General features: G+C 42.0%; 3 protein-coding genes across 4 annotated transcripts; 2 read left to right on the top strand and 1 right to left on the bottom strand.

Annotated features, from left to right (window-relative positions):
• The first annotated feature begins 39,980 nt into the window (after positions 1-39,980).
• On the top strand, positions 39,981-119,659 carry LOC124720418. 2 transcript variants are annotated; one of them, XM_047245772.1, is made up of 6 exons: positions 39,981-40,162; positions 49,326-49,981; positions 72,159-72,447; positions 98,167-98,357; positions 107,132-107,343; positions 118,433-119,659. In XM_047245772.1, exons 2-6 carry the CDS (start codon positions 49,334-49,336, stop codon positions 118,575-118,577), a joined length of 1,485 nt encoding a protein of 494 aa, XP_047101728.1. In that variant the 5' UTR covers positions 39,981-40,162; positions 49,326-49,333; the 3' UTR covers positions 118,578-119,659. The 2 variants fall into 2 exon arrangements, with proteins under 2 accessions (XP_047101728.1, XP_047101727.1); XM_047245771.1 differs by having other exon boundaries at positions 39,981-40,605.
• A 42,331-nt stretch (positions 119,660-161,990) lies between these two features.
• On the bottom strand, positions 161,991-202,087 carry LOC124720276 (protein-S-isoprenylcysteine O-methyltransferase). The gene is made up of 4 exons (XM_047245592.1): positions 201,410-202,087; positions 189,468-189,729; positions 165,400-165,623; positions 161,991-162,553 (listed from the first exon to the last, which is right to left on the bottom strand). Exons 1-4 carry the CDS (start codon positions 201,584-201,586, stop codon positions 162,371-162,373), a joined length of 846 nt encoding a protein of 281 aa, XP_047101548.1. The 5' UTR covers positions 201,587-202,087; the 3' UTR covers positions 161,991-162,370.
• LOC124720275 (something about silencing protein 10) lies at positions 201,800-402,831 on the top strand. Its single transcript, XM_047245591.1, has 10 exons — positions 201,800-202,324; positions 227,382-227,523; positions 235,663-235,837; positions 269,330-269,454; positions 283,490-283,625; positions 322,377-322,494; positions 361,696-361,890; positions 379,503-379,744; positions 397,890-398,074; positions 402,678-402,831. Exons 1-10 carry the CDS (start codon positions 202,308-202,310, stop codon positions 402,768-402,770), a joined length of 1,428 nt encoding a protein of 475 aa, XP_047101547.1. The 5' UTR covers positions 201,800-202,307; the 3' UTR covers positions 402,771-402,831.
• Positions 402,832-519,185: the final 116,354 nt, after the last annotated feature.

Here is a 519,185-nt window from a genome sequence, read left to right as displayed (position 1 = left end):
ATGTATGGAGTGATTTGAAGCATAACGACATGAAACTAATCAGACAGAGACTAATTGGAAGAATCTTTGGAAAGTGTAGTCCACCCACAAAGGCCATAGCCTACAAAACCATTGTTTCACCAATAGACAAATGTTGCTCGTCAGTCTGGAATCCGTACCAGACAAGATGTACAGGAAATAGGGAAGATCCAAAGAAGACAGTGCATTTTCTTACATGTTCATGTAGTAAGCACGAAAGCATCACGGAGTTGCTCGGACAAATCCAGTGGCAGACACCGCAAGAGAGGCTTTATGTACTGCTGTGTGAGTGTTCCTAGAAGAGTGGACCGATATATTGCCATTCACGACTGGACCCTCCACCACACACCATAAGGCTGCGTTCACACTGCCGGCCGGGCCGGGCCGGGATGACGCGTACTGGCTCGCCTCGTGCCTGGCCAGCTCAGGCCGACGTGTAGTGCATTCACATTGCGCGCCGCGCCGAGCCGGAACAGTGAAATGGAAAATCCACTTTTCCGATTTTCATGTTTTAAAAATTCTTAGCGGTATATAAGACTTCGCCACATCATTTTATGAACTTATTTTTTCCTTAAAAGCGTTGCTTACGTCATGAAAAAAGAAAAAGTCCACTTTTCGTTTTGCGTGATTTCTTAGTTTCGTAACGCTTCCCAACCGATTTGGAAGAAAATATGCGGCTAAAAAATCTTATTTTTGTACACGTGGTAGTGTAACATCTTAGCTTCGTATTGAATCATTTATCTTTCCATATTTCTTAACAGTCATTGTGAAATGATGCTATTTGTCAATGTTGTGCACTTGACTTACAAATCTTGTAGTGAAAAGGTTATGTAGTGGGTAGCGTACTGTTAGATCCATTTTAGACCATACATTGTTGGGAATGAAATGTAGCTAAAACTACCAAAAAGTTTTTGAAATGGTAATGATACTGATATCTGTCTCTGGTCACAAGTAATGCGAGCTATTCAGTGACGTCAGTGCCGCGTCCGCAAGCCACGGAGTTCGCACGGTTACAGCTTGGTTTAGTGTAGTCATATAATGCAGGACAGAAAAAAACTAATTACTAGTGATCAGCGCAGACCTAGTGTCGGTCCCTCGTATTATTTTAATGGTCTCATTGTCTAGATAAATCCAAATGTATAAGAATTTTTCCCTCGGCTACTGGACAATCATCTGCTATGCTTTTATAATTGGCCACACGTTGCATCACAAAAGACAAACAATTATTTGTCATCAACATCCTACAATTAGTATAATGTACATTTCGTATTTCGAACTAAAAGATAAGAGTATATTAATCTAAGATGAGATCTTGCTCCTGATGCATTGTAATACAAGCTTGCAACATTCTACGTGATTTATTTCTAGTTTCATATAATAAACAGCAGATGTTAAAAAATATAAATACATTTACAGGTGTTTCTATGTCTAAGTTTGACTAAGGCACAAAAAGTTCATTTTTTTGTATTATTGTTTTTGCAGTTCACGTAAGTGTAGTACCGCAAGCTGTAAATAATTACATTCTTTAGATCGACCCCATCTCCACTTAGAAAGATCAGTGGATAGCTCTTACAAGTAGTATATTTTAGGAAATGAATGCAATGAAACCAAGGCTGAGTGGGACAGCGTTTCAATCAACACTTTGCTGGATCATTTGACGATGAAATGATTAAGTTATCGTTTTTTGTAAGGTGGTGCCATTTCGATTTTTCTACTGTAACTGAAAGAAAATGCGCGGATTCAGCATAGCCTCAAGCACAGCAGGACAGGTAAATGAATTATTGTTGATTGATCTGTTGGATTCTCGTCTAGTTCAAGCAGTGTAAAGGATGAGATGTGTGTGTCACTGTTTGCTTCTGTGTATTTTTTCCCCTTGGTGGTCTTGTCCCCAGCGGCAAAGGGATCTTAATTCATTAGCAGCTGAAGGTCGAAGATAACACAGGTGCAGCCAGAAGTTTTTCGCCATTATCCAATTAGAACTGTCTTATGTAAAAATGATTTCATTGTTATCTTAGTTATGTTTTCACATTATGGTGACTCGTCGAATTTTGAGCACTTTGTAATAGGGTGGACATTGACCCTCCCTAACAATATCGACTGGCATTTAGTAAAGGTTTTTACTTACAATAATAAAGGACGTTCCTGAAAAGCTTTTTTTTTATATTGCAGATTGAGTAATAACATGTATCACTATCAAAGAACATTTCAGGCAACAATGACAAAACGGAATACAGTTTCACAGTAATATAATACAAGAAGCAAAGTTGTCTGTAATGAAGAAGTAAGTTGAATTAGCGCAGTCATTGTTTTTAAGAACCTGGCACTGCACTCACTGCCTCCAATTCATTATAAAAAAGCTCTTGTATTTTAAGTTTCACAAACATTTGCCGCTGAACTGGAAGGGAGTTCATTGCACTCCTGAGACTCATCAGGAAGTGGTATGTATCATCGTTTTGGGTCATGTCTTGATGTGCCTTCATCACAGCTAATTTGCCCTTATCGAGCTTTAAAAATTCTTCTTCAATATTTGGCCCACTACTTCTTTTTTTTTTCCTTTGTGATATTGTGCTTGCCAGTGGACGTTTCATCAACTGCCACTAATGATGATATATCAGACTGATCTCGTTCATCTTGTGGACGAAAATTCTGGAGATAGTTGAGATTGACTTGCTGGTTCCGTTTGTGATGACAACGAACTCTGCATTGCTCTTGGAATTAAAATATCCCTTAGGAAATGCATGTGTTCGAACCAAGGCCAAGTGGAATTGCGTTTCTGTGGGCTTTCTCCTGGGTCACCTGATCTAACGTTACCAAGTTTTTTAAGTTCTTCTCTGTAATAGTCTCAAACATTTCGATTTAAATTTCGCCGTTTTAATTGAAAGAACAATAAAATTATAAAGGAAAATAATTTATATTTGTGTGTACTATCTGAAATACACTCCTTGGTTTCTTCGTTCCATAATCTGGAAACTGCATCATTACTGTCACACTAACCGAATTTCTACTACCAAATTGAGGGACACAAGTTAATGTCGTGTATATGTTATTCTGCATTCATTAAAGTAAGAACATCGCAAAAAGATGTCACAGACAACAGCTTATAGTAACGTGCCACAGCATGACTTTACAATGCATTGTCATCTGGTAGGGACACATTTCCGTCCCTCAGTGACACTCGTATCTGTCTCCGTTTACAAGTAAATGCGAACTATTCAGTGGCGGCAATGCCGCGATCGCTGGCAAGCTATTGTTGTAAATGCATGTAAATACGGTAGATTAAATAACTGAAATAAAAGTAATTTCGCATGTATCATTATAATAAACGTAATTTTTCCTCACTGATTCCGAAATGTGAGGTAACATCTTAAAATGAAAGACGTGTGCAGTCACACTAGTGATGAAAGTAGAAGGGAGGCGTGTGATGCGTGTCCTGCAGAAGCTGTTGTGCTGCTCCACAGGCTCGCGCCGGCAATATCAAACACTCGGGATGTCGCCGCCAGTGTGAACACCGCAATTCAAAACCATGTGTTTGATATCAAAGCGGGCGGCGGCCCGGCCAGTGTGAACGCAGCCTTTTTAAGGTGACTTGCAAAATCAGGGTGTATACGACCCGGGAGATACGGGAATTTTTTCAACCGGGACAAAACTGGGAAAAACCAGGGAACTTTTTAGAGTTCCGGGAATTTTTAATTGTTTTAGCTAAATTTTTGTAATTTTGACTGGTAAGAACCGATACTCTAACGAAGGATATTACTGTATCCCGCCACGACAGAGTAATACTGCAGCAATAAAATAGGACGAGCGAAAAAACGAAAATAAAGCTTAAATTGCAAATGAAATGCGTCATATAAAAAACAGTGCTCGAACAAACATCCGCCAACAGCAAAATGTGTCAAAGACTTTAGGAAGACTATGCAATGCTTCATAACAACAAATTGACTCCGATGAGCATGAAGTCACAACTGTTTATATTAGATTCATTTGAGCAGTTAAACGGCCTCATACGCTTGCGCAGTTGAGTCGCGTACGAGTGTGGCTACAGAAAGGTAGCTGTTGCTGTGTAAGCAGTAGCAACAAGGAGCCACATGCTACCCGGAGAAAAGGGGACATCACACAAATTATGGAAGAATAAAAAAAATGGCTCTGAGCACTATGGGACTTAACTGCTGTGGTCATCAGTCCCCTAGAACTTAGAACTACTTAAGCCTAACCAACCTAAGGACATCACAAACATCCATGCCTGAGGCAGGATTCGAACCTGCGGTCGTATCGGACGCGCGGTTCCAGACTGTAGCGCCTAGAACCGCTCGGCCACTCCGGCCGGCTATGGAAGAATATGACAATTCCAAATTTATACAAAAATTTCGTACTACTACTTTTCGATCACACGCTTGAGAAACTGTAGCGTATATATGAAATGTGAAACTATTTCCTAACATAAAACTTTTTACTTATAGTAGACCAAATAAGCATTTCATATTGATACTTATTGAATTATATTGCGTCGTGTTATAAAAATGACCATTATTGCCAAAACAGTCTCTCTTATTTGGTGTGTGTTACAGTTGCTGAAATATTAGAAAGGCATTTTGTTTTATCTATCAGACTGTGGCAAAATAGACTTACTCAGTTCGAGAAACCACACCAGTCTTTGGTACTATTGGTATTAACAGCTTTTCCGGTATTAGACAACGACATTTCGATTTTTCATGTAGCAAAACGTTTGACGAACTTTGATTAGGTAATAGATTCTTTCGCAGAAAGGAAAGCACGCCACGTAAAGCTGTAGCCAGATTAGAGAGAAGAAAACGCTAGGACCTAAGGCGTGAAGAAATGTTTACTGCCTTGGTTGTCTCTTATCTTTACTGAATTTATGTATCCTATTTCAGAGTTCTTGTTCCCCTGGTTTCAAATAATCCATCCAGTATTAACTGCGAGATTTTTTTAAATGAGGGGCAGGATGTCAAACCGTCCGTCTGAGAGCAGGAGAGGCACCTCAGGATATTTTATTTCCACTGTCTTGAATATAGTTTGATGGCATCCACTACAAAATATACACGTTTGAGTTCCACAGTGACGTGCGGTAGAAGAATGCTGTGTGAAGGGAGTGGTACTGCACGTTGGCACACGTAAGATCAAGTAACATGTCTTATGTTTCCTCGAAGATGTGTTTTTTATGCATCAGACTCTTCAGCAAGATGTGCGCTACAAAATGAACATATTTTTATAAAGTCGTTCCCTTTTAAATTTTTGACGTCCAATCTCAATCGGTCGAGTGAGGAGCGTTGAGGGGGGAGGGGGGGGGGGGATTATCTAGTAATGCCTCGGTTCGGAAAGATCGTAATCCGAGTTATAATGGAGACCCATGTTTACATTTAGCGATTTTGCTAGTCCTCTTCATTTACTGGTTTCACGTCAAATGAAAACAAAACGGATTTCTGTGGCTGGGAGCTATCAAATGAATTAAAACACACCCACATAATACGGAAGGCTAAAATATGTTATTAGTTTAAGATTTTATTTCCAACTATCAGACGGTCAAGCATTAATCGCCTTGCAGAACAACGAAGCTATATTTGTCAGTTTGCTAAAGAAATTTACATTTTATTAATCTTTTCCACTAAGTCAATTTATTTGAAACGAAGCGTTTAATTCCACACTATTGGCTAGTTTCAACCGTCCGCTGCATTTCAAGTGCGCATTTTCATATTGTAGCACGTATGGCATTGCCATAATAAAGAACCAAACATGAGGTATTACAGTACTGGTACTTCAAGAAAATTTACATCCCGAAAACAACACTGAAAAGCTTAATATTAGGTCGAGGCCTACTTCATTGGGAATATGGACGTACGAATGTGCACTTTAAGGCGGATTATGCATTTTTATATGGTTCACGAAATTCCGACGCTCTTGGAGTATCCTCTGATGTCTTGTTTCTTTTATGGTATTATGTAAGATCTTTTAAAGTTTCACGCGTACGAACATACGGGCTTCGTACGGAGCTGGGCAGGCACGATAACGCCTGTTATCTGCCGCTCTCTGGCCCCTCCTGGAACGCATCTATTTCTAACAGGTCGCGGGAAAATAGTGCGGTTTGAAAAGCGTCATTTTCAAAATAAATTTCCTTTTCCGCAAGTTGAACTATGTGCGAGAATTTACGATGAATTTCTTAAATCATAGAGCGTGTGACTCTCATTTAAATCAACTGTTTGACTACGAGCTATTTAGAAGAATTTCGATCCCTGAAGATCAGACATTTATATCATTATTAAAAATTTTTATGTGAAGTATCATAAAGTGTAACATGCACTAAAAAGATGAACATTATATGTGAAAGCTTAGCTTCTCTTGTAGCTTAGCTTATTAATCTTCGAGACAAATATTGTGTGTGAAAGCTTTGCTTGTCTTGTAGCAACACCATGTATATTAATTTGTACTATTAACTTTCCCTGTTTGTGTTTTGCTGGCTACTTATCAGTGATGTTTCTATTGGCTGACTACATCACGTGTCCTATGCTCTGAATATCCGCTGTGATCGGCTGGCGAGATCACGTGACATGGTCTATGACTGGCTTACAAAAGCGCATCGCAGTCTCGATTCCAATGTTTCGGAAAGTAACATGCGGTGTCTGATGGAGTTCGAATTTATACTTTCGTAATACGAAAATATGGAACGTAGATGTTGCTGCTCATCAAAGATATTTCCAAAACTTGTTTTTTTCCGCCTGAGTTTCTTTTTCTTAAGTTCCGGGAAAATCTACGCCCCCGTATAAAACCATAACAATTCAAAGGATTGATAAGTTTTAAAGTTCCGAGGGAAAGTATACTGTCACTTACCAAGGAAAAATTTTATTTTCACCCAGGTGAAAGTGTATTTTTAACCGGGAAATTTTTTCCTTGTCCGTGTATACACCCTGAAAATATAAATCTAATGAAAACTTCGTGGATATGTAGCTATAGGCGCCAGTGTTGTACCTTTACAACTTCCTCAGATCTTCAGTTTATTGACAAAGTGTTTGTTATAGAGATTTGTCAATATTGACTTCCGTGAATGTGCCGATTGAATCATAACAAGTTTTAAAATGGTAAAAACCTTACTCCTCAACTAATCAACATTATCTCAGAAGTTGTTATTCTTGAAACGTATCAATGACTGTAATATTCGTATATGGCACAAGAACAACAACACATCTCTACTTTTCAAGAGGAATGAAGGTTTTTCCAGTCTTGTGGAAGTCTTTTTCTATACAGACCAGATACCTTTCAGAATAAAGGTAGTTATGTCACACTCTCGGAAACTTGGATTCTGTCACCTCTATTTGACCATTATGTACAAAATATTTGTTGAGGCATACTCACAGGAATTTCCTATACTTTCCTATCCACAAATGCAACTATAATATATCTTTGTTTTTTTCAGACTCTTTGATTTGATTTTGTAAAATTTGTAAGAGTCTTTGATAGCTCTTTGGTAATTGTGACCTTGTCACACTTCACTACCAATGTACAAAAAGTAGCCTTGTTAACGCTTGCAGCTGCTGTATGTACGTAATTTCTTTTCTCAGTTGTAGTAGTTATAAATAAAACACTTCAGAGTCGAATGTTGATATCCATATAATTACTTTTTTGGGAAAAATGTTGTGATATGTGTCTCGTATAGTATTTTACTTCACAATTACTCTGAAACCTCAGATTTTTGTTATATCTAACACTTTTACTCAGATGAAAACGTTACAAGAAATCCTGCATTAAATAATTTGAAATTGGTCAAAATTTACTACCAAATAGCTTTCTTGATGTGGAAGCTACAACCGAACTACAAATCTGCAGATACTAAATATATATCAGAAAATTTTGTGAACAATCAAATCTGCGAATTATCGAACCACAAATATCGTGGGAGAATCATCGCATTCCTTGAAAAAAATCGATTGTATTAATTATTTCCTAGCTATGAATATGTAGTAGAAATGCATTTAAAATAGAGATTTTCTATTATCGTGATGGGTCAGTGACACACAACCTAGAAATTCCTGCCCCTCTCAAGTTCGCTGTGCCAACAGCTACAGCCTGGGGGTTCAAATCAGGGCTTTGAGCAAGCCAAGTGGGAGCATGAATCTCTGCTTCATGTAAGAACACAGCTCCTGCAATGTGTGGGCATACATTAATGTAAACCTGTCACCAATAAATGGAGCAAAATGCGCATTGTGCTCCGAAAGGATTTCTTCCACATACTGATGTGCTTTAATATTTTTATTTATTTATTTATTTGTCTGTGGATCATTTCTTATAATTACAGTGGACACTTCATTTTTACATAATATACATAGCTAGTTACAAAAAGGTTGTACATATACATATATTTTATAGAATAGTCTCAGAAAATGTCATTCAAGTACATTACAAAAAATGTATACATACACACTATTTAATTTTTTATTTCAAGATATTCTTTTACACTGTAGGTGCATCAGATGTCTTTTAAAAAGAGACATACCTTCTACCATCTTTATACATTATGGTAAACGGTTGTACAGTATGTGTCCAGCATTTACAGGTTCTTTGTCTGTTAATTTTAGCCTGCTTCCTTCTATATGATAGTCATTTTTTATTCTTGTATTATGTTCATGATATTCACCATTTAGCAATGCAGTGCAGCTAGTTTTTAAGTAGATAATTGTTCCATATATATATATATATATATTGATGCTGCTGTTAAAAATTTTAGCTCCCTGAATTTATTTCTGCAAGGTTCTCTTGGTGATACTTTTGCAATGCATCATACGGCTCTCTTTTGTAATCTTAATACCTTTTGTGTGTGCACATTTGCAGCATTTCCCCATGCCAAGATGCCATATGAGAGGTGTGAATGGACTAGTCCATAGTACAGTGTTTGTAGAGTGCCTGTTTACTATCTTTGACATTTTTTTCATGAGAAATATGCTTGAACCTATTTTGCTGCACAAGTTATTTATGTGATTCTCCCATGTGTTATATCTATCCACTGTTACACCTAGAAATTTGTAGCTGTCTGTCTCCTTTAATTCTAGGTCTCCTAGCCTGACTGCGATGTTGTCCAAAGTGTGTTGTTTGTTTGCATGTATCTGTATGTATGTTGTTTTGGTTCCATTTTAGAAGAGATTGTTTTCCCTGAAATAGTTGTTTCCACTTTTTATACTTAGCGAAGCCTTCTCTTGCAGGTCATCTATTGTAGAACTGGTAAAAAAAATTGAAGTGTCATCTGCATACATGACTACATTATCGGATACTGATTTGGTCATATCATTTACATACAGAATGAAAAGTAGTGGACCAAGAACAGATCCTTGGGGAACTCCATATTTAACAATTTCATAATTTGAAAAGACACTTGTAATATTATTTTTCACTTTTTGCTTTATTTCTACACACTGCTTTCTATTTTCCAAAAACGATTTAATGATGACTGCTGCTTTCCCCCTTATACCATAAAGATAAAGCTTTTCTAATAGGATGTCATGACGTACACAATCAAATGCTTTAGATAGGTCCAGGAACATACCACAGACTTTCTTCTGTTCATCAAGTGCTTTAGTTACCAGTGTTATGAATTCAGCTATTACCGTTTTGGTAGATTTGCCCTTTCTGAATCCATGTTGTCCATTGTTTAGAATATTGCATGTTTGTATGAAATTTAATATTGTGTCTTTTATTATGGTTTCTATTATTTTAGAAAGTACAGATGTAATGGTTATAGGTCTGTTGTTTCCTGGGTCTTTTTTGCAGCCTCCTTTATGTATAGGGATCACTTAACTCTTTTTCAGCCACATTGGAAATATTCCTTTTTCTATAGATAAGTTTATCAGACCAGTTAATGGCTTTCCTACCCACTGTGAGCAGCGTTTAATTAGTTTAGTGGATATACCATCAAGTCCCTCAGTGTTTTTTGTTTTTAGGCTGTGTATTACTTTTACAATTTCTGATTCATTTGTTGAGGTCAGGAATAAGCAATTTTTGTTGTGTTTATTTTTGAAATATTATTTTGAGTTACTAATTTGTCCACAACTTCAATATAGTGTTTGTTTAAAGTAAAGCTGACATTTTGTGCGTCCCTCAGCCCCCCTCCCCCCCCTCCCCCATTTATCTCAAGTGTTATGTTATCCATGTTTTCCACACCTGCACCTTTCCCATGCTCTACTAAGACCAAATCCGTTCTTCCAGTCGTAATGACTCGTACCCACAGCATCAGAGAACCACACTAGAAAGGTGTCCCATATGAGAGTATGCAAGGTGAATACTTTTCCCCACACCTTCTTCACATCCTCTCTCTACTCTTAGCTGATCACAGATCAACTGGGATTCATCAGTGAGCAATACTTGTTCCCACTGTTGTAATGTCCAGCTGCAACATTTCGATGCTAAATGAAGCCTGTAACAGGTCTTCTGGATTGAAGATTGGCCTTTTCCTTCCTCTACAGCCTTCTGTCACTAATATTCACCTCACGAATTTGATGGAGTTGCTTCAGTGGAGGTTGTGGTGGCTGCAGAGAGCTTGAAGTTGTAAGATGAGGTCATCTCTAGTCGATGTTGCTCATCTCTAGCCTAATCGCAGTTTTATTGCTCAGCTTCCAGTATCCGAGTAACTTCTTACGGTTCTGAAAATCGAGGGAGGAGTGGTTCTCAACACTTCTCCAACATAATGCGTACTGTGACCGTCTTCCAGCAAAGAAGCAGCTTATGCAGCACCTTCAGATAACATCGTGTTTTCTACAGAAAGCTGACTACGATCTTCACAGAAACAAAACATAAACATGTGTGACTGGAAAGAGAACAATACTAAGTATAACAATAAATGCCACAAGATTCACATCCAGTGCTATACTTTTCAGGTTTTGTGGAAATTAACAATTAAGGCTAGTGTAATAAACGCCTGACATTTCATTTTTTGTTCACAGAGCAAAGTCAATAACACTACACTTTTATTAAAGTGATAATTACAAGTCATTTATTATGTTTTGTGTTTTTCATGCCAGATGCGTAACTCACTTTCTCTTCAGACTGTTTGATAGTGATGAAATTTGCCTTGGATAGAGAGAGTTTTCTTGTTGTAGATATTCCAAATGATTGTGTAAGCTTTACACAACTTTTTTGTATGGGTAATAGGTCACTATTTCATTGATAGTGTTCCCGATAATTTCACCTAAGGTCTTGAAATATTTAATTTGTGTGATGATCTTTTTATTAATTTATTTATAATTAAAACGAAACTGAGGCAAATGCCACTTAATGTGCCTGTTGTCCTAAGCTGTTTTCTTGTTATCATTCATACCTTTTATATATACTGTACAGCAAACTTGTGGTTATCCATGTTAATGTGGATAAGAGACTGCATAGATAACCGAAAAACAGGGATATTCCAAAACACATTTTTAGTACAGTTTACTGTACTTAAAAACATGGTACATGTTACAATTGAAAGCTCATTGCATTACACTCTGGAATCTGACAGCTGAATTACAAAATTACCCTATGTCATTTACTTTCAGTTCACTTTCAGGAAATGGTCTTTTTCCCATTCACTTTCTACCTGACAGTGGTCGCCATCCCCTGCAGAGTCAAAAACATTAGAATAGTCAAAGAAGTTTTGTCGTGCATACTCTATCATAGGTCTGTTCACCGATCTGCTCGTGCGAGCTGGCTCTCAGTCACCACTAGCCGTGAGCAAGCAGCTGGTGTGCAGCAACAAATGGTAGGGGGAAGGGTGGGAGGATTTGGAATCAGGTAGATCTGCACGGGAAATTGTTGTTGACAAGTCTGTTCTATGGCTGCTAATACCAGTTTTGCAGAGATGTGCTCCATGGAAGTTATGCACTGCCTTTCATAGCAAATTTATTTTCTAAGACTGTTGCATAATTGGTTCAAATGGCTCTGAGCACTATGGGACTTAACATCTATGGTCAGCAGTCCCCTAGAACTTAGAACTACTTAAACCTAACTAACCTAAGGACAGCACACAACACCCAGTTATCACGAGGCAGAGAAAATTCCTGACCCCGTAAGACTGTTGCATTGATTAGCTAACACGGGAAAGCTAAATATGAAACATGATTTTCTTACAATTGATGCAGCATTACAATGGTGTCATTTTCGGACAAGGTTTAAATTGACGTCAATTTGTATTAGTGACAAATATTCACACATTAAGCATTAAAATGCTGAATGTCAGTAAATGCTACTTACTTTACTTTTCACTAAACCACAAGCATCTTTCTGAGCACTGATAATTTGAAGTTAGTTAGCCTTTTCTGTCCAACATGGAAAAAAGTTGTTTGCACAAGTATTTAGTGTAGTCATAGAAATTTATAGTGAGGAAAAATTTTATATACGTCTACGAGATTTGTTTATCACGAAATTTATCGCACAACTGCTCGCACTGACATGTTGTACATACGTGTTGGTGTGTCTGACTTGAACCTCGAAGTTTCTGACCTGCTTTTCATTGGACAGGTCTGCTGCTTTTCATTGACTTAGAGTGAGCTTCTCTTTACTTCAAGCAATGTGCCGTTATTACAGAGTTACATCTAAGGCTGTGGCGAACCTTTTATGTGGTTATTCCTCAGAATATAATGCACAGTTTGTAAGTCACATCTCCTGCACTACACACTGTCCTTTTTATGTGAGTGCTCACTTCCCGGGTGCTGAGCACGAGCATCTGTGCACGCTTTGCCCCCTCTTGGACAGATCTGCTGTGAAAGATGAGTGCATTCCAGTACCTCCGTGTGCACGGTAACAGTTTTATAGATCATCTCGTCTTCGTTCTCTTATTGTATCGAACATACTTTACTCACTATAGCCACGTTGCTTGTGGTGGAACGCATCACTTTTGGTAAAGCAACATGTTACACAATGTCTACCTAGTCGATAAATGACGATTGTCACAGTGAAAGAATTAATTATTATCTAATTACAGGGTGTATACGACACGGGACTAGTGATGGGGAGTTCGCGAATGAGTCGTTCAAATGAACGCTTCACTCCAGTGAAGTGTGAACTAACCACTCAATTTCATTGAACTGGTACTTCAAACTCTTCACAGATAACACACTCCACACTTCTAGTTCACTCACTCTCTTCCCCTCTCCCTCATCCTATTACATCGCCGCTACGTCACTCATTCTCCCCTCTACTGCCTGTCGACAAATCGCGCGGCGTTTGTGGGAAACGATTGGTTTTGCGGGGGTTGTGGGGGTGAGGGACGAGGGGAAGGCAGCGTCAGCTGCTTCCTGCAGTGCTGACATCATTACCCGTGACTATTTGTGCAGTCCAGTTATACCACAGTCTAATATAACAGTCGCGACACTCACTGCTGTAAAAGTTGTTGCCGTTTGACAGATGGAGCGACACTAGCGCTCCAAGCGGTAGGTAAGGTGAACGTCAGACGCGTCGTAAGCATAATGTTTGTTTACATCCATTTCCTACGTAATTTCCGCATTATTTGAGTTATTTTCTTGCCTCCAAGGGTTTGTGTGGTATCAGAAGGCATATATGTTTCTAAAAATGATTCTAAAATAAGCGCCAGCACGGACAAAAATCATGAATAGAGTGGCAAGCTACAACACATTCGTGAAGAAACACTTGTGACATTGGACAGAATTGCAGCTTACCACGTTCATATCAAAAGAATATAAACACACAGATTCACATGTCAGAAGCACAGACATGTACCTCTACTTGCAAAAACGATCGACAGCTCGTTTATCGTTCTGTAGGCCTACTGCGTTTGTTTGTCATTTTCGCCTGTTGCCACAAGTACGACCTTCATCTTTTTATTATTCTAAGTGGGACAAGCAACTGCCAAATAGTGGGAAGAATATGCTGAAAACACTATAATGAGCTGATTACACTACATTTCACGAAAAACCAAATATTTGTATAATTTTCAAACAATCTGTCAGTGAAGAAGGTGCTAACAAAATAATGTCATCACACGAAAGAAGCAAGGGAAATTAAGTGACTAACAACAGAAGTGAACGAAATACATACCAAAGAAATCAGCAGCCCAAATGAGCCAACTTCTTCAGTTTCTTATTTGCTTTCTTGTTGTTAGAAACTACGTCTTGATTCCAATATTTCAGCCTGTAAACGAGTCTCACTTTAACAAATAACTTGATTAACAGCAGCTTAGTTTCTTCACAACATCCAGGAGGAAAACTTGGGACAGCCATCAACAAGTTCACATATAATTCACCACAGTTTTTCTTGTGAGAATGTTCATCAAAAACTGAAGCCATCTGATTTTCACAATCCCTAAAAAATAAACAAATATTTTCACTGCAAATAACCAAGCTTCCAAAATTGTCTTCGTAACTTTTGAAATGGCAATAAAATTTGTCATTTGCATCTAAGTCCTGGCTGTTGTCTACAAGTAGATTCCTGCACTTGACACAATTATGTAAAGAAAAAAGTTTCTTCAAGATGTAACCAAACACATATCTCATACTGTTTTGTTCTCCAAGGTCTGCTGGAACTTCCACATTTGGTAGCTTTGTTGCAGAACTTGTATCACTACTGCATAACAACTGTGAGACCTTTAATGTTTGAACAGATTTCGTGTCCAGTATTGCCTGACCCCAGTCAATTCCTTCACAATTACTGCTTGCCACATTAGAAGAATTTATCAGTTTGCTTAGTGTACAGTTGTTAAATGCAGCACAAAACTGCCTTGGAGATGGGTTGCTGCAAAAACCACCTCTCTGCCTTATAGTTGAAAAAAAGTTTTCCAATGTGTCTTGGTTAATTTTACGTGAGAATAAGTACAATTTTGTTCCAGTCAGTACCTCGGCAGCAAGCATTTCCAAAGCACATATATTGCTTAGAAGCCCCTTTACACATTTTATCCTCAGGGAGTAATCTTTTCCATCAGAGCCTACAAATTTCCAAGAGTGAATCCATGGCTTCATCACATGTAGAACATCCAGATGCTCTGAATCACTCCTAATACAGTTCCTTAGATGCACAGGCCCTTTCACACTGTATGTATTAAAGATATCAAAAATGTCATTAACTTTCTGACAAAAGTCTGAAGTGCCAGTTGCAGATAATGGCATACTACCACAAAACACAAGTGTGTCAATACCAGCTGCCACTGTATGGCTTAACACACGAACTGCAGTACCCACTTTCATTTTTGAAAAAGCTGGCAGTTCGACAGCTTTTTTAGTCAGCTTGGGAGCTAACTTGTATTTCCTGTGCAAGTCATTTGAATAGAGCTGAGAAATGTCCTTCCAAGAAGCAGTACCAACCAAACCATCATTTGATGTATGAATTATGTCATACCTAAATAGGTTGTTTCTGATGCTCTTAAACAAATGTGGGGTGTCATAGAAGAAATAGATCTTCTGCTCCTCATATACCAAACTTGGATTGTCTTGTGTAATTCCCAGTCTCTTTCTCCAGTCCACAAAATTTGAACCCTGATCAGTCACACAGGTCTTCACAACCAAGCCAATTTCCTTAAGTCTTTTGACTACTTCATAAAATATAGCAGTCAAATGAATAGCTCCCACTGTTCCTTTACAAAAACAGTAAAGCAATGGTTGTTTGAAACATGAAAAAATGCCATTAATCATTATCACCAACACACTGTTGGCAATTTTAGCTGTGCGTGTAAACCCCAAGTCCTCAAAACCAATAACAGTGTCAGAAGTGCTGTCATATGTCAAATTTGCCATTAGCGACATTTCATCCAATGACATATTCACAAGTTTATCATTATCAGAAAAATGTTGCACCTTTTGCTTTAAAAGATGGAATATATTGTCACTTATCCCACATTTTATTTGTATGCCTTCCACATACCTTTGTAGTGTACGCACTGATGGAAGCATAAAACATTCTGATAAAAACCTGTATGTCTGAGTGCTGTAATATAGTAAATTTAGAGCAAACAGCTTATTTTCGTCTTTCCATCTTGCAGCACGTTTCTCTTTCAATGGCATGCTAATCTGGCTTAACAACAAGTCAAGGGCATCTTTTTTTAAATATCGGGATCCTATAGTCTTTAACATTCGTTTGTCCTTGTTCACTTGCTCCTTCTGATACAATTTCTGTCGCTGTCTGTAGGCACTTTCCTTGTCCCGTAATAGTTTCGCTCGAAGTCTAGCGATTTGCACATTCTGACACTTCACACGCTTTTGCAAGACACGAACAGCTGCACTTAATCTAACCACTTCATCGTCAAAGCAGGTCTGTGTTGACGATTCACACGAATCTGGCACTGATACATGGTGAGCTGAACCAGCTGCTTCTGTGTCATAGGACTGTTTTACTGCTTTAGATTGACTGTCGAATCTTTGTGGCAGTTTCCTCTTCATCGTCAGCTGAGGTGGCTTATTTGGAATGTCAAACAGGGTGGGTACTGCATTCCACACGAGTTTGTTGTTGTCTGCGTTCATGAACTGGTTTTGTTCGAAATGTAGCGAGCAAAACCTAATATTACTATACAGGTACACTGGGTCTTTCTTCATGAGGTCTTCTCGCCTGCTATTAACAAGCCATTTTCTGCTCCTAAAACGAAACATTCATCATTTATACACATATAGTTTGCAAGTGAATCCTGACGATACAGTTTAGTAACATGATGGTTATACCTCTCAGGATCCTTAGGAAACCTAAAAAAAGACAGCTTTGGTGTCTTCTTTCTGTTGTTGGTGCAATTTATTGCGCTACAAACGCTCCCGCCAGTAAAAGCCATTGTAAAAATCAAAATAAACAACCACTATTCTCCTTCACGATCGCGCCGAACTCACAGTGTAACCTACCAGCCGCTTGGGGCGCTGCTGGCGCTGTAGGCAACAAAATCGAGGCGAAGTGTCGCGACTGTTATATTAGACTGTGGTTATACTTCGCGTCTACCGGTAGCCTACCGTTGGCAGCGCTTGCGGACAAATGAATATTAAAGATACAAACGAAGAGGCTGGCTGTGTGAGCACGCACAGCCAACATGAAAATAAAAGGTTTGTTAATAACACTGAAAGACGGATTTTACCTGAAATCGTACCAATGACTACAGGTGACAGTTAACGTTTTTAATCTGGAGGGTTATTATTCTCAACAAAAATAAAATCTACAGGAAAACTTCTGAATAATTACTTAACGTAGATATAGACTTTGTGACAGTGGTAAACATACACATTCTATTTTGGATTAAATTTTAAAAGGAACGTAAAATTGGACTGCATTTTGTTGGCAGCCCTAGTTTTTCAGTCCACGAATACAACAAATAAGGTTTCACTTGGCAGAATAGACTTTTTTGGGCGCTTTATGAGAAAATGTCGAGTAAGATTAAATGTAATAGACCTACCTTCTTTATATGTGATAGGCTTCTCTGTTTCTCTTTCCTCTGTCCCCTTCGACCATGCTCTATTTAAGTTGGCTCAGATGCTGTAAGAGCGTAAAACGTTGCGTGCACGCTACTGCATAGTTCGGCCATCTGTTGGTAAAATTATGAAGTATTACGAAGCTTTATTGTACGAGCGAGGCGAAGCGAGCGTAGCCGCGGCGAACTGGGCAACTTCGCCAGCCTCCCGTACTTCATCAATGAACTACTTCATTTGAACGCTTCACGGCAAAGAGTGAAACGAATGAAGTAGTTCACGGGAATGAACGAGTTCGACCCATCTCTACCCGGGACAACCGGGAGATCCGGGAAAAACCCGGGAATTTTTTCATCCGGGAGAAAACCGGGAAATTTTTGATTGTTTTTGATTTCAGTTAAATTTTTGTGATTTTGACTGGTAAGAACCGATACTCTAACAAGTGATATTACTGTATCCAGCTACTGTAGAATAATACTGCAGCAGTAAAACACGAACGAGAGAAAAAACGAAAATAAAACTTAAATTGCAAAGGAAATGCGCCATACACAGCAACAAAACAGAGTGCTCATACAAGCGTCTGCCAACAGCAAAATGTGTCAAAGGCTGTAGGAAGACTGTGCAATGCTTCGTAACAACAAATTGCCTCCGATGAGCGTGACGTCACGACCGTTTACATTAGATTCGTTTTAACAGTTACGAGCGGGATCATGGGCTTGCGCAGTAGATTGGTACCTTCTCCCGCTTCTGGCTACAGAAGTGTGGCTGTTGGCTGTGTAAGCAGTCGCAGCAAGCAGCTAGATACAACCAGGAAAAATTTTTCTGGAGTGCCCAAGCTGCCAGATTCATGCATGCGCAGCAAACCCAGATCTAGGAAGGGGGTGGGGGGAGGAGGACAAATTCATGTTGTTGAGGGAAAATCCTTGTTTCACAAAGCGACTAGCTCCAGCGCACGTTATTATCGCTTATTCTTATGACTTTGAAACTTTTTTTTTTTTTTTTTTTGCCAAAATATCAGGAACAGGCATTGAGGTCTGAGCAGGAGTTGTTCTCATGTTATTTCCACGAGTGATTTTGCCACAATTTTTTTTTTCTTTCATGCGAACGGTGGATAACGTCCAGGTAGTATTCCTTATTGATTGTATGATCATAAGGCGGAAATTTGCGATGCGAAGTCCCACTGTAATTGAAGTAAACAGTGAGAAGTACCTTCTTGTGGCATCGAACTCGTGGAATTTTTTTCGGTCTTGGCTCTTCAGGCAGTTTCCATTGGGACAATTGGGCCTCAGTTTTGACATCATATGTACACTATGTTCTGTCACCTGTTATAACCTACTTTAGATGTTTTGGAGCATTGCTGACTTCATTCAGCGATTCTTGAGGGATGTTTACACGATGTTGGTTTTGATCGAAATTCAACAATTGTGAAACAAGCTTTGCTGCTACACGTTTCATACCCAGAACCTAAACATTACTTAGCATATGCCAAACGATATGACGACATCATCAGCAAGCTCTTTACTTCTTCCACATTGTCGTCAGTGCTAGGGCGTCCAGAGCGGCCGTCATTTTCAGTGTCTTCTCTAACCTCTCTGAAACATTTATACCACTGCTAAACTCTTGTCTTACACATATTAAATTCGCTAAAAGTCACAATCCACGTTTTTCGAAAGTAAAAGTTCTCTGAGCACTCGAAAACACATATAATCTTTTCGACTGTCAACAGTAAACTAAATATTCAAAAAAGGTGAAAATGCGAACATACATCAGGAACGTGTGTACCTATAAGATAAAAAAAATTGACAATCAGATTATTAAGCCCGCAAATTAAAAGATTCCTGTTACTTTTTGATTGCACCTCGTAGAAACGCATGTTTAGGGGGTGGCACACAGCTTCTCTGTAGTGTATCCTTTGCGTCTAGTCTTCCTTTCAAATGCCACAAAACATCCAAAACTATTTCGCTGCTAGTACAGAGTTGACGATTTCACTGCTGAAACAATTTTCATTAAAAACTTTCATCTGATTTCATTCTTATCTACCCACAGTGGAGCCATTTTCTTTGTTCTGGTATTGTAAAGCCTAAATAGATTTTTTGTCATCAGATATATGTTCTCTCTTGTCGGAGAGTAATTTGCAGGAAAGAATCTTATCCTCATTGTAACGTCGCTTCCTTTGGACGAAAAATGAAGAATATAAAAACAGTACCCCAAAGCCCAAAAGTCCCAAAAATCAAGTTCCAAATTTCATAAATGAAAAAAAAGAAAAAAAAGCAAAGTCCCTTTGGGAATAATGTTGCTTGAATAATAGCACATAGATAGAAAAGGAATTCAGTACCAAGTAGCTTAGCGTTTTGAAAAAGAAAGAAATAAAAAAGATAGAGTCCCATTAGTTTCAAAATAAAATCATAGTAGATCGCGAAGTACAGTCATTAGAGATCACGGAGTAGGACGAACCATCTCAAAGAATACTCCTTATGATTACTCTGAGAATCGCGTATAATACTTATGAAAGGAGAGTCCCTTTAGTCAGCCATAGTGCCAGTAGTGTCAGTGTCGTCGCAACTGCCGTCTACTTCATGTCTGCTGTCCAGCGAGCTACCTTAATTTAAGTATTAACTGTATTTTTCTTACTTGTCACTTCTTCTTCCGTGTGTATTTGCTTTTAGGAAGCTTTAATTGTCGGGTGCTATTAATAGTGTTCCATAGATTTCGTGTTTGTTTTGAATACAGTCAGAGAGAGTCCCTTTAGTCAACCATAGTGCCAGTAGTGCTAGTGTATGTTTTCAATACAATCCAGAGACAGGTAGTGCTATTTTCATTGTTTTCTACAAGAAGTGGCTAGCAACCACAGTTTAGTCAATAAACAGGCGCCATTAGTGAATTTGCAGTCTAGTTAAAGGTTGATTAACTCTCTTGAGTAAATTGATTCCTTAGGATGGATGGGATGTGTGACTGCTGTATACGGACGCATGAGCTGGCCACTGTTCGCGAACAGCTGAGTGTGTTGATGGCCGCGGTCAGCCGTCTTCAGGCTGCTGCCTCGGAGTGTAGCGGCAGTGGGGAGTCTGGTGCGTCCCAACAAGGTACACCCCAGGTGTTACACACTTCACCCACTGTCCCTGCTGTCGAAACATCTTCGCGGGTACCGGGCGCGGTTGGGCCACCCTCTCCCCAAGGGGTGTGGCGGGTTCAGCGGCGTTCGCGGCGCACGAGGCGGAGGGTAAATGTGGAGGCTGTCCGTGTGGCATCGCCCGCTCTGCCTGTGAGTGGACATGTGGCTGCTCCTTCAGCAAGGTCCGAGCAGGCACACGGGGGGAGGGGTTTATTAGTTATTGGGAGCTCCAACGTTAGGCGGGTGATGGAGCCCCTTAGGGAAATAGCGGGAAGGTCGGGGAAGAAGGCCAGTGTTCACTCTGTCTGCTTGCCGGGGGGGGTCTCACCCGAGATGTGGAGGAGGCCCTGCCGGCGGCGATAGAGAGCACTGGGTGCACCCGACTGCAAATTGTTGCTCATGTCGGCACCACTGACTCCTGCCGTCTGGGTTCAGAGGTCATCCTCAGTTCGTACAGGCGGTTGGCGGAATTGGAGAAGGCGGAAAGCCTCGCTCGCGGGGTGGAATCAGAGCTAACTATTTGTAGTATCATTCCCAGAACCGATCGCGGTCCTCTGGTTTGGAGCCGAGTGGAAGGCTTAAACCAGAGGCTCAGACGATTCTGCGGAGATCTGGGGTGCAAATTTCTCGACCTCCGCTATCGGGTGGAGAAATGTAGGGTCCCCCTGAATAGGTCAGGCGTGCACTACACGCCGGAAGCGGCTACAAGGGTAGCGGAGTACGTGTGGAGTGCACATGGGGGTTTTTTTAGGTTAGAGAATTCCCTCCCTAGGCCCGACAAGACGCCTCCTGAGACGCGGCAAGGTAGGAGTAGGCAAAATGCAACAGGGAATAACAATATTAATGTGCTAATAGTAAACTGCAGGAGCGTCTATAGAAAGGTCCCAGAACTGCTCTCAGTAATAAACGGTCACAACGCCCATAGGGACAGAAAGTTGGCTGAAACCAGACGTAAACAGTAATGAAATCCTAAACTCAGATTGGAATGTATACCGCAGAGACAGGCTGGACAGTGAAGGGGGAGGCGTGTTTATAGCGATAAGAAGTGCAATAGTATCGAAGGAAATTGACGGAGATCCGAAATGTGAAATGATTTGGGTGAAGGTCACGGTTAAAGCAGGCTCAGACATGGTAATTGGATGTCTCTATAGGCCCCCTGGCTCAGCAGTTGTTGTGGCTTAACACCTGAAGGATAATTTGGAAAATATTTCGAGTAGATTTCCCCACCATGTTATAGTTCTGGGTGGAGATTTTAATTTGCCAGATATAGACTGGGAGACTCAAACGTTCAGAACGGGTGGCAGGGACAAAGAATCCAGTGAAATTTTTTTAAATGCTTTATCTGAAAACTACCTTGAGTAGTTAAACAGAGAACCGACTCGTGGCGATAACATATTAGACCTTCCGGTGACAAACAGACCCGAACTATTTGAAAAAGTTTACGCAGAACAGGGAATCAGTGATCATAAAGCGGTTACGGCATCGATGATTTCAGCCGTAAATAGAAATATTAAAACGGGCAGGAAGATTTTTCTGTTTAGAAAAAGTGACAAAAAGCAGATTTCAGAGTACCTGTTGGCTCAACACAAAAGTTTTGTCTCAAGTACAGATAGTGTTGGGATCAGTGGACAAAGTTCAAAACCATCGTACAATATGCGTTAGATGAGTATGTGCCAAGAAAGATAGTAAGAGATGGAAAAGAGCCACCGTGGTACAACAACCGAGTTAGAAAACTGCTGCGGAAGCGAAGGGAACTTCACAGCAAACATAAACATAGCCAAAGCCTTGCAGACAAACAAAAATTACGCAAAGCGAAATGTAGTGTGACGAGGGCTATGCGAGAGGCGATCAATGAATTCGAAAGTAAAGTTCTATGTACTGACTTGGCAGAAAATCCTAAGAAATTTTGGTCTTATGTCAAAGCGGTAGGGGGATCAAAACAAAATGTCCAGACACTCTGTGACCAAAATGGTACTGAAACAGAGGATGACAGACTAAAGGCCGAAATACTAAATGTCATTTTCCAAAGTTGTCTCACAGAGGAAGACTGCACTGTAGTTCCTTCTCTAGATTGTCGCACAGATGACAAAACGGTAGATATCGAAATGGACGACAGAGGGATAGAGAAACAATTAAAATCGCTCAAAAGAGGAAAGGCCTCTGGACCTGATGGGATACCAGTTCGATTTTACACAGAGTACGCGAAGGAACTTGCCCCCCTTCTTGCAGCGGTGTACCGTAGGTCTCTAGAAGAGCGTAGTGTTCCAAAGGATTGGAAAAGGGCACAGGTCATCCCCGTTTTCAAGAAGGGACGTCGAACAGATGTACAGAACTATAGACCTATATCTCTAACGTCGATCAGTTGTAGAATTTTGGAACGCGTTTTGTGTTCGAGTATAATGACTTTTCTGGAGACTAGAAACCTACTCTGTAGGAATCAGCATGGGTTTCGAAAAAGACGGTCATGTGAAACCCAGCTCGCGCTTTTCGTCCACGAGACTCAGAGGGCCATAGACACGGGTTCATAGGTAGATGCCGTGTTTCTTGACTTCCGCAAGGCGTTCGATACAGTTCCCCACAGTCGTTTAATGAACAAAGTAAGAGCATATGGACTATCAGACCAATTGTGTGATTGGATTGAGGAGTTCCTAGATAACAGGATGCAGCATGTCATTCTCAATGGAGAGAAGTCTTCCGAAGTAAGAGTGATGTCAGGTGTGCCGCAGAGGAGTGTCGTAGGACTGTTGCTATTCACAATATACATAAATGAGTTTGTGGATGACATAGGAAGTTCACTGAAACTTTTTGCAGATGATGTTGTAGTACATCGAGAGGTTGTAACAATGGAAAATTGTACTGAAATGCAGGAGGATCTGCAGCGAATTGACGAATGGTGCAGGGAATGGCAATTGAATCTCAATGTAGACAAGTGTAATGTGCTGCGAATACACAGAAAGATAGATCCTTTATCATTTAGCTACAAAATAGCAGGTCAGCAACTGGAAGCAGTTAATACCATAAATTATCTGGGAGTACGCATTAGGAGTGATTTAAAATGGAATGATCATATAATGTTGATCGTCGGTAAAGCAGATGCCAGACTGAGATTCATTGGAAGAATCCTAAGGAAATGCAATTCGAAAACAAAGGAAGTAGGTTACAGTACGCTTGTTCGCCCACTGCTTGAATACTGCTCAGCAGTGTGGGATCCGTACCAGATAGGGTTGATAGAAGATATAGAGAAGATCCAACAGAGAGCAGCGCGCTTCGTTACAGGATCATTTAGTAATCGCGAAAGCGTTACGGAGATGATAGATAAACTCCAGTGGAAGACTCTGCAGGAGAGACGTTCAGTAACTCAGTACGGGCTTTTGTCAAAGTTTCGAGAACATATCTTCACCGAAGAGTCAAGCAGTATATTGCTCCCTCCTACGTATATCTCGCGAAGAGACCATGAGGATAAAATCAGAGAGATTCGAGCCCACACAGAGGCATACCGACTATCCTTCTTTCCACGAACAATACGAGACTGGAATAGAAGGAAGAACCGATAGAGGTACTCAAGGTACTCTCCGCCACACACCGTGAGGTGGCTTGCGGAGTATGGATGTAGATGTAGATGTAGATGAAAGGACCGTGCACTGTTACTGCGTTACGAGAGTTTGCCGGAGCAAGGCGTACCTCAAGCCGTCGGCACACGGACCGTGCTGTCGAACGTTAACGTTGAGCGTGGTAAGTTCAACGTGCTGCTGAACGCTCAGGAACAATGCAACTCGTGCATACGGTACGTGGGCCCCAACGTGGTATATGCGATCGCAACGTACTCCAATGGCGTCGGCCGCGGTGGTCTAGCGGTTCTAGGCGCTCAGTCCGGAACCACGCGACTGCTACGGTCGCAGGTTCGAATCCTGCTTCGGGCATGGATGTGTGTGATGTCCTCAGGTTAGTTAGGTTTAAGTAGTTCTAAGTTCTAGGGGACTGATGACCAGAGATGTTAAGTCCCATAGTGCTCAGAGCCATTTGCGCCACTCCAGCGGCAGTTGAGGGATGTTTCTAGTTCGTAAATCACATTGTTTACTCAAAGGGCGCGCGTAAAACTCATACCTTAGCTTTATTAAAACGCACATTTCCTCCATTGTCCACGAAAAGGAAAGTACCATGTCCAATCAATAAGGACACATATTTATAAAAGTTATATTAAAAACAGTTAGGTACAAAGTTGGAATACTTCTCTGCATAAGAATAACATTATTTCATCAATCCCACATTTTTGTAAAACCACAAGATCAGTCTTACTTGATCAGTGTTCCTACTCAGTAGCTGAATCTTTGCAATATGTGAATTACGAAGCGTAAAAGAAAAAGGAGCAAAATATATTTATACAAGTAGCGCAAGCTGTCCTGTAGATTAAGCCAATCGAACAAAGTCACCCCTCAAAAATTGGTGAATTTATATTTACATAACTTAAAATATTATAGTATATACTTATATTAAACTAATAATAAAGTACCAGAACCCAATAAAAACGCGAATCTTAGGAAAAAAATTGGGAAGTGGCACGACACGAGCCAACGCCCAATTAAACTCTTCTGTAGCGTGCAGAGACGCTAGTCATTACGCTACAGCAATTACTTACTTAACATGTCTAATCAAGTATCTTAGCTCTTGCAGAAAACCTTAATCGTAGATATATTACTAATTGAAGTTTAATTATAACAAATTGTACCAAGATCAATGCGTTTTGGGTAGATCTTCAGTGTGTCACTGACTTCAAATAGGCTACTCTCATAATACGCAAGTTACAATAATTCTTTTGCCACGAATACGATGTTTTTCATTATTTTATTGGAACGAATCACACAGTTAATAACAAGTTTTCCAGTGATTCTCAATTTGCTGGTGCTCAGAAAAGGCATATATACATATAGGCTTGAAATGAATGCCAATATGGCGCCTCACAACTCTGTACTGAAGGGAGACGGCGTGCGTGTGACGTAGGTGGCGTTGTGCCACCTCATTGGTCAACGCTCTGACGCGCTCTCAGAATATCTGACATGCCAGATTTTGCTCTGCACGTTCGGACAGACTCCCGAACGTGCTATTCCCCGCTATGACGTCAGAAACTCGGCACGCTCAACGTTCGGATGCACGGTCCGTGTGCCGACGGCTTCAGCATGTGCTCGTATACGTGGGCGCGACGAGATTCGTTTTTTTGAACGCTAAAGATTTGCGATGTACCACGACACACTGAACTTGTAAGTAGTAAATTGGTAACTTCAAATAGGTTATCACGTAGAATCCAGATAGTGAAAGATTCGAAATTAACTTAAATTGAATATTTGCAATAAAGGACTGGACATTACCCAAAGTTAGAAACTATTAATGATGGACCGATATAGGGACTGAACTTTGAAACCGAATTATGAGAAAAGAATTAACTTTCGTAAAATCAGTTAATGGACTCTGGAACTTGCTTAATATCTTGGACTAAAGTATATGTAATTAATTCCACCCAGATAGGAAAAACTACTTCCTTACAGCAGTGTTAGGGTGTCAAAATAGTGCAATAAACCAGCATTCAGTGTTATTACTGCGTTAATAACTTCTTTCAATCAATTCAATATTGTGTTCTCAGTAAATAATTATCTGTGTGACGACATCGATTGTCCAAGTAACGCGGCGTGCGTAAGTACTCTTTGCCGCATTAACAAATTATCGCTCTGTTACGACCTATTAGGCTCCAGTAAACTGGAAAACTTTAGTGGAGATATTGGTGTTGTGCATGTAATGAAGCTATGACTAATACCGGAATAGGAACTGATATATCCCTATGTGTGGCTGTGTTTAATTGCGCCGAGGAGCACATACACTACTGCCCATTAAACGTGCCACACCAAGAAGAAATGCAAGTGATAAATGGGTATTCATTGGACAAATATATTATACTAGAACTGACATGTGATTACATTTTCACGCAATTTGGGTGCATAGATCCTGAGAAATCTGTACCCAGAACAATTACCTCTGACTGTATTAACGGCCTTGATACGCCTGGGCATTGAGTCAAACAGAGCTCGGATGGCATGTACAGGTACAGCTGCCCATGCAGGTTCAACACGATACCACAGTTCATCAAGAGTAGTGACTGGCGTATTGTGAGCCAATTGCTTGGCCACCATTGACCAGACGTTTTCAGCTGGTGAGAGATCTGGAGAATGTGCTGGCCAGGGCAGCAGTCGAACATTTTCTGTATCCACAAAGGCCTGTACAGGGCTTGCAACATGCTGTCGTGTATTAACCTGCTGAAATGTAGGTTTTCGCAGGGATCGAATGAAGGATAGAGCCACAGGTCGTAACACATCTCAAAGTGCCCTCAGTGCGAACAAGAGGTGACCGAGACGTGTAACCAATGGCACCCCATACCATCACGCTGGGTGATATGCCAGTATAGCGATGACGAATACACGCTTCCAATGTGCGTTCACCGCGATGTCGCCAAACACGGATGTGAACATCATGATGCTGTAAACAAAACCTGGATTCATCCGAAAAAATGACCTTTTGCCATTTGTGCACCCAGGTTCGCCGTCGAGGACACCATTGCGGGTGCTCCTTCTCACGTCAGCAGGTTGTAGGTGCCGCCGCCGGCGCCAACCTTGTGTGAATGCTCTGAAAAGCTAATCATTTGCATATCAGAGCATCTTCTTCCTGTCAGTTAAATTTCGCGTCTGTAGCACGTCATCTTCGTGGTGTAGCAATTTTAATGGCCAGTAGTGCATTATTGCTGTGTCAGAGTCACAGATGGCAACACTCTTCAACACATTTGCTTTTGAAGCGAAACTAATTACTTCTACAACAGTATTTATGTATTAGAAAGTCGAGTGAAGCATAAAACTGCGAAACATTTCGCTCCCTACAAAGTTTTTTTGTGTCAGGTTCAGTACCTGTCATAATAAGGACAACAAAAGAACTAGATTCATCTTATGTACAAAATTTGTGTTTACATTCCCTTGTTTTCAGCAGAGTAAGCTGCAGTTATACAAATATTCGAATGTATTTGTTCATCGTTAAGCTATAGCTAATGTCACTCAATCAGGGAGATTCGGTTGTTTTTACATGAATCTCATGATCATTCATGTCTTTTGATAACTTATTAACGCTTGGAGCGCAAAAACGTAATAACTATTTCACGAATTAACTAGAAAAATATTGAAAAACAAACTTTAATTTTACGGCTGCTTTCTCGCAACTTGGGGCGCTACTGTCACACCAACTGTCAGACAGTAACAATTTCTGGAGACTAGAAATCTACTCTATAGGAATCAACATGGGTTTCGAAAAACACGATAGTGCAAACGCCAGCTCACGCTATTTGTCCACGAGACTCAGAGGGCCATAGACACGGGTTCCCAGGTAGATGCCGTGTGTCTTGACTTCCGCAAGGCGTTCGATACAGTTCCCCACAGTCGTTTAATGAACAAAGTAAGAGCATGTGGACTATCAGACCAATTGTGTGATTGGATTGAAGAGTTCCTAGATAACAGAACGCAGCATGTCAGTCTCAATGGAGAGAAGTCTTCCGAAGTAAGAATGATATCAGGTGTGCCACAGGGGAGTGTCGTAGGACCGTTGCTGTTCACAATATACATAAATGACCTTGTGGATAACATCGGAAGTTCACTGAAGCTTTTTGTGGATGATGCTGTAGTATATCGAGAGGTTGTAACAATGGAAAATAGTACTGAAATGCAGGGGGATCTGCAACGAACTGACGCATGGTGCAGGGAATGACAATTGAATCTCAATGTAGACAAGTGTAATGTGCTGCAAATACATAGACAGAAAGATCCTTTATCATTTAGCTACAATATAGCAGGTCAGCAACTGGAAGCAGTTAATTCCATAAATTATCTGGGAGTAGGCGTTAGTAGTGATGTCAAATGGAAGGACCATATAAAATTAATCGTCGGTAAAGCAGATGCCAGTCTGTGATTCATTGGAAGAATCCTAAGGAAATTCAGTCCGAAAACAAAGGAAGTAGTTTACAGTACACTTGTTCGCCGACTGCTTGAATACTGCTCACCGGTGTAGGATCCGTACCAGATAGGGTCGATAGAAGAGATAGAGAAGATCCAACGGAGAGCAGTGCGCTTCGTTACAGGATCATTTAGTAATCGGGAAAGTGTTACAGAGATGATAGACAAACTCCAGTGGAAGACTCTGCACAAGAGAGTCTCAGTAGCTCATTACGGGTTTTTGTTGAAGTTTCGAGAACATACCTTCACCGAGGAGTCAATCAGTATATTGCTCCTTCCCACGTATATCACGCGAAGAGACCGTGAGGATAAAATCAGAGAGATTAGAGCCCACAGAGAGGCATACTGGCAATCTTTCTTTCCACGAACAATACGAGACTGGAATAGAAGGGAGAACCGATAGAGGTACTCGAGGTACCCTCCGCCACACACCGTCAGGTGGCTTGCGGAGTATGGATGTAGATGTAGATGTATTTAGATGATAACCTTTTTTTATTCACCAGTCTCTTGAGTGGTTTGATATGACCCCCAATGAATTCCTCTCCTGCACCAACCTCTTCATCTTAAAATTGCACTTGCAACCTCCATCCTCAATTGTTTGCTGGATGTATTCTAATATCTGTCTTCCTCTTCAGTATTAACCCTCTACAGCATCCTCTAGTAGCATGAAACGTATTCCCTAACGTCTTAACAGATGTCCTGTCATCCTGTCCCTTCTTGTCAATGTTTTCCCATATTCTTTTTCTCGCTAATTCTGAAGAGAACCACCTCATTCCTCACCTTATTAATCCACATAATTTTCAGCATTCTTCTATTGCACCTTATCTCAAATGCTTCTATTCCCTTCTGTTCCAGCTTTCCCACAGTCTCTGATTCATTACCATATAGCGCGGTGCTCTCATTGTACATTCCCAGAAATTTCTTCCTCAAATTAAGGAGCATGTTTGACACTAATAGATTTCTCTTGGGTATGAATGCCCTTCTCGTGAATACTAGTCTGCTTCTGATGTCTTCCTTGCTTCGTCCATCATGGGTTATTTTGCCACCTAGGTAGCAGCATTCCTTAACCTCATCTACTTTGCGATCACCAATCCTGACGTTAAATTTCTTGCTGTTTTCATTTATACAATTTCTCATTATTTTCGTCTTCCTTTGATTTACTCTCAATCCATATTCTGTATTCATTAGATTATTCATTCTGTTCAGCACAACCTGTAATTCTTCTTCGGTTTCACTGAAAGTAGCAATGTCATCAGTGAATCTTGTCATTGATATGCTTCCACCTTGAATTTTAATTCTACTCTTGAACTTTTCTATTGTTTCTGTTATTGGTTCTTCGATGTATAAATTGAACAATAGGGATGAAAGATTACATCCTTGCCTTAAATCGGTGTTAATCCGAAAACTTCGGTCTTGGTCTTCCACTCTTATTGTTCTCTCTCGGTTTTTGCACACATTGTATGTCACTCATCTTTTGTTATAGTTTACCCCTACTTTTCTCAGAATTTCGAACATCTTGCACCAATTTACTTTGATAACACGTATTGCATGTTGAGAGATCTTATGGACATGTCTTGATTTTTCTGTAGTCTTGCTTCCATTATTAACTACAATATCAGAACTGCCTCTCTGGTGCCTTTACTGTTCCTACAGCCAAACTGATCATCAGCTAACACATGCTCAGTTTTCTTTTTTATTCTTATGTATATTGTTATGGTCAGCAACATGCATGTATGAGCTGTTAGGTTGATTCTGCTGTAATTTTCGTACTTGTCAGCTATTGAAGTCTTTGGAATTGTGTGGATGATGGTTTTCTGGAAGTCAGGTGGTACATCGACAGACTCATACCTTCAACATACTTACACGAATTGTCGTATTCTTGCCACTTTCTCTAATTATTTAAAAATTCTAATGGAATGTTATCCGTTCCTTCGCCTTATTTCATCTATGTCTTCCAACATTCTTTTAAATTCTGATTCTAATACTGGATATCCTATCTCTTCTATATTGAAACCTGTCTGTTCTTCGCCGGCCGGAGTGGCCATGCAGTTCTAGGCGCTGCAGTCTGGAACCGAGCGACCGCTACGGTCGCAGGTTCGAATCCTTCCTCGGGCATGCATGTGTGTGATGTCCTTAGGTTAGTTAGGTTTAATTAGTTCTAAGTTCTAGGCGATTGATGACCTCAGAAGTTAAGTCGCATAGTGCTCAGAGCCATTTCAACCTTTTTTTTTGTTTGTTCTTCTATCCCATTGTCAGACAGGTCTTCCCCCTCGTAGAGGTCCAATATACTCTTTCTGCCCATCAGATCTCTCCTCTGCCTTTAACAAAGGAATTTCCATTGCACTCTTGATGTTAGGGCCCTTGAAGGTCGTTTTGACTTTTCTATATGCTGAGTCAGTCCTTGTGACAATCATTTGTTTTATGATTTCTTCACAATTTTCATGTAGCCATTTCGTCTTAACTACCTTGCATTTCCTATTAATCACATTCTTAAGTGATTTTTATTCCTGTACTCCTGAATTTCACTGAAAAGTTTTGTACTTCCTTCTTTCATCGATCAACTGAAGTATTTCTTGTGTTACCCACGGTTTCCTCACACTTACCTTCTTTGTACCTATGTTTTTCTTTCCAGCTTCTGTGATTGCCCTTTTTAGAGTTGTTTCATCCTCTTCAACTGAACTGCCTACTTAGCTATTCCTTATCACATTGTCTATGGCCTAAGAGAACTTCAAGTGAAGCTCTTCATTACTTAGTTCTTCCGTATCCCATTTCTTAGCGCAATGCCTGTCCTGAACTAGTCTCCTAAACCTCAGCTACTCTTCATCAGTACTAAATTGTGATCCGAATGTGTATATGTTCATGGGTATGCATTAAAATCCAGTATCTGATTTCAGAATCTTTATCTGACCATGACGTAATCCAACTGAAATCTTCCTGTATGTCCTGGCCTTTTCCAAATACATCTCCTCCTCTTGTGATTCTTGAACACAGTATTACTAGCTGAAATTTATAACAGAATTTATTAGTCTTTCTGCTCTGTCACTCCTAATACCAAGTTCATGTTGTCCAGTAACCCTTTCTTCTACTCTTTCCCCTACAACTGCGTTCCAATCTCTCATGACTATTAGATTTTCATTTCCTTTTACATACTGGCTTACTCTTTCAATATCCTCATATACTCTCTGTATCTCTTCATCGTCTGCTTGCAGCATCAGCATGTATAATTGAACTATCATTGTTGGTATTGGTATGCTGTTGATTCTGATAAGATTAACCCTATCACCCATCACTGAACTGTTCACAGTAACTCACTCTCTGCTCTATCTTGCTATTCACAATGAATCCTACTTCACTTATACCAGTTTCTGCTGCTGTTGATATTATGCTGCACTCATCTGTCCAGAAATCCTTGTCTTCTTTCCATTTCACTTAACTGGTCCCAACAATAACTAGATTGGGCCTCTGCATTTCCCTTTTCAGATTTTCTATCTTCTCTACCATGTTCAATCTTCTAACATTCCATGTCCCAATTAGTAGAATGTTATCCTTTCGTTGGTTATTCAATCATTTTTTCATGGTCACCTCCCTCTTGGCAATCCCCTCCCAGAGGTCTGAATGGGGGGACTATTCTGGAATCTTTTGCCAATGGAGAGATCATCATGACACATTTTCAATTACAGGCCACGCTCCTGTGGAAACGTATTATGTGTCTTTAATGCAGTGGTTTCCATTGCCTTCTGCATCCTCATACCACTAATCATTGCTAATTCTCTGCCATTAGGGAAGTTTCCACCTCAAGGGCAAAAGAGTGCCCATATCTCTGCTCTTCTACCCTCTTTGACAAGTCTGTTCGCTGGAAGCCTTTGGCCGCCATTGTTGATGATTTTCATTCCAAATTAAAGTAGTGAAAGAGTTCAAACCTGGGACCAAGGACCTTTTCATTACTAATCAATGATGCTGCCTGTGGATCATGGGTGCAATGATATCCTATGTATATTCAAATAGCTGCTTCATGTTTTTATTTGTTTGGTGTACTCCTAAGATAGGAGATGGAGTGTGACAGCAGAAATCTTTAAATTCCAGCTAGAGCTACCACTGCTGTACTGAGTTCCAAGGAGGACCTCATAGTATATCGAACATATAATTCCAGGAGTGTGAAAAACCACAATACTAACGAAAAATGTGATTTATGTAAAATTTTTCGTTTAGTACAAGTTTGGCTACTACTCCATGCAGATATCTGTACCGCTTAAATTTAATAACAGTTCATCAACATTTAGAAATGGAGGGATTATTTCAGTCAATGAATAACAGAAAAATAAGAAATTACTGCATCACTATTTATGTGATCTGAATATTGAAAATGTTAAAAAGCGAAGCGGTATTAATTTGAGAAATAAATTAAACAAGATGTCTGATTTTGATGTGCTACACAGTTGTTGTTTCTGACAATGCGGAAAAGAGAAGAGATTTATTGAAAATCAAATGTTAAATCATTAACTCTGATGTTCACCTTTCACATTACAAACCATTTGGCACATTTACATTTAATACAGAGTCGTGAGACACAGTCTGAAAAGCTTGAAAGTGTGTTGCAGAGGATGTGCTGAGAAATAATTGTTAAGAAGAAATGGGTATGTTTCTTCGTTTCTGAGTTAACTAGCATTAAAGTTCACCAATCAGGCCGTTTTTCAGGCAGATTCAAGCGTCCCAGCAGATACAATTTATGTCAGCAGTTCTCATATCATAGATTATAACACATGTGACTGTTCACAAGTTGGCACAGATTCCATGTTTCCTATCGCCTCCTGTCCAATTTTTGTATCACTCTCTTGTTTCGTTTTAGGAAACCAAATGAAGAACACAGTCTCTGGCCTTACTGCTTGTATTAGTGTGCACAGTGGTCTGATTGGCGATTTTAATTCGAATTGAATAGAATTTTTTCTTAAGAGTTATTTCTCAGCACAATCTACCCTGAAACACCCTTACATGCTCTCCAGACTGTTTCTGACCTCATGTCTATGTTGAAATTCAAATTCGAATGTGGTAGTTCAACCGTCACTCTCACAGGTGTGCGATGTTTTCATATTGAAGGCTCAGAGCTCAAACTTGTGTAGAGCAGGCTACAGTGCAGACTTCGATTTTTGTTGACAATAGTGAGCTTGTTGTGTTGAGTTATTTTAGTAGCTTCATTTTCCGTTTTTGTGGTGTGAGTGCGCCAGATATATATGTTCTTTCTGTGTGTGGCCGTGTTCTATGACATTATAAAATTATATCTTTGTTTTTTTGTTTTGTTTTTACGATTAAGGTGTAACTTTTTGTTGCAATAAAGAAAGGAGCAATAAATTATTTTTACTGAAATTTACCGTATTTTGCTCTGTGATATTCAGCCAAACATAATTAAAGAAATCAGGTTACGGGCCCAGGCAAATGCATACGTATGGCATCTGTATCTGTTCTGTGAATTCATTGCTTTTGATCGGAGTTTTATTCGCATGAAACGTGACGCTCAAGCTCTGGAACCATCGTATTTCATTGGTCTGTTGTGGAAAACCTTTGTTTTCGTTTTGAAATGGGTATTTTAAGTTTGACTTACATTCAGCCTACACAAAGATGGGTAAATTGAAAACATACAGTATCCAGAAATTTGATGGTAAAAATTTCCAACTGTGAAAGTATCAGTTGCTGAAAAAGTGCTCGATATCGTCGTGGGGAAAGCGAGGCCAAATGAAGCAGGTGAGAGGCAAACCGCTTGGGACGACTTAAGGGCGAAGGCGATGCTCATTCTATCTATTGCGATGGAATTTGACCAATTGCAATCTGTTATGACATGTGCAAATGCAGTGGAGATGTAGGCCAGACTAAAGACGATTCATGAACAGCGATCCGCAATTAATAAAATGGTCTTGAAGCAGAAATTTTTTGATTACAGAATGTCGCCAACAGGCACAACTGCATAACACATCAGTCCAGTGCTGTGGTACAAGCGTCCGCAGCTCGTGGACGTGCGGTAGCGTTCTCGCTTCCCACGCCCAGGTTCCCGGGTTCGATTCCCGGCGGGGTCAGGGATTTTCTCTGCCTCGTGATGACTGGGTGTTGTGTGATGTCCTTAGGTTAGCTAGGTTTAGGTAGTTCTAAGTTCTAGGGGACTGATGACCATAGATGTTAAGTCCCATAGTGCTCAGAGCCATTTGAACCATTTTTGTGGTACAAGCAGTAGCTGATATTGGGAAACCTGTTACAGAAGTTGACAAAATGGCTAAAATTTTGGGAAGTCTGCCAGAAAAGTTGTGTGCTAAAGATCAACAAACGTTCGATAACTTGACTTTAAGGTTATTGAAAGAAGGACAAAAACTTTTACAATGTCATGAAAACTCAACAGCTTTCGTAGCTGTTAATGTGAACAAAACGCGCAAGTTCGGTTCAAATATCGTTAACAACTGTGCGTCTGACATGGTCAGTAGAAAAGACGTTGAATGTTATTACTGTCACAAACAGGGACGTTTTAAATCTGACTACAGAAAACTTTTAGCCAAACTTGATACGAAAACTGATACGTCTGAGCACGAAGCTTCGAATGCAGAACATGTATATGTTTTTGCTCCAGGTTGCGAAAACATTTGGTTAGCTGGCAGGGCTGTGTCAAAACATATGATGTCACACAAAGAGTGGTTCAACACACTTAAGCCATTTCAGTCGGATGACTCATTTGTTCAACTTGGAGACAACTCTATTGTCAGAGCAGAAGGCATTGGATCAATTGAAGTATTGTCATTAGTTGAGGGCAAATGGAAATCTCACACTTTGGAAAACACTTTATAAATTTCTAAGCTGAAGAAAAATTTATTTTCAGCGGGATCAGTCACAAAAAGAAGAATGAAAGCTATTTTTTACGACAAGAGAGTGGAAGTTCGCGGTTCAGGTCTAACTGCAGCAGGAATTGAGATGGACAATCAGTCTTATCAAATGTTGTTTAAATGTCCAAATGTGCTACAGGCAAATCCTGGGTCCCAGCATGATCTGGCATGGGAGACTTCGATTCATTAATTTCGGTAGTCTCAAGAATACCGCTGATCTGAGCTTAATACCTGGTTTCAGTATGAAGAAGGTTGAAAATTTTCACTGTGAACTGTGCCATTATAGCAAGACGAAAAGAAAATCTTTTAATTCAAATTTGCAATCAAGATCGAAACTTCCTGGCGAATTTATTCATGTAGGTTTGAGTGGATCGATGAGAAAACCGTCTCTTGGAGGTGCACATTTGTTCATAATTTTCAAGGGTGATTGCACTACATACAGGTTCGTGTATTTTCTTAAAAGTAAGCATGATACTTTCGCTGTGTTTTTGGAATTTCAGAGACTGATTGAAAGACAAACTGAAAAAAAATCAAAGTTCTGAGAAGTGACAATGGAACCGAATTCATAAATAAGCAATTTGAAGATTACTTCAAGCAAATTGGTATAATACATGAGAAAAAAAGTCCCTATACACCACAGCAGAATGGCCTAATTGTACGAGAAAATAGGTCCATCGCTGATTGTACACACACTATGTTATTAAGTATGATGTGTCTCACGAATTGGGGCACAGGCAGTAAATTGTGCTGCGTATATCTTAAATCGCCGACCATGTAAATCAAATGACAGTGTTACGCCATGTGAATAATGGTTCGGAAAACCTCCTTCTTTAGGACATATGAGGAAGGTTGGATCAACAGAATATGTACATGTTCCTTATAAGTTTAGATCAAAATGGGATAGTAAATCAAAGAAATCGATCATGATTGACTATGATGGGTACAGTACCAATTATCGCCTCTACAATCCTGAGTCAAAGAAAATTACAATCTCCTGCAATGTATCTTTCAATGAAGAACAAATCCATAGCTTAAACATAGAACAGAGATATACTGAATTTTACATGGGAGACCGTTCTGCAGAAGATGTTGAAGAGGAATCTGAAGAGGATAATACTGGTGAACAAATGAAAAAATCAAAAAGATGATCGAGAGGAATCTGAAGAGGATGATACTGACGAACAAATGAAAGAAAATCAAAGGATGAATCTTAGAGGTCGGTCTAATCTGTGAGCATCTGCTCGTTTTTGGGAACAAGATATAGCTTGTTCTACCATTATCTTTGAACCTCAAACTTTTGAAGAAGTAATAGAGTTGAAAGAGTCAGAAAAGTGGAAACAAGCAATGGAAGAGGAAATGACATCCTTGAAAAAGAACATAACTTGGGATATAGTACCATTTCCACACAGCTGCAAGGCAGTTGGATGTAAGTGGGTCTATCGTGTGAAGCAGAATTCTGAGGGAAAAATTGACAGCTTTAAAGTTAGATTATGTGCAATAGATTATTCACAACGAGAAGGAATTGATTATGAAGAGACATTCTTTCCTGTGGTCTGATATGATTCAATCAGAGTTTTATGAGCCATAGCAGCTTCACGAGATATGGAAATTAGGCAGTTTGATGTTAAGACTGTATTCCTGAAAGCGGATTTGAAAGAAGAAGTTTACATGGAACAACCGAAAGGTTTCGTTGTAGAAGGCTCAAATTACGTTTGCAAACTGAAGAAGAATCTATGTGGACTCAAATGATCACCACGTTGTCAGAATCAAAAATTTGTACATTTTCTGACAATGTTTGGCTTTGTGCAACTGAATGCAGACAAATGTGGCTTCGGTGCTTTAACAGATGACACTGATGTTTACCTGACGCTTTATATGGATGATTGCTTGCTTATTTGTAAGTCTCCAAAAATACTGCAAAATATTTTGACAGCGCTGGGATCAATGTTTGAAATTACTGTGGGCAATAGAAAATAATTCTGTTGATTGGAAATTGAGCAAAGCCATTCTACAAAAGAAATCTACATAGTCCAGCAAAGATAGATCTATTGTTTATTTCACAAGTTCAACATGGATGAGTCAAAAATGGTTCAAATGGCTCTGAGCACTATGGAACTTAACATCTGAGGTCATCAGTCGGCTACAACTTAGAACTACTTAAACCTAACTAACCTAAAGACACCATACGCATCCATGCTCGAGGCAGGAGTCGAACCTGTGACTTTAGCTGTCGCGCGGTTCCAGACTGAAGCGCCTAGAACAGCGGGGTCACAGCAGCCGGCTCATGGATGATTCAAAACCGAACTCCACTACTTTTGATGGTGGAACCATATTGCTAAGCGGGCAATCTCCCACAAACCAACATGAGATAAAGGGGATGGAAAGCAAATCTTATCGGCAGGCAGTCGGCAGGTTAATGTTTGCAGCAACTGTCTCACAGCCAGGCACCATGTTCGCTGTGAGCATGGTGAGCAAGTTTTTACATAATCTGGGTCACAATCATTGTCATGCTGTTAAAAGGATTATGAAGTACCTACAGCGGAACAGGGACGTGACCATAAGGTACAAAGCTGACTCTACTGGACTGGTGGTCTACTCAGTTGCCGACATTGCTGGTCTACTCAGATGCCGACTTCGCTGGTGACTGTGACACTCGTCGGTCAACGACAGGCAATGTGAATTTGTTAGTAGGTGGGCCTGTGACATGGTGTTCACGTTGACAGAAATGTGTAAGTAGATCAACAAAGGAGGCCGAGTACATAGTAGCTTGAGATGGTGGTGCTGAAGATATTTGGTTGCGTGGTTTTCTTAATGAACTTGGTTTTCAGTTAGACAAACCAACAACACTCCATGCTGACAATCAAAGTGCTATTCACCCGATTAAAAACACGGAACACCACAAAGATACCGAGGACATTGACATTAAATAGCATTATATACGTGATCATGTTGAAAATAATGAGACTGAAGTTTATTATGTTTATTCTAATAAACAGTTGGCAGACTTATTACAAAACCTTTAACTACAGACAAATTCACATTAAACAGAAAAGCTCTGTTAATGATCTCAAAACAAACTCAATAAAACAAGACTGGGAGTATTGACAGTAGAAGGATGTTGTAACTAGTTTTTTTTTTTTTAGGGGGTTTCATTTTCGCTTTTCGTGGTGTGATGCGCCAGATATTTATTTTCATCCTATTCGTCCACGAGACTCAGAGGGCCATAGGCACGGGTTCACAGGTAGATGCTGTGTTTCTTGACTTCCGCAAGGCGTTCGATACAGTTCCTCACAGTCGTTTAATGAACAAAGTAAGGGCATATGGACTATCAGACCAATTAAGTGATTGGATTGAAGAGTCCCCAGATAACAGAACGCAGCATATCATTCTCAATGGAGAGAAGTCTTCCGAAGTAAGAGTGATTTCAGGTGTGCCGCAAGGGAGTGTCATAGGACCGTTGCTATTCACAATATACTTAAATGTCCTTGTGGATGACATTGGAAGTTCGCTGAGGCTTTTTGCAGATGATGCTGTGGTGTATCAAGAGGTTGTAACAATGGAAAATTGTACTGAAATGCAGGAGGATCTGCAGCGAATTGACGCATGGTGCAGGGAATGGCAATTGAATCTCAATGTAGACAGGTATAATGTGCTGCGAATACATAGAAAGAAAGATCCTTTATCATTTAGCTACAATATAGCAGGTCAGCAACTGGAAGCAGTTAATTCCATAAATTATCTGGGAGTACGTATTAGGAGTGATTTAAAATGGAATGATCATACAACGTTGGTCGTCGGTAAAGCAGATGCCAGACTGAGATTCATTGGAAGAATCCTAAGGAAATGCAATCCGAAAACAAAGTAAGTAGCTTACAGTACACTTGTTCACCCACTGCTTGAATACTGCTCAGCAGTGTGGAATTCGTACCAGTTAGGGTTGATAGAGGAGATAGAGGGGATCCAATGGAGAGCAGCGCGCTTCGTTACAGGATCATTTAGTAATCGCGAAAGCGTTACGGAGATGACAGATAAACTCCAGTGGAAGACTCTGCAGGAGAGACACGCAGTAGCTCGGTACGGGCTTTTGTTAAACTTTCGGGAACATACCTTCACCGAAGAGTCAATCAGTATATTGCTCCCTCCTACGTATATCTCGCGAAGAGCCCATGAGGATAAAATCAGAGAGATTAGAGTCCACACAGAAGCACACCGACAATCCTTCTTTCCACGAACAATACGAGACTGGAATAGAAGGGAGAACCGATAGAGGTACTCAGGGTACCCTCCGTCACACACTGTCAGATGGCTTGCGGAGTATGGATGTAGATGTAGATGTGGATCCAGTATATGGCTGTCTTTCGGGACATTATAATATTATATCTTTGTTTTAACTTTTGGTTACAATAAAGAAAGGACCAATAAGTTATTTGTACTCCAATCTACAGTATTTCGCTCCAGCATAATTAAAGACATCAATTTTCGAATCGAGTAAGACTTCGAGAAGATCGTCGAGATTTACCATAGAATATAGATCTAGTTTCTGATCGACTTTGAAATGACAAGATGTCAGAGGCGAAATGTATTGGAATCTTTGGCCAAATTTAGGAGGGAAGTCAAATGGGGATTGTTGTGAAGTGCAGCAAGTGTAATTGTAGAAAGTGAGCGAGAGAGTTACAGTTGTGGGAGGTTGACAAATCGATGTTTTTTATGGTATTACGATCTGTGATATGTTATAAAATACCACGCGTTCTAGTACGCAGAAAACAAGATAAATCCACACGGGCGAGTGTAATTGTAATTTTTGATTAGCGTCTTATCAGTGTTCGGTAGTGAAACTTTCATAATTTTGATTATAGATCCACTTTTTGTCTGCGTTTCAGTGTGGTGGATATGAATGTAATATATGCCAATAACTTGAATCGCTTGTGAACCTCTGTGTTTATTTTACCCTTTTGCGTAGTAATACGAATAGAACTGTTCCGTTCATAACCACGACATGCTTGTGTTGTCCACTTTTATTTATGTTTTTTGAACCCACCCTCGAACGCGTTGCCAAATGTACGTTTAGGATTAGATTAGGTTGGAAGATGATCACTTGTGACCTGGGGACGCCAACGATTGTAATCAAGTAATGATTGTGAGTGTCAAGTAACTGTTGTGGGACAAACATTAACTGGAGCATTCCATTTATTAGTCCATCTGCGACGAAGCTGTTTGAGTTACAGGTAATGACGTTAATGTAAACGTGCAAGTATAGGTTATAGTATATCTGCAGTTTGAAACCCGTACTCGTTCCCTTCTAAATCATGAAGGAAATTTTTTGCGTCCTTGTATTTCTAAATTTCAGTTTTCTACTGTGGATAGTGATGTACTGAACAAATTTGTAGTATTTTTGGGTAAGATTGTCAGCGGTAATTCTGTTAGGTGGATTGTTAATGTTGGGTGCATAGGAATGGACTGAAAAGTATTGCCTCCCGTTGGTACTAGTTGCCAAGTCCTTGTTGACATTGTTGGTATTTATTGTGGATGTAGAGTGGAGTCCTGTTAAAAAGTGCTCCACTTTCGTAGAGCGGTACGTATAGGCCATAATGTGACCGAATGTTTTATTTCATTCATAGTTGTAGAGCGCCTGAATCGGTGCTTCAGTAGTGGATCATTTTGTGCTTATGGCTGCACATGTGGACGCGTTTGGAGGGATACATTTAGAATAAGTCACATAAATTTTAATGTCGAGAATGGATGACACCCTGAACTTACAATTGAAGAAGCTACAATCACAAACGTGTCATGTACATAGTGGTAATTGGATTACCAGTATGTCTCTTTGTTACAGGTGTGGCAAATGCACGTTACTTTGCCAATTCAGTGTTAAACTGTGAAAATGTAGGTAGTATATGAAGTTTGTAATACACTAGAAACTTCACACATCTTGTATAAATAAAACAGGAACTGCACTTTTCAGAATAAAAGAAATTACGTCATTATAATCCTGTTGGTGTGAGAGCACACTAAAATTGAATAGTTAGTGAACTATTTGTTTTATACTAACGTAGGAAATATAATATTCATGCAGTTAAAATGTTGATATCTTGCTGACCACAATTCTGGCGCATCATATTATTTCGCCACCTTAGTCGTCGCTGTGACATAGGCTCTCCAGTATAAAACTTATCAGATTGTTGTAGATGCCTTGATAAACAAATGTTGAAGATTGTCACTTTTTGGCATTTTTTTTTGTTCCGGTGGATGAAATTGACATGAATACTTCAATGTTTTTTATGGAGACCCTGAATTGCTTGTATAGTCTCCCATAGTTCAGAGGCGGCATAAATAAGTGCTGTAACGGTTGTGACTCCTTGAATGTTTGTTTGCACACAGAAGTTAATGTGTGCATATGTTAAACTATCATCTCATTCTGTACAGATGAAACGTATTATTCAAAATGTGGAGGCTTCTAAGTCAGTTCGCATGTCTTGCACAGTTCAGCTGCATGAAGGTGCTGGAAGAGATTATTTTATATTGTTCCAATACAATTATAAAATTTGTTTGAATTTATCTTCGAAACGAGTTACAATGTAGATGTAATCAGTATACTTTAGTTAACACATCTTACATAAGTCATAATATACTGCTGTTAGTGTGGCACAAAGCTAGTGACAAACATTTACATCACTTGCTTTACAGAAGTATTGTCACAATTGGTACAGACAAATGTGGTAGGGAAAGCTGCAGTTGTTGATCCATCTGCCTTATACTTACGAACCCTTTGTTTTCTTAGGACCTGATGAAATTTGGTTGCATTCTATTAGCAGAGGCCTCTCTAGAATGCTTCTGATAGTATTAAGCATACCACTGAATTTCTGTATGGTGAAGTGTTGTGTGTTCAACCTCAGCTAATTCATAGTTAGATTTGGAGTTAAAGTTGACAGGGTACAGAAGTCATAATTGACATCATTACTTGTAGAAAGCACATTGATTTAACTAGCACAACACTCATGTTTTATGATCAAATCCATAAGGAATGTTGTAAGCATTAGTACAGTCTTAAGTATTATGGTCTTTTCCCCTCAATAACTTTTTATTTTTCTTAAAAAGGGCCTTAGTTTAAGTTAGTGAAATTTCAAAAGAAAGTAGTCAGAACAATTTTAACAATTTTATTCGAACAGCAAAGAGAACCATGCACACCACTATTTAAGAAGCCAAATATATTATCCCTTTCATGCCAATGTTGTTGTTGTGGTCTTCAGTCCTGAGACTGGTTTGATGCAGCTCTCCATGCTACTCTATCCTGTGCAAGCTTCATCATCTCCCAGTACCTACTGCAACCTACATCCTTCTGAATCTGCTTAGTGTATTCATCTCTTGGTCTCCCTCTACGATTTTTACCCTCCACGCTGCCCTCCAATACTAAATTGGTGATCCCTTGATGCCTCAGAACATGTCCTACCAACCAATCCCTTCTTCTGGTCAAGTTGTGCCACAAACTTCTCTTCTCCCCAATCCTATTCAATACCTCCTCATCAGTTACGTGATCTACCCATCTAATCTTCAGCATTCTTCTGTACCACCACATTTTGGAAGTTTCTATTCTCTTCTTGTCCAATCTATTTATCGTCCATGTTTCACTTCCATACATGGCTACACTCCATACAAATACTTTCAGAAAAGACTTCCTGACACTTAAATCTATGCTCAATGTTAACAGATTTCTCTTCTTCAGAAACGCTTTCCTTGCCGTTGCCAGTCTACATTTTATATCCTCTCTACTTTGACCATCAACAGTTATTTTGCCCCCCAAATAGCAAAACTACTTTAAGTGTCTCATTTTCTAATCTAATTCCCTCAGCATCACCTGACTTAATTCGACTACATTCCATTATCCTTGTTTTGCTTTTGTTGATGTTCATCTTATATCCTCCTTTAAAGATGCTATCCATTCCATTCAACTGCTCTTCCAAGTCCTTTGCTGTCTCTGACAGAATTACAATGTCATCGGCGAACCTCAGTTTTTATTTCTTCTCCATGGATTTTAATACCTACTCTGAATTTTTCTTTTGTTTCCTTTACTGCTTGCTCAATATACAGATTGAATAACATCGGGGAGAGGCTACAACCCTGTCTTACTCCCTTCTGCTTCCCTTTCATGTCCCTCGACTCTTATAACTGCCATCTGGTTTCTGTACAAATTGTAAATAGCCTGTCGCTCCCTGTATTTTACCCCTGCCACCTTCAGAATCTGAAAGAGAGTATTCCAGTCAACATTGTCAAAAGCTTTCTCTAAGTCTACAAATGCTAGAAACGTAGGTTTGCCTTTCCTTAATCTTTCTTCTAAGATAAGTCGTAAGGTCAGTATTGCCTCATGTGTTCCAGTATTTCTACGGAATCCAAACTGATCTTCCCCGAGGTCGGCTTCTACCAGTTTTTCATTCGTGTGTAAAGAATTCGTGTTAGTATTTTGCAACTGTGGCTTATTAAACTGACTGTTCGGTAATTTTCACATCTGTCAACACCTGCTTTCTTTGGGATTGGAATTATTATATTCTTGTTGAAGTCTGAGGGTATTTCGCCTGTTTCATACATCTTGCTCACCAGATGGTAGAGTTTTGTCAGGATTGGCTCTCCCAAGGCCATCAGTAGTTCCAATGGAATGTTGTCTACTCCCGCGGCCTTTTTTCGACTCAGGTCTTTCAGTGCTCTGTCAAACTCTTCACGCAGTATCGTATCTCCCATTTCATCTTCATCTACATCCTCTTCCATTTCCATAATATTGTCCTAAAGTACATCGCCCTTGTATAGACCCTCTATATACTCCTTCCACCTTTCTGCTTTCCCTTCTTTGCTTAGAACTGGGTTTCCATCTGAGCTCTTGATGTTCATACAAGTGGTTCTCTTATCTCCAAAGGTCTCTTTAACTTTCCTGTAGGCAGTATCTACCTTACCCATAGTGAGACAAGCCTCTACATCCTTACATTTGTCCTCTATCCATCCCTGCCTAGCCATTCTGCACTTCCTGTCGATCTCATTTTTGAGACGTTTGAATTCCTTTTTGCCTGCTTCATTTACTGCATTTTTATATTTTCTCCTTTCATCAATTAAATTCAATATTTCTTCTGTTACCCAATGATTTCTACTAGCCATCTTCCTTTTAACCTACTAGATCCTCTGCTGCCTTCACTACTTCATCCCTCAAAGCTACCCATTCTTCTTCTACTGTATTTCTTTCCCCCATTCCTGTCAATTGTTCCCTTATGCTCTCCCTGAAACTCTGTACAACCTCTGGTTCTTTCAGTTTATCCAGGTCCCATCTCCTTAGCTTCCCACCCTTTTGCAGTTTCTTCAGTTTTAATCTACAGGTCATAACCAATAGATTGTGGTCAGAGTCCACATCTGCCCCTGGAAATGTCTTACAATTTAAAACCTGATTCCTAAATCTCTGTCTTACCATTATACAGAGCTATTACAAATGATTGAAGGAGATTTCATAAATTCACTGTAGCTCCATTCATTGACATATGGTCATGACACACTACAGATACGTAGAAAAACTCATAAAGTTTTGTTCGGCTGAAGCCGCACTTCAGGTTTCTGCCGCCAGAGCGCTCGAGAGTGTAGTGAGACAAAATGGCGACAGGAATCGAGAAAGCGTAGGTCGTGCTTGAAATGCACTCACATCAGTCAGTCATAACAGTGCAACGACACTTACGGACGAAGTTCAACAAAGATCCACCAACTGCTAACTCCATTCGGCGATGGTATGCGCAGTTTAAAGCTTCTGGATGCCTCTGTAAGGGGAAAACCGATGGATTGGTCGTGGTGGAGATCATGATCAGCAATTCATGTCATGGCCTCCACGCTCTCCCGACTTAACCCCATGCGATTTCTTTCTGTGGGGTTATGTGAAAGATTCAGTGTTTAAACCTCCTCTACCAAGAAACGTGCCAGAACTGCGAGCTCGCATCAACGATGCTTTCGAATTCATTGATGGGGACATGCTGCGTCGAGTGTGGGAGGAACTTGATTATCGGCTTGATGTCTGCCGAATCACTAAAGGGGCACATATCGAACATTTGTGAATGCCTAAAAAAACTTTTTGAGGTTTTGTATGTGTGTGCAAAGCATTGTGAAAATATCTCAAATAATAAAGTTATTGTAGAGCTGTGAAATCGCTTCAATCATTTGTAATAACCCTGTATAATCTGTCTGATACCTTTTAGTATCTCCAGGGTTCTTCCATGTATACAACCTTCTTTCATGATTCTTAAACCAAGTGTTAGCTATGATTAAGTTATGCTCTGTGCAAAATTCTACCAGACGGCTTTCTCTTTCATTTCTCTCCCCCAATCCATATTCACCCACTATGTTTCCTTCTCTCCCTTTTCCTACTCTCGAATTCCAGTCACCCATGACTATTAAATTTTCGTCACCCTTCACTATCTGAATAATTTCTTTTATCTCGTCATACACTACTTCAATTTCTTCATCTGCAGAGCTAGTTGGCATATACACTTGTACTACTATAGTAGGTGTGGGCTTCGTATATATCTTGGCTACAATAACGCGTTCACTATGCTGTTTGTAGTAGCTTACCCGCATTCCTATTTTCCTATTCATTATTAAACCTACTCCTGCATTACCCCTATTTGATTTTGTGTTTATAACCCTGTCGTCACCTGACCAGAAGTCTTGCTCCTCCTGCCACCGAACTTCACTAATTCCCACTATATCTAACTTTAACGTATCCATTTCCCTTTTTACATTTTCTAACCTACCTGCCCGATTAAGTGATCTGACATTCCAGGCTCCGATCCGTAGAACGCCATTTTCTTTCTCCTGATAACGACATCCTCTTGCGTAGTCCCCGCCCGGAGATCCGAATGGGGGACTATTTTACCTCCGGAATATTTTACCCAAGAGGACGTCGTCGTCATTTAATCATTTTGATTTACTTTTGTTTACTAGGACAAGTCAGATTCCAAAAATTTTCATGCCAATACACACTAGAAATACATTTCACTAAGGAAAGCATTAACAAACTTCAGAGGTATGGATCACCACCTCATGACAAAAGTTTAAAAACCTCTTTACGACTAATTCACCCATCCCACAAACTTATACAATAATGGTGTTAAATGTGTGGGAATAGAATTATGCTATCACCTTGCAACATCAATAAAAGGAATTTGGGAAGTGAAAAAATTTAAAATGCATGTAAAATCTCTGAATAAAATACTGCTTTTACGCCATCCAGGAATTGTTGGAATCTGACTTGTGGTAGTAAACAAAAGTATATCAAAACAGTCATCACTTAAGATATTTTCCTATTTGTTGTAATATGCATTTTTGTATTGACTTAACGCGTCAATTGTACAAGTTACTGTACTGATTTTATCCACAGGACTAATAATAAAAATAGTAAATAATAATATAATAATAATAATAAATAGAAAAATTATATATAAAAATGAGGTGACTTACCGATAAATAGAAAGATTGTCATATGATCACACGAGATCCTTTTTTTCTTATACTCATGTGCCATGATAATTCTTGATGTTGACTTTGTCTCCATAGACTGAAATCTTGAGGCTGAAAACTTAAGTTCAAACTCTCTCTCGAATACACCGAATAAAGATAGGGGGCCTATATCTTTTTTATGAAATATTATATGTTAACTCCTACAGTGAAAAATCTGTGATGGAATAATGACACTGTTATGAAAAGGATAGAGAACTGTTGCTGGCCGCCAGATGCAGTGGTCATGTATGTGGTAGAGCTGCTTTTGTGTGAATGTGTGTGTATGTTGTCTATTTCAAAAGGCGGCCTTCTGTCTGAAAGCTAACATGTTTGTTAGTCTTTTCGTTGTGCCTGTCTGCGACTCAACATCTCTGTATATGGCGAGTAGCAGTGTATCCTTTTCATAATATTGTATGTATTAATTCGAAATAACTCGGGGAAACACTCACTGTAATACATTTCTGTCATTAAATAGAACATCGAAGACACTGAGCTGTTCTCGTGATTTCATCCTTTTATCAACACCAGTCTCACCAGTGTCTGGAGTGCTGTGTATCTCCGGGAAAGGGCCTACCTCCATGGAGCTACTGCTGAACCAGCAAGTGATGACCTGTGATAAACTATTATCACATGCCCTGCCTTGTAGAAATGCAGTGTCCAGCCTCCCCATTTCACCTACACACAAATGAATTTTCAAACAATATGCGTGTTCACATTTATTAGCCACTTGACGAAATTTGTATGTGCAGGTGATGATTGTAGTTTATCAACAGATACAGGTAGTAACTTATTGCTTGAAACTTGCCCACGAAAGGCAAAGGTCCCGAGTTCGAGTCTCAGTCCGGCACACAGTTTTAATGTGCCAGGAAGTTTCATATCGGCGCACACTCCGCTGCAGAGTGAAAATTTCATTCTGGAACTTATTGCTTGTATGAAGTGGTTACTTACACTTCAATGGGACTATGTTTGGAATTTTATTAATTCTCACTTTGTTCATTCCAGAGGCACTCCTCTTTCTTTTGAGGGTGTAAAAAGTTCAAAAATTACTGGAGTCTGCTACTCAAAGTTAGTCAGAACATATACTGGTGCCATATAGTGGCATTTAATGATTACCAGCCATAAACAATGTTTTCTTAGATCTGTGCTGAACTTGTTGCCAAATGACAAACTGCCTATTGGCTTCTGTCTCGGGTTCTTCGGATGACGTTCATCTAAAGATTTTTCTGACTTTTTGCCAGCACGAGTGGCTGGCATTGTCACAGCTTCACCCTCCATTGCCAGTGGTGAACTGGAGCCGAGCTAGCGGCCGCAGACTATATGTACCTGGCGCGCCAACGTCCGAGGGCTTCTCCACGGTCATTTCTGGTGCGGTTCTCCTCTTGCTACCTGCGACCGTCTTTCGCTGCAATACGGGAAGCCAGGATCCGTTTACCTTAAGGCTTTCCTCTTTTTTGTTCAAACTGTTCGCGTGTTTTTGTATTTCTACAGCTTCTCTGAACAAGTGCGTGTGATAGTGCTTCTCTACAGCCAGAACTTCCGTGTCGGCGAATTTTATTATGTGGTCGGTCTCATTCAGTGCGTGCACTGGAAATGACCGCGGAGAAGCCCTCGGACGTTGGCACGCGAGCTCGGCTCCAGTTCACCACCGGCAATGGAGGGTGAAGCTTTGATAATGCCAGCCACTCGTGCTGGCGAAACGTCAGAAAAATCATCAGATGAACGTCGGCCGAAGAACCCGAGACAGAAGCCAATAGGCAGTTTGTCAACAAGTGGCCACGAAAGCCTTAACAATTTTGTTGCCAAATGTTTCACACTAGATGTGATTGTGACGTAATAGTTCCAAAAGTGCTTTTTGTGTTCATGAAATAGAAATATTTCTTCTATTTGTGCTTAACAGAAATGAGCTACTGCTATAGTAATTTAATTCTTTTTGAACACTATTGAAAGATTTTTTTTTTTTTAGAAAATCATTTGTGTTGACTGGAGCTTTCAGGTTCTTTTTTCTTTTAAACACGAAACGTGATGTGCCATTAGACGGGTTCAGGAAGCTTTCTCAACATCTGAGTGACAGTGTGTCACTACACACTCTTTGATGGTCTGTATGTCATCGGTTTGAAATTATAAATGAACATGCCGAGGCCACCTCTATACCCATTGTAGGGTAATACAATAAAATTTTCAAATCTCACATTTAGAGTTTCAATTAAGGCTCTTTTGTAAAGAAAATGTAATAAAAAGGTCAAAAATAGTATACATTCCAAAATATGTGTCCTTCGACTTTCGCAGTATATTCCCATTAAAATACTGATCTTCATCTTGGCTCGGTACATGCAATATTTCAGACATGCGTGTTAAAAAATTGGTTGTAATGATTTTTTGGAGAAACAGTTTTAGTAACATTACTCCCGAATGAAACATTTTTCTGTTTTAGATACCAGTATGTATTCAGATGTCGAGGACATCGAAGTGGAGGACACCTCGACAATCCTCGCGAGGAGACAGAGGGAAGACGAGCTTTCTGCCAGGATGCAGGAGCTGATCGCTAATTTTGACAAATATTTGGAGGAAAAAGAAAAGCGCGTCACCGAAGACGATAAAAAGGAAGTGGATTCGCTGGTGGAGAGTATCTGCAAGAGTGGGCCGAGTGACATTCAGGAGAGCTGCACAATCGATGCCGCCTCGTGGAAGCCACCGGAAGAGGTCGTGTGCGCGCGAGACTGTTTCCGCGTCTTCTCTGCGGACACCCTGTCACTGTCGTGCTTCCCGGAGGTGGGGGCGGCGCGCTGCAAGTACTGCGAGCATCTGACCGGCCCGGGCACCTGGCAGCAGGTCTTACCACACGTCGAGGCCTTCGCCCAGCAGACCCACGTGCACCGATGTGCTGTCGCAGACACCTTCCCCAAGTTCCTCTTCTACCAGATGTCTGTCTGCGACGACGCGGTCGCTGTCAGGCGCTTCTACCACGCCCTGTGTGCATGCCGATTCGAGCCACCCTTGATGCTGGACGATATTTTGACAGTGTTCTACAACTGGGGCTTCAATAAGAATCTAGTGGATTACAGTTTTGAAACCAACGCAGATGTGCAGGTTAGTTATTTTCATATTCTGTACGTGATAGTTGCAACCTCTCTCTAAAATGACTCGGGATTACAATTCCAATTGTAAAGATCGTGCTCTCTTGTAAGATGTGATCAGTTTTTTAAAATTTATTGCTACTTCACATAGTAGGCCAACCCGTAAATTGTCTGTGCTGTGCCTTTTTTTTCTGTTGCAATATGCGTGTACGCCGAAGTTTCCAATAGCACAACTACGCTTGTGTGTTTCTGTGTGCATACTTACCTAAAAATGGGGGGCTGTGCATGCACATTCCTTCCCACCTTTGTTTCAGTAGGAATCTTTGTGCTTTTTCAGCAGATGACTGCCAGGTGGGGCCTGTGTGTGTTTCATTGTGTAATATGTTAAGGTTATGCCGAGAGGCAATTTGTGTGTGTTGGTACGTGTTGACTCGAAAGGAAGCCCGTTTAACTTGGTAGATGCTTACAGACAAAAAACAGCCACATGGAATGCAGTTACCAAAGATGATTTGAATAAAAATTTGGGATATGATGCTCTGGGTATCAGTTGTCAGGTAGAAGGCTCCAATCATAAAAAGTTACTGTAAGTTTCAAAATGCAAAAAAGGGAATGAGAAGTTAGAAATTTATGAAAAGTGTGTATGACAACTGTGGATGAATATTTGAGCTTTGGTGGCTTAACAACACGTGTCTGAAGAAAAGAAATGATAGGGTCTGTGTTGCTCCGCAACAAACTATTAGAAATTTAAATGAGATACGAAATTGGAGAACAGAACCTTGGTTCTAATGGGTTTTGGCACCTAAGCAATTCCTAAATATAATCTTTCATGATTAAAGTGGAGTAATCATTTTTTTATAAAATAAAATACAAATGAGACACTGAAAGTTAATTAAGCTTCACATAACGTTTAAAACTCTTTGTTAAATAGTTCTCTGTTTCAGAAATAATCACTAAAATGCTTTGTTTTGAAATTTGAATTAAATGGTACTAGCTAATGAAAAATTGCCAGACTTAGTGCTACAGCTTCCGCAGCTGAAAGACTAAAATCTTCCTGTGACTACCTCATGAAATTTGCAAACAAAATATAGTCACTTTTTATTTCTTGTACCTTTGTTATTTAGCTACTTCTTGACCCACACTAGCTTTTGCAAATTTTTTTTGTCACCTTTTCATCTTAGCAGATCCAGCAGAAGCTCCCAAGAAAAGAAGGGGATCCACAGTAGACGGCTTGGGTAATGAGGCAGTGTATGTACATGGGAATGTCCATGCGTACATGTGTTCTTTCCACAACTTTTTGTGCCTGTCCTTCCATTTCCAGGTATCTGTGATTGCACATGAGGAAAGTGACCTTGTGTAGACATACCATTAAGTTATGTAAGTTTGCAGGCTTTCGTGGCTGTTATCACTGAAGTTAAAATGTTCTGGGTTATTAGGCCGCATCATGTTTCATCTAAAATGATGGACGCTTGGACCCCTCTGCTGGGATCTTCCTCAGGATCTTCTGGTGTCCACTACTGTGTTCTAGCAGTAGTGGACACCAGAAGATCCTGAGGAAGATCCCAGCAGAGGGGTCGAAACGTCTATCATTTTAGAAGGAACACGACACAGCTTAATAACCCAGAAGATTTTAACTTCAATAGTGTTAAGTTGTTAACAAGTTTCTTTAACTGACAGGAAAAATAGTTTTGTAGCTGGAAATGATTCATTAAAATATTGATACTTCTCTTTACTTATTGATGGTGTCCATTGTTGTTAACAGAGATAGGACATTGTTCTCGTTTGCTGCTAACGTTCTAGGCTTTTAGCTTTTTGGACTGCAGTGCATTTATTCGTACACAAATCTCTTACATTCTGAAGTAATACTTAACACACACGATTCTGTAATTTTCCACACTTATTCATTAAACAAATTAAGCCAAGAGCGCACAAAAACTGAGCAGATACTGTTACCATGCAGCCACAGCTGCGGACATTGATGTAATCTTTTAATTAGAAGAATAAGGCTTACTACTTTGTTGAAACTTGATTGTATGAATAGTAGTTTTACCTTCCCTTTAAATATGATCAGAAGTTTGCAGAGTGAACTGAACTGTTAATCATACTTATAACCTTGTCACAGGTGGGACAGCGAATGGATATAGCATTGAACATTGAACCAACATTTTACAAGAACTCTGTGAACTTTGCACTTACTTTCTTTTGAAAACACTAAATTCACACTATTGAAGCAATTCTCTGTGATGAAACATCAATAAAAACAAAGGTATCTATAAAAGTAGCAGTCAAAACCGTCACGGATGGGATGAGGACTTAGCACGGGTGGGACTAACGCAAAGTAGAATCTGGTTTTGTAAGTTAAAATTAATTTTATTATTTTGACTTATAGGAAGGGCAAGTTCCCATCTCCGGAGTTCTGACAGGTTGGTGTTAGTGGGAAGTATCCAGATACCCCGGACGGTGTAACACTGTGCCAAGATGTGCTGGCCGTGCACCAAGGCATGTTTAGCCACAGGGTGGTCCTCATTACCAACAAACACTGTCTGCCTGTGTCCATTCATGCGAATGGACAGTTTGTTGCTGGTCATTCCCACACAGAAAGCTTCGCAGTGTAGGCAGGTCAGTTGGTAAACCACGTGGGTGCTTTCACACGTGGCCCTGCCTTTGATCGTGTACACCTTCCGGGTTACAGGACTGGAGTAGGTGGTGGTGGTGGTGGTGGTGGTGGTGGTGGTGGTGGGAGGGTGCATGGGACAGGTTTTACACCAAGGGCTGTTGCAAGGGTAGGAGCCAGAGGGTAGGGAAGGTGGTTTGGGGATTTCATAGGGATGAACTAAGAGGTTACGAAGGTTAGGTGGATGGCAGAAAGACACTGTTGGTGGAGTGGGGAGGATTTCATGAAGGATGGATCTCATTTCAGGGCCGCATTTGAGGAAGTCGTATCCCTGCTGGAGAGCCACATTCAGAGTCTGATCCAGTCCCAGAAAGTATTCAGTCACAAGTGGGGCACTTTTGGGGTTCATCTGTGAGAGGTTCTGGGTTTGAAGGGATGAGGAAGAGGCTCTGGTTATTTGCTTCTGTACCAGGTCGGGAGGGTAGTTGCGGGATGCGAAAGCTGTTTGCAGGTTGTTGGTGTAATGGTTCAGGGATTCCAGACTGGAGCAGATTCGTTTGCCATGAAGACCTAGGCTGTAGGGAAGAGACCGTTTGATGTGGAATGGGTGGCAGCTGTCATAATGGAGGTACTGTTGCTTATTGGTGGGTTTGATGTGGACGGACATGTGAAGCTGGCCGTTGGACAGATGGAAGTCAACGTTAAGGAAAGTGGCATGGGATTTGGAGTAGGACCAGGTGAATCCGATGGAACCAAAGGAGTTGAGGTTGGAGAGGAAATTCTGGAGTTCTTCTTCACTGTGAGTCCAGATCATGAAGATGTCATCAATAAATCTGTACCAAACTTTGGGTTGGCAGGCCTGGGTAACCAAGAAGGCTTCCTCTAAGCGACCCATGAATAGGTTGGCGTACGAGGGGGCCATCCTGGTACCCATGCCTGTTCCCTTTAATTGTTGGTATGTCTGGCCTTCAAAAGTGAAGAAGTTGTGGGTCAGGATGAAAGTGGCTAAGGTAATGAGGAAAGAGGTTTTAGGTAGGGTGGCAGGTGATCGGCGTGAAAGGAAGTGCTCCATAGCAGCGAGGCCCTGGACGAGCGGAATATTTGTGTATAAGGAAACCCTTTCAACAACATCTTTGCCTCTTGCGCCTCGACTGATATCTCTGCCCAAACTCTTTGCCTTTACAAATGTCTGCTTGTGTCTGTGTATGTGCGGATGGGGGTGTGTGTGTGTGTGTGTGTGTGTGTGTGTGTGTGTGTGTGTGTGTGTGTGTGTGTGCGCGCGCGCGAGTGTATACCTATCCTTTTTTCCCCCTAAGGTAAGTCTTACCGCTCCCGGGATTGGAATGACTCCTTACCCTCTCCCTTAAAACCCACATCCTTTCGTCTTTCCCTCTCCTTCCCTCTTTCCTGACGAAGCAACCGTTGGTTGCGAAAGCTAGAATTTTGTGTGTATGTTTGTGTTTGTTTGTGTGTCTATCGACGTGCCAGCGCTTTCGTTTGTTAAGTCACATCGTAGGAAAAATATATCTAAAAACAAAGATGATGTGACTTACCAGATGAAAGTGCTGGCAGGTCGACATACACACAAAATTCAAGCTTTCGCAACAAACTGTTGTCTCATCAGGAAAGAGGGAAGGAGAGGGAAAGACGAAAGGATGTGGGTTTTAAGGGAGAGGGTAAGGAGTCATTCCAATCCCGGGAGCAGAAAGACTTACCTTAGGGGGGAAAAAAGGACGGGTATACACTTGCGCGCGCACACACACACACATCCATCCACACATATACAGACACAAGCAGACATATTTAAAGACTCCTTTAAATATGTCTGCTTGTGTCTGTATATGTGTGGATGGATGTGTGTGTGTGTGTGTGTGTGTGTGTGTGTGTGTGGGCGCGCGCGCGCAAGTGTATACCCGTCCTTTTTTCCCCCTAAGGTAAGTCTTTCCGCTCCCGGGATTGGAATGACTCCTTACCCTCTCCCTTAAAACCCACATCCTTTCGTCTTTCCCTCTCCTTCCCTCTTTCCTGATGAGGCAACAGTTTGTTGCGAAAGCTTGAATTTTGTGTGTATGTTTGTGTTTGTTTGTGTGTCTGTCGACCTGCCAGCACTTTCATTTGGTAAGTCACATCATCTTTGTTTTTTTTTATAATGCAGTTCATATTCAAATAACCTTGTAGGGAAGTTTTGTTACCTATGGATAAGATCAATTTCAGTACAGTAGTTATGAGTACCTAATTATTTTAGTTTTAAAAAAGGAGTTCACCATTTAAAAAAAGATGCAGATTACTACTCATCCTCTTTCAGAATGTCTAAATTCCGATTTTCTTATGAGGGAGCCTCCATGATAATGTACACCAAGCAGCAGAATGGTCCAGTATTTGTGCCGGGAACTAGCAGAGACTGTGTTTGTGTACGGCCAGGTGGATGGAGACAATAGAGGGGCAGCATGGCTATACAAAAACAGGTACCCTCGTTGATACCAACTACGTCAAACAACATTTCAAGCTCTTTTTAGGCGTTTGTGTGGTCATGAGCCGTTTGAGAAAGACGAATGTGCAGGGAGTCAGTGAACTGTGCCTACACCAGACTAGATTCTACAGGATGTAGAGAAGAAACCTAGTACAAGCTCCATGAGTGGCCTGCCAGTGTGGTGTAAGCAAAGTACAATTATTTGTATCCTGCATGACTACTACTACTACTATCCCCATCACATGCTATGAGTGAGTGCAATTGGTTATCAGCAGTGGATTTACCTTTATGAGGAGGATTTTGTCATTGGTTTTTGCACCAGAGCATTACGATCACGGGATTTCAGTCATTGGTGCCCTTTACTGACAGAGCTGCTTTTACCAGACCTGGCATCATGTCTGCATAATTGTCATTTGTGGGCTGTAGACAATCTTCGGGGAATGGTTGAGATGACTCATCGACATTGGTTTAGCATCAGCGGATTCTTGTGACCACCTAATTGAGCCAGTTCCGCACTGCACGTCAACAGAGGAATGTAAGTGGAATAGTCTACCTTTGCCTTTGGCAATATGACAGGTTATGATGTTTATGCATGATAGAGCACCACCCTACTTCTGCATTAGTTGTAGACATATCAGCATCAACTTTCCTGGGTGTTAAATGGGATGTAGAGGTGGTGTAGCATGGCCTGCTAGATCACTGGACTTATTTTAAACCCCCAGGATTTTTACCCCGGAGAGCATCTGAAAAGCATAATGTATGCTGAACCAGTTCTTGATGTACAGATCCTTCAACAGTGTGTTCGCAACACCTGTGACACTGTTTGGAGAGAGGCTGGAATGTGCAAAAGAGTGTGGCACTCCGTGATGTAACGTGTGAATGTGTGCATTGCATCCTGTGAAGGCACTTTGAACATCTGTTACGATTTAGGTGGGGTCACAGCTCTGTATCTTGTTCCAGGGTGATTTGTTGTTGTTGCACGCACGCCGTTCGTTTCAAGACTCTTGTTCTTAGGACCTTCTTTCTTGTATTTCCACTCAAGAATCTGCCTGAGCAGTTAGTTGGTTTTATTAATGTTCATCCTGTGTACATAGAGGGCGAACCTCGACAACACAGACAGTTTATCTGAGTTTGTTCATGGATATTTTCTATTTGCATACGAGATACCTGGGGTCTCAAGTGGCTCACAGCTGGCTTACGACATAATTGTGATTTATTCAGTTTATTGCACAAGTTTCCTGTGTTTCAGTCTAATTACCTGCACAACAGTGATCCTGCCCTGAAATTTAGCATTCCATGACATAATATTCTGTAGCATAATCCAAGGTCTAGGTCAAATTGGTAGGTGGTATTTCAGATGAGTTGATAACACCAACAAATGTAAATGTGAGATAAAGGTTGTGGCAACAGATTGATCTGTAGTGTAGCCTGATATCTACATTCATTCCATACTCAACACACTGTCCCATACTTGGCACATTTTCACTATAAAAGCTAAAACAGATTAATTCCAATAACTTATCTAATATTAACAGATGTTGCCAGCCGGGATGGCCGAGCGGTTCTAGGCGCTACAGGCTGGGGTCGCAAGACCGCTACGGTGGCAGGTTCGAATCCTGCCTCGGGCATGGATGCGTGTGATGTCCTTAGGTTAGTTAGGTTTAAGTAGTTCTAACTTCTAGGGGACTGATGACCTCAGAAGTTAAGTTCCATAGTGCTCAGAGCCATTTGAACCATTTATAGCAGATGTTGACAAGTATTTTGATGCTTATGTACATACATCATACATAAACTAAGATGAATTCTGTGGAAAATGAACACACTACAGTGATAAAACAACCCTATACTATGATATAGTTATTATCACTGTGGGAATAACTCCATATTGTGTTGTCTTGCTGCTCTTGTATTGCATTCGGTGAACTTGTGTATGAGGTACATTTTGGCCAACACTTCATTTGTAAATGTATCGGTCTTGCAGGACTCGCTGTTGACATATAGCTGACCTTGTAGTGGAAAACAATCCCCATACACATCCAAGCAATACTGAATGCAAGTTTAAGAGCAAAGTGGGCATTACTGTTGTCAACAGTAAGTACAATGAGTGAATGGAACATGTTTGTCTCCAAACAAAACATACAATGCATACTCTCAGCATTTGAATTGTCGTTGCAGGTGTTTTAAGTTCATTACAGAAACAAAGATAAATGGGGTAAGAAATCAAACGATATGAAATTACATAATGAGCCATTGAAGACCACGGGTTGCGTATACTATTTTGTTGTAGTGCTCTTCAGTCCAAAGACTGAGTTGATGCAGCTCTCTGCACTGCTCTATCCTGTGCAAACCTCATCTCCCGATAACTGCTGCAACCTACATCCATCTGAATCTGCTTCCTGGATTGATCTTTTGCACTTCCTCAATGATTTTTAATCCCTCCCTCCCCCCCCCCCCCCCCCCCCCATGCTTTCCTCCAGTACTATGGTGAGCCTGTGATGTCTCAGAATGTATCTTATCAACCGATTCCTTCTTCTAGTCGGGTTGTCGCAAATTTCATTTCTTCACAGTTCTCCTCTGTACCTGTTCATTAGTTAAGTGTTCTACCGATCTGATATTCAGTATGCTCCAGTAGCACCACATTTAAAAGCTTCTTCTCTCAGCTGTTTATTGTCCATATTCACTTCCATACAAATACTTTCAGAGAAGACTTCCTAACACTTAAATCTATAGTCAGTGTTAGCAAATTTTTCTCCTTCAGAATCACTTTTCTTGCCATTGCCAGTCTACATTTTATATTCTCTAAACTTTGGCCATCACATCTATTTTGCTGCCCAAATAGCAAACCTCATCTGCTATTTAGTGTCTTATTTCCTAATCGAATTCTCTCAGCATCACCTGATTTACTTAAACTGCATTCCATTGTCCTTGTTTTGTTTATGTTGATACTCATATGTTCCTTTCAAGACACTATCAGCTCTGTTCAACTGCTCTTCCAGGTCCTTTGCTGTCTTTGACAGGATTAAAATGTCATCGGGAAACTTCAAAGTTTTCATTTCTTCTCCCTGAACTTTAATTCAAATTTTTCGTTGTTTTCCTTATTGCTTGCTCAATGTACAGATTGAATAACATCAGGGACAGGCTGCAACCCCTGTATCACTTCCTTCTCAACCATTGCTTTCCTTTCATACTCCTCAGCTAACTGTTGTCTGGTTTATGTGCAAGTTGTCTACAGCCTTTTGCTCCTTGTATTTTATTTCTGTTACCTTTAGAACTTAAAAACATGTACTAGTCAACATTGTCAAAATCTTTCTCCAAGTCTACAAATGCTATAAACATATGTTTCCCTTAACCTCTCTTCTAAGGTCAGTCGTAGGGTCGCTATTGCCTCCTGTGTTCCTACATTTCTCTGTAATCCAAACTGATCTTACCCGAAGTTGGCTTCTACTAGTTTTTCCTTACTTCTGTAAGGAATTTGTCAGTTTTGACCACCAACATACTCGGAAAATATCCCTAAACAACATTGGAAGTTTTCTGTGTGTTTACCCTGCATACAAAACTCAACTGTAGGGCAATCTGGTTATCATCTGAATTCATGATATTCACTGCAACATATGCTAGAAATGATTTTTTTTAAAGACATACGTGGGATAGCATTTAGTAATGGGTTGAGCTCTGTGAATATGTAGAGTGGCAGAATTTCATTTGTAATGCATCATGACATTACCGCTATGATGATATGAAACTAAAGCATAGCTATAGAGCCAAACTTTTATGAAATATACATAAAATATTTTAGTTGGTTTAAGCCGCTGGTCTACTCTGTCCCTTCACTTGTGGCATATTTGTTACAACGTCAAGTTTAACACATATATTTCAGAACAACACAACACATGTAAGTCACAGAGTAAGTTGACAAGCAAGGCATGTGTACACATTAGCATTCGAATAAGCACTGAGTCCCAGTCTAGTGGCCGCTGCTCGGCTGGCCGCTTAGGTGGCGCAGCTGCTGCATGGCTGGCAGACAGTGCCGCACGTAGAGGACGCGCGTAATTGCGCGGCGGCACTTTGAATAATCGGCGAGTCACAACGCTTTTCCCCCCTTTGAAATTGTTGCACTGGTCTTGATGGAGGTGTCCTGGAGGTGGCTAACATCCATAGGCGTTGTTTGACTCGCCGTAAAGTCTCGAGGAGGAGGCTTCCCGTACGGACAGAAGTGTCCCCGATGATAACGGGTCGAGATGACAGGAGACGTAGGGGTCGAATCTGCTGGGGCCCCATGCACCAATCTGCCCATTGCGGCAAGTCCAGTTGATATGACAGGAGACGTGGGCGATGTGTCGGCATCCGTCGGAGGAGGGGGAGGCGAGTAGATTTGTTGTGACAGAGGATGGTCATCCGGTTCCTGCATGGGCACGTCTCCTGGTGGCGTCCATTCTTGCGCTGGCATCGCGATGACGGTGAGAGGGCTGTGTTGTGAGTATTGAGAGATGCCAAGATCCCGAACGTCAGGTAGGGCCAAAAGTGGTGTAGCGGCATTCGGAACAGGCGTTGCTGGCACACGAGGCCGAAGCTGGTCCGAATGACGCACTGCAACACCCGTGTCCGTCTGGATTTCATACAGGCGTCTGCCACGGTGTCTTAGATGCGGTCCGGGCTCCATTTTGGCCACCTGCCATATCCCCGTACCCAGACGAGGTCGTCGGCGGTGAACCGGCCAAGTGCAGGTACCCGCGGCCGTGAGGTGGAAGGCGGCAGAAGATGAAGTAGCGTGCGGGGATGTCGGCCATGTAAGAGCTCAGCCGGGCTGTGGTCGCCAATGGGGGTGAAACGATAAGACGCCAGAAACTGGAGAAGCGCATCGTCAGCAGCAGAAGAAGTAAGAAGTTTCCGCATCTGAGCCTTAAATGTGCGGACCAGACAGCAGAGGGACAGAGTTACTACTACTACTTGCTCACCTATTGTTCATTTAGTATTTGCTATCAATAATGTATTTTAATTTTGGACACATTTCTACTGTACTAATGATTTATTTAGTCATAGTTATTAAAAGCTACACCACAAGGTCATTTCGACATTTTGCTATTATTAAGCATACATCGTAGCTGGTATGATGTGGTCCATAATTTGTGTGTGTGTGTGTGTGTGTGTGTGTGTGTGTGTGTGTGTGTGTGTGTGTGAGAGTGAGAGAGAGAGAGAGAGAGAGAGAGAGAGAGAGAATATTTAGACTCAAAGCTGCAATATGGACCTTATCGCACCAACTAAGACTTGTGCTTCATAATGGCAAAATACCAAAATGAGCTTGCAGCAGAAAGCTGTACAAAAAATAAAATGGTCTTTGATCTCATGCAAGCTGTGGGCCCAGTATATTATATTAAAATTACTTGATAGTTGACACTTTGTGTTGGAAGGATCTCCCTCCAATCAGAGCACTTAACGTCATGCTCAAACTGTTTGTCGTTGCCAAACTGTCCCAACAACTGGTCAGGTCACTTCCAATTCCTTATCTGACTTTTTTTCTAGTTGTGTTTGGATCCCAAATCCTGGATCTAGCCTTTTTATTTCACATTTCATCACACGTGATTAACATGCCCAAAACAACACATACAAAATTATGTTAATGAAATAACGCACATTTCGTACACACCACTAGCCAAAGGCTACTGGATTGAATTGCACAAGGTGAGATTTGGCTTCATGTATTCAATTATCATCACAGAGATCGGTTTGCAGCAGCTAAACTTCATATGACATGTAATGAAACCGAACTTTTTGAAGGCAGCAAATGATCATTGCAACTGGTACTTCAGACAAGAAGACCATAGTTTGACGGTTTACTGTAGCATGGTGGTAAAATCATAGTTTAAGCTATAGGAGGTCATGGGTTTCAATCTTGTCAGGTGATAAATTTTTTTCTTACAATTGTATTGACCAACTAGAATTATATTAACAACTTCAGTTCCTCTTCTTCCTTTGTTGTTGTTTCCTATTTTTCCAGTATTCCCTCATTTTTTCCCCATGAAGTCTCTTCCTTTTCTTCTGTCCACATTGTTCCTGTTTTTTTTATTTTTTTTTAATTTCTTCTGCTTTGAAAGCCTTCCAAATTTAGTATTTTATTTTTAAAAAGATTTCTTTCTGCTATTTCTGATTCTTTGCTGTTTCTTTCTCAATCTTCCCTTACTTCTGTAATCCATGCTATTGTTGATTTCTTCTTCCAGAAATATAGGAATATTTGTTTTGTTAGTCTGTTTCCATCCATTCGATAGAGGTGTCCAAGAAAGGTTAATCTTCGTTTGGCTGTTACTTCAGATATTTTCTCTATATTTTTGTAGATCTCTTCATTATTTCTTATTTTCCAACCATCTGCAGTTTTTACTGCACCCATTATTTTTCTGATAATCCTTCTTTCCAGTACCTCTAGTTTGTCCATCTTATAGTTGATTCTTAGACATTCAGATCCATATAAACATTCTGGTCGTACCACTGTGGTGTAGTGTTGTAGTTTTGTTTTTCTAAATATACGTTTCTTGTATATATTTTTGGTCAAACCATATGCTCTTTCCATTTTGTTAATTTTTACATCTATTGCAGATTTTTCTAGTCCAGTCAATTCCATTGTATAGTTTCTCCAAGATATTTAAATTTATTTACTTACTCCATTTTACCTATTTGTGTTTCTGTGAAATTTTGCCAATTTTTTATATCTGTCATCAATTTTGTTTTTTCATCTGAAATTTGGAGACCAGTTCTGTTTGCTATTTTTTCCAGAAGGTTATTTTTTATTTTTGAAGTTTTATCAAAATGACTTTCGTTATCATTACTTTCAATTAATTGGTTTCAATGTAATTGTTTTATTTCTAATCTTTCATGGCATCATTTTCATCATAGTGTTCAGTTTTTTATTTGCTCTTATTTTTCTTGCTATCGTTCTTTTTTCATTTGGAATCTGCCTGGGTCACCCATAAATTGTAAATGAGTTCAAACAAAGACTGTTAATCAGTTGGTACCACATCACCTTGCATAGAAAAAGCGATATGTTGCAGTTCATTTGTAGCACTGAAACCGAATTTTCTCCGTCTTGAGTTTGCGTGTATAGGTCAGCCTTAATTGCCAGTAAATAGTGTGGAGGAGACACGAGTTACTTGTAATGGAGAAAATTGAAACCATTCGTTTGTTTGTATGCCATTACTGACAGTAATTATATATATTTTTTCTTTAAGTGCTCATGATTTATCAAGAACACATTTGAGGGAACCACCCAAATTGTTCATTTCATGTGCAGGTCTAATTTCATCAGAATTAATTGTTAAAGACATAGTTTCCCAATGACTAATAATAATGTGTTTAAATTACATGGGAATAGTTTATGTAAAGAAACTTCCATAATTTAAGAAGTATCACAAACACACACAGAGAGAATTTGGAGTGAACTAATAAATAAATCCAAATGTAACAATAATTCTGAACTTTAAGTCCTGTGGTTCCTATTTCCAAGAAATATTTCGTTTCTCGAAAACCTCTTTCAAAAGTTTTTCCTAATAATTATTTTCGTCTTAAGAATATTCCATTTTTAACTAGTGCATATTTCCAAAATTCAGTGATATAGTTTTGTAGCCCTAATTATTCAATCTGGAAAACTACACATATTAGCCAATGTAGGCAGGAACTGAGAATCCCCATGGGGGTAGACATTGTATTCACAATGTAGAACCTGCACTTTTGTCAATTTTCCCATTATCCATTCCATAGTTAACCAGATTTCTTCTTTTATTGTAAATCTTGTGACCACTAATTTTGCTTGCTTATTCATATGCTTTTCTGTATGTGGGAGTTCTGGATAATGATCCAGGCAGTACCTGTTTAGTTGTCAACATGGGAACACCTCTGTGTCAGAGTAACATTTATGTGGTAACTTCATTGTGCGGAGAATACCTAAATGTACTTTATTTTCCATTTTGTGTTTTATCTAAACTGCATGGAAAAACTGAATTTAAAAATTGCAGCTACTGTAAAGTATTCATAGCAGAATGTGTGTGTGTTCACACGTGATGAATATACTATACAAATTAATTGGACAAGTTTAATGTAATGTTAATACTTGACAGTGGTCAAGTTAAGTAATGCAGTGTTGTATTCATCATTTCAAAATTGTCACTAATCCAAAATTGCCAAAATGCCACTGATCAGGTGAGGGACATTGCAGACAAATAAAAATGAGTGGTAGCAGCAGTGATACTGTTCAGTATTCTGTAGACAATTCTAGTTGCAGCTAGTGATTGGACAACAGACTGTTTCTAGCAATAGATTAATTGGTTGATTGTTTTTAAGTTGAATGAAACAACCGATTGAAATTAGTCTCTGTAGCCATCTACATCTACATGATTACTCTGCAATTCACATTTAAGTGCTTGGCAGAGGGTTAATCGAACCACAATCATACTATCTCTCTACCATTCCACTCCCGAACAGCGCGCGGGAAAAACGAACACCTAAACCTTTCTGTTCGAGCTCTGATTTCTCTTATTTTATTTTGATGATCATTCTTACCTATGTAGGTTGGGCTCAACAAAATATTTTCGCATTCGGAAGAGAAAGTTGGTGACTGAAATTTCGCAAATAGATCTCGCCGCGACGAAAAACGTCTTTGCTTTAATGACTTCCATCCCAGCTCGCGTATCATATCTGCCACACTCTCTCCCCTATTGCGTGATAATACAAAACGAGCTGCCTTTTTTGCACCCTTTCGATGTCCTCCGTCAACCCCACCTGGTAAGGATCCCACACCGCACAGCAATATTCAAACAGAGGACGAACGAGTGTAGTGTAAGCCGTCTCTTTAGTGGACTTGTTGCATCTTCTAAGTGTCCTGCCAATGAAACGCAACCTTTGGCTCGCCTTCCCCACAATAATTTTTTAACACCCAGGTACTTAGTTGAATTGACAGCTTTGAGAATTGTACTATTTATCGAGTAATCGAATTCCAACGGATTTCTTTTGGAACTCGTGTGGATCACCTCACACTTTTCGTTATTTAGCGTCAACCGCCACCTGCCACACCATACAGCAATCTTTTCTAAATCGCTTTGCAACTGATACTGGTCTTCGGATGACCTTACTAGACGGTAAATTACAGCATCATCTGCGAACAACCTAAGAGAACTGCTCAGATTGTCATCCAGGTCATTTATATAGATCAGGAACAGCAGAGGTCCCAGGACGCTTCCCTGGGGAACACCTGATATCACTTCAGTTTTACTCGACGATTTGCCGTCTATTACTACGAACTGCGACCTTCCTGACAGGAAATCACGAATCCAGTCGCACTACTGAGACTATACCCCACAGCTTGGTCAGAAGTCGCTTGTGAGGAACGGTGTCAAAAGCTTTCCAGAAATCTAGAAATACGGAATCAACTTGAGATCCCCTGTCGATAGCGGCCATTACTTCGTGTGAATAAAGAGCTAGCTGTGTTGCACAAGAACGATGTTTTCTGAAACCATGCTGATTACGTACCAATTGATCGTTCCCTTACACTGACACGGAGCTTGTGCAATGCAGGCACTCTCAAATTTTCATTTTATTTATGGATATCATCTCTTTTGAGTAAAACATAACATGCAGTCACACAAATGTCAGTGTTCCTTTCTCCTTCGTATACCCCTAAGAGAACTCCTTTGCTTGCTCAGTTTTGTACTCCCAACAAAACTTTCAATAGTTAGGTGTTAATCGCACATATAACAGTTTAATGCACAACTATCTATTTATCAGTTTTAAATGGTGGAAAGAATAATTAAGCTTTCGATACATAATGAAATGCATGTGTCTATTGCTTGTCTTCGCAGGCACCTGTGGATGTGTGTATCCCGGTTTGTATTACATATCAGTGCTTTGCTTCACCTGATAAAAGTACCAATAGACTGGTTTCACTCAGAAGAATAGATAGATAACTCGCTCAGCTGAAGTGCCAAACAAGCTTTCAATTGAATGAAACAAAAAATGCAAGCTCTGACCAACAGAAAAACTAAAGACTGCTTTCACCTCAAAACGAAAAAATGAATAACTCATTTCGGTTGCTCCCTCAGACTGGTTTCATATGAAAGAAATGAATGAAGAAAAATCGCATCAATGTGTAAAACCTACAACCGACTGATTCGATTGTTTCCGTTCGGTTGCTTTCATTGACTGGTTTCACTCAAAAGAATGAATGAATAATTCAACCGATATGTCAAGTCAGTTGACTTCAACAACAGATTTAAAAGAAATTTGCAACACAGAGGATGACGAAGAAGAAGAAGCAAAGGAAGAAGAAGAAGAAGAGCAAAATGATGTTCCTAGAAAAATTAATAAGCTTGAAGTAGCCATTGCGTGCATAAACGATATATGCAATTTACAGCACACACAAATTCTCCCAACTTGTTGGAAACAGGAAATTAAAACAAGTTTCCCTCCTTGATATGTGGCAAAAAAAGTGAAATGTAAAGCAAATAAACATGGGAATAATATGTATGTACATAAAATAATGAACAAATTTAAAGTTTGAGCAAAAATAAAGAAATGCCCTGTTATTTATCAATTAGTGTAACAGTCCAGTGGTCTAGAGTCCAATACACGGTAAATGAACATCTACTGTGCTGGAGTGAAGGTACGTAAATACAATATATGCATAATTAAAAATTTTAATTGCACTTTTGTGCATCATACCTGACAAATTTTACGTAGCCCAGTCAGATTTGTGTAATCCGAAAACTTGTCCAATTTGGAAAATTATTTTAGTCCCAGGCGATTCTGTTTTGAGCAAGTTTTACTGTACGATGATTACACTGATGTGACAAACAATAAGAAATTAAAAAAATACATTTAAACAAATTAATTGAATAAAAATAATGGTAGTCATTTCGATAACTATTTAAAAATACAAAGATTTCACACCTTGTGAGATTTGGATCCACTCTCTTCTGCACATCAGGCTTGTATGCTAACCACTACACCATAATGTATCTGAAGTAGAGCTGACTATTTGAAGGTTCTAGAACATTACACAAAATAATACATTCTTTTTTCGTCAGTTACTCGCAAGTGAGTGCCCACCAGAGTGAATGGCTGCAGAATGAAATACCTGGGACCCTGCCTAACCTACATGAGCTTATAGACAGTTTCTAAAAGTCGGTCCGTCCCATGGAGGTCTCTCCTTTTAAGTTTCCATGTTTACTTACATTAACTTAAGATTTTTCAGTTCTCATTTAAGTACCGCATACTGCATTTTTTTTATTTCAATCTAGCACATATTTTCATGGTGAACATTAATTGCTTTTAAAGTGAGTAATTATTAAAATGTTTGACATATCCTTAGGCTCCAATGAAATGTCATGTCCAATGCGATTTCAACAACTTTTCATGAATTTGAAACTACATCCAGTTCCATTAAGCACTCTTTGTGAACCACAAAATATAGTAAGGTATCATTTTCCTTTCACTAAATCACATTTAAGAAAAGTGAAAACAAAATTGTTTGGAATCATGATCACTACTTTAGTATACACAGTTTTCTTGTTAGATCATGAATTCATATTAAGAGAGATTCTCAACTTTCCCATGGTACTCTGCATTTTTCAGCGGTAAAGAACTGAGGTTGAGGCTGTAGCGAGTGATGAGAACAACCGAATGTAAACAGTTGATTGAGTCGGTTGTTGGAAAACAATTCACTTTGAAAGAAAGTCTTCACTTCAAATGCAATCATCTGCACTACATGAAATGTTTCACATTTTCATTAATTCAGCAATTGCTGATGCATTTTCTTGAACCTTGATGGCCACAGAAGTGTCTTGTTCTTGACCCCCCCAAACCCCACTTTGTTGATGCATTTGGTGATAGTTTCTGGTTTTATTTCCTTTATTGCCAAGCCAATCCAATTTACTGTGTCCAGGACAGAAACTGACTGTGCAAGAGCAAACACTCTTTTGGCTTCTTCAACACTAAGAGGCAGCATCAGTCATCATCTATAATGGCTCTCGAATGTGTAAATAACCCCTTCGGTCCACGGGTTGTGTGAGGCTGGCTGAATCTGGAGGGAAGCAAGACAATTTCACATTTGATAATATTACTTTCAGGTGGCAGGTTGCATTGTCTAGGAAAAGGTGAACTTGGTGAAATCCTCTCGTTATTTTGGCATTGAAAGAAACCAGCCTTTCTTCCATAAGACCGCTCACCGTCCACGCCTTTTTATTGCTTCGTCATGTGACTGGAAGCTTACTGACATCTCTGTTTTTGAAACCATGTGGTTTTGCCACCTTTCCAATCACCAGTGGCTTCTCCATTTCATCTAACATGTTTCCACACAGCGGTACATTGAATCTTTTTCTTGGACAGTTTTCTGCCGGTGCATTTTTCACCTTGAATTGCTAGCGATTTTGAAGGCAGCGCACAATAAAGTTGTCCCGTTTCATCGGCATTGAACATGTTTTTCAGGTCAGAATTCACAGTTAAGTTGGACTGTATTGTTTACCATTCTGTTGCTACACTTTCGTGCACATCCTTAGCTTCTCCAAACACTTCATTCCACACGACTTTGTGCCTAGCTTTTAAACTGTCCAGCCATCCTGTGGATACCCTAAACTCGATAATTCTAAGCTCTTTAGCGACTTTCAGGGCCTCACTCTGCAATGTGGATCTAGATAAAGGTAAGTTTTTTGTCCGCGCACATATGAACCGTTCCCGCACTATTTCGTTCATTTCTTCATTTCCGGTCTTCTTCGCCTTTCTTTTCATCAGCCCGTTTCCTTTCATCCATTCGCCCTGAATCTTATCCTTGTTTCTTAATCTCATAAATTTGTGACTTGCCACATTTGAAACGCACAGAGAGTGTGTCTCTCTCTCTCGCCTCGATTACATTAAACTTTTCGTTAAGTGTTAACAACATATACCGTTTGTTTGACATCATGTTACTGTATCTCTTAGTGCTACTAGTAAACTGAAACTTGCAGAAAATAATGACCTTGCTGGGTAAAACCAATGTTTAACGGAAAAATACCCATCTCTTTCACTGCGCACATTGCATGTGTTGGTAGATGCGCAACAATGATTCCATATGCAGCAGAATGCGTCAGTAATGAGGAAAACTTGAAAGCTTACAGTGTGTTGATGAATGAAATGTTTCCTTTGATGTATGGTCGTTGTTGCATAGAGTGGCACGGTTTTAGGTCCACACCAGCAGCGTCGCGCTGCGCTGGACCTATTTTCTTTGTTTTGTGCCACTTTTAACAGAGGTGTTAAAAGTAACATCCTTGAAGAGTCATGAATAACAAACAGTAATACAGTAGTACTGTATAGGCTCTTTTCTGCAGTATACAATGAATTATTAAGTACGTTCTAAGATTTGCTTTCCATTTCTATGTTTGGCACATTCTGCTTTATACAAAATATCGGCATTTAAAAGTGCACTGAATGTGTTGGGACTGAAATACTTGTACGGTTTGGCCAGATTTCCAAATTATACACGTGCCAATTTGAGCAAGTTTTACTGTATTCTCTTTATTTGCTCTTATTTTTTCTCCCAAGCATTGTTTTCATTTAGAACTTCGTGCATGTGATTTTAATTACTTTTTTACCTATCGCAATATTCAAGCATTTGAAAATGCTTATCTATTGGTTAAAAAACAAGACAAAATAATCCGTGCAATGATATCAAAAAGTATTTTTTGTTATGTACAAAGTGTACATTTTTTATACATTAATCATACAAGCATTTGAAGCATAAATTCCTGTTGGCATTGTGGACAAAATAATGCAGTTGCAGATTTAAATGAAACTTGGGATTATAAATAAATGTGCAAAATAGTAAATGCAGTAATATGGCCGAAAATGTATTTAACACAATGGTTAAAATAACATGACAAAGGGTTAGAAATTTAAAGACATTTAAGACAATTAATTGAATAAAAACAGCGATAAGTCATACCCCTGTTAACTACAACGGGTACATTTATTCTGTAGTGAAATTTGTTCTCAAGAACATAGACCAGTTTAAAAACAACAGTGGCATTCATGATTATAGTACCAGAAGACAGACTGACTTACACTATGCTTAACCTATTGTTGGCACAGAAGGTGTAAAATATACTGCTGTAAAACTTTTCTATAAATTAACAGATGAAATAAAATGTCTGACAGTAGTAATAGTTTCAAAAATAAATTGAAATCATATTTTCTTGACAACTCCTTCTGTACTAAAATAGATCAGTTAGTGAATAGGAATAGATAAATCTTTAGGTATAATATATGCATTTTATGCCATTTAAGGGAATGGAGTGGGCGATAAAGCTTTTAAGCACAAAAAAGACCATGATTAATGTGTTCATTTCTTACACACTTGACACGCTCCACATCATAATTGTTACTGTGTGATTGATCAATGGAACACATAACTAAGTCCATCTTGTTTGACAGTTCCTCAGAGAATCATCATCTTATTAGGCTGTTGCCTGTTCTGAACTCTCGAACAAAATCGTGCCCATCTTTTGCGAGAGGTCTTCCAGTGTGTCTTTTTTCCCCATTGAATGACCTGACATTCTCGTGAAATGGTGTCTACAATTCTCATGATACTGTTGAACTTTTTCATTCATGTTGAAAATATTTATTCTGTTCTAATATCGTCATTTCCAATTGTTTCTCTTCTTGTGCAGACTGATCTTTGGAAGTCGCCTTCATTCTTTTTGAAAAATATCATCCTCAAACAAAAGCATGTTCAGTTACTCGTCATTCACTACCTTAAATTCCTTGGTTTACTTTACATTTCGATTTGTGAAGAACGAAATTGATGTAAATATTAAAGACTAAGTGATAATCCACACCATTGTTTTACGGATCGGTTAATAACCATTTCTTCTAACTGATTCCTACTTGTGTTTATTACAGTGCATATGAGCTTTTTTTTATATAAAGACTTCCCTCTTTCTCTATTTGATGATACAGGTGTCCACATTTGGACGTAACCTCCTACTGGCTGTAGAGGCTCATTTGGTCGAAAATCATCTCAGGGTCAGTAAAAAAGACTTGGTTCTAGATTAAATTCTCAGAGAATGAATGCATCATGTAACTTGAATTTCAAACCTACATAGGATGCAAGTACTATCTGGCTTATGAGTTGTATTCATAAAGTTTTAATTATCATCATCTCAAAAAAATAATTTTAACTAGGTGATAATTAGAACTTGACTTTCCCTCGTAGTTCTGCGAGTTCTAGAAGGAAATGTGTGTGTGTGTAAGATGGGGGTAGTGTGTGAAACTAATTTAAAAAATCTGAATTATAAGAAGTGTCACTGAAGAAACCATCCACGCAATTCTACATGTACATATTGTCAAGGTGGCAATGCGGATAGACTCTGTTGCTGCAAAAGTATTGTAATTTTAGTAATTAACAGTATTCTGAGAGTCTCTTCGGTGGTGTTGAACTACAATTTTCGCACTATGGTCATTGTCAACTCTAAGCAAGGTAGTTCGCATAATCGTACCTTGCATTGATATCAGTAAGAAAGAACCGAAGCTTGAAAAATTTTGATGTGTAACCCTGTGTTGGCCTCTGACTAATGATACTTGCAAACAATACGAGGGTATAATGAATTACTATATAGAAGAGTACAATTACTGCACAAACTTGTCATTTACTTGTTGTGTGAGAAGTCATGTCGAGGAATGAAGTGTGCCTTCCAGATAGTGTTGAGTGCAGTAGCTTCGTGAGCTCTGCAGGCACTGTGGGTATGCTCCGTGTACAGGTCTCCTATGATGGGGTAGTGCATCAGCCTAGGAATAAATGCCAAAAGTATTGAGTTTCGAAGACTTACAAAGATTGTCCTGTAAATTTATTCTTAATCCCAATTTTGAATCCTATGCTCTTGCAATGTTCTCAATTTTGTTGTGAGGCTGATAGCATTTTTAATGTGTGGATGAAAACCTTACATCAAAATTGCAAATTTTCTTTGTTCATTAGCAGTTCCAGCTCAATGACGAACGGTCTTCAGATCAGTCTAAAACGATGTTCAGTGTGTTCAATTATTACCCATCATAATATTCTCAGAGCGAAGTACACCTGCAAAGGTGAAGGGAGATTGTAGAAAACTGCTTGAGGGTGACTTAGCTCAAAGCATACAATGTACATGACAAGTAAATGATAAGTTTGCACAGTAATTGTAGTCTTCTACATAATAATTCATTATACCATTGTATTGTTTGCGAGTATCATTTGTCAGGGAGGCCAACCCGGGGCTACACATCACAATATTCTGGCTTCAGTTCTCTCTTACTGATTTCAGTGCAAGGTACTATTATGCCAATGACCATACTTAGTGTTGACAATGACCGTGGTACGAACAGTGTCTGCTTTGAAACTGATACATTGCTGCTATCGAAACCTGTTGGTACTACAGTCCATTGACAACAGTTGAAAGAATGCTCCTGTGAGTATTTCTCGTACGTGCTCGAGGTTGTCCCACAGTGACGTAATGTGGTGACTGAGTACTGAACAAAGGAATGTCTTATACGTTAGGGTGCAGGTTCTCAAACTTTTCCTTTGACACTATGAGAATCCCGATACTTTGATGGAACACCTTGTTTATTTTGAGGGTTCCTGAAACTAATAATTAAAAAAAAAAAGAGAGAATTTGTTTTATTCATGATACTTCTATTTTAGATTGTAACTGATGACACAGAAATCATAAAAATTTTAAAAAATTAGAAAAACTTGGAAAAAAACACCATGTTACTAATAGTTTTTTGTGAAGCACTTATTCACTTCCCTTAGGAAACCCTGCCTTACAGAGGTGCTGATAAAACTGTAAATCCTAACTGAACTCTAAGTAATCACTAATAAGTGATGCAGCAACTAAAAGAGAGAGAGAAAGAAAAAGATCTTACATGCAATAAACATTGGGTTAGGGAAATCTAGAATTTAAACCTGTAAGTCTCGGGGACATTCTTTCACTAAACAGTCACCAACTTGTAGGTTCTCTGTTTCACCTGTGCTTTTGCCAAATTATAATCATTTAATTTTTTTTTTTGACACAGGGAAATTAAATGAATAGAAGTTGTACAAATCTTAGTATTAACTAATTAATGGTGCAGGTACTGAAATCAAAATGCGGACACAAAGCTGACAGCGTAGCGGCTGCAAGTGCCTCGGAAACGGATCCTGGTGGCAGTGTGTCGGGCTTCCCAGTCAGCTCCCACACTGTGAATGACACATTGAAGTTCGTCCTGCTCAAACTGCCTCATCTTGGCGTATCATCGCAGGACGAGGGCAAGGTGCTTGCTGTCCTGCGGGTGTTTGCTGCCGCTCTGGCAGACAGTTCGCTCGTCTTTGCCGGCATCTACCTTCGCCCGTTGATGTACAAGATGTTGGACTGCTTGCACAGTAAGTTGTAACATTACGAGTCAAGACAGCTGTAACGGAACTTGAATAGTGTAAAGTTATCGTTAAAAACGCACGCCGCGCGATTTGTTATGATTTGGTCGGTCATAATAGTAGTAACATGCCTTTGAATACAATTAAAATATAACGGTGATACCTGTTTAGCGTTATTGGAAATAATATGTAATAAATTAATGAGTAAGGTAGCCGATCCTATAAGAAGAGGTAAAATTGGGCATATTAAGGTGTTTTGCTTTATATCGACTAAGCCGATGATACGGCGTCCTTTTTTTTTCCGTTTACTCTTAGAAGGAAAAAAAAAGAAAACAAGTAACGAAGTGCTAATTGTGTGTTGTGAAAAATAAAGGGGCGAATTTTAAATAGCTACAGTGTATAATCAGATTAACAAATGGACATTCAGTTACGCGAAATAGCCGACAGTGAAGTGTGGTCATTAAATTGAGTACACCTACAGGGCGGTCAATTCCAGGATAAGTCTATTCGCGTCTCACGAGGCACGCGGTATTGAGACCGGTTTTTTTTTTTATTATATCACGGAGAGCGGGCTTCAATTTATAAAAAGGAGAAAAGCTGTATCATTATCATTGACTGTTGGTGTTAAGCAACCAAAACTGTTCATCAAAGGGTTTCGGTGAATGAATGGTGAATGCGAAATGAAACTGTGAACGAAGTTATGTTAAATAAAGCAGAAGAGACAAGACAGTTTGGTCGTATCTGTTATTATTCCATAAACCGTAACATTTATTCTCGTTGTACAAAGCCTTTATAGACGATCGTTATGACAATTTGCTTTGAAGGGATCTCGTTACGAGTTAAGTTTTGGGGACCTGGCCAACAGGGGATAGTTCGTAGATCTTCACTACTGCAGCTATTCTGGTATCAGGTGCTACCGTGACCGTTGTGTGTTGTCAATGGCTTAAGGTCATCATATCTCATGCTCTAAGATCGACGCGCCTTTCCTCTTGGTATAACGGTGTCTCACGGTAACCACGACAACGCCGACGGCGAAGGAAGATACGGTAGAAAGTGTCAGTACAGTGTTGTCTTAGCAGCACTAGTGGGCAATGTAGTAAGCCCCGGATGGGAAATACTAACACAAATTATTTACTGAAGAACGGAAAAATGTATGGAAACAGACCTCGGGGAAGGGTACTTTGTGTTCTTGAAACTGACTACTGAATAGAAGACAGGTCTATAATCTGTCTATAATTTAATTCAGTCTGTACACTGAGCAATCAATCAGTCTAGGAAATGGAGGACAAATATCAGAAGGGATTAAGGTTCACTGAGGAAAGGGAAAAAAAGCTTTGATGTTTGATGACAGTATTGTCCTTGTCAGACTGCAAAGGACGTGAAAGGGCATTTAAATGGTGGTGTCTTGGAAAACGATATGAAATGACTATCAACAAAGGTAAAGGATATTGGAATGTAGTCAGATGAAAGTAAATGATGCTGAGGGAGTTAGATTAGGAAATGAGATACTAAAAATAAGGCGAGTTTCACTTGTGGGGCAGAAAAAACTGATGATGGTTTAAATGAAGACTGGCTATAACAAGAAAAGAATTTTTTAAAAATAAAAATTTGTTAGCATGTAATGTAAATTTAAATGTTGGGAAGCCTGTTCTAAAGGTATTTTTCGGGTGTGTAGCCATGTACAGAAGTGAAACATGGATAAAAAGCAGTTCAAACAAGAAGAGAAGGTTTTGAAATACAGTTCTACAAAAGAATTTTGAGACTGGATGCGTAGATCAAATAATTGAGGAAGAGGTACTGAATCAAATTTGTGAGAACATAAATTTATGTCAAAAATCTGAGTAAATGGAGGGATCGGATGATGAGAGACACCCTGAGGCATCTTGAGGAATTGTCAGTTTGGTAACAGTAGGAAATGTGACTAGGTAGAAATTGTAGAAAGAGACCTAGACATAAATGCAGTATGCAGGTTTAATTGGGTGTACATTGCAGTAGTAACGCAGAGGATAGACTAATGTGGTGAGTTGCACTGACCAGGTCTTTGTACTGAAGACTACCACAAGTGGACAATGACAGTCCAGGGAATAGTACGTCGTTGAGCTGTTGTACTTAGCTGTAAAATCCTATTGTGAATTCTGAAAGTGAGTTTATTTATGCTGTTAGGTTGGTGCATAAGTTTGTAGCGGTTTTGTTCTGCATGTTGGTATCCTGATTGCTGTGGGTTTATTTATTATCCTTTTTTTTTTTTGTAGTTCACTGTTCAAGTTTATGTAGTCATTTTGTCATGTAGAGATAGTGAGTGGAGCTGTGGATGCGAGAAAATGGAATGTCAAGTGGAGAAATATGAATGTGTCCGACATGTTGTTCTGTTTGATTTCAGTAAAGGGACGACAGCAGTGGAGGCGACCAGAAACATAGAAACATTTACCCCATGTTTGGGGGGTTGGGGGAGGGGGGGGTGGTAGTGCCATCATACACCGTAGGGCAAGAAAATAGTTTTCTCAGTTTAAGGAAGATAGTTTTGATAGTAGTGCACTCCACGTTCAGGAAGTCCTTCAGGGTTTGATGGAGATCATTTAAATGCATTAATCCTCAATTATCCACTTCATTGTACTTGAGAACTGGTGCACGTGATGAACTGTGATCATTCCACCATCGTGACACTTGCTTGCAATGGGGAAGGTTCAAGAATCAAACATATTGGTACTACAGGCTCTCAGACAAACTCACAATAATTAGCATGATCATCAGTTGGCTCGTGAACAACACCAACCATTCCTATGCTGCATCATTACTGGTGATGATAAATGGTGTCTTTATGCTAACATAAAGAAAAGGCAGGAATAGTTGAGCCCAAACTGTTCTTGCTTGATGAGATACCTGTAACTAATTCACTTTACCTGTTTTTTTGTTCTCGGTAGCTGGCGCCTCTTTCTCGATCTTTATAACCGACTGAAAAGTGATGGTGACAGGTGGATAGTTCGAATAATGTGGCCAACACAGTATGTAATGTTTGATATTAGTCACCTCTAATGCCACTTTTGAAGTATTAATGGTTAATATTCAGTTCAGATTTTATAGTTCTTTTGTGAATGCAGATAAAGGAAATTTACACACTATGATTGGTTACAATTCTTTCTGTACAGGTTTAGTGCAGAAGACCTACTCTTGATTAAATAATTAGCAATTGTTTATAGTGTGGTGGAAGGATAATCAACATAAGTCACAAGATTAACCACAGTGTTGAGGTGAAGAATAACTTCATCAGGATAAGTGTTTCACATTGAGCAAAAAAAAACCACCTATTAAATGAGGCTGCCCAGGTATATACGTTTGCACTAGTTAGCATTGCCTATTGCTTCATTAAATTGTTATTGCAGCAGTATCCATTGACAAAATTAATAAGTCATCTAAGTTGAATGCAAATTTACAGTGCAAAGTAATTATAAGATATTTTCATTGAGTTTATAAATGACACACAACAGGGCACAGAATGCTACTCAAAAACAGAACATTTTGTGAGCTGTTAAAAGTGTGGTGAACTTTCCTGTACCGACCAACATAATTGTAGCTTCTGTGATTTCTGGCTCCAGACTACAGATTCCAGGGCCCATATGGCCTTATGAAGACTAGCATAAGAACAAATTATTTTGTTAACTGCATGATAATTTGAAAATGGGTAGGTTAAATTTGGCTGATTTAGGTGAACTGCAATGTTTTTCTAAAATCTAGATTACAAAAAATGTTACTGGTTAGAAGTTTAGAAAAAATGTGGATACTGTTGTACTTCCGTACATGAAACTAATAATGAGTGCTGTACATCACATCCTTATATATAAAATTCTCATGTCACAGTGTTAGTTGCCATACTCCTTTGATACGGCTTGATTGATTCTGATGAAATTTTGCATGTACATTCGGTAGGTCTGAGAATCGGTCGTAATCTATTTTTCATACCCCTAAGTGATAAGGGTGGTCCACCCTAAAAAAAATTTTCTTATTTTTTGGATAGAACTTTTTATTTTTATTTTTTTAAGAAGTGGCATTAAAAATACTTACAACCCTAAATTTTCACCCTTCTACCAACAATGCCTATTTTTTAATAGCGGTTTTAGTAATTTAATAATTTTCATCCCCAATTGGTAACTGATCAATTATCACTTGATCAGTTATTCCCGCCAGGTGTCTACCAGTGATAGTCTTTCACTGTTCAGTAGATAGGTAATTGAAGAAAACGTACCAAAAGCAACGACTTGAATATCCCTCTTTCAATTGACGTAACTAGACCGAGAAGTTTAACTAGGTAGCATGCGCCATTCGCCAAACCGACATTTAGGCCTAGTGCACACTCATCGATTTTTACCGTACCGAAATATATTGCACAATCAAATTATTGTAGTGGAACAAAGAAGTTCCTATGCTCTCCTTTGTTCCTCTAAAAGAATTTAATTGTACAATATTTTTAGGTATGGTTAAAAATCGATGCATGTGCTCTTGGCCTTATTCATAATGTTGGCAAACACATTCAGACACAAACATGTTTGTATGTTCATGGACGAGCTGTGTATCGGCTGCAGTTGTTAAATCTGCACGATCTACTGTAGGAACGCTAGAACTAATAATGGCAGATACTGCCGGACCTCCCCCTAAGCCTTTTCTCGCTCCCTACACAGTTTTCGGCCATTATTATTGTTTGTGTCACATGGTTCTGCCAAGAGCAGCTATTGTGTTACATGTATACATTATTCTTATAGACTAGAGATAGTTTGGCAAAACAACGTTTGACGGGTCAGCTATAACATATAAAGATTTTCAGAGGCAGAACAAAGTTTGCCGGGTGTAGCTAGTTGTACAGAAAAATTAAGGTAGTAAAAGGTCAAAAATTTAACAGTGGTTAGGGCAAAATCTGCAATAAAAATTGGTAATAGGTCATAATTTAATTATTTCAGAACATATTTAGTTTCAGGTAATTTGAAATGTTACTGGAAAGTTGGAATGCTTAGTTTTTGAATGGTGTTGGTCATTATTGGATTCTGTCAATTAGCTTATCGTTTTTTCTACTTAATGGACTGTGGTATAATCTTCAATTAACTACACACATCAAAAAAGTTTTGCATCACCCTGGTTCCCAGAACTCCTGAAAATAGATGTTGACTGCAGATATTGTATCACAGGCACAGTCCCTTTGACTGTTCAGAGATGTCACTAAACCCGTCCAAAGATGTAAACAACAATGCTTGAGCAATGCCTATTAGATGGAGGAGCTCCGACAGCCGATCAGTTCCAGTCATTCCACCAGGAAGGAGGTACATGGCTCATGTTGTCTGTAGTTAAACCATGGCTAGATGGTCAATACCATGGTTTGATCACATTGGCATTGTTACTTTGTGCCAGGCAGGGCTCTCAACAAGGGAAATGTCCCAGACATCTTGGCGTGAACCAAAGCGGTGTTGATCGGACGTGGAGGAGATACAGAGAGACAGGAACTGTCGATGATGCACCTCACTCAGGCAGCCCAAGGGCTACTACTGCAGTGCATAACCTCTACTTACAGATTATGACTCAGATGATCCCTGATAGCAATGCCACGATGTTGAATAATGCTTTTTGTTCAAGCACAGAACCTCATGTTAAGACTCAAATTGAAGACAGTAGGCTGCAGTGATATGCAACTTCACTCCCAACGTCCATGGTGAGGTTCATCTTCGTAACCACAACACCATGCAGCGCGGTACACATGGGCCCAACAACATGCTGAATGGACCGCTCAGGATTGACATCACATTCTCTTCACCAACGAGTGTCGCATATGCCCTCAACCAGACAATCGTTGGAGACGTGTTTGGAGGCAACCCGGTCAGGCTGAACGCCTTAGACACACTGTGCAGCAAGGTGGAGGTTCCCTGCTGTTTTGGGTTGGTATTATGTGGGGCCGACGTACTCTGCTGGTGGTCATGGAAGGCACAGTAACTGCTGCATGATACGGGAATGCCATCCTATGACCGATAGTGCAACCATATCGGCAGCATATTGGTGAGGCATTTGTCTTCATGGATGACAATTCGCACCCCCATTATGCACAACTTGTGAATGACTTCCTTCGGGATAACATCATCGCTCGACTAGAGTGGCCGCATGTTCTCCAGACATGAACCCTATTGAACATGCCCGAGATAGATTGAAAAGTGCTGTTAGTGGACGACGTGACCCACCAACCACTCTGAGGAATCTACACTGAATCGCTGTTGAGGGTGGAACAATCTTTACCAACAGTGCCTTTGATGAACTTGTGGATAATATGCTACGACGAATACAGGGATGCATGTACCTGTCACATGTTACACAAACAACTATTTTGGAGGTATTATAAATTTGGAAAAAAAAAAATTAAATTTTAGGAGCCGATGACATGAGAGTACCCACTTGTTACATCTGACTGAAGATCCTGTATTGTATGGATTTGTTGTGATTAAATCAGGACTATGAAATTGCACTCATTAAGAGTTGTATGTAAAGGTTTAAAGTATTATGATGCCTGGATGGTCAGTGTGTTGTTGTTGCTGTAGAATGCCAGTATGACATCAGCATATTAGGGTGGGCGGCTGATGTGAGAAACCAGTTTCCTCGCTGCCGTGGAATCGTAAATGCAGTGGTAACGACAACACATTTTATTCGGCAGAGTCCATACAGCCGATGTGGGTGCATTCCCTATCACGGTCAACTCCAGGCAGCAGTGTCGGTCCCAGTGGCTGTCTGGCTCACAGTGCGATGTTTTCCTTTCGTGTGTGCATATATGATGAGTTGACTGCCACACCATGAGTAGGGAACATTCGTATCTCAGAAAAAGCCACAAGGGTATGAGGAGTAAATATTCTCTTTACATCACTTTGTTATTAGACATAGACAGAAAACCACTGTGGAACTAAGCTAAGTAGCGAATATAGACGGAACTCCTCATGTGCCAAGTGACAGAACTGTTGCTATGAAAGGTTCTACAACTATAAAAATAAATGGACAAGAAAAAATTCATAACACCGTTGTCCTTTCATGTTGTACTGATGGTATTAAACTTAATCCAGTGATCATTTTTGAGTGCAAAATGATGCCAAAACCTTCTGAAATGCCACCAGTTTTTGTTCACATACATGACAAAGGTTGGATGGACGATGCTGGTATGACGAAATTATGGTTCAACAGAGTGCGGGATACAAGAAAGGTGCTTTATTGAAGAAGAGTTCTCTTCTTGTGCTAGATCAGTTTGGTAGTCATTTGAAAAATTCTGTGAAAGAGAAATTGAGACAGGGAAATATAGAGCTTGCTGTTATTCTGGGAAGACTCCCTTCACAATTGGAACCCCTAGATGTCTTTATAAATAAATTGTGTAAAGTGTACAAGATGTGATTCAGAAGTTTCAAGGCTGATTTATTTCTGAGTAGAGGAGAGCGCGCGGACTGTTTCCGCCGGGTGGGAGAAGTATTGGGGGGTCTCGGGGAACGAACTGATACTGCGGCAGTTGCCTCCAGAACTGTGGAGAGTGCGCATCGCTTGTAGGGTGAGTGCGTGTCATTGACCTCGGCCGAAAAGTGGGAGAAGTGAAAATGGAGCGGCACTCAGAGCAGCGTTATGCGATTAAGTTTTGTGTGCAACTGAACAAAACTGCCACGGAGACTCCCAGTATGATTCGAGAGGCCTTTAAAGAAGATAGAGTTCGCCACATCCGCCCGGCAATCGAGGGCGATCGGATTCTCCACCACGATAACGTGCCTGCTCGCATGTCGCGTGCTGCCACCAAAATTTTGGCCAAGTTCAACATGACAACACTACCACAGCCACCCTACAACCCCGACTTGGCTCCAAGTGACTTTTTTCTCTTCCGCTGAATCGAGACAGGCCTAAAAGGGAAGCGATTTGACACCATCCAGCAGGCTTAGACGAGAGCCCTTGACAACATGACGCCCGAGGCCTTCCAGAAGGGCTGCGAACAGTGGAAGACATGTAGGCAGTGCTGTGTTGCTGCTGAAGGATCATTTTTTTGAAGAATTTTCGTGTGCTGTACTTAAATGTCCAATAAATTTCTAGTTCTGAGTTAAGTCTTCAACCTTTTGAATCACACCCTGTGTATGTGAGAGGAGTGGAACAAATGGATGATGGATGAAACCAACATCAATTCACACTAAAGGGAGCTTTAAAACATCCTTCAAACAGTGTGTCAGTGTATGAAACAGTCGTGGTCTGAAGTGAGAGAAGACATTATTGTTAAATCTTTCAAGAAGTACGGCATAAGTAATGTTTTCGATGGCAATGAAGATCACCTTATTTATGAAAAGGACAAGTAAGGGAGGGGGGGGGGGAGTTTTGCTGGATCAGTTCAGGTGTATAAACTAAGACTTCTTTAGTCTGGCTTTGCAGTTTAATAATAAAAATGGAAAAAGTTATTTTTCAGAAAAATTCCTTTAAAATTATGGTACGTCTTGGTCTGTACCATCTTATAGTCCGTAAAATACAGTATATTTTTCACATTACATAAAATGTTTATAAAAGACACGATTGTCTTTTGTTGGTATGAACGTCTTCAGTGGAACATTGATAATACTCTTGAATAACCCATGTTACATTAAAATGGAAGGCAGAGACAGCAGATCACTGTTACAGCAGAGCTGCGTCAGTCGTCACAGCCTTGGTGATGTCGGGATGGCAGTGACAACAGGCTCGTCTGTAGGCTGGCCGTGCCGTGCCCATGTGTGAATGCAGCAGTCGGCCAGTGCCTCGCCGTAGGGTCTGATGCTTAGAAGCGTGCAGGTGTGAACTGCGAACCCGGACCTCTCGGTGGTGCCCCACAGTCGGTCGAAGGCAGTTTGCAGCAGGCCACAGCCGGAGCCTGCCAGTCCGGGCCCCAGTAGTAGCAGGTCCGGGCGTTGTCTGTAGACTGGTAGCTAGTTGAGGTGGCGGCTAGTTGGAGACGAAACTGGACAACCCACGTTGGGTCGACGGCTGTCGAGGAGTAACAGTCCTTGTAGACAGAGTTGACAACAGGTACAGTGAGGTTGAAGCAGGTACTATTTATATTCATTTGTCCACTCCTGTTTTGATGATGCTCTTATTCGTCATGTAGAGGGGCCCTGGCAGTGCGGCACAAGGTAACCTGACGCCTACTGCAGTCGGCTGACGGCACACTTCGTGTCGCTTCGGCACTTTCCAGGTGCACACGCCAGAACTGTGTGTGTAGCAGGCTGGCCTGCCCAGCTAGAGGTTGTGAAGTCTACTAGGGAAGATGTTGGCATAACAAGATTCTGTAGTCCCACATAGTCTTTTGCAAAGGTTTACAGATATTTAAATTAAATTGTTCTCGGTTCATGTAATTTAGACTTATAAATAGTGATGCCGATCATTTTTTAGTCTTGTTTATTTGTAAGTTCAGTTTGAATGAATTTTACTATATGATGTGAAGTTCTTTAATATTATGGACTCGCAGCCTCAATGAATTTCTTAAAATAGGTCACTTTATGTCAGAGATAGCACACAGTTGCAGTTTGGAAAATATGCTATTTTCCAGTGCTGCTGGCTGGTAGACACTTAACATATATACTGTCAGTAGCAGATAAATTTCAGTAAAGTGTATGTGCAGCGTGCTCACACACACACACACACACACACACACACACACACACACACACACACAGTGTGGAACAGTGCAAGATGGATAGGTTGTATTAGATCAATTATTGGAAAGGCGAATTGCCGACTAAGGTTTAATCTGGGAGTTCTAGGTAGCTATAGTGGACCTGTGATGGAGACCATGTACAGAATGCTTTCCAGTCCATTTCTTGTCAGTGTGATTTCTTTATCTACTCTGCCATTCTTATTCCCAAATTTTATAGCATACATTTTGCCCACCTTATCAGCACTGCAACTGTTACTTGTTACTATGTGTTTCAGTACGCACAACCCTACGGTGTTTTCGTTTTGTTGTAAATGCAGGTTAACAGTTCTATTGAGTGTGGAGCAAGAAAAAGCACCCACAGTTACTGATTCTACTATCAGTGATTGTTTTAACTGTCTTGTTTTACTATTTTGATGAATGTCCTGTATATTCTGCTTCCTGCCTTATTGTGTATGATTGCTCTTCATTTTTAATCTCACATTATGTATGTTATATGGTTTATTAGCTATCATTATTTACCACAGTTTAGTTGTTCAACATAATGTTATCCACACAGATGGTGTGCAGTTTGAGTGCCGAGTGTACTGTTGACCAAATATAAAGTGCTGTTGACTGATCAGTCTTTGATGCGTATACCTCTAACATTAAATTTGTTGCGCGTTGACTTATTTTGTACAGCTGTAGTTGTATTTCAACCTGAGTGTGAATAACATGTGTTCGTACACACACTATTCATGTCAGTGAAAACGGCCATTCATTTCATTGTAAGTACTCTGTGCTCACAAGCAGTTTCAGTCCATGGCACTATATGTGATGTATCTGTCTTCTATTTATTTACGGATTGCCAAAGGACACAAAGCTCCACAAGGCCATTGTTATTATTAAACTGTTTGTATGGTGTAACATGGCATCAAATTTTTCAAGTAAGTGAATGTTGGCAAATTGCAGATTTTATAATTGGGTTGTTTTCAAAATCAGCCTTATGCAAACACAGTTAGTTTGTTTTCTGTTTTAACCCAGGCATGTTTCGACACCTGTGTGTCATCTTCTGTGGGTCAGAGTATTTGTTTCTGTAAAGTATGATATGTAATTTATAATAATTTAACTGGCGTAGGCCTAAAAATTACAATATGTGCAATTTGCTTTGTTTTGTTTAGACACTCACCTTAAAATTACATCACTAAATGAACTGCATTATTATACACCGGTGCCTGTGCACCTTTTCATTCTTTTTTTTTTTTAACAGCTGTTGCAAACTAGCCATGAAGAAAATTAATGCGTATATATCAAGAACTGTTTCATTGGTAGGGGTTATGTGCGTTTCTGTACTTACAAAACAAAAAACTCCCAAGAACACAACACAATCATGACCAGAGCAGACAAAGGGGATACACTTGTACTTATGACTGGGGCAGAGTATATAAAGAACAGAAGAATTTATAGAAAAGAACAGCATTGTCAAATTACTCAAGATTGTACCATGAGGTACCAAAGAAACATACAAAACTCTGAGTCACCGTCACAAAACTCGAGCCAAATACGTGACACAAGAATCTCAAAGCACCCAGATTCAGTAGTTTACCAAAGATACAAAAAAATAACTGTCCAATTAGGCCCATAATCAGTTCCAAAAATGCTCCATCTTACCACCTAGCTAGACACCTACATACATTATCACAGAAATTATACACTTTCACAAATGACAGAAACCTAAAAAATGCTAGTGAACTGATAGAAAAGATAAAAGATACAAACATACCATCGGGAGCAACCCTTGTATCTTCTGACATCACATCCATGTACACAAATGTGCCAGCAGAAGAAACAGTTAGCATTGTTAAAAAACAGCTGCAGTATCAAGGAGGTATAAGTGCACACATAGGCGAAATAGAAGCCACCCTAAAGATTATAACAGAACTACTTCACTTTCAGGAGTTCTGTCTGCAAAAAGGTGGCCTACCAATGGGCTCCCCCATAAGCAGTCTACTTGCAAACATATTTCTAGACCACATTGAAAACAAAATATTCAGTGAAATAATACATCCAAAACAGTAAAAGATTATATACTGGTAGCGATATGTGGATAACACCATTTGCTTGATTGATGAAACAGATACCTGAGTGAAACAATTACACAATGACATAAATACAGTTCACCCAAAAATAAAAGGCACCGTTGAGACAGAGGAGGAAATGAAACTTAAATTTCTTAGGCATCACCACACACAGAATCAACAACAAACATAATTTTGGAATTTTCAGGAAGCATTCAGCCACTAGTACAATCATTCACATAGACTCCAACCACCCCCAAACACACAAACTCTCAAGTTTCAGACACAGGCTCAACAGGACTCCACTGGACAAACTCAGCTACACACAGGAACTAAACACAATACACCAAATAAAGAGAATGGGTCAACACACAAATGATAGACAAACTGAGCAACAACAACAAAAAAAAAAAATTAAAAGAGAACAAACCATGAACAAATCACCAGCCATGACAGAAAACCAAGAACACAAACTCCAGACAAACACATACAGTAACAAAAAGTCCACAGGATGGGAAACATACTGAAGAAACAAGGGCTACAAATATCATTCCGCACAAATAACACAGTATAGAAAAATATAAGCACTAAGAACAACTCAGCAGACAAATTCTCCAAAGCTGGAATATATCAGTTAGCTTGTAGTTCATGCCAGTCGGTCTGCATAGGCCAAACACGCAGAAATTTCAAAATGATGTACCCTGAACACCTCGGAGCCCTAATAAGTGATAGTACACACGCCATGTTTGCATATCATTTAATACTAGGAAACCACCACCGAAATAACATGAACACTGATCTTAAGATCCTAAGAGAAAGCAACAGTCTCTATCAAAAACTGGCAATAGGGGAGAACTACCATATACAAAAAGCAATAATACAAGGAGAGTGATTCCTGAATGAAATTACAGCACACAACAAAACACTCAGTGAACTATACAAGGGCACCTCCCCACATAAAGCATAACACTCAAACAGCCTAAAACAAAAAACTTCTGTTTTCTCAGTTACCTCCCCACCCCCTTTTTTCCAGTGCGCTCTCTCTCTCTCTCTCTCTCCCCCACCCTCCCTTCCACCCTCCCCCATCCCACCCCACCCTCCCACCCTCCCCCCTGCCCCTGCCCCTCGCCCCCTCTCCCCCTCCCACACACACATTCAGCCCTGCCCCAGCAGCTACACCACTCCAGCTCTGACAAAACATTCAAAATTAGAGCCACAACATACACAAGACCAACAATGAAAAAGTGAGCAGTGCCAATAACATAACACCTCTCACTGAGAATGGAGTCTGAAGTATCTGCTCAGATCATATTTCACCACATTTTGTGTAAGTGCACGTGAAGTGAACCAGTGAGTGAAAATTTTGTGAAAAACTGTGTGGAAACAGTGCACTGAATAGCCATTGGTCGAGACGCCACCCATACGCGCAACAGGGAGGATGGGGGGGGGGGGGGGGGGGGGGAGGAGAAGTAAGTACAGAAATGCACATAACCTCTACCCATGAAACAATTCTTGATAAATATGCATTAATTTTCTTCATGGCTAGCTTGTACATAATGTGCTGTCAAAAAATGATGAAAAAGAGCACAAAAACCAGTGTATAATAATGCAATTTGCTTAGCGACGTAATTTTTAAGAGGAGCGTCAAAACAAAACAAAGCAAATTGCACATATTGTAATTCTTAGGCCTACAAAATTTAAATTATTATAAATTTCATAATGTACTTTACAGAAATAAAAATTTGACCCACATAAGATGAGACATAGGTGTCGAAACATGTCTGGGTAAACACAAAAATAAACTAATTGTTTTTGAGTAAGGATGATTTTCAAAACAACCCAATTTTAAATCTCAAATATGGAAGAACATCAAGAGAAGCTTCAAACCTTAGCAAAATGAGTATACAGATTTTATTGTATGTACCATTCCTCTGCCATTACGTTTCCTGTTCTTTTGTTGTATGTTTGTACATTTGTAGATGCTTGACACTGGCACATGAACCAAAATTACTGTACCACTATAAAAATAGTTACAATTAAAACCAGAAAATGATAAAGAACCCAGTTTCACCTTGCTTTATGACTGTAAATATGTAGAGTCCTAAATTGAAAATTGTTCATAACTGTTCTTCAAAAATTAACATATGCTTGTTTATACAGTTTATTTTAAATTAATTTTAATTAATAACATATTGCAATAGACACAACTTTCCTTCTACATTTGTGTGCCTTTTTAGATATTAATTTGAAGTACTGGATGGAAAATAAATTTATGGCACTTGAGTAAAAGAAGAGATCAGCTAATAGGATACATTCTAAAGCATGAAGTAATATCAGTTCAGTGATAGAGGAAAATGTGTGGGGTAAAAATTGTAGAGGGAGATCAAGGCTTTACTACTATAAGCAGGATCGTGTGGTGTAGGGTACAATAGTTATGCAGAGAAGAGGAGACAGGGACAAGATAGGCAACTGAAGACGTGCATCTGACCAGTATTTGGACTGAACTGAAGGGGGGAGAGACAAGGATGGAGATTCATCAGGTCCTGCACTATTGATTGTGGTTTAAGTGGAATTTAGTATTAGATTTTAATATAAACAATTAAATCTTTAAACGAAAATATCTAGCAAATTGCAGCATGTCATTTAAAATGATACACTTGTGCAGTCAGGAAACGTAGTTCCCCAAATCAGTACAGACTGATTCTCCGGCAGATGTTTGGTAGTGGGGCTGAAATTATGTCGTCGCCATGTATCATGAAATTGTAAGTATAAAACTGTCCTGTAAATTAAAAATCCCCATAGAAGCACCTTAGGAAACAACTAAACATAAATTTTTATCTGAATAATAATTATTTTGGAAACACATACTGCACAGTAATTTTAATATTTGCTAGGTAATTGTTGTTGCAGATAATGTGGCCAATCAAATGCAAATATCGCTGAGCCCATAAAATTTGCCTATATTCTAAGTAGGAACCTTCTTCATAAAATTGTTGTTAACGCAAGTAAATAATAGTTGAAAAAATTATCGTTTCATGATACAATTTCATGCTATAACGGTTTTTCTTTTTCTCTGGAAAATCTTTCACCAAAACTCTGCCATAGACAATGCTGGCATTAATCTCTTTCTAAGTTCAACATCACTCTTCGTGTAGAGAGATACTGACACAATTTTTCAGGTAGGGAAGTTACAGAACACAGTGGAAACTGGAAAATAATAATAATAATGGATGGTCCAATCAACATTCAGCTGTCCTGAATAAGATTTTGCATGATTTCCCTGAATCACTTCAGGTAAATATTGAGTTCCTACTCTATGGCCACAGCCTACTGTGTGTTACACCCTTGTTAGGCTTTACCTCAAAAGATGCTGCTGTTGTGGTCTTCAGTCCAGACTGGTTTGAATCAGCTCTCTATGTTGCTCTATCCTGTGTAAGCCTCATCATCTCAAAGTAACTGCTGCAACTTACGTCCTGAATCTGCCTACTGTAATCATCCCTTGGTCTCCCTCTACGATTTTTAACTGCCACGCTTCCCTCCAGTACTAAATTGGTGATCCCTTGGTGCCTCAGAATGTGTCCTACCATTCATTCCCATCTTCTAGTCAGGTTGTGCCACAAATTTCTTTTCTCCCCACTTCTATGCAGTACCTCCTCATTAGTTATGTGATCTACCCAACTAATCATCATTTTTCTGTAACATCATCATTTTTCTGTAACACCTCATTCCAAAAGCTTCTATTCTCTATTTATCTAAACTGTTTATCGTCTGTGTTTCACTTCCATACATGGTTACATTCCATACAAATACTTTCAGAAAATACTTCCCAACACTTAAATCTGTCTTTGATGTTAAATTTCCCTCATTAAGAAATGCTTTCCCTTGCCATTGCCAGTCTACTTCAGCTATCATTAGTTATTTTGCTGTCCAAATAGCAATCTCATTTACTGTGTTTCGTTTCCTAATCTAATTCCGTCAGCACCATCTGATTTATTTCAACTGCTTTCCATTATTTCCATTATCGTTGTTTTGCTTTTGTTGATGTTTACCTTATATCTTTTTTTCAAGATAACTGTCCATTCCATTCAACTGCTCTTCCAAGTCTTTCACTTTCTCTGACAGAATTGCGATGCCATCCGCAAAGCTCAGTTTTTGTTTGTTCTCCCTAATATTTTGTTACTACTTCACATTTTTCTTTTATTCTCCATAATATTTTGTTACTACTTCACATTTTTCTTTTGTTTCTCTTGCTGCTTGCTCAATCTACAGACTGAATAACGTCTGGGATGGACTACAACCGTCTCACTCCCTTACCGACCTTTGTTTCCCTTTCATGCCCCTCGACTCTTTTAACTGCTGTCTGGTTTCAATAAAAGTTATAAATAGCCTTTTTCTCCCTGTATTTTACCCCTGCTACCTTCAGAACTTCAAAGAATGTTCCAGTCAATATTGTCAAAACCTTTCTCTAACTCTACAAATGCTGCAAACATAAGTTTGCCTTTGTTAACCTATCTTCTAAGATGAGCCATAGGGTCAGAATTGCTTCCTACATTTCTCCAGTGTTTTCATTCTTCTATAAATAATTCATGTTAGTATTTTGCAACCGTGACATATTCAACTGATAGTTCGGTAATATTAACATGTCGGCATTTGCTTTCTTTGGAATTAGAACTGCAATTATTTCATTCTTCTTGAGTTCTGAGGGTATTTCACCTCTCTCATACATCTTCTACACCAGATGCAAGAGTTTTGTTGTGGCTGGCTCTCCCAAGGCTATCAGTAGCTCTGACGGAATGTTGTCTACTCTCGGGACCTCGTTTAAACTTAGGTCTTTCACTGCTCTGTCAGATTCTTCTTGCAGTATCATATTTCTCACCACCTCTTCATTTACATCCTCTTCAATTTCTACAATATTGCCATCCAGTACATCTCCTTTGTATAGATCCTCTACTCCTTTCACCTTTTAGCTTTCCCTTCTTGGAATTCATAGAGTTGCTCATCTTTTCTTGAAACTCCTCTTTAATTTTCGTATAGGTGACATGTATCTTTCCGTAGTGAAATATGCCTCTAAATCCATTCCCCCCCCCCCCCCCCCCCCCCCCTCCTATAGTCACTCCTGCTTAGGCATTTTGCATTACCTGTCACTAATTTTTTAGATGTTTCTATTCTTTCGCCTGCTTTATTTGCTGCATTTTTGTACTTTCTCCTATTGTCAGTTAACTCCAGTGCCTCCCTGCACACATTGTGCTAGCAGGTCTTTCATTAATGCCTTTACTCGACAGTCCCCGTCCGTCAGTACACGACATCTGCCGGGGCTCGGCAGTTCAGCTATGGTCATCCCTTGGCTTTTCCACTTCAGTCACATCACTGACAGTTGAGCTGAGTAACTTTAGAAGGTATGAAATGTCTGTGATGGATTTGTTATTCAGCTAACATTCAATTACCAGTCCATGCTCAAAATTACTGAGCTCTCAAGCGACTCATTCTGGTGTTACTGTTTCTCTACTGGCAATGTAATACTCGGCATCCTTTCTACTGGAGGGTCCATCTTTCACAAAGTCTTAGTGGTCAGTTCCGCATTACGTAGGGGTGTGCAGGTTCTTTTCGTCAGATAGGGCACATGTGTCAACAAATTTCATAGTTTGATGTTTTTGTTGTTATCTCTGCAGCATATTTCCTGATGTGTTGTACAGCAGTAAAGACTGTGGTATAACACCAAAACTGCATTAACATAGTAAAAAAACATCTATACCTGTTGACAGAAAATGGTGTCCCTTAAACAGTTCGTACAGGCTGCACGCACCTATTGAGAGTAGTTAAAGATATTGAGATGTGTCCAATGAAAATACATAAGTGCATTACGGTACCTGTAATTGAAAGAGCATTCAGGGGCAAAGAGAAATCCAATGTGAAGTCCGTATGTTTGCTGGGAGGCCTCATCTTAGATGTGGAGGGAACCTGCCTGCAGCCATTGAGCATCCAGGGTGCAGTCGTCTACAGGTTGTGGCTCATGTTGGCACTAGTGACGTCTGTCAATTGGGTTCTGAGGCCATCCTCAGTTTGTACCAGTGCTTGGCAGAAGTTGTGTAAAGGTCTTGCGCACAGGCAGTAAGCAGAGCCCACAATTTGCAGCATTGTTCCCAGAGTTGATCGGGGTCCTTTGGTTTGGAGACGAGTAGTCGGTCTCGACTAAAGGCTTTGTCGACTCTGACTGTCTCAGCTGCAGATATCTGGACCTGCGTTGTCACGTGTGGGATTGTAGGACTTCCCTAGATACATCGTTGGTACGCTATTCAAAGGAAGCAGCTGCACATGTAACACAATACTTGAGGGGAGTGTACATGACGGTTTTCTAGGCTAGATGATAGTTTGGGGTTCTCTGACACACACACTCCAGTCAAAATGCAGATTTGCAAAATTAGATGTCTTTCACAGTAAAGACACTTTAACTGTTAAAATTTTATCAGCAAATTGTCGAAGTTCCACGATTTACTGTCCTGCAGGAAATTTGTCATAGTCAGATTGATTTCAGGATGGAGAGCTGTCTGAAACCAAAGTAGAAAGCTCTGAAATATTTAGCGAGACACAGAACGAATAGCCAGAGACAGGTTAGATGCCGTAGGTGGGGGCTGTGTTCATTGCAATCGATAAAAATATTATCTCTGATGAGGTCAATTTTTAGTCTCAATGTGAAGTTACCTGGGCACGTATAACAAGTCTAGGTGAAATAAAGTTAATCGTTTGATATTTTTACCGACCATCCAATTCCGCCGTGACAGTTTCATTCATTCAAAGAAAGTCTACACTCAGTAGTGCAAAAATACCCAGATCATGCAATATTAGGTGGAGGCTACTTTAACCTACCTATTACAGTCTGTGATATCTATGGATTCATTGCAGGGGGTACAGACAGGCAGTCTTGAAAAGTTCTTTTTGACACAATTTTCCTGAAAAATTCTTAAGCAGCTAGTTAAACAACCCACATGCAATGGAAATATTATAGACTATATAGGAACAAATAGTCCTGGTATTATCAATTATCAATATAGGAAAAGGGATTAGTGATAATGATGTCATCATAGTGCCAATGCTGGATGGATATCATTTAGTTCCAGTATTGTGGATGTAGAGGAAGTGTGGGCAAAGTTTAAATGGATTCTAAATCGTGCTCTGGAGAAGTATGTGCCGAGTAATGGATTAGGGATGGAAAAGACCCATTGTGGTTTAATAACAAAGTTCAGAAAATTCTGAGGAAGCAAAGGCTGTTGCACTATTGGTTTAAAAGAGAAGGCACAAATGGTGACAGGCAAGTTAGTAGAGATTGTGCATCTGTAAAAACTACCACAATCATACCTTACAGGGGAGAACATTAAAAAATTCTGGTCCTACATAAAATCGTTAAGTGGGTCTAAGGCTCCCATTTAGTCACTTGTTGCCCAGCCTGGTGTGGCAGTAGAAGACAGAAAAATGAAGCAATTGAGCGGTGATCTGAAACTGGAGAGTGCATCCTGTCAGATGTTCAAAACGACCTTAAACCTCTGTTGCCATTGATATTGGCTCTGCTGCATACACTGCACCAGACACAAGCACAGTGTATGGAATGCTGCTCCTGAGATAGGAGGGAGAGGATATACATCATCTACATGTCACAATCGGCATCTCCCTTCTGGTTACCCTGACTTTTCATTGTTTGCTCGAGATTATTTACAGCGACACTCCAGTTATCTGGGTTAATGTGTAACCGGACTGCACAGATAACTGATGAAAGCAGACTCCAAAATACTTTCTTTTCACTGGAAACTGCTCTGTACTGTATTTACAAAACATGCTGCTGCCACATTTGATAGCCTACAGCATCACTTCAGTATTGCATGCTGGTAACTCAAGACTTATTTATGACATTACACTTGATACACACAGTTTTTCATACGATTTTCTCTCAGTTCAATTTCAAGAAGTATATTTTTTCCACTTTTTCCTCATGACTGTTCTTATTTTCCAGAGTAAAATTCAATTTAGTTAAACAGATTTTGTCGCGCATACTTTAATAACAGAACAAAGCATTTCAGTGTGTCGGTGTGTGTGATACGGGGTTCCCCGGTCACACAGTTTTTTCTCTCTCCCTCTGCCGAGGACTGCAGTAGGTTACTTTCGTGCTTATCTACGGCATGCTCATTATCGGGGTACAGATCGAAGCCTGTACTATTTCTGATCGTTCTAAATGAAAGTACAGACACAGTATACTTCAGGCTCCATTTCTTATTTTTTCAAAACATGGTCAAATTATGCACTGATAATCCACAAAACAATAGACTGGATGGGTGAGATTAAGATATGTGAACACAAAATAACCAGTCTCGCATATGCGGATGACTTAGTTGTGATGGCAGATTCGATTGAAAGTTTGCAAAGTAATATTTCAGAGCTAGATCAGAAATGTAAGGACTATGGTATGAAGATTAGCATCTCCAAAACGAAAGTAATGTCAGTGGGAAAGAGATATAAATGGATTGGGTGCCAAATAGGAGAAACAAAGTTAGAACAGGTGGACAAACATTCCACGTGGGAAAAATTATATATAAAAACAAAGATGAGGTGACTTACCGAACGAAAGCGCTGGCAGGTCGATAGACACACAAACAAACACAAACATACACACAAAATTCAAGCTTTCGCAACAAACTGTTGCCTCATCAGGAAAGAGAGAAGGAGAGGGAAAGACGAAAGGATGTGGGTTTTAAGGGAGAGGCTAAGGAGTCATTCCAATATTTAAAGACCAATATGTCTGCTTGTGTCTGTATATGTGTGGATGGACGTGTGTGTGTGTGTGTGTGTGTGTGTGTGTGTGTGTGTGTGTGTGTGTGTGTGTGTGTGTGTGCGCGAGTGTATACCCGTCCTTTTATCCCCCTAAGGTAAGTCTTTCCGCTCCCGGGATTGGAATGACTCCTTAAACTCTCCCTTAAAACCCACATCCTTTCGTCTTTCCCTCTCCTTCCCTCTTTCCTGATGAGGCAACAGTTTGTTGCGAAAGCTTGAATTTTGTGTGTATGTTTGTGTTTGTTTGTGTGTCTGTTGACCTGCCAGCACTTTCATTTGGTAAGTCACATCATCTTTGTTTTTAGATATATTTTTCCTACGTGGAATGTTTCCCTCTATTATAACATATCATTATATATATATAGACACACACTCCTGGAAATGGAAAAAAGAACACATTGACACCGGTGTGTCAGACCCACCATACTTGCTCCGGACACTGCGAGAGGGCTGTACAAGCAATGATCACACGCACGGCACAGCGGACACACCAGGAACCGCGGTGTTGGCCGTCGAATGGCGCTAGCTGCGCAGCATTTGTGCACCGCCGCCGTCAGTGTCAGCCAGTTTGCCGTGGCATACGGAGCTCCATCGCAATCTTTAACACTGGTAGCATGCCGCGACAGCGTGGACGTGAACCGTATGTGCAGTTGACGGACTTTGAGCGAGGGCGTATAGTGGGCATGTGGGAGGCCGGGTGGACGTACCGCCGAATTGCTCAACACGTGGGGCGTGAGGTCTCCACAGTACATCGATGTTGTCGCCAGTGGTCGGCGGAAGGTGCACGTGCCCGTCGACCTGGGACCGGACCGCAGCGACGCACGGATGCACGCCAAGACCGTAGGATCCTACGCAGTGCCGTAGGGGACCGCACCGCCACTTCCCAGCAAATTAGGGACACTGTTGCTCCTGGGGTATCGGCGAGGACCATTCGCAACCGTCTCCATGAAGCTGGGCTACGGTCCCGCACACCGTTAGGCCGTCTTCCGCTCACACCCCAACATCGTGCAGCCCGCCTCCAGTGGTGTCGCGACAGGCGTGAATGGAGGGATGAATGGAGACGTGTCGTCTTCAGCGATGAGAGTCGCTTCTGCCTTGGTGCCAATGATGGTCGTATGCGTGTTTGGCGCTGTGCAGGTGAGCGCCACAATCAGGACTGCATACGACCGAGGCACACAGGGCCAACACCCGGCATCGTGGTGTGGGGAGCGATCTCCTACACTGGCCGTACACCACTGGTGATCGTCGAGGGGACACTGAATAGTGCACGGTACATCCAAACCGTCATCGAACCCATCGTTCTACCATTCCTAGACCGGCAAGGGAACTTGCTGTTCCAACAGGACAATGCACGTCCGCATGTATCCCGTGCCACCCAACGTGCTCTAGAAGGTGTAAGTCAACTACCCTGGCCAGCAAGATCTCCGGATCTGTCCCCCATTGAGCATGTTTGGGACTGGATGAAGCGGCGTCTCACGCGGTCTGCACGTCCAGCACGAACGCTGGTCCAACTGAGGCTCCAGGTGGAAATGGCATGGCAAGCCGTTCCACAGGACTACATGCAGCATCTCTACGATCGTCTCCATGGGAGAATAGCAGCCTGCATTGCTGCGAAAGGTGGATATACACTGTACTAGTGCTGACATTGTGCATGCTCTGTTGCCTGTGTCTATGTGCCTGTGGTTCTGTCAGTGTGATCATGTGATGTATCTGACCCCAGGAATGTGTCAATAAAGTTTCCCCTTCCTGGGACAATGAATTCACGGTGTTCTTATTTCAATTTCCAGGAGTGTGTGTGTGTGTGTGTGTGTGTGTGTGTGTGTGTGTGTGTGTGTGTGTGTGTGTGTGTGTGTATATATATATATATATATATTAAGGAAGTCAGTACCGAGACTAAGTTATCTGTGCACCGTCCAATCTTTTGACCAACTTTGTTGTATGGGAGCGAAAGCTGGGTGGATTCAGGTTACCTTATCGATAAGGTTGAGGTTACGGATATGAAAGTAGCTAGGATGATTGCAGTAGATGGGAACAATGGCAGGAGGGTGTCCACAATGAGGAAATCAAAGATAAACTTGGGAATGAAGTCTATAGATGTAGCAGTCAGGGCGAACAGGCTTAGATGGTGGGGTCATGTTACACGCATGGGAGAAGCAAGGTTACCCAAGAGACTCATGGGTTCAGCAGTAGAGGGTAGGAGGAGTCGGGGCAGACCAAGGAGAAGGTACCTGGATTCGGTTAAAAGAATGATTTTGAAGTAATAGGCTTAACATCAGAAGAGGCACCAATGTTAGCACTGAATAGGGGATCATGGAGGAATTTTATAAGGGGGGGCTATGCTCCAGACTGAACGCTGAAAGGCATAATCAGTCTTAGATGATGATGATGATGATGATTATTCTACAAACTGCATAATTGGCACACAAATAATATGGAACTTGCTGTACTTAAATATATTTTTATGCAGCATTTGTGCTTCATATCATAAGGTTGTAGCCAGTTTACAGAATATTTTACATAACTGCAATTAAATACAGCTGCGTGCTGACCACTCACAGGTTAGTTTATATAACAGTAAAAACATTTAGTTTAGGAAAAAGCAATGCGTATTTTTTGTGCTGCAGCAGCTAAAAAACTTGAAACAATAATTCTATGCAATAGTAAGAGCTGATTTTGAGAAACTTTCATCAGGTTTAGCTTAATTCTGTCAGGCATTTTGTATAACTGCTTAAACAATCAAAGTTTTTACCCCCTTCTGAGCAAGTCATTTATAAGCGTGTGAATTTTTTCATCCAGAACTATAATGTAAACAGTTTACTATGTTCTGAATAACAGTAAATTTCTTCATAATAGAATTACTAGGGGCATTAAATAAGTAATGCAACTCTTTTATTTTGCAAAAGCAAGTTGGTCGTATTCAGGATTCCAATACACGATATTATTCCCCATTCTTATAGTTAAAAAAAACCCTAATCTTCTACCCAATCTCCATTCGGCGTGACAGCATTGTGCCACCTTACTGCGAGGGCCCGTACGTCCGCACGGTACCACGTCAGAGCTGACTTCTCGCTGCATCGGTAACCTCCCTGTCGTCGACAAACTGCTTCCTGTGGAGTGCATCCTTCATTGGGCCAGAGAGATGGAAGTTGGAAGGTGCGTGATCCGGGCTGTAAGACTGATGAGGAACAGTCCAGTGAAGTTTTGTGCGCAGACTCGGGGGAGGTCTCGCGTTGTCATGGAGGAGGAGGAACTAGTTTGCACTTTGGGGTGACAAAAACGCTGAAGTCATTTTTTCAATTTTCTCAAGGTAGCATAGTACACTTCAGAGTCGATCATTGCACTACGAGGGAGAACATCGAACAGAATAATCTCTTCGGATCCCAAAAGACTGTTGCTGTGACTTAACTGGCTGAAGGTGTGGCTAATTTCCAATTTGAAGTGACATACCCACGTTTATTCACCTGTGATACTGATCGACAAAAAATTACCACAATCCGACTCATTAAATGTGCGAGCAATTCTGCGCAAATAGTCCTTCGTTGTTCTTTACGGTCTTCATTTAGGCGGAGAGGAAGCCGGTGGGCTCACACCTTCGTGTACCTCGACTGGTGGATCAGTGTCAGCACTACCGATAGATGTCCAGTTGTGCAGCAAGGTTTTTGACTGTGATTTGTCAATCATCTGAAATGAAAGTGTCCACAAGTTCCGACATTACAGCAGTCGCAGCTGTGTGTCGACGGATGGCGCACTGGTGATCGGACAGGTTTGTGTGTCCTTGTTGCAGTGATGGCTGATAGCTTGTCGGACAACTTGGTGTGCTTTCATTCACTGGCGTGTCTCCTTAGACACTCTGCAAGAGTCTATGAATATCCGTAATGCCCTGGTTTTCCGTGAAAAGAAGCTCGATGACAGCTCTCTGCTTAGAATGCACCTCTGTAACACACACCATTTTCAATGCTACGTATAATGCCGCCGTGTAGCGGAACTTTATGAAACTGTAGGGGCCGAAGTGGGAATTTTCCACAATGTCCTACAACAAATTCTGCAGTTTATCAACTGAAATTGGCGAAGGAAAAAAATGTTGCATTACTTGTCGAGTGCCCTTGGTATTTACTCTGGAGCTGTGGTTAAGATGTGTAACTTGTTAAGTAGGGGTAAAGTTGACTGTAGGAGACTGTATTTGATTCTTACTGTGTTGCTGTATACTGCGCACGTATTATTTTTTAATAGTGGCTTAGCTCAGAATATAATTCTGTGTATTACCAATTGAAAATGAGCAAAAATATGGTAACTTTCCAATTTGCGACACACATTGATGCGCAGTTTATAAGTGGTTTTGATCTGACAATGTAAGGCTAGTATGAATCTGCTTGCTCTGTTGTTTTGCCTCCATTTTGGGTACAGACAAGAACTGGCATATTTTATCTTACAATAGTATTACTGATAACGTAATTCCATTGATTGTATTGACGTTTTTGGAAACCTGCATCGGAGTTCATTTTTTAAATAAAGAAACAGTGCATCAATTTCATTGTTTATATCACAAAGGACTACAGATTTTCAATGTGGTTATGTGTCTGTGTAATTTCAAAATCAATCTTGTGAATTAAGTACAATCAATAAAACAGCTGAATTGATTCTCCAGTAGCAGTATACTAAAAAATTACTGCTGAAGACATCTCAGGTTTCATTCACATGGGTGAACAGCAAGAAAGCTTCATCAGCTATTTTCAGATTAGGTTTATTATAAAATTCCTGCATGTTTGCTTGAATGATTGGCAGTTGGTATATGAAATACTTTGTGTCATCAGTTTATCTTTGTGTCATCAGTTTATCTTTGTTAGTGGGAGAGCTCTGTGGTTGTTTAGAGTATCTCAATAGCCAATGTGTTGTGCAGATGACATTCAGTATAATTTTAGAAAATATATTCTTTCTACGTATGAAGTGCAGTACGTATAAGTACTGAGACATGGAAATAATTACAGTTAAATAACTAATTTGGTGTGCATTATTGTCATAATCATAACTGTAAATCTAAATGCGGGCAAGAGCAGCCTGTGATGGAACATTTCCTATAGCCATAGATTGTTAATATGTTTTCTGGAATACAATTTAACTTTAAGCAGACTGCATCTCTTCCTATAGATTGGATGTTCTGTGGTGCTGTCTGAACCATTTGCTCGTATCTTTTTACAGTCGAGACGTGGCCCGAGGAGAAGTACCTGAAGCTCGTAAAGACGCTGCACATTCGCGAGTTCAGCGTGTTCGGGCAGTACGCGTCTGTGAGGGCGCTGGTGGATCGGCCTGTGCGAGACGACAGGAGTGCCCTCAAAGGGTGCGTGGCCTGGGCTATCCTGCAAGTGCTCCACGGTGTCGGGCCCAACAAGGTTTGTCGTTCTTTGGCTTCTCCCGCTGTACGTCGGTCTCGAGGCGAATCTCGGGTACTCGGTGTCGGACGGGCACAGTATTTCGACGAGCGATCCTGTCGCCACCACAGTGTGTGCAGACTCGTTGATCTGCTTGTTGTGGGCAGGTGATTTATATCCCCTTCCCACATCTCCAGAATTGTTCCGTACACTGGTGTGACTACAGTTATGTTCTCGGTGAAGTTTGGGCCTTGTGCTCAGTATAATAGAGGAGGAGAATGAGGTACTCGGCTGACACGACCGGATGGTGGCAGTGGCGGGTGGAGTGCCATCGGCCGTGCCATCGATGTTGCCTCTCCCGCGAACACTGCACTGAACGTGACCACAGCATACGGAGCCACTCCTGAGTCCAGAGGGAGAGGATTTGTAACCTGTATGCCCCCGTAGGTGATTTAAGTAGTGCACCTCGTAACTGAACGTTCCTGGTACCTGACAACATTACGTACTCCCCCTGCCATTTCTTAATTCTCTGCCTGTTTATAGTACCGATTTAGTTGTTCTTCACTGGCCAATGCGTGGAACAATTTCAGCATTGTGTGTGTTATTTCAAGTACGTGTGGACACTTTCCACTGAAGCAGCTTTGTTTCACAGCTTCTGGTCACATATTATCCAATATTTGTCTTGTGGTTCCGTGAGCCATTGTGACTTACACAGTTTGCATGAGAATGACTGTGGTCAGGTAATCAGTATTCTACCATCCTTCATTCAGAGCCCTGTTTTGTTTCACGTTTTTATTCAGCCTTGCAGCTTGTCCTGAAGGCAGTTCAGTACCGATGAATGATCATGAGATACACAGAATTGCCATCATTACAACACCAAAAGAGCATAGAAAATTCAACTGACTTTATTTGCACATATCTTAAAGACTGAACTATTAACAGTTCAAGTTAGATTATTACTTTTGCTACTTGTGGGCCCCAACTCTTCACACTGTCCCCTACGTTGATCTTCTTGCATCTTTGTAAACACTAGTGGGTGATCAGTTTTTCAATAGGGTGCCCATTTTCTATATTAAATTGTATATATTATGAATTCTTATATCACTATAGTATCTGTTTTATGATAACTGTTGTGAACATTTTTAAATACGATAATATTCATGTCATTAGCTGTTGGGAGGCTGAGGCTACTGCATATGTTACAATCGGCATTCTCTTCTCTCAGTGTGTTTTCAGGCAGGCTGTGTGTTACCTCAGCCACTGCTGGTGGCATCAGTAGTCTTGTAACCGGAATCAGACACGATCGAGAGACAAAGGCCGACTGGCAGTGGGCGTTGACGGTGAGTCGCAAAAACCCACAGACAGACAGTTATGGACAACAACGAAGACAACAACCGTGAACAGATGTGGCTCTATACAAGTCGGAAGAGTAGACCAGATTGCAGAATGCCATTGAGCTTAGCCGCTGTGGTGGTGGATACCGTGCTGGGCACCGAGGGGTAGTTGGAATAAGTGTCCACAACAATAAGCCACATTGAGCTGAGGGAGGGGCCAGCGAAATCTAGATGAATGCAGACCCAAGGGTGACGGTGAGTAGGCCAGGGGGTGAAAGACAGGTGGAGGAAGGACTTTCATCTGAGACATACCCCAGTGCCCGTGACAGAAGAGTTTCGAGGCTTGAGTGAATAAAGTATTCAGGTGACAATATGGTGGGTACCTGCTTCTGCATCAAGCAGGAGCACATTGGAGATGGACTGACAAACGATGAGAGAGGCAAACACAGGCGTAGAGCTCGGGACCATATGACTTTAAAAAAAAAGTGGGTCACCCACGGAGGACACAGTGTGCGACATGCCACAAGATGGTCACAGCACATGTCCACCACCACACGAGTAGCAGTGATGGGAAACCCATCCGAGGTGTGTTGTCATTCCACATCGATGGAAAACAGGAGAGCTCCAGTTGGTTAAACACTGCATCTGGTCCTGGGAGTAAACGTGAGAGGAAATCTGCATTTGCATGTTGTTCAGTAGGCTTGCATGTGATGGTGTAATTGTAGGAGCTAAGGAAAAGGGCTCAACTCTGTAGCCTCTGGGCCGTCCGCTCTGGAAGCAGAGATTGTGACCCAAAGAGTGCTACGAGCAGTTTATGGTCTGTAACGAGTGTATACCGCGACCCAAATACGTACACTTGGAATTTCTTCAAGGCAAAGATGATTGCCAATGCCTCTTTCTCAATCTGGGAATAATTGTGTTGGCCAGGCATCAGTGTTCTGGGTCATAGGTGATAGATTGCTCCGTACCATCATCATTACGATGTGCCAGCTCTGCACCAATGCCATAGGGAGAAGCATCCGCAACCAAAACAAGGGGGTGTGATGAGGGAAAGAGGGGTTAAGGCAGTGTGCAGAAGTAACATGCGCTTCAGCTGTGTGAAGGCCCGCTCACAGGCCGCTGACCACTGAAATGGAATGTCTTTCTTTCACATGTTTGAGGGACTGCAGAATGTGTGCTGCCTGCAGGAGGAACTTAGAATAATAATAATTTACTCCTCCAAAAAAGCCTGCAACTCCTAGAGGTTTTGGGTATGTGGGAGAGAGTCGGTAACAGAAACGTTATGGCAAGTGGGCTGACTCCCGTCTATGGGGAGCAAGTGGGCCAGGTAGACCACATGTTCCCGGAAAAACTGGCATTTGTGCAGACGGTACTTGAGCCCTGCATCCCAGAGTGTAGTAAAGAGGGTATGTAGGTTACACAGGTGGTCTTGGCACCTAGTATGTGTAACAATTAAGTCATCCAGGTAATTGGTACAAGCTGGGATGGACATGGTTAACTGTTCCAGGTATCTTGGGAAGATCACTGGAGCGGAAGAGATCCCAAAAGGCAAATGCTTGTATTTGTATAAGCCAAAAGGCATATTTATGACTGCAACATGTTGCGATTTCTCATCTAGTGGTATCTGTAAGCAAGCTTCAGCAAGGTCTATTTTAGAAAAACATTAATATCAAGAGGAGATCCTTTTCGTGTTGTATGGGATAGGTTTCTCCTATAGCTTGGTCATTGATCGTTGACAAAAAATCTCCACAAAGCCAGAGGGAACCATTTGACTTTGGACTACGACGGGGGGTGTGGCCCGAGCACTAGTTTTGACCAGTCCTATGACCCGAACGTCGTGAAGGCAATAGAATTAGAGCTTAAATGGCTGTCCGTAAGGGGAATGGAAGAGAGTACGTGCGTGACAGAAATGGGCACCACATCGAAACGTAAAGAAATATGTGCCTCAAAATAGGTGGCGCACCTCAAGCCAGGCTCAGATTCGGAAGAGGCACAAGGGTCACCAAGTTCCTGGAAGGGGACTGTGTCCGAGATGACCTGAACTTTGTGATGGAGAACCCGAACAGTGAGACAGCATCCAGGCCGAAAATGGTGCCAGAGGAATGACTGTTGACAACACGCAGCATTAGCAGCTGTGTAACCCTCTTGTAGGTGGCCGTAGTGCTGAATTGACCTCTGAGGAGACTAGTGCAGTCACCATATGCAACCAACTTGCGAGAGGGCAGGACCGACGCCGAGTAATGTCGGGAGATTGACCGGGGAAACTGGCGCTCCTGTGTCTAGTTGGAAACGAACGTCCTGACGAGTAGTTGAGAGATCAGTAAACGAGTTGTGGGTGCAAGGATTGTCCTGGCCAGCGGTGGCCTGAAGCTCGTGCACCATCCGCAGACACAAGTAAGAAGTAGGGTTAGACTGATCTGATGGCAGACAGTTCGGAGACGTCAATCCTTGCTACACAAATGGAGTGTACCCAACAATTGGGATAGTCTGCCATTGGTGCCTCACAAAACATCAGGACAAGAAGGCAGACCTGGTGGTTGTGCCAACACGGCTACACTATCTGCTCAGAGGTCATTGGCACATCCAAAAGTAATGAATCACGCTGCCACCGTCGGGATGATGGCTGGCGAGAATTCTGTCCCTGTGGCAGCAGTTGAACTGCAGCGATCTTGGTGCAGGTCTTAAGATGTTCATTTGCTGCCTGCACCATCTCGAAAGAGAGTCCGATTTTCAGTATGTCGTCAAAGAAAACTTGAGGGCTTCAGTGCAAACGTCTGGATTGGGAGCCAATTGAACCGCTTTGTCACAAATCAGGGAATCGCCATATGAAGTTTTGCAGGACGGGTTGGCAAAGGTAAAATCGCAGTGATGACTCGGACCTTGCATATCCGTCACCCACTATCGATAAGACTGGTCCACTAGTTTCTAGTACTGATGTAACTCTAGGTGCAATGAAACCACATACAACAGTTATGAATTATAGGGCAACAATAATGAACACATTTTCTCGAAAGTGAGTGCAACAGGGTGTGGGAGGGGAGCTAATTTCTTAAGTAAGAAAAAGGTCTCCGGGGAAGCCCAAGAAAGGAAGAGCAATTGTTGGAGATGGTCATCAGAAACCTGAAAAGTGGCGCAGTGTTCCAGCCCCTGTAAATACGTTTCCCAATCCTCCTCGGTATTGTTAAATAGTGGAAATAAGGGTGGGCAGGACTGTCTGGGACGTGACCACAGTTGCAACCAGCCGAGGGCATCGACGGTGAGTTGCAAAAACCCACAGGATGACAGCTGTGGACAACAACGAAGACAAAAACCAGGAACATATACGTCGGTGTAAAAGTCCGAAGAGTAAACCAGATCAAGAGTCTAGACTTAGCGAGACCAGGAACCAACAACAGTGCATACTATGAACAACACAAGAGTGCAGTCAAAACAGGACTGGCTTCTGAGCCACTGCGCTGCCGGCTTTCTAGGGCCCCCATGAGTGCCAGTAGGATAGCGTGGAAGTCGTGGCCCACACGTAGAGCAGTGACGGCGACAGCAGCACTCGCAGGTTATAGGGGCACCACCTAGCGGCTGTTGTCTATGTCCATGTCTTCGGGCGGGCTGTCCAAATTATCGAGCCGGTATACCAGTTGTAGTTCATCTTTTGCTCAACCTTTGCCTCCCTCACTTGCGGTGAAGGTGACTTGACCAGTCACAGTAACTTTTTAATTAAAATGATCGGAAAGGAACATACGGTTTCTGAAGGAGACATCGGAGCCTGATGATAACAGGGTCACTTAAGGAAATATTGTGCATATCCGAAACAGCACCGACAGTACGCCTGTGGACCTCTGTTGTGTGAGGGTTGTTTCTCAACTGTCTGCAGTCAGCGGTTGTTATGCTTTATGGCAGGTCCAGGTGTGGTAATAAAGTCTCTCCCTGTCTCATATCCAGATGGTGACTTATCTGGTAAACTAGGAATTCTTCGGGAAATTTAATTTGACAAACTGCCTATTGGCTTCTGTCTCGAGTTCTTCAGCCGATATTCGTCTGATGATTTTACTGACGTTTCGCCAGCAGGAATGGCTGGCATTGTCAAAGTTTCACCCTCCATTGCTGGTGGTGAACTGGAGCTGAGCTCGCGGCCGCAGACTGTATGTACCTGGTGCACCGACATGCGAGGGCTTCTCCGTGGTAATTTCCGGTGCGGTTCTCCTCTTGCTACCTGCGACAGTCGTCGCTGCAGTATGGGAAGCCAGGATCCGTTTACTTGAAGACTTTCCGCTTTCTTGTTGAAGCTATTTGTGTGTTTTGTATTTCTACAGCTTCTCTGAACAAGCGGGTACGATAGTGCTTCTCTACAGCCAGAACTTCAGTGTCGGCGAATTTTATTACGTGGTCGGTCTCGCTCAGCGTGCTCTGCCATAGCCGATTTCTCCACCTGCCCCAACCTGCAGTGTTGCTTATGTTATTTGATCCTGGTGTTGCTTGATCGTCGAGTCATTCTGACATAAACTGTTCCGCATGTGCGTGGTATGCGGTTTATTGCCGACAATGCAAGTGGGTCCCTTTTCTCCTTTGCCGATCTAAGACACTCTTTGATCTTCCTTGTCGGTTTGAAATTAGTCTTTAGCCGTGTTTCCACACCATACGGTCGATTCTGTCCGTCACTCTGGGAATGTGGCAGAAAGGCCGTTTCAGACATTTATTTTTCTGATTTCTTACTTTGCCGAGTGTTTGGCTCTGTTACATTTCTAATATAATTTGTGGAATACCTATTGCTCCTCAGAACACTTTTCAAGTGTTGCATTTCACATCTGAGGTGCAGCGGCTCACATATTGCTTGTATTAAGAGCATATTAAATCATACCTCTTTCCAGGCTCTTGTGGTGGTTTGATAGTTTCTGCAGGTACCAGTCCGTGGATGTCAGTTTTTGATACATGTTGTGTCCCAGGTTTTTGCCATCCCTTGTGACCAGAACATCTAGAAATAACAGTATTTTGTCCTTTCCTACTTCCATGGTAAATTTTAGCTAGCCACATTACCTCCTTAGGTAGGGAAAAGCGGTAACTATTTGTCTTCAGAAAAATGAGTAGTTCTTGTACATTATTTTCCTTTTTACTAAAAATTGTACATGGCGAGCCATCAGTTATCGTGGTGTCGTGAACTTCAATTTTCCTTTGAGTGGCTGCTTTACCCCAGTTTAAAGGTAGAATTCTTCTCTGTTCACTGGCATATTATAATTTTCAGGTTAGCCATTATATTGTAACAATTACAGTAGTAGTTTGTTAGTAAGTTGCCTTGTGGTGAAAGATATGAGCAAGACCAAGATGGAAAGTGGAAATGACAACTTTCCTAGTTTTCATTTTAAAAGTTATTGTTTTGTGACCATAATTCTGATACCTCAGGCTGTTGCTATTTTGTTAATTTGGTTAAAACTGTGCTGTATTCAAACACAATGTAATCCTGTTTTCCTGAAACATTTAGACACGTCATATTCAGTACGTCTCATTTTATGTCTTAAAACTACATTAATTGTAAAGATTGAATTGTTCACTTTGGCTTTTTTATCTGTTCATAGCTTGGGAGCATGCAATTTTATTTGCCTTTGTAGTTTTTTTTTTCTTCCCCCCTCACCCGGTATCACACAAATGAGAAATATAGCATTTAGTGAGTGCAGCAACATAGGTTTTTCCTAAAGCTCGGTTTTTTGTATGAAAACTTGGGAATTGTGGGCAATATTCCAGCAAATTTGTGGAATATGACATACTTTAAAGTTGGAAACAAACACAGAAACCAACCTGTTCAATTTCAGCTTTACAGTTTATGTACTTTCTTGTGTGTGTGTGTGTGTGTGTGTGTGTGTGTGTGTGTGTGTGTGTGTGTGTGTGTTAAATACATCATGATTTGTGGAAAGTGTAGGTTTAAAAACTCACATTTAATTTGCAAATACAGGAAAAAATGAGCAGGAGCTTCCAACCCCACCAAGGTGGTGGTTGTTGTTGTTGTTGCTGCTGCAGTAGTTGTGTGTTCACAAGTTCCAAGTGGTCTTGGCAAATGCTGTGTGGGAAAACTGATATCCATTTTAGTATCAAGCAAAAGATTGGGAGTGACACTGCAGTTTCTCACGATCTGAAGAAGCTACGAAGACCTAAAAGATCAGCTACTTAATTTTGTGTGTTGGGTTGTGTAATCCCTGAAACATGTCATGCCAGCTACAGTCTCTTACATGAACAGTGAGTGTGCCATTGTAGTGGTCGTATGACAAGTGGTTCGATGCAGCTCTCCGTGCTAGCATATCCTGTGGAAGCTGCCTCATCTCTGTGTAACTATTGCACCCTACATCCATGTGAACCTGCTTTCTGTAGTCAAGCCCTGGTCTCCCTCTGCAATTTTTACCCCTCCCCCTTTCTCACATTACCAAACTGGTGATGCCACAGGATGTACCCTACTAACTGACCCCCTTCTTTTAAGTCAGATTGTGCCACATTGTTCTTCAAGGGGACATTCGTCATGAGCTGTTAAAGTGTCTTCAACTTGGCCCCTTTTCAATTGGTGAAAGTTAGTAGAGTTCATGCCACTGCAGAATGTTTATGCTCGTGCCCAAGCTTGAGTACGTAAAGGTATAGTACACTATAGCAGTAAGCCGGCTGGTGTGACAGCGGTTCTAGGCGCTTCAGTCTGGAACCGTGCGACCACTACGGTCGCAAGTTCGAATCCTGCCTCGGGCATGGATGTGTGTGATGTCCTTAGGTTAGTTAGGTTTAAGTAGTTCTAAGTTCTAGGGGACTGATGACCTCAGATGTTAAGTCCTGTAGTGCTCTGAGCCATTTGAACCATAGCATTATGTAACCATTGTAAATCTAGTGGGGTGTTGTGTTGTTGTGCATAGTCTTGTTGATACAACTTACAAAAGTAAGCAAAAAGGTTGTATTGTATCCCAATGATTTGCCAACAACTTTTGTGTCACTTCTGTGATGCATTAATTCATTAAAAGTTTGTTTCTTTTATAAGCCATAAGTGGGCTGCTCTGGGAGGAGGTGGTGGGGTTGTCTCAGTGGCCAAGTTAGATATGCCATTGTTAGCCTCATTAACAAGTACTTAAATCCATGTGCTGTCATGTGCTTGTACTGTGTGTGTGTGTGTGTGTGTGTGTGTGTGTGTGTCAGTCATGTAAGAAGTTTTAGCACAATATTTTATGTTTTATTTTAGTACAATTTTTCTATTTCTTAATGCTTCGAAACACACATACCAGACTTCAGAATGGGCCCTATACACCACAGATTTGTACATCTGAATAGTTGTCACCACTGCTGTCAGAGAGAGAGAGAGAGAGAGAGAGAGAGAGAGAGAGAGAGAGAGAGAGAGAGAGCGAGCGCTACGTGTTACTGACCGTACACAGTGCAGCCATCTGGATGTGAGAGGTGACGTACAGATGGCATGACTTGATTCATACATATTGTAATGTGACATTGCAGGTGAAGTACGTGACGCGTCTACGGCCAGAGTGCTTCAACAAGTTACCGCCGGGCCCCATGTCGTACTCGGAGCTGCCTCCCAGGCAGCTGTACCTGTCGCTTCAAATGCTGGGAGACTGCGCGTCCTCCGCAGCTCGGGCCGACGCCGAAGACCCGGCCTTCTACGGCAGGCTGCTGCGTCACATCTACTGTCTGCAGCAGGAGCTTCCCCGGTACGTAGGCTGCCACCTGTCTCCACGCTGTCTTCGGGAGGCTCCGCACCTGCCACAGACGGAGATCGGTCAGGTGTAAAATGCAAAACACGGTGGAAGCGGTCACTGTATACAGCGATCAGAGTGAATGACAGTCAGACTCATTCAAATGTGAGAGCAAACATGGTTACTTGCACATTCAGTGTAGTCGTCATCTTAAATGCCGTGTTATATTGAGATCACTTTAGGGGATTGTAATCTGCTAGCTTCAGACTTTATAATGTCTTACATGTAGAAACAATGATAATTGTGACAGATAACCATCTGCAAGTGTCAAGTAACTTGACACCTGAGGAGGCATAGCTGTATGCTGTGGTGTAGCCAGGAAATGGCAGCTGGGATGAGTGTTTTGGGCACTGTTTCAGTGCGTGTGTAATTTTTGTGCCATGGAGAAAATGAGGTGGGGAAAATGAAATAAAAAGGGGAAGAAGTTGGAGAAAAAGAGGGGGAGAGGAGGAGGAGGAATTGGAAAGGATTAAAATGGAAAGGCTGCAGGGATGTAGGAAACAAAATGACGGGGATATTCTGATTGGAGTGAGTTGAGCAGCAGTTCTGTAAGACCTCCCTCTCCTTAACTTGGTATGTAGATGCTGGATTTTTTTTTTTTTTTTTTTTAAAGCTACTCAGTGAAGCCTCTTGCCATTATGCTCAGTGAAGTGATGCAACCAAAGTCCTGATAGTATAATTTGTGCCAGTTGCAGCTTTGTATTCATAGGTGATGAGCAATGTAAAAGGAATTGTGTAGAAGCAGTGCAGCTTTAGATTGTGGTTTTTTTCCATGTTTTGTACTGAATCTCACAAAAATTTACTGAAATATGTATTTTATACTACATTACAAAAGATATTGATCTCATTAAATGAGCAAACAGGTTGAGTAACACTGAAGTTTAAAAAGTTGGTTTCCCTAGACACCAGTTATTTTACTGGGGCTGTGTAACAGTGTTGAACTGAACAAAAGGCGTGGGTGAACTAATTGTGATCAGTTGTGGCTTTGATGGCAACCCCGTTAACTAGAAGGCTGTCACTTTGTGCTCCAGATGGCTGTTGTTACTAAGTCACGTGTCTTGTTTTATGTACTTTCCTTAAGCTGGCCACTCCCATGTCATTCCCTTTGGCTTCATGTGCTAAGCAAGTGTTTCATTTCTAGTGACTTTAGCATTAGTAAGCTGTTCCACTGAAGTGAGCTGTGGTAACACAAGTCGGGTAACTGAACAAAAAGTCAGAGCAGTAAGTGTGTTTGTAGATGATGAGACTAATCGAGGGGACAAATTAGACCTTGAAATAGGGTCAGTACTTGCAGCAAAACTTACTTGAAATAGGGTCCGTACTTGCAGCAAAACTTAGTGATTGTAGAGGAACTTACACAAGAGGGGGGTCAAAAAGAAACAATCATTATTCTATAGATTGACACATTTTCGTTTTCTTGTGGTACTGGGGCTGGCTGTATGGGTGATGTCAAAAGCTATTAAAAAAGCTTCCACCTCAAACTACACTCAGTTCAGGCTGTCGCCACAATCTATAATCCTAAAACTAATACAAAGAAGAAATATTATTAGTGTTCTGTTCTCTTGCTGTGTGTGTACGTATGACATCACACACCGCATTGCCATTAGATTAAGAGGTGAAGCCGACATCCAGTATCGATAAATTTTAGTTGCCTCAAAAGCTCAGTATTCGTGAGTTAAACACCTGAAGGATTACACTTGAGGTTCTGTCCAGATGTAGGGGAGTAATTCTTCTGAACACACCCTCACCAGACTGATGACAAGTTGAATTAATTGAACCTTATTTCCGATTTAGTGCCAGTGATCTGCCTCACTCCCTCGACACCCTCTTTCTGCAACCACTATGTGCAGCTCTGCACCTAATGATTATATTGACAGTATACATTCCCAGAATTATTGGTAATGTTTCTACTGGAGTGGAACCAAATAGTCCTGTTAATGTTGGAAGTACACGTCACAGTTTTCATCTGTGTTTTGCTTTCACTCACCGGAGGTGCAACTGCTGGGCCTGTACACTCGCTGCAAATCTTACAGAGGTAATGAAAATGGCACTATGGTGTAAACTGACTGCTGGCAGTGGTAGCATATGTCAGCAGGATCGTTTGAAAACAGAAGGTGATTTATAATGATCTTTATGTTACAAGCTCAACTTTTGAAAGGCTTTTATATAAACGAACTCTTAGCTGCGTAAGTGTAGTTGAGCTGTAATTATTGTTCTTTTTTCTACACCTTTCCATCTCAGTTTTCCTTAAATAATACCTGAAAATTCCAGAATAGATTTGACAAAAGGCTATAGTTGTAATTTAAGACTTTCCAATCCGAAGGCAAGTGGTGCTCGGCATTGCAAATTTTGTTTTTTTCACTCCGATGCTCAGCTCTATTAGACACTATTTTTTGTAGCGCTCATGTGCTCCATTCTCAAATCTGACTGTGCTAGGCATGAATGCTGCATGGTCTATTTTAAGTCACTGTTGAACTGTAGCAGTTGTGTTGAGGTAAAGGTTGCAATTAGTACATTCAAGTTGCTAGGTGTGAAATGGCTAGCTCTTCACACATAGCCCTTTATGAGGAAGAGATGTAGAGCTATTAGAGGAATGTTTGAGTGAAAATGAGAATGACTATGATGTTGATGATGACAGTGACCCTTTTGTAAACAACTTGAGTGAAATGGCATTGGAAACAGTCTGCCCTGAAGAGTTCCAGAAAATATCACACAATGAAAGGTTTTGTATTGTAATGATTAATGTGTAGCCTAATTGTTAGTCAGCAGTCTCACTGTTTCCACAAAAACTCTCAAGAAATTCTGTGGCATGCTTACCACGCTGGTGGCGGTGATTTAAATAAGAGCACACTTAAATGCCCCGTGTCTGCACTACAGAGTGCAAAATATGCTCTGGCAATTGCCCTCACAGGTCAGGGGAAATGAAAGAGTAAAGGAGTAGAGAGCTCCAGAATGACTAAGGAATGTATATACTGGAGAGTAAGTACACTATCTGATAAAAAGTATCTGGACAGCTGATTTGCCAATGTAAAAGGAGGTGGGAGGTAGAGAAGTAGTAACAGCAGAAACGGTCAGTCAGGAAGCTCAGTGACCTCAGTTGGATGTCTTCTCAGCAATAAGTCCATTAGGGCATTTCAACCCTTCTGAAACTACCCAAGTCGACTGTTACTTACTAGCACAATGACTGTGTGTAGTGAATTAAAAGAACAGAGTAAAATTGTTGAGCAGCTTTCTGTCGGAAGCTGAGTAAGGCTAGAGATGGTGCAAAGATCGATGCCATTGGACAGTGAATGACTGGAAATGAGTGATTTGGAGTGACAGATCGTGCTATGTGACAATACAGTGAAAGGGTTAGGATTTGAATGCCGGGAAAAAGTTGCCTGTTATTGTGTATAGTACAGAGGTGGTAGTGGTGGTGGTGGTAAAATATGGGTGTGTGATTTTGTGGGTAGGGTGTGATCCCCTTATTGCACTTATGGAGACAATAAAATATGGGTGATATGAACACAATTTACCTCATTGTGTACAGTAATGGTTCCAGGAGTATTGTATCAGCATGACACTACACTGTCATAAAACAGCTTCTCTAAGGCAGTGGTTTGTGGACAGTAACATTGTTGAAATGGACTAGCCTGCCCAGTGTCTAGACTTGAATCCAGTGGAACTGCTTTGGAGCAAGTTAGAATTTCGCCTTTGCTCCTGACGCTGACATCCAACATCACACGTCTTGGCTCCAGACCCTAGAATCTGACATAACTCAATATCTTTTCTAGTTTTTAGCTCTTTAGAAAGAACGGGCTCCCATTCCACCACAGACATGTTGAGGTCTCATTCAAAGTGTCCCTGGTAGAGTTCAAGCAGACATAAAGGCAAAGTATGGGCATACCCCTTATTAAATGTCCACTAACATGTGGGTAGATCATATAACTAATGAGGAGGTATTGAATAGGATTGTGGAGAAGTTTGTTGCACAACTTGACTAGAAGAAGGGATCGCTTGGTAGGACATGTTCTGAGGCATCAGGGGGTCACCAATTTAGTATTGGAGGGCAGTGTGGAGGGTAAAAATACTAGAGAGAGACCAAGAGATGAATACACTAAACAGATTCAGGATGATGTAGTTTGCAGTAGGTACTGGGAGATGAAGAAGCTTGCACAGGATAGAATAGCATGGAGAGCTGCATCAAACCAGTCTCAGGACTGAAGACCACAACAACAATGTGTGTTCACATGCTTTCGGTTAGGTTGTATATAAGAAATCAAAGATCCTTGAGTTGTGTTGGCAAGATATGTGGCTATTTCATTTACACAAACTTCATTTTTAATGCTGGTATGTGGTATCTCAAAAGAGCCTTTTCAGTGTTTGCAGAGGCAAGTCATGATTGCCCAATCTTCTCTTGTAGCATTAGCGAGGGTAGTCTTGCTATGTTTGTACTGTGAGTGACTCAAGGGAAGGGGAAACTACAGTCATTATATTTTCTGATGACATGCAGCTCCACTGTACAGCTTAATGATGATGATGGTATCCCGCTGGATAAAATATCCAGGAGGTAAAGGAGTCCCCCATTTGGAGTTCCAGGCAGGTACTGCTATGAAGAAGAATGTTGTCATTTGGGAGTGAGGGGTTATGTGGGCTGTACTGCGGATATTAGAGACTTCGATCATTTAAGTAGGTCAGAGAATGTAAAAAGATAATAGAAATTGAAGTTGGTAATAACAAGAATTGAAGTGTGGTGGCAGGAAGAACATGATTTCTAGTCAGGTGGGTACAGAGTTGTCAACAAAATGTCAAATAATGAACATGAAAATAGCGATATAATTGAACTATTGCAAACAGCACTGTGAATGGATCATCATAGCCAAGATAAGCATTTAGTCAATACCCACTACAGCAGGAAAAGTAAAATGTTTTACTTTACATATAGTAATACCTTTTGGGTTGTCCAACATTTCTTTGTGGCCTTGTCTTTCTGCCTATTTCATCCTCTTCTGCCTTGACTATTTCAGGTCCCAAAGATACATCATAACCTCTGTTTCTTTCAGTTTATTCAGGTGTATCTCCTTAATTTCGTACCTTTCTCCAATTTCTTCACTTTTATTCTCCAGTCATAACCAGTAAATTATCATCAGTCCACATCTACTCATCAAAATGTTTTGCAGTGTAAAGTTTGATTTGCCCTGTACAGAATTCTGTCTGGCGACTTACTTTTTTTTTTTTTTTTTTTTTTTTTTTTTTTTTTTTTTTTTTTTTTTTTTTTTTTTATTCTGTGTTCCATTTTTCCTTCTTTGTTGTCCTACTATCAAATTTCTACTGTATCTAACTTCGACCTACCTATTACCCTTTAAATTCATAAATCAACTTACCTAATTAGGGGGCCTAATATTTCAAGCTCCAACCCGTGGAGTACCATATCTGTTTTTCTTGATAACATGCTCTTGAAAGATCTAAATGGGAAAATATTTTACCTCTGGAATACCCGAGATGATGATGCCATCAGTTAAAATTGTGCAGTGGAGTTTCATGTACTCGGGAAATATAACAGCTGTCGTTTTCCCTTTATTTCAGCCGTTCACAGTACCAACATAGCAAGGTTATATCTGCTAATGTTAGGAGGTAGTATCAGCCAATCGTGCAGGTGTCCTCGTTTCGAACAGCTTCCTCGTCTCCTCGAAGTACTGGTGGAAGTAAAGCTGTCAGGATGGGTCGTGAGTTGTGCTTGGATAGCTCAGATGGTAGAGCACTTGCCCATGAAGGCAAAGGTCCTGAGTTAGTCATGGCCTGGCACACAGTTTTAATCTGCCAGAAAGTTTCAAATAAAGTTTTGTAAAACAGTTTGGCTTATTTAGAAAATAAAAATATCAAACAGATAGTGTAGATGGTGCTGTGGCTAGAGTCTTACTGAGGCCAGTTCAGAACTGGTGAGTAATAATTTTACAGTTTAAAATTCGTGGACTTATTGCAAAACCATTGTCAGTTTCAACATGGACCCTTAGGAACCATATGTAAATCTCACTCTACTGTGATAAGTATCTGTTATAGGGAAGATGGCTTTAGACCATATGCCTTTCTCTGCAGAATTTTAGCTTTGATAAAGGCCAAGTGGTTCAGGTCATCTGCCTTGGCCTCTTGTGCCATTTTATTTCTTCTTCTTTTTCTACATATGAGCTGCTATGGACTAAATTTATTTTGTTTCTTCTTTGTTTTCTTGCACATTTCTCTCATTATTTCTTGATATTTCTCTCATACCTTTTCTGTCCAAGTGGCTCCAATGTTCTCTTGGGTTTTTCATGGCGACCTTTGGAATCTTGCAGTTTCTTTCTGAGTGGCAGTCATGGAGAGAAACGGGGTTTGCTTATGTGTCTTCCAATGTCTTTTCCATCTTTAATTTACCAAAATAAGTGAAGTCTTATTGTCAGTCTGTTGGGATTCATTCTTTCGATGTGGCCATAGAAAACCATTCTTCTTTTCCTAATCACGTCTTTAATTTTTTTCACTGTGTTTATAACGCTCACTTATGACATCTGTTGTGTAGTTATAAACTCCCAAAATTTTATATATAATTTTCTTTCAGTGGTTTCTAGTGCTTCCAGTGTCACCTTTTTGTTCAGAGTTAAATATTCTGCTGCATAAAGTGTGTATGGGCGAATCATTAAAGTGTTAACATATTCCGGTCACTGCCCTTAGAAACTATGAGCGCACATTTAATGCTCTAACAGTTGGCACTCGGAGAATTTCCGAGTGCCGCCTCCTTGAGTTTTATTGCAGGTTGCTGCACATTATATCTGTGCGATGACGTCTGGAATCGAGTTTTTTGTACTTGCAGTACATCGGACGACTGCTAGATGGTGTTTCCGCCTCCTGTAAGCACTATGTGACTCAAAAAAGGCACCAAAACAATTCCCGCGCATTCGTTGTTGCAGTGTGCTTCTGTAGTTCTCTTTAACACAAACGTTTGTTGTAAAATGGGGGACAGTTTGACTGAAGAGGGAATTCTGAGGCTGATCGAAGAATCTGGATCTGAAATTGATGGTGGTGATGGGTTTGAAACTGAAAATCGTTCTTCTGGAATAGATGGTAATTATAATGCTCAGTCATTGTGTTTAGGAATCACAATTACATTATTGGCAGTTTCACTGACTCATATCAGTTATTCGGAAGGTAATGAGTGCTACGAAAATGAAAATGGGCCATCAGATGTATTAGAAGAGTGTGAAGCTCCCATTCAACAAGGCAGAGGCAGAATACAACAACAGCAGGAGTCACAAAGCAATGTTGTTGTGTGAGTAAATGATGATGATCAACATCAGTTAACGCTCTTCGAAGGCTTAAGTGATGTCTTGGCACCTTCGAACGTCAAAAACACTGAATTTGACTGTTGAAGTGTCTTAATTGACGCAAATGTCATAAACAGAAACAGAAATGAACCACTATGCAGCAGCAACAATTTCCAAATTGTGGAGGCAAAATAAGATAACTTCCAGGGAGACCAGATGGTGGTGTGAAGAATGTAGTGTAGGATTGTCTACCTGACTGTTTCAAGCAGTATCACACAGACAAATTTTGCTCAATGAAAAAAATTGTGTAAATTCAATGAAATAGTTTTCTACATTTATTTTATAATAAATTCTGATTTATTGCAATTAAAAACTTTTTTCCTACTTCTGAATTTTCCAGTTTTCAAAATATAATGATTCTGTAAGTATGTGATATCTTTCAAAAAACTTTAAACAAATGTTGAGATTATCTTTTGGTCAGGAGCCATGCAAAAAAGGTGCAAAAATATAAGACTTATAAGGGGTTGCAGCAGTCCCTGTGGCCCGACTACAATTTGTTAAGTTTTGCATTGAGGTACACTGCTTTCTTGTTACACACAAGTGTACTGAGGTAGTACGCTGTTTCCCTCTTATGAACTTTTGCTTCAATGGATTCTTTCTTCAAAATCTCTTGTTCAGTTACTTGTCCCAGTTTTTCCATATTTAGTTTTCACCATCATGGAGGCAGCCTTAATGTTTGTCATAGATCAGGCTTTCTTGAAGGAGCTCCGTAAGCCTACTTTTTCAGTAGTTCTATCTGTCTAATGGTTGTTTTCATTAAGTTTGGAAAATATCTAGGTCATCTGCGAATGCTAGATAGTTTATTTGTAGGCTGTTCCTTTCGTAACCTAATCTAACTCCCTCATTAATTTGGCTTTCTCTTAATGACATTCCCCATTCTCTTATACTTTTTCCGGAAAATAGTTTCAGAACAGTGAGGAGAGACCATCTGCCCGTCAGTCCAATTTCAATCTCAAAACTTCTAGAAGTTTCACCTTTAAATTTTACTTTAGAATGGGTGTCTTTTAGTGTTTGCTTAATTAGAGCAGTGGTTACACTGTCTAAACCCAGTTCATCAGAATTTCAAACAGCAGCTTCATACTGACTGAGTCACAGGCTTTTCTGAAGTGAGTAAAAGTGATTTAATAATTTTTAGGGTTTCTTTTCAGATACATTATGTTGACTTAAGTTGAGAATCTGCTCTGGATGTAATCTGTGTCTTCTAAAATCATATCGATACTCATTAATTGGAGAGTTGTCATTCTGCCGAAATAAATAGTGCTTTTGGTGAGATTTTATAGGTAACCGGTATAGTTGTCGTGGTTGTTTTGTTGTATGAGGCCATTTCGGAAAGTAACTGTCATTCTAACGTGGCACTAGTATTTGTGCGAGAGTGCTACCATCATCACATCTGCATGTTCTTTGATTCAGGAAGTGTCCAGCTGTGAAACTATGAACCTCTGTCTTACGTGGATTAGCTTGTTATAACCTCAAAATACAAGCACTGTAATAATAAATCCTGCGCAGTATGAACAGTAATCAGATTTGTTTCAGTGCAAGATGTTACAGTAGCAGACATTCATCAGCCGTGAACTGTATATGGTCCAGATGAATGAGTGAAGGTGCTGAGTGGCAGTGGGACAGACTTTTTTTTTTTATTTTGTGGTAGAACAAACTTACCGGATGAACGAATGAAGAGAGGAGAGGTAGGTCTTCTGTTGTGAGAAATGATCTTTTCAAGAAAATTTATAACAATTCGTGAAAATCAAAGATTCACCATCTCTGAATTGTATGAACAATTCCTGCAAATTTATCATATTGTTTGTACGGGGTTGTCCCCAGTAACTTTGGCTATTGGAAGTTCTGTACTCGGTGGCTACTGAAATTTCTCACAGAAGTTCGCAAAACCAAATGAATGGGCTTTATCTTGGACTTCCTTTCATGGTACAACACAGAAGGAGATTTTTTGAAGAGAATTGTAAAGGATGACTGGGTGGCATACGCAAGTGCCGGAACGGAACAGCAGTTGATGACATGGGGGGATACAAATTCTCCGCGCAAGCCAAAGTAAGTTTGCTAAGCTTTGTCATTGAGGTATACTATGACGGCTATGCTTTTTGGGATGCCGAGGGTGTGTGGAATGATGATTGCTTCAGTTGTATACTGTGAAACTTTGAAGACACTTCAGCAAGCCATTCAGAATAAAAGTCACTGTACACTGACATATGGTGTTAAGTTTTTACATGACAATGCTTGTCCCCACAGTGCTCAAAGAACTCCATAGGGATTTTGAAACAATTCAAATGGGACATTTTTGATCATTGCCACACAGCCCAGACTTTGTGCCAAACGATTTCGTCTCTTCGGTCACATGATGTGGCACGCATCGCAGAATTTCGCCAATGACAGCAAACTTGGAAAGGCACCCAAGTGGCAGAATTTTGTGAATGACAATTTGTAAATTAGTGAAATGCAGTGACTAATGCTGAAATTTAAATGGTGACTTTGTTGAAAAATAGCAGAAAGCTGTAGTTTCAAGGTGTGTGTGTATATAAATGTATATCCCTTTCCATGCAAGTTTTTGTTTACAGCCAAATGGAACTTACTTTCAAATCACTGTAGTAGTGGTAGTGGTAGTAGTAGTAGTAGTAGTAGTAGTAAAACTGCCAGTATGAAGTTGACACTATAGTGCTTTTATAAGCGTTGTCATATTGCCTTCTTTCGCTCTCTGAACTGACTTCCCAGCTACTCGAGGGAGCCCTACAGTTTAATGTGGACTCCAAATTATGGCTGACCTCATATTAACCCTCAAGCAGGTGTGCCTATATAAAGTGCACCATCCACAAACATTTTCTTGTATCATTCCATTGTTGTTTTACAGTTGCAAGCCAATACCTTTTCTTTCATCATTGCTTCAGTTAAGAAAGTGCTAAGTTGTGCTGTCATATGTCCAAGTGCGCAGCAGTAATATACAATAAACGGTGAACTAGGTGAGAAACTTGTGCTCCTGCAAGAAAATGAACCGGACTCCCATCTAGCAGCACAATCTTACAATGAGGCAGTTGTCTACAAGATAATTAGTAATCAAATAAGTAGATGGCTGGAATCTGATGCAACTGCACTGTTAAATCCTTCAAGTGGGTCACTGCTGAGAGGTAACACTTGTACATGGCAACAGAGTGAGATAATGAAAGTTAATTTTATTGTTGTTTAATTAAACAGTGACTTAGCTCATGTAAGTTATTCACTATTTAACTAAACTAAGATTAAACTGTGATTTTGTTCGTACATGTTTATCTTGGTAACATAAAGATAGCTAAAGTTTGTGTGTGTGTGTGTGTGTGTGTGTGTGTGTGTGTGTGTGTGTGTGTGTGTGTGTGTGTGTACAGAGTATGTCCCATGCCTGCTCGAGGGTTAACAAACACCGGAACAGGTGAAAGAAATAAGTGACAGAGAAAACCTAGGAATGGTTTAGGACTGACACACAGAACTTTGTATTTGTAGCCCCCACTAAGCAATCAGGCTGTTATTATTATTATTATTATTATTATTATTATATGAACTGAAAAAGGTAATCAATCTCTAAATATAATAGAAGTGTCACATTATGTAAACAGAAAAATGTGTTATTACCTGTTACGGGCAAATAGGGAAAAGATCATGTAAATTGATAGCTTCAATAGATGTTTGGAAAAAGTATTGGATAACACGTGCAAATATTTCATTTTCAGAATGTCGGTAATGGACAGCAACATCATCAAGTGTCAGCTCGTCCACCTGGATTTCTTCTGGAAGTCAATAACAAATGACTTGCTGGAGAGGCAGGGGCGCCCCAACGCATTGCTCTCCTACATGCGGGACCTCTTGCAGCAGTGATGGCCTGCACTCACTTTTGGATTCAAACGCAACAAATAAATATTAAATGGCAGTCTTCAGCTGAATACAGCTAAAACAATGAACACCTCTTTATCTCCCATGCAGCAAATAATAATGCACTGCAAATCCATTCCAATTTTTTTCGCAAACAGTTGTTGTTTCTTTTATTATTTTTGAATCAATTAATACACTTGAGAATTTATTGCTTTTAATTTATTAGTGTTCATATGCGAGTATTTAAATCAAAGTTCATCTTTTGTGTGTGTTGTAACCTGAACTTGTTTTTACCAGTGGAAAAAAGCACCATTAGAAATTAATAAAAAAGTTACTAACAGCAATTCTTGTGTATGCCAATGAAAATACTTTACCAAGAAACAGTGAAAATAAACACAATAAATACTAAAAATGGCCCAAGTCTTCAGCTGAGTACAGCTAAAACAATGAACAACCTCTTAATTCCCATGCAGCAAATAATAATGCACTGCAAATCAATGCCAATTTTTTCTTCTTCTTCTTCTTCCAAAGAGCAATTAACTTAATTTTCTGAGTGCCCTTGTGATCTCTGGAAACTCCATAAGAATTAGAGTAGTCCATATCTCTCTCTCTCTCTCTCTCTCTCTCTCTCTCTCTCTTCACTGTTGTGTGTTGTACAGTGATATAATTTTGTAGGAACATTGAGTAGCATATGTGGACACAGTCTGCTAAATGTGTTACGAACAGAGTTGGCTGTAAAGAAGTAATAAATTTAAATGTCATGAATTTTTAGTTTCACTGCATAAACAGCAAAAATGTAGTGAGTGATAAACCTTTTTCTCTCCCCCCCCCCCTTTCATTGCCTTGTGGGGGGTGTAAAGGAGAAATTTTATATAAAGGTTTGATATTGTGTGGGAAGTTTGTTGCACGTCACTAAATGCGCTTCTTCTCAAATACTGGAGAGAGTGCATAGCTGTACATTGTGTAACAAATAGTGTGGCAGTGTGGGTTAAACACATTAAAGATTTTATAAGCTTTGTATTCCTTACTTTGCACTGTATCATGTAGCATTGTATCATAGCATCAACTAATAAAAGCATTTTCACAAGTATGATAAAGTTCAGACATAACATTCCTCGAACATACTTCCTCAGGTTTCAAGCTGTCTCACTACCAGATTTTATAGAAATTATTCCAGCTGGTTAGTTATAATGAACTGAAATGCCATACATGTTGCTGCAGTTATTCACACATCATTGTTTTACATGCTATCTCCTGAACTACGACAGGTGGGGTTCTTACCCTCATAGCGATTGTTGCCTGAAAGTAAGGGATGTGTGTGGTAAGTTTCATTGAAATCGGTCAAATGATTTAGGAGACATGGAAAAAACATACACAATTTTTACAGTATGTATTGATCCTATTGTTATATGGAGAGGGTGAAACAGAAGATCGGAAACTCATTATCTCAGTTACGTGTCAAAACTGAATCAAAGTTATTAGTGGTGCCATTATCTGCTTCAGCTTCTCCTGTGTTAAGACACAGAATGATTATGAAATTCTCTCTGTCTCACCACAACTGTGTATTAGATGTCCGGAAAAAAATTACCTGCTCTACTGTAGGATTCGTTAATGGTAAAGAAATAAAATAAGTTGTTTGTACCCCATGTATATCTACATTATTATTACGCACTGTCTATTTTCTATGTTTTTGATTCCGTTTGAATACACAGATGATGTGCTCTTATCCACAACCGGGTGAAGTGGTGCAGGGATTAGCACAGTGGACTTGCTTTCAGGAGGATGAAGGCTCAAACCCGCTTCCAGCCATCCAGATTTACCTAAATCGGTCCTGATTTCTTACCTCATCCTTGACACAACCCAAGCTCGTGCGCCGCCTCTAATGGTCTCAGTGTTGACGGGGCATTAAACCCAATATTGCTTCCTTCATCACCATGGGCCGAGAGCAAACACACATACGACACCTTCAGATGTTTTTCGAACGTATGTTGATGGCCTCGAGTGTGTAACTCTGCAGACACGTAGGAGGTTGTACAAACTATCTTCTCGCATTCATTACTGTAGTACACCACCCTTGGAGTTCAGCTGTGTCAGTCTCGAGGAGCGTGTTTTTCGCAGTCTGGTGCCGTTGACGGAACAGTTTTCGGAGAAATCCTCAGTGACTGCTTGGGGTCGGTAGTAGGCGACGAGCAGCATTTCAAATGTGGACTGCCTTCAGATGTGACACACGCTGCACACATTCTGATCAAAAGTATTCGGACACCTATTAGTGCGAATTTCCATCCTTTGCCTTTATGACAGTTTGAATTCTGTTTGGGACAATTTTAATAATGTGTCTGAATGTTGTTGAGGAATGGCTGCCCATTGTCTCCTAAGACCTGAAACTGGGGAAGATGGTGACGATAGATCAGTGATCTCTATACTCCCCGGATGTAGAACTCTGAGATCAGACAGCAAATTTCAGAGTGTGAAAAAAATTCCCATCCAACTGTACGTGATAAAGAATTCATTTATTTCTTGCTTAGAATTTTATATTAATATGCAATATAATAGATGTATTTTAATCAAAGAGCGTTTTCATTTTCCATTCTCATGATGTTTTGTGTCGCTCATGTTGCAGTTTAGCAAGAAACAAAATACAATCAATCATCTTTGACTGATACACTCGACAGTTGAAGCTCGACATCCGGATATTATAGAGATAAATGTGTCGGATGCTGTGTCTAACCCATTGCAGTGGTATTACATTAGGTTCAGGTTGTGACACTGGGTAAGTCAATCCATTTCAGGAGTGTTATTGTCCAGAAATTGCCTCGTGAACAGTGCTTCATGACAGATTGCTTATACAGTCAGTCACCATCTCAAGATGGTTCTCTACTGTATACAGTGCACAGAGGTGTAAAATGTATTTGTATCCTGCATATAATAATTCCAATCCCAAAGAAAGCAGGTGTTGACAGATGTGAAAATTACCGAACTATCAGTTTAATGAGCCACAGCTGCAAAATACTAACATGAATTATTTACAGACGAATGGAAAAACTGGTAGAAGCCGACCTCGGTGAAGATCAGTTTGGATTCCGTAGAAATGTTGGAACACGTGAGGCAATACTGACCTTACGACTTATCTTAGAAGAAAGATTAAGGAAAGGCAAACCTACGTTTCTAGCATTTGTAGACTTAGAGAAAGCTTTTGACAACGTTGACTGGAATACTCTCTTTAAAATTCTAAAGGTAGCAGGGGTAAAATACAGGGATCGAAAGGCTATTTACAATTAGTACAGAAACCAGATGGCAGTTATGAGTGTCAAGGGCCATGAAAGGGAAGCAGCAGTTGGGAAGGGAGTGAGACAGGGTTGTAGCCTGTACCCGATGTTATTCAATCTGTATATTGAGCAAGCAGTAAAGGAAACAAAGAAAATTTTGGAATAGGTATTAAAATCCATGGAGAAGAAATAAAAACTTTTGAGGTTCGCCGATGACATTGTAATTCTGTCAGAGACAGCAAAGGACTTGGAAGAGCAGTTGAACGGAATGGATAGTATCTTGAAAGGAGGATATAAGATGAACATCAACAAAAGCAAAATGAGGATAATGGAATGTAGTCGAATTAAGTCGGGTGATGCTGAGGGAATTAGATTAGGAAATGAGACACTTAAAGTAGTAAAGGAGTTTTGCTATTTAGGGAGCAAAATAACTGATGACGGTCGAAGTAGAGAGGATATAAAATGTAGACTGGCAATGGCAAGGAAACCGTTTCTGAAGAAGAGAAATTTGTTAACATCGAGTATAGATTTAAGTGTCAGGAAGTCATTTTTGAAAGTATTTGTATGGAGTGTAGCCATGTATGGAAGTGAAACATGGACGATAAATAGTTTGGACAGGAAGAGAATAGAAGCTTTCGAAATGTGGTGCTACAGAAGAATGCTGAGGATTTGATGAGTAGATCACATAACTAATGAGGAAGTATTGAATAGGATTGGGGAGAAAAGTTTGTGGCACAACTTGACTAGAAGAAGGGATTGGTTGGTAGGACATGTTCTGAGGCATCAAGGGATCACCAATTTAGTACTGGAGGGCAGTGTGGAGGGTAAAAATTGTAGAGGGAGACCAAGAGATGAATACACTAAGCAGATTCAGAAGGATGTAGGTTGTGGTAGGTACTGGGAGATGAAGCAGCTTGCACAGGATAGAGTAGCATGGAGAGCTGCATCAAACCAGTCTCAGGACTGAAGGCAACAACAACATCCTGCATTTAGAGTTTTCTTAAGCACGATAAGGGGACCACACCCTCACCACGAGAAACGCACTTGTACTACAAGACCACTTACTCCATACTTCACTGCTGGCATAACACACAATGTGTGGTAACATTCTCCAGGCATTCACCAAACTTACACCCTTCCTTTGGACTGCCACCGGCTTAAGTGTGATTCATTTCTCCAAATCGCTCATTTTCACTCGTCTGTTGTCCAGTGGAATCACCCTCTGCAACACTTCAAGCATCACTTAGCACTTACGACAGAAATTTGTGGCTTACAAGGAAGGAGCCGCTCGACTGTTGCAGCCGTTCTTTTTATATACAGTTGTTGTGCTAGCTGGAACCACCCTCGACAATGCTCGATGTTCCCTTTGCCAGTACGTGAGATTTGCCTAGTTCCTTTTTAGTGGGGGTTGTTGAAAAGCTGTTTACTGGTACTTAGATATCTCAACTGATGATGAAAGTCAAACAAGGGCAGTGTATTGTTTCATAATTTATGCCTTAATTGTGGTGTTTGAAAATAAATGAAGCCTTGGACATTAACAGTGTTGTAACACTGGCATGTCAACACTTTTACATACAATGTATTACTAAGATTTGCTTCTTTCATTGCCCTCTACTTGCCCCTTTGTTTCTACCAGTATCAGTAAAACACCATGTGTAAACAAAATATATGCTTTGATTACAGACACACAAGTATTCTCAGAGAAAATGACCAGAAATGTACCATTTGCATGTAACATAAGACTGAAGATCAGATCACATTCAAATCTCCCACTTCACTTTATGCACACAACAGAGACAGTGAGCTCTGATGTATGCACTCTACAGGAGCTGTGGCACGAGCACTGTTTTGAGTACACAGACAAGGATTCCTCATCAAAACTTAATCTACCAAGTCCTCTCTCCAACTGCTAGAAGCCCATAATAGGAATTGTGAAATGTACTGTATGTACACGAATAATCTGCACATTCTTTTTTTTCCGAGTTCAAGGACAAGAAACTGGGGTGCATGGATTAATTGTAATAAGGTCGATATTGCTCTGCCTCCAAAATAGGTCCCGTTATACTATAGCGTTATTGCAACAAACCAGTAACACGTTAGAAGTAAAGTGTTACCACATGTTAATTTTTTAGTTATGGTTTCAAGTTCCCATTATCAATCGTTATATTGCAGAAGCAGAGAACACATTGAAAACTGTGAAGTGGGAAACTATGTAAGTGAGGGTTGTATTTGCAAAAAAACTGTCGCTTCAAGAATTGAACAGTAATTGCTGGGCATTTAATGGCCAAAAAGCAAAGCAGCTAGTCCCTGAAAAAGGCTCTTCAATTATATACAAGGGGCATCCAGTAACACAACACTTTTTTTTTCCTTCTGAAAGCAGGTTTGTTAATGTAGTATTTCAATAGACTATAGTATTGTCCATTTGTTTAGCTACAAAATCCTATTTTTGAACGTAATCTCCATTCAACATGACAGCCTTACTGAGAGCGCCTGTATTCCTGCATGGTACCAGTCAGATTCAGATCCAACATCTTGCTGCATCAATAACCTCTCAATCATCGACGTAATGCTTCCCATGGAGAGCATCCTTCATTCGGCCAAACAGAGTGAGTGAGTGAGTGAGTGAGTGTGTGTGTGTGTAATATTTCCAGTGGTAATAGTTTAAAGAACTGTTTATCCCAGAAATTAATTAATACTTGCTGCCACCCCCTCCCCCGGTATAACTGTGGCTTAGAGACAGAAGTTCTTTTGATAAGTATGACAATTGCATCTTTTTAAAGGAACTTGTGGACCAATGATGCAGCTGCTTAATGGGTTTGAATGTAAGAGGTTTCAATTTTGTCTGCTAATTATATAGAAAGTAACTGAGATACCAGTGGAGGTAAGTGAAGTTTCTGGGTGTATGGAGCTGAGTGCAGCACTAAATAAGCAAAGTGTGGCCAAGATACCAGCAGCCATTTTGGATCTAGAGTGATTCTGCTGCTGTGTTGATTGCTACAGGATATTACATAGCTATTTTTATTAAAGAAGTGAGCTGAACTACCTCACTTCAAACTGGCAAGCAGAGAAAGGTAAGCATTGTTAGGTCAGAAAAGATTGTTTTTACAAGGAAAAATCAAAGCTGAGGACAAAGATAAGAATTATGCAGCAGTTTTCATTTTAAAAAAATTAATTTGGAATAAAGTAACAGCACCAGTTGCAGTTTACCTTAATGGTAAATACAATGACCAGTTTTTGCTCCCAGTGGTTGTGTGTCACGCATCCTGAGAGAACGTAGAAAACTGGTAAGATATGCAAAGTGGTGGCTCTTGGAGGAGGGGCAAGTTACATTGTGTGGCTGCTGAGGGCAGAAAATGTAAACAGAGTAGTGTCAGCTGCTTAGGCAGTATCCGTCTTGAGTTGAGCCTCTATGGACTGTGGTAACAACCAATTTCATTTTAGTGTACAGGTGTTGTTCTTGTTCCAGCTTGGTCTTCCTGCCAGTATCTTCTGAGCCCACCAAGAAGCGCCTGTTTTTGCTCTTCAAAGGTTCTCTCTGTCTTTTGGATGTTGATGCCATTTTAAAACCTCGGTAGTTGTCCACCAATCTTCTAAATTTGTTCCTGTCAGGAATTTCTCTCTGGGATACCAATCTGCCTAAGACCTTTTTCACATTCTTCGAACCATCTCAGCTTTGTTTTCTTAGATTGGATGAAATTCCATATTCTTTTGGTTGGTCATAAAATAACCATCGTCGCTTCTTAATGGATGCTGTGATAGGTTCTGTCCTGCTGTACAAGTCCTCATTTGCCCTCATTCGCCATTGTCCATCAACCCATCTAGTACCTAAGATTTCCCTTAATATCCTACTCTCTCGCTATTCCAGCCGCTCAGCTTGACCTCTTCTGTTCATGGTCAAAGTTTCGGGCGCATATAAGCCCTCAGGTTTTACAACTGTATTATAATGTTGGAACTTGGCCCCTATACTCAGACTTTTTGCTATAGGCTTTCTTTGTCAGTTGGTATGCCTTGTCTAACTTCCTCATCCTGACATTAATTGCTTCTTCTTCTAATCCATTCTCCTGAATGACTTAACTGAGATACCTGAAATTCTTAACTCGGCCGATTTTTCCCAGATTGGTTACCATCCATTCAGGTCCATCACAGATGTTAGTCATATATTTTGTCTTTTGAATAGAGATCTGGAGACCAACTTTTTCAGCAATTTCTGACAGCCTATTGACCTTGTTGACCGCTGACTCTCTGTTGTTAGCAAAAATGGCCAGGTCATCCGCAAAGGCCAAGCAGTTAATGTACACCTCTTTGTTCTTAGGACCAAGTCTGAACTGCTCTTCATATGTTTCTTCTTGGGCTAACAACTTTCTCCACTCTTGAATGACCTTTTCCAAGATGCAGTTGAAAAGGATTGGGGGAGTCCATCTCCTTGTCTTACACTTATTTATTGTAAAGGGTTTTGAGATCTCACTCATAAATTTTATTTTTGACACTTTGTTAGTGAGTGAAAAACAACAAACGCGACCACGTAGTTATTTCCTCCAGTTTTTTTGTACCCGATGATGTTTTTCCGGTTAAAGATCTGTTCTGGGCAAGAACGGCCCTTTCAGAAACCAGCTAGATATTCCCCAATCAGTTGGCCAAGATGACCTATTCTGTTCTGTATTGCTTTGGAGAGAATCTTATATGGAACAAATACTAATGAGATGCCCCTATAGTTACTGACATTCTTTTTATTGCCTTTTTTGTGTAGAGGATGGATTAAACGTGATTGCCATTCAGTTTGTATCATCCCAGTTCTCCAGATCTCGTCAAAATGTTGGACTAGTACATCTAGAGTTTCATTATCTGCCAGCTTCAGTAGTTCCACCACTATTGAATCCTCTCCAGCTGCCTGATTATTCTTACGGTTTTTGGTGATCTCTTTGATCTCCTCTTTACTAGGTGGAGATGAGTTGGGTTGATTGGGGCACATACAGGGAATCTTTCTTTCAGTTCATCACAATTAAGTAGGTTTTCAAAATGATGAGACATGATCACGCATTTTTCTTTGATGATCAGCCTGAGCTTTCCATTTTCATCTCTAAAATAAAGACAAGGGCCTTGGTATCGTTTCAAATTCGACTTTTAAATGTCTGATAAAAGTCTAAGGCATTGTTTTTCCAGAAATCCTGATCAATCAGTTGTAACTGCTGTTTCTCATACAATTGCTTAGCCCTTCATAAAGTTCTGGCTGCATATTTTCGAAATTCACAGAATACATCAAAATTTGCAGGTCTCTTGGTCGATTTCCACTTTTTCCAGGCATTTGCTCTTTGGGCCACCACCTCATCACAAACCTCATCCCACCATCTACTCTTTAGCTGTCAGGATTGCAGTATTAGCTGCTTGTTGGATCTTGGGAGGCGATGTCCGTCCATTTATGAGATTCAAATGTCAGTTGCTGGTGGTTTTGTTCCAATACATTTTGATCGATTTTCGGTTTTCATGGCCTTATCGAGAGGGATGAAATTCATTTTGATCTTGGAGAAGTAATGATCCAGATCAAACTGGGCACCTCTCTGTACTTTTAACATTCATTATTTCCTTACTTGCTGTCCTAGAGATTGACAATACTACTGTTTGCTAATAAAATAAGTTCTAGCTAGAGTAAATAAGCCTTCAGCGTGCACACAAGATGGCAAAACACTCAATGACAGCACAAAAAAGGCTAAAACTGTAAAAGAATGTCCAGTACATAACCAATAAAATAGAATATGCTGATGAATTTCTAAGAGAGGGAGAGAGCAGAAACTGCACTTATATATTGTTAATGGACTTGGATGCAAGACTTAAGAGAGACATGATTACAAAATTGTGAGTGTGTGTTGTAGAAAGATACACAAGGATGGTGGGATAGGCATGTATATCCGAAATAACATTCAGTGTGAAAACATTGACTGGTTTGATGAACTCGGTGTGGAAGTGCCTTTGAATCAGCAGCAGTAAAAATTAACTGTACATCTCACCAAATAGTGATGTAAATGAATCAAGTAGCAGATGTGAACATTTAAACTGTAATGTAAATTATCTTACATATTCTGATGTGTTAACATTGCTACAACCATATCTATAAAAATTCATTACCAACCAATAACACCTGATTCATAACCTTGCAGTCACCATGTTTAAATTTAAATAGTGAAAAATGAAAGCTATCTCATAGAGCTCTGTCTGTAGAGATTAATACAGACCACAAGATAAGTTCTGCATAGTGACTTATTCCCATACAAAAGAAAAATTGGCCGTAATAAGCTCAAGAGAACCTTGCTCCCAGAGACTGGCAAAAGTTGTACAAATTGAATGCTATTGATGAAATGTGGGGCTATTTCTATGAGAATCTTAAACTTCCTCCAGAAATCCACAAATTAAAGAAAAAATGTGAAAGACCTGTTCAGAGACTGAAATCGCAATACTCTGTAAAAAAAAAAAAAAAAAAAAAAAAAAAGGGGCAGAAAAACATACAGGGAATTCCTAAAACTCTAAAAGCATACTATTATGCTGAACAGGTAAGTGAATCCAATAATGTTAGAAAAGTGGCCTGGAAGATAGTAAAGAAAGTGAAAATAGAGATTATCCAGACTGCAGTAATTAGTCAGCTAGAGACACTATGTGAGGCCTTCATAAAACATTTTAGTGTGGCATGCAGAAAAGAAAGTGATGAAACAATACTACAAATAAACTCAGTTGGGATATTTCTGTAATTCATTTTTCCTAAGGAGTGTAAGAATATGAAATTATGAAAATAATCGCAAAACAAAAATAAAACCAATAACACCTTTAATAAATTGGTCAGGGGGCCTTTCCTAAACTTTAACAAAATTACTGAGATATGACCAAAGTATGAAAAGGGAGAGTCCTACGAAAAATGTTAGTTATGAAACCTTATCGTCTGAAATTGGTTCAAGCACTGTCTGCAGCTGATAAGATTAAAAGAATCGATTTCTGTGATTTTATCCTTGCTAAAATGGAAACAGATGAATCTTTTGTTTCAAAGATTGTGTTTAGTGATGAAGCAACTTTTCACACTAACGGGAAAGTCAACCGTCACAATGTCTGTATATGGGGCACTGAGAATCCGCGGGAAACAACTCAGTATGAACGTGACTCGCCTAAGGTGAACGTTTTCTGTGCCATTTCAGCCAATAAAGTTTTTGGTCCTGTTTTCTTCGAAGGTGCTACTGTAACTGGACTACAGCATCTGGAGATGTTAGAGAATTGGCTGTTCCCTCAGCTCAAACAAGAAGCACAACAATTCATATTTCAGCAGGATGGAGCACCACCACATTGGCACTTATCTGTCCGTAACTACCTGAACGTCAACTACCCGAGGCGATGGATCGGCCGCCAGGCAGCCCGTGACAGAGCACTTCATCACTGGCCTCCAAGAAGCCCTGATCTTACCCCCTGCGATTTTTTCTTATGGGGGTATGTTAAGGATATGGTGTTTCGGCCACCTCTCCCAGCCACCATTGATGATTTGAAACGAGAAATAACAGCAGCTATCCAAACTGTTACGCCTGATATGCTACAGAGAGTGTGGAACGAGTTGGAGTATCGGGTTGATATTGCTCGTGTGTCAGGAGGGGGCCATATTGAACATCTCTGAACTTGTTTTTGAGTGAAAAAAAAACCTTTTTAAATACTCTTTGTAATGATGTATAACAGAAGGTTGTATTATGTTTCTTTCATTAAATACACATTTTTAAAGTTGTGGTATTCTTTTTGAATCACCCTGTATAATGACTTTTCTGTAGATTAGAAATCTACTCTGTAGGAATCAGCACGGGTTTCGAAAAAGACGATCTTGTGAAACCCAGCTCGCGCTATTCGTCCACGAGACTCGGAGGGCCGTAGACACGGGTTCCCAGGTAGATGCTGTGTTTCTCGACTTCTGCAAGGCATTCGATACAGTTCCCCACAGTCGGTTAATGAACAAAGTAAGAGCATGTGGACTATCAGACCCATTGTGTGATTGGATTGAACAGTTCCTCGATAACAGAATGCAGCATGTCATTCTCAATGGAGAGAAGTCTTCCAAAGTAAGAGTGATTTCAGGTTTGCCGCAGGGGAGTGTCGTAGGACTGCTGCTATTCACAGTATATCTAAATGACCTTGTGGATAACATCGGAAGTTCACTGAGGATTTTTGCGGATGATGCTGTAGTATATCGAGAGGTTGTAACGATGGAAAATTGTACTGAAATGCAGGAGGGTCTGTAATGAATTGATGCATGGTGCAGGGAATGGCAATTGAATCTCAATGTAGACAAGTGTAATGTGCTGCAAATACATAGAAACAAAGATCTTTTATCATTTAGCTACAATATAGCTGGTCAGTAACTGGAAGCATTTAATTCCATAAATTATATGGGAGTAAGCATTAGGAGTGATTTAAAATGGAAGGACCATATAAAACTCAAAAACTGGTCACAGTATTTGTAATGAAAGTGCAATTGGTGACGTCATTTCATACCTGATCATCACTACAGTTGAGAAACGTACTTCACGTGCTGGACAAGAAACAAACCATTTATTAGTACAGAAAGAATGCTACTCCAGCAGCAAGGAAGCATTCATGTTATCCTCGTTTGATAACTAACAGCCCGCACACGTGCACTGAGGTGACGAAAGTCGAGGGATACCTCCAAAATATCGTGTCGGACCTCATTTTGCCTGGTGTAGTGCAACGATCTGGCGCGAACTCATCGAGTTGTGGGAAGTCCCTTGCAGAAATATTGAGCCACGCTGCCTCTACAGCCATCCACAATTGCAAAAGTGTTGCCAGTGCAGGATGTTGTGTATAAACTGACCTTTTAATTACGACCCATAAATGTTCGATGGGAAATACGTCAGGTAATCTCGGTGGTCAAATTATTTGCTTAAATTCTCCAGAATGTTCTTCAAACCGATCGTGAAAAATTGTAGCCCGCTGACATGACATCACTGTTTTTGAATGTGAAGCCCACGAATGACTGCAGATGGTCTCCGAGTAGTCGAACATAAACATTTCCAGTCAGTGATCGATTCAGCTGGACCAGAGGACCCAGACCGTTCCATGTAAATACAGCCCACACAGCTACCACCAGCTTGTACAGTGCCTTGTACTTGGGCCCAGGGCTTCGTGGGGTCTGCACCATACTTGAGCCCTACCATCAGCTCTTATTAACTAAAATTGGAACTCATCTGACTGGACCACGGTTTACCATTCGTTTAGGTCCAACCGATATGGTCACGAGCCTAGGAGAGGTGCTACAAGCAGTGTCATGTCATTGACAAAGGCATTCGCGCATTAATGCAAAATTTCGCCAAACTTTCTGAACGTGCATGTTTATCGTACATCCCATATTGATTTCTGTCATTTCATGCAGTGTTGCTTGTCTGTTAGCACCAACAACTCTAAGCAAACACTGCTGCTCTGCATTGTTAACTGAAGGCCATCACCACTAAATTGTCTTTAGTGAAAAGTGTGAGTAGGGCCTCCCGTCGGGTAGACCATTCGTCGGGTGCAAGTCTTTCGATTTGATGCCACTTCGGTGACTTGCGTGTCGATGGGGATGAAATGATGATGATGATGATGATGATTAGGACAACACAACACCCAGTCCCTGAGCGGAGACAATCTCCGAATCAGCCGGGAATCGAACCCGGGCCCTTAGGATTGACATTCTATCGCGCTGACCAATCAGCTACCGGGGGCGGACTAATGAGAGGTAATGCCTGAAATATGGTATTTCTGGCACACTCTTGACACTGTGGATCTTGGAATACTGAATTCCCTAACAGTTTATGAAATGAAATGTCCCATGTGTCTAGCTCCAATCACCATTTCGTGTTTAAAGTCTGTCAATTCCTATCGTGCAGCCACCATCGTGCCAGAAACCTTTTCACATGACTCACGTGAGTAGTACAAGCACTCTTATCTGGTGGAAAGGGGGGGGGGGAGAAATCAGCATATCTTTAATATTAAATTAAATGTAGAGCTCAAAATCCTACACTTAGGGACTTGTACAATGTGAGACCAGCTTCAGACGACCACAGAGCAAGGAGCCCATCAGCTTCAAGAGAAAGTAAGAACGTAAAAGGACTTGCATCCCAAAAAAGCTGAAGGCTAAATACATTTCACATGAGAAGGCAAGAACTCTTAGTGGGTTATTTGCAGAAAAATTTACCAACGCTTATCTGAGTGAAGGCTTGTTACACGAGGCAGTTGTGGACCTACAACCTTTGCGTGTGCAACGTATGTGAACGCACAGCAACTATGCCCCAATTGAAATTACAAAGTGATTGACACGAATGCACGGTCTCGTGGCAATGTGAGTTAATAAAATATTATCGGGCTCCGTTTACCACTTGACAATGAGCGAGGAAAGCTAGTGGAATTTTAACCACGTGATATGGCTGGAAACCTGAGAAGATTTTATGAAAGTGATCGACAGTCGAATCTGGCAGGGCGACATCGCTGCTTCACGTTTGTCTGAGCACACAACACGGTTGATCCAGTAACAGATGGGCATTTCTGCTGTGGATACTTTCACACAGTGTCCATTAATTGGTAGACTCAACTTTGCTTAGCAGGGCAGTAACAGTCTTATCATTTTTCTACACGCTAAATTAAGACAATCTGTCTGTAAACACAGCATACAGATAAAGAGTGAAAATGATGAAAATTAATCACAACTGTTATTCTGCCAGCTAAGTGCTGTGGTAGCAGAATGATCTGAGAATGGTGAACGAAAAATGATCAAGGTCTTCTTGTCCTGTAAATGAGTGGCTGCCAATCAATCACTTTGTTATTTTGATCCAGGTACATATTCATTATGCACGAGCATAACTGTGCAGGACTGCCAAGAAATAATGTCTCGCTTGCAGAAATTCCTGTGAACACTGCCTTCAGGTGTGAATCCTAGAGTGGCAAAAATTGTAGCAGACAGCTGTAGATGTCACACAGTTTAGAGAACACGGGTTTGAAGCTCGTATGGTGAAAGAAGTGGTATTTGTTGATTTAGCAGCATATGACAGTATTAATCACCAGCTATTACTAGCCAAGGTCTACAACCTGAGCACAGACTTTAAGCCAAACTAGGCTCACAGACACTATTTTGCAGAATCACAGATTCTTTCTTGACTTCCGAGCACAGACTAGCTGACAGACACTACAGAAAAATAGCCTCTTGCAGGGGCTAGTTCTAACTGACCAACCCGTAGCACCCATTAGCAGGAGCTTCTTGTATTCTGATGACATTGCTCTAACTACACAGAGCACAGATTTATAATCAGTGGAGAATATCTCCATGACTGCCATTAAATAGCTTTCCAAGTACAACAATACAAACCAACTAAACCACATCCCACAAAGACACAAGTATGTGCTTTTCACTTGAGAAACAAGAAAGCTAGACACAATTTAAAGATAGTACGTTCATGTTCTGAAGTGGAACTCCAAAATATCTAGGGGTGACACTTGAAAGATCTCTCAGTATCAAGAAGCACTGCATGAACTGCAAGTCAGGTCAAAAGTTTCCAGCAGGAACAATCTTCTATGGAAACTGACTGGATCACAGTGGGGTAGTCAACATGAAACTCCTGTTTTATCCTAATCATTTGAAGGGTCTTTTATTCAGTATAGTTTTACCCCCCATTCTCATAAATGAGTGGATAGTCAATATATTTAAACTAGTAATTTTGTACAAGAACAGGTTTATAAAGATAGGAGAAATGAGTGAGTACTTATGGTGTAGTGATGATATAAATGTTAGACTTTAGTCGTCCAAGTAAGTGCGTGATTAGGTGTTTCAGTGATTGTTGTTAACTAATGTCAACCCTTGACTACATTATGTATAACAATACAAGAGTTATACTTTGTATGCCTTACTGTGTACTCTTCTTTAGTAATTAGTTATTAGAGGAACTACAAGTATTTTACATATGTGACGAACTGTTTTCACTGACAACACCCTGTTTATTTCTATTTGGAGCATTGTTATGTACTTGATTGTTCTTTTGCCAATACGGGCATATTAGAATTAGATTACCTTAGACCTGGGTTACAACCTTAAATGAGGCACCGACATTGAAATGGTATATTTTGGTGGCATGTTAGCTTACATTTCTCTTGTTGGAATGAGCAGATTAATGAATTGACTCATATATATTTATTTTACACCACTGAATACCTTTAAATATATTAACTGGGTTCCATACCATGCTTCCAGTTCCTCCTCACTTTTGTTTCATATCGTTATGAATGATGTTGTTTCAGTAACCTGTTTCACTTTGTTACTTCATAGTGACGACGATACAGTGTTATGCAAATGTAACTCCTTTCCACATTTCCCACCTTTCACTACTTATAAACAATGGAATCATACCTTACGTAATTCTGATTGACAATGCATATTTTCCTTCCTGTTAGTTAAACTGTGCACACAAAGAAGGGTTTAGGATATTATTATTCACTTTTAACACAATTTTAGTACTGATTTATGCCTATGTTATTATCTCTAAGAGTAATGGCATGTCACCTAGACTTATATATATACCCCCATTTTTATTCAAATATCTGGTATTGATCTATAATGGAAATAAACATGTATATTTAACATCATTTATATTTGTTTTTAACATCATTTATATTTGTTTGTACCATATAAATTGTTAATGTCAAGGTAAACTGCATCTTAGTAAAAATGAATGAAATGTAACTACTCTTAATGAATTCATCCCTTATATAATATGTTTATAATATATTTATTTTGTACACTAGCTCACAGACTACTGATGTCTCAGGTTTTTTGTTTTATGTATGGTGTTGTTATGTAGAGCCTGAGGATGGCGTTGACGCAGCGTTGAAACTAGTGGCCAAATAAATATAAAATCTTAAGTACAGCTGGAGGAGTTTCATTTTTAATAAAAATTATACCAGCTGTGTCCCACCATCATCCAATTTAAATATGGATGTACAAAGATGAAACTATATAAATCTCTGCAATCGTACTGTGCTATTCTGTGGCAGAGTATACATGTCCCGTATGGTATAATTTAACACGTGCCAAACAGGTCGACATAGCTCTCAATGACACCTGCAGAATCATAACAGGTTGCTCAAAATCCCATCCAGTTGTTGGTTCTACCATCTCACAGGTATAGCACTGACTCGTGTTTGCTGAGAAATTGCTGCAAATGAGGAAAGAAAGAAAATGGAGCAGGAGAGAATGCATCCTATATATGGGCACGAACTGCACTCGCGATGACTGAAGTCAGTACCTCCTGGCTATGATGAGAAATGGAGGCATTAGAAGTCCCTGAATAGACCAGATTTTGAAGTTGGCAGATTGAAGGTTAATTTAGCAAGATGGGGCTACAATGATGAAGATGATATTCAATTTGACAGTAGAGAAGACCAGACTGTTCATCATACACTTCAATGGCGATTGTGTCCAGCATTCTACACAGAAGATAAACTTCATCAATGAACAGAAAATGCATTGGAAGTGGCCAAGTTTTGGGCAAAAGTAATGTAGTCTATGTATAAATATGAATGTTTCTGATACAAGAATAGAATAACAAAATAAAAATTACATCTGTGCTAAGACCAAATGAAAGCTGTGATTTCTCGAGCTTTCTTTGCATTGCTGATCAATGTTGTGGAGTCGGTGCACGGCCTCCGACTAGACTGTGACCTGTCATTGGAGTTGCTTTGCTATTTATAACTGAGTTCAATTTCCAGCGCCTACTACTGCCTCAGATGCTCTTTTGCTATTCAGAGACCTCACTTTTGTTAATGAAACACAAATTCTCTCTGTTTTCCAACTCTGGTGGATGTGATGGCTGGCAAGACCTTAAATTGAGTGCTAGGCCCCAAGCCATCAGATCATTTATGTACATAGATAATGGACTACACCATCAGTTTGTTCATAATATTTTCTGCCAACCAGGAAATAAGAAGACATCAGAATGTGCCTAAAATGTCGATCACAGCAAAACTCACAGCACCTGATGAAGATGGGTGGGTCTGATGTTGAAATATTGTCCATAAAATGGAAACACATACTAAGTGCATCAGAAAGAATATTTTATGTATGAGGGGTGCTACCTGTGCTGCATTTTGGGTATAATTGAAGTCTCGAATCAAAAATAATCATCAGAGGCCCGAGAACAATTATCCCACTGTTTCCAGAATTCCTGTGGCTGTGACAGGAACCAGACCTCCAATGTGTCCTTCAGTTCATAATCGGAGCACTTCCCTCTGAGATGCTTTTTTTACTGGACTAAACACATGAAAACTGCAGGAGGACACGCTCGAGCTGCTCCCACTTTAACTTGTTCATTACACTTTGTGTGACTCAGGTACATGTGGATATGCATTATAGTAGAGCAGAAACACCCCGTCTGTGAGCAGCCCAGATTGTTTGCTGTCGATGGGCCCCTGAAGGCTACAGTGTGTGTCAAAGTACGCATCACTGTTAACGATGTTCTCGATCTCGCGCAATTTGACGAGTATCAGACCCCGAAAAAGACTGAGTGCCACCTTATCTGCTGAGGGCACAGCTTGGAACTTGTGCACAACCACACCGGACACTACACTCGTGTCCCTAGATGCCTCGCTACGCTATCCCAATGCAGCGTATGCAAATTTCAACCAGTTTGGATGTTACAACATTGTGAACCTTTTCATTTGAACACTCCTTACACATTCTGTCACATTTTGTTGTAACCTGAATGAATGCATTAGTGTAAAAGGCATAAGGCTAAATGAAAATAAAATAAAGAATTTAACAGCTTACTCCTAGAATTATCTGTCACTTATCACTTCTTTCATCTCGGGCGGTGTTTGTTGATGTGAAAAAATGCTGAGTTGCACCATTGTTAGGAATCCTCGTTAAACTGTGTAGTTATTCTTATTCTTGTGGCTCCACAACCCTGTATGGTTCTTTGGATTCTTAACAGCTTCCTTCCATTCTGCCCTCTCGTTTACCATTCTCTGATTCCTACAGGTTTGATGTTTCCCTCCTTGTCATCCAGCTATTACCTGTGTGGTCTTCCTTTTAACCTTCTTCTTGTCATTTTCCACCAGAAAACTGATTTTTACGTTTGTGTGTCCCTCACCTTTAGGACATGCCCCAGCCAGGCTATTCTTTTGCTTTTAATTAACCTTACAACATTGGATCCTTGTCAGAGATGATCCAAATCATAATTGGTTCTCATTCTCCAGGTAGCACCATTATTTCAGATCCCTCTATGAATTTTCCATAGTATTCTTCACTCAAATACTCCAAGTTGTTGTTCATCAGTGCTGGTTAGTGCCCATGCTTCACATCTATATGCAACCATTGGCCTAATCATAGCGTTATGCATAGTCACTTTGAGCTGTTGGTTTACCATCCTACATGTCACTAGCTTTTTAAATGTATGATGATACTTATTACTACTTAAAATTTAGGCTCTTAGTTCAGTGGACATGGAATTTTCTTTATTAATATTAGCCCCTCGGTATTCAAAATCCCCTACACGTTGAAAATTAAAACCAGCTGCTGACAAGTTATCCAGGTTATTGTACCGTGTTCTATAGAATTTCAGTACCACCAGTACTCTCTCCAATGACACCCTTTGTCTACTAATAACTGGAATGCCATCAGCATATGTAGCCAACTGTTTGGTCCTTATACCCATGTGCCCAGGTATTTGTAGTTTCCGTATAATTGCTCCTAAGGCCAAATTCAAAAGCATTGTGGGAAGACGTCTGACTTTGTTAAACCGGAGGTCTCCCTGTAACTGGCTGGGTGAGTCAGTTGAGAGATGGGAAGAAGACAATTGTAGACCACAGGACCGTGCATAGTGAATCACAGTGATGTTTGAACCAACCCTCAAATCAATGACAACTTTACCTTTTGCTACCAATACTAATCTAGAAAAGAATATAAATATTTAAGAGTCACCTTTCACTACAAACTTCCAATTTGCCACAGCTTATACTGTAGAGCGAGTTGCCGGTTGCTGTTTGTTGCAGGTTGAAGGCTGGGGATGATCAAAGCCACTGTTATGTCCCAGAAAGAATGCATTCTCATGCATCATTGGAAAGAATCTAGTTAAGATCAGAAAGGAAGTAAAACTAGACTTTATTATTGTCACTTCTAAAAGGAACAGAAACGAATTGTCAGAATGCATTTGTCATTTTGTATGAGCTCAGATGTTAAGTCTCAATCTGATATTGAAATACAGGATATCTTCAAATTTGGTATGACATTTATGATTTTATTTAAGAACTATGGGAATAAATATTTCCAGTACCTTGAGAAGCAAACTATTAAAAAATGCAGTGACTTTAATGTAATGGACAGATTTAGTTGTCAAGAAGAGATTTGATCTTTTCTTTCAAGAATAAGCACAATAAAATACAGGGTGATTCAAAAAGAATACCATAACTTTAGGAATTTAAAACTCTGCAACGACAAAAGGCAGAGCTAAGCACTATCTGTCGGCGAATTAAGGGAGCTATAAAGTTTCATTTAGTTGTACATTTGTTCGCTTGAGGCGCTGTTGACTAGGCGAAACAGATGAATCTTTCGTTTCAAAGATTGTGTTTAGTGATGAAGCAACTTTCCACACTAACGGGAAAGTCAACCGTCACAATGTCTGTATATGAGGCACTGAGAATCCGCGGGAAACAACTCAGTATGAACGTGACTCGCCTAAGGTGAACGTTTTCTGTGCCATTTCAGCCAATAAAGTTTTTGGTCCCTTTTTCTTCGAAGGTGCTACTGTAACTGGACTACAGTATCTGGAGATGTTAGAGAATTGGCTGTTCCTCAGCTCGAACAAGAAGCACAACAATTCATATTTCAGCAGGATGGAGCGCCACAACATTGGCACTTATCTGTCCGTAACTACCTGAACGTCAACTACCCGAGGCGATGGATCGGCCGCCAGGCAGGCCGTGACAGAACACTTCATCACTGGCCTCCAAGAAGCCCTGATCTTACCCCCAGCGATTTTTTCTTATGGGGGTATGTTAAGGATATGGTGTTTCGGCTACCTCTCCCAGCCACCATTGATGATTTGAAACGAGAAATAACAGCAGCTATCCAAACTGTTACGCCTGATATGCTACAGAGAGTGTGGAACGAGTTAGAGTATCGGGTTGATATTGCTCGAGTGTCTGGAGGGGGCCATATTGAACATCTCTGAACTTGTTTTTGAGTGAAAAAAAAACCTTTTTAAATACTCTTTGTAATGATGTATAACAGAAGGTTGTATTATGTTTCTTTCATTAAATACACATTTTTAAAGTTGTGGTATTCTTTTTGAATCACCCTGTATAATATTATAATATTACTGTAATACAACTAGCCTTTTTGATGAAATGTCAACCCTCTAAGAACAATGTACCATTTAGGGCAGGAACAGGGAATTTTGAGTGATTGTTCGACTTGAAAATTAGTCTACTTTACTTATTTTCATTTGCTTATGTCAACCCCTGTTCATGAGTCTAGGTATTTTGACATTGGAAAGAAACATTCCACATGGGAAAAATATATTAAAAACAAAGATTCCATGACTCACCAAACGGGAAAGCACTGGTAGATAGGCACAATAAAAAAACACACAAACACACACACAAAATTTCAAGCTTTCGCAACCCATGGTTGCTTCGTCAGGAAAGAGGGAAGGAGTGGGAAAGACGAAAGGATGTGGGTTTTAAGGGAGAGGGTAAGGAATCATTCCAATCCCGGGAGTGGAAAGACTTACCTTAGGGGGGAAAAAAGGACAGGTATACACTCGCACACACACACATATCCATCCGCACATACACAGACACAAGCAGACATTTCACTTATAACCACAGTTTGCTTTCTGTACAAGTTGTATATAACCTTCTGTTCACTGTATTTTGTCCTTCAGAATTTCAAAATGCTCAAAATGTAGCTTTGCACTTCTCAAATCTATCTTCTAATACAAGTCCTAGATTTCTTCGGAACCCAATGACATCTTCTCTGAGGTGTGATTAAAAAGTAATGGGAATTTAAGAACTTTTAACATCATCCAGCCCCATCAGCAGCTTTGATAGTTAAACATATAACATGTCAGCCTCAATTGCAAATAGAAACCAATCTTTACCTAGGTTTCAGCCAAAATAATTTGGCCTTCTTTAGAAGCTATTGACACTAAACTATTGCATGTCAACGTTTGGCCATGTCAAGTATAAAACTATAGCACCGTAGTACCCAGTCATAAATCTACATTACTTATCTGAAGAGAAACAGCAGGCCCCACTGTGCGGACGAGGTCGGTAGGGCACGAGCGCTGCACCAGAACCAATCGCAGCGAGCAGCTATGTACCGAGCACCGCTGATGGTCATGTGCGTGCGCGCATCGAAATATAGATGCTTAACAGTAGCTACCTTTATGTCAGGAATTGGATCAATATAAACATTATAACTGTTAATGGCATAATATGTAACCGAACTTACTTCTGAGGAGACCGAGAACCCTATAAACGGATTTGGAGCCTGTAAGGAAGACCAGCTATTACTCGGCAAAATTATTCCTCAATTTTGAATACATTAGTATTCGACTAAAGAAAGTGGATTTAGGCATTGGTGACTGTGACTCCCTTTAAACACCTGTTGCTTGATAAAGAAAACCTGCATAATGGCCAGCTACAATTGAGAAATAAGAAGTTTTTTGAAGGTTTTCAACCTTTGCTTCACTGGCCCTGATGTCACATTGCCTTTGCAGTCGCCAACTGCAGGGAGCATTGTAGTGATAGCAGAGGGGATTGTATAGAGGATGACTATAACTAAATACACTACTGGCTATTAAAATTGCTACAACATGAAGATGATGTGCCACAGACGTGAAATGTAACTGACAGGAAGAAGATGCTGTGGTATGCAAATGATTAGCTTTTCAGAGCATTCACACAAGGTTGGTTTCTCATACACAAACAGCAGTTGACCGGCGTTGCCTCGTGAAACGTTCTTGTGATGCCTCGAGTAAGGAGGAGAAATGCGAACATCATGTTTCCGACTTTGATAAAGGTCAGATTGTAGCCTATCACGACTGCTGTTTATCGTATCGCAAGACAACAACCATCTGCACGAAAAGTTTGACGACACTTGCAGCAGCATGGACTATCAGCTCGGAGACCGTGGCTGCGGTTACCCTCGACGGTGCATCACAGACAGGAGCGCCTGCGATGGTGTACTCGACGACGAACCTGGGTGCACGAATGACAAAAAGTCATTTTTTCGGATGAATCCAGGTTCTGTTTACAGCATCATGATGGTCGCATCTGTGTTTGGCGGCATCGCGGTGAACGCACATTGGAAGCGTGTATTCGTCATCACCATACTGGTGTATCACCCGGCATGACGGTATGGGATGCCATTGGTTACACATCTCTGCCACCTCTTGTTCGCATTGACGGCACTTTGAACATTACACGTTACATTTCAGATGTGTTACGAGCCGTGGCTCTACCCTCCATTTGATCCCTGCGAAACCCAACATTTCAGCAGGATAATGCACGACCGCATGTTGCAGGTCCTGTACTGGCCTTTCTGGATACAGAAAATGTTCGACTGCTGCCCTGGACAGCACATTCTCCAGATCTCACACCAATTGAAAACGTCTGGTCAATGGTGGCTGAGCAACTGGCTCGTCACAATACACCAGTCACTATTCTTGATGAACTGTGGTATTGTGTTGAAGCTGCATGGGCAGCTGTATCTGTACACGCCATCCGAGCTCTGTTTGACTCAATGCCCAGGCGTATCAAGGCCGTTATTATGGGCAGAGGTGGTTGTTCTGGGTATTGATTTCTCTGGATGTATTCACCCAAATTGCATGAAAATGTAATCACATTTCAGTTCTAGTATAATATATTTGTCCAATGAATACCCGTTTATCATCTGCATTTCTTCTTGGTGTAGCAGTTTTAATGGCCAGTAGTGTACGTATGTTTTTATATAAAATGTTTTACAGCAACATTATTTTATAGCCAACTCTCGTGTAATGCAGGCTTTCAAGGCCTGTTCTTATGATCAAGAAACTAATAAAAGCATCTTCGATTTTTTCTGTTCACAGGAATAATGTTATCAAATCAGACCCGATGCCACAAAATTGTATGATTTACCAAAATTCCATTAGGATCTTTTGTTGGTGCTCCTGATTGTCTGACCTATGGGATTTCCAAACACTTGGCCACTCTGCTACAGCCATTTATTGGAAAAACTGACACTTACATAAAAGTTAATGAGCTGATGTCACAATTGGAAAACATCTTCCCGAAGGATACGGCAACTCTCTTTAACCCTCCTAGTACCAGTGGGGTCAATGAGACCCCATAAGCACTTTTGAAATATATATCTCCCTTGTTTTCAAAATGATTATTTTCAAAATTTATGACTTTGTCTCTCTAAGTTGCTTGTATGCAATGACATTGTTTATTTTTACATTTACAACATATGGAGATTTATGCATGGGCTATGCACTGAGTATCACTGGGGTCAGCATGACCCGAATCTAAATTTTTGATTTGTTTCTTGAATATAACATTATGGAAACAGAATGATGAATGTTACGTTGAATAGATGTTATAAAAACACCTGCAACAATGAAACTACAATTTCCCACTTATTATTTATACCCATTGCCGTTTATTGCCTCAGCAGTTGTTGTGTATTGCCTCAGTTGTTGCTAGCGTTTTGCCTCAGGGTGTGCAAGAACTACATTATGACTAGCAAACATTTGAGTAGTGCTGAAATACAAGCAATTTTGAATGAAGAAGAGGAATTAGGAGATATACCGTCTGATGACGATAAAGAGATGCTATTATTTCTAGATGTAGTGACTCAACTGAAGATTCTGATGATGATGTTGGAGATGTGGAAACTGTACTTCCTGAAGTTGCTGACACTTCAAATCAGAATGTTTTCAAGTAAATTTACATAATCTACCATATGTTTGCAAAAACTTTAATGATATTACTAATAATAATAATAATATTATGTAAGAAGTATCCTGGCAGGCAAAATCTGTGTGCCGGACCAAGAGTCGAACTTGGGACCGGCACACAGTTTTAATCTGCCAGGAAGTTTCACATCAGCGCACACACTGCTGCAGAATGAAAATCTCATTCTGGAAATATGTAACAAATATGTAAAGTTTTCCCAAGGGCATGCTGCTTTACTGTATGAAGCAAAACGAGAATAATGAAATGTAGTTGAGTTAACACAGGTGATGCTGAGGGAATTAGATTAATGAGACACTTAAAGTAGTAAAGGAGTTATGCTGTTTGGGGAGCAAAATAACTGATGATGGTTGAAGTAGAGATGATATAAAATGTAGAGTGGCAATGGCAAGGAAAGCATTTCTGAAGAAGAGAAATTTGTTAACATAGAGTATTAATTCAAGTGTCAGGAAGACGTTTCTGAACGTATTTGTATGGAGTGTGGCCATGTATGGAAGTGAAACATGGACGATAAATAGTTTGGACAAGAAGAGAATAGAAGCTTTCGAGATGTGGTGCTGCAGAAGAATGCTGAAGATTAGATGGGTAGATCATGTAACTAAGGAGGAGGTATTGAATAGAATTGGAGAGAAGAGGAGTCTGTGGCACAACTTGACAAGAAGAAGGGATCGGTTGGTAGGACATATTCTGAGGCATCAAGGGATCACAAATTTAGCATTGGAGGGCAGTGTGGAGGGTAAAAATTGTAGAGGGAGACCAAGAGATGAATACACTAAGCAGATTCAAAAGGATGTAGGTTGCAGTGAGTACTGGGAGATGAAGAAGCTTGCACAGAATAGAGTAGCATGGAGAGCTGCATCAAACCAGTCTCAGGACTGAAGACGACAACAACAACAACAACAACAACAACATGTAAAATAGTGATCCCATTTTTTTCAGGTCGAGAAATGGAAATGAAATGGGGATACAATGCTGTTACATTACATAGGAGACAGCCAGCATGAAGTATATTGAAGATGGCTCCAGGTCCCACGAGGCTTACTGTAAGGAACATAATTATTTATGAAGTCCAGCATTTTCCAGATTATTTTGAAGGAAGGTAACATTAGTTTTGGTAACAAATGGACAGATTTTGATAGAGAAGAATTTGAATGCTTTCTTGGCCTGCTTATTCTTGCAGGAGTGTACAAAGGTCACAATGAGGGCATAATGAATTTATGGAACATAGAGCATGGTCGACCTATTTTCAATAGTTCTATGGCTAGGAACTGCTTTACAGAAATATCACACTGTATTTGGTATGATGATGCTCAGCATCAGTGACAGAATCATAGCCCTGATAAATTGGCTCCTATAAGGGATTTATTTGAACAGTGGGTAAGCACGTTATATGATGCATACGAACCACAAGAGAATATTACAGTTGATGAACAATTGGTAACTTTTAGGGGTACATTTTGCCAGTACATCCCCTCAAAACCTGGAAATTATGGTACAAAGATATGGGCTGCATGTGACAGCACTAATTACTGTCACACACCTGCAGGTGTACACAGGAAAGGGCGAAGGCCAGCCTAGAGAAATAAATCAGGGAAATAGAGTAGTGTTAGAATTGACAGGATATTTATCCAGGAGTGGTAGAAATGTCACAACAGATAATTTCTTTACAAGTTTAGAGCTGGCAAAGGAACTAGAACAAAAACAAATGATTCTGCTACATACACTAAGAAAAAGTTGTCATGAACTACTTGCAGAATTTATCGAAACAAGGGAAGAACTGCAGCTTCGTGTCTCTCCGGATTACAGGAATCAGCTACAATAGGCTCCAACTGCCCAAAAAAAAGTAAGATAGTGACATTGCTCAGTACTGTGCATGTCAGAGAGGAAATAGGTGACAGTGAAGCAGAAAAACCTATTATAATCCTAGACTATAATATAACTAAATCAGGTGTAGACACAATGGGCAAGTTAGCCAGGACCTACACCATAAAACATATGACAAGAAGATGGCCCATGGTTATTTTTTATAATATTTTGGATATTAGTATCCTAAATGCTTTCATAATTTGGCTGGACTTAAATCCTGATTGGAATAAAAAAACCAACTACAAAAGAAGAGAATTTCTTCTGGAACTGGGAACAAGTCTAGTACAGAAAAACAGAAGTTGGCATAGAAAGGTTCTCTTTCTCGTCGTCGTCCTTCAGCAGAAGTGCATACGGGGGCAAACATGGACGATGCTCCCCACGCGAATGTTCAGTGGATAGAAAACATTCAGAAACATGCAGAAGATGCTTTTCTTTTGCCTGTAAACAAAATTCAGATATTCTTTGTTTTAAATGTAAAGAGTTGCTTTGTTTTAAATGTAAGGAACTATAAGGTCAAGGATTAAGATAAGATCTGTAAGTGCTTATATACATAATTTACCTGGTTTCAATCAGTAATGTATGCTTGTATGTCAGTTCATTAAAATAAAATACTGCCAATATATCCGGTGTTAATTACTTGGGGTCATATTGCTCCAGCGGTACTCACTGGAACAAAAAATTTCTGGTAGTAGGAGTGAAACACTGTCTCACATCAACTTCTTTCCAATGGGACAACAAATTCTATGAGCAAACTGATGGTGTGGCTATGAGCAGCTCACTCAGTGCAATTTCAGCTATTTTTTATATGGAAAATTCGTAGAAGCTGTCCTTCAGATGGTGAAGAAGGAACGCTCGTGTCACTTTCAGTATGCTGATTATATTCTTGTTATATAGGTTTGTGGAGAAAAATAACACTCAGAATTTTTAAACTTTCTGACTTACATTATTCTAATGGAAAAAGAGGAATAAGTAAAATTTTATTTTTGGATATGCAGGTATTAGAAAACACAATGGAACTTTAGGGCACAAAGTCTACATTCAGACGGATATTCCAATCACAATACTAAGCAAAAAAGAGTATTTTACAAAATATGTGACACTGTGCTTTATGTTACAATGTTACTTTATACTGCTACCGGTTTTGGTTCTAAACCATCATCAATAGCAGCTGTATGTTGCACACCCGGTGCTGTTGATGGTTTAGGAACCAAAACCAGTACCAGAATAAAATAAAATTGTAACATACAGCACAGTGTTATGCACTGTGTAAAATTTGTACATGCCATTGACCATCATTTGTGCAAGAGGAGTGATTAACATACAGATAAACCAGACTAAAATAACCTGTCAACCACAGTACTTGGCAGATGTGTTTGATCATATACGAACTGCCTTCACGTGAAATGGCTACCCTGAGAAAGACATAAATAGGGCATGTAACTGGTCTTATAAGCCTACCTAAAGCAACAATTAAAATTATATATTATTTCAAACAGAAAATGGAAAAAGCTAAGAATACCCTATATTTTATGTAACCTCTGTACTAGTAGAATATAATCCATAACTTAAGGTTCATTTTCTAGTTTTTGTCTGCATGTGTTAGCTAGCTGACTTGTCTTGTTTGTTCAGTTGAGGTATGATTCACATAAGAGCAGATTTTTCTTTTTCTTTGTGTAAGAGTGGATGTATAAAAAGGACTTTGAATTATTCTTTCGTAAAAATTCGTCACGTATGTATGACTCTGAGATGTTCATTTTTATGCTGACTAGTCTTATCATTGCATACGAAAAAGGAGATTGAAACTACTGCGATATTGTAAGTGAGAAGGATGCTTAATGTTTTTGTACAGTAAAAAAAAATGATAGAATTTCAAACTCTAAATACCAGTGACAGTTTGGAAACACTCTTATTAAAGTTAACGCAGCCAAGACAACAAGAATAAGTACATTCTTTGGTATTGCTCACAGCAGATTTAATATTATTTTTGAACTTCGGTTTGCCTAACTGTGGGTTGGTGGGGATTAAATATTGAACAACTTTTTATAAGAAAGTGAGTAATAAATTAATAAAAAAGACAATTAAACATAGGTTCCCTCCTTTTTCGTGAGGTTCCTCCAAACGTGGCACTACACTGCAACACAAAAAAGTATTATGCAACCACACAGGCCACATCATACCAGCACTGAATAAATTCTAACAACTGAAGGTAACCTCTTAGGCACTACATGCCAAGGGATCTGGAGATGCCAGTGAAAAAGAACCAGCTGAAGGGAAAATGGTCACATATTGCATCACCAGAATAGTAAGAAGAGACAGCGATTGGACCAGCAAGAAATGTGTGTGAATGTTTAAGCACTGCAGAGGACCTATGCCTTCTGCTTTCTACAACAGGGGTTTACAGGGGAGGGTGTCCCAGGAACAATCATTTCAAACAAAAATGGTCTCATAAACACGGGCTGTAAAATCTACATCTACATCGACACTCCGCAAGCCGTCATACGGTGTGTGAGGGAGGTTACCCTATACCACTTCTAGTCATTTCCTTTCCTGTTCCACTCACAAATAGAGTGAGGGAAAAACGACTGTATATATGCCTCCGTACGAACACTAATTTTTCGTATCTTATCTTCGTGGTTCTTATGTGCAATATATGTTGGTAGCAGCAGAATCGTTCAGCAGTCAACTTCAAATACCAGTCTCTTAAATTTGGAATTCGTCAATAGGAAAAGGGAGAGAAGGAAGCATAGTAAGTGAATATGGATTGGGGGGAAGGAATGAGAGAGGAAGCCGCCTTGTAGAATTTTGCACAGAGCATAACTTAATCATAGCTAACACTTGGTTCAAGAATCATAAAAGAAGGTTGTATACGTGGAAGAAGCCTGGAGATACTAAAAGGTATCAGATAGATTATATAATGGTAAGACAGAGATTTAGGAACCAGGTTTTAAAATGTAAGACATTTCCTGGGGCAGATGTGGATTCTGACCACAATCTATTGGTTATGAACTGCAGATTGAAACTGAAGAAACTGCAAAAAGGTGGGAATTTAAGGAGATGGGACCTGGATAAACTGAAAGAACCAGAGGTTGTAGAGAGTTTCAGGGAGAGCATAAGGGAACATTTGACAGGAATGGGGGAAAGAAATACAGTAGAAGAAGAATGGGTAGCTCTGAGGGATGAAGTAGTGAAGGCAGCAGACGATGAAGTAGGTAAAAAGACGAGGGCTAATAGAAGTCCTTGGGTAACAGAAGAAATATTGAATTTAATTGATGAAAGGAGAAAATATAAAAATGCAGTAAATGAAGCAGGCAAAAAGGAATACAAACGTCTCAAAAATGATATCGACAGGAAGTGCAAAATGGCTAAGCAGGGATGGCTAGAGGACAAATGTAAGGATGTAGAGGCTTATCTCACTAGGGGTAAGATAGATACTGCCTACAGGAAAATTAAAGAGACCTTTGGAGAGAAGAGAACCACTTGTATGAATATCAAGAGCTCAGATGGCAACCCAGTTCTAAGCAAAGAAGGGAAGGCAGAAAGGTGGAAGGAGTATATAGAGGGTTTATACAAGGGCGATGTACTTGAGGGCAATATTATGGAAATGGAAGAGGATGTAGATGAAGACGAAATGGGAGATAAGATACTGCGTGAAGAGTTTGACAGAGCACTGAAAGACCTGAGTCGAAACAAGGCCCCGGGAGTAGACAACATTCCATTAGAACTACTGATGGCCTCGGGAGAGCCAGTTATGACAAAACTCTACCATCTGGTGAGCACGATGTATGAGACAGGCGAAATACCCTCAGACTTCAAGAAGAATATAATAATTCCAATCCCAAAGAAAGCAGGTGTTGACAGATGTGAAAATTACCGAACTATCAGTTTAATAAGTCATAGCTGCAAAATACTAACGCGAATTCTTTACAGATGAATGGAAAAACTGGTAGAAGCCGACCTCGGGGAAGATCAGTTTGGATTCCGTAGAAATGTTGGAACACTTGAGGCAATACTGACCTTACGACTTATCTTAGAAGAAAGATTAAGAAAAGGCAAACCTACGTTTCTAGCATTTGTAGACTTAGAGAAAGCTTTTGACAATGTTAACTGGAATACTCTCTTTCAAATTCTGAAGGTGGCAGGGGTAAAATACAGGGAGCGAAAGGCTATTTACAATTTGTACAGAAACCAGATTGCAGTTATAAGAGTCGGGGGGCATGAAAGGGAAGCAGTGGTTGGGAAAGGAGTGAGACAGGGTTGTAGCCTTTCCCCGATGATATTCAATCTGTATATTGAGCAAGCAGTAAAGGAAACAAAAGAAAAATTCGGAGTAGGTATTAAAATTCATGGAGAAGAAGTAAAAACTTTGAGGTTCGCCGATGATATTGTAATTCTGTCAGAGACAGCAAAGGACTTGGAAGAGCAGTTGAACGGAATGGACAATGTCTTGAAAGGAGGATATAAGATGAACATCAACAAAAGCAAAACGAGGATAATGGAATGTAGTCAAATTAAGTCGGGTGATGCTGAGGGAATTAGATTAGGAAATGAGACACTTAAAGTAGTAAAGGAGTTTTGCTATTTAGAGAGTAAAATAACCGATGATGGTCGAAGTAGAGAGGATATAAAATGTAGACTGGCAATAGCAAGGAAAGCATTTCTCAAGAAGAGAAATTTGTTAACATCGAGTATAGATTTAAGTGTTAGGAAGTCGTTTCTGAAAGTATTTGTATGGAGTGTAGCCATGTATGGAAGTGAAACATGGACGATAACTAGTTTGGACAAGAAGAGAATAGAAGCTTTCGAAATGTGGTGCTACAGAAGAATGCTGAAGATAAGGTGGGTAGATCACGTAACTAATGAGGAGGTATTGAATAGGATTGGTGAGAAGAGAAGTTTGTGGCACAACTTGACTAGAAGAAGGGATCGATTGGTAGGACATGTTTTGAGGCATCAAGGGATCACAAATTTAGCATTGGAGGGCAGCGTGGAGGGAGGGAGACCAAGAGACGAATACACTAAGCAGATTCAGAAGGATGTAGGTTGCAGTAGGTACTGGGAGATGAAGAAGCTTGCACAGGATAGAGTAGCATGGAGAGCTGCATCAAACCAGTCTCAGGACTGAAGACCACAACAACAACAAATTTTCTCCATAGCGTTTCCCGGAAAGAATGTCATCTTCCCTCCAGGGATTCCCACTCGGGTTCCCAAAGCAGCTCCGTAACACTACAGTGTTGTTCGAACCTAATGGTAACAAATCTAGCAGCCCACCTCTGCTTTGATGTTTTCCTTCAATCCGATGTGGTACAGATCTCAAACACAAAAGCAGTACTCAAGAATAGGTCACGTCAGCATCCTATACGCAGTCTCCTTTACAGGAGAACCACTCTTTCCTAAAATTCTCCCAAGAAACCGAAGTCGACTATTTGCCTTTCCTACCACAGTTCTCACTGGCTCGTTCCACTTCATACCCCTTTGCAACATTATGCCCAGATATTCAAATGACTTGACTGTCCAAGCAGGACACTAGTAATATTGTCAATGAACATTACAGGTTTGTTCTTCCTGCTCATCTGCATTAATTTACACTTTTCCACATTTAGGGTTAGCTGCCATTCATTACACCAACTACAAATTTTGTACAAGTCATCTTGTATCTTCCTACAGTCACTTCAACTCTGACAACTTACTGTACACCACGGCATCAGCAGCAAACAATAGCAGATTCCTGCCCACTCTGTCTGCTAAATTATTTATGTACAGGGCTATTACAAATGATTGAAGGGATTTCATAAATTCACTGTAGCTCCATTCATTGACATAGGGTCACGACACACTACAGATACGTAGAAAAACTCATAAAGTTTTGTTCGGCTGAAGCCGCACTTCACGTTTCTGCCGCCAGAGCGCTCGAGAGCGCAGTGAGACAAAATGGCGACAGGAGCCGAGAAAGCGTATGTCGTGCTTGAAATGCACTCACATCAGTCAGTCATAACAGTGCAACGACACTTCAGGACGAAGTTCAACAAAGATCCACCAACTGCGAACTCCATTCGGCGATGGTATGCGCAGTTTAAAGCTTGTGGATGCCTCTGTATGGGGAAATCAACGGGTGGACCTGCAGGGAGCGAAGAAACGGTTGAACGCGTGCGGGCAAGTTTCACGCGTAGCCCGTGGAAGTCGATGAATAAAGCAAGCAGGGAGCTAAACGTACCACAGCCGACGGTTTGGAAAATCTTACGGGAAAGGCTAAAGCAGAAGCCTTACCGTTTACAATTGCTACAAGCCCTGACAACCGATGACAAAGTCAAACGCTTTGAATTTTCGGCACGGTTGCAACAGCTCATGGAAGAGGATGCGTTCAGTGCGAAACTTGTTTTCAGTGATGAAGCAACATTTTTTCTTAACGGTGAAGTGAACAGACACAATGTGCGAATCTAGGCGGTAGAGAATCCTCACGAATTTGTGCAGCAAATTCGCAATTCACCAAAAGTTAACGTGTTTTGTGCAATCTCACGGTTCAAAGTTTACGGCCCCTTTTTCTTCTGCGAAAAAAACGTTATAGGACACGTGTATCTGGACATGCCGGAAAATTGGCTCATGCCACAACTGGAGACCGACAGCGCCGACTTCATCTTTCAACAGGATGGTGCTCCACCGCACTTCCACCATGATGTACGGCATTTCTTAAACAGGAGATTGGAAAACCGATGGATCTGTCGTGGTGGAGATCATGATCAGCAATTCATGTCATGGCCTCCACGCTCTCCCGACTTAACCCCATGCGATTTCTTTCTGTGGGGTTATGTGAAAGATCCAGTGTTTAAACCTCCTCTACCAAGAAACGTGCCAGAACTGCGAGCTCGCATCAACGATGCTTTCGAACTCATTGATGGGGACATGCTGCGCCGAGTGTGGGAGGAACTTGATTATCGGCTTGATGTCTGCCGAATCACTAAAGGGGCACATATTGAACATTTGTGAATGCCTAAAAAAACTTTTTGAGTTTTTGTATGTGTGTGCAAAGCATTGTGAAAATAGCTCAAATAATAAAGTTATTGTAGAGCTGTGAAATCGCTTCAATCATTTGTAATAACCCTGTATATAGAGAACAACAGCAGTACTATCACACTTCCCTGTCGCACTCCTGACGAGACCCTTGTCTCTGCTGAACATTTCCTGTTGAGGACAACAAACTGATATCTATTACGTAAGAAGTCTCCAGGTCACTCACATAACGGTGAACTTAATCCGTATGCTCCTACCTTCGTTAACAGCTTGCAATGTGGCACCCTGTCAAATGCTTTCCAGAAATCCAGAATCGGCCAGTTGTGCTTCATCCATAGTTTGCAGTATGTCGTGTGAGAAAAGGGCAAACCGAGTTTTGCACAAACCATGCTTTCTAAAACCGTGCCGATTCATGGACATAAGCTTCTGAGCCTCAAGTCAGTTTATTATATTTGATCTGAGAATATGTTTAAGGATTCTGCAGAACACTGAAGTTATGGAGACTGCTCTGTAATGTTTTGAGTCCGTTCTTTTACCGTTCTTATATACTGAAGTCACCTGCGCTTTTTTCCAGCCGCTTGGGACTTTTTGCTGTCCGAAAGATTCACAATAAATGCAAGCTTGTTAAGGGGCTAATGCTATAGAGTACTGTGTAAAACCGAATTGGTATTGGATCCGGACCTGGCGATTCCAAAAAAAAGTGTGCGAAATCTTATGGGACTTAAGTGCAAAGGTCATAAGTCCCTAAGCTTACACACTACTTAACCTAAATTAGCCTAAGGACAAACACAAACACACACACACACACACACCCCAATGCCCGAGGGAGGACTCGAACCCCCGCCGGGACCAGGCGCACAGTCCAGGACTGCAGTACCTTAGACCACTCGGCTAATCCCGCGTGGCCCTGGTGATTTATTTGCTTTCAAATCTTTCTGTTGTCTCTCTATGCCAGAGATGCTTATTACTATGTCGTCCGTACGCGAGTCTGCCCAATGATCAAAAACTTTTGTTCAATTCCCCTATAGGAACTATTTCTTGAACGTGAAATTTAAAATCTTAACAGCTACACTATGTGATCAAAAGTATCTGGACACCTGGCTGAAAATGACTTACAAGTTTGTGGCATCCTCCATCAGTAATGCTGGAATTCAACATGGTGTTGACCCACCCTCAGCCTTGATGACAGCGTCAACTCTCACAGGCATACGTTCAATCAGGTGCTGGAAGGTTTCTTGGGGAACGGCAGCCCATTCTTCAGGAGTGCCGCACTGAGGAGAGGTATCGATGTCGGTTGGTGAGGCCTGCCACGAAGTCGGCATTCCAAAGCATCCCAAAGATGTTCTATAATATTCAGGTCAAGACTCTGCAGGCCAGTCCATTACAGGGATGCTGTTGTCATGGAACCACTCCAACACAGGCCATGCGTTGTGAACAGGTGCTCGATCATGTTGAAAGATGCAATAGGCATCCCCGAATTGCTCTTCAACAGTGGGAAGCAAGAAAGTGCTTAAAACATTAATGTATGCCTGTGGTGTGATAGTGCCACGCAAAACAACAAGGGGTGGAAGCCCCATCCATGAAAAACTCCACCACCTACGAATTTTACTGTTGGCACTACACACACTGGCAGATGATGTTCACTGGGCATTCGCCATACCCACACCCTGCCATCGGATCGCCACACTGTGTACCGTGATTCATCACTCCACACAATGTTTTTCCACTGTTCAATTGTCCAATTTTACACTCCTTACACCAACCGAGGCGTCGTTTGGCATTTACCATTGTGATGTGTGACTTGTCAGCAGCTGCTCAACCAAGAAATTCAAGTAATCTCACCTCCCACCTAACAGTCATAGTACTTGCTGTGGATCCTGGTGCAGTTTGGAATTCCTGGTGTGATGGTCTGGATAGATGTCTGCCTATTACACATTACGACCCTCTTCAACAGTTGGTGGTCTCTATCAGTCAACAGACGAAGTCAGCCTATACGCTTTTGTGCTGTACATGTCCCTTCACATTTCCACTTCACTATCACATTGGAAACAGTTGACCTATGGATGTTTAGGAAATCTCACGTACAGATGTATGAAAAGTGACACCTGATCACCTGAGCACGTTCGAAGTCCGTGAGTCCCGTGGAGCACCCCATTCTGCTCTCTCACGATGTCTAATGACAACTGAGGACACTGATATGGAGCACCTGGCAGTAGGCGGCAGCACAATGCACCTAATATGCAAAACATATGTTTTGGGATGTCCGGGTACTTTTGATCACATAGTGTGTGAGTACTACTACATGTTCAATACTGTGAAGCAAATCTCTTCTACTGCAAGTAAAGTCTTTGCTTTCCGTATTTTGAAAGGTAGTAGTACGGGAGGGGGGAAATAAAAAAGGTCCAGTAAACATAGGTACTTAAAGTGAAAACCTCAAGAGCCATTAGTGTTCATCTTCGCTACTGTGAAGCACATCTATTCTACTGAAAATGTGCTCATAGCTCTTCAAGTATGCATTTAAAAGCCTATGTTTACTAGAGAGTTTTTCTTGTTTTGGTGCATACTACCTCCTCCCAGAATATGGAAAGCAAAGAGCTTGCAGCAGAAGATATTTGTTTCACAGCATCAAAGATGAAGTAGTGCTCATAGCTCTTAAGATACGCATTTTAAAGCATGTCTATTTCACTTTATTCCTTAAGACGAGTGTTCCTAACATATCCCTGTATGCTGACCATTCCCGATGGAATGTCCTGTATAAAATCCCCTGCACAACTACCACAACTACTTAAGTGAACACAGGTACTATAAAAAGAACGATTAACAGCTGATTTAAGGGGAAAAATATAAAAATTGTCATCTGGGAATAGGAATAAATTGAAAATACCAGATAATGCACTGAGACCAGAGAAATACCAAATTTGTTTCTCCAATACTATGGTTTTAACAAGTTCTGGTCAAGTTCCATCAACTTTGATAGACAATAATAAGGATGTAAATTAGACAAGTTGTGGATCTTCGTGCTAAATAAAGCAAACGGCACCACCTTTTCCCCATTGTAAGTTCCGTGATATATGTCAGCATGACTCCACGATCTCAGGTAGCAGTCTGATGACATCACGAGCCGGCTGTTGCATCAATAGGCATACAAAGTGTTATGTCCTAGCCAGTAATGCCACCCGAGCCCGCTGCCACAAGGTTGGCAGCATCAAAGTCCGGACGCCGTCCGCATAAGCAGCGCCAGCGGGACAGGAAATCGCCGCAAGTCTGCGCGCGCCACCGCTGGCTTCTGGGTTCTTAAGCGCTGGAGTCGCGAGCGCTAGGACAGTTCTGTATTCGCCGGTCAGTTGTATACTCGCCACCGAATTGTGTATTTGCTAGTCAGTTGTGTGTTCATCGCAGCAGAGTTGTTGTTTGTCGTCAGCCGACGCTGACCTAGCCGCTCCGACACGAACTAGACAGATTTCTGTAGACACGGAGTTCACTACTGTTTTTCTGTATCTTCGTTAATAAAAATAAGTACCGACTTTTATTTAATCAGAGTGTTTGGGTTTTCATCTTTCTGTTCACTGTTCCAGCGGACCGGTCGGCCCGCTATTAAAAGTGTGGCGGTGACTTCGTAAGCCGTTTCTACAGCGAATTGTTTGTCGCTACGAACGCCGCCACAAAACTGGCGACGAGGGCTTCCGAACTCGTGTGCAGGGCTGGTTCAACTTGTTTCTGGTTATACTAATTATAGCGATAAAATTTTGGGGGCTGGTTTAATTTGTGTTCACTATGTCTGCCGATTTACAACAGTTGATCTTGTTACAGAGTCAGCAAATACAAAGTCTGGTGGAAGCAATCGCCAAACAAGCGGCTAATCCTCCAACACAAAAGGAACAAGCACAGGCAGCACCACCTTTCCGTGCTTTTGATGCATCAAGAGAAGAATGGCGAGAATATTTCGCGCAGTTGCAGGCGCACATGACAGTCTACAAAATCACAGGTACTGAGCGGCAGCTTTATTTAATTTCCACTGCAGGCGTGGAAGTCTATCGACTACTTTGTAAGTTGTTCCCGGAATCCAAGCCAGAAGCTTTAGACTATGACGTTGTTGTTAACAAGCTTGCTGAGTATTTCGAGTCGCGAGTTCATGTGGCAGCAGCCAGATTCAAGTTCTTCAGATTAAAGAAACTGCCACATCAATCTAATAAACAGTGGTTAACAGATTTACGGGGCCTCACCCGTCAGTGCCGATTTAATTGTGTGTGTGGAGCTTCCTACAGTGATGTCATGTTACGAGACGCTATTACTCAAAACATTGCAGATTCTCGTATTCGTGCTGCTATCTTAAAGTTGCCTGACCCGTCATTAGAGACTGTGATGAACATCATTGAAGCCCAAGATACTTTTGACTATGCTGAGTGTGAGTTAGATCAGCCATGTATTTCTCAAATTGCCTGTGCTAAGCAAGTTATGTCACGCCCGCGGCCCCACCGGCAGAGTCAGACTGTAAACACAAGCCGGCCGCGTCATGTTAAACACATTCGTCAGCCGCGTGTGCAAAATGATAGAGTTAAGTCTTGCCCTAAGTGTGTTCTTGCTCATCCTCGTGAACGTTGCCCGTTAAGAAACGCGGTTTGTCACTTTTGTCAACGGAAAGGACACATCGAGACTGTTTGTTTGCGTAAGCGCAAGAAAAATTCTAGTGCTGCCCAGCCCATGGATATTCATGTTCTTCAAAGCCAGCCCGCCCAAAAGGTCGCGTTTAAAGACTCTTCCACGGTTCGTGTGGGTAATAAACTTGTTCGCAATAAGCCACCCACCCAGCCCTCTGCTATGCAACCCAAGCGTAATTCAAACGCTGTAAAAAGTAATGTACAGACTGCAAGTGAATCGGGAGTTGTTGTTCCATCCACCCAACCCATGAGTTGTCGTAAGCAGCGAACACGCGCTAAACGCGCTTATTTTGTGTCTTCCGCCTCCACTGCACCGATCCAGAGACAGCGTAATAAACTATTTGTGAAGCTACGCATCCAGGATAAAACCTTCAATTTTCAATTAGACACTGGTGCGTCTGTGACTCTCATAAATAGTGCTACGTATGCGGCTATCGGCCGCCCTAAACTTTCAGCGGCAAAACATTCTTTGGCTACTTATAGTGGAGAACAAATTCCTGTGTTAGGTGTATGTAGCGTGCCAGCCACATTCCGTGGCAATACAAAAACAGTTTCATTCACAGTGCTCCGCGCTACAGACAGTGTAAACATTTTCGGATTAGACTGTTTTGACTTGTTTGGCCTGTCTATCCAAGACAATGTGTTGCAAATTAATTCTGTTGTTGTTCCTCAAGACAGCATAACCGATTTGTGTAAACAATACAGTGACATATTTAAAGACGAACTAGGTTGTGCTGCGAACTTTGCCGCTCATATTACGTTAAAAGATAATGCTCAGCCTCGATTTTTTCGTGCTCGTCCAGTGCCTCACGCCCTCCGGGCACCTGTAGCAGATGAACGACTGTCATTGATTCTTTTCCTTTGCCTAGACCGGACGAGCTGATGGATAAGATAGGGGAAGCTCGTTTCTTTTCCAAAATTGATCTCCGTGAAGCATATTTGCAATTGCCCCTCGACGAGCAATCCCAACAGTATTTTGTCATAAACACGTCATTGGGGTTGTTCCGTTTTCTGCGTTTGCCTTTTGGTTGTGCGTCAGCTCCAGCTGTTTTTCAGCGTTTTTTGTCACAACTTCTGGCTAATGTGCCATCGTGTTGCAACTATTTAGACGATATTGTTGTGTCCGGTCGGACGCCTGCTGAACATTTCCGTAATTTGGAGTGTTTGTTTACAGTGTTGTCTCAGGCAGGCCTACGTTGCAACATCGATAAATGTTCATTTTTCCTTACAGAGATGGAGTATCTGGGACATGTTATTAATGCTCAAGGCATTCATCCCTCCCAGTCACATTTAGCAGCTATTCGTGATTTGCCTGCCCCTCGCAATCTGCATGAATTGCAAGCAGTTCTTGGCAAATTGACATATTATATTAGGTTTATACCTAACGCATCACAGATTGCTGCACCGTTGCATCGTCTCCGCCGTAAGAATGTTCTGTTTGTGTGGTCAGCTGATTGCCAATCAGCCTTTCAGCAGCTTAAAGAGCCTTTATTGAATGATCGTTGTCTGGTCCATTACGACCCTCACAAGCCTCTGGTGTTAGCTTGTGATGCCTCTTCTTTCGGCCTCGGTGCTGTGTTGTCTCACCGAGTCGGTAACACCGAACGTCCTATTGCGTTCGCATCTAAATTGCTAAACAAAGCTCAGTGTAATTATAGCCAATTGGACAAGGAAGCATTGGCTATTGTGTTCGGTGTCACAAAATTCCGTCACTACCTCTATGGTAGACCATTCTATTTAGTAACAGATCACAAGCCTCTGACGTCACTGTTTCATCCGTCTAAACCAGTTCCTCAGCGGACAGCTCAGAGACTACAACGTTGGGCTCTTTTGTTATCACAATACCAGTATGAGATACTGTATCGCCCTACAGCTCAGCATGCAAACGCTGACGCGCTTTCTAGATTGCCGATTGCTGCGGATGATGTCTTCGATTCCTCTGACGACTCTTGCCATCAGATTGACGCCGATGAGCATCAATCCCTCCGGGATTTTCCGATTGATTATCGTCAGGTGGCACGTGAGACAGCTACGGATCCTCATCTGAGTTTACTATTATGTTTTGTTCAACGTGGTTGGCCGTCCAAGGCAAAGGACATATCGGATCCTGTGGTTCGTCGCTATTATCCGCAACGTCATCTGTTGTCTGTTCCGCACGGAGTTTTGCCGTTACACACCGAGAATGACCAGCTTCGTGTAGTGGTTCCCCAAGTGCTCCAATCCAAGGTCCTCGACTTGTTGCATCAAGGTCATTGGGGAGTGGTCCGCACCAAGCAGCTTGCCCGCCGTCATTGTACATGGATCGGCATTGATAAGCAGATTACGCAGATGTCTACAGATTGTTCGACGTGTGCCGAACACCAAGCTGCTCCGCCTCAACGCTATTTTGAGTGGGCACGCCCTGCCGGTCCCTGGCAGCGAGTACATATTGATTTCGCTGGTACATATTGGCATTCTCGTTGGCTCATCGTGATAGATGCATTTAGTAATTTTCCGTTTGTTGTGCCCATGCAGTCTACAACGTCTGCACAAACTATACAGGCGTTGACTTCAATTTTTTGTATTGAGGGTCTTCCAGAAGTTTTAGTGTCTGACAATGGTCCACAATTTACCTCTGCTGACTTTGAAAGTTTTTGTTCTGCCAATGGCATTCGCCATGTTCTTACTCCACCGTTCCACCCTCAATCGAATGGTGCAGCGGAACGTTTTGTACGCACAGTCAAGGATCATATGGACCGCCTTCGTGCTACGCACTCTCGTCAGCAGGCCCTCATCACGTTCCTGTCGTCGTACCGGACCACGCCATGCGACGGCCCTTCGCCTGCGGAGCTTCTCCACGGCCGTCGTCATCGCACCCTACTACGGTTGTTGCACCCCCCGGATCGACCCGCCGCTTCTGAGCATCGCACGCATTTTCAGCGCAACGACGCCGTTTTTTTCAGAGTTTATCACGGTCGCCGTCGTTGGGAACGTGCTCCGTGATAAGTGTCCAGGGTCGCGGTTTTTATACTGTTCAAGGTGCTACTGGGGTGCACAGGAGGCATCAGAACCAGTTGCGCCACGCTGGCCGCCCGGATTCTGCCGCTCGTTCTTTGTCCACAGATTTGGTCCGCGGCGGGTTCCAGCCGCGCCTTCCGACTTCGCTGCCGCCCCCAGGGCAGCAGCAGCAGCCGTCGCCGCTACCACGCCGACAGCCCGTCCCGTTGATGCCTCCCGCGCAGCTTCATCCGGGAGCACCCCAGGTGGTCGCTCCGGTGCCTGCGGTCTCTCTTCAGTCGCCACCGCCTTCGGAGCTGATGGATGTCGACCCCTCAGCCGGGCCGCCTTCCCAAGCGGTGGCTGTGCAGCCGCTTTCCTTGGGCAACCCCAAGGAGTCTGACACCGCAGCGCCTTGTCCGGCGCCCACTCAGCAGCCGTCGACGCAGCGTCCGGAGACGCTGCCTCTCTTCGTGGGTCCCGATGCCCCGTCGCGTCCAGTACCAGTAGCTGCGCCCGTGGTCACAGGCGTGCACCCTGACCTCGGTTTTCAGTCGGTGTTTCCCGAGGCCCCGCGCAGCCAATGCTGGGGTGCGGACCGGGGACTGCCACCGACAACAGTCTCCGCCCCAGTCTCTTCTGCTACGCCTGCGGCCAGACCCCTCCCCCGCCGTCGACGCTCGCCACGTCATTATTCAACGATGGTGCGGCGATTTGGTGGGGGAGGAGTGTTATATCCTAGCCAGTAATGCCACCCGAGCCCGCTGCCACAAGGTTGGCAGCATCAAAGTCCAGACGCCGTCCGCATAAGCAGCACCAGCGGCACAGGAAATCGCCGCAAGTTTGCACGCGCCACCGCTGGCTTCTGGTTTCTTAAGCGCTGGAGTCGCGAGCGCTAGGACAGTTCTGTATTCGCCGCTCAGTTGTATACTCGCCACAGAATTGTGTACTTGCTAGTCAGTTGTGTGTTCATCGCAGCAGAGTTGTTGTTTGTCGTCAGCCGACGCTGACCTAGCCGCTCCGACACGAACTAGACAGATTTCTGTAGACACGGAGTTCACTACTGTGTTTCTGTATCTTCGTTAATAAAGATAAGTACCGACTTTTATTTAATCAGAGTGTTTGGGTTTTCATCTTTCTGTTCACTGTTCCAGTGGACCGGTCGGCCCGCTATTAAGTGTGGCGGTGACTTCGTAAGCCGTTTCTACAGCGAATTGTTTGTTGCTACGAACGCCGCCACAAAACAAAGTGGCAACTCAAACTGGGAAACATATTCCCTCAGAACTCCGAAAAGCTCCTAATAAATTATTGGTGAGGAGCAGGGGGGTGGGCAGCCAGAACAATGACATTCCTTTACGCTCAGCTGAGCTATATACCAAAATGCCAACCATAAGTAGTAGTTTAACTGGAGTTTTTAAACACTAATAATTTATAAGGAAAATATATTTATATAAGTAACACACTTTGAGATATTAAGTATTTTAAAATTTGTGATTTATAAAATTCAATAATTTCATTTCCAAATTAAAAAACACCAAGAGTTGGCTAGAAGAGACATGAAAGAACCTGAGAAAATCGAACATTGCAGAAGGGATGCCATAGCATAGGGAAAGTTTCAGGCTACTGATCAAACTGCACAATTTCCTGTGCAAACATGAATTCACAACCTAAGAGGGTGATGTCAAATGAATAGAAGCAAGCCATCAGCCAATGCATGAAGAAGTTCTGGGAAGATAAAAAGAAAACGATTTTCCCTTTTTATTAGGTTGTAAGCAGTCTATAACTGGTCAAATATTGTAATAAAAAAGATAAATAAATAAAAAATACATAAATAAAAATTTAAAAAACCTCAATAAGGTTCAGTTTCAATGCTAGGTTAGAAACTCAATTCGTCGAGATATTTTGAAATTCCGCGAGATTTCCCCGATTTATCTGGATGAAATCAAATTCTCTAAGAATTCTGCATTTTCCAGAAGAATCGACATCCTGGTATAACCAGTCTGACATGCTGAACTTGTTTAAGTTTTTACTGCTATCCAAGTCTTTATAGCCTCTGATGATGTTCTCAGCATTGGAAGATAAAACATTAAGTGCAGAAACATGCCTTGGACTGTGCCCTAATGCTCAGACGATTCTGACTATTTGGCCACATCTAAACTGTAATCAAATACTTGATTAGTTTACTAAATTACAAACTAGGAGCTGTAAAACACTGATACACTCACTGCAATGTAGTGTGCAGCCACATTACGATGTCAGTGGTAGTGTAAATAAAACAAAAATCATTTGGATAGGTTAAAAAAATTTAATACTGTACAAAAATACATGGCATACACAGCAGTAACATACTTTTATCGCTTTATATATCTGCAAAAGTCATCCCTAAAGTCCTGTAACCAGGTTGGAAGTCCCAATTTCTTCAGAGCATTTACAAGAACTGACCAAACCTGATCACTTAACAACAATCCTGCACCTCAACACTCAATGCTCAGGTTAGACTCTACACTACTGATACCAGTTGCCATTCCCTTACAGAGTTTGAATCTGCTCTCAGTTAATATCCCCTGCCCCCCCCCCCCCCTTTTCACCATAGTTTCTCAACATAACTCTACACTTATACCTGTAAAAATCCCCCCCCCCTCCTCACTCCCCTGACATCCGCTATAAGGAATGATATCAGAGTTACATATTGACACGCATCTCCCCTGAGACAGATTTTTTCTACTACAATGCCAGAACAAATTTACTAGCATTCACCATCAACAGTTTACTTTTCAGGTGAGAATCTCCGTACGATATTTGCTCATTTTAAAAATATATCTGCATATGCAAACTTTTTTACATCTTCACAATTCGATGCAGTTATCCGAAGTTGAAACCCCAACCCCACCCCGGAAATTCCAGTTATCGCATGTTAGAAGTGTCAGCTTAATTTAAAAATATAATAATTTATCTCCAAGAGCAGAGTCCATCAATCAGCATGCAGACAGGTTTGCTACAAAGTCGCAGGCTGCGGCAGGAACTACTTGCTGAGCTTGTATCCGTGGATGCCAGGCAGCCCTGTTGGGACTTTCTGCTGGTAGTCGTAGTAATCCTCCCCGAAGAAGGTCAGCAGTGTCGCCTCCTCGACGAGGACGCGCTCATCGAAGAACCGCCAGCTTGCCACTAGGTAGCCGACTGTGCACACTGGGTTCACCAGCACCAACTGGAACAGAGAAGCTATCATTTCAGAGAGAGAGAGAGAGAGAGAGAGAGAGAGAGAGAGAGAGGGTGGGGGGGGCAGAGAGGGGGGAAGGCAGAGAGGGGTCGGGTGAGTATAGAAGGAAGAGATGGCAGGCAAAGGGGGAGGGAGGGAGGGCTGGTGGGGAGGGCAGTGTGACCAAACAGGGAGGGGGGGGGGTGTCAGAAAAATCCTGATAATTTACTTTTGTTGTTGTTGTTGTTGTTGTTGTTTTCAGTCCTGAGACTGGTTTGATGCAGCTCTCCATGCTACTCTATCCCGTGCAAGCTGCCTCATCTCCCAGTACCTACTGCAACATACATCCTTCTCAGTCTGCTTAGTGTATTCATCTCTCTGTCTCCCTCTACGATTTTTACCCTCCACGCTGCCCTCCAATACTAAATTGGTGATCCCTTGATGCCTCAGAACATGTCCTACCAACCGATCCCTTCTTCTAGTCAAGTTGTGCCACAAGCTCCTCTTCTCCCCAATTCTATTCAATACCTCCTCATTAGTTATGTGATCTACCCATCTAATCTTCAGCATTCTTCTGTAGCACCACATTTCAAACGCTTCTATTCTCTTCTTGTCCAAACTAGTTGTCGTCCATGTTTCACTTCCATACATGGCTACACTCCATACATATACTTTCAGAAACGACTTCCCGACACAAATCTATACCCGATGTTGACAAATTTCTCTTCTTCAGAAACGCTTTCCTTGCTATTGCCAGTCTACATTTTATATCCTCTCTACTTCGACCATCGTCAGTTATTCTGCTCCCCAAATAGCAAAACTCCTTTACTGCTTTAAGTGTCTCATTTCCTAATCTAATTCCCTCAGCATCACATGACTTAATTCGACTACATTCTATTATCCTCGTTCATCTTATATCCTCCTTTCAAGACACTGTCCATTCCGTTCAACTGCTCTTCCAAGTCCTGTGCTGTCTCTGACAGAATTACAATGTCATTGGCGAACCTTAAAGTTTTTATTTCTTCTCCGTGGATTTTAATCCCTACTCCAAACTTTTCTTTTGTTTCCTTTACTGCCTGTCAATATACAGATTGAATAACATCGGGGAGAGGCTACAACCCTGTCTCACCCCCTTACCAACCACTGCTTCTCTTTCATGCCCCCTAGACTCATAGCTGCCATCTGGTTTCTGTACAAATTGTAAATAGCCTTTCGCTCCCTGTATTTTACTCCTGCCACCTTTAGAATTTGAAAGAGAGTATTCCAGTCAACATTGTCAAAAGCTTTCTCTAAGTCTACAAATGCTAGAAACATAGGTTTGCCTTTCCTTAATCTATCTTCTAAGATAAGTCATAGGGCCAGTATTGCCTCACGTGTTCCAACATTTCTACGGAATCCAAACTGATCTTCCCCAAGGTTAGCTTCTACCAGTTTTTCCATTCGTCTGTAAAGAATTCACGTTAGTATTTTGCAGCCGTGACTTATTAAACTGATAGTTCGGTAATTTTCACATCTGTCAACGCCTGCTTTCTTTGGGATTGGAATTATTATATTCTTCTTGAAGTCTGAGGGTATTTCGCCTGTCTCATACATCTTGCTCACCAGATGGTAGAGTTTTGTCAGGAGTGGCTCTCACAAGGCTGTCAGTAGTTCTAATAGAATGTTGTCTACTCCCGGGGCCTCGTTTCAACTCAGGTCTTTCAGTGCTCTGTCAAACTCTTCACGTTGTGAAATGGAAATAATGCAAAACTAATTTTACAGCTCAGACCTGATTTTATGTGCACAACAATTTTGCGTTTGGCTTAGTACCACAATACGGGGTTCCCAGAACCTTCCTGATTATAACGGAGACACTTTACGTCATATTTCTCTGCGTTACATCACTTTATAAACTGTGTTTTCACCTCACATCAGATTTTATATTCTTATTTTACATCTACACATAGGGTAACTTTGAACCTCTGAATCTTGGAAATATCGAGAAAATTTTCACAGTTTTTTGAGATCAGGATCTCAGGAATAATTTGTAAAAACTACACCCACCTGCTATGCACAGCTGTCTTTAAATCCACAGCTTCGTTTTGGTACAAAAAATGGTAAAAATACCTTTTTTGGGAGTTTCAAAGGAATTGCCCATGAAGTAATGGTACCAACATGGGCCACTTGAGCCCAACCATGGATCACATCAAATGCAAAAAGAACCAACTGCTTTGCTCCATTTGCCGAAGCAGGAGAAAGTGTGTAATATTCATACTTTGACACTGTACTGTAGGATAGTGACACTAAGACAATCTTTCTGTTGAGTACGCAAATGATCTCTAGTCCAAGGGCTATTCAAAACACCTGACCCTACCTTTTTATCGGCAACAAAACTTAAGGCATAGGCTCTGGAAAAATTCCGCTTTTATGTGCTACCCATTTTGGTGCGTATTAGATAGCACTTGCTGTGTTAGGCAACACCTACTGCAGAACGTTTATTTCTGAAATATGGTTTACAGGAAATAACATTATTCTCCATATAGCTTCGGTGATGGATGCCGGAAAATCAACGTGGGGAAGCAAAACGGTTGAACTGCTTTTATGTACAACTAAGATCAACCGATGACTCACAAAGCTGCTAGACTGAAGTAGTTACCAGCAAAACTAAATTTAGGATTAACTGTTTAGCATTAAAAAAGCAGCTTCTGGAAAGCTACTGTGTCTAGGACCAGAATAAAGTTTCATAATCAGATTCCCAGCAGACATCAGGTAACAAATTGGAAACCTCTGGTGTTCCAAAGTAAAGTGAAATAGTAACTAAGCAGCTACTTCTGTGTAAACTACCAGAACATCTGGTGAGAGAGCTCATCTCCTACCTGTGTGCCCAGGCTCCAGTAGAACCAGCCGACGTAGCTGGGGTGCCGGCAGAGCGCGTACACGCCCGTTGTCACCAGACGGTGGTCGTCTTCGCGCACGCTCTGCACCACGTGCGTGAAGCTGGTGCGCGCCGTGAACATGGCCGTCTTGCGCAGTAGCTCCCCGCCCACGCACAGAACGGTCCCCACCACAGTCACAGGGAGGAAGTAGTCGTACTTCACAGCTGCCAACGAGAAAGTCGAGCTGACGAGCCACAGTGTACAGCCAGTTTCGGGCACTTCTGAGAATATCAGGTCACTAGAAATGATTCTCAGGGAATCAAAGAATCATAATACACAGTGCAGACTCAAGACTCGAATATCAACAATATTAGGAAAAGGATAATAATATTATGAAAAGGATGAACTCGAGTTGCAGACAAGCACAACAAAATGACTACTAAATAAATTAAGCTTTCAGCCAGAAGGCTTCCCCTTGATCATTGTCTCCGGCCACACCCAGAAGAGGGCCTTCTGGCCAAAAGTTTACATGTTTAGTAATCCTTTTGTTGTGCCTGTCTGCAGCTCAGCATCTCTGCTACATGGCGAGTAGCAGTCTGTCCTTTTCATAATATTGTCATTATTCCATCCAGGATTTTCCATTGTCAGGAAAAGGATAGATTGCTACTCACTGTAAAGATGACAAATTAGTTGCAGGCAGGCACAAGGAAAAGACTGTTACACATTATAGCTTTCGGCCAAAGCCTCACTCAAAGAAAACACACACACACACACACACACACACACACACACACACACACACACACACACACACACAAAAGCAAGCACACATCATACACACATGACTGCTACCACTGAGAGTCACCAGTGATAGCAGTCGTGTGTACGTGTACGTGTGTGTGTGTGTGTGTGTGTGTGTGTGTGTGTGTGTGTGTGTGTGTGTGTGTGTGTGTTTTTTTCTTTGAGTGAGGCTTTGGCCGAAAGCTATAATGTGTAACAGTCTTTCCCTTGTGCCTGCCTGCAACTAATTTGTCATCTTTACAGTGAGTAGCAATCTATCTTTTTGCTAATATTGCTGCTAATACACAGCGGCACTGATGCTCGACTTTTGTTGTGTACCGCAACTCAAAGATTTTTTTTTTACATCCAACGGTCATTCTACGGGGTGTTCAAGAAGTCTCTCCACAGTGCCTTACGATTGTTAACCACGCGTGCTGTATGCCGCAGTGAATGTACCGAAATGAAACTCAGTGAAATACAAGTTATTGATTTATTGAATATTTATTTTTACTTGCAAATTTTCACATTAAATATTGAAAGTGCCCCCCTCCCATTCCCATTCTAAAAGTGAACTGATTATTTTTTGCCACAATTGAAAATTTCACCATTGTGATTGTGCATGCCAGCCTGGATAACTGCACTAATGATTGTTTGCAAAGTGAAAACTAGTCACTACAATTAATAACTGTACTTTGCACGGAATAAAATGTGTGTGTTAATGTAATGTAAAATTGGAGTTGTGCACATCTTTGAGGAAACACCACCTGACACTCATTTGAAATTTCTGCTTTGAGGTGATAACAACTGTTACGACCATGGAGAGACTGTGACATTCACATCAGTTTCGTCCCGTGCTGTAGATCGAGAATCCACAGACCGCCAATGATCTAACGGCAGCCCACCTCTCGTGATTCATTCTCGAATCTTCTTTCTTTTCCATTCCCTCTGAGAAACTTCAGGATGAACGCTTGTAGAACCTAGTTCTTTTAACAATACTAGGGAAAGGATAAGATTGTTATTTACCATAAAGTTGACCCATTTGCGCACTTGAAACTGAGCGTGCTGTAATCGTCTGTAAGTTGTACTGGGTGGTCAACTTTGTTTGTGACGACAGTTTGGTGGTGGCCTTTGACCCTGTTTAAAACTAGTTGATAATCATACTGCCATAAAAAGCTGTTCAGTGTTTCAGCAGAGTTGGTATATGACAAGATTGCTTTCACAGGTGGCCCAACCTTTGACAGGACTGGAACAGGAAGTGCTGGGTGGGTGGATTGGACAGATCTTGCTCCTGGGTCTTCCACAGGGATACGATCCCTGTGGCAAGGGATTGGGATTGGGAGTGACATAGGGATGGATTAGGAGGTTATGTGGGCAACAGAACACCACTTTAGTAGGGGTGGGAATGATCTTGGGTAGGATGTCCTTCATTTCAGCCTCAGTTGTGCTAGTCTAAGGTGGTATCAAATGACAAACAGTGCATTTTTTTTAGCTGGCTCTTGGGGGTGGTACAATGTTTGGCGGTGTGTGTGGAAATGACGTGCGAAATCTGTTTGTGGACTAGGTCCGGGAGGGGGGGAGATAGTGCCTGTCTGTGAAGCCCATCGTGAGAGTTCCAGCATACTGGGAAAGTGAGTTCTCGTCACTGCAAATACGTCGTCCCCAGGTGGTCAGGTTGTACGGGAGGGATCTTTTTGGGGTGGGAGGGATGGTAGATGTCAAAATGCAGGTACTGTTGGTGGTTTTAATGTGGGCAGAGGTGCAGATGGAGTCATCAGAGAAGAGGTCAACATCCAGGAAGGTGGCTTGCTGGGTTGAGGAGGACCAGGCGAAGCAAATAGGAAAGAAAATTCTGAGTTTGTGAAGGAATCAGGATAGAGTTCCTGGCACTGAGTCCAGATTGTGAAGATACCATCAATGAACCTGAACCACACCAGGTGTTTCAGGTTCTGGGAGTCTAGGAAGGTTTGCATTAAAAAGCCTGTAAACAGGTTGGCACAGGAAATGTCATGCAGACTTCCACAGCTGTGTTGTGGATTTATTTGTATACCTTCCCTTCAAAGGAGAAGTAGTTGTGTGTTAAGATAAAGTTAGTTAGGTGTGTGAGGAATGAAGTACTGGGTTTGGAGTCTGAAGGATGTTGCGAAAGATAGTAGTAATTGCAGTGAGATCATGGGCATGAGGGATGTCGGTGTATAGGGAAATGGTGTGAAATGTGACCACCAGGGAAGCAGGACATAATGGGGTAGGGTGGGGTGGTGTAGTGGAGACTCTGAGAAGGAAGCAGTTTGTACCTTTGATGTGGGAGGCTAGGTTTTGGTCAATTGGTTGGAGGTGTTGGTCAACAAGAGTGGAAATCCTTTCAGGGTGAGAACAACAGCCACCTACAATGCAGCATCCAGAGTTTTTGTGTTTTTGAATTTTGGGTATCATTTGTTTTGAGCTGTGCCAGTCTCGTGGCACATTATTTTTCAACTCGGCAAAAATGCAGATATAGCAACAATAGCTGCTTTTTCTCTCTCTTGCTTTTTTTTGTAGCCTCCATGAGGGTTTTGCAGCATGCGGCACCTGCAAGTCTATCCACCTCTGCTGTAAATAATGTATTACCACTAATGAGCGGCCATGTGTACTTCCAATGGTGAAAAGTCACAACAGTGATGTGGTGTTTATGTGTCAGAAGGCTGTGTGGAATCAGTAACGTAAGACAGGTCAACATGGAGATATGATACACTGGCAAGAAATTGCCCATTACTACACCATGAATAAAGTTGCCCAATTTGTCGGTGTATCAACGTGGACTGTCTGACATGATATACAGAATAGTGAACCACTTGCAACCACATGACGCAGCATAAGAACAGTGGTTGCAAACTGACACAGAACAGAGACATGTGTCACACCTTGTCTATCTACATCTACACGATTACAACTCACAATCACGTGTCGAGCAGAGTGTTCATCGAACAACCTTACAGGTACTTCTCTACTGTTCCACTGTCAAACGGCACGCAGGAAAAAATGAGCATTTAAATCTTCTTGCAAGCTCTGCTTTCTCTTATTTCATTATGATGATCATTTTTCTCAAAGTAGGTGGATGCCAACAAAATATTTTCATACAGCGAGGAGAAAGTTGGTTATCAAAATTTCAGGAGAAGGTCCTGCCGCAGCGAAAAATTGCCTTTGTTTTAATAACTGCCATCCCATCTTTTGCTGCATCATATCCAGGGTGTGCTCTCCCCTAGTTTGCGATAATACAAAATGAGCTGCCCTTCCTCAAATCTTCTCAATGTCCTCCGTCAGTCCCACCCGATGTGGATTCCACATTACACAGCAATACTTCAGAAGAGGTTGAACGAGGGTAGTATAAGCAGTGTCTTTACTAGGCCTGTTGCACTTTCTAAGTGTGCTACCAATAAATCACAGCCTTTGGTTTGCTTTCCGCACAATAATCTGTGTGATCATTCCACATTAAGTTATTGTAATTGTAAGTCCAAAGTATTTAGTTGAACTGATAGAATTTAGGTTTGTGATTTCCTGTGTAACCGAAATTCAGCACATTCTGTGGATGGCTTCACACTTTTTGTTATTTGGAGTCAACTGCCACTTCCTGCACCACACGTGTTGTCTCGACCATTTTGCAATTTGTCTTCATAATCTAACAACTTTAGGGTACAGTAAATGACAGCATCATCTCCAAATAATCTAAGAGGGCTACTGAGATTGTCTCCTAAACTGTTTATGTAGATCACAAACATCAGAGGGCCTACAGCACTTCCTCGGGGAACGCCAGATATCACTTCTGTTTCACGCAATCACTTCCCCTCAATTATTATGAACTGCGACCTTTCTGACAGGAACCCACGAATCCCGTCACACAACTGAGACAATACTCTACACGCACACAATCTGATTAGATGTTGCTCGTGAAAAACAGTGTTTAAAGCATTCTGGAAATCTAAAAGTACAGAATCAATTCGACATCCCCTGTCGATAGCTGTCATTACTTTGTGAGGATAAAGAGCTAGCTGTGTTTCACAAGAACAATATTTCCAGAATCTGTGTTGGCTGTTTGTCAATAATTTTTTTCTTTTGGGTAATTCATAATATTTGAGTGTGTTACTTGTTCCAAAATCCTACAGCAAAGACATTAGCAATAAGAGTCCGTAACTGAGTGGATTTCTCCTATTTGCTTTCCTGTCCATTTGCGTGACTTGTGCAACTTTTCACACTTTAGGTACGGATCTTTCTACAAGCGAGTGGTTGTACACGGCAGCTAAGTTCAGAGCTACACTGAAAGGAACCTAACTGGTATAGAACCAGGACTGGAGGCTTTGCCTTTGCCACACTGAAAAGACCTACTCCTAAGTTGCGTCAGCAGTTGTCGATTCGAAATCTGAAATATTTACTTCACCTTCATCGGTGAAGGAATTTCAAAAAGCCATGTTCAGTAACTCTGCTTCAGTGGCAACATCATCAGTAACACCACCACTGATATCACGCAGTGAAGGTATCGATGGCAACCTGCCACTGCTGTACTTTACATATGACCAGAATCTCTCAAGTTTTCTGTCCGATTTTGAGAGAGGCTTTTGGCGTGCAAACTGTTAAAAGCATCTCGCATAAAATTTTGTGCAGAATTTTGAACTTCTGTAAATGGACCGTCAATGAGAATCAGTTTCAAACCCGGCAAGAATGCCGGTGCTGGTGAATACAGGTCCACCTCACCCAGCTTCTGACCAAACACTGCAGAGGCAACTGCACACAAGAGGCATTTGGAGTGTGGTACCTCACAAAGGGCTGTTTCTTAAAGGAACACCTAAAGCTGCATGTCTTCAATGGGCCACTCACCACACAAACTGCACAGTAGCTACAGGAGACGTGTAGTGTGGTCTGTCCAGTCAAAATTTCACCTCTCTTCAAATGAAGTGGGGCATCAAGTGCAGCGACACTCCAAAAGTGTGTTTAACCTGCGGAGTAGGGAGCGTGTACGAAGTGTATGAGAAAAGTAATGAGACTGACAACATTGCAAGTTATCTGGTGATGCTGTTTCATTCTACTTGTGTAGACTGGTGCGTTCACACCTTCCAGATGCTCAGTCCCTGATTTCAGCTCCGTACAGCTACCACACAATTTTTGAGAGCGCCATCAGTGAAGTTTTATTTATGCTGTATGTTACGAAAATCTAACAGTGGAATTTAGAGCAATGTTATGCCATTAAGTTTCACATTAAACTTGGCACAATTCATTTTCGGAAGACCGAGAACCTGTCGGAGATGAACCTCGATCGGTGAGACCTCTGACTTTCAAAACCAATGAAAACATTGAATGTGGGCATGCACTTGTGAGACTGTTCAACTGGGACAAACTGTCAACTGAATATTTTACAAAGATGTCCTCAAAAGTGTAAAGAAAAGTTTGAATTGAGTACAACCAGGCACTGCAGACGTGTGGACACTACATCGTGATAGTGCCCTGTGTCACAGGGCCATTTCCATCGTGGAATTTTTGACCTGAAAAGGCATTCCTAACGTCTCTCAGCCCCCCCCCCCCCCCCCTCCTCTATTCACTTGATTAGAGTCCTTGTGACTTTTCTTCCCCTGAAACTGAAAAAAGTCTTAAAAGGACATAATTTGGGACTCTAGAGAAGATTCAAAAGAATATGACAGACATGTTAAAGGCCCTACCAATTGAAGCCCTTCAGCACTGCTATCAAAATTTGTAACAACGCCTCCGCCAGTGCACAGTTGCCAGAAGGGAACTACTTTGAAGGTGGGGGGAGGGGGGGGGGGGGAGGACCACTTTCATAAATAAAAAAAAAAAATCTGTCTCAATACTTTTCTGACACACCTTGTAGTTTATGCAAGAGGTCGTTAAGTGACTTTTGGGGGGTTTTTCATGCTGACTTGAGGCCGCTCTTTCAGTGATTGCAAAAAAGAAGCAGAATATTTTAAAATTTAATTTTTGTTTGGATCTACAACCTCAACATGTTTTGAGAATGAAAATATGGTCCAAGTAGATTCTATTCTTTTTATTACCCATGCAATTGGGTAACTTCAACCATCGATCATTTTCAAGCACCTTTTCATGTTCATATGTTAAAAAATGGTGACATTGCTTTATACACTGAAGAAGAAACTGGTATAGGCATGTGTATCCAAATACAGAGATATGTAAGCAGGCAGAATACGGCACTGCAGTCGGCAATGCCTATATAAAACAACAAGTGTTTGGTGCAGTTGTTAGATCGGTTACTGCTGCTACACTGACAGGTTATCAAGACTTAAGTGAGCTTGAACATGGTGTTATAGTCAGTGTACGAACTATGGGACACAGTACCTCCGAGGTAGTGATGAAGTGCGGATTTCCCCGCATGACCATTTCACGAGTGTACTGTGAATATCAGTAATCTGGCAAAACATCAAATCTCCAACGTTGCTGCGGCTGGAAAAAGATCCTGCAAGAACAGGGCCAATGTTGACTGAAGAGAATCATTCAGTGTGATAGGTGTGCAACCCTTCTGCAAATTTCTGCAGATTTCAATGCTGGGCCATCAACAAGTGACAGCATGCAAACCATTCAACGAAACAACATCTATATGGGCTTTCGGAGCTGAAGGCCCACTCGTGTACCCTTAATGACTGCATGACACAAAGCTCTACGCCTCGCCTGGGCCCCATCAACACTGACATTGGACTGTTGAGGAATGGAAACATGTTGCCTGGTCGGACGAGTCTCGTTTCAAATTGTATTGAGCAGATGAACATGTACGGGTATGGAGACAACCTCATCAATCCACTGACCCTGCATGTCAGCGGGGGACTTTTCAAGCTGGTGGAGGCACTGAAATGGTGTTGTGTTCGAGTGGTATGGGACCCTTGATACATCGAGATATGACTGACAGGTGACACATATGTAAGCGTCCTGTCCAATCACCTGCATCCATTCATGTCCATTGTGCATTCTGACACACTTGAGCAATTCCAGCAGGACAATGTTGCACCCCAAACATCCAGAATTGCCACAGAGTGGCTCCAGGAACATTTCTCCAAGTTTAAACACTTCCGCTAGCCACCAAACTCCCCAGACATGAACATTATTGAGCATATTTGGCATGCCTTGCAACGTGCTTTTCAGAAGAGATCTCCACCCCATTGTACTCTCATGCATTTATGGAATGCGCTGCAGGATTCAAGGTGTCAGTTCCCTCCAGTACTACTTCAGACATTAGTTGAGTCCACGCCACATCGTGTTGCGGCACTTTTGCGTGCTCACGGAGGCCCTACGCAATATTAAGCAGCTGCACCAGTTTCTTTGGCTCTTCAGTGTACATCAGTCGTCTACAAGCTATCACATAAACACATACTTTATAGCTCAATTTATTACATATCTTGAGCTTCCAGCTTCTTTTCACATTCTAATCTGTCATTAGCAGATGTGGACAGCTACGTGCATATGTGGGACATAAACAACACAATAGTGTATACAATTACATTCATTAGCTGATACAGACACAAAGCTACCATATAGTAGTACAGGCACAGCTGCTACGGTGTGACCAGAAATGTTTGCAATCCTGTCTGTGGATAGTCAATAACATTAAGTAAGCTACTGGCATATTACATTCATTATTCTCAAGTGTGCTATCTTATTAAAAGTAGTGAATCAAAACTCTCACATTATATGTTGTGCCACATTATAAATTACAGTACAAAGTCCAACTACAAAATGTTATGTTGGGGCCTTTCGATGAGGTGTGCCAAACAGTCTATAAAATAAAATAATGTTGTAGCAACAAATATGTCATGTTGCACATTAGAACCAGTAACAGATTATATACTAGGAACTCCCTCTATTTTTTCCTTTCATATGGTTTTATAATGAAACTGGAAAGCCATAGTTGGACTACACCATGTCGCTACAGTTATTTTGACAATATATTACAGTACAGATGTGGAAGCTAGAGGAGTTATGTGGAGAAGTGAACTCCTTTGGACCATCTAAATTACTGTACCAGTTATGCAAAATGGAAGTAGTGGCTACAGTTTTGAGGGACATAGTCTCATTTAGAACACACAGTCTTGTAGTACTAACTGATTCATAGCTCATACATTGTGTGTCATGTTAAACATACAAATATAACATTCATTGCCATGTTAAAGAAACTCCTCTCCTTCACATAAAACCTGTAATATATTGTTGAAATAACTATACTGACATGGTGTAACCCAACTATAGTTTTCCAATTTTATTACATCATCATATGGAAGAGGGGATTTGCCTGGTATATACATAATCTGTTATTGGTTCTGATGTGTCCCAAGATGTATTTGTTACTACATCAGTATTATTTTATTTCGTAGACTGGCTGGCACACCACATCAGATAATCTTTTGTAGTTGGACTTTGTACTGTTATTTGCAATATTACATGTGGCATGAGACACAATGTACGGATTTCGATCTTCTACTTTTAGTAAGATAACACATGTGAGAATAATGAACACAATGTGCCAGTGAATATTGCTCTAATAGATCATTTAATGTTACAGACTATCCACAGATCGGATTGTAAACATCTTTGGTCTTACCATAACAGCTGTGCCTGTTCTACGATATGGCAGCTTTCTGTGTGTTTCAGCAAATGCACGTAATTTGTGTACACAATTGTATTTATTGTATTGTTTTTGTGCTACATGCACACAGAATTACAGTGTATAACTGTCCCTGTGTACCAGCAATGTATCAGAATGTGAAATGAAGCTAGAAGCTTAATGTGCATAACTTGAGTTATAAAGTACACGTATATGTGAGAATCTGTAGATAACTGATGTATAAAGCAATGTCACCATTTCTGAAAGTATTACAGGTGCTTGAGAATGACCCACAGTTGAAACTTGCCAGCTGTGCAAACAGTGAAAAGAACACAGCCTACATGGACCATGTTTTCATTCTCATGAACCAGAATGTCTCTTTAGACATTCTTCGTGACCAGCTGTTGCCCTCTCTACTACTGCTTCATGACAAGCAGGCTGTGGACACGCCTATCTTCCAAGAGGACAACAGCAACATTCGCAATGCTGCACATATACATTTCGGATACTGTGAACACTTGGGCTCTGTTTCGCCACTTTGCTTAACACCATAGAAAATACATTTATTATTTTTTTTTCTGCGCAGAAAACAAGTTTACTGGCAACGAATGTTACATTGATGAAAAGGCTGGACTTTCTGCAAATTTTTGACATAATCACTGTTGCAATCGATGCACATCTGCACGCACTGTGGCAGTTTTCGTACATCCTCATCACAGCACTCTCCTGTCACGTCGTGCAGGTAGTGCTCGGCCTCGTTTTCTGAGCCATCATAGGTCTGGAAATACATTCCATCCACGTGCGACTTTAATCAGGAAACAGATGAAAATCAACAGGTCCCAAGTCTGGACTGTTGGGGGACGGGTGATACGTTGTCGGATGTGCAGTATGGGGACGAGTGTTTTCTTGAAGAATACACACTCCTTTCATCAGCATCCCCCTCCTACAATTCTGAACGGCACGATGCAGTTGATTTAAAGTATCACAGCGGCGAGCAGCATTTATTGTTGTACTGGTAGGTATATACTTGCACAACAATGCACCTCTTCTGTCCCAGGACACAATGGCCATAACTTTGCCGAAAGACAACATTTTTTCGAGCTATCGAGGCTTTGACAAATTCGAATGCCGCCCCTGACGATACTTTTCCTCAGATTCAGGTGCTGTGTAGTGTACCCACATTCTGTCACCTGTGACAACTGAATCTAAAAGTTCCTCACCCCGTTCAGCATAGCACTACAGGAATCTGCGGGCCACTCGACACGTTGACATTTACGGACTGCGGTGAGCATTTTGGTGACCCACCTCCGTGCACACCTAGCAATAATGCAAATGTTTGATCAAAATCTTGTAGGTCATACTCTTACTGATTTCAGGGATATTACCCCAATCTTCGAGCATTTCTTTTCCCATTTTTGCAGTTGTTTCGGATGAAACCGAAGGCAGCCCACAACGCTGCTCGTCAGCTACATCTGTATGCCTGTCCTTGAACAAACACTCTGACCCACTTCTGCACGTTTTTGATATCTGTACACTGTGGGTCATAGGCTTCACATAAGTGACAATGAATGTCAATGGGGGCAGTGCCCTCGGCACGCAAAAAATGGATCACTGCACACAACTCGCATCTGGCAAGAGAAGTGAAGGTGGTCTCCATCACAAACGTCTGCTGAATCAAGAATGAGTATCACAGTGGGCTCACGTTGGAGGATTTGAAAGCAGGGGTGGGAGGCACGAAGCTACATGCCAGTGTTGCCACATCTTGCATAAAAGTGTTCCTCACAGCTCCAGTGCTTTGGAGATCTTATTTTACGGACATGACTCGTATCTGCAACAATTTGGAACAGCAAGTTAAATGTAGCACAGTATTTGTGTAAGGAGCACTGCCACTGTCACAACTGCGCACTCTCTGGTTTAGTAACTGTCCAGGTGCGAAAGCTTTAACGTCATTCTTTCGAGTATTCCCTTGTTATACCCTCAAAATGGGACTGCTGTAATAAATAATCCCACAAAATGTGAAGTGTGAGCAGTAATAAGGCTTATTTTGGCACAAAATGTTTCAGCAGCAAACATTCATCATCAATTGTATACAGTCAAAATGTCACGAGTGCAGGTCAGATTTTTTAAAAGTGGTACAATAAATACTCATGATAAACGGTTGGTTGGTTGGTTTAAAGGCCTGAGAAAGGACCAAACTAAAAGGTCATCGGTCCTTTGTTTCCTAATAAAACAGTGCCACAATTGTGAGAATAAACTGGACGAAACATATAACACAAAACGGAAAGAAAGGAAAAGCCACAAGAACGAAGGGAAAGCAACAAACACTAAAAGGAACAAAAGAGGTCAAGAAAACAACAGAGAGACGCTAGAAACAGAAGAGAGTAAAACATGAAAGCAGATTGCAGTGGCTTGCCAACCACAGGAATAAAGCCACTCTGCAATACATTAAAACCTCCACCCTAAAAGCACTAGGGTGGAGGACACAGAGGGACAAAGGACATGGGCTAAAACCTACATAGAATTATAAAACCCACTCTCATGGATAAAATGTAAAACTAAAGTTGCTGTGGAGGCATTGTCACCTAACACCGAAGGCAGGGTGCTGGGAAAGTTAAAGGTCTGCCGCAGAACGGCTAAAAGTGGGCAGTCCAGCAAGAGGTAGGCGACTGTCATTTGGGAGCCACAGCGACACTGAGGTGGGTCCTTATGACGGAGTAGGTAACCGTGCGTTAGCCACATATAGCCAATGCAGAGCAGGCAGAGGACAACTGATTCCCTGCGAGAGGTCTGCATGGAAGACTTCCACACATTCATAGTCTCCTTAATGACATGCAGTTTGCTGTGCGTGCTGTTATGCCATTCCATCTCCCAAAACCAGAAAACCCTGCAGTGTAAGACAGAACGCAGGTCAGCTTCGGAGATGCCTATCTCCAGAACTGGTTTCCGTGTCACCTGTTTGGGCAGCCTGTTGGCAAGTTCATTACCAGGGATTCCGATGTGTCCTGGGGTCCACACAAACACCACAGAACAGCGGGACTGTTCCGTGGCATAGATGGACTCCTGAATGAATGCTACCAGAGGGTGGCGAGGGTAGCATTGGTCAATAGCTTGTAGGCTGCTCAATGAGTCAGTACACAGGAGAAATGACTCACCAGGACAAGAGTGGATGCACTCCAGTGCATGAGATATGGCCACCAAAGCCTATGTGACCATCAGCCATTGAGCCGTTTGTGTAAACCGCTTCAGAGGCCCGGAACACAAAGGATCGAGAGGAAGTGACAGTGGAGAGCGGCGGGGTTAACGGAGTCCTTAGACAAAGCTGCGGCCGAGGCGTACACCATGGAGGGGTACGTCAACGGACCACAAGTAGAGGTGGTAAAGGGAAGGACTCCAGTTTGGAGACAATGGACTGCACGCGAACCGCAATCGTTGGCCCCAATCTGGGCCGCCGATGCGGGAGATGGACTGCCGCGGGAGAGAAAAGGGGACGGTAATTCAGATGCTCAGGGAAACTAAGAATGTGTGCTGTGTAACTGGCAAGCAGTTGCGCAAGTCTGATCTGCAGTGGAGGGACACCAGCCTCCACCAGTACGTTGGCCACTGGACTCGTCCTAAAAGCTCCTGTCGCTAATCGAACACCACAGTGGTGCACAGGGTCGAGTAAATGCCATGCTGAAGGCGCTGCTGAGCCATAAGCCACACTACCATGGTCAATTCAGAATTGGACAAGGGCTCTGTAGGCTGCAGCAGCGTACAGCGATCTGCACCCCAATTGGTGTTGCTCAGGCAACGGAGGGCATTGAGGTGGTGCCAGCACTTCTGCTTAAGCTGATGAAGATGAGGCAGTCAAGTCAATCAGGACTCCTAGGAATTGATATGTCTCCATTACAGTGAGTGGATCGTCATGAAGGTAAAGTGTGGGTTCCGGATGAATGGTACAATGCCGACAGAAGTGCAAGACACACGACTTTGTGGCTGAAAACTGGAAGCCGTGGGCTAGAGCCCATGACTGCGCCTTATGGATGGCTCCCTGGAGGCGCCGCTCAGCAACAACAGTACTGGAGCAGCAGTACGAAACGCAGAAGTCGCCTGCATACAGAGAAGGTGAGATGGAGGGCCCGACAGCTGCTGCTAGACTGTTAATGGCCACTAAAAGTAGAGAGACACTCAATAAAGAGCCCTGCGGGACTCCATTCTCCTGGATATGAATGGAACTATGGGAGTCACCAACTTGGACACAGGAAATATGGAGCAACAGGAAGTTTCAGATAAAAATCGGGAGTGGTCCCCAGAGACCCCACTCATATAATGTGACAAGGATGATGCCGCCAAGTTGTGTCGTATGCTTTACGTAAGTCAAAAAAAGACAGAAATCAGGTGGTGCTATCTGGAAAAGGCTGTTCGGATGGCAGACTCGATGGACACAAGATTGTCAGTGGTAGCGCGATCCTGGCAGAAGCAGCCCTGACATGGAGTCAGCAAGCCACACGATTTCAGGACCCAACCCAACCACCGGCATACCATATGGTTGGTTGGTTTGTGGGATTGAAGGGACCAGACTGCTACAGTCATCAGTCCCTTTTTCCAAAATTTCAAACACCCACACAGAATAAAAACGAACAATGGAAAAGACGGCAGATGACACAGGACAGGAAAGACTTAAGACAGAGACCAGACAAAAGGAATTAAAATCACACAGAGTGCGACAGTGGTTGGCCGACCATAGAGGCAAAAAAGGAAAAGCCAACCACCAAGAAACACATTAAAAACTCAGTCTAAAATCGTAGGCCAAAGGCCAGACTCAACACAAAAAAGGCAAACACTTAGATTAAGTGATAAAAGCCCCCTGCCCGAATAAAACGCAAAACTAAGCCTGTCATGGCAGTCTCATCTGTTAAAAGGGCACAGAGCGTATCAGGCAGCACAAATGTCTGCCTGAGTACAGCTAAAAGGGGACAGGCCAACAAAATGTGGACCACCGTCAAAGCCGCCCCGCAGCAACATAGAGGTGGGTCCTCACGACACAATAAATAACTGTGCGTCAGCCGGGTGTGGCAATGCGGATCCGACAAAGGACAACTGAGTCCCTGCGAGTGGCTCGCATAAAGAAGGACTCACCTGAGCAGGAGCGGATATACTCTAGGGCACGAAAGATGGCGACCAGCTCAGCAGTGAAAACGCTGCAGCCAGCGGCAATGAATGTCGTTCGTAGTGGTCCCCTAGAGTGAGAGCATAACCGACACGGACCAGCAACCATCAAACCGTCGGTGTAAACAATGCCAGAGCCCTGATACGTGGCTAGGATGGAATAAAAGTGGCGGCGAAAGGCCTCTGGAGGAACTAAGTCCTTCGGGTCTTGTGCCAATTCCAGCCGAAGGGGGTGTACGCAGAGGGGCCCGGAAAGGAGGTGGAAGAGGGAAAACCCCAAGCCCGGAGAGAAGCTCTCCGACACGGACTGCGATCGTACAACCTGACTGGGGCCGACGTTCTGGGAGACGGACGACCGACTGAGGGAACAGGAGACGAGAATTAGGATGCCTGGGCAAGCTACAAACATGCGTAGCATAAGTGGCCAGTAAACGGCGGCGTAACCGCAGTGGAGGGACACCTGCCTCCACAAGTATGCTGTCCACAGGGCTGGTCCGGAAAGCGACAGTGGCAAGTCGGATCCCGCTGTGAAGGATTGGGTCCAGCACCTGCCACGCAGATGGGGATGCTGAACCGTAAGCCAGGCTCCCATAATCCAGACGGAACTGGATTAACACCTGGTAGAGCTGTAAGAGGGTAGACCGGTCGGTGCCCCAGCTGGTGTGGCTGAGGCACTGCAGAGCATTAAGATGCCGCCAACACGTCTGTTTAAGCTGCTGAATATGTGGGAGCCAAGTTAACCGGGCATCAAAAACCACACCCAAAAACCGATGTGTCTCCACCACAGCAAGAAGTTCGCCGGCAAGATAAAGCCGCAGTTCTGGGTGAACTGTTCGTCGTCGGCAGAAATGCATAACGCAGGTCTCGGCAGCCAAAAACTGGAAGCCATGCGCTACAGCCCAAGACTGTGCCTTGCGGATAGCGCCCTGCAGCTGATGTTCAGCAGCTGCAATGCCAATGGAGCTATAGAAGAGGCAGAAGTCGTCAGACGTTCCCAATGTCGCAGCGAGCCCATTAATTGCAATTAAAAACAGGCATACCGTTAGGACAGATCCCTATGGTACCCCGTTCTCCTGAACTTGGGAGGAACTATAGGAGCCCGCAACTTGCACGCGGAAGGTACGATGCGCCAGAAAATTTCATAGGAAAATCGGCAGTGGACCCCGACGTACGCCTTCCGCATGTCGAAAAAGACAGCAACGAGGTGCTGACGGCGGGCAAAGGTCGTACGGATGGCAGACTCCAGGCTCACCAGATTATCGGCGGCAGAGCGGCCCTTACGGAATCCACCCTGAGACGGTGCCAGCAGGCCCCGAGACTCGAGTACCCAACTCAACTGACGGCTCACCATGCGTTCGAGCAACTTGCACAGAATGCTGGTGAGGCTAATAGGGCAGTAGCTGTCCACCTCCGATGGGTTCTTGCCAGGTTTCAAAAGGGATAACAATGCTCTCCCGCCATTGCGACGGAAACTCACCCTCGACCCAGAGACGGTTGTAAAGGGCGAGGAGGCATCACTGACAGTCCACTGAGAGGTGTGTGAGCATCTGACAGTGGATGTGATCTGGCCCGGGAGCTATCTCAGGGCAAGCGGCTAGGGCACTGTGGAATTCCCACTCACTGAATGGAACATTGTAGGATTCAGGATGGCGGGTGTGAAATGAAAGGCTCCGACATTCCACCCCCTCTTTAATGGAGCAGAAGGCCGGTGGGTAATTCGCAGAAGCGGAACTCAGAGCAAAATGCTCTGCCAAGTGGTTTGCAATTACGTCAGTGAGAGCGCAGGGACGCTAACAGGGGTCCGATAGCCATAGAGGTGCCTAATCTTGGCTCAAACCTGCGTAGGAGAGATATGGAGCCCAATGGTGGAGACATACCTTTCCCAGCACTCCTGCTTGCATTGGCGAATAAGGCGGCGGGCCCGCGCACGCAGCCGTTTAAAGGCGATTAGGTGTTTTATTGAGAGATGTTGCTTGTGACGTTGGAGCGCCTGCCGGCGATCTTTAATTGCCTCAGTGATCTCCAGTGACCACCAAGACACAGTCCTTCGCCGAGGGGACCCAGAAGAACAGGGAATGGCAGACTCGGCGGCAGTAACGATGCTGGTGGTGACTGAGTGAACCACCGCATCAATGGCTTCATTAGAAAGAGGCTCAATAGCGGTCATAGAGGAGAACAAGACCCAGTCAGCCTTATTCATAGCCCATCTGCAAGGGCTCCCATAAGAGTGACGCTGTGGCAGCGACAGAAAGATCGGAAAGTGGTCACTACCACACAGGTCGTCATGCACACTCCATTGAACAGACGGTAAGAGGCTAGGGCTGCAGATCGAAAGGTCGATGGCTGAGTACGTGCCGTGCACCACACTGAAATGTGTGAAGGCACCATCATTTAAAATGGAAAGGTCGAGCTGTGTCAATACATGCCCAACAGTGGTGCCTCGACCTGTTGCCACTGACCCACCCCACAGAGGGTTATGGGTGTTGAAGTCGCCCAGTAACAAGAAAGGTGGCGGCAATTGGGCTATCAGTGCAGCCAGGACATGCTGCGGGACATCACCATCCGGTGGAAGATAAAGGCTGCAGACAGCGACAGCCTCTAAAGGTGTTTGTAGAGGGACAGACTCGCTGTGAAGGGAGTGAAGGATGTAGATGCAGGCACCACCAGACACCCTTTCATAAGCTGCCCGGTTCCTATAATAAACCCGATAGCCACGGAGGGCTGGGGTTTGCATTGCTGGAAACCAAGTTTCTTGAAGAGCAATGCAGAGGAAAGGGTGAAGGCTGAGAAGTTGTCGAAGCTCATCAAGATGGTGGAAGAAACCGCTGCAGTTCCACTGGAGGATGATATTGTCCATGGCTGAGAAAGGCGTGAAGGGACTGAGGAGACAGATTACGCCGCTGGGTCACCTGCTGCCTCTGAGCACCTGTGCTAGTGCTATCCATTGCGTCTGAGGGACCGGCGAGATCGAGGTCCTCAGTGGACGCCAGAATCTCCACCTCGGCCTCAGACGCAGAGCTGGAAGGTTGCGGTGGGGTGGGTGCCACCGCGAGTTTCTTGGGCTTAGAGCTCTTCTTCTTTGATTTCTCTCGCTGCTCCTTGGGTTTCACTGGCTGGGAGGGCTTCACGGTTCAGTCTCCGGGACGGAGGAGGATAGCGAAGCCCTACGACCAGCTGGTTGTGGGCACTTATGCCACTGTCTGGCATCGTCAGCCTTCCCACTTGTGGAAGCCTGGGAAGGGAGGGACCCAAGGGACCCCTTGCGAGCGTGAGAAGCAGAAGTTGGACGCTTCTCCGGCTTAGAAGCGGGGATGAATGTGTGGGGGGATGTTGCTCCCGAGGTAGGTGGCGTAGGAGAAACAGGGGGTATAGTGCCCTTACAGGCAAGGGGGCATGTGTTGTACGGTTCGACGAGCTGACTGAAAGTTGTGTAACTGATGGGGCTAACACAGTTGTCATTGCAGCGGCATAGGAGGAACTCATTCGCACAGGATGGAGCCGTTCATATTTCCTCTTAGCCTCAGTATAGGTCAGTCGGTCCAGGGTCTTATATTCCACGATTTTGCGCTCTTTCTGTAAGATCCTGCAGTCTGGCGACCAAAGTGAATGAGGCTCTCCACAGTTGACACAGATGGGAGGCGGGGCACATGGAGTATCGGGTATCGGGATGTGATGGGCGTCCGCATTCTCAACATGTGAGGCCAGAAGTTCAGCGGGAAGACATATGGCCGAACTTCCAGCACTTGAAGCACCGCATCGGGGGAGGGATATAGGGTTTGACGTCACAACGGTAGACCGTCACCTTGACCTTCTCTGGTAACGTATCACCCTCGAAGGCCAAGATGAAGGAACCGGTAGCAACCTGATTGTCCCTCGGACCCGATGAACACGCCGGATGAAATGAACACCTTGACGCTCTAATTTGTCGGGTAGCTTGTCATCAGACTGCAAAAGTAGGTCCCTATGGAAAATAATACCCTGGACCATATTTAAACTCTTATGTGGTGTGATGGTAACGTTAACGTCCCCCAACTTGTCACAAGCAAGTAACCTGCGTGACTGGGCAGAGGGTGTCGTTTTTATCAAAACTGACCCAGAGTGCATTTTGGACAAGCCCTCCACCTCCCCAAACTTGTCCTCTAAATGCTCTACAAAGAACTGAGGCTTTGTGGACACGAAAGACTCCCCATCAGATCTCGTACAAACTAGGAACCGGGGCGAATAACTGTCACTGCCATTCTGATACTAAGCAACACTGCACAGTGCAGCGTGGTAATCGCACCCAGGGACGTATCGTCGCCCAAGAGATACAGTGCACCGTGTAAGGTGCCCTTCTCCAATTGGCTCACTCTTTGGAAGGATTTAGAAAGATGGAGGTCAAACCCGAGAGGAAACCATCACATAAGGCCGAAACTTTTGAGACTCCTTTTAGTCGTCTCTTACGACAGGCAGGAATACCGCAGGCCTATTCTTACCCCTGGACCCACAGGGTCCCAGCAGCTTACAAACAACGTTGGTGAGGCTGATGGGCTGATAGCTATCCACATCAAGCGGGTTTTCACCAGGTTTGTGCACCAGAATGATGGTGCTCTCCTGCCACTGCGATGGAAAGATGCCATTGCACCAGAGGCGGCTGAAGATGACAACAAGATGTCACTTGTAGTGAGAAGAGATGTTTTATACCTGACTGTGGATCCGAATGTTTTATATCTGACTGTGGATCCGATCGGGCCCAGGAGCTGTGTCAGGGCAATGTGCAAGAGCACTGAGGAGCTCCCACTCTGTAAATGGGGCGTTATAGGATTCACTGCAGCGTGAAGTGAATGAGAGGACGTTCCCTTCCAGCCACCGTTTGAGTGTGCGAAAGGGTGTGGGGTAATTCTCCGTTGCAGAGGCTCGAGCAAAGTGCTCAGAAATCACGTTTGCGTTGGTACATAACTTGCCATTTATAGTAACACCAGGGACAGCTGTTGCGACCTGGTACCCGAAAAGATGTTTGATCTTTGCCCAGACTTGGGGAGGTGATGTGTGGCACCCAATGGTGGAGACGTATCTCTCCCAACACTCCTTCTTCCGTTGTTTGATAAGGTAGTGTACGCGTGCATGGAGCTGTTTAAAGGCTATGAGGTCTCCAGGGAAGGGTGCCACTTATGTCGCTGTAGAGCTCGCCGACGCACCTTAATTGCTTCAGCGCCTCCTGGTGACCACCAAGGGATTGCCTAATGCAAATGGCACCCTAAACAGTGAGGGATCACGTTTTCTGCTGCAGAAACAATTGTTGAAGTCACCTGCTCAACCATCACATCAATGTTACCGTGTGAGGGAGATTCAGAAGTGACAGCAGAGGTGAAAGTTCCCCAGTCCGCCTTGTTCAAAGCCAATCTGGGCAGGCATCTGTGTGCCTGACGCTGGGGCAGTGACAGGGAGATGGGGAAGTGGTCACTACCATACAGGTCGTCATGTGCTCTCCAGTGGATAGATGGGGGAAGTCCTGGGCTGTAAATTGATAAATCAATGGCCAAGTAATTACCAAAGCTACACTGAAATGTGTGGCGGCCCCAGTATTTAAGAGGCAGAGGTCGAATTGCAACAGTGAAGTTTCGACATCTCTGCCCCGGCCAGTACGCTTGGTACCACCCTACAAGGGGTTATGGGCATTAAAATCTCCCAGGAGTAGAAAAGGTTTAGGGAGTTGATCGATCAGTGCAGCTAATACATTCAGGGGTACTGCACCATCTGGAGAAAGATATACATTGCAGACAGTTATTTCCTGTGTCCTTATTCTGACAGCCACAGCTTCGAGAGGGGTTTGAAGGGGCGCCTGTTAATCACAGACCGAGTTTAGGACATAAACGCAAACTCCACCTGACACTCGATTACAGTCACTACGGTTCCTGTAATAACCCTTATAGGCGCGGAGGGCATTGGTCCACAGTGCCAGGACTCAGGTTTCCTGGAGGGCAATGCAGATAGCAGGTGTAAAGCTTAACAGTTGCCGTAGCTCTATCAGGCGGTGGAAAAAAACGCCGCAATTCCACTGGAGGATGACATCGTGAGACTGGAAAGGCATGGAATATTTAATGAGGCAGGTTACACCTCAGAGTCACCTGCTGCCTCTGATTTATTGCCTGAGCAGTCTATATCCATTGTGTTTGAGGGTCTGGCGAGATCTAGGTCCTCACCAGACGCGAAAATCTCCACCCCATCCTCAGCCGCAGAGCTTGTAGGTAGCGGTGTTGTGGGTGCCACCGCAATTTCCTTGGTATTAGGGGTTTTCTTTTTGGATTTCTCTTGTTGCTCCTTGGTTTTCCCTGGCTGGGAGGACTTCACTGGCTCAGTATCTGGGACTGAGGATGAGCGTGAAGCCCTACCAAACAGCTGCTTTTGGGCTCTTCAGCCACTGGGAGGTGTCGTCTTTCCCACTAAAAGAAACCCAGGAAGGGAGTGACCCAAGGGACCCGTTCCTAGCAAGAAGCCGAAGAAGTCTTACGCTTCTCCAGCTTAGAAGTGGGGACGGATGTCCCTGGTGGTTGGGGGGGTATGTCTCCTGAAGTAGGTGGTGCAGGAGCAACAGAGAGGGAAATGCCCCCCACCATTAAGGGGGCAGGTATTGTCTTCTGGCTCTGAGAGGTGAGCTGCGTTGGCGGAGCTGTTGTAGCGGCAGCGTAAGATGATGTCATACGCACAGGATGCAGGCGTTCAAATTTTCTTTTAGCCTCAGTGCAGGTCAGTCTGTCCAGGGTTTTGTACTCCAAAATTTTCCTTTCTTTCTGGAGAATCCTGCAGTCAGGCGAGCAAGGCGAATGGTGCTCTCCGCAGTTGACACAGATCAGAGGCGGTGCACATGGAGCATTGGGATGTGACGGGCGTCCACAATCTCGGCATGTGATGCTGGAAGTACAGCGGGAAGACACATGGCCAAACTTCCAGCACTGCATCGGGGGAGGGATATAGGGCTTTACATCACACTGGTAGACCATCACCTTGACCTTCTCGGGCAATTATCACCCTCAAAGGCCAAGATGAAGGCACCGGTGGCAACCTGACTATCCTTCGGATACCAGTGGACACGCCAGACGTAATGTACACCTCGCCACTCTAAATTGGCGCACAGCTCATCGTCAAGACTGCAAAAGAAGGTCTCTGCAAAATATGATACCCTGGACCATATTTAACCTCTTACGGGGCGTGATGGTTACAGAAACATCCCCTAGCTAGTAACAAGTGAGTAACTCCCGTGACTGGGCAGAAGATGCTGTTTTTATCAAGAATGACCCAGATCTCATTTTGGACAAGCCCTCCACCTCCCCGAACTTGTCCTCTAAGTGATCAACAAAAAACTGAGGCTTCATCATCAAGAAAGATTCCCCATCAGCTCTAGAACATACAAGGTACCGGGGTGAGTAAGATCCGCCGCCATCCTTAGCCTGACATTCCTCCCACAGTGTGGCCAGGGAGAGGAAGGATTTGGGGTTGTACTTCAGTGCATTGAATTGAGCTGGTGATCGCTTAGAGACTGCTGGTGTTTCACCACCAGCAAGAGAAGATGGACGACGCTTCATCGTGTGTCACCTGCCCTGATGCCACCCACTCCGACCAGGAGGCCTCTCCACGGGCACCACCCAGCCGCAGCGAAGGCCACCTGGCAGGATGGCCATTGCTGGGAGTCCCGATGCCCCAGGGGGATCAGCTACCCCTTGGCATACGTGGGGAGTTAACGGCGCAGGCATCAGCAGAGCGATCCCTGTGTAGTCAGGGGGCTACAACCAACAGGATGCATGGAGGCCCCACCACAACGGACTGGCTACCGTGTGGATATCAGGTGCAAAGTAGTCCATGATCATCATCGACACAGAAATCGACACTGCATAGTGTATGGTGGAAAATGCACCCAGGTAGGTGTCCTCGCCCAAGAGATGGAGAATGGGCAGGACTACAATGCGACGATGAGAAAGTGGGCTAAAGATCTCAATGTACAATGGACCAATCCACCTTATAAGGTGCCCTTCCCCAATTGGCTCGTTCTTCCAGAAAATCTTAAAGAATAGAGGTCAAGCCCTAAAGGGGACCATCACATAAAGGCCGAAATGTGTGAAACTTCTCTTAGTCACCTCATACGACAGGAAAGAATACCTTGGGCCTATTCTAACCCTCGGACCCGCAGGGAGGCGTGATAAATGACCTTCTGTTGTGAGTAATGGATATTCTCAAAAAAATTTGATGAAACAGTTCATGAAAATAAAAGATTTGCCACCTCTGAACTTTCTGAACAATTCCCACAAGTTTCTCCTAACTTAGGCTACCAAAAGTTCTGTGCTCGATGGGTATCCAAACTGCTCACAGAGGTCCACAAAACCAAATAAATGGGCTCTGTCTTAAGGCTGCCTTGCACCCTATAATGCAGGAGGAGGTTTTGCGGCTGGTATTCAAACTTAGGTGGTATACGTAAACGCTACAACAAAATGACAGTCAACGGCTTGGGACTGTACTAATTCGCCATGCAGGTCCAAGAAAGACTGTCAAACTTCGTCATCAAGGACAGTTATGGCTACAGTTTTTTGAGATGCTGAGGGAGTTTTGCTACTTGAATCTGTGGTGTGTGGATTGACAATCACTTCCGATGTCTACTGTGAAACTTCGAAGCAACTTTATTGAGTCATTCAAAACAAATGTCGTCATATGCAGACACCCAGTGTTGCCTTTTTGTAGGACATTGCTTGTCATCATGGTGCCTAAAATACTATAAAGATTTTGAAGCAATTCAAATGGGACATTTTTGATCATCTGCCTACAGCCCACACTTGGTGCCAAATTATTATCATCTCTTCACTGGCAAAGAATTGGCTTGCGTCTCAGCACTTTTATGATGATAAACTTCAAAATGCTGTGAAAGATTGGCTATACACACATGAGGCAGAGTTTTATGAAGAAGGAATTTTAAATCAGTAGCAATCTGATCTTTTCATAATGCTGTCATTATTCCATACTTGGATTTTCCATTATGCAAACATAATAGGATACATAAAAACTTTACTCACCAAACAGAGACAGCAGAACACACATATAAAAAGCAATTGAAATTTGCAAGCTTTTGGAACCAGTGATTCCTTCTTCTGGCAGAAAGTTCAAAGAGGAAAGAATAGTGACAAAGGAAAAAGTCTGACGAGGTTCAAGAAAAGGGGGAGTTTGGAAAAGTCGCCAGAGCACCAAGGCAGGAAAGACTTACCAGATGGGATCAGGGGTTCTGGGTGACTCTTCCAAACACTCTCCCAGCCCTAAACCTCATCAATCCTTTTCATTCATCCCTCTTCCTCCCCTTTCAAACTTTCTGCCAAGAGGAGGAGCCACTGGCTCCGAAAGATTGCAAATTTTTGTATCTTTTTATATGTGTGTTCTCCTGCCGCCATTTGGTGAGTAGATTTTTTTATCTATCCAATTACATTATATTATTTTCAAAATTTGATTATTTTCAATGATATATTAGCCAATGGGATCATTAACTGAAAATTATTGATTTAAAAAACTGGAAAATAGGTATTCAAGTGTATCTTACTCGGAAAGAAATACCACTCCGCAGCAAACTCCAGCCAGCTGGCAACTGCAGCAATCCCGTACGCTGCACTGTGGTTCAGGATGAACGAGTCAACTGACAGTGTCTTGGGGTTGGTGGCCGCGATCGTCACGAACTCGGACCAGTGGAAGAAAGCCATGAAGCAGACGTAAAGGCCGAACACTGCCCACGACCGGCCGCCGGCCCCCACAATGTAAAGGCCGACAGCAAACGCCCAGGCGAGGAATGCCGCACGCACTGCAATCTGTGAGAGAAATAATAATAATAATAATAATAATAATAATAATAATAATTATTATTATTATTAATATTATTATTATTATATTGTACTTTATTCAATATCGAATGATTCATCTCATATATACACCACTGGCCATTAAAATTACTACACCACGAAGATGGCGTGCTACAGACGCGAAATTTAACCGACAGGAGGAAGATGCTGTGATATGCAAATGATTAGCTTTTCAGAGCATTCACACAAGGTTGGCGCCGGTGGCGACACCTACAACGTGCTGACATGAGGAAAGTTTCCAACCGATTTCTCATACACAAACAGCCATTGACCGGTGTTGCCTGGTGAAACGTTGTTGTGATGCCTCGTGTAAGGAGGAGAAATGCGTACCATCAGGTTTCCGACTTTGATAAAGGTCAGATTGCAGCCTATCGCGATTGCGGTTTATCGTATTGTTCGCTTTGACGGCACTTTGAACAGTGGACGTTACATTTCAGATGTGTTACGACTCGTAGCTCTACCCTTCATTTGATCCCTGCGAAACCCTACATTTCAGCAGGATAATGCACGACCGCATGTTGCAGGTCCTGTACGGGCCTTTCTGGATACAGAAAATGTTCGACTGCCGCCCTGGTCGGCACACTCCCCAGATCTCTCACCAATTGAAAATGTCTGGTCAATGGTGGCCGAGCAACTGGCTCGTCACAATACGCCAGTCACTACTCTTGATGAACTGTGGTATCGTGTTGAAGCTACATGGGCAGCTGTACCTGTACACGCCATCTGAGCTCTGTTTGACTCAATGCCCAGGCGTATCAAGGCCATTATTATGGCCAAAGGTGGTTGTTCCGGGGACCGATTTCTCAGGATCTATGCACCCAAATTGCATGAAAATTTAATCACATGTCAGCTCTAGTATAACATATTTGTCCAATGAATACCCGTTTATCATCTGCATTTCTTCTTGGTGTAGCAATTTTAATGGCCAGTAGTGTACAAAACAGGGTACAATTCTTAATACATAACACAATATCACATTCTTCTGAATATGTCACTGATTAACAAAATGATTATACTACAAACAAAATGTTTTGCTTAACTCTATACACATATTTTTTCATGGCTTTTAAGTATGATATTCTTCTAAAAGGGTCTTTGTAACAGGAATTCCTTAGCTGAAATATGAGCTTCCTTGTGGAAAACGTAACTGTACTGGGCAGTGCACTGGCTAATCTTAAACCTGCATAAAGTGAACCCTTTTCATAGAGTGCTGTGTTGTAGCTGCCGATGTGAAATTTTTCCTTTATTCTATTCAAAGGAACCATCGGGCATTTGCCTGGAGCGATTTAGGGAAATCACGGAAATATATTCTTTGATAACTTACATGCTAGAGTGTCAACACGTGTGTACCATATTAGACTGCTTAAACCGAGAAATTTTACACTAATATCCCTTTTTACTAACTCGTTGACTATGTATTGTGCAATTTCATCATGAAAACTACTGTTGTTGAACTCCATGGGACATGTTTTACTGTTTACATTTAAGTGGCTTTCATTAAAGTACTGAACAACTTCATTTGTCACATTATTACAATGAATCTCTAGTTCATTAAATGATTCCTTTTTACATACATCATCTACTGTTGTTGCACAGAGCACAGAAGCAGCCACTCACGGACTAGTTAATATAGGGAGGAATCTGTCAGGGCGAGACAGAAACAAGATGCATACAAAATATGTGTCTTTCTCAGTTGCTATTTGTCACTGTCTATAACAAGACAAGGAACAGGAAAACAGCTGAAGCTTCAGGTCTCGTATGAGAAAATGAATATAAGGAAAGGAAGGAGAAATAGTTTCTAGTATGTATGGGGAATGAAAGAAAGAATTATTTTTTACCTTTCACTATCTGTTGCACCCTCTACAAGCCACAAAATGTCAAATATACAGTCTGTGTTCTTTCTTTGTCTTTCTCTAGTACCTGTTCATGGTGTGTCCGAGTGATTTAAAGACAGCCAGGAGCCTGTAGAAGACGAGAAATAGTTGGGCTGACCATTGTCATGAACAACTACAGAAATTGTGGCGAAAGTGCACGGAGTGATCCAGACGGAAAGGAGGCAAACAACTCACAATGTTTGTGAAATCATTGGACTTTCATACCGGATATGTCAAAGCATTCCAGCTAAAGAATTAAACATGTGACAAACTGCAGCGAAGTTCGTCACCTGGCTTTTGAACGCCAATATCGAGACTGAATCACAAACAGAGGTTCAGCGACCCAAATTTCCTATCGACAGTCATAAGTGCTGACAAGTCACAGGTGTACAGTTAAGACCCTGGAAACAGCAATCTTAGCAATAGAAGACACCACCTCTCCACAGCCCTTCGCAGCATAATCAACTAGTTTGCAGAATTGCTGTAAGGAATTTCTTCTGTGTGGTCAGAAAGTAACAGGGAAGTTCTACTGTGATGTTTTGAGGCAACTGACAGAGCCATTACATGCAAACAGTCTGAAAGATGGGAGAATAAACACTGGCTGCCCCATCATGGCAATGCATCTGCACGTCTTGCCCACTGTGAGGGAATTTCTGGAAAAACAAGACAACTGCCCCTACTCACGCGATCTAGCCCGTTTCGATTACTTCTCCTTTCCAAAAATGAAATTAAATTTGAAAGGGTGGTGTTTTCACTCCACAGCACCCATTCAAGTGGTACTGCAATTAATTTTCCACGCGATTCAGTCAGCCGATCTACAGCACTCTTCCAGCAATGGGAAGATAACTGGAAACATCGAGTACCAGTGTGATGGGAGCACTTCAAAGATGATGGTGGAAATTAAAACGTAAGATAAGTTTTCCGATTTTTACGGGAATACACTAAATAATGTCAGTAGCGATTAGTACACTGTTTTGACAAGGTGTACGGGAGTTTTTTGGACACACGGTACATTCTCCCCAAGTGTCATCAGCTACCAAAGCTCATGACTGCCACCTCCTCCATATGCAGTCATTACTGGATGGCCCTCTCATAATTAGGGCACTTAAAACCCTACTTCACCATTCTAAACTAATGATTTTTGTTCTGCACAGCCCTCTTAAAACTACCTCCTTATAAGAATCTGCAACTGTTATGAGCAGACAAGTTAGGAGACTAGCACATGTTGTGCCTACTTCATTGGCTCCCCCGTACACGTGCAGCCCAATACCTCACATCAGAAATTGAATATCTGTAATCTCATCATAATTTTAACACGAAGACTCGCTATATGCATCTGCTTCTACACTCTGAAAACCACTTTTTGAGTAGCGTATGACAGAGGGTATGTACCACTGGCATGGAACGGGTTGCAGTATGAATGACTGTTTAAATGCCTCTGTGCATATTATAATTAATCTAACATTGTCCTCACAATCCCTATCTGAGCAATACAAAGGGGGTTGTGGCAATAATCAATTTTTGACAATGTAATTTAAATGGATAGGTGAAAAATCTACTCACCGAGCGGTGACAGGACAACACACATATAAAAAGGTTTTACCTACGGAAGCTTTCAGAGCCAGTGGTTCCTTCTGGCAGAATGGTTGAAGGGGAAGGAAGAGAGGTGAAGGAAAGAGCTAGAGAGGTTTAGGGAAAGGGGTAGAGTTCGGAAAAGTCACCCAGAACCCCATTTCAGGACAGACTTACCAGATGGGATGAAAATGACAGACTCTTTCGATAGAGAAGTGGTCACAGCAGAATGTTTTAGACAGGAGAGCTCAGCAACTTTAAACGTGGACTAGTCACTTCACTCAGGTATCAAGTCCATCACAGACATTTCAACACATCTAGACTTGCCCGAGATGACTATCGGTGATATGACTGAAGTGCAAATGTGAAGAAACAACCAGAGCTAAACTGAGACCAGACCGACCTCACACGCCGACAGGCAGAGATTGTCAAGCAATATACAAGGTGGTTGTAAAACACAGAATAAAATTATCAGAAGGAGCCACCTATGAATTCGAAAGCACTACCAGATGTCTGGTTAGTACAATGACAATGTGTACGGAGTTAAAAAGAATGGGGGTAAAATAGTTGAGCAGCTCTTTGTAAGCCACGTGTTTCTGCATTTAGTGCTAAGTGATGTTTGAGATGGTGCACAGACTGACACAGGTTTGGCGAATGCCTGGAGAATATTACCTGCCATCTTATGTATTACCAACAGTGAAGAACATAGGTGGTGGCACTACGATAGGGTGGCAGGAGGAGGAAGGGGGGGGGGGATGCTTTTCTTGGTTCAAGTATAATCCCCTTATTGCACGAAAGAAAATGCTGAATGTAGAAGGGAACAAACATTTTACTGCATAGTGTACAGTAGACGTACAGTTCAGAGGTGACTACTGTTTCTATCAACGCTATTATGAAAACGATAATTGCTCTTCACCCTATAGCAGAGATGCTGAGTCACAGACAGGCACAACAAAAGACTATCAAACAAGTAATTATTTTCTAGCTATAAGAAATGATAAAAAAACTTTCCGGTCGAAGTCTGTACAGTCCAGAATCGGTATGCCGATGAGACAAAATCGCCGTGAGCACTGAGGCAATCATCCCACCGATGCACCGAGTTAAAGATACCCGTTCGGCAAACCACTGTGTCCTGCTGTGTGAGGAAGTCTGTAAATGCCTGCTGCACATCCACATCTGAAAGGAATCATCAACCCTTTGAGGCCTTTTTTAAGGAACCGAAGGTGTGATGATCACACAGGGACAGATCTGGACTACAGGGCAGTTCCTCGAGTGCCTCCCAGATTGACCGACGCCTTGTGTCGAATTGCGAACAGCACGGAACTTGGCACGCCATTCCACAGTGGCAGTTTTTGACAGTGGTCCCGCTCGGATGCGTACGGTAATAATGTCGTCGCATTTCCGCATTTATCACACACGTGTCAGAAAGACACAAATGCCGCACTAATCTCTTGCGTACATGCCGGTGCTCGTATACCCGCATCAGAATCGCGCTATATTGCATATATGCTGCAGCATTTGGAAACTTTTTGATTCCCCCTTATAATGTTGTTGTTGTGGTCTTCAGTCCTGAGACTGGTTTGATGCAGCTCTCCATGCTACTCTATACTGTGCAAGCTTCTTCATCCACCAGTACCTACTGCAATCTGCATCCTTCTGAATCTGTTTAGTGTATTCACCTCTTGGCCCCCCTCTATTATTTTTACCCTCCACGCTGTCCTCCAATACTAAATTGGTGATCCCTTGATGCCTCAGAATATGTCCCACCAACCGATCCCTTCTTCTAGTCTAGTTGTGCCACATACTTCTCTTCTCCCCAATCCTATTCAATACCTCCTCATTAGTTATATGTTCTACCCATCTAATCTTCAGCATTCTTCTGTAGCACCACATTTTGAAAGCTTCTATTCTCTTCTTGTCCAAACTATTTATCGTCCACGTTTCACTTCCATATATGGCTACACTCCATACAAATACTTTCAGAAACGATTTCCTGACACTTAAGTCTATACTCGATGTTGACAAATTTCTCTTCTTCAGAAACGATTTCCTTGCCATTGCCAGTCTACATTTTATATCCTCTCTACTTGGACCATAATAATATATGAATATGAATATAACTTCTGTGGGGTGGCAGCTACTTGAATGCACCAACAGAGGGATCCCAATTTTAGGAAAAAATGTATCACTGAACTGTGCGGTATGATAACATGATAAAACTGAATTACAATTTTGTATGTTTTGTTGGGTTAAATACTTCTGAATGTAAGTGAAAACTTTTTATACATATTGCTGTCTGAACATAGTATTTTATAGTTGTTGGTTTTGGTTGAGGAGACCAGGCAGCTAGGTTGTAGGGCTCATCGGATTAGGGAAGGACGGGGAAGGGAGTCGGCCGTGCCCTTTCAAAGGAACCATCGGGCATTTGCCTGGAGCGATTTAGGGAAATCACGGAAAACTTAAATCAGGATGGCCGGATGCAGAATTGAACCGTCGTCCTCCCGAATGCAAGTCCAGTGTGATAGACACTGCACCACCTCGCTATTATTTTATATAGGCTAACTGTTTTTTGGTTATCTTACTAGCCTTTATTTTACCTCCAATGAGAGACAGATTTTTAAATACAACCTCAAGTACCTAATGCGTTGAGATTGATCACAATGTGGCATAATACAAATATTGCAATGATCATATGTATGGCTAGTAATAAATCTGAAAGATGACCTCACTAGTGACCCTTAGTGGTTCAATTGCGGCAAGACCATCAGTCGTGACTCTGCAAAATCACTTCTTATCAAAAGCTGTGGTATGAAGTGCCCTGAAAATACAGTCACTAAAAGCCTGCAACAGAAATCACTATCTATGGGTTGGCTACATGTGACATGCATTCCCCCTCCTCCTCCCCCATCTACACGATACACAGAGGTGACCAAATTCAGAAGCTTCGGATAGAAAACGGCAATAAATACCATCGTTGCTGCAACAAGCCACACTTTGCTACTGGAGGAAGAGGGGGAAATTAGTGTTTAACGTCCCGTCGACAACGAGGTCATTAGAGACGGAGGACAAGCTCGGATTAGGGAAGGATGGGGAAGGAAATCGGCCGTGCCCTTTCTAAGGAACCATCCCGGCATTTGCCTGAAGCGATTTAGGAAAATCAGGGAAAACCTAAATCAGGATGGCCGGATGCGGGATTGAACCGCCGTCGTCCCAAATGCGAGTCCAGTGTGCTAACCACTGCGCCACCTCGCTCGGTTTTGCTACTGGAGCTCGACACAGTTGTACTTCAAGTGGGTTGATTTATGTACCAACATTTACAGAATGGTCGAAACAATCTTCTTTTCCCCATTTGCCAGGAGTCTGGAAGGATAAAAATAGTATTCTTGGAGACAGTTTACTATATCACTTTGTTTCAAATGTTCCAATGCTCTGTAGTGTTCGTGGTATAAAATCTATTTGTATGCCACCAAATCCAAGAAATCTACAAGGGTGTGATGAATAGTAATATCTTCCAGATTGTTTATGTGGAAACTCTTAAAGTTGTTATTTAAAAGAAACTTTACTAACATTCTACATCTTTATTCTTCATGCACACTCATTTATTTCTCAACATAGTCACCCCAGCTATAAAAACATTTCTCATAATGAGAGACCAGTTTGTTGACATTTACACTGTAGAATGTTTCAGTTTGCTGATGGAACCACAACCTCACCTCTGCTTGCACCACTTCAGCACCATCAATGTGAAGTCCTCTGAGGTGGTCTTCAAGCTTGGAAACAGATGAAAATAAGATGGGGCCAAATCAGGTATGTACCGAAGATGATAGATGAAAATGAACTCAAAACATTGTATTGTTGTGCATGTCTCAGTGCTCGTGTGTGGTCTGGCACTGTCGTGCTGGACGAGAGGGGCCAAAGTTTCCTGTGGTTAGAAACTATTACTGCACACTGTTTCTTACACACAAACATGGTTATGTTACACACCTCCGCGGTACACACTACAAGTTGGAGCCCTCTAAAGGCAGAGGGCTGCAACCTGTTTCAGCAAACCGGCAAAAGGCGACCGAGTAATATGCGTGACTCGGAACACCTCAACCGATACTGAGAACAGAACACAAAATTCGGAGGCATTACTTTTCGGCATGCCCTCTTAAGTCAGCCACTGGGTGTTTCTGCCTTTGGGCCTAGGACAGATGTGTACATTGAAGACTCTGAGGGGAAGATGGTATCAGCCAATGAGAGTGAAGATGGTTGCTGTACTTGACGAAATAAGTAGGCCTATTGACAATTTAAAGAAAGATTCATTTCTATTTGTCAAATTTTTAACCCGCCTGGTTAGCCATGTTTGTTAGCACACTGCTTCTGGGATTCAGGGAGCGTAGTGCTTCGAGAATTTCGGGGTAAATTCTAGAAACACTTGGTTCTCCACCGTCTCAAACACCCGATATTTCAATGACAAGGGTGAGAGCCTTTTTACTGTGCCAGATATGTCTGTGTGTGCACGAAGCTCAGCTGTCGTGAGGAGCCACGTGCTGTGTCACACGAGCGGCCCCAACAAGTGGTTCCAAGCAGCATCCTACAAGTTGTTTCAACAAGTCAAAAACATATGGATGATGTTACATTGTGTGTGGTGTCATGTGGATTGTTACAGAGACAGATGAACTGTGTATTATAGAGAGACTTTTACTTTATGTCTTGGCTCTGCATGAGGCAGAACATATGTAACTCTATGAATGTTTAGTAGATTCTGACATTTATCTTGAAACCAGTTGGCTTGCTGGAGTTTGTACGGAATAATTGTTACTTTGGGACAAGAGTCTAAAATATGTTGTTGTATAACTGACAAGAGCCAACGAGTACATAATTTATTTCAAGACTATAGAGCTGGTTAATAATATTCCCTTTGACCTGGTACAGTCTTCGGAGATGAATTAAACGGTGAGAGCAACATAGCTGATAACCCAAGGAAGAGGATCGGCTGCACACACAGTGTGTAAGTCAACTGGAAGAGACGTGTGAGTCGTGCAACCCAACACTGCACTGTCTCCTGTTGTCCAAGACAGCGTTAGAGCAGGTGCATCAGCCCTGGATCAAATCTGCCCGATAGATTAATGATGAGGGCTGGTGGTCTGGACATTGTTTTTAAGTGGTACCCCACATTCAACTATGTGAATAGTGGTCCGATACCTACATCCTACTTCAGTAACAAGATTGGGAAACATTCTCAAAATTTCATGTGGATAATACCAGATGCCAACCAGGAGGGGGTGGGGGCGAGTGACATGAAGGGCATCTGATTACTCTCTGTCACTGCCACTGCAGAATCTAGAATAACACAGTAACCATGTGAAGGCACAGGATAAGGCCAGGAAACAGCAGAAGTACATGTGAAATTTTTTGGGAAAGGTTTAGGAGGAGGAGAGGGAAGAGGGGAACTGCACTATAGATTTGTGTGCATAATGCTCCAAGTTCTTTCTAGAAGGCCAGCAAATAAAGGTAATGGGAATAAGATTAACGGGATATCCCTCCAAAGGAGTGGAAGAAACTGATATCTCAACAGAGCCTACGAAGGGCATTTTATTTATCTTCGGTTTTACCCTTTGGTTGAAGGATGTGATTGTTTACAGCATGCATTTGCAAAGAATACTAAGTAAGTTTGAGTTTCTCATTCTTAATTTTGTTGTTTTTTCTACAACATAATCGAAATAAAAAATTTAGAGTGATTTCATGTTGCAATCGATTGCACCCCACTTAATGTTTCACCCAATGTCTCAAAAATTGATGAACAAATATACCAGAGATTTTGAGAAATCATTTCTTGTTGCTTCTAGCAATCTAGATATTTGAAGAAGAAGAAAAAATAAAAAAAAAATTTTTAAGGTATGATCAATGTCATCTCGTCCGCACCCGGTAGCCGAGTGGTCGGCACGACAGAATGTCATCCTAAAGCCCCACGTTCGATTCCCGGCTGGGTCAGAGATTTTCTCCACTCAGGGAGAGTTATGTTGCCCTAATCATTATCATTTCATCCCTATCAACGCACAAGTCACCGAAGTGGCGTCAAATCGAAAGACTTGCACCCAGCGAATGGTCTACCTGGCGGGAGGCCCTAGCCACATGACATTTACCTTTTTTATAACAAAATAAATAACAAATTAACCTCAATAACCCTCCGTAGCCACTCATCATAATGCTAGACCTAGACAGTTTGCCATTCAATCAGGTTTCCATGTAGAAGATGAAAACATTATTCACAAAACTTGTGAATGCCAAATTTCATTGACATCCTAGAATTCCAGAACATAATGAGATATCATGAAAAGGAGGATTTTCTCTATGCCAACCAGCATGGATCCCACAACATGAATCTTGCAAAATTCAACTTGCAAATTTCTAATATAACATTCAGAAAGCCATGGATGAAGTGGTAGAAGTTACATATTGGACTGATGAACTCACTGACAACTCACTTCGAAGGTCCAGAAATGTTAAATTTCACACATCACAGAACACTAACATGTAGTATTCCATTAAGCTAAAAATTCAGTTTTGTAACTAACTAGTTAGTAGCCATGTTTTCCCAAAGAACCTGCCCAGATGCTACACATCATGGTAATCAAAAGAAAATGCAGAAAAACTAAACTGAATTACACAACTGAAATCCCTCAACTCCAACAAATACCTGGCTGTAATAATTTGGAATTATTACATAATCTAAATCATACATAAATCACATGGTAGACTTTGGTTGTTTGATAGGACACTGCAAAATAAAGGATATTGCTTATAAAACTCAAGCATCTCATCATACAATAGGGCTACTGCTGTATAGATATTGAAACATGGATGGCTACTCACAAAGTTGCAAGAAACAGTATTAAATGGGGAAATTAGGGATATACTACAATGCTCCATGCACCAATCAAGGGGCTGGCGGTGAAGACAAGGTTAGACTAATTACAGAATATACAGAGACACTGAAACAATCATTCAAGAAACCTTAATAGGTGGTACAACTGTAAGCACCCTTAGCCATGCATTTCACAGAGGTCTGCATAGTATCTGGTGTCATGTTGGTGCCAATCGACTGGCTCTACAAACTTGCATTTGGAAACTAGGAAAGTGTGTCTAAAGATTTAGGAAACAGTAATCTATTGGTGAAGCCTTTACAAAAACAAGCTAACTGGTGACAATCTGATATATCAAAATTCTTCTCTCATTAAACTACACTGACATTAACATAGCACAACACTGCATAAAATTATGAAATGTTGGTACTTTTATCTTTCTTGGATTGTTGCATATGTTGGCATAGGTTTGTTTAACCTGTAGGGGAATGTCACAGAAATAATGAAGGAACTGAACTGAAAGACTCTTCAAGAGAGATGTAAACTATCCCAAGAAAGTCTATTAACAAAGTTTCAAGAACCAGCTTTAAATGATTACTGCCTATGTATGCTCACTTAAGGATTGAGAGGATAAGATTAGAAAAATTACTGTACGCACAGAGGCATTCAAACAGTCATTCTTCCTGCACTCATCACGTGAATGGAACAGGAAGAAAACCTAATAACTGGTACAATGGGACACACCCTCTGCTATGGACCTCATGGTGGTTTGCAGGATATAGATAGCGCTCAGCAATGAAGAATTCAATGTTTTCCAGTGTAGTCATCTCGTTTTGGTACTATTGTAACTGATCTAACAGAACCTGTATCATACCAGTCATGAGAAAACTACAGAGACTCTGTAATCTTCAATTGGAGGGAGGGGGGGAGAGGGAGGGGGAGGGGGAGGGGGAGGAGGAGAGAGATGGGGAGATTAATGTTCTTGTAATTGGTAAGTATGTTACTGTATGGAAGAAGACAGAGATGTGATGAGTCAGATGTTTACACGACTCAATTAAAACATAACTTCTTCGATAAAATCACTACTATCCTGTGGACGAAATCGTGTTGCATTACTGATTACGATTACTGGGTTTTTAGGTGACCGTGCGGAAAGAAGGCTGTCATTACCCCTAGCACGAATATTAATCTCAATACGGAATGCTGCCCAACTGTGCCCCTCCTTTTTTCCTATTGTACAACACCGGCAGTAACACTACCAAATGTTATGAGTTAGCTATAGGTTACAGTAATTTTGGAGCATCCAGCAGTTGTACGCAATCCGTTGCTACTTACCTGATACGCATAATCCGAAAACACTGCGAACACGATGATGTTGACGAAGACATAATAAGCAATTAGCCATAACCATACATTCCCGGCTTCCGTCACTTGCGTTGAAATAATCGTGGTGGCACCAAGCACGGACAACAAGAAAACGTACAAACCGATTTTTCCATGGTATGGTAACATTTTAATGCTTTCTACCTGGTTACCAACAGTTCAAACATTTCGCAATGAGTGTGCTCATTCAAGACCACACCCACGTTATACAAAACGCAACACCCCACATGCACCATCACACTTCTAGCAACAACTGCGTAACGAACGCGCTATTTCGAGACAGAGGCACGAGTATCAACTTCGCTAGTCGTCACTTAAAAAAACATTGCTCTATATCACATACGGTTTTGGCCATTGCGAGGCGTATCCTAATCCCTGATTGACGTCGAATATCGGTGTCGGTGTAATGCGAGTCCTACACACTGTTCTGATTTCTACGCCTTTTATAAACAAAATAAAATGACAAGCAAGTTGCCGTGTTGTGGAAGACGTGCAAAACAACTTGTGGTTGGGTCGACTGCTGTTATCATTATAGCTACTTCTTTCAATGATAAAGAAACATCATCTTTAGCTTCCTAATTTGTTTCGGCAGAACTTGCTCACGTTCACTCTGTAATCTTCCGGAACTCAGTTTTGTTAATAAATCGTTCTAAAATAAAATTCAGTCGTACCGCTTCGTATAATATGCTTTGGCTTTTGCAAAATGGTGTATCTGTGTGCAAAGACGTTCACGAAATATTCACGTGTGTTACTTTGTTTACACGTGTATAGGTTAGGTTGTTTGGGGTTTTGTGTTTGGCCTCAAGTTTAAAAATAATTTGATTCGAAAGGTGCCAACAACGACGAAGAAATGAGTAAGAAGTCTAAGTAAGTATATCAGTTTTAGAGACTTGGAACGTTAATATATATACTGCTATGACAACAGTTTAAATATTGGTGTTTGTAGTATTCATAAAAATTTCATAGGTTGTGTTAGATTGTTAGTTCAATGTAGTAACAGCCAATTGGATGCAGATGCTACAGCACCAACAAGCTCAAGCCCTTACCTCTCATCTCACTGTCGACTGATACCTTCAAAGTGGAACTGGCTTGAATGATTTGATGCTCCCTGCACCTGTAATTTTTATTTATTTGTGTACTATTTCACATTATTCTGTAGCAGTCTCTGTATATGTCATATGTGAATGGCATGCACTGTCATTGTGCTCTTGAACGTAAATGTCAATGTCATTGTAAAACTAGTAACACTGTGTGGTCATTCCATGTCAAGGGGACCAAGGGTCCCCACTCAGCCATCTCCAAATCTAATGAAATTTGATGTGGCAGTTCTGTATGGTCTTTGGTCGCTACATACAAAATTTCAGTTCTGTATCTTCAGTGGTTGAATTCTTAGGGGATTTTAAAGAGAGGCTACTCACCTCTGCATCATGTACGAAGGTACAAATGAGCCAACTTTGCTAGGCTTTTTTAAAAGTTCTAGCAAACATTTGGTCATTTGCTTTAATACACACACACACACCTTTTAATGCTGAACCACACCATCGCAAAAATTAGGGATTTAGCCATACCTAAATATAGATACAAGCCTTTAAAATGGCTAAAAAATTCGTTGTGCTATTCTGAGAGCCATGGTTTGACAGGCCACTGCTATTTGTCATATGAACCAATCACTCCAAAACTTCAGAGGGTTATTCGTATCTATGATGTCTAATATTGGCCAGATTTAACATTGGATGCCCAGATGAAAAGATATGCATCTGCAAAGTTTGCCAAAATTTTCTAATTACAAATTTCAGGGTATTTTTGGGGGACAATATCTCAACTGGGTCTTCTTCAAGTCTCTCTTTCTTGCTGCAGATGGAAAAACCATGCTTTAAGCTTTCAAAGAAATGTTGTTTAATTTCTGGATCTTTCAATTTGATGAGTAAGAATATGTTTCAAAAGTTATTATTTTAGCCCTTAGAGAAGATTGAAAAGTCAGATACTTTGTTCATTAAATCCCATAATTAATTATTTTTATTCAAGTGTATAAGTCCATTTCAAACATGAATTTAACAAATGACATAAAAACAAGTATAGTGCGAAACACACACATTTGTGAGAACAAAAATACAAAATAGTCATTTCCAATTTTGTTTAACCACTTCAATAGTTTTATCAATGATAGATTGTGGATAACTGTATTGTCTTCCTGCTGATATGTCGATGAGGCTTCTAAAGTCATGAAGATATGTTGCTTAGGAATCCAGCAGGTATCTTTGGAAGGAACGAGCATGACCATGTAGGTACATAAAGCTGGTGAGGACGTCTTGTTGTTCATGTGAAACTTCGCAAGTTTCCAACCCACCAAAAATTGCCATGTGCATACAAGTAATATACTGTCCTGGTTTTAAATTTGGAATTGAGACTGCTGAAATTTCTTCATCTGCTTCGAAGGTGTTAATTGTGAATGCTGTAGTATTATTGGAACTCTGCTTACTCTGAGCTGATTACAATTAATTGATTTTCTCTTGTTCCAGATACTGTATGTCCCATGTTAATCCTTGTTTCTTGATCTGGGCGGATTTTTTCAATTTCTTCTTTTGGTTCATAGAAAAGCTTTACGTCTGGAAACTATCATCACAGAATTTGAATAAATCATATAGAATCAATATTTAGTTATCAAAGGCCCTCTGCAGACTAGCACAGGCTGCAAGTCCTTTTTCTGTTCCCCCAATGCTGTCACAAGGCAATTTACTGTGGCTTGTTAAAAAAAAAAAAAAAAAAAAAAAAACCGTTTGGCAGTGATGCCAAAATCCTTTTCATGCAGCCATAAATTGATCAAATTTTTGAAATTATTATATTGAGCAGCTGAATCATCACTAAAGCAATAAATGTTCATAATGTTTTCAGTCTTTTTCTTTAAATATGCTATCAACTTTATTTGAAAGACACGGACAGCAATGGTATTATGACAGAACAGTCTCTGACCATACGAGTGCTAATACTCTGACACTCTTTGCCATCAAAATAGACATCAGATGGATGAAATTTGACCTGACTATTCTCCCAATGGAATCCTTGCGCAGTATCCTGAACAACAAATGAATAATTCTCAGCAAAATCTATCAATATGATTAATTCATTTTCTGCAGGATTTCTTTTTAGCTGCTTTGGTGTTCTGACACAAAGTGATGGGTTCTTAAACTGGTAATTGTCAAAATTAGTGCCTCCACAAAATCTTCATCAGTTCTCTGACGAGTCTCCAATGTGTGTCTGCCAGCATGGACCCATTGCTTGTATTCCATTGTTTCGTCAGGTTCATAGTCTTTAAAAGAGTCTTCAAGAAAATCCTCTAGTCGCATTTTTCCTGGACATTCCTCACAGTCTGGAACCGCGCGACTGCTACGGTCGCAGGTTCGAATCCTGCCTCGAGCGTGGATGTGTGTGATGTTGTTAGGTTAGTTAGGTTTAAGTAGTTTTAAGTTCTAGAGGATTGATGACCTCAGAAGTTAAGTCCCATAGTGCTCAGAGCCATTTGAACCATTCCTCACAATCTTGGAGCATACAATTGTATGGTTCCAAACTGCATACAGTTTTTTTTCATCAAATCCTTGTAGTCATATTGAATGGATGTTGCTGAAGCCAACATTTGACATTTTGATGAATTGCACATACACATACTGAATGTGATCCAGATGCACCAGCTGTACTACACCATTTCAGCCTGAGCTCACAAAATTTTGAGAAGCTTAGTTCATTTCCATATTGCTTACAATAAGCAGTGAACATTTCTGTAAGGTATGGGCATCTTCAGTAAAACCAAGCCCAGACCTACACTAAAGAGGCTCCTTGTCAATTGGTGACATTTCCTTAACTGATTGTAGTTACCTTTTGCCATAACAGAATGATGATGACTTCAGGTAATATTCATTGTTGTTTTTATATAAAATATACAAATTAGGCTATCAAAACATATTGTTAGTGCTTACCTTCAGCTACAACAATGATCATTGATTATTCAGACACTAAGTACTCAACACTAAGGTTGTAAAGTGTCAACATCAAAGATTACACCACACAAAAGACTGACACTGTGAAAATTGCCAATAATGAAAGAAGAAATTGAAAGTGGTGATTCAGCAATGTATATCACTGCTGTGAGGGTAGAGGCTTAAAAAACTATCGCTGCTTTAAAATACCAATGGAAACTGAGTGACAATGCATTGTAGGGTTAAAACCTTCTAAAGCAACGTAGCGTTCCATTATGATGTTCTAGATTTTATAATCTTCAGGGCACTTTCTGAGGTTTTATTATATTTATATTCTACACTGTATAATAATGTAAAACACTTCTTATTAGCATAGTTACTCTCCCTAAACCACAGGAAAATCTTATACTATTAAAAGACACTACAGTTACACATTTTTTTGATTTACAACTTCAAATTGTATTAATTTTTGTATTTATCAGTAATCCATTTTCCCTACTTGTGATAGGTATTCTTACTCATCGATATGCCAGATCTAGAAATTAAACAGTATAGCTTTGAAAGCTTAAAGGTTGCTCTATCCAGTTGTGCCAAGAAAAAAAGGACCGAAGAAGACATAGTTGAGATACTTCCCCCCAAAACTACCCTAAAATATGCAATTACAAAATTTTGGCCAGCTTTGCAGATGCGTATCTTTCCACCTGGTCATCCAGCGCCAATTAAATTTGATTGATATATAGACATTTTTATATCCCGCCTGGTAGGCAGCATGTGGGTCTGCTCCTGTAAACTGAAGGGTAGGCCGAATGTAGGAAGTAAGTAGGAACAGGAAAAGGTGAAATGCTTCATTACTGCATTTAACTTAACAGAACATTTAATGGAGAATATTAGTCAGTGACATACATAACTTTGCACTGAAGATGAGCACGTAGGTGCTAAGCCGTACAGCTATCAATGCTTTCTACTACTAGTAGCTGGCCGGTGTAGCCGAGCGGTTCTAGGTGCTACAGTCTGGAACCACGCGACCCCTGTGGTCGCAGGTTCAAATCCTGCCTCGGGCATGGGTGTGTGTGATGTCATTAGCTTAGTTAGGTTTATGTAGTTCTAAGTTCTAGGGGACTGATGACCTCAGAAGTTAAGTACCATAGTGCTCAGAGCCATTTGACCCATTTTTTACTACAAGTAGTTGGACAAACTATCATTGAAGTAACAAAGTCCTTAATGGCTAGTCCCCTATGAAGTAGAAACAATGTTGCTAGGTCGTCTACTCGGAATCAAATCTGGGCAGAATTTGGAGCGGTGCTCGTAGGGCTGCACAGCGCCGGCTAAAGGGCGCTGTCGTCGGTGTCATAGTGCCAACCTACGAACTTGCACCTATGCCGTGGCATTGTAGCTATCAATACCACATCCCTCCCCCCTGAAACGACGCTCCGTCGTTGAGTAGGGCTTCTGACGGCGGTTGGAGGGACCCAGGGGCGGCGCAACTGAGGGGGAAGACATTGGAACTGCCAGGGTGCCCTGTCCACCCGTGTCCCCAAATTGCTCGTGAGGGGACGAGGAAAACCTGCCGAAGCTGTTCACTGCCACTGGGTATGCTCGGATGAGAGGTGGAGCAATGACCTCGATGGGCGTTGGTGGTGTGACGGCAGCCTCAGTGTCCATCGGTTCCAGCCGTGCAGAAGAACATGGCGGCGACGGCAGCGGCCGGGGGTGGGGCTGTGGCGGCGGAGAGCGGCATCTGTCCGGTGCAGGTGACCGGGCCGGCAGCGGCGGCAGGAGTGCCCGCGGCAGAGGTGTGAGCAGCGGAGGTGCCATTGGTGGAGTCGTGGGCTGAGGCGGCGGAAGCTGCAAAGCCTCCAATTGTGCTGGAAAACAACCAGCGGCAGAAAACTGAGGATGGCACAAATGGATCTGGTTCTGGTGTCGCCTGACAGTGCCGGAGGGACCAGAAATGACAGATAAGGCACGGCTTAGCTGGCAAAGAATGCACCCCTGCTCCCAGCGCTTCCTGCCAGAGAAAACACGATAGAACACCAAATCATGCGGCGCCAATCCAGAATGAGGCAAAGCAGCGGGAGTGTGCAGAGGCAGGTGCAATAGATGCAGGAGTGACCAATGGGCACGGCCGTATAGCAGTTCCACTGGGGAACAGGTGCCACGCAGCTGGGAGCGATATGAAGCATGGAGAGTCCAGAGTGAGCACTCGCGAGAGTGCGTGGTGCGCAACTTGCTCATCTGTGACTTAAACGTACGCACAAAGCATTCAGCCTTGCCATTCAGAACATACGCACAAAGCGTTCAGCCTTGCCATTCGACTGGGGGTGGAACGGGGCTGAGGTCAGGTGGTGAATGCCATTAGCTGCACAGAACGCTTCAAACTCTTGAGGACACAAATTGGGGGCCATTGTCGGAGACAATAACTTCAGGAAGGCCCTCAGTACAAAAAATAGATGTCAAAGCCCGAACAGTACTGGCAGATGTAGTAGAAGGCATAGGTACAGCAAAAGGCAAGTTGCTGTACACGTCAACAACGATCAACCATTGGGTGTCCCAGAAAGGACCCACAAAATCAATATGAACGCACTGCCAAGGTGCAGTAGGAGTCGGCCACGCAAAGAAGTGCTGGCAGGGAGCATATTGATGCTCCGTGCAAGAGCAACAGTTAGCAAGCAAATTCTCAATTTGTTTATCAATGCTGACCCAAGTGCAGTGATGATGCACTAATTTCTTCGTCCACATTATACCCCAATGACCAGCGTGCAGCAATCGGAGGATTTCTGACTGCAACGAATGAGGTACAACCACACGAGATTGATCATTGTCAGTTCGTAACAAGATAACACCGTGGTGTACAGACAAGTTGTGATGTTGCACAAAGTAACGCCTTACAAGGGGATCACTAATCTGGGTAGCAGATGGAGGCCATTGAGTACGAATATACTGCAAAAGAATCTGCAAAGAAACATCGGCGGCTGTCGTGGAAGCAATGCGACGAAAATCCACCGGAAAACCATCAGCTAATTCCTTATCTTGCGAACCAAAAACATGCAGGACAGTAAGGAAGAATCAAACAGTTCGTCAGGACTGATAGGCAGACGAGACAAAGCATCAGCATTGCCATGCTGGGCCATAGGCCAAAACAAAATTTCGTAATTGTAGTTAGACAAAAACAAAGACCAACTTTGCAACTTTTGTGCAGTACAGGCCGGAACTGGCTTTGACGGGTGAAACAATGATGTCAAAGGCTTATGGTTGGTGACCAAATAGAACTTTCGACCATACAAAAAATCATGAAACTTAGTCACTCCATAGAGAATAGCTAAAACATCTTTCTTGATTTGACAACAGTTTTGCTGGGCAGAATTGAGCAACTTAGGCCCAAAAGTGATCGGGCAATCGACAAAATTAATGCGGTGTGAGAGAACCACTCCGATGCCATGAAAAGATGCATCGACAGCCAAAACAACTGGTTTGGAGAGATCGAAAGGAATCAAACAGCGATCACTCATTAAGGCAGATTTAAGCTTGTGGAAAACAGCGTCACATTCTGAAGACCAAAGAAAAGGAACGCTCTTACGCCAAAGGCAGTGCAAAGGTTGTTCAATCTGCGCTGCATTTGGTATAAACCAAATGTAATATGTAATATTGCCCAACACATACTGAAGTTCTTTCAAGTTCCTGGGTGCTGGCAAGTCTCTAATCACACTGAGATGTGACGGCGAGGGGTGGATACCCTGTCCGTTAATCATATGTCCTAAATACTGAATCTCAGCTTGATAAAATTTGTACTTGTCTCTGTTACACTTTAGTCCTGCCTGCAAAAGTACAGTAAATAAGGCACACAAATTCCTCCACTGTTTGTCAGGGGTGTGACCCGACACAACTATATTGTCCAGATAATTGGAACAACCAGGGACAGTGGCAGACAACTGCTCCAAATAAGACTGAAAAATAGCAGGAGCCAAAGCATAACCGAACAGAAGGCAGTGAAACTTGAACACTACAAGGTGGGTGTTTATGACAAAATAGTGCTGCAACTGTTCGTAGAGCGGAATCTGAAAATAGGCATCCTGCAAGTCAATTGTGGAAAAGAATTTTCCCGCACCAAGCTTATCAAAAATGTCTTTAGGACGCGGTAAGGGAAACATGGCTACCACTGTCTGGGGATTTACCGTAGACTTAAAGTCAGCACAAATATGGAGAGGACCATTTGGTTTCTTCACACACACACACTATAGGTGACGCTCCTGGCGAAGCAGAGGTTCAATGACACCACTGTCTTCCAAATGCGTAAGTTCAGCAGCTATGGCATCGCACAGTGGGTGCGGTACCAGGCGTGCGTGCCGGAAGATAGGCATGGAGTTGTCTTTAACTACAACATGTGCTGCAAAGTCCTTGGCATAACCAAGGCCATCAGAAAAGAGTTCAGCAAAATCATCGCACAGTGCGGCAACACTGTCTGCACGGTCACTAGTGTTGATGCAAAGTACATTGTCCTGAATTGCGAGACCAAAGAGTTCAAATGCGTCCGTGCCAAAAATGTTCGTAGCATCACTAGAGCGGAGCACGTGGAAAGACAGTGTACGTGTCGTTGCACCGTATGTGGCTTGCAAACTACACGTGCAGAGCACTGAGATTTCCTGTCCAGTAAATGCAGTCAGTGTGGAATGCGAACGACGAAGTGGAGGTGAACCGAGCAAGTCATACGTTGATCTGTTCAGTAAAGAAACTGACACACCAGTGTCCAGCTGCATGTGAACAGAACATCCACAAATGTTCAAAGTCGCAAAAAGTTTCCTCGCATTGTGCTGAATGCGAGAGGAAGTGTTTGGCAAAACTTGATTCACACGACGAGTTGTAGAAGCACGCGAAGCAGAAGGCTTTGAATAAATGACATTAACGTCCATAGGCTGATGTGAACCACGATTACGGTGGTTTCCGTTGCGGTGACACCCACGCGAGTCACGTGAACGGGAGACAAGTTGGGAATTAGAGTTTCTCTTACTGCACACAGCTTGCACGTGTCCTTTCTTATTACAAAAATAACACTGTGCTTGACGGGATGGGCGACTGTCCCTTGGGTGGGCACGAAAGCAGTTCGGACAAGATTTCAATTTCTTAGTGGGTGCCTGGTTTGAAACTTGTTTACTTGTGCGGGAGTGACGCAGCGTGGTGAGCTGAGCTGTGGCTGGGCGAGAGGGCATGTGTTGTGCCGCGCTAACAGTCACGTCGAACACGGAAGTAGCCACGTCTGATGTATCTTGTCGCAAGTCCACTACTTCCTGCAAAGGCGGGTTTTTAAATTTGAGGATTTGCTCGCGGATGCGGTGATCCGCCACATTCTGCGCAATAGCGTCTCGAATCATTATATTCGCGTATGAGCATCAACACGAACAATTAAAGTCACAATCAGAAGTTAGTCCCTGAAGGTCCACTAACCACGATTTATTGGACTGAGTAGGGCCACACCGGAGACGAAAGAATTTGTAGTGTGCAGCTACCACATTTACACTGTCACGGAAGTGGGAGTTCAAAGCATCAATCACTTCGTCATAAGTTTTAGTTTCTGGGTGGGTGGTGGGAAAAAATTTCACGAGCAAACGGTACAACACAACACTCGCGTTGGCAATGAAAAAGGCAAGCCACTCTGTACCTGGTACATTGTAAGCTGTGAAGTGTGCCTCGAGCTAGGCGATGTGTTCTGGCCAGTGTTCAACGTCGGGATTGAAGGCACGAAATGGTGGCGCCGTCGACGACGGCGTCGGTACAGGCAGTGGCGTCGGAGCCACTGAAGTAGCTGCAGTTCGTAGTGTGACCAGTCCATTTACGGCAGCAAGCAGCTGCGTCATTTGCCGAGCCTGTAAACGTACGAGATCGGACAGCGAAGCCTGTTCCTGCGGCGAAGCCACGGTTTACACAAATGAAAATCTTATAGCGAATGGGGGAAGCAGTCGTACGCTGAGGCTAGCACGAAAAGAAGGCAGTACCGAGCAAAAAAAGAAATGATAGGAGAGGGAAAAAAATTTTTAGTCCCTGCTCATTGCCGCTTTTTGTATCCCGCCTGGTAGGCGGCCTGTGGGTCTGCTCCTGTAAACTGAAGTATAGGCCGAATGTAGGAAGTGAGTAGGAAGAGGAAAAGCTGAAATGCTTTGGTACTGCATTTAACTTAACAGAACATTTAATGGAGCATATTAATCAGTGACATACGTAACTTTGCACTGAAGATGAGCACGTAGGTGTGAATCCGTACAGGTATCAATGCTAACTACTACTAGTAGTTGGACAAACTATCATTGATTGGCGACTCCATGGAGTGTCCTGTGCACCACGACCATATAATGGGTATACTTTGAAGGAGAGACAGCATTGGTCGTATTTTTTTGTTTTATTAAATGCAAAATCGATTTTCGGTCACTTAGTGACCATCTTCAGTGCTGTAATATATAATTTAAATTGGTAGGCACTGGTGTCAACAAGCTTACAGCGATCTCACAAACTCAGTTTGGAACATTTTACCCAAGCAAATGCCATAATTATTTAACCATACAGTAGAGCTGCATGCCCTTGGGAAAAATTACAGATGTAGTTTCCTCTTGCTTTCAGCCTTCTTCAAGAACCACACGTTTGTCTGGCCTCTGAACAGATAGCCCTTCAGAGTAGTTGCATCTGTGGTACAGCTGTCTGTATCGCTGAGACACGTAAGCCACACTGTCAGAGGCAAGGTGCATGGTTCTTGGAGGGTGGTTTTAGTATGTACACATTAAAATTGATAGTGGTTCTGTAAGACAGTGCATGAAACTGGTAATGTCGCAGTAATAAATAGCAGTTGACGGATATAATCCCTCCTAGAAATAAGGATGATAGACCACTTCAAACAAGTGTGTCCAGTTTTGGGAAGGAAGGAGGTGAGCATTAAATCTCTTACTTACAGAGCAAATTAAGTGAAGCATATGACACTGATTCGTCAACTTTCAACCTATCCTATACCTCAAACTACAATCCAGGGAGAGTCTCACCACATCACCACAACTAACAATTCATATTCATTTTCATTGGTCTCACCGACTCATACACAAATGGTAAGTTTTCAATCTAACTTGGACCTCAGGCTGTGTTACAGACTAATCACCACAATGAAGATTGCAAAAAATAATGTAGATCTGAAAGAAATATTGTCAGTGTTCTTTCCTCTTTCTGTTTGCATGTGTAAAATGTCACACACTGTACCACCATTACGTTTTGAGGCAAACTGAACATCCATTATAAGTAGGTTCAGTTGACTCGACTGAGCTGTTTGGGAATGTTACAGCTTTATTCTGAATTTACATGTGTGGACACCTTTCTCCTGCTTTCTTAACTTCTCAGAGGTTCTCTCATATAGTTGATGAGTTTGAAAGAGTGAGGGAGAGATCCAGTAACCTGTGTTGTTATCCGAGTCACAGATTGAATAACATCGGGGAGAGGCTACAACCCTGTCTTACTCCCTTCCCAACCACTGCTTCCCTTTCTTGTCCCTTGACTCTTATAGCTGCCATCTGGTTTCTGTACAAATTGTAAATAGCCTTTCATTCCCTGTATTTTTCCCCTGCCACCTTCAGAATTTGAAAGAGAGTATTCCAGTCAACATTGTCAAAAGCTTTCTCTAAGTCTACAAATGCTAGAAATGTGGGTTTGCCTTTTCTTAATCATTCTTCTAAGATAAGTCGTAGGGGCAGTATTGCCTCACGTGTTCCAATATTTCTACGGAATCCAAATTGATCTTCCCCGAGGTTGGCTTCTACCAGTTTTCCATTCGTCTGTAAAGAATTCGCATTAGTATTTTGCAGCTGTGACTTATTAAACTGATAGTTCGGTAATTTTCACATCTGTCAACGCCTGCTTTCTTTGGGATTGTAATTATTATATTCTTCTTGAAGTCTGAGGGTATTTCGCCTGTCTCATACATCTTGCCAACCAGGTAGTAGAGTTTTGTCAGGACTGGTTCTCCCAAGGCCGTCAGTAGTTCTAATGGAATGTTATCTACTCCCGGGGCCTTGTTTCGACTCAGGTCTTTCAGTGCTCTGTCAAACTCTTCACGCAGTATCGTATCTCCCATTTCATCTTCATCTACATCCTCTTCCATTTCCATAATACTGTCCTCAAGTACATCGCCCTTGTATAGACCCTCTATATACTCCTTCCACCTTTCTGCTTTCCCTTCTTTGCTTAGAACTGGGTTTTCATCTGAGCTCTTGATATTCATACTAGTGGTTCTCTTTTCTCCAAAGGTCTCTTTAATTTTCCTGTAGGCAGTATCTATCTTACCCCTAGTGAGATAAGCCTCTACATCCTTACATTTGTCCCCTAGCCATCCCTGCTTAGTCATTTTGCACTTCCTGTCGATCTCATTTTTGAGACGTTTCTATTCCTTTTTGCTTGCTTCATTTACTGCATTTTTATATTTTCTCCTTTCGTCAATTAAGTTCAGTATTTCTTCTGTTACCCAAGGAGTTCTACTAGCCCTCGTCTTTTTACCTACTTGATCCTCTGCTGCCTTCACTACTTCATCCCTCAGAGCTACCCATTCTTCTTCTACTGTACTTCTTTCCCCCATTCCTATCAATTGTTCCCTTATGCTCTCCCTGAAACTCTGTACAACCTCTGGTTCTTTCAGTTTATCCAGGTCCATCTCCTTAAATTCCCACATTTTTGCAGTTTCTACAGTTTTAATCTACAGTTCATAACTAATAGATTGTGGTCAGAGTCCACATCTGCCCTTGGAAATGTCCTACAGTTTAAAACCTGGTTCCTAAATCTTTCTCTTACCATTATATGATCTATCTGATACCTGCGAGTATCTCCAGGATTCTTCCATGTATACAACCTTCTTTCATGATGCTTGAACCAAGTGTTAGCTATGATTAAGTTATGCTCTGTGCAAAACTCTACCAGGCGGCTGCCTCTTTCATTTCTTAGCCCCAATCCATATTCACCTACTATGTTTTCTTCTCTCCCTTTTCCTACTCTCGAATTCCAGTCACCCATGACTATTAAATTTTCGTCTCCCTTCACTACCTGAATAATTTCTTTTATCTCATCATACATTTCATCAATTTCTTCATCATCTGCAGAGCTAGTTGGCATATAAACTTGTAGGACTGTAGTAGCCATGGACTTCGTGTCTATCTTGGCCACAATAATGCGTTCACTATGCTGTTTGTAGCAGCTTACCCGCACTCCTATATTTTTATTCATTATTAAACGTACTCCTGCATTACCCCTATTTGATGTTGTGTTTATAACCCTGTATTCACCTGACCAAAAGTCATGTTCCTCCTGCCACCGAACTTCACTAATTCCCACTATATCTAACTTTAACCTATCCATTTCCCTTTTTAAATTTTCTAATCTACCTGCCCGGTTAAGGGATCTGACATTCCACGCTCCGATCCGTAGAACGCCAGTTTTCTTTTTCCTGATAACGACGTCCTCTTGAGTAGTCCCCGCCCGGAGAGCCGAATGGGGGACTATTTTACCTCCGGAATATTTTACCCAAGAGGACATCATCATTTATCCATACAGTAAAGCTGCATGCCCTCGGGAAAAATTACGGCTGTAGTTTCCCCTTGCTTTTAGCTGTTCGCAGTACCAGCACAGCAAGGCCATTTTGGTTAGTGTTGCAAGGCCAGGTCAGTCAATCATCCAGACTGTTGCAACCTCCCCTCCTATATAAAAGATACCAACCATTTCCTCCACCGTCTTCCCACAGTTCCTGTCCCTTTACCACGTGGTGCCCTGCTTGTCACTATTGATGCCACCTCCCTTTACACTAACATTCATAATGCCCATGGCCTTACCGCTGTTGAATACTACCTTTCCCAATGCCCAACGGATCCCAAACCAACAACCTCTTTCCTAGTCGCCATGACCAACTATATCCTCACCCACAATTACTTTTCCTTTGAAGGCATTACCTACAGACAAATGGGATACAGCCATGGGCACCTGCATGGGACTGTCCTGTGCCAACCTATTCATGGGCTGTCTAGAGGAATCCTTCCTTAAAAACGCAGAATCCTAAACCCCTCACCTGGTTGATTGATGACACCTTTGCGATCTGGATTGAGGGTGAGGTCACCCTATCCATATTCCTCCAGAATCTCAACAATTTCTCACTCATTTGTTTCACCTGGTCCTACTCAACCCAAGATGCCACCTTCCTAGATCTTGACTTCCACCTCAAAGATGGCTACATCAGTACCTCCGTCCATATCAGACCTACTAACTACCAGCAACTCCTCCACTGAGACAGCTGCCACCTGTTCCGTACAAAGAGGTCCCTTCCGTACAGCCTAGCCACCCGTGGTCATCGCGTGACGAGCGTTCCCTCTCAAAATGTACCGAGGGTCTCACTGGAGCCACCGAGCGAAGTGGCGCAGTGGTTAGCACACTGGACTCGCATTCGGGAGGACGACGGTTCAATCCCATCTCTGTCCATCCTGATTTAGGTTTTCCATGATTTCCCTAAATTGCTTCAGGCAAATGCCGGGATGGTTCCTTTGAAAGGGCAAGGCCAATTTCTTTCCTCATCCTTCCCTCACCCGAGGTCGCGCTCCGTCTCTAATGACCTCGTTGTCGACGGGACGTTAAACACTAATCTCCTCCTCCTCCTCCTCCTCCTCCTCCTCCTCACTGGAGCCTTCACAAACTGTGATTTTCCTCCCAACCTTGTACAAAAACAAATCTCGTGTGCCTTACCTTTCCAGTCTCCCACCACTTCCCAAAGTCCCACCGTCCGGCCACAGAGGAGCATTACCCTCGTAACTCAGTACCACCCAGGACTGGAGCAACTGAATTACATTGTCCACCAGAGTTTCGAGAACCTCTTGTCGTGCCCTGAAATGAGAAGTGTCCTGCCTGCTATACTTCCCACCCCTTCCACAGTGGTATTCTGCCATCCACCGAACCTACACAATAGAGTCCCGCATGACCGAGTAAGCGAGCACAAAATACGAGATGGGGCGAGCACACCCTAACGGATAGACTGCCCGCACTAGTTCTAGTGACCGAGCATAGAAGCCGTGACCGAATACGTAGCACGTAACTTCAAACACATTACACGTGTCATTATCCGTGTGAGACTGCAGCCAGTAAGGGCTTCTCATTTGTGGTGTCTCTCTCTCTGTAATCATGCACCGCCAGGAAGCCAGTGCAGTAAGCATAAGATTGAAACAAATGTTTACACACTGAAAAAAACGGCAAGGTCTAAAAAGCCAACTATGGAGCACATTTTTGTTGGTTGTAGGCGAAAACTGTGCGTCTACTGGGTACATATCGTACATAAACTGCTCCACATTATTGTGTTTCCAGTCGGGAACCACTCATTTAAAGAAACACAGTTGCAAGAAACCTCACAAAGATACTGCTCCTTCAGGGATACAGGCAGTAATAAAAAATATTATTACAGCAAAGTGTGTTGGAATGTGTGCTAAAGATATGAGATCTTTTAATGCTATTTCCAGTGAAAGTTTCAGAGAACTAGGCCAAGAATTAATATATCTAGGTGCGCATTATGGAGAACTTAACGTGCCAGATGTCATGCCACATCCCTCTACTATAAGCAGACATGTCAAAGAACAAGCTGATGCAATACGAAACAGCATAATGCCTTCTGTTATTGCGTGCTGCGACAGTTGATATGTGGACTGATTCACATAATCAGATTAACACAAATTGGTCTCTTTTGAACAATGTTTTATTTACAACAAAATTCCCGGACGTTAAGAAGACAGGAGTAAATATTATAAAACAGAATTTAGCTTACGTACCCGTTCTTAGAAGCGTTACTTTTGTATTAAAAGAGAGAGAGAGTCAGAGATAAATACATTGTGTGTGTGTGTGTGTGTGTGTGTGTGTGTGTGTGTGTGTGTGTGTGTGTGTGTGTAACAGAGAGAGAGAGATAGAGAGAGACAGAGAGAGGCGTCAGATTTATACAGTACAGTGCAGCGAACCGGGTCGAGGCGAGGTGAGACGTCAGTGGTGACTGGTCATGCTCGGTTATCCGTGTGTCCGGAATCCGGACAACAGACATGGGGCGAGTACGTGACCGAGCCGAGTCGTGTGGGGCCGGACACTAGCGGCTCGGTTCCCCCGTCAACAGGCGAGCCGTGACCGGTCAAACATCGAGCGTTGCAGCACTCTACTACACAATATACTTGTCCATCCTTACATAACCCCTGCTTCCAACCCTTTACCTCAATGCTCATACCCCTGTAATAGACCTGGATGCAAGACCTGTCCCATACATCCTCCTACCACCAGCTACTCCAGGCCAGTCACTAACATCACCTATCCCAACAAAGCAGGAGCTACCTGTGAAACCGGTCGTGTGGTCTACAAGCTTTCAACCACTGTGCTGCATTCTATGTAGGCATGACAACTAACAAGCTGTCTATTTGCATGAATGGCCACCGACAAACTGTAGCCAAGAAACAAGAGGTCCACCCTGTTGCTGAACACCTACCGAACATGGTACCCTTCATTTCAGTGACTGCTTCACAGCCTGTGCCATATGGATCCTTGCCACCAGCACCAGCTTTTCTGAGTTGTGCAGGCGGGAACTTACCCTGCAACACATCCTACACTCATGCTCATAAATTAAGGATAATGCTAATACATGGTGAAACATTGCTCTGGTGGGTGGTTTGTGGGTTTAAATCACCTCTGGGTATGACCCTGCATTGCCTTTGACCAGCGGTCGTCGCACGGTGGAGCTGGCAGCAGTCCACATACGCAGAGGTGTGTTGGTGAATGTCGGAGTAAGGTGCAGCGAGTAAGTGTGCAGACATTTTCAGACATGCTAATGGTGACTGTGTGTTGAAAATGGCTCAAAGAGCACATATTGATGATGTTATGAGGGGTAGAATACTAGGGCGACTGGAGGCTGGTCAAACACAGCAGGTCGTAGCACGGGCCCTCCGTGTGCCACAAAGTGTGATCTCAAGATTATGGCAACGATTCCAGCAGACAGGAAACGTGTCCAGGTGCTACAGTATGGGACGACCACAGTGTAGCACACCACAAGTAGACCGATATCTCACCATCAGTGCCCGCAGACGGCCACAGAGTACTGCAGGTAGCCTCGCTCGGGACCTTACCCCAGCCACTGGAACACTTGTCTCCAGACACACAGTCTACAGATGACTGAACAGACTCGGTTTATTTGCCTGGAGACCTGAAAGGTACATTCCACTGACCCCCAGCAGAGCCTGTAAGGCCTGGTGTCAGTACATGGTCATGGGAACAGTGGTCCCAGGTTATGTTCGTGGATGAGTCCAGGTACAGTCTGAACAGTGATTTTCGCCGGGTTTTCATCTGGCGTGAGCCAGGAACCAGATACCAACCCCTTAATGTCCTTGAAATGGAAATGTATGGAGGTCGTGGTTTGATGGTGTGGGGTGGGATTATTGGTGCACTTACACCCCTGCATGTCTTTGACACAGGAACTGTAGCAGGTCAGGTGTATCGGGACATCATTTTGCACCAGTATGCCTTTTCAGGGGTGCAGTGGGCCCCACCTTCCTCCTTACAGATGATAACGCACGGCCCCATCGAGCTGCCATCGTGGAGGAGTACCTTGAAACAGAAGGTATCAGGTGAATGGAGTGGCCTGCCTGTTCTCCAGACCTGAACCCCATCGAGCACGTCTGGGGTGCTCTCGGTCGATGTATCGCTGCACGTCTTCAAACCCCTACGACCCTTCAGGAGCTCCGACAGGCTCTGGTGAAAGATTGGGAGGCTATACCCCAGCAGCTGCTCGACCACCTGATCCAGAGTATGCCAACCCGTTGTGTGGCCTGTGTACGTGTGAATGGTGAAAATATTCCATATTGACATTGGGGTACGTGTGCAGGAAACAGTTGCATTTTGTAGCACATGTGTTTCGGGACAGTTTTCTCAATTTATCACCAATACCGTGGACTCACAGATCTGTGTCGTGTGTGTTCCCTATGTACCTATGCTATTAGCACCAGTTTTGTGTAGTGCCACATTTTCTGCTGCTTTCCCCCTCCCCTCCACCCCCAACTCTCCCTTGCCCTCTGTCTAACCTGCAGCACTTTACTGTCTGCCACCCCCACCATACTATCACTCACCCTCCCTGCCCCAACTTCCTCCTTTCCCCCAACCGGTCGTCATTCCCATCGTGCACTGGTGCTGCTGCCCGTAGTGTGGTTTCAGTTGCCTGAGACTGCAGTCATGTGTGTGAATTGCATTTCGATGCACGTGTGTGTGTGCGTGTGTGTGTCGTCTATTGTTGATGAAGGCCGTAGTGGCTGAAAGGTTTATTTGTGACAGTCCTTTTGTTGTGCCTCTCTGCAACTCAACATCTCTGCTATATAGTGAGTAGCAACTTTTCGTAATCTAGTTAACGATTTTTGATTTACAATTTAATCGTGCCAATCTTGTTGAAGAACAGCCCATCTCCTGCAGATGTGCTCACTTTTACATTGTCAGCTTTGAAGTCCAAAGAAAATAACAGACAATAGGGATGTTAATAATTAAATTCTTTTAGGATACATCTTTAATGACAGACACATTTATTGCATTCATTTATAAAATATTTTAGTATTGCAAGATAAAAATGTTCAAAGCAAAAAGATCTTGGACATCAGCTGCAGGTTAGAAGCTGTGCATCTTAACACAGTTATCAAAGCATGTTGCCATGTCAAAACAGTATTTCGCAAACCTAGTACTTCACTGTACACCATAGTGCTCAGAGCCATTTGAACTTCACTGTACAGTACTTCGTGCTCTGACATTAAGTGGCAGCGGGTGGGCGTAGCAAGTGCCAGCTTGTGCACACATATATATAAAAGCTGTACATTGAGAGAGTTACGACTCCGTACTATCAGAAATATGAGGATGATGACGATGTTTGGTCTGTAGAGCGCTGAACTACACGGTTATCAGCACCCATACAAATTCCCAAACTTTGCTCAATCCAATCTCGCCACATGCACGAATGATGATGAAATGTTGAGGACAACACAAACACCCAGTCATCTCGAGGCAGGTGAAAATCCCTGACCCCGCCGGGAATCGACCCCGGGACCCCGCATTCGGGAAGTGAAAATGCGACCGCGGGACCACGAGCTGCGGACATCAGATTTGTGGCCCAAATTTTCACACGGGATCAGTTTCTGCAGCTGATGTCCTGCAGGATCGCTTTTTTCTTCTTGAAATATAAAATCCAGGTGGTGATGTTTCCTTGTGAGTTGTTTTTAACCCTTAACTCACACGAGTGGTCTCTCAGATCGCCCAAAAGCTATCGAAATTGGTCTTCGAGGTCAGTTCTGGTAGAATGCTTCTATACCTAACATATCCTCCTTACATCACCAACTCTACAATGTTTTGTCATTGGTTGCATTACTGCCTTTTTCTTTTGTTACTGATACACATTAGGGTCTCCTAGAGTGCGCCTCGTCAACTGCGTAACAGTTTTCTTCAGCACGGTACAAAATGTGTTTACAGGAATGTGTCAGTTTTAACAATCCTAAGTTTGGTGACATTGTTAGTCAGTTGTTGGAGGAATTATCAGTGATATAGATAAAAAAATTACTTCTGTAGTGCACACTTTTATCAGTAAAAATATATTAGAACTGTGGTGGATTTATTTACCATGAAAATGTTGCAGAACAGTTGTGGATGTCCCGCAAATAAAAATTTATGTTCTTCACATATATTGGAGCTGTGGAACACTGTTTATAAAAAATGCTGTAGTCTCGTATTCATCAGCAGTTTTGTGCTATGTTAGCAGCTCCTTTCGTGGTCCATCACTTCCTTCTTAATTGTGCAGTAACCTCTCTTTTATCTCTTCTCTAGCACCTACTCTTCTGAGCCCCTCCTACTTCCTTAATATATGTCCTATCTAATTTCTTTTCCTTTTTTGTATTAAATTCAGCAATTGTTTGCTCTTCCACTCTTCTCAGTACCCCCTCACTTTTACCCTATCCATCGAATTTATTCTTTCCGTCCTCACTACGTTCACATCTCCAAATCCCTTGTTCTATCTTCCTCCCTCGCTGTCCGTGTTTCAGCACCAATCAGATTCTTTTCCTCCAATCTTTGCTTGTATTACCACACACACCTTTCATTTTCTTACAAAATGCCCCTTTTGCCATTACTACCCTGGTATTAATTTCTGTGCTGCACTTGCAGTGGCTTTCTGTTCTACATCCTAGTTACTTAATTGCACATTTATTTATTTATTTATTCATTCATCCATAGACCATTTGCTACAATAGTATTTACATGTCATAAACAGACGGAAATATTATACATCAGAATAGAGTAGGATAAGATGTGGATAGGGCAGGAAATTGGCCATGGCCTAATTGAAGAAACTGTCCCAGTTTGGGTGGCCAGACAGGGAATGAACCCCAGTCCATCCGAATGCAAGCTCAGTACATTAAAACTGGAGTAGCCACCTCAGTCAGTATGTGATTGGAAGGGGAATAACAAAATACATTTTCTACATTGTGAGTGCAACATGCACAGTAAGTAAATAATGAAAAGAAATTTTGAAATAAAAACACTACGTATAAAGTGAAAACACATCAACAAATTATGTGACACTGCATAAAAGTACAAAATGCACAGTAAGTCAATTAATGATGTGGATAAATTATGAAATTTTGATTGAAAACACCACAGAAAATGAAACACAAGAGCACATTATTTAGCACTGCTTAAAGGTATGAAGCACGAGCACACGAAAACCTGCCAAATGTTTCTTCATTTACCATTATCTTTCCCTTTATTTCCTTGTAATCACTTTTGTTTTCTTTGTAGTGACTTTCAGTCTGCAGCTTTTTCCTTTTGTGGAAAATGGGTGCCACATGAATTGAATGAAAGACAGATGGAAAACTGAAAAACCATTTGTCAAATTTTGCTTCAAAGACATGAAAGAAAATCAATTTTGTATCGAATTGTTACTGGTGATGAAAAATGGATTTAATTTAAGAATCCTAAACAGGAAAAATCATGGGTTAATCCGGGACAACCATCAACATCGACTGCAAAACCAGATGGATTCGGCAAGAAGACAATGCTCTGTGTTTGGTGGGATCAGAAAGGTGTGGTGTATCATGAGCTTCTAAAACCCGATGAAACTGTGAATGCTAATTGCTACAGACAAAAAATGATCAATTTGAACTATGCATTGTTCGAAAAAAGACCAGAATGGACCAGAAGACATGGCAAAGTAATTTTTTTACACGACAATTCACCTGCACACAAAGCAAAACTGTTTCAGGATACAATCAAAACACTTGCCTGGGAGCTGCTACCCCACCCGACGTATTCACCAGATCTGGCCCCTTCCGACTATCAGTTGTTTTCATCAATGGGACACGCATTGGCTGAGGAACACTTCGATTCCTACAAAGAAGTAAAAAATTGGGTGTCTGATTGGCTTGCTTCAAAAGACCAACATTTCTATTGGCATGGTGTCCACAAATTGTCAGAAAGGTGGTCAAAATGTATAGAAAGCAATGGTCAGTACTTTGAATAAAATGTTTTTACTTTTCAATTCAAAATTAGTGTTTCATTTTCACAAAAAAAAAAAAAAAAAAAAAAAAAAAAAAAAAAAAAAAAAAAAAAAAAAAAAAAATAAAAAATAAAAAATAAATATATATATATATATATATAAAATAAAATAAAATGCTGATTTCATAGCAGTACACCTGGTTAGCTTGTGTGTGCATGCTATCATGTTCACAAACTGCCTTTGAGCAGTCGACTGCCATCTGTGTTGTTCGTCAGTTTGTGCTGCGTTTGTAGTTGAGGTGACAGAAAAAAGAAACAGGGGTAACTATAGATAATACAGTATCCAAACAACACAAGTACAGTACTGTGAGATATACGAAATGACAACAGTGATTATTAGTTTATGCAGTTCATAAGAGCATCACACAAAGATTTTGATTTTGTGCTTCTGAAACTTATGCTTAATGCAATTTCTGCAGTATGAAGTCTGGTCCCGACATTGCATTATTTGTCAACCAGTGACTCAACCAGTTTGAGCTATTTACTTTGTGTTCGAAAACAGAACACTTCAGTGATTTTGCCTGAAACTGTGAAATACTGAGTCGATGTTCTTAGTAATTATCTGGAAGGTACTTGGTTTTCATTACATAGTTTTCACTTTATTTTATAAAACAAATTGTTTATGCAATTTCCTCAAGGAAGGTGATACATAAACACCCTCCCATGCAACAAAACCAGAAATGTCATAAACCCCAGAAACCACTACAACATATGTGTTTTTTTGTTTTTATTATTTTTTTTTTTCAAATTTTTATCTGCATTCTCAGTGTTTTCCAATTCACTTTCTAGTATATTGTTGAAGTGCTTCAGCTATCCATCGTTTTGAGTTGTTGAGATGTGTGAGTTCATAATTTTTGTGCTGTTAAGTCACCAGATCATAAATATTCACCCCAACAGTTTTCACTTTTATACACACACATCTTTCATAAATTTGTCAGTTTCAGATCCAATTTACTGCGTTATTTACAGTACTGTGAATGGAGACTTTTTATCTACTCTATCTTTGTAAGTAGGCTTCCTAGGGATAGTTTGTATCTTATCTTGAAGTGTCTGCCAGTTCAGCTTCTTTAGTATCTCTTTGACACACTCCCAAAGGTCACAGAAACCTGTGACCATTCATGCGGCCCTTTGCTGTGTGCATTCGATATCCCCTCTTAGTCCTCTTTGGTACAGGTGCCATACACTTGAACAATATTCTAAGATGGGTCCCACAAACGTTTTGTAAATGCTCTCCTATGTAGACACAGCATTTTTCCAATATCCTACCAATGAGCTATAGTCTGCAATCTGCATTGCTTATGAGTGAACATACGTGCATATTCTATCATATATCGTTACAGATTAATACATCCAGATATTTGTATGAGTTGACAGTCTTGAATTGTGGCTCATTGATGTTGTCATCATAGGATACTACGTATTGTGAAGTGCAAAATTTTGCCATTTTGAACATTTAAAGGAAATTGCCATCTTTGCACAGCATTGAAATCTTACCAAAATCAGATTGAATGTTTGTGTAGCTTTTGCCAGGCAGTTAGGTTTCATAAAAGGAAGCTGCATAATATATATCTGTATTAATAATAAAAATGTAAAACCATTATGTTTGTCTGTCTGAACACGCAAATCTCCAAAACTGCTAGGTTTATTTTCGTGGGTTTCCACAGCTAACTTGGGGCAAAATATAACCTTTATGTCATCAAAACTGGACCACAAAAGAAAAGTTAATTGTAATTTAAACATTTATCCAAAACTGCCAGCTCAGCTTAGTCATTTGAATTTTTAATCATCATGGTGTTTACACCAAAGAACCAATAGATGGCGCTGTTAATTTCGTGATACACCAAAGAACCAATTCACGGCACTGTTAGGTTTTTTAACTCAGCAGCAGATGTAGTTTTGGCAGTTTATGCCAGTGACAGAATTCAGTGCCGCAATCTTATCTGTACGAATACAAACTAACAGTGTGACTAGGATATACAAATTTACTGATTCCACGTTGTGTATTAAAAACTGAATGATACTGGTTTGCCTCTATTGATGGATTTTATTTATGTTTGACATATATCCTATGAAAGTTTTTTTACCACAATGACAGAAGTGTTTCTGGAAGTTTACATCAGTGACAAAATTAAGCTCTGCATCCTATCTTTATGACTATAAACTAACATTGAATTTACTTGGCTGGGACGTACGGATTTACCGATTTTGCTATATGTACTACATACTTAATTACATTGCTTCATTTCTTTCAGTAGGTTTTATATATATATTCTCTTTTAGGAAAAACAGATTTATTAAGCTTGCTTTGTGATTTGGGTGCCAACTCATTACATTTTTATTTTGTTTTGTTTTGTTATTATTATTATTATTATTATTATTATTATTATTAACTTAATTGGCCACAATGGACCATTTGAGTCATTCCATATTCACTTTCTCTTTGAAGATTAGACTACTTGCTTCTTGCGCACAGCCCAGTACTTTTTCATTCGTTCCGAGCGCAATTTTTTTTAACGCGTCTCAAATCTCTACTGGTCTTCTGTGCATCATTTCTGCTGAAAATTTATGATTCGTAAGGAGAGTGTTAATTTTATTTTTGTTCTCTGCATCAGTAATTGTGAGTCTGACTGCTTCAAGATCTTCCTGAATTTCTTTGACCCACTGTCCTCCTGCCTTCTTCCTGGGACTTCGCATCACTAGTTGTTTTAAAATTCTGTTGTCAGGCAGTCGTAAGGCATGAAAGAAATAAGAGATTCTTTTCTTCTTCGTTGTGCTGGTGATTGGGTCAATCTCACGATAGACAGTTTCACTGGGGAGGATTCTCCAGATTCCATCAACATAGTAGTTTTTATTGAAGCATGTTCTGATAATTCTTTGTTCAGTCTCGACAAACTGATTGGTTCTTCTTTCATTTTTAATTTGGAACAGAGTTTCACAAGCATAAGTTGCTTCCTGCAGAGTTACAGTTTTGTAATGTTGGATCTTAGTGTCTATTGGCAGGACTTTCTTATTACATGTTGACCATGTTAGAAACTGTGCTTTTTTTCCCATTTTGTAGGTTCTGTTTTTTCATGTTGCTTTCTCACCCAAGTTACGCAAAATAATTTCTCCACGATATATGCATTGTAGAACTATGTTAATTGCTTGATCATTTATGAAGATTTTATCTACGCAAAGAGGTTACATAGGCATGATTTCAGTTTTCTCAAAGGATATTTGTAATCCTATTTTTGAAGAAATTTTCTGGATACTTTTGATCTGAGCACAAACTTCTTCCATGTCATTTTATGAACAAAAATTCCTAGAAAACAAGTCCTTGTGGATACACCAGAATGGCTAAAAGACTGAGGACTATGTGGTCTCAAAAACCCAATGAAAATCATGAGGTGAGACTTACTACTGTTTGAGAACATCAGGCTGTAGCTTGCTCTTTTGAAAGTACTTCTGAAAGCGACATAACTCTGTTCGAGAGTGTTGTGCATTATCTCACTCCTCAGAACCCTTAACTCAAAGTGGTTTAAAGATACTTCTCTCCAAAGTAACATCATAGAAACTGAAATTTTAATGGGAAGTGGCAAATGTGAGCAAGTTTTTATACTCGAATTTCACTTATTACTAACAATTTACGATTTCACATTAAATGTATACAGTTCCCAGTGAGCTTATATTATGCTGTGGCTAGAAACAAAGCACACAGCCAGACACTGCATTGAGTGCGTGGATCTTACTGTCAGTAATTTTTTGCACAGCCAGCTCTATGTGACACACTGTTAGTGAAGCAAACAAGCTCTTTGTTTGTATCCCCAATTATACTACTTCAGATGTTGTATACAAAGAAGCTTATAAGTAAAAAATAAATGCTGCGTAGCTATAAATAAGTACCTGGGGTATGCTGGGCTTCTCAGCTGGCCTGCAATAATTGTAAGGGGTTCCTTAATGTACAACACAAAGAGCATGTGTCTCAGCACATTTCCCTGGAGAACACCTGAAGTTACTTCTACATCTGTCGATGATTCCTCCATCTGAGATAACGTGCTGTCCTCTCCCTGCCAAGAAATCTTCAACGTGTCCACAAATTTCATTTGCTAGTCCATACAGTCAGACTGCTATAAATGTCTACATTTGTGGGGTGAGTACATTTAAAATCATTGACTAGAAATTCTGCGTATCACCTGTTGCTCGAGTGACTGGAATAGAAGGCTAAGGGTGCAGGGAGACTACAGTACTGATATGAGTACCGTCTGCTGTACAATGTGCTGATTTTGCAGTTAGATGTAAATGTTGTGAATATAACAGTATTGTGGCAATTTATTTCTGAAGAATCCACAATTTTTTGAATATTCTGTTTACACTACTGTATTCCACAGAGGAAAGAAATTGGATGCAGATCTGGATGTGGAATTGGAGGAGTATGAGCCATCTGACTCTGAAGATGATTATTCTGAAGATGAAAAGCTCTTGTTGGAAAACGTCAGGAAGAGGCCGAGAGAGTTTGATGATGAAAGTGAGGTAAGTTTGGGAACTTTTTCCTTTCTCCCCTTCCGCCTCCACCCTCATTTTTTGCCATTGGCAAACTTGGAACAAAATCTTTATAGTTGAATGAAGAATAGACGAGAAATTCATCCTATATACAAACTTCAGTGTAGAACTAAGTTCATCAGACAAAATTTTATTCATCCCCCTAATCTCTCTGTTTCTTCAAATTATGTTCCAAACTAGTATTTTTTTATTAATGAAAAATTTCCTATAATGCCATAATGAATGACTTTACATATAAGGATAGCTTTTGAAACTCAAAATAACAAGTTAAAATCCTGAGTATACTCATGCATTGGACTTTGACTAAAATATCCTAAAACTTAGTATTTTTTTTAGTTTCTGTTTGGATGTGGAGTTGAACTATATATTTCACGATGCTTTCCTGTAAACAGACATCTCGGAGGAGCTGTGTGAACAATAGTGGACGTATTTGTCTCGTAACATTGGTGAACATTTGTCTGTCAGCTGACAAACTGTTGTCACTTTCAGTCTCTAATGAAGTAACACCACATTCTTTTTCACTTCCTTGGTTGCTAAATTCAATGTCGAACTCAGGGCCACTGTAACCATCTTCTGCCGGAAGCACTGTCTGAAAAACATACAGGGTGAGTCAAAAGGGACTGTACAACTTTGGAATGATATAGAAATTTATTGAGACAACTTACGGAATTGGTAGATATGTCATTTTGTAGCAAACAATCCCAAGTTTGATTCACATAATGCAGTAGTAGCCCATTTTGCCACCAGGAGCGCCAGCGTAGTGAACAGTTAAAATGGCTACTTTCACTGGTGTGGAGTGTGCTCACTGTGTGTTTTGGTTTCATTAGACAAATTCTGCAACAACTGTTTGGCATAAATTTTACACCGAATGCGCTGAATAACCTCCAAGTAGGCTTACAATTTAGTGTCGGTATACAAACTTCGTTGAGACAGGTTGTTCACTACGACACGAAAAATTGCCAGGTCGCCCTTTCTTCTTCGTGGAGAAAACTATCACTCGTGTTGTATATCTGGATATGCTCAAAAACTTTTTAATTCCACAGATCAAAGAAAATGGCCAAGTTGTGATGGTTTACTACCAGCAAGACGGTGCACCACCTTGTTCCCTCACAGAAGTTCAGAGGTTCCTCAATAATCACTTCCCTGGTCAGCGGATTGGCCGTGAAGGACCAATCGCACAGCCACCTGGCACTCCAGACTTGACACCACTGAATTTCTTTCTCTGAGGTTTCATTAAAAACTATGTGTGTGTTCCTCTCCTGTCAAACAGTTGAGTCGACCTGAAAAGTTGAATCTATGCTGCTGTCGCACAAGTTATGCCCGATTTTACGCAACTAGTGGGGTAGGAAATTGATTACCGGTGGGACGTTTGTTGTATCACAAATGGTCGTGACATCGAGCCAAAATGACACCTGACACTTTTATGTGAAACTTACGGTTGTTTGCTACAAAATGACACATCTACCAATTCTGTAAGTTATCTCAATAAATTTCTATATCATTTTAAAGTTGTAAAGTCCCTTTTGACTCATCCTGTACACGACAGAGGTTGAAAGTGGACATTTTGTTGTCAAGCATCCGAAGCTATACATGGTAAGGGCAATAGCTAGTGGCAGCCGGCTCAACTAAAACATGGTAGCCAGACTAAAAATGCATGACAGATGATCTCTAGTGGCTGAACACTTACCTATCAGTGTTGAAACAGATACAAGTGAGGTTTTATTTATTTCCCGAAGATCTGTTCTTAAGTTGCAGTAGTATACGTGGGATTTTAAGTTTCTGGCAAAGTAACAGAAATTGAGATAATTTGGAATTTTATATTGAGTAGTTCAAAGAGAACAGTGGTCACTTTGGAGTGCTGTATTTGATTTAGAACTGGTGTCAGGTGGCTATGTGACCCTCCACTGCTGACGCATGCCTTGGCTGTGAAATGGTGTGTGTGTGTGTGTGTGTGTGTGTGTGTGTGTGTGTGTGTGTGTGGGTGGGTGGGTGGGTGTGCACGCATGTGCCTTTCCACTGTAGGCCATCAGTGCAGGAAGATGTGGAGATGTGAAAGAACAACAAAAAAGCAGCTACTGTGTTTCACCATGCTGGTGACCACACTGCGAATTTTGTCACCTCATCTGTAGGTCAACCACTATGTCTACGCAAATTGTGAGCAATAATGTACTGAACCTCTTTGACAGGGAGTTAGCACACTGCTGGCCATTAAAATTGCTACACCAAGAAGAAATGCAGATGATAAACGGGTATTCAGTGGACAAATATATTATACTAGAGCTGCACATGTGAAAACATTTTCACTCAATTTGGGTGCTTAGATCCTGAGAAATCAGTACCCAGAACAACCACCTCTGGCCGTAATAACAACCTTGATACGCCTGGGCATTGAGTCAGACAGAGCTCGGATGGTGTGTACAGGTACAGCTGCCCATGCAGCCTCAACACGATGCCACAGTTCATCAAGAGTAGTGACTGGCGTATTGTGACGAGCCAGTTGCTCGGCCACCACTGACCAGACGTTTTCAATTGGTGAAAGATCTGGAGAATGTGCTGGCCAGGGCAGCAGTCGAACATTTTCGGTATCCAGAAAGGCCCATACAGGACCTGCAACATGCGGTCTTGCATTGTCCTGCTGAAATATAGGGTTTCGCAGGGATCGAATGAAGGGTTGAGCCACAGGTCGTAACACATCTGAAATGTATCGTCCACTGTTCAAAGTGCCGTCAATGCGAACAAGAGGTGACCGAGACGTGTAACCAGTGGCACCCCCTACCATCACGCCGGGTGATACGCCAGTATGGCGATGACGAATACACGCTTCCAATGTGCCTTCACTGCGATGTCGCCAAACACGGATGCCACCATCATGATGCTGTAAACAGAACCTGGATTCATCCGAAAAAATGACGTTTTGCCATTCGTGCAGCCAGGTTTGTCGGCGAGTACACCATCCCAGGCGCTCCTGTCTGTGATGCAGTGTCAAGGGTAACCGCAGCAACGGTCTCCGAGCTGACAGTCCATGCCGCTGCAAACGTCGTCGAACTGTTCGTGTAGATGGTTGTTGTCTTGCAAATGTCCACATCTGTTGACTCAGGGATCGAGACGTGGCTGCACGATCCGTTACAGCCATGCGGTTAAGATGCCTGTCATCTCGACTGCTAGTGATACGAGGCCGTTGGGATCCAGCACAGTGTTCCATATTACCCTCCTGAACCCACCGATTCCATATTCTGCTAACAGTCATCGGATCTCGACCAACGCGAGCAGCAATGTCGCAATACTATAAACCGCATTTGCGATAGGCTACAATCTGACCTTTATCAAAGTCAGAAACATGATGGTACACATTTCTCCTCCTTACACGGACTCATCACAACAACGTTTGACCAGGCAACGCCGGTCAATTGCTGTTTGTGTATGAGAAATTTGTTTGAAACTTTCCTCATGTCAGCACGTTGTAGGTGTTGCCACTGGCGCCAACCTTGTGTGAATCCTCTGAAAAGCTAATCATTTGCATATCACAGCATCTTCTTCCTGTCGGTTAAATTTCGTGTCTGTAACACTTCATCTTCATGGTGTAGCAATTTTAATGGCCAGTAGTGTATATGTACTTTTAATGTCCAAAGAAACCATGTATGAGCTTTTGGGGATGGATAGGGTAGTTAGTTTACAAATGATATTTGAGTCATCAGTCTTCTTACTGGTTTGATGTGGCCCACAATGCCTCGCTTCCCCTGTGCAGTGCAGCTGGCGTTTGCTGTGGCCCACCTGGGTGGCCCTGTGTTGTGCTGGCTTGCCGGTAAGCCGTCTGCTTCTTGCCTCGACAGTATCTTGCTTTTGGGTCGAGTGTCTCATTTTTGCTTTTTGGTTGTAGGCGAATCCTCGTTACGTGACACTAAATGTTTTTCATTGCTTAACTTTTTATTCATTGACTATCCATCCCAGAGATATTATGTTTTTAATTATGATGGTTGACCTTTCTATATTCTCTGCCACATTGTTTACAATGTTTTATTTTTTTAAGTACACTTGTGTTTTTATCTGTTGTCGTAATTAAGTGCTTATGGCTCTGGCATTACTTTGATGTAAAGGGGTTGAAGCTCTCTCATTGATTATTTCTTACTGTTCAGATATGCACCTGATTTGCCTAGAAGCCATACAACCAGAAGTGCTTAAGAAAATTGGTTGAAGATACAACTGTCTGTGGAGTTCCTGCTATAAAAGATTGGAAACGTTTCCACAAAAATGGACAGGGTTAGGAAAACATAAGATAAAACTGAAGTTTTGTCCTCCATCAAAATTCTCTCTGCTTTTGGGATCTGTTTATGCTGACAGAGCTGTGCGAGTCAGGTCTTTATAGAACTCTGTGCGAGTGTGGCGTATCTTATATAGGGCAAAAGACACACCCTGCTCGGGATTACATTGTCGAACACTGGTGACGTACTCACCTCCTCTGAGCCGAGGAGTTCACTGTCACCAAATATTGTACTTCTCCCGGTCATTCTGTGACATACAGTGAAACAAAAATAAGGGCCCGCATGTCACACTTTTGGGACTTCATTATTAACGAATGTGTGGAAATATGACTGAGGCACTTATAAATTGTGTCACTGAAAAATTTCACGCTGTCGTAAACTGACATGGGTCGCAACATACTTACTTAGAAGTCACACTCAGATCAGAGTTGACACTGAATTTTAGGTTATCCATTTCTCGGTACATGAGCAACTGTGTACAGGAGTGAAATGGCACAGAATGACTCGGGTGTTAGGCTATGGAAGTAGCTCTGGTGATGATGATAAGGAAATGAGACTCTAGGTTGGCTAGCTGGTCTGCTTTTTATTGCTTCTTTATGTATTTGCAGTGAATGCACAGAAGAGCACAGACACTAGTTTATAACTTCAGAAGGTGCAAGAGATATAACAAAGCTTACTAGTTTCTCAAATAAACTACCAGAACAAATGGTTACCCAGCCTATAGCTTTGTTAAGATTTGGGTAAACACAGTAGTGTATGATACTACATGCCCGAAAACAAAGGAACATCAGATTAATCCTCAAGATCCATGTCGGTGTACTCAAGAAATGGCGGATGTGATGAATTGTAATCGTCCCGTCATTTCGTGACATTTGCGTGTAATGGGGAAAATTTAAGAAATGGTGTATTTATGCTATCATAAGAAAATTAAAGAAATGGTCGAGCCCAAATTAAACAGTAACTCTCTGCACAAAGGCCTGCACACATCCGCAAAAAATAGTGTTACGCATTTGGTGGAACAGTGACGGTGTTATACACTACGAATTGCTTTCCTGATGTATAATCGTCACTGCCAACATTTATTGTCAACACTGAGATGTCTTGCAGACACAGCCTGAGAACAGTGACCAGGAAGGCTGTGTGAAGTGATGCTACTCTACAATAATGTGCACCTGCATTCTGCTAGGCTAGCAAAAACACTGTACAGAAGTTGGGTTTGAAAGTCATTCTGCACCCACCTTATTCATCTGATCGTGTGCCCTCAGATTTTCACCTGTTCCAGTTCCTACATCTACATCTACATCTACATTTATACTCCGCAAGCCACCCAATGGTGTGTGGCGGAGGGCACTTTACGTGCCACTGTCATTACCTCCCTTTCCTGTTCCAGTCGCATATGGTTCGCGGGAAGAACGACTGTCTGAAAGCCTCCGTGCGCGCTCTAATCTCTCTAATTTTACATTTGTGGTCTCCTCGGGAGGTATAAGTAGGGGGAAGCAATATATTCGATACCTCATCCAGAAACGCACCCTCTCGAAACCTGGCGAGCAAGCTACACCGCGATGCAGAGCGCCTCTCTTGCAGAGTCTGCCACTTGAGTTTATTAAACATCTCCGTAACACTATCACGGTTAACAAATAACCCTGTGACGAAACGCGCCGCTCTTCTTTGGATCTTCTCTATCTCCTCCGTCAGACCGATCTGGTACGGATCCCACACTGATGAGCAATACTCAAGTATAGGTCGAACGAGTGTTTTGTAAGCCACCTCCTTTGTTGATGGACTACATTTTCTAAGCACTCTCCCAATGAATCTCAACCTGGTACGCGCCTTACCAACAATTAATTTTATATGATCATTCTACTTCAAATCTTCCGCACGCATACTCCCAGATATTTTACAGAAGTAACTGCTACCAGTGTTTGTTCCGCTATCATATAATCATACAATAAAGGATCCTTCTTTCTATGTATTCGCAATACATTACATTTGTCTATGTTAAGGGTCAGTTGCCACTCCCTGCACCAAGTGCCTATCCGCTGCAGATCTTCCTGCATTTCGCTACAATTTTCTAGTGCTGCAACTTCTCTGTATACTACAGCATCATCCGCGAAAAGCCGCATGGAACTTCCGACACTATCTACTAGGTCATTTATATATATTGTGAAAAGCAATGGTCCCATAACACTCCCCTGTGGCACGCCAGAGGTTTCTTTAACGTCTGTAGACGTCTCTCCATTGATAACAACATGCTGTGTTCTGTTTGCTAAAAACTCTTCAATCCAGCCACACAGCTGGTCTGATATTCCGTAGGCTCTTACTTTGTTTATCAGGCGACAGTGCGGGACTGTATCGAACGCCTTCCGGAAGTCAAGAAAAATAGCATCTACCTGGGAGCCTGTATCTAATATTTTCTGGGTCTCATGAACAAATAAAGCGAGTTGGGTCTCACACGATCGCTGTTTCCGGAATCCATGTTGATTCCTACATAGTAGATTCTGGGTTTCCAAAAACGACATGATACTCGAGCAAAAAACATGTTCTAAAATTCTACAACAGATCGACGTCAGAGATATAGGTCTATAGTTTTGCGCATCTGCTCGACGACCCTTCTTGAAGACTGGGACTACCTGTGCTCTTTTCCAATCATTTGGAACCCTCCGTTCCTCTAGAGACTTGCGGTACACGGCTGTTAGAAGGGGGGCAAGTTCTTTCGCGTACTCTGTGTAGAATCGAATTGGTATCCCGTCAGGTCCAGTGGACTTTCCTCTATTGAGTGATTCCTATGAAATAACCTTCAAGGAACAGCTTTTCCAGGTGAAGACGTGTTCCAGATGTGGCTCGACAAGGTCTTTGCGTCAAAACCACGTGTTTTCTGTAGTTGCAGATTTGAAAACTGAGCCCATTGTGGCAGCCTGTTGTACATAATTAAGGACAGTATCCTATTGATGGCTAAAGACTCTGTTGTGTGGGTCTGTTGCATTTATTTAAGTTACGTAGAAACTCTAGGAACTTATACACCGACCCGATACGCACGGGCGAGCTTTGCAACTCCTCCTTAGTGTGCAAGCTTAACTGAATATAGTGCTCACATACATAGGATTTGCTGTAGGTTGTTAGTCATCTGAGGCTGCTCAAACTAGAACTCTTCTCGGTCTGGAAGTCTGCCGCTCGCCTCGTCATTCGAGGGCCTCCGTGTATGGCATTTAGGGCTGTTTGCTTACAAATGGGACAGGGCTGCATCACTTTTTACCTCCAATTCGCAATCGGTGAGCTCGAAATCAGTGGTTTCTCAACGTGTATGACCTCCTAACGGACTGACGAAAGTGGCTCGCAGTGTATACCTCTACCTAAGTTACAGGACTTATAGCTCATATTCGTACACAGAAGAGTTTTCCTTTATTGTCTGGCAAACTTTCACGAACCGTGGCGAGGGGCCTCAGACCTCAGACTGCACGGCTACCCCGCACGGCCGCAGTGCTGGATAGAGAGTGCAAACAAAATCTGTGGATGTGGACAGCACCACGTCTGTACCCGCCGTGTCCACATTTGCACCGTGACGTAATATAGCGAATCCTGTGGAGTATAAAAGAGGGAGCATCACCAGCTCACGACAGCCAGTTTTAGCCCCAATGATGACAATGGAGGTAGACATTGAAAGCTTTGAATTTTATCTGAATTTGACACAGAAAGTAAACCGAGAATTTTTTACACAAGGACTCTGTCGCAAAAAATTTTGTAACCAGATAATTTAGTTGATGGTAGGCCCTCCCTTACTTTGTAGTAGAGCAGTATTTATACCTGTCATCTCTCTCGGCCAGCTGTGCAGAAGCTGTCTGTTTATTTGCAGGAAGAAGTGCTCGGAGTAGCTTCTGACGATGACGACGATGACGACGACGACGAGAGTGATGGCATGGCCAGTGACCTGGACGGCGAGCAGGACGACGACTTGCCGGACGCGAAGGCCTGGGGTCGCAAAAGGAAGAATTTCTACAATGCGGACTATGTGGACGATGACTATGGAGGTGAGTTCTCTTCTGGGCAGGCTTGCATTTGTCAAGTTCACCAGTAGGTACTGTATTGAGAGGCACGCCAGGTTTGGAATTGTTTTCAACACATTAAATTTGAGTTTGAAGGACGAAAACTGCCAGTTATTTTGTTTTCCTTCTGTGTGTTACACTTTCCTTTAATATACTTTCTTTCTTTTTTTTTTTACACCTGCTGAAAAAGAAAATTGTAACATGTGAAGCACTAGTCTTATATTTCAGGAGCATTTTTTCAAAACATGATAATCACAAAAATGTGAATTTTTGATGAAATGAATTTTTTTAAATATCGTACTCCAATACTAATTATGTAAATGGAATAATTTAACATTTACGCAGCTTTTTTAGTGTATGTTTGACTTTTTTACAGTTTTCATTGTTTATTTCAGAATAGAGGGACAAAGTTTCCGAGATTTTTTTTCCTTTTTCTTTTCTTTTCTTTTCTTTTCTTTTCAAAGATGGATAAATGTAAAGACAGAAGTTAAAAGTTTTGTTAACATGCCCATTCAAATTGATTTTTTCCATTTCTTTTTTATCTTTAACATTAATTTCAAAGAATGCTTCTTTATTGTTTATTGTGCGTAAAAATACAATAATGTACTGCTATATCACACTTCAGTATCAAACTTTTCCATAATCGTTTCGTAATCATAAATGCAAAATAGCAACAGATGACATTCAGATACAGCTCAGAATACTGGCTACAACAATACAAAACTGTAATTCTATTGATCACTCTGAACAATGTCCTTATAAATCTCATCTGCTCCTTCTAGTGTTTTAAAATACTTCATTACCTATTATGGAAAGTCCAGGATGGAATGTAACAATACGAAAGAAGGAAAGTTGCTACTCACCATATAGCGGAGATGCTGAGTCGCGATAGGCACTAACGTCACTCAGCATCTCCGGTATATGGTGAGTAGCAACTTTCCTTCTTTGGTATCATTACTTGATAAGTTTTAAGACATACTTTTTCTTTTCCGTACTGGCCATGTTGTTGTTCTCCAACATCTGTGCTTTCATCACTTCTTGACTGCAGCTTCTGGATCTCTGCAGCTCGCCCTGCACAGGACATGCATTATAAGTGTTCAATATTGACCACAGTAACTTCTTCTTAACCTTTTCATAAGCTGAGTAGTTATGTTGAAAGGCATCTTAGATTGTAGGGCTTTCAGTGCACTGGGCTTGAGATCCTTTGCAGCTCAATCTCTGTTTAGTATCTTGACAATGCCATATTGATCCAGTACTTTATATTATGCAGTCAGTAAAAGAATATCTTCCTTTTTCCACTAGCCTTTATGCACTCTACTACTTTGTCAGCTTATTAAATTTTCTGCTTTCTTCCGTGAAGGCCATTACCTGTGCACATCGTTATTGTATTTTGATTTTGACTGGTACAAGAGTCGGAAAATAATGAATTTCATTTGGACTGTTTTTTGGCTGGACGCCTCTAGGTTTCTGAGAAAATACGGTAGAACAGCAGATACTAGGTTACATTCTATTGGTCTTTCCGTTTCAAGCCAAGTGTAAGAAGTGGTCCTTTCCTTTGTGTGTGCACAGGAATGAATCATAATAAATGAACTGTAAGCCAGATCAGTCTTGAATAGAATACTTCACGTAAGAAGAGGTATTGGCTAATTCTGTTGTATATCAGAATATATATTAACCACATTTGCATTGTGCTTTTTCGTTATCTGTAGAAAATCTTTGCACAAACTTTGTGCAACCTGTAGTTTATTATTCATTGATTCCTGTTCACTGTATCTGTTCCTTTCGAGCATCCGTCTTTGGACAGGCCTGATGTTGCTTGGTACTGTTGAGCCATCTTTTTTCTTTATGCTTTATTGAAAACATAATCATCCTTTTTGCTTCTTTCTTGATGTTCCTTTCCCCTGACAAAACTGGCTTGAAGTAAGCAATAATCAGAAGTTAATGGTGCTATGTAAACCACTAATTTATTTCTATTCTTGGTTCTGGTGGCAAATGTTTGCCTATAGTTATTTTTTCCTTCTTTCATTCTTTGCAGAAAACTCTATCACATTATCATTGAAAATGATGTCCTTCATTTTTATTCTCCCTTCAGATCTCTCAGAAGCAAAGCACAGCTTGTCTTTATTCATTTTCGCTGTAACTGGCTGAGAGCAAATATTGAGTTTTACAAAAACCTGTAGTTTTCAATGCCGTATAACAGCAGCAAATATCAGCTGTATCTACATCTACACTCTGCAAACCACCGTGAACTGCATGGCAGAGGGTAGATTCCAGTGTACCAGTTAGTAGGGTTTCTTCCTGTTCCATTCACATATGGAACACGGGAAGAATGATTGTTTGAATGCCTCTATGAGTGCAGTAATTATTCTAATCTTATCCTCACAATCCCTATGTGAGTGACATTTAGGGGATTGCGGTATATTTCTAGAGTCATCATTTAAAGCTGGTTCTTGAAACATTGTTAACAGACTTTCTCAGGATAGTTCACGTCTATCTTCAAAGAATCTTTCAGTTCAGTTCCTTCAGTATCTCTGTTACACTCTCCCTTGGATCAGACAACCTGTGACCATTTGTCCTGCCCTTCTCTGTATACGTCCAATACCCCCTATTTGTCTGCTCACCCTCACCTTCTGCTGTCACCAGGGCAGACATTTTGCAACCTGTTGCTCAACTTCCTCCTCTCTTCTGCTGTTTGGTGACTTCAATGCCACCGTCCCCTTTGGGGCTCCCCACACCCCTGTCCGAGAGGCTCTCTCCGAGTAAACGTCTTCAGCCAGCTCGATCTAATTTGTTTGAGCACGGGTAGACCCACATTTCTTCCCAATTCCACGCACTTCTTTTCCCACTCGTGCATTTCTTTCTGTCCCGCTCGGCTTACTCGCCGTCTCGAGTGGTCTATTCTCTCCGACACACACTCGAGTGAGCATTTGCCCCCGTATCATTTGTTTTCCAATGCCCATCCCAACTGTGGATCCAACCAAGTGGCAGCTTCCCAAGCTGACTGGCAACTCTACTTCTCACTGGTCACTTTTGACAAACGCCATTTCCCTGCTACTGAGACCAGGTAGAATACCTTACAGACGCTATCCTTCCTGCTGCAGAATGTTCGCTATCTCGTACCTCTTCGTCGCCGTGACGTGCCCCCATTTCCTGGTGGACCGAGGCGTGCCGTGATGCACTCCACACGCGGCGACAAGCTCTTCACATTTTTAAACACTGTCACACAATGGTGAACTGTATTAATTATAAACAGCTACTGTGCAGGGCTGCTGCATTTTCAAGGATAGCGGAAATGCTAGTTGGCTTTCTTTTCAAAGCTCTTAACAGTTTTACTCCATCTCCTGTCCTGCTGTTTGGTAAAATCTCTGTCGGGTTTCAGGAACCTCAGTTCCCGGTCTGACCGTAGCGAACAATGTTATTGTAGACTCTCTCGACATCTCCAACTCCTCGGGCTGATATTTTGCAGACATTTTGGTTTTCACCCACTGTCATCCTGCCTTCCTCCCTCCGAAACAGGTGGCGGAGGCAAAAATGATATTTTTCTCCTCCCAAAGTCGTGAATGCTACAAAATTGCGTTTACTATGAAGGAGTTTAAATGTGCAGTCTCTTCATCCTGGTCATCCGCCTCGGGACCAGACGGTGTTCACATTCTGATATTGCAACACCTATTTCCTCAGAGCCTGCACTCTCTCCTCTATACGTGTAACTGCATTTTGACAGATGGCACATTTCCCAGTCGCTGGTCTGAGGCCATTTTCGTTCCTGTAACTAAGACTGGTAAGGACAAATACCTTCCTTCCAGGTACTGCCCAATGCCCCTCACCAGTGACGTCTGGAAGGTGACGGAGTGTACGATTAATGATCGGCTAGTGTTGTGGCCGGAGTCTCGGAATCTCCTCAATAATGTCCACTGTGGATTCCTTCAGCACTGCTCTGCAGGTGATCATCTTGTTACCTTGTCCACTCGTATTATGAACATTTCTTTGTGTAAGTGCCAAACTGAGGACATGTTTTTTTGATTTGGAGAAGACATATGGGACCTGCTGGAGGAGAGGTGTCCACCGTATTATGTATGAATGGGGCTTCTGGGGTCGCCTTGTACGGTGCCTCTTACGTGAGGAAGACATTTTTACCAGTTTTAATAAATTAGTGTCTCTTATTGATGTATTCACAATAGTTAGGAAGTGCTGTAGTCCGTAGCTGGCCATGAGTCGGAGAGCATTTCCCACACTGGCTGGCTAGGTGACGAAGCGACCATATGTCGCGCGTAACGGGGTGGGGTTCGGCGCTGGACCGTAGCAACAAGCGTTAGCCTGGGAAATATACGTGACGGGAAGTACCGCCATCTTGGCGCCAAAGTCACCGTTGAAGTCATTTATGACAACATGAATACTAGGAGGAGCCTCTGGATGTTTAAAACTATTTATCATAATTTTGCCTCGTTAAAATTCACACCCGTTCATTAACAATTGCATATCTTAGTAAGTACGAACTTGATCGGAAATCCACGAATTGTGACGAAACTAGTAAGAGATACGGACTGTGCGCCAAAGTCGGCAGTTGGGGTTTCGAGTTCTTCCTGTCTTGTTCGATGGTAGCTGTGCTCTCGGTTACGAGTAGTTTGTGACACGAAGGTTTCATTATTGATCTAATAGGAATAAAAGTGATATTAGAGCATTCTGAATGTTAATTTCGAGTAAATAGATACCCCAAAGTTGATCGACAGCAATTGCAGATAATTAGCTTCCACCGACAGAGATATCCGATGCGCCAATGAAGAATCTGCACGGGGCGTCATTTACGAGAGCTGCACCGCGCACAGGTAGGAGGAAATCCGACGACACGACCCACCGAGGTGGATCGAGGAAGGTCCGACTTACACTCGCAAATTCCGGGTGGAAATGGTGACCAGTCATACTGTACGTCACATATACCACCCTCTACGGTCTCACGGCTAAGCTGAGTAATAACAGTGTCAGTTTAAAAGTGAGGGGATCTTGCAGCCTGCTCCTTTTTATCTTGGAATTTTTAAGGTACATATGTGCTCAGCTCTGTCAGACATATTTGTGCAAGAGAAGGTGGTGCCCCAGGGTCCTGTGCTCAGTGTCGTCTTATTTGCCACAGCCATTGACCCTATTACGGATTGTCTCCTACCGAGTATCTCAGGCTCTCTTTTCGTCGATGGCTTTGCTATCTATATCAGCTCTCAGCGAGCCTGCCTACTCGAGCGGCGCCTCCAGTGGTGTCTCGATTGTCTCTACTCGTGGAGCATCGACAGTGTCTTATACTTTTTTGATGACGAGACTGTCTTCGTGAACTTCTGGTGGTGCTGGGAGTTTCTTCCCCTGGCCCTTCCTCTTGGCTCATTCCTCCTTCCTTTCATTGATGCACTGAAATTCTTGGGACTCATGTTTGATAGGAAACTCTGTTGGTCTTCCCACGTCTCTTACCTGTCAGCCCTTTGTACTAGCTTCCTCAATGTTCTACCTTCCCCCCCCTCCCCTCCCCCCCCACCCCCCCTCCTCCCCACACCCCTCCCCCCCACCCGGTACCTGGTCCAGTCTGTATACCAATTAGGTTCCTTTTGGAGTATGCGGATGCATTAGCTCCATACTTAATAATTATATACAACCGTTCGCTCGACAAAAGATCCACACCCAAAGACTGGAAAGTTGCACAGGTCACACCACGTCTCTCACCTGTCAGCCCGTTGTACTCACTTCCTCAATGTTCTACGTTTTTTTTTTTTTTTTTTTTAAATGCGTTACAGCTCCCAACATGAGTAATGTAGAAGCAAATATCCTCGGAGTAGTGAAGCAACTTAAATCACTTAATAAAAGCAAGTTTTCTGGTCCAGACTGCATACCAATTAGGTTCCTTTTGGAGTATGCTGATGCATTAGCTCCATACTTAACAATCATATACAACCGTTCGCTCGACGAAAGATCCGTACCCAAAGACTGGAAAGTTGCACAGGTCACACCAATATTCAAGAAAGGTAGTACTAGTAATCCACTAAATTACAGGCCCATATCGTTAACGTCGATATGCAGCAGGATTTTGAAACATATATTGTGTTCGTACATTATGAATTACCTCGAAGAAAATGGTCTATTGACACACAGTCAACATGGGTTTAGAAAACATCGTTCCTGTGAAACACAACTAGCTCTTTATTCACATTAAGTGATAAGTGCTATTGAACAGGGATTTCAGATCGATTCCGTATTTCTGGATTTCCAGAACGCTGTACCACACAATCGGCTCGTAGTGAAATCGCGTGCATATGGAATATCGTCTCAGTTACATGACTGTATTTGTGATTTCCTTTCAGAGAGGTCACAGTTCGTAGTAATTGACAGAGAACCATCGAGTAAAACAGAAGTGATTTATGGCCTTTCCCAAGGTAGTGTCATAGACCCTTTGCTGTTCCTTATCTATATAAACAATTTGGGAGACAATCTGAGCAGCCATCTTAGGTTGTTTGCAGATGACACTGTCATTTATCGACTAAAAAAGTCATCAGAAGATCAAAAGAAACTGCAAAACGATTTAGAAGAAATATCGGAATAGTGCGAAAAGTGGCAGTTGACCCTAAATAATGAAAAGTGTGAGGCCATCCACATGAATGCTAAAAGGAACTTCGGTTAGACAGTAAATCAGTCTAATCTAAAAGCTGTAAATTCAACAACATATGTAATTATCACAATTACAAACAACTTAAATTGGAAGGAACACACAGAAAATGTGGGGAAGGCTTCCAAAGAGTGCATTTTATTGCCAGTACACTTAGAAAATGTAACAGACCTACTAAGGAGACTGCCTACACTATGCTTGTCCGTCATTTTAGAATACTGCTGTGTGGTGTGGTATCCTTACCAGATAGGACTGACAGAGTACGTCGAAAAAGTTCAAAGAAAGGCAGCACGTTTTGTATTATCGCGAAATATGGGAGAGAGTGTCACAGAAATGACAAAGGATTTGGGCTGGACATCATTAAAAGAAAGATGTTTTTCATTGCGACGGAATCTTCTCATGAAATTCCAATCACCAACTTTCTCCTCTCAATGCAAAAATATTTTGTTGGCACCGACCTACATAGGCAGGAACGGTCACCAAGATAAAATAAGGGAATTCAGAGCTTGTACAGAAAGATACAGGCCTTCATTCTTTCCATGCGCTATATGAGATTGGGGTAATAGAGAATTGTGAAGGTGGTTTGATGAACCCTCTGCCACGCACTTAAATGTGATTTGCAGAGTATCCATATAGATGTAGATGTAGATGTAGATGTAGACCTCACGCGGAGCGGATCGGACAATCCTCCTCCGTTTATACTGGTCCCTTGTCCGTTCAAAACTGGATTGTAGATGTATCGTATATTTATCCGCATATCCCTCTATCTTACGTAATCTTCAAACCGTCCACCATTGTGGGATACATTTAGCCATTGGTGCCTTTTGTACTAGTCCCGTTGAGAGCATTTGTGCTGAAGCTGCTTACTTGCCATTGTTCTGCTGACAGGATGTCCTCCTCAGTCATCACGCAGGCAGACTGTCTTCTGTGCCCGGTCACCCATCCTGTGCTCCTTTTTTTTGACGATTCCCTCGACAGCCAGTACGGACTGCACCCGCCTTCTCTGTTGCCTCCCCGAGTTTGCTGCTTCGACAGCTTTGCTTTACACCCTCTGCCACATTCCTCGTGGGCACAAGCTCTTCACTGCCCCGGCTTCGTGCCGAGGTACCCATTAATTTCGGACTCCATTCACTTCCTACTGTAAGGGATCTGGGAGATGTGTTATTTTCTACCGGATTTGTCGATACCAAATCTAATGAGGGAGGTTGTAAATGTTTTCTTATATTTTTGTCAGAATATTTTTTGTGAATTGTAATTTGCCTTATTTTATGTTAATTTGCTTATATATTCGAGAGTGACAGCATATCGATTAATATTAGTAGATGTGACAAATAATATCAAAGAGACTGGTTACAAGTGGAAGCTCGTGTGTCGTGTGAAATGTCCTTGACGCTAGAGTCGTCTTTGACCGTGGTCAGTAGGCAGTGAACACTCGGTGTGTGACGATGGAACAATGTACGGGTCCCTGTTATAATAATTTGCAAGTGACCTGCAAAAATGAGTTATTCTACTACTTTTTTATATAAACATCAAGAAGGAAGCACATTTGGAAAAATGGTATTTGAAGCACCAAAAATGAGGCAAACGCATTGAACCGGGACATTTCTGCAGCCGACGAAACAGCATTATGGAATACTTTCACTAGACGACTCAATCCAACACAAAAAAGTCAAATATCATCTCATAAATATCCACGGAAAAGTGAGTACTGTCACGAAATATGCTAAATTCAACTATATAAAAATAGTGAGCATATTTCACTACGGACATTACTCTGAGCCGGTGCATCGCAGTGAGTTTCTCACACTTGGCACGTGGCTCGCAGACAGTGTCTCCGTCTACACCGACAGTTCCGAGACCGACCGTGGTGTCGTCTGTGCCTTCGTACTCGGTGACGATCCTTTTCGATATCGATTTCTCGACTGGCACTCGATATTTTAGCACGGAGCTCTACCCCCTTCATCGGGCCACCCAGTACATCTGGCGACACGGGCTTCCCAACTGTGCCATCTGGTCAGATTCTGTCAGTCCTTTCCAGAGCCTTCACATGCTGTACTCAGCCCACCCTTTAGTATGACGGATCCTCCAATCGCTTCCTGTGGAGAGAGCTAATGTAGCGTTCCCGTGGGTTCCCACTCACGTCGGCGTGCCAGGGAACGAGACTGTTGATGCTCCTGCAAAGGCTGCAGCTCTCCTCCCTCGGCCTGCCAGTCATTCTGTTCCCTCGGGCGTTCTTCACACGTTGCTGTCTGTCGGCACATAGTATCACTTTGGGGTGCACAGTGGTCTTCTTTTCAGGGGACAAGCTCTGGGACGTTAAACGTCTCACAATAGCGTGATCGACTTCCTCTCGGCCCGCATGTCTTGCGGAGGTCATTGTAGCCCAGTGGCGTATAGGACACTGTCGTTTTAGTCACAGCCATTTATTAATCGGCAACCTTGCCCCACTCTGTGCCTCCTGCTCTTAGCCCTTGACAGTGCACCAGTTTCTGGTCCGGTGCCAATTTTCTAACTGTTTATGTTTACTTCTGCAGTTGCCGTCTGCTGTGTCAGTTAGTGGATGACACTCATTCTGTCAATCACTCTTTCTGTCGCCACAGCGACACAAATTTGATCCCCTCTGTGGGGCCTCTGCTATCTTGACGATGTTTCGAGAAATTTTTCCTACGGACATACTTATCCTTAGCTACTACTCTTTTAAAGTTACTTGACTGCATTTTTTGCCTTTTTCACCTCAGGTTTTTATTCGGCACTTCTTTTTTCTTACGTTATGATGCAGACAGTTATGGCATTAGCAACTGTGGTCCCTGAAGCACCAACTGACAAAAACTCCTGTTAGTCCTGTGTGGTATGGGTCCCACACACTTCAGCAGTATTCTAGAACTTGTTGCACAAGTGATTGTGAGCAATCTCCTTTGTAGACTGATCACACCTCCCAAGTATTCTGCCAATAACCGAAGTCTACCACATGCTTTACCCACAGCAGAACCTATGTGGTCATTCCACTTCATATCCCTACAAAGTGTTACACCCAGGTATTTATGTGAGTTGGCCAATTCCAACAATGAGTCCGTGATACTATACTCACACGATACTACGTTTTTTTTTTCTTTTTTTTTTTTTTAAATGCTCAGTTTTACATTTGCGAACATTTAAAGCAAGTTGCCAGTCTTTGCACCACTTTGAAATCTTACCAAGGTGTGACTGAATAGTTATGCAGCTTCTTTCCAACAGTACTTCATCATAGGTAACTGCATCGTCTGCAGAAATTCTGAGGTTATTGTGAATATTGTCTGCAAGTTCATTAATATACAACATGAACAGCAATGGTCCCTACACACTTCCCTGGGGCACACCCAAAGTTACTTTTACAGATGACGGCGACTCTGCTGCATCCTCCCTTCCAAAATGTCCTCAATCCAGTCGCAAATTTCGCTTGGTACCCCATATTATGATACTTTTGACAATAAGCATAGGTGTGGCACTGAGTCAAATGCTTTTCAGAAATCGAGAAATACTGCATCTACCTGACTGCGTTAATCCAAAGCTTTCAGTATGTTGTGAGATAAGTGCGAGTAGGTTTCCACGTGATTTATGTTATCTGAATTTGTGTTGGTTGGCATTGAGGAAGTCATTCTTTTCAAGATATCTCATTATATTTGAGGTCAGATTATGTTCTAAGATTCTACAACAAATCAATGTCGAGGATATTGGATGGTAGTTTAGTGGCTCACTTCTACTACCCGTCTTGTAGAAGGGTGTGACCTTTGCTTTTTCCAAGAACTGGACACGGTTTTTGTTTGAGGGATCTACAATAGATTACGTTTAGAAGAATGGCTAACTCCACCACAAATTCAGTATAGTATCTGATAGGGATTCAATTGGGTCCTGGAGTTTTGTTCAATTTTAACGATTTCAGTTGCTTCTCAACACTACTGACACTAAAACTTATTTCATTCATCTTTTCAATGCTGCAAGGATTAAATTGGGGCAATTATTCTGGGTTTTCCTTTTTAAAGTAGCATTTGAAAAACGAGTTAAGCATTTCACCATTTGCTTTGCTACCCTCAGTTTCAGTTCCTGTCTTATTCACTAGGGACTGGAAACTAATTCTGGTGCCACTAACAGACTTCATATAAGACCAGAATTTCTTTGGATTCTGTGAAAGATCACTTGACAATATTCTGCTACAGAAGTCATTGAAGGCACCACAGATTGCTCTCATGACAGCCAAACGCATTTCATTCAGGATCTCTCTATCGATAGGCCTCCAATTTGTTTTACACGTATTATGCAGCAATATCTGTTTCTTTTAGAAATTTTAGGTTCCCTCCCGTTATGAACTGTTCTAGTGGGTACATATCTATCCAGTGCATTGCCAACTATTTTTTGAAACCTGATCCGTAGTTCCTACACGTGCTCCTGCCCTCTGATGAATGTTTCAGGTTCCTCATTGAGATATGACACTACTGATTTTTTATCTAGTTTACTGATCATATATATCTTTTATTTATCCTTCGTACTTTGGTAAACGTTATTACCACAACCTTGTCATTGTTAATGATACCAGTTCTTGTGTGAACATCCTCAAAGAGGCCAGGTCTATTTCTTGCCATTAGATCCAATATATTTCAATCATGAGTGGGGTTCTGAACTATCTGTTCTGGGTAGTTTTCAGAGAAGGCATTTAGTAATTTTTTGCTGGATGTCTTACCACACCCACCACCACCAAAACTGTAATTTTCCCAATTAGTTGTTGGATGATTAAAGTCTCCACTGATAATTACAATATGATTGAAGAACTTATGTACAAGTGAACTGAAGTTTTCTATAAAGTTTTTGATTACATCAGGAGAAGACTCTGGTGGGTGACAGAAAGATCTAGTTACCATTTTATGCCCACCTTTGACACTGAGCCTTGCTGAAAGAATTTCACATGAATCTTCAATTTCTGTAGGTTAATTACCGTATTTTGCAACTGTAAAGAAAGTCTTATTAAGACCAAACACACTATGCCTTATTCTAAAGTGTCTTCAGTGGTCAATATAACAAAGTAATTTTTTTCCTCTTTCAATTTTGTTTGTTACAATATTATGAAAAGGAAAGTTGTTACTCACCATATAACGGAGATGTTGAGTCGCAGATAGGCACAAGAAAAAGACTGTCACAACTAAAGCTTTTGGCCATTAAGGCCTTCATCAGCAATTGATGACACACACACACACACACACACACACACACACACACACACACACACACACAACACACGACTGCAGTCTCAGGCAACTGAAACCACACTGCGAGCAGCAGCACCAGTGCATGATGGGAGTCGCGACTGTGTGTGGGGTGGGGTGGGGGGTGGGGGGTAAGGATGAGGCTGGGGACGGGAAGGAAGGGAAGGGACAGTAGTATGATGGGGGTAGTGGACAGTGAAGTGCTGCAGGTTAGACAGAGGGCAGGGGAGAGGTGGGGGGGGAGGGGAGGGGGGGGGGGTGGAAGTAGCAGAAAAGGAGAGAAATAAAAAGACTGAGTGTGATGGTGGAATGACGACTGTGTAGTGCTGGAATGGGAACAAGGAAGGCGCTGGATGGGTGAGGACAGTGACTAACGAAGGTCGAGAGCAGGGGGTTACGGGGACGTAGGATATATTGTAGGGAGAGTTCCCAGCTGCGCAATTCAGAAAAGTTGGTGCAATATCGATCCTTCCCACCATCACCAGCTTTTCTGAATTGAGCAGCTGGGGACTCTCCCTACAATATATCCTGCGTTCCCGTAACCCCCTGGTCTCGACCTTTGTTACTCACTCTCCTCACCCATCCAGCCCCTTCCTTGTTCCCATTCCAGCACTACACAGTCGTCATTCCTCCATCACACCCAGTCTTTTCACTTCCCTCCTTTCCTGCTACCTCTGTTCCCTCCCCATCTCTCCCCTGCCCCCATACCGAGCGAGGTGGCGCAGTGGTTAGACACTGGACTCGCATTCGGGAGGACGACGGTTCAATCCCGCGTCCGGCCATCCTGGTTTAGGTTTTCCGTGATTTCCCTAAATCGCTCCAGGCAAATGCCGGGATGATTCCTTTCAAAGGGCACGGCCGACTTCCTTCCCCGTCCTTCCTTAATCCGATGAGACCGATGACCTCGCTGTCTGGTCTCCTTCCCCGAAACAACCAACCAACCCTGCCCCCATCTACATCTACATACATACTCCGCAATCCAGGGTATGGTGTGTGGGGGGAGGGTACCTCGTACCACAACTAGCATCTTCTCTCCCTGTTCCACTCCCAAACAGAACGAGGGAAAAATGACTGCCTATATGCCTCTGTACGAGCCCTAATCTCTCTTATCTTATCTTTTTGGTCTTTCCGCAAAATGTAAGATGGCGGCAGTAAAATTGTGCTGCAGTCAGCCTCAAATGCTGGTTCTCTAAATTTCCTCAGTAGCGATCCACAAAAAGAATGCCTCCTTTCCTCTAGAGACTCCCATCCGAGTTCCTGAAGCATTTCCGTAACACTCGCGTGATGATCAAACCTACCAGTAACAAATCTAGCAGCCCGCCTCTGAATTGCTTCTATGTCCTCCCTCAATCCGACCTGATAGGGATCACAAATGTTCGAGCAGTAATCTAGAATAGGTCATATTAGTGTTTTATAAGCGGTCTCTTTTACAGATGAACCACATCTTCCCAAAATTCTACCAATGAACCGAAGACGACTATCCGCCTTCCCCAGAACTGCCATTACATGCTTGTCCCACTTAATATCGCTCTGCAATGTTACACCCAAATATTTAATCGATGTGACTGTGTCAAGTGCTACACTACTAATGGAGTATTCAAACATTACGAGATTCTTTTTCCTATTCATCTGCATTAATTTACATTTATCTATATTTAGAGTTAGCTGTCATTCTTTACACCAATCACAAATCCTGTCCAAGTCATCTCGTATCCTCCTACAGTCACTCAACAACGACACCTTCCCGCACACCACAGCATGATCAGCAAACAGCCTCACATTGCTATCCACCCTATCCAAAAGATCATTTATGTAGACAGAAAACAACAGCGGACCTACCACACTTCCCTGGGGCACTCCAGATGATACCGTCACCTCCGATGAACACTCACCATCGAGGACAACGTACTGGGTTCTATTACTTAAGAAGTCTTTGAGCCACTCAAATACTTGGGAACCAATCCCATATGCTCGTACCTTAGTTAGGAGTCTGCAGTGGGGCACCGAGTCAAATGCTTTCCGGAAGTCAAGAAATATGGCATCCGTCTGATACACTTCATCCACAGTTCGCAAGATATCATGTGAAAAAAGGGCGAGGTTCGTTTCGCAGGAGCGATGCTTTCTAAAGCCGTGCTGATGTGTGGACATCAACTTCTCTGTCTCAAGGAAATTCATTATATTTGAACTGAGAATATGTTCCTGCAACAAACAGATGTTAAGGATATTGGTCTGTAATTTTCAGGATCCGTCCTTCTACCCTTCTTACATAAAGGCGTCGCCTGCGCTTTTTTCCAGTCGCTCGGGACTTTACGTCGGGCAAGAGATTCATGATAAATGCAAGCTAAGTAAGGAGCCAATGCAGTAGAGTACTCTCTGTAAAACCGAATTGGAATCCCATCAGGACCTGGCGATTTATTTATTTTCAACCCATTCAGCTGCTTTACAACCCCAGGGATGTCTATCACCATGTCCTCCATACGGGAATCTGTACGGGACTCAAACGGGGGTATGTTTGTACGATCCTCCTGTGTGAAAGATTTCTCAAATGCTAAATTTAAAATTTCAGCTTTCGTTTTGTTGTCTTCCATTGCCAGGCCAGACTGATCAGTGAGTGACCAGATGGAAGCCTTCGACCCACTTACCGATTTTACGTAAGACCAGAATTTCCTTGGGTTTTCAGCAAGATCTTTTGCTAAGGTATGACGGTGGTAGTGGTGGAATGCTTCGCGCATCGCTCTTTTTACAGCAGCACGAGTCTCTACTAACTTTTGCCTGTCCTCATTCTCCCGATCTTTCTTGTACCGCGAGTGTAACTGCCTTTGCTTCCTGAGCATTCTCCAAATTGCGCTGTTAAACCACAGGGGGTCTAACCTGCAGCACTTCACTGTCCACCACTCCCACCATACTATCCCTCCCCTTCCCTCCCCCAGCCTCCTCCTTACCCCCACCCAGTCGCCACTCCCATCATGCACTGGTGCTGCTGCTTGCAGTGTGGTTTCAGTTGCCTGAGACTGCAGTCGTGTGTGTGTGTGTGTGTGTGTGTGTGTGTGTGTGTGTGTGGTCAATTGTTGACAAAGGCCTTAGTGGCCGAAAGCTGTAGTTGTGACAGTCTTTTTGTCGTGCCTATCTGCGACTCAGCATCTCCACTACATGGTGGTGAGTAGCAACTTTCGTTTTCATTATACTGGTACATTCCATCCTGGATTTTCCATTGTTTAATTTTGTTTGTTAGGATCATGAACAGTTTGTATGCTTTACTTACTGCTATCAACAGTGTTATTTCTTATGGTTACTTGTTCTTTTTTTGTTATTTACTCCATTCTTCCTTTTCTTCCACCTGTGTGTGTTGGTTTTTAGCACACAACACTTTTACTGCACTACATATATTTGTGTGTTTGTATTGGTTTATTGATGCAACAGTGCATATGGAGAACACGAAATGATTATTTTTTCCAAATAATAGCAAAAGCAGTTCTGAGGTATCAGGTATTGACCCGTGCTGAAACACCCATATTAGTGTGTGGTGTAGCCTCCACAGGTTGCATTCCAGGCACAGACTCTGGCCTCCAGTGGATTATACACATGGTGAATATTGTCCCGGGATACATTATGCCACCCCTGCTTGACTTTTTCACCTAGTTCTGTTAGAGATGTTAGTTGACAAGTTGCACGAGTCGCTTCTTGTCCCGTTATATCTCGTAGATGCTCGATTGGAGACAAGTCTGGAAATTGTGCTGGCTGAAGAAGTTGCTGCAGATTTTGCAGTGTACATTGAAGGGTTTTTTTTTTGCGGGCAGTGTATGGCTGAGCATTATCCTGTTGCATGAACGGCAAAAGAACAAATCTGACATTATTCAGCACATACCACATACTGAAGAACTGATGACATTGTAATTCTGTCAGAGACAACAAAGGACTTGGAAGAGCAGTTGAACGGAATGGACAGTGTCTTCAAAGGAGGATATAAGATGAACATCAACAAAAGCAAAACGAGGATAATGGAATGTAGTCGAATTAAGTCGGGTGATGCTGAGGGAATTAGATTAGGAAATGAGGCACTTAAAGTAGTAAAGCAGTTTTGCTATTTGGGGAGCAAAATAACTGATGATGGTCGAAGTAGAGAGGATGTAAAATGTAGACTGGCAATGGCAAGGAAAGTGTTTCTGAAGAAGAGAAATTTGTTAACATTGAGTATATATTTAAGTGTCAGGAAGTCTTTTCTGAAAGTATTTGTATGGAGTGTAGCCATGTATGGAAGTGAAACATGGATGATAAATAGTTTGGACAGGGAGAGAATAGAAGCTTTCGATATGTGGTGCTGCAGAAGAATGCTGAAGATTAGATGGGTAGATCACATAACTGATGAGGAGGTATTGAACAGAATTGGGGAGAAGAGGAGTTTGTGGCACAACTTGACCAGAAGAAGGGACCGGTTGGTAGGACATGTTCTGAGGCATCGAGGGATCACCAATTTATTATTGGAGGGCAGCGTGGAGGATAACAGTCGTAGAGGGAGACCAAGAGATGAATACACTAAACAGATTCAGAAGGATGTAGGTTGCAGTAGGTACTGGGAGATGAAGAAGCTTGCCCAGGATAGAGTAGCATGGAGAGCTGCATCAAACCAGTCTCAGGACTGAAGGCCACCACCACCACAACAACAACAACAACAACAACAACAACCACGTACTGGTTAGCATTCTTTCCAGAGACACCAAAAGTGAACGAGAGTTGTAGCTTACCTCACCCCAGACCATAATGCCTTGGGTGGATCCACTGTGTGTCGGACAAATCCACTCTTCGAGACAGTGCTCACCGGGTATATGTCGTACGTGCAAATGACCGTCACTCACTTGCGGGCAGAATTTGCTTTCATCGCTGAAGACCACGGTGTGCCGTTCTGTGTTCCAAGTGATCTTCTGACAGCACCAGTCCAGCCGTGTACGTCAGTGGTGTGCCGTGAGTGGAAGACAGACTGGAGATGTGCGTGCCCGTAGTCGCACTGGTAGTAAGCGGTTCACAACAGTTCGTGTCGACACATCAGGGCTCACAAGCCTCTTATCTCTGTTGTAGCGGTACGATCTGCCACTGCTGCCCTTACAATATGACGATCCTGGCAGGTGTCTGTGCAGTGTGGATGTCCGGAACCTCTTCTACAGATGTGAGAATGTTCAAGTGACCACCAATATCACCATAATTGCACAACTGACACTGCACATACAATTTGTGTGGCAGTTCCGCGAAAGGCCACACTTTGACCCCTTTGGAACTTCCTTAGTTGGCTCTGAGAAGCACGAGTGCATGTCTGTGGGACGGTTGCCTGCTTGCTTCACACATTTGCACCACACCGAGCCTTCTGCCTGTGAGCATTCCCTGTTAAAGGGTAGATACCCGCCACTAAGCTGTCTGATGATGGACAACAGTGAAACTATTATCAGTACATCCACTGTCCCCTAGGTGGCATATGCCGTCTCTCTCTCTCTCTCTCTCTCTCTCTCTCTCACTCTTTCCCCCAGCAGTGTGTGTGTGTGTGTGTGTGTGTGTGTGTGTGTGTGTGTGTGTGTGTGTAAAATTTCAATGTCTTTCTTCTTTATTACTGCTTTTTGAATTTGAAACATGTCTTGTAGGTTTAGGAGATGTTTCTTGGTTCTGAATCTGTTTTCATGTCCTTTTCTATTCTTTTGGCGTGGCAGTTTTCTTGCTGAAGGTGTTCTGCAAATGTTAAAGGTGCCACACTTACGTGTTATTTTGTGTTCCTTATAACTTATTTCAAAAGTTCTGCCTGTCTGTCCAAACTATACAGTATCACAGCTATTACACTGCAGTTGGCAAATGCCAGATTTTAGTACATATCAGTGTGATCTTTCTTTTTTTAGACATTTCTGTATAGAGTTGTTGCCTTGGTATTCTATTTTTTATTCCTTGTTTCTTTATGAAGTTCCCAATTCTGTGTGTCAATTTGTTTGCATATATGTGTGTGTGTGTGTGTGTGTGTGTGTGTGTGTGTGTGTGTGTGTGTGTGTGTGTGTGTGTGCGCGCGCGTGTGTGTTGCACGAATGTTGTTTTCTGTTTGGTATTGCGGGTTGCTGGATTTGTATGGTCCTTTGTTCTTTTTTCCATGTCTTTTGGGGTTTTCTTGTTCAGTTTTGTCACTAGGCATTCTTGGTATGTGTTATTTTTTGCTGTCTGAGTAATTACATCCAGCTGTTTATTATACACTGTGTAATCAAAAGTATCTGGACACCTGGCTGATAATGACTTAGAAGTTCGTGGCACAATCCATCAGTAATGCTGAAATTCAGTGTGGTGTTGGTCCACCCTTAGCCTTGGTGACAGCTTCCACAGGCATACTTTCAGTCAGGTGCTGGAAGATTGCTTGGGGAATGGCAGCCCATTCTTCACGGAGTGCTGCTCTGAGAACAGGTATCGATGTTGGTCGGTGAGCCCTGTCACAAAGTCAGCGTTCCAAAACATCCCAAAGCTGTTCTATAGGATTCAGGTCAGGACTCTGTGCAGGGCGGTACATTACAAGGACGTTACTGTTGTGCAACCACTCCACCACAGGCCGTGCATTATGAACAGGTGCCCGATCTTGTTGAAAGATGCAATCATCATTCCCAAATTGCTCTTCAACAGTGGGAAGCAAGAAGGTGCTTAAAACATCAATGTAGGCCTGAGCTGTGATAGTTGCACTTAAAACAACAAGGGGTGCAAACCCCCTACATGAAAAACACGACCACAACATAACACCACCACCTCCAAATTTTACTGTTGGTACTACACACGCTGGCAGATGACGTTCACTGGACATTTGTCACACCCACACCCTGCCATCGGATCGCCACATTGTGTACAGTCATTGGCAATACACACAACATTTTTCCAGTGTTCAATCGTCCGATGTTTGCACTCCTTACACCGAGCGAGGTGTCATTTGGCATTTACCAGCGTGATGTGTGGCTTATGAGTAGCCGCTTGACCACGGAATCCAAGTTTTCTCACCTCCCGCCAACTGTCGTAGCACTTGCAGTGGTTCCTGAAGCGGTTTGGAATTTCTGTGTGATGGTCTGGATAGATGTCTGGGTATTACACATTACGACCCTCTTCAACTGTCGGGGCGGTCTCTGTCAGTCAACAGAAGAGGTCGGCCTGTAAGCTTTTGTGCTGTGCATGTCCCTTCATGTTTCCACATTCTGCTCTCTCACGATGTCTAATGACTACTGAGGTCACTGATATGGAGAACCTGGCAATAGGTGGCAGCACAATGCACCTGATATGAAAACATATGTTTTTGGGTGTCTGGATACTTTTGATCACATAGTGTAGTTGTGTTTGTGAATATTTCAGTGATAAAATCTTTGGTTTTTATATAAAACTTTTTTAAAAAACAGCTAATTTTTATTTGTAAAATTTCCATTGTTTTGTAATATTGCGTTATTATAGAAAAATGCCAAAAACAGTCAGTGTTATTTTAATAACAATGCTGATAGAAAGGAACTACATGCACATGGCATAAGAATTGGTACAGCATTGCTGAGACAACAGTGTGCCTTCTACCATGCCTGTTGATTGGTGTGTGACATGTGTACTTGCTGTGTGCAAGACTTGTCCCATCTAGTCTGTACGGTAGTTTCTCACTTGTCTATGTCAGACATTAGTTGTGTTAAAGAGCGGCATCATCCCTACTCTTTAAGTATTTTATGAAGTGCAGTATCAGTGTAGTACAATGTTCCATTTGCTTTAAAAGATTAATGACGGGAGCAGCTGCAGCAGACTTGCAACGTCATATAAGCAGAAAACGTAAAATTTAAGAATTCATTCATAGTTTACAATAAAAACAAAAAGTAGCTGCCTGTCTCGACATAATATGCCTTTACCTGCTTGTAGCCCGTGAAGAAAAATAGAGTTCTTCACCCTCAGTTTTCATGCTGTAGCGCTGACTATTCATACGTCTACATCTACATTTATATTCCGCAAGCCACCTAAAGGTGTGTGGTGGAGGGCACTTTACGTGCCACTGTCATTACGTCCCTTTCCTGTTCCAGTCGCATATGGTTCGCGGCAAGAACGACTGCCGGAAAGCCTCTGTGCGCACTCGAATCTCTCTAGTTTTACATTTGTGATTTCCTTGGGAGGTATAAGTAGGGGGAACCAATATATTCAATACCTCATCCAGAAACTCACCCTCACAAAACTTGGACAGCAAGCTACACCGCGAGCGATGCAGAGCGCCTCTCTTGCAGAGTCTGCCACTCGAGTTTACTAAACATCTCTGTAACGCTATCACGCTTACCAAATAGCCCTGAGACGAAACGCGCCGTTCTTGTTTGGATCTTATCTGTCTCCTCTGTCAACCGGACCTGGTACGGATCCCACACTGATGAGCAATACTCAAGTATAGGTCGAACGAGTGTTTTGTAAGCCACCTCCTTTGTTGATGGACTACATTTTCTAAGGACTCTCCCAATGAATTTCAACCTGACACCCGCCTTACCAACAATTAATTTTATATGATCATTCCACTTCAAATCGTTCCGTACACATACTCCCAGATATTTTACAGAAGTAACTGCTACCAGTGTTTGTTCCGCTATCATATAATCATACAATAAAGGATCCTTCTTTCTATGTATTCGCAATACATTACATTTGTCTATGTTAAGGGTGCCTATCTGCTACAGATCTTCCTGCATTTCGCTACAATTTTCTAATTCTGCAACTTCTCTGTATACTACAGCATCCTCCGCGAAAAGCCGCATGGAACTTCCAACACCATCTAGTAGGTCATTTATATATATTGTAAAAAGCAATGGTCCCATAACACTCCCCTGTGGCACACCAGAGGTTACTTTAACGTCTGCAGACGTCTCTCCATTGATAACAATATGCTGTGTTCTGTTTGCTAAAACTCTTCAATCCAGCCACACAGCTGGTATGATATTCCGTAGGCTCTTACTTTGTTTATCAGGTGACAGTGCTGAAATAGTGCTACAATCCTCGATTTCAGAAAATTGGAATTAGTAGGAGAATTCTGGTGATTCTTTGCACAGTATTCGTCCACTTATAACTTTTTGAGAAAAGCAGACAGCAGTGGACAGACTGAGTTTTCTTTTATTTGCCTATTTAATTTCATATTTTGATTCTGTGTACCTTGAAACTTTTTCAACCTTTGCTCAGTTTCTGTGTTTGTTACAGGAAGTAATAGGCATAAAAACACGAAAATTGATCATTTCAGAAACTTGTATTTTGAGCAGTTTTAACACTTGGGTTAAACTGACATTGGAAAAAACCAATATAACCGAAAATTGGATGTTTCAGCAATAATCGCCATTCCTACTTGGAAGCCATTGGATAGGCAACTTGCAACTGGGATTTTGAACCATGAACCATCAATTGTGGACTGGGATAACTGTTTAGTAAGATGGATAGTCATTTGACATTTTTTGCATTGGTAAAGCATTGTCAGAAACAGAAGCAGAAATATCATCACCATCATCATTGTCAGATACCGAAGGGAATGCCTAGTCGATATAGTCATTTATCTCTATCCCTCACCATCTTTGCCATTTGGTTGTAGTTGGTGCAGTTTGTGTTAGTGATGGCACTTTTGTAAAATTTATGATCTGGGCCTGCCTCCTGTCTTTTCTTTTTCTTTTTTTTTTCCTCGCGTTTTTTTTTAAAACTGTCATGTCCAATTAAAGCTGGGAGAGCAGTGTGCTGGTTCCATGCTCCTCCATATCCATATCTGATAATGCCAGGTGGCTGAGGATGATATTGTGGTCTGTTGGTACAGTTCAGCCTTCTGTGGCCTCGTTGGAGAGAGTGGAATGTTATGTCAACCTAGGTGTCTAACAAAATGTAGTGTTTCCTTCCCTGTACCACATTAGTCAATTTCCTTTAGTCTTTATTTTTTGTTCATTAGATTTTCTTTCAGTCCAGGATGAGTTTGTGCGTCTTCTCCACATCCACATCTCTGTTGTTTTTAATTGTTTCTTTTCTTTTTTTCTTAGAGTGCACACGACATGACTGCAGACAGCTTAAATGCTCCAAATAAATGTTTTGATGAATTTCCTTCTCTTTTTAACTTGGTGTTTGGAAATTCTCTTTACAAAACTTCTAGGACTTGTAAAGGGGAGTAAGTACATAATATTTTGAATAGGAACGTATGTCCAGAAACATACTCTTTCCGTTCTATGGTGGTTTTAGTTGAGATGGTTAACTCATTCACTTTTACTTGAGGAATTGAATGATGTGTGACACAGTACAGTTATTAAATAACAATTTGAAAAGAAACATAATGAAACAGCCATTTATCACTAAGCCATTCATCACTTAAACATTGTGTGTTTACTTTATTCCAAAACAAAGAATGCAGCATACTGTACATACAGAATAGTGCTGAGGAATTAAAACATCGGCTCAATGCAGTGACCACCGACATTGTTACAGACATTTTACCTACGAAGCATGTTCTGGTATACACTCTCCATCCCACCTGGTGTCTCTTATGTTTCTAGAGCAGCGGCCAGAACTTGTGCCAGCAGATCCTCCTCTGTTTCTACAGGAGTCTGTCAATTAAACTTTGAAGATGACCTCATGAAAAGTAGTCCCATGTCACCCATGTAGTACACGTCATCCTGTCTACCCTATTGCATAATTGCATACCAGGACAAGCAACTCTGAGACTTTTCTCTTCACCCCCCCCCCCCCCCCTCCAGCAGGCCTGGGTGTGTTATACATCTGAACTGAACCATCTTAGAATGGAAATGGTATATTTCTGGAAAATGGTTACTATTCAAAATACCCCCTCTGTCAGAAAAGTTCCAAGACAGTTCTTCTTAATTTATATATATATAAAAAAAAAAAAAAAAAAAAATAGAAAATTGGGCTTACCAAGTAATGATTGTAGCTCCTATTGTAGTAGTCCCATTGGCTGTCTATACACAGGTGCCAACATTTCTGGAGGTCTTGGAAGAAAACATGGAAATTTTCAACTGTGATACTTGTAAGCTGATTTGTCGCAGCTCATTGGATGTCTGCGATTTCTGATGAAGCTTTCTTTTCAGCCACCTTTCACTCACTGAAACAGGAAAAAATCACAATGTGAGAGGTCAGGCGAATATGGTGGACGTGGGATGGCAGTAACAGAATGTCTGGCCAGATACTCGGTAACAGATAAAGCGGTATGAGATCTTGCACTGTCATGCAGTAAGAACCAGGCCGGAGAGTACCACAAATCCTGGTGGGGCATGTGGAATTGCTTCTTGCTAACGTTTCAAAACTTTGATGTAAAGAGTTTGGTTCACTGTTTGACCTGAAGGAACATACTCATGCTGAACTAATCCTTTACTATCCAAGAATACAATCAACACTGTCTTTGTTCTCAAAGGTTGTCATTTGACTGTTTTTGAGGCTGGTGATTTAGGACTCCGCCGTTCAGCACTTTGAAATTTGTGTTACGGTCGTACTGGTAGCACCAGCTTTCATCCCCAGCAATAATCAGTGACAAAGTGTGGGATCAGGTCCGGTTTAGTCCAATATTTCAGCAGAAATTCTTCAACTTTCCTCTTTCTGTTCGTCTTTTAGCGTGTGAGGGAAAAGTTTTGCACGAAGTTTCCATTTCCTGAATGTTACAGGTAAAATATTATGACACGCATCAGTATTCAAATTAAGGTCTTCTGGTGTCACATGCACAGTTACACGACGATCTTCTTGCAATAATTGCCTTACGTGCTCCACATTTGCATAAGTATGCACTGTAGATGGGCAACCGGCTCTGGGATCATCTTGCAATGAATTTCTGCATTCACAAAACCTTTTGTGCCACTCAGAAACATCTTCTTGAAAATTCCTTTGCCTGTATATGCTTGCTTAATCATTTTCCATGTTTCAGTAGGGGTTTTCCTGAGCTTGTTGCAGAACTTAATGTTTAGTCTTTGCTCTCTGTCAGCATCCATTGTGTCACTGCGACCCATGTACCGAGAACCCAAATAGTGTGTCGCTAAGAACAGTCCTGCCACATGGTGAGTTTACACGGAAACATGGCCGAGGTCATTTTGAGGACTCACACATACCAGGTAACATAAAAACATTTGTTCCATTTTAGTACTGCAAACTCAGAAATAAGAAAACCTACCTTGGAACTTTTCTGACAAAGGGAGTATTACGTACTCACTCCCGTCTGCAAGTCTTAGAAGTTTTTAATGGGAATTTCCGAACACACTCTATATTCACATGGTTGGTTGGTTCATTGGTTGGATCGTTTGGAGGAGGGGACCAAATGGTGAGGTCATCAGTCCCATCAGATTGGGGAAGGATGAGAAAGGAAGTAGACCGTGCCCTTGCAAAGGAACCAGCCTGGCATTTGCCTTAAGTGATTCAGGGAAATCACAGAACACCTAAATCAGAATGGTCAGATGGGGGTTTGAACTGTTGTCCTACCAAATGAGAGTCCTGTGCTAACCACCGTGCCACCTCGATGGTATATTAAGGTGGCTATTAATGAATTACTGTATTTGCACAAATATAGGGCACATGTGAATTTGGGGCACACCTAAACTTTTGACACAAGATTATAGTAAAAAGTAAATCTCAAATATAGGCTCCACTACTAAATTTACTTCTGATTACGAAGTACTACTACTTACATACATGATGTAGATACTTACGTATCTTGGCAATTCATACATAACAATTGAGGAACTTCAAGTTCTCAGCTGCTGTGCATTATGCAAAGGAACACAGAAAGTATGAAGTTGGATGTCGATCTCATGTAGATGAAATAAACATTCATCGGTGATGTGCAAACGAAGAGAAACTCTTAAATAGTCAGTTTCATTTTGAGGGCAGAAGTGCAAAATCTGATATGTGGAAAAAGACTTGTTTGATTTTTTGTTCAAAACAGGAAATGTGGATACATCACTACAACTGAACCAATCCAAATTGAAGGCTGCAAAATAGCATATAAAAGAAACATTTTGCGAATGGAATCTAAAGTTTTGCACGGACATGTTTGGTGGTTTAACCAGTGACTAATCTATCTGTTTATCACAGACCTACAGTTGCATAAACACTGCCTCAGGCTTACAAAAACATTTTGATATCTTTGCAGTGTTATGTGATCCAGATGTGACACAAAAATTTTTATTTATATCCCCAAACAGAGAATGCGAACCAAACAATGGTCTATTTTGATATGCCAAACAGTACTACAGTAAGTAGTTAGGGGAACGTAATGTGCAAACATGCATATGTGGCATTGAAAAGCAGCAGTGCAATGCTTTCCTTTTTTAAAAACAACTGTTGTATGTGCAAGTAAAGTACACTACTGGCCATTAAAATTGTTACACCAAGAGGAAATGCAGATGATAAATGGGATGGGTATTCATTGGACAAATATATTATACTAGAACTGACATGTGATTACATTTTCACGCAATTTGGGTGCATAGATCCTGAGACATCAGTACCCAGAACAACCACCTCTGGCCGTAATAACGGCCTTGATACGCCTGGGCATTGATTCAAACAGAGCTTGGATGGCGTGTACAGGTACAGCTGCCCATGCAGCTTCAACACGATACCACAATTCATCAAGAGTAGTGACTGGCGTATTGTGACGAGCCAGTTGCTCAGCCACCATTGACCACGTGTTTTCAATTGGTGAGAGATCTGGGGGGTGTGCTGGCCAGGGCAGCTGTCAAACATTTTCTGTATCTAGAAAGGCCCTACAGGACCTGCAACATGCTGTCGTACATTACCCTGCTGAAATTTAGGGTTTCGCAGGGATCGAATGAAGGGTAGAGCCACGGGTTGTAACACATCTGAAATGTAACGTCCACCGTTCAAAGTGCTGTCAATGCGAACAAGACACCCCATACCATCATGCTGGATGATGCACCAGTATGGCGATGATGAATACACGCTTCCGATGTGCGTTCACCGCGATGTCGCCAAACAAGGATGCGACCATCATGATGCTGTAAACAGAACCTGGATTCATACGAAAAAATGACGTTTTGCCATTCGTGCACACAGGTTCGTCGTTGAGTACACCATCGCAGGTGCTCCTGTCTGTGATGCAGCGTCAAGGGTAACCGCAGCCACGGTCTCTGTGCTGATAGCCCGTGCTACTGCAAACGTCATCAAGCTGTTCGTGCAGATGGTTGTTGTTTTGCAAAAGTCCCCATCTGTTGACTCAGGGATCGAGACGTGGCTGCATGATCTGTTACAGCCATGTGGATAAGATGCCTGTCATCTCGACTGCTAGCGATACGAGGTCATTGGGATCCAGCACGGTGTTCCTTATTACTCTCCTGAACCCACCGATTCCATATTCTGCTAACAGTCATTGGATCTCAACCGACGCGAGCAGCAATGTCGCGATACAATAAACCGCAATCACAATAGGCTACAATCCGATCTTTATCAAAGTTGGAAACGTGATGGTACGCATTTCTCCTCCTCACACGAGGCATCACAATGACGTTACACCAGGCAACTGCTGTTTGTATATGAGAAATTGGTTGGAAACTTTCCTCATGTCAGCACGTTGTAGGTGTCGCCACCGGCGCCAATCTTGTGTGAATGCTCTGAAAAGCTAATCATTTGCATATCACAGCATCTTCTTCCTGTCGGTTAAATTTCGAGTCTGTAGCATGTCATCTTTGTGGTGTAGCGATTTTAATGGCCGGTAGTGTATATGATTTTCTCCTTTTTTTCTTAAGTCTTTCATAGTTTACAAAAGTAACTGCATAACTTGTAATGGCATGAATTTCAGTACACAAGATACATGTATAATGTTCATGTCATTTTGAAATTGGTGGTTGATGATCTGACTGGGAAAAAAAATCTTGGTTATATGCCACACCACGATTCTTTGAGCCAAAATTTAGGAGAATAGTGCAGCCTTTATTTGTGCAAATACAGCCCTCATTCACAAGGTGTGTTTGGTTATTGGATACTTCTTTTGACATCCATTATCCTTTTGTTGTCATACGTTGTTGTACTTCCACATAGCAAAATTCATTTACTTGCATTTTCTATTTTAGCTTGTCTGTGTCATTTGTCTGTCACCATTATTGTAGTCTTGTTTGTGTTTATTTTCAATTTGTGTTTATCCGAGGTATTGGACAAAATTTTTGACATGTTCATTAGTTCATGCCCTAATCTGCTAACATTACAGTATTATCAGCAAATTGAATACAGTATATTTATGTACCAATAATTTTTATTCCTTTTGTGCTGTTTTTCATTGTTTGTATTGTACTTTTTATAGAGGGCAGGGAGCACAATTTTGTTGGAAACGTCTACTTATTGTAGTCTCTTTCATATTGCCAGTGATAATTTCTGTGCTTTGTTTTTTCTATAAAAAAATGTATACACACTTTAAGGAACGAAAAGTATTACTTATATGTGTATTTTACACTTAATAATTGATCACACATGTTGTACAACCTTCAGTTTAGCACACGGTTACTTCAAAAGGTTTGCCGTTGGTGGCTATACACGTAACAGAACGACGAGCAGTTGCCACAACTACATCAGTCAGTGTTACAGTGGAGATCACTGCACATGTCGCTGTAATCTCCTGTCAAAGTTCCTCCCGTGTGCGTGGCTTATGTCGATAGACGTTATCTTTCACAGTTCCACCATAAGTAAAAGTCCATAGAAGTTAGATCTGGCAACCGTGGAGAGAACTCGATGGGTCCTCTTCGTCCAGTCCAGTGCCCTGGAAAATTGTCTTCCGAGAAAGCTCACATGACTAGGTGGTAGTGTTGTGGCACCCCATCCTGTTGGTAGAAGACGTCTTCATCAGCTCTGTAAAGCACACGTATACCTGGCAAAATTGATGTGCGTGACATTTCCGTGTACAATTCTCCAGTGACAGTAGCTCAAAGAGAAATGGTCCTACTAAGCCCCTAGATGATAGTCCACACCACACATGATCCCCTGGTAGACTGCCCGTTTTATCTTCATAAACATGCGAATTTTCCAGTGCCCAGTACACACTGTTATGCCGATTCACGGCTCATTAAGTTTAAATTGTGCCTTGTTACTCCACACTACCTTCATCACAAATTGTTAATCATCAGCTACCGTTCGTTGATACCATTCGCAAAATTGCATACGGTGATCGGGATCCTGATCATTAATCACATGCAGTAAGCATGGAATGTAAACGTTCCACTTTGCAGCTTTCAGAATTCCTTGTATACTTGTACTGCTAACCCCCACTTTACATGCACATTGCGTAGCAGACTTCTGTGGAGAATTAACAAATGTTTCCAACATGAGAGCTGACGAAGCAGGACTTGATGGTGCACACTGTCTTCCTGATCTTCCGTTGTGAATATCACAAATCGTTCTGTGCAATTCGAACTTGTCAATGGTGCATTTAATTGTTAGGCGGGTTGGTGGTTCTGTTTCAAATTCCCCGCCCCCACCGACGTTGCACTTCAGCAGCATTATTAGACTTGAAAAATCACTTCACGATACATTTTTGTTGCTTGAGTGGCAAACGTGCTCCAGCCATCTTGTTTTCTCAGTACCAAGATGAAAGTACTAACATCTGTTGAGCCAAATACCATTCTACAGCACACTCGTAACTCAAATCGAACGACTATACCAATATCTCGATAGAGCCTGACAAAGAGTGTATACATTTTTCAGGTGGACTCTGTAGATTGAGAATCAGTCTCTCATCTCTCCAGTCTATTGCAATTTCATTCAGTTTTCCGAGCAGTAATTTCCAGTCCGCCCTGTCAAAAGCCTTCATTAGGGCAAGGAAAGCAGCATAGGTTTTCCTGCTCATCTCAATTTCTGTTTCTAAGATCATTTGTATTGCCATTATAGCTCCTTTGGTTCCTTTTCCAAATAGCAATCAGTCAGAGAAAAATGCCCTAGGACCAATTGAGGACTGAACTGTGATATGTGTAAACATTCTGTAACAGTACATAACTGAAATATGTAGTTACAGTAGACACTCAGGGTGTGTATGCCCTGTGACAACTGAGAAATCTGGGGAAAACCCAGGCCATTTTTCATCCAGGTCGAAAACGGAAAAACCCATTATTTTGGTTTTCATTTAAATTTTTGTAAATTTCAATTGTAAGAACTGATATTCTAATAAAGAATTTACTGTAGATTGCTGCTGCAGAATAATATCAGGGTGTATACGACCCGGAAGATCCAGGAAAAACCCGGGAATTTTTTCATCGGGGAGAAAACCAAGAAAAACCCAGGAATTTTTTAGAATTCCGGGATAATTTTTTGTTTTAGTTTTCAATTAAATTTTTGTAATTTTGACTGGGAAGAAATAATACTTTAACAAAGGACTGCAGCAATAATATGAACGAGAGAAAAAACTAAAATAAAACTTAAGTTGCAAAGGAAATGCGCCATGTACACAACACAACACAGTGCTCATACAAGTGTCTGCCAGTAGCAAAATCTGCCAAAGGCTTTAGGATGACTCTGCAATGCTTCGTAATAACAAATTGCCCCCGATAAGCATGACGTTACAACTGTTTATATTAGATTTGTGTGAACAGTCTCGAGCGAGCCCATTCGCATGCGCAGTTGAGTCGCGCATGTACCTTCTTCCGCTTGTGGCTACAAAAGTGTGGCTGTTAGCTGTATAAGCAAGCAGCAAGATGCTACTTGGAAAAATTTTACTGGTGTGCGCTTAATCGCCTTGCGGAACAATGAAGATATTTTTGACAGTTTGCTAAAGAAATATGGCTTTATTAATCTTTTCTGCTGAGGTAGTCAATTTATTTGAAACGAAGTATTTAATTCCACACTATTGGCTAGTTTCAAGTGTTTGCTGCATTTCATCTTCTAGCACATATGGCATTATGCCATAATAAAGAACCAAACATGAGATAATACAGCACACTTTAAGCCGAATTATGCATTTTAGTATGGTTCACGAAATTCCTCTGATGTCTAGTTTCTTCCATGACATAATGTATGATCTTTAAATGTTTTACACGTACAAACATTCGGAATTCCTGCGTCATTGTAGCTGCGCAAGCGCGGTGATGCCTGTTGTCTGGCACTCTCTGGCAACTGCTGAAACAAATCTCTTCCTAACAGGTCGCGGGAAAATATTGCGAATGATTGATTGAAAAGCATTACTTTCAAAGTAAATTTTTTTTTACGAACGGTGAACTAAGTGCGAGAATGTGCGATGAATTTCTTAAATCACAGAGCATTTGACTCTCGTTCAAAAATCAACTGTTTGAGGAAGACATTTAGAAAAAATTTCGAGCCTGGGAGATCAGACATTTATGTCGGTATTAAAAATTTTACTGGCACATTTGTGTGATATATCTTAAAGTGTAACACGCGCAAAAAAGTTCAACATGTCTTTATACGTGCAAGTTTAGCTTCTCTTGCAGCTTATTAATCGTCGAGACCAATATTATATGTGAAAGCTGTGCTTTTCTTGTAGCAACACTATGTATAATTTACACCATTAACTTTTCCTATTTGTGTGTATGCACTACTTAACAGTGATAATGCTATTGGCTGACTACATCACATGTTCTAAGCCCTGAATATCAGCTGTATCGGCTCGCGAGATCATGTGACATGACCTATGACTGGCTTACAAAAGCGCATTGCAATCTTGATTTCAATGCTCCAGAAAGTAACACGCGGTGTTCGGTGAAATTTGAATTTATACTTTCGTAATACGAAAATATCCAACCTACATGGTCTTTTCTCCTTAGTTTCGTTTTGTAAAGGGCTGAGAAGTTCTACACTGATGTATAAAACCATAACCATTCAAAGGATTGATATGTTTTACAGTTCCAAGGAAAAGTATACTGTCACTTAACACAGAAAAAGTGTATTTTCACCTGGGAAAAAGTGTGTTTTTTAACCGGGAAACCTGGGAAAAATCTAGGAATTTATTTTCCTTGTCTGCGTATACATCCTGAATATAAATGAGTATACATCCTGAATATAAATGAGAGAAAAACACAAAAATAAAACTTTAGTCGCTAAGAAAATGTGCCATTACAACAACAGAACACAGTGCACACACAAGTGTTTGCTGACAGCGAAATGTGTCAAAGGCCTTAAGGACAAAGACTTCGCAGTACTTTGTAACAGCAAACTGCTTTCAGTGAGTGTGATGTCAGAACTGTCTACATTTCTAACACGCTGCAGGAAAATATTGCGAATGGTGGTTTGAGAAGTGTTACTTTCAAAGTAAATTTCCTTTTAAGCAACATGAATTATGTTATTTGAGAATGTGTGATGAATTTCTCGAATCACGGACATTTGACTCTCGTTCAAAACTTAACATCTTGAGGACCAGCTGCTTAGAAAAATTTGGGACTTAGAAACCAGCCATTCATGTCATTATTTAAAAATTTTACTGGCACATTTGTGTTTGATATACACACATCAAAAAAAGTTTTGCGTCACCTCGGTTCCAGGACATTCATGTCATTATTTAAAATTTTACTGGCACATTTGTGTTTGATATACATACATCAAAAAAAGTTTTGCATCATCTCAGTTCCAAAAGTTCCGGAACCTGTACAGAAAACTGAAATAGGATCAACATGAGCATCCTTCTGCCCTTTTTATTGCTCATGAAAACCACACATTGCATGTTGTACCACTGTACAACAAGACCTTCAGAGATGGTGGTCCACATTGCTGTACACACCGGTACCTCTAATACCCTGTAGCACGTCATCTTGCATTGTGGATGCCTGTATTCACCATGGCATACTATCTAAAAGTTCATCAAGGTGCTGTCGGTCAAGATTGTCCAATTCCTCAATGGTGATTCAGCGTAGATCCCTCAGAGTGGTTGGTGGGTCATGTCGTCCATAAACAGCCCTTTTCAATCTATCCCAGGCATGTTCGGTAGGTTTAATGTCTGGAGAACATTCTGGCCACTCTAGTACAACAATGTCATTATCCTGAAGGAAGTCATTCACAAGATGTGCACGATGGGGGCACGATATGTCGTCCAGGAAGATGAATGCCTCGCCAATATTCTGCCGATACGGTTTTCCTGTCAGTTGGAGGATGGTATTCGTGTATAGTACAGCCGTTATGGCACCTTCCGTGACCACCAGCAGTATATTGGCCCCACATAATGCCACCCCAAAACAGCAGGGAACCTCCACCTTGCTGCACGCACTGAACAGTGTGTCTAAGGTGTTCCGCCTGACTGGGATGCCTCCAAACACGTCTCCGACAATTGTCTGGTTGAAGGCATACGTGACACTCATTGGTGAAGAGAACATGATGCCAATCCAGAGTGGTCCATTTGGCATGTTGTCGGGCCCATCTCTACCGTGCTGCACAGTGTCATTCCAAAGATGGACCTCGCCATGGACATTGGGAGTAAAGTTGCGCATCATGCAGCCTATTGCGCACAGTTTGAGTCGTAACATGATGTCCTGTGGCTGCACGAAAGGCATTATTTAACATGGTGGCGTAGCTGTCAGGGTTTCTCCGGGCCATAATCCATAGGTAGCAGTCATCCACTGCAGTAGTAGCCCTCGGGCAGCCTGAGCGAGGCATGTCATCGACAGTTCCTGTCTCTCTGTATCTCCTCCATGTCCGAACAACATCGCTTTGGTTCACTCCGAGACACCTGGACACTTCCCTTGTTGAGAGTCCGTCCTGGCACAAAGGAACAATGCGGGCGCGATCGAATTGCGGTATTGACCGTCTAGGCACGGTTGAACTACAGACAACACGAGCCGTGTGCCTCCTCCCTGGTGGAATGACTGGAATTGATCGAATGTCAGACCCCCTCTGTCTAATAGGCACTGCCCGTGCATGGTTGTGTACATCTTTGGGTGTGTTTAGTGACGTCTCGGAACAGTCAAAGGGACTGTGTTTGTGATAGAATATTCGCAGTCAGTTTGTATCTTCAGGAGTTATGGGAACTGGGGTAATGCAAAACATTTTTTGATGTGTGTATAACTCTAAGGGTAACACACACTAAAAAAAAAAAAAAAAATTATGTGTGAAAGTTTAACTTTTCTTGTAGCCTCACTGTACGTGTATTAATTTAAACCATATCTTCTCTTGTTTGTGTGTTGGTACTAGTCATTGTTGATGTTGCTGCTGGCTGAATACATCACATGTCCTACGCTCTGAATATCTGCTGTCATTGGCTGACGAGATCATCTGCTGTCAACTGTGATGGGCTGACAAAAGTGAATTGCAATGTCAGTTTCAGTGCTTTGGCAACTAATGTGCCGTATTTGGGGAAATTTGTGTTTATACTTCCGTAATACAAAAATATGTAGTGTACGTGTTGCTACACGCCGAAGATCTTTCCAAAATATGTTGTTACTTGGCTGGGTTGTGTTTCCTAAAGTGCCGGGAAGTAAGACCTTTACCATTCAGAGGATTGATATGTTTTACAGCTCCAAGGGAAAGTATGCTGTCACTTAACACAGAAAAAGTTTATTTTTGCCTGGGAATAAGTGTATTTTTAACTGGCAAATCCGGGAATTTGTTTTTCTGCCTACACACCCTGACACTGGATGTTACCGTATACTGTACCGGTGCTCAGACCCACATATCCCTAGTGTAGTGAGCAATGTGTGTCTTTCTCAGGCTTCCAGAAGGAGGAGGAAGAGGAGGCAGCCCGACTGGAGGAGGAGGAGGCGCGGCAGATCCAGAAGCGTCTGGCCAGCCAGCTGCGGGACGAGGACTTCGGCCTCAGCGCCTTCATCGCTAAGGTCAGGATGTCACCATGTGGATCATAACTAATGGGATTTCTTTGTAAGAAACAAGAATCTTTTAAAGTATATGATGTTAGTGTCTTTCAAAATACTCTGCACCATTACTATGGCACATGTCCAAATACAGGGTGGTGCACGAAATGTGATACCATTTTGTTTTTGAATATAAACTTTATTGTCAATACAATCTGAAAGGAACATATACTACAATGAAGAGCCAGCCGTTCATGGAGATTTGTTCTAATTCAGCACATGCTCAATATGTCCACCATTTCATTTCCTAACTTCCTTCAAGCAAACACTGAAGTTAGTGATTACCCTACGGCACATGTCTTCCGTAATTTCACTGCAAGCTTGAAGAATAAGTCTTCTGAGCTCCATTAAATCATGTTTCCCTTAGGTACCCCCCCCCCCCCCAAAAAAAAAAGTCACACGGATTGAGGTCTAGACTATTGGGGGGGATAGGGGGGGGGCAATTTTGTCCGTCATTGAAGCAACCTGGAAACCTGAGTGAAATGATCCGCATGTCAAAATGCTCGTGTATGAACTCCAACACAGTGTTTGCAGTATGTGGCCTTGCTCCATCTTGCACGAACCACTGCATGTTGAAGGGCAAGGCAGTAGCTAGAAGCTGTGGAATGAAGCTATTGCGAAGCACGCTCAAATACCGCTCGCTGTTCACAGTTCCTTCAAAGAAAAAGGGTCCAATAAGTCCGTGACTGGAAATTGCTGCCCACGCTGTAATCCTCAGAGCATAATGTTGTCGTTCGTGAACCACTTGTGGTATTTCAGTGGACCAAAAGCGTACATTTTGTTTGTTAACCACACCGTCTAAATGAAAATGCTCTTCGTCTGAAAACCAAATGTTGTTGAGAGTTTCTTCCCTATCCTCCGCCCACTGAGCAAACAGTAGTCTCTGCTGCTTGTGTTCTTCAGTGAGCTTCTGTGCACAGGTCATCTTGTACGGGTACATATGGAGGTCACTTTTAAGAATGCGTTGAACGGAGCGTCTGGATATTCCCAGTTGCACTGCTGCCTTTCTACACGATTTCCCGGGACTTCTCTGTACAGCAACTCGTACCGCTTCAATGTTCTCCGGCGAACAAACAGGTTTAGGCCAAGGTCGCTTCACTTCCAATACTGTTCCTTCCTGTACAAATTTATCGTACAACCTGTGGATGGCCTTCTTGCAAGGGACCCATCGCGTGTTAAACTGTTGTCGAAAACACCTCTGAGTCACAACAAGGCTTTTCATTTCATGAAAAAGTAACACAATTGCCGATCATTGCTGTGTCGTCAGTCTTCCATTGTCAGCCATTGCTGCTTACTAGTCTCCTAGTGGCAGTGTCGTGAATTACACGTCATTTTGTAACTCATTTGTTTTTCCAAGCTCTGTTTGTACTGCTGTAGAGATCCCAGCGGGATATCTAATGTGCGTCATAAATTGTGAAAGAAACAAATAGTAACACATTTCATGTGCCACCCTGTATCTGTTCTAGCTTTGTAAGCACCTCCTGAGTTAATACCCACTAGTGCTGTTGTGGCATTGTGTTTTATACTGTCCACATCATCAAAACACTTTCCTTTCAAGTCCATTTTCATTCTGAAGAACAGGAAGAAGTCCAAAAGAGCTGAATCTGGCAAATAGGTTGCACAGATACAGGTAGTTGTTTTCGTCATGTCCAAAAATTGCCGAATATTGAGATCTGTGTGCACAGAAGATTTAGTGCAAAAACTGCTTGCCAGAATTTCACAGAACTTGGCGATTTCGTACAGAGCTTCTGTGCAACCTTTTTGTATCCTCCGAATAGAATTGTTGGTCTACTATCCACTTTTGAGGGTCAAATTTGGAGCGTGCGATCCCTTTGAAGTTAAAAAACAAACAGATCAGCATTGTTTTCTCATTCCATTTCACATGACAAGCTGTTTTTGAACGAGACGAGCCAGGTGACTTCCATTAACTTGACTGCTGTTCACTTTGCAGTCCTTACCCATATTGGCACGACTCATCATCTGTGATGATTTTGGCGAAGAGTTCTCGGGCTTCCAGCCGGGTGGCGATGTCTTCAAACTGCGATGTTTCGACGAGTGACATACTCATCATCTTCTGGTGAAGTCTGACTTCGCCAGAAGATGATGAGTATGTCACTCGTCGAAACGTCGCAGTTTGAAGACATCGCCACCCGGCTGGAAGCCCGAGAACTCTTCGCCAGCTGTATACGCCGGGAAAGCATACATTCACATTTGTGATGATTTTGTCAATAAAATTAGGACCGTGTTTGAACGTGTCCTCCATTTTGTGACAGGCTCGAATGTGCTGTTCACTTGGATCCTGATGAGAAATCTGGGCACAGACTTTGCTGCCACTCTTTGCATTTCCAAATCGGCATTCAAAATGTACTAAATTATGTCCTAGAACAACTTACATAAGCTGTGTTGTTCACTGATTGTCTGGCATCGATCTTCACTGACAGGATAATGAATTTTGCCGTTGTGTTCGTCAGTTTGAGCAGTTGAAGGAAGATCAGAAAGGGGAGATATTCAGCGATCGTTCCCCCTTTTTAAATTGAGAAAACCGTTTGTAAATTTGAGTTTCATTGAGTGTGTTTTCTTGTACACTGTATTGTACATCAGTTTCTGCTGGGTTCTTGCCGAATAAAGAACAAAACTCTACAGGTGCACGTTGTTTGCTAGAGTTGGCAACTTCTTCATTTTGAGATGGCATTACAGGCTAAGACTGTTGATATTGTCATGTAGAAGAAGGTGTAAGTAGCTGAATGATGAACACTAACTTCACTTAACGAAGGTTTATTCAGCACTTGCACATACAAGAGCACGGAGCGAACTGCCTCTGGCCAGAACACACACACAGTGTAAATACAGTTACAGAACATTCCAGTACAACGATTCTTGATATTTGTGGATACTTCTAGAATGTACTCGAACTGAATATAGAAATTAAAATTCTACAGTCCAGGTGAGTTTTGAACTCGTGACCCCCCGTGCAGCAATTCAGTATCATAACCACTACACCACAGTTCTACTCAGCTTCTTCTGTGAAATTGCTCCCTCCTTAAGAGAATAGCGTCTCGGTGTCATGTCCTCCTAGTCCGGGAACGAGTCATCGGTCCTACATACTCCGACTCCCGATGACAGATGCTCGCCCTGGTGGTGATTTTAGAACTTCTTTGTCACCTTTCCGCTTGTTGCCTGTCGCTGGAGCTTTGAATTTACCCTGGGCTGCAGGATCCTTGTAGGGCGTCATGTGAAGGATGTGGACCGTATCTCTGATCTTTCGTCGTCTTGTATCGGGGTCGAGATCTTCGACATCATAAGTAACATCAGTCAACTGTCTTACAACCTTAAAAGGTCCAAAGTAGCGCCTGAGGATCTTCTCAGAGAGACCAACCTTTCGAACGGGAGTGAAGATACAGACGAGGTCACCAGGCTGGTAGACAACAGGGCGGTGGCTCGCATTGTACCTTCGGCAATCGTTTTCTTGAGCCTGCAGTGTGCGGAGGCGAGCTAACTGCCGAGCTTCCTCAGCTCTGGTTAACACCTGGCTGATGTAGTTGTCGTCCACATCACCAGGATGTAATGAAAACAGTGTCCATCGTCGTAGTCGCCTCACGCCCATGCACCAGGAAAAAATGGCGTAATTCCTGTGGTGTCTTGTTTGGCGGTGTTGTAGGCAAACGTCATGAAAGGTAGCACCTCATCCCAGTTGCTCTGCTGAACATTGATGAACACTGATAGCGTGTTGGCCAAGGTCTTATTAAGGCGTTCAGTAAGCCCATTAGTTTGCAGATGGTAGGCAGTCGTCATGTGATGAGTAATGTTGCACCGAAGGTTTATCTCTGTCACACGATTCAATTGAAAAACTTTCCCTCGATCTGCAATTAATGACCTTGGGGCACCATGTTTTAATCCACTGTCTTCCACTACGAATTTGGCTATCTCGAATGCTTTGGCTGTTTTCACGGCTTTTGTAATGACATAGTATGTCAGATAATCAGTGCAAACAATAATCCAGCTATTGCCACTAGCAGACATTGGAAATCGTCTGAGGAGGTCAATCCCAACACGGTGGAAAGGCGTTTCAGCTACCCAGTGCCTCTACCGGAATAATGTGACATAGAAGAAGGTGTAAGTAGTTGAATGATGAACACTAACTTCACTTAACGAAGGTTTATCAGCACTTGCACATACAAGAGCGTGGAGCGAACTGCCTCCGGCCAGAACACATACAGTATGTATACAGTTACAGAAAATTCCAGTACAATGATTCTTGATGTTTGTGGATACTTCTAGAATGTACTTGAACTGAATATAGAAATTAAAATTCTACAGTTGAGGTGAGTTTTGAACTCACAACAGTTCAGTATCATAACCACTACACCACGGTTCTACTTAGCTTCTTCTGCGACAATATTTTTAGAAACATCGGGAATCCAATAGCTCGACATTTAAGGAAATATCATTATCGGCCCTTGATATATTGAAAAAAGTATCAATATATCGACGGAGGAGATACCGACACACTGGGCTACGAAAACATCGGTTGCACATTGTAAATATACTGCCGATTTTAGAGCTGTATATTTAAATATTGATTTATTACGAGCTGTTTTGTACATCAACAAGCTAGCAGCTTGCTTATCCCCCTTCGAGCAAGAACTGAAAGGAAAACTACGCACGTTCAGCTTGGCAGTAACCACTGTGCTAGCAATGATAACTACACGTAATGGCACAATAAAAGGTGTCCGATGGGTCCTTTGTTCAGTGGTTTCATCACATGCTGGATTTGTCTGGAACTCTTCGTGTTGAATTCCCTGTTTTTTTCCATTTTCTGCAAACACCAGCAGCCTAGTAGTTGTACATCTACATCTACATGATTACCCTGCAATTCACATTTAAGTGCTTGGCAGAGGGTTCATCGAACCACAATCATACTCTCTCTCTACCATTCCACTCCCGAACAGCGTGCGGGAAAAACGAACACCTAAACCTTTCTGCTGAGCTCTGATTTCTCTTATTTTATTTTGATGATCATTCCTACCTATGTAGGTTGGGCTGAACAAAATATTTTCGCATTCGGAAGAGAAAGTTGGTGACTCAAATTTCATAAATAGATCTCACCGCAACGAAAAATGTCTTTGCTTTAATGACTTCCATCCCAACTCGCGTATCATATCTGCCAAACTCTCTCCCCTATTATGTGATGATACAAAACAAGCTGCCCTTTTTTGCACCCTCTCGATGTTCTCCGTCAATCCCACCTGGTAAGGATCCCACACCGCGCAGCAATATTCTAACAGAGGACGAACGAGTGTAGTGTAAGCTGTCTCTTTAGTGGACTTGTTGCAACTTCTATGTGTCCTGCCAATGAAACGCAACCTTTGGCTCGCCTTCCCCACTATATTATCTACGTGGTCTTTCCAACTGAAGTTGTTCGTAATTTTAACACCCAGGTACTTAGTTGAATTGACAGCCTTGAGAATTGTACTATTTATTGAGTAATCGAATTCCAACGGATTTCTTTTGGAACTCGTGTGGATCACCTCACACTTTTCGTTATTTAGCGTCAACTGCCACCTGCCACACCATACAGCAATCTTTCCTAAATCGCTTTGCAACTGATACTGGTCTTCGGATGACCTTACTAGACAGTAAATTACAGCATCACCTGCGAACAACCTGAGAGAACTGCTCAGATTGTCACCTAGGTCATTTATATAGATCAGGAACAGCAGAGGTCCCAGGACACTTCCCTGGGGAACACCTGATATCACTTCAGTTTTACTGGATGATTTGCTGTCTATTACTACGAACTGCGACCTTCCTGACAGGAAATCACGAATCCAGTCGCACAACTGTGGTGAAGTTAACACTGCAGTTTCTGTCGGTAGCGCCAAGCACCGATTACATCAGCATTTGCCCTCACACCTCTCGGGCAACTGCAAAGAGCAGTCCTGTCATTTAGACTTTTGTTCATTATTTTCAGCAGCTGTTTGTGAAGAATGTCTGTGTGAAGAAATAGCACACTAGTTGCATTAAAAATTGTTTCAATTTCGTTATTGATATATCGGTGTAAAAATATTGCTGACGTATATTGGTATTTTTTGGGCAGAGTATCAGTATCTGAGAGAACTGCCACAGGAAGCAAAGTTGTCTTCGATGGAAGATGCTGTTAGGCCTAAAATGGCTCTCTGACAGTGCAGACTGGAGCTAGAAGTACACGATGTACAGAATTACAATACTGGTTGCTTCTGGGAACACCCCCTCTGCCTGCTCTTATGTGCACTGCTCCATTAACTGCTAATGTTAGCTTTAATTTGCATTTTTGCATTTATTGCTAAGGCTGGAGCTGCCTTTGGCATTAGATCAGAGTTTGTATTCGGATTGATGCCTTTACAATAAACCAAATTTTAAGAGTTTTGTTTTGTATTCTGATGAGAGGGCAGCAGTAATTTAAGTGGGGATCTAAACTCTTATGTTTTAGTGTGTTGCAGAGTGGCTGATGCATACGTTTTTGCTTTCACAATCAGCTAGACACATATTTGTGTATGTCTATGCCCATTTTATTTAGGCAGTGACTCATGACTGCGGCTTGTCTGTGTGCTGTCGGCATCAGTCTTCTGGACTCACTCTCCGAAGCTTTATTCATTCTTTTAAACTAAAAGGAAATGTTATTTCCGTCTGCAACAGACGTCTAACATACGGTATATTTCATCTCTGTAGCTCCAGTGTGGGCACGGGACGGTGGCCGGTCAAATATTTAACAAGGAAATTTGCCAAACAGCCGTGCAATTTCAGAAGTTACTTTATTTTCACTAACAGTTTTGATAATTCAGTATGCCATCTTCATGCCCCATATGCAGGTCTCAAAGGTTATATTGGCATACAGGGGTTATCTGTTTTTGGAAGCACTTGAGAATATAAAACATCCAGAAAGAGATGGCTCCTGTATGCCAGTATTGATAATCTTTGAGAGGTGCATAGGGGGCCTGAAGATGGCATATTGAATAGCTGAAGCTCTTAGCCAAAGTAAAATAAAGTAACTTCTCAAATTGCATGACTGTTTGGCAAATTTACTTATTAAATATGGTATATTTCTCCATATTTCAAGTTCATCAACAAGGTGTACAACTCTGAGATGGTGTTACTTCACATTTTAGTAGCTGTCTCTCACTCAAAAGTTTCTTCCAAATCCACCAGAAACAAACGCAAAATATTTTATTTAAAAAAGCGGATAAAGTGTCACTAGAAGCCTTCCTAAGAGACAATCTTCATTCCTTCCGAACTGACTATGCAAATGTAGACGAGATGTGGCTCAAATTCAGAGATATAGTAGCAACAGCAATTGAGAGATTCATACCTAAAAAATTGGTAAGAGATGGAACTGATCCCCCATGGTACACTAAACAGGTCCGAATGCTGTTGCACAGGTCGCACCAGTGTTTAAGAAGGGTAGTAGGAGTAATCCATCGAACTACAGACCTATATCATTGACGTCGGTTTGCAGTAGGGTTTTGGAGCATGTACTGTATTCAAACATTATGAATCACCTCAAAGGGAATGATCTATTGATACGTAATCAGCATGGTTTCAGAAAACATCGTTCTTGTGCAATGCAGCTAGCTCTTTATTCGCACGAAGTAATGGACACTATCGACAGGGGATCTCAAGTTGATTCTTTATTTCTAGATTTATGGAAAGCTTTTGACACCGTTCCTCACAAGCGACTTCTAATTAAGCTGCGGGCCTATGGGGTATCGTCTCAGTTGTGCGACTGGATCCGTGATTTCCTGTTAGGAAGGTCGCAGTTCGTAGCAATAGATGGCAAATCATCGAGTAAAACTGAAGTGATATCAGGTGTTCCCCAGGGAAGCGTCCTGGGACCTCTGCTGTTCCTGATCTATATAAATGACCTGGGTGACAATCTGAGCAGTTCTCTTAGGTTGTTCGCAGATGACGCTGTAATTTACCGTCTAGTAAGGTCATCCGAAGACCAGTATCAGTTGCAAAGCGATTTAGAAAAGATTGCTGTATGGTGTGGCAGGTGGCAGTTGACGCTAAATAACGAAAAGTGTGAGGTGAGCCACACGAGTTCCAAAAGAAATCCGTCGGAATTCGATTACTCGATAAATAGTACAATTCTCAAGGCTGTCAATTCAACTGAGTACCTGGGTGTTAAATTTATGAACAACTTCAGTTGGAAAGACCACATAGATAATATTGTGGGGAAGGCGAGCCAAAGGTTGCGTTTAATTGGCAGGACACTTAGAAGATGCAACAAGTCCACTAAAGAGACAGCTTATACTACACTCATTCGTCCTCTGTTAGAATATTGCTGCGCGGTGTGGGATCCTTACCAGGTGGGATTGACGGAGGACATTGAAAGGGTGCAAAAAAGGGCAGCTCGTTTTGTATTATCACATAATAGATGTAGATGTAGATGTAGCTTTGTTTCCAGTACACTTTCATTGTTCCTACATATTTCCTTGAGAAGTCAGTATAACTACAGGCCAGGGTGGCAATCGACATAATACTAATTGCTGAGTCCGAGCAGGTATTTTCTTTCTAAGTCACCACCACTGCTGTCCTGTGCTCGAGACATGCATCATCCCTCTGTACTGTTCTCCATGTGCACGATAAAATAATATTTATGTTTATAGTAGACCTATTATTTAGAATTATTATTTTCTTAATGTTTAAATTGTTGTGAGTATTATTCACCAGTACAAAGATGTAGGACCACACCGTACTCCCTTGGAGCAGTGGGTGTCACCACAGCATGTTTCCCAAGATAAATTTCACAAATGTTACAAGACTTGAGTGTCATATGCCCAAACAATTTCACCACCGCCGCCACCACCACCATCACCACCACCTGTAAGTTCATTTGTATTAGTGCCTTGACTATTAATGATGGGATAGACACATACAGATGGCAGTAACACTGCGTGCACAAGGTATAAAAGGGCAGTGCATGTGAAAAGGTTTCCAGCACAATTATGGCCACTCAACAGAATTAACAGACGAACACGGATTGGTAGTTAGAGCTAGACGCATGGGACATTCCAATTTGGAAATTGTTGTGGAATTCGATATTCTGAGGTCAACAGTGTCAAAAGTGTGTCGAGAATACCAAATTTCAGGCATTACCTCTCACCACAGTCAATACGGAGGCTGATGATCTTCACTTAACGACTGAGAGCATTGGCGTTTTCTTGGGGTTGTCAGTGCTAACAGACGAGCAACACTGTGTGAAAGAACTGTAGAAATCAATGTGGGACATACAATGAATGTATCCGTTAGGACAGTACAGCGAAATCTGGCATTAATAGGATGTGGCAGCAGACAACCTACGCGAGGGCCTTTGCTAACAGTACGACATCGCCTACAGCACCTCTCTCGGGCTCGTAACCGAATCAGTTGGTCTTTAGCTGACTGGAAAAGTGTGGCCTAGTCAGGTGAACTCCAATTTCAGGTGGTAAGAGCTGATGGCTAGGGTTTGACCCCACGAAGCCACAGACCCAAGTTGTCAATAAAATGCTGTGCAACATGGTGGCGGCTCTATAATGGTGTGCACTGTGTTTACATGGAATGGACTGGGTCCTGGTTATGTTTGGAGCATTCGTGGATGTCATGTTCCCAAACAATGACGGAATTTTTATGGATGCCAATGCACCAAGTCACTGGGCCACAATTATTGGCAATCGATTTGAAGAATGTTCTCGGCAGCTCGAGCGAATGATTTGGTCACCCATATTGCCCGACCTGAATCCCACTGAACATTTGTGAGACAAAATCGAGAGGTTAAGTTGTGCACAATGTGCGCCGTGGACAGCTATAGAGACATCATTGCTCAGTATTTCTGCAGGGGACTTCCAACAACTTGTTGAGACAATGCCCCATCTAGTTGCTGCACTACACAGGTAAAAGGAGGTCCAATGCAATATTCAGAGGTATCCCGTGACTTTTGTCTCCTCATTGAATTTTCACCACTGCATTAGCTGTTAGCTTAAACATTGTACTTCTGTCGGTGCGTTTAGCACTAAGGCTAGTCCCTTAGCAGCAGTGGTGCATCATATTTATCACTAAAGCCAGGCCTCCATTGGTATAGGTGCCTTTAAAACTATGGTCAAAGCTATACTTGCACTCATGCTTTACCATTGAGGTGTTGGCTTTCTTTGCTCGCATCTTTACCAACCGAGCGAGGTGGCGCAATGGTTAGCACACTGGACTCGCATTTGGGAGGACGACGGTTCAAACTCACATCCAGCCATTATGATTTAGGTTTCCTGTGATTTCCCTAAACCACTTCAGGCAAATGCGGGGATGGTTCCTTTGAAAGGACACAGCTGACTTCCCACCCCATCCTTCCCTAATCTGATGGGACTGATGACCTCGGTGTTTGGTCCCCACGCCTAAACAGATAGACCAAACATCTTTACAATTAGGATCACAGCCTTATTTTCAGTGACGTCTTTACCATTAAATTCAGATCATTATTTGCAGTGGTAAATTACCATGGTGATCAGGACATTTTTTCCATTTCCTTTACTATGAAAGCTGGACATTCATTTCTATTGGTGCCTTTACTACTAAGGTGACACCGTTATTGGCAATGTTATGTCTATCACTATGATCAGAGCACTGTTTTCATTGGAGTTGGTTCTTTTAGAGCTGTGGTGACAGCTTTATGGCATTACCATTAAGATCAGTGCATTAGTTGCATTGGTGCCTTTACTATGAATGCCAAATTTTCATTGGTGTTGACACTTTTACCATAGATTTCAGAGTTTAGTTTCAATTGCTTCCTTTATCTCTAAGTTTATCAGGTGTCCCAAAATTCATGCAAGATTTGTATTTTGCACCATTTGTGCTATCGGAAAAAAAAGACATCACAACAGCTGACAACTCTGGATTATTAAAATTAGAGTTCTACATTAAAGAACAGTATGTTTTCATTGTTGACCAATATTTTAAAAATAATGAAAGTTTGGCAGCTACAGTGTGCAGTTTTTTGTTCAAAATATGGTCTGGAATAATAATTCAACTTCATCAGCTGTGAAGACATTAATTAAAAAATGTAAGGGGACTGGATCAGTTAGTGGTCTTAAACGCTCTGGTTGTTCTTCAACAAATTGTTCAACACAAAGCATCAAAGCAATCCGTCAAAGTGTCGCTGAGAGTCCAGGGACATCAAATCAGCACTATCAGCACTGTGGCCGAGCATTTGAAATTTTGAGGAGCTCTATACAGTGTGTTCTCTTGAAAGATATGCATTTTTGTGCTCATGAAGTTCAGTTGACTCAAGAACTAAAGCCTACTCACAATGCACAATGAATAGACATTGTTGAATGGATTATGGAACAACAAGTGGATGCCAGTTTTTCAGACAAAATCATCTTCACCATTGCAGGTCATTTTCATCTTGGTGACTAAATTAATTGTCAAAATTTTCTCATTTGGGGTTCAGAAAATCCACAAGATTTGGTTGAGAAATGAATGCATCCAGAACATGTCACTAGTTGTTGCGAATTTTGGGCTGAAGTCATCATGGGACCATTCTTATTCAGAAATGCAACTGATTAAGCCATAACTGTTAATGGTGCCCACTATAATGGCACAATAACCCACTTGTTTGTACCTAAATTGCAAGATATAGACTTGGACAACATGTGGTTTCAACTAGACAGACCATGTGCAATATAGCGTGAGAAATAATTACTACACAAGTCATTTCCCCATCATGTAATTTCCTGTTTTGGTGATAAGATTTGTCCGCCAAAATAAAACAGTTTAAAGGTGTTGGACCTTTTTTTTTTTTTAAGTCTTAGGGCTTATGCAGAAAAGCCCATGACCACCCACACCTTGAAAGAGGAAACTGAGCACTGTGTTAATAAAATTCAGCCTTATTAATGCAAAACAGTCATGGAAAATTTTGACAAAATAGTGTTTACTTAACCCTATAATCTATACTTTATGAAACAATAAAAATCTATAGTTGCTGATAATAAACTGATGTTTATCAAAATTGCTTCTTGTATGAATTTGGGACAAACTTTAGATCCATATTTGTATTTATGCTTGTACTATTAAGGTAAGACTTTCCTTTGTATAGCTGCCATTGCCACTAAGACAAGACTTTTAATTGTATTTTAGAACCATGTGCCATGTTTTTTCAAATGTGTTATATATAACTTCTTTATATACCTTGGTTATGTTTTTATATATGCTCCTTGCTGCCAGCACAACAGGTGACATATATGTAGCTGTGATTCAGTTACTGTAAATTGTCAGTTTGTGCTTACAGCAATCACACGCAGTGTGTTTGTTTCTGGACATATCATGACATTATGCTTTTATGAATAAGATACTGGCATGTGCAGAACCAATACTAAGTAAGTTTCTGTAATATGTTTCTTATACTTTACATAAATGTATAGTCAAAGTCCAAAGGTGTATAATATACCTAATTTTGCAGGCTTCTGAAGATGACAAATTAATTTGTCGAAGCTGACAAGGTGTAACAAAACTATATTTGCAACTGATGACTGAATTTTATTCTGAAAAACTATTGTTTCCCTAGGTGGCTTTGCCATTAAGGTGAGACCTTCATTTCTCTTAGTGCCTTGAGCTCAAAGGTCAAAGCTTTCTTTCCTTTGGTGCTGTGTCTGTACTTGCTCATGCACATTTCAGTTGAAGTGTTTGTACGCTTCTCAACAGCAGATTCGGTGACCGACGGATTGGTAGAGGTGGACCAATTCTGTGGCCTCCACGCTCTCCTGATCTCAACCCTCTTGACTTTCATTTATGGGGGCATTTGAAAGCTCTTGTCTACGCAACCCCGGTACCAGATGTAGAGACTCTTCGTGCTCGTATTGTGGACGGCTGTGATACAATATGCCATTCTCCAGGGCTGCATCAGCGCATCAGGGATTCCGTGCGACGGAGGGTGGATGCATGTATCCTCGCTAACGGAGGGCATTTTGAACATTTCCTGTAACAAAGTGTTTGAAGTCATGCTGGTACGTTCTGTTGCTGTGTGTTTCCATTCCATGATTAATGTGATTTGAAGAGAAGTAATAAAATGAGCTCTAACATGGAAAGTAAGCATTTCCGGACGCATGTCCACATAACATACTTTCTTTCTTTGTGTGTGAGGAATGTTTACCGAAAGTTTGGCCATACCTTTTTGTAACACCCTGTATACATGAGGAAAAATGTGTTCCGTGTTCAGGAGATATACAGAAAAATAAGTTCATGTGTATGAATTTTTCTGAATCTTAAATAAACGTGTAACGAAGTTCCATTTTATATTTGTTTCACCCTTGTACCTAGGGATTACTATTCTTCTTCTGGAACACTGCTGTGCAGGGTATACTTACCAGATAGGACTGACAGAGGACATAGAAAAGTTCAAAGAACAGTAGCTTGTTTGTGGAATAATGGAGAGAGTGCCACAGATATGATAGGTGAATGGCGATCAATAAAATGAGCTTTTGTCCATTGCAGTGAAAGATTTTCATGAAATTTCAATCACCAACCTTCTCCTCAAAATGTGAAACTATTTTGTTGACTTGCGCCTACATAGGGGAGAAATGACCATCTTAAAAATTGGGAGAGCGCACATGGAAAAATTTAGGTGTCCATTTTTCTAACATGCTGTTCGAGTGTCCAACGGTCAGAAATAGTCTGAAAGTGGTTGTAGGAAGCTTCTGTCAAAAAGAAAACTGTGAATTCCACAATAGTCATGTAAATGTGGAGTGGACTGAGAAGTTAAATGTAATATTATTAACTGTTATTCTGTATATGCAGATTTTGCAGTTTATACTTTCTCTGTTCTTCATTAGTACCATTGTTTTGTATGGTTATAATAATACCGTGTGTCTCGTTGTAACCTAAATAAAAATTGTTGGTACATTGTTTATTTTTGCCTTTTGCTTCAGGCTGATACATAACGATGTGAGTGTATCAGTTCTCCGAGTGTATCAGTTCTCACACTCATTGGGTTTCACAGGACGAGAAGGGTGAAGAGAAGGCGGAGGCAGAGGAGGTGATTGCGACAGACCTGACAAAGCTCTCGAAGAGGCAGAAGCTGTCACTCGTGCAGAAAGAGTCACCAGAATTCTTCGCACTCACTCGGGACTTTTCTGGTGAGTTCACACTGAAGCCTTATTGTATGTCCTGAACCCTCGGTCTTTCATTGAAATTAGCACTCTGACAAACCTCGTCGTAAGTACTGCGAGTCTGTTTGTCATTATCTGCTACAGTGGCTGTTATGTGTGTGGCAGGACTTCGTGAACATTATATGTAAACAAGATTATTAGTGAAAATATGAGTCATAAAGTCAGAAAGCATTTTGCAGTTGATACTTTTAATGAAATCTTGGAGTTTGACCCGTGACTTGTGCTCCATTGCCGTCTGTTCTCTTGCAGCAGTGTTTAATGCTGCTTTGTAGATGTATGATTACACTGTCGGACAGGAGTTTTCAGTGTGTACAGATCTGGTCCTATTGGAGTAGCACTACTGGTATAGTCGATTGTAAAAAAAATAGTATTGCATCTTCAATACAAAGTAGGATAGAGTGCTACTCACCACGTAGAGGAGGCATTGAGCAATGGACAGGCACAGCCTAGGACAACTGCTTCGTTCCAGATATCTCTCCAGACAGTTCAAGATTCGGCTGTACAAAACCCTGATACAGCCTGTTGTTTTATGTGGCTGAGATGGGGATTGTCCGGAAACAGGACTTCCATAAGCTCCTCGTTTTTGAGAGAAAAGTGCTTCGGAAGAGCTTCAGTCCGGTTCTGGATGCAAACACAGGCTAATGGAGGATCAGATACAACTGAGAGCAGAAACTGTCAAAGCCAAACGAATGGAGTGGGCCGGCCATGTGGCCCGGATGGAAGATCGCAGATGGCCTCGGAAGCTCCTGTATTTCACACCTACAGGAAAGAAACCCCCAGGTAGACCCAAGAAGCGTTGAAGGAATGGGCTCCATGAAGATTTAAACCAAGTATCAATAGATGTGGACGGATGGCAGTGCCTGACTTTGGGTTTACATTAACATCTTATCTTGCAGTGTTAATCACTTAAGCCTAGTTTACACGACGACATTAAATTGCGCCACCCGTTGCGTGGAATGAGCTGCACGCAAGTGGTTTCATATATGGCTGTAGACATGGCAACACCAGTGTATACTTCAGTTTCGTTGTTTTGTGGGTCCCTGAGTCGTGTCTGAAATGAAAGTTTTGGCAGCTGCACGTCGCAAGAGTTGTGATGGAGTTAAAGCTTGTTGCGTGGAATTGCTGCATAAGAAAAAAATAAGAAACGTGTTTCGATTTGTGACTGGATGAAGAAAAGACATCAGCTCGGTTGCTCAGCATCCTTGCTGAAATAATTCATAATGGAAGATCCAAGAAGTTCTTTTAATTATCTTAGAATGCCACCAGAACTGTTCACGTTTCTTCTAAATAGAGTTAATTGTGGGATAAGGGATGAAGGTAATGTAATGCATGAAGCTCTGTTGCCAGAGCTGAAATTACATATCATATTGCATGCATTACAATCGAGAACACTCGGTATGCTATAAGATACGGTTTTAGTTGGTGATGACGCTATTTCATTAACACCAATAATTATTTGAAGGAGACCGCATAAACAAGAGAATGATTTGCAAACTACTCTCTCGAAGATAGATCTCCACAGTGGCAATAGTTCAAAATTCTAACATATGTGAATGGGGAGCACTGCAGCAGTGTTTTAAATAGATGAATATTGAATGAAGACCGCAGCTTCTTGAATTTGTATAGCCTTCCCTCCTGTCAACAATATTCCTTAAGAAAGAGTTGGCCAACTTGAACAATGGGATTTTAGTCTTGTAGATGAGAGTATTGCCACAGTTAGGATTACACTTGTTTGTGTTTTTCTTAATTCAGTTGTATATGTGCTCCTAAGTCAATAAATTTTGCCCTGCAGCTCAGATGTTGTCAAACCATGTTATGATCGCACATGACGGTCTCAGCGGCAGCAATTGTTGCTTATTTTTGTAATCGGCATCACTGAAGTCCCACAAACACCCATGCAAAGCATAGATATCCAAAAAGCGAACATTATTCTCTGTTCCCCACTTGACATTTCAGTTTGTCTACAATCTACGAACACACGTAACCTCAGAACTCGTGCAACTAGTGTCGCCAAAGTTGGAACACGCCGAAACTGTTTAGTTTCACCGACAAGTTGCGCAAACGCGCGGCGCGCATGCGCAGTGGCCGGCAGCGCAGTTGCCTGCAACCTAGTGTCGTCGTGTAAACTAGGCCTTACACATGTTACCTAGACAAATGTATTCCTAAAATTTCATTACTTTATGTTAATTATTTTTTGGTGTTGCAATATTTCTTGTGTGTCTGTGTACTTGTACACGCATGTGGCCACTGTCGTCTCTGGATGCTGTGGCACTGCTACAGTAAGTAGCAGTACTGGCTGGTGTGAGTACTCGTGATACGGTCTCCCGTACCTTGTCTCCCCACTCACTCATTGTCCTCTTACTGCGATTGGCCACAAAGGAAAGCTTCCCTTATTACTCTGTACCAGTGCTTAATTTCTAAAAATGTAGGTGCTGGACCGCACCTCTTCAACCGTACACTCACATCCCCACCCCCACCCTCCACCCCCACCGCTACTCCCGATCACAAAAATCGACAGTTTCAATTTTTCAAAATGTGTGATAAAACTTGCAGTGAGAAATCACTTGTTATGAGGCAAGATTGAAAATAACGCACAGTTATTTTATTACTGATAGTTAATAGTTTTTCCCGTGCTCTGTTTGCGAGTGGACCGTCTGCGATCTGTTTCTTTCGACCGCTACCTACCGTTGTCGCCCCTATCGGCAAATGGGGGAAGCGAAGTTCTAAACCTTGTATATTTCAAAGTTGTACGTGCAGCACGTATTCAAGTGTACTGGCACCTACCAGAAATACCACAGCACATGTGGTATTTCTTAATGTGCCACACTTATATGACTCTGTCATACCATTAGGACACAGTTGTATTTTTTTATGTTCTACTCTGTTTTTATTATGAATCCATTAAGAAGTTATGAAAACAAACATGTTGTTTATTGCACACATGATTTCATAACATTTACGCTGTGGATCTGAAGATGGCAGCTTAGTCACGTCAAAAACTCGTAAATCTGTGTATTTACACATGATGGAGGCAATAAAAATTCATATCTGAAGCTTTCTTTACATTCCATTATGTATCACTCATTGACACACACAACACAAGATGTTGCCATGCAACTAGTTTGTCGGTGGCAATCGTAAACAAAAGAGGACATATTCTGATAACTGCTGGCCTCACGTGGGGGGGTGCGGGGGGGAGGGGAGGGGAGGGGGTAAGGGGGGGGGGGGGGGGAGTGCAAGCAGAGCTCCCAATTTGCAGCATCATTCCCAGAGATGATCAGGGTCCTTTGGGTTTGGAGCTGAGTGGAGGGTCTCAACCAAAGGCTTTGTTGACTCTGTGACAGTCTTGGCTGCAGCTTTATAGACCTGCATTATCATGTTTGCCAACAACATTATAATACTCTCAGAGGCAGCAAAGGACCTGGAAGAGCAGTTGAAGGGGAATGGACAGTGTCTTCAAAGGAGGATGTGAGATAAACATCAACAAAAGCAAAATGAGGATAATGGAATGTAGTTGAATTAAGTGGGGTGATGCTGAGGGAATTAGATTAGGAAATGAGACACTTAACAGTAGTAAAGGGTTTTTCTATTTGGGGAGCAAAATAACTGATGATGGTCGAAGCAGAGAGGATATAAAATGTAGACTGGCAAAACCCAAGGAAAGCGTTTCTGAAGAAGAGAAATTTGTTAACATCGAGTATAGATTTAAGTGTCAGGAAGTCGTTACTGAAAGTATTTGTATGGAGTGTAGCCATGTATGGAAGTGAAACATGGACGATAAATAGTTTAGACAAGAAGAGAATAGAAGCTTCAGAAATGTTGTGCTTCAGAAGACAACTGAAGATTAGATGGGTAGATCACATAACTAATGAGGAGGTACTGAATAGAATTGAGGGGAGGAGTAATTTGTGGCACAACTTGACTAGAAGAAGGGATCAGTTGGTAGGACATATTCTGAGGCATCAAGGGATCACCAATTTAGTATTGGAGGGCAGCATGGAGGGTAAAAATCGTAGAGGGAGACTAAGAGATGAATACACTAAGCATATTCAGAAAGATGTAGGTTGCAGTAGGTACTGGGAGATGATGAAGTTTGCACAGGGTAGAGTAGCACAGCGAGCTGCATCAAACCAGTCTCTGGACTGAAGAAAACAACAACAACAACAACTTCATGTGGGGATTTGTAGGGCTCCCCTTGACAGGCCAGGTATGCACTACACAAAGGAAACAGCTACTCAGGTAGCAGAGTATTTGTGGAATGTACATGAGGTTTTTTTTAGGCTAGGCAGTAGTCTGAGGTGCTCTAATGAACATTTGCCAGTCCATATGCAGCAAGGGAAGTCAGAATAAAGACACTTTGACTGTCAGAATTTTATCAGTAAACTGTTTAAGTATCTGTAGTGAAGTTCCCGAATTTACTGCCCTTCAGGAAAGTTCTCGCACTCAAATTATTCTTGGGACCGAGAGTTGGCTGAAATCTGAAGTGGAAAGCTCTGAGATATTTAGGGAATTGTGGAACTTATATGGACAGACAGATTAGTGGCCATAGGAGTGGGAGTGTTCATTGCATTTGACAAAAATATTGTCTCAATTGAGATCAAAGTTGAGTGTGACAGTGAAGTTAAATTGTCGCACATAACAGGTGTAGTGAAACTGAGTTAATCGTTGGATGTTTTTACTGGCCACACGATTCTGCTGTGTCAGTTCTAGACTCATTCAAACAGTCTATGATCAGTAGTGCGTAAATATCCAGATCGTGCAATACTGGTTAGAGGAGACTTTAACCTGCCGCGTGTAGTATATGTCTATGGATTCATTGTGGGGAGTACAGACAGAGATTCGTGAAAATACTGTTGAACACGTTTTCTGAAAACTCTTCAGCAGATAGCTCGGCAGCCCACATGCAGTGAAAATATCTTAGACCCTGTGGCTACAAATAGGCCGGATCTTATTGAGAATATCAGTATAGAAACGGGGATTAGCGATCGTGATGTCATTATAGCAACTATGATTATGAAACTTATTTAATAAGTCAAGAAGGCTAGGAAAGTGTTTCTGCTAGATAGAGTAGTTAAGTTGTTATTAACATCTCACTTAGACAGTGAATTGGCATCACTTAGTTCCAGTAAGATGGATGTAGAGGAATTTTGGGCAAAGTTTAAGCAGATTGTAAATCGTGGTCTGCAGAGTTATATGCCTAGTAAGTGAATAAAGGATGGAAAAGACCCACTGTGGTTTAGAAACGAAATTTGGTGAATGCTGAGGAAGCAGAGGCTGTTGCACTCTCGGTTCAGAAGGGAATGCATAAATGACAACTAGTGAAGGTTAGTAGAGATTCGTGTGTCTGCGAAAAGATCTATGCGTGAAGTATGCAACAACTATCACTGTTATACATTAGCAAAAGATCTGACGGGGAACCTGAGAAAATTCTGGTTGTACGTAAAATCGCTGAGCGGTCTAAGGTTTACATTCAGTCCCTTGTTGACCTGTCTGGTGTGGCAATTGAAGATAGCAAAATGAAAGCTGAAGTTTTAAATTTTGCATTCGAGAAATTGTACACACAGGAGAATTGTACAAACATACTGTCATTTGACCATTGGACAGAACTCCCATGTGGAGTACATAGTAATAAGCATAACTGGCACAGAGAATCAACTGAAAGATTTGAAAGCAAATAAATTACTAGGTCCGGATGGAATCCCAGTTTGATTTCACAAAGAGTACTCCACGGCATTGGCCCATTACGTAGCTTGCATCTGTCGTGAATCTCTCGCCCAGCGTGAGGTCTCAAGTGACTGTAAAAAAGTGCAGGTGCCTCCAATATACAGGGTGAGTCCTGTAAGACGTAACACCCCCTTTATTCCGGGGGCGATTGCACATATCGGCATGTGGTTTTTGGTGAATCATAGTGACATACATTGGTACGTGCACAATAATCACAACGTTTATATTGACCGAGATAATGAGGCAAGTACATGTTTTTTAAATGGGATGCTATACTTTTTTTACCATCATTCGAATGCTCTGGAAAAGATGCGTATAGTGATGTAACGCATGTTGCTATTGTGATTCAAACTTTGCTTAAAAGAGGGCGGATGAGGATTTACCTACGTAGCGTAGGCCATGCATGCTGCATAGAGCACGGCAACTCGGCCTGTGGGTTGTGCGAGGCGTGTTTACGGTCTGCAGCAACTTCCGACCATTTCGACCTTCAGTCGTACAATATTTCCCAGCGTCTTTTAAGCGAAGTTTGAATCACAATAGCAACATGCATTACATCACTATACGCATCTTTTACAGAGTGTTCTGATGATGGTAAAAAAAAAAAAAAGTATAGTGTCCCATTTAAAAAAAAACATGCACTTGCCTCATTATCTCAGTCAATATAAACGTTGTGATTATTGTGCTTGTACCAACGTATGTGCCCCATAGTCCGCTATGATTCGTCGAAAACTGCATGCCGATACGTGCAATCGCTCCAGAATAAAGGGAGTGTTAAGTCTTACGTGACTCACCCTGTATAAGGATGGTAAAAGAATGGACCCGCAAAGCTACAGACCAATATCCCTAATTTCTGTTTGCTGCAGAATGCTTGAACATATTCTCAGTTTGAATATAATTGATTTTCTTGAGACTGAGAAGCCTATGTGCACGAATCGGCACAGTTTTATAAAGCATCCCTCTTGTGAAACTCAGCTTGCCTCTTTCTTGCACGGTATACTGAGAACTGTGGATGAAGGGCAACAGGCAGATTCCACATTTGTAGATGTCCGGAAAGCATTTGACACGGTGCCCTATTACAGGCTGGTAGCGAAGGTACGAGCATATGGAATAGGTTCATAGGCATGTGAGTGGTCACAAGCCTTCCTAAACAACAGAACCCAATATATTGTCCTTGACGGTGAGTGCTCGTCAGAGAGAAGAGTATCATCAGGAGTGCCTCAGGGAAGAGTGGTAAGAGTGCTGTTGTTCTCTGCAGGGTGAAAAGTATTTAAACCGACAAACTCTGGGACATCGAAACAAATATTTTTCCCCAATGTCATTTTTTCCTATGAGGATTATTTAAACCTGTGGAGGCCGTATTATGCTCTTCAGTTGTTAGAGGACGAATTATGTTCTTCAGTTGTAGGCAACTGCTGTCCACCAGTGTAGTAGGGCATTGTCTCTGTTTACTAATGGAGCGATACACCTGGAGTGAGTACACTGATATGGTTGGTGCGTACTAAGTAGTGCACCACAATGGACGAGCTGCACAGCGGGTTTATCAACAACAATATCCTAATTGCCGTATCCCGCATCGTACGACCACTGCTGCTGTGTACCAGCGTCTGTGTGAGGCCGGGTCATTTTGCAGATTACCTGGACAGGGACGCTGTCGCAAGGTAAGAACACTGCAATTTGAGGAAGCTGTCTTGCAGCATGTGGAGCGGGATCCTTCAATCAGCACTCGTGCAATTGCACGTATCGTGAGGACGAATCGGACGAATGTAAGAAAATTCCTTCGAGAGCAATTTTTACGTCCATTTCACTTACAGACTGTCCACAACCTGGAACCAGTTGATTATCCACCCAGAGCACAGTTTTCGCAGTGGTACCTGGAACAGTGTGAAATGCATCCTACATTTCCCTCCTGTGTGTTGTTTACCGATGAAGCAACGTTTGGGCGTGAGGGAGTCTTCAGCATGCACACTTCGCATGGTTGGAGTGAGGATAACCCACTTCCCACAGTTACTAGCGCTCGTCAAGTGCGGTTCTTCGTTAATGTGTGGGTCGGTGTTGTTGGGGACTCTTTAATTGAGCCGTATCTGCTACCTATGCCATTAAATGGCAGGCACTATTACAATTTTCTTGCCAGAGCATTGCCAGAATTGCTGGAAGACGTCCCACTCCCTACAAGATGACGCATGTGGTTCCAACGTGACGGGGCGCCAGCACATTTTAGTTGTCGTGTGTGTTGATTCCTGGACCGACGGTTCCCAGAAACGTGGACTGCCAGAGGTGGTCCCGTACCGTGGCCTGCTCGATCCCCAGATATGTCCCCTCTGGACTTTTTTGTGTGGGGAGAAATGTGCAACCTTGTTTACGCAACTCCTTTTGCATCAGAAGAGGATCTGTTTGCCCAGATAATAACAGCAGCAGCCCGTGTCAGCCAGAACATGATCCGAAGGTGTAATCTTTGTTTACGTGTCAATGGAGGCATTTTTGAAAATCTACTGTAATTGAAATTGGGTTGTGTTAATGTGTTGTCTCTTGGTCATAAAAAAATGGAAAAGTGTTTGTTGGTTTAATGAATTTGCCTCCAGATAAATCTTCCTCTACTGGTTTAAATACTACTCATAGGGAAAAATGACATTAGGGAAAAATATTTGTTTTGGTGTCCCCTACAACCTCCCAGAGTTTGTCGGTTTAAATACTTTTCAAACTGTATATACATAAATGATTTGACTGACAGGGTAGGCAGCAATCTGTCATTGTTTGCCGATGATGCCGTGGTGTACAGTAAGGTGTCAAAGTTGAGTAACTGTAGGAAGATACAAGATGAATTAATAGAGGGAAACATTCCACGTGGGAAAAATATATCTAAAAACAAAGATGATGTGACTTACCAAACGAAAGCGCTGGCACGTCGATAGACACACAAACAAACACAAACATACACACAAAATTCAAGCTTTCGCAACAAACTGTTGCCTCATCAGGAAAGAGGGAAGGAGAGGGAAAGACGAAAGGATGTGGGTTTTAAGGGAGAGGGTAAGGAGTCATTCCAATCCCGGGAGCGGAAACACTTACCTTAGGGGGAAAGAAGGACAGGTATACACTCGCACACACACACACATATCCATCCACTCATATACAGGCACAAGCAAAATATGTCTGCTTGTGTCTGTATATGTGTGGATGGATATGTGTGTGTGTGTGCGCGAGTGTATACCTGTCCTTCTTTCCCCCTAAGGTAAGTCTTTCCGCTCCCGGGATTGGAATGACTCCTTACCCTCTCCCTTAAAACCCACATCCTTTCGTCTTTCCCTCTCCTTCCCTCTTTCCTGATGAGGCAACAGTTTGTTGCGAAAGCTTGAATTTTGTGTGTATGTTTGTGTTTGTTTGCGTGTCTATCGACGTGCCAGCGCTTTCGTTTGGTAAGTCACATCATCTTTGTTTTTAGATAAGATACAAGATGACTTAGACAAAATTTTCACTTGGTGTGATCAATGGCAGCTAGCACTAAATGTAGAAAAATGTAAGTTGATGCAGATGAGTAGGAAGATCAAACTGATAATATGCAGATACTAGTCTCCTGTGTGACTCAGTCAAGTCATTTAAATACCTGGGCATAACATTGCAAAGCAATATGAGGTGGAACCAGCATGTGAGAACTGTGTTACGGAAGACGAATGGTCAGCTTCAGTTTATTGGGGGAATTTTAGGAAAGGGTGGTTCACCTGTAAAAGAGACCGCATTTAGTACGCTGGTATGACCTATTCTCGAGTACTGCTCGAGTGTTTGGGATCTGTACCAGGTCGGATTGAAGGAAGACTTTGAAGCGGTTCAGAGGCGGGCTGCTAGATTTGTTACCAGTATTGCACGATCTGGGTATTTACGCACTACTGATTGTAGACTTTCTTTGAATGACTCTAGAACTGTCACAGCAGTATCATGTTGCCAGTAAAAACATCCACCGATTAACTCGGTTTCACCGAACATGTAAGTGTTACGGAGATGCTTCGGGAACTGAAATGGGAATCACTGTAGGGAACGTGACATTCTTTTTGAGAAACTCTATTGGGAAAATTTAAAGAACTGGCATTTGCTGAACGATTTTACTGCCGCCAGCGTACATTGCGCACAAGTAGCACGAAGATGCAGTCGTTTTTCCCTCACTCTGTTTGCGAGTGAAACAGAAAAAGAAATGACAAGTGGTGGCACAGGTACCGTCTGCCATGTACTGTACGGTGGCTTGTGGAGTATTTATGTAGATGTAGATTTAGATGTAACAACTTCTCAATGAAACACAACTTATCTTAGTTATACTGTAGAGCTCTGAGATTGCTGGCAGTAGTTAACAGAAGACAGCTGACATGACGGTTACTGATATGTACTGATCACATTATCGGAATGCAGTACAGCTTATCCTACACACACACTGCGCCTCGCCCCACGCCACTGCTCATTTTTTTTTTTTTTTTTTTTTTTTAATCACAGCAGAAGGTAGGTAGATCACTGTTTTTAATTAAATCGTGGGAGGTGGGTGGATCAATATCTTTTAATTAAACCGTGGGAGAAGGTGGATGGTTCAACATTTATTACTGTATTGAATGTGTAATTATTCATAATAAACATTAATCCACCTACCTCCTCCCATTATTGAATTAAAAAACTCCATCACACAAACCTTTCTCTCTTCAAGAGTTTTTTCAACACCACATTTGATACATTTTTGTGTCCCTCCAATGATTCCAAGGGGCTGTGGACAATGTCACTGTGCAGCATTAAATCACTTAAATCAGTCCATTTTACAGCACTCACTGACATAAACACAAAATATTTATTTCAGAACTCACTCTTACACCAAAAAACAGTTAATAAGCCAATGGTTTCAATTTTGGCACTAGAAATACATTGCCTCTGTTCTCACTTCACATTAGTTATGTCAAAGAATCATCCCATCGGCCACCTGAAACTGACGTGTTGACTGTCGTGACTGCTGCTGGCCTCGATGTAGACTTTCGAGACACCTAAGTCGTAAAATGGAACACCTGCAGCTGAGCTTTTCATGTTACTCATTATGTAGATACCAGTTTTGGTGATTCAGTACACCATATTCTGTCATTGGCAAACCTCAAAGTTCTTATTTCTTCTACTCAAACTTAAAATTGCTACTCAAAATTTTTCTTTGCTTTTCTTTAGAGCATACTCAATGTACAGATTGAATAACCTTGGCGGTAGACTACAACCCCGTCTCACTCCCTTCCCAACCAGTGCTTCCCTTTCACACCACTCGACCCTGCTAGCTTCAGAACTTCAAAGAGAGCATTCCAGTCAACAATACCAAAAGCTTTCTCTGAAGTCTACAAATACTATAAACATAGGTTTGCCTTTCCTTAACCTATCTTCTATGAGAAATCATAGATTAAGGATTGCCTCACCTGGTCCTACATTTCTCTAGGATCCAAATTAATGTTCCCTGAGGTCACCTTCTATTAGTTTTTCTATTCTTCTGTAAATAATTTATGTTAATATTTTGCAACCATGACTTATTAAACTGGTAGTTCACTAATATTCAACATCTGTTAGCACCTGCTTTCTTTGGAATTTGTCTGGCACACAGCTTTAATCTGTCAGGAATTTCATATCAGCGCACAATCTGCTGCAGAGTGAAAATTTCATTCTATTGCATTCTTCTTCAAGTCTGAGGGTATTTCACCTGTCTCATACATCTTGCACTGCACCCCAAAAGAAATTGTTTTGTCATGTCTGGCTCTCCCAATGCTGTCAGTAGTTCTGACAGAATGTCGTCTACTCCTGGGCTCTTGTTTCGACTCAGGTCTTTCAGTGCTCTTTCAAATTCTTCTCACAGTATCTCATCTCCCATCTCATCCGTATCCACATCCTCTTCCATTTATATAATGTTGCCTTCAAGTTCATCTCCCTTGTATAGACCCTCTATGTATCCCTTCCACCTTTCAGCTTTCCCTTCTGTGCTTAGGACTGGTTTTCCATCTGAGCTCTTGATATTCATACAGGTGCTTCCCTCTTCTTCAAAGGCCTCTTTAATTTTCCTGTACACAGTAGTGAAATATGTTTCTAAATCCTTTGTCCCCTAGCCATTCCTTCTTAGCCATTTTACACTTCCTTTCTGTTTCATGTTTCACTTGTTTAATTTGATGCCTATTTATATTTTTTCCTTTCATCAATTATATTCAATATCTCCTGTGTTATCCAAGCATGTCTACTATGCCTTGACTTGTTACCAATTTGGTCCTCTGCTGCTTTCACTATTTCATCTCTCAAAGCTACCCATTCATCTTCTACTGTATTCCTTTCCCCTGTTCTGGTCGATCATTGCTAATGCTCCCTCTGAAGCTCTCAACAGCCTCTGGTTCCTTCAACTTAAACAGGTTGCAACTTCAGGTTGAATCTGCAGTTCATAAGTAATAAACTGTGGTCAGGGACCACATCTGCCCCTGGATTCACATCCTCTCACACACATCCACATCTATACTCTGCAAACCAGCGTGAAGCGCGTGGCAGAGGGTATGTCCCATTGTGCCTGTTATTAGAGTTTCTTCCCATTCCATTCACATGTGGAGTGAGGGCAGAATGATTGCTTGAATGCCTCTGTGTGTGCTGTAATTATTCTAATCTTGTCCTCACGATCCCTTTGTGAGTGACATGTTGTAGTAATTCCTAGAGTCATCATATAAAGCCAGTTCTTGAAACTCTGTTAGTAGACTTTCTCAGGATAGTTTACATTTGTCTTCAAGAGCTTGCCAGTTCAATTTCTTCAGTATCTCTGTGACCATTTGTGCTGCCCTTCTGTGTATATGTTCAATGTATGTCTCACAATTTAAAATCTGATTCCAAAATCTCTGTCTTATTAATGTATAATCAGTCTGAAACCTTCTAGTGTCTCCAGGTTCTTTCGACGTATACAACCTTCTTTTATTATTCTTAAACCAAGTGTTAACTATGATTAAATTGCACTCTGTGCCATATTCTACCAGACAGTTTCCTCTTTCATTCCTTTCTCTCAGTCTGTATTCAGCTATTATTTTTCCTTCCCTTCTATTTCCTACTATTGAATTTCAGTCCCTCATCACAATTAAATTTTAATCTCCATTAAGTACGAGGTCTGTTCAAAAAATTCCAGAACTTTGTCCACAAAATTTTTCTGCACTTACAACTTTTACTTATCATGCATAAAATACTCTCTTCAATTCTCTCTTCCACAATTGATACACTGCTCTCATTGCCATTTCAACTTCCAGAAGCAGTCTTGGTACGTCCTTTGTTGGATTGCGCAAAACACTGTCTGTGAATTTTATTTTATCTTTTCTATTGTTGCAAATCTTCATTTTTTCAATGAGGTTTTTAACTTTGGAAATAAAAAAAAATAGTCTGTAGGGTCCATATAGGGCTTAAGGAACATCTCATTCTTATTTGCGCGATCCAAAGGCTCTTCACAGATTGCGTGACGAAGGTCTTTCTGGTCTTGACTTATGAGCCGTGGGACGAACTTGGCGGCAACACGATGAATTCCAAGATCCTGTGTCAGGATTTCATAACATGATCCAAATGAAATGTTACATTCTTCTGCAATCTCTCGGACAGTCAGTCTTCGAGTGGCAAGCACAATTTTACTGATGTTCCTGACATGACCATTATTGGTAGATGTAGTAGGACGTCCTGAATGAAGGTCATCTTTAACTCCCGTCTGGCCATTTTTAAACTGTGTGAACCATTTGTAATGCTGAGTACAGCTTAAGCACTCATCACTGTAGGCTTCCTGCATCATTTGGCATGTCTGTGTAAAAGTTTTCTTTAGTTTCACGCAAAATTTAATGCAGACATATTGCTCCTCTAATTCTGCCATCTCGAAATTTGCAAACTGTGTGACAGAACATTCTGCTCAATAAAGCACTGAACCTCTGGACATGTATTTCTATGTTGTCATTGTGCCTAAGTGAAGTGGGTTATTATTCAGTGTTTTTATAATGAGTACAAATCCTTAGAGTTGATGATGAAGAGTGTTATTTTTTACCTGAACAGTCAAGTTGGGCAGTCTGATTCAATAGTGGAGAAAATGTAAAAATTACTGGAATTGAACGTTCAAAACAGGGCAGCTGCTTGAGAACAGGGAGTTTTAATACAGCACTTAATACCATGGTGGGACATAACAAGAAGTTGAAGTGATGAAAACTTGTGGCTAAAGTATTGTAAAAGAAATAAATGGAGGGTTAACTGTTTTCTATTACATGTTTCTGTGCATCACGCACCAGTCCAGTAAGTAATTGGCTTTCTCTTGAACAATTTTGGTAGTTATAGGGTTTTCATGTGCATTTTATGGCCGTTACATATCTTTGTGATATCATAGGTCTAACATCAGTTGTCTCGAGATTATAATGAAAATGAGCCACAGTTCTTGGTCATCCATACTTCCCGATTTCTGAAACTGACTCTCTCGATTTTTGGTTTTCAAAAGTTGGCAGATATGTAGTCTTATAATCTCTCTTTATATACTGATTGTTGCCCTTTCTATGATGACATAAGTTGACAGGCTCAGAGTATTGTTTGTTTTTTGTTGCTGCACCATCAGGCAGAGATGTTTCTATTCTTTACTCATTCATTACTGCAGTGTTGAGCAGAGATTAATTTATCTTTTACTAGGTGTCAGTGAAATTGAGTCTGTAATTTTTGTATAACCATAACTGGCTTTCTGTTAACTAAATATTGAAAAGTAGGAAGTCTCGTATAAATTAGACCTTTCGGTATTACTGTTACAGCACTATATTATCTATGACTGCTACACTTTTCTTAATTATTATGAAACATTTCATTTCACTCAGTATTCTTTTAACTGTTTTTCAAATAAACTTTTCAGACAATATATTTTATTTTTTCGAACTCTACCAATAAAATATTTATTTCCTTTCATCATAACAAGTAAACATTATTATATATAAAAACAAAAATGAGGTGACTTACCGAACGAAAGCGCTGGCAGGTCGATAGACACACAAACAAACACAAACATACACACAAAACTCAAGCTTTCGCAACAAACTGTTGCCTCATCATGAAAGAGGGAAGGAGAGGGGAAGACGAAAGGAAGTGGGTTATAAGGGAGAGGGTAAGGAGTCATTCCAATCCCGGGAGCGGAAAGACTTACCTTAGGGGGAAAAAGGACAGGTATACACTCGCACACACGCACATATCCATCCACACATGCAGACACAAGCAGACATATTTAAAGGCAAAGAGTTTGGGCAGAGATGGCAGTCGAGGCAGAAGTGTAGAGGCAAAGAAGTTGTTGAAAGACAGGTGAGGTATGAGTGGCGGCAACTTGAAATTAGCGGAGATTGAGGCCTGGCGGATGACGAGAAGAGAGGATATACTGAAGGGCAAGTTCCCATCTCCGGAGTTCGGATAGGTTGGTGTTGGTGGGAAGTATCCAGATAACCCGGACGGTGTAACACTGTGCCAAGATGTGCTGGCTGTGCACCAAGGCATGTTTAGCCACAGGGTGATCCTCATTACCAACAAACACTGTCTGCCTGTGTCCATTCATGCGAATGGACAGTTTGTTGCTGGTCATTCCCACATAGAATGCATCACAGTGTAGGCAGGTCAGTTGGTAAATCACGTGGGTGCTTTCACACGTGGCTCTGCCTTTGATCGTGTACACCTTCCGGGTTACAGGACTGGAGTAGGTGGTGGTGGGAGGGTGCATGGGACAGGTTTTGCATCAGGGGCATTTACAAGGATAGGAGCCAGAGGGTAGGGAAGGTGGTTTGGGGATTTCATAGGGATGAACTAACAGGTTACGAAGGTTAGGTGGACGGCGGAAAGACACTCTTGGCGGAGTGGGGAGGATTTAATGAAGGATGGGTCTCATTTCAGGGCAGGATTTGAGGAAGTCGTATCCCTGCTGGAGAGCCACATTCAGAGTCTGGTCCAGTCCCGGAAAGTATTCTGTCACAAGTGGGGCACTTTTGTGGTTCTTCTGTGGGGGATTCTGGGTTTGAGGGGACGAGGAAGTGGCTCTGGTTATTTGCTTCCGTACCAGGTCGGGAGGGTAGTTGCGGGATGCGAAAGCTGTTTTCAGGTTGTTGGTGTAATGATTCAGGGATTCCGGACTGGAGCAGATTCGTTTGCCACGAAGACCTAGGCTGTAGGGAAGGGACCGTTTGATGTGGAATGGATGGCAGCTGTCATAATGGAGGTACTGTTGCTTGTTGGTGGGTTTGATGTGGACGGACGTTTGAAGTTGGCCATTGGACAGGTGGAGGTCAACGTCAAGGAAAGTGGCATGGGATTTGGAGTAGGACCAGGTGAATCTGATGGAACCAAAGGAGTTGAGGTTGGAGAGGAAATTCTGGAGTTCTTCTTCACTGTGAGTCCAGATCATAAAGATGTCATCAATAAATCTGTACCAAACTTTGGGTTGGCAGACTTGGGTAACCAAGAAGGCTTCCTCTAAGCGACCCATGAATAGGTTGGCATACGAGGGGGCCATCCTGGTACCCATGGCTGTTCCCTTTAATTGTTGGTATGTCTGGCCTTCAAAAGTGAAGAAGTTGTGGGTCAGGATGAAGCTGGCTAAGGTAATGAGGAAAGAGGTTTTGGGTAGGGTGGTAGGTGATCGGCATGAAAGGAAATGCTCCATCGCAGCGAGGCCCTGGACGTGCGGAATATTTGTGTATAAGGACGTGGCATCAATGGTTACAAGGATGGTTTCCGGGGGTAACAGATTGGGTAAGGATTCCAGGTGTTCAAGGAAGTGGTTGGTGTCTTTGATGAAGGATGGGAGACTGCATGTAATAGGTTGAAGGTGTTGATCTACGTAGGCAGAGATACGTTCTGTGGGGGCTTGGTAACGAGCTACAATGGGGCGGCCGGAATGATTGGGTTTGTGGATTTTAGGAAGAAGGTAGAAGTAGGGGTGCGGGGTGTCGGTGGGGTCAGGAGGTTGATGGAGTCAGGTGAAAGGTTTTGCAGGGGGCCTAAGGTTCTGAGGATTCCTTGAAGCTCCGCCTGGACATCGGGAATGGGGTTACCTTGGCAAACTTTGTATGTGGTGTTGTCTGAAAGCTGACGCAGTCCCTCAGCCACATTCCCGACGATCAAGTACCACGGTCGTGGAACCCTTGTCCGCTGGAAGAATGACGATGGATCGGTCAGCCTTCAGATCACGGATAGCCTGGGCTTCAGCAGTGGTGATGTTGGGTGTAGGATTAAGGTTTTTTTAAGAAGGATTGAGATGCAAGGCTGGAAGTCAGAAATTCCTGGAAGGTTTGGAGAGGGTGATTTTGAGGAAGAGGAGGTGAGTCCCGCTGTGACGGAGGACGGAACTGTTCCAGGCAGGGTTCAATTTGGATGGTGTCTTGAGAAGTCGGATCATTAGGAGTAGGATTAGGATCATTTTTCTTCGTGGCAAAGTGATACTTCCAGCAGAGAGTACGAGTGTAGGACAGTAAATCTTTGACGAGGGCTGTTTGGTTGAATCTGGGAGTGGGGCTGAAGGTGAGGCCTTTGGATAGGACAGAGGTTTCGGATTGGGAGAGAGGTTTGGAGGAAAGGTTAACTACTGAATTAGGGTGTTGTGGTTCCAGATTGTGTTGATCGGAATTTTGAGGTTTTGGAGGGAGTGGAGCTGGAAGTGGGAGATTGAGTAGATGGGAGAGACTGGGTTTGTGTGCAATGAGAGGAGGTTGAGGTTTGCTGGAAAGGTTGTGAAGGGTGAGTGAGTTGCCTTTCCGGAGGTGGGAAACCAGGAGATTGGATAGTTTTTTGAGGTGGAGGGTGGCATGCTGTTCTAATTTACGGTTGGCCTGTAGGAGGATGCTCTGAACAGCCGGTGTGGATGTGGGAGAGGAAAGATTGAGGACTTTTATTAAGGATATGAGTTGACGGGTGTGTTCATTGGCTGAGTTGATGTGTAGGTGAAGGATTAGGTGGGTGAGGGCAATGGATTGTTCAGTTTGGAACTGGTATAGGGACTGATGGAAGGAAGGGTTGCAGCCAGAGATGGGAACTTTAAGTGTGAGGCCTTTGGGGGTGATGCCAAATGTCAGACAAGCCTGAGAAAATAGAATATGAGAGCGTAATCTGGCTAGGGCGAAGGCATGTTTGCGGAGGGAATGTAAATAAAACTTAATGGGGTCGTTGTGGGGGTGTTGTGAGGGTGACATGGTATTAGAAGGTGGAAAGTGTAACATGAGGTGAAATGAAGATGAAAATAAAAATATATGGGGAGAGATAAAGGTGAACCGGAAAGTAACCGGAGATCTGGAATGAAAAAAGTCGAAAAGGTGTTGGTTACAGCTGGGCTATGTTGGACTTGGGTTGGTAGACAACGATGTGCATAAAGGTTAGGTGCTTGTGTTGCCGCCAAAACACGTTACAGGACGGAGAAATTCGGGAAAATTTCGAAAAAACTGCGTGTAGTGTATTAAAACGAGTGGTATTGTGGTGGCAGATTATGAAAATGAGGCTAACAATTGTCTGACGAAGAAATAATGACGTTAAAACCTGTGGGAAGCGGCTACAAATTTTTAGTGATGTGGGAAAAACGGAAATGGAAATAAAGCGAAAGTTATTAGAACTGGCCGAAATGGTTGTTTAAAACGTGAAAGGAGCTGTTTGTGAACTAGAAACAGTGGATATTATAGCGGCGGTAGTGCTGAAAGCGGCAAAAAAAAAAAAATTTTTTTTTGGTTATGGTTTGGAAGTGGGTTACGTATTATTGAGTATATATATAGGCGGGATAAAATAGTATAGCAGATTACGGTGAAAAGGAGAAGGTGAATACAAAGTGAAACTACTGGCAAAAACAGAAAGAGGAAAATAAGACGACAGAAAAGATTTCGAAATGCAACAGTGACAATAACAAACGTGATTGTTGGATTCAAATTAATGATATCAATATAATAGAAGGAAACATTCCACGTGGGAAAAATTATATATAAAAACAAAGATGAGGTGACTTACCGAGCGAAAGCGCTGGCAGGTCGATAGACACACAAACAAACACAAACATACACACAAAATTCAAGCTTTCGCAACAAACTGTTGCCTCATCAGGAAAGAGGGAAGGAGAGGGGAAGACGAAAGGAAGTGGGTTTTAAGGGAGAGGGTAAGGAGTCATTCCAATCCCGGGAGTGGAAAGACTTACCTTAGGGGGAAAAAGGACAGGTATACACTCGCACACACGCACATATCCATCCACACATACAGACACAAGCAGACATATTTAAAGACAAAGAGTTTGGGCAGAGATGTCAGTCGAGGCAGAAGTGTAGAGGCAAAGAAGTTGTTGAAAGACAGGTGAGGTATGAGTGGCGGCAACTTGAAATTAGCGGAGATTGAGGCCTGGCGGATGACGAGAAGAGAGGATATACTGAAGGGCAAGTTCCCATCTCCGGAGTTCGGATAGGTTGGTGTTGGTGGGAAGTATCCAGATAACCCGGACGGTGTAACACTGTGCCAAGATGTGCTGGCTGTGCACCAAGGCCGTCCACCTAACCTTCGTAACCTGTTACTTCATCCCTATGAAATCCCCAAACAACCTTCCCTACCCTCTGGCTCCTATCCTTGTAACCGCCCCCGATGTTAAACCTGTCCCCTGCACCCTCCCACCACCACCTACTCCAGTCCTGTAACCCGGAAGGTGTACACGATCAAAGGCAGAGCCACGTGTGAAAGCACCCACGTGATTTACCAACTAACCTGCCTACACTGTGATGCATTCTATGTGGGAATGACCAGCAACAAACTGTCCATTCGCATGAATGGACACAGGTTGACAGTGTTTGTTGGTAATGAGGATCACCCTGTGGCTAAACATGCCTTGGTGCACGGCCAGCACATCTTGGCACAGTGTTACACAGTCCGGGTTATCTGGATACTTCCCACCAACACCAACCAATCCGAACTCCGGAGATGGGAACTTGCCCTTCAGTATATCCTCTCTTCGCGTCATCCGCCAGGCCTCAATCTCCGCTAATTTCAAGTTGCCGCCACTCATACCTCACCTGTCCTTCAACAACTTCTTTGCCTCTACACTTCTGCCTCGACTGCCATCTCTGCCCAAACTCTTTGTCTTTAAATATGTCTGCTTGTGGCTGTATGTGTGGATGGATATGTGCGTGTGTGCGAGTGTATACCTGTCCTTTTTCCCCCTAAGGTAAGTCTTTCCGCTCCCGGGATTGGAATGACTCCTTACCCTCTCCCTTAAAACCCACTTCCTTTCGTCTTCCCCTCTCCTTCCCTCTTTCCTGACGAGGCAACAGTTTGTTCCGAAAGCTTGAATTTTGTGTGTATGTTTGTGTTTGTTTGTGTGTCTATCAACCTGCCAGCGCTTTTGTTCGGTAAGTCACCTCATCTTTGTTTTTATATATAATTTTTCCCACGTGGAATGTTTCCTTCTATTATATTGATATCAAGTAAACATTATAATTGACAGAAGTGTTTCTGTTGTAATCACCATTACATAGGCTTCGGTAAGTTATCAAACAGGCAATATTTTGTTAAGAGATATAACATGAAGACTGAATATTTCAAAAGTTAAATTTGTGGATGCTCTTCATGTTTTTCGTTTTACAGTTACAGTAATAACTGTCACAGAGCATTAGATCAGAAGGATGGTATCTTCCCAGTCACTGATTATCTGCTAAAGGCATCACTTAAACTGGCACAGTGATCGTCTGCCCCCAGCAAAGTATATGTGGTTGTATTGCTCTGATCCCCACCATTCAACATAAAGCAAAAGAGACAAGCATTTTATAGTTATTTCATAAAAACATAATGTGAAACATAATGTGAAAAAACTTCTTAATTTTATTTTAGAAGAAATATATATCTTTAAAATGCTCAACTGGCAAAGACAGCAAATTATGTCACAGTACAAGTCGGGCCACAGCACTCAGAGAATATATATATATATATATATATATATATATATATATATATATATATATATATATAGAGAGAGAGAGAGAGAGAGAGAGAGAGAGAGAGAGTGTGTGTGTGTGTGTGTGTGTGTGCGTGCGTGCGTGCGTGCGTGCGTGAAACCTGAAAAATCAGAGAAGTAAGTTATGTGGTATCGTTTCTTCACTGATGACTTTCTGTGACAGCTTATCCTGCTTGTAAGTGTAATGTGCCAGTCTGCTACACAACGGTTTCTTTGTGTGCCGAGTAGCAAGCTATCCTATTTCATATTATTCACCCATGATTTTCCGTTGTTCAATATTACAGCTATTCGTTCTAAATAACTACTCGGAGGTCAAAAGTATACTACATACCATCACCGAAGAAACGATACTACATAACTTACTTCTCTGATCTTTCAGGTTTCGGCCAGTTGGCATACTTGATTTGGACACCTTCTATTTCAGTGTGGATAATACATTTTCAGTTAATTATAGTTGTAATTAAATTAATTGTAAGTCAGATGAGATTAAATGAAGGTTTAAAGTCCAAGTAACTGCTAAAGAATAAACTGGAGCATTGGAAGCTCTGTGAGGCATTTTGCAGACAGTGCTGTTGCCTGTAATGATACTTACCAAGCCGGAGGACTGCAGCAAAAATGCGGGGAAACCTGCAGAGTGCCAGTGATTGGTGGGGTGGTTGGTGATTGTCAATCACTTCAAAAAACACTTTAATTAGCTACTTTTGAGTGAGCACTGATTTCTTTCACTGCAAAAAGACTGTCTTGTGAAATGCTGTCAACTGGAGCCTTCACTCGAGAACTGCTTTCCAGTGCAGAAAGATACGTAATGAACGACAACAGTGTGCAGTCCCAGCATGTGCTTTTATATGTACTCTCCAAATCAACACTGAGTTACATGAGAACGGACTCTTGAATTGGCTCTACCTTACAACATAGATATACACATAGACTGTGCGTGTACATATCTCTGCTGTGTTAATGTTTAAAACCAACATCTAAGTTGTGTGATGGAGGGCAAAAAGCTCAGCTTCTGTCATTACGCAGTGGGCAAATTGGAGCCGACTGTTACAATTTTTCAGACTTATAGTTGAAACTGAGCCTTGATTTTAACAATTGAACAGTTTGTATTTGTACACTACTGGCCATTAAAATTGCTGCACCACGAAGACAACGTGCTACAGACGTGAAATTTAACCGACAGGAAGAAGATGCTGTGATATGGAAATGAGTAGCTTTTCAGAGCATTCACACAAGATTGGTGCCGGTGGCAACACCTACAACGTGCTGACATGAGGAAAGTTTCCAACACAAACAGCAGTTGACCGGCGTTGCCTGGTGAAACATTGTTGTGATGCTTCGTGTAAGGAGGAGAAATGCGTACCATCACGTTTCCGACTCTGATAAACGTCTTATTGTACCCTATCGCGATTGCGGTTTATCGTATCGCAACACTGTTGCTTGCGTTGGTCAAGATCCAATGACTGTTAGCAGAATATGGAATCAGTCGGTTCAGGAGAGTAATACGGAACACCGTGCTGGATCCCAACGGCCTCGTATCACTAGCAGTCGAGATGACAGGCATCTTATCTGCATGGCTGTAACGGATTGTGCAGCCACGTCTCAATCCCTGAGTCAACAGCTGGGGACGTTTGCAAGGCGACAACCATCTCCACGAACAATTCGACGACGATTACAGCAGCACGGACCATCAGCTCGGAGACCGTGGCTGAAGTTATCCTTCACACTGCATCACAGACAGGGGCGCCTGCGATGGCGTACTCGACGACGAACCTGGGTGCACGAATGGCAAAACGTCATTTTTTCAGATGCATCCGGGTTCAGTTTACAGCATCCTGATGGTCACATCCGTGTTTGGCAACATCGCGGTGAACGCACATTGAAAGCGTGTATTCGTCTTCGCCATACTGGCATATCTCACAGCATGATGGTATGGGGTGCCATTGGTTACACATCTCGGTCACCTCTTGTTCGCATTGACGGTACTTTGAACAGCGCACATTACATTTCAGATGTGTTACGACCCGTGGTTCTACCCTTCATTGGATCCCTGCGAAATCCTACATTTCAGCAGGATAATGCACAACCGCATGTTGCAGGTCCTGTACGGGCCTTCCTGGATGCAGAAAATATTCGACTGCTGCCCTGGCCAGCACATTCTCCAGGTCTCTCACCAATTGAAAATGTCTGGGCAATGGTGGCCGAGCAACTGGCTAGTCACAATACGCCAGCCACTACTCTTGATGAACTGTGGTATCGTGTTGAAGCTGCATGGGCAGCTGTACCTGTATACACCATCCAAGTTCTTTTTGACTCAATGCCCAGGCATATCAAGGCCATTATTACGGCCAGAGGTGGTTGTTCTGGGTACTGATTTCTTAGGATCTATGCATCCAAATTGCGTGAAAATGTAATCACATGTCAGTTCTAGTATGATATATTTGTTCAATGAATACCGGTTTATCATCTGCATTTCTTCTTGGTGTAGCAATTTTAATGACCAGTAGTGTATTACTCATGTAGTAAAACAATTTACCTAAATTCTAAAACTCCCAATATTAATGTGAGGTTTATTATTTTTACATTTGGCCAAGCGAAATAACAACAGCTTGAAATATTGTATTCACAGTTCTTTCTTTTTTGCAAACAACATAATTACAGTTCTTCACTTAATTCCTGTTTTTGTTTCACTGTGAGGCATTTAGTTCACCGCTTCTGGAGGAGCAGAAGGAAATATCAGTTTTGTGAGAAGCATTTGGTTTTCTGATGATTCCTCAACAATATGTGTGAAATGTTTTATTATACTTTTATAAGAAGAGTCATTCCATGTCAAATCAACACACTTTAAATAAAAATTTTACCTCACCCTCTTAGATTTTGCTGAAAGTTGGTATACTTACAGTGGGTGCTGAAACTAAGAAAAATACCAAATTTCAATTTTTTACCTCAAACCATTCCTGAAACATGGTCATGTAAACTTTTCAAAAACTGGCCAAAAAAGTGTGAACGGAATTTTTTAAATTGCCCTAGGAGCTGCACAAATTGAGCTAGAGAACTGGGAAAGGTGTCATTTTGCAGCATTTTTCATGCTCTTTCCACTGATAGACTAAAAACATAGCTTCTAATTAATAACCTTTTTCAAAATGGTAATTAATATTTTGATTTAATTTTTTTACAAAAAGTACATAATTGAAAATTTTCAAAATATTTCCATAACTACTTCATACTGTTGTAAATCACATGGCAAAATATAAATGTGGGATGAGGATGGGTTCATTGTTAAAAAAAAAATTATTCCGGACTCTTGTTTTTCACTAACGGCCCTAGTTTGACTAAACTGACCTTTAAGGTAGTATGTCAGTAGAGGACCGTATACATAGGACTTGATGTCTGTACAATAATTCAGAGACTGGAGCCATTGTTGAGATGATGTAGTCTGCATTGTTACCTTCTGATCGTGGTCGTGCGGTAGCGTTCTCGCTTCCCACGCCCGGGTTCCCGGGTTCGATTCCCGGCGGGGTCAGGGATTTTCTCTGCCTCGTGATGACTGGGTGTTGTATGATGTCCTTAGGTTAGTTAGGTTTAAGTATTTCTAAGTTCTAAGGGACTGATGACCTTAGATATTAAGTCCCATAGTGCTCAGAGCCATGTGTGTTACCTCCTAAGGCTTTGTTTGCCTACAGCATTATTGTGCACTGTGGTTTTAGTGTAAATCAGTTGTTACCTCTGTGTTGACCAGTCTGTATGTATTATATTTAATAGTTCATTTTCAAGTAAATCTATACATTGAAGGAAAGTTTATAAGTGGTTTTTGTATAAATATGGAACCAAGTAAAAAGTGCAGTGCTGTAAGAGTGCAGTGTTGTAATCCATTGAAAAAGTCAAATCATTTTATTAGAGACAGAAAAAAACTGAGAAATGTCACAATATGGATGCCCAAATTATTTCCTCAAATACCAAGTGGTGCCAAGATTTGTGATAAATGTAGGAAAGATGTAACCAATTTTAAAAATACACCAGAGCCCATCAGTGATGAAAGTGTTGAAGAAGAATCTTCTGGATCAGAGATAATCATCAGAGACCAATACCCTGTCTTCACTCCAACTTCAGTAGTTGTTAAAACATTTAACACAACACTCCAAGGACCAGGTGAGTCCCCAATTGACAAGAGAAAACCAACATCTAGGCATTACGCCAAATCAAAAGTGAAGAAAATCTCATCAATGGCACGTAAACTTTTTGTTGCTCCTGAAACTTCTTCATCAGATACTGATACTGATGAATCCGTTCTTGAAAATCTTAAAAGAAACTTTAAAAATTCTATAAGTAGAGCAAAAAACTAATGATTCTTACAAGTTTACCTGAAAAGTGGAGTGTCAGGAAAATAATGAGGGAATTTAATGCTCCTAATTACATACAAGCAAAGAAGGGAAGGCAGAAAGGTGGAAGGAGTATATAGAGGGTTTATACAAGGGCGATGTACTTGAGGACAATATTATAAAAATGGAAGAGGATGTAGATGAAGACGAAATGGGAGATAAGATACTGCGTGAAGAGTTTGACAGAGCACTGAAAGACCTGAGTCGAAACAAGGCCCTGGAAGTAGACAACATTCCATTAGAACTACTGATGGCCTCGGGAGAGCCAGTCATGACAAAACTCTACCATCTGGTGAGCACGATGTATGAGACAGGCGAAATACCCTCAGACTTCAAGAAGAATATAATAATTCCAATCCCAAAGAAAGCAGGCATTGACAGATGTGAAAATTACCGAACTATCAGTTTAATAAGTCACAGCTGCAAAATACTAACGCGAATTCTTTACAGACGAATGGAAAAACTGGTAGAAGCGGACCTCGGGGAAGATCAGTTTGGATTCCGTAGAAATGTTGGAACACGTGAGGCAATACTAACCTTACGACTTATCTTAGAAGAAAGATTAAGAAAAGGCAAACCTACATTTCTAGCATTTGTAGACTTAGAGAAAGCTTTTGACAATGTTAACTGGAATACTCTCTTTCAAATTCTGAAGGTGGCAGGGGTAAAATACAGGGAGCGAAAGGCTATTTACAATTTGTACAGAAACCAGATGGCAGTTATAAGAGTCGAGGGGCATGAAAGGGAAGCAGTGGTTGGGAAAGGAGTGAGACAGGGTTGTAGCCTCTCCCCGATGTTATTCAATCTATATATTGAGCAAGCAGTAAAGGAAACAAAAGAAAAATTCGGAGTAGGTATTAAAATTCATGGAGAAGAAGTAAAAACTTTGAGGTTCGCCGATGACATTGTAATTCTGTCAGAGACAGCAAAGGACTTGGAAGAGCAGTTGAACGGAATGGACAGAGTCTTGAAAGGAGGATATAAGATGAACATCAACAAAAGCAAAACGAGGATAATGGAATGTAGTCAAATTAAGTCGGGTGATGCTGAGGGAATTAGATTAGGAAATGAGATACTTAAAGTAGTAAAGGAGTTTTGCTATTTGGGGAGTAAAATAACTGATGATGGTCGAAGTAGAGAGGATATAAAATGTAGACTGGCAATGGCAAGGAAAGCGTTTCTCAAGAAGAGAAATTTGTTAACATCGAGTATAGATTTAAGCGTCAGGAAGTCGTTTCTGAAAGTATTTGTATGGAGTGTAGCCATGTATGGAAGTGAAACATGGAAGATAACTAGTTTGGACAAGAAGAGAATAGAAGCTTTCGAAATGTGGTGCTACAGAAGAATGCTGAAGATAAGGTGGATAGATCACGTAACTAATGAGGAGGTATTGAGTAGGATTGGGGAGAAGAGAAGTTTGTGGCACAACTTGACTAGAAGAAGGGATCGGTTGGTAGGACATGTTTTGAGGCATCAAGGGATCACAAATTTAGCATTGGAGGGCACCGTGGAGGGTAAAAATCGTAGAGGGAGACCAAGAGATGACTACACTAAGCAGATTCAGAAGGATGTAGGTTGCAGTAGGTACTGGGAGATGAAGAAGCTTGCACAGGATAGAGTAGCATGGAGAGCTGCATCAAACCAGTCTCAGGACTGAAGACCACAACAACAACAACAATTACATTGTTTGGCAGTCCAAAAAAATTTTGAAAGAGAGAGGATTCATGGAAGGTCCAAACCCAAAACCAGGGAAGTGTTTACCAACAGAAACTGTCAAAACTGTACATTCATTTTATGAAAATGGTGAAGTTAGCAGGGCAATGCCAGGTATTAAAGGTTGTGTGACAATTACAGAAACAAGTGGAAATAAAACAAAAATATGAAAAAGACTTATTTTGTGTAACCTTAAAGAAGCAGTACCATGGAGGTCATTCCCACATGTCTTAGCAGATGTCCTATCATGCTGTCCCTTCTCCTTATCAGTCTTTTCCACAGTCTTTTCCACATATTCCTTTCCTCTCCGATTCTGCGTAGAACCTCCTCATTCCTTACCTTATCAGTCCACCTAATTTTCAATATTCGTCTATAGCACCACATCTCAAATGCTTCGATTCTCTTCTGTTCCAGTTTTCCCACAGCCCATGTTTCACTACCATACAATGCTGTACTCCAGACGTACATCCTCAGAAATTTCTTCCTCAAATTAAGGCCGGTATTTGATATTAGTAGACTTCTTTTGGCCAGAAATGCCTTTTTTGCCATAGCGATTCTGCTTTTGATGTCCTCCTTGCTCCGACCGTCATTGGTTATTTTACTGCCTAGGTAGCAGAATTCCTTAACTTCATTGACTTCGTAACCATCAATCCTGATGTTAAGTTTCTCGCTGTTCTCATTTCTACTACTTCTCATTACCTTCGTCTTTCTCCGATTTACTCTCAAACCATACTGTGTACTCATTAGACTGTTCATTCCGTTCAGCAGATCATTTAATTCTTCTTCACTTTCACTCAGGATAGCAATGTCATCAGCGAATCGTATCATTGATATCCTTTCACCTTGTATTTTAATTCCACTCCTGAACCTTTCTTTTATTTCCATCATTGCTTCCTCGATACACAGATTGAAGAGTAGGGGCGAAAGGCTACATCCTTGTCTTACACCCTTCTTAATACGAGCACTTTGTTCTTGATCGTCCACTCTTATTATACCCTCTTGGTTGTTGTACATATTGTATATGACCCGTCTCTCCCTATAGCTTACCCCTACTTTTTTCAGAATCTCGAACAGCTTGCACCATTTTAGATTGTCGAACGCTTTTTCCGGGTCGACAAATCCTATGAAAGTGTCTTGATTTTTCTTTAGCCTTGCTTCAATTATTAGCCGTAACGTCAGAATTGCCTCTCTCGTCCCTTTACTTTTCCTAAAGCCAAACTGATCGTCACCTGACGCATTCTCAATTTTCTTTTCCATTCTTCTGTATATTATTCTTGTAAGCAGCTTTGATGCATGAGCTGTTAAGCTGATTGTGCGATAATTCTCGCACTTGTCAGCTCTTGTCGTATTCGGAATTGTGTGGATGATGCTTTTCCGAAACTCAGATGGTATGTCGCCAGACTCATATATTCTACACACCAACGTGAATAGTCATTTTGTTGCCACTTCATTTTAGAAATTCTGATGGAATGTTATCTATCCCTTCTGCCTTATTTGACCTTAAGTCCTCCAAAGCTCTTTTAAATTCCGATTCTAATACTGGGTCCCCTATCTCTTTTAAATCGACTCCTGTTTCTTCTTCTATCACATCAGACGAATTTTCACCCTCATAGAGGCTTTCAATGTATTCTTTCCACCTATCTGCTGTCTCCTCTGCATTTAACAGTGGAATTCCCATTGCACTCTTAATGTTACCACCGTTGCTTTTAATGTCACCAAAGGTTGTTTTGACTTTCCTGTATGCTGAGTCTGTCCTTCCGACAATCATATCTTTTTCGATGTCTTCACATTTTTCCTGCAGCCATTTCGTCTTAGCTTCCCTGCACTTCCTGTTTATTTCATTCCTCAGCGACTTGTATTTCTGTATTCCTGATTTTCCCGGAACATGTTTGTACTTCCTCCTTTCATCAATCAACTGAAGTATTTCTTCTGTTACCCATGGTTTCTTCCCAGCTACCTTCTTTGTACCTATGTTTTCCATCCCAACTTCTGTGATGGCCCTTTTTAGAGATGTCCATTCCTCTTCAACTGTACTGCCTACTGCGCTATTCCTTATTGCTGTATCTATAGCGTTAGAGAACTTCAAACGTATCTCGTCATTCCTTAGTACTTCCGTATCCCACTTCTTTGCATATTGATTCTTCCTGACTAATGTCTTGAACTTCAGCCTACTCTTTATCACTACTATATTGTGATCTGAATCTATATCTGCTCCTGGGTACGCCTTACAATCCAGTATCTGATTTCGGAATCTCTGTCTGACCATGATGTAATCTAATTGAAATCTTGCCGTATCTCCCAGCCTTTTCCAAGTATACCTCCTCCTCTTGTGATTCTTGAACAGGGTATTCGCTATTACTAGCTGAAACTTGTTACAGAACTCAATTAGTCTTTCTCCTCTTACATTCCTTGTCCCAAGCCCATATTCTCCTGTAACCTTTTCTTCTACTCCTTCCCCTACAACTGCATTCCAGTCGCCCATGACTATTAGATTTTCGTCCCCCTTTACATACTGCATTACCCTTTCAATATCCTCATACACTTTCTCTATCTGTTCATCTTCAGTTTGCAACGTCGGCATGTATACCTGAACTATCGTTGTCGGTGTTGGTCTGGTGTCCATTCTGATTAGAACAACCCGGTCACTGAACTGTTCACAGTAACACACACTCTGCCCTACCTTCCTATTCATAACGAATCCTACACCTGTTATACCATTTTCTGCTGCTGTTGATATTACCCGATGCTCATCTGACCAGAAATCCTTGTCTTCCTTCCACTTCACTTCACTGACCCCTACTATATCTAGATTGAGACTTTGCATTTCCCTTTTCAGATTTTCTAGTTTCCCTACCACGTTCAAGCTTCTGACATTCCATGCCCCGACTCGTAGAACGTTATCCTTTCGTTGATTATTCAATCTTTTTCTCACGGTAACCTCCCCCTTGGCAGTCCCCTCCCGGAGATCCAAATGGGGGACTGTTCCGGAATCTTTTGCCAATGGAGAGATCATCATGACACTTCTTCAATTACAGGCCACATGTCCTGTGGATACACGTTACGTGTCTTTAATGCAGTGGTTTCCATTGCCTTCTGCATCTTCATGTCGTTGATCCTTGCTGATTCCTCCGCCTTTAGGGGCAATTTCCCACCCCTAGGACAAGAGAGTGCCCTGAACCTCTATCCGCTCCTCCGCCCTCTTTGACAAGGCCATTGGCAGAATGAGGCTGACTTCTTATGCCGAAAGTCTTCAGCCGCCAATGCTGATTATTTACCAAAATTTAGGCAGTGGCGGGGATCGAACCCGGGACCGAAGACGTTTTGATTATGAATCAAAGACGCTACCCCTAGACCAAGCATTTTAAAGACAAGTTTCCTAACATAAAAATAGGTTTCTCTAAATTTGCTGAGTTGAGACCAAAACATTGTGTATTAGCTGGCCCGAGTGGCACACACTGTCTGCGTGTGCACAACTCCAAAAACATAAAATTGATGATAGAAAATGCCAAACTAAATACAGTAACAAACAGCAGCTTAAACAATTACAAGCAATGCATTGCAAAAATGCCCAACAGTTGATTGCAACATGGGAAACTGTGAATACTGCCCAGGAGAAACTGTCATACGTAAAATTTTAAAAGACTCTTTTCATGAAAACTTAATTGAACAAGTTCAGTTCCGACAGTGGAAGTCAGTTGACCGATGTAATCTGGAAATTGTTCAGAAAACTTCTGAAGAATTCGTAGATTTATTTTGTAGTAAGATGTCGACTTTGATTTGGCATGACTTCATTGCCAAGCAACAACGAACATTCCTTAACTCCACAAGAGAAAACCTTATGGAATCTGAATTTGTTGTCATTTGTGATTTTTCAGAAAATTATAGTATAGTTCTACAGGATGAAGCTCAGAGTTTCCACTGGACAAGACAACAGATTACCATTCATCCTTTTGTTATATATTACAAACAGGAAGACAAAATTGAGCATATGAGCTTTGTCATTGTTTCTGATTGCCTGGAGCACAATACAACTGCGGTTTACACCTTTCAAAAGAAGCTAATTTCATATCTAACAAATAAATTTCAAAAGATTCCAAGAAAGATACGCTATTATTCTGACGGTTCTGCCGCTCAGTATAAAAGTAAGAAAAACTTCCTGAACCTTTGCCTTCATGAGGAAGACTTCAACATAAAAGCTGAGTGGCACTTTCCAGCCACAGCACATGGGAAAGGGCCTTGTGATGGAGTTGGGGGTTCAGTAAAGAGACTGGCAGCTCGTGCAAGTTTGCAAAGGCCATACCAAAATCAGATCCAAACCGCACGAGATCTATTTGAGTGGGCAGTAGATAATATCGCAAATGTTGATTTTGCATATTCCACTCAAGAAGACTATGCTGCTTCAGAAATATTCTTAAAAAGCTGACTTGAAGAGGCATTGACAATCAAAGGAACACAGCAATTTCACGCTTTCATTCCCAACACTACATCAAAATTAATAGTCAAATACTTCTCAGGTGATATGCAGAGTTGGGAGAGGGAAGTAACTACATCACCAGACAAACTGAAGTTACAAGATGTATCAGGCTATGTCACCACTGTATATGGCAGAAACTGGTGGCTTGGGTACATTTTAGAAAAAAAACGAAGAACTTGATGAAGTGAAAATAACTTTTCTTCATCCATGTGAACCAGCTAAGCATTCTCTTATCCTGCACATGCAGATGTCCTGTGGGTGTCAGTTGTGGATTTTCTCACAAAAGTGAAGCCATTTACTCCGACAGGGAGAATGTACATTCTTAATGAAAGTGATGTAAACCAAACCCAGTCAGCTTTATTAAAATGTAGTATGTGAAGTTCCAAGACAATTTATTGGGAAACTGCTTTCAACTCAAAACTTAATTTTTGTCTCAGGTTAGTGTTACTGTATATTTTATATAAAGTTGTTTCAAAATTATTGTTAGTACCTATTGTGTTACATTTAGCTACGTACAGATACCTGTTACTCAAAAACAAGCATTGCGTATTTAATTTGTTTAATAGTTCCATTTCAAACATCATGGACCAGAACTATTATGTAAATACTTGTACTTATTCATACTTAATTTCAGTTGGTAGTTAAATGCTCAATTTCTTGTTTTTGTTATATCGGTTAATATTCTGTTAGTCAGGTTGTATGAAATTAAAATATGCAATCAACTTAATTATAAAATATGCTGATTAGTTTTGGTTTAATAAGGTGAAGTTTTGATATTTCTAATGCTGTTTTTACTTACCTTTCAGTGTATTTTAAAGAAATTCCTGTTTGTTAAAGGTCAATTTGGTCAAACTAGGGCCGTTAGTGAAAAACAAGAGTCCAGAATAATTTTTTTTAACAATAAACCCATCATCATCCCAGATTTATATTTTGCCATGTGATTTACAATAGTATGAAGTAGTTATGGGAATATTTTGAAAATTTTCAATTATGTACTTTTGTAAAAAAAATTAAAATTAAATCAAAATATTAATTAGTATTTTGAAAAAGGTTATTAATTAGAAGTTATGTTTTGTTGTATATCCCTGGAAAAGCATGCAAAATGACACCTTTCCCAGTTCTCTAGCTCAATTAGGGGAGCTCCTAGGACAATTTAAAAGAAGTCCGTTCACACATTTTTGGCTGGTTTTTGAAAAGTTTACATAGCCATATTTCAGGAATGGTTTGAGATGAAAAATTGAAATTTGGTATTTTTCTTAGTCTCAGTGCCCACTATAAGCATACCAACTATCAGCAAAATCTAAGAGGGTGAGGTAAAATAGGTGTGTTGATTTGGCATGGAATGACTCAGAAGTGTCATCAATTTCTATCCATCATTCCCAGTTTTTACACAAAGTAAATGTTTGTTTTATGATTTTTCTTTATCTAGTACATATACCAAAACAATGTCAAGATAATAAGCATAATATATTAGAAAATGTAGTGAAATGTTAGAGAGTAGATATTAACATTTGTCATCTCAAAATTTTAGTCATTCATACTGTTTACATCTGAGAACCAATACACATGCTTTTAACTTGTGGAAATTGCTTGTAATTATTTTGAAATATGTTTTCTGCATAGGTTTGTGTAACTGTTGGGGTTCGAATTCTCACTTTTCAAAGCAAGGATCTTAACGTTCCCTCGTACTTCGTCAGTTTCATTCGCATCTGCTTGTTGATGGTATCACTCCATCACTTCAGGCTAAAAATTCACTGACTTCATGAAAAAAAAAAAAAAAAAAAAAAAGTGATTGCGAATTTTTTGTGTTTTTAAAACAACTTTACCTGTGCAACTAAATATTACTTCATTACCTGTACCTTTCAGTGCAACCAAACGCTCCACAACATGTTGCCATTGTAAAAAAGAAGCTTTTACTCAGAGTACTACAATTTAGATAAGTTAAATTGTATTCCAGAGGCTGACTCGACTGCAAGTGGATGCCACTACCAGTCAGCCAATGCTGTTTTTTGCAGATAGTGCTCATAAACAGTCTGAAAAGCTTGTCAGGATGTTGTGAGGTTGATACGTTGTTCCGTTTCTGAGTTAATCAATGTTGAAGTTAGTCAACCAGGCCAATGCGCACGGAGATTCGAGTGGCTCACCAGATATAATTAGTGTCAATTGCTCTTGGGGGCTACACAATAGCTCACGAGACTGCTAAGGCTTTGGCTCGGGTATGATCATTACTACTGTTGCGTGTCCAATGTTTGTATCGCTCTTTTGTTTGGTTTTAGCAAACCAAATAAAGAATATGTTTGATGACACTGTCTCTGGCAGGCTGCTACAATTTGCATATACAATGGCCTGATTGGCTAAAGTGACTGTTAATTCTCTCGAAAATGGTGCAATGTATTGATTTTTTTCTTAACAAATACACACATAAAAAAAAGTTGTACATAACCCCAGTTCCCAGAACTCTTGAAGACAGACATTGACTGTAGATATTGTATCACAGACACTGTGACTGTTCAGAGATGTCACTAAACCCACCCAAAGATGTAAACAACTGTGCACGAGCAGTGCTTATTACATGGAGGGTGTTTAACAGCCAACCAGTTCCAGTCATTCCACCAGGAAGGGGGTACACGGCTCGTGTTGTCTGTAGTTCAACTGTGCCTATACGGTCAATACCACGGTTCGATCACATCTGCATTGTTACTTTGTGCCTCGAAGGGCTCTCAACAGGGGAAGTGTCCAGGTGTCACAGAGTGAACCAAAGCGATGTTGTTCGGACATGGAGGAGATAGAGAGAGACAGGAACTGTCGATGACATACCTCGCTCAGGCCACCCGAGGGCTACTATTGCAGTGGATGACTACTACCTACAGATTATGGCTTGGACGAATCCTGACAGCAACGCCACCATGTTGAATAATGCTTTTTGTGCAGTCACAGGACATCGTGTTACGACTCAAACGCGCAAGAGGCTGCGCGATGCGCAACTTCACTCCAGATGTCCAGGGTGAGGTCCATCTTTGCAACCACGACACCGTGCAGCGTGGTACAGATGGGCCCAACAACATGCCGAATGGACCACTCAGGATTGGCATCACGTTCTCTTCACCGACTAGTGGCAACCCGGTCAGGCTGAATGCCTTAGACACACTGTCTAGCGAGTGCAGCAAGATGGAGGTTCCCTACTGTTTTCTGGTGGCATTGTTTGGGGCCGACCTACACCGCTGGTGGTGACGGAGGGCACTGTATTGGCTGAACGATACGTGAATGCCATCTTCTGACTGATAGTGCAACCATATCGGCAGCATATTGGCAAAGCGTTCTTCTTCGTGGACGACAATTCACACCCCAGTCGTGCACATCTTGTGAATGACTTCCTTCAGGATAACAATATTGCTCAACTAGAGTGGCCAGCATGTTCTCCAGACATGAACCTTAATGAACATGTCTGGGATAGATTGAAAAGGGCTGTTTAAGGACAATGTGACCCACAAACTGCTTTGAGGGATCTACGCCAAATGGCCATTGAGGAGTGGGACAATCAGGACCAACAGTGCCTTGATGATTAGATTAGATTAGATTAGATTTACTTTCATTCCAATTGATCCGTAGTGAGGAGGTCCTCCAGGATGTGGAACATGTCAGAAAAACAACAATACATGACAAATATTTAAACTAAAACAAATAAGCTAATGTACCATTCCACAGGTCCCAAGTGGAATGATCGTCATTTTTTAATGAACACTAAGAGTCATTTTACAAATACTATTGCACTGAATTTAAAATAAAAAAGTTTTTTATTTATTCATAAGGTAAGAATCATGTAATACAACTACTGTAATACTTATTTACAATGAACACATTACTGCACTGAAATGGTGCAGAAGTTAGATTATACTTACACACACACACACACACACACACACACACACACACACACACACTCAAATTTTCAGTGAACACATTACTGCACTGAAATTGTGCAGAAGATATGTTGTACTTATATACAAATCAGTTGGTTTTCCTCAGAAATTCATCAATGGAGTAGAAGGAGTTGGCCACCAATAAATCCTTTAGGCTTCTCTTAAACTGAATTTCATTGGTTGTTAAGCTTTTTATGGCTGCTGGCAAGTTATTGAAAATGTGGATAGTATGCCACGATGAATACAGGCATGCATCAGTGCAAGAGGACGTGCTACTGGGTACCAGTGCGTACAGCAATCTGGACCACCACTTCTGAAGGTCTCGCTGTGTGGTGGTACAACATACAATATGTGGTTTTCAAGAGCAATAAAAAGGGCCGAAATGATGCTGATCTCTATTCCACTTTTCTGTATAGGTTCTGGAACACCTGTAACTGAGGTGATGGAAAACTTTTTTTGATGTGTGTATTTTTTAGCACAATGTGCCCTGCACACCTTTACAAACTTTGTAATCTGTTTCTGACCATGCTGTATAATAATGTCATGCATTGCCTATATCATCTACAGTTCGAGGTTTATGTGGTATTATTTCATCATTGGCAGTACGTTAAAATCTTTCCGAATGTGTGCACACAAATAATAAATATCAGTCTTCTGTATTAATGAAATGCAAAAGCATGTACAGGCATCAGTACATCACTCCAAATATGTAAACAAAGTTAAGAATAGAAAATATGTAACCTGGATTATCATTAATATTAAGAAAAGGGTGGAAAGGATAGATTGCTGCTACTCACTGTAAAGATAACATGTTGAGTTGCAGACAGGCACAATGAAAAGACAATTACGAATTATATCTTTTGGCCAAAGCCTCGTTCAGCAAACAAGACACACACCCACACAAAAGGGCACAACTCACACACACAACTGATATCTCCGAGAGCTGCCAGTGTTCAGCTGTAATGGAATCACAGTCTAACTCAGACAGTCGTGACAGTCTCTGCTGAAAATGTTGTCATCATTTGAGAGCTGGAGTGGCTCTAGCACTCCAAACAGTAAGAAAGCAGTCAGTCACACACATTATAAGGATAATGTGTGTTTTTATTATTTTTCTACTTAATTGATGAAATAGTTATTATATTTATGCATTCTGTGCATTAGTAAATTACCAAGAGATGTAAATTATAGTGAAATGAAAGTGAAACAAGCCGAATCTCATTGGTTCCATGACATAAGCTACGACTTATTCAGAACAAAATACTTTCAAATATGTGCATAATTGGAGCTTACTCCGCTAAAGCAAGAGAAAGTGAATACATATTTCACACGTGAGAATTATATATTCTGTTGCTACTATGACAGGCACTTTCCTTGACATGTAAAAATTTTGTGTAGAGTCAAATCATTCATCCATTCTTACACTTCACTAAACTTTCAAATACACAAATATTTTTGTAAATGTACTTTTGCTTCAGAAGCAGATGTGTTGAAGATTCTTGCAGTTTTTTGCTCCAGTTTAGGAACAATTTCCTCTGTGTTGGGAAACAGTATTATTGATTTTGACATTTTATTATCATGTTTGTATGGTTCTCCCTTCCTCTGGAGGTGTGGTGGCTTATTTTGTACATTAAATAGTGTTGGTATTGCATTCCATACAAATTTCCCACTTTCCACAATCCATGATATGGCTGGAAGTGCAGCAAACAGAACTTTGCGTTGTCGGTTAGGTATGCAGCGTTTTTCTGCAAAAGGTCAGTTCATCAGGTGTTTGCTAGAAATGTTTTATTCTTAAAAGAAAATGGCATTCTTCAGTAAATATCTGTAGCCTACAAGAGAATTGTAAATAAATTGTTCTGTAACATACTGTTTCGTGCCTCCCAGGGCCCTCAGGAAACTAAAGAAAGACGATTTTTCTCGCACTACATATGCTCCCTGTTGTAAAAGTTAAGATACAAATCAATATAAACCATACTATTAGCACTCATCCAATACCATATTGAGAAATGTAGCTTTCTTGCCTCTTGGCATGCTGCTGTCACAGTGGGTAACAAAACAAGCTGGAGCATTGCGACTGTCATGTTAGACTCTGGCAGAATGGTGCAAACAATTTGGTGAGGCAGCACAAACACGGGTGATGCCAATCGGGAAGGAAGGCCGTCAACATTGACTGTGGACAACAATATCTAGGCAACTGAGGAACTTATTCACAACAATCTCACATTTTTCAATGATTAGGACAATCACGTAGCGGTTCTTGAACAACTCTGTGACCGATGAGCGAATTTCTGTCATCAAGGAACTGAACGATTAGTAGAAAATTCTGACTGTTGATTACAGATATGGGTGCTGTTGTTGAAAGATAGTGTCGCGTATCCGTGTCACTTTAAAGTGTGGTACAGTATTCAGTGAAAGTTACATAGCCTGCTATAATAATGAGTAACTTACTTTTGAAGTCCCGTCATACATGAAACTCACACTTGGAATCAGTACATTGCGGGGTTGTTTTAATTTAACCTGCTCCCCCCCCCCCCTTCCCCCCTCCCCCCCAAACAAAAGGATGAATATTTAATTAACATGTAAAATGTTACATGGTGTTATGCAAATTAAAAAGACCCATCATATTGATTGATGTCAACTATTTACTATCATAAGAATTTATTTTATTAATTTTAATTTCTCTTGAGAAATAGGGAACATGATCAGATAACATTTACACTTAAGATACTGTAACTTGATGTAGAATCATAATGATTGTGAATTACAATTTAGTCATTTTTGGAAGCATGCAGGAATTTATAGATATTTACTAATTTTTCAATGTTTAGTTTAAAATATTTTGATTTTGGCCAAACAAGCCTGTAGGTGCAAAAGGTAGCTCAAAATGGATGGAGTCCTGGCAGGGCAAGAAATGAGGCTTTTGACAAAAGTAGCAAATCCTGTTGGTAATTTTTGCTGTTTTCAGTTGCATTATCTTCCAACGTTTGTTTGGATGGAACTGTGCCACAATTGCATCAGAAAACATAGTGACAGGAGAATAATAAGAATCAGCAGTCTTAAACACATAACGTTTGCAAATTACTGTGGAGGCATTTCTGTGAGCCAGTTTTCTGCACTTTCTTCTTATTCTGCAATTAGTCTCCTTCCCATGAATCTTGGATTTAACATATGAGCAAGACAGTGGGAGTGTTCTAGGGCTTGTTCCTTTCATTTCTTATTATTTTCTTATAGAATTGTATAGCAGGACTTTCTAAATGATCGATTCATAGTTCAACAGCATGTGCAATACTTGTGCTGTCTGCTTGAAGAAGAATTTCTCAGTCTTCTCCATTAATAGAGAGGTTGCAAAAATGTTTTACTGTTTACAATAAATTAATCATAAGAATTTAAATTGAACAGTTTAATTGTCAATACAGGAAAAAAAAACAATAAAAACCCCAAATAACAACACAATTTAATGCACTTTGATGTTTTTCTCCACCCCAATACATTTTGCTTGACAGATACGATAAATAATTTATGCATGGGCATGGTGGTCTTTTGTTACAGAGAAAATGGCTGTCCTGAAAGATGAGTTAGAGCCAGTGATGGCTCTTATCAAGGCACAGAAAATTCCAGACTGCCCCGCTGCCAAATTTGTCAGCACCGTGTATCATCTTGTGCTCAAGTAAGGGAATAATTGCAAGCAACTATCTAAAATGTAGCTGCAGCTGTTCTCAGATAGAATATATCGTTTTTAGCATTTTAAGCTGATAATTCTGTGCTTGCACGCATCCTACTGGTGGTAGCTTACACAGCTGACTGCTACAGGAATGTGATGTTTTACTGAAATAGCTGTGGTGAAGGAATTATTAGTGGAAAATTCATGACATTTTCTTGGATTGTGCTAATACACCTTTGTTACATTAAGAACACACAGATCATTTAAGGGGGGTAGGACGTCAAACGGGCCGACTTGGAGCAGGAGAAGCATCATGGGACATTATAATTTCCAGTGTCCATACTTTCTCAAATAAATTCATAAAACTGTGTCAGCATCACCAGGAAGGATTCAGGATTCACACCCATTGCAGTGGAAATTCAAAAACATAACAAAATAAATTTTTGTGCGTGCGAAATTTCATCATTTTTTCACTTACTAATGACTGCATTTGTTGTTATAGGTACACTTTTCTTCATAAGTTAGAGAGATTCTTTGATTAATTTTGCACAGCATACATAAAATACTCACAGTTGTATGAAACTCTAAAATTTATTTAATTTATGAAAAAATGAATGAACTGTTATATTTTAAACTTCATGTTTAGAAAAAAACACAAATTTTATAGTTAATTACCTCAATTTTTACCACAGTTTTTAATAGATTTGGAAAATTCTAGAGTTTCATACACCTTTAAGTATGGTTTGTATGCTGTGCAAAATTCATTGAAGAATCTGTCTTACTTATGAAGAAAAGTGTACCTATAGCAACAAATGCTGCCATTAATAAGTGAAAAAAATGATGAAATTTCACACGTAAAAGAAATTACTTCGTTATGTTTTAGAACTTCCGCTGCTATGAGTTTGAATTCTGAATCCTTCCTGGTCTTGCCGACAAAGTTTTATGAATTTATTTGTAAAAGTATAGACACTGGAAACTGAAATGTGCTGTGGTGCCTCTCCTGCTTCAAGTTGGCCTGTTTGACGTCCTACCCCCCCTTAAAGTCCATTTTCAGTGTGATATGCTTTATATTAAGGAATGAGACCTTGGAAGTAATGCAAGGTGATTAAAAAAAAAAAAAAAAAAAGAATATATTTCATTTGTTTATTACAGAGAAACTATGAAAGATAGAAACACATTGCACATGTCACTGGATAGAGGAAGTTTCAAAGTTTTATGTCAGCACAGACACTATACTGTATGCTCGACAAGAACACCATGTGTTCCTCAAGAAACATTGAAACAGTAGGCTATTTCATTCCGCACGTTAATTGACATGTCTCTTTTTATTGAAATGACAGCTTCAGCAGTTTGATTTCCCAACTGTTGTTGAGTAGCTGCCATGGGTGGGATAAAGACTGTCTTTGATATACATCCACAAAAAAAGTTGTGAGGTGTGAGGTCTGGTGATATGTGAGGCCAAAACCAGTGAACAGGGTCTTGTTGTCCACCTCTCCCAACCCAAGGCTGTAGGATGGTGATGTTAAGATAAAGCTGCACCTCAAGGTAAAATTGAGGCAGGGCACTGTCATCTACAAGAATTAAATCATTGGAATGTTTGTGGAGTTGACAACCAATTTTGCAGAATGTTGAGTTATGACATTCCTGTCACAGTTTCCTCCATTTTATCAGCAGAAACGGCACAAAACAATTCATTTTTGGTGAATCTCTTTCATCTTTGATGACAATGCCAGGAGGTTGTGACCCCCAAATTCGTACATTATGGCCGTTTGCTTTACCCAATGGAGGAAATGTCAATTTGTGTGAAGAGGTGAGTTTTGACGGCCTCGCGTGTTTTGGACTCTGTTTCTAGCCTGTTGTTCGCTATGTGAACTTAGTCATTACAGGCCTCTGTGAACTACCATTTGTTCCACCGGTCACTGCATCATTACGGGCTCAGTGATACTGAACTTTTGCTAACCACACTGAGAAGGATAGTGAAATCTAATATTTGTGGCCAGACCAAGTCCTACACAGTGCCAGCACATCCAGCATTTCTGCTCTGTCGCTCGGGCACAGCACGGCTCCGACTGTAATAATGGTCGGGTAACTAGAAAGGCAAAGTGCCAGATGGGCACACAGCCTGGCTGAGCACTTCTTACCAGGGTGGGGGTGAGGGTGTACGTAAGCAGGCACGTGCTGCCACCTGGTAGAGGAGTGGCCGCCTCTTCTCACGACAGAGGGATAGAGACACAATTAAAATCACTCAAAAGAGGAAAGGCCGCTGGACCTGATGGGATACCAGTTCGATTTTACACAGAGTACACAAAGGAACTTGCCCCCCTTCTTGCAGCGGTGTACCGTAGATCTCTAGAAGAGCGTAGCATTCCAAAGGATTGGAAAAGGGTACAGGTCATCCCCGTTTTCAAGAAGGGACATCGAACAGATGTGCAGAACTATATACCTATATCTCTAACGTCTATCAGTTGTAGAATTTTGGAACACGTATTATGTTAGAGTATAATAACTTTTCTGGAGTCTAGAAATCTACTCTGTAGGAATCAGCACGGGTTTCGAAAAGCACGGTCGTGTGAAACCCAGCTTACGTTATTTGTCCACGAGACTCAGAGGGCCATAGACACAGGTTCCCAGGTAGATGCCGTGTTTCTCGACTTCCGCAAGGCGTTCGATACAGTTCCCCACAGTCATTTAATGAACAAAGTAAGAGCATATGGACTATCAGACCAATTGTGCTATTGGATTGAAGAGTGCCTCGATAACAGAACGCAGCATGTCATTCTCAATGGAGAGAAGTCTTCCGAAGTAAGAGTGGTTTCAGGTGTGCCGCAGGGGAGTGTCGTAGGACCGTTGCTAATCGGAATATACATAAATGAGCTTGTGGATGACATCATAAGTTCACTGAGGCTTTCTGTGGATGATGCTGTGGTATATCAAGAGGTTGTAACAATGGAAAATTGTACTGAAACGTAGGAGGATCTGCAGCGAATTGACGTATGGTGCAGGAAATCGCAATTGTATCTCAATTTAGACAAGTGTAATGTGCTGCAAATACGTAGAAAGAAAGATCCTTTATCATTTAGCTACAATATAGCAGGTCAGCAACTGGAAGCAGTTAATTCCATAAATTATCTGGGAGTAGGCATTAGCAGTGATTTAAAATGGAATGATCATATAAAGTTGATTGTCGGTAAAGCAGATGCCAGACTGAAATTGATTGGAAGAATCCTAAGGAAATGCAATACGAAAACAAAGAAGTAGGCTACAGTATGCTTGTTTGCCCACTGCTCGAATACTGCTCAGCAGTGTGGGATCCATACCAGATAGGGTTGATAGAAGAGATAGAGAAGATCCAACAGAGAGCAGTGCGCTTCGTTACAGGATCATTTAGTAATCATGAAAGCGTTACGGAGATGATAGATAAACTCCAGTGGAAGACTCTGCACGAGAGATGCTCAGTAGCTCGGTACGGGCTTTAGTCGAAGTTTGGAGAACATACCTTCACCGAGGAGTCGAGCAGTATATTGCTCCTTCCTATGTATATCTCACAAAGAGACCTTGAGGATAAAATCAGAGAGATTAGAGCCCACACAGAGGCATACCGACAGTCCTTCTTTCCACGAACAATACAAGAGTGGAATAGAAGGGAGAACTGATAGAGGTACTTAAGGTACCCTCCGCCACACACCGTCAGGTGGCTTGCGGAGTATGGATGTAGATGTAGATGTGATTGCTGGGTGATTGCTTCACTTAAAGAAGTACATTCTTCATCACATAGAAATTCACACACATACGAGACATCAGTTGACATTAAATCCTAATGTATTATGGGACATTAAACAGAAATGTGATCAAAAAGTTTATGTTTGAAGGCCAGTTGGTTGGTTGAGAGGATCAAATAGTGAGGTCATCAGTCCCACCAAATGAGGGAAGAATGGGGAAAGAAATCGGCCATGCCCTTTCAAAGGAATCATCCCGGCATTTGCCTGAAGTGGTTTAGGGAAATCACGGAAAATGTAAATCAGGATGGCCGGACGTGGGTTTAAACCGGTGTCCTCCCGAATATGAGTCTAGTATGCTAACCATTGCGCCACCTGACTCGGTCCGTACAGTCTAGAATCAATACGCCAGTCAGGCAAAATTGCCGTGAGCATCGAGGCAACCATCCCTCCGATGCATCAGGATAAAATACTCGTCTGTTAGAACACCGTGTCCTGTTGTGTGAAGAAGTCCGCAGCTGCCTGCCGGATGTCCTTGTTTGACAGGAAGCATCAAATCTTAGAGATCTTTTGTAAGGGACTGAAGGCACGATAATTGTATGGGGAGACATCTGGATTATTGTGTGAGTGCTGTGATGCCCCCTCTCCCGTTTTGTTGTCGCTGTTGATGTTGAGCCGCTACTGCTACAGCTCGGTTGGTGGAATGGAGACACGACATGCAGTGATGGTTGTCCCCGTCGGATAACGTGGAACAGCACCTGAAAATCTCTCAAGAAAATTGTTCCTCCGTGTAATGTATCAAAGTCCGTTTGTGAGTCCACACAGTCTTCTCAGCGATGTGAACTGCTGATTTTAATTGTCTGTTACGGTTTTATGATGATTTGCTATGCCCGGTTAGTTAGTTATTGCAGTATTGAGTGAATCAGTCATCACCGGTGTCGTTTCACACCACTGAAGTGAGGAAAAATTCGTTTGCGGTTCAATATCAGTAGTTGTTGTTACGCTGCTAGGCAGAATTGTTCACTATGGCACAACGCAAATCCAGAGGTAATCTATAATGCGATCTTGCTTTCGTGCATCATGATATTATTTCGGCAAAACACTCCTTTCAGTGCTCATCAAGTCACTCTTTCAATTAAAATGTTCACAGTTAATTAATTTTGATTATCAACTATCACACAGTTCAATTAATGATGGAGCCAACACGTGATATTTCCATTACTGACAAACAATTTTATTGTTCCTTCTTAGCAATTACTTTATAATCATCACACCACATGCACACCGATGGATCAGATCAATTACGATTCTTTTCAGTTCGGTGATGGTGACAATTACGACAACTTTTACAATCGGCATATTTGTATTATCTTCGTGTGGTCGTATTAATTTTTCCTACTCCAGGCTGATCAGGTATTGTAGTCTTTGATACTATGTCCATTCTTCATTGTAACTGTTCACTTTGATGAAGTTCGAGTCCAACAGTAATATCTCTAATAATTAAAGTACATTAACTCGTCATACACAGTCAGAATATCACTTCAGTTCAAGTTCTGAAGTCAGAATAACTGAGAACAAAGTCCGCATATCTCTATCATGCAACAGTATTTTTTTTTTTTAATAGAAACAATCTCGTAGCGTTCTGTTTGTAGTACTATAACAAATCGTGCTCTCTCTCGACTTGATAGCAAGCAAGCTAGCAAGTGACTAACTTTTCCATGATCGAGCATTGTAGATGCATTGAATTTCCTTTTCGCCACTTTTACAACTCTCTTTGACAATAAATATTATCTCTGACTGACATATTACTTTGGACTTAACTTTCATCGTACTGATTTGCAGTTATTACTAAGATGTTTGATAGCTAATTAAAAATAACCTTGTTTCTTTCTAGCTTTACATCATGACATACTCAGTAATTATTGAAACAAAGATGAGGTGACTTACCGAACAAAAGCGCCGGCAGGTCGATAGACACACAAACAAACACAAACATACACACAAAATTCAAGCTTTCGCAACAAACTGTTGCCTCATCACGAAAGAGGGAAGGAGAGGGGAAGACGAAAGGAAGTGGGTTTTAAGGGAGAGGGTAAGGAGTCATTCCAATCCCGGAAGCGGAAAGACTTACCTTAGGGGGAAAGAAGGACAGGTATACACTCGCACACACACACATATCCATCCACACATACAGACACAAGCAGACATATTTAATCTTTATATATCTTTATTTAATCTTTAAATATGTCTGCTTGTGTCTGTATGTGTGGATGGATATGTGCGTGTGTGCGAGTGTATACCTGTCCTTTTTTCCCCCTAAGGTAAGTCTTTCCGCTTCCGGGATTGGAATGACTCCTTACCCTCTCCCTTAAAACCCACTTCCTTTCGTCTTCCCCTCTCCTTCCCTCTTTCCTGATTAGGCAACAGTTTGTTGCGAAAGCTTGAATTTTGTGTGTATGTTTGTGTTTGTTTGTGTGTCCATCCACACATACAGACACAAGCTTGTCTGCTTGTGTCTGTATGTGTGGATGGATATGTGCGTGTGTGCGAGTGTATACCTGTCATTTTTTCCCCCTAAGGTAAGTCTTTCCGCTTCCGGGATTGGAATGACTCCTTACCCTCTCCCTTAAAACCCACTTCCTTTCGTCTTCCCCTCTCCTTCCCTCTTTCCTGATTAGGCAACAGTTTGTTGCGAAAGCTTGAATTTTGTGTGTATGTTTGTGTTTGTTTGTGTGTCCATCCACACATACAGACACAAGCTTGTCTGCTTGTGTCTGTATGTGTGGATGGATATGTGCGTGTGTGCGAGTGTATACCTGTCATTTTTTCCCCCTAAGGTAAGTCTTTCCGCTTCCGGGATTGGAATGACTCCTTACCCTCTCCCTTAAAACCCACTTCCTTTCGTCTTCCCCTCTCCTTCCCTCTTTCCTGATTAGGCAACAGTTTGTTGCGAAAGCTTGAATTTTGTGTGTATGTTTGTGTTTGTTTGTGTGTCCATCCACACATACAGACACAAGCTTGTCTGCTTGTGTCTGTATGTGTGGATGGATATGTGCGTGTGTGCGAGTGTATACCTGTCATTTTTTCCCCCTAAGGTAAGTCTTTCCGCTTCCGGGATTGGAATGACTCCTTACCCTCTCCCTTAAAACCCACTTCCTTTCGTCTTCCCCTCTCCTTCCCTCTTTCCTGATTAGGCAACAGTTTGTTGCGAAAGCTTGAATTTTGTGTGTATGTTTGTGTTTGTTTGTGTGTCCATCCACACATACAGACACAAGCTTGTCTGCTTGTGTCTGTATGTGTGGATGGATATGTGCGTGTGTGCGAGTGTATACCTGTCCTTTTTTCCCCCTAAGGTAAGTCTTTCCGCTTCCGGGATTGGAATGACTCCTTACCCTCTCCCTTAAAACCCACTTCCTTTCGTCTTCCCCTCTCCTTCCCTCTTTCCTGATTAGGCAACAGTTTGTTGCGAAAGCTTGAATTTTGTGTGTATGTTTGTGTTTGTTTGTGTGTCCATCCACACATACAGACACAAGCTTGTCTGCTTGTGTCTGTATGTGTGGATGGATATGTGCGTGTGTGCGAGTGTATACCTGTCCTTTTTTCCCCCTAAGGTAAGTCTTTCCGCTTCCGGGATTGGAATGACTCCTTACCCTCTCCCTTAAAACCCACTTCCTTTCGTCTTCCCCTCTCCTTCCCTCTTTCCTGATTAGGCAACAGTTTGTTGCGAAAGCTTGAATTTTGTGTGTATGTTTGTGTTTGTTTGTGTGTCCATCCACACATACAGACACAAGCTTGTCTGCTTGTGTCTGTATGTGTGGATGGATATGTGCGTGTGTGCGAGTGTATACCTGTCATTTTTTCCCCCTAAGGTAAGTCTTTCCGCTTCCGGGATTGGAATGACTCCTTACCCTCTCCCTTAAAACCCACTTCCTTTCGTCTTCCCCTCTCCTTCCCTCTTTCCTGATTAGGCAACAGTTTGTTGCGAAAGCTTGAATTTTGTGTGTATGTTTGTGTTTGTTTGTGTGTCCATCCACACATACAGACACAAGCTTGTCTGCTTGTGTCTGTATGTGTGGATGGATATGTGCGTGTGTGCGAGTGTATACCTGTCCTTTTTTCCCCCTAAGGTAAGTCTTTCCGCTTCCGGGATTGGAATGACTCCTTACCCTCTCCCTTAAAACCCACTTCCTTTCGTCTTCCCCTCTCCTTCCCTCTTTCCTGATTAGGCAACAGTTTGTTGCGAAAGCTTGAATTTTGTGTGTATGTTTGTGTTTGTTTGTGTGTCCATCCACACATACAGACACAAGCTTGTCTGCTTGTGTCTGTATGTGTGGATGGATATGTGCGTGTGTGCGAGTGTATACCTGTCATTTTTTCCCCCTAAGGTAAGTCTTTCCGCTTCCGGGATTGGAATGACTCCTTACCCTCTCCCTTAAAACCCACTTCCTTTCGTCTTCCCCTCTCCTTCCCTCTTTCCTGATTAGGCAACAGTTTGTTGCGAAAGCTTGAATTTTGTGTGTATGTTTGTGTTTGTTTGTGTGTCCATCCACACATACAGACACAAGCTTGTCTGCTTGTGTCTGTATGTGTGGATGGATATGTGCGTGTGTGCGAGTGTATACCTGTCCTTTTTTCCCCCTAAGGTAAGTCTTTCCGCTTCCGGGATTGGAATGACTCCTTACCCTCTCCCTTAAAACCCACTTCCTTTCGTCTTCCCCTCTCCTTCCCTCTTTCCTGATTAGGCAACAGTTTGTTGCGAAAGCTTGAATTTTGTGTGTATGTTTGTGTTTGTTTGTGTGTCCATCCACACATACAGACACAAGCTTGTCTGCTTGTGTCTGTATGTGTGGATGGATATGTGCGTGTGTGCGAGTGTATACCTGTCCTTTTTTCCCCCTAAGGTAAGTCTTTCCGCTTCCGGGATTGGAATGACTCCTTACCCTCTCCCTTAAAACCCACTTCCTTTCGTCTTCCCCTCTCCTTCCCTCTTTCCTGATTAGGCAACAGTTTGTTGCGAAAGCTTGAATTTTGTGTGTATGTTTGTGTTTGTTTGTGTGTCCATCCACACATACAGACACAAGCTTGTCTGCTTGTGTCTGTATGTGTGGATGGATATGTGCGTGTGTGCGAGTGTATACCTGTCATTTTTTCCCCCTAAGGTAAGTCTTTCCGCTTCCGGGATTGGAATGACTCCTTACCCTCTCCCTTAAAACCCACTTCCTTTCGTCTTCCCCTCTCCTTCCCTCTTTCCTGATTAGGCAACAGTTTGTTGCGAAAGCTTGAATTTTGTGTGTATGTTTGTGTTTGTTTGTGTGTCCATCCACACATACAGACACAAGCTTGTCTGCTTGTGTCTGTATGTGTGGATGGATATGTGCGTGTGTGCGAGTGTATACCTGTCCTTTTTTCCCCCTAAGGTAAGTCTTTCCGCTTCCGGGATTGGAATGACTCCTTACCCTCTCCCTTAAAACCCACTTCCTTTCGTCTTCCCCTCTCCTTCCCTCTTTCCTGATTAGGCAACAGTTTGTTGCGAAAGCTTGAATTTTGTGTGTATGTTTGTGTTTGTTTGTGTGTCCATCCACACATACAGACACAAGCTTGTCTGCTTGTGTCTGTATGTGTGGATGGATATGTGCGTGTGTGCGAGTGTATACCTGTCATTTTTTCCCCCTAAGGTAAGTCTTTCCGCTTCCGGGATTGGAATGACTCCTTACCCTCTCCCTTAAAACCCACTTCCTTTCGTCTTCCCCTCTCCTTCCCTCTTTCCTGATTAGGCAACAGTTTGTTGCGAAAGCTTGAATTTTGTGTGTATGTTTGTGTTTGTTTGTGTGTCCATCCACACATACAGACACAAGCTTGTCTGCTTGTGTCTGTATGTGTGGATGGATATGTGCGTGTGTGCGAGTGTATACCTGTCCTTTTTTCCCCCTAAGGTAAGTCTTTCCGCTTCCGGGATTGGAATGACTCCTTACCCTCTCCCTTAAAACCCACTTCCTTTCGTCTTCCCCTCTCCTTCCCTCTTTCCTGATTAGGCAACAGTTTGTTGCGAAAGCTTGAATTTTGTGTGTATGTTTGTGTTTGTTTGTGTGTCCATCCACACATACAGACACAAGCTTGTCTGCTTGTGTCTGTATGTGTGGATGGATATGTGCGTGTGTGCGAGTGTATACCTGTCCTTTTTTCCCCCTAAGGTAAGTCTTTCCGCTTCCGGGATTGGAATGACTCCTTACCCTCTCCCTTAAAACCCACTTCCTTTCGTCTTCCCCTCTCCTTCCCTCTTTCCTGATTAGGCAACAGTTTGTTGCGAAAGCTTGAATTTTGTGTGTATGTTTGTGTTTGTTTGTGTGTCCATCCACACATACAGACACAAGCTTGTCTGCTTGTGTCTGTATGTGTGGATGGATATGTGCGTGTGTGCGAGTGTATACCTGTCATTTTTTCCCCCTAAGGTAAGTCTTTCCGCTTCCGGGATTGGAATGACTCCTTACCCTCTCCCTTAAAACCCACTTCCTTTCGTCTTCCCCTCTCCTTCCCTCTTTCCTGATTAGGCAACAGTTTGTTGCGAAAGCTTGAATTTTGTGTGTATGTTTGTGTTTGTTTGTGTGTCCATCCACACATACAGACACAAGCTTGTCTGCTTGTGTCTGTATGTGTGGATGGATATGTGCGTGTGTGCGAGTGTATACCTGTCCTTTTTTCCCCCTAAGGTAAGTCTTTCCGCTTCCGGGATTGGAATGACTCCTTACCCTCTCCCTTAAAACCCACTTCCTTTCGTCTTCCCCTCTCCTTCCCTCTTTCCTGATTAGGCAACAGTTTGTTGCGAAAGCTTGAATTTTGTGTGTATGTTTGTGTTTGTTTGTGTGTCCATCCACACATACAGACACAAGCTTGTCTGCTTGTGTCTGTATGTGTGGATGGATATGTGCGTGTGTGCGAGTGTATACCTGTCCTTTTTTCCCCCTAAGGTAAGTCTTTCCGCTTCCGGGATTGGAATGACTCCTTACCCTCTCCCTTAAAACCCACTTCCTTTCGTCTTCCCCTCTCCTTCCCTCTTTCCTGATTAGGCAACAGTTTGTTGCGAAAGCTTGAATTTTGTGTGTATGTTTGTGTTTGTTTGTGTGTCCATCCACACATACAGACACAAGCTTGTCTGCTTGTGTCTGTATGTGTGGATGGATATGTGCGTGTGTGCGAGTGTATACCTGTCATTTTTTCCCCCTAAGGTAAGTCTTTCCGCTTCCGGGATTGGAATGACTCCTTACCCTCTCCCTTAAAACCCACTTCCTTTCGTCTTCCCCTCTCCTTCCCTCTTTCCTGATTAGGCAACAGTTTGTTGCGAAAGCTTGAATTTTGTGTGTATGTTTGTGTTTGTTTGTGTGTCCATCCACACATACAGACACAAGCTTGTCTGCTTGTGTCTGTATGTGTGGATGGATATGTGCGTGTGTGCGAGTGTATACCTGTCATTTTTTCCCCCTAAGGTAAGTCTTTCCGCTTCCGGGATTGGAATGACTCCTTACCCTCTCCCTTAAAACCCACTTCCTTTCGTCTTCCCCTCTCCTTCCCTCTTTCCTGATTAGGCAACAGTTTGTTGCGAAAGCTTGAATTTTGTGTGTATGTTTGTGTTTGTTTGTGTGTCCATCCACACATACAGACACAAGCTTGTCTGCTTGTGTCTGTATGTGTGGATGGATATGTGCGTGTGTGCGAGTGTATACCTGTCCTTTTTTCCCCCTAAGGTAAGTCTTTCCGCTTCCGGGATTGGAATGACTCCTTACCCTCTCCCTTAAAACCCACTTCCTTTCGTCTTCCCCTCTCCTTCCCTCTTTCCTGATTAGGCAACAGTTTGTTGCGAAAGCTTGAATTTTGTGTGTATGTTTGTGTTTGTTTGTGTGTCCATCCACACATACAGACACAAGCTTGTCTGCTTGTGTCTGTATGTGTGGATGGATATGTGCGTGTGTGCGAGTGTATACCTGTCATTTTTTCCCCCTAAGGTAAGTCTTTCCGCTTCCGGGATTGGAATGACTCCTTACCCTCTCCCTTAAAACCCACTTCCTTTCGTCTTCCCCTCTCCTTCCCTCTTTCCTGATTAGGCAACAGTTTGTTGCGAAAGCTTGAATTTTGTGTGTATGTTTGTGTTTGTTTGTGTGTCCATCCACACATACAGACACAAGCTTGTCTGCTTGTGTCTGTATGTGTGGATGGATATGTGCGTGTGTGCGAGTGTATACCTGTCATTTTTTCCCCCTAAGGTAAGTCTTTCCGCTTCCGGGATTGGAATGACTCCTTACCCTCTCCCTTAAAACCCACTTCCTTTCGTCTTCCCCTCTCCTTCCCTCTTTCCTGATTAGGCAACAGTTTGTTGCGAAAGCTTGAATTTTGTGTGTATGTTTGTGTTTGTTTGTGTGTCCATCCACACATACAGACACAAGCTTGTCTGCTTGTGTCTGTATGTGTGGATGGATATGTGCGTGTGTGCGAGTGTATACCTGTCATTTTTTCCCCCTAAGGTAAGTCTTTCCGCTTCCGGGATTGGAATGACTCCTTACCCTCTCCCTTAAAACCCACTTCCTTTCGTCTTCCCCTCTCCTTCCCTCTTTCCTGATTAGGCAACAGTTTGTTGCGAAAGCTTGAATTTTGTGTGTATGTTTGTGTTTGTTTGTGTGTCCATCCACACATACAGACACAAGCTTGTCTGCTTGTGTCTGTATGTGTGGATGGATATGTGCGTGTGTGCGAGTGTATACCTGTCCTTCTTTCCCCCTAAGGTAAGTCTTTCCGCTCCCGGGATTGGAATGACTCCTTACCCTCTCCCTTAAAACCCACTTCCTTTCGTCTTCCCCTCTCCTTCCCTCTTTCCTGATTAGGCAACAGTTTGTTGCGAAAGCTTGAATTTTGTGTGTATGTTTGTGTTTGTTTGTGTGTCCATCCACACATACAGACACAAGCTTGTCTGCTTGTGTCTGTATGTGTGGATGGATATGTGCGTGTGTGCGAGTGTATACCTGTCCTTCTTTCCCCCTAAGGTAAGTCTTTCCGCTCCCGGGATTGGAATGACTCCTTACCCTCTCCCTTAAAACCCACTTCCTTTCGTCTTCCCCTCTCCTTCCCTCTTTCCTGATTAGGCAACAGTTTGTTGCGAAAGCTTGAATTTTGTGTGTATGTTTGTGTTTGTTTGTGTGTCTATCGACCTGCCAGCGCTTTTGTTCGGTAAGTCACCTCATCTTTGTTTTTATATATAATTTTTCCCACGTGGAATGTTTCCTTCCATTATATTATATCAGTAATTATTGAAATTGGTGTTCATCAAAACTTTAAGGTGTTATGTTATTGTCAAAGTTGTCATACCTGTCAGAATAACACTGTTCCCTACTTTAAATTATCATGACATTCTTATTTGGGTTTTTGGGTTTCTTGGGGTGTTACAGTGCTCAAGTGTCTCCGACTTGAGTTGACATAACTTCTGCATTATGACATTTGTGGTATGGGGAACATGCATTACCTTGAAGCAGCCACACCCCTTGTCACAGTTTTCACAGATTTTGACAGACATGCTGCCCCATACACATTCTTCATTCTCCTATGGACTTGTACTGGTGTTTGTTGTTCAGCAGCCAGGAAAAAAAGAACAGAGTGTTGGTCCTGTTTGATTGCATTTGGTAATAATGTCTCCGTAGCTCTCATTTCCACATTTACTGCATGCACATTGGAAACAAATGCATGTCACACTAAGCCATTGGCTACGTGTTAACACTTACATACCCACATCAGAGTCATGCCATATTGCGTTATATGCCACAGCAAATCCTTAAATGGAAAATTTTTGATCACTGCTTATACTTACTTATGCAGCAGTGCTCTAACAGTTAAGCAACATTCGCTACAAAGATGAAGTGTGACATAATGACAGTGAAATACACAGCAACTGAATGTTAACCTTTGTAGAAGAATTCTTAACAATCTGTGATTGCAAAATTCCTGTCACGCTATTTTACGACAGTTTTGAGCTATGTGCTCTTAAACAGATGTATCTGTCTCCCTAAACTAGTAAATAAAATGTAAAATACATATGGCCTAGTGAGGTACAGTCAAAATGTTTAACATAACAAAATATATCTAAAAACAAAGATGATGTAACTTACCAAACGAAAGCATTGGTATGTTGATAGAGACACTAACAAACACAAACACATACACAAAATTCAAGCTTTCGCAACCCACGGTTGCTTCATCAGGAAAGAGGGAAGGAGAGGGAAAGACGAAAGGATGTGGGTTTTAAGGGAGAGGGTAAGGAGTCATTCCAATCCCGGGAGTGAAAAGACTTACCTTAGGGGGAAAAAGGGACAGGTGTACACTCGCACACACACACACATATCCATCTGCACATATACAGACACAAGCAGACAAGTAAAGGCAAAGAGTTTGGGCAGAGATGTCAGTTGAGGCTGAAGTACAGAGGCAAAGATGTTGTTGAATGACAAGTGATGTAGGAGGGGTGTCAACTTGAAATTAGCGTAGGTTGAGGCCTGGTGGGTAACTGTATATGTGTGGATGGATATGTGTATGTGTGCGAGTGTATACCTGTCCTTTTTTTCCCCCCCTAAGGTAAGTCTTTCTGCTCCCGGGATTGGAATGACTCCTCTTTCCTGATGAAGCAACCGTGGGTTGCGAAAGCTTGAATTTTGTGTGTGTGTTTGTGTTTGTTAGTATCTCTATCAACATACCAACCTTTTCGTTTGGTAAGTTACAGCATCTTTGTTTTTTATATATATTTTTCCCACGTGAAATGTTTCCCTCTATTATATTCATGTCATTAACATAACAAAACTTTCATAAATGCTTAAAAGTTGTTGGAAGTCCCTAGTACTCTCCTTACTCTCCCTATAAAACACTAGGTAAATATAATCTTGGCAATGTGCACTGCATTTTAAATGAAAGCTAGTTTTTCATGCTTCCCAATGTTTATGACATATCTCCTGAAGTGTGTGTTGTACTGTGTTATAATTTTTTAGTTACATTTAGTGATATGTGTAGACACTGTCTGCAAAGTGTGTTGTGAATAGAGTCAGTAAATGAAGTTTGACTACACAAACAGCTAAAATGTAATAAGTGATAAACTTTTTTCCTTTAATCATTTTTTTGGAGGGTGTCAGCGAGAAAAAGGTTTGTAAAGGTTTGAAATTATGTGTAAAGTTGGTTGGAAGTCACTAAGTACTGTTTTTCTCAAATACTGGGTGAATATAGTGTGGGTATTTATGCACTAGCAGTTACGCTGCCTCAAAAGAAACACACAGTTTCTAACTGTAATACTTGTCTTATTATGTTAAACATTTAACTTAAGATTGTAGATCCCAGTGAGTGCATTATGACGGCATTTTCAATTCTTAAACTCGGTCAGTAGTAACATGAAATATTGATAATTAAAGGGGTGTTGCCCTCGTTCACTGTTAGATACGCAACCCTCAACTGGTATCGGATTCTGGTTTAGTCACGTAGTAATATACTAGATGAAACAAAAATGATACCCAAACTTTCAGGAAGCACAGGTTGGAAATGCTTTATTTTCATTTTTGAGCTAATTTTGTACTTCTCTTCATAATCACATCTATCTTGGGGAACACACTCATATGTTGATTGGCGACTCCATAGAGTGTTGTGTGCACAACAACCGTATACGTGAGATTAGCAGCGAGGTCAGCGTTGGCCATAATTTTGGTGGTTTATTGACAGCAAAATCGATTTCGATCACATAATGATCATCTTCAGTGCTGTAGAGTACAAATTAAAGCTCATAGGCACTGGTGTCAAGTTAATGTGATCATTTCATAGCTTTGGTTACTGATAATTAAGTGATCGAAAATCAATTTTGCTGTCAATAAACCATCAATATTACGGCCAGCACTTACCTTCCTTCTAATTACACTTATATTTTTTCTTAAGTGAACGTTCAGATTACCATCTCAGTTACGTCCGGTTATAATGTACAGTAAGTTGTAATTCTTAGGTTCACGACCATTGTTTGTTGTTTGAATTGAATGAAGGTAATGTTGACACGTCATTCACTTCACGCACCATGTTAACGCGCGACAAACTTCACCACTGTAGCAGCGTCGAGCACATAGCGGCGACTGTTTAGTGTTGGTCACAGACTCGGTTTCCTATACATTGCAGTGGTAGTGTATTCAGATGTGGAACTGGTGGTGCCCCATTGCTTTACGGATTAGCATATGATAATGGCTGTGGCGCTCAAAGTTTGTATTTGAGGAAATTTCCAGAATGACAGTGCGCCTACAGAAGAATGTTCAAAGCTGTCGGTTGACATCTTAGGGAGCACGGAACGTTTAAGCCTACTACTTACAACTGAGGAAGGCTTTGAAGGATGAGGACACGTCAGCTGGATGACGAACTTCTTTGTGCAGTTGACGACAATTCCAGCGTCAGCGTAAGACAATTAGCAGCAACAAGTAATGTCAACCACATGACCGTTTAAAGACTGCCACATGAGAACCTGCTTATCTGTACCACACGTAGCACGTGCCGGCCCTGTCAGCAGCTGATTTTCCTGTGCAGATACATTTCTGTGAATAGTTCATTCGATATTGGCTCAACCCTCACTTTACTGCAAATTTGCTGTTTCAAAGTAGATGGTTAATGTTTTGGAAGGTTGTAGAAATTGAGCTGTTATGTGGAAATAAAGCATTTCTGGACCCACATCTATATAACATAGTGTATTCTTCCCCTAGATGAGAGGAATATTTCCTGAAAGTTTGACCATACCTTTTTGTTAGGCCCTGTAGATTAATTTTCATTTTGCCTGTCTGTTCCTCAACTTTCTGTGTGATGAGTAGACCAGTTGCATAGAGGTTGTGAGATTTTATGTAGAGAAATTATTACTTGCACTGTTTTGTTCCCAACAGAAAGTTTCTTTTTTTAAAAAAATGGCATTACTTTTTGGTTTGCCCTCATAATTTATATGACAAGGAGACATAAGAAGTGACCTCCTTCGATTTTCTCGATAATTATAGGATTTGAAGGTCTGTGCCCAAACATAAATTCCCCAGGGTGGTATGATGCACTTTCCAAATACACTCGGGGGAAAAAAAAAAAATCATCTTTACAGATTTCCTAGCATTGTTGACTACAGAACAATTTTAGCTTTGTAGCTCAGCCACCTGCACCTCTGTGCATGGTGTTCTCCTCTTGCAATTGTGAGGTTGTCAGGTGGATTTTCACTAGATATAACTTTTTCTTTTATTTTCATTTGAATTCTGCATTTATTATCAACTTGAGAGTTGCTAATAATTAACAATTTTAATCATTTAATTCATTTTTAACTATGACAATATTTTGAAAAGGATAGATTGTTAATCACCATATAGAGGAGATGTTGAGTCACAGATATGCACAAAAAAAGACTGTTAACAAATACCGTATTTACTCAAATCGAAGCCGCACCCGAATCTAAGCCGCACCTGAAAAATGAGACTCGAAATCAAGGAAAAAAATTTTCCCGAACCTAAGCCGCACCTGAACTTTGAGACTCAAAATTCGAGGGGAGAGAAAAGTTTTAGGCCGCACCTCCAAATTGAAACAAAGTTGGTCCACTGTAATAAGAGACACAATTTAGGTCGAATGAATGACGATACAGATACAGTAGTTCGGTTTGAGTCGTAAGCTTAGCAGTTAAGCTTTACCAGGTAGCCATTGCTGTGCGTCAGGCGCTCCATCCGTATTTATACGGGTACCCATCCTTTTTCACGTGCTTCTTCTGGTTTGAACTGATTGCTTATTTTTCTTTGATCTGATAAGTGCCATTCTCTTTGTTACAGGTGTTTACTTCACTCTAAGCTGAAAATGCATTACTGTACTGTGTCATGCATTGTTTGTCGCATTCTGATAATCAGTGTTTACGACCTGTCACCGATCGCGGCATGGCTTGCTATTGTGCACGCTACCGCCGCTTTTTTTTTTTAAAAAAGAAGAATCATCTCATTAGTGAAACAATGGCAAGAGACTGCTATTTGTTGTTACTTACACTGCTTCTTTCTTTGATAATGATCAACAAGAAGCAAATAATAGACTGCGATGATAGAAGATGTTGTGAATGAGAGTTAAGCGAAAATTTTTCTCCATTTGAAAATCTTTGCAGACACCTCTTTAGTACATTATATTCTGCACAGAAATTAGAGTCATCTTAAGTTTAAAAATCTAGTCAATCGCCGTGCTTCATTTCTGACTGTATCACTATTAGGCATAAGAATAATACGAATATAAACGTGACATGATATGTATATTCTTCCGCGTTTGCTGTTGTCTCACTCTAGTTTCGTAGTTTATGAGGCAGACAGGATTTAAATGAGATAGCAGCAAACACGAAAGAATACATGGCAAAATGTTTATATTCATATTATTCTTATGGTGAGGAGAATACTGCATGTGATTCACAATTCATAAAAGTTCCTATTAGCAGCCATCTCATCTCACAGGTAGGCAAAAATTCATAACGTAGAGTTGGCATTATTGACAAACATCCCAAAATCTTGCCGGCTACATTGAAATGCTGCTACTTCAAAGATGAACAATAAGGAATTTGTATTTACTTCGTTGGATAATGTATGAAAATGCAGTGGTAGAAACTCAGGGCGGAGAAAAAAAGCTTGTCTTCCACCTTTTTTTTTAAATTTATTTACTGACGCAGAGGTTTTGGCCCCAGTATTTATCTTTGTGCCTGCAAGACATGCCTCTGTAGCGCTACATATATTTGATGGCAGAAGTTAGTTCTGGCGGCACCTACCAGCATTTTTCAGAACTTCCGCTTACTTTGCACTCGATTCTAAGCCGCAGGTGGTTTTTTGGATTGCAAAAACTGGAAAAAAAGTGCGGCTTACATTCGAGTAAATACGGTAAGCTTTTGATCAAAAGGCCTTCTTCCAAATTATACAACACACACACACACACACACACACACACACACACACACACACACACACACACTCTCTCTCTCTCTCTCTCCTGTAAACCCAGCTCATACACACCACTGCTGTCTCTGGCTGTTGGGGCAAACTCTTCTTTTGTTGTGCCTGTCTGCGACTCAACCTCTCCACTATATGGTGAGTAGGAATCTGCTCTTTTCATAATATTGTCATTATTTCATCCTGGATTTTCCATTGTTTCATTTTTAACCACCAGTCACACAAAACTGCTAATAATCATTATTAAATATGGAACAAAATGTGAAATACAAAATAATGATTTTTTTTTTATTTCTTGAGATTGTGAATAAATACAAACACAATATTAAAAATGTGCAATTGCTACATATAATTTTTTCTTTGAACAACAAGACATTTTGCATTTTTCTACCATATCTTATTTTATTACACTTTTCCATGTGATTACTAATTAAAAACAAAAATATAATAGGACATTATTATCCATCATTTGTTAATTAACATCCCAATTTGGTGATAAAGTTAAATAAGGTACGTCCAGTAAAAATCAAACCAGCAACCTTGCTACTAGCTGCTCAGTTAAAGTGTAGAATTTTTTTTATACTTGACAGCTTTTGGAAGTAACCAAAGGTGCTCTCTCTCTCTTTCTCTCTCTCTCTCTTTCTCTCTCTCTCTCTCTCTCAGTACAGTGATTTTAAGAAGCACATTATACAGCTTCAGGAAACTGATGTTGAAACGTTTCTCTCTTTCTCTACGAATTGATGGTACATGGATAGATTATTGGAGATAACTACTAAGAAAAGCTTTTCCAGTATGTCACAGTAAAGAAAATTACTGATTGTTGTTCATTTCCAGAATGAACAAGAAAAATGTCCACAGATGACAGACATAAACAAAAAATATGAGAACATAAAATTATTTATTACTGATAACAGATGCAAATTGCTGTCCAATAATGTTGCGGGGCAGAAAACTTTCAGGCCATTGAAATGATTGCCAATGTCATCTTCAGTGGAAATTGACCGATCATCTTAACATTATTTTTACATAAAGATACATGCAAGAAATGAAAAGAGATGATGGGCAATTTGATCTCAGAGTGGTTTGACTTAGGGATATGCAAATAAGTAATGAAAGAACATGTAACATGTCTGGTTGTTGTACCCTTTAACAATTTGCACCAATCCTTTCTTTACAGGCTGCAAACAGAAGGACACAAATATTCGTAACCCCTTGCGGGTTCGGGGGTTAGAATAGGCCTGCGGCATTCCTGCCTGTTGTAAGAGGCGACTAAAAGGAGTCTCAAACGTATAACGTTGTTGGTAGTGTAATCGGAACTGATAGACAATAATAGCGGGTTAAAAGCTGTGAGCTGTCTGGGGAAGTTAACCTTGCATTACTGCGCAACTGTTTCACCAGGTATCCAGTCTAGCTTACCAAAGTCCCAACCAGACTAACATTAATTATAATCTTTTAATAGTCATACGACAACCGGTGATATACACTCCTGGAAATTGAAATAAGAACACCGTGAATTCATTGTCCCAGGAAGGGGAAACTTTATTGACACATTCCTGGGGTCAGATACATCACATGATCACACTGACAGAACCACAGGCACATAGACACAGGCAACAGCGCATGCACAATGTCAGCACTAGTACAGTGTATATCCACCTTTCGCAGCAATGCAGGCTGCTATTCTCCCATGGAGACGATCGTAGAGATGCTGGATGTAGTCCTGTGGAACGGCTTGCCATGCCATTTCCACCTGGCGCCTCATTTGGACCAGCGTTCGTGCTGGACGTGCAGACCGCGTGAGACGACACTTCATCCAGTCCCAAACATGCTCAATGGGGGACAGATCCGGAGATCTTGCTGGCCAGGGTAGTTGACTTACACCTTCTAGAGCACGATGGGTGGCACGGGATACATGCGGACGTGCATTGTCCTGTTGGAACAGCAAGTTCCCTTGCCGGTCTAGGAATGGTAGAACGATGGGTTCGATGACGGTTTGGATGTACCGTGCACTATTCAGTGTCCCCTCGACGATCACCAGTGGTGTACGGCCAGTGTAGGAGATCGCTCCCCACACCATGATGCCGGGTGTTGGCCCTGTGTGCCTCGGTCGTATGCAGTCCTGATTGTGGCGCTCACCTGCACGGAGCCAAACACGCATACGACCATCATTGGCACCAAGGCAGAAGCGACTCTCATCGCTGAAGACGACACGTCTCCATTCGTCCCTCCATTCACGCCTGTCGCGACACCACTGGAGGCGGGCTGCACGATGTTGGGGCGTGAGCGGAAGACGGCCTAACGGTGTGCGGGACCGTAGCCCAGCTTCATGGAGACGGTTGCGAATGGTCCTCGCCGATACCCCAGGAGCAACAGTGTCCCTAATTTGCTGGGAAGTGGCGGTGCGGTCCCCTACGGCACTGCGTAGGATCCTACGGTCTTGGCGTGCATCCGTGCGTCGCTGCGGTCCGGTCCCAGGTTGACGGGCACGTGCACCTTCCGCCGACCACTGGCGACAACATCGATGTACTGTGGAGACCTCACGCCCCACGTGTTGAGCAATTCGGCGGTACGTCCACCCGGCCTCCCGCATGCCCACTATACGCCCTCGCTCAAAGTCCGTCAACTGCACATACAGCTCACGTCCACACTGTCGCGGCATGCTACCAGTGTTAAAGACTGCGATGGAGCTCCGTATGCCACGGCAAACTGGCTGACACTGACGGTGGCGGTGCACAAATGCTGCGCAGCTAGCGCCATTCGACGGCCAACACCGCGGTTCCTGGTGTGTCCGCTGTGCCGTGCGTGTGATCATTGCTTGTACAGCCCTCTCGCAGTGTCCGGAGCAAGTATGGTGGGTCTGACACACCGGTGTCAATGTGTTCTTTTTTCCATTTCCAGGAGTGTATATATAAAAAAGAGAATTTAAATAAAAAGAAATAAATCAGTTTATATTTGGAAATTTATGTTAACATTGATCATTGAAATTTCAGCATATTAAATTTGATTCATAACTAAACTGGTGCCTTATTTAGGATTGTGGAAAATGTGAGTTTGTAATCTTACGGAACACATCAAATATGGAGCCAAGATTCGGAGACTGCATACAACACTGCATTCATAAAATAACACACGAAGAATGTTGAAACATATGCAAGAGGAAATTAACCACAACCAACCGATTCAATTTTCACCCAAAGAAGTTACGTTCGTAGCACAATCCTGTCCGTCATGTAATTACCACATACTGGTATACCAAATTCATACTAACTCTCTGTGAAATCTTCCCAAAAAGAATAGCTGAGGGCTACTTTGATGATTACACCACATGCTTCACATGATCAACTTGGTTTACACAAAGAGTGTAACTCCACAATAATTTTGACAATTAAAATAAATTAGATCGAAAAGCAATTTACAAAAGAAAAACCTCGAACTGGTTACTAACGTCTTACTATTAACCTGATGGGTCAAACAATTGTATAAGCACGTGGTAGTGGTCTCACAAAGTACACCCCACGTGGGTTGAACATAAAGAAAAGTTGCTATATTGAAAAATATTGTCAAGACGAGATGTTATAACCTCACGCACACTCGCATTTAAGATTGATGATCTTAGTTAGAGTTACTGATCAACACGTGGTTCCACATTACTCACAAAGTAGTGACAAAGCAACTACTGGAAAATATTCTGAACTTCACACTCGAAATACACTGCGTTGCAATTTAAGATAACATTAGATATTTTAGAGCTAAACCTGAAGTAAAGGTGATTAAATTTTCAGTTAGGCTGAACTTAAGAAATCCATTGTCCTATGGACTTAGCAGACACGCGCTTAGCCGGAGATCTTACCACTTCAGACGCTCGCCACGGACAGACTGACCTGGTCCCTTCCTGAGGGTGGCTCCCAAATACAAACGGAAGTGGCCAGAGGGGCGGCTTCCTATACCAACATGACAAGGGATGGACAGGATCGTACTAAGAATAGAAAGCTCTCTGCTTTTAGAAAGCGTAGCTACCTGTTCCGACGTTGGTCCTACTGTTCTCTAGCAGACAGGATTGTCTGTTACCCTGAGGCATGCAACTAGAAATACATTTGCTCATTCATCCTCTCACGCAGGAGGGAAGGGGGATGACAGTATCTTATCATATACAGTATATAAAAGAAAGTGGATGTAGGTTCCGTATGAGACTGTGTGACATGAATTGCATATAAACTGTGTTTTAAAGTGTAGTAGTGTGACAGATCGTTCTTGTTTATGTGTAAAAGTAACACATTTCACTGTTCAGTCTCCTCCCAGATAGTCAGAAACACCACAGTAAATTTAGAAGAGGAATTTATGCCGTAAATGACAACAGATTTAAGAAATTAACATGAAAGGAATCCAACAGAGACCTTTCATAACCCCAACGCTCCGGGAAAAGACTGTGCAGGGAATTTTCTGGCCATGCTAGGACATTCCCAAGCAGGCTTTTCACACCCTACTTAAACCAAAAGTGTAAAGAAAAGGCAAAAGGTCACCAGCTACTTGCTAAAACACAATAATTTCAACAAATGTTTAAAATATACCAATTTCAAACAGAAAAAGAACACAATCTGTGACACCTATTTAAAAGATAGTGTAGACCTAATTCGGTCAGCAAGTAAAAACAATGGTTCCTGTGTCATTAATATGAAAACAATTTCTGGTTGTTACCCTTATGGAGGTCACCAGTATTTGCTCATTGCAAGAGCCAACTGATCACAGGAAAATTTACGACTGTTTATTAACAAGCAAAATTTATGAAAATAGCAAAGGTGCCACAGCAATTAAAAAAGAACATGAAAATAACATCAGTATTATAACGCAGAACATTACAATGCACAGTCCGCAAAAGCAAAAAAAAATGATAAGAGAAAAAACATGTTTTACAAAGTGGTTATCGCAAAAAAATTCTATATCTTATAAAACTAATAATTTGTAGAATTAAAATAACTTTGTGGCACTACTTTAATCACTCTACTATATTTCAGTAAGTTAGCAAACAATGATCACTGTGTCATTATACTGAAACTAGAATTAATTATGTGATTGTTACCCCTATGGGGTTCCTCACTATAAATATGCCACATGCAAAGGCTAATCGATCACAGTCCAATGAGAATGAAAAGCTATCTGACTGATAAATGAAGCAATGCCACAGCAATGAATTTACGAAACAAAATATCACAAATCTAATACATCACACAAAAACAAACACTGATAAATAAAACAGCTCTGAAAGTACAATAGTCAACGTCTAAAAAAAACACCAATAAATAAAACACCAATAAATACAAGAGTCAAAGTCTAAAAAAAAAAAAAAAAAAAAAAAAAAAAAAAAAAAAAAAAAAAAACAATAAATAGAACACCTGCAAAATACAAGAGTCAGTCTAATAAACACCAATAAATCGAACCCCTGCAAAACACACGAGTCAAAGTTTCTCTGACAGAAACACACATATATGCATTGAACTAAGAACCGTATAATCACTGTTCACTGACACACTCAGTAGTTCCACTGTTCCGAGGCACAATATAAGGGGGAAGGGGGGGGGGTGGCGGTGGTTCGTCGCCGCAGCTGTCAGTAGGGATTTTTGTCCATGTGTTGCGTGCAATCCCGCCGACTCTGCCCTCTCATGAAGTTTCTCTTGGTGGCCCGTGTCACGTACATCTCGATTTGGTTCCATGTTTGTGTTGTCAAATTCGTGCGGTATCCTCGTTTGGCACGCAAGGTTGATATTGCTGGGCAAGGATGGCACTTAATGGCTCTTCTTTGTGCCACCCTTACCTACCAGAGAACATCAAACTATGATTTACTGTCGCTTGACAGTGGGCATCCGCCAGGAAATGTTGATAGGCGTCGTTGAAGTCTGCCAGTTTCTCTGGACAGTATGTGTCAAAAGACTCCACGCCCCTTGTGTTGTTACATTCTTGAGTTATCCTCAATTGGCTCGCCAGTTTGATGTTCTGGGCAAGGATGACACATAATGGCTCTTCTTTGTGCCACCCTTAGTGACCAGAGAACATCGAACCATGATTTGCTGTCGCTTGACAGTGGCCATCCGTCATGAAATGTTGATAGGCGTCGTTGAAGTCTGCCATTTTCTCTGGACAGTACCTGTCAAAAGGCTCCACGCCCCTTTATCCCCTGTTTTCTGTCGTTTCACCGCGGCCGTCTCGTCACGTTCGCGTGCGTTTGGTGCGTTGCCAGCAGATGGATTTCCTTGCGGTGGACCGCTCGGACATCTCAGGTCATCGCCTCCGGGAAGGGTCGCACAGGGCGGCCGCCCTTTAGCTCCAGGTGCAAGGGAAAGTGTTTGTCACGTGCCCTTCTTTTGTTGTCGACCGCGCTCCCGAAGTGGCCCGGTTGACAGTGTGTCCTGCTGGGAAACCGGCAGTTTACAACTAGCCCTCCTCCTCGCTGCTCCCGCTGTCTCGTAAGAGTTTAGCTGGTTCGCTTTCATGTTCTCAACTGCATTCACAGAAATTGTTCATCATAGTTATGTGATTACAAAATGTCATACATAATACCGCTTAGTATTGTCTTTCACAATTTTTAAGAACGAAAGTGAGACTTAATTTTTTTTTAAATAAAAAAGTTACATGAATCGACAATATAAAAATAAAAGTTAAATGACCTGACAATATAAAAAAATAAAAGTGAAATGACTGGACAGTATAAAAATAAAAATTAAAGGAACTGACAATGTAATATTTAAATCCACATCACTAATGTGGTTCACTTATGTTTTAATAAATCAAATGCTACTTATTAATTCACTAAAATGAATAGGATTATGCCTTGTGCAAGTATAGGTCAGGACAGCATAGGGTTCACATGTTATTTACACACACACATATGCACACCTGTTGTCTATTCTACAAACAAACTACCCATAAACATGCATTACTCAAAATTTTACTTCAATCCACTACTAGTTAAGCCAACAAGCTACTTCAGTGCTATTTCAACACCATGTATATACCACTACAACATTGTTCTAATTCATCCTCTTCTTGACGCTCGCAGCATACGTCTTGTCACATGATAAACATGGAGAAACGTTCCTTAAACATACATAGTAGAAAGAACAATGGTTATTTGCAAATCAAAACATTTATACCAGTTCACACACCTGATAAGAGACTCGCAATTATACATTAATCATACCCATATGTTTATACATAAAACAGTAAGACAATTTCATCTAAAATTACGTTATCACAAGAATTAATCATGCAGATGACTCTGAGAAGGGTAAAAAATTTTTTTATCCTTCAGGTTAGATTACATTTTCTTACCCATTTCGTTCCTTCTTTAAGTTACCTTTCGCTTCCAAATCAGTTATTTCGCCTGTGGTGGTTATTCTGGATTCAGTTCTCATGAATGGCAAAATTGTGGTCTCCTCTATTCTGTAAAACAATTTCATCTTAACATATTGCAACAGACACAAAAGATCCGAATCCTCCTGTAGTTTCTTATTACATTAAACCAAGCTTTCCTTCGGTCCCATAATCAAAATTATTTAATCTTCCTCTACCTTCAAGAGGGAAATTTCCTCAGTACAGATCATATAGGCTGCAGTGCATCCTGCACCACCGAAAACTGTAAGCTGTAATGCTCACAGCATCAGCAAAACACATAAACGTCGCTTTTCTAGGACAAGTATTAACGCAGAATAATTTTTCAGGCTTTGGCTCAACATCAGTCAAGACTACAAAAAGGATCCATATTTCCGTTCCATTCTGCATTTGCTGGAAAACTGCTCGTAATTTGACTGCCATAATACTATTTCAAGCCACGTAAATTACACAAACCACAACTCTTCTTTCACCTTGAAGGGAATCAATCTACTTACGAAATCCACAGACAGCACTTTACGTACTCAGCTATAAAGAACAAAAAAGACATATATCATCAATATTAACATATTAGCGCATATTGGGAAGCCTTTTGTTAAACAATCGCATTATCGCATCCTGTTTTCAAGATTCCAAACTTACTCATTCCTTTCTCAGAGTTCTCCTATCTTAAAATATTTATACAACACGCATACTATAGTAAGAGATCCTCATTTATACTGACAGATATAGAATAGTAGTAGATAGGTAGTAGCACTGAAAGCAGAAAATCGGAAACAAGGCTACTAACAGCTGGGGACCTGGGTTTGCCAGTCCCATAATACCCACAGATCCGATATTCCCCTGAGTTTTGCATTAATTCAACACAGATCTTGCTTCCCTCAGGACCGACCCGTTTCAATTTACACACAAAAAAAACATAAACAGCATTTCACTCGTTCACAAAGAAACCTTTTATGTTCACATTTGAACCAACCTAAATCCTAATTGCACAAGGAAAGAAAAAAAAAAACTACAAACATCACATCAATCAATCACATAGAAACATCTTTATCACTATTTTTACCAACATATTATTCAAAATGCATTTATCACAAATGTAAACTAATCAATTGTTTCTCTTCACCGTCCTCTCTACTCCTCACTGTCCATTCTACTCATTTGCCATGTCGCTCATTTGTTCTGATTGGGCGCCTTCTGCGCTGATTGTTTGTCATTGCCGGTTTAGTTCATTTCCATTTGCTGGATTATGTCTAGGGTTAGCCGGCCGAATTTCAACATCATGTGGGGCTCCGCCTACAGTCCTGTTCGCACCGTGTTCACTGTAGTATCGATTCTGGTTGCCGTACCTATTGCATTCACGATCTTGTCCACGTCCTCGATCATTTCCGTTGTTCCACCTGTGTTCGCGACTGTTACCCCAGTTTCTATATGGCCGGTCCCGATTACTGTTCCGTTCGCGTCGCGACGACCAGTCACGCCGTTGATTAGTAATACGGCCACGACTGCGGTCGCACTGCTGTGCCCCGTAATAACTTTGTGCCTGATAAGGCAGGCATTCTCATGTATTGTATTCCAACTCTTGAAGAAGTGTCTTAAACGTTTCCACGTTCTCTTTGCATCATCCCGCAAGAATGACGTGCCGCAAGTGCATCGGCAATTTGGTGATGCATATCCTAATTAGTTCCGCAGGCCCGTATGGGTCATATAAAAATTGATTTGCCTGCAGCATGTGGTCGAATAGGCGTGCTGGGCTGCCGAAACCAGACTGGTTCAAATTTGGCAGCATAATTATGCCATGTTTGACCCTATCTTGTGCCGCTTCCGACCAATAGGCGGACAGAAAGGCTTGTCGAAACTCCCGAGTGGAGTTGCAGTGACGCGCTGCCGACCTCATGCGAATCACCGGTTCGCCTTCCAAATAGCCACACATATATTCTATCGTATGTGAACTTGCCCAGTCGGGGGGAAGACAAAACTCAAATTGCTCGAGCCATGCTCGTGAATGTATTCCTTTTTGCGAATTTCGAAATATCTCAAACTTTCTCACCGTAAGGAAATGTTTGAAATCAAATCCCCGCATTTCCTCGCGGCGAGGCCCTTGAATGTTTCTATTTTCCTCATGTCTGCCCCTCAAAATACATTCTTCCCTGTCGTCAAAATCTCCCTCGTGGCCGGAGTCCCTCTCTGCACTGTCCGTACAGCTATTTTTAGTGCTATTGGCGAGTTCGGAATCACACGCCATGCGGTTTTCCAGATGCGCCACGCGTTCTTGTAATTCGCCTGTTGCAGCTTTGTGCCACCTGTTCACTTCGAACTGTCCCTTCTGAAATCTAAGAAGCGAACGCACTTCTTCGGTCTCTGCGACCTCTACCGGTGTAATATTGTTCTCGCTTTCCGGCACCTTCATTGTGCCTACGATGTCCGCTAATGCCGCAATCTTATCATTTATTTGTCTGTTGTCCTCCGCCCCAGTCTGCTTCAATTGTTCTACTTGCTGTTCGAGTGCGTGAATCACTTAACTGTTGTCCGCTACTGTGTTGCTAATGGACGTGGGACAATGCGTTTCCGCCTCTTGGACCCTCGAGAGTATCTGCTGGTGTTCTCTTTGGCATTCTTCTCTCAGCGCTTGGAAATTCCTAAGTAGCTGTTCTTCGCTCTCTTTAGATTCCGCATCGCGACTCCGCTTGCCCTGTTCTAAGGCTTGCAGACGGTCATCGATTTGTTCAAATGTACGGCCTAATTCTTTCATAATATCACTTTTTATTTCTCTTGCCAGATTGTTTATTCTTTGTGAGATATCATCGGACACTTTCTGCATCGACTTGTCAACTTTATTTGTCTGCTGGATTAGTTTTTCGTCTATTTGTTCGCCTAGCTCTCGGATCGATTTTTCTGATTTCTGGGTCATTTGTTCGCCTAGCTTGTGGATCAATTTTTCGGATGATTCTTTTTGTTCTCAGAACGATTTTTCAGATTTCTGCGTCATTTGTTCGCCTAGCTCTCAGATCGATTTTTCAGATTTCCCTGCATTTTCTTTATTTTGTTGCAATAAGGCTTTCATGAGTTCTGCCAAATCAATTTGGTTAGTTGGAGGCAAACTAATTTCTGGCTCTGATGTGAGCCCGTTCGTCCTCATTTGCATTTCATCTGAAGTATTCCCCATTTCATTTTCGGAACCGTCCGGCATGTTAATATTCGAAATCAAATTATCCCCATGGTCCATGTTGCTTAAGTTGTTGGACCGCCTACTTTTAGCTTGGTTACGAGTCTGCATTAGTTCAATTTATGCCCTGTACGCAACACACTAATCTGAATAAATGTATCCCGCAAAAATTACGACAGTCACACGAAAGGTACCCAACTTAGTACGCACTTTTTCACACGCACATCAAATTTATATCTTTGATCGAAGTCAGTGCAGTTTACAAGCGAGAAAAAAAAAACGCATACATATAAAACACACAAACATAGAAAACAAAACAAGACAAACAACACAATGCCGCTCAACAACGCCGTGAATCTTTTGAAAGTCTGCTCAGAAACAACGCAGAAGTTGTTTGAGCGCTGCAGGGAAAAAAATTAAGATTATACAACTCTCGCAATCTAACATTTCAGAGATTCCAGAGTCTAGCAGAATCACAGAACAGGGTCGCCATGTATAACGTTGTTGCTTTAATTTGTGGTGTAATCGGAACTGATAGACAATAATAGCAGGTTAAAAGCTGTGAGCTGTCTGGGGAAGTTAACCTTGCATTACTGCGCAACTGTTTCACCGGGTATCCAGTCTAGCTTACCAAATTCCCAACCAGACTAACATTAATTATAATCTTTTAATAGTCATACAACAACCGGTGATATATATATTAAAAAGGCATGCAACTAGAAATACATTTGCCATGGAATCGTGGCGTCAGCATTGTGAAAAATATGTACGTCTGCAGGGCGATTATGTCGAGAAGTAACGCCAGTTTCATCGATTTCGGGTGAGTAGTTAATTAGAAAAAAAGTCGTAGGCCTTAGAACTTGAATGCACCTCGTAATATCCAGCATGGTAGCCAGTCCGTTGTGGTGGGGTCGCCATGTACCCTGTCAGTTGTAGCCCCCTGACAACACGGGGATCGCTCTACTGATGCCTGCGCCGTTAACTCCCCATGTATGCCGAGGAGTAGGTGCCCGTCTCCCTGGGGCATCGAGACTCCCGGCAATGGCCATCCTGCCAGGTGGCCTTTGCTGTGACTGGGTGGCGCCCGTGGGGAGGGCCCTTGGTCGGAGTAGATGGCATCAGGGTGGATGACACGCAATGAAGCGTGGCACATCTTCTCTTGCTGGTGGCCAGCCACCAGCAGTCTCTAAGCATTCGAGGGCTCACTTTAGAGCTAACGTGTATGGTCCCAAATCGTTCCTCTCCCTGGCCACACCGTGGGAGGAACGAAAGGCTACGAATGACAGCGAAACGTATTCGCCCCGGTATCTCGTCTGTACCGGAGCTGACGGGGAATCCTTTGTGTCCGTGAAGCCACCGTTCTGTGTAGAGCATTTAGAGGACAAGTTCGGGGAGGTGGAGGGCTGGTCCAAAATGCGGTCAGGGCCAGTCTCGATAAAAGCGGCATCCTCTGCCCAGTCACGAACCTCGCTCGCTTGTAAGAAGCTGGGGGATGTTTCTGTTACTATCACCCCACATAAAAGCTTAAATATGGTCCAGGGAATTATTTTCCACAGGGATCTCCTTTTACAGTCCGATGCCCAGCTGCACGCCAACTTAGAGCGACGAGGTGTCCAGTTCGTCTGGCGTGTCCACCGGGGTCGGAGGGATGATGAAGTTGCCACTGGTGCCTTCATCTCGGCCTTCGAGGGTGACACATTACCTGAGAAGGTCAATGTGACAGCCTACCGCTGTGATGTCAAGCCGTATATCCCTCCCCCAATGCGGTGCTTCAAGTGTCGGAAGTTGGGTCATATGTCTTCCCGCTGTGCTTCCGGCCTCATATGTCGTGATTGTGGCCATCCATCCTCTTAGTACCTCCCACCGTGGAAGTCGAACACACTCCAGAACAAATGGACGTGGCCAGCCCATAGAGGACTCCGCGTCCGCGGCGGCTCTTCAGCGCAGCAGCTCTCGCGTAGTGAGGGCACCACCTCTACACTACGTGCAGACCGCGACCAATAGCCGCTCCCTCCGGTTTCGTATATAGGGACCTGCTCTGCCCTAGTCCAGTCAGTCTGGTACTCACTCTGGATTGCTTCTCTATCTCGGCTGTACTGCGTTCTGGTCGTTGCTCGTTGTTGACATTTGCCTGGCTCTGGTTCCAAGTGGAGTTACTGTTGGTGTTTGGTGTTGTGGTTTCTACCAGCCTCCGCTGTTTATCTCTTCCTTGTTGTGTCTGTCATAGTCGGTTGTCGTTGGTCTGTCGTCCGAATCGTCCTTGTGTTTACCCGGTGGTGCGTGCTCCACCACCGCTCCGATCTGCAGCCCGAGGCGTTCCCGCAGTTGGTTTTGGTTACTACACACCCCATCCTGATACTCCGTGTGCCCCACCTTCCATCTGTGCCAACTGCGGAGAGCACCCTCTCCCTTGCACGCCGGACTGTAAGATTCTACAGAAGGAAACGAAAATGATGGAATATGAGACCCTGGACCGACTGACCTACACTGAGGCTAAGTGGAAATTTGAACAACTTCATCCAGTACGCATGACGTCATCTTATGCTGCCACTGTCACTCCTGCTACAGTTCCCGTAGCTGTGCCACGTACTGTCAGCTCTCAGAGCCCCTTGACGGTGGGGGCCACTGCTCTCTCTGTTGCTCCCGCACCACCTACCTCGGGAGCAGCACCCCCTCAACCACTGGGGACACTGGTCTCCACTTCTAAGCCGGAGAAGTGTAAGTCTTCTTCGGTTTCTCTCTCTAGGAATGGATCCCTTGGGTCACTCCCTTCCCAGGTTCCTACCAGCTGCACAGCAGACACCCACCAGTGGCTGAAGAAGCCACAGGTCACTGGTCGTCGAGCTCCACGATCCTCTTCGGTCCCGGAGACTGACTCGACAGAGCCCTCCCGGCAAGGGCTAACAAAGGAACAGCGCGAGAAAGCGAAATTGAAGACCTCTAAGGCCGAGGAACCTGCAGTGGCACCTACTCCACTGCTACCTACGAGCTCTGCGTCTGAGGATGAGGTGGAGATTCTTGCGTCCGCTGAGGACGTCGATCTCGCCGGTTCCTCGGACGTGACGGACGTCACTCCTGTCGGTACTCAATCGGTGGCAGCAGGTGACCCAGCGACGTAATTTGCCTCCTCGGTCCCTTCACACCTTCCTCGGCCGTGGACAGTGTCATCCTCCAGTGGAACTGCAGCGGTTTCTTCCACCACCTAACTGAGCTTCGACAACTTCTCAGCCTTCACCCTTTCTTCTGCACTGCTCTTCAAGAAACACGGTTTCCGGCGATGCGAACCCCCGCCCTCCGTGGCTATTGGGGTTATTATCAGAACCGGGCAGCTTACGAGAGGGTATCTGGTGGCGTCTGCATCTACGTCCTTCACTCCCTTCACAGCGAGGCTGTCCCTCTGCAGACACCTTTAGAGGCTGTCGCTGTTCGGGTGTGGGCACCACAGGCTGTTACTGTCTGCAGTCTTTATCTTCCACTGGATGGTGATGTCCCGCAGCATGTCCTGGCTGCACTGATAGCCCAATTGCCGCTACCTTTTCTGTTACTGGGCGACTTCAACACCAATAACCCTTTGTGGGGTGGACTGGTGGCAAGAGGCAGAGACACTGTCATTGAGAAAGTGTTGGCACAGCTCAATCTTTCCATTTTAAATGACGGTGCCTTCACACATTTCACTGTGGCACACGGCACGTACTCAGCCATCGACCTTTCGATCTGCAGCCCTAGCCCCTTACCGTCTGTCGAATGGAGTGTGCATGACGACCTCTGTGGTAGTGACCACTTTCCGATCTTTCCGTCGCTGCCACAGCGTCACTCTTCTGGGCGCCCTAGCAGATGGGCTATGAATAAGGCTGACTGGGACTTGTTCTCCTCCATTTCCACTATTGAGCCTCTTTCCAATGAAGCCATAGATGCGGTGGTTGACTCGGTCACCACCGGCACCGTTACTGCCGCAGAATCTGCCGTTCCCCGTTCTTCTGGGTCCCCTCGGCGGAGGACTATGCCTTGGTGGTCGCCTGAGATCGCCGAGGTGATTTAAGATCGCCGGCGGGCGTCACAAGCGGCATTCCTCATTAGAAAACCTCATCGCCTTTAAACGCCTCCGTGCGCGGGCCCGCCGCATCATTCGCCAACACAATCAGGAGTGCTGGGAAAGGTATGTCTCCACCATTGGCCTCCATATCTCTCCATCGCAGGTTTGGGCTGAGATCAGGTGACTCTATAGCTATCGGACCCCTGTCAACGTCCACGCACTCTCACTGAATGGAGCAGTTTGTACTGACTCCGACATAATTGCAAACCGCTTAGCAGACCATTTTACTCACAGTTCTACTTGTGCGAATTACCCACTGGTCTTCCGCTCTGTGAAAGAGCAGTTGGAACGTCGGAGTCTTTCATTTCACACGTACCGTCCTGAATCCTACAATGTTCAGTTCAGTGAGTGGGAATTCCACAGTGCCCTAGCCACTTGCCCTGATAGGGCTCCCGGGCCAGATCGCATCCACTGTCAGATGCTGAAACACCTCTCAGTGGACTGCCAGCGACGCCTCCTCGACCTTTATGACCGTATCTGGGTTGAGGGTGAATTCCCGTCGCAATGGTGGGAAAGCATCGTAATCCCCATTTTGAAACCTGGCAAGAACCCACTGGAGGTGGACAGCTACCGTCCCATTAGCCTCACCAACGTTCTTTGCAAGTTGCTCAAACGCACGGTAAGCCGGCAGTTGAGTTGGGTACTCGAGTCTCGGGGCCTTCTGGCGCCGTCTCAGGGTGGGTTCCATAAGGGCCGCTCTGCCGCCGATAATCTGGTGAGCCTGGAGTCTGCCATCCGTACGGCCTTTGCCCACCGTCAGCACCTCGTCACTGTCTTTTTTGACAGCCTCTCTACGCTTCACGGGTGGGGTCTTTGGGGTCCGCTGCCGATTTTCATACGAAATTTTCTGTCGCATCGTACCTTCCGCGTACAAGTTGCGTCCTCCCATAGTACCCCCCGAGTTCAGGAGAACAGGGTACCGTAGGGATCTGCCTCAAGTATCTGCCTGTTCTTAATTGCAATTAATGGGCTCGCTGTGGTGGTGGGAATGTCTGTCTCAGCTTCCTTGTATGGTGTCGACTTCTGCCTCTACTATAGCTCCACTGGCGTTGCAGTTGCTGAATATCAGCTGCAGGGCGCTATCCGCAAGGTGCAGTCTTGGGCTGTAGTGCACGGCTTCCAGTTTTCGGCTGCCGAGACCTGCGTTATTCATTTCTGCCGGCAACACACTGTTCACCCTGAGCCACGGCTTTATCTTAACGGCGAACCTCTTGCTGAGGTGGCTGCACATCAGTTTTGGGTGTGGTTTTTGATGCCCGATTGACTTGGCTCCCTCATATTCGGCAGCTCAAACAGATTTGTTTGCGGCATCTTAATGCTCTGCGTTGCTTGAGCCACACCAGCAGGGGTGCCGATCGGTCTACCCTCTTACGGCTCTACCAGGCATTAATTCAGTCCTGTCTGGATTATGGGAGCCTGGCTTATCGTTCAGCATCCCCTTCCACGTTATAGGTGCTGGACTCTATCCTCCACAGCGGGATCCGACATGCCACTGGAGCTTTCCGGACCAGCCCTGTGAACAGCATCCTTGTGGAGGCAGGTGTCCCCCCACTGTGGTTACGGCGCCAACGTTTACTTGCCGCTTATGCTACATGCATTTGTAGCTTGCCTGGGCATCCCAATTATCATCTCCTGTTCCCTGAGTCTGTCCCCCATCTCCCAGAATGTCAGTCCCGGTCGGGTTGTACGATCGCAGTTCGCGTCAGAGAGCTACTCTCCGGGCTTCAGGTTTTCCCTCTTCCAGCTCTTTTCCGGGCCTCTCTGTGTACACCCCCGTAGTGTGTGCCCCGCCCATGCCTTCGGCTCGAATTGGCACGGGGCTCGGAGGAGTCGGTCCCTCCTGAGGCCTTCTGCCGCCGCTTTCTTTCCATCTTTGACACGTATCAGGGCTCTGGCATTGTCTACACTGACGGTTCGATGGTTGCTGGTCGTGTCGGTTATGCTTTCACTCTAGGGGACCATTACGAACAACACTCATTGCCGGCTGGCTGCAGCGTTTTCACTGCTGAGCTGGTCGCCATCTCTTGTGCCCTAGAGTATATCCGCTCCTGCTCAGGTGAGTCCTTCGTTACCTGTAGCGACTCCCTGAGCAGTTTACGAGCTATCGACGAGCGTTTCCCTCGTTCTCGTCTGGTGGTGGCTTTCCAGAAGTCCCTCCATACTCTCGCCCATTGCAGCTGCTCTGTGGTCTTTGTGTGGGCCCCTGGTCGTGTCGTCATCCCGGGCAAGGAACGTGTTGACATGCTGGCCAAACAGGCTGTCGGTGCACCAACCTTATCGATTGGGCTTTCGGAGAGTGACCTCGGGACAGTTTTGCAGTAGAACGTACTTCGCACCTGGGGTGAAGAATGGCGCACCCTGCCTTCACCTGACAAACTTCGGGCCACCGAGAAGGCTACCGGTGCGTGGCGCTCCTCCTTGCAGATCTCTCGCAAGGAGTCTATTGTCCTCTGCCGGCTGCGCGTTGGCCACACCCGGATGACGCACGGCCACGTATTGCCCCGTGAGGACCCACCTCTATGTCGCTGCGGATCTGCTTTGGCAGTGGTCCACATTTTGTTGGCCTGTCCCCTTTTAGCAGTGCTCAGGCAGACGTTTGTGCTGCCTGATACGCTCCCTGCCCTTTTAACAGATGACACTGCCATGGCAGGCGTATTTTTGCGTTTTATTCGGGCCGGGGTTTTTATCACTTAATCTGAGTGTTGGTCATTTTTTTTGTTTTGAGTCTGGCCTTTGGTCTACGATTTTAGACTGGGTTATTTTTTTTTTAGTGTGTTTCAAGGTGTTTGGCTTTTCCTTTTTTGTCTCTGTTGTCGGCCAACCACTGTCACACTCTGTGTGATTTTAATTCCTTTTGTCTGGTATCTGTCTGCGTCTTTCTTGTCCTGTGTCGTCTGTTGTCATATCCGTTGTTCGTTTTTATTCTATGTGGGTGTTTGAAGTTTTGGAAAAAGGGACCGATGACCGTAGCAGTCTGGTCCCTTCAATCCCACAAACCAACCAACCAAATATTCCTACACAGTAATAGTTGTCATCACAAGAATCAATAAGGTGTGCTTTTCTAAATAAACTTGACTTATGCATTTCAAGTAAATATCACATATTTAACTATATACAGAGGTAACCACAGACTGCTCAAAATAATTATGTAAATAATCATTGCTTGTTTCTTTACTGATTGTATACATTGTTCATCTCTGCTTGGCTCTCTTAGCAAAATGTCTCTGGCCAAATGATATCATTGCTACTTTAATTACAAAAGTATTTTGTTACATATAAAAAAGCAGAAATACATTTCTGTAAATACAGTTTTGAAGTCACTTTCAGGGCAAGGCATAGACGTCTTTCATGTGAAATGTGTTTTATTCATCTCATAATGTACACAATTTCAGAACATATGTCTGATGTACAGGAGACATGTCAAGGTTACAATTTGCTTATTTAAAATTTTGTCAGACTTACAATACTACTTTGTGGATCGTTTACTTACTTACAATTTGTCAAACGTACAGTATTTACATCTACTATAACTATCATAAATTTTTATTCCATTTTAGGGACTTCGTCCTTTATGAAATCTTCCACAGAGTAGCCGCATCATTCAATTAGAAAATAACGTAACTTGCTTTTTAAAATATTTATCTTCATATTCATTATGTCACACCCTTTTATTGTGTTGTGAATTTTCACGGAGGAGTCTGAGCACGCAGTTTTAAGCGATGAGAGGTGAGCATAAAGTTCTCTTTATGTCTTGTGTCATATGAGTGTTCAAAACGTTTTTTGAAATAGATCAGCTCTGCTGCGTAGGAAAAGAACCACCTCAAAGACGTATAAAGAGGGGACAGTTAATATTTTTAGATCTTTAAATAATGGTCGACATGCCCTCAGCTGTGCAGAGCACATGTTGCAAATCATACTATTTTGCAACTTTAAAATTTGTGTAACATTTCCCGAGTTCCCCAAAAAATTATTCCGTATCGAATAACCGATTCAAAGTAGCTATAATATGCTATTTTCCTGGTGGCCATATCAGTGGCACAGGCTAAAATTTCCATTGCAAATGCAGGGCTGTTTAATTTATTTGCTAGATATTCTATATGAGAATTCCAACTCAAAGTTCTGTGTAAGTTTATTCCCAGGAACGTGACTGAGTCAAGTTCTTCCTTTTTTTGATTGTTATGAGTGACGCACATTTCTTCAGTTTTCGAATGTTTGGTTTTAAAACTCATCATGTGGGTTTTTGAAATGTTTAGCCTTAAGCCATTTTGACTGAACCATGTTTCCAGGTTACTTAATAAATAATGATTGTATGTAATGTTTTAGTGTCCAGGTGATAGTGTTCATATCCTATAAGCACGAAGAGAATCAAAGATGGCAAGTCCGTGGCGGTTCCCAGTTGCCGAAAAGCCCTCGTGTAACACCGCCTGCCGAGGCATTGCTACTGTGCCGAGTTCCCACCTGCTGACCCAAATGTCAGGAAGTGGTGCAGTTAAAGGAACGGCGCCGCCCACTCTGTGCAGTCTACAGCTACTGTGGCTACGTGTCTTACCTGTCTGTTCCTAAGGACTGGAACGTAGCACAGGTCACACCAATATTCAAGAAAGGAAATAGGACTATCCCATTGAGTTACAGACCCATATCGCTGACCTCAACTTGCAGTAGAATTTTGGAGCATATACTGTACTCGAACATTGTGAATCACCTTGAAGAAAATGACTTATTGATACATAACCAACACGGATTCAGAAAATATTGTTCTTGTGCAACACAGCTAGCTCTTTATTCCCAAGAAGTAATGAGTGCTGTCGATAAGGGATATCAGATCGATTGCATATTCCTAGATTTCCGGAAGGCTTTTGATACCGTTCCTCACAAGCGACTATTAATCAAATTGCGTGCATATGGAGTATCGTCTCAGTTGTGTGATTGGATTCGTGATTTCCTCTCAGAGAGGTCACAGTTCGCAGTGATAGACGGTAAATCATCGAGTAGAACAGATGTGATACCTGGTGTTCTGCAAGGTAGTGTCATAGGCCCTCTGCTGTTCCTGATTTACATAAATGATCTAGGTGATAATCTGAGCAGCCCCCTTAGATTGTTTGCAGATGACGCTGTAATTTACCGTCTAGTAAAATCGTGAGGAGATCAATTTAAATTACAAAATGATCTAGAGAGAATTTCTGTGTGGTGCGAAAAGTAGCAATTGGCACTAAACAAAGGAAAGTGTGAGGTCATCCACATGGGTATACGATAAATCGCACAAATCTAAGGGCTGTCAATTTGACTAAATAGCTAGGAATTACAATTACGAGCAGCTTAAATTTGAAAGACCACATAGATAATATTGTGGGGAAGGCGAAACAAAGACTGTGCTTTGTTGGCAGAATGCTTAGAAGATGCGACAAACCCACTAAAGAGACAGTCTACATTACACTTGTCCGTCCTCTGCTGGATTATTGCTGTGCAGTTTGGGATTCTTACCAGGTAGGATTGACGGAGGACATCGAAAAAGTGCAGAGAAGGCAGCTCGTTTCGTGTAGTCGTGCAATAGGGGTTGGAGTCTTACTCGTATGATACGCGGCGAGATCTATTTACGAAATTTCAATCGCCAACTTTCTCATCCGAATACGAAAATATTTTGTTTACACCCACCTATGTGGGGAGAAATGATCATCACAGTAAAATAAGAGAAACCGGAGATCGAACGGAAAGATTTAGGTGTTCCTTTTTCCCACGCGCCATTCGAGAGTGGAATGCTAGAGAAGTAGTATGAAAATGGTTCGATGAACCCTCTGCCGGGTACTTAAGTGTGAATTGCCGAGTAACCGTGTGGATGTGGATGTTACTGAAGGCTCTGCTCTTTGTGGTTCACAGCTACTGCAGCAACGTGTCATTCTACCTGCTGCTGAAGGCCCTGCGCACACCCGTGGTGGCGCATCCCGTGGTGGGGCGGCTGGCCAAATACCGCAAGCTGTTGGCGCAGGCAGAGGGCGTCTTCCGGGAGGTGGTGCGGCCGCAGCTGGCCACCGTCCTCGCCGCCGACTGGGACACCGTGGCGGCCTCTGCGCGGTAAGTAGCTGTCCCGGCTTTCTGACTGTACGTATTAAGTTGTGGGGTGTGGCTGCCGGCCCCTACCCGACTTTGAAACGCAAAATATTTGGTATTTAACCACGTGTACTGTGCGATTCTTTAGTACCTTCGGGTTTCGGGAGACATCTGCCCAAAAACTGTGACACGTAGACAAAATAGACATGTAGTACTAGATAGAGCATCCCTTGAGCTTGTAACTCACATTACAGGTGCTGAATGTGGGCCCCCATGTGTGATGCAGCAAAAGTCTTTATAATACTTGAACTCCTGCGTTACATATCCTGACATGTTTGGGTCAATATCAGTGACCCCAACTCTTTCAAATTGAGTGGTAGTTCCAAAGCCACCCTTTACTGCCATATAATTAAAATATTGTCCTGCCATATAATTAAAATAATGTGCTGCCTTATAATTAAAATATTTTGAAATAACTATAATAATAAAAGAACAGTCACAGTTTTGTCTTTGCACATAAGATGTAGGATCGATTAAAAGAAATTACAGGGCAAGGGTGCTAGATCTATTGGGTGATTTAAAAACAAATGACTCTATTCCATTAACACACCATGTAACGGAAGTCAGTAGTTGAAAATAATACTGCTCTTAAGATTTTTGCTGCTGCTGCTGCTGGCTGCTGCTGCTGGCTGCTGCTGTTGTTGTTCCTCGTTGTCCTAAAATAAAATGGGATATGATTTCGCTGAGAAGTAGCCTGAATCTTGAAAATGTTTAAGAACAGTATGTTAATCTTTGTCTTGTAATTCCTTCCTCCGACAAAATTGTCAATCGTACAGTTCTGTCGTGTTCTCAGAATAGTGTAACTATGTATAAATAAAATTTCTTTAAAACGATACACCAGTTAAAATCGCCGTCAAATATATTCTCTTCACTCTTGAATAAGCACAAAATGATTTTTCAGGTTTCCTCATACTTTGAGAATATATTTCATGTAGGTGCAATGGAAACAAGTTACAGTCTTGCCTCCCCATGTCTGATCATGATCACAGCTCACTACCAATTCCCTCCAGCAAGAGTAACATAAACCAAAGATATAACAGTCTTACATCTACAGACCACAGAGATTCATTCATGTCTATATTTTTCGCAAATGGCTTATATGTACATTAGTTTACATCAAATAATAACTGTATATTTGTGAAGTATCAGTTCATTTTAGGAACAATATATTATCAAGTTGGTGCCTAAGTTTGTAGCATTTTTCCATACGTTTTTTAACAGATACACATATCAAAAACTTTAGTCACCAATAATATATTCTTGTTCAATATTTAGAACAGTCTGCCAATGTGGGGGTACTTGTTGATTACGCGACTGTAGAAGTCACATGGTTTTGAGATGAAGAATGTGTAGAGGCATGTTCAGAGCACACTTTTCATCCAGAAATGAAGTTCCTCGGAGGTTGTTTGACAGACAATGGTAAAGGTGAAACTCCGTGGCCATAAGATCTGGTGAATATAGTGGGTATGGAATGGCTTCCCAACCCAACTCCCATATAATGGTTTTTGTCGGTCTAGCAGAATGTGGGTGGGCATTACTGTGGAGTAGCATTACTTCACGCAGTCTTCCAAATGTTGTTCTCAGCTTGCACTTGGCAGACGTCGCAGTTGTTGACAATAAATGTCATCACTGATGGTTACACCCCGGGGAACCAATTCGTAGTACACCACAGTGTTGGCCGGCCGCAGTGGTCTTGCGGTTCTAGGCGCTCAGTCTGGAACCGCGCGACTGCTACGGTCGCAGGTTCGAATCCTGCCTCGGGCATGGATGTGTGTGATGTCCTTAGGTTAGTTAGGTTGAAGTAGTTCTAAGTTCTAGGGGACTGATGACCACAGATGTTAAGTCCCATAGTGCTCAGAGCCATTTGAACCACCACACTGTTGTTTTTCCACCAGATCCATAACATTATCATTTGTGGGTGCACACAGGTCTTCATAAGGGAAGTTGCTGTTTTGTTTTGACTCAACTATTCCTTTCTTTTCCTTACATTGGCATAAAGACACCATTTCTCGTCACCAGTAACGATACAGGGGGGGGGGGGGGGGGGGGGGGGAATGGTCAGTGTTGTTCATGAACCAGTTGATCACAAGCAAGCAGGGGTGTACATATGGCCGCCCACTGATTTGTGTAACTTTGACTTAGAGCACGCAGTACTCATACACCTAGTATTTAAACCTTTCCCATTGTATACAGATGTTGCACAATGGTGAATTGATAACAGCTCATCATATTTGCCAGTTTTTGACTGCACTGACACAAATCATTGTGGATTAATGCGTTTAAATGATCTTCATCAAACCTTGAAGATCTTCCTGAATGTGGAGAGTCACTAATGTCAAAACAATCCTCCTTAAAATGAGAAAACCATTTTCTTGCCCTGCTCTGTCCAATGGCATTATCTCCATACGCTCTGCCTCTACTCCTGTCACCCCTCTATTGAACACAAACAGAAGAATAAGCTGGAAATGTTTTGATTTCTCCACTTGGCATTTCATTTTCTAGTGTCCACTCACTCTACCCAGATCACAAAATGGCAATATGTAAACTCAAATAGCAACAGTGAACTACAAATAAAAAATGACAATTGATAAAAAAAAACCATAGCAACTGGGGTACCAACATGCAAAACAAGTATGCTCTGAACTTATGGACCAACCTAATATAATGGGTTTTTAACAGTTTTATATGTTGATAAGATCAAAATTCTCTGCTGATACCTGATAAGTGGAAACATAATTTGTCACATAAAATCATCAGTTTTTCACCCTGATAACTCATAAATATGGAGACATAGACTTTGAGATAGAAGGAAGATAAATAAACATGACAGAAGAATTATGAATCCCCAAGCATAGAAATAAATCAATAAACTCACAGCGAGACAATATGCTTTGTCAATGTTACAAAATAACGAGAACAAAACATGTATTGTGTTGTACATTAGTTAGAGCTGTATCATCATCCTTTATGCTTCAAGATTGGACAGGTGTATGCTTACCATACACTGGAGACAAAAACACGTGATCTCTGACATAAACCAACATGAAGAAATCATGCGGTGTGAGGCAGTCTGGCACTGAGGTAATCACAAACATCTGAAAGAAGGTGTCGTGGAGCTTTGTCTTCCTGCAAAAAGAAGTCTCCACTGTCTCGCTGTAATTGTGGTGTAAACCATTGCTGTAGCATGTCCAGGTACACGAAGTCGCTCGCAGTTTTCTTCACAAAGAAAAATGGTCCACAAACCTTTGTAGAGGATGTGGCAGAAAAGATGTTAACTGTAAGTGAATCACAAATCTGTTCCACAATCTTGTGTAGATATTGTGTGTCCAAACACCCACATTATGGTGATTCACCTTCTCAGGCACGTGAAATGGACTTCATCACTGGATGTTACCTTCTGTGAAAAATGTGTGCTTCTATTAGCTGCTGCAAATTCTGTCAGAAGTCAGAATGGAGCTCACTGTCCAGAACAGTTGGTGCACGTAAGACCTGCAGGCGGTACACTTTTACACGCAGACATTTGCGTAAAATGCACTGGACAGTTAACTGCAGTATTTTAAATTCTCTGCTCGTACGTGTTGTCGATCTCGTCAGGATCCCGAAGGATGACTCTCGCACATGCTCTACCCTCTCTGCCAGTGTTTGAAGAGATTTCAGGATTGCAGCTGGTCGTCGTCAACTTCACTCCGCAATATTTCAACTGGACACCTGACAGTTATCTTAAAGTGAGCTATCGAAGACTGACGAAGATGTCCTCCGCTCCGTCTTATATAGAGTGCTGATAATATTGCCACATGTGTCGTAGTCATGGTGACAGAAGGACCACACCGCCAGGCGGCAGCACCCTCGCTGGTGGAACTGCAATGATCAGCCATCTTTGGTGTTGCCACCCACCGCAGTCATCATAGTATTCTGGCGTCTTTGGAGCAAATCTAGGAGATGACGAGATTCTGCGCATTATCCAGCTAGTAGCTGCTGTCGCGGTTCATTAGATTTTCTGTGATGCTTATTTCAATGGATTCTTTTGTAATGGAGTCCCAAAAAGATGTACTGTGGCCAAAATTAATGTTCTGTCATGCTCCATTAAATGTCCTTTGGAGATGTAATGTTCTGCAATTGCAGACTTGCTGTATTGCAGAAGACAAATGCACTGTTTGTGTTCTGTGCAACGTTCTTCCACTGTGCACATTGTTTGTCCTGTATAGGCCACACCACACTGGCAAGATATTTTGAAAATTCCCGTCTTCCGCAATAATAAGTTATCCTTCTCTGATCCCAGTAGATGTGAAATCTTAGATGGTGAGTGGAAAATTATTTTCACCTGAAAATTATTAAGGATTCCCGTTATTTTGAAGGAAATATTTGCAAAAAAGGGATGAAAAGATAAGGGCTTTGCTAGCACGTTCTCCTCTTCATCCAATTCCCGGTTCTTGGTTTCAGGTGAGAATGCCCTGGTAATTTGCCGGGTCAAGTATCCATTGTCTCTGAACACTGTTCTTAAATGTGCAAGCTCTTTAAGTAAACTATCTGCATCCAACATTGTATGTGCCCTGTGTACAAGGGTTTTAAGCACATTCATGGTTTGGGATGTCAACCTGAAGAGTGGAAGTACAAATCTGTGTGTGTGTGTGTGTGTGTGTGTGTGTGTGTGTGTGTGTGTGTGTGTGTGTGTCTGTGTGTGAGTGAGAGAGCGCGCGCGTGCGCCAAGTCTGCAATTGCAGAACATTGTATCTCCAATGGACATTCAATGGAGTATGACAAAACATTAATTTTGGCCACAGCAACATTTTTCTGGGACTCCATTTTAAAAGAATCAGTTGAAATACGCATTTCGAAAAATCTAATGGAGTGTGACAGTGGCTACCAGCTGGATAATACGCGGGATCCTGTCATCTCTGAGATTTGCTCCATACAAAGACATCAGAATAATCCGATGACTCCGTCAAGTGGCAACACCGAAGACAGCCGATCATAGCAGTTTCACCAATGAGGGCACTGCCGCCAGCGTTGGTGTCCTTCTGTCACCGTGATTCTGACACGCGCGCAGCAATACTATCAGCGTATTATATAAGATGGAGTGGAGGCCATCTTCGTTAATCTTTGATGGCTCACCTGAAGATGACTGACAGGTGTCCAGTGGAAATATTGTGGAGTGAAGTTTACAACGACCGACTGCAACCCCAAAATCTCGTTGAGCTATTAATTCACTGGGAAAATTTTAAATTTCACTTGTCTGCCAATGTTCACGCCTGGTGTGTTTTCTCGGCACCACATAAGCAGCCATCTCGTGGAATGTGTTGTATCACTCACAGATTCTTTTTACTACTGTAGCATTTGCATGATGTTTGGTACAAATAGTCATTGAACTGTCACAAATGACCCACATGTAGTGAAATCGAGGACACAAAATGTGTGCGTCGCTCCACTCTAAGCACATTCTGTCACAATTGTCCCCTAGTGGTGTGGTTTGCAACTGCACCACAGCACATATTCCAAATCGAAACTAGGAAAGACGCTCTATTTGGGGAGCAAAATAACTGACGATGGTCGAAGTAGAGAGGATATAAAATGTAGACTGGCAATGGCAAGGAAAGCATTTCTGAAGAAGAGAAATTTGTTAACATTGAGTATAGATTTAAGTGTGAGGAAGTCGTTTCTGAAAGTATTTGTATGGAGTGTAGCCATGTATGGAAATATAATGGACGATAAGTAGTTTGGACAAGAAGAGAATAGAAGCGTTCGAAATGTGGTGCTACAGAAGAATGGTGAAGATTAGATGGGTAGATCACATAATTAATGAGGAGGTATTGAATAGGATTGGGGAGAAGAGAAGTTTGTGGCACAACTTGACTAGAAGAAGGGATCGGTTGGTAGGACATGTTCTGAGGCATCCAGGGATCACCAATTTAGTATTGGAGGGCAGCGTGGAGGGTAAAAATCGGAGAGGGAGAACGAGAGTTGAATACACTAAGCGGATTCAGAAGGATGTAGGTTGCAGTAAGTACTGGGAGAAGAAGAAGCTTGCACAGGATAGAGTAGCATGGAGAGCTGCATCAAACCAGTCTCAAGACTGAAGACCACAACTCCTATTTTATGCACAATCATCTTCTGAAAACCAGGAGATATTGTGAATAACCTGTATACACCTAACATATTGTACAGGGAGTTAACCACAAGAGGTTCCGGTGCAGGTGTCCTGCCTGCCATTGGTTTCAGTCCGGCCCATAGAAGAAATTCCTGGGAGACAGTGAGAGGCGCACACAGTGTACTCGGCCTGGGCCGCATTTTCAGATATTTTTGTCAACGCTCTTCTCGTCTCAAGTTTCTTTCTCATATTGACAGTAGTAAATAATTCTTGTCTGTTGTGGATATATTAAAAAACTGCAGGCCTTGAAATTGAAGGTAATTTATAACTAATTCACTGAAACTAGTTGCTTTTACAGGCATTTATTTTCCTTTGGTGACATTCCAAAATGCCCGGCATCCCGTCTTCAGAGTTCACATTTATTCGCGTTTTGTGAACATTGTTTCTTTACTAGAGCATTCCAGAATTTTGCAACGGAAGTTTTTAAGACAGCTATTGTAAAACTTTGTAGGCAAAGAAACAGTTCCCACAACATGTAAAAAAGAGAGGAGATGAACGTAAAATGAATGTTCAAGGTGTACTCGAAAGCTATTGTCCATTTGATCATAAAAAAAATTACCTCGCGAGAGAAGATTTTTATTGAGAACAATATTTTACTACATACCTACTTTACTTTTCCATATAATTGTCATTCATATCTGTACACTTTCAGTAATGTTGGGAATTGAACCAGCCAGTAAGTCCAGTCTCGAGTTGAAACTTCCTGGCAGATTAAAACTGTGTGGTTCGCAGGAGACCTTCTGCAAAGTTTGGAAGGTAGGAGATGAGGTACTACTTCTTCTTCTTCTTCTTCTTCTTCTTCAGTAGCGCTACAGCTCTTGGTGAGCCTTGGCTTCTTCAACAATCTTCCTCCACACTTCTCGGTTATTTGCTGCTCTTTTCCACCCGCGGACTCCCATATTGCTGATATCCATTATTACCTCATCGATCCATCTTCTTCTAGGTCTCCCTTTTCGCCTAACTGAATGGATCATACCTTTCATCATTTTCTGTGGAATTCTATCCTGTGCCATCCTCTCCAAGTGTCCTAGCCATCATATTAGCTGTGATTTCACAAATTTTACTATGTCCCTGCCTTGTATTAACTCTTGCAATTCGGCATTGTAGCATATTCTCCAGCCTTCTTCCTCCCTTATTGGCCCATAGATTTTGCGTAGTATTTTCTGCTCAGTGCTTCTTAGTGCATTTTTATCGTGTTCTGTCAACGTCCATACCTCTGAGCCACATGTGATTACTGGGCGGACTAGGGAATTATATGTTAGTAGTTTAGTTTTTCTTGTAACAAGGCTATTTTTGAAAAGCTGCATATTTGCAAAGTAAGCTCTGTTTCCTGCTTGTATTCTTTCCCTTATAGCCTTTCCAATACTGTTACCATTTGTTACTAGGGCTCCCAAGTAGTTAAAAGAGGACACTCCATTGGAGCATTTCCCATTGATGTTTAGGTTTTTAGGGGTTATTCTGGCCTCAGATTGTCACATTACCATATATTTTGTTTTGTTTTCATTTACTATGAGGCCAATTTTTAAGGCTTCTGTTTCCATTGCCCGGTATGTTTCTAGGAGTGTATTGGTATTTCTTCCTACTATAACAATGTCATCAGCGTATGCACATATCTGGCTAGTTTTCATAAATACGGTGCCTTTTTTGTTGATTTTATTTACTACACTATGCAGGGCTATATTGAATAGGACAGTGGAGAGACTGTCCCCTTGCTTCACACCTTTATTAAAGCCAAAGCTTTCACTTGTTCTGCTAAGGACCTTTACTTTTGCTCTTGTCTCTGTCATTGTCATTCTGATTAGTCTTATTAATTTAGCACATACACCAACTTCTTTCAGTACTCTGTATAGTTCTTGCCGATTTATGCTGTCAAAGACTTGTTTGAAATCGATGAATAGGAAATGCAGATCTATATCATATTCAGAGAACTTTTCCATCATTTGTCTTATCACAAATATTTGATCAGTTGTTCCTCTGCCTGGTCGAAAGCCACGCTGATATTCCCCTAGTATGCCTTCTGCACTCTTCTGTATCCTTTTGTTTAATATACTTGTGTAGATCTTATAAGCTGTACTTAGGAGTGTTACACCTCTATAGTTTTCACGTGCTGTTCTGCCCCCTTTCTTATAAATGGGGACTATTATTGCAATTTTCCAAGTACCTGGCATAGTTTCTGTTTCCCATGTATCTGATATTAATGTGTGCAGTTCCTTTATTACAGCCTCACCACCACTTTTTATTAATTCAGCAATTATGCTGTCTTCCCCAGGGGCTCGATTGTTTTTTGACTTGTGCACAGCCTGGGAGACCTCTTCTAGTGTTGGCTTTCTTGCCTCATTGGTTTTATTGTCTACTTCCAGCTCCATTCTTCCCCCCTGTGCAGCTGTCCCTTCATCTTCTAGGCTGGTGCTTAGTGTATACTTTGCCCATCATCCCACTATCTGTTCTTCCTCCCTTATCATTTTCCCTTCTTTACTGGAACAGGCCATTGTTTTTGGTTGAAATCTATTCTTCATTTTGCCTATGGCATGATAGAACTTTCTTATTTCACTCTGTTCCTTTAGTTCTTCTAGTTCTTGAAATTTCTTCTTATTCCACTCTCTTTTCTTTCTCTTGCACAGTATGTTAGCTCTTCTCCTTAATTCTCTATATTGTTCCACATTATTTCTGGTTTATCTCTGTAGCACTTTTGTCCTTGCCCTGCTGTTTTCCTCTATTGCTGACCTGCAATCTTTCTGGGTTCTTCTGTTCCTTCTTATGCCTATTATTTCCTCTGCAGCATCCTTAATGGCTTTTTCAAACCTGTTCCACCTTTCATGTACTCCTACTGTGGTCTCTTCATTGCTCAACTTTCTGCTTAGTGTTACTTGGTATTTTTTTACTTCATCAGGGATGTTCAGTTTGTCTGTATTCCATTTCATCATCTTTCCTATTCTGTTGCCATTTGTTAATGACAGTTTCTCTCTCAAGACTGATTTTATCACAAAGTCGCCTGAATCACAGTTTGGTCCTCTGCAGTTCCATACATCCGTAACTGACCTGGAATGGCGTGCAATCACTAAAATATGGTCAATCTGATTGACTGCTCCATTGGCTGCAGACTTCCAAGTACCCAGATGGATCCTTTTGTGTGGAAAGCAGGTACTTTTAATAATCATATTATTCCTTGCTGTGAATTGGCATAGTAAGTCTCTGTTCTCATGGTTTTCTTCATGTAGTGAATATTTTCCAGAAACTCCATATGGATGTTCATTCCTCCCTATTTTTGCATTAAAATCTCCTATTACTAGCATCAGGTCATATTTAAGTACTGCACAGCATACTTTTTTCGAGTCTTCGTAGAACTGTTCTTTAATTATATCTTCTTTTTCCTCTGTTGGTGCATGTGCATTAACTATTGATATATTCCTAAATTTACCTTTTAGTCTGAGTCTGTACATCCTTTCATTTACGAGTTCAAATTCTAGAAGGCTTTTCCTAGCTTCCCTAGTTATTAAAAACCCTGTTCCAAGTTGGCCTGTTCTTTCTTCTGGTCCACTGTATACCAATGAGTACTCAGGTTTATCTATCTGCCCATTCCCCTGCCATCTTATTTCCTGTAACCCTACAATATCATATTTGAATTTTAAAATTTCATTGGCTATTTCTTTCATTTTTCCAGGCTTTATCTGTTTCCTTTGCCGGGGTCGTGATACATGCTTTCCATCCAGTTTCTGACGCTTCTCTTGAATTTCCGTACTATTCTTTTTTTTACAATATAGGGTTATTAGCCCCATGCCCAACCCCCAACCTGGAGGACCAGGATTTGTATGAGGTTTACTCCTCTAGGGAAGCTGGCTTCACTATGCCTCTAGAGCGCTTCCTGCCCTATGTTGTGGGACACACTTTGTCTGGCTCCTCTGTCGAGACCAGTCCGGCTTGGGCGACCCTGCTAGTAGCTATGCTACCGTTGGCATAGCTCTCGACTTCACCGAAGTACGCAGATCCTCGCGTCTGGCACTGAAGGTGCCCACTATAAGGTGGTGTCCCCTGGGAGGGGAGCCGAGGTACTGGCAGAACTAAAGCTGTGAGGACAGGACGTGAGTAGTGCTTTGGTAGCTCAGATGGTAGAGCACTTGCCTGCGAAAGGCAAAAGTCCCAAGTTCGAGTCTCGGTCCGGAACACAGTTTTAATCTGCCAGGAAGTTTCATATCTGCGCGCACTCTGCTGCAGAGTGAAAATCTCATTCTGGAAACATCCCCCAGGCTATCGCTAAGCCATGTCTCCGCAATATGCTTTCTTTCAGGAGTGCTAGTTCTGCAAGGTTTGCAGGAGAGCGTCTGTAAATTTTGGAAGGTAGGAGATACTGGCAGAAGTAAAGCTGTAAGGACGGTGCATGAGTCGTGCTTGGGTAGCTCAGTTGGTAGAGCACTTGCCCGCGAAAGGTAAAGGTCCCGAGTTCGAGTCTCGGTTCGGCACACAGTTTTAATCTGCCAGGAAGTTTCATATCAGTGCACACTCCACTGCAGAGTGAAAATCTCGTTCCAGTCTCGAGTTCATCATCATTTTGAAATTGTTGTCCACCCAGCCACTTTTTCAAATGCAAGAAGAGGAAATAGTCACTTGGTGCAAGATCAAGACTCTACTGAGGGTGCTCAGAAAGTTCCCAATGAAAATCTTGAGTCATCTCCTCAGTTTTGGCAGTGGCGTGATGTCATGTGTTGTTGCGAAGGAGGATTATGCCAGATGACGGTTTCACACGACATGGATTTTGGGTTGCACATGTCAGTTTGGTTAGCACTTCACAGTAAATGTCAGCTGTAATTGTTGGTCCATGAAATCGATTGAAAGGATGCCTTTTTTCTTCCCAAGAAACAGTAGCCATTACATTTCAATTCCAGAATGGAGATTGGTGTACTTGAATGGTGCCACTGCATTTACTGTTGTTTTGATTCTGTGTTGGTGTATGATATCAAGATCTCATTGCCCATAACAGTGTCAGAAAACATATCACCTCTATCTTGTCTATGGAACTTAAAAAACTGTTGTTCACTAAGCATTCTTTTCTGTATGCGCTGATCAATGAGCATTTTTAGAACCCATCTCACACACAGTTTCTGAAATTCAAGCTGTTCGGTGACAATCCTGTAAACTGCGGTTGAGAAACATTTTGGAGTTCGTTACCCATACCACTAATTGTCAATCGCTAATCAGCTGATCGACTATGACGGTCCGAATACTGGACCTGCCACTCTGAACATTTGTGCGGCCATTTTGCAGTTCGTGACACCATTTTCAAACTCTTTGTTTCAGGTCTGTACATTAGATATAACTCTCAATGGATTTTAGCAGCTGAAGATCCTTTTGCCAGCAAAAATCTAATCACACTGTGCACTTCACAACTGGCAGGATCTACGATTGTCTCAGCCATCGCGATCTGCTCTCAGTGACTGGCAAATGACTACTGAATCAAACTGACACTGCAGTAGTTCCCTAAAGGGTCAGTAGACAGTGCTGCATGTGTGAAACTTCATTCTGCCCTGCCATCAGTTTAAAATTGGTCACCAGACCTTAGTTTTGGAATATGCCTCATAGTTTGAAAAATGTGTGTTTTGAGTCATAATTTGTTGACGTGGCTTGTTGGGAAGGGGGTGCCATTCATATCAGAACAATAACCTGCAAACAACATCACGGATGGCTTTATGCACTAGGAGCACTGCTGTCGCACCACGTGACGAAGTGGCCCACGAGATTGAGAGTGTATGTGAATTGGGACAGTGGCTCACCAAAGGTTGCCCACGCTTGGCCTAAAAAATAATTGTTTCCCGTGTACAACATTGATGTACGGGAAGTTGAGGCAAATGACTTGATAAAGGACACTTGCGTCTATAAGGCCAGGATATAAACTCGGGTCGGCCTACAAAAGCCACCTTAGCTATAGCATGTGAGTGCCGAAGGGATTTTCAGTATTCTCTCAGACTCTTGCACTACCACTGTAGTTGGCTATGTGATTGGCATAATTAATTTGAACAGTGACATAAGGGTAATAAAAGAAAAGAGACTTCTGGAATTGTTATACAAAAACTAATTATGTTTGTAATTTGATCTGAACCTAACGAGTTCCACTCCGCGCCTGCACGCGCGTGTGTGTGTGTGTCTTTTTGGGCCTGTCTGTGACTCAGCATCTCCATTATATGCTCAGTAGCAACTTATCTTTTCATAATATTGTCACATTCCATCCTGGATTTTCCGTTGTTTGAAATGAAAGGCTTTAGTGGATAACATATGAAAAATTCCTATAAGACAAGTATGAGGAAAAAACATTAAAAAGGTAAGAGTGTGTGAAGAGAATGGATGAGAAGAGGAGAGCTAGGAGAAACACAGGATGAAGTCGGAAGTCAGGAGAAGGCTGAGAGGATGCCTAAGAGGAGGGGAAGAGAGGAAAGGATAGGTGGCATTTGCATTCCGTGCAGAGCCTGCCTGTGGAGCACGGCAAACTGTGTTGTGTGAGGGTGACTACTAAACAGTGTGGGATGACGGCACCTTATTTTGTAAGCTATACTCTAACCCCAGACGTCTAGTTCTCTCTGTTTAAGTCGTGTTTGTGTTCCGTGCTGTGAGTGATCGATACTGCTTGTTGTTGCTCTCAAAATATTGTCTGTGTTACATGTTCTTTTGTTTTGAATTTATTGTGTGGCTGAGTCCTTGGCATCACACCTAGACCAAGTCCTCATTCTTTTGAGGTCTGCACCGATCTGTCACATCTCTCAGAGTGACATTAAATGGAAAGAGCACATAGTCATGGAAAGAGAACATAGTCAGTTGTAAGGAAGGCGTGTGGTTGACTTGGGGGTGTGTTGGAAAAATTATAGGAATGTGTTGCTTATATGTTAAGGACATAGCATACAGAAAACACATGCGACCATTTGTCGACTACTGCTCCAGTCTTTGGGATCCCTGTGAGATTGGATAGGGGAAGACATTGAAACAATTCAAACACTTGCTGTTACATTTGTTACTGGTAGGTTCTGTCAACACACAAGTACTACGGAGAAGCTCCACGAACTCAGATGGACTCCTTGGGGGAAAACAAGGTATTTTTTTCATGAAACTCTATTGAGAAAGTTGAGAGAACCAACATTTGCAACAGATGCAGAACAATACCACTGCCACCAATGTACACCTCAGGCAAGGACCGCAAAGATGAGGTAAGAGAAATCATACCTCGAATGGAAGCATAGCTTCATAACAGCAAATATTGCGGATGTATGTGTTGGTCCACAGCTCTAGTGAGCAATAGCCAACCTTCATTAAGTGAACATGCAAGGTGGTTCATTAAAGATTACAAGTGATTCCACTCGCAGTTGTTTAAGACGTTGCACGCTTCGTCGTCCATATCCGATACTTCCTCAGGATCGACAGACAGCAATCTGTGAAAGTGCTTCAGGCAGTAGTCTAGCACAATACACTGCCACGCCACATCTCTGCAGACACTCTTGAAACCAAAAACTTACCAGTCCCAGCTTCTGATATTAGTGAACTGCGGGAGTTAAGATGACGGGCAGTTTAACTTGTGTACGAAGTTGATATTGAGGTTTTGTATTCCTATAACCCAACATTCAGTATTTGAATCCTGGTCAGTATTCTTTGGTGAAGACATGAGGGACATTCAGTAAGTAATGCAACACTTTTTTTCTCGATCGGTTTTGGTCAAAAAAATGTGGAATTTGTTGTGGGTCATTGTGGAATGTTCCTCCTTCAGCCTCTGTAGTTTCTTGAAATTCCAGTAGGTGGTGGCACTATACAAAGCTTTCTGTAGCGAAGGTGCATTCCTGTAAATGAGTTTCTTTTGGTGGAAGACCAGAGCATCGCAGATATTCCTATGTGCTTGCAGAATTTGTACTGAAACCTGGCAGTTAAGTCGGCCGGAGTGGCCGAGCGGTTCTAGGCGCTTCAGTCTGGAACCGCGCGACCGCTACGGTCGCAGGTTCGAATCCTGCCTCGGGCATGGATGTGTGTGATGTCCTTAGGTTTGTTCGGTTTAAGTAGTTCTAAGTTCTAGGGGACTGATGACCTCAGATGTTTATAAGTCCCATAGTGCTCAGGACCATTTGAACCATTTGAACCGGGCAGTTAACAAAAGCGTGGTGAGTCGTCGGGTGAGGGTCTATCGCCATCGCAAAGAGGTCACATTAACCTGTCCTATCACCTGTGTACATTCCAATTCCAGCAATGTTGGAATGTACAGATACTCTGACTTGAGGTGTTCGATGGATGACCATCAGACATCTCGCTGCTCGACAGGACTTCTCTCTTAGTAGTGCTAACACACTCGTCCACCAGTTGGAGTGCTCAAAGGTGTCTGCCCGGGGGGTGCCTCGCCGCCTAACAGTGCATTACAAGGCCGATCGTGACAATTTTTTGCCGAGCATCGTCACAGGCGATGAAACGTTGATTCGTCACTTTGAACTGGAAACAAAGAGTTTAAAGCCACACCCTTAACCAGTAAAGCCAATGTGACAGTTTTCTGGGACTCTAAAAGGGTTATTCTGTTTGATGTCTGCCCTTGTGGTGCAGCACGAAAGTGTACTGTGTTACCCTCAGGAATTGAAGAAACAACTTGAGCATATTTGTTGTCTTAAACGTGCAAACAAACTTCTCCCCATCCATGCCATCGCAAGGCCTCAGACGAGTCTGCACACCTGGGAGGAGCCCACAAAATTTCACCGGACTGTTCTTCCTCATCCACCCTACAGCCTGGAACTTGCACATTCCTACTTCCATCTGTTTGGCCCAATGAAATATGCACTTTGGCGGAAGCAGTACAGGAATGATGGAAAGGTTATCGAAGTAGGAAAACATTGGCTTCAGCATCGACCAGTAGAGTGGTACCGTGTGTGCATACTGGCCTTTCCAGTAATGTGGCATAAAGCTGTTGTACTGAACGGATATTATGTTGAAAAATAGGGTTTTGTAACCGAAAGAGTGGAGAATGGTATGGTGTATTGGAATCCTGAACAAAACCAACCTGCTTTCAGGAAAAAAGAGTTATGTTACTTATTGAATGCATCTTGTATTTTCATAGTATCCTGATGACTAGAACGAGAAAACTTCACATACATGAATGTGTTTCTGTTTTGTAGCAAAAGAAATATTAATAATATTTTCTTTTTTTTACTAACTTTCTCACTATTTATGTAAGGTCTTTCAGTGCAGAAAATAGGAGTGTGTTGCAGTATTGATTATTTATATTCTATGAAGGTTCATAGTTATTAAGTAGCAGATGAGTAGCATTCAGTGATGGCGAAACTTGAATATCCTCTGAGAACATAATTTTTTTTAAAAAAGTTTTCCTTTGGGTCATTCCCCAGAAATTTCAAGTTCAGAATTGTGAAATTCTGCGTCCAATTTTAACAGACCAAGTCCATTGTCAGTCAGATTACAGTACAAAACTGCATCTTTCTGTCATATGTATGGAGTATAATTACAATGATTTTGACTTCATTTGTTTTAATTATTGTAATAATGTGGAACAAGGCTCTTGAGAATGCAGCTGTCTCATTGTGGTTTCTGGTAGGCTGCTAAATCATTGTGGTTTCTGGTAGGCAGCTAAATCATTGTGGCGGCTGGCACTGCAAAGCTCCATGTCTATAGAGAAATAGAGAGACTGCACTGTCGCAGTCTTGTAAGCTACACATAGAACAGAAAAGAAACAAATTTGTGTGAATATATTGGAATAAAGCTAATGCAAATACAGAGTCTGCCGGAAAAAGTATACATACTTTAAGGAACGAAAAGTGTTACTTATGTGTTCATTTTACATTTCATAATTTGTCAGACATGTTGTACAACCTTCAGTTTAGCACATGGTTACTTTAAATGTTAAAAATGTTCATCATTGGCAGCTATGAACATAACAGAACGACGAGCGGTCACCACAACTATGTCAGTCAGCGTTACAGTGGAGATCACTGCACATGTCACTGAAATCTCTTGGCGAAGTTCCTCCAGAGTGCGTGGCATACGTCGGTTGACGTTATCTTTCACAGTTCCCCACAAGTAAAAGTCCATAGGTGTTAGGTCTGGCAACCATGGAGGGAACTCGATGAGCCCTCTTCGTCCAGTCCAATGCCCTGGAAAATTGTTATCCAGGCAAGCTCGAACGGCTAGGTGGTAGTGTGTTGGCGCCCCATCCTGTTAGTAGAAGTCCTCTTCATCAGCTCCATAAAGAACACATATACATGGCAAAATCGATGTGTCTAACATTTCCAGGTACATTTCCCCTGTGACAGTAGCATCAAAGAAAAAGGGTCCCACTAAACCCCTAGATTATAGTCCACATCACACGTCAACCCCTGGTAGATTGACCGCTTTATCCACATAAACATGCGGTTTTTCCTATGCTCAGTACACACGCTTATGCTGATTCATGGTTCCATTAAGTTTTAAATTGTGCCTCATCACTCCACACTACCTTCATCACAAATTGTTAGTCATCAGTTACCATTTGCTGATAGCAATCGCAAAATTGCATCCGTTGATCAGGGTCGTCATCATTAATAGTGTGCAGTAATTGTGGAGTTAAACTTTCCAGTTTGCAGCTTTTAGAATTCTTCGTACACTTTTACTACTAACCCCCACTTCACGTGCACATTGCATAGCAAACCTCCGTGGAGAGATAACAAACCTTTCCGACACGGAAGCTGACGAAGCAGGACTTGTAGCTGTACGCTATCTTTCTGATCTTCCTTTGTGAATATCACAAATCGTTCCATGCAATTCAAACTTGTCAATGATGCATTTAATTGTTAGGCGGGTTGGCGGTTCTCTTTCAAACTCCCGCTTCCACTGACGTTGCACTTCAATGGCATTATCAAATGTGAAAAACCACTTCACAATACATTTTCATTGCTCGAATGTCAAGCGTGCTCCAGCCATCTTGTTTTCTCAATACTGAGATGAAAGTACTAACATCTGTTGAGCCAAAGACCATACTACAACACACTCGTAACTCAAATCGAACGACAATATTGATACATCGATAGAGCTTGACAAAGAGTGTATACATTTTTTTGATGGGCTCTGTACATTGAAATATAGTTTATAAATGTTTTGTTGGCATTGCTCCACTGTTACTTTAAGTATTTGTAAGACTGCAGCTGTCAGGGCAGTTAATGTAATACTGGAATTTACTCGAATGGTTTGAAGAAAGACAATAAGAGCAGATAACATAAGATTAATGATGAGAAAGGTACTTACAACTTGGCTAGATGTGCGAATATGAAATATGTATAGAATTACTAGTGTTGCTTGTTTTGGTTGTGTAAATTGCAGTTCATAGGAAATTAGTTTTCTTTGCGGGCACAAATAGTATTAAGGAGTGACCAGTTCACTCGTGCCAAGTGTTCTGCAAACAGGACTTCCCCAACTGTCATACTACGGACTGTTTCAGGTTGCCAGAGAAGAAGCAAAAGAAGAAGGCCCTCAGGCTGCTGTCCGCTCCCCTCACAGAAGACGGAGTGAGTGACGAGTCAGGTACGGTCCGGGAGGGAATCCCGATGCCGGAGAAGGGGAGGAAAAGGAAGGCGGAGGAGCCGGAGGGTGCAGAGGGAGTGGAGAGTGCGCCGGCAGCTGCCGCCACTGCGGCGACTCCAGCGCTGCGCGCCCTGGCCGCCAGCAGCTCCAGCAGCGCAGGTAACTACCCGTGTGCAGTCTGGTCACACACCTTATTTTACTTTTCGGTTTGACGATATTGTGGCAGTTCTCAAATGGTTGATAGACAGTTGACACAGACAAATAAGCAGTAGGAGCACACGCAGAAAGTCTCGTGCTTCAGTGTGTTGTCTCAGTATGATGCCCTCTTACATGAAGGACTCAAAGTGCTGTGCCCCTCAAATGTTTCACTTAGTGTGGCGCAGTCCCCCTCCAGCACCCACACTTCACTCCTTGCCTCCCCCACACCAAATGCTTTGCTCAGTGTGCCATCTGCCCCACATGCTTGATGAATGATCAGTCTCTCATTCCCTTCACCCTCTTGGCTCAATCTGCCAGCCCTAAACATCTTGGCTCAATCTGCCATTCCCCTCATACTTGACATAACCCGTCATTCCCTCACACATTTGGCTCGGTCTGCCATTCCACCACACTTGGCTCAGTCTGCCATTCCCTCAGACACTTGCATTAATCTTCTATTCTCCCACACACTTGACTCAGTCTGCCATAAACCCCCCCTCCCCCACCACACACACACACACACACACAGTTGTTTCAATCTGCAAGGCACTGTACAGTGCATGGCAGTAGATTGGTTGTGGAATCAGCTTCAATCTTCCCTTCCCCCACACACTTGGATCAGTCTGCCGCTCCTCCCCCCACACACTCACTCGGCTCATCCTGCCATTCCCTCCACATACTTGGCTCCATCTGTAATTCCATGCATGCTTTGCACAGTCTGCCAATTACCTACATGCTTGGCTCTATCTCCAATTCCGCTCAAGCTTGAATCAACCAGCCATTCCCTAACACATTTGGCTCGGTCTCCCGTTCTGCCACTCTCTTGGCTCAGTCTCCCCCCCCCCCCCTGCCTCCCTCCCCATACTTGGCTCATATTGCCATTCCTCCACACACTTGCCTCAGTCTTTTATTTCCTCGCACACTTGGCTCAGTCTGCCATCACCTCCTCCACACACACACACACACACACACACACACTCTCTCTCTCTCTCTCTCTCTCTCTCTCTCTCTCTCTCTCTCTCTCTCTCTCTCTATCTCTCTCTGTCTCTCTCGACACATTCTACCGTTCCTCCCACATACTTGGCTCATTCCATCATTCCCCACATACTTGGCTCAACCTGTCATTTCCTCGTACATTTGGCTCGGTCTGCCATTTCACCACACACTTGGCTCGGCCTTGTCCTTGTGTTGGGTGTCGGGTTCACACCTATAGCATGTGTAGCTCTAGCCCCTCCTGCTTGCCTCAATCTGGCATACCCCAGATAATTGGCTCAATTTGCTATTCCTCCATGAATGTGGCTCATTCTGCCATCTGCACCCCCCCCCCCCCCCCCACACACACCTTTGGCTCATTCTGCCATTCCCCCAAACACTTGGCTCAGTCTGCCATTCGCCACATGCTTGGTTTAATTTGCCACTCTCCATCTGCATCTACGTACATACTCTGCAAGGCACTGTACAATGTGTGGCAGTAGGATGCTTCTAGATGCAACTTTCTCAGTAGTGTTCCTGCAAAATAATGTTGCCTTCCCTCTGGAGATTCCCATTCCAGTTCCCAAACCATCTCTGTCATACTTGCATGTTGTTCGAACCTACCGGTAGGAAATCTACAGCCCGCCTCTGAATTTTTTTGATGTTTTGTTTAATCTGACCAGGTCGGATTCCCAAATACTCAACACTTGAGCCTACTCAAGAACAGTTTGCACTAGTGTTCTGTACATGGTCGGTCTCCTTTATGGAGGAACCAAACACTCCTAAAATTCTGCCAATAAACCGAAGTTGACCATTCTCCTTCTTACTGTAATACTCACACGCTTGTTCGATTTCGTATCGCTTTGCACTGTCACACTCAGATATTTAAATGATGTGACTGTGTCAAGCAGCACACAATTAATGGTGTTTCCAATCACTATGGATTTGTTTTTTCTACATATTTGCATTAACTTCCATTTTTTCCACGTTTAGAGCTAGCTGCCATCATCACACCAAATAGAAATTTTGTCTGAGTCATGTTGTATCAGCTTACAGCCACCGAATGATGAATTCTTCCCATACACCACAGCACAGTACACCATAGCACTACAGCATCAGAAGTGATCTTCAAAACTACTCTCCAATATCCTTGACATTGATTTGTTGTAGAATCTTAGAACTTATTCTGAGCTCAAACATAATGAGGTATCTTGAAAAAAAAATTACCTCAATGCCATCATTTGAAACCCAACTCGCACTTTCTCACATGACATACTGAAAGCTTTGTATTGAGGCAATCAAGTATATGCAGTATTTCTTGATTTCCGAAAAAGGATTTGACTCAGTACCACACCTACACTTATTGTCAAAGGTATGTCATCTGGGATATAAAGTGAAATTTGTGACTGGATTGATGACTTTTGGTAGGGAGGACACAGCACATTATCTCGGATGGAGAGTCGTCGTCAGATATAGAAGTAACTTCAGATGTGCCCTAGGGGAAGTGTTTTGGCCCGTTGATGTTGTATATTAATGACCTTGCAGACAATATTAATAGTAACCTCAGACTTTTTGCAGGTGATGCAATTATCTATAATGAAGTACCATCTGAAAGAAACTGCATAATACAGGGTGATTCAAACAGAATACCCCAACTTTAGGAATTTAAAACTCTGCAACGACAAAAGGCAGAGCTAAGCACTATCTGTCAGCGAATTAAGGGAGCTATAAAGTTTCATTTAGTTGTACATTTGTTCGCCATTTCAGCCAATAAAGTTTTTGGTCCCTTTTTCTTCGAAGGTGCTACTGTAACTGGACTACAGTATCTGGAGATGTTAGAGAATTGGCTGTTCCCTCAGCTCGAACAAGAAGCACAACAATTCATATTTCAGCAGGATGGAGCGCCACCACATTGGCACTTATCTGTCCGTAACTACCTGAACGTCAACTACCCGAGCCGATGGATCGGCCGCCAGGCAGCCCGTGACAGAGCACTTCATCACTGGCCTCCAAGAAGCCCTGATCTTACCCCCCTGCGATTTTTTCTTATGGGGGTATGTTAAGGATATGATGTTTCGGCCACCTCTCCCAGCCACCATTGATGATTTGAAACGAGAAATAACAGCAGCTATCCAAACTGTTATGCCTGATATGCTACAGAGAGTGTGGAACGAGTTGGAGTATCGGGTTGAAATTGCTCGTGTGTCTGGAGGGGGCCATATTGAACATCTCTGAACTTGCTTTTGAGTGAAAAAAAACCTTTTTAAATACTCTTTGTAATGATGTATAACAGAAGGTTATATTATGTTTCTTTCATTAAATACACATTTTTAAAGTTGTGGTATTCGTTTTGAATCACCCTGTATTATGTCAGATCTTGATAATATTTGAAAAAGGTGCAGAGATTGAGAATTCACTCTAAATGTTCAGAAATGTAAAATTTTGCACTTCACAAACTAAAGAAATGTGGTATTCTATGACTATAACATAAATGAGTCACAGTTGGAATTGGCCAACTCATACAAATAGCTGGGTGTAACGCTTTGTAGGAGTATGAAATAGAATGATCACAGAGGTTCAGTCATACGTAAAGCAGGTGGCAGACTTTGGTTTACTGGTAGAATACTGGGGAAGTGCAATCAGTCTACAAAGAAGATTGCTTAGAAATCAATCAAGCGACTGGTTCTAGAATATTGCTCGAGTTTGTGGGATCCATACCAGATAGGACTAACAGGGGATATTGAATATATACAAAGAAGGGCAGAATTAATGGTCAAGAGGTTTGTTTAATCAATGGGAGAGTGTCACAGAGATACTGAAGGAAGTGAGCTGGAAGATGCTTGAAGATAGAAATAAACTGTCCTGAGAAAGTCTTTTAATAAAGTTTCGAGAACCTACACATTGTTCACATTATAAATCGTCAGGATAAAATTAGAATAATTACTGGATGTCCAGAGGCGTTCAAACAATCACTCTTCCCGCTATCCATATGTGAATAGAATGGGAAGAAACCCTAATAAATGGTTCAATAGGACCTACCCTCTGCCATGCACCTCATGGTGGTTTGCAGAATATAGATGTAGATGCAGACATCGTCAGCAAAGGATTGCAGAATGCTGTGCACCCTGTCTATCGGATCATTTGTGTATATAGAAAGTAACAGTGGTCCTGTCACACTTCGCTGGGTGCTCCTGAAGACTCACTGTCGATGATAACATACTGGGTTCTATTACTTAAGAAGTCTTCAAGCCTCTCACATGTGTGGAAACCTATTCTGTATGCTTATACCTTCATTAACAGTCTGCAGCGGGGTACTGTATCAAATACTTTTCAGAAATGTAGAAATATGGAATTTGCCTGTTGCCCTTCATCCACAGTTCGCAGTATATCCCATTGCAAAAAGGTGTTGCATGAGCAATGCTTTCTAAAACCCTGCTGATTTGTAGACAGGAGATTTTTGTTCTCCAACAAGGGAACCTCCCCATCGCACCCCCCTCAGATTTAGTTATAAAATGGCACAGTGGATAGGCCTTGAAAAACTGAACACAGATCAATCGAGAAAACAGGAAGAAGTTGTGTGGAACTATGAAAAAATAAGCAAAATATACAAACTGAGTAGTCCTTTTCTCTGTCTGTCATTCCCTTCACAAGCTTGACTAAGTCCGTCACTCCCCAACATGCTTGACTGAATCTGCCATTCCCCCATGTAACTGGCCAGTCTTCCATTACCACACGTTTGATTCAACGTGGCACCCCCTACTACATGCTTTTCTCATTGTGCCGTTCCCCTACATGCTTGATTCATTATGCCTTCCCCACTTGCTTGGCTTAATGTACCACTGCCCCACATGCTCGGAACAGTGTACTGCTCCCCCGATCTGCTATCATCTAACTGCAGAAGTATGAAGTTGTGTGTCTGGGAATGGAGATGGCTGTGAAAGTCAAATGTTAGGCTTATGTCTGTGTATTCAGTTGAAACAGTCACTATTGCTGGTGGCTGGTGTAAGTATAGGACAAGCTCCAGTGGCATACCACTTCTTGCTCTTGCGAGAGGAGCCTTAATTATCTGTTGTCAGAGTGGTTGGCTCATCCTAGGTATACAGTCATTGATATGTGAATTACACTAGTTGACACTACTGTCTCAACTTTGCCCCAACAAACTTTCATCCTCAATTAATAATTGTTCTCAAGTGTGTGTCTTGAGTGCGATATACTGCCTCAATCTAAATTATATCTCTGTTAATTTTGACAGTAGGATTCCTTTCCTTCCCGAAACCATATAGGCCTGTGTAATTGAATTTACAGCTTGCTACATTTTGGACGTAGTAGACTCACCTCGTAAGGTGGTTCTGTCCTCCTGGATTTTTGAATGGTGCTCAGTGTTGCACCTTATTCTGAACTGATAACTTGAGATAAGTGACATTCAACCTAGCGTGATACTGGTCGGCAAATTTTGGACAGAGGCGAAAGACAGGTAGAGTGTGCCTATCACAGAAATGTATTAGGATACCTGACATTCTTAATACGAAACCTATTGCAAAACAAAAGTCCGAATGAGATTTTCACTCTGCAGCGGAGTGTGCGCTGATATGAAACTTCCTGGCAGATTAAAACTGTGTGCCCGACCGAGACTCGAACTCGGGACCTTTGCCTTTTGCGGGCAAGTGCTCTACCATCTGAGCTACCGGTGCTTCGGTAGCTCAGATGGTAGAACACTTGCCCGCAAAAGGCAAAGGTCCCGAGTTCGAGTCTCGGTCGGGCACAGTTTTAATCTGCCAGGAAGTTTCAAAAGTCCAAATGTTCATAAAATAAATAAGCTCTCGAGAAAAGATTTTTATTGACAGTAATATTTTACTACATATCTACTTTACTTTTCCACATAATCACCGTTCACATCTGTATACTTCCTGTAAAACTGTGCCAGCTTCTTTAGCCCCTCTGCATAGCAGTCTGCTGCCCGGGAATTCAACCAGTTGGTAACACCAGTTTTGAGTTCATCATTGCTTTGAAATTATTGTCCACCTGGCCACTTTCTTAAATGCTTGCTGCAATGTCGGGACTGTATAGAGGGCACCTAAAAAATTTCCAATGAAAATATTGAATCTTTTCCTTTGTTTTGGCAGCGATGTGAGGGCGTGTGTTGTTCTCAACACCATTTTTGACTTGTGTGTTTATGCCAGACAACAGTTTCTTGCAGCATTCATTTTGGGTCACATGTGTCAGTTTGATTAGCATTTCACAGTATACGTCAGCCGTAATTGTTGACCCATGGTTCCTGAAATCTATCAGAAGGAAGCCCTTTTCAATCCAGAAAACTGTAGCTATCTATTTCAGTCCAAGAATGGATAGCTGTCATTTTCAGTCCAAGAACGGAGATTGCTTAAACTTTATTGGTTTGAGTGAACTTGAATGGTGCCACTGCATTGACTGTTGTTTTTGTTCTGTGTCGGTGTATGATATCAAGGTCTCAATACCCATAAAAGTGTGGGAAAACAAATCACCTTCTATCTTGTCTAGAGCACTTCAAAAGCTCTTGTGCACTATGCATACACTCAGTGAGCGTATTTGGAACCCACCTGTTGTGTACATAGTTCCGCGTAGTCAGCGCGTACACAACTTTCCCAATAGAGCGCGCCCCGCTAAGCACCACAGCGCAGGCGCAGCGCTCGTCCGTCTCCACACTACGAGATGGCGCTGCCTTAGAGACGGACCAAATTCTGCTTCCGCCGATCCGCGTATTAATATGTAACACAGTGAATGAGATTGCTGCTAATGTAGAACCTTTTCTCCTCGCGGATCACACTCGCACAGTGATACCTGAACGCTCGAGGTATTATAACGAGTGTACAGACCTCCGATTAGTCAGTCTGCATCAGTCTGTAGTCAAGGTTCAGTCTGCGCCTAATAAGATTACCATATTCCTGTACATAGCCATGAAGATAAATGAATAGACACTTTGTCAAGTATCAGAGATATGTGAGAATAAGATTAACGTACCAAGACCAAAGGAACTTCAGATTGTCAATTGTAAATAGCAGCCGGAACTAAGTTAAGTAATTTTTAGGCTTGTTATTATTTAAATAAAAGTGTGTGAAAATTAATTGAGTTCTGTTTAAAGTTGGTCACCGTCAATCTGCCACTCTAAGCGTGTAAGTGGCATTTCTATCGTCTGACCTAACGGCAGAAGATAAACACGCCACGATAAGACCACGAGGCATATTGCTGACACTTGCTACTTCGTTAGAGCGACAAGTCAAATAATCTGGTGGTGTGTGTACCGAAGGTCTTACAGTACGCCCACCACACCACCTCACATGCTGCTTGTGATATTCAAGCTGTTCAGTGACAGTTCTGTAAATTGATTTTTGAGCAACATTTTGGAATTCATTACCCAGACTACTAATCATCAATTGCCATTCACTTCAGAATTTTTGGTTCACTTAAGCAACAATGTGGTCAGTCCGAATACTGGGGTTGCCACTCTGCTGTTCATCCTGAACATTTGTGCAGCCATTTTGAAATTCTCAACACCATTTTTGACTTGTTTGTCACCTATCATTTCAGAACCATACACTAAGCATAACTCATGATGGATTTCAGTAGCTGAAGAACCTGTTGCCAGCAAGAATCGAATCACACTGTGCACTTCCCAAATTCTGGGCTCTACAATTGTGTCAGCCATTGCGATCAGCTCTCACTGACTGGCAAACAACTGCTAATCGAACTGACACTGCAGTAGTTTCCTAAAGAGACAGCAGACAGCACTGCGTGCGTGAAACTTTGTTCAGACCTACTGTCAGTTAAATGATGGTCACTGGACCTTAGTTTTGGAATACACATCGTATACAAATGACACGTCAGACAGGGTCAAGAGCACTTTCACATTGTTTTCTTACAATGCTGTTGTCTACAAAAAATTATATTTTTTCTGGGTAAACATCTATGTACATATTTCTCAACCCACCATACGGTACATGGCGGAGGGTACCTTGTACTGCTGCTAGTCATTTCCTTTCCTGTTCCACTCACAAATGTATGTTGATGGTAGTAGAATGCCAATTGAAGTTTTCTCAATAGCGTTCTGCAAAAAGTATGTTGTCTTCCCTCCAGGGATTCCCATTTGAGTTCACGGAGCATCTCTGGCTACCCTGGTGCATTGCTTTTCTGGTATCTGGTATGGAGGGTTTAGGAAATTTTTCTGTATACAGTCTCCAACTATGTCCTAAACTCTTCTTTCTCGTGTCATGACACAGTGTATTCCCAGCCACAAGCACTCTATCATTTACTCTTGCAGCTCCCATGCTTTATTACCTATGAACCTTCCTTCATTAATTCTGTCATGTCATTTATGTCTTTACTTACTAAGGGCATTACATAACTGATTCTATCTCCTTCCTCATTCCTTTATTGTCTAAGGACATTCATTCATTAATTCTGTCACATCATTTATTTCCTTATCATCTAAGGATCTTTTCTCGTCCTTTCTCTCACATTACTTATTTCCACAGGCCCGCTCATTTTGCATGCCTGCAGCCCGACTGTGTGGCGCTCTGTGTCCACTAGTGCCGTGCCCGATTGTGTCTTTACTTTCAGTACTTTTTATTGTTCCAAGGACTTGTCTTCTTGTTGTGGACACAACAAGTATGAAATGTAATGAATAAATGTAATCACTTATAAGAAGGTGGATGGAGGACTTTGGATTCCAGGAAAGTATAGTGCCTCTGTGAAGGGAACCTCATAAAAGCCTCCAGTCTGGACTGATGCAGCAATGCTATGAGTCCTTACTGAGTAACCATGGCAGCCGATGTCAGAATTAACAAGTGGATATTTCATTTACTTTCATTTTACAATATTGTACAGGCTCCTTTTTGGGGTAGCTTGTCGAGCTGAACCAAATTTTTTTCAGTCTAGGAGTGTAGAAGACAAATTGTTTGTGGTGTGAGGTCAAAATCATCCTGCAGAGGCCTGTTCAAGGAACCGTGTAAGCTTACTGGCCTGTACTGTGCCTCGTAAATTGTGCAGATAATATTTTTCGCCTTATTTCTTCTCACGTATTGGCCGCCGTCCGATCAGCCGCACTTTAAAAAATGCACACTGCCAGTCACGCCACTGCATTTCCTACAGCCACCACTGTTGCACGAGGGTGCTGCCACAAAGGATTTTGCTGCTTCCAATGACATGCAAACACGGGGGTGCTACCACGAACAATTGAGCTGCTACCGATGATATGCAAACATCACCTTTACAGAACTTCAGTGACGGGTGTAGCTAAGTTCAAACATCGGTGTATTATTTCACAACATTTACAGACTTTCATAGTGGTCAGGGCTCATCGTCTACAAAACAGTCATTGTATTGAAGACCAACTGAATTGTAAATCTTTGTAAATTAATATATTTCAACATTCATATCTACTGTTAGCAACTGATGCCACAACTGCACCAAACAAAATTATGTATTACATTTACTATTTGATATTAGATGTAAAATAATTAATATCTGAATTCTCTGCCCACAAACAGCATCTGCTCCTTGTTCCTGTATGCACTAAAGAAATACACAGTGTGCTTAGGAAGTTACAACACATCTTATGGTTATTAAGTGCTTTAATCAGTTGTTAAATGACACAGTTTAGTTTAACTCCTGTCACTTCTCTTGTATTTATCAATCTTATACATCCTCGATGCCAGTGTCACTTGCTACAAATTGTATAGATTTAACAACTCAAGTTAGTAACTACTTATGCTGTGAGTAGCCTAACAGAACATTGCAAGCTGGCATTTGTAATTGCACCCATGACTGACTAGTAAGTGAGTGAACATAACGTAATTACTCTGATTGACTAATGTAGTGATCACATACTTCAGTGACTCGATCTTGATCGAACAAACCACCTGACTGGCACGTAATTTAGTGACTGTGCTGTTTGAATGCTAGCTGCTGACTGATTGTGTAATTGTGGGTATTTAAAGTTATGCATAGGACAGGTACTGAAAATATCAAAATATAGAGCTGTTACATTTACATAAAAGATAAAAGAAATAAAAAATGCATAAATGCTTTAGGCATAGACACTGTTTTGATTAATAAGTGGATGGAGGTCCTTAAATTCGTGCAAATAAGCTTATATGTTACGAGCCATAAGTTTTTATTGGGCACCGGGAGTTCCACAGATCGCAAAGAACTTTAGGTAAACTCAGATGATCTAATTGAAATATTTTATGAACTAATCTATTTTCTTAGGAAAGTTGTGCACTTTCAGAGAAGGAAAAATTAAGACTACGAGACAATGATACCACAATTTCAAAAGGATTTCATTTTAAGATTCAAACATTCTAGAAATTTACAGTTTTGAATAAAGATTACTTTTGAGTTGCGCATTATAAAAAAACATACAATGTTCTTTAGAAAGATGAGAATAAGGGCTTTCAAGTGACTAACACGTATCAGTCTCAGAATAAACAATTATTGCCAGGGTCAAGTTTTGGAGTGCACATAGTTTTAGTGAATTATAAATTTTGAATGTTTCATTAAAAAAGTACTGCTCTATTTACAGTGTTGCCAGTAGCCCATAAACTATACACTGAATAATAAAGGTTTGAAAATGTGGCTTATGTAAGAATTTGGTGATTTCATATATTCAAAATACATGCATTATTTATGGAAGACACAGTCAGATGTAAATGTAAATCTGTGCGAGGGGTACCCAAAAATTCGGAATTATATTGCCGTGTGTGGAGCTTGTGTAGTACACGTTTCTGCCACTAGGTATGAATAGAACAACTCATTGCCATTCAGTTCTGCCTGTATTGTTGAGGTGGCTTGTTCTGTTCATCTGCAGTGATTGTTTTTGCTAGTGCTGTTATGTTTTTGTTTTGTTTTTATTATGGCAAGTTTAAGTGAACAATGTGCAGCTGTGATATTTTGTTTTCTACTCTCTAAAAATGCTGCTGAAACTGTTTTAATGTTGAAAACAGCTCACCAAGGTGACGCTATGGGAAAATCTCGGGTGTACGAGTGGTTTGCTCGATTTAAAATTGGCAACATGTCGATTGGTGACAAACCTCATTCCGGACATCTGTCAAGTGACCAAATCGACAAGCTCGTGCTCACAGACCGTCGAAAGACAATTGATCACTGTCAGAGATCTCCGCCCCTAGTAGCTGAGTGATCAGTGCGATATAATGTCAGCCCTAAGGGCCCGGGTTTGATTCCCGGCTGGGTCAGAGACTGGGGGTTGTGTTGTCCTTATCATCATCATTTCATCCCCATCAACGTGCAAGTCGCCGAAGTGGTGTCAAATTGAGAGACTTGCAACCGGCGAATGGTCTACCTGACGGGAGGCCCTAGTCACGTGACATTTACATTTTACTGTCAGAGATCAGTGGGTTAGTCAGAGCTCAGTTCCACGAATTTTGACAGAAGATTTGGCAATGAAAATGGTTGCTGCCAAGTTTGTTCCTCAGGTTCTGACTGATAGTGAAAAGGAATGTTGAGTTTTTGGCTAAAAATGGCACAGTTCTGCTGCCTCACGCACCTTACTCGCCTGACCTGGCTCCGTGTGACTTTTTCTTTTTTCCACACACGAAAGGAGGCACAAAAGGGCACTGATTTGACAACATTGAAGAAGTTGCGAAAAAAATGAGGGAGGAGATGTCAGCCATTTATAAAGATGACTACAGAAAAATGTTTCGAATAGTGGAAGCACCATTGGGATAAATGTATTAGTTATAATGGAGAGTATTTTGAAGAGGTTAAGGTTGTTATATAAACAATGTCCCCCCCCTCGAGTAGCGCCTCGTACACCCGCACTCCGTCGGTAGGTATTTTAATGATTTAGAATTGCAGTTCCTTGCAACAGGTACGCCGGTCACCGTAATGCATTAGTCTTGTTCATACGAGATGTGTTTTTTAAGTAAGTACGATTTTGAAATTTAAAAAAGACGTGCTAAGATATCTCAGTAATTTTATTTTTACATGAAAGCCTGTTCCTTAATCTACTTTTCTAAATAATTTACGTCAATATTGAGGCACTTTTGTCATAACATTGTACCAGCTTTTGAATACCCTGCTCATAGAAGTCTGCCGCCTCACTTGTTAACTACTGCATCACCACTGTTTTGACTTTGTCATTGTCTTGAAGACGCTGACTGCCCAGGTGTTTCTTCAAGTGCAGGAGCAGATGGCAGTCACTGGGCGCAAGGTCGGGGCTGTACGGAGGATGATTTCGAGTTTCCCATCGAAAAGATGTGATGAGATTTTTGGTCTGATTCGCCATATGCAGAACGAGCATTGTCTTGCAGCAAAACGATGCCTTTTCTCAACTTCCACGGACTGTTGCTTTGATTCTGGTGTGATGTAGGCCACGCGTGTTTCATCGCCCGTAACAGTTTGGCTTAAGAAATCATCACTGTTGTTGTGGTATCGCTCAAGGAAAGTCAATTCACTGTCTAAACGTTTGGTTTTGGGCACATCCGTCAACATTTTCGGTACCCAATGTGAGCACAATTTCCGGTAATTCAAGTGCTCGGTCACAATGCCATACAAAACACTATGAGAAACATTAGGAAAGTCATCCCACAAGGAGGAAATTGTAAAGCGTCTGTTTTCTCTCACCTTATTGTCCACTTCCTGCACCAAACTTTCATTAACGACCGAAGGACGTCCACTCCATTGTTCATCGTGCACATTTGTGCGGCAATCTTTAAATCCTCTCACCCACTTTCTTACCATTCCATCACTCATAATGTTTTCTCCGTAAACTACACAGATCTCACGATGAATATTGATTGCTTTTAGGCCTTTAGCACTAAGAAATCTTATAACAGCCTGTACTTCACAGTCGGCAGGACCCGCAATTATCGGAGGCATGTTAAACACTCAGTACACAATGTAAACAAGGAAGAATCAGATTGTAATGGTGTCAGAGCGTAGATTAAGGTACAGACTTTCATGTAAAAATAAAATTATTGAGATATCGTAGCATGTCTTTTTTTAATTTCAAAACGGTACTTACTTAAAAAACACGCCTCATATTTAGTTTGTTACCAGACCTGGCAGAGTATACTGATATAAGGGGCGTGAACAGCATCAGATGTTGAGTGATCACTGGGAAGGACACAGACTTGTGTCATATTAAAGGATATCCTTTCTTTCAGGAGTGCTAGTTCTGCAAGGTTCGCAGGAGAACTTCTGTTAAACTTGGAAGGTAGGAGACGACGTACTGGCAGAAGTGAAGCTGTGAGGACGGGGCGTGAGTCATGCTTGGGTAGCTCAAATGGTAGAGCACTTGCCTGCGAAAGGCGAAGGTTCCTAAGTGAGTCTCAGTCCGGCACACAGTTTTAATCTGCCAGGAAGTTTCATATCAGTGCATACTCCGCTGCAGAGTGAAAATCTCATTCTGACAAGGTGTCATATTCATCGAGACAGCATTATCGGCACCTGACAGAGTGTGGAAGGCATCTCATTTTGGGTCTCCATTTGGCTGGCTAGTCAAATTTTGCAATATGTACATTTGTGGAGCGTTTGGATGTGAGGTTGGGCTAGTGTCAGATTGCAGGAGACGTGAGGGCGGGCACACTCGTCATCAAAGTCCCGGATGACCGCTGAGGAGGATCGCCATTTCGTGCACTGAGCACACTGCAACTTCTTCAGGTCAGACTCCCTGTACCAGTGTCAGAGACTAGCGAAAGCCAGACTTGGAAATTACTGTCCCGCACCTAGGCAGCTATTAATATCACAAAGCAAACAGCTACAGTCCATCCTGGATTTTCCATTGTTTAATTCTGTGGAAGGAATTTTCATTTTCTAAAATAGTAAGGTATTTACGTAACAGAAAAGCCCGAAGATTGGGTATATTTTTTTTCCACAGAAATTTGGAGAGCTGTAAAAATCTAGAAAAAGATATGAATATTCTGATCCACGGATATTTGTAATAATGGTATATCAAACTTTGTACGGAAACGTGTTCATTTCATTCTGACAGATTTTTCAAAAAAATAACACTCGTGCTCACCTTGTTGAAAAAAGAAGCATGAAAATGTATGCCTGTAGCCATATAAAATTCCTTAACAACTGTGCTGAATTCAGTTTCATTGCCTTGAAAACTTTGGACTGTATAAGTTTTTTTTTTTTTTTCTTCAAGGTATTGCAGCTTCGCATACGTCCCCCCTTAATGGATTAATGCCATTGTGCCCGGCTATGAGTGCGAGGCACGAGGCAGAGAAAGACACCACACTGACAGTGCTCCAAAGTATTCTCTGTATCTCTCTGCACAGAATGCCTTCTTACGTGCACTTTTCCGCAGTCATTAGGTGGCAGAGGAGTCATCCGACGCACCTGAACACTTGCACTGCCGCCTCAGTTTGACGGGATTTCGAACGGTCGCGAACGTGTGGGGAACCCGGCAGGCGGCAACTTTTCTCGCGTGGAGAATATCGTGTGAGGTATCGAAAACTGATCTGCGACTGTTTTTCACTTTTTTCCGATATTACCTCAAATGTGATACTCCGGACTCGGAGCACTAGGGCCTCGACTCTTCTTGCAATTCCTGGTCTTTCACACAGTGAGATAACCGACAGTTTCGATCTTCATTACTCAGACTCTGACCTCTGTTATTCAGACTCTGGCCACACTTGAAGTATCTGTGCCACCTGACCGCTGCGTCCTACAGTGATGCACTGTAGCCCTACGCTGCCACCAGCTTGGCACAGATTGTTGGAGCATTGTTTCCTTTTAAATGCAGAAATTGTTTTACCGCACAATACTCCACTTTGTCAGTGGGATGCTCTACCAACATGCTACAGTACTGTGGTGTGGGGCTTCAGTGAGTACTGGGACTGCAAATGTTTACCTTCAAACAGACAGAAAATTAATCACGGAACTTCATTTCTTCATGACAGTATTTTACTCCTTGTATATAAATATGTTTGCAACAAGTTTGGTATTTGACATAGTGCCTCACTATAGATTGCTAATAAAGGTACAAGCATATGGAATAGGTTGTCAGATACGAGGGGGGACCCAAAAATAACTAGAATTTCTTTCTAGAAAGCATATACTTTATTGTTTTCAAATACAACCTTAATCTCCTTCGAAGTACTCTCCATTAGCATTAATACACTTGTCCAAACATTCATTCCAGTGTTCGAAGCACCTTTTAAATTCGTCCTCTTTGATACCAGCTAGCACTTTCATGAAATTGCGTTTTACGTCTTCCACATCTGCAAAACGCTTCCCTCACAAGTCTCTTTTCATCCTCGGGAATAGGAAGAAGTCCGAGGGTGCTAAATCCGGCGATTAGGGCACGTGGGTCAAGGTAGTCGTCTTCGTTGAGGCCAAAAACTGGCGAACGGTGAGAGCCGTGTGCGTGGGAGCGTTGTCGTGATGCAGGAACCACACTCCAGAATCCCACAAAGCCGGACGTTTTCGCGACAAACTTCTGCGAAGCCGTTTAATAACCTCCAAATAGAATTGTTGGTTAACTGTATGGCTTTCAGGGACAAATTCAGAGTGTACGATCGCTTTGATGTCAAAAAAACACCTCAACATCGTTTTCACATTCCATTTCAACTGTCGAGCTTTTTTGGTCAAGGTCAACCAGGTGACTTCCATTGTGATGACTGTTGTTTACTTTCTGGATCGTACCGATAGCACCGTGACTCATCACTTGTAATGATTTTGTTGAAAAAATGTGAATCATCTTTGAACGCGTCCTTCATTTCGAGACAGGCTCGGACGCGATGATCCCTTTGATTTCCGGTAAGAAGCTTCAGCACGAATTTGGCTGCCACTCTTCGCATCCCCAAATCGGTGGTCAAGATGCGCTGAATTGAGCTCCAGGACAACCCAGACAAAATCATATCAGCGCACACTCCGCTGCAGAGTGAAAATCTCATTCTGAACCCAGACAAAGTTCTCGAGTCGGTCGATTGTCCTGCGTCGATCTTCACTGATGAGATCACGGATTTTGTTTATGTTGTCTTCGCTTTGAGCAGTTGAAGGTCGACTAGAATGGGGCTGATCTTCAACCACCATTTCTCCCTTTTTAAACTGAGAAAACCATTCGTACACTTGCGTTTTATTAAGAGCATGGTCGTTGTAGGCTGTCTGAATCATCGCAACAGTTTCTGCTGCGTTCTTGCCGAGCAAGAAACAAAACTTCACTGCCGCACGTTGTTTGTAAGAATTAGCGATTTCCTCGTGTCACGTCTGCACTGTAAGCACACTCAAAGAACTGCCGAAGAAACCACACTTCTCACTGGCAGGTGATGCTGCGTGGCAGAATGACTCAGCAGAGCTCCTACTACAACCATCTGGCGGCACAACCTGCTACTACAAGTACACGATGTGCAGCAGTACGATTCCGGTTACTTTTGGATCCCCTCTCGTATGTGAGTGGCTCGAAGACTTCTCAAGTAATACAACCCAGCGCAGTGTTCTTGACAGTGAGCGTTTATCGAGGATGAGGGTATCGTCAGAAGTCCCCTAGGCGAGGGTATTAGGACCGCTATTATTTTTTTGCACAAATGGCAGAGAGGGTGGGCAGCAACCTGCGGTTGTGTGCTGATGGTGCTGTGGTGTACAGAAAAGTATCATTATTGAGTGACAGTAGGAGGGTACAAGATGACTTAGACAAAATGTATTGCTGGTATGGTGAATGGCTGTAAATGTAGAAAAATGTAAGTTAGTGTGGATTAGGAAAAACAAACCTGTAATGTTCAAGTACTGCATTAGTAGTGTGATGCATCAACCAAATGTCTAGGTGTAAAGTAGCAAAGTGATACGAAACAGAATGAGCATGTGAGGATTGAAGTAGCGAAGGCAAATGGCTGACTTTCATGTATTGGGAGAATTTTAGGGAAGTGTAGTTCATCTGTAAAAGAGACTACATATAGGAATCTAGTGTTACCCAGTCTTGAGTACTACTCGAGTGTTTGGGATCCGTACCAGGTTGGATGGAAGGGAGACATCAATGCAATTCGGGGTTGATTAGTTACTGGTAGATTCGAACAACATGCAGGTTTTACGGAGATGCTTTGGGAAGTCAAATGAGAATGGCTGGATGAAAGGTGGCGTTCTGCTTAAGGAACACTGTTGAGAAAATTTAGAGGCCCAGCATTTGAAGCTGACTGCCGAACGACTCTACTGCCGGCCAACATACATTGTGCGTAAGGACCACAAAAATAAGATACGAGAAATTAGAGCTCATACAGAGGCATAGAGACAGTCATTTTTCCCTTGCCCATCTACAAGTTGATCAGGAAAGCAATTGGCTAGTAGCGGTATGGGGTACCCTCTGCCACACACAATGGTCAGTGGCTTGCGGAGTATGTATGTCGGTGAAGATGTAGATTATATCATAAACAAAAATATGATTCAGATATTTTTGCTCGTCCCAAATCCATGACAACCATTTCACTTAGGTTTTTTTATGTCTATCCTTTTGACAGCAGGAGGTCTTTGGGACAACGGCCGTTTACTATTGTGGGACGGCTATTGTGATGACTGTAGGTGTTTCATTTTCTCACAACTTCACTTAGGGTCTACTGAAGAGATCTAAGGATCTCCCCCCCCCCTCCCCCCCTCCAACCTCTCTCTCTCTCTCTCTCTCTCTCTCTCTCTCTCTCTCTCTCTCTCTCTCTCTCTCTCTCTCTCTCTCTCTCTCTCTCTCTCTCTTTTAAAATGCTTTATGTATTGTGTATTCTTGTGTAATAGCATGTTGTGAAGACCGAGTGAGGTGGGACATCGGTTGGCTCACTGGACTCAACATTTTGGAGGACAACAGTTCGAGTCCACATTTGACGGTCCTGATTTATGTTTTCCATCATTTCCCTGAATCTCTCCGTGCAGACACTGGGACAAGTCCTCTGAAAGGGCACAGGCGATTTCCTTCCCCATCCTTGCAACATACAAAGATTGTTCTCTGTCTCTAATGACCTCAATGTCGATGGGACGTTAAATGCTAATCTTCCTTCCTTCCATTGTGGTTCTATAGAACAAAGTGTATGTACAATGTAATCTAATTCCATTTCACTTGCTACTTACTCTCTGAAACAGGCAATGTATTGGTCAGCATTCTTTGATAGATTTGTCAGTGCTACAAATTGTAATTGTGCCTTTCACACGGTCACAGGCGAAGACTCCGTCAGTGAAGAAATTGCCGACGGGGAGAGTGGCAAGGAGGGAGACCGGCGTGCCATTACCTACGAAATGGCCAAGAACAAGGGGCTGACGCCGTACCGCAAGAAGGAGATGCGCAACCCCAGGGTGCGGCACCGCCGCAAGTACGAGAAGGCGCGCGTGCGCCGCAAGGGCCAGGTGAGCTGCCAGCCTACTGTAACGTCGGTGGCATTCGTTACGTCATATACAAGGAAAATTACGTATATATTTTATATATTTTTATTTTTTAATTTATCAGCACGATTCTTTCTCTCAAGGATATTGTCTTTTCTTATCACTTTTACTTACGTGCATAAGTAATTGTGAAACGAGTTCTTGAAGGGCCTCAGTTATTCATGTACCAACTTTAGATTTTGAACGTGATGACTAAAATATAGTTGCCGTTAACTGAATTGAATGTAATTTTGTTAGTCTCTATTTATTGATTGCAAAGCAAGGCTTGAGAGAATTTCGATTGTTGCCGTGGAATGGCCAAGATAAAACTTACCGAACTCATGGAATCTGTATAGTTTAAAAACATGAACTTTGACGTAAATTAATTATCTGTTGCAATTTAAAAAGGTTCTTATAATAATGAAATCTCTCGCATCTACAGTTACTGTTAACACTGAAAAATAAATTAGTACTTCAGCACGTAATGCATTGGAAGATGAGATTCTCGCAGTGCAAATTACTGAATAAATGCTTATTAAAAATAATTAGCCACTGCGAGCATTTGAGGTGACAACTATTACAAAGAAATTCATTTTGTAATAATAATAAGTTTATTTTAGCAATAAATACGAATAACTTACATAAAATATGTGTAGCCGCTCAATGGCTGCCTTCCGTATAGCAAAACGAAACAGTGTGTGTACCACAAAATACGTCCTTCCTCCTCGGCCGTACAGTCGCATCTCTTTTGATCCTTTTTTATTTTCATAGACATTAAATAAAGATGCTACTCTGTAATTATCGCTGCATATCAGTTGTTTCAAGAACATTAACTATATCTTTTACACTAATTATATTCATAAAATACTTAAATACAGTTTACAACTGATAAAAATGCCAATATTTATGTGACGCACCATCACACTACCTGCACTGTAGTTCTATTGGGTGAGTTATTTCGTTAGTGGGACTAGTCAAGCATAACTTGTTGTGGTCTCCAATCTGTAGACTGGTTTGATGCAACTCTCCACACTAACCTATCCTGTGCAACCTTCCAATTTTTATGCCCACCCCATCACATACACACACTTACCTGCATTACCAAATTGACAATGCCTCGATTTGTGTCCTCTAAGCCGATCCCTCCTCGTAGTTAGGGTGTGCCGTAGATTTCTTCTCAGTCAGTACCTCTTCTTTAGCTGCAGCTGAGTTAGCCCCTCTTCTGACTGTGATCTGGCATGTATTCCTTTGACAGAACACTGTTCCCAGTAGTTGTAAGGAACCCGTCTACAAGAAGTCTAGTAGAAGTGATCCTCAAAACTTCTGTCCAGTATCCTTGACATCAATTTGTTGTAGAATCTTAGAACATATTTTGAGCTCAAACATAAGGAGGTAACTTGAACAGAATGAGCTCCTCCATGCCAACCAGCACGCTTTCCAAAAACATCGATTGTGTGCAACCCAACTTGTACTTTTCTCACTTCTCTCACATGATGTACTGAAAATATTGGATCAAGGGAGCCAGATAGATGCAGTATTTCTTGGTTTCCAAAAAGCATTTGACTCAGCACCACACCTATGCTTATTGTCAAAAGTACAATCATGTGGGATATCGAGTGAAATTTGTGATTGGATTGAGGACTTCGTGGTAGGGAGGAAACAGCACGTTATCTCGGATGGAGTGTCATTGTCAGATGTAGAAGTAACTTCGGGTATGCCCCAGAGAAGTGTGTTGGGACCCTTGCCATTCATGTTGTATATTAATGACCTTGCAGGCAATATTCATAGCAACAGGAGGCTCTTCGCAGATGATGCAGTTATCTATAGTGAAATACTATCTGCAAGAAGCTGCATAAATCATGATAAGATTTCAAAGTGTTTCAAAGATTGACAGCTTGCTTTAAATGTCCAGAAATGTAAAATTGTGCACTTCACAAAAAAAGTTCTATTACTATAATATAAGTGAGTCAAAGTTGGAATCAGCCAACTCATACAAATACCTGTTTATACCACTTTGCAAGGATATGTAATGGGAATGATCACATAATCTCAGTTGTGGGTAAAGCAGGTGGTAGCTTTCAGTGTATTGGTAAAATACTAGGGAAGTGCAATTAGTCTACAAAAAAGATTGCTTACAAATCACTTGTGCGACCCATTATAGAATACAGGGCGAATCAAAAGTCCTTGGACACCTTAATAAGTTGGAAGATTAAAGGGAAAATTGAAATGCGATGATGGGAACATAGGTTTGATGTGGGGCCGCAGCTTTTGTAGTGAATTTCATTCATGGCTGCCATCTTGAAATCCGCCACTTTGGATTCAAGTCATTTTTTTGAAATGGAAAGGGGGTGTATGACACATCAAATAACACTCGCTTGAGCTCTGGAATTTAGTGATGAAATTTGTTTTTGTCTATCTTGTAGGGTTTAGAGGTTATTAATGTTCAAAGTTGGGAAATCACCTTCATACCGACTGCTACAACACATGTTCTGCGTGTTGTACATCCCGTGCAATGCACAGCTGTAATCGCCGCAACTACTCTGCCTGCTCACGGAGGAGTGTGTCCCCTGCAATTGGTCACAGGTGTGTAGTATGCGTTCCTCCAGGTGTCTCAAATCACGGGTGCTCTCAGCATACACTATCTGCTTATACGTCCCCATATATAAAAATCAAGTGGCGTTAAGTCAGGGGATCTGGGCGGCCACTCCACGGGACCACGCCGACCAATCCACTTCCCTGGCAGTTGTTCCTCCAACCATTCACGGACACTGATGCCATAGTGTGGAGGGGCTCCATCATGCTGAAAATAAGATGGGAAAATGCCGTCAGCGTTTAGTGTGGAAGGGAATGCAAGGTCCTGCAGCAGCATTAGATACTGTGGTGCAGTTAAGGTGTTGTAAATGAAAAATGGCCCAATGATGAGAGTGTCCCATATGCCACACCACACTATCACTGGACTACGTTCTCGAATTGAGGCAACCCAGTTCGGATTTGTGTCACTCCAGTATCCACAATTATGTCGATTAACCTCCCCATTGCCGGTTTACATTTATACACGGTGATTCAGCTTGCCCTACAGACATTTCATGCAATCCGTGCATGAGATTCTCACTTTCTCTCACTTGCCACACATGTACTGTTAGCCTTACAGAAAAAATGAACGGGAACTTTTTGTAGGAAATGTGATTTAGTTAAATTTTGTACTGTGATATGTTTTCGCTGAAAGTCATTGTTTTTGAGGTATGCAAAAAAATGTACAAAAGTGACCTTCAAATGCACTTCCATCCTCACACTCATCCCTCGCCTATCAGGATTTCTAGTATGTTGTTCATGGCACTCCCTCCTCCAACTGTACAAAAATGTTTGACTACACAAACTATTCTCAGTATTCGACCTTTTATGGTCTCTGTCAGTCACGGTATTATGCCACCTGCATAGTCATCTGTTTCGTTAACATTATTAATTTAAACGCCCCTGTAAAGTGTGATGAAAGAAAAACAACCTGTGTAAATGTTACAGTAAAACTAGTTACATTGACAATTTGATCCAAACTTAACCCTTACAAGCACAGCAGTTCCATAGTCCAGAGACCAGAAAAATACAATGATGTAATAGTTTATTTCATGCTGTTAAAAGTCACAAAATTGTTACCTTAAGTTTACATAAGCATTAATTTTACAATTTGTCAGTTCTCGATCTAAGGCGGTGGCATAGTAAGTTCAGTCAGTGAAGACCAAAGTAGTCGAATGTGGGAAATAATTCGTGCAGTTGCAAGTTTTTGTACAGTGGTTGGAGAGAGCGCAGTGAATGACAACGAGAAATCCTGACGAATGTGAGCTGAGTGTAGGAGTGGAGATGCATTTGAAAGTCACTTTCGAACGGTTTTCTTGAATAACTTGAGAACTGCGGCCCGTAGAAGAAATATATCTCGGTACAAAATGTAACTACATCAAATTTCCTACAAAAAGATCCTGTCAATTTCTTCCTGTAGGACTAACAGAATGTGTGTAGTGAGTGAGAAAATATGAAAATCTCAACACATGTTTTTTGGAGGCCAGCTGTAACATCGTGGGTTGCAGAAAATGACATTGGTTGGGGCTGCTGAATCAACCTGTCCACACTTAACTTGGGGATCCATAATTTATTTTGCTGGCCAAATAGCAAAACTCTTCTACCACTTTTATTTAGTTTCTCATTCTGTAGTCCAATTCCTTCAGATTCACCTGATTTGATTTGAATAGACTGCATTACCCACATTTTACTGTTACTGGTGTTCACGTTGTAACCTCTTCTCAACATTGTACCCATTTCATTCAGTTGCTTTTCCATGCCCTTAGCCATCTGTGAAGGAATTGCAGTGTTGTCAGAAAACCTCAAAGTTTTTATTTCTTCACCCTGAACTTTTAATTCATTTGTCAGATTTCTCCCCACTGGCTGGCTTGCCCATTATACAGATTGAATAATTTCAGAGATAGGCCACAACCCTGCCTCACTCCCTTCCCAAGTAGTGCCAATCAGTCACGTCCTTTGACTGTCATTACTTTCAACTGTGTAGCGACTTACGGTGTATAATATGTCTCAATTTCAGGTTCGCGAACCGAGGAAGGAAGTGAAGAAATACGGTGGAGAAGTCTCGGGAATCAAGATAGGTGTGACCAAGAGCATCAAGCTGAAAGTGTGATCTGTGTTTGTATGCTGCTCTGTGGCTGTATTATAAGAGCAATAAAATGTGTTGGAACTCACCTGACCTTTTGTGCCTATACGCTGTTCACTTTTGGTTTTATTACTTCACATGCTGTGTGAAAACAAACAGTAGTTCATTTCGTTCTACCATAGGTTGATTTGAATTCGATTACACTAGTTAAAAAATTTAAACTTTTTTTTCTGCATCTGGTTTGTAAATGAGTGGATTTACCTAATTTTGGGGTGCTGAATACATTGGTAAAATCAGTTTTTCTGTAAGATGACACATTTCCTAGATACACAGCAGAATAATGGTAATAGCAAAAGTTGACACAATTAATTCAAACAAAAAATACACATTCAGAATGCTTGAAATCAATACTATTTTGTGTGTGTATATGGGCATGATGTCAATAAAGGTCCAAATTAGTTCAGAAGATATTTTCACCTTTAATCGCCCTTGTTTTTTGAAAAATGCGATGACATAGCTCTTCTTTAGTTTTCTGTTTCATCACCCTCCCTAACAAGACCCCAGCGGTAGTCACCCATCATCGAAGGGTTCCAATGGCCTCGGTAACGGTGTTCCATGGTAAGAATGTCTTGGTGAAAGCGTTCACCATGCTCATTGCTTATGGCTCCCAAATTTTCCAGGAAGAAATCAAGGTGAGAATGTAAAAAGTGAATTTTGAGTGATATTCTACACCCCATGTTCTTATAGTTGTCCAACAGATCATTCACAATGGTAACATAGTTTTTGTCTTTTCTGTTACCCAAAAAGCCCTTCACAATTGCTTTAAAAGAATACCAAGCAGTTAATGGGATATCTGTGAGTTTGGTATCAAAGGTTGGATCTTTAAGCAATTTTCTTATTTGTGGTCCAACAAATATACCTCTTTCAGCTTTGCCTCACTTAATTTGAGAAACTTTTCTTTTAAGTGATTGAAGGCCTCATCTTCTTTATCCACAGCTTTTACAAAGTTCTTGATAAGGCCCAACTTGATATGAAGGGGAGGCAAAATGATTTTATTGGGCTCAACCAATGGAGTATTGTTCACATTTACATTTCCAGGAACATATGACTTCTTTCTAGGCCATTCCTTGACTGTATAGTGGTTCTTGGTGTCACGGCTGTCCCCAAGGCACAAAAAGCAGCAGTATTTTGTGAGTCCAGCCTGTAAACCTATAAGGAGTGCAACAACTTTTAAATCACAGGAAAGCTGCCATTCATGATCCTTATATTTGATTGCCTCTGGCAGCAAAGCCATGGTTTCATAAGTTTCTTTCATGTCTACTGCATAAGCCAAAGATACAGATGGAAATGCATTGCCATTATGCAGTAGTTCTGCTTTCAAGCTGGTTTTACTGGAGTCAATAAGTAGTCGCCACTACCATGGATTATGTTGTACACCTAGCTGCATCATCAGACGATTGACATCTCTACATACACACACTGAATTCTGCACTAACTTAACTTTTGCTTCTTGATAGGGCACCATGAAGAAGGGTGATTGTATTGCAGTGAAACTTGGAGGAAATATTTTTAAGGACATGTAGAAGAGAAATAACAAATGAGCTATTGAAAGAACACATTTTAATTTCCACACGAGAGGGGTAGCATTCGTTAATTGCGTACCATGTTTACATTCTAGGGTACAAACATTGCTCAGTGTGATGACCATCTGCATCTGTGATGGCCTGGAATCACACTAGAGATACCATTTCCCAGTTGTTAACAACCAATATTGCATGTGAAAAATTTGCTTTTCTTGTAATTATACAGTGTGCATATTAATTGAAACCATTAACTTTTTCTATTTGCATGTTCATGTTACTTAACAATGATGTTGCTATTGACCAATTACATCACGTACCCTATGCTCTGAATACCTGCTGTCATTGGCTTGTCATATCACGTGATATGAGCTATCATTGGCTGATGAAAGTGCGCCACAATCTCGATTTAAGTGTTTCAGAAACTTAGTGGAATTTGTGTTTATACTTGTGTAATACGACAATATACAATATAAATGTTACCACACTTCAAAGATTTTTCCAAAACACTTTTTTTTTGCTGTGTTTTGTTTCCTCAAATGCTGGGAAGTTCCATGCCAATGTATAAGATCTTCACCATTGAACAGATTGATAAATTTTATAGCTCCGAGGGAAAGTATATTTTCACTTAACACAGAAAAAAAAGTACTTTCACCAGGAAAAAATGTATTTTTACCCAAGAAAAAGTGTATTTTTACTGAAGAAAAAGTGTATTTTCAACTGGGAAAGCTGGAGAAACCTGGGATTTTTCCTTTCCTTGTTCGCATATAACCTTGAAGTCGGGAAGTTTTAGTGGTACTGACGTGATTTTTGTAGTCTCTCCTCGGCAGCACAAACTTCCGGTCAGCTCAGAACTGAAAGTCTGAATGAGTGTAGGATGATGTACGCTCGGTGAAGTACATAACACCGTAAACTGAATTGCACTAACACACACATTTAGTCCTTGTGAAGTTCAGTTATTGGCTACGATGATCAGTTTATCCACTATGAAAACCACCATTTAAAACTTGGTTTCAGAAAAAGCACAGTTTAAACAGCGTTTGAAAGACTTTTTGGTAGGCAGCTCCTACTCTATAGATGAATATCTTAACAGGGATTGTTAAACCAGCTTAAGTAAAAATGTCTGTAGGATTTCAGTTTTGACAGCACTTGGTCACAACAGTCAAGATTAGATATTTATTGTATATAAATATATTAAAAGTTCATTAGTATGTTTCATTCTGACATAGCAGTTCCAGTTTACTGTAGTGTACTCACATATCCTGACAATCTTCTGACAAATGATCAGGGAAGTGAGTATTATATTCAGATGTTTTGTATTTGTTATGTTATACTTTCTGACATGTTCCACACCCATGAGAATCCTCTCATTTTTTGGTCTGTGGAACAAAAACTGAATCTAATCTAATGTACCAGCACATATAACCAGATTGGTATTTGCATTTACCTAACGACAGTTCAATGTCGAAGTTAATTATCCTATTTTGGGCACAAAACATAGTTCATATTTACACGAAAATTCACAGTTCGTGCGTACCACTGTCCATAGTAATTTATCAGACAAAAACATACTGTGGTGGTTCAGTTAAGTCAGTCCATAATGAGAACTGTGATGTTGAACACTATATCACTCCAATGACAGTGACATCACGTACAGAACACGCATAGTAGTAGTCATAGTCAACACTACGAACATGCCTGACATAGGTCTTACTTGTACGCTATCAAACCACAAACTGCCAGTTCTGGGTGAGGTATGACTACTTGTAGATGGATGTGAAAACAAACTGTTATTTCGTGAACTACATCACGCTTTGAAAATTGGCTAGGCTGGATTTTACTGTTATATTTGAACTACCAGAAATAATGAGGTTTTGGTGAACAGATAATGTTGCTGGTCAGAAATTGAGAAAAATACGTTGGCAATATTATCCTCCCACAATGTAGATCCCCATTGTTACATGTTGTTGTTGTTGTTGTTGTTGTTGTGCTCCTGAGTCCAAAGACTGGTTTGATGGAGCTCTGCAAGCTGCCCTATCCTGTGCAAGCTTCTTCATCTCCAAATAACTACTGCAACTTACATCCTCCTGAATCTGCTTACTGTATTCATCTCTTGATATTCCTCTACAATTTTTACCCTCTCATGCATTCTTCCAATACTGGATTGGTGATCACTTGATGTCTCAGAATGTGTCTTATCAACCGCTCCTCCTTCCAGTCAGGTAGTACCACAAATCTCTTTTCTCCCCAGTTGTATTCCGTACCTCCTCATTAGTTGCATTATCTACCTGTGTAATCTTCAGCATTCTTCTGTAGCACCGTATTTCAAAAGCTTCTATTCTCATCTTGTATAAACTGTTACTGCCCATGTTTCATTTCCATACATGGCTACATTCCAGACAAATACCTTCATAAAGAACTTCCTTACACTCAAGTCTATATTCCAAGTTAACAGATTTCCCTTATTCAGTAACTCTTTTCCTTCCCATTGCCAATATGCATTTTATAGCCTCCCCACTTCAGCCATCATTAGCTATTTTGCTGACCAAACAGAAAAACTAATCTACTACTTTAAGTGTTTAGTTTTTTGCTAATGTGATTCCCTCATCATCGCCTGACTTAATTTGACTATACTCCATTATTCTATTTTGCTTTTGTTGGTATTCATCTTATATCCACCTTTTAAGACACTGTCCATTTTGTTCAACTGCTGTTCCAAGTCCTTTGCTGTCTCTGACAGAATTACAATGTCATCGGCAAACCTCAAAGTTATTATTTCTTCTTCCCAGACTTTGATTTCTACTCCATATTTTTCTTTTATTTTCTTTGCTGCTTGCTCAACATACAGATTGAATAACGAGGATAGGCTACAACCCTGTCTCGTTACCTTCTCAATCATTGCTTCCTTTTCGTGCCCCTTGACTCTTATAGCTGTTGTACCTATTGTAAATAGCCTTTCATTCCTTGTATTTTACTCGTGTTACTTTCAGAATTTCAAAGAGGGTATTCCAGTCAACATTATCAAAAGTTTTCTCTAAGCCTACTAAAGCTATAAATGTAGGTTTGCCTTTCCTTAATGTACATTCTAGGATAAGTTGTAGGCTGAGTACTGCCTCACATGTGCCCATGTTTCTTAGGAATCCAAACTGATCTTCCCCGATGTTGGCTTCTACCAGTTTACTGTTTACACGTATGAGTGTCATATCAAATTAGGGGAAACTACATGAAATTATTAATTAATGAATTAATTAATCAATGTGGTTGTCATTACATTTAGAGAAATTAAATTGACAATGGTATTAATCAAAGTATGGAATCTAACAATAGTTATGAGAAGATCTACCATGGAAAATGGTAATACTCTGGAGCTATAAAGCTAGTTATTTTCAGATGATTCAAAGTACTTTTCAGGGAAATGGGGCTGCCAGACTTTTTGGTGGTTGTGGCTCACATTTCTCATATACTGATTTGCTCATAGGGTCTTGTATCACACTGACATCAATCTATACTGCTATATAGCAGTGGCAGGGGAGCACACACACAAAAGGATTTAACTTTTACAAGCTTTTGGAGCCAGTGGCTCCTTCTTCTGGTAGAAGAGTTGAAGGGGAAGGAAGAGGGGTGAAGGAAAACGTCTGGAGAGGTTTAGGGAAAGTGGTATAATTCAGAAAAGTCGCCAAGAACCGCAGGTCAGGGGAGACTTACTGGACAGGATGAGAAGGGATATTATCAATAATTGATTATTTTCAATCCGTTTTACTATATAAAGACTAATTGTCATTTAACGTTGTTACCAAAAATGTCAAAAAGTTGATTACCAATTTATTTCAAATTTTTGCACAATGCACTAATAAACATTCAGACTGACACAGGGTACATGTTTACTTCAGATTTTCGGACAATACTGTAGTAAACATTTGGAGAGACACTGCTCTACAGACACACACACACACACACACACACACACACACACACACATAGTGCGTTATTTGCCATCAGGGACCATATGTGCCATAACTAAATATATTTCTTTTGATATTATCTACCTTCTGTATTAATTTGAACGACGTTTTGGGACACCCTGTATAGATGGAAATACACATTTACTAATTACTAGTAACCTGTGTTAGAGCCACTATTATGATGATTTATAGACCATCCTATATTAATTAGACTACACTAAGGTGACAAAACTCGTGAGATAGCAATATGAACATGTACAGGTGGTGGTAGTGTCGTGTACACAAGATATAAAAGGGCAGTGTGTTTGTGGAGCTGTCATTTGTAGTCAGGTGATTCATGTGAAAAGGTTTCTAATGTGCTTAGGGCTGTATGATAACAGACTTTGAACATGGAGTTGTAGTTGGAGCTACATGCATCCCATTTTGAAAATCATTAGGGAATTCAATATTCTGAGATCCACAGTGTCAAGAGTGTGCTGAGAATACCACATTTTAGACACCGTGGACAATGCAGTGTACCACGGCCTAAACTTAATGATCAAGAGCAGTAGCTTTTGCGTAGAGCTGTCAGAGCCAACAGATGAGCAACGCTGTGTGAAATAACCACGGAAATCGATGTGGAACGTACAGTGAACATATCTGTTTGGACAGTGTGGTGAAATTCTGAAGTAATGGCCTACGGCAGCAGACGACCGATGCGAGTGCCTTTGCTAGCAGGACGGCATTGCCTGCAGTGTCTCGCCTGGGCTCGTGACAATATTGGTTGGCCCCAAGATGACTGGAGAACTGTGGCCTGGCCATGAGAGTCCTATTTCAGTTGGTGTGAGCTGATGGTAGGGTCCGATTGTGGCACAGACCCTACAAAGCCGTGCACTGAATTTGTCAACACACTTTGCAAGCTGGCAGTGGCTCCACAGTGGTGTAGGTTTTGGTTACATGGAATGGACAGTGTCCTCAGGCCCAACTATATTGATCATTGATTGGAAATGGTTATGTTCAGCTACTTGGGGACCATTTGCAGCCATTCACGGACTTCACGATTTTCGCCATGTCACCAAGCCACAATTGTTTGCAGCCGGTTTCGAGAACATTCTGGACAATTTGAGCTAATGATTTGGACACCCAGATTGCCTGACGCAAATCACATCCAACATTTACAGGGAACAATCGAGAGGTCATTTTGTGCACAAAATCGTGGACGGGCAAGACTTTCGCAATCGTGGATGACTATAGAGGCAGCATTGCTCATTATTTCTACAGGGGATTTCCGACGACTTGTCGAGTCCACGACTCGTTGAGTTGCTGCACTGTGCTAGGCAAAAGGAGATATGACACGATATTACAAGGTAACCCGTGCCTTTTATCACCTCAGTGTAACTGAGATCCCGCGAAATCTTTCACGGTACAAGAAGCATTCTTTCTGGAGCACTTTTCTCAGTCTGTCTCTAAATTCAGTCTGAGTTGCCTTTAGACTGTCAGGTTGGTCTATAGATTGCTTGATACTCCATGGTATACGGAGTGAGTAAGACCTTTCTCGGTGGTGCCCAGGTAGCTTGTTAATGGACTCCACTTAAACGTACTTACCTCAGCACTGCTGGAGTCCTGCATCAGCTACCTGCTTGTAGTTTTCAAAAAGCATGAGCACACAGTACCCATTCTCTGTAACACAGTTACAAAAGGGAGAAACATTTACCCTCTTTTAGGAAAGATTTCAATTAATAGACCTGTCAGAAAAAAATAACTTTTAACAGAAAACCATTTTTTAAAAGTGTGGTGGCTTCTCAAAACAATATTAAGCACAAAGTACCTAATTTGCCTGGCACCAAACTGGAGAGAGTGAAATCTAAGTCCTGCCAGGCGTGTCTTAAAGGTCACTTTGTGACATAGCAAGTTGGGCTCTTCCCACCTGTTAGGTTCTTTCTACTTCTATAAATAACCAAATTTTCCCCTAATTTTCAATACATTTATCCACTGGCATGTAAAAATCTCAAGATCTTATTGATGCTCTATTTCACTTGAATTTACTCTTCAGATTATTGTTTTTGCTCCTCCTTTTACACAGATCTGATTAGTTTTGATTAGGGCACTCACAATTAGAAAATATAATTAACTAGTGAACCCGGTGATTCTTCACAATTGCTAAATATGTATAGGAATGGGTATACATCCTGATCCCTTTCTGCCCCTCTCCTTGTCCATCACCTTCTCCTACTTCGTTCTCTCCACCTTCTCCTCCCACCTTTGTCTATTGGTCTCCACATTCCCCTCCTGAATGTCCATTTTCTCCCCCCTTTCTGTCCATCTACTCTTCCCTCCTCTCTGATCTTGAACCTCGTTTATTGTTATTGCCGACAGATCCTCGATTCGTAATTTAAGTTGCTTAAAAAGGAATGGATAAATTGGCTGCGACCATTGCTATATGGGGTATAAGAGGTCTCTCCTGTTACTGGATCTGTGAGGATTGTAATTTCATTGACATTATTGTGCATAGTTTTAGTCTGCAAATGGGTAGGATTATAAAGTTTTGGACAAGTCAGACTCTGTAATAGTATTCTTACATTAGCCGACATGCCATAAATACGACTTTCCTGTTTTCTGTGAAAACCAACTGCGGGGAAGAAAGCAAACTAGCACATAGTTGTGTAAACAGTTTTTGTTTGAAATTATACGAGGTGTAAATTGTATAACCTGCCAAAATTACACTGATGGTACATCTCGATGTACTCCACAAAAAAGTCTAGTGAAATATCGTACTATCGTGTTCTTTCTTGACAGATATTTGTAGGATTGATGGTGGAGACATTTTTGTTTACACTGTCAACTGACGGCACACGACCTCGCTTGTGTAGTACCGATATTGACCCGGTAGTCAGAGAAAGCTAACGGACAAACCAGAGTGATGTAAACATCGGACATACGCAACCATGGAGGTAAAAATATTCTACCTCCATGTATACGATGATGTGGCACAGCTGTCAGGTACTACCGTAACGAGAAATGTAAACAGTCCGGCAATATGTGTAACGACATTCCTCTCAACAGCGAGTAGTTCGCCTTCCGTAATGTTCGCACATGCATTGACAATGGGCTGACACATGTTGTCAGGCGTTGTCGGTGGATCACGATAGCAAACATCCTTCAACTTTCCCCACAGAATGAAATCCGGGGACGTCAGATCTGGTGAACGTGCGGGCCATGGTATGGTGCTTCGATGACCAATCCACCTGTCATGAAATATGCTATTCAGTACCGCTTCAACCGCACACGAGATATGTGCCGGACATCCATCATGTTGGAAATACATCGCCATTCTGTCATGCAGTGAAACATCTTGTAGTAATATCGGCTGAACATTACGTAGGAAATCAGCATACATTGCACCATTTAGATTGCCATCGATAAAATGGGGGCCAATTATCCTTCCTCCCATAATGCCGCACCGTAGATTAACCCGCCAAGGTCACTGATGTTCCACTAGTTGCAGCCATCGTGGATTTTCCGTTGGCCAATAGTGCACATTATGCCGGTTTACGTTACCACTGGTGGTGAATGATGCTTCGTCGCTGAATAGAACGCGTGCAAAAAATCTGTCATCGGCCCGTAATTTCTCTTGTGCCCAGTGGCAGAACTGTACACGACGTTCAAAGTCGTTGCCATGCAATTCGTGGTGCATAGAAATATGGTATGGGTGCAATCGATGTTGATGTAGCATTCTCAACACCGACGTTTTTGAGATTCCTGAATCTCGCGCAGTTTGTCCGCTACTGATGTGCGGATTAGCCGCAATAGCAGCTAAAATACCTACTTGGGCATCATCATTTGTTGCAGGTCGTGGTTGACGTTTCACATGTGGCTGAACACTTCCTGTTTCGTTCACTAACGTAACTATCTGGTGAACGGTCCGGACACTTGTATGATGTCATCCAGTATACCGAGCAGCATACATAGCACACGCCCGTTGAGCATTTTGATTACAATAACCATACATGAACATGAAATCAACCTTTTTTGCAGTTAGTAAACGGTCCATTTTAACATGGGTAATGTATAATGAAGCAAATCCGTCCGCACTGGCGGAATGTTACGTGATACCAAGTACTTATACGTTTGTGACTATTACAGTGCCATGTATCACAAAGCGAAAGAAGTGGTCCAACTAAAACATTCATATTTCTTTAAGTACTACACGAATGTGTAATAACAAATGGGGGTTCCTATTTTTAAAAAAAACCGCAGTTGATATCAGTTTGACCTATGGCAGCGCCATCTAGCGGGCCAACCATAGCGCCGTCTGGTGTCCCCCTTCATGCTAGATGGGTTTCGTTCTTTGTAGTTTTTTCGTTTGATGCTTATTTCGTGAGATATTTGGCCCGGTCACGATCAATAGACCACCCTCTGTGTGTGTGTGTGTGTGTGTGTGTGTGTGTGTGTGTGTTTTAATTTAAGAATACCAGTTTCAAACAGATTACGCTGTCATCTTCAAGTTTTAAAATCTTTTGTTGTAAAACATGTTCATTTTATGCTGTCCACTTGACATCTTGTGCATGAGGTCATCATGAAATGAACGTTTTACAACAAAAGTATATTAAAATCGAAGGATATAAGAAGAGACAATCCTTTTTGCGTACAAAGTTAAATATTAAAAGGTAAAGATAACTATTGTACTTTGTTGTGAATCAATTGCAAAAGAATTGAGGAAACTAGAGAATTATGATGACACGAACCTCTCGTGAACAGCAACAAATGTTGATCGTGGAAAAAGTCTCCGTTGTGGGAAGCATTCTCGATAAATTTGTGCAGCTGTCTTCACAACATATTTTGCCAAGCCACAAATTAAATGCATGTCACATTGTTCAGCGACAGTAACTCTCCCTCCCATCCCAACATGTGACATAGTTGTACTAATGTCTGCTCAGGTAACTCAGTGACTGTCGATGGTCGGTTTATTACAACAATTCAACCACACAGGCCGTAGTTGCCTATGTTTGTGACTCACACTCTCAATGTCAATACACGTAGTGGTAAATAACACGAACCCATTGCTTGCATGGCCGTGCGGTTCTAGGCGCTCCAGTCCAGAGCTGCGCTGCTGCTGTGGTCGCAGGTTCGAATCCTGCCTCGGGCATGGATGTGTGTGATGTCCTTAGGTCAGTTAGGTTTAAGTAGTTCTAACTTCTAGGGGACTGATGACCATAGCAGTTGAGTCCCATAGTGCTCAGAGCCATTTGAACCATTGCTTGCAGAAGAGTACCTGCATTGGGGCAGGGGACGGAGCAGGTACCCCATAGTGTTTTGATCCTGTTTAATGACTTCTCTCAGTGTACTGCGCATAATTGTTTACACGTATCATGTCTAATCTGGGTGACTGTCCAGTGTGTACTAGTTCAAAAACATTGTCTCGAGATGAACTGTTTTTTTTTTCTGGGACAGCTTACACTGTTTACTCCCCATATATAAGAAGAAAGAATATATATGAGAGAAACAGTTTGTCAGATAGTTTAAATGCCCCACTATTGTACACTACTGGCCACTAAAATTGCCACACCGCGAAGATGACGTACTACAGACGCGAAATTTAACCGACAGGAAGAAGATACTGTGATATGCAAATGATTAGCTTTTCAGAGCATTCACACAAGGTTGGCACCGGTGGCGACACCTACAACGTGCTGACATGAGGATAGTTTCCAACCGATTTCTCATACACAAATACACTCCTGGAAATTGAAATAAGAACACCGTGAATTCATTGTCCCAGGAAGGGGAAACTTTATTGACACATTCCTGGGGTCAGATACATCACATGATCACACTGACAGAACCACAGGCACATAGACACAGGCAACAGAGCATGCACAATGTCGGCACTAGTACAGTGTATATCCACCTTTCGCAGCAATGCAGGCTGCTATTCTCCCATGGAGACGATCGTAGAGATGCTGGATGTAGTCCTGTGGAACGGCTTGCCATGCCATTTCCACCTGGCGCCTCAGTTGGACCAGCGTTCGTGCTGGACGTGCAGACCGCGTGAGACGACGCTTCATCCAGTCCCAAACATGCTCCATGGGGGACAGATCCGGAGATCTTGCTGGCCAGGGTAGTTGACTTACACCTTCTAGAGCACGTTGGGTGGCACGGGATACATGCGGACGTGCATTGTCCTGTTGGAACAGCAAGTTCCCTTGCCGGTCTAGGAATGGTAGAACGATGGGTTCGATGACGGTTTGGATGTACCGTGCACTATTCAGTGTCCCCTCGACGATCACCAGTGATGTACGGCCAGTGTAGGAGATCGCCCCCCACACCATGATGCCGGGTGTTGGCCCTGTGTGCCTCGGTCGTATGCAGTCCTGATTGTGGCGCTCACCTGCACGGCGCCAAACACGTATACGACCATCATTGGCACCAAGGCAGAAGCGACTCTCATCACTGAAGACGACACATCTCCATTCGTCCCTCCATTCACGCCTTTCGCGACACCACTGGAGGCGGGCTGCACGATGTTGGGGCGTGAGCGGAAGACGGCCTAACGGTGTGCGGGACCGTAGCCCAGCTTCATGGAGACGGTTGCGAATGGTCCTCGCCAATACCCCAGGAGCAACAGTATCCCTAATTTGCTGGGAAGTGGCGGTGCGGTCCCCTACGGCACTGCGTAGGATCCTACGCTCTTGGCGTGCATCCGTGCGTCGCTGCGGTCCGGTCCCAGGTCGACGGGCACGTGCACCTTCCGCCGACCACTGGCGACAACATCGATGTACTGTGGAGACCTCACGCCCCACGTGTTGAGCAATTTGGCGGTACGTCCACCCGGCCTCCCGCATGCCCACTATACGCCCTCGCTCAAAGTCCGTCAACTGCACATACGGTTCACGTCCACGCTGTCGCGGCATGCTACCAGTGTTAAAGACTGCGATGGAGCTCCGTATGCCACGGCAAACTGGCTGACACTGCCGGCGGCGGTGCACAAATGCTGCGCAGCTAGCGCCATTCGACGGCCAACACCGCGGTTCCTGGTGTGTCCGCTGTGCCGTGCGTGTGATCATTGCTTGTACAGCCCTCTTGCAGTGTCCGGAGCAAGTATGGTGGGTCTGACACACCGGTGTCAATGTGTTCTTTTTTCCATTTCCAGGAGTGTAGCAGTTGACCAGCGTTGCCTGGTGAAACATTGTTGTGATGCCTCGTGTAAGCAGGAGAAATGCGTACCATCACGTTTCCGACTTTGATAAAGGTCGTATTGTAGCCTATCGCGATTGCGGTTTATCGTATCGCGACATTGCTGCTCGCGTTGGTCGAGATCCAATGACTGTTAGCTGAATATGGAATCGGTGGGTTCACGAGGGTAATACGAACGCCATGCTGGATCCCAACGGCCTTGTATCGCTAGCAGTCGAGATGACAGGCACCTTATCCGCATGGCTGTAAAGGATCGTGCAGCCACGTCTCAATCCTTGAGTCAACACATGGGGACTTTTGCAAGACAACAACCATCTGCACGAACAGTTCGACGACGTTTGCAGCAGCACGGACTATCAGCTCAGAGGCTGTGGCTGCGTTTACCCTCGACGCTGCATCACAGTCAGGAGCACCTGCGATGGTGTACTCGACGACGAACATGGGTGCACGAATGGCAAAACTTCATTTTTTTGGATGAATCCAGGTTCTGTTTACAGCATCCTGATGTCGCATCCGTGTTTGGCAACGTCACGGTGAACGGACATTGGAAGCGTGTATTCGTCATCGCCATACTGGCGACCACCCGGCATGATGGTATGGGGTGCCATCGGTTACACGTCTTGGTCACCTCTTGTTCGCATTGACGGCACTTTGAACAGTGGACATTACATTTCAGATGTGTTACGACCCGTAGCTCTACCCTTCATTCGATTCCTGCGAAACCCTACATTTCAGCAGGATAATGCACGACTGCATGTTGCAGGTCCTCTATGGGCCTCTCTGGATACAGAATATGTTTGACTGCTGCCCTGGCCAGCATATTTTCCAGATCTCTCACCAATTGAAAACGTCTGGTCAATGGTGGCCGAGCAACTGGCTCGTCACAATACGCCAGTCACTACTCTTGATGAACTGTGATATCGTGTACCTGTACACACCATCCAAGCTCTGTTTGACTCAATGCCCAGGTGTATCAAGGCTGTTACTACGGCCAGAGGTGGTTGTTCTGGGTAGTGATTTCTCAGGATCTGTGCACCAAAATTGCGTGAAATATCACATGTCAGTTCTAGTATAATATATTCGTCCAATGAATACCCGTTTATCATCTGCATTTCTTCTTCGTGCAACAATTTTAATGGCCACTAGTGTACTTAAAACTGACTGCAAGAAAGAAAACGAAACCGCACATTTTCAGAGCACAGCATAGCAGAGCATCTTCTTTGTTTCAACACGTTTTAGCAGAAAACCTGTACACTGTTGACATTTCAAGATTTTTGCTAATAAGTTTTCCCTGTTCACACACACACACACACACACACACACACACACACACACAGAGGGGGGGGGGGGGAGAGTGAGAGAGAGAGAGAGAGAGAGAGAGAGAGAGAGAGAGAAATATGTTTATGCCCGTCCAAATATTTGTTAGAGTACTGTGTAAAAATTTGATGTAAATCAGTTTATAAATTTTTTGAGATTTTTTGCTAACAGTGTTTCCTTATTACATGATGCATTTACAGGATGGTCTGAAACAGCCTGAAAGCTTGTAAGTGTGTAATTAGAAATAATTGTTAAGAAAAAAATTCAATGCCATATGTCTTTTTTGAGTTAACTGGCACTGAAGCTAGCCAATCAGGCCGTTGCCTATGAAAATTCATGCAGCCTGCCAGATACAGTTAGTGTCAGCTGATCTCACAGCAGCGCATGAGACTGCTCAGCCTTTGGCTCAGGTCCTATCCTTACTGCTGTTCCGTGTCTAATTTTTGTACCGCTATCTTATTCAATTTTAGCAAACGAAGCATAGAAAACATTTGGCAACAGTGCCTCTGGCAGGCCGCTTGAATTTGCACGCGCAGAGCCTGATTGGCTAACTTCAACACTAACTAACTCTGAAATGGTGCAATATACCGAATTTCTTTTTTCTTAACGATCATTTCTCAGCACAACCAACCTTGCAACAGTGTCTATTGGCTGCACACCTTACCTATTATTTGGAGAACAGATGTGCAAGTGGATAATGAATGTTGCAACCACAGAAGAAAAAATTGAAATTATCTTGATTTACGGAGAATGTAGGAGAAATGTTGAGGCTGCTGTTACCTTGTATGCTGAGCATTTTCCAGCGAAAGCTCACGATTTTTCGTTCTTTTACAAAGTTGTGAATGCCTTTATGTCTGATGGTAGAGTACAGACTGGCGAAAGGAAATGAAGCAAATATATTACAGGAAACGCTAACGAAATATGTAGCTGTACTAGCAGCAGTGCACCACCAACCGAAGAAAAGTGACTGGCAGTCACACTGCAGTTCCAGTGTATATAAAGGTAGTATTATCACAATATTGCATTGTCATAAGTATCATCCATACCATGTTTCACTGCATTAAGAACATCATGGCGTCGATTTCCATAATTGGGTAGTGTTTCGTGAATGAGCATGTCAACAAATACAAATGATCCCCAAGTTCTTTACTGAGGTACTATTTTCCAATGAATCTACATTAAAAAATGATGGACTCTCAACCAGCACAACATATTAAGGCATTATAGTACAACTGTAAAAGTAGAAGTCCTCTATGGGTCAGAAACACTACTTTATCTGGATCAAAAATTATATTAGAAGATATGGAAAAGACAGAAGGAAGAATCTTGAGGAAAATATTACATCCAATCAAGAGCAAAGATGGGAACTAATTCTGAGACCAAATAGGGAAATATACTCATTATGCCCTAAAATAACTGATGAGATTCGGAAAGGATCTGTTACACTCTATGAACATCTGGAGAAAATGGAAGAAGACAGATTAACAAGAAGAACCATACATTCTTCCAAAACAGTAAAAAACATCAAAAGAATAGGAGGGAAGCAAAACAAAAAATTAGATGGAAGAAATGCAGATTGCACAGGAAACCTCACTCAACAGAGACAAATTCAGACTAGAAGTCAAGAAGTTCCAAAGTTTTCAGGGAGATAAAACACACAGAACAACAACTGGAGCAAAATGGTTAGATGAGGGGAAAAGAGCTCACTCTGAGAAAAAGAGAGCTCTGGAGAAGTACAGTGAGGACTAGAGGTAGAGATAGTTCAGGAGAAAATAACAAGTAACACAACAAAGGGCAGTAACAGAAAGAGCAATAAAAAAATTGCCAAGTTAGTTCAAGATCATCAACATAATGGAAAGAGAAACATAGGAAGAGGTAAGGAGAGATGAAAGCAATTTGTGAAGATGGAATGAGCTTCAAAACTTAATCCATGAGCCAAACAAGGATTAGAAAAAGAATAAAAATATCAATGGTTGATGTGAAATGGTACCACATATTTTAATTTTTGTCTATTTGGTTACATGATAAATCACACATACTTATTGGCTGTCGATTCAACTAAATACCAAGAGATAACAATTATGAACAACTTAAATTGGAGCTATCACATTGTGGGAAAGGCAAAAAAAGACTGTTTTACTAGTGAAACGCTTAGAAGATGCAGGAAATCTACTAAAGACATCACCTAGACTGCACTTGTATGTCCGTTCAATGAATATTATTGTGCAGTATGAGATCCTCACCAGACAGGACTGATGGAGAACATCGAAACATTTCAAAGAATGGTAACTCCTTTTATGTGATCATTATAGGGGAGAGTATCATGGATACGATAAGCAAGTGGAGCTGGCAGTCATGACAGCAAAGACTTTTTCACTGAAGTGAGATTTTTTCATGAAGTTAAAAAAAAGTAGACTGGCAGAAAGTGAAAATCTGCAAAGCAGGAATAGCTGGCAGAGAAATTTAAAGGTGTAGAGTCATGCATGAACAAGGAAAAGACAAATGCTGCCTAAAAGAAAATGAAAGCAACATTTGCAGAATAATGAAGCAGCTGTATGAATATCAGGAACTTTGATGGCAAACCTGTAGTAGAGATGGAAGGCAAAACTGAAAGTTGGAGGGGCTCTGTAGAGGGGAAATGAACTCGAAGGCATTATTATGTGGTGACCAGATGACCCAGTTTGGCTGGGACAGTTCTGGATTTTGGAGTCCAGTCCCCTCGCCCCCACTAGGCTCTACCAGAACGCGTAAATGTTCTGGTTTTTAGAAATGAAATCAAATTCTTGTTCATGTCATGTTTCAACATGTAACTTTTTATATTTCTAGGATTGTAAAAGCATGTACGCTTTGATTAAAATTAATTGATAGTTGGCACTTCACATACTGGAGTTGGTTTCCTCCAATCGGAGTACTCAAGTCGTTCACAAACTGTTCACTGTTGCCAAACTACCACAATAGTTGGTCAGTTCACTTTCAGTTACTTGTCTGGTACTCTTTCTTGATGTGTTTGGATCTCAAATAATGGGTCTGGCACTTTTATTTCGTATTTGATCACACATGATCCGCTACCAGCAGACCACCCTGAATTAAGAATGTATACACACGATCATTGATGAAGCCCCAAAGGAAAAAATCGCATGGCGTTAGTTGAGTGAACGTGGAGGCCACGCAAAGCGAGCCCTGTCATTGGGCCCCTTGCGGCCTATCCAGCACTTGGGTATAGTGAAGTTCAACCAATCGCTTACTTCGCTATGCCAGTGAACATTTATATGATTCTTGGTAAAACTGTTTGAGTTGCTCTTTCATCTGACATGTTTATAACTTTAAGTTTAATGTAATAAATATTATAAAGCATTAAAAACCCGATATTCATTTATAAACACCCTGTACTGCTTTTTCTACAGAAAATCCATCACAGGAGCCAAACTGAACAACTGTTAACATATTATTTTCAGGAAAAAAATGTGATAGGAAGGAGATGGATCTATAATTAGTATTGCGCATTTCAGTATTTCAGAAAAGAGTCCTTGCCTTATTGGCCAATCATAAAGTTAAAGGGGACTGCTATCAAGATAACGAATGTTTGCAACAGCCCTACTTTGCCTGAAGCACAAACAGAAAGAATTCTGCTTTTCAATGAGCTACTGAGTTCTGCGGTCTCTCAAACAGTTGAGTTGGCAAAACTGATATCTACTGGTGAATTATGAAATGTCTGTCGAAGTAAATCAAGCAGGTCAGCTTTAGACGGTTCTTTTTGTCCCTGATTTCTGCTACATCTTCCTGGCACAAGATACGTTGTTAGTAAATGTTGGCCACTCTTTGTTTGGGCTTCCACTGAAATTGTGTTGTAATTAAGTTGATCTAATTCGGTGAGACATCAGTTTGAATACAGCGCCATTTCCAGAGGGCTTGTACCTTCTGTTTTTTCTTCTTGTACGGGTGCTCTTTGGCAGGGAGTTCGCGCCAAGTTGAGTTATTAAGCGGAGTAAAAATGTGTTGACTTTTTGTGTTATGTAGATTGTGTGTTGTGTAGAATAAAAGAGAACATGTGGTTTAATACATGAGTAAACAGTGACGGCGTGTACTTTATGTTCTTAGTCAAATAATTATCCTCATCCTCATTTAAAGGAGACAAGCGCTACAGAAAAGTTAAAATGTTATGGGCCCAGGGCACTCTGTGGCAAGCGTATTTAAAAATTCGAAGTGAAAACGAACATTAAGTGATGGAACTGACGAAGACGACGTATTTTGACATTCTACAACAGCCGACGACGAAGAAAACAGTACATAATGACGGAACCATCTGTGAAAATTGATCGCCTGTGCAGCAGTAACTATTTTGCATGGTCTATCCATGTTCGTTCACTGATACATCATCGTGATGCAAAGATTGCGAAAGAACCCAGTTTTGGAATGCGTTATGTTCAGTTGGATGCGGAAAAAAGGAAGAAAAATGAAATGGCCTTGTCCATCATTCTGATGCTAGTCGAAGACCGCTACTTAGAAACAATTGGTTCTCTGAAATTGGCAAAGGAAGCACGGGAGAAGCTCGAAAAGATTAACTGCAACAGCGGCCTACTCAACACTATCTCCAAGATGAGAGACTTAGTAAATATCAAGAAAGATGATGATATGACTATGGATGAATATGTGACAAAAATCCTTGTTGTCAACAGAGTAGTGAAGCAAGTGGGTTTCAACTTTGATGATAAGACAGTTGCAGGTTTCATGCTTCTTGGACTACCTTTGGAGAGGTATGAAGGCCTCATTAGAGACGAAGACAGATTAACTACAGAAATTGTCATCAACAGATTAGAATTAGAAGAGAAGCGTCTGGGACCAGATTTCAAGCCCACTAAGTGCCAAGAAGAAGCCAAGCATATGCAGCAGTAGGCAGAAGTCAGAAAAACAAGTTTCTCCGAAGCCAGGACAGATTCAAGCAAAACCAAAGAGGTGAGAAGAACACATCCAACAGAAACAGACTCTGTTTTTCCTGTGGTAAAGGAAAAAAGGGAGTGTCCACATTTCCGAGGAAAACAAGCAGGGGCTCCACCAAGCAATCAGAATTATACCAAGAAATCAGCATACAGGGCGAATGGATGCAAGCTCAACTGTTTTAAAAACGTTCCAAACAGTGAAGGTCCATCAAGTGCAACTGAAAAAGAAGATGAAGAAATAGTGGCTATGACAGTGACCAACTGTGGAGAAGGTGCTGATGAAAAGGTGTAAGTTTTAGATTCAGGAGCACCACATCATATGACTAGTCATCAAGAGATACTACAGGACTTAGAGATGGGTATCTTTGGAGAAGTGAAATTGGCTGATGAGAAAGTTACTGAAGTGACTGGTAAGGGGACAGTTATCATGAAAGCAGCACAATCATGTGGTGGTAAGACAATCCAATTAACGGAAGTGCTTTTGGTGAAAGAACTGGATGGTAACTTGTTGTCTGTCAAACAGATGGACAAAAAAGGGATGTGTACCAGATTCAAAAATGATGATGTTAGTGTGTCTGTTGATGAGAAGGAAGTGTTGAGAGGAAGATCATCAAACAATAAAGTCTATTTAGTGCAATGTGAATATTAAAAAGTGAACAACAGTACAGTGATGCCACACAGTGACAAAACACATCAACAAATTGAAAATGAAGCAACAGCCAGAAGCGCAGAAGTTTTGTGGCACCAAAGATTTGGACACAGAGAAGCCTTACCCGAAGTATGTGGAGCCACTAACTACAAGGAAAAATATGAAATTTGTGTGCAAGGAAAAATGATAAGACAGCCTTTCAAACCGAGCCAAACTACTACTGATAATATTCTAGAACTAGTACATAGTGATGTAGGCTACATTAGACAGACCTCCCTGGGTGGAACACATTATTATGTTACTTACCTGGATGATCACTCAAGGTATTCGATAGTGAAAGTGCTAAAGCAGAAAAGTGATGTGTTTGAGTCTTTTGTGGAATTTAAGGGACGTGTGGAATGCAAGTTAGGGAGCAAACTGCAAAGCTTCCAGTCAGACAATGGGAGTGAGTACATCAACAGCAAATTTGAAGAGTTGTTCAGGGAAGAGAGCATACTACAGCGGAAAAGCACAGTTTACTCTCCTCCATCGAATGGAAAAGCAGAGCGCCTGAATCAAACACTTTTACCCATTGTGAGGTGTCTACTATTTCAGAGTGGTTTGCCCAATATCTTTTTTGGGGGGGGGGGGGGGCTCTAATGTTGTCCTGCTATATCCGAAATAGATGCCCAACAAGATCCCTTCGTGGGAAAATCCCATATGAAGTATGGAAGAAGAAAAACTAACTACAGATGATTTGGGAACACTCAGAGTGTTTGGCTCAGAGCTTGGACAAGCACATTGACATCTGACAAACTCGGAGAATGGGCAGAAGAACGTGTTTACCTTGGAGTGGAGGCAGGATCTAAAGGATATCGTCTGTGGAGCCTTGGACAGAGAAAAATACTTTTGAGAAGAGATGTCATCTTTGACGAAAGAATATTCCCACTGAAGGCTACAGTAAACAAAGAACTGTCTCTGCCAGGGAAGTAAACCTGAGGCAGATGACAACAGCTGAGCCACAAAGCAATGCAGTGACAGCAGACAACACCAGTATTGTGCGATTGGGTTTCCCGCATCCATCAACAGATGATGACAACACACTGCTGAGGAATGCAGGACCAGTAACAGAAGATCCAATCGAATCACTAGCTATTCAAGGCGATGGGGGCCAATCCAGTGGTGGAGAAGAAGAGAGGTGCGACACAGAAGACGATGTAGATCCTGGCAGTGAAGATAGTGATGTGTGTGATGAATGTGGTACAGTGTTGCAAAGTAGAATCTCAAGTACGCATGGTGAAGTAGGGTTACGACGGTCTTCATGCCTAGTGAAACCAAAAATGTGTGGTTCGTGTCTCTCGGCAAGTTTTTTTTGCTGCTTTGTGTCAGGTGAATCCATCTGATCCAACATCAGTAGAAGATGCTTTAGCTTCAATTCACAGGGACAAATGGTATAAGGCCATGGAGTCAGAGGTGAGTAGCCTAAAACTTCACAACACATGGCAACTTGTTGACCGATCAAAAGCTGACCATGTTATAGGAAGTAAGTGGGTATTCTCAACGAAGAGAAACAGAGACGCTGATATTATTACATTCAAAGCGAGGTTAGTAGCTCTGGGTTATAGTCAGATATTTGGAGTTGATTATTGGGAAAGCTATAGCCCAATGATGAGGCGAAGTAGCCTGAGGATCCTGTTAGCAATAGCAGTATCAAGGGGATGGATAATAAAACATATTGATGTGGAAACTGCTTTTCTGAATAGCCCCATAAGTGGCACTGCTTACATGGAGCAACCAAGATTGTTTCGTGTGGGGAATAAAGTGTGTTTATTAAATAAGAGTTTGTATGGGCTTCACCAGGCAGGTAAAGATTGGAATGATTTCTCCTGCTCTGTGATGAAAAAAGTAGGTTTTGAACAATGTGAAAAGGATCCCTGTGTATTCTTCTCTAGAAATTTGATTATTGGAGTTCATGTTGACGATGTCATTGCAATTGGTGAAGAAGAAATGATTATGACATTCATTAAGTGTTTGAAATCCCATATTATCATTAAAGAAATGAGTGACAGCTTGTTGATTTTGGGTCTTGAAATAGAACAGTCTCAAGGGCAGGTGAAATTAAATCAGACGGGTTACATTCAACAGATGCTAAAAGAATTTAAAATGCATGACTGCAAGGGCATGTCTACACCATGTAACGACAACCGTTTTAGTGCAGATGATAATGACAGGCCAATTGACCAGAAATTGTATCAAAAGGCAGTAGTTTGCTTGCTCTACATATCTATGTGCACTCGATCTGATATTGCTTTTTTTGCAGGGAGATTGAGTCAGTTCAATTCTAAACCTTGTATTTCTCATTGGTCCAGGGCAAAAAGAGTATTTCAGTACCTGCAGCAAACTAAAGAATTGAGTTTGTGCTTTGTGCTGATTGCTGTGAAACTATTGCATTCAGTGATTCTGATTGGGCAAATGACCCAGGTGATAGTAAATCTGTGTCAGGCTACACAATTTTGTTAGCTGGAGCAGCAATCATCTGGAAAAGTAAAAAACAATCAATTGTGGCAGCTTCCACAGTTGAAGCTGAGTATATTGCCATGTTTGAGACATGTAAGGAGGTGGATTGGTTTATTGATTTTTTAAAGGAGCTAAAGTGTTTTGAATTTGTTAGACAGCCCCTGCAGGTCAATGCTGACAACACGGGTGCAATTGAAATCACCAAAAAGAAAGGTGTATCAGAGAGAACCAAGCATTTCAGGGTCTGCTACCATAAAGTCAGACAAACTGTCTTGGATGGTTCTCTTAGGTTTAAGTATGTGTCAACTAATGACAATGCAGCTGACATTTTAACTAAAGGACTAAGCAGCATTAAAACTGAGAAATTCAGAGACATGTTAGGATTAAAATGAGTATTGTTTACTATTGGAATTTGTGATGTATTATTGTCTCATTTGTGATCTTGACTTCAGTGTCTCATTTGTGTTCCTATGTTTGGTACTGGAATTTGTGATAGTTTTACTGTCACATTTGTGATCTTAATTTCAGTGTCTCATTTGTGTTCCTATGTTTGCTACTGGAATTTGTGATAGTTTTACTGTCACATTTGTGATCTTAATTTCAGTGTCTCATTTGTGTTCCTATATTTGGTACTGGAATTTGTGATGGTTTTATTGTCTCATTTGTTATCTTAATTTCAATGTCTCATCTGTGTCCCTATGTGTCATATTGGAAGTTGTATTCTTATGTTCAATATCAGAAATGGTAGATTTTTTGATACTGGAGTGTAACAGGATGAGACTACTTACTAAACTGCGCTCTTTGATGCTCACCGAGGGGAAGTGTTGTAATTCAGTTGATCTAATTCGGTGAGACGTCAGTTTGAATACTGCACCATCTCCAGAGTGCTTGTACCTTCTGTTTTGTCTTTTTGTACGGGTGCTCTTTGGAATGGAGTTCGTGCCAAGTTGAGGTATTAAGCGGGACAAAAATGTGATGGCTTTTTGTGTTATGTAGACTGTGTGTTGTGCAGAATAGAAGAGAACATGTGGTTTAATACGTGAGTAAACAGTGACGATGTGTACTTTATGTTCTTAGTCAAATAATTATCCTCATCCTCATTTAAAGGAGACAAGCGCTACAGAAAAGTTAACAAATTGTCTCTAAGGTGTTGTAAAGAGAAACTGTATTCATAGTGGTGTAAAAATATTTTCAAGAGATAAATATAATTTTCCTGTACTGTGTGAGCTTTGTAAACTTTTAGATTGGCATTATACCAGATGTATTCGGTGTTGAAAGCACTACTTCAGTAACTAGTAATCTCAGCTCTTCGTGTCATTATGAACAGTAGAAAATAATGTGCATACTTACAAACAACATATTAGTACTCCATAGCTAACGGATTTTTATCGGTCAAATGTTAAAATTCCAAGTCCAACATGACAGTGGCAAGTGAATCACATTTTGTGCATATTGATTTCCAGGAAATGCGAATTTGTAATTAGCGTTATTTGTTCTTGTGTGTAAATAAACTTTTTGGGTAGTTTAATTAACAAACATCTAGTATTAGCAAATATAGCTTAGTTGTATACCGTCAGGTATCAAAAATGCCAAAATAACTGTAAAATGTATCTGATATACCTGTACTGGAGGACAAGACAGGTTACAGATTCAGATGCGAAGTCACGACTGTTACATGAGAGATTGCAGTTCCGTTGCTACTTTGTAAAGATGTACACACAAGCATCATTTAATTTGGTCTTTTTTGTAAAGTTCAAATGTACGAGCGTGAATCACATACAAATTTGATTTTGTTTACAAAAAACATTTATCGGAAAACTAAAGACATTTACAGTTTACTTTTCCATATCGTTTCCTGCGTAAGAAATTCTTTTTTCCCAGCGAGAAGGAAGGTTTTCTGTCCCAGGATCACAGATTGAAGCTGGTTGCGACAGGTGCCAGCAGCTTACAAATTCTTCCAAGTACTCAAATCGATGCCCTGCGAGAGCTTCTTTAAGCGATCCAAACAAATGGAAATGGCAGGATGGTAAGTGCAGGCTGTAAGGATAATAATGAAGTCGGGTGCAGTGCATTTCCTGCAGTTTGGAGACCTTTAGGGCTGCAGTGTTGGGACTACCATACATCTGCATCTACATCTGCACAGCTACTCTGCAAATCACACTTAAGCATCTGGCAGAGGGTTCATCGAACCACCCTGGCAGAAGGTTAATCTAATCACCTTCACACTGATTCTCTATTATTCCACTATCGAACAACTCACGGGAAAAACGAACACGTTTCTTTCAGCATGAGTTCTGATTTCCCCTCTTTTATTACGATGACAGTGTCTCCCTGTGTAGGTCGACGTCACCAAATATTTTTGCATTCGGAGGAGAAAGTTTCGTGAGAAGATCCTGGCACACTGAGATACGCCTTTGTTTCAGTGATTTGCACCCAAAATCCTGTATCACGTCCATGACATTCTCTTCCCTATTTCTCGACAATACAAAATGTGCTGCCCTTCTTTGAACTTTCTCAATGTAATTTGTTAATCCTATCTGGTAAGGATCCCACACCGCACAGCAGTACACTAAAAGAGGAAGGACAAGTGTAGTATAGGCATTCTCTTTAGTAGATCTGCTACATCTTCTAAGTGTTCTTCCAATAAAATGCAGTCTTTGCTTTGCCTTCCCCAGAACGTTTTCCGTGCGTTCTTTCCAATTTATGTTGTTCGTAATTGTAATTCCTAGGTTTTTAGTTCAATTTATGGTCTTTAGATTTGACTGATTTATCGCGTATCCAAAATTTAACGGATTCCTTTTAGCACTCACGTGGATGACCTCACACCCTTTATTATTTAGGATCAACTGCCAATTTTCGCACCATACATATATTTTATCTGAATTGTTTTGCTATTGGTTCTGATCTTCAGATGACTTTACTAGACGAGAATCGACAGCATCATCTGCAGACAGTAGACAGCCTAAGATGGCCACTCAGATTGTCTCCTAAATCCTTTATATAGGTAAGGAACAGAAGACAGCCTGTGACTCTCCCTTAGGAACGCCAGAAATTATTTCTGTTTTACTCGATGACTTTCCATCAATTTCTACGAACTATGACCTCCCTGACAGTAAATCACGAATCCAGTCACGTAACTGTGACGATATCCCATAAGCACACAATCTGATTACAAACCACTTGTGAGGTATGGTGTCAAAACCCTTCTGGAAATACCTTGTTGATAGCGCTCAACACTTTGTGTGTCTAAAGAGCTAGTTGTGTTTCACAAGAACTATGTTTTCTAAATGTGTGTTGACTATGTGTCAATAGATATTCTCTTCGAGGTAATTCATGATTTTCAAACACAATACATGTTCCAAAATTCTGCTGTGTATCGACGTTAATGATAAAGGGCCTGTAATTTAGTGGATTACTTGTATTGTCTTCGAGGAGGATGAGCTGTTGAATCGGTTGGTATCGTCCTTTTTGGCGATTCGCATCCCTCACTTCTTCAACAGCTTGCAGCGGTGTGCTGCATTGATTTTACGTTTCTTATGCAAAAAATCAGCAACCAAAATGATTAAAAAAAAACGCCCAGCTGACAGTGAGGTTTTGGGTTTCACTGGGACTCCCTCGCCTTTTGGCTGGCATCCTTACTGGCTTGTTTGGATCTAGGGGTGTATTGATGGACCAACGTTTCGTCGCAGGTTACGAACCGACTCAAAAATGCATCACCTTCATTCCAAAAGCGTTCGCCTCTGACAGACCGCCAAACTTCTCAACTTCTGATATTTGGTCAAAAGGTAAGGCACCCATCTGGAACACACTTTACGGAACTGTAGGCCATTTGTGATGATCGCGTGACAGCTCCCATAACTTTTTCCAACCTGTTCTGCAATTTCTGATTTTCTCGCCCGCAGATCACCTTCGAGAATGTCTGGAACCCATGGAGGGAAAAATACCTCCATGCTCGAACCACACGAATGTTTACGTCCGTAATGCTGGCCTGAGGACATCGATCGTGTTGCTGATTTCCACATGTTCTTGTCCTTCCTTGAGCTCCTTATGGCAGGCAAACACATGCAACCTTGGCAATGTTTGATCACTGAACTGTGCTGTCAATCTCTGGAAAATTTCCTTCGCTTAGTCTCCATCAAGAGCAACAAATTTTACAATTATGCATAGCGCAGTGGAGAGGTGCACATTATGCTTCTACATCGTGTCACTGTTGGAAGTATGTAATGGCGGGCTCTCCCGATACCTAATGGCCCCACCCAAAAATACTAGAAGTGTGGGTCCCGTCCTGATTGTCCAGAACAAAAATCCCATTTACATGTGATCTACCCTCGTTGTTTTTCACTTTAAAATGCACAGTAAATAAAAATTTGTACTATTATTACTAATTTCCTTGCATAATCCTTACCCCTCTGTTATTTGAAATCTTGGTTTGGTTTGTAGAAGTGAAAGCAAAATTATGAAAAATTATGTTGGTTATAGAGAGCTGTGCCATACCCATTGTCATTGCATTATAGGTATATGATTTTTTGTTGTTTAAAGATGCAATCATTAAACTATGTTCTGCATTGAAAGGAAATAAGCCCTTTTCATTAACAAAATTTTGCTTTCCCCAGCGGTATCAGGGGAACATAAAGCTGTATGTTCAGCTTAAAATAGTACATAACCTTTACCTGCCTCCCACTCAATTAAGCACGATATTATTAGTAACAGAATTGGTGATAGTGGAATGATATGTGTAATGAACGCTTTTTGCCAGGTTATTGCACCTACAAGTGTACCACGTAAGGACATGAAAAGGGAAAATTGGCAGGTATCGAGCTACTAGCATTTTTCATGTGATACATTACACAGCACCTGTTTGGCATGCTAATGAATTTTTCATTCAGAATAAAAAAAATTTAAATGTCCCAAACGCTAAGTTAAACTCGAGTTTTCTGTAAGTCCTCGAAATTAACCATTTACAAATTGTGCTGTTTTCATATATATATATATATATATATATATATATATATATATATATATATATATATATACCCACTTACAAGTTTTCTTGACAATCATTTACCTTAGCAGGTATCTTTATACTCAAATATAATGAACAGTATCAGTCTTATGCACAATAAACATTTTGTTTCTAACATAGAAAAAAGAGGATTTTTGACTCAAAACTAGCTTCAGGACTGTAATAATTTTCCTAGTAATATTCCCCTTTGTCATACGCTCTAGCTTCAATATGACGCTCTGTATGAAACATTGGTGTCTAGACCTTTGCTGAAAATGGCATGTTGTACTGACATCTGTCGGCCACACGAAGCAACTGTGTGCTATTTGTATTTGTAGTTCTTTGTTCATTCTACACTTAATAGTTTGAACAGACTACATGGAATAAGTCAGGATTGATAACAACAGTATATACAAGTTTATGCATACTGTGATTTTGAGAAGTCATTCCATACATGTTGGATATTGGTAACGTATTTATAATAACAATAAGATGATTGAAAGAACATTATGGTTAAGAATATGTGAAGAGTTACACTATGTTTTCTTGGTGTTCCAAAAACTCAGGAACAGAACAGAAGCAGTGGTCAAGCAAGTACTCTTTACGGTCTATAACACGCTCTTCATGCCTTCGAAAAATTGACTCCAAAATTCGGGTGTGTCTTGTACTCGAAATTAATATGAAATATCCGGTGTTTGATTTAAAATTCCCACGTGTCTTCAAAACTGACATATATCTGATACCGTCGGAAACCATCTCTGTCTGGTAACATTGGATTAAACTCGGAGCAGGAGTGCACCGATGCGACGAACATGAGTTGTGGGGATTCACGAGCTTGCTATAACACTGCCTCACTCCCGCCCCGCCATTACAAACCCAGAATGCGTCAATACAGTCTACGCTGCTAGTGAACTCGAATTGAAAGTGGTTTGTATTATCGGAAACAATACAATATTTTTGTTAGTAGCTAGTTTCGTAACGGAACAAAATAAATGGTACTCATATGATGCGGCCTATAAATTGAAAGTAATAGCTTATGCAGAAGAACATGGAAACAGAGACGGTGAGTGGCATTTTGGCCCATCACCAACAGAAGAAACCATTCCTGATTGGCGGGACAGTAAAGAAGAAATGAAAAAAATGAGGAAGACTAAATGTACAAATAGAGCACTGGACACAAAATGGACAAAACTAGAAGACGACATATTGAAATGGATTCAAGGACACCATCAAAATGGCATTGGGATTAATATAAAAATTATTCAAATACATACTCGTAAGTTATTACTACAGTGGGAATCGACAGACTTTAAGGGTGGAGTTGGTGCTACAAGTTTATGAAGTGTCATCGACTTTGCAAGGGAACCAGGACCAAAAGATCTCAGAAAATGCCACAAGAGCATAAGGAGAAAATATTATATTTCTATCGCCTTATTTTTCAACATCAGATGAAAACCATTGTGGAATTAAGCCAAATAGTGAATGTGGAGGAAACTCCTCTGACATCTGATGTACCGAGTAACGGCATGAAAAGTGCTAAAACGATAAATATTAAAATAAATCTACATGAAAAAATGCACTACACTGTTGTCCTTTCATGTTGTGCTGATGGTACTAAACTTAAGCTGGTGATAAATTTCAAGCGTCAAACAACGCCAAAACCTTCTGAAATTGTCCCAGCTGTTATTGTTCATGTACATGACAAGGGTTGGATGGATAAGGCTGGTAAGAAACAAAGGTTTAGCAGAGTGTGGGAGAGAGAGAAGAAAGTGCTTTACTGAAGGAGAGTTGTGTGCTAGATAAGTTTTGTAGTCATTTGAAAAATTCTGTGAAAGAGAATTTGAAACAGGGAAATACTGAGCTTGCTGTTATTCCAGGAGGAATTGCTTCACAAATGAAACCTCTTGATGTCTCAATAGGTAAACCATTTAAAGTGTATATGAGAAAGGAATGGAACAAATGGATGGTGGATGAAACCCAACATGAAGTCACGCCAAAGGACCTTAAAACAACCTACACTCAAACAAGTGTGTCATGTCTTAGTGGATAAAACAGTCGTGTTCAAGAGAGATAGAAGACATTGTTAAATCTTTCAAGATGTGCAGCATAAGTAATGCTCTCGATGGCAGTGAAGACCGTTTTATACATGAAGAGGACAACGATGGCAATGAAGATGAGGAAGAAGAAGAACATGATGAAGATGATATGAAAGTTCAGATGACATGTTTCAGTGATTTTAAAGGTCAGTTCAATTTTATAAACCAAGAATGTTTCAGTCTGGCTTTTTAATCTAATAATAGAAATGTTAGTTTGAAAATTGCTTAAATTGTAGATGCATCTTATAGTCCATAGCATGTTATAGTCCATAAAATATGGTATGTAATTCCATATCTGTTTCAGATAGGATGGTAAGCATTTATACAAAATACGAGGGGTGTTTGAAAAGTCCATGCAACGTCCGAGAGATGGCACCACCATCGCGTATTGAGGTCATGTTTAGCTAGTAGCATCTGTGGAAAGAACGCACACCAAGTTTCAGCCATATTGGTCTATTTCTTTGTGTTTGACATTCGTGTGAATCAAGGAAAAAGAATTTCGTGTGGTGATTAAACATTACTTAATGAATAGCAAACCCCCTCAGGAGACTAAAGAGAAACTTGATAAACATTATGGTGACTCTGCACCTTCGATTAGAACAATTTATAAGTGGTTTCAAAGTTTTAGGAGTGGCCATATGAGCACAAGTGATGCTGAACGTTCTGGACGCCCTGTGGAGCTCACGACTCCAGAAATAATTGATGAAATCCGTGATATGGTGATGGATGACAGAAGAGTTAAGGTGCAAGTGATTGCCAGTGCTGTGGGCATCTAGAATGAACGGGTACATAATATTTTGCATGAACATTGGACATGAGAAACCTATCCGCAAGATGGGTTGTGCTCACACTTGACCAAAAACGGAATAGTGTGAACTGTTGCAAGGATGATTTGCAGCTGTTCTGGAAGCATCGTTTCGTCACTGGATGAAACATGGATTACTCCTGAGACCAAACAACAATCTAAACAGTGTGTTGCCGAGGGAGAATCTGCACCAAAAAAGGCGAAGAGCGTTCCTTCGCCTGGAGAGGCTATGGCGACTGTCTTTTGGGATTCTACATTTACATCTACGTGATTACTCTGTTATTCACAATAAAGTGCCTGGCAGAGGGTTCAATGAACAACCTTCAAGCTGTCTCTCTACCATTCCATTCTCGAATGGCATGCGGGAAAAACGAACACTTAAATTTTTCTCTGCAAGCCCTGATTTCTCTTATTTTATCGTGATGATCATTTCTACCTATGTAGGTGGGTGCCAACAGAATGTTTTCGCAATCCGAGGAGAAAACTGGCGATTGAAATTTCATGAAAAGATCCCGTCGCAACGAAAAACACCTTTATTTCAATGATTGCCACTCCAATTCACGTATCATATCTGTGACACTATCTCCCCTATTTCGCGATAATACAGAACGAGCTGCCCTTCTTTGTACTTCATCGATGTCGTCCGTCAGTCCCACCTGATGCGGATCCCACATTGCACACCAATACTACAGAATAGGGCGGACAAGTGTGGTGTAAGCAGTCTCTTTGGTAGACCTGTTGTAGCTTCTAAGTGTTCTACCTGTGAATCGCAGTCTTTGGTTTGCTCTACCCACAATATTATCTATATGAACGTTCCAATTTAGGTTATTTGTAATTGTAATCCCTAAGAATTTAGTTGAATTTACAGCCTTCAGATTTGTGTGTCTTATCACGTAATCGAAATTTAGCTGATTTCTTTTAGTACTCCTGTGAATAACTTCACACTTTTCCTTATTCACGGTCAATTTCCACTTTTAGCACTGTCATACAGATCTACATCTACATCTACATTTATACTCCGCAAGCCACCCAACGGTGTGTGGCGGGGGGCACTTTACGTGCCACTGTTATTACCTCCCTTTTCTGTTCCAGTCGCGTATGGTTCGCGGGAAGAACGACTGCAGGAAAGCCTCCAAGCGCGCTCGAATCTCTCTAATTTTACATTCGTGATCTCCTCGGGAGGTATAAGTAGGTGGAAGCAATATCTTCGATACCTCATCCAGAAATGCACCCTCTCGAAACCTGCCGAGCAAGCTACACCGCGATGCAGAGTGCCTCTCTTGCAAGAGTCTGCCACTTGAGTTTGCTAAACATCTCCATACTGCTATCACGGTTACCAAATAACCCTGTGACGAAACGCGCCACTCTTCTTTGGATCTTCTCTATCTCCTCTGTCAACCCGATCTGGTACGAATCCCACACTGATGAGCAATACTCAAGTATAGGTCGAACGAGTGTTTTGTAAGGCACCTCCTTTGTTGATGTGCTACATTTTCTAAGGACTCTCCCAATGAATCTCACCCTGGTACCTGTCTTACCAACAATTAATTTTATATGATCATTCCACTTCAAATCGTTCTGTACGCATACTCCCAGATATTTTACAGAAGTAACTGCTACCAGTGTTTGTTCCGCAATCATATAATCATACAATAAAGGATCCTTCTTTCTATGTATTCGCAATACATTACATTTGTCTATGTTAAGGGTCAGTTGCCACTCCCTGCACCAAGTACCGATCCGCTGCAGATCTTCCTGCATTTCGCTGCAATTTTCTAATGCTGCAACTTCTCTGTATACTGCAGCATCATCCGCGAAAAGCCGCACGGAACTTCCGACACTATCTACTAGCTCATTTATATATATTGTGAAATGCAATGGCCCCATAACACTCCCCTGTGGCACGCCAGAGGTTACTTTAACGTATGTAGACGTCTCTACATTGAGAACAACATGCTGTGTTCTGTTTGCTAAAAACTCTTCAATCTAGCCACACAGCTGGCCTGATATTTCCTCTAGAGACTTGTGGTACACGGCTGCTAGAAGGGGGGCAAGTTCTTTCGCGTACTCTGTGTAGAATCGAGTTGGTATCCCGTCAGGTCCAGTGGACTTTCGTCTGTTGAGTGGTTCCAGTTGCTTTTCTATTCCTTGGACACTTATTTCGATGTCAGCCTTTTTTTAGTTTGTGCGAGGATTTAGAGAAGGAACTGCAGTGCGGTCTTCCTCTGTGAAACAGCTTTGGAAAAAGGTGTTTAGTATTTCAGCTTTACGCGTGTCATCCTCTGTTTCAATGCCATCATCATCCCGTAGTGTCTGGATATGCTGTTTCGAGCCACTTACTGATTTAACGTAAGACCAGAACTTCCTAGGATTTTCTGTCAAGTCGGTACATAGAATTTTACTTTCGAATTCACTGAACGCTTACGCATAGCCCTCCTTACGCTAACTTTGACATCGTTTCGCTTCTGTTTGTCTGAGAGGTTTTGGCTGCGTTTAAACTTGCAGTGAAGCTCTCTTTGCTTTCGCAGTAGTTTCCTAGCTTTGTTGTTGAACCACAGTGGGTTTTTCCCGTCCCTCACAGTTTGACTCGGCACGTACCTGTCTAAAACGCATTTTACGATTGCCTTGAACTTTTTCCATAAACACTCAACATTGTCAGTGTCGGAACAGAAATTTTCCTTTTGATCTGTTAGGTAGTATGAAATCTGTCTTCTATTACTCTTGCTAAACATATAAACCTTCCTCCTTTATTTTTAATATTTCTATTAACTTCCATACTCAGGGATGCTGCAACGGCCTTATGATCACTGATTCCCTGTTCTGCACTTACAGAGTCGAAAAGTCTGTTTGTTATCAGTAGGTCCAAGATGTTATCTCCATGAGTCGGTTCTCTGTTTGATTGCTCTAGGTAATTTTCGGATAGTGAACTCAGTATAATGTCACTCGATGCTCTGTCCCTACCACCCGTCCTAAATATCTGAGTGTCCCAGTCTATATCTGGTAAATTGAAATCTCCACCTAAGACTATAACATGCTGAGAAAATTTATGTGAAATATATTCCAAATTTTCTCTCAGTTGTTCTGCCACTAATGCTGCTGAGTCGGGAGGTCGGTAAAAGGAGCTAATTATTAACCTAGCTCAGTTGTTGAGTGTAACCTCCACCCATAATAATTCACAGGAACTATCCACTTCTACTTCACTACAGGATAAACTACTACTAACAGCGACAAACACGCCACCACCGGTTGCATGCAATCTATCCTTTCTAAACACTGTCTGTGCCTTTGTAAAAATTTCAGCAGAATTTATCTCTGGCTCAGCCAGCTTTCTGTACCTATAACGATTTCAGCTTCGGTGCTTTCTATCAGCGCTTGAAGTTCCGGTACTTTACCAATGCAGCTTCGACAGTTGACAATTACAATACCGATTGCTGCTTGGTCCCCGCATGTCCTGACATTGCCCCACACCCTTTGAGGCTGTTGCCCTTTCTGTACTTGCCCAAGGTCATCTAACCTAAAAAACCGCCCACTCCACGCCACACAACCCCTGCTACCCGTGTAGCTGCTTGCTGCATGTAGTGGACTCCTGACCTATCCCGCGGAACCCGATACCCCACCACCCTATCACCACCCTATGGCGCAAGTCGAGGAATCTGCAGCCCACACGGTTGCAGAATCATCTCAGCCTCTGATTCAGACCCTCCACTTGGCTCTGTACCAAAGGTCCGCAGTCAGTCCTGTCGACGATGCTGCAGATGGAGCTCTGCTTTCATCCTGCTAGCGACACTGACAGTCTTCACCAAATCAGATAGCCGCCGGAAGCCAGAGAGGATTTCCTCCGATCCATAGCGGCACACATCATTGGTGCCAACATGAGCGACCACCTGCAGATGGGTGCACCCTGTACGCTTCATGGCATCCGGAAGGACCCTTTCCACATCTGGAATGACTCCCCCCGGTATGCACACGGAGTGCACATTGGTTTTCTTCCCCTCTCTTGCTGCCATATCCCTAAGGGGCCCCATTACGCGCCTGACGTTGGAGCTCCCAACTACCAGTGAGCTCACCCTCTGCGTCCGCCCGGATCTTGCAGACTGAGGGGCAACCGCTGGAACAGGACAACCAGCCATGTCCGGCCGAAGATCAGTACCAGCCTGAGACAGAGCCCGAAACCGGTTCATCAGGCAAACTGGAGAGGCCTTCCGTTCAGCCCTCCAGAATGTCATTCGCCCCCTGCCACACCTCGAGACGACCTCCCACTCTACCACAGCTGAGGGATCAGCCTCTATGTGGGCAGTATCCCGGGCAGCCACTGTCGTTGTCCGATCGGGGGATGCGTGGGACGAGGTGGCCATCCCCGACAAACCCCCATCTGGACCCCCACAGTGGTGCCCATTGCCAACAGCCTCAAGCTGTGTGACCGAAGCCCACACTGCCTGAAACTGGGAGCGAAGGGATGCCAACTCAGCCTGCATTCGAACACAGCAGTTGCAGTCCCTATCCATGCTAAAAACTGTTGTGCAAAGAACGTGTGAACTAATCTACAGAGAGCACAAAGAAATCGACACAAAATTTAAACAGTTATTAAAATACAAGGTTGCCTAGTAAATGCAGTAATGCTGCTACTTGCGCACTGCTGACACACTGCTCGGCGGCGGAAGGAGACTACGCGATTTTACACTATTCAGGTACTAAAACGCGATGCTACAACTATCAAATACTATAATACGCCAGAAATTTATGAATTAAACAATGCAAGTACCAAAAACACGCAAAGAAATTAAGAATTAAACTATGTAACAAATAAGTGAGCTAGGAGTATACGACTTTCTGCTGGCAGCTGCTTATCCAACGGCGCCAGGGAGCTCAAATCATTTTGCAAGTCGTTTTGATCATCTGATGACTTGACAAGACGGTAGATGACAGCATCATCTGCAAAAAATCTAAGACAGCTACTCAGACTGTCTCCTATGTCGCTGGTATATATCAGGAACAATAGAGGTCCTATAACACTTCCTTGGGGAACGCCGGATATTACTTCTGTTTCACTCGATAACTTTCCGTCTATTACTACGAACTGTGACCTTTCTGACAGGAAATCACGAATCCAGTCGCACAACTGAGGCGATACTCTGTAGGCACGCAGTTTGGTTAGAAGGTGCTTGTGAGGAACGGTTTCCAAAGCCTTCTGGAAATCCAAAAATATGGAATCAATTTGACATCCCCTGCCGATAGCACTCATTAGGTTTATGTGTATAAAGAGCTAGTTGTGTTTCACAACTATATTTTGTGAAACTGTGCTATGTGTAAATAAATTGTTTTCTTTGAGGTACTTCATAGTGTTCGAATACACTATACGTTCCAAAACCCTACTGCAAATCGAAGTTAGTGATATAGGCCTGTAATTCAGCGGATTACTCCTGCTTCCCTTTTTGGGTATTGGTGTGACTTGAGCAATTTCCAGTCTTTAGGTACGGATCATTCTGTGAGCGAGTGGTCGTATATAATTGCTAAATATGGAGCTATTTTATCAGCATACTCTGAGAGGAACCTGGCTGGTAAACAGTCTGGACCGGAGGCCTTGCCTTTATTAAGTGATTTAAGCTGCTTGGTTACACCGAGGATATCTACTTCTATGTTTCTCAGCTTGGCTATTGTTCTTGATTGGAATTCAGGAATATTTACTTTGTCTTCTTTGATGAAGGAGTTTCGGAAAACCGTGTTTAATAACTCTGCTTTAGTGGCACTGTCATCAGTGACTTCTCCGTTGTACTCGCGCAGTGAAGGTATTGATTGAGTCTTGCCACTGGTGAGCTTTATGTATGACCAGAATCTCTTTGGCTCTTCTGCCAGATTTCGAGACAGAATTTCGTTGTGGAAACTATTAAAAGCATCTCGCATTGAAGTACGCACCATATTTCGAACTTCTGTAAAACTCTGCCAATCTTGGGGATTTTGCGTTCTTTTAAATTTGGCATGCTTTTCTGCAACAACGAACTGACCCCTTTTGTGTACCATGGGGGATCAGTACCATCACTTATTAGTTTATGTGGTATACAGGGTGGTCCATTGATAGTGACCGGGCCATATATCTCACGAAATAAGCATCAAACGAAAAAACTACAAAGAACGAAACTCATCTAGCTTGAAGGGGAAAACCAGATGGCGCTATGGTTGGCCTGCTAGATGGCGCTGCCATAGGGCAAACGGATATCAACTGCGTTTTTTTAAATAGGAACCTCCATTTTTTATTACATATTCGTGTAGTATGTAAAGAAATATGAATGTTTTAGTTGGACCACTTTTTTCGCTTTGTGATACATGGCGCTGTAATAGTCACAGACGTGTAAGTACGTGGTATCACGTAACATTCCGCCAGTGCGGACGGTATTTGCTTCGTGATACAATACCCGTCTTAAAATGGACCATTTACCAATTGCAGAAAAAGTGGATATCGTGTTGATGTATGGCTATTGTGAGCAAAATGCTCAACGGGCGTGTGCTATGTATGCTGCTCGGTATCCTGGACGACATCATCCAAGTGTTCGCACCGTTCGCCTGACAGTTAAGTTATTTAAGGAAACAGGAAGTGTTCAGCCACATGTGAAACGTCAACCACGACCTGCAACAAATGATGATGCCCAAGTAGGTGTTTTAGCTGCTATGCGGCTAATCCGCACCCCAGATCACGTAAGAAACAGATTGACCGTCTTTACGGCGGAACAGGCAACCGTAAAAATAGTTTTCCCGTCGGTCAACAGATGTCGCAGGCGACGCTCCAATGCTAACTGACCTGTCCATGTCGCGGAATTGGCAACACTGTATCTTCGGTGAGGTGAATGACACTGATTTGTGTTCGGCTAGAGCGTTGCGCACGAAATGCATTCGTCACACAGCTGACTGTAGACTATGATTGGCTATAGTTTTTCCCGAATTTTCAATCGAAGAATGTAGATTAGCTCCTGTAATTCTACAAACCAAGTTTATTTCTAATGTAGGGATACTTCTCACAATCATATGCGAAATGAAATAAATGGAAAGTAACACAAATATTTCTCGTGAGTTACTGTTTAAATGCAGACTGTAGCGCAGTCGCATAGGTTTTACACTCGCCTTCCATGCCGTCTATTTCCTCTTGGTTATACAGCTCTTCTGATACGGATTATGGTGGTAAAAAAGATCTCCACGTGTAGGTTAACACTAGAAAATTTTCAAAATCATCTCAACGTCTTTGAAATATAATCCGTTAATTCACTGACAAATATTGCACTGAGCAGTGGGTTTCGCGTCATGACATTACCGACATAATTATTTTCCTACGTCACTTTGTTTGCTTTGTCAAAACCAGCGGGCAAAATAATCTTATCTCAATATATAAAATTTACATCGAGGCTGTAACTAGAAGTCTGCGCGGACAGGAAAAATGCCGCCGTCCGTATGTGCACCGCATCCACAAGATCATTATCCACATCTGCCAAGTTGCTTATCCGCATTCTGAGATATTAACTTTTTGTAAAGCAGTTTAACCCACCACTGCTCTGAAAAGACTTGTGCCTCGCCTGAATTTTTGTCTGCTGATGTCCGCACTCGGTTGTGAAGCGAATTAAGGCTTGATATGTTTCAGTGACAGTCATTTCAAATTTAAATTCCTTTACTTTGCATGTAACTTATCGTAAATGATATAAGAGTAGCACAAAACGATGAATTTTGGATTGTTGTTGAAAGGGGGCTGCAAACGCGGTAATATACAAATGAAAGCGTCTTTTTCGTGCATATTTTGGAGGTGTCAACTTTGAAGAGCCACAGACGGCAAACCATAATTATGTTAAAAATTTACTTTGTACAATTTAAAGATAACCCGCAAATATTCGCAACAGACGTACGCTTTTATCTGCAACACAGTTATTACTGGAGATATCCGCACTCGCGCAGACCTGTTACTATAAGTAGTGTTGTTTTCGAGTGAAAGCTGTGTGAGGATTATTAGTGCACAGATATAAAAAATACTAAAATAGGCAGCGTCTATAGTTTGCATGCTATGCTCGTTCTCTTCTATTCTCTTCCCTTCATTCCAGTATAAACGCCTGTTCACACGTATAAACGAATGGCAGTGAACATTGGCGAATTATCTATGAATATTCATTTGCAGCAGTGTAAACGAGGTTTTACACTCGTTCACTTCGTTTGCTCTAGTATATACCAGGATTTAGAAGGACCGATGACCTAGCAGTTAGATGATGGATGGCTATTATTCATTTATTTCACTGCGATTTCAGCTCTAGAGCCATTTTAACATAATTAAGGTTTGCCGTCTGTGGCTCTTCAAAGTTGACACCTCCAAAGGAAAGGTCTTGTAAAGGAAGGGCTGCCACGTTATATCAGAATATAAGATCGACAAAATTTAGATAGGATCGAATGCTTAGGGCTCTTTATTAATTCTTACTCGTAACTAATTTATTGATTTAACTGAATTTAAAATCCACTCGCGTAACCTTTCTTTATCTTTGACGGGAAATCTGAACATTTTTAGTTCAGGATTTGTTCGTCTACTCCTTCCACAGTTGATATACTTGCAGGCCGTCGGCATGACGACTCGATCCACTACCACCGGTGTGTCAGAAACAGCTGTACTTCACAGACGCCAAATAGTGGAAAGCTGCACGCGTTCGGCCGATGTTGCCACGTATTGCACAGAACGGAGTGCCATCTAGTGGTTGATTCCACAAGTAAGGGTGTGACGCTGTTGCCGCCTGGTGGCCGTTCCCTGACAAGGGTTGCCTGCTAGACCATGCGAACGGGCAATCTGTTTCTTACGTGATCTGGGTCCGCACATCAGTAGCGGACAAACTGCCGAGAATCGGGAATCTCAAAAACGTCGGTATTGAGAATGCTACATCAACATCGATTGCACCCGTACCATATTTCTGTGCACCAGGAATTGCATGGCGACGACTTTGAGCGTCGTGTACAGTTCAGCCACTGGCACAAGAGAAATTACAGGACTATGACAGATTTTTTGCACGCATCCTATTTAGCGACGAATCGTCATTCACCAACAGCGGTAACGCAAACTGGCATAATATGCACTATGGGGCAACGGAAAATCCACGATGGCTGCGACAAGCGGAACATCAGCGACATTGGCGGATTAATGTATGGTGCGGCATTATGGGAGGAAGGATAATTGGCCCCCATTTTATCGATAGCAATCTAAATGGTGCAATGTATACTGATTTCCTACGTAATGTTCTAACAATGTTGCTACAAGATGTTTCACTGCACGACAGAATGGCGATGTACTTCCAACATGATGGATGTCCGGCACACAGCTCATGTGCGGTTGAAGTGGTATAGAATAGCATATTTCATGACAGGTGGATTGGTCGTCGAAGCACCATACCATGGCTCGCACGTTCACCAGATCTGACGTCCCCGGATTTCTTTCTGTGGGGAAAGTTGAAAGATATTTGCTATCGTGATCCACCGACAACGCCTGACAATATGCGTCACCGCATTGTCAATGGATGTGCGAATATTAAGGAAGGCGTTCAACTCGCTGTTGAGAGGAATGTTGTTACACGTATTGCCAAATGCATTGAGGTTGATGGACATCATTGTGAGCATTTATTGCGTTCTACACCTACATCTACATTTATACTCCGCAAGCCACCCAACGGTTTGTGGCGGAGGACACTTTACGTGCCACTGTCATTACCTCCCTTGGATGTTCCATCCGCGTATCGTTCGCGGGAAGAACGGCTGCAGGAAAGCCTCCGAGCGCGCTCGAATCTCTCTAATTTTACATTCATGATCTCCTCGGGAGGTATAAGTAGGGGGAAGCAATATATTCGATACCTCATCCAGAAAAGCACCCTCTCCAAACCTGGACAGCAAGTTACACCGCGATGCAGAGCGCCTCTCTTGCAGAGTCTGCCACTTGAGTTTGCTAAACATCTCCATACTGCTATCACGGTTACCAAATAACCCTGTGACGAAACGCGCCACTCTTCTTTGGATCTTCTCTATCTCCTCTGTCAACCCGATCTGGTACGGATCCCACACTGATGAGCAATACTCAAGTATAGGTCAAACGAGTGTTTTGTAAGGCACCTCCTTTGTTGATGGGCTACATTTTCTAAGGACTCTCCCAATGAATCTCACCCTAGTACCTGTCTTACCAACAATTAATTTTTTATGATCATTCCACTTCAAATCGTTCTGTACGCATACTCCCAGATATTTTACAGAAGTAACTGCTACCAGTGTTTGTTCCGCTATCATATAATCATACAATAAAGGATCCTTCTTTCTATATATTCGCAATACATTACATTTGTCTATGTTAAGGGTCAGTTGCCACTCCCTGCACCAAGTGCCTATCCGCTGCAGATCTTCCTGCATTTCGCTGCAATTTTCTAATGCTGCAACTTCTCTGTATACTGCAGCATCATCCGCGAAAAGCCGCACGGAACTTCGGACACTATCTACTAGGTCATTTATATATATTGTGAAAAGCAATGGTCCCATAACACTCCCCTGTGGCACGCCAGAGGTTACTTTAACGTCTGTAGATGTCTCTCGATTGAGAACAACATGCTGTGTTCTGTTTGCTAAAAACTCTTCAATCCAGCCACACAGCTGGTCTGATATTCCGTAGGCTCTTACTTTGCTTATCAGGCGACAGTGCGGAACTGTATCGAACGCCTTCCGGAAGTGAAGGAAAATAGCATCTACCTGGGAGCCTGTATCTAATATTTTCTGGGCTCATGAACAAATAAAGCGAGTTGGGTCTCACACGATCGCTGTTTCCGGTATCCATGTTGATTCCCACAGAGTAGATTCTGGGTTTCCAGAAATGACATGATACGTGAGCAAAAAACATCTTCTAAAATTCTACAACAGATCGATGTCAGTGAAATAGGTCTATAGTTTTGCGCATCTGCTCGACGACCCTTCTTGAAGACTGGGACTACCTGTGCTCTTTTCCAATCATTTGGAACCTTCTGTTCCTCTAGAGACTTGCGGTACACGGCTATTAGAAGGGGGGCAAGTTCTTTCGCGTACTCTGTGTAGAATCGAATTGGTATCCCGTCAGGTCCAGTGGACTTTCGTCTGTTGAGTGGTTCCAGTTGCTTTTCTATTCCTTGGACACTTATTTCGATGTCAGCCTTTTTTTAGTTTGTGCGAGGATTTAGAGAAGGAACTGCAGTGCGGTCTTCCTCTGTGAAACAGCTTTGGAAAAAGGTGTTTAGTATTTCAGCTTCACACGTGTCATCCTCTGTTTCAATGCCATCATCACCCCGAGTGTCTGTATATGCTGTTTCGAGGCACTTACTGATTTAACGTAAGACCAGAACTTCCTAGGATTTTCTGTCAAGTCGGTACATAGAATTTTACTTTCGAATTCACTGAACGCTTCACGCATAGCCCTCCTTACGCTAACTTTGACATCGTTTAACTTCTGTTTGTCTGAGGGGTTTTGGCTGCCTTTAAACTTGCAGTGAAGCTCTCTTTGCTTTCGCAGTAGTTTCCTAGCTTTGTTGTTGAAGCACGGTGGGTTTTGCCGTCCCTCACAGTTTTACTCGGCACGTACCTGTCTAAAACGCATTTTACGATTGCCTTGAACTTTTTTTATAAACACTCAACATTGTCAGTGTCGGAACAGAGATTTTCCTTTTGATCTGTTAGGTAGTATCATATCTGCCTTCTATTACTCTTGCTAAACAGGTAAACCTTCCTCCCTTTTTTATATTCCTATTTACTTCCATATTCAGGAAAGCTGCAACGGCCTTATGATCACTGATTCCCTGTTCTGAGCTTAGAGAGTCGAAAAGTTCGGGTCTGCTTGTTATCAGTAGGTCCAAGATGTTATCTCCACGAGTCGGTTCTCTGTTTAATTGCTCAAGGTAATTTTCGGATAGTGCACTCAGTATAATGTCACTCGATGCTCTGTCCCTTATGTGAAATGTATTCCAAATTTTCTCTCAGTTGTTCTGCCACTAATGCTGCTGAGTCGGGAGGTCGGTAAAAGGAGCTAATTATTAACCTAGCTCGGTTGTTGAGTGCAACCTCCACCCATAATAATTCACAGGAACTATCCACTTCTACTTCACTACAGGATTAACTACTACTAACAGCGACAAACACGCCACCACCGGTTGCATGCAATCTATCCTTTCTAAACACCATCTGTGCCTTTGTAAAAATTTTGGCAGAATTTATCTCTGGCTTCAGCCAGCTTTCCTTACCTATAACCATTTCAGCTTCGGTGCTTTCTATCAGCAATTGAAGTTCCGGTATTTTACCAACGTAGCTTCGACAGTTTACAATTACAATACCGATTGCTGCTTGGCCCCGCTGCTTTGCCCCGCACCCTTTGAGGCTGTTGCCCTTTCTGTACTTGCCCAAGGCCATCTAACCTAAAAAACCGCCCAGCCCACGCCACACAACCCCTGCTACCCGTGTAGCCGCTTGTTGCGTGTAGTGGACTCCTGACCTATCCAGCGGAACCCGAAACCCCACCACCCTATCACCACCCTATGGCGCAAGTCGAGGAATCTGCAGCCCACACGGTTGCAGAATCATCTCAGCCTCTGATTCAGATCCTCCACTCGGCTCTGTACCAAAGGTCCGCAGTCGGTCCTGTCGACGATGCTGCAGATGGAGCTCTGCTTTCATCCTGCTAGCGACACTGACAGTCTTCACCAAATCAGATAGCCGCCGGAAGCCAGAGAGGATTTCCTCCGATCCATAGCGACACACATCATTGGTGCCGACATGAGCGACCACCTGCAGATGGGTGCACCCTGTACGCTTCATGGCATCCGGAAGAACCCTTTCCACATCTGGATTGACTCCCCAGTGTGCACACGGAGTGCACATTGGTTTTTTCCCCCTCTCTTGCTGCCATATCCCTAAGAAGCCCCATTATGCACTGGACGTTGGAACCCCCAACTACCAGTAAGCCCACCCTCTGTGACCGCCCGGATCTTGCAGACTGAGGGGCAACCTCTGGAACAGGACAACCAGCCATGTCTGGCTGAAGATCAGTATCAGCTGAAGACAGAGCCTGAAACTGGTTCGTCATACAAACTGGAGAGGCCTTGTGTTCAGCCCTCCGAAATGTCTTTCGCCCACTGCCACACCTCGAGACGACCTCCCACTCTACCACGGGTGAGAGGTCAGCCTCAATGTGGGCAGTATCCCAGGCAGCCACAGCCGTAGTCCGATCGCAGGATGCGTGGGACGAGGTGGCCATCCCCGACAAACCCTCATCTGGACCCCCACATTAATGTGGTATTTACAGGTAATCACACTGTAACAGCATGTGTTCTCAGAAATGATACGTTCACAAGGGTACATGTATCACATTTGAACAACCGAAATAAAATGTTCAAACGTACCTATGTTCTGTATTTTAATTTAAAAAATCTACCTGTTACCAACTGTTCATCTAAAATTGTCAGCCATATGTTTTTGACTATTACAGCGCCATCTGTCACAAAGCGAAAAAAGTGGTCCAACTAAATCATTCATATTTCTTTACGCACTACACGAATATGTAATAAAAATGGGGGTTCCTTTTTTAAAAAACGCAGTTTATATCCGTTTGATCTATGGCAGCGCCATCTAGCAGGCCAACCATAGCGCCATCTGGTTTCCTCCTTCAAGCTAGACAAGTTCCGTTCTTTGTAGTTTTTTCGTTTGACGCTTATTTCGTGAGATATTTGGCCCAGTCACGATCAATAGACCACCCTGTATATCTCTCAATTGCTGTCGATACTATCTCTTTGAAAACATTTGACAACTTTTCTGTACTTACATGATCAGATCGGAAGGAGTGAAAACTGTCTCTTAAAAAGGCGTTAAGAGCATTCTTATCAGCTTTTTTAAATAGATATACTTTGCGTTCCTTTTTGATGGTTGTAGGTGTTACAGTATTCAGCCTAGCAGCAATTACATTGTGGTCGCTAATCCCTGTATTCGTCACAATACTCACTATTTGTCCAGGATTGTTTGTTACTAAAAGGCCAAGTATGCTTTCGCAACCATTTACACTTCGAGTGAGCACATGAACTAATTGTTCAAAATAATTTTCTGAGAAAGCATTCAGTACAATTTCTGATGACGTTTTATGCCTGCCACCGGCTTTAAATGTATAATTTTTCCAGCATATCGAGGGTAGATTGAAGTCACCACCGACTATGATTGTATGAGCGGGGTACTTATTTGAAGTGACACTCAAGTTTTCTTTGAACTGTTCAGAAACTATGTCTTCTGAGTCGGGGGGTCGGTAAAATGACCCAATTAATAGTTTAGTCCAATTGTCAGGTATAGCCTCTACCCGTACTATTTCACACGAACTATCTACTTCAATTTCGCTACAAGGCAAACTACCTCTGACAGCAGTAAATACTCCATCACCAACTGTATTTAATCTATCCTTTCTGAACACTGATGGATCGTTTGAAAAAATTTCAGTTGAACTTATTTCCGGCTTTAGCCAGCTCTCTGTACTTACAACTATTTGAGCTTCAGTGCTTTCTATTAGGGCCTGGAGCTCTGTTTCTTTCCCAACACAGCTACGAAAATTTACAGTTACAATAACAATCGTTTCTACAACTACCTTGCTGTGTTTTACCTGCCCACTTTCAGAAGGACATCCCTTCTGTGGCTCGCTGAGACCCTCTAACCTAAAAAACCGCCCAGTCCCTTCCATATAGCCCCCACTACCTGTGTAGCCGCCTCCTGTGTGTAGTGGACTCCTGACCTATTAAGCGGAACCTGGAAACCCACCACCCAAAGCGCAGGTCAAGGAATCTGCAGCCTACATGGTCACAGAACCGCCTGAGCCTCTGATTTGACACTGCACCAAAGGACCACAGTCAGTTCTATTGACGATGCTGCAGATGGCGAGCTCCACCTTGATCTCAGAAGCAGGACTGGCAGTCTTTACCGTTTCCGCTAACCACCCAAAACCAGACTGAATCTGCCCAGATCCAAAGCGACACATGTTATTGTTACTGACCTGAGCCACCACCTGCAGTTAGCTGCACCCTGTACTCTTCATGGCATCCAGAAGCTCCCTTTCCACATCCAGAATGACTCCCCCCAGAATGCACACGGAGTGCACACTGGCTTCCTTCCCCTCCTTGGCACCCATGTTCCTAAGGGGGCCCATTATGCGACTAACACTGAAGCTCTCAACTACCAGCAAACCCACCCTCTGTGAATGCCCAGACCTTGCAGGCTCAGGAGCTTCCTCTGCAACAGGGTGGATGACTGCATCCAGCTCAGAGACATCGTCAGCCACAGATAACGCCCAAAACCTGTTTGTCAAACGAACCAGGGAGGCCCTACAATCAGCCCCTTGGAAAGTTTTTCGCTGCCTGCTATACTTTGGAATAATCTCCCACTCGACCATGGCTGAGGGGTCAACATTAGTGCAGGCAGTACCCGGGGCGGCCACAGCAGTGGACCGATTGGAGGACATGTGGGATGTGGTCGACATTGCTTGCATCCCCGGGTTCAATCCCCCACAGTGACGCCCCTTGGCAGAGCTTCAAGCTGTGTGACAGAAGCCAAAGCAGCCTGGAGCTGTGAGCGAAGGGTCGCCAACTCAGCTCGCATCTGTACACAACAATCACAGTTCCTATCCATTACTGCAATCGCTCCTGTTTGAAGCTCATAAAAATATGTAACAAGCGAATGGTGTACTTGCCTTATCAGTAGCAGGAACTAGCGGTGCGCTCTCGCTGACGGTCTAACCAACATAGAGCTGTTCTATCCAACCAAACAAAAGCTTGTACGATACGAGAGTCGATACAACGGTCGATAGCAACGGCGGTACTGTACACTACATTGTTATTGAAATAAGAGATTGTGCCTAGTAAGCATGCAAACACACAAGAAATTACAGAAATAAACTAATAACTACCCAGATAACTAAAAATAAGTCGCTCCTATTTGAAGCTCGTGAAAATATGTAACAAGCAAATGGTGTACTCGCCTTAGTAGCAGGAACTAGCAGTGGGCTCTTGCTGACGGTCTAACCGACACTTTGCAAGGGATAATCTTCATTGACTATCTGGAAAAAGGTAAAACTATTACAGGTGCATATTATTTAATGTAATTGGACAGTTTGAAAACTGAGCTGCAAGAAAAACGCCGGCAATTTGACCCCAAAAAAGTCGTTTTCCATCACGACAATGCTGCATTCTGCTATAATGAGTGAGATGTTGAGCTCAGAAAGAGGAAGAGGTGTTGGTATTGTGCTATGCATAGCCTGGGGGTAAGTATTTCCAGAAAGGAAAAAAAGAAGGAAAAAACAGAAAGTGAAGGTGTTATGTGAAATTTGGATGTTTTATAATAATAATAATTATAATTATTATTATTTATTTGTACAACATTTTTTATCAGACCCCTACTCTGTTTTATTTAAGTAATGCTTCAATGTATAAAATGTATTGCATAACAGGTACTTTTTAGCAGCCTTTTTAAATAACTGTATTTATGGAATTTCTTTAATCTCTTTTGATAATTTATTGTACAGTTTTATTCCTTGGTAGAAAATGCGGTTTTGAGTTTTATGTTTATTTTTCTTGGTAAATGTAAATTGAGTCTAGCTCTTGTTCCATGGTTATGGACAGAGCTGTTTGTGCAGTAATTACCAATGTTATTTTTGATGTGTACACGTGGCTGGTAAATGTATTCAGATGGAGCAGTTAAAATCCCTAGTGTTTTGAACAGATATTTACAATGAACTCGACTACTATTTTTGATTATTATTCTTATGGCTTTTTTCTGGAGTTTGAAAATTATGTTCATACTTTGTGCAGTTGTTCCCCAAAAACGAATGCTCTCTTCAAACTGAAATGCATTCCATTAGTTTTCTTTATATTCAATGTCTCTTTATTGCTTATTGACCAATGGTAAACTTCCTTGAGATTTTCATTTGCATTCTCTACAAGGAGTTCTCGTTTTCTCAGTGACTATAATATTGCTGTCATCACCAAAGAGAATTTTTTTCGCTGTGAGTAACACTGCTGGGAAAGTCATTGATGTATATCAGGAATAGTGTTGGTCCTAATATGCTACCTTGCAGAACCCTTATATTACCGTATTTTGGTTCTCATAAGTGTTCTACTAAATGTTTGGATCTATTTGAAGTATGTGTTATCTCTACTCTTTGTACCCTATCTGCTATGTATGATCGAAACCAGTCATTAGCTACCCTTCTTATTCCTAATGTTTCTAATTTATTTAATAGAATCTTGTGATCGACTGTATCAAAGGCCTTAGAAAGAACCAAAAATATGCCTGTGACACACTCGTCTTTATCAAGGGCATCAAGTATAACTTATGTGAATTCTACTATGGCTGACTCCATAGTTTTGCCACTTTGGAAACCAAATTGTGATTCACTTAAATGATTGTATGTATTCGGGTATTTCATTAATCTGTCTTTCATAATTGCTTCTATTATTTTTGAGAAAGTCGACAGCAGGGAAATAGGCTGGTAATTTTCTATGCCTTCTGCATTACCATTCTTAAGCAAGAGTACAACTCTAGCTTATTTCAACTGCTCTGAAAATGTCCCTGATGTGAAGGATTCATCTATTATATTTGTTAAGGGGCCTTGTCTAATCTCTATGGATTGTTTCAGTACACACAATGGTACTTCATGTAAGACTACAGACTTTTTATTTCTTAGTTTTTGAATGGTTTTATTGACTTCATTCTCTGTTGTCGGAAGTTACATCATTGTATTTAGTAAACATTATTTATCGGTGTTGTATTTGTTTTGGGGAATTTTTGCTGTAACTTCTTTGCAATACTTGAAAAATACTCGTTTACATAGTTTTCTAAGTGCTGTGGATCATTTATTACCTTATCCCTCTCCCTTAGCAGTGTGTTATTCTGCATTTGTTTGCCTCTCCCCGTTTCCTTTTTTTTAATAACATCCCAGACTGCTTTGCTTTCATTCTCTGCATTATATATTATTTTGTCATTAAATGCCTTTTTTCCAGCAATCAGCACCTTCCTATAAATCTTTTTGTATTTGTGATAGAAATTTAGGAATTCTGGATCATTGAGACTCTTTTTCATGGAACTGAGGTATTCTTAATACCTGCTGTTATTCATCTGTTTTTGTGAGATGTTGATACAGACATGTATACTGTTGGAAATGCCTTTTCAAAGTTCAGTTTAAATAAAGTGGAGAATTTAGAGAATTTCATATTCACATATGTTTCCTTATACACTTCATCCCAGCTCTGTTTTGCTGGTTCTTTTGAAAAATCTTTTATTTTGATTTCTGATAGATGTCGTTTGTAGGGCTGTAGTTTAGGGAATGATTCCATGCCTGATTTTACTATTGTAGTAGCATCAGCAGTCCTTGAATTTATAATAAAAAGAAATGTCATGTGCAAAAGGGATACTGGACAGTGAACCATGCCGTCACCATCACTTGCTCCCTCTTCACGCAGTACTTTGCATGGATTATGCTGTTCCACATTATGAACAGCGATAAGACCAGCCAAATAGGAGTATTGTCCTTTTTTTTGAGTCCACTCTACAGAACTCTCAGAAAAGTATTCAGTTGTTGTCGTTGGGAAAAACCGCTGTCATTTGCACCTGCAACCAAAGGATGTGGAGATCATGTCACCTGCACACTTACCTATCAAGAAAAGCAGGCGAGAAATTTTTTTTGGTGGAAATCAAGAATGTAAACAGAACTTATCTACAGTCATTTCCAACATGTTTGGCGGAAACATTTTCGTCGACGTAACAGTAATTCATGTGTTCCTTCTTCATCAGATTCTTCTTCTTTCTTTCTTTCTTGACTTTGCCACTTTTCAGGCCACTGAACGCTGTCTTCGAAATTCATTACAGAACCCCAGACTCTGAACCGTCGCTTGCCAAAGAGTGGATTGACATAGTCCAGCAAGTACTATTAAGGCGACACTCAACGTTGAGGTTGCGTTGTCGCCTACTTTCACATAAAAATAGTCCTCGTCAAATGACAAATGCAGTTTTTGCCAGAAATTATTTCGACACAGGCTGTTTTTGTAGAATCATCACATTTTTTAGCTGCGATAACTCACGACAAGGGACGTTTCTGCCGTATCTGATTAGAACCAGTGAGTCTCGGGAATGGCAACAAGACTGCGCTGAAATCGCGAAAATGGAAAAAGAAAGACAGGGACTTTTTTGTTATGAACTCTTCGATCTTTTGTGCATTACTATAAAAATTTTGTGCATTTCCTATATTTGTATTTTATTTGGTTGATCTATTGACAATTATGAAGGTAAGAATGGATCCACCAGTTTGGCAGGCCACATATTGCGTAATTACTCGGCTTCTGCAACAGAATCTCACCATCAGTTACACTGAAAGCTTTATAAGGTCAAGGAATGTGCCAAAGCTTGTTACTTATTATCTACTTCCGTTCAAATTTTATCCAGGAGCGTAAAAAATAGCGGACAATGTTGACCTGCCAGTTCTGAATTCATGTTGTGAATCCGTTATTAACAATTCTTAATTTAGGAAAGGTGTTAGTCTCCTAAGAAACAGCTTCTCAAGAATTTTGCTTACGCCTGAGAATACTGACACGGGCCTATAGTTTACAGCCTTGCACTTGTCTCCTTCCTTGTATAGCGGTGCTGATTTCGCTATTTTCAAATTTGATGGGAATATGCTACTCATGAACAATTAATTACAAATATATGTTACCAGCACCAACATAATTATTTACTCAAAAATCTTTGTTACCACACATCCTGTCAACTTACTTCACACATAACAGGAATTCCGTCAGGCGCAGATCATTGATAATTAACCTGCACCCTCCAAAAATAACACCAAAACTAAAAGGAATTAACAATCTGTGGATTGATGCAAGCAAGCTACATAGCGTTCACTGTGAAGTACCTAAAACGAGTATGAAACATTCTTGTCGTAAACAGTCGGAACTAAAGATAGCTTACAACAACTTCAGAGACAAAGTGGACAAATGTAGCTGTGAAGGTGCCTCTTACTTCAACTACTTTCCAAAAAACTTCAAAAGCGAGATAAAATTAAACTCTGACAGGCTGCCACCCCTATGGCGTTCCGTGCAACTGTTGCTAGGTCTGACTAACAGAAGGCAGCTCTTCCTGTGTCATTAATCCTTAACCACACTAGTGAAATGCTCATACGCTAATACTCTAGTAGGATCTCGGAATACCCCAAAAATTTTAACGAAACTGTAAGTTAAAAAAAATTATTTTGAATTGCACTTTATCACTGAATATCATAAACATTTTTACGCATCTGCGATGTGATTACAAACAATTTTGGCACACTGAAAATCTGTGATTGGGACAAACATGTTTTGAGCATTTTTCACATAGTATTTTGGTTTTCTTGTCCGCATTTCTTGCACACATCTTGCCTTCCTCATGGGTTCTGGCTCTGAAGATGTTGAAGCAAGAGGAGTACCACCAAGTATAACAACAACGTCTCTCAGCTCACGAGAAAGGGGTAGGACACTTCGATGTTGTATATAGGGTTTTACCAAATCCATTCCAAGCCTCTGAAACAATTCTCTTCTTTTTAAATCATGTTTGATCAAGTTGTTTGGTGCACCGAAGTTAAACTGCAGCATTGATTCCTAATATGTTTAAAATATCATAAAATACAGATATTGTCCATCTGTGTGTTCGCCGCGATACCGAATAGTTGGCGCACATTTTGTCCAGTGCGTCCACTCCTCCTTTTGTGGCATTGTAATCGATAACCATTTCAGGTTTTCTCTTCTGAGTAGTAATTTTCGGATCATGGTGCACAGATGAAAGCAACACAACAGCTCGACGTTTTGAAGAACATAAGAACAAATTGTCTTTCCTTCGTTATGCCCAAATGATGCAGATTCTACTGGGCGCTTTCTGTTTGGTTTGAATTCTTCTAGGATCTGCGGTTTATTTACCTTTAGAGTGCCAAAGACAGTCAACTTTTTGGCTTCCAGTTGATCACAGAAATAAAGTGACATGAACCAACTGTCTACTGTTACATTTCTATTGCTTCCCTCAATTGGTGTTATTAATTTCAAAATATTCTGTGTTGGAATCGACAATATACTTTTATTTGTCCCTTTGCCTGTGTAGACAAATGCATTGCATATGTAGAAAGTTCGTGAATCACAACGGCACACAACTTTGAGGCCATATTTGGCTAGCTTCTGAGGCACATATATGCGAAATTTGCACCTACCACGAAAGGGTACTAGCATTTCATCGATTGTCACGTTCGCTCCTCGATTACGATACATTTGTCTATAAAGAGTTCCCAGATACCTCTAATAGCTACAAGTCTGTTATAAGCCTTCAAGCATCTCTTGTAGTAGCACAATCGAAAAGCAAACAAGACAAAATGAACAAAATCTATAATCACTCATGGTGGTTCGAAACACATGACGACCAGTTCTATCATTAGCAAAAAGTACAACAACATTTTCGTGATTAGGTTTCATTAGGTACTCCAGATAAATAAAGCAGACCTAGAAATGCTCTCAGTTCTATTATATCTAGCGGCTTTATGATCGCTGGTTGAGGAGCTCTGTATTTGTTTGACATGTCATGTAGCTTGACGTTTGTATTGGTGAGTATTAGTTGTAACGAACAATTTACAAGCAGGTAATATGTCAGTTGAATCACGCGTTTTTGCTTCACGTCTAGCTCCTGGAAGGTGACTAACTATATTGTGAGCACAGGTAAGAGTTGTAGGAGGAGCTTCTTTTGACCACTTGTAGCGCTGCTTTTTTCCAAAAAAAGTATTTGTCAGCGGAAGGCCTAATACACACCTCTTCATCTGATTCCACACAGCTACTTTCTGATGTAACTTCAGATGTGGAATCATGATCACCTAGTATAAATTCATCCTCATCTGCTGCACTCGCCTCATCAGATTGCAAAAACGCAGGACCATCCACTATTCTTTCCAACTCGTCATCTGTTAGTGACTGAGATGATGCCATTCTCAAAAATAATGCATACATACTCATATAACCTTAAAAATTGACGTTATCATTGAAATTTTGCTCTTTTCGAAGTACTCGAAGACTTCAGTCGCATAAAACACTAATTAAGATAATGAAAACAACTTGTGTTAATGCCAGTCTAACATAACAGTCGCGACACTCCCTGCTGTAAAAGTTGTTACCGTTTGACAGTTGGAGCCACACTAGCGCTCCAAACGGCGAGTAAGATGAACGTCAGACGTTTCGTAAGCTTGATGTTATTTTGCATCCATTTCCTACGTAATTTACGAAGTATTTGAGTTATTTTATTTCCTCTAAGGGTTTGTGTAGTACCAGAAGGCATAAATGTTTCTAAAAATGATTCTAAAATAAGCGCAAGTATGGACAAAAACCGTGAACCGTGTGGCAAGCTACAACGCATTCCTGAAGAAACACTTGTGACATGTGATAGAACTGCAGTTTACCACGTTGATATCAAAAGAATACAAACGCACAGATTCACACGTAAGAAGCACAGACATGTACCTCTACATGCAAAAGCGATCGACAGCTCATTTATCGTTCTGTAGGCCTACTGTGTTTGTCATTGTTGTCGCCTGTTGCCACAAGTACGACCTTCATCTTTATATTATTCTAAGTGGGAAAAGCAACTGCCAAATAGTGGGTGAAATACGTTGAAAACATTATAATGAGCGGATTACATTAAATTTCACGCAAAACCAAATATTTGAATAATTTTCAAACGATCTATTAGTGAACAAGGTGCTAACAAAATAATGTCATCACACGAAGGAAGCAAGGAAAATTAAGTGACTAACAACAGAAGTGAATGAAATACATTACAAACGCTTTTTTAAGACATAAATAACTCCACTTAATCTAACCACTTCATCGTCAAAGCAGGTCTGTATTGATGATTCACACGAATCTGGCAGTGACACGTGGAGAGCTGAACTGGCTGCTTCTGTCATAGGACTGTTTGACAGCTTCAGATGGATTGTCGAATCTTTGTGGCAATTTCCTCTTCATCATCAGTTGAGGTGGCTTATTTGAGATGTCAAACAGTGTGGGTACTGCATTCCACACGAATTTATTGTTCTCTGCGTTCAAGAACTGTTTTTGTTCGAAATGTAGCGACCAAAACCTAATATTATTATGCAGGTAAACTGGGTCTTTTTTCATAAGGTCTTCTTGTCTGCTATTAACCAGCCATTTTCTGCCCCTAAAACGAAACATTAATCATTAACACACATGTAGTTTGCAAGTGAATCTTGACAATACAGTTTAGTAACATGATGGTATATACCTCTCAGGATCCATAGGAAACCTAAAAAAAGACAGCTGTGGTGTCTTCATCCTGTTGTTGCTGCAATTTATTGCGCTACAAACGCTCCCGCTTGTAAAAACCATTGTAGACATCGAAATAAACAACCACTATTCGCTTTCACGATCGCGCTGAACTCACAGTTTAACTTACTGACCGCTTGGGGCGCTGCTGGTGCGGTAGGCAACAAAATCGAGGCGAAGTGTCGTGACTGTTATGTTAGATTGTGTTAATATTCTGGTGGCGTATTCTGAGACCTCTTTCTGTTTATCTCACAAAATATTACCGGAAACACAACATCCAACACTTCGTGTTAAACAGAATTGCTTCACTTGAGGACTACCAAGAACACAGGTGCCATCTGTTGTTCCGTTCACTTCTGTGTATTGTATTCACATCGTCTGCGGTTCCCCAGGACTCAACTAGAGGAGTTACGGGTTAATTTACCACAACGTGGAAACACACAGCTCAGATCGTTCGTAGACGAACCGGTGAACTTCGATTTCGTGTATTTCATCGCACTGTCGCTTTTCTGTCGTGCGTAAAACATTAATTTTGTTCATAACCTCTTCCTGCTTCATATGTGGCTGGGAAAGGTGTAATATCTCTACAGTTTTGGTAACTATCGGCGCTGTTTTCTTATTGTGCCTGATGGTAGTTTCCACAGTTGCAGAAACTCACCATACAGTGAGGTAAATTGTAATAAAACAACTTTTCACTCTACATATGCGGCGAAACAACGACAGAAACAACGGCCTCCATGTTGTCAAGCGTTCTGTGAATCAATATTTCTCGCAAACACGTCAGATAACACCGTACACGGTCAGATATTTGGCAAGCATAGTTAAGTTGGCCGAAATGTTTGATCGTTTACGGAGTCCTTATAACAGTTTTTAACAGGTGTATCCTGTTTTTATGTGTTGCCGTTTCCGTTAGAATGCAGCTGTTAACTTTATTTTAGATCTCAATCTGCATGAAAATGCAGTGAGACGATGCGGCCATTTGGATGCACTTTTGATAACTCTTCTTATGTCTTGACCACACTTATTTTTTCAACATCCTTACGCGTTTCGACTGTACGTCATTTTCAAAGGCAGTGTTATGTCAGCTATATACACTCCTGGAAATTGAAATAAGAACACCGTGAATTCATTGTCCCAGGAAGGGGAAACTTTATTGACACATTCCTGGGGTCAGATACATCACATGATCACACTGACAGAACCACAGGCACATAGACACAGGCAACAGAGCATGCACAATGTCAGCACTAGTACAGTGTATATCCACCTTTCGGAGGCTGCTATTCTCCCATGGAGACGATCGTAGAGATGCTGGATGTAGTCCTGTGGAACGGCTTGCCATACCATTTCCACCTGGCGCCTCAGTTGGACCAGCGTTCGTGCTGGACGTGCAAACCGCGTGAGACGACGCTTCATCCAGTCCCAAACATGCTCAATGGGGGAGGGATCCGGAGATCTTGCTGGCCAGGGTAGTTGACTTACACCTTCTAGACCACGTTGAGTGGCACGGGATACATGCGGACGTGCATTGTCCTGTTGGAACAGCAAGTTCCCTTGCTGGTCTAGGAATGGTAAAACGATGGGTTCGATGACGTTTTGGATGTACCATGCACTATTCAGTGTCCCCTCGACGATCACCAGTGGTGTACGGCCAGTGTAGGAGATCGCTCCCCACACCATGATGCCAGGTGTTGGCCCTGTGTGCCTCGGTCGTATGCAGTCCTGATTGTGGCGCTCACATGCGCGGCGCCAAACACGCATACGACCATCATTGGCACCAAGGCAGAAGCGACTCTCATCGCTGAAGACGACACGTCTCCATTCGTCCCTCCATTCACGCCTGTCGCGACACCACTGGAGGCGGGCTGCACGATGTTGGGGCGTGAGTGGAAGACGGCCTAACGGTGTGCGGGACCGTAGCCCAGCTTCATGGAGACGGTTGCGAATGGTCCTCGCCGATACCCCAGGAGCAACAGTGTCCCTAATTTGCTGGGAAGTGGCGGTGCGGTCCCCTGCGGCACTGCGTAGGATCCTACGGTCTTGGCGTGCATCCGTGCGTCGCTGCGGTCCGGTCCCAGGTCGACGGGCACGTGCACCTTCCGCCGACCACTGGCGACAACATCGATGTACTGTGGAGACCTCACGCCCCACGTGTTGAGCAATTCGGCGGTACGTCCGCCAGGCCTCCCGCATGCCCACTATACGCCCTCGCTCAAAGTCCGTCAACTGCACATACGGTTCACGTCCACACTGTCGCGGCATGCTACCAGTGTTAAAGACTGCGATGGAGCTCCGTATGCCACGGCAAACTGGCTGACACTGACGGCGGCGGTGCACAAATGCTGCGCAGCTAGCGCCATTCGACGGCCAACACCGCTGTTCCTGGTGTGTCCGCTGTGCCGTGCGTGTGATCATTGCTTGTACAGCCCTCTCGCAGTGTCCGGAGCAAGTATGGTGGGTCTGACACACCGGTGTCAATGTGTTCTTTTTTCCATTTCCAGGAGTGTAGAACTGTGCCTAGAAACATTGTGTCACGTCAACATTCTCGATCACGAGTTTGCACCTGCCTCGTGATCGAGAATGTTGATGTTATACAATGTATATACGAACAATTTTATATAAATGACACAACACTGCCTTTGAAAATGACAAAGTCGAAATACATAAGGTTGTTGGAAAAATAAAAATGTGGTCAAGACATAAGAAAAGTTATTTTAGATTGTTGAATGTAAGTTACAGAGGGTAACATGCCGTCACTAGTGTAGCCTGAAATTATGTTAGTGTTTGTGTGTACCGCTATCAAATTAGTGACGAGCAAAATGTACTACGAATCTGTGGACGCTCAGAAATTCATACACTCCTGGAAATTGAAATAAGAACACCGTGAATTCATTGTCCCAGGAAGGGGAAACTTTATTGACACATTCCTGGGGTCAGATACATCACATGATCACACTGACAGGACCACAGGCACATAGACACAGGCAACAGAGCATGCACAATGTCAGCACTAGTACAGTGTATATCCACCTTTCGGAGGCTGCTATTCTCCCATGGAGACGGTCGTAGAGATGCTGGATGTAGTCCTGTGGAACGGCTTGCCATGCCATTTCCACCTGGCGCCTCAGTTGGACCAGCGTTCGTGCTGGACGTGCAGACCGCGTGAGACGATGCTTCATCCAGTCCCAAACATGCTCAATGGGGGACAGATCCGGAGATCTTGCTGGCCAGGGTGGTTGACTTACACCTTCTAGAGCACGTTGGGTGGCACGGGATACATGCGGACGTGCATTGTCCTGTTGGAACAGCAAGTTCCCTTGCCGGTCTAGGAATGGTAGAACGATGGGTTCGATGACGGTTTGGATGTACCGTGCACTATTCAGTGTCCCCTCGACGATCACCGGTGGTGTACGGCCAGTGTAGGAGATCGCTCCCCACACCATGATGCCGGGTGTTGGCCCTGTGTGCCTCGGTCGTATGCAGTCCTGATTGTGGCACTCACCTGCATGGCGCCAAACATGCATACGACCATCATTGACACCAAGGCAGAAGCGACTCTCATCGCTGAAGACGACACGTCTCCATTTGTCCCTCCATTCACGCCTGTCGCGACACCACTGGAGGTGGGCTGCACGATGTTGGGGCGTGAGCGGAAGACGGCCTAATGGTGTGCGGGACCGTAGCCCAGCTTCATGGAGACGGTTGCGAATGGTCCTCGCCGATACCCCAGGAGCAACAGTGTCCCTAATTTGCTGGGAAGTGGCGGTGCGGTCCCCTACGGCACTGCGTAGGATCCTACGGTCTTGGCGTGCATCCGTGCGTCGCTGCGTTCCGGTCCCAGGTCGACGGGCACGTGCACCTTCCGCCGACCACTGGCGACAACATCGATGTACTGTGGAGACCTCACGCCCCACGTGTTGAGCAATTCGGCGGTACGTCCACCCGGCCTCCCGCATGCCCACTATACGCCCTCGCTCAAAGTCCGTCAACTGCACATACAGTTCACGTCCACGCTGTCGTGGCATGCTACCAGTGTTAAAGACTGCGATGGAGCTCCGTATGCCACGGCAAACTGGCTGACACTGACGGCGGCGGTGCACAAATGCTGCGCAGCTAGTGCCATTCGACCGTCAACACCGCGGTTCCTGGTGTGTCCGCTGTGCCGTGCGTGTGATCATTGCTTGTACAGCCCTCTCGCAGTGTCCGGAGGAAGTATGGTGGGTCTGACACATCGGTGTCAATGTGTTCTTTTTTCCATTTCCGGGAGTGTATAAAGAACATTCCTGTTTAAAACTCTGCTGTACTGTAATTTGAGTTTCTGTTGATTACAAGTAAGCTACTGTGCTGGCACGCATTCTGTTGACAATATGAATCTGCACAGTTTGTTACTTTGTCATATAGCCAGTGAAACGTCTCATATAAAGGAAAAACATGAGGACAGTAATTGTCACACCGACCATACCAATTACTCGTGTTACGTACATACTATAAGTGTCAGTGCAATTTTGTGATTGGAAATGTTTTAAAAAACAAACTTCGTTTCATAGCTGTGTGCATAACAGTGGTTAAATTGAAACTTCCTGGCAGATTAAAACTGTGTGCCCGACCGAGACTCGAACTCGGGAACTTTGCCTTTCGCGGGCAAGTGCTCTACCAACTGAGCTACCGAAGCACGACTCACGCCCGGTACTCACAGCCTTACTTCTGCCAGTACCTCGTCTCCTACCTTCCAAATTGTCACTGATAACGTGAAATAGTTGAATTGTGATATGCAGAGTTGTTGAAAGCAAGATCACCCTGATGCTGGTAGAACAGCTGCTGAAATGGCTGATTTCAAATTTATACTTTACTTGAAGGTTTTCATCATTATGTTTTCAACTACTACAGTGTTTGAGTAAGAAATGGGTATACTGTAACAGATGTGTAGTACAACTGAAAATATTACTGTAAATATGCAGTTGCAGAATGAGAGACAGAAAGCAGACATGAAGTTTAATTGATATCTCTCTCATCATTAATAAAATCCACTGGTGAGAAATGTGTTAGAGGATCGAGGCTCCAGTTTTGACCACTAGAACACATACTTATTACTTTGTTTAACTAGTGCATTTTTAAGTTCTTTTGAATATCAGCCAGTCTTACAATAGCGTATTATAGACAGCATGAAATGTGCTATTCAGTTAGAAACAGACGCATTTATTTGTTTGTTTTTCTTTGGAGTAATACTTTTTTTGAAAAGGTCTCTGTTGAAGAAGTTGAGTTTCATAGAGTTTTTTTAAGCAACAAATAATCGGTTTTTCGTATTCTAGACATTTAAAGAAAACATCAGAAGAAACGTAACCTGATGTAAGGTAGGGTTAAATATTATAGTTCCATTTCTTACAATTTAAATATGGTTGTTGTTTTTGTTGTAGTGGTCTTCAGTCCAGAGACAGGTTTGATGCAACTCTCCATGCTACTCTACCCTGTGCAAGCATCTTCATCTCCCAGTACCTAATGCAATCTACATCCTTCTGAATCCGCTTAGTGTATTCATCTCTTGGTCTCCCTCTACGATTTTTACCCTCCACGCTGCCCTCCAGTACTAGATTGGTGATCCCTTGATACCTCAGAACATGTCCTACCAACTGATCCCTTCTTCTAGTCAAGTTGTGCCACAAATTTCTCTTCTCCCTAATTCTGCTCAATACCTCTTCATTAGTTTTGTGATCTGCCCATCTAATCTACAGCATTCTTCTGTAACACCACATTTCGAAAGCTTCTATTCTCTTCTTGTCTAAACTATTTATCATCCACGTTTCACTTCCATACATGGCTACACTCCATACAATACTTTCAGAAACGACTTCCTGACACTTACATCTGTACTCGATGTTAATAAATTACTCTTCTTCAGAAACGCTTTCCTTGCCATTGCCAGTCTACATTTTATATCCTCTCTACTTCGACCATCATCTGTTCTTTTGCTCCCCAAACAGCAGAACTCATTTACTACTTTAAGTGTTTCATTTCCTAATCTAATTCCCTCAGCATCACCCGATTTAATATGGTAAATATGGTACAAACCAAAAATGTATCATTAAACTTCTATGGCCATTAACAGAGCTGTATTTAGTCTTGAGTCCCTGTTTTGGCCATACTTTTGGGTATGATTAGAGACGTTTGTGTGTCCTGTTTTGTCCAGTTTTAAAAATTTATATAAAGAATCATATTATAGATCTGTTCTGCACTGTAACTGGGCTAATTTTTTGTAAGTAGTAGTCTTATTTTGACTATCTATGGTATTTTTATGTCAAGATTGACCTAACTAACAACCTTGCCTGAGCATTTCATATTAATTTACCTCACCGTGTTACATAGTAAAATATGCAATACAAATTACAAAAATATAACCATTTGTAACTCAAGGTCTTGAGACAGACAAAGCATAACGGATTTCAGTAGTCTCTTAGCGAAGTTAAAATGCACTGGAGGCTAGTGTTAAGGGAATGACGGTTGCTACCATAAGCAAGATAAAAAACAAAAAATGTTGATTGACTTGGTCCTGGACTGTTCTGACATGGGGTATCCAGTTACTAAATAAAATCGCTGTGTATCTATACATAAATTTATTGAAAAGGCAGATTTGTGAAGTTCTAAGCCTACACTGCAAATGGTGAACCTGAAAAAAAGTTATATTATGTATTTAAGAGAGGCAAAGTTTTGTCACCAAGAATGCTAAATGGTAATGTGGCTAGGAGTCTATGAGTATAACAGGAGACAAGAAACTGGTTCCATGAAATATCTGAAACTATGAATGATAAAGGCTTTTAATATGGGGTGAAATCTCGTTTTTTGCTTCCAAAGGGGACTTAATTTTAAATTGTTTGTAGGCCAGTCATGACAATCGTTTTTGTTTGCTGTAACTTTTATTTACTTTATGCATGCATGTATAAAGAACAAATTACTTTCTATCAAACAGATTCTATAAATATTTAAACCTAAGGTGACCATATTTATGGAGCCGAAGCTGGGATCAACATGGGTGCCCATACAGGAGGCCAAGGTAGGCCATGCCTCGACTCCCTCCCCCCCCCCCCCCCCCGCCCCGCCACCCAGATTTCAGGGAAAGGAAAAAAAAATGTGCTGCAGTCACATGAATTTAGTTCAAGAAATGTATTAAAAAGTTGGTGTATATATATATATATATATATATATATATATATATATATATATATATATATATATATATATGACAGAGAAACCCCCCTGCAAACTATGATGTGGGTGACCTTGGGGATCAATGTTATACAGCAACTACTCGCTACTTGGAACACAACAGTGTTCTGTAATTGTTATACTTTATTAAAGTTTACTCTGAAATATGTAACAGGCATCAAATGACAATATAACAAATGTAATATAAAACATAAGACACATTCACATTACTGTATAATAATGATGCACCAAAATATTAAAAGCTAATAAAACATTTTCTTCGGTAACTATTTGCAACTCTTCAAAATTCAGTTGTTCATGTCCTCCTATTTTTGTGATGAACAACTGTATATCAGATTAATTTTAACGATCAGAATTGACATCAAATTCTCTATTTTCATTTGAGTTTTCTTAGATGTTCATATCCAATTCCTCATAGAAAAGACACACTCGACTGCTGCATTTGTACTCAAGAGGAATTTGTTTCTGGGTGAACTCTCGGAACAAATGTACCCAATGCATATCAGTGTCAATTTTTCTACATTTCATTTGTCTATTTTCTGAGAGGTGACAAACTGCTGCATATTAAGACACTCTTGAAATAATTTGTTGTCATTGATGTTGCAGTTTGGCAATATGTTTATGAGAGATTCGTGGCATTTTTGGACTTCAGCCCATGTAGGTCCATCTTTTAAAAGAACCTGTTTGAAGGCCGAAAGGGCACTAAAATGATCTGTCCACTGCTCAGTGTATTGTGCACTGCTGTCATAAAATTCATGGATGGTTTCGGTGAACTTAACATTTATGTCCCCCTGAGATTCAAGTTTGCTTAAAGCACTTCTTATAATGTGTGGCACAAATTTGTTTTTTTTGTTGTTGTCATATTCACTTTTAAATCATGAAGTGCTTCTCCAACCTCTGCATATGTAACATACTGGCCGTCTATCTTCAATACTGCTGCGTGAAAAGGTGATACTTGCTGATGTAAAGACATAAGAAGGTCTTCAGAGCATAAGTTTTCAAAAAATTTCCATAGTGTTGTTGCGCATTTTTCTTGATTTTAGTGGTCCACAGAGCTGTAAAACTCTCTCAATGGCTGGTATCAAAGCCAATCATTTTTAGACATAGAGTACAAACAATTACTTGGATACAGCAGTACCAGATGTGGTACTGCTGTATCCAAGTAATTGTTTGTACTCTACATCTAAAAATGTACAAAATTGCTTTAGGCTTTCTACACGCACAGAATATATGTTAAAGTAACAATAAATCTTGTGAATGACACCCTCTAGATCGACTGGTAAACAGTCTGCAGCTGTCTTTACAGCTTTAGGCGCTAAGTGCACTGCACATCTTACACCAAAGATGTCACAGCCAAGTGAGCCCTTTAATTTGTGGAAAATATTGCTTGTCCCTCTTCGAGACTGTCCACCAAAGTTTATGTTGGCATTGTCCCTGCAGAATGCTACAACCTTATCATTCAAATTATATGCTATGATGGCATCACATAGATAGTTTCCAACAATATCTGCACTTTCATCAGGGTGCTCTTTAATCTGGAGAATTTTCACATGTATGCCTTCAAGAGGCAAGAAATATCGAACAAGTACAGGGAAGAGCTTTGTGTTTCCACGATTAGGTGCATCAGAAATAATAGCAATGTAGTTCAATTTGCACATATCAAGCTGCATTTCATAACGACAATGTGGAGCAAAAAATGGTTCAAATGGCTTTGAGCACTATGGGACTTAACATCTGAGGTCATCAGTCCCCTAGAACTTAGAACTACTTAAACCTAACTAACCTAAGGACATCACACACATCCATGCCCGAGGCAGGATTCGAACCTGCGACCGTAGCGGTCGCGCGGCTCCAAACTGAAGCGCCTAGAACCGCTCGGCCACGCTGGCCGGCAATGTGGAGCAAGCACGTTAACAACAATGACTTCGCATTTTGTACGGCCACAACTGATTTGAAGCACTTCTGGATGAGTTTAGACGTGCAGTCACTTGAACGAAATCTATGGTTCTCTTGTACTATATGGAAGGCCCATGTCCCTTCTGCTGCAGCTAGTTTAAGTTCTTGGCCATTTGGAACAACTTGCCGAAAGAAGTCTAACTTCTCGAAGATGCGGCACTGGCATGTGATGACTTGTGTTTGGCCATTTTCAAGTGATACATCATGTTGTACTTCCCTCCATGAGAAACAGAAAAATTTCCTGCAACAGACATCGTGAATGGATATCTGTGTTAAAAGTAAATAAATGACAGTCTATGAGGCTTTGTTCGCTTAAATTTGATTTAACCTGTCTACTATCAATGTATGTCTCCAGGAACACAATTACTATGTAAGGGTCTATCAGACCACATTTTTTCTTATTTTTTAATGTAAAACAATTGTTATGGTAAATTTACATGTTTGTGATTTCCTTTTTTCCTAATTTGTAAGTGCTGAAACGAGCAACTTCAAAGGACAGAAATTATCATCCTTGGTCAGTTGTATAAGAGAAACATACATTCTCGAAGACTTTAATTTAGAACTTTTTAACATTTTGACAGCCACAGCCAAAATGAGTGAACTGCCCCAAGAATCCAAGTTAAACGGTTCATATAGTTTAATCCGTCATCTCAGATGTGGTCCATCTGTCTCCGAAATTTTTTAAAAACAATTATTGACGAGAAAATAGAGCCTGCGAATTATCTCATAGTTGGAGTAAAGAGTGGAAAGTTCAGCTCAGATGCATAGTATCGTCTTACACCTCAAAGAAATGGAGCAAAACAATAAAGTACATTTTCCAGATGAGTTGTGTACATCTGTGTACCTATTAAATGACCCTACCGTTAATCGTTTTTAGCAGTTGTCTCGTGGTTTTTTGGCAATTTTGTGAAGAAGCACCAAGTCTTTGCGTCGAAGAATGTTTTAACACAGCGTTCCCCAACTGAAAGATCGCTACCCGGCACCGGGACACGAAAATAAAATACCAGGTCGCACAAATATCTCCTTGCCGTAATTGACAGTTTACAATTACGTACGTTATTAAATAATCTCATGTTAGTAATGGTAAGTTGATTAAGAAAATTAGTTCTAAAGGGAATCATATAACTGTTGTACGTAACATAGAAGTTGTATTCATTCTAGTAAATAATGAAATTGATTGTCGTTAAGATTCTACTTTACTGACGATCGTCCTGCGTTTGGCCTAACATTGAGACTCATACAGCTAAGAGAATTTAGAAGAGAGTACAACATAGGTTCATTCCCGCATGATAGAGCAACTCTTTATCTAGGAGCATTTGTTGGGACTATACAGTGGACACTAATCTGAAATAATATTTTCCTTCAATCAACAGCAACCAAACATGAACAAGGAACGTATTTTCAGTTAATTTAGAGTCCTGTAATTTGTCAATTCAAATGCCGACTCGTTGACTGTGCTGGCATGTGACAGATTTTTGGATATCTTGTCGTCAAGAGATCCCGATTTAGCAGAACAAGCGATGAAATTTTTAATGCATTTAGATTCGATACATAAGTGTGAATCACAGTTTTCAAAATTGGCGTTCCTGAAGAAATAAATAGGCCTATTTAAACCGATTGGAGGTTGAACCAGTCCAAAGGATTAAGATAACGTCTTTCGAATCGAATTTGGAGTTCACAGTTAAAAATAAACAGCTCTATACTTCTCACTAATAGGTAATATAACTGTGAAACTGTAATTATCATTTTATTGTTAAACGTTGACGCTTGAAATACATTGTATACTGTGTGGGGTCTTGGCTGCATCATTAGAAACGTTAATCGCGTCAGCTGTGCTCATTTTCTCATTGTTGCCAACGTGATTATGTCTAACAATTTTTGCACTATAGCTGCGTGGCAAAGTGCTGTTACAATAACAAGTTGAATTTAATTTCATATTCTTTGCTACTTACTAGTACTGTATATCAAAATAACATTCTCTGTAATGCCAAATCACTTTTTTAAAAAGTTCACCTGCGCGAGCTGTGAGGGAGAAAGGGCAAGCGCAGGAGGACTGGCAACGTGCGCAGAGCTCACGCACTTCAGAGTGCCAAAGACTGTATTCTCGCATTTTCGCATGTGAAAGGCGGGGGCTTGTTTGGGGGTGGAGACGAAACAGCGATGTCATCGGTCTCATCGGGTTAGGGAAGGATGAAGAAGGAAGTCGACTGTGCCCTTTCAAAGGAACCATCCAAGCATTTGCCTGAAGCGATTTAGGGAAATCTCGGAAAACATAATTCAGATTGGCCGGATGTGGGATTGAAACGTCGTCCTCCTGAATGCGAGTCCAGTGTGCTAACCACTGCGCCACCTCGCTCGGTTTCTCGCAGGTGTTGGCACCAATGTGGAAAGGCAGCACAAGAACTAGCGGTGGGGGTGGTAGCTCTTTTAAATACTCTACTGTATAGTAAAAAAAATTCTATGGTTCAGGAAGGGAAAGCAAAAATATAACCAGGCCAGGACAAAAAAATTGGGAACCTCTACTTTAACACATGTTAACAATTAAAAAAAAAACCTTTGTTTGCATTACCATTACCTATGCACAGCTATGTTTTCACAGCAGCTTCCTAATTGTTGAACTAGAGTGGATCCTTTCCCTACCCTATTTTTTTGCTAGGCACACATGTCTACTAAAACTAAAAGCAGCAGTTTCCAAGAAAAGTCTAATGAATAAACACAAAACTGTTTGCACAGACGAGGATTCGGGCCCACGATTCCAATTGTTGGGTATGATTAGGGAAGCAGTAGAAATTAGACTGTATGGTTGCAACTTCAAGAGACACTGCACTTAGCAATTTATTTATTTATGTATTTGCTGTTGTTTATAATCTCAGCTAGATACAAGAACAGATCAAATTTCACACATAAGTTAATATATATGAATATAAAACGAAATATTGTAAAAGAATTTCAGATTAGGTAACATAACCTAGGCAATGCGTGGAAACATGCACTTGAGAAAGAAAAATTGCAGAGGAAAATTTTACATAGTTTTACATCTACACACATTTGTATATAACAGATTTCAGCTATCAACGTCCTTTCGAATTTTTATTGGCAGATCTAGATTTCAGCTAGAAACGCCATTCTCAATGCACTATCATTTTTGGTGAATGTATGTAACGCCTGTTGGTCGGGCTTTGTCCACAGTACATTGAATACTAATGATTAGAATTCAATGAACTGTGGACAGTGCATTGAGAATGACTAGTATCTACCTGAAATCTAGATCTCCCAATAAAAATTCCAAAGGACGACTGATAGCTGAAATCTATTATTTACAAACCAAAATAACGGTCGCTGCGTGCAACAGCCTCTGAATGGAGGGTAACCTGATCTACACACATACTCTGAAAGCCACCATGTGGACTGTGGCAGAGGGTATCTTGTACCAATACTAGTCATTTTCTTTCTTGGAGTTTTTAAATTGACGTTGCTTGAAAACCAAGAAGATTTTTCCTATTCCACTCACAAATAAACAGAGGAGAAAATAACTGTCTACATATCTCCATATGAGCACTAATTGCTGTCATCTGATCTTTGCAGTCTTTACGAGAAATGAACGTTAGTGGCAGTAACATCATTCTGCAGTCAGCTAATTACGGTTCCCTAAATTTGCTCAATAGTGTTCCTTGAAAAGAATATCGCTTTCCCTCCAGGAATTCCCATTTGAGTTCCCAAAGCATCTCCATAATACTTGCAAGCTGCTCGAAACTACCAGTAACGAATCTAGCAGCCCACCTTTGAATGTTTCGACGTTTTCCTGTAATTCTAGTGGGGATCCCAAACACTCAAGGAGTACTCAAGTATTTGTCACACTAGTGCCCTATGTGCATTGCCACTTACAGACGAACTACACTTTTCCAAAACTCTCCCAATAAAGCAGTGTCGACCATTAATATCTTATGTACTACTACCCTTACATGCCTGTTCCGTTTCATGTCGCATTGCTACATTATGCCGAGATATTTAAACAACATAACTGTGATGCTGTACTTCGAACATTACACAACTGCTTTTCCTACTCATCTGCATTACATACATTTCTCTACATTAGAGCTAGCTGCCATTCGTCACACCAACTAAAAACTTTGTCTAAGGCATCTTGTATCCTCGTAAGGTTACTCAAGGAAGACACCTTCCCATACACCACTGCATTGTCAACAAACAGCTACAGATTGCTACTCACCCTATCTGCCAGACAGATATACAGAGAATAATAGCAGTCCTATCACACTTCCCTGGGGCACTCCTGATGATACCCCTGTCTCTGATGCATACTCACCATTCTGGACAATGTACTGGGTTCTATTACTTAAGAAGTCTCCGAACCACTCATATAGCGAGGTACCTATTCATTATGATATTCGTCATCTGATATGAGTGATGGTGTTGCCAGATATGCTGGACAGCAACATTAATGTAGCCTATGAATGCAGGAACTTACCTTAGCATATGCCAACTTCATGATGTCATCATGATGTAATTTAGCCAACCATGTGCCGTCCACTTGGCATAAAAGCGTGAGCCTCACCAGTTTTGTGACAGTCAGACTTAGTCCATGCTGCTGGTGATGGAGGCTTTTATGAAAAGCTTGGAATTTTATGCAGATTTGACATGGCAAATTAACAGGTCTTTTTAGCTACATGAGTAAGATTATTGTGTAAAACAGATAGCTCAGCATCTTGCAAAATTATCTTCACAGTCCTTAGGAGTCTTACACTTACATGTCAATATATTTACTCCCTAACAGTATTTGTTGTTAATAAAATGGGTAATTTTTCTATGTTTAGTGGAATGAACTTGCAAAATACGGGAAGTAAAAATGATATCCATGTAGACTATGCATTCCTTCCTATGATTCAGAATGGATTTTTACATTCTCATACAAAAGTCTTTAACAGGTTGCTGCTAGAGATCAGGCAGAAAACTGGAAGTACTAAGATATTTAAAAAAATACAAAGTAAAAAGTCATTTTATTAGCCTGTCCTTCTATAATTAATTATAATTAAGCATAATGTTTCGTCACAAGGATGCATATGCTGGTTAACACTAAGGTTTATATTATACAGAATGTTAATGTTACCATTATGTGTAAGGCTGACAGTACTCTTTCTAAAATTATGAAATGCTTTTTATGAAGTATGAGAGAAAAACATCACTTGAATGAGAAAGTATTTCTAGCTTTCAGGGAAGATGGATTTGTTTTACAAGATTGAGAATGAGGGGACCGCCCAAGTAGAGCACTTGGGTGACCCATTCATGAGTACTGCTCCACTGTTTGAGATCCCCACCACGTCATATTAAACCAACAGACTGAAGAGACTCAGCAGCGGTTCACTAGATAGGTCACCAGTAGGTTGAAACAACGTGTGAGTATTATGAAGATGCTTGGCAAACTCATATTGGAATCCCTGGAGGGAACACAATGTTCTTTTTGTAGGACACTATTGGCAAAATTTTAAAAATACGAGAAATCAAGACTCATATGGAGGCATATAGATAGACTTTCTTACCTCACTCTATTTGAGGGTTGAATAGCAAAGAAAATGATTTGTAAAGGTTCAAGGTACCCTCCTCCATGCACCACTTGGTTGGTTGAGTAGTATGCATATATATTAAAATACGGAAGAAGATTGTGACAGGCTACTACATTAAAAAATATTAGTTGAAACTGACCTAAGGCTTCATGATTTATTTCAAATGTTTTGTTCCACATTTATCTGTGCCTGATTGGCAATCACTGACTTGCAGCTGTAACAGTCTTACAATTTGGAGATGTCAGTATTGCTTAGATCTACTAACAATACCTCATTCAACCCTTAATTATCAAAAGATGACACAAAAATAAACTCGATTTTTGAGAAACTACACATAGGAAGATGTGGTTGGCATGTATCTATTTGTTTACAGAAAAACAACGGTCAAAATTTAAGCATATCGGTAACACAGATTGGGCAAGAGCACATATTTGGCTAGAGAACAATATTGGATTTGCCCCCTCTCCCTCCCCCCAGGAACAAGTTTATTTGTAGAATAGTCTGAGGTCTACTTTAGGTTGAAAAGCGATCACTTGGTCGACGGTTGTGGAACTCAGTAAATGAGAAATAAGGGTTGTGGAAATACACAGACATGTGGCTTTGCCCAATATTTTGTTTACGCCATATTTAAATGCACTTTACCATATTTAACCGATTTTTCATAGCAAAAACATTTATTAGAAAATGAACAAGCATCCGACGTGTGTTTTGATGCATATTACGAGGGTCACTCCAAAAGAAATGTACACTATTTTTGTAAAAATACGGTTTCATTCTGCATGTGTGAAAGTTTTACCATCCTTCGCGCTTGTTTTCAAACTTAGTTCAACCTGTTTCCGTGAGTGGCGCCATCACAGCATGTCTTTAAGATGGCTGCTACACTTGACGTTCGTCAGAAGCAATGTGCTGTGAAAACGAGACAGTGGGAAACATCTACAAGACGTTGAAAAAGGTGTATGGAGATGCTGCTATCAATCGCAGTACAGTTAGTTGGTGGGCAAGCAGGTTACGTGATGGAAGCGGGCACGGCAATACTGAGTATTGTCCTTGCAGCGGCAGGCCTCGTACTGCACACACTCCAGACAATGTGCAGAGAGTTAACGAACTGGACTGCTGACAGACGCATCACAGTGAACGAATTGTCACGCTATGTTGGGATAGGGGAAGAAAGTGTTTGCAGAATTCTGAAAGTGTTGGCGCTAAAATAGGTTTGTGCCAGGTGGGTTCCCAAGATGTTGACAGTGGCTTACAAAGAACCAAGAAAAACGGTATGCAGCGAACGTTTGGAACAGTACGAGAATGGTGGAGATGAATTTTTTGGGAGAATTGTGACAGGAGGTGAAACATGGCTCCATCATTTTTCACCAGAGATGAAGAAGCAATCAATGGATTGGAATCATGCAAATTCACCCAAGGAAAAAAAAAATTCAAAACTACACCTTCTGCTGGAAAAGTTATGGCTACAGTGTTTTCCAATTCTGAAGGACTCTTGCTTGTGGACATCATACCAGGTGGAACCATAATAAATTCTGATGCATATGTGACAACAATGAAGAAACTTCAAGCTCAACTGAGTCGTGTTCGACCACATCGGCGAGAGCAGGATGTTTTGCTGTTGCATGACAATGCACGGCCACATGTCAGTCAAAAAACCATGGAAGCGATCACAAAACTAGGATGGACAACACTGAAACACCCACCTTACAGTCCTGACCTGGCTCCGTGTGACTATGATCTATTTGGAAAACTGAAAGACTCTCTCTGTGGAACAAGGTTTGAAGATGATGACTCCCTTGTGCATGCTGCCAAACAGTGGCTCCAATAGGTTGGTCCAGAATTTTACCATGTGGGTATACAGGTGCTGGTTCCAAGATGGCATAAGGCAGTTGAGAGGGATGGAAATTATGCAGAGAACTGAAAATATTGTTCAAATGGTTCAAATGGCTCTGAGCACTATGGGACTTAACTACTGAGGTCATCAGTCCCCTCGAACTTAGAACTACTTAAACCTAACTAACCTAAGGACATCACACACATCCATGCCCGAGGCAGGATTCGAACCTGCGACCGTAGCGGTCACGCGGTTCCAAACTGACGCGCTTAGAACCGCACGGCCACACCGGCCGGCGAAAATATTGTTCCTAAAGGATTATCTGCACACTGTAAAACTTTCAAACATGTAGAATAAAAGGTGAATTTAAAAAAAAACAGTTTGCATTTCTTTTGGAGTGATCCTTATATGTAAAGATATTGTACACAAACTGGAAAAACGCAAGGGGCGTTACACCATGTATCCTTTACCGTATTTGATCCGTTTTTCCGCATTTTCTACTGGTGCTGTGGGTGCACAGACAAATTCGTACTGCCAACGTGTCAGCGGTAGTTACATCAGTAAGCTGCTCTTAATACGTTAAAAAACATTTAGGGACATAGTCCTGAATACGTATCATGTGTTAGGCCATGAATCACTCTGCTATTCGACTAATAATTCGTAATCAGTTCGCTTCAGTCAATTATGTAAGACTCCAATCTGTAAATCTAACTCCACTACGGATTAGTATGTCACCATAATCGAGTTTATTGGCATTCAAATCTTGTTTCTGTATTTAATTTTCTTAACAAAAGCTTCATTCAAACAATCCGGATTGACTTGACGTTCCGAAACGATGGCTGAGGGCAAGGCTGTGGCCAACAGGTGATGACGTCACATGTCAACAGAGCTGCTTACAGGTCTAGTCACCAGGCTGCGCCTTCACGCTTTTGGCCTTTCTGATGACGTCATGAAGCGATCCTCTGGGCCCTGAGGTCTACAGGCCTGCAAGTAACCTACTTGTAAGTGAGGCTCGATTTGAAGGGAAAGAGCATTTCACCTTATCCCATCGCCAGAATTTACAGGAATTAGGTTATGTGTGTGCATCTGTGGTGCCAGCTCCCTTCAGTGCCTCTGCTTCTATGACATGATGTGTCAGTGTTGTTATCCATGCCAAAGGTGAACATACTGGGTATTACGAAGGTGGTTATAATAGTTCTGGCTGATCAGTGTACATATTTTTAACAGTTAATATCCTAACTTAGAGTAAAGAACACAGCACGAGTCTCTTAGTTTTGCACCACAAATTATTCTTACAGCCTTCTTCTGTAACTTTAAAAGCTTAGGAAGATTTGATTGTGTTGTGGCATCCCATACTTCTGTTCCATACTTTATACTAGAATACAGTGACATATGATAAGCAGAGCACAGTACATGGGTATTGTTTCAGCATTTGCTCTGCGTATTTATTGCACATATATTTTAAACCAGAGAATGAACATATGTATCCCAACATTGTTATTCCCAGGATTTTCATATAGTTTTCTTTGATGACAATATCAGTTCCAGAGCACAACTGGATTTCAAAATCTGTCTTGTGAGATTAATATAGATTACTGCTGTTATCTTGTGCTGACAATGAGAGAACTTTAATTGAAATACTGAGTATTTCATTTTTAATACAGTTTCATAGTATTTGCAATTGCTCATGATCTTTATGCTTGTGCACATCAGCATAAAAAACTATGTCTCATGTGATTAGATGTATTTTTGTAGGTTGGACGAACAATGTAATTTCGGATTTGTTAAAGTGAGAATTCAAAAAACAGTGTGATATAATGAAATGTGGTGCAATAAATCATCGAAAAAAGAAAAACTATAGGCAACACAATAAAGGAATCAAAAGAAGCAAACACTGAATTAATTTTTCCAAAGAAAATTCCGCACTGGCTGTATGATGCACTTATCGGTGCATCCTCGGGCAATCTGTACAAAAAATAATAGTACAGTAGTAGGTTTTGTCATATATATTTTTATATGTACTCCAGGCCTTACACATTAAGAACCACCACATTTATTATTCTTATGGTTTTAACTAACTGCCATGTTTTATGTTGGCCACCTAGTATGGTATTAGACTTTTTTTAAAAAATAGACATAAGGAATTGTTTATCAAATGTTCAGCACCCCGCACTCTTCACGCCTTGTACACGTCATCCGGCCTCTGGCGATTCTCGCGCCACTGCGTGAGCGCTCCCCGGGTTTCGGCCAGTCAGTCAGGCCGCGTCCGCTGCCGCGAGGCTCCTCTCAGCTTGCACGGTACGTTCTGATATCTTTACATGGCCCTATTTCCGCTGTTTGCTCATGCTAATGTTCCGCTCTTCATCGTTCGTGTTTAGGGGAGTTTTATCAGCATCGTATTTTATTTTTATTTTCTAGGCCATTGCCGCTCCCATCATTTAAAAACATTTTAAAAAAGGATTTTTTAAATTTTAACTACCGCTTTCACCAGATGACGGTATATTGGACGTGAAGGGTGGGAAGTGGCTATAGGGCAATGTTCAACGTTACTATGTTACAAATAACGTATGTGAGTACTTTCTTGTTTCATTCAAAAAACTGGTTGTTTAAAAGTTTAACTTATACTTCAGAATTAGGGGATCGATTAGTTTATATGAGCTCTTATTATATTATTTTTTGTACAGATTGCCTGAGGATGCACCGATAAGTGGTGCGAAACCGGTCGCAGATTTAATAAAAATCATTCATACAGCCAGTGCGGAATTTTCTTTGGAAAAATGTCGGACTTTGGCTGTGGTTGCCCGCCCTACAAAACAACATGTTACTGAATTCTTTAATAACAATGCTTGTATTTCCACATCACCATCGAGGTATGCATTAATCTTTTTTTTTTTTTTTTTTTTTTTTTTTACATGGCTTGTTTCGCCAGTATCCTTCCCTATAAACCATGTAACACACAAAAAGCTACTTCTCGCTGTCATCTCTTCTTTGGACTGCCACTTCAGGAGCTCTGAAACATTCATTACAAAAACAGATTATATGACTCACAAATCTGGATTCTGTAACTGCAATTCATAGCTATTTTACTGTAAAAAATCTTGACCCTGACTATGGTCACTGATGTAATTTCGAACATTCAGAAGTTTTCAATTGTGCTGGAGCATGTTACTGAAATCAAATGTTTGACCGATGCTGAAGTTAAAATACAGTTACTACATAATTTCTGGCCAACAAAAAGTTACGATGTGGCAAGTTAAATACTGAAGCCATTTCTTATGAGGATTGGCCGTTACCACAAATAATCCACATAGATACAATGAAATAAACTTTACAGTGTAACAAAGAGCATCAGATAACTGTACGCACAAAGGACAAAATTCTGTAGATTTACCAGACATTTTACTTTTCTTGCACATCATCATATTATTATACAAAGCTGCTTACCGTACATTGTCTGGAATATAAACTTTCTCCTCAGCAACCATGTGCTTTTGCAGCATGTGTTCTCAAATTTTCCAAGACGTTAATGAAAAACTGCAGTTGTCCTGCGGGCACTTCACTATACCTTCCGTATCTGGCTCTATATGCACACACCAGGAAAAGTGCATGATACAAAGTTTTCCATTACTGAGATTCTTTATCGCACACAAAACACAAAATCCGCCAGCAAACAATGGCTCGGTTCAAGGAATATCCGTGGTTCGAAAACTACCAGCGGTGTTGGTTAGTGTGAGAGTTTTCGTCAACACTATCACCATGGTGGAGACTGGAGAGCAGTACAACATTTTTGCCTTTGTTAGGAATGTATGAACTAGTTGACTCTTATTTGGATTTGTGACTTCTAGTGGTAATTCTTTATTGTTTTTTCACATGGTTCCTAATATAGCTAGTGGAAAATCATTTTTCAGAGTTTCAACGAAGTGAAGACTGGTAAACACGAAGTGCGTCCCGCGGGCCCCAAGGAATCGCTACATGACGTCATCAGGAAGGCCGAAAGGGTGACGGCGCTACCTGGTGACTAGACCTGTAAGCAGCTCTGTTGACATAAGTGAGGTCGTCAACTGTTTGGCCACGGTGTTTATACACACTTGCCTTCAGCTGTCGTTTTGGGAAGTCAAGTCAATCCAGATTGTTTGAATGAAACTTCCGTTAAGAGAATTACATGCAGAAACAAGGTTCGAATGCAAATAATCTCGATTATGGTGACATAATAATCGGCAGCGTAGTGAGACTTACATACTAGAGTATTATGTGATTGGTTGAAGCCTCGAATTATTAGTTGAATGGCAAAGTTCAAATGGCTCTGAGCACTATGGGACTTAACATCTACGGTCATCAGTCCCCTAGAACTTACAACTACTTAAACCTAACTAACCTAAGGACAGCACACAACACCCAGTCATCACGAGGGAGAGAAAATCCCTGACCTGCCGGGAATCGAACCCGGGAACCCGGGCGCGGAAAATGACACAGTGATTCATGGCATAACACATATTATGCATTCAGGACAAACGAAGCCACACGTTTGTCTGTTATAACGCAACCTTCATTTCTCATTCGCTGACTTCCAAAACTGTCAACCAAATTATTGCGTTCAGCCTAATGTAGACCTCAGACTATGCTACAAATAAACTTGTTACTCCAGCCAAGGTTTCTAGGGAAAAGGGGGGTAGGGGAAGGGGTGAAATCCAATATAGTACTCTAGCCCAATCTGTGTTACCAATATGCTTAAATTTTATTCATTATTTTACTGTAAACAAACAGCAACATGCCAATCACATCTCCCTATATGTAGTTTCCCAAAAATCCAGTTTATTTTTATGTGATCTTTTGATAAAAAGAGCTGAATGAGGGATTATTAGTATATCTAAGCAATACTGACATCTCCAAATTGTAAGACTGTTATAGATGCAAGCCACTGATTGTCAGAGTGTAGCAGGTACAGATAAATGTGGAACAAAACATCTGAAATAAATCATGAAGCTTTAGGTGAGTATCAACTAATATTTTTTAATGTAGTAGGCAGTCACAATTTTCTTCTGTATTTTAATGTATACACATACAACACATGCAACCAAATTGTGCATGGCGAAGGATACCTTGTACCACTACAAATCATTTTCTTTCCTGTTCCACTCGCAAACAGAGTGAGGGAAGAAAGGCTATCTACATGCCTCCATAAGAGCCCTGATTTCTCATATCTTCTACATTTTCTCAATATCGTTCTACAAAAAGAACATTGTCTTCCCTCCAGGGATTCCGATATGAGTTTGCCAAGCATCTTCATAATACTCGCACATTGTTTGAACCTACTGGTAACCTATCTAGCATCCTGTTTCTGAGTCCCATCAATGTGCTGGTGGGGATCTCAAACACTGCAGCAGTACTCATGAATGGGTCACCCAAGTGCTCTACATGGACGGTCTAAGTTATCTTTCCCTTATTCCCAATCTTGCAAAAACATATCCATTTTCCCAGAGTATTGAACTAATGGTCCTGAAAGCTAGAAATAGTTTTTCATTCAAGTGCTGTTTTTCTCTCATACTTAATACAAAGCATTTCATAATTTTACAAAGAGTACTGTCAGCCTTACATATAACGGTAACATTAAATTTCAGTTTAATATGAACCTTAGTGTTAAGTGGCATGTGGATCCTTGAGTCCAAACATTATGCTTAATTATAAGTAATTATAGAACAAGAGGCTAATAAAATAATTTTTTACTTTGTATTTTTTGTTAATATCTTAAGATTTCCAGTTTTTTGGCTGATGCCTAGCAGCAACCTGTTAAAGACTTTCGATCAGAATGCGAAATTCCATTATCAGTCATAGGCAGGGTTGCATATTCTTCATGGACATTATTTTTACTTCCAGTATTTTGCAAGTACATTTCACTGAACATGGTAAAATTACCCCTGTTATTAACAACAAATAACATTATGGAGTAAATTTATTGACATGTAAGTGCAGGACTCCCAAGAACCCTGAACAGATTTCTGTAAGATGCTGAGCTATCGGTTTTACACAATAATTTTACTCACATGGCTAAAAAGTTCTGTTAACCTGTCATGTAAAATTTATATAAAATCCCAAGCTTCTCAAAACAGCCTCCATCACAATCAGTAGGGATTGTTCTGGCATAACCACAAGCACCGGAACGTAGATGAAGAATGTAAGAGAAGAGAGGGCGGTGTATCGACGTCGGCCAATAGTGTGCTGATTAGGACTGCACCACAAAGCTAGAAATCCTACAGAAGAAGAATCTAAGCACCACTCCTGCCAGCCTCGGTCGCTCACAAGAGAACCTCCCCATCGCACCCCGCTCAGATTTAGTTATAAGTTGGCACAGTGGATAGGCCTTGAAAAACTGAACACAGAGCAATCGAGAAAACAGGAAGAAGTTGTGTGGAACTGCGAGAAAATAAGCAAAATATACAAACTGAGTAGTCCATGCGTAATATAAGCAATATTAAGGTGAGTGTGAGGTGAGGAGCGCCGTGGTCCCGTGATTAGTGTGAAGAGCTGCGGACCGAGAGGTCTTTAGTTCAAATCTTCCCTCGACTGAAAATTTGAGGAGCGCCGTGGTCCCGTGGTTAGCGTGAACAGCTGCGGAACGAGAGGTCTTTAGTTCAAATCTTCCCTCGTGGTTAGCGTGAACAGCTGCGGACCGAGAGGTCATTAGTTCAAATCTTCCCTCGACTGAAAATTTTGCTTTCTTTATTTTCGCAAAGTTATGATCTGTCCGTTCGTTCATTGACGTCTCTGTTCACTGTAATAAGTTTAGTGTCTGTGTTTTGCGACCGCACCGCAAAACCGTGCAATTAGTAGACGAAAGGACGTGCCTCTCCAATGGGAACCGAAAACATTTGATCGCAAGGTCATAGGTCAACCGATTCCTCCACAGGAAAACACGTCTGATATATTCTATACGACACTGGTGACGGCATGTGCGTCACATGACAGGATTATGTTGTTGACCCACCTAACTTGTACACTTGGCGAATGAGTAAAAAGATTCTTCTACCTTGCCCGATTTAGGTTTTCTTGTGGATGTGATAATCACTCCAAAAAAAGTGTCGAAAATATAAGAGTTTGTCACATAAACTGAAAATAAAAAGTTAAAATTTTCAGTCGAGGGAAGATCTGAACTAAAGACCTCGCGGTCCGCAGCTGTTCACGCTAACCACGGGACCACGGCGCTCCTCAACACACACTCACCTTAATATTGCTTATATTACGAATGGACTACTCAGTTTGTATATTTTGCTTATTTTCTCACAGTTCCACACAACTTCGTCCTGTTTTCTCGATTGATCTGTGTTCAATTTTGTCAAGGCCTATCCACTGTGCCAATTTATAACTAAATCTGAGGGGGGTGCGATGGGGAGGTTCCCTTGTCAGTAACGGCTCCGTATTGGGACAGTATTTGTAGAGTATTAGCGTGACCTAGCAGAGAGTGCTATGATACACCCATGCTCATAAATTAAGGATAATGCTGATACCTGGTGACACAACGCTCTGGTGGGCAGTTTGCGGGTTTAAATCACCTCGTGGTATCACCATGCGATGCATTTGACGTGCAGTCGTCGCACGGTGGCGCTGGCAGCAGTCCACATTCGCAGGGGTGTGTTGGTGCATTTCAGAGTACAGTGCAGCGAGTAAGTGTGCAGCCGTTTTCAGACGTTCTAATCGTGACTGTGTGTTGAAAATGGCTCAAAGAACACATATTGATGACGTTATGAGGGGTAGAATACTATGGCTACTGGAGGCTGGTCAAACACAGCAGGTCATAGCACGGGCCCTCCGTGTGCCACAAAGTATTGATCTCGAGATTATCGCAACGATTCAAGCAGACAGGAAACGTGTCCAGGCGCTACAGTACGGGACGTCCACAGTGTAGAACACCACAAGAAGACCAATATCTCACCATCAGTGCCCGCAGACGGCCACGGAGTACTGCAGGTAGCCTTACTCTGGGACATTACTGCAGCCACTGGAACAGTTGTCTCCAGATACAGTCTACAGACGACTGAACAGACACGGTTTATTCGCCCGGAGACCTGAAAGGTGTTATTCCACTGAACCCTGGTCACAGGAGAGCCCGTAAGGCCTGGTGTTAGTACATGGTCATGGGAACAGTGGTTCATGGACGAGTCCAGGTATAGTCTGAACAGTGATTTTCGCCGGATTTTCATCTGGCGTGAACCAGGAACCAGATACCAACCACTTAATGTCCTTGAAAGGGACCTATATGGAGGTCGTGGTGTGATGGTGTGGGTTGGGATTATGATTGGTGCACGTACACCCCTGCATGTCTTTGACAGAGGAACTGTAACAGGTCAGGAGTATCGGGGCGTCATTTTGCACCAGTATGTCCGCCTTTTCAGGGGTGCACTGGGTCCCACCTTCCTCCTGATGGATGATAACGCACGGCACCACCATCGTGGAGGAGTACCTGGAAGCAGACGACATCTGGCGAATGGAGTGGCCTGCCTGTTCTCCAGACCTAAACCCCACCGAGCCTATCTGGAATGCTCTCGGTCGATGTATTGCTGCACATCTTCAAAACCCTAGGACACTTCAGGAGCTCCGACAGGCACTGGTGCAAGAATGGGTGGCTATATCCCAGCAGCTGCTCAACCACCTGATCCAGAGTATGCCAACCTGTTGTGCGGACTGTGTACGTGTGCACGGTGATCATATCCCATACTGACATCGGGGTACATGCACATGAAACAGTGTCGTTCTGTAGCACATGTGTTTCGGACGGTTTTCTCAACTTATCACCAATACTGTGGACTTACAGATCTGTGTCGTGTGTGTTCCCTACGTGCCTATGCTATTAGCGCCAGCCGGCCGCGGTGGCCACGCGGTTCTAGGCGCTCAGTCCGGAACCGCGCGACTGCTACGGTCGCAGGTTCGAATCCTGCCTCGGTCATGGATGTGTGTCATGTCCTTAGGTTAGTTAGGTTTAAGTAGTTCTAAGTTCTAGGGGACTGATGACCTCAGATGTTAAGTCCCATAGTGCTCAGAGCCATTTTGTTAGCGCCAGTTCTGTGTAGTACCACGTTTTGTGGCACCACATTCTGCAATTATCCTTATGAGCATGAGTGTGAAAAGCGTCAAAGCTTTTCATGTTTGTGATTAAAGATGATTGTTTTTAAAATCAGTCATTGGTTTGTTGCAATATGCGAAGAGTGATGGAGGTGAATTATTGTGTCATTAACCATCGGTAGTGGGCTATGATTCTTCTCTTTGCAAACTTGGTACGCTTTGTGTATGAAAGGAATTCTTCTGATGGATTCCCAGCTGTGAAGCCCGGCGGCCAGGTGGACACGGGTGGTGCGCCCACGGGCGAGCGGTGGTGGAGCGCCCGTGTCGGCACGCTTCACAGAGGCCAGGCCCCCAGTGGATTAGCGGCAGGCGAAGACGCTGCACACACCAACACCCTGCCCACGGAGACCGTGGACATTCGCACGTGTGCGCGAGCAGTGTGCGATTTGTGCTTTTACCAGTTGGGGGGATGTCTTAGGGGGTTAGTTGAATTATATATGTCACTAGCTTAGACCGTGGCGTTACCCATGGTTAAACAGTTATTTATAAATAGATGTTAATGCCGAAACTCACTATTCACGCGTATGCACTATCACAGAAGCCATCCGTTGTTATATCTTTAAAAGTACATTATAGTTAAAGCCTATTTACAAAATCAGCTACATACAGGTATACGACGGGAATTCAAGAAGTAAAGGCACATTTGTGAGAAGCTGTACTTATTCTGATGATAGAAAACTGAAACATGCGATATTTTTCTACGTAACCTCCTTGCAGTTTTCCCGACGTTTTACGAGTTTTTTTTTTTTTTGTTTCATCAGATAACACGTTTTTCGGTTGCATCTGTAACCAATTTTGCACCGCAGCAATGACGTTTTCATCACCTTTAAATCTTCTTCCCTGTAGTGCTTCCGTTAAGGGTCCGAACACGTGAAAATCGCTGTATGGACTGTGTGGTGGATGTTCCAGCACCTCGAATCTCAACTCCTTTATTGTGTCGGGCAGAATGTGGGCGAGCGTTATCTTGCTGCAGGATGACACCTCTTCACAGTTTTCCACGACGTTTGGATCTGATAGCAGGTTTTAGTTTCGTACGCAACACATCACTTCCACCATACAATACAGACCTGGCTCTAAAGCCTCGTTTACGCTGGGGCGGCGTCTTGCCACATTGTGGCATGCTACAGAAATGTGGCGTGCGTCGTCTTGTAGCATGCTGCAACAGGCAACATCTTGCGGCGTACGTTGCATGCGGCAGGTTAATTCATACCAAAGCAACAGAATTTGTGCCACACGTGTGTCGGTCTTGCAGTATAAAGGACGATAAAGTATCGCAGCGGCGGCCTAATGTACTTGCACACGCAGCCAACAACGGAAATGAAAACCAAAGGAAAAGTAAACGATGGTGGAAGAGAAGAGTATTTAAAGAAGGTCCGCGAAACAGTATCCTAGGAACTAGAAGCAGACGGTGGTGCGTCATTTAGTAATGTGTGCTTTCGTCCGAGGCGCGTTAGTGCGCGCCATACCGTTGCCTACAGGCGGCCTAACGGTGAATGTTCGCACAGGCACCGGGCCGGTCACCACCCTGTGTCAGGGCCCGGGGTGGGAACTTCAGCCCCCAGATCACCCAACTCTGCCGTACGACTGCTGCGGTATGACTGACACACTACTTCCCTCGCAAGTAAACGGATGACGCACCTTAGACAAAAGCAACAATGGCAACATGAGAATGATGATTTACTTCTAAATGTTTTGAAATGCTTAACTACTGCATAACACTTTTGCAAAATTAATAAGCAAACATATTAATAGTAAGACTGTATTAAAAACTTTCAGTGTTCGGCCCCACAAATTTAAATTATATGTCAAGTTTTACTCCAGTGCGTGGGAAATAAACATCCCAGGTTGGGATGCATGAACTACAGCCAGAGGAGGGGATGGTCTGATGCAGAGGGGGGGAAATCCCCCCCCCCCCATCCCCCCCTGCAAATCGCACACTGTGCCCGAGGCAGCGGAAACTACCAATTAAGAGCGAAAAACAGCTTTTTCACGATCCTAGGTAACACGAACAGAGCGGCGAGTTGAATAGCAACAGCACGGCTTGGCTGTCCAAGAATCTCAAGTGGCCCGGGGAATTTTGGCCGTTTCCCGCGAGCAGAACACCTGGGAGCGCAGCGGCAATACTCAGAGGGAGAAGTCTCGGCTTATTTGTACACTCTGTCTCACGCAGAGTACCGCTTTCTTTTCCTCGCGGAATGCGACAGCAACGAGGGAGGAAATTTTGAAAGGGACCTCTTCATTGGCGAGCATCTAACGTTCGGTTTGAAAAATAGTACGAGCTACGTAATTTGCGGAAGGGCAGAGACAAGACGCTGGAGGGGAGCGGCTGTCTCTCTCCAGGCGCGAAGAGCGCACCAGTACTCGACATTCCGAGTATTGCTCCTGAGTAGGCAGGAGTTCACTCCTGACTGCTTCCGATGAGTCGCAACGATTCTCTTGTCGCTTGTCGTGAGACGAGATCCAAATAGGCGAGCTTCACTCACTGTGCGCGTTATCGAGAGCTTAACTCAGGATCACATTTTGATTTACTACATGTCCGATGACGGTAGTACTGTTAGAACAGTTTTGAGCTTTGTTTAATGCAGTTTCACGTAGGTTTGCACTTGAAGATGGACGCATACCGTCGTCCATTAATGACAACTTCCAGTAGCAGGTTTCGGTCACTAATTCCAGCGTAGGGCATGTTAGATGCTATCAACTACGTCACCGGCAGAGTCTCGATGCAGCCGCACGCAGTCAGCCGACTCCACCGCCACGCCGACCACGCTATGAACATGGTCATACAGAAAACGCCCGCTTTCCTAGCTGCGCATTCTTCTTTCGCTTTCTTCAACTTCTTTGCAATGTGTTAGATGCTCAGAAAGACGCAAGGCACAGTATTCACCGTTTGCCCGCTAAGAGAGTCATATGTTCAGCTGTTTTTTTAATTCCTTCTTCATTTATTACACCAGGTCAACCCGTCTCGTGTAATTTATTTATATGTTAAATTAGAATGAAGTCATACAATGCTCATGTTAAAAGGCAAATACCAGGGCAGGCACCTTATATAATTCACTTGTGATCTCTTGGTGTCAATTCAATTTCATTTGTTGTTTTTTTTATACTTTCTATGGTATCTGGTGACCCAACTTTTTTTATTTTTCTTTATCATTATTTGAATAATTTGTGAGTGAATGTTTACTGAATTTGATAAAATTTCAATAATTATTGCATATGCAGTTTAATCCAGTTTCACTGAATAAACCACTTATATGTTGAACAGCACTCCTTGCATTTCATTTATAGAATCTAAATAAAAACTCACATCTCTTTCTCCCTCCCACACGAGGTATCTTGCACCCTTCTGCAAACTGCTGCAGATTTCAATGCTCGGCCATAAACAACTGTCAGGATGCGAACCATTCAATGAAACATCATCGATATGGGCTTTCGGAGCCCAAGGTCCACACGTGTGTCCTTGATAACTGCACGAAACAAAGTTTTACGCCTCGCCCGCGCCCATCAACATCGACACTGGACTGTTGATGACTGCAGACACGTTGTCTGGTCGAACGAGTCTCGTTTCAAATTGTATCGAGCGTATTGATGTGTACGGGAATAGAGACAACCTCATGAATCCATGGACTCTGCATGTCAGCAGGGAACTGTTGATGCTGGTGGAGGCTCTGTAATGGTGTGGGATGCGTGCAATCATGTGGAGTGATATGGGGCGCCTAATACTTCTAGACACGACCCTGACAGGGGACACGTACGTAAGCATCCTGTCTGATCACCTGCATCCATTCATGTTCATTTAGACGGACTTGGGAAATTCCAGCAGGACAATGGGACACCCCACACCCCCAGAATTGCTACAGAGTCACTCCAGGAACACTCTTCTCAGTTTAAACAGTTCTGCTGGTCACCAGACTTCCCATACATGAATGATCTGAATAACCAAACACCACCCACTGGGATTTTTTGTGATCTCTCAAAGGCTTTTGATTGTGTAAATCATGAAATTCTGCTAGACAAGCTCAAGTATTGTGGCATGAGTGGGACAGTGCACAAATGGTTTAATTCATAACTAACTGGAAGAGCGCAGAAAGTTGAAATAAGTAGTTCTCGTAACATGCAAAGATCAGCACATTCCTCAAACTGGGGAACTATCAAGAATGGGGTTCCACAAGGGTCAGTCTTGGGTCTTTTGTTGTTCTTATTATATATTAATGACTTGCCATTCTATATTCATGAAGAGGCAAAGTTAGTTCTCTTTGCTGATGATACAAGTATAGTAATCACACCTGAGAAACAAGAATTAACTGATGAAATTGTCAATACTGTCTTTCAGAAAATTACTAAGTGGTTCCTTGTAAACGGACTCTCACTGAATTTTGATAAGACACAGTACATACAGTTCCATACAGTGAATGGTATGACGCCATTAATAAATATAGACCTTAATCAGAAACATATAGCTAAGGTAGAATATTCCAAATTTTTAGGTATGTCCATTGATGAGAGATTAAATTGGAAGAAACACATTGACGATCTGCTGAAACGTTTGAGTTCAGCTACTTATGCAATAAGGGTCATTGCAAATTTTGGTGATAAACATCTTAGTAAATTAGCTTACTACGCCTGTTTTCACTCATTGCTTTCATACGGCATCATATTTTGGGGTAATTCATCACTGAGGAATAAAGTATTTATTGCACAAAAGCGTGTAATCAGAATAATAGCTGGAGTCCACCCAAGATCATTTTGCATACATTTATTTAAGGATCTAGGGATATTCACAGTAGCTTCTCAGTACATATACTCTCTTATGAAATTCGTTATTAACAACCAAACCCAATTCAAAAGTAATAGCAGTGTGCATAACTACAATACTAGGAGAAGGGACGATCTTCACTATTCAAGATTAAATCTAACTTTGGCACAGAAAGGGGTGAATTATACTGGCACTAAAGTCTTTGGTCACTTACCAATAGTATCAAAAGTCTGACAGATAACCAACAAGTATTTAAGAAGAAATTAAAAGAATTTCTGAATGACAACTCCTTCTACTCCATAGAGGAATTTTTAGATATAAATTAAGAAAAAAAAGAAAAAAAAACAAAAATATTAAAAAAAATAAAATAAAATAAAAAAATAAATAAAAAAACACAAAAAAGTTGTTATATTAACTTAAGTATGTTGTTAAATTAACCTAATTATGTCATGTATTGGAAAATTCGACTCGTTCCACATCATTACGAGATATCGTATTCATGATCCATGGAACTAGTATTAATCTAATCTAATCTAATCTAATCTTCATTGAACATGACTAGGTTATCTTGCAACGTGCTGTTCAGAAGAGATTTCCACTCCCTCTTACGGCCTCGTGGCGTTAAACCCCTTCCAGTACTGCTTCAGACATTAGTCGAGTCCATGCCACGTCGAGTGCGTGGGTGCTTTACGCGATATTAGGCAGGTGTACCAGTTTCTTTGGCTCTTCAGTGCACATCAAATTCATTGCTAAGGACTGGCACGTCATGAGATTTTTGTGTCGGAATAGTAAACCAGCATGCCTGTACCTCTGCTATAAGCTCCTTAGTGTAACTCGACGTCGTCCTAAAACAATGTGACAGATGTGTGCGTGAAACAAATACGCTTTTGTGACGAATTCGTGTCCGCAGTTGATGACCGTTAAAGCAAAGGGAAAAATGACCGGTTCACGGGTGAGAGACGTCACGCTTCCTGCGGTTTAACCTTCCTGCGGAAACACTTCCGCTGCACGTAGCGCACACTAAGTCAGTGCTCCCTGCGGTACGCAGCGCATGTGTTCGTTCGCACCTCTGCGTGAGTAGCTGACAATGGACCCAGCGGGCGTAGCCAACAAGGCCGTCCAGCAGTGTTAGTGACGTCACACAAAGCGGCCCATAGCCGACGCAGCAGTCCACGGACACCTCCGTGCAGACGCGCCTGGTGCTAACGATCTTCTGTCCGTCATTCAGAAAGGAGCGAACTATGATTAGAACCAAATACCAAATTATATATATTCTTGTAAACAGCATAAAGGTTCATAACGAAATACCGATTACATATACGGGCAGGAATAGGTTCTAGAACTCCTCTGAAATGTGTTTATCTTCAGTACTAGAATGAACATCAAATTGTCAGGTTTTCTAAATAGAAAAGCACTTTGTTAGTAACAGACAGCAATAATGAGACTTGCAGTTGGTGATTTCTACGTGGAAAAGCTGTAGAGAGATTGAAATTGGCAAGTAAAGAGAGCCTCAGCCTTTTGCTCACATTCTTACATGTAATGCACTTGTTTGTTTTTCATTTCCTTACCTTTCATTTTTAATATTGTTTCAAGAAGTGTATCTTCGATAGCAGAGTGAACTTCAAATTGTCAGGCTTTTCTTAAAGGAAAGAGCAGTCCCTTAGTATCACAGTGCAAGACAGAATCTTGTGTTCAGTGATGTCTATGTTAAAAGGAGAATATTTGATATCTATCTTTTGTTTCCATTCTTTATTACTGGGGATACACTTGTAAAAATTCTTGAAAAGAGCTGTCACCATGAACATATGAGTAAATTCACAGTAGTCATGTGTTTTATGAGATAAAGCGAACTCTTGTTACCTTACTGTAAACGAAAGTTGTGAGGGTTTCGCTATGTATGACACTGTTTAAGATAATTTACTTTCAGTGTAATAGCTTGAAAATGTTAAGTCCTGCTGTCAGTTGGCATTTGTCACCACCTGTATGCACGTTTTAAAGCTAAATAGTGTTCTGACAATTATAAAATAGTGGCAAAGTTCCTCAATCGATTAAACTTATTCCTGCCCGTATATGTAATCGGTATTTCGTTATGAACCTTTATGCTGTTTACAAGAATATATATAATTTGGTCTTTGGTTCGAATCATAGTTCGCTCCTTTCTGAATGACGGACAGAAGATCGTTAGCATCTGGCGCGTCTGTACGGAGGAGTCCGTGGACTGCTGCGTCGGCTATGGGCCGCTTTGTGTGACGTCACTAACACTGCTGGGCGGCCTTGTTATCCCGGGGGTGTCGGCGTAGCTACGTCGCTGCTGGTTTTGCTGGCAGCAGATAACACCTCGGTGCTCGACTGTGTCTGTAACCACGTCGCCAACGTCACCGACTAAATGAGTTACGGCGATGGACTGACGTGGGAGACGTACTGCCAAGACCTCGGTGAGTACATCTTCGTACAGCGTCGACTCACTCGACGTTACACAGTACACAGTTATGATCTGCATGACTTGCACATAGTGCTGTGAAACAAGGTAAAACGTTCACAGGCCACCAGTGAAGGAGTACATCCACATCTGCATCTGTATGATCACTCTACAATTCACATTTAAGCAGTTCATCGAACTACATTGTACCTTCAGGTTACGTGGCTAGTGTTCCACTCTCGAACAGCCTGCGGGAGAAATGAACATTTAAATCTTTCCATGCGAACCCTGATTTCTCTTCTTCTTCTGTGTAACCATTTCTCTCTGTGTAGGTGCGCGCCAAAAATGGTATTTCCACACTCTCAGGAGAAAGCTGGTGATTGCAGTTTCATGAGAAGAACCTGCCTTAACGTGAAACGTCTTTGTTTTAATGACAGCCACTCCAATTCCTGTAGTATATCCGTGGCAAACTCTCCCTATTTCGTGGTAACACAGAACGAGTGCCCTTCTTTGGACATTTACGATGTCCGTCAATCCTATCTGGTAAGAAACCCACTCAATACAGCAATATTCCGGAACAGGGCGTACAAGTGTAGTGTAGGTATTCTCTTTAGTAGACCTGCAGTTTTTAAATCTCCTGTCAATAAATCGAAGTCTTTGGTTAGCTTTCCCACACACATTACCTATGTGACATTTCCAATTTAATTTATTCGTAATCCTAATCTCTAAATGTTTAACTCAATTAGATTTCTGTAATTTATCGTGTTACTGAAATTTCGCGGATATATTTTAGTACTCATGTTAATGACTTCACACTTTCCATTACTTAGAGTCAGTTGCCACTTTTCAAATCATAGAGATATCTTGCCTAAATCATTTCGAAATTGTTTTTGATCATCTTATGACTTTACGACAATCGTAAATTACAGCATCAGCGCCGGCCAGGGTGGCCGAGAGGTTCTAGGCGCTACAGTCTGGAACCGCGCGACCGCTACGGTCGCAGGTTCGAATCCTACCTCGGGCGTGGATATGTGTGATGCGCTTAGGTTAGTTAGGTTTAAGTAGTTCTAAGTTCTAGGGAGAGTTTCAGGGAGAGCATAAGGGAACAATTGTCACAAATGGGGGAAAGAAATACAGTAGAAGAAGAATGGGTAGCTCTGAGGGATGAAGTAGTGAAGACAGCACAGGATCAAGTAGGTAAAAAGACGAGGGCTAGTAGAAATCCTTGGGTGACAGAAGAAATAATGAATTTAATTAATGAAAGAAGAAAATATAAAAATGCAGTAAATGAAGCAGTCAAAAAGGAATACAAACGTCTCAAAAATGAGATCGACAGGACGTGCAAAATGGCTAAGCAGGCATGGCTAGAAGACAAACGTAAGGATGTAGAGGCTTATCTCAATACGGGTAAGATAGATACTGCTTACAGGAAAATTAAAGAGACCTTTGGAGAATAGAGAACCACTTGTATGAATATCAAGAGCTCAGATGGAAACCCAGTTCTAAGCAAAGAAGGGAAACCAGAATGGTAGAAGGAGTATATAGAGTGTCTATAGAAGGACGATGTACTCCAGGGCAATATTATGGAAATGGAAGAGGATGTAGATGAAGATAAAATGGGGGATATGATACTGCGTGAAGAGTTTGACGGAGCACTGAAAGACCTAAGTCGTAACATGGCCCTGGGAGTAGACAACATTCAAATTAGAACTACCGAGACCTTGTTAGAGCCAGTCCTGACAAAACTCTACCATCTGGTGAGCAAAATGTATGAGACAGGCGAAATACCCTCAGACTTCAAGAAGAATATAATAATTCCAATCCCAAAGAAAGCAGGTGTTGACAGATGTGAAAATTACCGAACTATCAGTTTAATAAGTCACGGTTGCAAAATACTAATGCGAATCCTTTACAGACGAAAAACTGGTAGAAGCCGACCTCGGGGAAGATCGGTTTGGATTCCGTAGAAATATTGGAACAAGTAAGGCAATACTGACCCTACGACTTATCTTAGAAGCTAGATTAAGAAAAGGGAAACCTACGTTTATAGCATTTGTAGACTTAGAGAAAGCTTTTGACAATGTTGAGTCCGCAGCTCGTGGTCGTGCGGTAGCGTTCTCGCTTCCCACGCCTGGGTTCGATTCCCAGCGGGGTCAGGGATTTTCTCTGCCTCGTGATGACTGGGTGTTGGGGGCTGTCGTTAGGTTTAAGTAGTTCTAAGTTCTAGGGGACTGATGACCATAGCTGTTAAGTCCCATAGTGCTCAGAGCCATTTGAACCATTTTGACAAACTCTGAAGGTGGCAGGGGTAAAATACAGGGAGCGAAAGGCTATTTACAATTTGTACAGAAAGCAGATGGCAGTTATAAGAGTCGAGGGACATGAAAGGGAAGCAGCGGTTGGGAAGGGAGTGAGACAGGGTTGTAGCCTATCCCCGATGATATTAAAAAAAAATGGTTCCAATGGCTCTGAGCACTATGGGACTCAACTGCTGAGGTCATTAGTCCCATAGAACTTAGAACTAGTTAAACCTAACTAACCTAAGGATATCACAAATATCCATGCCCGAGGCAGGATTCGAACCTGCGACCGTAGCGGTCTTGCGGTTCCAGACTGCAGCGCCTTTAACCGCACGGCCACTTCGGCCGGCGATGTTATTCAATCTGTATATTGAGCAAGCAGTAAAGGAAACAAAAGAAAAATTCGGAGTAGGAATTAAAATCCATGGAGAAGAAATAAAAACTTTGAGGTTCGCCGATGACATTGTAATTCTGTCAGAGACAGCAAAGGACTTGGAACAGCAGTTGAATGGAATGCACAGTGTCTTGAAAGGAGGATATAAGATGAACATCAACAAAAGCAAAACGAAGATAATGGAATGTAGTCGAATTAAATCGGGTGATGCTGAGGGAATTAGATTAGGAAATGAGACACTTAAAGTAGTAAAGGAGTTCTGCTATTTGGGGAGGAAAATAACTGATGATGGTCGAAGTAGAGAGGATATAAAATGTAAATTGGCACTGGCAAGGAAAGCGTTTCTGAAGAAGAGAAATTTGTTAACATTGAGTATAGATTTAAATGTCAGGAAGTCGTTTCTGAAAGTATTTGTATGGAGTGTGGCCATGTATGGAAGTGAAACATGGACGATAAATAGTTTGGACAAGAAGAGAATAGAAGCTTTCGAAATGTGGTGCTACAGAAGAATGCTGAAGATTAGATAGGTAGATCACATAACTAATGAGGAGGTATTGAATAGAATTGGGGAGAAGAGGAGTCTGTGGCACAACTTGACAAGAAGAAGGGACCAGTTGGTAGGACATGTTCTGAGGCATCTACGGATCGCCAATTTAGTATTGGAGGGCAGCGTGGAGGGTAAAAATCGTAGAGGGAGGCCAAGAGGTGAATACACTAAGCAGATTCAGAAGGCTGTAGGCTGCAGTAGGTACTGGGAGATGAAGAAGCTTGCACAGGATAGAGTAGCCTGGAGAGCTGCATCAAACCAGTCTCAGGACTGAAGACTACAACAACAACAAACATAGGGAGAAACGAATACCATAATAAAATAAGCCAATCAGAGCTCGTATCGAAAGATGTAGGTGTTCGTTTTCTCTGCTCTGTACGAGATTGGAATAATGGAGAATTATTATGAATGTGGTTCGATGAATCCTCTGCGAAGCACTTCAATTTGATTGGCAGTACCCATGTAGATGTAGATGCAGATGAAAAAATCTTTTTGGACTGCTCAGATTGTCTCCTGAATCATTCATGTAGATCAGGAACTGCAGAGGTCCTATAAATATTCCGTGGGAAGCGCCATATATTACTTCTGTTTTACTCGATGAGTTTCCGTCAATTACTTCAACTATGACCTTTCCGACATGAAATCACGAATCCACTCGCGCAGCTGAGACGATAATCCATACACACGTAATTTGATAACATGCAGCCTGTGAGGAACAGTGTCAAAAGCCTTCTGAAAATATAAAAATATTAAATCAATTTGACATCCCCTTTCGATAGCAGTTATTACTTCGTGAGAATAAAGAGCGTGTTGTTTTTTCACAAGAGCGATATTTACTGAATACGTGTTAGCTATCTGTCGATACATCGTCTTCTTGCAGGTAATTCATAATGTTCGAACACAGTGCATGTTCAAAATCATACTACAGATCGACCTTACTAATATGGATCTTGTAATTCACAGGATTACGCCTGTTTCTGTTCTTAGTATTGGTGTGATTCATACAACTTTCCAGTCTTTGGGTACATGTCTTTCGTGGAGCGAGCGGTTATGTGACTTCTAAGTACGGAGCTGTTGCATCAGCATACTTTGAAAGGAACCTGACTGGTATACAGTCGGGACGGGAAGAGTCTCGTTTTAAAGATTTAGGCTGCTTCGCTATAGCGAGGATAACTACTTCTAAGTCACTCATGTCGGCAGTTGTTCTTTATTCGAATTGTGGAATATTGTAAGACGTCGTGGTCTCCTGACCTTCGTTGCTTACATATTCCGCCCTCACAATCATATTCTGTACATCAAGACGCTTCATTCGAACACAAACTCGATAGGTAAAGTCAATGCTGTATGAATTAATGTAAACAATATGCAAATAACAAGTAAGCGCATCGAGATTGAAATACTCGAGGCTGGCGTACACACACACATTCAAGACACGACAGTCACTGGAGCTTTTAGTTCGAGAGAGGCAGACCACACACCGGGAGGCCGGTCCCTTCAGAGGACGACTCAGCCTATCTATGCGGTCGGTGACCGCCCATAGAGCAGACAGCGTTTGCCCGAGGGAAAGGAAGAACGACCCCGTATTCAGCTTAAAAGCAAATTCCGCTACATTGTGTGGGAGCGCCCAGCCTACGCATTCTTTACAAATATAGCACGCGGTTTCAGAGATTTTCACAGGGAGACAGCAAACGCCAAACGCCCATGCTACAGATTACCAGATTGGTCGCCTTAAACGAAACATCATTCTCCTGTTTTAGAAGAGCAATGCTGATTGGCAGACGATATTCCTGACACCTTGAGCTGAAGGAGTAACGGAAGAGACCGAAAGATATACCCCATTACATCTGGCGTGGAGAGGGACCTTTCCGTTGCTGCTCTTGGAGCGAGAACATGTAATGAGAGCGTGCGCGCTCGTACGTGTACTCGAATGAGTGAGGAACAAGTCTTACCTCAGTACTTCACTGGGAGAGCACCTCTGTTGAGAGCGAATCGGAGTGCGACTCTATATTGAGTCCCTGCGATTAAGCGTTGTTCACTGTGTTGGCCGCTACACTTATTGTGCGGTGTGAACGGACAGAGTTATAGTTAAACATCTGTGAGCGAATTTTTGAATGGCATCACGGTGGACTGGTTATCTGACCGGTGTACCAAAAATGGTTCAAATGGCTCTGAGCACTATGGGACTTAACATCTGTGGTCATCAGTCCCCTAGAACTTAGAACTACTTAAACCTAACTAACCTAAGGACATCACACACATCCATGCCTGAGGCAGGATTCAAACCTGCTACTGTAGCAGTCGCGCGGTTCCAGACTGAGCGCCTAGAACCGCTAGACCACCGCGGCCGGCACCAGTGTAGCACGCCAATAGTTAGACTAGGGGCGAACAGTCTTCCTTGACTTCATCAAGGTGTAGGGAGTGTTTGATTGGCGAAGGTCAATCCAGATAGAACGAGAGTTATTTGTCAGCAGCGAGTGGCGCAGACAGCAGTCATCGCAGCTTATGGTATTGTGCGCTACAGCTCTTGCGAGCCTGATATTCCCTCCACAACAGTACACTTAACTGCATTTCACACACAACAGCCTCGACCGTACCTAGCAACATTCTGACGGATAATTATTCAAGTTGAGTAGGCGTGGCTCTCAGCCATTCTGCAAAGTCAATAACAATCTTAAACTTTGTATAGAAATTTCATTAGCGAATCCTATCCTTGAGAGGTAACTTCACATTCCGAAAAGAACCAGGATATAACTTGTTCAATTCATAGCTAAAAGTGCCATTGTGATTTCTGAGAATTTTTGCAAAAAATAAAATAATAATTTTCGTAGTTTCATGTTTTTCTCACACTAACTAGCACTACTCCAGTACCCAAGTATCCCACTAGTTACGCAAGAAATTTTGTGAATTTTTGCCTCATTTTCTTACAGCACACGACTCCAGAAGATATTTATTGCTGAAAGTTTTCCAGGTATTTCTCTTTAGAACGTTTGGAGCGTCTGTCTGAGTTCTGTAGTAGTGTGGTGGTGAAAATCGCATCTTGCAGGAGCCACAGGGTAAAGGGTACACCTCAGATTAATCCGTTGTGCAGAATGACAGAATAGCACCCACACGCTCACAATGTTTACTTCGACTTCTTCGGTGAACGAATTTCGGTTCAAATGGTTCAAATGGCTCTGAGCACTATGGGACTTAACATCTGTCATCAGTCTCCTAGAACTTAGAACTACTTAAACCTAACTAACCTAAAGACATCACACACACACCCATGCCCGAGGCAGGATTCGAACCTGTGACCGTAGCAGCAGTGTGGTTCCGGACTGAAGCGCCTAGAACCACTCGGCTAGAGCGGCCGCCACGACCTTCGGAAAACGTTGTTTAGTAACTCTCCTGTAGCGGCACTGTCATCAGTAACATCACCATTGTTAACGCGTAGTGAATATAGTGATTACGTCTTGCTGCTGTTGTACATTACATGCGGCCGGAATCCCTTTCAGTTTTCTTTCAGACTTTTAGGAAACTATTCAAGACATGCTCCATTGAAGTTCCCGTTAAATTTTGAGCCTCTGTAAAACTTTGACGATCTAGGTGCTTTTGCGTTCTTTCCTAAATTTGCGTGCTTTTTTCCGTTCCTTCTGCAACGCCGTTCTGATCTGTTTTGCGTATCGTGGGGAATCTGTTTGATACGTATCTCTCAATTGCGGTCGATTCCATTTCCTAGCATTCAAACCCAATCTTGTCTGTATTTACATATTAATATCGAATAGAGTGGAGACTACGTGAAGCAGATTTTTATCTGCTTGTTTAAATAGATGTATTTTACATGTACACTATGTGATTAAAAGTATCCGGACACCCCCAAAAACATAAGTTTTTCATATTAGTTGCATTGTCCTGTAACCTACTGCCACGTACTCCATATTAGCGACGTCAGTATCATTAGACATCATGAGAGAGCAGAATGGGGCGCTCCGTAGAACTCACAGACTTTGTATGTGGGCAGGTGATTAGCTGTCACTTGTGTCATACAACTGTACGTGAAATTTCCACACTCTTAAACATCTCTAGGACCACTGTTTACAATTTGATATAGAAGTGGGAGTGTGGAGGGACACGTACAGCAGAAAAGCGTACAGGCCGACCTCTTCTGCTGCCTGACAGAGACCGCCGACAGTTGAAGAGGGTCGTAATGTGTAATAGGCAGACATCTATCCATACCACCACACAGAAATTCCAAACTGCATCAGGATACACTGCAAGTACTATGGCAGTTTGGTTGTAGGTGAGAAAACTTGGATTTCATGGTCGAGCGACTGCTCATAGGCCACACATCACGCCGGTAAATGCCAAAAGACGCCTCGCTTGGTGTAAGGAGCATAAATATTGGACGATTGAACAGTGCAAAAACGTCGTGTAGAGTGACGAATCACGGTACACAATGTGGCGATCCGATGGCAGGGTGTGGGTATGGCGAACGCCCGGTGAACGCCATCTGCCAGCGTGTGTAGTGCGAACAGTAAAATTGGGAGGCGGTGGTGTTATGGTGTGGTCGTGTTTTTCATGGAGGGGGCTTGCACCCCTTGTTGTTTTGCGTGGCACTATCACAGCACAGGCCAGCACTTATGTTTTAAGCATCTTCTCGCTTGCCACTGTTGAAGAGAAATTCGGGGATGGCGATTTATGCTTTAAACACGATCGAGCACCTGTTCATAATGCACGACCTGTGGCGGAGTGCTTACACGATAATAACATCTGTGTAATGGACTGGCCTGCACAGAGTCCTGACCTGAATCCTATAGAACACCTTTGGGATGTTTCGGAACGCCGACTTCGTGCCCAGCCTCACCGACTGACATCGATACCTCTCCTCAGTGCAGCACTCCGTGAAGAATGGGCTGCCATTCCCCAAGAAACCTTCCAGCACCCGACTGAACGTATACCTGTAGAGTGGAAGCTGTCATCAAGGCTAAGGGTGGGCCAAGACCATATTGAATTCCAGCATTACCGATGGAGGGCGCCACAAACTTGTAAGTAATTTTCTGCCAAGTGTCCGGATACTTTTGATCACATAGCATATTTTTGGTGGGTTTAGGTGTTACGGTATTCAGTCTCGCTACAGCAACCTTGTAGTCACTAATCTGCGTATCCGCCATTGTGCTCTCTATTTGCTCACCATTATTCGTTGGAAATATAGTTTTGCATCCATTAACACTTCGAGTGCGCTCCTGAACTAACTGTTCAAAATAGTTTTCTAAGAAAGCATTCAATGGTACTTCGAAATACATTTCTTCCATGCCACCGACTGTAAACATGTATTTTTTCCAACGTATCGAGGGTAGATCGAAGTCACCATCACCTATAATTGAACGTATGGACTGCCTGTTTGAAATGAGACTAAAGCTTCCTTTGAAGGACTACGTTTATTAGGGCTACACTTTTTTAAAGGAAACCGACAGCTCAGTTTCAAGCCTACAGATCTAAGGACTTTGTCTAATCTGTTTTTCAGGCGAGACGATATCTTGAAGTATTAGTGGGAAAGTCTGCAAATTACCCGTGTAGATCAATCAGAACGAAAGAAATTGTAGGAGGTAGTTGAAGATTGCGATCTTTTTGCAGGGGCAAGGAATCGGAATTCGGTGCATACGCAGTGATAGAGAAATGTAAATTTTCGTCTCATAAGCGAAAATGGCGAACGGCATTCTGCGTGTTATACTTTATCTGTCTGTCATGACAGTACTGATGGCTCTGAGCACTATGGGACTTAACTTCTGAGGTCATCAGTCCCCTAGAACTTAGAACTACTTAAACCTAACTAACCTAACGACACACATCCATGCTCGAGACAGGATTCGAACCTACGACCGTAGCGATCGCGCGGTTCCAGACTGCAGCGCCTAGAAGCGCTCGGCCACTCCGGCCGGCCGACAGTACTGAAAAGGTATCATCAGCGACTCAGTTAAGCACCTCCTAATGCCGATAGTACGAGCATTCTCAGGCGGCATTGGCAGTCTGAAGGGCAGAACGTTCGTACAAAGAAAGAACAACCGGCCGGCGCGATGCAGATTATCGCTAATGTGTTCTCCATGAAACCCACACACCCCTGTCAAGCATGAACGCTTTTTTGATGTCTTTTACACTGAAAAGCCAAAGAAATGGCACGCCTGCCAAATATCGTGTAGGGCCCCAGCAAGCAAGCACAAGCGCCGCAACACGGCGTGGCGTCGACTCGACTAGTATCTGAAGCAGTGCTGCAGGGGACTGACACCGTGAACCCTGCAGGGCTGTCCGTAAATCCGTAAGTGTACTACGGGACGGAGGTCTCTTCCGAGCAGCACGTTGCACGGCATCCCAGATATGCTCAGTAATGTTCATGTCTGAAGAGTTTGCTGTCCAGCGGAAGATTTTAAACTCATAAGAGCGTTCCTGGAGCCGCTCTGTAGCAATACTGGTCGCGAGGGGCGTGGCATTGCCCTGCTGGAATTTTCAAGTCCGTCGGAACGCACAATGGACGTGAATGGATGTGGGTGATCACGCAGGATCCTTACGTGCGTCTCACTTGTCAGAGTCGTATCTAGACGTTTCTGGGGTCCCATATCATTCCAACTGCACATGGTCCACATCATTATAGGGCCTCCACCAGCTTGAGCAGTCCACTGCTGACGTACAGGATCCATGGATCCGCGAGGTTGTCTCCATACTCGTACACGTTCATCCGCTCGATACAATTTGAAACAGAGTCGTCCGACCAAAAAACATGTTTCCAGTCATCAACGGCCCAATGTCAGTGTCGTGTACACCAGTTTCTTTGGCGCTTCAGTGTATATTCTCTGCAATTTCTGTCGGTGTGTACTGCTGTGCATTGAACAGCTACAGCAGTTTCCAGTAGCTATATTAATTTTCCAGTGCCCTCTGTTATTTCGAGCAGTGGCTTGTACAGCTACCAGTGTTTTACAATGGCTGGTGAACGTGCTTCGCTGACATGGTGAGTCAGACTGCGTGGTACTTACAGCAGGCCGTAGTTGTGAGGGGTGGAACGGTACTTGAGAAGACTTCCTGCCTGCATACAGTCATGTAGATCGCGGATCACTCAGAGAAGGGACGCCAAACATCGTAGTTATAATAATCTACACACACACACACACACACACACACACACACACATATATATATATATATATATATATATATATATATATATATATATATATATATATATATATATATATATATATATATATATATATATATATATATATATATATATATATATATATATGGTGTTACAAAAAGGTGCGGCCAAACTTCCAGCAAACATTCCCCACACACAAAAAAGGAAAATAAGTTACGTGGACATGTGTCCGGAAACGCTTACTTTCCATGTTAGAGCTCATTTCATTACTTCTCTTCAGATCACATTAATCATGGAATGGAAACACACAGCAACAGAACGTACCAGCGTGACTTCAAACACTTTGTTACAGGAAATGTCCAAAATGTCCTCCGTTAGCTAGGATACGTGCATCCACCCTCCGTCGCACGGAATCCCTGATGCGCTGATACAGCTCTAGAGAATGGCGTACTGTCTCACAGCCGTCCACAATACGAGAACGAAGAGTCTCTACATTTGGTACCGGGGTTGCGTAGACGAGAGCTTTCAAATGCCCCCATAAATGAAAGTCAAGAGGGTTGAGGTCAGGAGAGCGTGGAGGCCACGGAATTGGTCCGCCTCTACCAATCCATCGGTCACCGAATCTGTTGTTGAGAAGCGTACGAACACTTCGACCGAAATGTGCAGGAGCTCCATCGTGCATGAACCACATGTTGTGTCGTACTAGAAAGGCACATGTTCTAGCAGCACAGGTAGAGCATCCCGTATTAAATGATGATAACGTGCTCCATTGAGCGTAGGTGGAAGAACATGGGGCCCAATCGAGACATCACCAATGCCTTCTCAAACGTTCACAGAAAATCTGTGTTGATGACGTGATTGCACAATTGCGTGCGGATTCTCGTCAGCCCACACATGTTGATTGTGAAAATTTACAATTTGATCACGTTGGAACGAAGCCTCATCCGTAAAGAGAACATTTGCGCTGAAATGAGGATTGACTCATTATTGGATGAACCATTCGCAGAAGTTTACCCGTGGAGGCCAATCAGCTGCTGATAGTGCCTGCACACGCTGTACACGGTACGGAAACAACTGGTTCTCCCGTAGCACTCTCCATACAGTGACGTGGTCAACGTTACCTTGTACAGCAGCAACTTCTCTGACGCTGACATTAGGGTTATCGTCAACTGCACGAAGAATTGCCTCGTCCATTGCAGGTGTCCTCGTCGTTCTAGGTCGTCCCCAGTCGCGAGTCATAGGCTGGAATGTTCCGTGCTTCCTAAGACGCCGATCAATTGCTTCGAACGTCTTCCTGTCGGGACACCTTCGTTTTGGAAATCTCTCTCGATACAAAAGTACCGCGCCACGGCTATTACCCCGTGCTAATCCATACATCAAATGGGCATCTGCCAGCTCCGCATTTGTAAACATTGCACTGACTGCAAAACCACGAACACTAACCTGTTGATGCTACGTACTGATGTGCTTGATGCTAGTACTGTAGAGCAATGAGTCGCATGTCAACACAAGCACCGAAGTCAACGTTACCTTCCTTCAATTGGGCTAACTGGCGGTAAATCGAGGAAGTACAGTACATACTGATGAAGCTAAAATGAGCTCTAACATGGAAATTAAGCGTTTCCGAACACATGTCCACATAGCATCTTTTCTTTATTTGTGTGTGAGGAATGTTTCCTGAAAGTTTGGCCGCACCTTTTTGTAACACCCTGTATATATATATATATATATATATATATATATATATATATATATATATATATATAGCGTGCATCATAATGGCGTAAACGCGTATAGTTGAAAGTACACGTTACTAGAAGCAAATAAGTCTCAGTAAACATAGCGTCATAAATGTATACTGTAAGAGCTAAGAGCAGTTTTTCATCTTCGATACTGTGAAGGAAATCTCTTCCACTGCAGGCTCTTTGCTTTCTACATTTTTGGAAGTACATCCAGTAAACATTTGCTATAAAATGCAAACCTTAAAAGTTATAAGCAATTGTTCATAGTTGTGTTTCCAAGTAGCAAAGATGAGTACGTGCTCATAGCTCTTAAGATGTGCATTTTAGAGCAAATGTTTACTGGACGTTTTTTCTTGTTTTCGTCCATACTACTACTTTCCCAAATGTGGAAAGCAAAGAGCTTGCAGTATAAGAGATTTGCTTCACAGTATCGTAGATGAAAAATTGCTCGTAGGTCTTAAGCTATGCATTTACGACCCTATGTTTACTGAGACTTTTTTGCTTCTAGTATCGTGTACTTTCAACTGTATGCCTTTACGACATTAATTATGATACACGATGTATAGCGTTCTTTTCTTTGTTATTCATACAAATCTACAGTATTATTCCGATCTTCATGAAATTTTGCACACTTTACCTTCAACAGAAGAGGAAGGTCACTAGCTGCATAATGTTTCGTAATCTGGCTTTAAATATATGTCTATGAGACGCATATATAGAGGAAAGATTTTTACGAAATAACTCTAAAAGTTCTTCTCCGATTTACTTCAGATTTCTAGGTGAGCCCCTAATTAACGTTCGGGCGGACGTTGGCTACATATATTTTTAGCAAGAGCTGGTATTGCCTTTTGGAGAGCGAAACCGGTACATAAATAATACTAACCGGGACCTGTGACTCTTTTCAGAAACTTGTGTAAATATCTACGCACGAGCAGTGGCGGCTACAGAAAAACCTCAAAGAGGGGCGCTAAAGATATCTTGGGCTACCTTTACTTTTAGCGTAATGTTAAATAATCAAGTTACATGGAAAGTTTCATATAAACTGATTATACACATATACAAGAGCATGCCATCTTATGGTATTAAAAAAGTTACAATTGTGGTTCTCTTCGCCGGCTGGTGTGGCCGTGCGGTTCTAGGTGCTCCAGTCTGGTACCCCGTGACCGCTACGGTCACAGGTTCAAATCCTGCCTCCAGCATGGATGTGTGTGATGTCCTTAGGTTCGTTAGATTTAAGTAGTTCCAAGTTCTAGGGGACTGATGACCACAGATGTGAAGTCCCATAGTGCTCAGAGACATTTGGACCATTTTTGTGGTTCTCTTCCTTAAATGAAGAATTGTATGCGCATATTCTTCCTGGCAAATTGATTAATTGGCATAACATACATTATTGGGCAACTGGAAATTCATGTTGGCTGCGGCAAGTTGCACACCAAAAACCGTGGTCGGTGAATGTATGGTGTGGGATTCTGGACAGAATTATAGGCCCCTATTTCATCGAATGAGTTAGGAAGTACACCCCGTTACTGCAAGAAACGTTAGGTCTGTTACTGGAAGAAATACTTTTAGGAGCACGGAACAGAATGTGGTATCGACACGTTGGGTGTCCGGCACATTTTTCGCTGATGGCTAGAAATGAGTTGCAGAGACAATTCCCAGATGGTTGGATTGGACGCGGAGGAGATGAGTCGTGGCCGGCTCGTTCGCCAGACTTGACGCCTCTGGAGTTTTTCTTGTGGGGATTCATAAAGGACATTGTTTATAAAGACGTTCCTACTACACCTGAAGATATGCGAGAGAAAATTGTCAGAGCATGTAGTTCAATAAGTGCCGAAGTGATAAGGAATACCACTCAGTGCATGATAAGAAGATTGCAGCACTGAATTGATACCAATGGTCATCAGTTCGAATACCTTCTGTAAATGGACGTTCATGCCACGTTTTTGACCTTCGTTGATCTTCAAAGACCTTACTTTACACGTCATTGGATTCGTCTCGATAGCCGCTATCACCTAATGAGTACCAAACTATAGCATCACATTAAAAAAAAAACAAAGTTGACCTACATATCTCTGACACGACACCACCTAGCAACAAAAAAACCGTCATATAATGGCCCCTGTTGTCCCATGCAACGTCTGTCCCACAAACTTTTCAGCTACTATAATATTTTCGCAGTTATTCTAGGTCGTAGTATATATTCGTATGCGACTCTCATTTTGCATTCATCTGTATCTGCTATTTAATTAATTACTAAATCAACCTCTTGTATTTTAACTTACGCAACTGACGATCCTTTATTGTATAAAACGTAAATTTTTTGGCAACTTCCATGTTAATACGTTCCTAAAATTTTTCCTCTCATGTGGCTGAGGCTCGGCAAATTGTATCCGCTGACGATCCAACCAAAGCCCGTACGTTGGGCTAGGGGGGAGGGGGGAGGGGGGGGGGGGAAGCAACAGTAAAGAAGAAAAAAGGTGATTGCTGTTTCCCAAGCGGGTTGCTTTCGGTGTGGGTATCAACTAGTCACAGGGCCAATCACTTTCTTGACAGATATTAAACATCACGGGCAACGTCGGAAATTACAGTTACTTAATTTTTGTTGTAAAAAATGTCAGGCAATGTCTTCCAGTCACTGCGATGCTACTCCGATCCAGTAAACTTCCAGCCTTCTCCAAACAAATGACGAGGACAGTGATGAGACGAGAGGCCACGCAGTCGTACCAAACTACGCAGTGGGCTGTGCTGCGTGCGAAGTGAGTTCGTTCGCTCTTAGACTCAATGCAGCCAAGATTTGTGTGTTGATTAAGACCTTGAAGCTTTCTGCATTTACAAGTTTATTAATATCTCATATACATTACTGTAAAGCTCGCACTGATTATTTGCAATATACACTCTATGAGGGCGTCCCGATGTTTCGGTTGTTAATGATAGCTGCCTATCAGAAGCCACGTTTCATGAGTTTACTTCACGGCAGTGGTACCGACTGCGAGGAACATCACAACGAACAGTAACACGGGCGCAGGTACGAAACAGCTTAAATGTTCTCTCGCGAGATAATCTCTCATCCGAGATAAACTTTATCGGATGGCTCCGAGGTCGCTTCTCGTGGGCTCAGCGTTGTTTGCTTACAGAGACACTAAATTTTCTCCTGTATTTCTTAGTCTAGGACTCTTATTGCTCTTTCTTGGTGCTTTTCGTAAAGGGGACTTGAGTCACTCTTTTAAAATATTCTCCTATCCCTCGTAACGGAACTAGAGGGGAGAATGTCTTTCGCGTGCTGCAGGGTGTTACAAAAAGGTACGGCCAAACTTTCAGGAAACATTCCTCACACACAAATAAAGAAAAGATGTTATGTGGACATGTGTCCGGAAATGCTTAATTTCCATGTTAGAGCTCATTTTAGTTTCGTCAGTGTGTACTGTACTTCCTCGATTCACCGCCAGTTGGCCCAATTGAAGGAAGGTAATGTTGACTCCGGTGCTTGTATTGACATGCGACTCATTGCTCTACAGTACTAGCATCAAGCACATCAGTACGTAGCATCAACAGGTTAGTGTTCATCACGAACGTGTTTTTGCAGTCAGTGCAATGTTTACAAATGCGGAGTTGGCAGATGCCCATTTGATGTACGTATTATCACGGGGCAATAGCCGTGGGGCGGTACTTTTGTATCGAGACAGATTTCCAAAACGAAGGTGTCCCGAGAGGAAGACGGTCGAAGCAATTGATCGGCGTCTTAGGAAGCGCGGAACATTCCAGCCTATGACTCGCGACTGGGGACGACCTAGAACGACGAGGACACCTGCAATGGACGAGGCAATTCTTCGTGCAGTTGACGATAACCCTAATATCAGCGTCAGAGAAGTTGCTGCTGTACAAGGTAACGTTGACCACGTCACTGTATGGAGAGTGCTACGGGAGAACTCATTTCAGTGTAAATGTTCTCTTTACGGTGTAGGCTTCATTCCAAAGTGATCAAATTGTAAATTTTCACAATCAACATGTGTGGGCTGACGAGAATCCGGACGCAATTGTGCAATCACGTCATCAACACAGATTTTTTCTGTGAACGTTTGGGCAGGCATTGTTGGTGATGTCTCGATTGGGCCCCATGTTCTTCCACCTACGCTCAATGGAGCACGTTATCATGATTTCATACGGGATACTGTACCTGTGCTGCTAGAACATGTGCCTTTACAAGTACGACACAACATGTGGTTCATGCACGATGGAGCTCCTGCACATTTCAGTCGAAGTGTTCGTACGCTTCTCAACAACAGATTCGGTGACCGATGGATTGGTAGAGGCGGACCAATTCCGTGGCCTCCATGCTCTCTTGACCTCAAAAACCTATTGACTTTCATTTATGGGGGCATTTGAAAGCTCTTGTCTACGCAACCCCGTTACCAAATGTAGAGACTCTTCGTGATCATATTGTGGATGGCTGTGATACAATACGCCATTCTCCAGCGCTGCATCAGCGCATCAGGGATTCCGTGCGACGGAGGGTGGATGCATGTATCCTCGCTAACGGAGGACATTTTGAACATTTCCTGTAACAAAGTGTTTGAAGTCACGCTGGGACGTTCTGTTGCTGTGTGTTTCCATTCCATGATTAATGTGATTTGAAGAGAAGTAATAAAATGGGCTCTAACATGGAAAGTAAGCGTTTCCGGACACATGTCCACATAACACATTTTCTTTCTTTGTGTGTGAGGAATGTTTCCTGAAAGTTTGGCCGTACCTTTTTGTAACACCCTGTATAGTTATCTGACCATAAATTTTTTGGCAGATGAATATAATATTTTTCTTTCTTTATTTACTGTGGGTCCACTTGCTGCCATTCAATGCTCTGCTTGCTGCTTCATTTCCGGCGTGTACGCATGTGTCAGCCACACTACTACATATAAAGGCAGATCCTGTTGGATTATTGTTTTAACCGAATCGAAGACTGTTGAGTAATTAGCTATCGTATTAACTTACTGTCAACCGTGTAAGTGTACGTAGAAAAAAACTGCAACACCGTGACTCTCTTACACAAGTAAAAAACGAGGCATGGCAATGTGTCAGGTAAATATACCTGACGAGATATTCAACGTATGCAGCTCAGAGGCGCATCACAGAAATTAAAACCAGAAAACAACTACACTAGGGGCGTTCAATAAGTAATGCAACACATTTTTTCTCGAAAAATTTTGGTTGAAAAAATACGGAATTTTGTATGGTACATGTCGGAATATTCCCGCCTATTGTTTCATGGAGCTCCGATAGGTTGCGGGGCATTACGTAACCTTTAAATGATGTCTGTAACGGCGGTGCGTTCCAAGCAGACAGAATTTCTTTTGGCGGAACACCAGAGCGTCGCAGATAAACTCACAGGCGCGTGCAGAATGTCTACGGTGACGTGGCTGTGAACAAAAGCACGGTGAGTCGTTGGGCGGGGCATCTAACGTCATTGCAACAAGGTCGCGCAAAACCTTCCGCTCCGCCGCGTGCCGGCCGTCTACACACGGTTGTGACTCCTGCAATGTTGAAACGTGCGGACACTCTCATTCGAGATGAGACACGGATCACACTCAGACGTCTCGCTGCAGAATTGGACGTCCGTGTTGTTAGCGCTGACACGCTCGTCCACCAGGTGTGCGCCCGCTGGGTTCCTCGTCGCCTAACAGAAAGAGTGTTCTAGCAGCAGTGGACACCGGAAAATCTTGAAGAAGATCCCAGCAGAGGGGTCGAAACGTCGATTATTTTAGAGGAAATATGAAGCGGCCTAATAGACCAGAAGATTTTAACTTCATGGAAGGACCATCTGTGCGGAATTGCTTGCGCATTACAATTTTTTGTTGGACATCGTCACATTCTATGAAACTTGGATTCATCACTTCGGAACGTAAAAAACAGCAATCCATGGAATGGTGCCACACCACCCCGCTTCTGAAGAAAAAATTGAAAGCTGTACCATCAGTTGGTAAAGTAATGGTGTCGGTCTTGTCAGATTCTGAAGGGGTTATTCTGTTTGATCCTCTCCCTCGTGGTGCAAAGGTCAAATCTGAAGCGTACTGCACCACATTCAGCGAATTGAAGAAACGACTTATGTGTGTTTGCCGTCACAAAAATGCAAACGGAATTTTACATCTACATTTACAGGGATACTCTGCAGATCACATGTAAGTGCCTGGCAGAGGGTTCATCGAACGACCTACAGAATTCTCTATTATTCCAATCTCGTGGAGCGCGCGGAAAGAACGAACACCTATATCTTTCCGTATGAGCTCTGATTTCCCTTATTTTATCGTCGTGATCGTTTCTCCCTATGTAGGTCGGTGTCAATAAAATATTTTCGCATTCGGAGGAGAAAGTTGGTGACTGGAATTTCGTGAGAAGATTCCGTCGGAACGAAAAACGCCTTTATTTTTAATGATGTCCAGCCCAAATCCTGTACCATTTTAGTGACACTCTCTCCCATATTTCGTGATAATATAAAACGTGCTGCCTTTCTTTCAACTTCTCCGATGTACTCCGCCAATTCTATCTGGTAAGGATCCCACACCGCGCAGCAGTATTCTAAAAGAGGACGGACAAGCGTAGTGTAGGCAGTCTCCTTAGTAGATCTGTTACATTTTCGCTGTCTTAGGTTAGGCTTCCCCAACGACATTTTCTATGTCTTTTTTCCAATTTAAGTTCTTCGTAATTGTAATTCCTAGGTATTTAGTTGAATTCACGGCCTTTATATTTGACTGATTTATCGTGTAACCGAAGTTTAACGGGTTCCTTTCAGCACTCATGTGGGTGACCTCACACTTTTCGTTATTTAGGGTCAACTGCCAATTTTCGCACCATTCAGATATCTTTTCTAAATTGTTTTGCAATTTGTTTTAATCTTCTGATGACTTTATTAGTTGATAAACGACAGCGTCATCTGCAAACAACCGAAGACGGCTGCTCAGATTGTCTCTCAAATCGTTTATATACGAGGGCGGTTCAGAAAGTAGCCTCCGATTGATCACAGTGCGGGTTGTGGGGGGAGTAGCGACGCCATCTGTGCGTTCACGCACTCAACAGGTCAGTCGGCATCAAGCCGTGGTCGAGTGAACGTCGTACCTGCGCTAGTTTAGTTTTTGTGGCAGTTTGAAATGTGTGCTGCAATAGAAAACCCCGCCAAATGTGAAGTGCGTGCTGTCATAAGGTTTTATACAGCCAAAGGATATTCTGCAGCAGCTATTCATCGTGAGCTTTGTGCCGTGTACGGACCAAGAGTTATGAGTGAAGGAGTTGTCTGTGAATGGGTACGCTTATTTAAAAGTGGACGAGAAAACGTTCATGATGAAGAGAGGAGTGGTAGACCATCACTGGTGACTGACGAACTCGTTCAGACAGTTGATGCAAAAGTTCGTGAAAATCGACGTTTCTCAATGTCGGAATTGTCTACTGGTTTTCCACAGATTTCTAAGACTCTCTTGTACGAGATAGTGACAGCAAGATTGGGTTACCGTAAGTTCTGTGCACGATGGGTGCCCAAAATTCTTACCGACCACCACAAAACTCAAAGAATGGCCTCTGCATTAGACTTTCTGCCACGTTATGAGGACGAAGGAGAACCACTGTTAAACAGAATCGTGACTGGTGACGAAACCTGGATTAAGTACGTGAACCCTGAGACAAAAGAACAACCAAAGATGTGGGCACATTCAAATTCGCCTACCAAACCAAGAAAAGCCTCGCAAAATTTTTCTGCCAGAAAACTGATGGCAACGGTGTTTTGGGATGTCAAAGGGGTGTTGTTGGTTGAATTCATGGAACGTGGTACGACCATTAATCAAGACGTGTACTGTGAAACAATAAAAAAGTTACGACGGGCTATACAGAACAAACGCCGTGGTATGCTGACTTCCGGTATCGTTTTTTTGCACGATAACGCCCGTCCTCACTCTGCTCGCAGAACAATGGCCCTTCTTGAGTCCTTCAAGTGGGACGTTATCAACCATCCACCTTACAGCCCAGACCTGGCGCCAAGTGATTATCACCTCTTCATGCATTTGAAGAAATGGCTCGGGTCACAGCGGTTTGATGACGACGAAGAGCTCAAAGATGCGGTCACAGGCTGGCTCCAGGCACAAGCGGGTGATTTTTATGCAGAAGGAATTTCAAAGCTTGTGAAGAGATACGATAAGTGCCTCAATCGCTATGGAGACTATGTAGAAAAATAGTGCAAAGATGTAGTTGTAAGATGTATATATTAAAATATTTTTATTTAACTTGGTGTATTTTTTTAAATCAACCGGAGGTTACTTTCTGAACGACCCTCGTAGATAAGGAACAGCAAAGGGCCTATAACAGTACCTTGGGGAACGCCAGAAATCACTTTTGTCTTACTCGATGACTTTCCGTCAATTACTACTAAATGTGACCTCTCTGACAGGAAATCACGAATCCAGTCACATAACTGAGACGATATTCCATAAGCACGCAATTTCAATACGTGCCGCTTGTGTGGTACAGTGTCAACAGCCTTCCGGAAATCCGGAAATGCGGAATCGATCTGAAATCCCTTGTCAGTAGCACTCAGCACTTCATGTGAATAAAGAGCTAGTTGTGTTTCACAGGAACGATGTTTTCTAAACCCATGTTGACTGTGTGTCAATAGAACGTGTTCTTCGAGGTAATTCATAATGTTCGAACACAATACATGTTCCAAAATCCTACTGCATATCGACGTTAACGACATGGGTCTGTAATGTAGTGGATTACTCCTACTACCTTTCTTGAATATTGGTGTGACCTGTGCTACTTTCCAGTCTTTGGGTACGGATCTTTCGTCGAGCAAACGGTTGTATATGATTGTTAAGTATGGAGCTACTGCATCAGCATACTCCGAAACGAACCTTATTAGTATACAGTCTGGGCCAGAAGACTTGCTTTTATTAAGTGATTTAAGTTGCTTCACTACTCTGAAGATATTTACTTCTACGTTACTCATGTTGGCAACTGTTCTCGATTCGAATTCTGGAATATTTAATTCGTCTTCTTTTGTGAAGGCATTTGGGAAGGTTGTGTTTAGTAACTCTGCTTTGGCATCACTGTCTTCGATAGTATCTCCATTGCTATCGCGCAGAGAAGGCACTGATTGTTTCTAGCCGCTAACATACTTCACATACGACCAGAATCTCATGGATTTTCTGCCAGGTTTCGAGACAAAGTTTCGTTGTGGAAGCTGTTCTTAGCATCTCGCATTCAAGTCCGCGCTAAATTTCGACTTCTGTAAAAGATCGCCAATCTTGAGGATTTTGCGTCTGTTTAAATTTGGCATGTTTGTTTCGTTGTTTCTGCAACAGTGTTCTAACGCGTTTTGTGTACCAAGGAGGATCAGCTCCGTCGTTTGTTAATTTATTTGGTATAAATCTCTCAATTGCTGCCGATACTATTTCTTTGAATCTAAGCCACATCTGGTCTACACTTATATTACTAATTTGGAATGAGTGGAGGTTGTGTCTCAGGAAGACATCAAGTGAATTTTTATCTGCTTTTTTGAATAGGTATATTTTTCGCTTATTTTTCGAGGATTTGGGGATTACAATATTCATTCTCGCTGCCACAACCGTGTGTTCACTAATCCCTGAATCGGTTTTGATGCTCGTTATTAACTCAGGCTTATTTGTTGCTAAGAGGTCAAGTGTGTTTTCACAACCATTTACTATTCGCGTGGGCTCATGAACTAACTGCTCGAAATAATTTTCAGAGAATGTGTTTAACACAATTTCGGATGATATTTTATGCGTACTTCCGGAATTAAACATGCATTTTCGCCAACATATCTAAGGTAAATTAAAGTCACCACCAACTATTATCGTATGAGTCGGTACGTGTTTGAAATCAAACTCAAGTTTTCGTTGAACCTTTCAGCAACTGTATCATCTGAATTCAGAGGTCGGTAGAAGCATCCAATTATTATTTTATTCCGATTGCCAACAATGACCTCTGCCCATACTAACTCACAGTATCTACTTCAATTTCGCGACAAGTTAAACTACTTCTGACAGCAACAAACACGCCACCGCCAACCGTGTTTAGCCTATCCTTTCGGAACACCGTTAGGTTCTTGGCAAAAACTTCGGCTGAGCTTATATCCGGCTTTAGATAGCTTTCAGTGCCTATAACGATTTTAGCATCAGTGCTTTCTATTAGCACTTGGAGCTCTGGTACTTTCCCAGCACAGCTACGACAATTTACAACTGTTATACCAATGGTGCCTGTATCTACGTTCTTCCTGTGTTCAGCCTGCACCCTTTGTGACTGAAGCCCTTCTTGTGTTTTCCCGAGACCCTCAGACCTAACGAACCGCCCAGCCCACGCCACACAGCCCCTGCTACCCGTGTAGCCGCCTCCTGCGTATAGTGGACACCTGACCTATTCAGCGTAACCCGAAACCCAACCACCCTTTGGCGCAAGTCGAGGAATCTACACGCTCGCAGAACTGTCTGAGCCTCTGATTCAGATACTCCTATCGCCTCTGTACCAGAGGTCCGCAATCGGTCCTGTCGACTATGCAGCAAAGGTTCAGCTCTGCTTTCATCTTGCAAGACTGGCAGCCTTTACCACTTCTGTTAGCCGCTCGAAACCAGAGAGAATCTCTTCTGATCCAAAGTGAAACACATCATTGGTACCGACATGACCCACCACCTGCAGTTGGCTGCACCCTGTGGTCTTCAGCCAGCCGGTGTGGCCGAGTGATTCTAGGCGCTTCAGTCTGGAACCGCGCTATCGCTACGGTCGCAGGTTCGAATCATGCCTCGGGCATAGATGTGTATGATGTCCTTCGGTTAGTTAGGTTTAAGTAGTTCTGAGTTATACGGAACTGATGACCTCAGATGTTAAGTCCCATAGTACTCAGAGCCATTTGAACCATTTTTGTGCTCTTCACAGCATCTGGGAGGACCCTTTCTACATCTGGAATGACTCCACCTGGTATGCACACGGAGTGCACATTGGTTTTCTTACCCTTCTTGTCAGCCAAGCCCCTAAGGGGCCCCATAACGCGCCTAACGTTGAAGTTCCCAACTACCAATAATCCCACCCTCTGTGATTGCCCAGATCATGCAGGCTGAGTGGTTTCCTCAGAAACAGGACAGGCGACGGCATCCGGCTCAGCGACAGCGTCAGCCACAGACAGCACCTGGAACCTGTTTGTCAGACAAACCGGTGAGGCCTTACGTGCGGCCACCTGGGAAGTCTTCCGCCGCCTGCTTCACCCCGGGCGACCTCCCACTCGACCACAGGTGAGGGCCCAGCCTCAGTGTGAGCAGTAACTGGGTTGGCTAACAGTGAGGACTGATTGGAGGACTCGGGCGTGCTGGACGTCCATTGGATCCCCACGGCCGGCGCACAACAGTGGTGCCCATCCGCTGCAGCCTCAAGCTGTGTAACCGAAGCCATCACAGCCTGAAGCTGAGAGCAGTCACCAACTCGGCTCACATCCGCACACAACAATCGCAATCCCTGTCCATACCAAAGACTGTGGAAAACTAAACTGTGCAGATAAACTGACTGTCGGCACGTGATGTGCAACTCTACTGTAGACCCTGACGAAAACGCATGAACTGTGTCTAATAATACGCAAATATTCAAAAATCTAACTATCGAAGCACTCAGGTGAAGCTAAATAATTCGCCCCTGATTAGGAACTTGTAATATGTCACAAAATCGGTTTACTTTCCGACACAAACGAAAACGCAAGAACAGTGGCTAATAGATATTAAATGTGCACACAGAAACTCAAGAAACTAAACTATTAAAGCACACAGGTGATGTAATAAAATTCGCTCCTGGTTAGGAACTTGTAAATGTCACAAAAGCGGTTACTTCTCTGTTGCTGCATCTGTCTCGGTCGGCTACTACTGCTTGCTAATTATTTTGCAAAGGCACAAAAACTATTTGCAATGACTGTAGTGGAATTATTTGGCAGGCTCGTTACTTTCAACGAAAAGATCTTCTATTGTGTGTAAGTAGAATTGACAGATACAGTTATAGGGTTACAGGGATTTTATAACGTAATTTGTAGTACTGTATTTCATATTATATTGATTAAAGGTCACAAAATCAAAATAAACACATTATTATTAATTCTGCATCACTAATCCTTCAAAATTCTGATAATGTATCCTTTAATAACATAATTTAACTCTTGTTTCAAGGTAGGGGATTTACGGAGCCCTCTCACATATTTATGCGTATGCAGCCACTCACGCAATAGAGGCTAAACACCCCAGTGTTGAATTACTGGACTATACTGTGACCTTTAGTCAGTGCCATTGAACCCTGAGACGACGAAACGGCTGCCATCACCGCCGTCAGGCTTCAAACCTTCGACCACGACCCGATCAATCAGGCACTCGATGTCTGACTGCCTGGCTGTGCATTGAGAGCAATACACTGTGAGACGCTGCAGCACCATCCTAACAGCATCGAATACTGACTGGTGTAAATATACACCAATGAGGGGTTTCCACTGACTGCCTTCTTTTTCTGCACACACATCCATATCAAATATAGTATCACAATGTTGTAGTTTTTACGGCCTCGCCGAAATTGTAACACCGGTTCCCGTCAGATCACTGAACTTAAGCGCTGTCGGGCCGAGCTAGCACTTGGATGGGTGACCATCCGGCCTGCCGAGCGCTGTTTGCGAGCGGGGTGCACTCAGCCCTTCTGAGGCAAACTGGGGAGCTACTCGATTGAGGAGTAGCGGCTCCAGTCTTGGAAACATACATACGGCCGGGAGAGTGGTGTGCTGATCACATGGCCCTCCATATGCGCATCCAGTGACGCATTTGGGCTGAGGATGACACGGCGGCCGGTCGGTATAGTTGGGTCTTCATGGCCTGTTCGGGAGGAGTTTAGTATAGTTTTTATGTTGTAGTTTTGTAGTTTTTGGTGGAGATTTTAACTCACGAGCAACAGACTGGGAGATGCCATTGCTTCAAATGGCTCCGAGCACTATGCGACTTAACTTCTGAGGTCATCAGTCACCTAGAACTTGGAACTAATTAAACTAAACTAACCTAAGGACATCACACACATCCATGCCCGAGGCAGGATTCGAACCTGCGACCGTAGCGATCACGCGGTTCCAGACTCAAGCGCCTAAAACCGCACGGCCACACCGGCCGGCATTCCATTGCTTAGGAAGGCTTTACTCGAAAATTACCTTGAGCAATTAATCAGAGAGCGGACACATGAAGATAACATCTCGGACCTGCAAGTGACAAACTGACCCGAAATGTTTTACGCGGTTTGCCCAGAACAGGGCATCAGTGACCACAAGGTGGTTACAGCATCACTGAATGCAGCTGTAAAAAGGAATACAAAGAAAGTCAGAAAGATATTTCTGATTAGCAACAGCGAAAAGAAACAGATTTCAGATTACCTGAGTGATCAGCACGAAAAATACATCACCAGCACTTACAACATTGAGTACCAATAGAGGAAGCTCAAAAGCATTGCACAATATCCTTTAGATAGGTACAAGGTGACAATTATTGAACTACATGCAATGAAATCGTCACAACTTCGCAACGGTTTGCGTTAGGATGTTCAAACTGTATAGTTGGTCGCGGGACATGATGGGCAATAAGTGTGCGCTGTATCGTTTGGTTTAGTGACGAAGCCCACTTTCATTTGGATGGATTCGTCAATAAGCAAAATTGGTGCATATGCGATACTCAGAATCGGCACTGCGCCATGGAGATGTCCCTTCACCCTCAAAGGGTGACTGTGTGGTGTGCGATGTCCAGTCACAGAACAACTGCTGCGATATTCCTTGATGGCACTGGAACTACCGAACAGTACGTGAATATTTGGAAGATGATTTCGTCCCCATTATCTAATGTTACCCTGATTTCGACAAGATGTGGTCCATGCAAGCTCGACCCCATCGAAGCAGGAGAGTGTTTGGTGTCCTGGAGGAGCACTTTGGGGCCGCATTCTGGAATGAGCCTCGATTGCCCGCCATATTCTCCGGATCTGAAGACACGCGACTCCTTTTTGTGGGACTGTATTAAAGACAACGTGTTCACCAATATCACTAAAACCAATGTTGAGCTGAAAACAGCCATGCAGAATGTCATCGACAGCACCGAAGTTCCGACCCCTCAGCGTGTCACGCAGAATTTCGCTATTGGTCTGCGCTGCATCATCGCCAATGATGGCAGGCATATCGAACATGTCATAACCTGAATCCGAATGTCTGTAGTGACGTTTACACGTTGAATGAAGTGTGTGCACTTCGTAGTTTGTAACTAATCCACGTTTATTTTTTCAAATAGTTCAATAATTGTCACCCTGCATGTGCCAAGCAAAGTTGTGAGGGATAGAAAAGACCTACCATGATTTGACAGCCATGTTAGAAAATTGCTACGAAAGCAAAGGGAACTTCAAATTTGAACGTAGTCAAAGCCTCACATGCAAACAAAGGTCAAGCGAAGTCATGCATAACGCGTTAAACGAATTCGAAAGTAAAATTCTGTCTACCGACTTGACAGATTATCCTAAGCAGCACTGGCCTTATTTTAAACTAGTAATCGGATCGAAGCCATCTGGTCAGACACTCGGAGACCGTAAAGGCAGTGAAACGGAGAGCGACACCGAAAAGGCCGAACTATGAGCGCTAAACCTCTTTTTCCAAAAGTGTTTTGCAGAGGAAGATCGTACTGTAGCGCCTCTTGTAATTCGTCACACTAACGACAGAAGGCTGATATAGAAATAAGCGTTCATGTGGTTGAAAAGCAACTGAAATCGTCAACAGGGGGAAAGTCTCCGGACTTTATGAGATAGCAGTACGATTCTAAACAGAGAACGCTAAAGAACTTGCCCCCCTTCCAGCAGCTGCGTACCGTAGATCATTTGAGGAGCGAAGCGTTTCTGATGACTGGAACACGCACAGACCATTCCCATTTTCAAGAACAGACGCACAAAATTGTAGGTATGTATCTCTGACGTCGGTCGCTTGTGGAATTGTTGGAAAATATTTTATGCTCACGTATTATGAGAATCTTGGAGGACGAAAATCTCCTCTGTAGGAATCAACATGGGTTCCGAAAGCTACGATCGTGTGAAACCCAGCTCGCTCTGTAGATACAGACCCAGAAAGCAGTAGATACAGGCGTCCAGGTACATGTCCGTTTCCTTGACTTCCGCAAGGCATTCCATACAGATCCGCACTGGTGCCTAATTAAGAAAATATCACAATAACTGTGTGACTGCAAACAGAAAGCAACAAGTCATTCTGAACGGGTAGAAGTCTTAAGAAGACGTAAAAGTAATCTAGGGCTTGCCTCATGGGAGGGTTATAGTACCATTACTTTTCAAACTATGTATAAATGACGTAGTACATAATATCCGAAGTTCCATGAGGCTTATCGCGGATGACGCTGTTGCATACAGAGAAGTCGCGACGGTGGCAAATTGTAGTGAAATGTAGTAATTCTGCAGAGGACTGACGCTTGGTGCGTAGGGTGGCAGTTGACTCTGAGCATAAACAAATGTAACATGTTGCGAATACATAGTCAGAAAGACCCTTCGCTTTATGATTACAGAACTGCTACCTCCATAAAATACCCAGGAGCACGCATACAGAGCGAGTTGGCTTTGAACGACAACAGATTAATCGCGAGTAAGGCAGATGCCAGACTGATTCATTGGAAGAAAGCCCAGAACATCTAGTCCATCAGCACAGGCAGTAGCTTACAAAACACGCGTTCGACAAATACTTAAGTATTGATCGTCAACTTGGGATCCGTACCAGACAGGACTGACAGAGGAAATGGAGGAGATACAAAGAAGAGCGGCTCGTTTCGTTACAGGTTCGTTTAATAAGTACAGCCTGCTCTCGGTGTAGCCCCAACGGCACCTCTGCTCTGGAGTTCCTGGATAGGACATCAGCAAGAGCAATGGCCTTCCACCCGTCAGGCTAGCAGGTCAGGCCTGCAACAGCAGCAGCAGCAGCAGCGAGAGCCGTCACCACAGCCAGGCTGCTCTCACTGGCCTGACCCAGTAGCAACGTCTCGTACTCCATCATCTTATCCCCTCCAGAATCAGCGTCAACGAAAGGTGTGTGTGGCTTGGCGCATACCCCTGAACACCTTGCTGTAACCACTTTTGGCAATGGGGTGGACACAGTCATCATCTACTTACAGTATTAGTAGTAGCAATGTTCTTTTAGTGAAGAACATCAGCACAGTAACACCATACAACAATTAGAATACCCGGTGATTGCAGACACCATTGAGGAGCGAACCTCCTTCACTAGCATCGAGAATTCGGCAGAAGGGCACCGCAACCTTGTTGGGGATCCTAAGAGCACACCTTCGCGTCTTGATGTTCCTTAAGGGTGTTAATGATCTGCAGTGTCCTGCCATTAAATGGATCAAACTGTCGCACCCCGCCCCCCTCCCCCCCCCCCCACACTGTTGCCTCTGGCGTTGAAAGCACAAGTCTTCATTATCTTTGGGAGGATAATGCTGTGATATACCGAGCATATCAGTCACCGATTGGTTTCGTGAACCACGTTGTGAGCTGTACTGGCCCAGTTTTTCTGGATGGAAGTTTTTGGGGTCAGCTAAAATACTCAGCCACTGGACTTCCATATACATGTCTATGATCGAGTAAATGGAGAGTCTAGCTATACCGAGTTACCTAAGGATATAGCGAATACGAAGGCATGCATTAATGCCAAAAATGAAAAAGCCTTGTTTTGCAGGGTCAATCCTGGCTTGCAAAAGGAATTATACAAAAGGGCTGCAGTGTACAGGTAGATACCATTTGCGTAAAAATACTATCCCTGGAGGGCATAACTTTGATGGTATCGAGTTCCCCATTAAGATCCAGAACATACCTAAATTTGAAGCTCAGAATACTGGAATATTTGTTCATGTTTATGGCTTGGAGAAATGCAAGTCAGATGAGCAGAACAAGCGTATAGTCATCAGCCTCCTCCATTTCTCATGATTTGCCACTGATTCTAGGATGCATGAGCCGACCGCTGTGGCCGAGCGGTTCTAAGCGATTCAGTCCGGAACCACGCTGCTGCTACGGTCACAGGTCCGAATCCTGCCATGGGCATGGATGTGTGTCATGTCCTTAGGTTAGTTAGGTTTAAGTAGTTCTAAGTCTAGGGGACCGATGACCTCAGATGTTAGGTCCCATAGTGCTTAGAGCCATTTCAACCATTTTTAGGATGCATGTGAACATGGTCTTATTCTATGATGAGAAAAATAAGGAAAAAGGTAATTAGCATTATGTTTGGATCAAAGACATGTCTCATTTTCTCGTCTCCAGATGAGTAAAAACAAGGGTAAAGAAAATAGAGGTACAGAACATATTTGCATAAGGTGCCTCAATGCCTTTTCGAGAAGCGAGTATTTAGCAAGCATCTAGCAGATTGTGCTTCCAAGGACTCTGTAGGTGTTATTGTGCTTACTGAGGAAAACGGATTCATAAAGTTTAGGAATACCCACCATCAGGAGTGATGTCTGTTTGTGATATATGCCAACTTTGAATGCCTTCTTGCTCCTGTGACCCTCTAGCCTCAGATATTGCCTTTACAGAAAAACATGTATCACATGAAACTACCTGGCAGATTAAAACTGTGTGCCGGACCGAGACTCCAACTCGCGACCTTTGCCTTTCGCGGGCAAGTGCTCTACCAAGCACGACTCACGCCCCGTCCTCACAGCTTTACTTCTGCCAGTACCTCGTCTCCTACCTTCCAAACTTTACAGAAGCTCTCCTGAGAACCTTGCAGAACTGAAAGAAAGGATATTGCGGAGACATGGCTTAGCCACAGTCTGGGGGATGTTTCCAGAATGAGATTTTCACTCTGGAGCGGAGTGTGCGCTGATATGAAACTTCCTGGCAGATTAAAACTGTGTGCCGGACCGAGACTCGAACTCGGGACCTTTTGCACTTTGGTAGAGCACTCGCCCGCGAAAGGCAAAGGTCCCGAGTTCGAGTCTCGGTCCGGCACACAGTTTTAATCTGCCAGGAAGTTTCATATCAGCGCACACTCCGCTGCAGAGTGAAAATCT

Source organism: Schistocerca piceifrons, chromosome 11 (genome assembly GCF_021461385.2).
Source record: "Schistocerca piceifrons isolate TAMUIC-IGC-003096 chromosome 11, iqSchPice1.1, whole genome shotgun sequence".
In the NCBI taxonomy this organism is placed as follows: Eukaryota; Metazoa; Arthropoda; class Insecta; order Orthoptera; family Acrididae; genus Schistocerca; species Schistocerca piceifrons.
This window is presented reverse-complemented; position numbering and strand designations above follow the sequence as displayed.

Bases quoted from the DNA above. Each gene is read 5' to 3' on its own strand.
- LOC124720418 (XM_047245772.1), top strand. From the start codon at position 49,334: ATGTATTCAGATGTCGAGGACATCGAAGTGGAGGACACCTCGACAATC. The intron at 49,982-72,158 runs GTTAGTTATTTT...TTAATGGTGCAG, and splicing joins AAACCAACGCAGATGTGCAG to GTACTGAAATCAAAATGCGG. The intron at 72,448-98,166 runs GTAAGTTGTAAC...ATCTTTTTACAG, and splicing joins GATGTTGGACTGCTTGCACA to TCGAGACGTGGCCCGAGGAG.
- LOC124720276 (XM_047245592.1), bottom strand. From the start codon at position 201,586: ATGTTACCATACCATGGAAAAATCGGTTTGTACGTTTTCTTGTTGTCC. The intron at 165,624-189,467 runs GTAAGATACACT...TCTCGTTGGCAG, and splicing joins GGAGTGGTATTTCTTTCCGA to CTGTGAAGTACGACTACTTC. The intron at 162,554-165,399 runs GTAGGAGATGAG...TCTCTGTTCCAG, and splicing joins ACTGGAGCCTGGGCACACAG to TTGGTGCTGGTGAACCCAGT.
- LOC124720275 (XM_047245591.1), top strand. The intron at 227,524-235,662 runs GTAAGTTTGGGA...GTTTATTTGCAG, and splicing joins AGTTTGATGATGAAAGTGAG to GAAGAAGTGCTCGGAGTAGC. The intron at 283,626-322,376 runs GTGAGTTCACAC...CTTTTGTTACAG, and splicing joins ACTCACTCGGGACTTTTCTG to AGAAAATGGCTGTCCTGAAA.